Below are 414,714 nucleotides of genomic sequence, written 5' to 3'. Positions count from 1 at the left end.
TCATGGAAGCAGTAGAATTGACACAATTGATTTTATCACCTCTGCCAAGAAGAACAAAAGTCAGTCTGTGTCTCTGCTCAATGATATCCGGTGACTCCAGAAAATGTGTGGATGTCAGGCCCTGGTCAGCTCTATGGTAAATCTTGTCTGTGCTGCCTGCCTCGCTTCACAAACAAAGACTAACCGCTTGAGTGTGATCATAAAATAATACAGTATAGAAGGAGGCCATTCAGCCCATCATGCCTGTACCAGATCTTTGAAAGAGTTCCCAATTAATCCCACTTTCTTGCCCTTTCCACATAGCTCTGCAAATGTTTTATTTTTAATTTAAAGTTTTTAATTATGCAGCAATGGAACACAGTGGTTTGCACTGCTGCCTCATAGTTTCCCGGACCCGGGTTAGATTCCAGCCTTGGGTGACTATCTGTGTGGAGTTTGCACATTCTCCCCAAGTTTGTGCGGGTTTCCTCCGGGTGCTCCGGTTTCCTCCCAGAGTCCAAAGATATGTTGGTTTGGTAGATTGGCCATGCTAAATTCCCCCTTAGTGTCCAAAGATGTGTAAGTGGGGTTGAAGGGCTGGGAAGAGGGAGTGGGCCTGGGGGGGGGGGGGGGGGGGGGGGGGGAGAGGTGTCCTTTCGGAGGGTCAGTGCAGATTTCTGCACAGTAGGGATTCTATGAATGTCCAAGCCCCTTTTGTGTGATTACTGAGCCTGCATCCCCCACCCTTTTAGGCAATGCATTCCAGATCATAACAAATGAACTCGCTTCAACCCCCACTAGATTCTTTTTGCCAATTATCTTAAATCTCTCTGGTTACTAATTGTCCTGCCAGTGGAAACAGTTTCTCCCAATTTAATCTGTTTAAGATTTGGCCCCTAATTGCTTTTGTTTAATAGTTCAGAAATTTCAGATGGTCTGTCTCAATTATTAAGGCTTTTGTCATTTCATGAAATGAAAAATGAAATGAAAATCACTTATTGTCACGAGTAGGCTTCAATGAAGTTACTGTGAAAAGCCCCTAGTCACCACATTCCGGCCTGTCCGGGGAGGCTGGTACGGGAATCGAACCGTACTGCTGGCCTGCTTGGTCTGCTTTAAAAGCCAGCGATTTAGCCGAGTGAGCTAAACCAGCCCCTAGTTACTGTGAAAAGCCCCTAGTCGCCACATTCCGGCGCCTGTTTGGGGAGGCTGGTACGGGAATCGAACCGTGCTGCTGGCCTGCCTTGGTCTGCTTTAAAAGCCAGTGATTTAGCCCAGTGTGCTAAACATGGAATGCTCTTCAGTTTTGCTACAGTGGTACATTCCTTTGGGGGAGGGGAGTACACTTTTCAGAGGGGAGGATCTTTCAATGTGTTTTCCTGCCTAGCCACCTGATGAGTTGATAGGGAACACATCCCTGCAGATACTGGCTGGCCCGCAGCATTTTCTGCTCAGTGGGGCACTCAGCTAAAGGGGAGACTTCTGCTCCATCTGGAGAGGTTGATCCACCTTAGAGATATAACAGCCAATCCCCAAGGAAGCAGAGTTAAGCAAGACCAGTCTTCAGACCTTTCTGCATTCATGCGGGATCTGATTGGCAGGCCTCAGCATGGTGGGTGAGGTTGCCAGTTTTGAGAAGTTGGGGGAAGAGTTAAAGTAGGGGTGTCACCTTGTGGGCGGGGCATCTATTGGGTACAGGGAACCACCAATCTAACCCCATCACCTGGGCGGAGTGTGCTCTTTTGGAAGGTCTGTGCAGATTTGATCGGCTGAATGGGCTCCATCTGCTAGTAAAAGCTAAACATGGAATGCTCTTCAGTTTTGCTACAGTGGTACATTCCATTGGGGGAGGGGAGTACGAAAAGATCATTGCCAACGGCTCTGCAATTTCATTTCTTGCTTCCCATAGAATCCTTGGATATATCCCGTCAGGCCCGGGGGACTTGTCTATCCTCAAGTTTTTCAAAATGCGCAACACATCTTCCTTCCTGACAAGTATCTCCTCGGGCTTATCAGTCTGTTTCACACTGTCCTCTCCAACAATATGGCCCCTCTCGTTTGTAAATACTGAAGAAAAATACTTGTTCAAGACCTCTCCTATCTCTTCAGACTCAATACACAATCTCCCGCTACTGTCCTTGATCGGACCTACCCTCGCTCTAGTCATTCTCATATTTCTCACATATGTGTAAAAGGCCTTGGGGTTTTCCTTGATCCTACCTGCCAAAGATTTTTCATGCCCTCTCTTAGCTCTCCTAATCCCTTTCTTCAGTTCCCTCCTGGCTATCTTGTATCCCTCCAGCGCCCTGTCTGAACCTTGTTTCTTCAGCCTTACATAAGTCTCCTTCTTCCTCTTAACAAGACATTCAACCTCTCTTGTCAACCATGGTTCCCTCACTCGACCATCTCTTCCCTGCCTGACAGGGACATACATATCAAAGACACGCAGTACCTGTTCCTTGAACAAGTTCCACATTTCACTTGTGTCTTTCCCTGACAGCCTATGTTCCCAACTTCTGCACTTCAATTCTTGTCTGACAGCATTGTATTTACCCTTCCCCCAATTGTAAACCTTGCCCTGTTGCACGCACCTATCCCTCTCCATAACTGAAGTGAAAGTCACAGAATTGTGGTCACTACCTCCAAAATGCTCCCCCACTAACAAATCTATCACCTGCCCTGGTTCATTACCAAGTGCTAAATCCAATATGGCCTCCCCTCTGGTCGGACAATCTACATACTGTGTTAGAAAAGCTTCCTGGGCACACTGCACAAACAGTGAGTTTCCACTCAATGTTTGGGAAGTTGAAGTCACCCATGACTACTACCCTGTGACTTCTGCACCTTTCCAAAATCTGTTTCCCAATCTGTTCCTCCACATCTCTGCTGCTATTGGGGGGCCTATAGAAAACTCCCAACAAGGTGACTGCTCCTTTCCTATTTCTGACTTCAGCCCATATTACCTCAGTAGGCAGATCCCCCTTGAACTGCCTTTCTGCAGCTGTTATACTATCTCTAATTAACAATGCCACCCCCCCCCCCCCCAACCTCTTTTACCATCCTCCCTAATCTTGTTGCAACATCTATAACCAGGGACCTCCAACAACCATTTCTGCCCCTCTTCTATCCAAGTTTCCATGATGGCCACCACATCGTAGTCCCAAGTACCGATCCATGCCTTAAGTTCACCCACCTTATTCCTGATGCTTCTTGCATTAAAGTATACACACTTCAACCCATCTCCTTGCCTGCAAGTACTCTCCTTTGTCAGTGTTACCTTCCCCACTGCATCACTACGTGCTTTGGCGTCCTGAATATCGGCTTCCTTAGTTGCTGGACTACAAATCCGGTTCCCATTCCCCTGCCAAATTAGTTTAAACCCTCCCGAAGATTACTAGAAAACCTCCCCCCAGGATATTGGTGCCCCTCTGGTTCAGATGCAACCCGTCCTGCTTGTACAGGTCCCACCTTCCCCAGAATGCGCTCCAATTATCCAAATACCTGAAGCCCTCCCTCCTACACCATTCCTGCAGCCACGTGTTCAACTGCACTCTCTCCCTATTCCTAGCCTCGCTATCATGTGGCACCGGCAACAAACCAGAGATGACAACTCTGTCTGTCCTGGTCTTTAACTTCCAACCTAACTCCCTAAACTTGTTTATTACCTCCACACCCTTTTTCCTACCTACGTCATTGGTACCAATGTGCACCACGACTTCTGGCTGCTCACCCTCCCCCTTCAGGATCCTGAAGACACGATCCGAGACATCCCTGGCCCTGGCACCCGGGAGGCAACATACCTTTCGGGAGTCTCGCTCGGGACCACAGAATCTCCTATCTATTCCCCTAACCATTGAATCTCCTATTACTATTGCTTTTCTATGCTCCCCCCTTCCCTTCTGAGCCCCAGAGCCAGACTCAGTGCCAGATACCTGGCCGCTGGGGCCTTCCCCCAACAGCATCCAAAACGGTATACTTGTTTTGAAGGGGAATGGCCACGAGGGATCCCTGCACTGTCTGCCTGTTAGTTTTCTTTCCCCTGACTGTAAACCAGCTACTCTTGTCCAGTACCTTGGGTGTGGCTATCTCCCTGTAACTCCCTGTAACTCTTCTCGATAACCCCCTCTGCCTCCCGGATGATCCGAAGTTCATCCAGCTCCAGCTCCAGTTCCTTAACACGGTCTCTGAGGAGCTGGAGTTGGGTGCACTTCCCGCAGGTATAGTCAGCGGTAAGTGGATTGGCCATGTTAAATTGCCCCTTAATTAGAAAAAATGAATTGGGTACTCTAAATTTAAAAAAAAGAAAATCTGATCATCTTAAATAGTATAAGACTACCTGCTGCAAAGTTTGTGTCTGAACAAAGATTAAATAGCATATTCCAGAGGGTGTAACTTAAAGCAGAACTCCATAGAGAGGAGAGAGAATCGATTGCTGTGCATACTGTCCCTGTAGGGTTCTGGGGGTGGATTAGGCCAGGGAAGAGGAGTTCATCCAGTAACAGCTCCCAACAGTTCATAACAGCAAGAAGAAGGATATCAAAAGGTTTTTTTTCATAGTTTCATTTTATTCTTGAAGCCAGCAGTCCATTTTCATGCCAACAATCACTGTTTTTGGTGAAGTTTCAGTCAGCTCAGGAAAGAAAAGCTCAATAGTGCTACCATTGCAGTCAAGCAACACCCTATGACAAGCTAAGGCAGTGACCATGTAAATTACTGAATTCAGGGAACAAAATCAAGTTCTGAAGGCTGTTAAAAAAAAACTTGAATAGCTGTTCTATTCCTGATAACTTTAATAATCGTGAAAAAAAACATAGGATTACCAGAAAATTTCCAAACTTCAACTGGAAGGCAGCAGAGCACTTTCCTATTTGAACAAAAAAAATTACAGCATAAGAACAGGCCATTCGGCCATCCAAGCCTACATTGACCATGCTGCCCATCTGAACTAACACCCCCTACCCTTCTGGGGATCATATCCCTCTATTACCATCCTGTTCATGTATTTGCCAAGGCGCCCCTTAAAAGTCATTATCATATCTGAGATTACTTTGTTCTGACAATGCGTAGAGCTTTGTTTTCTGGACCTCAATATTTCCAAGCCAAATAAATAAGCCATTAAGATTGAAAATGCTGTGCGGCACGGTGGCGCAGTGGTTAGCACTGCTGCCTTATGGTGCCAAGAACCTGGGTATGATCCTGGCCTCGGGTCACTGTCTGCGTGGAGTTTACACATTCTCCCATTTGTCTGCGTGGGTTTCACCACCACAACCCAAAGATGTGCAGAAGCCACTCTGAATTGCCCCTTAATTGGAAACTTGGGGACTTTAAATTTAAAAAAAATAATTTGAAAAAAGATTGAAAATGCTGTAGACAATGAAGGCCTCCACAGACTGGAGTAAGGGTGGAGTCACGTGATGTGAACACGTGAATAACTGTCTTTTGCGAGTTGTGGCACCACTCATCTTTTAATCCTTTCTTTTATCCTGATGCACAACCCATAGATATTTGTTGCTGGTCTGTTTGGCCTGCGGTATGTGCCTGGCACGTCCTGGCTAGATTTTGGCGATGGAGAGCTGAGTTAAGTCAAAACATTCTCCATAGAATTGGGCGGTCAGAGGTGACCAGGATGGGATCCAGTTGCAAGGGCAGATTTGCTGGTAGTGGGCCTATGCTTTTGCGATGATGGGACAATGGTCTCAGTTCCTTAGCACAGGTTGTTGGTGTTCACATTGATGAATTGCGAGATATCAGGCGGGGTTCTCTGGCCGCATCCACCCGGCGACCGGAGAATCCTGCACGAGGTCAATGGAGTTCTCCATTGTACGCGGCTCCTCTTGGTGGCGTTCTTGCGGGGGCCGGGTCGGGAGAATCCGGCCCATCCTTAACAGAATGGATGAAGTGGAGAAAATAATCCTGTCAGTCGATAGGACTGATTCCTTGATGGGGCTCCCCTTCAGTCTTTGGAAATCCTGTTGCATGGTATGTTGAACATCCTGGTCAATTCGGGAGATGTGGCCAGATAGGGAGTATTTGTGTATCCAGTCTTCTAAAGGGAGCCGGGGACAAATTCTCAGCTGAATTTGAGAGCTGGCTGCCACGCTTTCTCAATCTCGACAAGATAGTCTTAAACTGTCTTGTCCTCGGTATTCATCGAGAAGGGTTGAAGGCGGCTGGACACAAAGGGCCGTCACCTCATGCTGGGGCCTAAGTTTCTTGCTACCTGGGCTACAGAACGATGATGTGTCGGAGGTGCAGGGAACCCTGGAGGGTTCCTGAATGCTGCTCGACAATCCTATTATGTCTTTGGTCTTTCCTAGCTTCATGAATGGCGATATACAATAAACCTGAACTTTATCCCCTTGTGATTATGCCGCTGAATTTATATTCTTGTCTTTTTTCCTAATAGGTATGTACAATATATGAGCACAGAGGTAGTTGTCGCCTGTTATCCTGTTATGGCAAAAGTCATATGGAGTGGGTACTGTGATATGAGGTTTGTGCAGTAATTACCCAGTTTTGTGTTTTTGCTGTGCTGTGCTCCTTGTGTTTGCAGGGAAGGAGTAAATTTTAGGTACCCTTCACTTTGTCTTTTGAGAAGATGAGTTTGATGTGGATGTGGTTGGTATGGTCCATAAGACCATAAGACTTAGGGCGTGATCTCTGGCCTCGTTACGCTCTCACTCAAGCGTAATGAGGCCGATGAATAGCAGGAAAGGCCAAAAGCGAGGTCTGTGCCAGGCGTCAAAGAGTTTGCCATGCAACCGGCCCGCTCCCCAGGCTAAATCAATTATCATCACTTAGGCCCCATTTCCATACAATTAATGAGAGCAATCCCATATCCAATGGCTTCCTGTCATTCAGCGGCCTCCTCAGCAAATGCTCACACTGGCGCTGATTAGTGCTCCTTCTGAGAAACATGAACCTGGCGGAAGGGCTTCTGTGGGGAGCCGAGGAGGTGAGTAGCCATCTTTGCTCACAGGCAAAGAGCCCGGAGGCGCTGAGCCTGCCACCCCAGTGCTCGTTGAGGGGGTAGGAGACCCTCCGCAAGGTGGGATTGTGCACTGGGGAGATGCGCAAAGGGTTGGCGGGGGGAAGGAAGTGACAGAGCCATCATAATGGTTTTGCGAGAAGGTATTTAATGTGCTGTACAAACCCCGTCCCAATGGTACCACCCCCCCAGTCCGCCAATCGTCACCCCCTTCCCATCCCCCTCTCCCGGTGTCCTTAGTGGTCCTCGATGTGCTTGGCCTTCCAATTGTAGCACTACCTACGTTTTGGTGTTTCCCCAGGATGCACGTTAGCGTTGAAGGAAGCCAGCTGCTTACCTCGTCCCGTGGCCTTCGATACCCCTGGCGGGTGTCCTCTGGGGCCTGAGGGCCCTGGCTCACTTGTCGGCGGCACATGCACAGTCGTGCAGCACTGCCCTGTGTATTGACTGCGAGATGCAACCTCGTCAGAGGGGTGGAAATCCGGGGAGCTGGTGCCCACCGTTGCCTCTCCATGGGACAGGTCTGGCTTGTCACCCGGCACCCCCTCCTCCCGACCGGTGCCCTCAGAGCCCGGAGGTTCACCTTGGGACAGAGGGGCAGCTGTTTCGAACCCCGGTCGCCCCTGCATCATCTGGCTCTGCCCGCTCTGGTGGTTCCCCATGGTCTGCACCATCATGTCAACTCCCTCGGCGATGTTCCTCAGTGACTGGGCCATGTTCTGCCATGCCCACCAGCGATTGGGACAAGCTCCACAACCCCTCAGCCATGTCCATCTGAGAGCAGGACATGTCCCACAGAACCTCATCAAGGACAGCCTGGTGCTGGGTGACATCCTCCAGTGAGTCGGACATTCTGCCGAGACCCTCAGCCATGGCTGTCACTGATTGCCCAACACCTTGGGCACCTTCATTCAGAGTGCCGATGTCGTGCACCAGGCTATGCACTGCAGTCGCCACCTTAGCAATATTGGCCTCAGTCCCACACATTGCCGGAGGTATCTCATAGAATTTACAGTGCCCTGTAGCCCCCAGTCCCTAGCCTGTGGGAGTCCTCCAAGTGGCTATGGATCTGCTGGAGTGACGCTGACATCTCCTTCAGCTCCGGGTAACCCTGTACCAGAGGCTCAGCATCTAGCTGGGACCCGATTGCTGTCTCGCCTGGGAGTGTGGTGCTCACCAGATTGGCCTCCACCTGATTTACATCAGCAGCTGTGTGGTGCTCATCAGATTGTGCCCCAGATACCTGACCACAAATGGCTCCCACCAAGGTGCGTGTATCTGCGCTGGTGGAGAGTGGGGCTGACAGCTGTGACGCCTCGATCATGTCTTCCTCAGTGCTCCCCTCTGAGGTGGTCTCGTGGGAGACTGAAGAGGGGGCCAGCCGGGATGGGTTGGCACCGTTGGCTGGACCTGCATAGGAATGGGTATGTGGTCAGTGGGAGGGATGGGTCAGTCAGTAAGGCAATAACAACTTATGTTTGACAGGTCCTAGGCAGCACAGTGGCGCAGTGGGTTAGCCCTGTTGCCTCATGGCTCAGAGGTCCCAGGTTCGATCCCGGCTCTGGGTCACTGTCCGTGTGGAGTTTGCACATTCTCCCCGTGTTTGCGTGGGTTTCGCCCCCACAACCCCAAAATGGGCAAGCTAGGTGGATTGGCCACGCTAAATTGCCTCTTAATTAGAAAAAATGAATTGGGTATTTTAAATTAAAAAAAATTATTTGACAGGTCCTCCAGGTAGAACCCCTTGGTTCCTCACCTCTGCAGCTCTCGCCAACCTCCGTATGGGTGACCACCCTATCCTAGGCCACCCCAGTCAGCACAAAGGCCCACTCCTTGGAGGAGGTGAGGATTCTTATGTCCATCACCCCGCCGCCAGTCTGGGCCCTCTCCCGACAGTTGTGGGAGAGCTTTTCCTGAGGAGACACAGAGAGGGCATCATTAACCACACACGTGGTTCCCAATGGTGGGAGGGAGGTGGGGTATGAGGGAAGGGTTGGGAGGTTGAAGGGAGAGAGGGATGAAGGGAGGGTTGGGGCTGCATGGAAAGTTTGGGGGATGCTCGTATGGGGGCTGGAAGGTCTTGGGGGGTGGGGGGGGGGGGTTAGTGTTGGTGTCTCATGCTGCCTGGTGTAGGTCGTTGACCTTTTTTTGGCACTGGAGGCCAGTACTCCTGGTCACACTCCTGGAGCTTACAGCCAATGCTACCTCATCCTAGGGAGCACTGGCTGCCCTGTGGGTCACCCTCCGGACCCTCGAGGAAACAGGACATCTCTCCTGGCCTCCACTGCTTCCAGGCGCATCCCCAGGCCCACATCGCCGAATCGTGGGGCCGGTCTCCTCGGTGCCATTGTTATGAGCTGACTGGAGTTGGCTGAGCAAGTGCTGCTTAAGTGTTACTCGACCTTGTTTGCAGGGTGCTGGCAAGTATGGTGCCAGCGAAACAGCTGGTGAGCCTTAATTTGCGGCGAGAAGCCCCTGGGGCCTCGCTAAGTGGACCAATTAACGTTGAATAGGGTTCCCGTCCCGCCGGGCTGAGCACCGGGAAACTCGTAGCAGTTCCCGTCTGCTACCACACTTAGAAATCATTGCAGAGAATCGCACCCATTATCTTCAAATTGCTTTTGCAATCGATAATGCCAGTACAGAAATAAAATTGGGCTTTCACATGAGCATTTGGAGGAAAACATACTCTGGTGCCTGAATCAAGCTCTTCCATATCAAAGGTAGGTGGCAATAGTGAAAGAGAATCCAAGTATAGGTTGCTGACTACAGGAGAATGGAGAAGGTTGACGATAAGGGAAATTGCCATTCTTTCCACAATGATCTGTCACTCAGATTCATCTGCAGCGGGACCATCATTCAATGCTTAGCTGTGGCAGAAGGGTATGGCAGAAGGGTATGGACCCAGGTGCAATACCACTTGTTCTGCTAAAGTCAAATGTCCTCCCATCTCGTGGCAATCACAGCAAAGACCGCTACCTATAGTATCTCATACACCATTGCCCTTCCAAAAAACTGTGCTCGGTGAAATCAAAATGAAGTTACCTTTGCCAGATCTTGCCCAGCGACTAAAATATTGAATTTGTCACGCATATATTTTGCCTTCACCTTGTAAATATGACATTGAGATTCATGGGAAGCGCACAATGTAATTGGTATCAGAAAATGTGACAAAGGTTACATTGCAAAATTATCATTATGTCAGATGATTTAATTTGATTATATTGTTCTTCCAGACTTTCTTTCCTCATGTGGCCTGTTCTATGGCATTAAAGTGACCATTATTTACACACGAACCAAAACAGTGAATTTTGCATCTTTGGGCTTTACAGCCAACCCTCAACCTGCCTCTCAATCCTTCTTTCACGAGATAGAAATCTGAAGCAGCAATCCTGGTTAATGTTCTCCACTCTAGTCCAAGGCAACTGACATTCTTTATAACACAGCTACTTTCACCTGGATGAGACCAGTCATGACAGCATAGACTTCAATCTCAATATTAACTGAAGGTGGTATCAGGGTGAGACAGGCAGCAAACCTTCCTGAGCTCAGCAGCATCAGCTTTGGCAATTTTAACTCCAAGCCTCATCAGCTTCAACATTTGTGGCAGAGATAGTGTGATAGTCGTTAACTCAGAAACAGTAACAGTGAGGAAAATTTGTAATTACTTTAAAATATTTGGAAAATTTTGTTAAAATGTTTGAAATTGACTTTTAAGAGTTTATAATACTTGTAATATAAATACACACAGGATGATAAGACTTTTGCAAGGGGGGCACCTGGGTGGTGCCCCGATGTTATTTACATTTCGGTTGTTTTTTGTTATTTACATGAATTTCTACTTTAGACCGTTTCTTCTTTTTGTTCTATTGTTTTTTTCGCCTTGCTGTGTTGGCTGTAGTCCCCTGTGTTTCCTTTCCCGCTGGTGTTCCCCTCTCTTTTCTCCCTCCTGGTTCTCCTACGTTGTCACTCCTGACCTCTTCCTCCCTCCACCACTCCCCCCTTCCTTCCCTGCTGTCCCCATCTCTCCCGCTGGGTTTGGTTTCGTTTTCATGTTTCCCCGGGCACTCCCACCTCCCCCTCTTTCCTCTTGCATCTTGGCTACGTTTTCTTTGTCCCTGGCTGCTTAGTTGCTAGCCACAAACAGATCCCGGAACACCCGGTGAATGGCTCCCATGTTTAGTGGAAGCCTTCTTCCGACCCACAGATGGCGAATTTGATTTTCTCCACTTGGAGAAATTCCGATAGGTCGGACAGCCAGTCTGCAGCTTTAAGTGGTGCTGCTGTTCGCCAGCCGAGCAGGATTCTATGGCGGGCGATCAGGGAGGCAAAGGCAAGGGCATTGGTCCTCCTCCCATGAACAGATCTGGCTGGTCTGATACCCTGAAGACCACCACTTTCGGGCTTGGCTCCACCCTCATCCCCGCCACTTTGGACATTGCCTCGAAGAAGGATGTCCAGTACCCCGCAAATCTGGAGCAACACCAGAACATGTGGGCGTGGTTGGCCGGGCCACCTTGGCACCGTTCACATCTGTCCTCCATCTCCGGAAAGAACCGACTCATTCGGGTTCCGATCAAGTGGGCTCTATGTATCAGTTTTAGTTGCATTAGATTGAGTCCTGCGCATGTGGAGGTGGAGTTGACCCTGTGTAGTGCTTCGCTTTAGAGTCCCCACCCTACTTTGAACCCCAAGTCTTCCTCCCACTTTCTCCTTATCGTGTCCAGTTTGGCGTTGGCCCTATCTGTCCGTCGTCTGTACATGTCACTCCAGTTCCTTCTGCCTAAAATTTCTGCATCCAGTAATTCTTCTAGTAGTGACTGTCGCGGCAGTTGTGAGTATGTCCTTGTTTCCTTCCGTAGGAAGTTTCGGAGATGCAGGTACCTGTATTCATTGCCCCCTGCTAGTTTAAATCTCTGTCAGTTCGTCCAGTGTTGTGACCCTACCGTCAGTGTATAGGTCTCTAACTGTCAATGTGTCCCCCCCCCCCCCCCCCCCGTCCTATCTCCACCTTTTAAAGGAGGTGTCTGTGAGTGCCGGCGTAAACCTGTAGTTGTTTCAGATGGAGGCCATATTAGACATTTTGGTTAGGCCGAATTGTTGTCGTAGCTGGTAACAGGACTGGAGTGTTGCCACCACCATTGGGCTGCTTGAGTACGTCTTGGGGGGGGGGGGGGGGAGTGCTGCCGTGGCGAGGGCCCGGAGAGAGGTCCCCTTTCAGGAGGCCTCCTCCGCGCGCATCCACTCCTTTATCCATCCCAATACTCTTTCTGCTGTCGCTGCCCACTGGTAGTATTGCAGGTTTGAGAGAGCTAGTCCTCCCCTGGATTTCGTTTTCTGTAGGACCTTCCTTGGGATCCTTGCATTGTTCCTCCCCCCCACCCCCCCCTCCCACACACACACATGAATGCCAGAATTAGCATGTCCAGTGAGTTGAAAAGGCCTTGGGGATGTAGATCGGGATTGATCCAAGTAGGAAGAGGTACCTGGACAGTATGTTCATTTAAAAAAAAATTTAGCGTACCCAATTCATTTTTTCCAATTAAGGGGCAATTTAGCATGGCCAATCCACCTAGCCTGCACATCTTTGGGTTGTGTGGGCGAAACACACGCAAACACGGGGAGAATGTGCAAACTCCACATGGACAGACAGTACGTTCATTTTAATCGTCTGCACTCTCCCCGCCAGGAAAAGTGGGAATGTGCTGACTTGGAAATATATCGACATTCCTTCACTGTTGTTGGGTCAAAATCCTGGAATTTCTTCCCTAACTGCACTGTGGGTGTACCTACAACTCAAGTACTGCAGCAGTTTAGAAAGGCTGCTCACCATCACCTTCTGAAGAGCAACGAGAGATGGGCAATAAATGCTGGCCTAGCCAGCAACACCCAAATCCTGTAAATAAATTTCGAAAAAACTTGGAGGCTGCTGCCTGTAGAAAATCAACTGAGTCCTTCTCGGAAAGGGACTGGGATTTTGCTGGGAAGAACTGTGTGGCTAAAACTGGAACCATACAGGCAGAGTGTACTGCCTCCAACTCTGGGAGATAGTCTTTGTTGTATCTGCTATTCCATGCATAATTTTTAGTTTGTACCAACTGTGATTTGCCTGTTAATTTATGTTTAACACAAGTCAGAGTTAATGTAAATTAAAGTTACAAGAAGTGAAATTTTGTCCAGTAATTTTTTCAGTTGGGAATTTGGTAAAATTGGTTACTTTGGTTTATGGATCCCCATCTGTACTCGTGGTAATAGCTCAAATTTCCTTGCTTATACATTCCTGGCTTCAAGAGGAAAGTAAAAAAAGGAAAAAAGGCTTCCTTTTTAGCTTTTTTCTACATTAAACTCCTCTTTTGACAACCACTTCCCCACTGAGGCCACAGTTAAATTAGAAGCCATACCCTAATTATCATCATTGGAATCTGATCTGCATCTTTAAAGAACAATCCTGCTGGTTCCCAGTGGGTGATCTTCCTGCCTAATCAAAAGAGTAAAGCTAAAACTGTAGGCTACGGAACCAATGTTGGAACCTGTGGATAAGTCCCATTGACAATTTTACCTGCCCACCCATTCCAGTTTAGCCAGGTGGGCTTGGTTTAAGAAATTTAGGATCTACTGCTGAATATCTGAGTTATACACGGACTTTACTAACTGACTCGTCAGGGAATGCACAGTAGATTATGGACCCATAGAGTACAGGATTTTAAAAATAGGGGGAATGGCGATGCTGCAAAGATGTGTTTATTTTTTGGTCTTTACCGTGTTTACAGCTTCTTTCGTAGGTGATGCCCTTAAATAAGTCACCGCCTTCAAATTAGTTTGGGAAAAGCTTTTTTTAAATCTTCACACAATGCAGCAAGAATAGATTTTGGAAAGGTTAGAGAAGAGATATGCAATGATGATACCAGGGATGAGGAACATCAGTTATATGGAGAGACTGGAGAAGCTGACATTGTTCTCCTTATTGCAGAGAAAGTTCATGGGAGATTTAATACAAGGCTTTGATAGAGAAAGTAAGGAGAAAATGTTTTCACTGTCAGGAGAGTTGGTAACCAGATTCAACGGATTCAAGGTAATTTCCAGAAGAACTAGAGGGGAGATGAGGAGCTTGTTTTTATGCAGTGACTTGTTAGGAACTGAAATGTACTATCTGAAAGGCTGGTGGAAGCAGATTACTTTCAAAGTGAGTTGAATATGTATGTACTTGAAAAGGAAAGGATTACAGGGTTATGGAAGAAGAGCAGAGTAATGGGACTAATTGAAACTATCAAAGAGCTGGTACAGACACAAAGGGCTGAATGGCCTCAGTCTCTGGTGTCAGGTTCTAATAGACCAAAATGCTTCTAAAATAAACTTAATGGGAGCAGCATGGTGGAGCAGTGGTTAGCACTGCTGCCTCACAGTGCTGTGGACCCGGGTTCAATCCCGGCCCCAGATCACTGTCTGTGTGGAATTTGCAGTCTCCTCGTGACTGTGTGGCTTTCACCCTCACAACCCAAAGATGTCCAGGGTAGGTGGATTGGCCACACTAAATTGCCCCTTAAGCTGTATTGTTCTTTGGTTAAATGCCAAGAAATTCTAACAGTTTTTTTACTACATGCTATGTTACAGCCATGCCATTGATCTATACCTGCCCCATGCACACCTAGCAAAGCTACACACCCAAAGTTGATTCACTGAAACAGGCAGCACCACAGGCCACTACTTTTGTGGCCCTCCATGACATTCTTCAGTGAATCCAAGATCCCTGTCCCAGGACATGCGACAACGCAGAATTGCCGAGCAAAAACTTATAGCTAAGTTCAGCACGCATGAGTGCAGCCTCAACAGGGATCTTGGATTCATGTCGCATTACATCCACCCCCCCACCATCTGGCCTGGACTTGCAAAATCCCACCAACTGTTCTGGCTTGAGACAATTCACACCTCTTTAACCTGTGATTATCCCTCTCCCTGGATCTGTAATGATTTGATTACCTGCAAATGCTCACATTCCAAGCATTGTCCAGCATCTCTGACTTTGTCTATATAAATGTTTCTGGAACATACCTCGCCATTCACCTGAGGAAGGAGCTGCGCTCCGAAAGCTCGTGTTTGAAACAAACCTGTTGGACTTTAACCTGGTGTTGTAAGACTTCTTACTGTGCTCACCCCAGTCCAACGCCGGCATCTCCACATCATTCTTCAGTGGGTCAATGAAGAATGCTGCAGTGGCCACATAGGTAGAACCCCAGCCTGTAACACTGAATGTAAATTTGGATAATACTGGAATGAATTCCTCCCCATCAACTCCTGAAGCAGGGGCAGCACGGTGGCTCAGTAGGTTAGCACTGCAGTCTCACGGCGCTGAGGTCCCAGGTTCGATCCCGGCTCTGGGTCACTGTCCGTGTGGAGTTTGCACATTCTCCCCGTGTTTGCGTGGGTTTCGCCCCCACAACCCAAAGATGTGCAGGCTAGGTGGATTGAACACGCTAAATTGCCCCTTAATTAGAAAAAAAAATTAATTGGGTACTCTAAATTAAAAAAAAACAAGAAAAGAAAACTCCTGAAGCAGTAATTTACTCTATCGGCTGAAAGAGTAACTCTCTATGCTGGAAATTAGCTGGTTTCTCAGTATGAGGATGTTGAGGCCTTGGCAATTCCTAGTTAGTAGTACAGTTTTTGTGTAGCTATCTTGCTCACAGTTGACAGCAAACAGAATGTCTCATGAAAAAGAACAGTGTCACTGTGGAAAAAATAGCAGGCCACTTTCCCAACAGGTTATTGATCCGTGGGACAAGACTCCAGAGGAGGTAGTTAACGCCATTTCTTTTAATTCGTTTAAGAATGCGACCGATGAATTTCTGGAAAATCTTCAGAGCAGAAGGTAAGAATGAATCATGATGGAAAATAATTAATGAATTTGGAATCTTTGGGGGCTTGACTGATCACCCACCAAGGTTGACGAGGAACCCTTTAGAGAACGACTTCTGGTGGTGGCTGTGGTGTGAGTGGTCACACACAGGAAATCCCTGGCTCAAAGGTGTTGGTTTGAGCTCTTTTTACAGGAAGTGGAATGGTTTCGATAAGAAAGTGCAGCTTTCCCCACCCCCCGTGAAGTGGCATGTCTGCTGTTTACCAGACCCGACAAAAAAAAAGGTGAAGGATCTGGCCAAGGAATTGGGGGAGACCTGTGGCGCAGTAGCAATTGTGAAGATGGCGGAGGGGGGAAAGGGTTGTCACAAGTTGGAAAGCCTCTGGTGGAGCAGTTGATGATGATTATTAAAGAAGAGTTCCGGCAGCAACGAAAGGAGATGTATGAGAATCGGTCGAAGGCCATCGAGGGAGCGGTAGCTTCCCTGAAAGTTTCAATGGAGCAAGTCGAGAAATGTCTCAAAGCACAGGGGTCGCAGGTTCGGGAGATGGAGAAGGTAATGTCCGACCACAGTGATCGGGTGGTGGCGTTGGAGGCTGAGGTGGGGATCCTCAGGGGCCTTTGCAAGTCACTAAGGGTAAAGGTAGAGGAGCAGGACAACAAACCCAGAAGGCAGAATCTTCACAGTGTTGGCCTGCTGGAGGGTGTGGTTGGGACAAGTGCCTCAAGATACATTTCAAGGGGGCAGCACGGTGGCCTAGTGGTTAGCACAACCGCCTCACGGCGCTGAGGTCCCAGGTTCGATCCCGGCTCTGGGTCACTGTCCGTGTGGAGTTTGCACATTCTCCCTGTGTCTGCGTGGGTTTCGCCCCCACAACCCAAAAATGTGCAGAGTAGGTGGATTGGCCACGCTAAATTGCCCCTTAATTGGAAAAAATAATTGGGTAATCTAAATTTATAAAAAAATAAAAAAATTAAAAAGATACATTTCAAGGATGCTGGCAGAGCTGGTGGTGGAGGGGGTGCTGGACAAGGCCCCAGTTACTCAAGCCGGGAATCAAACCTGAGACCCTGGAGCTGTGAAACAACTGTGCTAACCACTGGACAGGGCGCACAGGTCAATAAGGCAAATGCTGAGAGCAGGAGAGCCGCCGTGGGTGGTGATTGTGAGGTTCCATAGGTTTGTGCAGAAGGAAAAGGTCTTGAGATAGGCAAGGGAGAAGCAGAAGCAGAATGGGAGGGGAATTGGGTCTGAATTTACCAAGATATCGGTGCGGAGTTGGCAAAGAGGAGTGACAGATTTAACAAGGCCAAAGCGGTTCTAAACCGAAGGCAGATTTGGGGTACTGTACCTGGGGCAATTATGGATAACTTTCGATGATCAGGAGTATTATTTTGAAACGTCATTAACTTTATAAGAGACCATAAGTTGGGGGAGAACTGAATGTTGATGGGATATGGAGGAGCTGGAACAGCAGAGGTCGGAAGACGCGGGTATATTGTGGGGGGGGGGGGGGGGGGGGGGGGGGCAGAGGTGGGGTTTATTGAGTTGGGTGATTTTGTGATTATTGTTGCTTGTGAGGGGGAAATAAGTTTGTAAGGGGGCTACTGCTCCCCCCCCCCCCCATCCCTCCTCCACCACCATCTGTGATGTTTTTCTTTTTGGAGGGGTGGCCTGTGGCTTTGAATCTATTTTTGTTTGTGTGGGGAGGGTGGGATCCACTGGGAGCCGTTTGCACAGACCAAGGAGGGAGAGGAGGGGGGAGCGGTGGAGGGGTAGACAGGAGGGGCCTTTGGGCAGGAGCTGCCATGCTGGCAGGTAATGCTGGTGAACGGAAGTGAGGTGGGGGAGGTGGCCATGGGGGATGGCCAAATGGGGGTGGGGCCAGGATGGGGGGAAGGGGGGAATGGGGGGTGGATGCGATGTGGCACAGTTGGAGACTGAGCATGATCATGGTTGGAGAAGGGGGCCATCTTGAATGGGCCCGGTTCAGAACACAATTCAAAGAGGTAGAATTGGAAGGGGATGATGGCAGCAGAGTAGCACAGTGGTTAGCACAGTTGCTCCACAGTTCCAGGGTCCCAGGTTTGAGTCACGGCTTGGGTAACTGTCTGCTTGGAATCTGCACGTTCTCCTCATGTCTGCGTGGGTTTCCTCCGGGTGCTCTGGTTTCCTCCCACAGTCTAAAGAGGTTGATTGGCCATGCTAAATTGCCCTCAGTGTTCAAAAAAAGGTTAGGTAGGGTTACGGGGATAGGGCGGAGGTGTGAGCTTAGGTAGGATGCTGTTTCCAAGGGCCAGTGCAGACTCGATATAAATTACTTTTCAAAAAATGGTAGAGGGGAGTGGTGGCATAAACCTCCGGTAAGAATCATAACATGGAATGTCCAGAATGTACGGGGACTGAACAGTTTGCATTTGAGGAGTTTGAAGGCAGGGGTGGTCTTTCTGCAGGAGACATATGTCCGGTTGAAGGACCAGATCAGGTTGAGGAAAGGATCAGTGGGTCAGGTATTCCACTCAGGGTTTGATTCAAAGTCACGGGGGGTGTGAGTCATCTTGCTGAGTAAAAGGACAAGCTTTGTTGGGGCCAAGGGAGTGTGGGACCCGGGTGGGAGGTATGTGATAGTGAGCGGGGTGTTGGAAGGGACACTGGTGGTGCCAGTGAATGCATATGCGCCGAATTGGGATGAAGCGGGGTTTGTGAAGGGGTTGCTGGGAATTATTCCAGACTTTGACACAGTTCTTTATGGCCGGGGAGGGGATTTTAACTGATTTTAACTGCATGCTGGAACCAAGGGTGGATAGGTCGAGCCATAAGTTAATGGGAAGGTTGAGGATGGCGAAAGAGTTGGCAGTGTTTATGGAAGAGATGGGAATGGTTTTAGACCTGTGGAGGTTTTAGAACCCGGGGGAGAGGGAATATTCCTTCTCCTCACATGTGTACAAAGTATACTCCAGAATCGATATTTTTGTAGTGAGCTGAACAGTGTTAGTGGGGGTGGTGGGGTGGGGTATGCGGTGATCTCGGATCATGCTCCACACTGGTTGGAGGTTTAACTTAGTTCGAGGCAGGCGCAGGATCCGAGATGGAGGCTGGATTCGGGGCTTTTGGCCGATAAGGGGCTCTGTGAGAAGGTGCAGTCAGTGATCAGATTATGTGATTTTTAGAGTACCCAATTATTTTTTTTCAATTAAAAGGCAATTTAGCGTGGGTGGCCAATCCACCTAACTGGTGCATCTTTGGGTTGTGGGGTGAAACCCACGCAGACATGGGGAGAATGTGCAAACTCCACATAGACAGTGACCCAGGGCCGGGATTCGAACCCGAGTCCTCAGCACTGTAGTCCCAGTGCTAACCACTGCGCCACATGCCGCCCAAGATTATGTGGAGTTGAATCAGAATGGGGAGGTGTCGGTGGCCACCTTCTGGGAGGCTTTGATGGCAATGGTTCGGGGGGGGGGGGAGGTTATCTTGATCAAGGCGCACAGGGACAGGAGGAGGGAGAAGTATGGACGGTTATTGGACAAGATGCTGATGAGGTCGTGAATAGCACGTTCAGTGAGTTGGTCACACCGCAGATTAGGATTGGTGAAGGAGACAGGAAATGGGTGAGACAGGAAAAAGGCAGAGAAAGAGCAGGAAGGCAGTGCAGGTGTCCCCTGCGGTCATTTCCCCCCAAAGCAGGTATACCGTTTGGATACTGTTGGGGGAGATGACTCATCAGGGGAAGGCAGTAGTAGCCAGGCTCATAGCACCGTGGCTGGCTCTGCTGCACAGAAGGGCAGGAAAAAGACTGGCAAGGCTATAGTCATAGGGGATTCAATCGTAAGGCGAGTAGACAGGCGTTTCTGTGGCCGAAAACGAGACTCCCGAATGGTATGTTGCCTCTCGGGTGCACGGGTCAGGGATGTCTCAGATCAGCTGCAGGACATACTAAAGGGGGAGGGTGAACAGCCAGTTGTCGTTGTGCATGTAGGCACCAACGATGTAGGGAAAAAAACAGGATGAGATCCTACAATCAGAATTTAGGGAGTTAGGAGATTAGTTAAAAAGTAGGACCTTAAAGGTAGTAATCTCAGGATTGCTACCAGTGCCACGAGAAATTCAAGAATAGTCAGAACGAATACGTGGCTTGAGAGATGGTGCAGGAGGGAGGGGGTTCAGATTTTTGGGACATTGGAACCGGTTCTGGGGGCGGTGGGACCATTACAAATCAGATGGTCTATACCTGGGCAGGACTGGAACCAATGTCCTAGGGGGTGCTTTTGCTAACACTGTTGGGGAAGTTTAAAAAAAATAAATTTAGAAAACCCAATTAATTTTTTCCAATTAAGGGGCAGTTTAGCGTGGTCAATTCACCAACCCTGCACATCTTTGGGTTGTGGGGGCGAAATCCATGCAACCACGCAGAGAATGTGCAAACTCCACATGGACAGTGACCCAGAGCCGGGGTCGAACCTGGGACCTCGGCACCGTGAGGCTGCAGTGCCTACCCACTGCGCCACAGTGCTGCCCCTGTTGGGGAAGTTTTAAACTAATGTGGCAGGGTGATGGGAACCAGATTAGGAAGTTAGAGGTCAGTAAAGAGGCAGCAACTAAAGCCAGTAAGGTACTAGATAATAAACTCATTGTGACTAAGGGGAAGAGTAGACAGGGAAGAGATGATGAACGCAAAGGGACAGGTGGTCTGAGGTGCATTTGTTTTAATGCGAGAAGTTTGGCTGGTAAGGCAGATGAATTTAGGGCTTGGATCAGTACCTGCGAATATGATGTTATTGGTATGACTGAGACTTGGTTGAGGGAAGGGCAAGATTGACAACTAAATATCCCAGGATATAGATGCTTCAGGAGGGATAGAGAAGGAGGTAAAAGGGGTGGAGTAGTTGCATTACTGGTCAGAGATGATATCACAGCTGTGATTAAGGAAGGCATGATGGAGGATTCGAGCACTGAGGCAATATGAGTAGAGCTAAGAAATAGGAAGGGTGCAGTAACATTGTTGGGACTTTACTACAGGCCTCCCAAAAGCAAGCGTGAAGTAGAGGTACAAATATGTAGACAGATTATCGAAAAATGTAGGAGCAATAGGATGGTCGTGATGGGAGATTTTAACTTCCCCAACATTGAATGGGACTCATGTTGTATTGGAGGCGTAGATGGAGCAGAATTTGTAAGGAGCAACCAGGAGAGGTTTTTAGAGCAGTATATAAATAGTCCAACTCGGGAAGGGGCCATATTGGACCTGGTATTGGGGAATGATCCCGGCCAGGTGGGTGAAGTTTCAGTCGGTGATTACTTTGGGAATAGCGATCACAATTCCGTAAGTTTTAGAATACTCATGGACAAAGACGAGAGTGGTCCTAAAGGAAGAATGCTAAATTGGGGAAAGGCCAAGGATAACAAAATTCGGCAGGAGCTAGGGAATGTGGATTGGGAGCAGCTGTTTAAGGCTAAATCCACATTTGAAATGTGGGAGTCTTTTAAGGAAAGGTTGATTAGTGTGCAGGACAGACATGTCCCTGTGAAAATGAGGGATAAAAATGGCAAGATTAGGGAACCATGAATGATGGGTGGAATTGTGAGACAAGCTAAGATGAAAAAGGAAGCATACATAAGATCTAGGTGACTTAAAACTGATGAAGCTTTGGAGGAATATCGGGAAAGTAGGACAAATCTCAAACTCGCAATAAAGAGGGCTAAAAGGGGTCATGGCTAACAGGGTTAAGGAAAATCCCAAAGCCTTTTATTCGTATATAAGGAGCAAGAGGGTAACTAGAGAAAGGATTGGCCCACTCAAAGACAAAAGAGGGAATTTATGCGTGGAGTCAGAGGAAATGAGTGAGATTCTTAATGAGTACTTTGCATCGGTATTCACCAAGGAGAGGGACATGACGGATGTTGAGGTTAGGGATGGATGTTTAAATACTCTAGGTCAAGTCGGCATAAGGAAGGGGGATGTTTTGGGTATTCTAAAAGGCATTAAGGTGGACAAGACCCCAGGTCCGGATGGGATCTATCCCAGGTTACTGAGGGAAGCGAGGGATGAAATAGCTGGGGTCTTAACAGATATCTTTGCAGCATCCTTGAGCACAGGTGAGGTCCCGGACGACTGGAGAATTGCTAATGTTGTCCTTTTGTTTAAGAAGGGTAGCAGGGATAATCCAGGGAATTATAGACCTGTGAGCTTAACGTCAGTGGTAGGCAAACTGTTGGAGAAGATACTGAAGGATAGGATCTATTCACATTTGGAAGAAAATAAACTTATCGGTGATAGGCAGCATGGTTTTGTGCAGGGAAGGTCATGTCTTACAAACCTAATAGAATTCTTTGAGGAAGTGACAACGTTAATTGATGAGGTAAGGCCTGTAAATGTTATATACATGGACTTCAGTAAGGCGTTTGATAAAGTTTCCCATGGCAAGTTGATGAAAAAAGTGAAGTCGCATGGGGTTCAGGGTGTACTAGCTAGATGGATAAAGAACTGGCTGGGCAACAGGAAACAGAGAGTAGTGGTGGAAGGAAGTGTCTCAAAATGGAGAAGGGTGACTAGCGGTGTTCCACAGGGATCCATGTTCAGACCACTATTGTTTGTGATCTACATAAATGGCCTGATGAAGGTATAGGTGGTCTGATTAGCAGGTTTGCAGATGATACTAAGTTTGGTGGAGTTGCAGATAGCGATGGGGACTGTCAGAGAATACAGCAAAACATAGATAGATTGGAGAGTTGGGCAGAGAAATGGCAGATGGAGTTCAATCCAGGCAAATGGGAGGTGATGCATTTTGGAAGGTCCAATTCAAGAGCGGACTATACGGTCAATGGAAGAGTCCTGGGGAAAATTGATGTACAGAGAAATCTGGGAGTTCAGGTCCATTGTCCCCTGAAGGTGGCAACGCAGGTCGATAGAATCGTCAAGAAGGCATACAGCATGCTTGCCTTCGTCGGACGGGGTATTGAGTACAAGAGTCGGCAGGTCATGTTACAGTTGTATAGGACTTTGGTTAGGTCACATTTGGAATACTGCGTGTAGTTCTGGTCGCCACATTACCAGAAAGATGTGGATGCTTTAGAGAGGGTGCAGAGGCGGTTCACCAGGATGTTGTGGGCAGTGGGCAGCATCAGAGGGTGAGGGGTTGCAATACGAATATGGAGAAAAGGCAAGGCTTATGCTGGCCCATCAGCCACGAAGCAGGGAAATTCTGAGGGTGCCGACAGGGAAGGTTGTATTGGAGGTTGTATCGGACCCAAGGAAGATTAATGCAGCATTTAGAATTATGAGAAGTTGTACAGGACTGAGCCAGGTGGTGAGGAAGGAGATATGGGACGATTTTTGGATGAGCTGGAGTTCCCAAGGCTGGATGAACCATTCGGGCTGAGGGAGGTGTTGGATAATATAAGGGGGATGAAGTCAGGGAAGGCCAGGGGGCCGGACGGCTACCTGACGGAGGTCTGTAAAGAGTTTGCGACAGAGTTGGCACTGCACTTGCTGTGGATGTTTAGCGAGGCTCTGGAGAAGGGAGAGCTACCAGAGACATTGACTCAGGCGTTGATCATGTTAATCCCAAAGAAGGGGAAGGGCCTGTTGGAGTATGGATCATACAGGCCTATTTCGCTGCTAAACACGGATGTGAAAGTGTTGGCGAAGTTAGTTAGCGGGGAGGGTGGAGGGGTGTGTTCTGGGGTGGTCGCTGAGGATCAAACGGGTGTTTTCTATGGATGGGGAGAAAGCTTTTGACCGGGTGGATTGGTGGTACCTGTTCGAGATCTTTGATCTGTTTAAGGCCCAAACTCTGTGGCGTGGGTGTGTCTGTTGTATGTGGTCCCAGTGGTGAGAGTATGAACATACGAGATGAGTTCACGGAGTTTTGGGTTTCACAGGGGAACAAGGCAGGGGTGGCCACTGTCACCACTGTTGTTCACGCTGGCGAAAGAGCCCTTGCCGATGGCCCTTTGGGGATCAGTAGAATGGCAGGGGATTGTGAGGGAGAGTAGGGAACACTGGGTGTCACTGTATGCAGGCAACCTGTTTGTTGGACCCGCTGGAGAGTATGGGGAGAATTTAGAGCATACTGGAAAGGTTCAGAATCTTCTCAGGATGTGTTAAATGTTGGAAAGAGAGGTGTTTCCGGTGAACGAGGCGGGTCGGGGAGCCAATCTGGGGGCATTGCCATTTAAGGTAGCCAAGGACAGATTCAGGTATCTGGGGGACCAGGTGACGGGGGAGTGGTCGACGATGCACAAGTGGAATCTGACAACGTTGGTGAAGAAGGTTAGGGGGATTTTAGGAGTTGGGATATGCTACACTTGTCATTGGCGGGGAGGATCCAGGTAGTTAACATGAACATGCTGCTGAGGTTCCTGTTGTAATCCAGACCCTCGCGATCTTTATCCCGAAGGCCTTATTCCGGAAATTGGATGCAGCGATCTTGGAGTTCATATGGGCGGGTAAAGAGGACCCTGTTACAGAGGCAGAGGCAGAAAGGGGTGCTGTCGCTTCCAAGCTGCATTACTACTGGGTGGCGAACGTGGAGCAGGTGAGATAGTGGTGGAAGGAGGGGGGTTAGAGTGGATTAGGATGGGGGAGTCCTGTAAAGGGTCCAGCCTGAGGGCCATGGTAACGGCGGCGGGGAGTTACATGGTGAGCCCGGTGGTGCAGTCCGTGATTAGGGTGTGGAACCAGTTGAGGAGGCACTTTAGGATGGAGGGGATGTCGGTGCTGACACCGTTGTGTGGAAACTACGGGTTTACGCTGGGGGAGACGGCATGTTTAGGAAGTGGAGGAAGGTGGGTCGGTGAGAGCGAGGGATTTGCACATGGAAGAGAGGTTTGCAGATCTTGAATAGCTGCGGGACAGGGTGGAGCTGCCGAAGGGAAGCAAATTCAGGTATATGCAAGTGAGGGAATTTGCGCTGAAGGAAGTGAGGGAATTTGCCCTGAAGGAATGGAGAGTGTTTCCTAAGCTGCCGGAGTATACCCCTTTTGGAGTCATTGCTACTCCTGGATGTGGAGGGGAGGGCAGGATTGGTGATATATATGTTTGGCTGGGTGAATTCGACCTCCTTGTGCTCGGAGAATGAGCAATTTAAGGTGGTGCACAGGGTGCATATGACTCGGGCAAGGATGAGTGGATTTTTCCAGGGGGTGGCAGACGAGTGTGAGAAGTGGGTGCGAGGACCAGCAAATCACTGGCACATTTTGCGGAGCTGCGAGAAGTTGCAGAGATTCTGCGAGGCAGTATCCAGGACTCTATCGAAGATTGTGGGGGTAGAGGTCAGGCCGGACCCAATGGGGGTGATCTTTGGTGTATCGGAAATGCTGTAGCTGATGGAAGGGATGAGGGCCGATGTCGTGGCCTTTGTCTCTCTAATTGAGGGATTATTGTTGGATTGGTGGTCGGCAATACCACGGGGTTGGCGGCCTGGTTGGGGGACCTGTATGACTGCCTTTGGCTGGAAAAGTGCAAGTTCGAGTTGAGGGGATCAGCGGATGGTTTTGAGAGACGGGGGGTGCTGTTCATGACTACGTTTGAGGAATTGTTTGTCGTAGGGGGAGGGTGAAAAGGAGAGAAAATTGCAAAATCTGTGAACTGTGGGGGTGTTGATAATGTTACTGATTTGTGTTTTTGTACTTTTGAATATATTTGGAATAAAATGCATTTTTAAAAAAAAGGGGAACACTTATCAGCAGAAACCCAGAATATACATGTAAAGTTACAGCATATCCGGAGAATCTACAAGGAAATTCTAAAGAGTTATTCTAGAAATTGGGAGAGAGATCAGAGTTATCACCCTATTACTCTGGTCCTGATTTTGTAATAAATCCTTTGGATAATACAAAATTGAGTCATGTTTTCTTTGGCTGTCACAGACTGACACTGTGTTTGAACCTCGAGGAAGTAGTCAGTAATCATTCCCAAATCTTTTTCCCCTCCTGCTTGCCTTTAACCTATAACACAAGTAACCCTTATATTCCATGACGGCTGGGCAGTGTCAAGGTGCCCACATTCCAAGGGGACGGTCAGGGAGTCCCCTTGCAATTACCCTGACCACGCAGGTGTCTCCGATGACCCAGTCAACCCCCCGGGGTGCGATCCACCTGGTCCACGTTTGTGCCTGGCTGTGTCCTTGCTGGGGAGGCCGGAGGACCCCGCGTTGCTGGTTTAAAACCAGCTTCACGCGCGCCATTTGGTCACGCCCCATGTAGGCGTGTTTCCGATTCACACGGAGTTAGGTGAATCCCATGAGGTGCAAAGACTGTTGGGAAGTCCGCAAGAGGGCTCTCCTGGCATTCACCGGCCACAGTGCACTCAAGGGAGAGCACAACATTGCCGGAGAATCGCGCCCACAGTCTCCCAAACAGAGAATTCACGCCAATACCTTTGCTTTGCATTCTTACTTTGAAGTTAGTTCCCCAAAGTATCTGCGGAGGGTGGGGGGGGGGGGGGGGGGGGGGGGGTCTCACGGTGGCGCAGTGATTAGCACTGCTGCCTCACAGAACCAGGGATCCGGGTTCGATTCCGACCTCAGGTGACTGTGTGAAGTTTGCACTTTCTCCCAGTATCTTTGTGGGTTTCCTCTGGGTGCTCTGGTTTCCTCCCACAGTCCAAAGATGTGAAGATTATGTGGATTGGTCATATCTTTTTATAGGTCATGCTAAATTGCCCCTTAGGGTCAGGTTGCAGAAATTGGGCAGGAATTTGGGCCTAGGTACGGGTGGTCTTTCGAAGGGTCGTGCAGACTTGATGGGCCAAATGGCCTCCTTTTGCACTGTAGGGATTCTATAATGCTCTTAGTTGCAATTTTGGACTGACCTTATAGTAGCAGAATGTTGCTGGCTTATACAAATTCTCACCTACAGTATTTTTTTGTGCTGCAAACAAGCTCACTAGGATAGGGTGCTAATCAATGACATAAAGGAGCAAAGCAAATGATGATGTTCCTGACTAAAGAGGGAGTGTAGGAATAGTGAAAAAATGTTCAATCTACCTGAAAATGTATGTAGACATAGGAACAATTTAGCCCCTTATTTCTATTTCACCAATGAAATCATGGCTGATCTAACTCCATATGCTCCTCTTTGTCCCTTATCTCTTGATAACTTTGACTCACAGAAATTCATTTTAAGATCAATCAACAATTAGAACATAGAACATAGAACAGTACAGCACAGAACAGGCCCTTCGGCCCTCGATGTTGTGCCGAGCAATGATCACCCTACTTAAACCCACGTAACCCGTATACCCGTAACCCAACAATCCCCCCATTAACCTTACACTACGGGCAATTTAGCATGGCCAATCCACCTAACCCGCACATCTTTGGACTGTGGGAGGAAACCGGAGCACCCGGAGGAAACCCACGCACACACGGGGAGGACGTGCAGACTCCACACAGACAGTGACCCAGCCGGGAATCGAACCTGGGACCCTGGAGCTGTGAAGCATTGATGCTAACCACCATGCTACCGTGAGGCCCCTAATTGATTTAGCATCAATTGCTATTTGCAGAAGAGAGTTCCAAACTCCTACCATCCTTTCATTGAAGAAATATTTTCTAATTTCATACCTGAAAGATCTAATTTTTCGATTCCGCCTCTTAGTCCTAGACCCACCAACTAGCAGATATTGTTTCTCACAATTTACCCTGTCAGTTCCTCTCAATATCTTAAAAATATTGATCAAATTCCCCATTAATCTTCTAAATTCGATTAGATTCATCTGACATATCTTTCACAAATCTAAGCTGATTTCGCTGGTCAGCTGAAAAAGTTTCAAGATGTTCAACCTCCTGCCCCTTTTGGGCGCAATTTTCCGGAAAACTGTCTAAATGTTGTAGCCAGTGGGAATTGCCGTGAGCCTCCTGGCACTCGGCCGTCTATGCTTTTCAACGTTAATTGGTCACTCTGTGACCTCACAGACTTCTCGCCGTAAATGAAGCCTCACCAGCTGATTCACCAGCACCACGCTCACCAGCCCGCCGCTAACAAGGTCGAGCAGCACCTAAGCTACACTTGCCCAGCCAACCCCAGCCAGCTGGCAATGATGGCACGGAGGAGACCAGCCCAGAGATTCAGGAATGCTGACCTGGGGTGGCTCCCAGAGTCAGTGGAGGCCAGGAGGGGTGTCCTGTTCCCCGAGGGTCCGGGAGGGTGAGCCATAGGACAGCCAGAGCTGCCTGGGATGAGGTGGCGGCAGCTGTGAGCTCGGGGAGTGTGACCAGGAGGATTGGCCTCCAGTGCTGAAAAAAGGTTAATGACCTACACTGGGCAGCACGAGTGAGTAGACACCGATAACGCCCCCCCCCCCCCCCCCCCCCCCCCCCCCCCCCAAGGCCTGTCTGCCCTCATGGGAGCATCCACGCCCCATGTGACCTCTAACCCTCCACACACCCTCTTCCCTCCATTGTGAACCACGCATGTGGCTAATGATGTCTCGTCAGGAAAAGCTCTCCCATAATCATCGGGAGAGGGACCTGACTGGCGTAGGGGTGCCGGCCTGAAGAATCCTCACCTCCTTCGAGAAGCATGCCCTGGCGTGTCTTCCCTGGAGCTCTCCTACGAGTTGGCTGCGGACAGGGCGGTCACCAATGCAGAGGCTGGCAGACGCCGCAGAGGTGAGGAACATCCGGGCTCCACCCAGGGGACCTGTCAAATGTGAGTTGTTATGCCTTACTGACTGACCCATCCTTCCCACTGGCCACATGTCCATTCTCCCGCAGGTCCTCCAGCTGACTGCGTTGGCCCATCCTGGGTGGCCCCCTCTCCTGACTCCAAGGAGAACACCTCGAAGGAGAGCTCCGAGGATGCTACAATGGTCGCGGCACAGCTGTCATCCTCATGTACATCAGGTGGAGGCAGGATCCTGCAAGCGAGACAGTAGTTGGAGGGCTGCTTGGTCCCAAGACTTAGCTGGGTCCAGCCTGACGCTGAGCCTCAGGGTTACCCGGAGCTGATGGACACAATAGGGAGCAGCCGGGACATTTAAAGGAGACTGTCAGCGTCACTCCACCAGATCCATAACCACTTGGAGGAATCCCAGAAGCTACGGTGCAGGAGATGTCACCGGTAATGCGTGGCACCGAGGCCATCACTGCAAGGGTGGCGACCGCAGTAGAGAGTCTGGTGCATGACTTCGGTACCATTAATAAAGGTGCCCAAGATGTCGCGCAATCAGTGACGGCCATGGCTGAGGGTCTCGGCATAATGTCCGACTCGCTGGGGGTTGTCACCCAGTATCAGGCTGACATTGATGAGGTTCTATGGGACATGTCTCGCTCTCAGATGGGAATGGCTGAGGCACTGTGGAGCTTGTACAAGTCGCAGGTGGGCATTGCCGAGGTGCTGCAGAACATGGCCCAGTCACTGGGGAGCATCGCTGAGGGCGTCGACACGATCGTGCAGACCATGGGGAACCACCAGGGCTGGCAGAGCCAGATGATGCAGCGAAGCTGGGGCTCAAAACAGCTGCCCCTCTGTCCCAAGGTGAACCCCAGGGCTCTATGGGCACCGAGCGGAAGAAGGGGGACTGGGCGTCAAACTGGACCCCTCCCATGGAGTGGAATGTTGGCCACCAGCACCTCAGAGTTCCACCCCTCTGATGAGGCTAAGTCTCACAGCCAGCACAGCTGTGCACGTGCCCCGATAAGTGAGCTGTGGCCCTCCGGCCTCAGAGTCCCCAGAGGACCCCAGCCAGGGCACTAAAGGCCACAGGACAAGGTAAGCAGCAGGCAGATGTGCATCCTAGGGGTAGCACGGTGGCGCAGTGGGTTAGCACTGCTGCCTCACGGCGCCGAGGTCCCAGGTTCGATCCCGGCTCTGGGCCACTGTCCGTGTGGAGTTTGCACATTCTCTCCGGGTTTGCGTGGGTTTCGCCCCCACGACCCAAAGATGTGCAGGCTCGGTGGATTGGCCACGCTAAATTGCCCCTTAATTGGAAAAAATGCATTGGGTTCTCTAAATAAATAAAAAAAGATGTGCATCCTGGGGAGACACCTAGATGTCGTGGTAGAGCTAGAAGGGCCGAGCATGTTGAGGATCACTGAGGGCAATGGAGGAGAGGGACTGGGGGTTGGGGGGCAGCACCATCAGGAGGATGGGAATTATCAAAAACAATAAATACCTTTGTGTACAACCAGTAGGGTGCCTCTGTCACTTTATTCCGCAATTCGTTCTGACCTCCGAACCTCTGGCCAATCTCTCCAGGTATCTCCCCCTCCCCATGGCACACACACGCCCTCTGGCCATGGACATGTTCCCGGAGCTGTGCCCCAACCCCTGGGCGTTCAGATTTTGGCTGCTGCGTGTGTGTGGTGTTGCCTCCCACAGTGTTCAAACTGTCCAGGCTTCAAGGTGTGAAGGGATGCTCGGCAAGGACTCCCACATGCTACATGGCCCGCCCATACAGAAATCCACTTGGGCTGTGTGAAGTGCTCACATAATCACAGTTGCCAATTCTCTATTAGTAATAGCCTTCAGCCACATGGCCAGAGGCCTCGGCAGTCAGTGGGGGCTATGGGTGGTTGGTGGGGCAGGCGGGCAGGGACAAGGGTTCCCTTGGCATAGTGGTGCCGTGAGCAGTTGCCCCTCCAGCGCACCCCCCCACCCTCCCATGGCGTCCCACCCCTGCGGAGGGTCCCCCACTGCCAGATGAGGGTCTCCCACCGAGCACTGGGTGGCAAGCCCAGCATCCCTAGCTCCTTGCCTGAGCAAAAATGGGTATTCACCTCCTCGGTCTCCAGAGAAGTCCTTCCGCCAGGTTCACGTTTTTCAAAAGGAGTACTAATTGGCGCCAGCGTGACCACTGCTGGGGAGGCTGCTGAATGACAGGTGGCTGTTGGATATGGGGAGGCTCTCATTAATTGTATGGACATTGGGCTTAATTGGTGAAAAATGATTTCTCACTACGCTACGGCGAGATCCCGATTTCGCCTACAGGAGAGGCCCGGTTGCATCACAAACTGTTTGCCGCCATAGCGCGGTTCTCGTTTTGGCCTCTCCCGCTATTCAATGTCTCGTTGCGCTTCAGCGAGAACATAACGAGGCTGGAGAATCACGCCCTTTGGCTCTAGCAATTTCCCAATAACTGATTTTACACCATGACGAAAGCACCAGTAGCAGGTGCTTCATAACTCAATCTCATGGGTGGAAACTGAGAGGAAGATTGTATGTCTCTGATTTTTTGCTGGTGAGAGAAATGAAGTTGTGAAATTTATGTCAGAAGAAGTTTGTTTGCTTTTACAAGAATCAGCTATTTTTTCTTTAGTTTGATGGATAAACATTGCATTGCGATGCAATGAAATATAGGTGAATGGTCATCCATGTGTGTCATCTTGAGAAGACAATTAAAGGAAAACTTATCATATAATATTAAACAATTGACTACAGTGGTCACTCTGATAGTCAGAAGTGCAGGTATGTTGCTTTTATTTGTCACGTTCCTGATTTGTGGACTTTTAGACTCCTAAGATTTTCCACAGTGCACCAATACAGAAGAATTTCAGTATGTGCCAAGTCCTTAATAGAAAACATGCAGACTGGCTGCATGCCAAACATTTTATTAATCTTACGTATATTCCAAGATTCCTCAGTTTATTGTTATTCTACAAGACTGATCGTATTTTAAGAAGAAAGTCCTTTTTTTAAGTTAACCACAAAATAGTGCGATGAGAAAAATAAAATATGATTGTTTCTGCTGGACTTGTGATACTTCAATGGTCATCAGACATCTCAGTAACTAATGAACGCATTTTGATCCTTACCTGATGACTGCAGATCGTATTGTGAGGCATTTTATTGGAGGCAGCTGTTTATCATCATCCAATCACCGTGGTAAAATCGCTGCCAACTTGCAGACCAGATCAGCATTCGTTTTTTCAGGAGTTTTGATGGCGACACGTGTATAATGGAAAGTTTGATTTCCAAAGATGTAAGCGGATAGATGGATTTTTATTTTGCAGTATTAGAAGTTTATTTTCAGACATTTTGATACAGACAATGAAGTAAAAGAAAAATACAGTATCCTTTCAAAACACTTCTTGTTGCCTTGGTTTAAAATGACAAACGACCAAATAGGTGTAAAATAATTTCAAATTCAAAGTGATAATGAATTTAACGTATGATAATATTATTGTAGAAAACAAAGCAAATTTTCTTATGGTGGTTCTTTCAACAGAAAGCATAATTCTTAATGAGAAAAAAAACTTCCTTTCAACATATTGGGATGTGGTAAAAGATAATTTTGTACTCCATTTCAACGGCTGGTTGTGTTGAACTGATCAAAATATTTGTCAGTTGGAACATTGGACGTACACCTCCTTATCCAGAAACCGTTCCCTGTAAAAAAACGTAGTAATCATTTCTTTCATTGTGAGAAACTTGTCTACCACACATAACGCCCCCTCTTGCCTGAAGAGTGAAAGACTTGGGCCAAGTCTGATATCAAAGGTAGACCACGATTGGTTGGCAACAGGAACGATTACAATGCAGCTAATTTCTTCTTTTTCTCTCCCCATCCAGATATGTGAGCCACAACCGATCCACAGCTTTGAAGAGGGGTCAATTGCTTTTCAACAGGGAGACTTATGTCAGGTTCTATTTTGTTTACTTTTATTACAGTTTCCAAAGATTATTTAATTTCCTCTTTTCCCAACCTTACAATGAAACTTCCCAGTAGAGCAGAAATCTACTCACCAAAAGTGTGCAAATGCACCCGGGTACTCACTAATAAAATATTTCTCTCCCTGTGGGAAAGGCCTTGGCCTCCAAATGGAACTTTCTCAGCGCGGTATACGTAGATAAGAAATTAATTTGGTAAACCCTTGTACTCTCACTAATTTAAGTAGCTTACAGGATTTTTGCCCCTATTCACCATTCCCTGTAAATGTCCAAATATAAATTAAACCAATATGGCTCAATTTTCAGAGCAGATGTAATGTACTCACTGTGCTTTATGATTCTTACATAACAGCATGTTCTGGCAATCCACTTCCTTCCGAAGTTGCCGGTTTATTCGTTGCTGCTGTCGTTCAAGAAGTAAAGCTGCCCGAGCATCATGGCTCGCCGCCTTTCCCATTCTGAATTACGCTGATGCTCTTCCTCCTCTAGTCTCTGGGTATAAACAAGACAACATTTTTTCATTAATGTAATCATTGCCATGCTCAGAACAGTTCTTTGAATGTCATCACAGTTTCTGACATGGATCATCAAAAGGGTTAGTCAAAATGAAAGACAGCCATCGGTATTTCCTCAGTTGGTCTACATCTTGTATTTCTATCAGAAAGCAGACTGTCAGTTTAAGTTAGCTAAAACAGATGGCATTGAATCACAGGCACAAATTATGCTGCAGACATCAAACAAAGTTAGTAAAAGGTAAGATAAAGTTGCCATAGTCCTAGATGCCATAGTCCCAGATGTTAAGGTAAAGATGCCATAGTCCCATATTCCCCTTTAAGGGGAAGAGCTGAGTGGTGGTGATTTAACCTGAGGATCACCATCCCTCAGGCAAGGGGCAAGGTTGAGAAGGTGGGCCTTCATAAATAACCTCAGCTGATATTGAACCCGGCTTCGCTCTGCATCACGAACCAGCTGAACTAAACCGGATCCCTTTAATATAGTATATAAGATTAGTACCTCAAATTTATAAACAACACAAGCCCCAAGCCCTTTTCAAGATGGTGGGATTCTGTGATCCTGAGGCTAAGTGTTGACGCCATTGGAAATGCCATCGCGTTTCTCAATGGCGTCAACATGGCCTCAGGATCAGCAATTATGGCCCGTACAGGGGGCCAGCACGGCACTGCAGTGGTTCACGATGCTCCAGCTGCTGATCCCGGCGTGAACTGGCGCCGCGGGGTCCGCGCATGCGTAGTGGCACCGACGCCAACGGCAATGGCTCCCTTCAACGCGCCAGCCCCGCGCAACATGGCGCAGAGCTACAGGGGCCGGCGCGGATGAAAGGAGGCCCTCAGCCAGAGAGGCCGGCCCGCCAATCGGTGGGCCCCGATCGCGGGCCAGTCCATATTGGAGACCCCCCCCCGGGGTCGGGACCCCCCCTCCCCACAGGCCTCCCTCTGACCCTTCCACTCTCAGCTCACCTGAGAGCAGGTGTGGACCGGCACCAGCGGGACTCAGCTTTTTACGACGGCCGTTTGGCCATCCCGGGCCAAGAATCAGCGGGGGGTCCGCATGGAGCGTCCCCCGAACGGCGCCGCGCCAACCATGCCGGCGCCAATTCTCTGCGGAGAATCATGTGCCGGCGTGGCGCGATTTGCGCCAGTCATGGCGATTCTCCGGCCCGGCCCCGGGCTGAAAGAATCCCGCCCGGAGTCTTACAATTATTGTCCTTTTAAATAAAGGCGAAGGGAGTCAAACGAGGTAACACAAAGGAGACGTTTATTTAATATACGTACTATATACAAAGGAGCGTGGTTGAACCTCACCGAGTCCTCGCTCTCTGTTGGTTAGTTCCATTCTAGCCAACCTTATATAGAACATGGTATCAGCCCCGTAGTTAGCGGGGGAGCTCATACTCCTCGAGCCACATGAGGAAAATAATCAACCCAGTCCTCTGTGTTCTGGGCAGGTTATTACAGTTCTAAAGTTCTAGAAGGTTTTCTCCTGCTGTTTAAACTGCAGTAATGTGAATAGAACTTGTCATCAATAATCTGGACTATGCGGAGCTAGGACGCGTTTCTGTGTCTCTGGCTGGGAGGGTGCAATCAGAGAAGATGACGGTCCTCCCAAGATTCCTATTTGTATTTCAGTGTCAACCATCTTTATTCCACGGTCCGTTTTTTAAGCGGGTCAACAGAGTGATCATGGGCTTCGTCTGGGCGGGTAAGATCCCGCGAGTAAGGAAGATGAGTGGAGTCGGGGAGAGGGCGGGCTGGCGCTGCCAAGTTTTAGCAATTATTACTGGGCGGTTAATATAGCCATGATCAGGAAGTGGGTGATGAGGCAGAGGTCGGCATGAGTGGGTATGGAGGCGGCTTCATGTGAGGGCACCAGTTTGGGGGCCTCTGCCGTTCCCACCGGCACGGTATTCCACCAGTCCAGTGGTGGTGGCGGCCCTGAGAGTTTGGGACCAGTGGAGGCGGCATGTGGGAACAATGGGAGCATCAGTCTGGGCCCCAATATGTGATGATCACCGGTTTGCCCCGGGAAGTATGGACGGGGGTTTCTGGTTATGGCGGAGAGCGGGGATTGAGAGGATGGGGGATATGTTCATAGAGGGGAGCTTTCTGAGTATGAGGGCGTTGAAGAAAAGTTTGGGTTGGCGAGGGGAAACAAATTCAGGTATCTGCAGGTGCGGGACTTCCTTTGTAAACAGGTGTCAACCTTCCCGCTCCTACTGCTGAGGGGGGTTCAGTACAGGGTGGTTTCCAAAGGGTGGGTAGGAGAAGGGAGCTTATGGGGTCGGGGGAGATGCAGATCGAGGAGCTGAAGCGCAAGTGGGAGGAGGAACTGGGAGGTGAGATAGAGGATGGTCTATGGCAGACACGTTGAGGTAGAGTCATGCATCCGCAACATGTGCCAGGCTCAGCCTGATACAATTTAAGGTTGTTCACCGGGCTCACATGACAGCGGCTCGGATGAGCAGATTCTTTGGAGTGGAGGACGGATGCGCAAATGTGCGGGAGGACCGGCGAACCATGTCCACATGTTTTGGACATGTCCAAGCTTAGGGGATTTTGGCAGGGGTTTTGCGGACATCATGTCCACGGTATTAAAACAAGGGTAGTTTAGATTAGAATAGGATGTCAATAAGGGAGGGGCCTGCACAAGAGGTAAATGGCTTTTTGCACTATGTTTATGGTTTCATGTATATTGTTTATTTTGTTGTTGGTGCCATACCAAGAAGACCTCAATAAAATGTTTATAAAAAAACTATCTGGACTATGTCTCAGGAGAGTTGAACATTTAAAATGCTAAGATACTGTATTTAACATATGAACATATAAAAATACATGTAACAGCTAGATTAATAAGTCTGTCTCATTCATGTCCAGGTTTGTACAGTCCAGGCTTGCAAGACAAACCCAATCTGGCCAATTATTGTCCTGCTAGTCTGCTCTTGATCACCAACAAGATGATGGAAGAGGTAAAGGACAGTATAATCAAGTGCCACTTACACTGCAATAACCTCACAGTATAATCAAATGCCATTTAAGAGCAATAACTTGCTCAATGATGCTCCCAAACTGTAGATAGAAATGATTTAATACTCCTTGTAATTAATGGATCGGTGAAATCCTTATGCTAATGATGGTGCAGCACTTGATTTACGTTGCACAGGGGCCATTCCATTCCTGACGTCATTGTAGGCTTAGTCCAAACATGGACTAAAGAGCTAAGCGCAAAAGTTGATGTGAGAGTGACTGCCCTTGACATCAAGGCAGCATTTGACCAGGTTGTGGAGTCAAGGAACTTATGCAAAAACTGGTCATGGGAATCACGGATAATCTCTCCATTAATTGGAGTTAATACCTTGTAAAAAGAAGACTGTTGGATTGTTGGAGGATAATAATCTCAGTCCTGAAACATTGCTGCAGTGATTCCTCAAGGTAGTGTCCGAGACCCCAACCCATCCATCCTGCTTCATCCATGACCTTCCCTCCATCATAAGAATCAGATGTGGAAATGCGCAGTGATGATTGTACATGGACAACAAACATGTGGAAATGCCTGTAAATTCTCGTCAAAACCACACGCCATCTTGACTTGGAACTATATTGCCATTCATTCAACTGCTGCTGGGTCAAATCCTGGAACATCCTTCCTAACAGCATTGTGGGTCTACCTACACCACATGGACCTGCAGCAATTCAAGGAGACAGCTCACTGCACCTTCAAAATGGCAATTAGCGATGGCCAATAAATACAGCCAACAACACCCACATCCTGTGTGTGAATGAATAAAAAATATGTTGCAACTGGGACAACATTGCCGCCAATTCTCCTCATCTACTTTTGGAAGAGGAAATATTTTTTAAAAAGACAATGGTAACGAAAATGAATGATCAGATATTATTCTCTGACCCCCCCCCCCCCCCCCCCCCCCCCCCGCCCCCAAGACAATCAAAACAATTCCAGTGCAAAATAAGGACCTTGAAGTACATTATTCAAGATCCACCATGTTTAGTACACCATAATATCAACCTCCAAACTTGTGCGGGTCTCATTTGAATATTTGAAGTAAATGAGCTGGCAACCTAATCCCAAACTCAAAGGTACAGAAAAGTATCCTGATGGATAACCAAGTCCTATGCTCATCTAGTTTGTACACATGTTCCAAAGTTCTCCCTAAATTATCTAATACAGATAATCTTCCACAGTTTACCAACTTTATCATCACAAATGTCTTTGAAGAAGTGCTTTATGCCAATGATTTTTAATCCACTTACTGGAAACATGAATTTAACCTTTTGAAAACCAGACTTTTTAAAAACATAGATCAAAGTGACATGAATTCACAGTCAAGATGGCCATCTAATTTGCATTACTGCACATTCCAATTTTAACTGGAATGGAGACAAGATGTTTTGCAGCAACATTGTCTCACAAACAAGACATATATGGCAATCATCTGAGATATTCAAGTATTGGAGATAGACCATTAAAAGCTAATTGCTTGGACAAATATGGAAATCATCTGGATATTCAAGTATTGGAGGTAGACCATTAAAAGCTAATTGCTTGGACATGGGATTCTAGTTTAAGATGGCTTTCCAACCATGGACCAATCAAATTGCAATTGGAATATCGTGGCTCGTAACTTCCAAGCTCTGGGGTATTGTAACAAGGGAGTACTCCAAAGCTGGTGAGTGTCCCAAAGATGTGCTGATACCCCCACCCCAACCCCCACCCCTGAGTGGTGCCAGGTAAGGATTGCAAGGCAATTGTTCGGACAGTTTCAAACTTACAATGGGCAATTTTCCTACAATGGAAACCATCTGAAAGACATAAATCGCAAGCTTTGGATGGTTCCAACTGTCTTACAGTAATAGTCCCCCAGAAAAGGTTTAGAAGAATTAAACCTTTTTAAGAATTTTAACTTCTGGGTAACTATGATACTGACCTCCCTGAACGCCAACAGAATTTCCCCTCAACCCCCACCCGATTATCCTTCACCTCCCACTAACTCCCTCACCCTCAGGGGACCCCCCCCTCAACCATCCCCTGAACCTCCTGAGGGACTCTACCATTTATGCCCTGGAACCCCAATAAAGGACTCCCCCCTCCGCCCCGCCCACACACACACACACAACCGCGCCAGAACCCCTGACTCCCCCCCTATAAAATTTTGATTATATAGCTATTTCATTGTACTGTGTGCAATTAAGAGTCTTTTTGTAATCTTTGAAAAAAATACCCTAAAAGGTAGCTTGAATTTAGGATGATCCCATGTAATGGTTTAATTGGTTAACCATATATGTAGGGCAGAGCCTCTGTATTACTGGAACATCTATCCTTCTTGAAATTAAGGTTTGAAGCACTATTAACATTTGTCCTTAATAGCTTTAGTATACGCAAGACTTGGGTTAAAATATGCTGGTGTGAATGTTTATTGATAAGTGGATGTAACATTGTGCAATTTCTCTGCATCTACAGGCATGTGTCATTTATTCACAATGAAATGTGTCATTTGTTCACAATGGAATGCATCTCTGGGGACCCAGGGAATAAGTGATTGACATTTGTCTTTAGTCTAGATGAAAAGAGCGAGAGAGGAGCCGGGTGATTGAAACAGCGAGAGAGGAGCTGGGTGATTGAAACAGTGAGAGAGGAGTTGGGTAATTGAAAAGAGAGCGAGAGGAGTCTAGTGATTTGTAAAGAGAGCGAGAGGAGCTGGGTGATTGAAAAGAGAGTGAACAGCAGCTGGGTGATTGAACAGAGAGTGAGAGAGGAGCCGGATGATTTAAACAGCAAAAGAGGAGCCAGGTGATTGAAAAGTTAGCAAGTGGAGCCAGGGTAGTGAAAGAGAGCGAGAGGAGCCGGATGATTGAAAAGAGAGTGGAGAGCAGCCGGGTGGTTGACAAGAGAGCGAGAGGAGGAGCGGAATGATTTAAATAGCAGAGAGGATCCAGTGATTGAATTAGCGAGATAGGAGTCAGGAGATTCAACCTCCCACCTAACTTGGTATCATCTGCAAAGTTTGAGATGTTACATTTTGTTCTCTCATTCAAATCATTAATATATGTTGTGAATAGCTGGGGTCCCAGCACTGATGCCTATGGCACCCCACTAGTTTCTACCTGCCAATGGAAATTGGTGATTGAAAAGAGTGCAAGAGGAGCCGGATGATTGAAAAGAGAGCGAGAGGTGGGTGATTGAAAGAGCGCGAGTGGAGCCGGGTGATTGAATAGAGAGCGCGAGGAGCCGGGAGATTGAAGGGAGAGCGTGAGGAGCCAGGAGATTGAATGGAGAGCGCGAGGAGCCGGGAGATTGAATGGAGAGCGAGGGGAACCGGGAAATTGAATGGAGAGCGAGAGGAGCCGGAGGATTGAATGGAGACCGAGAGGAGGAGCCGGGTGATTGTAATTTTTCGGAGATAAACTAGTCAGTCGTGGGCCAATTACGAGAATCAAACCTGAGAGATAGAATTAACTGTCGCATAGAAAGGCATGGACTAGTCAGGGATAGTCAGCATGGATTTGTTAAAGGAAGGTCTTGCCTCATAAATTTGATTGAATTCTTTGAGGAAGTGACAAGAAGAGTTGATGAAGGTAATGCAGTGGATGTTGTGTACATGGATTTTAGCAAGGTGTTTAACAAGTCCCACATGGCAGACTGGTCAAGAAAGTGAAAACCCATGGGATGCAGAGGCGAACTGGATAAAAAGTTGGCTTAGTTACGGGAAACAAAGGATAATAGTCGATGGCTACCCCATGATCGGTGACATAAGAACATAAGAACTAGGAGCAGGAGTAGGCCATCTGGCCCCTCGAGCCTGCTCCACCATTCAATGAGATCATGGCTGATCTTTTGTGGACTCAGCTCCACTTTCCGGCCCGAACACCATAACCCTTAATCCCTTTATTCTTCAAAAAACTATCTATCTTTACCTTAAAAACATGTAACGAAGGAGCCTCAACTGCTTCACTGGGCAAGGAATTCCATAGATTCACAACCCTTTGGGTGAAGAAGTTCCTCCTAAACTCAGTCCTAAATCTACTTCCCCTTATTTTGAGGCTATGCCCCCTAGTTCTGCTTTCACCCGCCAGTGGAAACAACCTGCCCGCATCTATCCTATCTATTCCCTTCATAATTTTATATGTTTCTATAAGATTCCCCTCATCCTTCTAAATTCCAACGAGTACAGTCCCAGTCTCAACCTCTCCTCGTAATCCAACCCCTTCAGCTCTGGGATTAACCTAGTGAATCTCCTCTGCACACCCTCCAGTGCCAGTACGTCCTTTCTCAAGTAAGGAGACCAAAACTGAACACAATACTCCAGGTGCGGCCTCACTAACGCCTTATACAATTGCAGCATAACCTCCCTAGTCTTAAACTCCACCTCTAGCAATGAAGGACAAAATTCCATTCGCCTTCTTAATCACCTGTTGCACCTGTAAACCAACTTTCTGTGACTCATGCACTAGCACACCCAGGTCTCTCTGCACAGCAGCATGCTTTAATATTTTATCATTTAAATAATAATCCCGTTTGCTGTTATTCCGACCAAAATGGATAACCTCACATTTGTCAACATTGTATTCCATCTGCCAGACCCTAGCCCATTCACTTGACCTATCCAAATCCCTCTGCAGACTTCCAGTATCCTCTGCACTTTTTGCTTTACCACTCATCTTAGTGTCATCTGCAAACTTGGACACATTGCCCTTGGTCCCCAACTCCAAATCATCTATGTAAATTGTGAACAAATGTGGGCCCAACACTGATCTCTGAGGGACATCACTAGCTACTGATTGCCAACCAGAGAAACACCCATTAATCCCCACTCTCTGCTTTCTATTAATTAACCAATCCTCTATCCACTCTAATACTTTACCCTTAATGCCATGCATCTTTATCTTATACAGCAACCTTTTGTGTGGCACCTTGTCAAAGGCTTTCTGGAAATCTAGATATACCACATCCATTGGCTCCCCGTTATCTACTGCACTGGTAATGTCCTCAAAAAATTCCACTAAATTAGTTAGGCACGACCTGCCCTTTATGAACCCATGCTGCGTCTGCCCAATGGGACAATTTCTATCCAGATGCCTCGCTATTTCTTCCTTGATGATAGATTCCAGCATCTTCCCTGCTACCGAAGTTAAGCTCACTGGCCTATAATTACCCGCTCTCTGCCTACCTCCTTTTTTAAACAGTGGTGTCACGTTTGCTAATTTCCAATCCACCGGGACCACCCCAGAGTCTAGTGAATTTTGGTAAATTATCACTGGTGCATTTGCAATTTCCCTAGCCATCTCTTTTCGCACTCTGGGACGCATTCCATCAGGGCCAGGAGACTTGTCTACCTTTAGCCCCATTAGCTAGCCCATCACTACCTCCTTAGTGATAACAATCCTCTCAAGGTCCTCACCTGCCATAGCCTCATTTCTATCAGTCACTGGCATGTTATTTGTGTCTTCCACTGTGAAGACCGACCCAAAAAACCTGTTCAGTTCCTCAGCCATTTCCTCATCTCCCATTATTAAAACTCCCTTCTCATCCTCTAAAGGACCAATATTTACCTTAGCCACTCTTTTTTGTTTTATATATTTGTAGAAACCTTTACTGTCTGTTTTTATATTCTGACCAAGTTTACTCTCAAAATCCATCTTACTCTTCTTTATAGCTTTTTTAGTAGCTTTCTGTTGCCCCCTAAAGATTTCCCAGTCCTCTAGTCTCCCACTATTCTTTGCCACTTTGTATGCTTTTTCCTTCAATTTGATACTCTCCCTTATTTCCTTAGATATCCACGGTCGATTTTCCCTCTTTCTACCATCCTTCCTTTTTGTTGGTATAAACCTTTGCTGAGCACTGTGAAAAATCGCTTGGAAGGTTCTCCACTGTTCCTCAACTGTTCCACCATAAAGTCTTTGCTCCCAGTCTACCTTAGCTAGTTCTTCTCTCATCCCATTGTAATCTCCTCTGTTTAAACACAAAACACTAGTATTTGACTTTACCTTCTCACCCTCCATCTGTATTTTAAATTCCACCATATTGTGATCGCTCCTTCCAAGAGGATCCCTAACTATGAGATCATGAATCAATCCTGACTCATTACAGAGGACAAGATCTAGGACTGCTTGTCCCTTGTAGGTTTCATTACATACTGTTCTAGGAAACTATCGCGGATACATTCTATAAACTCCTCCTCAAGGCTGCCTTGACCGACCTGGTTAAACCAATCGACACGTAGATTAAAATCCCCCATGATAACTGCTGTACCATTTCTACATGCATCAGTTATTTCTTTGTTTATTGCCTGCCCCACCATAACGTTACTATTTGGTGGCCTATAGACTACTCCTATCAGTGACTTTTTTGCCTTACTATTCCTGATTTCCACCCAAATGGATTCAACGTTATCCTCCATAGCACCGATGTCATCCCTTACTATTGCCCGGATGTCATCCTTAATAACAGAGCTATACCACCTCCCTTACCATCCACTCTGTCCTTCCGAATAGTTGATATCCTCGGATATTCAATTCCCAGTCGTGACCATCCTTTAACCATGTTTCAGAATGGCCACTAAATCATAGTCATTCACGCTGATTTGCACATCAACTCATCCGAATACTTCGAGCATTCAGGTAAAGTACACTTACGTTGTTTTTTTTTACCTCTGTTTTGAATCTTAACATCTCCAGTTTTGTTCCTTTTATGTATTACTGGGCCTATTCACTGAGCTCTCCCCTCAGTCACTTTACCTTCTACTGTTGCCCTTTTTGATTTTTGACTATGGCTTCTCTGCCTTACACTTTCCCCCTTCTTCCTTTTGCTTCTGTCCCTGTTTACTACCTTCAACTTCCTGCATCCGGTTCCCCTCCCCTACCACATAGTTTAAACCCTCCGCAACAGCTCTAGCAATACCCCCCCCCCCCCCAGGACATCGGTTCAGTCCTGCCCAGGTGCAGGACGTCCGGTTTGTACTGGTCCCACCCTCCCCCAGAAACCGGTTCCAATGCCCCAGGAATTTGAATCCTCCCCCTCTTGCACCATCTCGCGAGCCACTCGGCAGATGGAAGAAACATAGAGAAGTGTCAGAGCATTATTAGGGAGGTCAAACAGTTTATAGGGAGCACACAATGAATGGGAATATACTAAGAGGGGTAAATGAAGTGAGAGATCTTGGCGATTACAATACCAGGTCCCTGAAGACAGTTCAAGTAAAGTTGTTAAGAATTATGGGAATGCTCTCCTCATTGGCAGAGGTGAAGAATATAATGTTGGAATCTGTATAAGACACTGGTGAGGCTACAACTGGAGTATTATTCTGAGGTTGGTTACCACATTATGTAATACCTCTGGAGAGAGTGCAGAGGATGTTACAAGAATGTTGCCAAGGCTAGAAAAGTGTAGATGCAAGGAGCGATGAGATATGTTGGGGTTATTTTCCTTGGACCAAAGAAGTCTAAGAGGTGACTTAATTGATGGCGTATCAAAATTATGAGGGGAAGAGATGGAGTGGACAGGCTAAAATTGTTTCCCTTGGTGGAATTCTGGAACGAGGGACATAGATTCAAGATAAGAGGCAGAAATATGTAGAGGGGACATGAGGAAGAACTTTTTTATGCAGAAAGTAGTGGGTGGTCGGAATTTGTTGCTCAAATTGTGGTGGAGGCAGAGACCCTAAACTCTTTTTAAAAGTACCTGAACCTACACCTTAAGTTCTCTAAGATGCAAGGCTATGGTTCGGGTAAGGTAGGTGGGATTAGAAAGGGCACCTGGGTGTCCTAGGACTGGCATGGACAAGATGGGCCGAATGGCTCCTTCTTGCTGTATCTTTTCTATGATTTGAGTTCCAGGAGTTAGGTTACATCAGCTGTCCCTAACCCTATCTCAATAAAAGAGATAATTTGAATTATTTCCAAATATGGGATGAGAGGTAGGGTAAAAGTTGGAAAATCAAAGTCTTGTTGGCACAGTTTTACCATGGCTTCTGTGGTATAGTGTGTCTTTTGTGACACGTTCAAGGTATCGTCACCTCACTGACAGAAGCAAGACACCATTTGTGCTGGCAGCACTCAAGGAATCCAAGGGTCTTGAGGGATAAGAACCGTCAATATTGTATTCACTGTTTTTATTAAGTAATCTTGCTTAATAAATTCTACTTGATTCATAAATACAAATTATTCATACCTTGTTGGTCAGGCACAACTGAGGACCCCATTGTTAGAAATTAAGATTTTAATTAAAAGGGTTTTATGCTTCAAAACCCCCCAAACTTACAATCCACTCCCCCAAACCCCCAACTGCAATCCCAATCCGATTTCACGGGACACTCCTGAATATCCAATGAGTTCACAGGGAATTCCTCCACTCCCCTGACCCCTCATGGCACCCTCAACTGCCCTCACCCCAATTAGCCTTCCCACATCACCTGACCCATAAGCAGACCACCCCCAATGATCATCCACCTGGACTCCATCTACTGATCACCCCGCCACTGACGAATCACCGTGAATGACCATCTGGCCCCAAAGATCCATCCATTGACTACCCCTTCTACTGATGCCCCTTCCCACTGACCACAAAACCGCACCCCTAATGACCTCCCCACCCACCACAGACCATTCCCCCCACAAATACCTGCATGACCATCTGACCCCCGTTTCCACTAACCCCCCTCCCCACTGACCGCCGAACACTTGCCCAGCCATCCTGATTTGCATGGTGGAGAAGTATCATGAAGATTTATGCTAAATATTGATTTTAATCCACTGGCTGGAATTTACAAATTGAATATTTTAAAACCATACTTTTTAAAAATACAGGTAACTTGAACTCACAACCCAAGTTAGCCACCTTATTTGCATCACTGTACATTCTCCATTGTAACATCATTGAGTTGGAGCATCTTGTTCACAGGTACCCACCAAAGACAGTGACCCCCCCCCCCCCCCCCCACCCCACCTAGGGAATGTGGAGGCTTCACATTAACAAGGTATCTATGGAAATCACCTGAGCTATTCAACTGTTGGAGAAGACCATTAAAGACTAATTGTTTTGGGCAATGGGGCACTGGTTTAAGATAGCTTTGCAGCATAAAGGTAACAAATGATCGCTCCCGACATGAGTGATCAAGTTATAATTGAATATATAATCATGTTTGAATTACTAGCAATTGGAGAAGGTGGTCATGTAACAAGCCATCCCATTTGTGTGTTTTAAATACATGCTTTCTCTCATGTATGTACTCACAACAGCTGAGACATGAGGAGATCCTTCCTATCTCTCTCTCCACACAACTTGTAAGCTTTGGCCCTGCCTGCTCTTGTTGACTCTCTCCATGTGCAGCAGACAGAAATTATAGAAACGACCTCCAGAAGAACAACCAACTTGGTTGTCTACATTTTTCAATTGGAATCATCAAGACCACTGAATTCATCCTGAAACCTAAATAACGACTGTGTACTCTTAGTTTTTGTTATGGATTCTAATTTGGCCAATATATCCTACCCTATGTTACTTGGATCTGTTTGAATATATATAAGAAACAAACCTCTTTCATTATTATCTCAAGAAAACATGTATGCTTGGTTATTTTATGATCACATGATCACATAGCGCAAACAGTTAAGTACTCACTGAATTGGCAGGTATATTCTTTTCTAACAAAGAAACCTGTGAAGTCAAAGAAGGGAGCTATTCAACTACATCTGATCATAACTTAAATTAAGCTTAGAGTAAAAGACACCATTTCCCAGTGTATCATTGTAGGCAAGGATTTTTTATAATGTGCATTACTCAAATGGCCCTCTTCTGAACCATTTCTAAAGCCTTGGGTGGGATTCTCCATCGGCCAATGCTGAAATTGGTAAATGCAATGGGGCGGAGAATCGTTTTTTGAAGCTGAAAATGTGGCTGCCGTGGTTTCACACCAAATTGCAATTTTCTGATGCCTCAACAGCAGCATCAATGTGTTCCACTCAGCACATACAGTAAACACTCTTGGCATATCAATACAGTAGTCCCCCGTTATACCGCGCTCTGCAATACCGCGGTTCGCGATAAACGGCGGGGGGGGGGGGCTTATGGACTCCAACTTACTTGACTAATTTTAAACTCTTTTTGAAACAGCACCTTTTTAGCCGCGATGATTAGCCGCGATTATTAGACCGATTAGCAGCGATGATTACCACGATGATTAGACCGATTAGCAGCGATGATTACCCGCGATGATTACTGTAGAAACGATTAGCCGCGATGAGTAGCCACGACCGATTAGCCCGATTACCCAGCCATCAAAGGGATACCTTTTCCAGTGCAGGTATCTTCGAGTTCAGTTACTGTCGTTCAAAATGTTTAAGCGCAAGTCTTACACAGTGAAGCAAAGATACATTTGATAGACCGGCTTCGAAATGGGGAAACAAAGGCAAAAATATCAGAGAGACTGGTGTACCAGAGTCAACCCTCCGTGGGTGGGTGAAAGATGAGCCCAATTTAAGAACATATGTTGGGACAGTTTCTCAGAGTGAAGGGCTCTACCAGGAAAAAGGCAAGGAACGCTAGTGACATTAACTTGGAGAAGGCTGTGTTCACCTGGTTTGTCCAGGAACAGTCTGGTGGCACCCCCCTATCTGGACCTATCATCAGGACTCAGGCTGAGAAGTTCCATCACCAGCTCCACCCAGAGGACAGCAATTCGTAGCCAGCAAGGGTGGCTCCATCGGTTCCAGAAAAGACATGGGATAGGTGCAGTTACCATCAGTGGTGAACAGAGATCCGCCGACTCAGGAGCAGCAGCAGCCTTTCCCGACATCCTCAAGAACTACATGGTGCAAGAGGAGCTCACCCAGAGCAACTCTACAATGCAGATGAGTCAGGGCTCTACTGGAAGATGCTGCCTGACAAGACCCTAGCTGTCAAGGATGATGCCCAGAAGACTCTGGGGTACAAGCAAGCCAAGAACAGGCTCACCATCCTGTTTGCCAGCAATGCCACGGGAACACACAAGCTGAAGCCATTGATTGTGGGCAAATTCAAGTCTCCTAGACGCTTTCACCCATCAACATGGAGAACCTACCCATTACCTACCGGAACTCTGGCAAAGCCTGGATGACAGCTTCCTATTTGAGGAGTGGTTCTTCAAGTTCTTCGTACCCCAGTGTCAGGGACCACCTTAGTGCCCGCAACATACCGCAGAAGGCCACACTCCTGCTGGACAACTGCTCAGCCCACCCTCAGGGAGATGTTCTCAAGACCAGGGATGGGCAGATCCAAGTGCTCTATCTCCCAAAGAACACCACCAGCAAGATCCAGCCATGTGATGCTGGCATCATTCAGACCTTCAAGTCTGTATACAAAAGGAACTGATCCTGGAAATGATAGACTCTCCTCTCACTGTCCCAGATTACCTGAAAGCCATCCACCATCAAGGATGCCTGTTATTGGCAGGGAAGGCCTGGGGAGCTGTGACGGAGAAGACCATCGCCAACTGCTGGAACAAGGCCCTAGGAGCAGCACTCCCACGACCCCCCAACATTACCGGATGAAGAGGATTTTGTAGGCTTTACTGAAGCAGAGATCAGGGCAGCTGAGGAGAGGCTAGGGAGGACTACCTGGATGAGAACCTAACACTCCCAGGATTGGGTGAACAGGTGGGCAGCAGCAGAGGACGACATGGCACCTGCAGAAACATTCACAGAGGAGGAGATCATCGACCAGGTCACCCAAGAGGAGGCAGAAGAAGAAGAAGAACCCCAGCCACAGTGGCAAAGAGCCACTCGGATGCCATCACGCACCTGAAGGGCTCATAGCATACACAGAGCAACAGGACTTCGACCCGATATACATCCTACACCTGAAGAACCTCCAGAGGCAAGCACAAGTCAAGATAAGGAAGGGGATGTGCCAGAAGAAACTCACAGACTTTTTAAATGATTTTTAAAAATATGCTTGTAAGTATAATTTTAAGTATTGTATGTATGTATTAGGGTTAGGGTATGTATTATTGTATATATTTAATAAATTTAAAACTTGATTTAAGACTTGAACGAACTTTGATGTTTTTTATTTAACGCCCTTCCATTCAGCAATGTTCAGCACAGTCAGCGATGTTTCCTCTCGTTCATTCATTTGGATATCGCGGCTCGGATACAACGCGGGTGGCTGTCTTGGACCCGAACACCCGCGGTATAACGGGGGACTACTGTACCCAGCCTGGTCCGGTATTCTCTGGGGCCTCCGTGATTCTCCTCCACCGGGGCGAATTCTCGATGGCGAGGTTGACTTGTCCCTTTAGAAATTGTGAAACTGGCGCCATGGTTAATGAGGGAGAAAAAGGAGGTAGGACTCGGCGAGACACAACCATGGGCTGCCAGGAGGAGGAGGGGGGGGGGGGCCTACCAGGGCGGGGGGATGATGGTTGAAAGGCCAGGGGGCCAGGGTGACCCCCACTCCCCCCACGTGCCCGGGTTCTGCAGAGTGCCGCGGCCGTATGGGTGCCCCCAAGCCCAACACCCCACACTCTGCCATACCACACTGCCCCTATCCAACCGACTGCCATCTGTCATCACGCGACCCACCTAAGTGCAATGCCCACAGTAGCCCCTACAGGAGGGGTGCTGGATGGGGACCATGGAGTGTACCACTGGCAAGGGTAGCGCCAGCTGACGGTACCCCTGGCAGCAGGTAGGGCGCTAGGGCCAGAGGCCCCACAAGGTGCCAGGCACCGATAGGGTGCAGATCGAAGAGCGACATGTGGGTGCAGTGTCCACAGTGTCAACCAGGGCCACCGTGTAGCTGTCGAACCTGGTTGGGCACGGGGGGCCCATACACACCCATGCTAACATGTCAGCCTTTCATCCCCTGCAGACAATGGATATTGGAATTCAACCAGCAATGGTGGCGTTCTCCCTAGTTGCCACAGCCCTAGGGGATGCACTGTGGCTGTGTGAGTTGGAGCTGCTCGAGGAGGAGGAAGCTGCAGCAGCGGAGCATGCAGCAGCAGAACAGGCAGCTGATGAGGACGGAGAGCCGGCGCCCAACATGCTGAGGAGGAGGAAGAGGTGCAAAAGAAGCACCGCATCAGGCCTCGTTGTGTACCGACAGCGTCTGTTATTTCTAGCAGCTGCCGATCTGGGCATGCTGTTGAAGACGCCGGCTGAAGAGGGGGATAGTGCAACATATCTGCTAGATCATGGTGCACCAAACACCGTGGGGAAATGGTGGAGGCCACCTACTCCCGATAGCCGTTAAGATTTAAAAAAAAATTTAGAGTACCCAATTCATTTTTTTCCAATTAAGGGCAATTAGCGTGGCCTATCCACCTACCCTGCACATCTTTGGGTTGTGGGGGTGAAACCCACGCAAACACAGGGAGTGTGAAAAGTTCCCGAAGGATGCACTGCTGGAGCAACTGCTGCTTCCGGACGTGGGAGCGAAGGGAGGATCAGAGACATTTATGGGTGGCTGGAGAGCAGGGACGTGAGCAGGTGGGTGAACAAAGAACAATACAGCACAGGAACAGGCCCTTCGGCCCTCCAAGCCTGTACCGGTCATGATACCAATCTTTGCCAAAACCCTCAGCGCTTCATTGTGCTGTATCCCTCTATACCCATCTTGACAATACACGGATAGGATGGGTATAGAGGTATAGTTGGCGTGCCAGCATTTTACTTGTCTCTCTCCCATACTCGTACTGCAGACCCTTTGCCGTACGCAGCTGCCCCACTGCCCTCCCCACCGTCAACGTATTAAATTGCCCCTGCACTTTTTCCTTCTCGCCAATCCCTCCATGGTGGGCTCTCTCAAATACTCCGTATCTACTCAGACTAGCTCGTTCATGTGTGAATGTACAAGCACTAGTAATTCACCAGTATACTGTGTTGCATTATGCCATGCCATTAACCCTGTGGGCTCCATCTATGGGCCACTGTGTGGCTTCGCCCAGATGTGGAGCATGTATGGCTCCGCCCATGGCTCCGCCCCTTATAGGAAGTATAAGAGCAGCTGACCTGCAGGACCACCTTCAGTAATGTATCAGTCGCAGGCAGGCAAAGTTGTAAGCTGATTAAAACCACTGTTTACTTCGACTCGAGTCTCCGAGTGAATTGATGGTCGCATCAATTTAATCAGCTTAGAGAACTACTATGGAGTCAGCCCTCAAACCTGACAGACTGGAACGCGATCCACAGGCCGCAGAGGCGAAATAATTTTTTCACATTGGCTTCGGTGTTTAAAGGCCTACCTGGCCGCGTCATCGACATCATCCGTCACGGACGAACAGAGATTGAGTCTTCTCCACGCCGGGTGAGCCATCGCATTTCTCCCCAACTCGACGAAGCCATCTCCTATACTGAGGCCCTCGCGACACTCGAATGCATCTACATGCGGCCCGTGAATGATGTCTACGCGCAATATACTCTTCACTACTCACCGCCAGCGCCCCGGGGATGTCGCCAGATGATCTGGCGACCTCAAAGCCCTCGCGTGCGACTGTAAACTATCAGGCCATTACAGCCACTCAGCACATGGAACTCGCCATCTGAGACGTTTACGTTGCGGGGGTCCGATCGAACTATGTGATGCAGCGCCTGCTCGTAAAAGGGGCCCAAGACCTGGAGGACAGGGGTAAAACTGGCGGACCTCGCTGGAGGTCACTTTTCAGAGTCTCACTGCGTTATCAGCCGATCACGCGACCCCCTCGTGGGCCCTCCGACCAGGAGACTACCCCAGGCCTGCGGCGCGCGGCCACCCGCGGCACCACGGAGGGCTATCCTGCCATTTTTGCGGCCAGCCCCAACACCCCCCGGCAACAATGCCCGGCCCGCAACGTGAACTGCAGCAGCTGCGGGTGAAAAGGACACTTCGCAAAGGTTCTGCCTGGCCAAGCCGAAACACTCGAACTCGAACGCACAAACTTGATTACCAACTCTCAGGCCCCGCAGACCCGTAATGTGGCAGCGTTGTCTGCCGACCCCGAACTCCGCACAACACGTGCGGCTCATGGGGGCCGCCATCTTGGCAATCCTCCCCCACGAGGCAGCCACGTGCGACCAATGGGGCCGCCATCTTAGACGGCCATCCCCCTCGCCTCCCGCCACTGACGATCAATGGGGGCCGCCACTCTTGGTCATCACCGCTACGCCGCTGGACGCATACGATCTGCACGGACAGTCATCGCGGGCCCGCACCAGCACCTCCAAACCATTGCCGCCGACTATCCCCAACTCAGTGCAGTCACCTTGGACCAGTCAAGACCCAAGCACCTCAAGAGCTCCATTATGGCACGTCCGGGTTAACGGATACGAGACACCTTGCCTGTTAACTCCGGGGCACCAAGAGCTTTGTCCACCGGATCTGGTTAAGACGCTGTTCGCTCCTGATATTCCCGACGCAACAAACAATCTCCCCCACCTCTGGGTCGCACTCAGTACAAATCCAAGGGCGCACTACTGCAACCTTAATGATACCCGGGCGTACGAGGTATACCAATTTTCAATTGTACGTGCCTCCCAGACCTCTGCGCCCTCTCCTCTTAGGACTCGATTTTCAGTGCAATCTCAGGAGCCTAACTCTTAGTTTTGGCGGACCCCTGCCCCCGCTCACTATATGCAGCTTCACAACACTAAAAATTGACCCCCCCCTCCCTCTCTTCGGCTAACCGCACCGCAAGCCAGGAACCACTCGAAGCAGGAGGTTATAGTCCTGCAGGACAGGGCATTTATTAGGTCCGAGGTCCGGCGGTCTCTTGCGGGAAGGAGTCATAGGAAGCCAGCAAATAGCCCCTGGAGAGCTCAGGTGGTGTCGTCAAGACCGGGGAAAAGTTCCGGATGGTGGTTGATTACAGCCAGACCATTAACCGGTTTTACGCACCCTTGATGCGTACCCCCTTCCCCGGATTGCAGACATTGGTGAATCAGATCGCGCACTACCACGTGTTCTCCACGGTGGATCTGAAGTCTACATACCACCAGCTCCCAATCCGCCCGGAGGACCGCCACTACACGGCGTTTGAGGCAGACAGCCGACTCTTTCATTTCCTCCGGGTCCCCTTTGGCGTCACGAACGGGGTTTTGGTGTTCCAACGAGCGATGGACCGAATGGTGGACCAGTACGGGCTGCGGGCCACGTTTCCGTACTTGAACAACGTCACCATCTGCGGCCATGATCAGCAGGACCATGACGCCAACCTCCATCGATTTCTCCAAACCGCCAAAAACTTAACCTCACTTACAACAAGGAGAAATGCATTTTCCGCTAGCCAAGGCTAGCCATCCTTGGCTATGTCGTGGAAAACGGGGTCTTGGGGCCCGACTCTGATCGTATGCGCCTCCTCCTACAACTCCCCTCCCTCACTGTCCCAAGGCCCTCAAGAGGTGCCTTGGATTTTTTCCTATCACGCCCAGTGGGTCCCCCAGTATGCGGACAAAGCCCGCCCACTATTTACCACTATTCACGCACCCTCGCCACCTCTGAACTTCGACACTCCTCGGTCGAAAAGGAAGCTCAAGCCATCGTGGAAGCCGTGCGGCACTGGAGGCACTACCTCGCTGGCAGGAGGTTTACCCTCATCACCGACCAAAAGATCGGTTGCCTTCATGTTTGATAATTCGCAGCGGGGCAAGATCAAAATAATAAGATCTTGAGGTGGAGGATCGAACTCTCCACCTATAATTACGATATAATATATCGTCCTGGGAAGCTCAACGAGCCCCTAGATGCCCTATCCCGCGGCACATGCGCCGGCGCGCAAGACGACCGACTACAGGCTATCCACGCCGACCTCTGCCACCCGGGGGTCACCCGGCTCGCCATTACATCAAGGCCCGCAACTGCCCTTCTCCACCGAGGAGGTCAAAGCTGTAACCAGGCATTGCCAAATCTGTGCGGAGTGTAAACCGCACTTCTATCGACCAGATAAGGCCCACCTGGTAAAGGCTTCCCGGCCCTTTGAATGCCTCAGTATTGATTTCAAAGGGCCCCTCCCCTCAAATAATCGCAATACCTATTTCCTTAACATTATAGACGAGTTCTCCCGTTTCCCCGTTTGCCATCCCATGTCCCGACATGACCACCCCCACCGTCATCAGAGCCCTGCACAGCGTCTTCACACTGTTTGGTTTCCCCTATTATGTCCACAGTGACAGGGGTTCGCCCTTCATGAGCGACGAACTGCGTCAGTACCTGCTCAGTAAAGGCATCGCCTCGAGCAGGACTACCAGTTACAACCCCAGGGTAACGGGCAGGTGGCGAGGAGAATGCGACGGTCTGGAAGACCGTCCTACTGACCATATGGTCCAGGAATCTCCCGGTTTCCCACTGGCAGGAGGTCCTCCCCGATGCGCTCCACGCTATTAGGTCCCCTCCTTTGCACGGCCACAAACCAGACTCCTCATGACCACTTCTTTATCTTCTCTAGGGGAACTACCACTAGGGGCCTCGCTTCCGCCCTGGCTGAGGACATCAGGCCCTGACCCCCTTCGGAAACACGTTCGAACTCATAAGACCGACCCCTAGTAGAGAGGGTCCAGCTCCTGCACTCAAACCCACATTATGCATACGTAGAACACCCCGACGGCCAGCAGGGATACCGTCTCCCGCCGAGACCTGGCGCCCGCAGGCTCCCCCACACTATACCCAGCCCAATCCCCCGTGTCCTGCGCCCCCGCACCTATTTGGTTTCCCGCGCTCCCTTCTACCCGGCACACCAGTCCGCAGGAACGAAGCTCCGGAAGAACCGCCCCCGGAGTCCCCACCGGGCCCGCACCGAACACACTTCACAGCCATCCGAAACGGCTGCGACACCAGTACTTCGTCGGTCCACAACGTACGATCTAGGCGCCGGACCGACTGAATTGTGAACCTGTCACCCCCGCCGGATTTAATTTTTTTTACAGGGGGTGAATGTGGTGAATGTATAAGCACTAGTAATTCACCAGTATACTGTGTTCCATTATGCCATGCCATTAACCCTGTGGGCTCCATCTATGGGCCACTGTGTGGCTTCACCCACAGGGGGAGATGTGGAGCATGTACGGGCTCCGCCCCTTATAGGAAGTATAAGAGCAGCTGACCTGCAGGACCGCCTTCAGTAATGTACCAGTCGCAGGCAGGCAAAGTTGTAATCTGATTAAAACCACTGTTTACTTCGACTCGAGTTTCCGAGTGAATTGATGGTCACATCAGTTCATTAAACACCCATACTCCTTTCTCCATTTCCTAGCCTCATGTGCCTTGAACGAGATAATCTCCCCTCGGACCACTGCCTTCAGTGCCTCCCAAAACGTGCCGCCGACACCTCCCCTGTTCTGGTTCAACTCTATATAGTCTTTAATCACCGGCCACACCTTATTACAGAGCCCTCTGTCTGTCAACAACACCGAATCAAGCCTCCATCATGGCCTCTGCTCCCGTCCCAATCTAAACTGAATCTCCAGCCAGTGGGGGCGCATGGTCTGAATTTACTATCCCCATGTACTCTGCCTTCTTCACCCCGACTAATGCCTCATGGCTTGCAACGAAAAAGTTGTCTACCCTGTAAACAAGTGAGAAGAAGGAAAGCTCTCTTCCTCCTGGGTTCTTTTTACGCCACGGGCCCACCATACCCACCTTTTCCATGAACCCTCCCAGCTCCTTTGCTATCCGTATCCTTCCCATTGACCTGGGGCTCGACCTATCCACCCTCGGCTCTAGAACACAATCAAAGTCTCCTCTCATGATCAACTGGTGCATGGCCACGTCCGGGATCGCTGCCAGCAAACCTCTCATAAACTCTACATCGTCCCCAATTTGGTGCGTAAACATTCACCAACACCACCGGTATCCTCTCCAATACCCCGCTCACCATCAGATATCTTGCCCCCCCCCCCCCCCCCACCCACCCTGGGGTCCCTTAATTCCTTTGCACTGACAAACCCCGTTTTCTTGCTCATCAAGATGGCCAGTTCCCGCTACTTTGAATCAAACGCCGGGTGAAATACCTGACCCACCATCCCTCCTTCAACCTAACTTGATCCTTCACGCAGAAGTGGGTTTCCTGCAGAAGACACCTCCACCTTCAAACTCCTGAGATGTGCGAAAACCTGAGATCTTTTTGTTGGTCCACTGAGCCCTCGCACGTTCCATGTTAAAAGTCTTACCAGGGGATTAAGTCTCCATTCCCCTCTACCGTCCGTCATCCTCTCCTTTTTGCTCTGCCCCTACCGGGCCCATCCAAGACAGTCCCCTTCTCGCCTCGACCATGGTTCTTCTCCAACCCTCCCACGTCACATCTCCCCCCCACCTTGGTCTTCTCTCACGGCCATCAGCCCCACCTCACCTCCATTCACCAGCATAGCAACTCCTGCCCAAAGGCTCCTCCTACTGACCCCCCACCCCCACACCTCTTTGTTCTGTGTAGAGGCTTGCTGCATATCCCCCCCCCCCCCCGCCCCAGACCAAGCAAAGACACATCTCAGACCACAAGTCGCTTTCCCCCAAAGATGGACAAAACAGAAAAACGCCGCCACAGGCAGCGTGAGGGGGGAGTCGGGAGGGTTGATGGGGGGACGGGACGGGATGGACAACTTTTCACCCTTGCTACACATTGTCAACCCAACAGGAAAAGACAAACCCTCCACGTGAGGTGAAAATAAAAAACATCCCCACCCTCCAACCCCCATTTTACCCGTTTCTTCCGTTACTCCAAGTGCCGGCACCTCCATCTCCCAATAAAGTTCAATTCTCCCCCAGATTGTGCTCTTTAAGAATGTCATTGGCCGCTTCTGTGGTCTTTAAATAATATTCCTAGCCCTCATAAGTCACCCATAATTTTGCCGGGTCGAGCACCCCAAATCTGTTCTGGCGTCGATACAGCACCATCTTTACCCTATTGAATCCAGCATGTCGTTTTGCCAGTTCAGCTCCAATATCCTGATATATTTGGACATTGTTCCCCTCCCATTCGTAGTTCCGCTTCTCCCTGGCCCACTGCAGGATCTTCTCTTTTTCCATAAACGTGTGGAGTCTTATGATCACCGCCCCGGTGGCTCCCCAGCTCTTGGCTTCTTTCTCAGAGACCTGTGCGCTTTATCCACCTCTGGGGCCTTGTCCTCCGGCACCCGCTCCACCACTCATGCTTTCCAATCCTTCAGGTAGGCCGACAATACGCAGGTTCTGTCTTCTCGACTTGTTCTCTTGCTCTTCACCTTTGCTCTCAGTATCTTGCAAATGTATCCTAAGAGCCCCACCTCCGCATCCAGTACCACCATCTGATGGCTGTAGTCCAACATCAACCTCGCCATCTTGTGGATTTGCGGCCCCTGTGCCTCCAAACACTTTTCGACCCTTTCCATCGAGCCCTTCAGGGGTATTTCAGTATAGCCCCTTCGCTGGCCTTCGATCTGCCCTCTGCATTTCTCTCCTTTGTTGGCAGAACTGTTCCCTGATGAGTCATCAACTGTTCCATCTGGGGCCTTCTAAACTGCACTGACCCTTCCCCCTGCCTCCGCCATCTTTTCAATAGCTGCTGCAGTACAGGTCTCCTCCAACTCCTTGGCCAGTCTTTCACCTTCTTCTTCCGGGTTTGGTAACCAGCAGACATGCCACATCCGGGGTGGGTTTGCTTCTCCTCTGACCTTCATCTACACTTTTCCGTCGAAGTTTCTCCCGTTTACGGGTAAAAGGAGCTCTTTTCAAATCCTTCAAGCAGGTACTGCCCTATGTGCGACCACTCACACTACGGCTGCCACCGGAAGTCTTTGTGATACATACCTGCCACACTACGGGGGTGCGGATCCTGGATTGGCAGTAACAGTGGGTCTACCCCATGGATGGTACCCCATGGATGGAGGATGATGACAGCACGCTCTGTGATGAGCTCCGCATAATTTGACAACGTCTGTCTCCTGTCGAAGGTAGCACCTTCCACCTGGGTGATCCCTGCATGCGAGCTGGCCATTCCATCACATAATCCCATATTATCCTTGGGGTGGCAGAGGTGGGGATGGCCGGGTTGGGGGGGGTCTGGTGGGACACTGGAGCTCGCTCAACTGCGGTACCTGAGCCAAGCCCACCCCCAACTTCCGCCAATTCTCTCCCATGCCCTCTCTGTGGCCATCCTAAACCAGCCCACTCCTCACACACATCTGACTGCGAGCGGAGCTATGTCCTGAAGCTCCCCTGCCACCTGAAAATGAAAATGAAAATCGCTTATTGTCACGAGTAGGCTTCAATGCACCTGCCGCTTTCAGTCCTGGAGGCCCGCTGTAATCGCGGTCAGGGTCTGCATGCTTGCAGTCAGGAGCATAGCAAGTGCACCACCTCCGTCTGGAACTACGCCACATCACCCATTGACTGTGCCACCCTTCTGGGACTGTGCCACCCCTTCTGGGTCTGTGCCACATCAGCCAGTGACTGCGCCATCTCCCTCTGGGACTGGGCCACAGCCCTCTGCATCTGTGCCACTTCGGCCAGCATCTGGGCTGTGCCTCCGATGCTCTCAGCCATGGCCCGCTGTGACTGGGTCACTCTCAGGAGCCCCCCTGCAATATCCAGGTGACCCTGTCCTGGGCCTCGGCTACCGCCTACACAGATTCCCCAGGCCTTAGACATGCTGATCCATAGCCGCAACCCCCGTCCTCAAGGCCTCCACTGCAGACTCCACCCGTGCAGTATTGACCTGGGTAGCACACATGGCCGACACCACCCCAGCTCCTGCACGAGTTGGACTCCTCCATCTGCGCCTGCAGGTGCTGGATGCTCGCCGACAACCCCTCATGCAGTCCCTGGCTCTGCCACTACATCTCCACAATCGATGGATTGTCTGTTCCAGAAGCCCGAAACCTGTCTGGACGGCAGCTAGTCCCGGAGGTCGCTCCGCAATCTGCCCCCTTACCTCCACCTGATGTACCAGAGCATCTATGTGGTGTGCACCTGATCGTGTCCCAGGAGCCTCTTCGATAAAGTGCCCAACCGAGGTGTTGGGGGGTTGTGACAGAAAACACAGTGTTTGATAGTCCGATGCATGCAGCCCCAGGGATGGGTGGCTGGTGGCTTAAGTGGCCTGGGCACCTGGCCATGGCAGCCGATATGGGTGCCGGCGGGGGGTGGGGATTAAGGGGTTTGTGGGACGGGGTAAGTAGCAATGTCCCCTCTGAGCGGAAATCAACTTTACAGTTCTTCTCTGCACTGTCCCCAGTACTATACATTTTCCTGGCAATTGAAACTAAAAACAGTTTTCATAAGTGACCGAACATTACCTGTTCTGACTTGGAGCTTATTGTTTGACCAGCATCTTTTTCAAAAGTAAACTAATGCTGGAAATCTAAAATTAAAAACAGAAAACACTGGAAATACTTAGCAGGTTTGACAGTATCATGGTGAGAAGAAAAGTTAATGTTTCAGGTTAATGACCCTTTGTCAGGATTGCAAGTCAACAGTTTTGACAAAAGGTCATCAACCTGAGATGTTAACTGTTTTTCTTTCCACAGATGCTATCAGTTCACCATCCTGCTGACCCTGCTAACTGCTGTTGTGCATTATTTAGGCGGAATCTACTTAGTCTACTAGGTTTCTCAGTTTCAACATCATTCATAGGGTACACTGCTTGTTGATTTTCCCCCCCTCTGTGTCGCATTTATATGAATTTTCAATTGGCACCTTTCATATTTTACAACTAGATCAACTCCTGTTTCTTCGAGTTTCGTGGAATTGGACCATTTTGCAATCATTTTTTAAGTTCAGGATATATATTAAATTAGAAGTGGTACTAGTATTAATGCCAGAGGCATCCCACTTAGTTCTTCCAATAGATAATCAGCAAAATTAGACTTTAAAAGGAACAATTAACATGTTATTTAATAATGTATTCTTTAATTCTCTTAATCTTTCTAAATATGGCAAAAGTAATTTTCTTAAGTTTGAATTTTTCAACTGATGTAAAGCAATATATTGTGGTAATCATTTTATTAGATAATGAAGATGTAAATCATAAGTTAACATCAGAGCACATTCAATTTACAATTCTTGTTCCCTTTCTCATACCACAGTAAGTTGATAATCAAATCACTGTGTACATAAGGTTCTCATTAGAATTCAACTGTTTTCTCCCCAGACTTCTGCCTTAAGTTTCCCTCCCCCTGCCTCTTTATTTTAAGTTCCTCCTCTCTCCATAAAAACAAAACACACACACTGATTAGTTTCAAATGATTGTGGTACAGGAGGAAGGAACAGAACTATATCTGGCTAAAATGTTGGTGAAAGGAAAATTGTTGTTCATAAAAGGTTAAAAAATTAAAGAAAAGACTCTTAGTATTGAATAGTTTTACTCGTTTAACCCAATTTTTTTTTTCTAAAATATTTTCTTCACCGTTGGCTGTGTGACTCCTCAGTGAGGGTTTTCAGCAAATTTACAGCCTTGGCTAACAGAAAACCATCACTTCAAATATCTGTTAATGTGGATTTCTGCAAATACTTTTAAGACACAAATGTCTTGCAGCTGATAGAAATAATTGATATTGATCACTGTGTTGTCAATCACTTTTATACCAGTCTATAGCCTGGTGGTTAGCATCAATGCTTCACAGCTCCAGGGTCCCAGGTTCGATTCCCGGCTGGGTCACTGTCTGTGTGGAGTCTGCACGTCCTCCCCATGTGTGCGTGGGTTTCCTCCGGGTGCTCCGGTTTCCTCCCACAGTCCAAAGATGTGCGGGTTAGGTGGATTGGCCATGCTAAATTGCCCGTAGTGTAAGGTTAATGGGGGGATTGTTGGGTTATGGGTATACTGGTTACGTGGGTTTAAGTAGGGTGATCATTGCTCGGCACAACATCGAGGGCCGAAGGGCCTGTTCTGTGCTGTACTGTTCTATGTTCTATAGCCGTTGAAATTGTTCCATGAGACACTCATCCAGAAAGAATCTCAGTTTGGTTGTTCTCTGAAGATGCATCAGTTGCTTTTCTCATTTTAAGGACTCTGAGGCTGGATTCTCCATTCTGGAAACAAAGTGCTGCCCCCGGAGTAGAATTGTGAGAACAATGTTCTCCACTGGGGGTGCCGGCCAGAAGAAATTCAGGTCATGCAAATTGGCTAGCACACTGCCCACAAGCAGCCTGACTGATACCCGTCCCGCTGTCATCTGATTCGCTGGGTTTGGCAATCGCATTACTGGGCTGAGAAGCTGGAGCTGCTTTTAAGCACTTCCCTCGCCACAGACTGTGATTCCAGCCAGGAGGATGGCTGCACGAATACCTACCCCAAGGTTCCAGGAGTCGGAGATCGACAGACTTCTGGATTCTGCTGTGGAGAGTAGGGACACCATTTTCCACAGGGTGAGGTGAAGACTCAAGCCTGCCATTCTCAACAACGCCTGTGATGAGGTCACAGAGGCTCTTGCACGCAATGCCGAAAGATAAAAGACCTTCTTAGAGCAGCTCAGGTGAGTAACCACCTCTATGACCCTGGCATCACTCCCGTCCCTCACTCCTCCAATCTGCTCCCTATCCCGTAGAGGCCAAAATCACTCCACCTGCCTGCATCTCCCTTACAACCCACCTTCCACAAATTCCCAACACATGATATTGTTCTCTTTGGCCAGGAGCCTTGCACACACATGCCATCAGCTACAGGTCTCCCCCCCCGCCCCAAAAAAAACACCTCACTTCTCAGAATCTCACTATGTCCTTTCTGGAATAAAGTGGCCCATAATCGCCAGGTGTGCCAGAAGGTGGCAACCAAAGCCTGAGAGGAAACGGCCCTGCAACTCGTGGGGGAAGCCGAGGAAAAGGCAGAGTGGCTGCAATGGGGTTTGGCATGTGCCAAACAAATGCGAATGCAATGTAACAAGATGTCCCTGTAGCAAGTGAGTCACCCCTCCCCCACAGACCAGCCCTGCCCAAGATCTCAGCTATTACAATCTCAGACCAGACCCCAACTGGCTAGGATACTGTACCAAAACCCCAATATTTTAGTTTATTTTATAAGACTGTGCAGAAAGAATACTTTGCTCCAGGAGTGATTTGCACAATTAAATAGGGATTTGGTGTTTTCCAAACAAAACTTTATTATTACCGCAATATTAAACTCTTTAACAGCACACTTGAAAATAACTCACAATTACCCCTTGATTACTATCTCTATTCCCAATTAAACAACAAGAAAAAAACATACAGCTCTTAATCCATCCGACATCCCAATGGCACAGGTTAATTCTTGCTTTCCAGAACAAATTTGGCTCCTGTTCGAACCCCTGCAGACTCTGGATGGATGTCTTCAAAAAGCTGTTTCAACTGCTTTGTTCAGCTCCCCTTGTCCGCTGACAAGTCTCCACTGCTTTAAATATGATTAATCTTTTGTTTTGAACTATCCGACTGTAAGAGAAAACTGTCTTACTCTTGAACTCAGTGTTAGCCAGATCAGAACTCGATTCAAAAGCTTCTCAAAATGCCTGAATTTCTTAGCTCCACCCAACAGTGACATCATCCTCCAAGCTGAAAACAAATGATCTCCCCAGGCTGAAAACACATTAATTCCCCCTTGCCAAAGAACAGTGCATTAGCCCAGGCTTTTTACTCGGGTCAATTTCACCTCTGGATCCTAAAGGTTTACTGGTCTTGCAATTCAAGATTCTTTTTAAAAACATGACTACTGCAGTCAACACACTGTAACCCATGCGTTTAACCCTTAAATTACCAAGTGTTTATAACTCAATATATCTAAAATCCTGCATTCGTCATACACCCCTGTTGGTGGGATTCTCTGTTTCGGAGACTATGTGTTGGTGCTAATCCAGAATCCATGGACTTCCACGACAGAAAATCTGGCACAACACCGGGACCAATTTTGTTCCCGTTGAGGACACCACACCAGTATCAGGTGCAGACGTGAACGATGTGCAACTGATGGTCACATTAATTGAGTGAAACCCCTTTTGGTTTGTGTCGAGCGGCCTGTCATCTGCAGGGGCCGGTAGGGAGACATGCATCCCGTCAGTCACCCCTGAACCTGGGGGAACCCAGCGATGGCGGCAAACCCCGCTGACCACCCCTGCCCGGTCATCCTGGTGAGCTCGGTCTACATTGAAGTGGATGTATGAGCCTGGGCATATAGGGCTCCGTGACGGTGCATATGCACCTGTGCACCGAGGTCTGTGAGATCACAGACAGATCCCCACTCAGAGCCTGGAAGGGCCCCGTAGCATAAACGTTCAAGGCGACTGTCACTTTGACGGCCACCTGAAGCGGGTGTCCTTCCCCATACCCCCATGGTGTCAGGTGGTACAAATGTTGCACTGTCTCTCTGCTCAGCTGGGTAGGGCCTCGAATGACAGGCGGTGGTGGTACACACGAGACCTCATGCGGCGCCTCCTTGGCATCTCCTCTTCTTTGGCCTGTTGGGCAGCCGGGTCTCCAACCTGGGCTGCTGCAACCTGTCCCTCTGCGTCACAGTCTGCTGCTGCATGATCTGCTACTGCAGCATCCTCCTCCTCCTCGAGCAGCTCCCGCTCGGGATGGGCTGTGGTGACTCGGAGCAAGGCCACCATTGCGGGTTGAATTCCAATATCCATTGTCTGTAGGTGAGAGGCCAACATGTTAGCATGGTGCAAACCCCCCCCCCCCCCCTTGCCCAACTAGGTCCTCCGGGCTACATGGCCCAGTTGGCATTGCGGGCTCTTCCCCCGCATGTCCCTCCATGCCCCCCCAGCCCCGAACCCCTGGCCCTGTCGGTGGCTGGCACCATAGGGTCCTCTGGCCCTGGTGCCTGTCCTTGTTGCAAAGGGTACCATCAGCTGGCACTGCCCTCGCCAGGGGTATGCACCGCAGCCCCGGTAGGGGCTACTGTGCGTGTTGCCGTGGGTAAGCCGCTGGTGGGTGCAGGCTGGATGGGGTGGTGCGGTGGGGGCCACCAATGTGGCTGGTGTCACTCTGCAGCACCAGGAGCCAAGGTCGGCGGTCAGTGGTTGCGCAGCAAGATGGCTGCAGTAATGGTGGTCCATGTCTGCCGGTCACCCAGGCCACTCGACTTGTCCCCCCCCCCCCCCCCCCCCCTCCCCGGGTCCTGGCAGGGACCATCCCCACCCCGGCCTGCCCAGCCAGAGTCCGCCTCTTTCTCTCCTTCATCAGCCACCCCGCCGGTTTCAGAATTTGTGAAAGCACAAGTGAACTGCGCCGTCGGGAACTTGGCTCATTGGAGGAGGAGAATCGCGGAGGTCCCGGAGAATACTGGGTCAAGCCCACTAATGATATGCAAACGGTGTTTACTGTATATGCATTCCAGTTCGCTTTGGCGCCGCTGTCGAGATGCCGGAGAATCGAGATTTGACGTCAAATCGGCGCCCGCTGCGATTTTGGCGTCCGAACCTATACTCTGCCCAATGCATTTCGCGATTTTGGAGTCGCCAAACGGAGAATCCTGGCCCATGTCTTTTGTTTTGCAGGATCACCATCCAATGAGGTTGTGTCGTCCGGGGTTAGTGCCCCCCCATCCAGACCCTCAGAACACCCTGGAACACCACTGCAGGAAAGACACCAATGTCTCACCACTGCTTTCACCTGCACCATCACAGAGACGATCACCTCGGTGCGTAATGTTAATGATCAGGCTCCTGGGTCACCTTCTGGTGAGCACCACACACACACACGCTGCAGCACATCAGGTGGAGGGAGGGACCCCCAAGGGAGCGGATGGTCAGAGGTCTGCCAGATCACAGACAGATGTTGCTCTTCTGAAAAAGGTGATTCCATCACTGATGCAGATGCAGAAGCAGAGCCAGAATCTACAAAAGGGGGTGTCAGCAACTTTCCAGTGGTTGCAAGTACAGCTGGAGGAGTCCAGCTACCTTCAGGGGCAGGAGATGGTAACGACAATGCATGGCACCCAGGGCAAAGGGTGGTGGCTGCGGTGGAAGGTTTGGGGCAAGACGTCAGAGCCATATGTCTGGAGGTCCAAGGCTTGGGGCACACTGTGCTGTCCATAGCTGAGGGGCAGTTGCAGGTGGATATGTCCTGGGTGCACATGGACTTTGCTGCGACGCTCCAGAGCTTGGCCCATTCACAAAAGATCATGGCTGAGGGCATCGAGAGCATTGACCTAGCAATGACTGACCTTAGTCAGTCACAGTAGGACATGTTACAGGCATAGACACAATTCCAGAGGGACATGACCGAGGCAGTGAGGGACATGGCCCACTCTCTGAGGGACATACATGACCCAGTCTCAGTGCTGCATGGCTGAGGGCATCAAGACCATGATGCAGACGAGGGCAGGTGCCACACAAGTGCCAGGCAATGACCATCTACTACAAGAGAGTATTCAACCACTGCCCCATGGCATTCAATCGCTGAATCTCCCACAGTCAACATCCTGGGGGTTACCATTAATCAGAAACTGAACTGGACTAGCCACATTAATACTGTGGCTACCCTAGGCGACAAGTAGAGGGATTCCCTCTGCTGCCGTCGCGGGGGACGATGGACAGAGTGCTTTCGGGGGTGTGGGTCGGAGAGGGGAAGGTGTCTGACATCTATAAGGTAATGCAGGAGGTGGAGGAGTCGTCAGTGGAGGAGCTGAAGGCTAAATGGGAGGAGGAACTTGGGGAGCAGATAGAGGACGGGACTTGGGCGGATGCCTTGGAGAGAGTCAACTCTTCCTCCTCATGTGCGAGGCTTAGTCTCATCCAATTTAAGGTGCTGCACCGGGCCCACATGTCCGGGACTAGGATGAGTAGGTTCTTTGGGGGTGAGGACAGGTGCACCAGATGTTCGGGGAGTCCAGCGAACCACGCCCATATGTTCTGGGCATGCCCAGCACTGGAAGAATTCTGGAAGGGGGTGGCGGGGGCGGTGTCGAGGGTGGTTGGATCCAGGGTCAAACCAGGGTGGGGACTCGCGATTTTTGGAGTTGCGGCGGGAGTGCAGGAGGCGAAAGAGGCCGGTGTCCTGGCCTTTGCGTTCCTAGTAGCCCGACAAAGGATTCTGCTACAGTGGAAGGATGCAAGGCCCCCAAGTGTGGAGACCTGGATCAGTGACATGGCGGGATTTATAAAATTGGAAAGGGTAAAATTTGCCCTGAGAGGATCAATACAAGGGTTCTATAAACGATGGCAGCCTTTCCTGGACTTCTTGGCTCTGAGATAGGTAACTTGGTCAATAGCAGCAGCAACCCGGGGCGGGGGAGGGGGTGTTCCTTATTGTAGTGTCTATTCTGTAACTTTATATTGTGTTAATTTGCGTTGTTGTTAAAATGCTGTGTTGTTCATGGAGGTGGGACGAATGTTTATGATTGTTAATATTATTGTTATTTTTGGTATTTTACTGTGGTGCGTTATTGTTGTATAAATTCAAAATTTTTCAATAAAAATTATTAAAAAAAAAAAATACTGTGGCTACCAGGGCAGGTCAAAGGCTGGGTACCCTACAGTGAGTAACTCACCTCCTGACACCCAAATGCCTGTCCACCATCAACAAGGCACAAGTTAGGAGTGTAATGGAATACTCTACAGTTGTCTGGATGAGTATAGCTCCAACAACACTCAAGAAGCTCAGCATCATCCAGGATAAATCAGCCTGCTCGATTGCTCTCCTTTCCATAAACATTCAAACCCTCCATCACCAACGAACAGTGGCCGCCGTGTGCACCATTTACAAGATGCATTGCAGTAACTCACTAATGTTCCTTAGACAGCACCTTCCAAGCCCACGACCACTACCTTCTAGAAGGACAAAAGCAGCAGATACCTCGGAACACCACCACCTGGAGGTTACCCTTTAAGCCACTCACCAACCTGACTTGGAAATATATCGCCCGCTGTTCCTTCACTGTTGCTGGGGCAATATCCTGGAACTCCCTCCCCAGTAGCACAGTGGGTGTACCTACACCTCCAGGACTGCAGCGGTTCAAGAAAGCAACTCACACCACCTTCTGAAGGGGAACTAGGATGGGCACTAAATGCTAGCCTAACCAGCGATGTCCACATCCCATAAATGAATTTTTTAAAAAGGCCTCCAGGACTGGCAGCGGTAGGTGATAGTGATGCCTCCAGAGCTCACTCTGGTCTCCCAGAGAGTAGCCCGGAGGCCAGTGACACCTCGAGGGAGGAGGAAGTGATGGAGCCTCCCACAGGGGAGGCACTGGAACACCTCCAGCCTTCTTAATTTCCCCCCCCACCTGACACTGGAGCATCTCATGGGCAGAACAAACTGACACATCATCACAGGTCGACTGGGCCCATTCAGGCCCAGGCCCTCCAGAGGACGACTGCCAAGGCCATCAAAAGGAAGAGGGTGAGAAAAGCAGCAGGCTGCCTCCACTTCTGATGTGCTGTCTGGGGTAACACCTGGAAGACACGGTAGGCCACGAAAGAGTAGAAAGATAGATGACACTTAAGTTGGCACGGGTATAGTAGATAGTAAGGGGGAAGGGCACACTTAGTGTAAATACTCACAGAGAGATGTTATCTTAAAGACAGGAGTCAGACACAGAGCTCATCTCACGATGAGTTGTCATCATCCTCCTCCATCCTGTGGGCAAAACCTGCTGATACTGCCAACCAAGGGACAAGTGATGATGCTGGTATGACCCGTGGGGTTGGGGGAAGCCATGGTAGTGGGAATGGAAGACTCGGGGGAAGGTGGAGTGAAGGAATAAGGAAAAGGGAAGGCCTTGTGGCTCAGGGGAAGATGGAATTTGTGTGGGGTGTGGGTGTGGTTGATGTAGGGGGCGATGCCAATGGCCTGGCCTCTCAGTTGGTAAATCGGGAGGTGATGGTTGTCCCGTGTGCGGCAGTCCTGGATCACATGTTGGGTGGCCTGCCATTCCAGCTCAGGTTCTATGCCCGGATCCTCCTGGACCCCATCATCATCTCCTCGTCAGGTGAGGCCTGCCATTCTTGCTCCTCCTCTAGCATGTTGCCATGCTGCTGCGCAATGTTATGAGGGACGCAGCAGGCCACCATGATGCTCAAAACTCTTTTGGGGGCTATATTGGAGCACTCCACCAGAATAATCCTGGCATCAGAAGCGCATTGAGCTCACCGATGCACCACTCGTGAAGTTCCTGGTTGTACTGCTCAATGAAGTTCCTGGTTGCTGCATGAACGTCGTTCTCCACTTCGATCTGGGGCCTCCGCACAGGCATCATTAGCCATGATCTCAGTGGGTAACCCTTGTCCCTCACTCGCCAACCCCTCACCTGAAGGAGTGCCTCAAAGATGCCAGGAAGCGATGAGTGTGCTGGGGTGTATGCGTCATGCATGCTGCCTGGATATCGGGTGCAGAAGTGTATGATGTGCAGCTGGTGGTTGCACGCCAACTGCACATTCATGGAGTAGAAGCTCCTCTTATTGATAAAGGGCACCCAATGTCGACCTGGTGCTCGGGAGGCGACATGCATGTCATCAATTGCTCCTGTATCAAGGGCATGCCAGTGATAGTGTATTTCGCACTGCACCCTGTCCCCATCAGTGACTGGCACACGGCCTATGATGTGGGGAGCCTCTATCCTCACCACCTATCCCTTCCAACAGGGGTATCAGTCGCTGCTGCAACCAGTGTTAGCAATAGACTGTGTGGCCCTGGTTCTGTTTCTCCCAGTGAGGTCTACTGTTGGTCTCGTAACTGGGTGAGCCAGAGGGTAAAAACTGGTTGTGCAGTGAAGATGTTCAGACTGTGCAATCATTCTTCTCATGCCCCTGACTATAGAGTCCCCTATAACTATTGCTCTTCTGCGCTTTGACCCTCCCTGCTGAACATCAGAGCCAGCCTTGGTGCCACTGCTCTGGCTGCTGCTGTTTTCCTCTGATAGGAAATCCCCCCGACAGTATCCAAAGGGGTATACTTGTTCGAGAAGGGGACAACCACAGGGGATTCCTGCACTAACTGCCTGCCCCTTCTGATGGTCACCCATTTCTCTGCCTGCACCTTGGGTGTGACCACATTTATATAACTGCTACCTATGACACTTTCCTCCACCTGCATGATCCTAAGTGCATCCAAATGCTGCTCCAACTGAACCATGCGGTCTGTGAGGAGCTCTAGTTGGGTGCACTTTCTGCAGATGAAGCTATCCGGGACGCTGGAAGCCTCCTGGACCTGCCACATCTCACAGTCAGAGCACTGGAACCCTCTAATTGACATTGCGTCAATTAAGTAGTAAATTAAATTTTAAAATTAAAAAGAAAGTTAGTTAACTATATGTTTCCTAGCACTAGATTGCTACTATAAATGTGAAAGCTAAATACAATACTCTCCGATCTCTGGCTTAGATACACCTTTAAATTATAATTAAGTAATTCAGTAATTATGTTTAATTAGTTAACAATGCTTAATTTTTAAATTTAGTGTATATTCCCAACCAGCCAATCAGGTCACAGCTTTACTGTGATGTCACTTCAGTTTTCCCCCCTGGAACGTTACGGTGTTCTGTGGAGCTTGTGTATTACACACTGGTGGCGACTGGGAGCTGTTCAGGTTTTCTAGCTGGGGGCGAGATTGATGGGATCACTGGCATAGTGGACAGGCTGGGCTAGAAGACATCTTGTGATTCTCAGGGTGGGCTAGCTGAGAGTATCACTCGTGAGGCTTTTGTTCTGATAAGGGCTATATGCTGGGAGGGTTCAAGCATGAACGGCTCATCGTAGAATCATAGAATCTACAGTGCAGAAGGAGGCTATTTGGCCCATCGAGTCTGCACCGGCCTTTGGAAAGAGCATCCCACTCAAGTCCACACCTCCACCCTATCCCCGTAACCCCATACTCAATAACCCCACCCAACCTTTTTGGACACTAAGGGTAATTTAGCATGGCCAATCCACCTAACCTGCACATCTTTGGACTGTGGGAGGAAACCGGAGCACCCGGAGGAAACCCACACAGACACGAGAAGAATGTGCAGACTCCGCACCGATAGTGACCCAAGCCAGGAATCGAACCTGGGACCCTGGAGCTATGAAGCAAATGTACTAACCACTGTGCTACCGTGCTGCTCATGTGTCCTTTGTTTCGGTGAGCTCTGCTAATCCCTTGCTTCCTCTGCTGTGGGGCCGCCTTCTGAGGAATGCATTGATGAGGACAAACACCTGGTGGGCCGGCGACTGAGCATGGCCACACCCATTCCCTTCATGAAACTGCCGGGACGTGAGGGGCGGCCAGGGTGGGCTCCCACATCACCAGAATCCCTATTAGCAGGATACATTGAGCAGTCAACAGTCTCAACAGCCTGGAGCCTGTAAGTTGCAGCTAAGGGGGTGGGTTTAAATGATTGTAATGCAGCAATGGGGGACAACCCGAGTCCACGCACATGCCACCAAATCATTCCCCACTACACACTGAGGTCCAGACATACACCCCCCAAAAAACCCGAAAAGTTGGAAAAGTTTTCTTACCTCCTTGCTCCCTATCAACAGCCATGGTACCTGGGTGCTGCTTGTAAATACTTGCACCAATTCATGCTTCCGTGACACCCACCTGAGAGGGCTGGGGCATCGCATTTCGGCTGATGCACCATTCTCTGCCGGATTGGGAAATCCGCTACTGGCGGCGGGTAATGGAAATCCATCCCCTGATATTTTTAACCCTATTTTGATTGACAGCATAATATTGAATGTCTTTTCATCTTCATTTGAATCAGTTTAACATCAAAGAAAACAAACCTCTAGGTCAAGGTAGAACTGATTTTTTAGTTCTTCTCTTCTTGAATTTGTTGTTCCCTTTCTTGTCCTAATATATGACTGTAAGCTAATAAAGGATCATATGAGGTGTTAGTTGTGGCTCAGTTGATAGCACTCTACCACGAGTGAAAAGGTTGTGGATGAAAGCCCTACTTTAGGACTTGAGCAGAGAAAAATCAAGGCTGACACTTCAGTACACTACTGACAGAATGCTGCACTGTTGGAGGTGCAGTTTCTCTGATGAGAGGTTAGACAGAGGCCCTTTCAGATGAATATCAAAGATCCCATGGCACTATTTTGAAGCAGAACCAGCAGCATAGCCAATACTTACCCCTCAATCAACATCACAAACAAATTATCTGGTCATTTGTGGGAACATTGTGTGAAAATTGGTTGTTACATTCCATACCTTTTTACAGTAGCTGTACTTCAAATGTACTTCATTGGCCGTTTTAATAATTCCAGGAGACGCTGAGTGAAAGGCCAAACTAATAATTTTTAGTTTATATTAAACCACTGTTGCGGCACACAAAACAAATGTCCCAGCCCAGGACTATTGGGAACTGCCGGTCCGGATCTGGGAGTTACATTTATAGGTCCTGCTACCGAGCTGCTACTGGGCGGGCCTCCGCTGCTCACTACGGAAATGGTATTTTACAAAGCCTATGGGGAGATCAATCAGTGATTTCCCCCCGTAATACTCGTGAGGTTATCACAGCTGTAAATTGCTTTGGGATATCTATTGGTTGTGCTATATCAGTCTTATCCATAAACTCTCATTAGGGCAGCACGGTGGCGCACTGGGGCTGCGGCGCTGCGGACCTGGGTTTGAATCCTGGCCCTGGGTCACTGTCCGTGTGGAGTTTGCACATTCTCCCCGTTTCTGCGTGGGTTTCGCTCCCACAACCCAAAGATGTGCTGGCTAGGTGGATTGGCCATGCTAAATTGGCCCTTAATTGGAAAAGAATAATAATTGGGTACTCTAAATTTATTTAAAAAATAAATCTATAAACTCTCATCATGGAAAATTAGATCGGGTTAAGAATAATAAAACTAACCTCTTCCTTTGCTAAATTCAAGAAAACCGGTTTGATTGATTATTTTATGGTCACAGAGTGCAAACAGTTAAGTACTCACTAAATTGGCAAATATATTCTTTTCAAATAAACAAACCTGTTACAGTCAGAGAGGTTTCTAAAGTAAGAGTTTTGAGCCTTTTGGGTTCAAGTTTTTCCAACTTGATGAATGGGCGAGGCTCCTGTTGAAGCAAATATCCATAAAATTGTACATTGCAAAGATTCTAATGGCTCAGTGGGTAAATACCATGTAGTTCAATAGTAAGTCATACATGCCAGAAAAGCCACTGATCCCCAATCTGTTCGAATTTAGCTGATGTCAGCCAAGGCAAAAGCTGTAAACATGAGGATTGGTTTTAGTGACTTCAGATGAGGGAAGATGGAAAGATTATTGGGCTCCCCACTCCTGATTACCATCTAGCATCCATTGCTGTAAAAGTATGCTTGGGTTCAATAAGGCAAAATTGGCTTTATAATCAATGCCTGTTGCCACTCACTATCACACATGAAGGCGTAAGGTTTCAATGTCAGCAGAAATGTACAAAATATAAATATGGCAAATTGCAAAGAATAGGCACAAAATTGGAGACAGCTGATAGCTAATATTTGTACCTTTTTCTCTTGCATTTGCTGCTTCAGTTTGCGAGTGGCTTCATTTGCTTGCTCTGGGGTTATTCCTTTCCAGCGATGTACAATGACTCTATTCGGTCCAAAAGCACTTAGTGCCTGATTTGGGTTTTCTGTTAGGAAGTCACTGTGAAGTTGGTTTTCAATTTCAATTAAATTATCTTCTTGCTCTTGCCGTTTTTCAAGTTTACGTCTTGTAGCTGATTCAGTTGCCTAAACCACATCAAAATAAAAAACTCCCTAAGATTATTCTCTCTTTGTGAAACATGATTTAATCAAGAAGAAAAATCTATTTTGATTTGTTACCCCAATCTACAAATCTTTTTAAATTCCTTTATCAGAGTTACAAAGCCAGAGCTCAGAGTGTGAACAGGGGCAAACCCCTAATCTAGCTCCTTGCCTGCTCCAAAAACCAATTCAAATTGAATCCAATCCAAGGTCGCTGCAAGAGAAACATACCAGATCCAGGCATTACACCTGACCTCATGCTCATCTTAGCCGTTAACCTTTTGGTGATAATATACCATATATCTTCCACTGAAATCAATGGAAGGGAACATGAGACCGAGTGTAAACTGGGTGGCCAATTTGATCATCCATTGTACCTTTGCCAAAATTAAAATCACAACCTCTATTCATATTCTCTACTGTAAGGCAGATTTTCTTCTGCATGAACTTCAAGCCACCATCTCAAACATGCTGGGAAAGAAATCACACCATTTTTAAAAATACAAACAATTCACCCTGGAAACACCAATTTCTAGTTGAATTCTCTCTTGTCTGATTCACCCAGCAGTGGGTTCACTCCCAAATTGATGTCCAAGTCCCTGGAGTGTCCACCTAAAACAGTCACTGGGTTGCTTCAAGATGATAATCTGTGATTTACCGTGTGTCCCAGGATGTTACTGCTAAATTCAACAGAAACTAGGCATAGCTAGTGCTAGAATCCCTACAGTGCAGGAGGGCATTTAGCCCATTGATTGCACTAGCCCTCTGAAGGAGTGCCCCCCCTCGGCCCAATCCCCTGCCCCATCCCTGTAATCCCACCTAACTTTTGGACACTAAGGGATAATTTAGCATGGCCAATCCACCTATCTGCACATCTTCGGAACGTGGGAGGTATCCGGAGCACCAAGAGGAAACCCACGTAGACACTGGGAGAATGTGCAAACTCCACACAATCATCCAAGGCCGGAATTGAACCTGGGTCCCTGGCGCTGTGAGGCAGCAATGCTAACCACTGTGCTACTGTGCCGCCCCTTGCTGCAGGCTGTCTTTAGACACCTGTGGTTAAGGAATGGGGGGACGGTGGGACATCCTTTGGGAGGTTCTCTGTGCACATCTCCCCCCCAAGTCGTTATCCCCACATTTTGTTCCACTCTGCCTGCCGTCCAAAAGCCATCACCTGCAACCAACCCTCCACCCTCCAACCACCTCGCTCCCCTCCCTAGGTTCCCCATGCCCTCCTCACCCTAAAAGTAAGTGTTTTACCTGGCTTTGAGCTTCACCAATTTTTCCTGATAATCGCTGCCTGATCAGAATTTATTCAAAGAATTTACTGATGCCAACTGTACAAAAGCAGTTTGTACAGGTGTGTGGGTTTTTAAGAATCATTTTATGTGTAACCAGAAGAGCAAATTTTAAGAAGGCCTATACCAGCAAGCAGCTTTGGGAGGTTTGTAGCTCTGTGACCTCTGTAGCTCTCTGACATAATGAAAATAAGGCTCAATTTCAAGCGGGCCTTGAGCCATCCTCTGTAAGCCTCTGTACACCACTGTTTAAAAAAGGAGGTAGGCAGAAAGCGGGTAATTATAGGCCAGTGAGCTTAACTTCAGTAGTAGGGAAGATGCTGGAATCTATCATCAAAAAGGGTTAGGTGGATTGGCCAGGCTAAATTGCCCTTAGTGTCCTAAAAAATAAGGTTAATGGGGGTTGTTGTGTTACTGGTGGATACGTGGGCTTGAGTAGGGTGATCATTGCTCGGCACAACATCGAGGGCCGAAGGGCCTGTTCTGTGCTGTACTGTTCTAAAAAAAAGAAGAAATAGCGAGGCATCTGGATGGAAATTGTCCCATTGGACAGACGCAGCATGGATTCATAAAGGGCAGGTCATGCCTAACTAATTTAGTGGCGGGGCAGCACGGTGGCACAGTGTTTAGCAGTGTTGCCTACAACGCTGAGGACCCGGGTTCGAATCCCGGCCCTGGGTCACTGTCCATGTGGAGTTTGCATGTTCTCCCCATGTCTGCGTGGGTTTCGCCCCCACAACCCAAAGATGTGCAGGATAGGTGGATTGGCCACGCTAAATTGCCCCTTAATTGGAAAAAATAATTGGGTACTCTAAATTTAAAAAAAAACTAATTTAGTGGAATTTTTTGAGGACATTACCAGAGCGGTAGATAATGGGGAGCCAATGGATGTGGTATATCTGGATTCCCAGAAAGATAGGATAGATGCCGGCAGGTTGTTTCCACTGGCGGGTGAAAGCAGAACTAGGGGGCATAGCCTCAAAATAAGGGGAAGTAGATTTAGGACTGAGTTTAGGAGGAACTTCTTCACCCAAAGGGTTGTGAATCTATGGAACTCCTTGCCCAGTGAAGCAGTTGAGGCTCCTTTATTAAATGTTTTTAAGATAAGGATAGATAGTTTTTTGAAGAATAAAGGGATGAAGGGTTATGGTGTTCGGGCCGGAAAGTGGAGCTGAGTCCACAAAAGATCAGCCATGATCTCATTAAATGGCAGAGCAGGCTCGCGAGGCCATATGGCCTACTCCTGCTCCTAGTTCTTATGTACCAGGCACATGGTCCACCTTACACAGATATTTTAGATTTCCTGGTTGACTGTGGAACTGAAGACCACCATCTTGCAGTCTGTTCAAGAACTAACTCTAGAAGTTCCCAGTAAAATGAAGTTGAATCAAAATTAGGAATCAAATCTGAGGAACCATGAAGGTAGCTTTAGCTATTGATGAAAGTGGAACACGGGTGATATCTGATCCTGTTGTTATACACCTCGCCCAATCTTTCTTTTCATGGTTTTCACTGTGGGTGCATATACTCCACAGGGACAGCAGCGGTTCACAAAGGCATCTCACTACCACCCTCTCAAGATGAATTAGGGACGGGCAATAAATGCTGGCATAGCCAGCGATTCACGCATCCCATAAATTAATAAAAAAATACAATATTTTGTGTATTGCAGAAAAAAAATTAGATTCAAATGTCAAAATTTAACTAATCTAAACTTAGTTGAATAACTTGAGCTCCAAATCTAAAAACTGGTCTGAGGTTTAAGTATTAGTTCAGAGCATGAGGAAAACTGAATAGTCATAATTGATATCTCAATCCCATGCACTTTAAACTCCTCCCATGCCTATTTTATTTTTAGCTCTGTAAAATATGTTTCTATCCTATACTTTCATCTTCAGTCTGCTTTATTTTAGTCCATCTTTCCTTCCCTTTTAGAATTTTGTTCATGATCACCCCTCTGAAAAAGGCAATCCCTCTTAATCTTCAAGCTATCCCATTTCTTCTCCACTGATGTGCTCAAATCATCCATCATCTTGTAAATTCAGTCTTAAACCATGGTTGTCAGTATGACTACACATAGATGACTTTTTAAACAAATATTATGTACTTATGGAACTCTGCTTTGACTGTTTGGGTGAATCGTCATAAACCTGGGTAAAAAGTAACTGATTTTTATTCTGTTCCTTTGATAGAGTCTACTACTATGTACTTCTTTTTTTTTTATAAATTTAGATTACCCAATTATTTTTTCCAATTAAGGGGCAATTTAGCGTGGCCAATCCACCTACTCTGCACATTTTTGGGTTGTGGGGGCGAAACCCACGCAGACACGGGGAGAATGTACAAACTCCACACAGACAGTGACCCAGAGCCGGGATCGAACCTGGGACCTCAGCGCCGTGAGGCGGTTGTGCTAACCACTAGGCCACCGTGCTGCCCTCTACTATGTACTTCTAACAAAATACAATTGTATGACTTCTAACCAAAGTTAGATTTATATTCAGGACCTTGATTTCTAAAAAAATAATAGAACGAACTGGCGACTGATAGAATTCTAAACACGGAAATGCTGCTGCAGCCACTTTCCCTTACCGTGCCTGCGTCTGAAAGCCTATTTGTACAAGTGAGACATTTTTATGAATAGGGAGGAGCATGGATACGTGAATTATGCAAGGCAGATGAGATGCTCACTGTTGATCTAGTCTCTAACCAAAAACAAATAAGGTAATCGAAAAAAATGGAACCTGTGCCCGATTAAAATCTTTTGTTGCAACAGTAACAGCTCTCCTCATGTCTTCTTCCATTTGCTGCAGTGCACATGCTCTTTGATCTTGAGTTATCCTATACGTATCATATAAGCTATCTGAAAAAAAGGAACAGAATAAAAGTCAGTTACATTTTACCCAGGTTTTACTGTTTTTTCTCGTCAATGCAGAGGATACTAAATAATAAAAATGTCACATTTTTCTAAAGTGCTGACAAAGCTAGAGGTCAGAGAGAATATGGCTCTTCATTGTCCAAACAATATATTTTATATAAATCACAAGCATATGCCTTGATACCTCGATGTAATCCATTCATGACACATAAATTTGAATCCACATCTCCTTGCTCAGTCTGGTGTTCAAAAGACCATGACATAACAGGGTCAGTTTTAAAATGTTTGTTGTTAGCAGGAATCCATACCTACTGGCCACATAGACATTGGGAAAACATGAGCAAATTTATCTTTTGGTTTAGTCCATTGAAAGAAATTAAATAAAATCCTATTATTTTCATCCACAATTCTCCAATTTACACAGCCAGCAAGAAAGAGGTGTGCATTCAGAAAATCAATTCTATATAAAGAAGGGCTAGAATTTATAAAATAAAGTTATTAAGAAAATATATATTTGGGCTGGAGGCGGTGCAGTGAAAGTTGACCAGAATGGTTCTTGAAATGAGGTGGCTGTCCTGTGATGAGAGTTTAAGTGGCCTAATACTCTCTGGAGTTTAGAAGAACGAGAGAAGATTTAATTCAGTGTTTTTCAAACTTTTTTTGCGGGGACCCATTTTTACCAACCGGCCAACCTTCGGGACCTATGCCAGCCGACATTCATGACCCATGTTGATTGACTTACGCAACCCACGCCACCTAAACTTTGTGACCCATGATTTTCACTTACCTTTAATGCGACATAAGAGCCCGCTTGGTGCTCAGGATCTCACTTATTTTGTCATTCAATGTTACATTTGTTACATTGGCAATCGTGGTTATGTGAGCACTTCACACATCCCAAGTGGATCCCCATGGGTGGCGTGCCATGTAGCATATGGGGCTCATAGTCTGGCATCCCAATCACATCTCGATGCATGGACACTGAACACTGCCGGAGGCAGGACCATAGACTTAGCAGTCAACCTCCGAACATCCAGGTGACAGGCTCCAGCCCCAGGCACATGCCGGGATATAGCGAGGTCCTGTTCGGGTGCAAGGTGTGCAGTCTAGTGAGCAGGCCCCCCCACCCCGCTGAAGGGGCATTGGATTGGTGATCAGCGCACATTATGGAACAAAGAGCCAGAGTAGTCAGTCTGGTTGTGGTGAGGGGTTTGTAATTTGCCTCGGACAAGTGTGGACTACTGCCCCACACTCCCGATGGTGCAGTCTCTCCCTCCCTTCCCCACGCACAGCTCTGCTTGCCCCTACCGGCATTGTTCCCTCGCCACATCTCCCCACCCCAGTACCCTCTCTGTGATCCTGGACATGCTTGGTCTTCCTTGCTCTACTGCTGAGCAAGGCGTATCCCCAAGATGCACATCAGAGGTGGAGGCAGCCAGCTGCTTACCACAGTCCATGGCCATCAATGCAACTGGCGGGCATCTTCTGGGGGTTCTGGTGCACCTGATGCAGCACATGCACACCCATGTCACCTATTCTGGGTGCTGACCTTGAGATGCAGCTTCGTCAGAGGGGTGCTACTCGGGGTAACTGGTGGCCACCATCGCCAATCCATAGAATGGGCCCGGGTGGTCACACAGTGCCCCCTCCTCCTGGTCAGTATCCAGAGGGCCCTGGGGTTCACCTTGGAACAGAGGAGCAGCTGGATTGAGTTCTGACCTCCCATAGGTCACCTGGCCCTGCCAGCCATGGTGGCTCCCCAATCTTTGCACTATGGTGTTGACGCCCTGAGCAATGCTCCTGAGTGGCTGGGACATGCTCTGCAGTGCCTCAGTAATGCCCATATGTGACTGGGACATACTCTGCAGAGCCTCAGCCATTCCCATCTGAGACTGGGAGATGACCCGTAGTGCCTCATCAAGGTCCACCTGGTACTGGGCCACGTCCCCCAGCGGGTTGGACAGTCTACCGAGGCCCTCAGCCATGGACGCCACTGACTGTAGCACGCCTTGGATACCTCCATTAATGCTTCTGGCATTGTGCACCAGGCTCTCCATTGAGGTTGTCATCCTGGCAGCGTAGGCCTCGGTGCCACGCATTGCCCGTGGTTTCTGGGACAGTCGGCTATGGACTGCTGGAGTGTCGCTGTCATCTCCCTCTGAATATCATGGCCGCACCCTAATATCTGCATCAGCTTTGGTTAAACATGTTCCAGAGACTTTGCATCTGACTGAGACCCAGCTGGGTCCTGGGATCCAGCAGACCTCCAACTGCTGTCTTGCCTGGGCATTACTGCATCCACCTGATGTGTATCTGCAACTATGAGAAGCTCACCCGAATGTGCCTCAGAAGCCTGACCTCTAGCTGTGTGTCTCTGCACTGGTGAAGGGTGCGGATGACAACTGTAACCATTCTATGGTTGACTCCTCGGAGCTCTCTTCTGAGGTGGTCTCATGGGAGGCCAGGGCAGGGGGCGAGGTTGGGGGACACCAGCTCGGATGGGCCAGTGCCGTCGGCTGGAGGTCCTGTGGAAGAATTACCACGTGGTCAGTGGGAGGGATGGGTCAGTCTGAATCACATTAACAACTCCCGTTTGACAGGTCCTCTGGGTGGGACCCGGTGGATGCTCACCTCTGCAGCTTGCACCAACTGTCAAATTGATGACTCGGTCACTTCCGTAACCTCCAGGGCCCATTCCTCGAAGGTAGTGAGGATTCTAATGACTGGCACACCGCTGCCAGTCTAGGCCCTCACGTGCCCTGGACCACCCACCCCACACAGTGTCCCCAGCCCCTGATAAAGTCCCCCTCCGCCCGCGGATTGGCCCTCCCCCGACTATGTCCGCAGCCGCCACGCCGAGTTCTTGCTGGATGGTGGGACCATGAGAGATCCATGCTGTCGGGAACTTGGCCAGTCCGTGGTGGAGCATGGGGAGGGGGGGGGGGGGGGGGGTGCTCAGGCAGTGTCGCGAGGCCGTTGACACGCCACTTTGGAGGAGGCCGAGCATCGCGGAAGTGGCGCCACCCCTATGTGGTCAGGAACGGCCGATCGCTGAACGCAATTTCGGCAACGCCGACCGGAGAATCCAGCCCCATGTCTGACTGGTACAAGAAAAGGTGCTAATCCACCTTATATACAAACAATAGGAAAATATTGCAAAAGTTGGAAATACTCAGCTGGTCAGGCAGCATCTATGGAGAAAGAAACATAATTAATGTTTCAGGTCTCTGACCCTTCATCAGAACTCCAAAAATCTGGAGGATGATTGAAAAAGCTGAGTTCATCAAGGTTTGAAATTAGTGATCTGGGAATTATTCTCTGCATGCTTTTCAACTGAGGAATGGTGCACAGTATGGGAGTGGGGACTTAATAAATTAGGGTACGTGAGAAGAAAAATCATTCTTTTGTTTTAATAACAGGGTGGCAAGTAAATGGTTGAATAAATGTGATTAGCTGTGCTGCAACACACTGGGATATAACTTTAAGTCTGCATAATTCTGTCTGAGGGAGTCAAAGAACAGATAAGATGTATTTCTCCACCTCTGTGTGTTATTTTGTAATTCTACTAACTTGCAAACTTCTGGTCTTCCAAAGCATTTTTCAAGTCTTTCTGTTGTGCAAGTAACCACTCCCGGATTTGTTCCTGCTGACGTTTAATCCGTTCTTGGCATTGCAAATCTTCCCCAGAAAACTTTTGTATACTAGATACAGTGCTGCGAGGGTCAGTGTCTGAAATTCGGGCAGGTGCATCCTTTTTTAAGGCTTGTGGATCATTCAGATCAAACTCACGACGTGTTTCAGGTTTCTGGTAGCATAGGCGAAATTCAGCAACAGCCTTGTTTAAATTCTTCATGTCACTTTTGTGCCGCTCATCTAGGAGGCACATTGTTCGATCATGGCGAATCAAATCATTAGCTGCAGCAAAACATGAAAGAAGCAATGTGACAGTAGATATACTTTTTTATTTGTTGGGGAAGAAGGGAAGGCACCTATTACAATATATTTTTTAAAATCATGTTCCAAAATTTTTTTTAAAATTCTGTGAATGTTCTGTGATTTGATATTGTACCATTTAAACAACCCATTTGTTTTTTTTTTAAGTTAGTGGGGCAAGGTTAATTAGTAATCTCATAGTAAAAGATCCACTGGGAAAAGATAATCATATCATTGTATTCCATGTTAAGCTTGAAAGAAACATATTCCAGTCCAAACAGAAATGTTTAACTTCAACAAAGCCAACTGCATAGGTGTGGGAGAGAATGAGCTAAGGTTGATTGGGAAAATAGACTAAAAGGTATGGTGATAAATGAAATAAAGAAACAATTCAAAATGTTCAACAAAAAATACATTTCATTAAATAAAGCAAAACTCAGCAACAAAGATCCATCAATGGCTTACTTAGGAAGTAAGGACAGTATCAAATTTAAAAAAGAGTTGTACAATGTTGCAAGAATCGTAGTCAGTCTTGATAAAAAAAGAGGAACATATATTGTGAATATAAATTAGCTAGGAAAATAAAAACAGATTGCAAGAGCTTTTACAAGTATACAAGGTGAGGTAAAGTTGCCCTAGTCCCAGATGACCATAGCTGCTTTCCCCTTTGACGGGGAGAGCTGACTGGTGGTGATTTAACCTGAGAATAACCACACCTCAGGTGAGGGGCAAGGTTGAGAAGGCGGGTATTCATGAATAACCTCAAAGCAAGAGAGTAGCTAAATGCTGATTCCTTGGAAGTAAACTATCGGAGAAACTATCATGGCAATGAGGAAATAGTACGGAAATTGAACAAACATCTGTGTCTGTCTTCACAGTTGAAGATACAAGTTACATGCCAGAAACAGAGATTAATCAAATGTGAGGAACTTAAAGTAATTACTATCAGCAGAGAAACAATATTGGAAAAATCTTATGATCAAAATAAGAAAATCCCAGAACCTAATGGCCTACATCCTAGGGTTCCAAAAGAGGTAATGAAGATAGTGAATGTACTGGCTATGGTTCTCCAAAGTTCCCTATATTCTATGATGGTCCCAGTGGAATGGACATTTTCAATATGCAAATATTATTCTACGTGAGGCATCTTGTAGGATAAAAAAAAGGATATCAGACTCAATAAACACAATTTTTATGACTTCAATGGCTTTTCTTATTATTTTTCTTCAATTGAAGACTAAAGAAATGCAGGAACTTACATAAATTACGGTGTAGTATTTATTCTTTATTCTTACATGGGATGTGGGTATCGCTGGGAAGGCCAGCATTATCGCCCATCGCTAATTGCCCTTCAATGGAGTGGCTTGCAACACCACTTTAGAGGGCAGTTAAGAGTCAATCACATTGTTGGTGGTATGAAGTTACATGTAGGCCAGAACAGGTAAAGATGGCAAATCAGATAGGTTTTTATGACAATTGGTTTATGGTCACCATTATTGAGATCATTCAATTCCAAGTTATTAATTTAATTTAAATCCCTCTGGCCATGGTGGGAATTGAGCCTTTGTCTCCAGATGTTAGTCTGTATTTCTGGATTACTAATCCAGCAAATGTTACAAATTCCTAATCTCCCCAAAATCAAGTGGTAATAATTTGGCGTGAATTTGGCTGAATTTAGGCGTTAATGCCTATAACAATGTGTGAATAAGAAGCAAAGAGTTCCATAATTTACAAATGCAGTTAAACAATGTATTAGAGTAGTAAACAGTGAGAAGAACCTTGATTTCAACAGAATGGTGTTGCAGGGTGGTTGGTTGAGCATGTAGGATGGCACATGTGGGATTTAGTTGAAGGGAAGAAAATTGAAATCAAGCATAGCGATAGTAGTATTGATAAACTAAGACAGCAACAAAAGAGTTTGTGAAAATTGAAGTAGGATGGAGGAGAGAGAGATCGGAGGCTAACATTAAACAAATAATTTTTCTCTATGGTCTGAAAAAAATGATGCCAACCATACTTTGGATATTGTAGCTTTAATCATATGCCTTGACAATTGTGCTTTAAAGTTAATTTTTTTGAGGGCTGCCAGCAAAGAGAGGGTAATTTCTATATCTTCACTCATGGTCAGACACTTGCATGTGTCTGAATGGACAGTTGGCAAGAGGAGGAAGAGGAAGTATTTTTGAGATCTAATCATCAGTTTACTCATTGTCTTAAATAATTTTCCCATATATCAGAAGTCAATAGAACTTACCATAGGCTATTTTTTTTCTAACTTCCGTCTCTTCCTGAATTTTCCGATCATTGATTTGGCCATCCAATGCCTGTTTATCTATCTTTTTAAAAAAAAGAGTAGCATGCATTTAAAAATACTTATTTTCATAAATTCTTTCCGTCTGCCTGTCTACTGCTATGGATAACATCCATTGTGATTATGGGAATGTATGGTATGAAGTAATACTTAATAATGAGTAATCAAATGCACTGTCTTCATTCATAATTTAAACTCCTGTGGGTGTACACACATGGACTGCAGCACTTCAACTATGTAGGTCACAACCACCTTCCCAAGGGCAATTAGGGATCCATGGATTAATAAAATATTATAATATACCAGCAGTAAATGATAAAGTTCAATATAAGTAAAAGACAAAAGGGGCAGCACGGTGACACAGTGGTTAGACTGCTGCCTCACGGCGACGAAGTTCCAGGTTCGATCCCGGCTTTAGGTCACTGCCTGAGTGGAGTTTGCACATTCTCCCCGTGTTTGTTTTATGTTGCCGGCCTGGTGGGTTCTCTCTGTACTTCCCCCGAGTTTCCTCCTCTCTTCCTCCCCCTTAGACTTGTGTGCCCCTGTCTGCTTTCGCCCGTCTCTCAATATTTCCCCACTGGCTGTTGGCTTCAAACAGGTTTTGGAACAGGCCGACGAACTGCCCCCATGCTTTGAGGAAGCTTTCTTCTGACCCTTGGATGGCGTATCTCCAAATGGAGAAATTCCACCAGGTCTGTGCTGTACTGTTCTAGTTCTATGTCTGCCAGTTAGTCTGCAGCTGTGGGTGGTGCTGCTGATCGCCAGCCAAGCAGGATTCTCCAGTGTGTGATTAGGGAAGTGGCCCTCTTCCACATGTGTAGCTCTGGCTGTTCTGAAACCCCGAAGATTGCCACTCTCGGGCAAAGCTCCATTCTGCCCCCGACAACCTTGGACATTGCTTCGAAGAAGGCTGTCCAGAACCCTACAAGTTTGGGACAAGCCCAGAACATGTGGGCGTGGTTGGCCGGACCTCTCGGGCACCATTCACATTTATCTTCCACCTCCTCCACTTCTGGAAGAACCTGTTAATTTGGATTCTGGTTAGGTGTGCTTTACACCACCTTGAACTTCAAGAGCCTGAGCCTTGTGCAGGAGGAGGTGGAGTTGCCCTGCTCAGTGCTTCGCTCCAGAGTCCCCAGCCCACTTCTGTCCACAGTTCGTCTCCCCATTTTCGTCTGGCTCCGTCCAGTAGCTGTCCGTAGATTTTCCCGGTTTTCCCCTTTCTCACTGTCCGTGTTTATCAGGTCCTCTAGTAATGTGGTTCCCGGGGTCATGGTGTATCCTCCTGTCTCCTTGCAGAGAAACTGCTTTACCTGGGGATGTCCAAGTTCCTGCCCTGTCGGTAGTTGCAGGTCCTCTGCCAGTTCGTTCGGTGTCGCTGGTCTGTCCCCCATGTAAAAGTCCCTGACAGTTAGCGTCCCCCCATCCTGTCTTCCCCCCCCCCCCCCGTCCTGTCTTCATTTTTTGAAAGTGGTGTCGAGCACTGCTGTTGGGAACTTGTGGTTTCCGTAGATGGGGGCCATCTCGGTCAGACCAAAATGTTGCCTCATCTGGTTCCATGTCCTTAGTGTAACTACCACTACTGGACAGGATGTATGTTTCGTCGTGGGGGATGGGTGTGCTGCCATGGTGAAGGCCCAGAGGGTTGTTCCCTTGCATGAACACTCCTCCATCTGCACCCATTCCGGGGTGGGTTCGCGTATCCATCCCCTAACTCTCTCTGACATTGCTGTCCAGTGATAATATTGTAAACTTGGTAGTGGCAGGCCGCCCATGCCTTTTCTTCTATGGGGTTCTTGGATTCTTACCCCCACACAAATGCTATGATAATTTTGTCTATGTTTGGAAGAAGGCCTTGGGAATGAAGATCGGTATCGATCTGAACAGGAAGATGAACCTCGGCAGCACATTCGTTTTGATCCTCTGCACACTCCCTGCCAGGGCGAGCGGGAGCGTGTCCCATCTTTGTAGATCGTTTTTGACTTTCGCCACTAGGTGGATCAGATTCCACTTATGGATCTGCATCGAGTCCTTGCCTATTCGGATCCCCAGGTAGCGGAATTTGTTTTAGGATAATTTGAACGGCAGTCCCTCCAGCTCTGTCCTTCCGCCAGTTGGGTTCACTGAGAATGCCTCGCTCTTGCCCAGTTTAAGTTTATAACCCAAGAAGGTTCCGAACTCTATCAGGAGCTGCATGATTGCTCTCAGGCCTTCCTGTGCTTCCGAGGCATAGAGAAGCAGGTCATCCTGTCATGGGAATGTCCCTTTAAGAAATGTTTTTGTCTTATCACATGGCTTTAGTGATGTTATTGTGGGTGGTGCTGGGCTGTGGCTCTGTGAGTTGGTTTTACTTTTGCTTTGGGTTTGGAGTTGGTTTGTGACTCTCCAAGTTTTTACTTTCGTTTTCACATTTTGGCTGCTGTAGACTCAGACAGAGAGGTATTTTGGCCTCTCTCTATATTAAATTTTAGGAGTTATTCCAAGGAAGAAACCCAATTATTATAGTTACCTACTGTTTCGATAAAAAGGTTTTTATTGGTTTATGGGATCTTGTTATTGAATTGGAACAGTTAAGGGTGAATTTATTCAGGGCTATACATAGATTACTGTAGCTGTGCAGGATCTTTATGTTTGTCGTTGATGATAATTCTTACTGTGTGTATGTTTATACAATTTTTAACTAAATTCATAGAATAAAGCTTGTTTTTTGATTTAAAGCATCTAAGAACTCTGTTGAATAACACCTGAAAGGCAGGCTCTTGTGCTCATCATAACCAAAATCAATAAACAGTTATAGGTCAGGTGAAGTCCATAATATACATTGATGTTTTCAAAACCCTGGCCCATAACAATCCGCATAGAGTGAGACTATGTTCTCTCTGCCTCCCCTTTGGATGCCCTTCCAGCTTTTCACGTCCCGCACAGCGATCACTAGGGTTCAATTGCTGCAGTAATTCAGAAGTATTCAGACCTGGTGGTGTTGGTTTAAATGCTTGCCTTGGGGGCGCTGTACAGGTTTTCCCCTGGGAGGTGAATCCAGCTCTTAGCCCAAACCGTTCCAGTACCTCGAGGAGGTATATCCACTCGATTCTGTCGAAGGCCTTTTCTGCCTCCAGGGAGATGATCACCTCTGGTGTTCTCTCCCGGGGGAGGGGGGGGGGATTATTGCATTCATCAGCTGCCTGATGTTTACAGTAAGCTGCCTACCCTTGACAAAGCCCGTTTGGTCGAGCCGCATTTCGTCGGGTCTTTTTGATTTGATTTATTGTACCGAAGTGCAGTGAAAAGTATTTTTTTGCGGAATGTACACACTAAGTACATATTAGACAAAAGAATAATCAACAGAGAACATTGACAAATGGTACATCGACAAACAGTGATTGGTTACAGTGCAGAACAAGGGGCCAAACAAAGCAAATACATGAGCAAGAGCACCATAGGGCGTCGTGAATAGTGTTCTTACAGGGAACAGATCAGTCTGAGGGGAGTCGTTGAGGAGTCTTGTAGCTGTGGGGAAGAAGCTGATCCTATGTCTGGATGCGCGAGTCTTCAGACTGATGGAAGGGTCTGGAAAAAGACAATATCTGGGTGGGAAGGGTCTCTGATAATGCTGTCTGCCTTCCTGAGGTAGCGGGAGGTGTGTACAGAATCAATGTGGGGATTGCTTGTGTGATGCGTTGGGCTGAGTTCACCACAGTCTGAAGTTTCTTGCGATCTTGAACCGAGCAGTTACCATACCAGGCTGTGATGCAGCCGGATAGGATGCTCTTCATCGCACATCTGCAGATGTTTGTGAGAGTCGATACAGACATGCCAAATTTCTTTAGCTTCCGTAGGAAGTAGAGACGTTGTTGGGCTTTCTTGACTGTTGCATCAAAGTGAGTGGACCAGGACAGACGGTTGGTGATGGTGACCACCAGGAACTTAAAGCTATCGACCATCTCCACTTCGGAGCTATTGATGCAGATCGGAGTGTGTGTTGTGCTACGCTTCCTGAAGTCGATGATCAGTTCCTTTGGTCTTGCCAACATTTAGAGAGAGGTTGTTTTCGGTACACCATGCAACCAAGTGATTTATCTCCCTCCTGTAGTCTGATTCGTCGTTGTTTGAGATTCGGCCTACCACAATCGTATCATCCACAAACTTATAGATTGAGTTGGAGTCAAATCTTGCCACACAGTCATGTGTGTAGGGAGTACAGTATAGGACTGAGCACACATCCTTGCGAGGCTCCGGTGTTGAGGACTATTGTGACGGAGGTGCTGTTGCCTATTCTGACAAGATTGCGGTCTGTTGGTGAGGAAGTTGAGGATCCAGCTGCACAGGGAGGGGTCAAGTCCAAGATTGCGGAGTTTGGTTATTAGTCTAGTTGGGATAATAGTGTTGAAGGCGGAGCTGTAGTCTATGAACAGCAGTCTTACATAGGTGTCCTTGTTGTCGAGGTGTTCGATGTTGATTGCAGAGCCAGTGAGATAGCATCTGCTGTGGACCGGTTGCAGTGATAGGCAAACTGCAGTGGATCAAGACCGTCTGGGAGGCTGGCAGTGATCCGTCTCATGACTAGCCGCTCGAAGCATTTCATGATAACAGACGTTAGGGCCACCAGTCGGTAGTCGTTGAGGCAGGATACCTTGTTCTTCTTTGGTACTGGTATTAGGGTGGTTTTCTTGAAGGAGGTCATGACCTCGGAGCGGAGGAGTGAGGTGGTGAAGATATCTGTGAAAACACTCGCCAGCAGTCTGCACAGGCTCTGAGTGCTCACCCAGGGACTCCATCGGGGCCCGTCGCTTTCTTTGGATTCACTTTCAAGAAGGCAGCTCTTACCTCTGAGGCTGTAATGGTGGGTATGGGTGTGTCCAGGGCTGTTGGGGCAGGTGGCACTGATACATTGGCTGACTGCTCAAAGCGGGCATAGAACTTATTCAGATCATCGGGTAGGAATGTTGGGAAGATAACCCACATGCAGCTGAATATTGCTGATGTACTGCAGAGCATGTCCCAGTCGCTGAGGAGCACTGCTGATGGCATCAACACCCTGGTGCTAGGACTGGCGGTTTCAGTTGACGCAGAGGCCTCTGGAGCTCACTCCAGCTGCCCCTCGGCCCATAGAAACCTCTATGGGCACTGTCAGGGAGGAGGAAGCGCTGCAGGCCATCCAAGGGCCTGCCACCAAGGTGACCATGGCAGGCTCCAGTTCTTCCAAATACTCTCCCTCCTGATGCCAACGTATCACAAGGGTACTGGGCAGGGCACAGTGGCACGGCGAAGCCAGTGACACAGGTAGGTACGCCAGGGAACCCTGGCTCCAGTCCCTCCAGATGATGTTCACCAAGGGCATAAAAGTCCACAGTGCAGAAAGCAAGGGGCTGCCTCTTCATCCTGGGGTCACACCTGGACACAACACTGGAACATGTAAGATCAAGAAGATTGAGAAGCACTGAGTGGGCACTTGGGGTGGTTACTTTATGTGTAGCTAGGGGAAATGGAAATGTCCAATGATCACTACTAAAACATGTTGCACCTGATATATGTGAAGCCTCCGTTACGTTAATCTTCACAACTGGCCTATCTGCTCCCACCCTCCCCCTGTTGCCCTCCGCTCCCCCCACCACCTGCCCGGGGCACAGTAGTCCAAGATCAAGCATCCACGATGCAGATGATGGGTGTGAGTATGCTGTCAGCAGAAATACAAGAGTCAGATTTTGGCAGAAACTGAGGAGCTCCAGAGCTTACCTCACAGCAAGTGATTATCACTCTTATGCCTTGCATATTGACCAGTTAACAGTGCCGATACAGGTCCATCACTCTGGGGTGATGTTACACAGCCCTGGGAGGTTGGAACAGGGTAGTCATTGGCCAGGGGGTTGGGGGGGGGGGGTGGAGAGAGAGAAGGAAGAGCAAATGGGAAGTATTACAAACCCAGACCAGACCAGATCCCAACAGTGGCTAGGTTACTGGACTAAAACCCCAATATCTTAGTTTATTTTATGACTGTGGGGAAAGAATGATTATATGAACAAAAAGGGCTTTGGTATTTCTAAAACAAAACTTTATTATAAATACAATATTAAATGTTTTACTTCACACCTGAAAAATAGTTTATAATTATCCCTTAACACTATTCAATTTCTCATTCAACAACACAGAAAGAATCATATAGCTCTCAATGCAGCTTAAAAATAAGCAAGGCAGAGAGTAATACTTGTGGGACAGAACAGATTCTGACTCTGGTTAGAACCCCTTCAGACTCTGGCTAAATATCTTCAAATAGCTGCTTCAACTGGGTTGTTTCAGTCTGCTTTTAAAATATAATTACTTTCTTTTTAAAACTCTCCTCCTGGAAAAGAAAACTGCATTTACTTCTGGTCTAAAAAAAACAAGGTTTGCCAAATCAGACTTCACTTCCAAACCCTGTCTCTCTAATGCTTTCAAAATGTATCTCTGCCTTCCTTGGCTCCACCCAGCAATTACCTCATTACCCCAACCTAAAAAAACAAATTAACTTTCCAGGGACTGAAAGTAATCAACTCCCAGGGATACCCACAGAAAACCACTATGCATTAGCCCAGACTGAAAAACGCATTCCTTCAACAATTTCACCTGCTTCCTGTTAAAACCACAAAGGGCCTGCTGAACAGAATTAATAAAAAACATGACCATTGCTGTCAAACACATTCTAACCACTAAAGTGCCCAATACATTAATAATCCTATTTTCTTAAAATCTCCCAATTGTCACAAGGGAAGGAGGGGAAAATGGGGGTGGGGGGGGGGGGGGGGGGTGGGGTGCTGATAGACAGAGCCTTGTCCTATGAGAATTGGGTGAGGATGAGGGCCTCCCCTGTCCTCCTGGCATGCCAGACCCTGCAGTCCATACTCTGGCTCCTCCTGCTGCTCGTCCACCATCCCCTCCTGGTCCACCTCATCTTTCTTCTCCTCAGACGAGGTCACATTTTCCTCATCCTCCAGCATGTCATAGTGCTGCTGTGCCAGGTTGTGGAGGGTACAGCAGAAGACCACAATGTGGGAGAAGGGCTTGGGGTGTACTGCACCACCAGAGCGGTCCGGGCATCAGAGCCGCATTTTCAGCAGTCCAATGCACTGCGAAATTACAGCATAGTTGGCAACATGGGCCTCCTTATAATCGGGTCTCCACCTCAGTCTCCGTCCACTGCACTGCCATCGTTAGCCACGTCCGCAGCGGGTACCCCTTATCCCTCAAGAACCAACCCACCATCCTGGGGTGGTCCTCGAAGATGGCGGTGGAGCTCCGAGTGTCCCAGGATGCCGCCGTCATGCACGCTCTCTGGGAAGGAGCAGATACGTGCATGATCCGGAGGTGGTGATCACACACGAATTGAACTTTCAGGGAGTGAAACCCCTTCCTATTAATGAAGGGCATTTCATGATGCCCCACTGCGCGCAAGGAGACATGAGTGCTATCAATTACCATTTGCTAATCGGGGCATCCTGGTGATGACCGAGAATCCTGCTGCCCGGGCATCTTGGTGGGCTTGGACCAGCTCAAAGTTGATAGTCTGTTGCAAGGGCACACAGGGCATCCATGAAATGCTACATAAGTCCCCACTCGAGCCCTGGAATGAACCGGTTCCATAAAGGTTCAGGATTGCGATATCCCCACGGTCTCCGGTAGCAGGTGCCCACCTCCATGGGGTGCCAAGTCGGCCAGGAAGTGGCACAGATGTCCCACTGTCTCTTTGTTAAGATAGAATGTCAACAGCACATGTACACAGTCATCTCCTCGAAAAACTAATGACGCTTGTCCACCTTGGGTCGTCATTGGTGCCCTCTCTGGATTCCTCCTTGGCCTGATGTGCGGCCGGGTCTTCAAGGTGTGTAGCGGCCCCCGGAACTTGGGGTTCTGCCTGCAGCCTGTATCAATGCTTCTGCTGTCTTCTCCTTTCGTCTGGACACCTGGGGTTGCACCATCAGCCGAGGTTGCACCGAGAGGGCAGCTTCAACGGATCTAACATAATCAGCCATATTGTTATATCTGCAAGGAATTTGAAAAGGAGACAGACTGGCAATCAGTTAGGGATTCCACTCTGGGGCCCTCAAATCACCCAAGCCTCCCCACACTTACATGTCGCACCTTCTCTCAGAGTGCTATCCAGCTAGCCAGTTGTGGTGGAGTACCTCGCTCTGCACACTCAACCCCCCAGTCTCAAGAGCCTAATGCTCCATACTCCTGCCAGGCAGACTCTGCTCAAGTGGCCTCTCCTGACTCACACACTTAGTCTATGGTTGCGAGGATGTCCCAGTGCTGAAGCACAGCTCCAGTGGTTGCTGTCTCTATGGTGCTGATACTTCTGGAGTTCAGGCAAACTGTTCAGGTTTCCAAGATTTGAATGAAATGCTATGCAATAATCATCGTCTGAGTCATGGCACATGTACCCACAAGAAGCCATTTGAGAATATTTTGTTTATTAGATGGTCAACAATAACAAATATTTGAAAATCAATTATACATATCGCACTAACCATTAAATAACAAGGAAACATCACCGTTCCATATTGGTACCAATACAAAGAGATATCAGCTCATTTTCACAAACACGCATTATCACCTGAGAGGCTGTTACATTTGACTTCGATCTCGTTGATCAGATGGCAATTAATGCAAATCTGGGCGAATGAGATGTTTGCCATATTTGGACGAAATCCGGAACTCGCCATCGCGAGCGGGCCGGTTAGATTGAGAACTAATTTGTTCCCCAAGTGAATTTCAATTTCGGCTTCCCCACTATTTAACCGGCGCGCCAGATCCACACTGGGCAGGGCGCAGTGGTTAAATCGCGTCCGAAGTATTTGCCTTATTTCCTTATGTCACAAGTCACACATCAGCTCCGGATTTAGATCCACGATAAACGTACATTGTATGGCTTGAAGGGAAACTGCAACACATTACACACCTACCCCAATTATTCTGTGTTTGGCATTAAAAACCCTGTTCTGCCTCTGCAATTCCAGGTCCCTTCGCCCCGCGATTATTGCAGCCTCTTTCAAATCAACCGGACCATCCAGTTTGTGCATCTTGGTGGCCTGGTTTGTTCCTTAATCCCGCAATTTTAAAGTGAACGGGCGGCGATTGAATCCGCTGTGAAACAAGAAGAGACTACTTTAAAAAGTAAACCAAACCAGTGACGAGTAACTTGAATGTCCGCGGCAATGCGAGTACTTACTTTTCCGCATCTTCCGGACGCGAGCGGCCGATAAATAAACCAGTTGCCAGGCGACCAGGCAACAGATCCCCGAAGGTTCTCGCGATACCCAGTCCGGCGGGAAGCAGGTGGCGCGCGAGCCTGGCGTCGGTTGGAGGAGTCGTCCGCACGAGCGAGCAGGAGACAGTTCGGGTGTCTTTCTGACAGGAACGGACCGAGCTGCAGTTGTGGACCACCTCCCTCCCAAGCACCCCCGGTTTTGGAAATGGGAACGCTGCAGTTAATTCAAGTGGAAGATTTCAAGTCGTGGCGGGGTCGGCAGTTGATCGGGCCCTTCATGCGGTTTAACTGCATCATCGGCCCGAATGGATCAGGTCAGAGAGAACCCTTCCCTCGATGTTCGGGAGAAGCGCTCTTACACCCGGCTGCTGCCCGCCCGCCCTATTCCAGTGAGACTGCCTCTGACCTCCTTTCCCTCTGTAACTGCCCTCGCCGGACAGAGCGTCAGGCCCTCGGTCACCCGAATCCCGAGGCGGGAGAGGGGAGGGGCGGGATCTGGCTTGGAACGGTCGGACAAAGAGTTGGAAGGGGTATTTTAAGGTTCTCCGAGCTGAAACTTTGCTTAATTACAAATGGCGCCTTAGACGCAGATGGCTGACACTCGGGGTGCTTCATGTGGATCCGTTCTGCCGTATCTCACCTGGGGTATTGTGTACAGTTTTACAAACATGGGAAATAGAAGACTTAGGCCATCATGGTCTCTGTACCATTCAGTAAGATATGGCTGGTCTGTTTTTGTTTCAAATTCAACATTCCCATCTGCCCCGATAACCTTTGATTCCCTTGCCAAACACGAATCTTGTCTACGTTCACCTTAAGATTATTCAGTGACTTGGCTTCTGAGGCAGAGAGTTCCAAAGTTGCACCACCTTCTTCTAAAATAATCCCCAACTCTGTCCAACATGGTTGACTACTGATTTTTTTAAACAGTTCTGCACTCGAGTATGAGAGGAAACATGCTTTCCATGTCCACCTTGTCAAGACCACTGAGAATCTATGGGCGGCAGGGTGGCGCAATCTGATGCCTCACGGCGACGAGGTCCCAGGTTCGACCCCGGCTCTGGATCACTGTCCGTGTGCAGTTTACACATTCTCCCTGTGTTTGCGTGGGTTTCGCCCCCACAACCCAAAGATGTGCAGGGTAGGTGGATTGGCCACACTAAATTGCCCCATAACTGGAAAAAATGAATTGGGTACTCTAAATTTAAATCAAATTTAAAAGAATCTGGGATGGAATTATCCGACCCCCCCGGGGTCAATTCAGCCCCTATTTCCCCTCCACGGCCTCCGCCATGGCGGAAGCGGAAGAGAACCCCACATCGCGCATGTGACGTCAGCGGCCAGCTGCCGCTGACATCACTGCCGGCGCATGCGAAAGCCTTTCGGCCAGCCCCGCTGCCGGGGGCGGCGGTTTTTTGCGCCAGTCTTCTGGTGCCAACTGCTCCGGCGCGGGGCTGGCCACCAAAGGTGGGGAGGCCCGACCCCTGAGTGGTTGGCGCCACTCCCCTACTCCGGGACCCTCCGTCACGCCGGGTAGGGGAGAATGCCGCCCGAGATTCGTGCCAGGCGCCTAATGTTTGCGATACAACCGGCCGGTCCCATAGGCGAAATCGAGATCTCGCCGTAGCATGGTGAGAAATCAATTATCACCACTTAAGCCTCATTTCCATTACAATTAATGAGAGCCACGCCATATCCAATGGCCTGCTGTCATTCAGCAGCCTCCCCAGTAAGTCTCACGCTGCGCCGATTAGGACTCCTTTTGAAAAATTTGAACCTGGCAGAAAGGCTTTTATGAGGAGGTGAGTAGCTATCTTTGCTCACAGGCAAAGATCCCGGGTGCTGGCCTTGCTACCCAGTGCTTGGGGGACCCTCGGCTTGGGGTGGGGGACTCTTCGCAGGGGTGGGCCGTCATGGGGAGGGAGTAGTGGATGCCTGGAGAAATGGGCAAAGGGTCCGGGGGTCAGCCCGCATCCACGAAGGAAGTGACAGAGGCATCATAATGATTTTGCAAAACAGGTGTTTAATGTGTTGTCCAAACCCCAACCCTGATGGTGCCACCCCACCGAACCCCTGCCCTCAGTGATCCTCGACGTGCTTTGCCGTCCTAGCTCCACTACTACATAACTACTACATCTTGGTGTTTCCCCAGGATGCACATCAGAGGTGAAGACAGCAAGCTGCTTACCTCGTCCCGTGGCCTGCGATGCCCCTTGCAGGTGTCCTCTGGGGCCGGCGGACCCCGGTTCACTTGTCGATGGCACATGCAAAGCCTTGCCTTTCCGTCCCTTGTGCTGACTGCAAGACGCGTCCTCATCAGAGGGGTAGTACCCCAGGGGAGTTGGTGCCCACCATCCTCTGTCAATGGGATGGGTCCAGCTCGGCACCTGCTGCCCCCTCCGCCCGAATGGCACCCGTAGGGCCCACCTTGAGACGGAGGGGCAGGTGGTGCTAGGCCCAACTGCCCCTCCATCATTTGGCTCTGCTAGTCCTGGCGGTTCCCCATGATCTGCACCGTAGTGCCGACGCCCTCCGCCTGGGCCATGCTCTGCAACACCTCGGCAATGCCCACCTGCGACTGGGACAAGCTCCACAGCATCTTGGCCATTCACATCTGAGAGCGGGACATGTCCCACAGAAACTCATCAAGGTCAGCCTGGTACTGGGTGACATAATCCAGCGATTCGGCCATTCTGCCGTGGCCGTCACCGACTGCAAAATGCCTTGGAAACCTTCACTCATGGTGCTGACGTTGTGGACAGCCTTTCCACTGCGATCGCCAACCTAGGCGACGTTTCGCTCCCCTAGCCTCTGGGACTCCTCCAGTTGGCTATGGATCTGCTGGACTAATGCTGACGTTCTCTTCTGAACACCCAGGTTGATCCCTATTGTATCCATCAGCTCTGGGTACCTCTGTACCACAGGCTCAGCATCGGGCTGGAATTCAGCCGGGTCCTGGGATCCAGCAGACCCCCGACTGCTAATTCGCCTGGAGGTTCCTGCCTGCACCTGATGTACGTCATCAACAGTGTGGTTTCACCAGATTGTGTCCCCAAAGCCTGTCCACTAACATGTAGCACCGAGGTGTGTGTATCTGTGTTGGTGGGGGTTGGGTATGATAGCTGTGCCACAACTACGGTTGCATCCTGGGAGCTCCCCTCTGAGGTGTTCACCTGGGAGTCCGGAGAGGGGATTGCCCAGGATGGACCGGTGCCGGCTGGAGGACCTGTGGGAGAATGGACAGTGGTCACTGGGAGGGATAGGTCAGTCAGTAAGGCACTCATTACTCACATTTGACAGATCCTCCTGGGTGGAGCCCGATGGTTCCCCACCTCTTGCGCCCGCCAGCCTCCACATGGCTGACCGATCTATCCTCGGCCACTCCAGTCACCTCCAGGGCCTGCTCCTTGAAGGAGGTGAGGATTCCTATGTCGGGCACCCCTCCGCCTGCCTGGGCCTTTTCCCGACGATTATGGGAGAGCTTTTCCTGAGAAGACATAGAGATGGCATCGTTAGCCACACGCGTGGTTCATAGTGTTGGGAGAGGGGGTAAGAAGTAGGGGTGGGTGTTGTGGGGGGAGGGAGGGCTGAGGGTCGCAGGGGAGTTTGGGGGTGAATGTTCCCATGGGGGAGAATTGGTGTCTACTCACTCGTGCTGCCTGGCGTAGGTCGTTGATCACTTATCGGCACTGAAGTCCTCCTGGTCATAATTCCTGAGCTGACAGCTGCCGTCACCTCATCCCAGGCAGCACTGGCTGACTCTCCGGGACCCTCTAGGGAACAGGACATCCCTCCTAGCCTCCACAGTGTCTAGCTGCCTCCCCAGGTCAGCATCTCCGAATCTTGGGATCAGTCTCCTGGCCGCCATTGTTGTGAGCTGACTGGGATTGGCTGGGCAAATGTAGAATAAGTGCTGCTCGAACTTGTTAGTGGGGGGTTGGTGTGCACGGTCCCGGCGAATCAGCTGGCAAGCCATCATTTGTGACGAGAAGCCCGTGAGGCTTCGTTAAGTGGACCAATTAATGTTGAATTGTGTTGCTAGCCTTACTGGGCCGAATGCCGGGAAGCCCGCGGCAATTCCCGCAAGCTACCACACTTAGAACGTTTTCCGGAGAATTACATCCATTATTCGAGATGTGGAGCACGATTCTCTGGTCCACGCGCAGGCTTCCCAGCAGCCTCTGTGCCTCGCAGGATTCACCCAAGTCTGCAAGGCGTCAGATTCGGAACTCGGCCCAAAAGGGGCAGGACCAAACGCTGCTCCTGGAAGTAGATGTTAAACCTACTAAAGACCTTCTCATCCGGGATGCACCGGCCTCCTCGGGGAAGCTGCAGCCGGCTCAGTGCAGAACGGCTCCGGGGGGTCTCCCAGGCAATCGGAGATCCCTAGGTGGTCGGGATTAGTGCAGGGTGGTCCCCTGACACTCTCCCTGGCACGTGGGCACCTTGGCAGTACTCACTGCCAAGGTGTCTGGGTGGCACTGCCAAGCTGGCTGGAGCACTGGCAGTGCCAGGGTGGCAGTGCAAGGGTGCCCAGGTGCCAGGCTGTACTGCCAAAGCTCAGGGCCTTGGGGGGGGGGGGGGGGGGGGGGGTGCATGGCCGGTGGGAAACGTCTCTAAAAATCCGGCACAAATGAAATTAGAAACTTTTGGGAGAATCATGCCTGTGGTCTCACCGATGCCCTGTACAACTGAAGCATAACACCCTCCCTTTTATGTTCAATTCCTCTTGTAATGAAAGATAAAATTCCATTAGTCTCCTTAATTACTTGTTGTATTGGTACAACTTTTTTTTGTGACTTGCACTAGAACACCTAGATCCCTCTGCATCCGATATTCTGCAGTTGTTCTTCTTTTAAGTAACACTCTACTTTTTTATTCTTCCTGCCAAAGTGAGTAACTTTGCATTTTCCCACATTGTACTCCACCTGTCAATTTTTTGCCAACTCACTCAACCTATCCATATATATATATATACTTTCAACTTCTTTCTGTTCTCTTCACAATGTACTTTCCTACTAATCTTTGTGTCACCTGCAAATTTAACTGCATTGCTTTTGCAACTCCCCCTCATCTAAATCATTTATATGAATTGTAAAAACCCGAGGTCTCAGCAGAGATCTCTGTGGGGCTCCACTAGTCGCATCCTGCCAATCAGAAAAATACCCATTTTAAGCTTGCTCTCTGTTCTGTCAGCCAGCCAGTCTTCAATATCTTTGTGGGGAGGTTTGTTAGTGCTGTGGTGGTGGTGGCCCTGGGTGGTGGTGGTGTTAGTGCTGTGGTGGGAGGGAGGATTAAACTAATTTGGCAGGGAGATGGGTCACATTGTGGAGGTACAGTAGGCAGTCATGCAAAGCTAAATATAGAAGAAAAACCACAAGAGATGAGAGAGGACCAAAATGAATATTTCTCATCAGTATTTACTGATGAGAAAGAATGTTGGGGAAATTGGGGAAATAAAAAGTGATGTCTTGAGGAGTGTACATATTACAGAGAAGGAGGTGCTGGAGGTATTAAAGCGCATCAAGCTAGATAAATCCTGGGATCTGATTAAATTTATCCCAGGACGTTGTGGGAGGCTAGGGAGGAAATTGCCGGCACCTAGCTGAGATGTTCGAATCATCGACAGCCACAAGGGTGGTGCCTGAAGATTGGAGGGTAGCAAATGTTGTGCCCTTGTTTTAAGAAGGGCTGTACGGAACTACAGACCGGTTAGCCTTGCTTCTGTAGTGGGTAAATTGTTAGAAGCTATTCTGAGGGACAGGACCTACAGGCATTTAGACAGACGTGGGCTAATTAGGGAAAGTCAACATGGATTGGTAAGGGGAAAGTCATGTCTCACAAATTTTGATTGCGTTTTTTGAAGGGGTAACCAAGAAGGTAGATGAAGGCAGTGCGGTTGACGTTGTCTACATGTACTTCAGCAAGGCCTTTGACAAAGTACTGCATGATAAGTTGCAAAAGGTTAAATCTCACGGAATCCAGGGTGAGGTAGCCAATTGGATACAAAATTGGCATGGCAACCAAAGCCAAAGGGTGGATGTGGAGGCTGACCTACTCAGTTAATGGTAGGGTGTTGGGGAGAGTTCAGAACAGAGATCTAAGGATACAGGTTCATAGTTCCTTGAAGGTGGCGTCGCAGCTGGACAGGGTGGTGAAGAAGGCATTCAGCATGCTAGGTTTTATTGGTCAGAATATTGAATACAGGAGTTGGGACATCTTGTTGAAGTTGTAAAAGACATTGGTAAGATCACACATGGAATACTGTGTTCAGTTCTAGTCACCCTATTATAGAAAGGATATTGCTAAACTAGAAAGTGCAGAATAGATTTGCGAGGATGCTATCAGGACTTGATGGTCTGAGTTGTAAGGACAGGCTGGATAGGCTGAAACTTTTTTCCCTGGAGCATAGGAGGCTATGGGGTGAACTTATAGAGGTCTATAAAATAATGAGGAGCATAGATAAGATAGATAGTCAACATCTTTTCCCAAAGGGAGAGGAGTCTAGAACTAGAGGGCATAGGTTTAAGATGAGATGGGAGAGTAACAAAAGGGACCAGAGGGGAAATTTGAGGGGAATTTTTTCACACAGAGGATGGTGAGCATCTGGAATGGACTGTGAGGCAGTGATAGAGGGGGTACAATTTTTTTCTTTAAAAAGCAGTTAGACAGTTACATGGGCAGGGTGGGTATAGAGGGATATGGGCCAAATGCGGGCAAGTGGGACTAGCTTAGTGATAGAAACTGGGCGGCATGGACCAGCTGGGCCGAAGGGCATATTTCCATGCTGTAAACATCTATGACTCTTAAGTCAGTCTGGAAGGCAGAGCAAGGATAGACATGTTAAGGCACAAGGGAATATGCCAATATTGGATGACATTTATTTTAATGCAAGGAGACTAGTCTTACAGGTAAGGCTGATGAACTGAGGGTGTTGATTAATGAATGGGAATATGATATTGCTATCGCAGAGACATGGTTGAAGGCGGGCCAGGACTGGCTCAACATTCTGGTGGATAGAATATTTGGGCGAGATGATGTGGTGTAAAAGAGGAGGTGGTGTCGCAGTATTGATAAAGGAGTCAATTATTGCAGTGAGGAGGGGTGAAACATTAGCAAATTCCTCAATTGAGGCCATATGGGTGGAACTTGTAAACAAAAAGAGCAATCAAGTTGCTGGGAGTGCACTATACGCCTTTCAACAGTCAGGGAGAGATAAAGGCACGGATATGTAAGCAAATCTCACAAAATTAATGGGGTAATAATAGCAAGTGATTTCAACTCCCCAGAGTGTGAAAGGCTTAGAGGGACGTAATTCTTAAAGTCCACCTTCCAGCCTTTTGAGCCAACAAGTATAAAATCCCACAAGAGAGGAGGCGGTACTTAATTTTAGGGATGAAGCCAGGCAAGTGGTAGAAGTGTCAGTGGGGGAGCATTTCAATGATAGTGACCATAACTCAATAGTTACGGAAAAAGACAAAGGTGGACCAAAAATAAAAGTTCTGAATTGGGGGAAGGCTGATGTTAATAAGATTAGACTGGATCCAGCCAAAGTGGGCTGGGAGTAGCTACTTGCAGGAAAATTCACATCAGAGCAGTGGGAGTCATTCAAAAGGAAATAAGAGTACAAAGCCAGCATGTTCTTGTAAAGGTAAAGAATGGGACCAAAAAGTCCAAAGAGCCTTGGATGTCAAGGGAAATACAGGATTGGATCAGGGATCAGAAGGGAGGCATTGGCAGATATCGAGGGTTGAAATCAGTGGATGCTTCAGAGGAGTACAGAAAATGTAGGGGGTACTTAAAAAAGAAATCCGTGAAAAGGACATGAAAATGGTGGGGAAAATAAAGAAGAATCCCAAGGTGCTTTACAAGTATATTAAGCAAGATGGCACCATAAGCAGCCACTTTGGAGCAAAGGGCAAAGGGAAACCCTGGAGTGCAGGGGGGAACCCAAGTGGTGTACACACTGTTGGCGAATATGTGGGTGCACCCTGGATAAAGAGAAACCCTGGAGCGCAGGAGCCCGACCTCATGGTGAGAATGGCAACTGTGGCCATTTTGGACAGCCCCCTAACAAATGGAAATCCTGAAGGGGGGGGGGGGGGGGGGGGCAAAATTTCCCCCACCGGAATTATCGCCTGGAATGTCAGGTGACTTAATGGCCCAGTGAAAAGATCCACAGTCTTTGCCCATTTGAGAAATTTGAAAGCTGACATAGTCTTCCTAGACACACACTGAGGGAGAAGGATCGACTGCGGATAAGGAAGGGCTGAGTTGGACAGACGCATCATTCATGTTACGGGGCGAGGGCTAGGGGGGTAGCTATCGTGATTAGGAGGAGGATGGTGTTTACGTCGACAAAGATGGTTATAGACCCAGGGGTCCTAGACGTGGCACCAATATCCTGGTAAACGCGTACGCGCCCAACTAGGATGGATTTCATAAAGAGGATCATGGCGGAAATCCCCAACATCAACTCATGTTGGGAGGGAATTGAACTGTGTACAGGACCCATTGACAAGACCAATCAAACCCCAGGATGGGGATAAAGATGGGCATGGCCAGGGAATTGGGAGCATGCATGGAGCAGATGGGGGCTGTGGACCCATGGCAGTTCCTACACCCTGGTGAGGAGGAATTCTTGTTCTCACCGGTGGATAAGGTATACACCCGAAGCGACCTCTTTGCAGTGGGGAAATAGGTGCTTCCAGAAACAGTCAGAACGGAATACTCCACAATAGTCCTCTCCGACCACATTATTTCGGTGTGAGTTTGGAGACAGGTCGTGCCCAATGCCCCGCATGGAGGTTGGACACGGAACTCTTCACCGACAAGGCCTTCTGCCAGAAAACAAAACAGGCCAAAATATATCACATGTCATCATGAAGCTCCTGAGGCTTTCTCGTGCTACCAGCTCAACCTGGGCAAGAGCGAGGCATTCCTGGTGAACCCGAATGAGGGAAGGACAGAGCTGGAGGGTCTACCATTCAAACTAGGCCAAAGTAAATTCTGCAACCCGGGGATCCAGATAGCCCATGACTGGACAGTGATCCACAAGTGGAATCTGACCAGTCTGGCGGAGGAAGTCAAAAAGGACCTGCAGAGGTGGGATGCACTCCTGCGGTGCAGACGATCAAGATGAACATACTGCCATGGTTCCTCTTCCTGTTTAGATCCATACCAATCTTAATCCTCAAGGCCCTTTTCCAAGGAATAGACAAAATGATCATGTCGTTTGAGTGGGGAGGGAAGAATCCCCAAGACTACACTGCAGATGGGAAGAAACATAGACGGTCTGGCCCTTTCGAACTTGCAATACTACCACTGGGCAGCCACAGCCGAGAGAGCGAGGGGATGCGTAGGGAACAGAGTACGGAATCGGCGAGGCTGGAGGAGCCCTCCTGTAAGGGAACGGCCCTCCGAGCCCTCGCCATGGCAGCGCTCCCATCCCCCCTCCTGGCAAAATACACATCCAGCTCAGTGGTGGTAGCCACGTTAAAAACATGGAACCAGATGAGACAACTATTTGGCGTAATAATAATCAATAATAATCTTTATTATTATCACAAGTAGGCTTACATTAACATTGCAATGAAGTTACTGCGAAAATTCCCTAGTTGCCACACTCCGGTGCCTGTTCCGGTACACTCAGGGAGAAACCTTAACCGAGATGTCCACTGTTGCGACCCCCCCCACCACACACACAGGACCAGAGCTGTATAACATCCACTTCCTCTCCTAAACGCCTGAGAATGAGCCACTCCGGTGACTAGGGGCCAGAGCGCCCTCCTAATTGGAGTAACTCCCCACAGAATAAAAACATTGACCTGGAAGCAGTTGGGGGAAAGAGACCCTGCGGGGTGTTGAGAGGAGTGATTATTGTGACTAGTGTGGAATTAAGTGAGTTGTACCCTGTCAGCCTGGCCTCTTGTTGGGTCTTTGCCTCTGTCTATAACATGGCCCCCATCTGCGGTAACCACAAATTCCCGCTAGCCATGCTAGATGACACTTTTAAGAAGTGTAGACAGGGTGGGGAGGACTCTAGCGGTTCAGGACTTTTACATGGGGAACGGACTCGCAACCGTAGATGAGCTAAAGGAATGACTTGAGCTACCGAATGGACAGGAGATTGGACACAAATCAAAAACTTTCTCCGCAAGGAGACAGCGAGGTACCCTCGGGCCTCAAGAGACACATTGCAGGAGGAACTGCGGTACGTGGACAGTATGGAGAAGGGGAACTATGGGTATATTTACATATGACTTTTAGAAAGGGTGAGAACACCATTAAACGGAGCATATCAGAACTGGGAGGATAAATTTGGGACGGAAGTAAGATGGGGACTCCTGAGCGAAGCACTAAGTAGGGTCACCTTCTCCTGCGCAAGGCAGTTTAAAGTATTGCATCTAACCAGAACCTGAATGAACAGGTTCTTCCCAGAGGTCGATGATAAATGCAAACGGTACCCGGGAGACCTGGTCAATCACATCCACAGGTTCTGAGTCTGCCCCAGACTTGTCGGATTCTGGATTGCCTTCTTCGAGGTGATGTTCAAGGTTGTGGGGGGTGGAGGTGGAACCGTGCCCAGAGTGGCAGTGTTCGGGGTGTTGGACCAGCCAGACTACATATGGGGAAGAGGGCCGTGCCCTTGCTTTTGCTTCCTTAATCGTACATTGGAGAATCCTGCTCGGCTGGCGTTCAGCAGCACCACCCATAGCTGTAGACTGGCTGGCAGACCTGTCTGGGGAGGGGGGGGGAACTAATGATGGCAGTCAAGAGTGCACAGAACAGATAGGGACAATGGGGGAGGGAACAAGGGGAACAATGGGGGAGGGGGGTATCGGGCGGCAAGGAAGGAACCGAGTGAAGTATCAGGAAGGGACATGGTAAACGAGCGAGGGGGGTATTTAAATATTTAATATTTTTTGAGAAATAAGTTTATTTAAGGACAAGAGAGTAACCTGGGAAAAGTACAGCCAATTAGGGACCAAAGTGACAACCTGTGTGTGAAGCAGAAAAAAATTGTGAGGCATTAAATGAGTATTTTGCATCTGTGTTTACTATGGAGATGGCCAATAGAGGTATAGAAAACAGGGAGGGGGATTAAACAGATTAACATAGAGAGGGAGGAGTTGTTAGTGGTTTGGGCAGGCTTAAAAGTGGATAAACCCCCAGGCGGCAAGAGAGGAGTTTGCAGGGGCTCCTGATAATTTTCAAGTCTTCTCAAGCCACTGGAGAGGTGCTGGAGGACAGCTAATGTAAGACCATTATTCAAGAAAGGAAGAACCAAGAAATTACAGGCCAGTGAGTGGTAGGGAAATTATTAGAAAAACCTCTTGAGGGTCATAATTAATCTTCTCTTGGAAAGGCAAGGATAGTCAACATGGCTTTGGAGGTCATGTCTAACAAATCTGCTTGGTTTTTTTTGAACCGGTGAACAGATGTGTAGAGGAGGGCGTTTATATGGACTTCAATCAGGCTCTTGGCAAGGTCCCACATGGGAGACTGATCAAGAAGGTAAGAGCCCATGGATTCAAGGGAAATTTGGCAAACTGGATCCAAAATTGGCTTAATGGCAGGAGGCAGAGGGTGTTGGTCGAAGGTTTTTGTGACTAAGCCTGTGTCCAGTGTTGCACTACAGGGATCTGTGCTGGGTCTCACTTTTTGTAGTGTACATAAATGATGTAGTGTACATACGTGATTGAAACTAGCAAATGGTGGTTGGGCGGCGGGGGGGGGGGGGGGGGGGGGGAAGGAGGGTAAAACTACAAAAAGTATAATGGTTAATAAGAACCAAAGCAGCAGGTCAGCATGTGAGGAGGTGATAGAGGTTAATTGGATGAAGAGGCAGGGGCCAGTCTATTAACTACGGAGGGGACAGGAAATGTAAAAGAACAAAATGTAAGGAGACTGAGAGTGAAAGTTGGGGATGCGGCTGAGTGTTATAGAATTTACATCGAACTTACAATGCCGCATGGGCAATACACTAACCTGCACATCTTTGGACCATGGGAGGAAACCGGAGCACCCGGAGGAAGTACACGCAGATACAGGGAGAACGTGCAGACTCCGCAAGGACAGTGACCCAAGCTAGGAATCGAACCTGGGACCTTGGCGCTGTGAAGCAACCATGCTAACCACTGTGCTACCATGTTGCCCCAGAGATTAATAAAGGAGATCATAATTGTCTGAAAATCGTAATGCATTAAAAAAACTTGTACCTAAATGCACGCAGTATTCGGAATAAGTTCAATGAGCTGACAGCACAAATAGAGACAAATAGACTTCATTGCAGTGTTAATGTAAGCCGACTTGTGACAATAAAGATTATTATTATTTATAAATCGGTATGATTTGGTGGGAATAATGAAATATAGTTTCAGGAAGCCGAGGACTGGAGTTGAATGTCCAAGGGTATTCAGTATTACAAAAAGAGAAGATGTGGAGTTGCTTTAATGGTTAAAGATAGCATCATGTCTGTATTAAGAAATTATATTGGTACTAAGGACAAAAATGTTGAATCGATCTGGGTGGAAATAAAAAATAAGGGAAAGAAAATCCTTTTGTAGGGATAATTTATAGGTCCTCCAATACTTCCGAAGTGGGGCATTGTATAAACCAAGAGATGATGAGGGTTTGTGAGAAGGGCACAACAGTAATCATGGGTGATTTTCATGTGCATATTGACTGGATTAATCAATTTGGCAAGTGTAACCCCAAGGGAGATTTCCTAAATTTTATGAGGGATTGTTTCTTAAAGCAATATGCTATGGAGCCAACTAGGGGGCAGACTATTTTACATTTAATACTATGTAATGAAGAAGGTTTGATAAACAGTCTTGTTGTTAAGGATCCTCTTGGAAGGAGTGATCACAACATGCTAGAATTTCTAGTTCAGATTGTTGAGACAAGACGGTGTGTCATACTAAGAGTTTTAGCATTGGGCAGAGATATAATCCAGGCCTGAGGAAACTGGCCCAAGTAGACTGGGGACAGATAATTATGGATAGTACAGTTGCGGAACAATGGTAGATTTTCAGGGAGATATTAAATTCCACTCAATTAAAGTAGATTGAGAGGAAGCGGAATTGTAAAAAGGCTTAAAAAAGTTCCATTGCTAAACGGAGTCAAATAAGGCATAATAATAATAATAACCTTTTATTGTCACAAGTATGAAGTTACTGTGAAAAGCCCCTATACCTTACTCCAAAAGCTGGTGGTAAACTGGAGGATTGGGAGAACTTTAAGGTTCAGCTAAAGGCTACTAAATCAAAAGCGATAACATCTATGAAAGGAAACTAGCAGAAAACATAAACGCAGATACCAAAAGCGTCTATAAGTATATAAAGATGAAGAGAATAGCTGAAGTAAATGTTGGCCCTTAAGAGGACGATACTGGTGAGGTAATAATGGGGAACACCGAGATGGCGGAGGCACTGAACCAATATTTTGCCTCTCTTCACGTGCAAGATAATAAACATTTCAAAAACTGCAGTTAATGCAGAGGAACCTGGTGCAATAATCATCACTAGGGAGACAGTATTGAATAAACTGATGGGATTAAGGATTGATAAGTCTCCGGCACCTGATGGCCTGCACCCTAGGGTATTAAGGGAGGTGGCAGCAGATATAGTGGATGCATTGTTTATGCTACTGCAGAATTCCGTGGATTCTGGAAGCGTCCCGGTGGATTGGAAACATGCTTTTGTGACACCCCTATTTAAAAAGGGAGAGAGGCAAAAAGTAGGAAACCAGACTGATTAGCTTGACCTCTGGTGGAGAAGTTGCTGGAATCAATCATTAAGGAGGACATTACTGAACATTTAGAAAGATAAAGCTCAAATCCACCATTGTCAGCATGGTTTTATGAGAGGCAAGTCATGCTTCACAAACTTGCTCAAGTTATTTGAGGACATAACCAGCAAGGTGGACAGTGGGGAACCTGTGGCATCTCTAGACTTCCAGAAGGTGTTTGATAAGATGCAGTATAAAAGACTGATCCAGCAGATGAGATTGCAGGGGATTGGGGGTAGAGTACTAGATTGGATTGAGAATTGGCTGACTGACAGAAAGCAGAGAGTAGGGATAAAATGGGTCCTTCTCTGGCTGATGAACTGTAACTAGTGGGGTGCGGCAGTGTTCACACATTGGGTCTTGCAACTTACATAAATGATCTGAAAGCAGCGACAGAGTGTAATAAGCAAAATTTGCGGATGATATTAAAATGGGGGAAAGCAGGCAATGAAGAGGAGATAAAGATTTTACAGACGGATATGCTGGCACAGTTGTTAGCACTGCTGCATCACTGCTCCAGGGACCTGGGTTCAATTCTGACCTCGAGTGACTGTGGAGTTTACATTTTCTCCCCTTGTCTGCATGGGTTTCCTCCCTCAGTCCAAAGATGTGCCATTTAGGTGGATTCGCCATGCTAAATTGCCCCTTAGTGTCCAAATGTTAGGTGGGGATGGGTTGGAGGTGCGGGCTCAAGTAGGGTGCACTTTCAGGGGCCGGTGTAGACTCGATGGGCTGAATGGCATCCTTCTGCATTGTAAATTAGATTATTCTATATAGATAGGCTAGGAGATTGGGCAAATATTTGGCAGATTGAGTTTAATGTAGCAAAGTGTGAGGTTATCCATTTTGACCAAAAAAAGGCAAATTATTATCTAAATGGAAAGCAGATTCCAGAAGGGCCTGGGTGTCTTGGTTTATGAATCGCAGACAGTCGATATGCAGGTACTACATGTAATTAAAAAGGCAAATGGAATGTTACCGTTTATTGCAAAAAAAAAGTAGAGAAGTGATGTTGCAATTGTACAGGGTGTCGGTGAAACCACATCTATAGTATTGTGTCCAGTTTTGGCCTCCTTATTTGAGGAAGGATGTGGCATTGGAGGCAGTTCAGAGGTGGTTCATCAGAATGATTCCAGGGATGAAAGGGTTGACATACAAAGAGAGATTAAACAGTTTGGGCTTGTACTCGCTGGAGTTTAACAGGATGAGAGGGGACCTAATCGAGATGTATAAAATACTAAATGGGATTGATTAAGTAAATGTAGACCAAACATTCCCCCTTGTGGGGAAATCTAGAACAAGAGGTCACGGATATAGTTTGAGAGTCGGTAGATTTAGAACTGAGATCAGAAGGAACACTTTCTCATAGAGGGTGGTGAATTTGTGGTACTGTCCCAAAATGTGGTGGAATCTGAGTTATATGGTTTCAAGAAAGAGGTAGATATGTTTTTGATTAGAAAACAGGTTGAAAGGGATATAGGCAACAGGTGGGTGGTGGATTTGGGACCAGGAAAAGATCAGCCATGGTCTGATTGAATGGTGGAGCAGGCTCAAAGGGCTGGATTGCCTATTTCTGCTCCTAATTCCTATGTTTCTATGATCAGTGAGTTGGCATGATCTGTTCCCGGTAAGAACACTATTCACGATGCACTATGCTGCTCTTGCTCATGTGTTTGCTTTGTTTGGCCCCTTGTTCCACACTGTAATCAATCACTATGTTGTCGATGTACCATTTGTCAATGTTCCCTGTTGATTATTCTTGTGTCTACTATGTATGTATGGTGTAAGTTCATTGGCCGCAGAAAAATACTTTTCACTGTACTTCGGTACATGTGACAATAAATCAAATCAGATGACACAAAGCTTGGTGGTATATTAAATCGCAAGGAGGGAAGCCTTAGATTACAGGGCAACATAATCTGGCTGGTCAAATGGGCAGAAGAGTGGCAAATGGAATTTATTCCTGAAAAGTCAAGTGATGCATTTTGGTGGGGACTAACAAGGCAAGGGAATACACAATAAGCGGTAGGACGCTTGGAAGTAGAGAGAACTAGAGGGCTGTATAGATGGCATAGCTTTGAAGGCAGCAGGACAGGTTGATGGTTCAAAAGGGATACTTGCCTTTATTAGCCAGGCATAGAATAAAAGAGCAGGGAGCTTATAATAGAGCGGTAAAAAATTATGTTTAGGCCACAGCTAGAGTACTGTGTGCACTTCTGGTTGCCACACTATAGGAAGGATATGACTGCACTCGTAAGGGTGCAGAGAGATTCACTAGGATGCAGCAGCTGGAGTATTTCAGCTTTGAAGAGAGGCTGGTTAGGCTGGGGTTGTTCTCTTCAGAGCAGAGAAGGCTGAGGGCGGAGCTGATTGAGGTGTATGAAATTACGAAGGACATCGGGCAGATGGGAAGAAATATTTCCACTTCGATGAGGGGTCAGTAACCAGGGGGCATAGATTTAAGGTAATGGGCAGGAGACTTAGAGAGGATTTGAGGAAAAACTGGAACTGAATACCTGAAAGGGTAGTAGAGGCTGGAATCCTCAAAACATTTAAGAAATATTCAGATGAGCACTTGAAACACCATAGTGTACAAGGCTACAAACCAAATGCTGGAAAAGGTGATCAGACTATATTGGTGCTTGATGGCTAATGTGGACTCAATGGGCCAAAGGGCCTCTTTCTGTGCTGTAAAACTCTATGACTCTCCTTACACCATGAAGCTTTTACTTTGTGCACTAACCTTTGACGTGGCACCTTGTCAACTGCCTTCTGGAAATCCAAGTACAGTACATGTTCAGACTCTTTTATCCACAGCACGTCAATAAACTGGTTAAATGTAATTTCCCTTTCATAAACCTATGTTGATTCTGCCTGATTGCCTTGGGTTTTTCAAAGTCCCCAGCTATAAACTTCTTAACACCTTTCCCATGATGGACGTCAAGCTAACTGGCCTGTAGTTTTGTGTTTCTGCCACTTTCCCTAGAATATTTGCTACTTTCCAGTATGATGGAACCGTTCCAGAATCTAGGGAATTCTGTACAACTAACCAACACATCTATTCCCATATTAACCACACTGTTTTAAAACCCTAGTATGAAGTCCACCTGGGCCCAGTGACTTGTCAGCCCACAATTCCATCCGTTTTCTCACTACTGGGGCTGGAATAGCACAGTAGGCTAAATAGCTGACTTGTAATGCAGAACAAGGCCAGCAGCGCGGGTTCAATTTCCATACTGGCCTTCCCAAACAGGTGCCGGAATGTGGCGACTAGGGGCTTTTCACAGTAACTTCATTGAAGCCTATTTGTGACAATAAGTGATTATTATATTACTACATCCCTACAGATTGTAATTTCACAAAGTTGCTCTCTCCCTTCCATCTGATTTACAGCTATTACTGGAATATCTTCTCTTTCTTTAATGAAGACAGCAGCACAATATTTGTTAATTTAATCTGGCTTTTACTTATCAACTGTTAGCTCTGCATCTCCTCTCGGGGACCAATAGCCACTTTACTTAGATTAATAGGGAGATCAGGGGCTATGGGGAGAAGACAAGAGAATGGGAATGAGAAACATATCAACTATAATTGAATGGAGGAGCAGACTCGATGGTCTGAATGGACTAATTCTGCTCCTATGTCTTATGTCCTTAAATCACTGCCACTACGATGCAACCATGAGCTGAGTGATGGCACTCATCTAGGTGGCTCTCATCGAGGAACTTCAGATTGGAATGTTCAATCCCACCAAACAGGCATCAAATGGGCAAAAATTTCCCCAGACGAGCCCCCCCCCTCAACCCAACAAATCCATTGCTGTATGAACTAAAATGCCGAAGAACTAGCAATCCCGCTGCAAAGGCAACAAAGGCAGGGAGAAGGAAATCTCGACCACTGATCAGGGAGACCTGCGTGGCGTTCCAGAACTGACCACAGAAGACCTCATGGAATTGCAAGCGCAGATCCAGGCGATGATGGAAAAGCTGATGGAGGAACTTCTGGTTGCGGCCATGGAGGAGTAGGTCGCACATTTGATAGCTCCTGCCTGTGACGGACTTTTGGACCTTTTTCCTCCGTTTCTTTCAGGATTTTATGGGATAAATCGGTGAAGAGTGAGACAGTGAGGAGAAATGCCCCTGCAGTGTATGGAGAATTGGACCAGAAGTGGCCGTGTGAGAAGACAAAGTCCTATAAGGAAGACACGAACAGAGCTGGCAATGTGGAAAAGCATGGCGGAGATAAGGGCCTAATAAAAACATTTAACAAAGAAGGATAAGCTGATGGAGTCAGTCACAACTAAGCTCTAGAGGCACAAGGCAGTGATGAAGGAGGATTTCTTATCAGCAGTGGAGGCCCCCATAAAGGAGACAATGAGCAAAGTGGAGCGTAGACCGGAGGCCCAAGAGGCAACAGTGCAGGACCTGGAAAAGCTGCCACGTACCAGGGAGATCAGATCGCTTCACTCTAAGCCGAGGTGATTAAGCTGGCCCAAACCCAGAAGATACTAAATGAAAGGGTCAAGGAAACAGGTTTTGCCAGCAGAATCAGCAAATTATAGGGCTACCGGAGGGCACAGAGAGGAGGAGCCCTACAGAGTACATCGCGGTGATACTCGGAAAGCTGGTTGGGGAGGTAGGTGTTGCCAAGCCCCAGAGGGCGATTGAGCCCACGGACCATTCTGGCAGAGGCCCAAGCTGTGGGAACCACAATAGCGATGATAGTGAGGCTCCATAGGTTCCAGGATAAAGGGAATACCCTGAGTGGGCAAGAAACACAAGGGTGGACAAGTGGGAAGGACACACCATCCATTTGTATGAAGACATTGGAGTGGACCTGGCTAAACGCCGGACAGAATTTAATGGCCCCAAATCTGCACTGTTCAAAGGTACACCATGGTGGTACAGTGGTTACTGTCTGGCCCTTTTCCCGGGTCACTGTCTGTGTGGAGTTTGCACATTCTTTGTGTCTGCATGGGTCTTACCCCCACAACCCAAAAAGATATGCAAGGAAGCTGAATTGGCCATGCTAGACTGCTTATTTGGGAAAAAAAAGGTACTCAATTTATTTTTAAAAAATATATGCACTGTTCACGAGCAAGGTGTAGTTTGCTATGCTTTACCCTGCCAGACTTTGGGTCACATATTGGGCCAAGAAACATTACTTTGACTCCCCGGAGGAGGCTAACTTATTCGTTCAGAAGAACGAACTCGAGAAAAATCATCAAAGAACAACGATCTAAACGTGAACTTTAACAATCTGGGGGGATAGGGGGAACTGTACTTGGGGGTTGAGGGGGAGGAGGAGAATCCGACGGGGTTGTAGGAGTGCCTGGTGGACGGGGTGGGGGTGGAGGGGGAGGTAACAACAAGCCGAGGGGGACAAGGGGCAATAGGGGAGAGAACGGGGTGGAGTGGGAGGAGGAGAATCCGACGGGGTTGTAGGAGTGCCTGGTGGACGGGGTGGAGGGGGAGGTAACAACAAGCCGAGGGGGACAAGGGGCAATAGGGGAGAGAACAGGGGGTGGAGTGGGAGGAGGAGAATCCGACGGGGTTGTAGGAGTGCCTGGTGGACGGGGTGGAGGGGGAGGTAACAACAAGCCGAGGGGAACAAGGGGCAATAGGGGAGAGAACAGGGGGGTTGACAGGGTAAGAGGTGACAACGGGGAAAGAAGAAGGGGAAGGTTAGGATAGGTCGCACATGTAGATGGCTGGAGAGAGAGAAAGGAGATGGTGGCCATTTTTTAATGGCCCAAGAATAAGGGAAGGTCTGGGCCTGCAGGGGCATGTCCATAGGTGAATATGGCTGACCCTACAGAAGGGGGTGGGGTGGAGCAGAATCCTCCCATCAGAATAGTCACCTGGAACGTGAGGAATCTCAATGGGTTGGTGCAAAGATCTAGAGCTTTTATCTCAAAAGCCTGAGGGTAGACAAAGCCTTCCTGCAAGAGACACACCTGAGAGAGGAGACCTACTGAGAATAAGGAAAAGCTGTGGAACAAACGTACCAGGCATAGTTCAACACAAGGGCAAGGAGAGGTGGCCAGACTATTTAACAAAAAAGTAGCATTCACAGCGATGAACAGGGTGACAGACCCTTAGGAACTATTCGTAATGGTCAACAGGATCCTGAAAGGGGCAATGGTGGTTTGTTTGCTTATATACGCCCCAAACTTGGATGATGCAGAGTTTGTTTTAAAAAAAAACAATGGGGGACATCTCTGACTTAGACTCTCACTGACTCATCATTTGGGGGGGAGGGGGGATAGAGACGCGTGGAGATTTGGCTATCCGACGGAGAAATTATTCTCCTTCATCTCCCTCATAGGCAAAGCCTATTCACGCATTCGTTGTCGGGGAAAACGGTGCTTCCAGGGATAGTGGGGCAGAATACTCCACGACAGTGATCTCCGACCATGCGCCACACTATATGGTTGCGAGATTGAAGATGGTCAGGGCCTAGATACAGCCCTCCTTGCCTACGAGGTATTCTGTGAAAAAACAGATCAAGCCATCGATGGATATGTAACCTGCAACCAAAACTGGGAAGCACTAAAGGCTGTGATCGGGGGAAATAGATTGGTGGTACTCCACAGCCCCAACCGTGGAGCTGCTGGCAGAAAGTAAGAAGTTGCAAGTGGAATTTGACCTGCTCTCCACTGGGAAAGCAGGGTTCCAGCTCCACCAGGCACGGGACCTTCTATGAGAATGGCGACAAAGCCGCTGCCTGTCATATACCATGATGTGGAGATGCCGGCGTTGGACTGGGGTGAGCACAGTAAGAAGTCTTACAACACCAGGTTAAAGTCCAACAGGTTTGTTTCAAACATGAGCTTTCGGAGCACCGGAGCCATTCACCTGAAGAAGGAGCCGTGCTCCGAAAGCTCGTGTTTGAAACAAACCTGTTGGACTTTAACCTGGTGTTGTAAGACTTCTTACTGTGTCATATACCAGTTTAGGAAATAGGTTGCTTGAGGGAAATAGCACAGGTAAAGGGACAGGAATGGTAGAATGGTCACATCCCCAAATTAGCTCAATGAGGCCTTCACAACCTTTTGCATGGAACTGTACACCTCTGAGATGAAACAGTTCCTCAGTGGGCTGGATCATCGGTCGTTGGGGAATTGAAAATCGATAGTGTCACAAGTAGGCTTCAATGAAGTTACTGTGAAGTTGCTAGTCGCCACATTTTGATGACTAGAAACGGACTGAAAGCATCTCTAGGGCTGGATAAGATCGTGGAATGCATAAATTCTATTAAGTCAAGAAAGTCACTGGGACCAGATGGGTGGACTTTCACAAATACTTTGTGGCAGCACTGGCCCTACACATGCGAGAGATGTTCAACAACTTGCTGTCGAGGGGGCTCCCTGCCACCCACGCTGGCACAAGCCTTGATCTCAATGAGAATGACCCAGCGGAGCGCAGGACATAGAAACACATCTCAGTCCTGAATCTATCTGGACACTATAGTCCTGGCGAAGGCTCTGGCAAGGCGACTGAAGAGTTGCTTGCCAGAAGTGATCGCGGACGATCAGACCAGCTTTGTCAAGGGCAGACAGCTAACAGCGAACACCAGACACCTCCTGAACGTAATTATGACCCCACTCGGGGATGGGATACCAGAACTGATTGTCTCTCTGGACGCTGAGTAAGCCTTCAATCAGTAGAATGGAGATACCTCATGGAGGTGCTTGAACATTTTGTGTTCGGGCCAGGGTTCATCTCCTAGGTAAAACATATGTATAGCGCTCCATGGTGAGTGTGTGGACAGATGCCACCAGCTCGAATATTTCTTGCTGCACTGGTAATTCAGCCACTGGCCATTGTTCTTAGATAAGCAATTGGGTGGACAGGAATTTTGAGAGGAGGCAGGGAGCACAGAGATTCACTCTATGCAGATGACCTACTCTTCTGAATGTCGAACCCCCTGGCCAACATGGGCAAGATAACAGATCTGAGGGAGTTCGGAGCCTTCTCCGGTTGCAAACTCACTTGGGAAAGAGCAAAATCTTCGCAGTGAACCCCCAAGGGGAGGAACGGAGTTTTCGGCATTACCGTTTAAACTGACCCTGACCAAATTCAAGTACTTGGGGATACAGATAGCCCAGGACTGGAAGCAGCTCCATAAATGTAACCTGTCAAGCCTGGTGGAGGAGGTGAAGAAGGAGGTGCAAAGATAGGATTCACTCCCACTATCCCTAGCGGGAAGGGTGCAGACGATAAAAGTGAACGTACTGCCAAGGTTCCTCTTCTTATTCCGATTACTCCTTTTAAGTAAAAAAAAATTATTGGGTTTTTGAACATAATATATTTACAGTTATGCACACAGAATAAAATAGAAAAAACGGGTAAGATATTGTACACCAGCTCAAAAACAGCAACTCTATACAGTTAGCAAAATCACGTTTAACAAATGAGTTTGTGGGGGGTAAACACTGGGGAGTTTGGGTACCAGAGAGACAATTACGGTAATTATATCCAATTTAGAGAGGGCAATATGAGGATGGATCTGGTGTTGTTGCTCGCTTCTCCCGGTCGGTTTTCACTGCCGGTGTTGTTGCGTGTTCACCTCCGCTTCGGCCGTTTGTCCCGTTTTTCTCCCGTATTTTTTTGCTCTCTGTCACTGTGTTTGCCGTGGTTGTTGTTGTTTTCCTGTGCTCTCCCTCCGGCTTTCATTCCCCCCCCCCCCCCCCCCCCCGGTTCCCCTCTATTGTTCCCTGTCTCCTCCTTTCCTCTTTCCCCCTTCCCGGTTCACCTTTCTTTTCCCTTCAGTTTATCTACCCCCCACCCCCCGTGGACTTTCGCCCCTTCTCACGCCTTGCTACTTTCCCCTGATTCTTGGCTACTTAGCTATCCTTCTGCTTGTTTGTTGGCCGCAAACAGGTCCCAGAATAGATGGGTGAATGGCTCCCACGTTCCGTGGAAGCCTATTCCGAACACTCCTGATCTTTGTCCCCAAATCATTCTTCACCAGGGTTGACAAATTAATCATGGTGTTTGGGTGGGACAGAATCCTAGGGTACAGAAAGTTGCCCTACAGAGAGGGTGACATGTGGGAGGGCTAGCCCTGCTGAACCTCCTATTGTACTACTTGACAGCAAACGCAGAGAGGGTGCAGGGGTAGTTGGGAGTGCCAGAGGCAGAATGGGTCCGGATGAAGGAGGCCTCCTGTATGAGGCTATCCCTCTGAGCACTGACCACCACTCAGCCCTAGCCCTCCCCAAACATATACTCAAGGAACCCGGTATTGGTAGCCACATTAAGGGTCTGGAACCAGTTCAGGCACCACTTTGTGGCTAAACTCAGTGGCTTGTCAGTTGCGGGCCCCATCTGCAAGAACCATAAATTCACACCTGCAAGGATCACCATCACTTTCAAGACATGGAAAGAGGATGGAGGGCTACTGGCGGTGAGGGACATGTATGTGGATGGTAGAGCGACCCTGGGGAACTATCAGAGAAGCTTCAGAGACCGATGGGCCTGTTCAGAGACCGAAGGGCCTGTTCAGAGACCGAAGGGCCTATTCAGGGACCGAAGGGCCTGTTGCTGTGCATGAAGGGCCTGTTCGTGTGCTGTACTTTTCTATGTTCTTTTGGAAGATTTTAGTTCGATGGGCAACATGGTTGGTGCAGGCTTGGAGGGCCGCAGGGCCTGTTCCTGTGCTGTACTTTTCTTTGTTCAACTCCTGAAAGGGAATGAACTTCGATTACCTGCAGCCGTGCGACATTCTCTGCAAAGAGACCGAGGCCCAGGGCAGCACGGTGGTGCAGTGGTTAGTGCTGCTGCCTCACGGCGCTGAGGTCCCAGGTTTGATCCTGGCTCTGGATCACTGTCCGTGGGGAGTTTGCACGTTCTCCCTGTGTTTGTGTGGGTTTCACCCCCACAACTCAAAGATGTGCAGGGTAGGTGGATTGGCCACACTAAATTGCCGCTCATTCGAAGAAAATAATTGGGTACTCTTAAATTTAGTTTTTTTTAGAGTGAGGGAGGAGGGAGTGAGGAACAGAGGGAGTCTCCAAACAGGCAAAAGCTACAGAAAGCAGATGGAATGCGAAGTGTGCTTGCAAAAAGCCAGAGATCCAAGCTGACCAGAAGGTTGATGACTCCTTACTATTGATCTATAAAGTGTTCTGTTGGCATGGCTGGGCATCTGAGAGATTGTGTGGAAGACTAAGCTTAAATCCACATAGCGCTCCAGGGCAGAGGAATACTAGGAGAGGTTGAAACCCCGGAGATGGATCCTTGGTGAAGAAATATGAGAAAAAGTATTGTTTGGGGGAAGATTCCAAGGTGTGTTCTTCAAAAGTGGAGATTGGAAACCCTTGTGTGGAAGACTGTTCCAGTGAAACCAGTTGGCTCAAAGCGCGACAAGCTTCTGGGGAAGGGGGAATTGATGTGAAATCCGTAGAAGCTGCTTTGGGTGTCATCTGTCACTTTGTCTCAGAGAGTGTGCGTGTCTGACGACATTTGGTTTATTAGTTTACATTAATTGGTGTACTTACTGAAATTTTAGAGTATAAGATAGATTTTTTAACTAATGTTTCCTGTTTATGAGTACAATAAAATCATCCATGATTATTGCCATCCTTTTATCACAAGCACTCAATATTTCTTCTTCCATACTTATTGCTACATTATGGTTAATGTTCTGGGGCCTGTTGACCATTCCCACTTGCAATTTCTTTCCCATACTTTCCTCATCTCCACCCAAACCGATTTCACATCCAGGGGCGGGATTCTCCGACCCCCCGCCGGGTCGGAGAATCGCTCGGGGCCGGCGTCAATCCCGCCCCCGCCGTGTCCCAAATTCTCCACCACCCGAGATTTGGCGGGGGCGGGAATCGCGCCGGTCGGCGGGCCCCCTGCGGTGATTCTGCGGCCCACGATGCATGCGCAGGATTTGGGTTGGCGCGGTGCCTATGGAGGCTGGAGCGGCATGAACCTCTCCAGTGCCGTGCTGGCCCCCAGGCCCTGATCGTGCCGTCGTGAAACGCGACGGCGTGAACGCCGTCGCGGGCACTTAGTCCCGGGAGCGGAGATTACCACCCTGTATGTATAGCATTTATTGCAGTACTTTCATTAATCCTCTCAGTAAATGTCATCTAATAATGGCAAAAACTTTGATGTGTCTGCTGGCAACACCCATGACTACACTATGCTATGACTGTCAATATGTGGAATGTTTGATGAATCAATAAAGAGAGCTTTCCTCTGTGTCTGTGTTAACAGAATTTATTACAAGAAATGGTACTCACAGCTGACACATGCCGCTTTCCTGGGTCTTTCCTTATGTTCTTACAATTGTTTAGCTTTTAATCTTCAGCTATAAGGTGACTCCATGAACTTCGGTCTTGGTTTAAGCTAATTTACTTCAACTCCAGTGCAGACAGTGGGTTCAAGCACAAAATCTGTTCTTGCATGTACAGTAAAAGCAAACCAGTGTCAAAATGGATCCATGTGTCTGGAACTACACACTCTATCTTTTATAATGACAGAACTTATTTGATCTAATTTGTCTGATATTCTACATACACCACTTGTTTCAATATTGTGTAACATCTCCAAATGGGAAGAGCTGAGGCAAGATGGGGCCCAAGAAGAGCTGTGGTGGCCGAAGGGGGGGGGGGGGGGGGGGAGAACAAGTGCCAAGGCCTGGGAGCCCAAGAATATAATCCGTGGTTCCTTTAGAGGTCAAAAGGTTGGTGACATCTGGGAAACTCTGCTTTAATAAATGCCTCCTTTTAGTATTCCTAACAATTTGGGACATCTCGTGATTGTGAAAGACTATGGGCGGGATTCTCCGTTAGCCGACACTGAAATTGGGAAAGGTGATTGGGCGGAGAATCAGTTTCGACGCCAAAACCGCAGCAGGTGCTGATTTGACGCCAAAGCGCAATGCTCCAACATCTCGCCAATGGCATAATGTGTTCCGGAAAGCACGTACAGTGGACACCATTTGTATATCATTAGCGCGCCCTACCCGGTATTCTCCGGGCTTCCGTGATTCTCTGCCTCCAATGGCTGAGTTTCCAATGTCATGGTTCACTTGTGCTTTTAAAAAATTGTGAAACCGGTGTCATGGCTGCTCAGGGGGAGCGAGAGGGGTAGGGAAAGTGTCCAACATCACCATAGTTGTGCCACTGGCTGGGGGGCCTCTGCCAGTGCCGGGGGGAGTAGTGGGGGGTGGCCAGGATGTGGGGTCGGGGTGGGCGGGCACGGACCACCATTGCCACTGCCGGCAAGACAGCCATGCAGCTGCGTACACCGCTAACAGCCCACTTGGAACTAGTGCCACGGGTCATATAGGTGTCCCCCCCAGGGCACCCCCTTAGGTTCTCTCTGGTCCCATCTAATCCATCATCTGCTTGGCCACGCTCCAGCACAACCGGTGCCATCTTGTTAGCTGGGTTGAGTGTATGTGGGGAGTGAATGTATATGTGCGGCTGCAGCTTGTCAGCCTCTCGAGTGTCAATCACCGACCCGGCGAATCCCACACCGTTTTCCATTGGAATCGATCGTGTTCCACTCGGTGCTAGCCCCTCTAATAGCAGCGGAATCCGTCCAGGTATGGCGGCAGTTTATCTGTCATGAAGGTCCATAAATTCTGCATTGGCGTCAACACTTCGTCTCAGAAACGGAGAATCCTGCCCCAGAGCAATGCAATTCTTTGCAGCAAGTGTGTAATTTATGTTTTAACTGGGAAAATGTAATTGAGTATTGCTTGCATTCACAGTTGTGTGTGATATTACCCTAAAAAGTATTGCTTTTGTTCTGTGATACTGAATATTTCTATAATTTGCAAGATAGCTTTTTGCTTTCACCTACAGGGAAATCTAATGTAATGGATGCTATCAGTTTTGTTATGGGAGAGAGAACTGCTAGTCTCAGAGTGAAGCACATCAAGGACTTGATTCATGGTGCTCATATAGGACATCCAGTGTCATCTACTGCAAGGGTCACCATGCTATATGAAACGGAAAATGGAGAGGAGCTATCATTTACCAGAGCCATCATTGGTAATGTTTTGCGGGGGGGGGGGGGTTCTTAAGGATTTAGTTGTGTGCTAATTTACCTAAACTGCTTCCTATGCCTTTCTGATTTTGTTTAACTGCGATAAATAGTTGGAATTTCAGATATATTTTGACTAGTATAATAGAATGTTCTTATACATTTATGTTACTCCTCAAAATTTTTGTGTTTGGGATGGGAGACAGAAGTTAAAGCTGGTTACAGATCCTTACCTGGGAACAGCATGTTGATTGCTTTGGAATTGGGTTTGGCGGCCAATTAGTAGCTGCGGGAGCAAGAATGGAGACTGGCCAGATGAAATTGGGCCCTGATTTAAACTCCCCGCAGCCATCATTGTGACTGCTATATGAGTGTTGAAAGAGCAAGCAGCAGATTGTCATTGAGCCTCAGCCTAGACTGCAGTGTCCCATGATGAGACTGGGAAACTGAAGGCCAGGCACATACGGTAAGGGTAGCCTCTCTGTTATCAGACTTTGGCTTCTAGTATCTCTTCAGTGTCATAAGGGACAGGAGCGAGGTCCTCTTCCTGGAGAGTGGCAGGAAGAGGCCACCCATACAGACAAAACAGGCCTGGGTTGAGATGTGAGCCACTGTCAGTGGCAGGAGTATCATCAGAAGATTGAGATCTTACATTCTGTAAAGCTGAATGCTCCCCACAGCCTCAGGACAGGTCCTTGGGTTTGCACCTTCCAACAGACACATCAGCGGTGGAGCCTGAGGCTGCATGCTGTTCCCTGGACACAAAGGGGTTGTGTGCCCAATACACCCCTCAGAATGGCTCATAGCCAAAGTGCTTTGAGGACCTATCACTACTGAAACATGACTCCTTTATATGGAGTCAGGTCTTCTGAGTCAGGAAATTCCTTGATAACCTCACAGCCTCACAAGTGAAAATCTGGCCCAACGTTTCAGGCCACTACAGAAATCCTTATCACTTAAAGATGGCCTCTCATTGATAAAAGTTTTTAATTCCAACAGACTAAACAACATTGGAGCTCATATTGTAGGCATAGTTAAATATAGTACAAAGAGATTTGAAGATATTTAATTAACCCTTGTCTTGCAACCCTTTTAGTTCTGTTAGCTGTTTTTCGACCCAAATACATATATTCTCGGCTCAGATAATAGTGGAACCAAACCAATCTTAACAGCATTCCTGTGTTGTGGAGAGTAGAAATTGTCCTCGGCTCCTGCTTCTAGTTCTATATTTATTAAACCTGTACTAGAAATGCTTGCAGAAAACAGGATCGGGTTCAGTTACAATGTTCCCATGGTAAAATAGCCTTCTGACATGGACTTGCCTTTTGTACACAGTGGGTTACCATGCAACCAGTTTGAAAACGTGTGTTAATGTCAGAGTCGCCAATTTCAATAAAGCACTATCTTTGGGTATCTTTGTATGGCAGGTAGATGAACAAAATGTATTTATGAAAAGTAACTGGATGATTCAACTTTTTTCCACTATTGTTTTTGTCAGGGAATTCTTCAGAGTTCCGTTTAAATCATCGAACTGTCAGTCGTGTGGAATACACAAATCAGCTTGAGAAAATTGGCATTCTGCTGAAAGGCAGAAACTGTCTAGTGTTTCAGGTACTAAGGGGAAAAGTCTGTTTTCTTTAATTTTTATGTTTGTTCCTGGGATTCTAAGCATCTGTCAACATTAATCAATGGCAACATAAGATTAATGGAGACAGGTGACAGTCAAGTTTGGAATTTAATTTTAAATTTAAACTCTAGCTGTCTGCAATGGCTACCTGTCTCACAGAGGAATTAATAAAATACTTAGAATTCCTTCATAAGTAGTCAAGGATTTTGGTGATTAACTCAGAGGGATAATTAATGTCACTAGAGGCCGGACTGCTGTTTACTTTTAAACAGAAGTAATAGGCTAGCTTTGGGGTGAAAAAAATATTAAAAAGTCAGTTTAAAAACTTTGGTAACAATACGAAACATTCTTAGTTTTTACATTGTCATAATTTCAGAAAAATATTTCCAATGTTGTATACTATTCCTGTAAAACGAACACCTCCACTTAAGACGAAAAATCCTTGAGTTGCTCATACTTAGGCTTGATTCTAATGCCAGGTAGGTGATTTTTGGATGAGTTAAAATCTAAACAGTGCCTGAGCTGAGAAGAGAGTTCGGGAGAAGATAGTGAAGGAGATTTTTTGAGATGTTTGGATTTTTGTGACCTCAGATGATTTTGGAGAATAAGAGGGGACTGGGCACAAATTAATTGGATGAAAAGTTGCTAAACAGGCCAATAGAGCAGCTGTGGAAAGCCTTCTGATTGAGAAAAGAAAGAAAAACAATACATCAGCCATGTTTTTATTGCCAACGGCAAAGCAAGATTGCAGTGGAAATTTCCTCTAGCCCGGCAACATTTAATATCTTGACATTTAGCAACAGTAATGTCAGCATGCACGTTGAAGTATTCATACACGGCAAAGCAGGAAGCTAAGAACACTGAAGGATTTTCAGATAGCAAAATAAATGTTATGACTGTATTGACATAGAATCTAACAAACACGTTTTTGAAAAAAAAGTTCTTAAAAATCTGTGGATTTAAAAAATCATTGTGGAGAAATTTGAGATTCCACAAATATAAGATTAACCCTTCAGGACCAGTCGTAATTATGCCATTAAAGATCCAGTTACACTTCATTCAGCAAGATGTATCTCTCTCTCTCTCTCTCTCTCTCTCTCTCGGGTTTTTACAGTGAGGCTAGCAGCATAGAATGTGGAAGTTCTCACCAAATCATTGTTGCAATGAAGATTGCACTTTGTGGGAACCTCTACACCATATCACACCATGTGGAGGCAAATATACTCAGTAACAGTAGCTTCTGAATGTCCACATTATTTTACACAAGACTGAGCTTCCAATATTGCTGTCAGTTTCAGTGGATTAATGACGCAAAATACTGGCAATATTGCTGTCAGAACCACAGCAAACCAGGCCAATGTTATGTGGAACAATATACTGCATAAGTAGAGAGATTAAGATTGTGTAAACCCTATCACACACGTCACAACCACGGTTTGAAACCCCCTGCGTTAGATCCATTAGTATAAGAGCAGGGAGGTTATGATGGAGCTGTAAAATGCTGGTTAGGCCACAGCTGGAGTACTGTGTGCAGTTCTGGCCACCACATTGTAGGAAGGAAGTAATTGCGCTTGGAAGGGGTGCAGCATAGGTTCACCAGGTTGTTGTCTAGGCTGGAGCGTTTCAACTATGAAAAGAGGCTGGATAGGCTGGGGTTGTTTTCTTTGGAACAGAAAAGGCTGAGAGGGGCATAGGGTGAATAGGAAGGAACTTTTCCCCTTTGTGGAGGGGTCAATAATCAGGGGGCATAGATTTTAGGTGAGGGGCAGGGGGTGTGAGGGAAGCTTTTTTCGCCCAGGGTGGCTGGAATCTGGAACTCACTGTCTAAAAGGGTGATGGAGGCAGAAACAAGACGTATTCAGTTGAGCACGTGAAATGCCATAGCCTACAAGTATTGAAAAATGGGATTGGAGTATATTGGTGCTTGATGGCCGGCACGGACATCATGGGCCGAAGGGCTTCTTCCCGTGTTGTCAAAACTCTGACTCCATGACCCAGCCTCTACAGCCCTCTGTGGTAAGGAATTCCACAGATTCACTACCCTCTGAGAGAAAAAATTCCTCCTCACCTCTGTCTAAAATGGATGACTCCTTACTTTGAAATTATGCCTAGTGATTGAGCAGAAAATCATTGCATCTTTTAAGAGAAATTTGGATAAATATCTGAAGCAGAGAAATATGCAGGGCAGGAAGCAGCATAGGTGTAATTAATTTTGGACTTCTGTAACAAAGAGCTGGCACAGATATAATGGATCGGACAGTCTTCTACTGTATTATGGGGAAAAGTATTTTTATGAGATCAGGATATAGTTAGAGGTCAATACTCTTCATCTTATGGGAAAAATGTAAGAAACAAAATAGTGAATTAAAGACAAACCCAGCTCGAGGAAGTATGCAACAGCAGTACTACAGGTACTAGCATACCCTCACTGAAGCAGATGGTATAGTAGTGGTACTAAATGAGTACTTTGCTTCTGTTTTTACCAAATTAGAAGATGGTGACAATGGTCCAGTTGAAAATGTGAGGGTTGAAAAACTGAGCGGTACAGTGATGGATAAAGAAAAGGTGCTAAAAAGGCAGGCAGCACTCCAGGTAGAGAAGTTGCCAGGCCCAGATGGGATGTATCCTAGATTGCTGAGAGAAATAATGGAGCAAATTGTGGAGCCATTGACAGAAATTTTCCAGGCCTCTGTGAACACAGGATTAGTCCCAGGGACTGGGGGGCAGCACGGTAGCATAGTGGTTAGCACAGTTGCTTCACAGCTCCAGGGTCCCAGGTTCTATCCCCGACTTGGGTCACTGCCTGTGTGAAGTCTGCACGTTCTCCCCGTGTCTGTGTGGGTTTCCTCCGGGTGCTCCGGTTTCCTCCCACAGTCCAAAGATGTGCAGGTTAGGTGGATTGGCCGTTCTAAATTGCCCTTAGTGTCCAAAAATGTTAGGTTGGGTTACGGAGATAAAGGGGATAGGGTGGAGGCCTGGGGCTTAAGTAGGGTGCTCTTTGCAAGTGTTGGTGCAGACTCGATGGGCTGAATGGCCTCCTTCTGCACTGTAAATTCTAAGACTTTCTATAACTAAATGTGACAGCGTTGTTTAAGAAAGGCAAAGGATAACCCAGGAAACTACAGACCTGTCAGCTTGACATCAATAGTGGGAAAACTGATGGAGGCCAATGTACGGGATGAGATAAATATACACTAAGAGAAAAATAAATCAATACGAGACAGTCAACATGGCTTTGCCAAGGCAGGGCTTCTCTGAAAATTTTAATTGAGTTCTTTGACGAGGTGACAAAGGCAGTGGATGAAGGTAGTGCCATGGATGTTGTATATTTGGACTTTAGGAAGTATTTCTTACAATGCCACATGGCAGGTTGGTTAGCAAATTAAAAATGTTTGGGATTGTCCGGTGGCGTGGGCGCGCAGGGCGGCCGCAGCGCGAAGAGCTCCCGCCGGTTCGGCGATTTTGGGGAAATCCCCGAGTTTCGATGCACGTCCCCGACTACCATTGGCCTTTGGGGCCGTCTGCGAGCAGCCAACGGGGCCGGTTTAAAAACCGGTGAAGAACCCCGCGCGGGTGTTGGGGCGGCGGGACTGAGGTCCTGGGCCCAGCGCGGTGTCGGGGCCAGAGCAGCGGGGGCGGACTACGAGGAGGCAGGCCCGAGTCCAGGACACCATGTAAGTGCGGTGTCTCACAACGGATGGCTCCCACCTAGGAGGCAGAAAGAAGGCTGGAACTGGTCCAATGGGGAGTTCTGGATGAGTACAGAGGGGAAAGGAAGAGAGCTGGAAGATTTAAAGAAGTTTGGTGAATTTTTTTTTCCCTCCCCTTTGTCTTTAAAAAAAAGAATAATTCAGATTGATGAAGGACAGAAGGGTGGAGGGAGAGAGGAGAAGAGAAAGAAAGTGAAAAACAATAAGCTGCTAAAGGATGCGAAAAGCAGTGTCGAAGAAAGGAGGAAACGCGGGGTCGCCGCTGAAGGAGAAGACGAATAAAAGTGGTGATAGGATGGCGGACTGCAAAGCGGGGCCGCACTATTTATGGTGGAGAAGATGACCCAAGGTGATGGCGGGGGAGCTGGAAAGTTTGCGAGGCACATGGAGGCCTGGAAAAAGGAGACAGTGGCCGCATTGAAGTTACTGGTGGAGGAGGCAATTGGCCCGATAATTGCCCCGTTGAAGATGGCGGTGGCAAAGGCATTGGCCGAGGTGAGAGAGCAGGGCAAGAAGATGAAAGAAGTGGAGGAAGCCATGTCACGACACAGCGACCAGATCACCTCGATGGGAGATGAGTTGCGGAGGGCTGTGGAGATTAATAGAGGTCTCCGAGCAAAGCTGGAAGACTTGGAAAACCGTTCAAGGCGGCATAATTTGAGAATTGTGGGCTTGCCCGAAGGGACAGAGGCCCCAAGGCCAACACAATACTTCGCTGAGAAGTTGGCGGAGCTGATGGGGGAGGGTGAGAGCCCCTCCCAGTACGAGCTAGACCGAGCCCATCGGTCGGCCGGAGCCCAAAGTGAATGAGCCGCCAAGGGCAGTAATTATCTGCTTCCATAAGTTTTGCATGAAGGAGAAGGTGTTAAACTGGGCGAAGCAGAAGCGGGAGATACTATATGGTACTACGGTCCGGATCTACCAGGACTTGCAGGTGGAGTTGGCAAAAAGATGAGCGGCGTCTGGGCGAGTGAAGGCGTCGTTGTACAAGAAGGGGGTACGGTTTGGTATGGTGTACCCAGCGAGGTTGAGGGTAACGTATAACGGCAAAGACTTTTATTTTGAGACAGCGGATGCGGCTGAGGCGTTCGTGAAGGCAGAAGGCTTGGGACAGGCATGAAGAGTAGAGCTGGAAGAGAGACTGTGGACTGTGTTTGAACAGCCGGAAAATGTATAAATGTTATAACTTTCCTTTTACGGATTTGTATTGTAATCTACTCTTTGTATTGTTATAGAGTTTTAAGTTAATGGTGGGTTGATGGGCGCTCTGTGTTTCGACGGTTAAATGTTATGTTAGTGGATTGTTGGGTTTGGTTTTTTTTCTCTGGGACTGGGTAGAAGGGGATGATATGTCTTGGCGGGGGGGGGGGGGGGGGGGGGGGGGGAGGAGGGGGGGGGACCTGGCCGCTGGGGCCTTCCCCCAACAGCATCCAAAACGGTATACTTGTTTTGAAGGGGAACGGCCACGAGGGATCCCTGCACTGTCTGCCTGTTAGTTTTCTTTCCCCTGACTGTAACCCAGCTACTCTTGTCCAGTACCTTGGGTGTGGCTACCTCCCTGTAACTCTTCTCGATAACCCCCTCTGCCTCCTGGATGATCCGAAGTTCATCCAGCTCCTGCTCCAGTTCCTTAACACGGTCTCTGAGGAGCTGGAGTTGGGTGCACTTCCCGCAGGTATAGTCAGCGGTAAGTGGATTGGCCATGTTAAATTGCCCCTTAATTACAAAAAATGAATTGGGTACTCTAAATTTAAAAAAAAAGAAAATCTGATCATCTTAAATAGTATAAGACTACCTGCTGCAAAGTTTGTGTCTGAACAAAGATTAAATACTGTAGCATATTCCAGAGGGTGTAACTTAAATCAGAACTCCATAGAGAGGAGAGAGAATCGATTGCTGTGCATACTGTCCCTGTAGGGTTCTGGGGGTGGATTAGGCCAGGGAAGAGTTCATCCAGTAACAGCTCCCAACAGATCAGAACAGCAAGAAGAAGGATATCAAAAGGTTTTTTTTCATAGTTTCATTTTATTCTTGAAGCCAGCAGTCCATTTTCATGCCAACAATCACTGTTTTTGGTGAAGTTTCAGTCAGCTCAGGAAAGAAAAGCCACCCGCAATAGCTAGCTAAAGTCAGTCAGCTAGTGAATGGAGGTGTGAGGAGAGGAGGGCTGCGGACATTGGAGCCTGGATAGCAGGCATTAATGGGCCTACGAGGCGAGCGAGAGTGGGGAAGGAAGGGTTGGATTCTGGGGCACTGAGAAAGACACGATCGAGGCGTCACAGCTGTCAGCCCCACTCTCCACCAGCGCAGATACACGCACCTTGGTGGGAGCCATTTGTGGTCAGGTATCTGGGGCACAATCGGATGAGCACCACACAGCTACTGATGTACATCAGGTGGAGGCCAATCTCAGTTCGAACTGAGAGGGGGGTTCTGGGGGAAAGGAAGGGGGGGGGGTTTTCTGGAGGGGAGAAGGGATTCGATGTTAACAATTGACAGGGGCGGGTCAGGCTTATGGGGCAGGGCCCGGCGGTATGTTGATGGTGGATAAGAAAGGTTTGGGGGGGGGGGGGGGGGGAGAGAGAACCCCAGTAAAGGATAGTTATGTGGAACGTGAGAGGGCTAGGAGGTCCGGTCAAGGGTGCTTGCACATCTTAAAAGTCTGAAAACCGATGTGGCAATGCTGCAGGAGACTCACTTGAGGGTGAAGGACCACGTGAGACTTAAAAAGGGTTGGGTTAGCCAAGTGTTTCACTCTGGATTTGATGGAAGGGCTCGAGGGGTAGCTGTGTTGGTCAGCAAAAGGGTACGCTTCCAGATGGAGAAGGTAGTGGCAGATCGGGGGGTAGATATGTGATTGTGGCCAGGGCGCTGGACGGGAGATTAGTGATGCTCGTAAGTGTATACGGCCCCAACTGGGACGATGCGGGATTTGCGAGGAAGGTGTTTGGAGCCATTCCTGACTTGGACACACACGAGCTGATTGTGGGGGGGGGACTGGAACCTAGTGCAGGAGCCAAGGTTGGACAGATCACGGCCGCGCTCGCTGGTCCCATCAGGGGAGGCAAAGGCGCTAGCTGGGAGGGGTGGACCCTTGGAGGTTCCTGATCGGGTGGAATGGGGGTACCTGATGGCTGTGCTGGAACGGTTTGGGATTGGACCAAGATTTGTGAACTGGGTAAAGTTACATAAGGAGCCGAAGGCGAGTCTCGGCACGAACAATATCAGTTCGAGATACTTCTCTCTCCACCGCGGGACGAGGCAGGGATGTCCTATGTCCCCCCTGCTGTTTGCTCTTGCAATTGAGCAATTGGCCATCGTATTAAGAAGTTCGGGAGCATGGAAAGGAATAGTGAGGGGGGGGGGGGGGGGGGGGGGGGATGGAGCATAGGATGTCCTTGTATGCCGACGACTTGCTGCTGAATGTGTCGGAGCTGAGTGCGTCGATAGGAGGAATTTTGGAGTTGCTGCAGGTATTTGGGTCTTTCTCTGGGTACAAGCTGAACTTGGACAAGAGTGAGTATTTCGTGGTGTCTCAACCGGGTGTGTGGGCAGGGGTGGCGGGGCTGCCATTCCGTAGGGCAGGGACTCACTTTAGGTATTTGGAGGTGCAGGTTGCCCGGGAGTGGGGAAGGCTTCGCAGATACAACATCACTAGTTTGGTGGGGAGAGTGAAAGCCGACCTGGCAAGGTGGGATGGTGTACCCCTGTCGGGTCGGGTGCCGGCGGTTAAAATGAATGTGTTGCCGCGATTTCTGGTTATTTTTCAATGCCTACCGATTTTCCTGCCAAAGTCTATTTTCAGGCAGATTGAGGGGAGGATTACCTTGTTTATATGGGGAGGAAAAGGTGGCCAGAGTGAGGACGGTGCTGCTACAGAGGGGAAGGCAGGTAGGGGGTTTGGGTCTCCCGAACCTGATGTACTGCTACTGGGCGGCGAATGTGGAGAAGGTGCGGAGCTGGGTCAGAAGGGTCGATTCCCAGTGGGTCAGAATGGAGGAAAGTTCGTGCAGGGGGTCGGGGCTGAAGGCACTAGCAACGGCCCCGTTCCCGATAGCTCCGGGGAAATACTCAGGGAGTCCGGTAGTAATAGCTTCATTGAAAATCTGGAGGCAGTTTCGCCAACACTTCAGGTTGGGGGCAGGGTCGAGGGAAATGCCGATCCGGGAGAACCACAGATTTGAGCCAGGGAGGTGGGACGGAAGCTTTCGGAAATGGGAAGAGAAGTGGATTAAGACTGTGAAAGATTTGTTTCCTCGGGGTTGATTTGCAGGATTGAGGGAGCTGGAAGCGAAGTATGGGCTGGAGCAGGGAGAAGTGTTTAGGTATATGCAAGTTCGGGGCTTTGCCAGGAAGGAGATACAGAGCTTCCCGGAGTAACTGACCTCCACGTTGTTGGAGGAGGTGCTGGCGGCAAGTGGACTGGAGAAGGGGACAGTGTCAGCGGTATACGGAGCTATGTTGGAAAAGGATAAGGCACCACTGGAGGGGATCAAAGCGAAGTGGGAGGAAGAATTGGGAGCGGTTATCGAGGAGGGAGTCTGGTGCGTGGTGCTCCGGAGAGTGAATGCCTCCACCTCGTGTGCGAGGTTGGGGCTGATACAGCTGAAGGTGGTGTACAGGGCGCACCTCACGAGGGCGAGGATGAGCCGATTCTTTGAAGGGGTAGAAGATGTGTGTGAGCTTTGTGTTGGAGGGGGGGGGGGGGGGGGGGGGTGCTAATCACGTTCATATGTTTTGGTCCTGTCCAAAGCTTGGGGAGCACTGGAAGGAGGTGTTTATGGTTATTTCCAAGGTGGTGCATGTGAAGTTGGACCCGGGTCCCCGGGAGGCCATGTTCGGGGTGTCGGATCAGCCAGGGTTGGAAACGGGTGCGGAGGCAGATATCATAGCCTTCGCCTCGTTGATCACCCGAAGGCGGATCCTGCTGGGATGGAGAGCGGCCTGTCCACCCTGGCGTGGCGAGGGGACCTGTTGGAATACTTGACCCTTGAGAAAGTAAAGTTTGAACTGAGAGGAAGCTCAGAGGGGTTCTACAAGTCATGGGCACTATTTATTATGCACTTTCAAGAACTGGATAACATCGAACATTAGTTGGGGGGGGGGGGCGGGGTGTGGAAGGGGGCTGTGTATGTTGAAGATGGCTATGGGTAATCCCTGATTCCTTTTTTTTTTCCTTTGTCATTTGTTTATGTTAACATGCGGGCTGATGTCTGGGCATGGTGGGAGGATGGGATTGTTACTGTTATGGGGTTTGAGATATTCGTTGTTGGTTATTGATTGTTGTTGGGTGTAAATTCGGGAGAAAAATTGTGAAAAAGGAGGAGAATAAAAATATTTTAAAAAAAATGTTTGGGATTCATCGGTCCTTGGCAACATAGATTAGAAGTTGGCTAAGAGATATGAAACACAAGGTAAGTATAGACGGGCATTTCTCAGACAGGATGCTATTAAACTTCTTTCCAACTGTTTCAACTTGCCTGGCCTCCTTGAGAGAATTCTGCATTTGAACCTCCCTCCTCTCCTGTACTCTCCTCAAACTTGTACCATTGAGCCGATATTGTCTCCCCATGTTTCTTCTACCAAAATGCTTTACCTCCCATATCGCATTGAAGTTCATAGCCAGGTGTCTGCCCATTTGACCAGCGTCAATGACCCTCTGAAGTAGCTCAGCGTCATTCTCAAAATTCACTATTCTCCCTCGCTCCCTAGCTGGGGACGAGTTGAAAGTGGTGTTCCCTGGGGCTCAGCGTTGGGACTTTTGCTTTTTCTGATTCATATAAATGTTTTAGAAGTGGGTGTTGAGGGCAAAATCTCTAAATTTGCAGATGATTCTAAACTAGTGAGAATAGTGAATTTTGAGAATGACGCTGAGCGACTTCAGAGGGACATTGACGCTGGACAAATGGGCAGACACCTGGCTATGAACTTCAATGCAGCGATATGGGAGATAAAGCATTTTGGTAGAAGAAACATGGGGAGACAATATCGGCTCAATGGTACAAGTTTGAGGGAGTACAGGAGAAGAGGGAGGTTCAAATGCGGAATTCTCTGAAAGAGGCCAGGCAAGTTGAAACAGTTGGTAAGAAGTTTTATACCATCCTTAGATTTATGAATAGAAACATAAGAGTATAAAAGAAATAAGTGATGCTACACCTCTACAAATCATTGGTCAGACCACATTTGAGTATTGTGTTCAGTTCTGGGCACCTTATTTAAGGAAGGATGTTAAAGCCCTGGAGAGACTGCAGAGGAGATTTACTAGAATTATACCAGGAATGAGAAATTTTAGATTCAAGCAAAGGTTGGAGAAATTGGGCTTGTTTTCCTTGGAGCAGAGAAGTTTAAGAGGTGACCTGATTGGGGTGTTCAAAATTTTATGAACAATTTTGACAAGGAGGATATTCTGTTTCCATGTATGGTATGTCAGTGACTAAGGGTCACAATATCAAGATGGGCAGCAAGAGAGCTAGGAGTGAGGTGCGGAGGAACTTCTTTACTTAAGAGTAGTTGGGGTTTGGAATGGGCTGCAAGGGAGAGAAGTTGAGGCAGATTCCATAGGAGGTTTCAAAGAGAGCTGGATATATATTTGAAAGCGATTAATTTAGAGGACTACGGAGATAGGGCTGGGGAATGGGACTAGCTACGTTGTTCTTTTGGGAGCCGGTGCAGACACGATGGGCCGATTGGCCTCATTCTGTGCTGTAAATAACAAACAAACAACATATTTCACTAAAAACTACAGGTGAAAGCATTTGTTTCACTAACATTTTGTTGGTTATTTTTATTAAACACTAATTATCCACAGTCAAGTTTTAACACGCTCGCATTACATTGTAGGGTGCTGTGGAGAACATAGCAATGAAAAAACCCAAGGAGAGAACACAACTGTTTGAACAAGTTAGCAATTCAGGGGAATTGTCCAATGAATATGACAAGAAGAAGAAAGAAATGATGAATGCAGAAGAAGAAGCTCGATTTAACTACAATAAAAAGAAAAACGTGGCAGTTGAACGAAAACATGCAAAACATGAGAAGGAAGAGGTAATTTAAATTTATATTATTGTTTTTCTGTTCAAGAATGAACAGTTTGTGCAGAAATAGAAACTGCAAATCAGGAAGCTTTAGGTTTGATTCAGTCACCTAATCAGTAGCTGATCTTGGTAAAGGTGATAGTAAGGACAGCACAGTTGACTGATGCCCTTCTGTAAGAGAAGTAAGGATTAGCTAGAAAGTACACTAGATCAGGTGACAAACTGATCCTCGTTGGAGATTTCACGCCCAGAGTGAAACCTCTGGAAGAGTGCTACAAGCAAGGAAGGCGTAGAGAAAGCAAACACCAATGGAATTGGAGCAAAGCTTGTAGTGGAGTTCCCCAAGGGTCAGTGTTGCTTTTCCTGATAACATATTAAGCACTTTTAATCAAAGTTTATTCTATGAATTTAACATTTATAACATATTAATGACCTAGTGTCATGGGAGTGTCCCTTTAAGAAATGGGTTTGCCTTATCACATGGCTTCAGTGATGTCATTGTGTGGTGGAGCTGGGCTGTGGATCTGGGAGTTGGTTTTACTTTGAGTTTGAACTGGTTTTCTGCACAGGTTGAAAGAGGCTTTTTTTCCCTGTATCTGCATTTTGAAAGCTGTTTCCAAACTGCTTGATAACTTGAAAAGAAGTAACTGTTTACTGGAAGAAATTCAAACCTGCTGTTTTGGAAAAGAAAACGAGCATCTATGCTATGTGCTGGGCCACACCTTTGAAAAAAGTTACTGGTTTATGGGATCTTGTTATTAAATTGGAACAGCTAAAGGGGTTATTTACTAAGGGTTATACATCAAGTACTGTAACTGTGTGGGGTATTTATGTTGATAGTAGATAAAAATGCTTGCTGTGTGTTTGTGAAAATGTTAATTAAATTCATAGAATAAACTTTGATTAAAAGTGCTTAAGGCCTCTGTTGAATAACACCTGAAAGGCAGGCCGTTGTGCTCATCATAACCAAATTAATAAACAGTTGTGGGCAGGTGAGCTCCATGATATACTTTGGAGTTTTCTAAACCCTGACCCATAACACTTAACTGTGCTGTGCAGGGCATGATTTCGAAATTTGCAGATGATAAGAAGTTTGGAAGCTTGGTTAACTGATGAGGATAATCAAAAGGACATAAACATATTGGTGGATTGAGCTGACAAGTGGTAGATGAGGTTCATTGCAGAGAAGTGTTAGGTGATTCATTTTGACAGGAAGAATGGAGAGACGGTATAAAATAAATAGTAAATTCTAAAGCATGTGCAGGAACAAAGGGACCTCGGTGTATATGTATATATTGAATGTGACCGGGCATGTTAAGAGAGCAGTTAATAAAGCAGATGGTATCCGAGGTTTTATTAATAGCGGTGTGGTAAACCACTGTTGCACCTCGATTCGAGAATGTATGGTAGGACCTGTACTACAGGTACGTTGGTAGTCCCTGAGTATAAATATGTGTGTCCTCCATGCTGCAGCAATTTTGCCAGCTGCTGTGGGAGGCCACACATCTTAGAGCAATAAAGCCTCAGTTGTATCCAACTAAAGTCTTTGTGCAATTGATCGTGCATCAATTTATTGCTCTGAGATTTTCAAAAGATGGACCTCCGTATCTAACCGGATTGCCTGCAGCTGGATCCGCATTCAAGCGATGCCAAAAAGGACTTTCAACACTGGCTAGCTTGTTTCGAGGCATACATCAACTCGGCGCCCAGCCCTGTCTCGGAGGCTCAGAAGATACAGATCCTGTACTCAAGGTTGAGCTCCAGCGTCTTTCTGCTAATCCAGAACGCGCCAAACTACGCCGAAGCCATGACACCTCTCAAAGAGAATTACGCTCAGAAGACGAACACGCACTTCGCCAGGCATGTACACGCCACTCGCTCTCAACTCCCTGGTGAGTCCATAGAAGACTTCTGGAGAGACCCTAATCCCACTCGTCCGGGACTGTGACTGTCAGGCCGTTACGGCCACTGAACATTCAAACCTCTTTATTCGGGATGCGTTTGTTACGGGGATTGGGTCGGACCTCATACGCCAGCGACTATTAGAAGGGGCCATGCTCGACCGAGCAGAGACATAGAAACTTGTGCTCTCTATGACAGTTGCCTCACGCAACATTCAGGCCTACACCCCCAGTCGCGCGGCCCACCCCTCCTACGCATCGTGGACCCCACAAACGGCCGTCCCAGCGGGGGCCTTACCCAGCCAATACGCCTGCACCATACGCCAGCCAGCGAACCCCGGGGGTCCCCGATGTTACATTTGCGGCCAGCAGAAACACCCCCGCCAACGCTGCCAGGCCCACGCTGCCCTTTGTAAGGCTTGCGGTAAGAAGGGGCACTTCGCTGCGGTGTGCCAGGCATGTGCAGTTGCCGCAATCGCCCACACCCCCCTCGTTTCCGGACAATGGGAGCCGCAATCTTCACCTCCCCGGACTACCTGTGGCCAGTGGGCGCCGCCATCTTCTCCCCCTCCGACAAAGTGCGGCAAGTGGGCGCCGCCATCTTCTCCCCCTTAGACCAAGTGCGGTCAGTGGGCGCCGCCATCTTCCCCTCCGAGCAACACGTGCGGCCCATGGGCGCCGCCATCTTGTTCAACCCCCATCACGTGCAGCCCATGGGCACAGCCATTTTGTCCTCAAGATATTCAGGCGCCACCATCTTGTCTCCCCCACGGCACATGGGCACCGCCAACGTTCCAGGGCCTGTGCCTCCTGGGCTCCCCATCATCCGACACCAGCGACGACTGACCACGACTCGCCTCAGTGACCTTCGACAAGTCTCTCCCGCACAACCTGGCCACCGCATCGCCCAGCGTTAAAATCAACGGACACGTGACCTCTTGCCTGCTGGACTCCGGGAGCACCAAAAGCTTCATCCATCCGGATGCAGTAAGGCGCTGCTCACTCGCAGTACACCCCGCCAAGCAAAGAATCTCTCTGGCCTCCGGATCCCATTCCGTGGCGATCCGGGTGTACTGTACGGTCACACTCACGGTCCAGGGCATAGAATTCAGCGGCTTCAGCCTCTACGCCCTCCCTAACATCTGCGCTGCCCTACTACTCGGCCTGGGCTTCCTGTGGAACTTCCAGAGCCTAACCCTGAAATTTGGCGGTTCCTACCACCCCTCACTGTGTGCGGCCTCGTGACCCTAAAGGTCGTCTGCCTTCCCTTTTTGCAAATCTAACCTCAGATTGCAAACCCGTTGCCACCAGGAGCATAGAACATAGAACAGTACAGCACAGAACAGGCCCTTCGGCCCTCAATGTTGTGCCGAGCCATGATCACCCTACTCAAACCCACGTATCCACCCTATACCCGTAACCCAACAACCCCCCCTTAACATTACTTTTTAGGACACTACGGGCAATTTAGCATGGCCAATCCACCTAACCCGCACATCTTTGGACTGTGGGATGTTGCACGTTTTACTTGAGTGTAATTCGCGTTTATTGGAGTGTATTAACACGCCTCCGTTTAACGGCCGTGTGCTTAACACTGCTAGGCTCTATGTATGTATTATCAGCTCGGGAGTCGCCAGGTGCCGTATCTAGACACCTCACAAATATTCCAAGGTCAGGTTCAAAGTAATAAAACGATACACCGATTAGTAAGTTCCAAACGATTAGTATTTATTATAACAAATATAATAAATACGCATGCACACGCTAAGGGACTAAGCTACAACTAAACTAAGCGATCAGAATACTTAACTGAACAGGAACAGGCAAGGTCAGGGAGCGAGGCCTTCGTTTCGATCTTGGTCTGTAACCTTCAGAGAGTGTGCTGGTCGTTGGGGGTCTAGTGGGGCTGGTTCGCGTAGCGAGCGTCGTATTGTCACTTACGGTTCGGCGGCTGTTGCTCAACGGCTGGAGTCAGGATACAAGTCGAAGTTCTGGGTCGAAGTCAAAGCCGGAGCACGAAAACAGCAGACTGGACCATGTGTGGGGGTCTATCTTTATAGGGCCCCAATGTCCGTGCCTTTTTTGGGGCGGGCTTTCACCTTCAGGTATCGATTGGATCAGATCCTAATCTATATCTTTTGAATTCCCCCAATGTGAGGGTCTCCCCTCGATGGAGGGGGCGGTCTCTATGGTGGATACTTCTGGTGCCGCTCTGTCTGGACATCCACTTAAAGTATGTATTCAAACCCAAATGTTGCCATTGTGTGTGCCCAGATCTGGATTGCCTCATTAATATGCAAAGCGTTTTGCTATTAACACCTTTGGTTTGAGATCTTCCACCTGGCCAGAAACTAGTTTTGCTGCTTGCAAAATGCTAATCAGTCTTTGCAGACTGCTTGTCTTGGCTAAACTGCTTTTTCCCTGCAGTCTTAGCAGTTCTCCATCTTGTTAGCCCAGTGTCCATCTTAGGTGGCTACAGGGAGGAAACCGGAGCACCCGGAGGAAACCCACGCACACAGGGGGAGGACGTGCAGACTCCACACAGACAGTGACCCAGCCGGGAATCGAACCTGGGACCCCGGAGCTGTGAAGCATTTATGCTAACCACCATGCTACCCTGCTGCCCCTACAGACGGTACAGCACCCAGGACAAGACCTTCATCAGGTCCGAGGTCCAGCGGCTGCTTCGGGAAGGCATCATCGAGGCCAGCAACAGTCCCTGGAGAGCCCAAGTGGTAATAGTTAAAACTGGGGAGAAACACAGAATGGTCGTGGACTACAGCCAGACCATCAATCGGTACACGCAGCTCGACGCGTACCCCCTCCCACGCATATCTGATATGGTCAATCAGATTGCACAGTACCGGGTCTTCTCAACGGTATACCTCAAATCGGCCTACCACCAGCTCCCCATTCGTAAATCGGACCATCCATACACTGCCTTCGAGGCAGACGGTCGCCTCTATCACTTCCTCAGGGTTCCTTTCGGCGTCACCAACGGGATCTCAGTCTTCCAAAGGGAGATGGACCAAATGGTCAACCGGTACGGTTTGTGGGCCACCTTTCCGTACCTAGACAACGTCACCATCTGCGGCCATGATCAGCAGGACCACGACACCAACCGTGCCAAATTTCTCCACCGCCACTCTCCGAAACCTCACCTACAACAAGGAGGTGTGTGTTTAGCATGACCCGCTTAGCCATCCTCGGCTATGTGGTCCAGAACGGAGTTCTGGGGCCCGATCCTGACCGCATGCACCTCCTCATGGAGCTCCCCCTCCCACACTGCCCCAAGGCCCTCAAACGCTGCCTGGGGTTCTTTTCATACTACGCTCAGTGGGTCCCAAACTATGCGGACAAGGCCCGTCCACTCATACAGTCAACCCATTTTACCCTGTCGGCCGAGGCACAACAGGCCTTCGCCCGTATCAGAGCCGATATATCGCCAAGGCAGGGATGCACGCAGTAGACGAGACACTGCCGTTTCAAGTAGAGAGCGACGCATCAGACGTTGACCTATCCGCCACGCTCAATCAAGCAGGCAGACCCGTGGCATTATTTTCCCGCACCCTTCGTATCTCAGAAATTCGGCACTCATCCGTCGAAAAAGAGGCCCAAGCTATCGTTGAAGCTGTGCGGCATTGGAGGCATTATCTGGCCGGCAGGAGTTTCACTCTCTTCACTGACCAACGGTCGGCAGCCTTCATGTTCAATAACACACATTGGGGCAAGATCAAGAATGATAAGATCTTGAGGTGGAGGATCGAGCTCTCCACCTACAATTACGAGATTTTGTATCGCCCCGGTATGCTCAATGAGCCCCCAGATGCCCTATCCCGAGGTACATGTGCCAGCGCACAAGTAGACCGACTCCGAACCCTGCACGACAGCCTTTGACACCTGGGAGTCACACGGTTGTACTATTTCATAAAGGCCCGCAATCTGCCCTACTCCGTCGAGGAAGTACGGACAATCACCAGGGACTGCCAGGTCTGTGCGGAGTGCAAGCTGCACTTCTACGGGCTGGACCGTGCGCACCTGGTGAAGGCCTCCCACCCCTTTGAGCGCCTCAGCGTGAATTTCAAAGGGCCCCTCCCCTCCACTGACCGTAACACGTATTTTCTCAGTGTGGTCGAGGAGTACTCCAGATTCCCCTTCGCCATCCCATGCCCTGACATGACGTCTGCCACCGTCATCAAAGCCCTCAACACGATCTTCGCACTGTTCAGTTTTCCCACCTACATCCAGTGACAGGGGATCCTCCTTCATGAGTGATCAGCTGCGTCAGTTCCTACTCAGCAGGGGTATCGCCTCCAGCAGAATGACAAGCTACAACCCCCGGGGAAACGGACAGGTAGAGAGCGAGAACGGGACTGTATGGAGGGCCGTCCAACTGGCCCTATGGTCCAGGAACCTCCTGGCCTCCCGCTGGCAGGAGGTCCTCCCTGATGCACTACACTCCATTTGGTCACTACTGTGCACCACTACAAATAACACACCCCATGAACGTCTTTTTGCCTTCCCCAGGAAGTCCACATCCAGGGTGTCGCAGCTCCAGGACCCGTCCTGCTCCGTAGGCACATCCGACTCCACAAGGCGGACTCGTTGGTGGAGAGGGTGCAATTGCTCCGTGCAAACCCCCAGTATGCCTACGTGGCATACCCCGACGGCCGCCAGGATACTGTCTCCCTCAGGGATCTGGCGCCAGCAGGTTCCCCACACACACACACACACACACACATACCCCCGGTCTAGCGCCACCCTCCCCTCCCCCGGCGATCCCAGCAGCAACCACCCCAGGACGATCCGGCCTCCCCCTGCCCACGCCTGAGGATGAAGAGGATTCCGGCACGCTCCCGGAGTCACCGGACATCAGACCAGCAACGGCATTGCCGCCACCACTACGTCATTCCCAGCGGCACATCAAGCCCCCGGACCGGGTCCACTAGACTTCAAAAGACACTTCTTTTTTCTCTCAATCGAATATTGTAAATGTAAAAACCATCTGTTGTATATAGTTCTCCACCACCTCCGCCGGACTCAATTTTAACAAGGGTGATTGTGGCAAACCACTGTTGCACCTCTATTAGAGGATGTATGGTAGGACTTGTACTACAGGTACGTTGGTAGTCCCTGAGTATAAATATGTGTGTCCTCCATGCTGCAACCGTTCCACCAGCTGTTGTGGGAGGCCACACAGCTTAGAGCAATAAAGCCTCAGTTGTATCCAACTCAAGTCTTTGTGCAATTGATCGTTCATCAAGCGGCATTGTGTATAAGTAAGGTGGTCTACATCCTAGAGTCTTAAAGGAGGTGCCAGTGGAGATAATGGAGCTATTGGTTATAATATTCCAAAATTCCCTGGATGCAGGAAAGGTTCATGTGCATTCAAAAAGGGAAGGAGGCAAATGTGGTCCCTTTGTTGAGGATAGCAAATGTGGTCCCTTTGTTCAAGAAGGGGAGTAGAGATAACCCCGGTAACTATAGGCCGGTGAGCCTAACGTCTGTGGTGGGTAAAGTCTTGGAGAGGATTATAAAAGATACGATTTATAATCATCTAGATAGGAATAATATGATTAGGGACAGTCAGCATGGTTTTGTGAAGGGTAGGTCATGCCTCACAAACCTTATCGAGTTCTTTGAGAAGGTGACTGAACAGGTAGACGAGGGTAGAGCAGTTGATGTGGTGTATATGGATTTCAGTAAAGCGTTTGATAAGGTTCCCCCACGGTCGTCTATTGCAGAAAATACGGAGGCTGGGGATTGAGGGTGATTTAGAGATGTGGATCAGAAATTGGCTAGTTGAAAGAAGACAGAGAGTGGTAGTTGATAGGAAATGTTCAGAATGGAGTTCAGTTACGAGTGGCGTACCACAAGGATCTGTTCTGGGGCCGTTGCTGTTTGTCATTTTTATAAATGACCTAGAGGAGGGTGCAGAAGGATGGGTGAGTAAATTTGCAGACGACACTAAAGTCGGTGGAGTTGTAGACAGTGCGGAAGGATGTTGCAGGTTACAGAGGGTCATAGATAAGCTGCAGAGCTGGGCTGAGAGGTGGCAAATGGAGTTTAATGTGGAGAAGTGTGAGGTGATTCACTTTGGAAAGAATAACAGAAATGCGGAATATTTGGCTAATGGTAAAATTCTTGGTAGTGTGGATGAGCAGAGGGATCTCGGTGTCCATGTACATAGATCCCTGAAAGTTGCCACCCAGGTTGATAGGGTTGTGAAGAAGGCCTCTGGTGTGTTGGCCTTTATTGGTAGAGGGATTGAGTTCCGGAGCCATGAGGTCATGTTGCAGTTGTACAAAACTCTAGTACGGCCGCATTTGGAGTATTGCGTACAGTTCTGGTCGCCTCATTATAGGAGGACGTGGAAACTTTGGAACGGGTGCAGAGGAGATTTACCAGGATGTTGCCTGGTATGGAGGGAAAATCTTATGAGGAAAGGCTGATGGACTTGAGGTTGTTTTCGTTAGAGAGAAGAAGGTTAAGAGGTGACTTAATAGAGGCATACAAAATGATCAGAGGGTTAGATAGGGTGGACAGCGAGAGCCTTCTCCCGCGGATGGAGGTGGCTAGCACGACGGGACATAGCCTTAAATTGAGGGGTAATAGATATAGGACAGAGGTCAGAGGTGGGTTTTTTACGCAAAGAGTGGTGAGGCCGTGGAATGCCCTACCTGCAACAGTAGTGAACATGCCAACATTGAGGGCATTTAAAAATTTATTGGATAAGCATATGGATGATAAGGGCATATTGTAGGTTAGATGGCCTTTAGATTTTTTCCATGTCGGTGCAACATCGAGGGCCGAAGGGCCTGTACTGCGCTGTATCGTTCTATGTTCTATGAGGCAGAACGTAGGAAACTGTAGACCAGTTAGTTTAACATCTGTCGTTGGGAAATTGTAAGAATCCATTGTCAAGGAAGTAATAACAGGGCATTTGGAAAGTCAAAACGAAATCCATCAGAGTCAGCATGCTTTTATGAAAGGCAAATCATGATTAACTAATTTGCTAGAGTTCCTCGAAGATGTAACAAGTCAATTGAATAATGGGGACCCTGTAGATATAGTATAGCTGGACCTCGAGAAGGCATTTGATAAGGTGCCTCAAAAATGACTAATACAAAAGATAATATCACGTAGGATTAGGGGTATTTGTTTTTTAAAAGTATATATTTTTATTCAAAAAGTTGCAGAACAACACAACAGCCATCAGCTCGCGGGCATCAGTCCAACAATGTAGTGCAAACAAATTGTTGTTTTTGGTTTTAGTAAACCCCCCATCCCAAGCTGCTGGTCATGAACAGGTCTTTGAAGATGGTGGTGAACTGCCTCTACCTGGAGTGGAACACTTCTTCTGACTCCCTGATAACAAATTTTATTTTTTTTATCTCCAGGAATTGTGCCAGGTTTGCAGGCCAGTCCTAGGCGCCACTGCCGATCTCCACTTAAGTCAGAGTCGTCGCCGGCCCCCTTCCCCTCAATGTTGTGGCCAGTCTGACACTCTGAAGGTTGCCACCAATGGGCATAGCTCTACCTTGACCCCCGTGAGCTTGGACATGGTTTCAAATAGCATGGTCCTGAATCCGACCAGTTTTCGGCAGGAACAGAACATTTGGGACGGGGTAGCCGGACCCCTCTGGCATCACTCGCAACTGCCTTCAACCCCTGGGAAGATCCCACTCATGCGTGTCCTGGTCAGGTGTGCCCGAGGAGGTGGAGTGTACTCTGTATAAAATCTTGCTCCATATCCTCCCTGTAGCTCGTGGGGGGGGAAGATTGTAAGCAATCTGAGCATGAATAGGAACCTTGGCAGGATGTTCATCTTTATCGTCTGCACTCACCCGCCAAGGAGAAAGTAAGTCCCACCTTCGCAGGTCCCCCTTCATATCCTCCACCAGGCTAGCTAGGTTCCACTTGTGGAGCCAGGTGCAGTTGTGGTCTGGGCCAGTTTGAATGGCAGCGCTCCCAGCTCTGCTTCTCCCCCCTAGCGGCTTATCAGAAAGATTTTTCTCTCGGTTTAGCTTGTATCCTGAAACGGCTCTGAACTCCCTTATGACTACTGTGGGTAGTCTGCACTGCCTGCCACTCTGAAAAGGACCCATTTATTCCGACTCTCTGCTTCCTTTCTGCTAACCCGTTCTCTATCCACATCAATACATTACCCCCATTATCTTTCCCATGCTGGCTAGGAAGTTCGAGATGTAGAGCAGTAAGCTATCCACAAAGAGAGGAACTCTGTAATCCTTGTCTCTTCTCTGAATGTCCCTCCGCTCATCTGAGTGCCATAGCCACTGGCTGAGTTGAGTGATCAGCAGCGGGGACAATGGGCATCCCTGTATTGTGCCTCTGTGCAGCGGAAAGTAGTTTGAGCTTGTGGCGTTTGTCCGGACGCTCTCCATGGGAACGCTGCACAGGTGAACACATGTATCAAAAAATGTCAACACTTAACAGTGGTATTGTGCAATGAGAGAGGATTAATTAGCAATTTTCTGGAGCGAGATCCTTTAGGGAAGTCACCATAAAATGTTAGAATTCTTCATTGGGATGGAGAGTGACGCAGTTATGTCTGAGACGAGGGTCCCTAATTTAAAGAAAGCTAACTTTGATGGTATGAAACGTGCATTGACTAGGATAAGCTGGGAAAAGATGCTTAAGGGGTTGATGGTGGATAGGCAATGGCAGACATTTAAAGAGCACATGGATGAAAGTCAACAATTTTACATCCCTGTCTGGCGCAAGAATAAGACAGGGAAGATGGCTCAACAATGGCTAACTAGGGAAATCAGGGATGGTGTTAAAGCCAAAGAGTAGGCCAGAAAAAGTAGCAAGCCTGAGAAATTTAAAATTAAGCAGAGGTGAATAAAGGGCTTAATTCAGAAGGGGAATTTAGAATACGCAAAAACGGACTGCAAAAGCTTCTGTAGATATGCGAAGAGAAAAAGGACTGGTAAAGTCTTTCAGTTAGAATCAGGTGAGTTCATAATGGGCAACAAAGAGGTGACAGACCAGTTGAACAAATACTTGGGATATTTCTTCACGAAGGAGGATGCAAATATCCTTCCGGAAATACTAGGGGACAGAGGATCTACCATGAAGGAGGAGCTGAAGGAAATCATTAGTCAGGAAATTGTATTGGGGAAATTGATGGGATTAAAGTAGAGGTGGCAGAAGAGGATTCTGGGAAGTCAACTCGGTCACCTCGACTGTAAGGGGTAGCTGAAGAACCCCACCAGTGACAAATGGGAGGAAGTTCATCCTGAAGCGGCGGCAGAAGAAGATTCTGGAAGAAGTCAACTCCGTCACCTCGACTGTACCCTGGGTAGTCTGAACTGCCTGCCATTCTGAAAAGGACCCGTTTATTCCCACTCTCTGCTTCCCTTCTGCCAAACAGTTCTCTTTCCAGGTCAGTACATTACCTCCAATACCAGGACCGTTTAATGTTGCTTACTAATCTCTTGTGCAGGACCTTATCAAAACCCTTTTGAAAGTCCAGAGACACAACATCCACTGGTTCACCCTTATCCACTCAACTGGTCACATCCTCAAAAAAATACAGAAGATTTGTCAAGCATGATTTCCCTTTAGTGTATCCATGCTGACTTGGACTGATCCTGTCCCTGCTTTCCAAATGCTCAGTTATTTAATTCTTAATAATTGACTCCAGTATTTTGTTCCCCGCCGATGTCAGGCTAACCCGTCTATAACTCCCCGTTTTCTTTCTCCCTTCTTTTTAAAAAGGTCTTATTCCATCAAACTACAACAATTTCCCCCAAATAATCACCCATAAACCGGGCAATAAGGGTGAAAAACATAGTACCCTGGTGGGAGCCACCATGTGGACGAGCTCACCGCATAGCCCCCACTATCAGTCACAAAAGCCTTTAACTCTGTCAACCTTGAAGGCTCATGGGTACACCTCAAATTTAGCTCAGAAATTTATCAACTTACTCTGCCTACTGTGGTAAACCACTGTTACATCTGTATTAGGTGATGTAAGGTAGGACCTGTACTACAGGTTCGCTGGTAGCCCCTGCCTGCTGCATAAATATGCGTGTCCTCTATTCAGCAGCCATTTCGCCAGCTGCTGTGGGAGGCCACACATCTTACTGCAATAAAGCCACAGTTGTATCCAACCTTAGTCTTTGTGCAATTGATAGTGCATCACCTAGTCCATAATGACATGCCATGATCATCACCAACGGAACCAGTATAATCCCTATCTCTGTGAAAAGTGGGGTCAGACAAGTCTTTGTGATTGCATCAACCCTCTTCTATTTTCCTTACTGAAATACAGCACTTCATCTCTAGCAAATTACCCACAGGCGTGGAGATAATTACAGAACAGATGGGAAACTGTTTAACCTACCAGAAGGATGTGGAGTCTTTGGAGAGGGTGCAGAGGAGGTTAACAAAGATGTTGCCTGGTCTGGAGGGGCTGAATAGACTCAGACTGTTTTCATTAGAAAGACGGAGGTTGAGGGGTGACCTGATAGAGGTCTACAGGATTATGAGGGACCTGGATAGAGTGGATGGTCAAGCACTCTTTCCCAGGGAGGAGGGGCCAGTCACCAGGGGGCATAGGTTTGAGTCCTCGGGGCAAAGGTTAAAGGAGATGTGTGAGGCAGGTTTTTTACGCAGAGGGTGGTGCGTGCCTGGAACAGGTTGCAAGGGAGGTTGTGCAAGCAGGCACATTAACGGCATTCAAAAGGCATCTTGACAAACACATGAATAGGATGGGTATAGTGGGATACGGCAGAAGGAAGTGCTGAGGGTTTTGGCAAAGGTTGGTATCATGACCGGTACAGGTTTGGAGGGCCGAAGGGCCTGTTCCTGTGCTGTATTCTTTTATTCTTTGTTCTAACCTGTGCTACCTTCAATCCAAAACCACTCTAACCTCAGTCATAGCTCCTCAGTATGCAGATAATGCTACTGTGCTCACTCACTCAGAAACTGAACTCTAGGTCATTGGTGACTGCTTCTCTGAACAATATTATAAAAATATGTTAGCTCAGGCTTCAGTGGTCTGACCAACTGTGTATGAGGACCAGTATCCTAAATCCGAGACTAAGTTCATGGTTTCACATGCAGCAGTGATTGCTGCACTCTTGTATGCATCAGAGGCTTGGACGACCTACAGCAGGACCCCAAAACTGGAGAAGTAGCACCATCAGTGCCTCAGCAAAATCCTCCAAGCCCGATCCAACAGCAGCATCCTCTCCCAAGTCAACATGCTCATCATTGAGGTGCTAACTACTCAAAGCTAGTTCTGCTTGGCTAGGACATGTTCACGTGCCTAACGGGGCACTTTCTAAGCAGATGCTGTGTTCAGAATTGGCCACAGTGGGAAGCTCTCAGGAAGAGAGCAGAAATGTATTAGGAATGTCCTCAAAACATCACTGAAGAGATCCACTCGTGGGAGCCCTGGATTCTGACAAACCAAAATGAGGCAGGCTCATCTAGGAAGACATCAAACACGTTGAGAGGCTGTTAGAAATGTCACTGGCGAAGTCGAGGCATCAGAGAGAGTGCACAAACCTGCCAAAAACCTACATACCCAATCCTTCAAGTACCTTATTGCAGATTGCATATTGGACTTACAGCCATTGCAGAATCCATTATGTAATCCTTGATCCTGAGGAACTGCGAAAGAAAATGGAGAACAAGTACTCTCATGCGCATTCTTTAAAAAAAATAAATTTAGAACACACAATTCTTTTTTTCCAATTAAGGGGCAATTCCGCATGACCAATCCACTTACCAGGCACGTCTTTGGGTTGAGGGGGTGAGACCCACGCGGGCATGGGGAGAATGCAAACTCCACACGGACAGTGACCCAGGGCTGAGATCAAACCTTGGTCCTTAACGCTGTGAGGCACCAGCACAAACCACTTCACCATGCTGCCCATTCTCATGCAAATTCTTGAAGAAGATTTTTTACAATGAGAGAAGATCATCTCGCACCTTAGCCAAGGATGGTACAAGGCACAGAGAATTAGAAATAGTAATTTTTGATTGTGATTGGAAAATAATACCTGAAGTTAAAAGATTTACTTTAATTGTGCTAAACTAGCTCAGCTATTTACTGTTGGGGGTTTCCAGTTGAATCCGGTCGGAGTGAGGACAGAGTGACTGCTGGGTAAGTAGTAAAGATTTAAATTGTTTGCGGGGCCCATAACAGCTGATTGCTGTTATAGCGTGGAGCGCAGTGGTTGCTGGTTAAGTGTTTTATTTTTTACCCGTATTTAAGTTGGGCGGTTCCTAAGCCGGAGACGCTACACTTGTAGTGTCCCCCACCCTTCCACCTCCTCTAACCTAAGTGGTTGAGTGAATATCAGGTGAGCTCTTTATTTTTTTTGTTTTATCCGCAAGCTATCGAGAGGGGATGGCAGGGAAGGCAGTGCAATGTTCCTCCTGCAGAATGTTTGAGGTGAGGGACGCCGTCAGTGTCCCTGCTGATTTCACCTGTGGGAAGTGCACCCATCTCCAGCTCCTCAGAAACCGCATTAGGGAACTGGAGCTGGATGAATTTTGGATCATTCGGGAGGCAGAGGTGGTCATAGATCGTAGCTTCAGGGATGTAGTTACTCCGAAGAATCAAGATAGATGGGTGACGGTTACAGGAGCTGGGAGGAAGCAGCCTGTGCAGGGATCCTCTGTGGCCGTTCCCCTCAAGAACAAGTATAATGCTTTGGATACTGTTGAGGGGGACAACCTACCAGGAGTAAGCCATGGTGAATGGATCTCCAGCACTGAGTCTGCCTCTGTGGCTCAGAAGGGAAGGAGGGAGAGCAGGAGAGCAATAGTTATTAGGGACTCGATAGTTAGAGGGACAGATAGACGGTTCTGTGGCAACGAAAGAGACTCACGGATGGTATGTTGCCTCCCAGGTGCCAGGGTCCATGACATCTTGGACCGTGTTTTCAGAATCCTTAAAGGGGAGGGAGAACAATCACAACAGTTCCTCCTGCAGAATGTTTGAGGTGAGGGACGCCGTCAGTGTCCCTGCTGATTTCACCTGTGGGAAGTGCACCCATCTCCAGCTCCTCAGAAACCACGTTAGGGAACTGGAGCTGGATGAAAATTGGATCATTCGGGAGGCAGAGGTGGTCATAGATAGTAGCTTCAGGGATGTAGTTACTCCGAAGAATCAAGATAGATGGGTGACGGTGAGAGGGGCTGGGAGGAAGCAGCCTGTGCAAGGATCCTCTGTGTTCATTCCCCTCAAGAACAAGTATATCGCTTTGGATACTGTTGAGGGGGACAACCCACCAGGGGTAAGCCATGGTGAATGGATCTCCAGCACAGAGTCCGTCCCTGTGGCTCAGAAGGGAAGGAGGGAGAGCAGGAGAGCAATAGTAATTGGGGACTCGATAGTTAGAGGGACAGATAGACGGTTCTATGGCAACGAAAGAGACTCACGGATGGTATGTTGCCTCCCGGGTGCCAGGGTCCGTGACGTCTCGGACCGTGTTTTCAGAATCCTTAAAGGGGAGGGGGAACAATCCCAAGTCGTAGTACACATCGGTACCAACGACATAGGTAAGAGAAGGGACGGGGATTTAAAACAGGAATTTAGGGAGCTAGGGTGGAAGCTGAGAGCCAGGACAAACCATGTTGTCATCTCTAGTTTGTTGCCGGTGCCACGTGCTAGCGAGTTGAGGGACAGGGAGAGAGTGCAGATGAACATGTGGCTTCAGGGATGGTGTAGGAGAGAGGGCTTCAGTTACGTGGATAATTGGAGCACATTCTGGGGAAGGTGGGACCTGTACAGACAGGACGGTTTGCACCTGAACCAGAGGGGCACCAATATCCTGGGCTCTTCAGGGGGGGTTTAAACTAATTTGTCGGGGGAAAACGAGCTAGAAGCCAGTGTTGAGAGTAGTGAGGTACTGAGGAGGGTATCAAGGTCGCAGGAGTGTATCGGCAGATAGGAAGGTGGGTTGAAGTGTGTCTACTTCAATGCAAGGAGCATCCGGAATTAAGTTAGGTGAACTTGGAGCGTGGATTGGTACTTGGGACGATGCTGTTATGTGCATTACGGAGACATGGTTAGAACAGGGACAGGAATGGTTGTTGGACGTTCTGGGGTATAGATGTTTCAGTAAGAGTAGGGAAGGTGGTAAAAGAGGTGGAGGAGTAGCATTGTGAATCAAGGATAGTTTAACTTCTGCAGAAAGGCAGTTCGAGGGGGGATCTGCCTACTGAGGTAATATGGGCTGAAGTTAGAAATAGGAAAGGAGCGGTCACGTTGTTAGGAGTTTTCTATAGGCCCCCAAATGTTAATAGAGATGTGGAGGAAGAAATTGCAAACAGATTATGGATAGGTGTGGAGGTCTTGGGGTAGTTCTCATGGGTGACTTTAACTTTCCAAATATTGATTGGAACCTCTATAGGTCGCACAGTTCAGATAGGGCAGTTTTTGTACAGTGTGTGCAGGAGGATTTCCTGACGTAATATGTGGATAGGCCAACAAGAGGTGGGGCCATATTGGATTTGGTACTGGGTAATGAATCAGGCCAAGTGTTAGATTTGTTTGTGGGAGAGCACTTTGTAGATAGTGACCGCAATTCGGTGTCTTTCGCTATTACAATGGAGAGAGGAAGGGCCATACGGCAGGGCAAGGTTTATAATTGGGGGAGGGGTAATTATGATGCGATTAGGCAAGAATTAGGGAGCGTAAGATGGGAACAGAAACTGTCAGGGAAAGGCACAAATGAAAAGTGAAGCTTGTTCAAGGAACAAATACTGCGTGTCCTTGATAGGTATGTCCCTGTCAAGCAGGGAGGAAATTGCCGTGTGAGGGAACCATGATTCACAAAAGAGGTTGAATGCCTTGTCAAGAGGAAAAAGGAAGCGTATGTAAGGATGAGAAAACATGGTTCAGTTGGGTTGCTTGAGGGTTACAAGGTATCAAGGAATGAGCTGAAAAAAGGCTTAGAAGAACAAGGAGGGGGCATGAGAAGTTATTGGCGGGTCGGACCAAGGAAGACCCCAATGCTTTTTACTCTTATGTGAGAAATAAAAGAATGATCAGGGTGTGGTTAGGGCCGGTCAAGGACAGTAGTGGGAGGTAGTTGGGAGGCAAGGGATGAGATTGCAGAGCCTTTGGCTTTGATCTTTGGGTCCTCACTGTCCACAGGGACAGTGCCAGAGGACTGGAGAGTGGCGAATGTTGTTCCTTTGTTCAAGAAAGGGAATTGGAATGACTCTGGTAATTGTAGGCCGGTTAGTCTTACTTCGGTGGTCGGTAAGTTAATGGAAAAGGTCCTGAAGGATAGGATTTACGATCATTTGGAAAGATGCAGCTTAATCCGGGATAGTCAACACGGATTTGTGAAGGCCAAGTCTTTCCTCACAAATTTGATCGAGTTCTTTGAGGAGGTAACTTAAGTGTGTAGATGAAGGTAGAGTAGTTGATGTCGTATACATGGATTTCATTAAGGCGTTTGATAAGGTTCCCCATGGTCGACTCATGAAGAAAGTAAGGAGGTGTGGGATAGAGGGAAATTTGGCCAATTGGATAAGTAACTGGCTATCACATAGAAGACAGAGTGGTGGTGGATTGAAAATTTTCAAACTGGAGATCAGTTACCAGCGGTGTACCACAGGGATCAGTGCTGGGTCCTCTGGTATTTGTGATTTTAATGCATGACTTGGAGGAGGGGGCAGAAGGGTGGGTCAGTAAATTTGCTGATGACACCAAGATTGGTGGAGTAGTGCATGAGGTGGAGGGCTGTTGTGGGCTGCAAAGAGACATTGATAGGAAGCAGAACTGGGCCCAAAAATGGCAGATGGAGTTTAACCCTGATAAGTGAGAGGTGATTCATTTTGGTAGGAAAAATTTGAATGCGGATTACAGGGTCAATGGCAGGGTTCTGAGGAATGTGGAGGAACAGAGAGATTTTGGGGTACATGTCCACAGATCTCTGAAGGTTACCACTCAAGTGGATAGAGCCGTGAAGAAGGCCGATACTGTGTTCGCGTTTATTAACAGGGGTCTTGAGTTTAAGAGCTGTATGGTTATGCTGCAACTGTACGTGACCCTGGTGAGACCTCATGTGGAGTATTGTGTGCAGTTCCGGTCACCTCGCTATAGGAAGGATGTGGAAGCATTGGAAGGGGTGAAAAGGAGATTTACCAGGATGCTGCCTGGTTTAGAGGGTAAGTCTTATGAAGAAAGGTTGAGGGAGCTAGGGCTTTTCACTTTGGAGCGGAGGAGGATGAGAGGCGACTTAATAGAGGCTTATAAGATGATGAGGGGGATAGAGAGAGTGGACGTTCCGAGACTATTTCCTCGGGTGGATAAAGCTGTTACAAGGAGGCATAACTATAAGGTTCAGGGTGGGAGATATAGGAGGGATGTCCGAGGTAGGTTCTTTACTCAGAGAGTGGTTAGGGTGTGGAATGGACTGCCTGCTGTGATAGTGGAGTCAGACACTTTAGGAACTTTCAAGCGGTTATTGGATAGGCACATGGAGCACACCAGAATGACAGGATAGCTTAATCTTGATTTTGGACAAGGCTCGGCACAACGTCGAGGGCGGAAGGGCCTGTTCTGTGCTGTACTGTTCTATGTTCTATATTCTACTTTTGAGTAATGTCATTAAGTTCCAAGGTTTAATTGCTACTTTAACGACCTACTGAAGCAAAAATGTTGTGGAACAGAAGGAGGTTGAGAAAGTAAATGCTAAAATTATTTTTATTTTTATTGGGCAAGTCGTGTTCCTCAAACTCAAAAGGTATTGTAGGTGTTTGCCACGGTAGGTCCCACCTACTCCAAAATTGTGAAGCCCAATCCTCAACCAGATAATCCTCTGGATCATTTAATATTGTCTTCATCCAAAGTCAGGATGCCTGTTTAGTGCCTACTGCTGCGTAAGTTAATGAGACCCAGCACTCAGCCTCCCACTATCATCATTGGGCTGGCAGATGCTAAATTGTTGAAATCTGCCCATTGTAATGTTTGATCCAGAAGTAAATACATGAAACCTCATTACTTAAAAATATTTTGCACGACTTTGGTAAACGTTTCACCACTTTGCAAATATGTTTTGAGCAGAGTAATTATATCTAATGATCACTGAAGTTTTTAACGAGTACTTATTATCACACTAAATATTGTATTTTTCTTGCGATTTCAATATTTAGGCAGATCGTTACCAAATGTTGATAGAAGAGCTGAAAACAAGCAGGGCTCAGTTGCATCTCTTCCTTTTGTATTATAATGAGAAGTTGATTGAAAATTTTAACAATGAACTACAAGCAAGCAATAAAGCTATAAATAGTGAGAAAGCAAGACAAGCCGCAGCAGAGGAAGAAGTGAGAATGAAGAAAAAGGAGTTGGGCAAACTTAACCGAGAACTACAGCAAATAGAGAATGAAATAAAGTAAGTTGCTGTTGTACCTTAATACAATCAGAATATTGAGTGCCTAATGTAGTTATTGCTTGGATTTTACAGAGAAAATACTTCTGAAATGCAATCTGTTTTTCATATGGTATGTGGCCATGTGATATCAGACTATGTGACTTCTACAAAGGTTATTGGATTTACCCTATATGGGTTAGGTTCCCTGAAGTTGAGATTCTTTACTTGCCCTTTCACAGAAGCAGCTTTATGTGAGAAGTTTCAAAAACCCAGAGGCCTCTCATGTATGGGTGAAGAGTGGAAGCCGAGCAGCACGGTAGCATAATGGTTATCACTATGGCTTCACAGCCCCAGGGTCCCAGGTTTGATTCCCAGCTTGTGTCACTGTCTGTGCGGAATCTGCACGTTCTTCCCATGTGTGTGTGTGTGTCTGTTTCCTCCGTGTGGTGAATGTATTCCATTAACCATTCACCATGTATGTAACTATCACGCTGTTGCCCATGAGGGCTCCATCCATGGACCATTGTAAGGAATTACCTGTGATGCGTCATGTTGGTGCCTTTGTGGGCTCCGCCCCTGGCTCTTCCCCTTGAGGTGAGGTTCCAAGAGCAGTAGCCCTGTAGGCGGCTCTCAGTAGCAGAGCAGTCGCAGGCAGGCACTGTTCTAGTCGATTAAAGCCACAGTTTACTTCTACTCCTTGTTTCGTGTGAATTGATGGTCGCATCAATTTAATCGACTACAACACCACAATAGAATCGGCCTTCAAATCTGACCGACTGGAACTCGACTTGCAAGCCGCGGTGGCGAAAGCGATTTTTTTTTTACACTGGCTCCGCTGTTTCGAGGCCTATCTCGCAGCCTCCTCCTCGCCTTCCATCTCCGATGATCAGAAGCTGAGCCTCCTCCACGCCCAGGTGAGCCATTGAATCTCTGTTCAACTCGAAGAAGCTTCCACCTACGCAGACGCGCTTGCAATATTGAAGCACCTATATGTAAGACCAGTGAACTAGGTGTACGCGCGGCATCTCCTCACTACGCGCCGCCAACACCCTGGGGAATCGCTGGAGGAGTACCTATGCGACCTCAAAATCCTTGCGCGAAGTTGCAACTACCAGGCCGTTATGGCCACTCAACATATGGACCTCGCAGTCGGGACCCCTACGTGGCTGGAGTCCGGTCCAACTATGTGATACAGCGCCTACTCGAGAAGGGTGCCCTCGACCTGGAAGAGACGGTAAAGCTAGCCTCCTCCCTAGAAGTAGCGTTCCAAAGCCTCAAAGCGTTCCCGTCGGATCATGCGACCCCCTCGTGGACCCCCTACCAAAGAGTACTCAGGCTTGTGCCGCGCAGCTGCTCGCCCAACACGGAGTGTTATTTCTGCGGCCAGCATCAGTACCCCAGGCAGCGCTGCCTGGCCCGCAACGCGAACTGCAGCGACTGCGGGAGAAAAGGACATTTTGCTAAGGTGTGCCTGACCAGGTCGAAACCCTCAAAATCGCAGGCCCGACCCTCAGACTCACAGGCCCGCAGTGTAGCAGCTTGCCTGCCGGCTCCGCCCGCGGACGCGTCATCTGTCTCGTACTGTCTATGAGGGCAGCCATCTTCAAGTGCGACCGACGGGGGCCGCCATCTTGGACGCTATCTGTAACGCCGTCCGACACCTGCGACCGACGGGGCAGCCATCTTGGGACCACCCCAGCACCTCCGACCACGCCAGCTACCTGCAACTCAGCGCGGTCACCCTGGACCAGTCACGACCCAAACACCTCCGGAGCTCCATGATGACCGTCCGGGTAAATGGACACGAAACACCTTGCCTGTTCGACTCCGGAAGCACGGAGAGTTTTATTCACCGAGACATGGTAAGACGCTGCTCGCTCCCAATCTTCCTGGTAGATCACACAATCTCCCTTGCTTCTGGGTCGCACTCGGTGTAGATCCGGGGGTGCACTACCGCAACCCTAGCAATACAGGACGGCGAGTACGCCGATTTTAAGCAAAATGTATTCCCTGACCTCTGCGCTCCTCTCCTGTTGAGACTGGATTTCCAGTGTAACCTCAAGAGCCTAACTCTGAAATTCGGTGGGCTCCTACCCCCACTCACCAAATGTAGCCTTGCGATACTAAAAGTTGACCCTCCCCCGCTGTTCGCAAATCTCACCGCCGACTTGTAAGCCAGTCGCCACCAGAAGCAGGCGGTATAGCATTCAGGACAAGACTTTTATCAGGTCCGAGGTCCAACGAGTCTTGCGGGAGGGGATCATAGAGGCCAGCAATAGCCCTTGGAGAGCTCAGGTGCTGGTCATCAGGACCGGTGGAACTATATAGCCAAACTATAAACCGGTACACGCACCTTGATGCGTACCCCCTCCCCCGGATCGTAGACATGGTTAACCAGATTGCCCACTGCCGGTTGTTCTCCACGGTGGATCTGAAGTCTGCGTACCACCAGCTCCCAATCCGCCTGGGGTAACCGCCACTACACAGCCTTTGAGGCAGACGGCCGCCTTTTCCACTTCCTCTGGGTCCCCTTCGGCGTCACAAACGGGGTCTCGGTCTTTCAAAGAACCATGGATTGAATAGTGGACCAGTACGGGCTGCGGGCCACATTTCAGTATTTGGACAACTGTTATGGGAGAGGTGTTTTCAGAACCCCAAAATGTATCATGGAGTTGAACCAACCCCCACCTTTAATCGATTGTTGCTTTTGAAGCACATGGCTTGTTCCCCAGGTGTAGTATTACAATTGAAATGAAAAATGAAATGAAAATCGCTTATTGTCACGAGTAGGCTTCAATGAAGTTACTGAAAAGCCCCTAGTCGCCACATTCCGGCGCCTGTCTTGGGAGGCTGGTACGGAAATCGAACCGTGCTGTTGGTCTGCTTTAAAAGCCAGCGATTTAGCCCTGTGAGCTAAACCAGTCCCTATGGACACGTTTTTAAAACAAAACAATGTTTATTCCATGAACTCAAATTAACCTTTTAAATAAACATTAGATCTCTCAACACCCCTTACTTCAAAGATAACCCCGAAAATAATACAACACTACCCAATCTTGCAAACTACACATCCAAAAGACTTCACCTTCATCAAAACACTTAACACACCAGGTTACAGTTAATATATATTTTCTGATGGATGGCAGAGATATATCAGCTTGGTTGACTTCAGCTCCAGCACCTTGCTTTTTCTTCATGCAACTCACAGCCACAAAAACACTGTCACACCCAAGCTGCTGTCTCAAACTGAAACTAAAACTCCCAAAAAGCAGAAGTGAGCTCAGCTCCACCCACTCTCTGACATCACTATTTTCTTAAAGGTACATTGCTTAAACATCCATTTCTTAAAGGTACGCTCATGAAATGTCACCATCTGCGGCCATGATCAGCAGGACCACGATGCCAACCTCCAGAAATTTCTCCAGACCGCCCAAACCCTTAACCTCACTTACAACAAGGAGAAATGCGTTTTCCGCACAACCTGGCTAGCCATCCTCTGCTACGTTGTGGAAAACTGTTCTAGGATCCGACCCTGACCGTATGCGCCCCCTCCTGCAACTCCCCCTTCCCCACTGCCCCAAGGCCCTGAAAAGGTTCCTCGGGTTGTTTTCCTATTACGCCCAGTTGGTCCCCAACTATGCGGACAAAGCCCGCCCACTAATCAAGGCCACCACCTTCCCACTGGTGGCCGAGGCCCGCCAGGCCTTCAGCTGCATCAAGGCAGACATCGCCAAAGCCGCAATACGTGCGGTGGACGAGTCCGTCCCCTTCCAAGTGGAGAGCGACGCGTCAGAGGTCGCCCTCGCCGCTACCCTCAATCAGGCAGGCAGGCCAGTAGCATTTTTTTCACGCACCCTCTCTGCCTCTGAAATTCGACACTCCTCGGTCGAAAAAAAAGTCCAAGCCATCGTGGAAGCCGTGCGGCACTGGAGGCACTACCTTACTGGTAGGAGGTTTACCCTCGTCACCGACCAACGATCGGTAGCCTTCATGTTCGATGGTACGCAGCGGGGCAAAATCAAGAACGATAAGATCTTGAGGTGGAGGATTGAACTTGCCACCTATAATTACGATTTGGTATGTTGCCCTGGGAAGCTCAACGAGCCCCTAAATGCCCTGTCCCGCGCGGCATGCGCCAGCATACAAGAGGACCGACTTCGTGCTATCCACGCTGACCTCTGCCACCTAGGGGTCACCCGGCTTTTCCACTACATCAAGGCCCGCAACCTGCCCTACTCCACTGAGGAGGTCAGAGCCATGACCAGGGACTGCCCGATCTGCATGGAGTGCAAGCTGCACTTCTATCGTCCGTATAAGGCCCACCTGGTAAAGGCATCCTGGCCCTTTGAGCGTCTCAGTATCGATTTCAAAGGGCCCCTCCACTCCACCCACCGCAACACATATTTTCTCAACGTCATTGACGAATTCTCCCGCTTCCCCTTTGCAATCTCCTGCCCTGACATGGCTGCCGCTACCATCATTAAAGCCCGACATAGTGTCTTCACCCTGTTTGTTTTCCCCACGTATGTTCACAGTGACCGGGGCTCATCGTTCATGAGCGACAAACTGCGTCAGTACCTGCTCAGTAAAGGCATTGCCTCGAGTAGGACTACCAGTTATAACCCCCGGGGAAACGGGCAGGCGGAGAGGGAGAATGCGACGGTCTGGAAGACTGTCCTCCTGGCCCTATGGTCTAGGAATATCCCAGTTTCGCACTGGCAGGTGGTCCTGCCCGACGCACTCCACTCCATTAGGTCCCTCCTGTGTACGGCCACAAACGAGACCCCTCATGACCGCCTGTTTGTTTCCCCCAGGAAATTCACCTCCAGGGCCTTGCTTCCATCCTGGCTGTAGACACCGGGGCCCATCCTACGCAAACACGTCAGGAGCCATAAGTCCGACACCCAGTAGGCATACATAGAACACCCCGACGGCCGACAGGATACGGTTTCCCTCCGGGACCTAGCACCCGCAGACTCCACTACCACCGCCACCCAACCTATACTGACCAGAGCCCCCACCCTTACATGGCACCCGCACCTACTCCCGCCCCATTCCCTCTTCACCGACCCACAGCAAAGAAGCTCCAGAAGACATGCTCCCGGAGTCCACGTCTGTACCCGCACCGGCAACTTCATTACCCACACCCGCACGGATGAGTTTGACACCCGGGCCAGCTGCGATACCAGAGCTCCGTCGATCACAGTGCACGATCCAGGCGCCGGACAGGCTGAACTTGTGAACCGTTCACCCCCGCCGGACTTCATTTTTTTAACAGGGGGTGAATGTGGTAAATGTATTGCATTAACCATGTATGCAACTGTATCACGCTGTTGCCCATGAGGGCTCCACTTACGGACATTTGTAAGGTATTACCTTGCTATATCTGTTGGTGTCTTTGTTGGCTCCTCCCCTTGAGGTGAGTTATAAAGAGCAGTAGTCCTGTAGGCGGCTCTCAGTAGCAGAACAGTCGCAGGCAGGCACTGTTCTAGTCAATTAAAGCCACAGTTTACTTCTACTTGTTTCGTGTGAATTGATGGTCGCATCACTTCTGGTTTCCTCCCACAAGTCCCAAAAGACATGTTGTTAGGTAATTTGGACATTCTGAATTCTCCCTCTGTATACCCGAACAGGCGCCGGAATGTGGCGACCAGGGTCTTTTCGCAGTAACTTCATTGTAGTGTTAATGTAAGTCTACTTGTGACAATAAAGATTATATAAAGATGTGGGAAGGGAAATTATTCACCTTTTCAAAAAAATGTATTTTATTACAAATATGCATCAAAGCAGGTTACAGCAAGTAAACACTCCGCGAAACATACTTACCAAAAATCAACTATACAGTTTGTACAGATTTTCCCCCTCTTTCACCCCCTCCTCTCTCCATCACCCACCCCCCTGCGACGAATAGCTCCTCAAACACGGTCACAAACATTCCCCAATTTTTCTCAAACTCCCCTGCTGAGCCCCTTAACTCATACTTTAGGGAACCTATTCTCTATCTCTCTCCCCATATCCAGTTTCCATCTTTCCTTCAAGCCCTCGGGAGTCTTAACTCACCTGGCACTCACCCTTCCGACCAAGAGTTCCCAACTTTTGTGGAATGGGGAGTTTTGCATCCAAAGTTGTAGAGAAACTCCTCTTGACATAATTGTGCAAGCTTGAAAAAGAGAGTTCCATTCCAAACCAGTTTTCTCAACTAATAGCACCATGTGCTTATCTGTATATCCTTTGCTCCAAGTTGCCAATGGAATTAGCGCATTGATAGCTGCTTATAATTACCAAGTGTCCACAGTTTCAGTTTGCAGAATGAATCTGTTACAGTGCAAGTTATTTGGTACTGTTGCTAGATGCCCATTTTTTTGCCATGTCTTTGTTCGGATTTCAATGTAGATCCCATGGCAGTGCTGCACCGATTGGAAGTCGTTCTTTGCAGTGTTCAGTAACTAGAAAAGTTTCAAAACAGAAATGTCATTATTTACTTAGTCAAGATAATATATACTTTTAGCATCCTTAGTCACAGCAAACTGCTTATGATGATGTAATAACTTCAAGAATAAGCTCCACCAGTTAACTTACAACAGCATTGTTATCCCAACTATAAACAACTATAGAGTGCTTTAAAACAGTCTTTCTACACTCAGCTCGAGGGTCCAACTGCTGGGACAAGCCCCAACACATCCCAGTGAATTGCAAACTCCTGTCCCTGACTTGATAAGTGGTCACATGAACACTTCAGAAACCGTCCCTTAAAAGGACGGCAGCATTGTAGAATTCCTACTGTGCAGAAAGAGCCCATTTGGCCCATCGAGTCTGCACCGACCCACCGAAAGAACACTCTATCCAGGTTAACTGCCCTGCCCACCCCACCGTCTCCCCATCATTTAATTTGCATATCCCACCTAATGTGCACAACTTTGGACTGTGGGAGGAAACCGGAGCATCCAAAGGAAACCCACTCCACACAGATAGTCATCCAAGGTTGGAATGGAACCCAGGTTCCTGGTGCTGTGAAACAGCAATGCTAAACATTGTTCCACTGGCGGCCAAAGTTGCAAAATGGGGCCTCCGCATCACCAACACTGCCATCATGATAACACAGCAAACCTGCCTCCCCTTATTTCTGCAGAGGCTAATGCGTCTGCATCTTTGCAGAGGTAGTCTGTCACAGGGCTTGTGCGAGTCATTTTTTAAAAAAAAATTTTATTCTCCTTTTTCACATTTTGTCCCAAATTTACACTCACCGACAATAAACAATAATCAGTAACAAATATACCAATCCCCATATCAATAAAAACGATCCCACCCTCCAACCAAACCCCAAATATTAGCCTGCATGTTCACATAAACACATGACAAAAAAGAATCAGGAATCACCCAGAGACACCATTAATCCCTTCCCCCCAACCCTCCCGCCCACCCACCCCCAACTAATGTTCGATGTTATCCAGTTCTTGAAAGTGCATAATGAATAATGCCCATGAATTGTAGAACCCCTCCATCCTTCCCCTCAGTTCAAAATTAACCTTCTCAAGAGTCAGGAATTCCGACAGATCCCCCCCGCCACGCCAGGGCACAGGGTGGGGAGGTTGCTCTCCAACCCATCAGGATCCTCCTTCGGGCGATCAACGAGGCGAAGGCTACACCATCTGCCTCCGCACCTGTTTCCAACCCTGGCTGGTCCGACACCCCGGATATGGCCTAGAGGGGGCCCGGGTCCAGTTTCACGTGCGCCACTTTAGAAATTACCCTAAAAACCTCCTTCCAGTATCCTCTAGCTTTGGACAGGACCAAAACATATGAACGTGATTAGCGCCCCCTTCCCCCCGGCAACGCTCACACACATCTACTCCTTCAAAGAATCGGCTCATCCTCGCCCTCGTGAGGTGTGCTCTGTGTACCACCTTCAGCTGTATCAGCCCCAACCTCGCGCACGAGGTGGAGGCATACACTCTCTGGAGCATCTTGCACCAGAACCCCTCTTCCATATCCTCTCCCAACTCGTCCTCTGACTTTGCTTTGATCCCTTCCAGTGGTGCCTTGTCCTCTTCCAAAATAGCTCCGTAAACCGCTGACACTACCCTCTTCTCCAGTCCCCCTGTTGTCAGCACCTCCTCCAGCAATGTGGAGGCTGTGATCAGCGTAACTGTGGTGGCGACGTCGGCACAGGCGGTTATGGCAACGATGGTACAGGTGCTGGCGGTGTTGGTGCTGGCTGCTGGTGGGATGACTCCGAGAGCGAGCCGTGTCCTCCAGTGTGGGCAGGGGGATGAGGGATGGACCTGGTGGGGACAAATACGGGGGCGCCGGGGAAAAGGAGGGTGGCGTGGGGGGGGGGGGGGGGGGAAGGGGCGTGGGCATGGGATCGGCACCTGAGGGAGCCAGGTCCCGGAGCGAGACTGTGTCCTGGCGGCCGTCGGGGAACTCCACGCAGGCATACTGAGGGTTGGCGTGGAGTAGGCGTACTTTGTCCACCAGGGGTTCCACCTTGTGGTGCCGGACATGCCTACGGAGAAGGACTGGGCCCCGAGTCGTGTGCCAAGTCGGGAGCAACACCCCGGATGTAGACTTCCTAGGGAAGGCAAAAACACGTTCATGGGGTGTACTGTTAGTTGCGGTGCACAGTAGTGACCGAATGGAATGGAGCGCGTCAGGGAGGACCTGCTGCCAGCGAGCGGCTGGGAGGTTCCTGGACCATAGGGCCAGCTGGACGGCCCTCCATACCGTCCCGTTGTAGCTGGTCGTCCTGCTGGAGGCGATACCCCTGCTGAACAGGAACTGACGCAGCTCATCACTCATGAACGAGGATCCCCTGTCACTGGAATGCGGAATATTTGGCTAATGGTAAAATTCTTGGTAGTGTGGATGAGCAGAGGGATCTCGGTGTCCATGTACATAGATCCCTGAAAGTTGCCACCCAGGTTGATAGGGTTGTGAAGAAGGCCTATGGTGTGTTGGCCTTTATTGGTAGAGGGATTGAGTTCCGGAGCCATGAGGTCATGATGCAGCTGTACCAAACTCTGGTACGGCCGCATTTGGAGTATTGCGTACAGTTCTGGTCGCCTCATTATAGGAAGGACGTGGAAGCTTTGGAACGGGTGCAGAGGAGATTTACCAGGATGTTGCCTGGTATGGAGGGAAAATCTTATGAGGAAAGGCTGATGGACTTGAGGTTGTTTTCGTTAGAGAGAAGAAGGTTAAGAGGTGACTTAATAGAGGCATACAAAATGATCAGAGGGTTAGATAGGGTGGACTGCGAGAGCCTTCTCCCGCGGATGGAGGTGGCTAGCACGAGGGGACATAGCCTTAAATTGAGGGGTAATAGATATAGGACAGAGGTCAGAGGTGGGTTTTTTACGCAAAGAGTGGTGAGGCCGTGGAATGCCCTACCTGCAACAGTAGTGAACTCGCCAACATTGAGGGCATTTAAAAATTTATTGGATAAGCATATGGATGATAAGGGCATAGTGTAGGTTAGATGGCCTTTAGTTTTTTTTTTCCATGTCGGTGCAACATCGAGGGCCGAAGGGCCTGTACTGCGCTGTATCGTTCTATGTTCTATGGATGTAGTCGGGGAAACCGAACAGAGCGAAAATGGAATCCAGGGCCTTGATGACGGTGGCAGACGTCATATCCAGGCATGGGATGGCGAAGGGGACCTAGAAAATTTATTGACCACACTAAGGACGTAGGTGTTGCGGTCGGTGGAGGGGAGGGGACCGTTGAAATCTACGCTGAGGCGTTCAAAGAGGCGGGACGCTTTCACCAGGCGCGCGATCTGGCCGGTAGAAATGCAGCATGCACTCGGCACAGATCTGGCAGTCTCTGGTGACTGTCCGTACTTCCTCGACGGAGTAGGGCAGATTGCGGGCTTTGATTAGATGGTACAAGCGAGTGACCCCCGGATGGCAAAGGCTCTCGTGCAAGGCACGGAGCTGGTTCAATTGTGCGCTGGCACATGTACCTCGGGAGAGGGCGACTGGGGGCTCGTTGAGCTTGCCGGGGCGATACAAGATCTCGTAGTTAAAGGTGGAGAGCTCGATTCTTCACCGCAAGATTTTGTCATTCTTGATCTTGCCCCACTGCGTGTTGTTGAACATGAAGGCTACCGACCGTTGGTCAGTGAGGAGAGTGAATCTCCTGCCGGCCAGGTAATGCCTCCAGTGCCGCACCGATTCAACGATTGCCCGGGCCTCCTTTTCAACAGAGGAATGTCGAATTTCGGAGGCGTGGTGGGTGCGTGAAAAGAATGCCACGGGTCGGCCTGCCTGATACAGCGTGGCGGCAAGGGCGACATCTGAAGCGTCGCTTTCTACTTGAAAAGGCAGTGTCTCATCTACTGCGTGCATCCCGGCCTTGGCTATGTCAGATCGAATGCGGGCGAAGGCCTGTTGTGCCTCGGTCGTGAGGGGAAAATGTGTGGACTGGATAAGTGGGCGGGCCTTGTCCGCGTATTGTGGGACCCACTGGGCGTAATAAGAAAAGAACCCCAGGCAGCGTTTGAGGGCCTTGGGGCAGTGGGGGAGTGGAAGCTCCATGAGGGGGCGCATGCGGTCGGGGTCGGGCCCCAGTAGTCCGTTTTGGACTACGTAGCCGAGGATGGCTAAGCGGTCTGTGCGGAACACGCACTTCTCCTTGTTGTACGTGAGATTAAGCAGAGATGCGATGTGGAGGAATTTAGAAAGGTTGGCGTCATGGTCCTGCTGGTCATGGCCGCAGATGGTGACATTGTCGAGGTATGGGAAGGTGGCCTGCAGTCCGTACCGGTCAACCATTCGGTCCATTTCTCGTTGAAATACCGAGACTCCATTCGTGACGCTGAAGGGAACCCTAAGAAATTGGTACAGACGACCGTCTGCCTCGAAGGCAGTGTAGGGACGGTCCGATTTACGGATGGGGAGCTGGTGGTAGGCGGATTTCAGGTCAATAGTAGAGAAGACCCGGTACTGAGCAATCTGATTGACCATATCAGATATGCGGGGGAGAGGGTACGCATCGAGCTGCATGTACCGGTTGATGGTCTGGCTGTAGTCCACGACCATCCTGTGCTTCTCTTCGGTCTTAACCACTACCACCTGGGCTCTCCAAGGACTGTTACTGGCCTCGATGATACCCTCCCGAAGCAGCCGCTGGACTTCGGACCTGATAAAGGCCTTGTCCTGTGTGCTGTACCGTCTGCTCCTGGTGGCGACGGGCTTGCAATCTGCGGTCAGATTGGCAAAGAGGAAGGGGGGCTCGACTTTGAGGGTCGCGAGGCCGCAAACGGTGAGGGGAGGTAAGGGTCTGACTAATTTGAGGGTGAGGCTCTGGAGATTGCATTGGAAATCCAGGCCTAGTAAGAATGACGCGCAGAGGTTGGGGAGAATGTACAGAGGGAAACGGTCGAATTCCACGCCCTGTACAGTAAGTTTAACCAGGCAGAAACCCCGGATCGGGACAGAGTGGGAACCGGAGGCGAGAGAGATCTGCCGGTTGGCGGGATGGACCGCAAGGGAATAGTGCCTTACCGTGTCCGGGTGGACGAAGCTCTCGGTGCTCCCGGAGCCGATGAGGCAGGAGGTCACGTGGCCGTTGACCAGCACCGTTGTGGAAGAGGGTGCCAGGTTGCGAGGACGAGACTGGTCGAGCGTAACGGAGGCGAGTAGCGGGTGATCGGTAGTCGAGTCTGATGAGTCCGATGAGTAGCGGTAGAGACCCGTGGCCCCGTCCTGGAGAGGACAAAATGGCGGCGTCTGGAGTACCTGTGTGGGAGAAGATGGCGGCGGACAAGATGGCGGCGCCCATGGAGCGCACGTTGTGCCGTCGGGACAAGATGGCGGCGCCCATGGAACGCACATGGTGGGGAATGAAGATGGCGGCGCCCATGGAGCGCACGTGGCGGGGCGGCGAAAGATGGCGGCACCCACTGATTGCACGTGGGCTCGGGGGAAGCGGACGGCAGGGCCCATTGTGCGATCGGCTGAGGCAAGGGGGGGAACAGGGGTGCGATAGCGGCAACCGTCCGGGATTGACACACCGCTGCAAAGTGGTCTTTCTTGCCACAAGCTTTGCAGGTCGCGGTGCGGGCCGGGCAGCGTTGGCGGGGGTGCTTCTGCTGCAGAAGTAACAGCGGGGACCCCCAGGGAGCGCGGTGCGGCAAGCAGCGCAGGCATAGTGCGCGGGGGCGGCTGCTGGGGGGCCGGTTGCGGGGTTCACGAGGGGTAGGACGGGTGGGCCTGGGGGCCGTTTGCGGGGTCCACGAGGGGTAGGACAGGTGGGCCGAGTGGCTAGTGGAGTAAGATCGCGCACTACGTGAGGATGCCGTCATTGAAAGCGCCAGAGTCTTTGTGGCCGCGAGGTCGAGGGCGGCCCCTTCCAGCAGTCGTTGCCGGATGGGGTCTGATGCAATGCCTGTAACAAAGGCATCGCGCATGAGTAAATCAGAGTGTTCTGTGGCTGTGAGGGCCCGGCAGTCGCAGTCTCGTACCAGAGGTATAAGGGCCCTCCAGAAGTCCTCAATCGACTCACCCGGCTGCTGGACGCGAGTAAAGAGTAGATGTCTCGCAAACAGGGTGTTCGTCGACTGTGCATAGTTCTCCTTGAGCAGTTCCATAGCTCTGGCGTAGTCAGGCGCATCTCGAATTAGTGGAAAGACACTGGAGCTATGTCTTGAGTACAGGAGTTGTCTTTTTTGAGCCTTCGTCGAGGGAGGGTCCACTGAAGAGATGTAGGCCTCGAAGACTGCAAGCCAGTGAACAAAGTCTTTCCTGGTGTGTGGCGACTGCAGATCCAGCTGCAGACGGTCAGGCTTGATCCTGATGTCCATGGTGTAAGGAAAATCACACAGCAATAAATTGTGCCGCTAACAATTGCACACAAAGACTCGAGACATGTACAATCGAGGCTTTATTGCTGTGTGATGCTATTGCTCTGGTGGCAGCTGTAGAATAGGATCTCTGAGTCACACGCATATTTATACACAAGCTCCCTGTGGGCGGAGCTAGCCGGCAGGGGCTTACCGGGGGAACCTGTATTACAGTTACAGCCATATATCCCCCTACTGCAAGTACACATATCTACAGTGGTTATATCACCACAGAAACAAATCATTTAGTGTCTTAATCCCCTTCTCCCATTTTTGAAAATTTCCATCTTACCTCCCTGGCTCAAATCTGTGGTTCCCCTGAATCAGCATTTCCCTTGACCCTGCCCCCAACCCGAAGTGTTGGTGAAACTGCCTCCAAATTCTCAATGAAGCTGTTATTACTGGACTCCCTGAGTATTTCCCCGGAGCTATCGGGAGCGGCGCTGTTGCTAATGCTTTCAATCCCGACCCCCTGCACAAACACTCCTCCATCCTGACCCACTGGGAATCAACCCCTCTGACCCAGTTCTGCACCTTCTCTACATTCGCCGTCCTGTAGTAATACATCAGGTTCGGAAGACCAAAACCTCCTGCCTGCCTTCCCCTCTGTAGCAGCACCTTTCTCACTCTGGCCCCCTCTGTTGCAGCCTTTCTAACTCTGGCATGGCTTGTACGAGTCATAATTGTCTGCCTTGAGCCTGCAATGCCTTGGGGATATCCGGCATGTGGGAATTAATTTACCTTTGATACTCCTTGATTGTGACATCTGAAGCTCAGCGTATTTGTCCTTTGAGAGGGACAGATCATTGCTGACTGCCTCACTCTCCTCCTCCTGGTTGGCATGGGGCACAGTGGTTAGCACTGCTGCCTAACAGTGCAGGGACCCGGGTTCAATTCTGGCTCTCTGGAATTTGCATTTCGCCCCTTGTTTGCATAGATTTCCTCCGGATGCTCTGATTTCCTCCCACAGTCCAAAGATGTACCAGTTCGGTGGGTTGGTCAAGCTATATTGCCCCTTAGTATCCAAAGGTTAGGTGGGGTCACTGGGCTACAGGGATAGGGTGGGGGCCTGACCCTAAGGAGCATGTTCTTTCAGAGGGTGGATTCAGACTCGATGGGCTGAATGGCCTTCTTCTGCACAGTAGGGATTCTAGGATTCCTGCTCTCTGGTTCTAATACTGATTGAGTCCTAACCAAAGTGAATGTGTCTGAACTGTTGGAAGGTGTGGAGAATTAGTACCGTGGAGGCTGGTAATGATTGGGCTGGAACACTCTGCTCCTCCTCTGCAACTGGTTCTGTGGAAAACACCAGGAAGAGGTATGGGGACTTGGCCTACTCAGCAGGTTCCTCAGCACAACCAGTCCCATTGATAAGAGTGGTTGTTTCACCACAGCATGCATTGAACAGGAATGCCTTCCAACCCTTTCACCTGAAGACAAGGCTGTCAAAATGTTTATTTTATACTGCCTAATGTGATGGCACCCTCACAATTTCCCACCCTTTCCCCTCCATTGGGGTCTGAGAAAAACTATGGCCATTCAGTTTGCTCAGCTCAAGTGCATGCATGTGCGGACATAGTTAAAGATTTGTCATCTGGGTTTCATAAGCCTCTTGCCTTTGAAGAATTTTATCAAATATCGAATCTCTTCCTTCATTGGAGTCACATCCTTCTGGTTATTTCTATTGTGTTGACCTCCAGCACCACCTCCATTCATACTCTTTGTCTCTCTGGGCACATTTTATTCTTCCAGATGTTGAGAACAAGATATCTTTCCTGTCTGCCACTTAGTTAAAGCTTCAAGGGAGTATCTGAAAACCTTGGTGATGACAGTGCCAGCATTGGCCCTTTGAGGTCCCTACTAATTCATCACAGCAATGAATGCCAAATCCAGTCATGTTTACTGTTCACCTTATCAAAAGGTCCTGGGAACTATGTCCTGCCTCCAGGCTGCTCCCAGCGCTGATAACTGGGTGTCAAAGCAGCCTGTAGATTCTCCTCATCTTTCAAACTGTAGGAAACTATTCCCTATATGGATAAAGTTTAGAAAGGACACACTCCCCATTGGACGGAACAAGGGAGAAATGGGAGGAGAGTTAGGAACGGAAGTAGGGTGGGGACTGGGGAGTGAAGCACTAAACAGGGTCAACGCCACTCGTGCACAGCAAAGCTTCATGAGCTTAAAGTGGTGCACAGAGTACACCTGACAAGAGCTTAAATGAGCAGGAAGAACAATGTGAATGGTGCCAGGGAGGCCTGGCCAACTATGCCCACATGTTCTGGGCCTGCCCCAGACTTTCATGTTCTGGGCAGCCTTCTTTGATGTGATGCCCAAGGTTGTGGGGGTGAGGGTGAAGCCGAGCCTGAGAGTGGCAGTCTTTGGGTATTTGACCAGCAAGAACTTCATATGGGAAGAGGGCCGACGCACTTGCATGATGTGCCATCAATTAACACAAGACGAATAGTGAACGAAACTGTGGCTTTAATAAGCTAAACAGGAAGACTCCTGACCACCGATCCCAAACTGAGGTCAGCTATCTTGATACTGAGCCCGAGGGGAGGAGCCACAGGCAGAGCCATCAGGCAGTGGTTTACCACAATACATGTAGTACAATAACAGTTTACCACAATACATATAATACACAAACAGTGGTTTACCACATTCACTCCCTGTTAAAAAAAGAGTCGTGGGGGTGAAGTGGACTTAAAGGTCTAATCTGTCAGGGGCTTTGACCTTCCGCCATGATCGCCTCAGTCCCGACTGTGGTGAGTGCACTGGTATCAAGACTTGCGCGTCTGGGAGCGTGTTGTCTTCTTCGCCCAGTAGTTGAGTCGGTTGGGGCCGGGTAGTGGTGGAGGGAGACGGTGTAGGGCCGGAGTGGTGGTGATGATCGCTGGGGAACCTTCAGATGCCAAATCCTGGAAGGAGACTGTGTCCTGCCGACCGTCATGATGTGCCCGCAGTAGAATCCTGGTCGGCTGGCAATTATCAGCACCACCGTCAGCTGCAGACATGCTGGTAGACCTTTTAAAAAAAATAAATTTAGAGTACCCAATTTTTTTTTTTCCAATTAAGGGGCAATTTAGCATGGCTAATCCACCTACCCTACACATCTTTGGGTTGTGGGGTGAAACACACGTAGGCACGGGGAAAATGTGCAAACTCCACACGGACACAGGCTGGCAGACCTTTCGGAATTTCTCCATCTGGAGATGAAGTACACCATTAAAGGCCAGAAGAAGGCTTCCACAAAGCATGGGAGCCATTCATGAGCCTGTTCGAAGTCATCAATGGGTAGGACGGGGACATGCACAGGAACCACCAGGGCCAGAGAAAGCAGACAGGAATGGGGTGGGGGAGGGAGAGAGAGACCCAAGGACACGTCAAAGGGGAGCCCAGGGAGAGATCGACATTGAGACTAGAGGGCCCCTCGCAAAGCTATAAGAGTAAAACAATCGGCAGAACAAACCACCTACAGTGAAAGGAAGGGCCTAGGAGACAGTAGGAAAGGGGGAGAAAAGGGAACAACATGTAAATTATAACCGTTTCATTCATTTCTTGTACAGTGTAAAAATGCAAATTTTACTAAAATATAAAAAGAAGAAAACTATTCCTGCCAAAGATGAACAATTGTAATATGAATTATGGGAACCTCATATAATCTGAAAATTTTTAGAACGCAGAAGGAGGCCATTTGGCCCATTATGTCTGAACCTGAGTTCCACCATACAAAAAAAGGAGTAAAGTTTAAAAAACTGACACTGTGCTTTTTAAATCAGCTATTGGTGCAACTAATTTGGAAAGCTGGATCCCATTTCAAGTCTTTTAAACTGATCTGAACATAGAAAAATGATGTATTGAGCACTGCTACTACAAAATGAATAATAAAATGAAGTGAGCACCTGTTTAAGACAAGCCTGTCATATGTCAGTGCCAACCCCTGAATACTGTACTGTAGTGTACTCTGTAACCCATCATTTCCACTATTAACACCAGAATTGCCCTGCTAAAATGGGCTGCTGACAACAGAAAATACCTGTCCAGATGTTAATTTATATTTTCTTTTAGCTTGTCACTCCATTGCTCTGACTATTTTAAGATCTAGCTTTCTCATTTGAGGCTCTATTTTTGCTTTTCCATCCTGTGATGATTAAAACACGCTGTTTGTAAGTGGCACGCAACAATTCTGATTTTAACTTTGGTTGTGGAGTAGACATAGGACAGCCATTAGGTTCAAGAGATTTGTTAGACCGAATCTGCTTAGATCCAGTCAGTCTCCTGTTGAAGACAGCGGGAAGCTCGTGCTGGCGGGTGGCAAAGGAATGTCAGATAGTAGAAGCCTTTTACTGGAGATCCCGAGGAAACTGCTCATGTAACTCAGGAAAGTGGTTAAGAAGGGAAGGTTTCCTGATTAAGGTTAGGGGAGGGATAGAAGGGACATGGGAAGGAAACCTAAGGATTCTTCATGGGCCTAGATATGCACTCCCACAAAGAGACAGCTTTTTTGAAAGAATTTATTTAAATTTTTGGTCTCTCCTGGGTCCTGTTCATCTTGCCACCAAGAGGGGAAGTCACATTGCCTTCCGCTTGTAGATCTCTGGTTAAAATTGTATTTGGACTCTGATGATGCTCTTAAGTTTGATGTGCATATTCAAAGGCCTCTACTGCATTTTGGTGTCTTTCCCTCACCTGCTCAGAAAAGCAAGACTTTGATGCTCAGGAGGATCAGTGTGGGTAAGCCACATGGACCAGCTTCCAATAGCGAGGAAAAATTGGCCCTCACGTGATTCAATGAGAATTCATAATTTTTGGAATATTGTATGTCAAGATAAAATTTAATTTGCTGTGTGGTTTCCCTTTTATCAAGACCAGGCAGGTTTGTTTTCGAACCTCCCATAGCACAGACTTTGCAACGCCCTATGCTCAATTAAAATTCATCTTATTTTTGGCCATGGAATTAATTAACTTTATTTAATTTTATTATCATATTGCCAGAGTTCATGACTCGAATCTGAATGAGAAGCGACCCAGCTACATAAAATCCAAGGAGAACACAAGGCACTATGTGAAGAAGGTTGAAGCAGCCAGGAAATCTCTTAAGAGCAGTGAGAAACAATGCAGCATTCACCAGCAGACAGTGAAGGAATTGGAGTTGGAGCTTAAAGATGTGAATAAAGTGTGGAAAGGGTTTGAGGAAATGGCGCAAGCAGAACTCAGCAGCAGAGGTCGTAGCATGGAACTCGAGGAGAGCCAGGTAAATCAAAAAAATTGTCACTTGCATTTTGTTCTTATTTACATTTTTAAATTAATTTGTTCATGGAACTTGGGCGTCGCTGGCTGGGTAGGCATTTAATTGCCCTTGAGGGGGCAGTTAAGAGTCAACCTCATTGGAGTCACATGTAGGCCAGACCAGGTACGGAAGGCAGATTTCCTTCCCTCACGGACATTAGTCAATCAGATGGGTTTTTATGACAATCGACAATGGTTTCATTAAAACCCCATGCAAGTTCCCATCTAAATCACACCTCGGAACTATATTGCCACTCCTTCCCTGTTTATGAATAAAAAACCTGGAACTTCTTCTGAACAGCACTGTGGAGCTACCTACACCATGGGCTGCAGTAAATCATCACCTTCTCAAGAGCAAATAAGGATGTGAAATAACTACTGGCCTTTCCATTATCACCTACATCCCATGAATAAGTGTACCCAAAGAGTATCTTGCCCTTTAATCACACTCCCATCAAAGTGTGGCTGCTGTGCTCCTGAAGAGATCAGGATTGGAATTGTTGTCTGTGACTTATCAGACACTTTGACCAGTTTATTATTAAAACAGCGCCCGTATTTGCGAGATGAACAAAGGACAAAACAGTTAGCAGATTAACTCAATTTTATTCACAATTTTTCGGTTATTTTAATACAACTCTAGTTTTATTTGGGTATTACAATCTTCAACATCACTCACCAAAAATATACCTCAGACTCACAGTTGAGCTCCAGGAATTTTCCCACATTTAGTGAAGGAGGCTGACCAGACTACGGTCACTTGATGTGGATATCTCATCTGGGTTCAGAGCGCAGGGTCACCCTTTCTTGTGATGGGGGACTCCCAGGTCATCGCCGATTATCTGTTCCTTCTTTTGTACTGGTTCTGCACTGAGTCATATGTATAGGCCCACACCTGGCCCGAGTTCTATTGTCCTTGAACGCATTAATGGGAATAAACAGGATACTCTTGTTCAGCCAAGGCGATTCAATCACGATCCATTGTCCTCTGAAACACGCTGGTTTGACGAGCTATTAGCCCATAATGGAGTTTGATGGCCTTTTTGTTGTTCATTCTTCCTGCTGCAAATTTGATCATCTCTGTCTACATAGTTATAGCATGGTTTAGTTCTTTTGTGTAAATCTAATACCTACTGAGAGTGGGTAATTACAAAATCCATACAGCAATAATAAGTTTATGTGTTGACGTGAGTGCTCTTGCAGACGGCCAGTATCAATTCCAGCCTGGGCCTCGTTTGGTATTTTCTGTTTCCGGCCTATGTGTTTTTTCCCCTTGTCAGCCTGATCCAATACCACAGAATATAATAGGCGCAGGAAGAGTTTATGGCCCTTCAAGCCTGCTCCATTATTTGAGTGCAATCATGGTTCATCCTCTGCCTGAACTCCACTTTCCAGTCCACTTACCATATCCCTGGAATCTCTGAGATACCAAAAGATCTGTGTATCGCCTCAAAAATATTCAATGATGGAGCAAATACAACCCTCAGATTAGAGAATTCGAAAGATTTCCCACCCTTTGAGTGAAGAATTTTCTCCTCACCTCAGTCGTAAATGATTGGGCCCCCTTCTTGTGGAGGTAATGGGTGTGATATTATGGGAGAAGCGATAGCAAGCGAGACTTGCCGGGTGCTTCCCAACAGCCGATCTGGTGAGACGGTTATCTAACATCAATTGGGGCCGGTAATGATGCTTCACTCCGGAAATGGCTGTCTCTCCAGCTGATTCACCTGGATTGCACCTGGCACACCCCGCTAACGAGGGGAAGCAGCTCTTAATCTTTCCCTCCTAGCAAATCCTGTACAGCACGCAGCCATGCCACTGTGCAGACCAGCCCCATGTATCGGTAATGTCGACCTGGCCCAACTATTGGATGCGGTGGAGTGACGACGAGGCACCCTGGCAACCTGTTCCCCAAAGGGATCGGAGGGCCAGACACAGTTGAACCAGAGCCATCTGGGAGGCAGTGGCAACGGTTGTCAGCTTGGGGAATGTCACAAGGAGGACCACCATCTAGTGCCGTAAGAAGCTCAATGACCTCCACCGGGCCGCATTGGTGAATTGGCATTACCGCCTCGTACCGGTCCTGCCTGCCACCCCAGACTCGACACTTCCCGACCCCGAAAACAAGCTGGGAATTGGCTTGCACATAAGCGCTTGTGCCCCAGCACACCCTGGCATGCACCAGCACACCTATCAATGTCCAGCAATGGTTCCCTTGCCTTCTGGACCTCACCCATCTCCACACACCTCCAACACCCAACCGGCCGCCACCCGCCAGTGGGGCTTCAGGCGGCCCACTCAAGGGCAATGCGCACTTTAGACCCTACGGAGTTGCCGGGCAGGGCGCGGAGCATACTGCTGGCAAGAGCAGCACCAGCCGATGGCACCCCTAGCATCAAGGACAGGTTCCAAGGCCAGAGGCCCCCACAGTGCCAGGCACTGACGGTGTCAGGGGTGCAGAGATGGGAGGAGTGGAAGACATGCGGGTGCAGGGCCCGCGGTGCCAACTGGTGCCACCATCTAGCCCGGTGGACTTGGTTTGGCATGGGGACACGCACCATGCTAACATGTCGGCCTTTCACTCCCTGCAGACAATGGATATTGGAATTCAACCAGCAATGCTGGCCTTACTGCTAGTCGCTGCAGCCCTGGGGGATGTCCTGCGGCTGTACAAGCTGGCGCTGCTCGAGGAGGAAGAAGTTGCAGCAGCGGAGCGTGCTCCAGAGGAACAGGAGGCAGCCGCTCAGGATGGAGAGCTGGCCACCCAACAGGTGCAAAGGAGGCACCGCTTGAAGCCTCGGGTGTATCAGCAGCACCTGTGGAGGTGACCTGGTTTTATTCCCGCCATGCAACCTGGGCCGCTGTTGGCAGCTGTCTTCTGGGGCGACCGGGCCCTGCTGGGCACCATGGCCGGGGTGGGGGTCGGGTCACGGGCGTGTGGGACGTGGGCTAATGCTAGTGGCACAGTGTTGCCAACTCACCCTGTCCCCTGGCTGCCCTGTGGAGAGCAGGCAGTTTTTCACAGCAGTGCTTGCAGGTCCGGATGGTGTTGCTTGCTGCGCTGACTGCTTTGCACCCAGGTAAACGGCGGTGGCTGGCAGCGTCCTTCCTGGGCCGGGGTAGAAGGTCAACTGCCTGTCCACCACCACATCAAGGACGTCCTCCAGCTCGGGGTTAGTGAATCTTGGGGCCACTCTCCTTGCTTCATTCTTGGCTGGGATGCTGTGTGTGTGGAGTGAAGTATGTTTATGCGGCTGCAGCTTGTCAGCCTCCTGTGTCAATCTCGGACCTGGCAAATCCAGCACTGTTTCTCATTGCAATCGATGTGTGTTTCACGTGGTGCAGGTGCTAGCTCCTTAACAGTCGCTGAATCGGTTCAGGTGCGGTGCCAGTTTTGCTGTTGTGGAAGTCGATGAATCCTGCGCCGGCATCAACATTGAATCTCAGGAACGGAGAATTCCGCCGTATGCCTCCATAATGGCGATTTGATCTAGTTAATCTATTTTATTGCACTTGCTTCATACATTTATAGAAAGAACTTTTTCTCCGTCGACACAGAGGCGCAGTAGTTAGCACTGCTGCCTCACAACTCCCGGGTCCCGTGTTCAATTCTGGCCTCGGGTGACTATCTGTATGGAGTTTGCTCTTTCTCCCTGTGTCTGCGTGAACATAGAACATTACAGCGCAGTACAGGCCCTTCGGCATTCGATGTTGCGCCGTCCTGTGAAACCCCTCTAAAGCCCATCTACACTATTCCCTTATCGTCCATTTGCCTATCCAATGACCATTTGAATGCGTTTAGTGTTGGCGAGTCCACTACTGTTGCAGGCAGGGCATTCCACGCCCTTACTACTCTCTGAGTAAAGAACCTACCTCTGACATCTGTCCTATATCTACCTCCAGTCAATTTAAAGCTATGTCCCCTTGTACTGGACATCACCATCCGAGGAAAAAGGCTCTCACTGTCCACCCTATCTAATCCTCAAATCATCTTGTATGCCTCAATTAAGTCACCTCTTAACCTTCTTCTCTCTAACGAAAACAGCTTCAAGTCCTTCAGCCTTTCCTCATAAGATCTTCCCTCCATACCAGGCAACATCCTTGTAAATCTCCTCTGCACCCTTTCCAATGCTTCCACATCCTTCCTATAATGCGGCGACCAGAACTGCACGCAATACTCCAAATGCGGCCGCACCAGAGTTTTGTACAACTGCAACATGACCTCATGGCTCCGAAACTCAATTCCTCTTCCAATAAGGGTTTCCTTCGGGTGCTCCGGTTTCCTCCCACAGTCCAAAGATGTGTAGGTTAGGTGGATTGGCCATGCTAAATTGTCCTTTCTTGTCCATAAGGTTAGGTTGGATTACTGGCCTTTGGGATAGGGTGGAGGCATGTGCTTGGGTAGTGTGCTCCTTCCAAGGGCTGCTGCAGACTTGATGGGCCGAATGGCGGCCTTCTGCACTGTGAATTCTATAATCTACTCTTACTCACAAGGACCTGATTAATATTACCCTTAAACTCTGTCTGTTGTGTTCCAGTCTGCTTACCTATTTGCTACGCTGCTCTGTTGCTTCGTTTTTCTTTCTGGATTTCTAAATCTCCTTTCACGTGTATACCCCCACTACCTTTTAGTCTATACACAGCCCTAGTTATGTGATTTGCCCGGCAAAGATCCCAGTCTGGTTAACTGGAGCCCATCCCATCTGAATAGCTCCCACTTTCCCCAGTACTGGTGTCGGTGCTCACAAATAAATTCTCACACAATTCTTTGATTCACCCTTTTAATTCTCTGATCCGCATGACCCTGTCAGTTAGCCCATGGCTCAGGTAAGAGTCAAGAGTTCTGCGTTTTAATTTGGACCCTGACTTCTTAAGCTCTACCTATGTTGTTGGTTCCAACATGGGCCATGACAACTGGTTTCATGGTGGGTGGGTTTGGAGAATCCAGCAGGAGCCAAAAAATCGGTATCCCGCTGGTGTGAAACCAGTTTGCAATTCTCCCTATGGCATGATAATGGTTAGTTGGGTATCTCATTAACTACTGACTCAAACGGCCTTTGCATTTATTGTCCTCTAATGAGTGCTCATTAAATCAGCTGCCTACTAGAATTATATGCCGCCTCCCACGTGTCATGCCAGTGGCAAATCACGCCAGTCTGATTCATGTTTGAAAAAAGGTGGTGTGCAATGGTTGGATCTCAGTTTGTTCATGACTTCGAGGTGGATGCTACATCCATAGCCTACCTGCAACAGCGCTGCACTAGTCTCGTTGTGATGCCAGTGGAATGTCACACTACTGGGGCTGAAGTGTCTGTCCCCGGCAAGTACCTCTATAATCCAGAAAGGCAGCACTGTACAACAGTACTCAAACAGGATAGGTGCACAGTCACATGTGTGGTCAAAGGGGCGGGAAGGCATTCAGAGTAGTTGGGAGGGAGGGGAGCAATGGCAAGCAGAGGGGAGAAAGCAGGTGGGAAGCTGGAGCCCGAAAAAGGAAACTTAGATGCTGTCTAACGACAGGGTGGATGCGATGCCACAAGTATGAATGCAGACTCCAGAATGGAGAGAGGAGGTGGGGACGACTCAGAATAGAAAGGCTGGTGGTACGCGTGGGGTGTTAGTGTGGCGCACGAGGATTGGGTCACAATGAGACTCATGAAAAGGGAGGTATACGGTGGGACGGAAGCTATTGCAGTGTTCAGTAATGAGGGCAGTGGTCAACTCATTGAAAGTTAAAGCCCTTGTTTTGTGGCCAACAGGTCAGTTAGAGAGTTGAGACACTCCTTGGGATCACAGTCAGGGGTGAGAGACTGGAGCCACTCTTTGGGCTCACAGTCAGGAGTGACAGAGTAAAAATAGTCTTGGCGTGCAGCAGCCCATGCTGCAGGGCTATGTAAACACTTTGTATTCCCATAGTAGGGTGGGGCAAGGGATGTGCACTTATATGGGATAATGCACAGCTTAGTATAGAGGCTATTTTCACCATCTTCGTCTATTGGCTTGTCTTGCTCTGTACTAATCTGCATATGTGTTTATGGGGAAAGCAGAGTAAAGGGGAGGCGGGAGGGGGTCGCATCTTTGGATGATCGTTCACACAGCCTCAAGGGGGAGAGGTTAGAGAGGCCACATGGAGCATGAGTACATCAAACATTGATGGGTTGAGTGGGGAGGGTGTGAATGTTGACCACAAGAAAAATGGGATCCAGTACTTCTGGCGAGGCTGGAGAATAATAGGAGGGAGCTCTACCTTCACATCGTGAAGTTCTAGGTAAATATCTGCAAAGTGAACAGTGAGGAAAGGGAGGGTGGAAACTGGTCTCGGAGAACCAACAGCGAGAATGCAGCAGCAACTTACTTGATGCAGGTGTTGCCACTTTAATGAGAAATTACAATGACCAATGAGATGAGGTTAGGTTGGGATGTCATTCACCCATCCAAATCTTGTTCTTTATATTACCTCTGAAGAGACATAACTGCAGATAATTACCCTACAAGTACTGGATCCCCAGTCTTTAGTATAATGTTGCCGTTGCAGTATCTGATGCCTTTAGCTCTTTCTTGATACCAGATGGAGTGAATTGAATTGGTGGAAGACATGCTAGGGACCTCAGCAGGAGGCTAAGATAGATAATATACTTGGCACTCCTGGCTAAAGATGGTAGAGCCTTATCTTTCATACTGATGTGCTGGACACTCCCATTATTGAGGATGAGAATATTTGTGAACCTCCTCCTCCACAAATATGCTGCACTGACTTCTGGGTTTCCTGGGAATTCCACCCCCACGCAGCTTCCAGGATGTCCCAAACATACAATTCAACCTTGTGTTTCTTGATAAATGCATATACCTTTGATTCTGATGGCATGAGTAGAAAATAATTTTTCAGGCTAGTGAACTAAGTCATGGCAATCCAATGTTTGTTGGGTTTTACTTGTATTTTTTTGCATTGTAGCATGGCTGTATTTCTTGTAAAAGAATCTTGTAAGCATATTGGAAATAAAATATTTTTCAGAACCCTTAAACTGATGGTGTTTCTTGGTAGGAAACCAATCGTTCAGTAACTTTTGACCATCTGTTGCTGTAAGTATCTTTAGTTTTACTTATTGAATTGGATTTCTATCTGGTTTTACAGATTCAACAATATAAGGAACTGAAGGAATTGGTCAGAAAACAAGTGTCCTCAGTGGCCCATATGCTGGAGAAGCTGCGATGGGAACAAAAAACTGATCGGGACAAGCTGGAACTGGATCAAAGAAACTATAAAGATTTGGAAGTAATCATGAAATTTGTGTATCGCCTTATTTTTGCCACTTCAATGCTGTAAACTAATCAAAAAACAATAATTCTGACACAGAAAATAATATTAGTACAAATTTGTCCAAAACCTCTATTAAATGGCTAAATCTGTAAGTCAGTTTATTATTTCTAAATTCTGTCTCCTTATTTTAAGAAAGAATTATATCTACTCAAGCTTGCTGTCTAAAAATTATCTTAACTTCTGTTGTAATCTTTTGTAGTGGTTTTGTGACTTCTCCATTGTCAATTCCTGTGTCCACATTAATAGTGGAAAAGCTCTATGTAAGATAGGCTCTAGCCTCTTAATGATGCTATGTTACTTTTACCCCACAAATTGCATGAAAATTTGAAAACATTTCATCTGTCCATTCAAAAATTACTGCTTAACTGGACCGTTGTCCTTCCGTGACTTGAAACCTGCCTGTAGCCCAAGGCATGCCCTACTTTCCATATCCATATGTAAACTTGGTGTTTATAAGTAAACTTTCCTGCAAGTGATGGGAGATGTAGCCAACTCCTCAGTATCTCCACGGGGATCTCCAATACATTATCCAACTCAATTTGACTGCTTTCCAAATTGACCTGAATGTCATAAATAATACAAAGTCAAGTCATTGTAATGAAATAAGTACGGAAGGTTTAAGTTTAAAATGGACATTGAGTTTCATATCTGTTTCCTTTGTCAATTAATCCCTGAACTTGCTTCACAAAGATAGAATTACCAAACCTCTCAGAGTGCCCAAGAATCTCCCAGAATAGGGTACTGATCTCCCAGGTATTGCTGCTCTCAGGCTGGGGGATTTACACTATTTAAAATTTTTGTAATCGTATTCAGATGAGGCCACAGGGACTCTGGTGTTGCAGATCCCTGGGCCTTGCATAAGGTTGCAACAACAACCGCCCCCCCCCCCCCCCCCCCCCCCCCCCCCCCCAGTCCGTTATGTCCCCCATTTCGACAGGAGGGGGGAATTTCTTTGCCCTCTTCATCAAAGCCAGATTATCGCTCTGGGCCCGGCGGGGTGTAACGGACCGGGGAGCATCCCTCCCTGGTCGAATATCTGGGCAGTTCCTCAGACTTTTGTTCGGCGGTCACCCCCGGACCTGCATTGAGATTTCCGTGGGCAAGCTCTATGCCTGACACTTGGTCAAACTGGTCGACCTCCTGCATTTCAGAATCACAAGGCCCAGCTGCCAAGTTGGGTACCCTTGGCAACTGCTCTGGAAGGAAGGGTGTTGTGCGTTTTCCCTATACTGCTTGGTCTTTTCTGTGGCTCTGTTGCAATTAGGGCAATCAGTGAATTTGCCTTCTTTCTATATTGCCTATGTCCGAATGCTTAGAGTCGCCAGGTATCGAATTATACCACCACAAGTTTCAACCGGCTATCGATCAAAGAGCCAAACACTAGTTAGTTTGTTCAAGGTCAAGGGTACTTTATTTACATACAATCAGTCATGCAACGTTAGCACTACTAGTAAATTACACCTATTACTAAGACAACCTGTACTTAACTTCGGGCACCTGGCTTAGGTCAGGAAACAGTGGCCGCTGTTCAATTCTGGATCTCTTGGGATTGAAGTGGTAACTGCTGCTCAGCTGGGCTCATCCGTTTGGCAGTGGGCGTTGAACTCGAACTTGCTTCTGATGTTGCTGCAGTTGGCGATGGCTGTGACCGGGGTACCAAGGCCAAAAGAGAGCGAACATCTGGAAAACTCTTCCTTTATACTCTGGGGGGGGGGGGGGTTCATGTTCTTTTGGGAGATCCTTCGATTTTGGCCTTACTAATTGGGTGATCTCTGTTCGATTCCTTAGCCAATAAGTAGGCGAGGTTCTGGATGGTTGGGCGTGTCCCAAGCGGTCATTGACCCCGCTATTTGCGTTTCCCTTGGACAGGGAGTGGCGCCGAAATGTCTGGGACTGTCCCGGTTGCTTGAGTACCAGTCCTTTGTTTTGGGGGAGATGGGCCATCACCTGTTAATCGGCCTGATTAACATGCTAATGGAACGGAGTTTCGAGGCCGTCTGGACTTTGCTGACAAATATGCATTTCAGGCTCTGAGCCTGCCTGATTCTTGACTTGTCCTTTTTACCCTTTTAAGTGGCTCTGTACCTAGTTGGAAGTGGCCATCCCAGATGGCTACAAGGGCACCACCGGGTTCAGGATCCGTGGTTGGTCCTCGGCAACCTGTTTCACTCGGCTCAGGAGATGGTCCACATGCCAATTCGTGGCCTTCCCCTGAACCCGCACCCTATACGAGACACCCTGGACAGTTTTGTGTTTGCTCCCGGAATCCATAATGCCCTGTCAGTAAAATTCTTAACATAAATGGAGTTGCCAGCGGCGAATTCTCTCATGGGCCTGGCTCGCTTCACTCCGGTATGGTCCTGCTGGCCACGGATCCTATCCCCAATGTCCAGCGAAATGAGGCACAAACTTGTGCGCAAGCGACGACCTATCAAAGGCTCTGCCAGTGGTAGCATGCGGCATGCTCTTATAGTAGATCAGGAAACAGGCGATGCAGGTGTCTGGTGAGCCTGAGGTCTGTTTTCTCATCCCGAGTTTGAATGTCTACAGCACGTTTTGCCAATTCATTTAAGGACAGGTGATGAGGTGCTCAGTGCGGACGTGATAGACTGTTCACAATACTCCAAATTTCTGACCAGAGCCTTACATAGCCTCAGAAGTACACCCCTGGTCTTATATTCTAGCCCCCTATCCGCTGGCCCTTCTTTAAATACAGGTGCAGCGAGGCCAAGACCGTTGCCAAGTTCGGGATGAACATCGCTTAAGAGTTGACCAGGCGCAAAAATGGAATTCTGTGGGATCCTTTGGTACGGGTGCCTGTAAGATGGCCTGAGCTTTATTATCTACTGAGTGTAGTCCGTGCCTGTCCACCCTGTAGCCCAAATAGACCACCTCCTTTGCTTGGAACACGCACTTTTTGGGCCGCAGGCGGACCCTTGCTGTCTTGAACCTATGCAGCACATCCTCCAGGTCTTTCAGGTCAGGGCAACCGGTAAACAGCACGTCAACCAAGTAAACTGCCACCTGTGGCAGCCCGCAAAGATATTTTCCATCACGCTGTGGAATATGACACATGCCGAAGAGCCCCCGAATGGCAGCTTGGTGTATTCATACGATCGCCTTTGCACGTTGATGGTCACATATTTGTGTGAGGACGGGTCCAAAACCAGGTGGAGATAGGCATCGCTTATGTCGAGCTTGGTAAAAGTCCTTCCTCCGCTGAGCCTCGCATATAGGTCCTCAATCTTCGGCACCTGCTAATGTTCCAGATGGGACGCTTGGTTGATTGTCATTTTGTAATCCCCGCAAAGGCTGACAGACACGTTAGGCTTCATGATCGGTGCAGCCCAATCCACGAATTGCACCAGGAGGATGATGCCTAGCTTCTCCAAGCAGTCCAGTTCTCCATTGACCTTCAGTAAGCGTAAGGAATGGGACGGGCGCGAAAATAGCGTTGGGCCTCTGGTTCTAGTGATATCCTGGCTGAGCCCCCCAAATGGTACGGAGGCCCTCTTGGAATATCCCTGGGAAACGTACCAATACCGTGTCCGATCTGCCGGGGTACATTCTGCATACTCGCTGCCAGTCCAGCCGGAGACGATTTAGCCAGTCGCGCTTCAGCAAATTTGGGCCTTAACATTTCACTACCATCAGTGGTAGATTCGCCGACTGAGCTCCATACTCCACGGAGACTTCCGAGATCTCCAGTGATTCCCCGATATACGTCGCCAGCCGTATCTCAACGCTAAGGCGTGTGTCCTTGAGTAGATTCCGTCTTATGTGCGCCGGCTGATCACCGAGACCGTGGATCCGGTATCATGTTCCATCCGAATCGGGAAACCCGTTGATCCAGACCGTAAACTGTATAAGTGCCACCCTGTGGTGCCGAAATGCAGTAAAGGCCGTGGGCATCTTCCGGCTTGTCGGCGACTAAACGCGTCCATGCTCTGGGCCGGTCATCGGTGCAGCAGTAGCGGGTGGGTGAGGTTTCTTCTGGCATCTGTTCCGCCTCCTCCCTCTGGTGCCGGCACGTTCATTCCGCTTGTCGGGGATCTGCGGTGTGCGGGACGTATGGCATTGGTCGCGGGGAATTGGTACCTTGCAGTGCGCCCCAAAAAGGGTGAGTTCAGAATTGCCGCACGAGAGAGGGTCACCCTGCGCCGTACTGGGCGACCGAGGTTCAGGACCATCTCTCGGAGCTCCTGGGCACCACGTTCTGAGCCCTCCCAGGACAAAGCTTTATGTCTCTATTCAAGTACAGATCGGTTTCACTCAATATGAATCTGAGGAAGGAGCTGTGCTCTGAAGCTAGTGATTCGTAAAAAACTTGTTGGACTTTAACCTGGTGTTGTAAGACTTCTTACTCAGGTTCTAACAATTCTACATTAAAGAATCAAATTTGATCAGTGATAGTACATTTGTCAGAAGATTATAGGTTCAAGCCCTACTCAGACTTTGGTGTTCAAGTCTAGGCTTGCACTCAGTGCAGAATTGAGGGACTGGTGTACTGTCAGATGCAGTATTTCAATTGAGACACAGTCCACATGTTTTTCAGGTGGGTTTAAAATTACCAATGGCACTATTAAGAGAAAATATACAAAGTAGTACCAGTGCTCTGGACAACCAAAACAGGAAACGGATATTTAAAAATGTATTTCATTTTTTCCTGTTGGATCGTGCTGTGTGCAATGTAGTTATCATGTTTCTTATTTTACAACAGTAATACTTTGCTGGCTGTAAAGCACTTTGAGGTGTCCTTATTTTGCAAACAACACTATATAAATGCAAATGCTTTCTTAACAATGCACTAAGACTAATCAAAGCTATAATTTATGATTTTCACAGAAAATGAACAGTTGCAAATTTAGTCTTCAAAACACACAAGATCACTACACAATTGTGTCAGCCCTGTTAGTGCTAAGAGAGAAAAGTAGAATTGAGAAAGGTGATGAAATTCAAAATTGGTCTCTGAAGCCTAATTTCCTCCCCATGATTAATTTCTTTTTACCTAGCCATTTTCATCAAAATAAATGCAATATCAACAATGAAAATATTAATTTTTATTTTCAGATTCAAATTAAGCACACAGAACTGGAAATAGAAAATTATATGAAACGGATAGAAAAGCTGGAAGAATATATTAATACCTGCAAGTAAGTCTTCAATCAGAATGAACATAACTCTTATTTTATCTTGAGCAGTTAGTCTTTGATTTTTATTTTAAAATAAAATTGGAGTACCAATTCATTTTTTCAAATTAAAGGGCAATTTAGCATGGCCAATCCACCTACTCTGCATATCTTTTGGGTTGTGGGTGTGAAACCCATGCAGACACAGGAAGAATGTACCAACTCCACACAGGCAGTGACCCAGGGCCGGGATTGCGCCATGAGGCAGCAATGCTAACCACTGTGCCACCGTGTTGCCCCAGCAGTTAGTCTTTTCTGAAATATTTTTGTTTATCGAATTAGGTCAAAGGTTTATGGAAATTAATAAAACAGATTGATTCATGTTGGCCTGAATCTCCCAAGATGTGGGTTGTCAGATTGCTGCTTGACTCAAACATTCCCCTGACTTGACATTGCTTCCCATTTTCCAGACCTTTCAGAGCCTGGTTTTCTCAGAAATGTGGAGCGCATAAGGTGGATAAGGGAGTGAAGTGGTTGTTACGTGAAGTGGCAAGTGGCTGAGGTGGTGGTTGGTGGGGGAAGTTTGGTAAAGTAACAGGTGGATGAGGTGTTAGGTTGGTGGTGGAATGTGGCAGGTGGGTAAGGTGATACATGGATGAGGTGGTAGTTGGGTTAGTGGTATCAGTACTGTCGTTAACCTGGAATTATACTAGGTTTAACCTGTCTTAACGTTTCCCAGGAAGCTATTTGTATAAATACATTGGAACTGTCCGAAGTCTCCACCTCCGAGTCGGAGATATTTACGTAGGGTCCCAGGTAGCAAGTGCCCATCAGAAGTTGAAACTTGCCAGGCAATTGCAATGTTGAACAGCACACCAGGACCTTCATGGCGTGTGAGTGTCATTCTCACGTCCGGTATGATATCAAATCCAGAGACTGGAAGAGATTAGAACATACTCCTGATATCGCAGCATCAATTTTTTTCCAGTAAAAAATGTCAGTAACCAATCATTTGAATTAAACAACATAAAGGCACAATGGAAATTTGGTCACGATAAAAACTTGAATTATCAGATAATTTGCATTAAAAGGATGAACTGTATATGAAAGCAAGGCAGCAATTGGTAATAGCTTAAGTGATACTTCCAAAGCTTCTCATAACATAACCTGAGGCAGAGGAAAAAAATCATTTATATGTTGACCTTCAAACCAGATTGAACCTTTGGAGTTTACTGAATGTAGACAAGTACTGATCAAATTAATGCTGCAAATAAAGTACACGTCTCCAAGAAGCTTGATTGGTTACTTACATCAGTTTTGCCCCTGCAGTACTATTTAGTAATTATTTGTTCCTCATTTTTAGATGTAATGTTTGCTTTCTCTTTGCAACCCTCCGAATAATATAACTTCCCATTAGAGTAGTTGAATTGAAGACTACCTTTTAGTCCTCTACTAGTGCTACTGTTTTTTGTTAAACACCATGATCATAGACATATTTCACCATCATACCATCCTTTGAGTAGTATCTATAGAATCCCTACAGTACAGAAGAAGACAATTCGGCCCATTGAGTTTGCACTGACCCTCTGAAAGAAACTCCACCTAGCCTGCACATCTTTGGACTGTGTGAAGAAACTGGAGCACCTGGAGGAAACCCACGCAGACACGGGGAGAATATTCCACACACATAGTCACCCAAGGCCTGAATTTAACCCAGGTCCCTGGTCTCTGGTGCTGTGAGGCAGCAGTGCTAAGCACTGTGCCACCGTGCCGCTCATATCACTATTGCACATCAAACCCCTATACAGAGCCCCTTAACTCATATTTTATCTTCTACAACTGTAAGAACCTGTACAGGTCACCCAACCAAGCCGCTACCCCCGGTGGCGATGCCGACCGCCACTCCAGTAAAGTTTGCTGCCGTGAAATCAGAGAGGCAAAGACCACAACATCGGCCTTCCTCCTCTGCATGAGCTCCGGCTTCTCTGAGCCCCAAATATTGCCACGAAAGGATCCGGGTCCCCTCCTCCTCCACAATTCTAAGACCGCGAGCACTCCCGCCCAGAATCTTCCCAATTTTTCGCAACCCCAAAACATGTGCATGTGATTCGCTGGCCCCCGCCCAAACCTTTCACACTCGTCTGCTACCCCCTGGAAGAACCCACTCATTCTTGCTGAAGTCACATGCACAATAGGCAGGATCAATGCGTGGCTTGTGAAATGGTGCAGGAGGGAGGGTTTCAGTTTTTTAGGACATTTGGACGGTCTACATCTGGGCCGGACTGGACCCAATGTCCTTGGGAGTACTTTTGCTAACGCTGTTGGGGAGGGTTTAAACTAATGTGGCAGGAGGATGGGAACCAAATGAGGAGATTAGTGGACAGTAAGGAGTTAGTAACTAAAGCCTGTAAGAAACTAGATCATGAAGTCAGTGTGACTAAGGGGAAGAGTAGGCAGAAAGCAGATGATGAACGCAAAGGGACTGGTGGTCTGAGGTGCATTTGTTTTAATGCAAGAAGTGTAGTAGGTAAGGCAGATGAACTTAGGGCTTGGATTTGTACCTGGGAGTATGATGTTATTGCTATTACTGAGACTTGGTTGAGGGAAGGGCATGATTCGCAACTAAATATCACAGGATGTCGATGCTTCAGGCAGGTTAGAGAGGGAGGTAAAAGGGGTGGAGGAGTTGCATTACTGGTCAGAGAGGATATCACAGCTGTGCTGAAGGAGGACTATGGAGGACTCGAGCAGTGAGGTGGTATGGGCAGAGCTCAGAAATAGGAAGGGTGTGATAACAATGTTGGGGCTGTACTACAGACCTTCCAACAGAGAGCGTGAGATAGAGGTACAAATATGTAAACAGATTATGGGACGGTGTAGGAGCAACAGGGTGGTGGTGATAGGAGATTTTAATTTTCCCAACATTAACTGGGATACACTTAGGGCGAGATTCTCTGCAAATGCGGAGAATCGTAAAGGCTGCCGTGGGACAGGCCGTGACCCACGGCAGCCTTCATGGCTGCTTCCAGGGCCGATTCTCCCCCCCGGGCGGGGCTAGGAGCGCGGCCCCGTGCGTCACGGCGGCGCGGCCTTGACGACGGTCGTCAAGGCCGCACGACAAGCGTCACGGCGGCGCGACGTTGGACAACGGCAACCCACGCATGCGCAGTTGCCGTCTTTCTCCTCAGCCGCCCGGCAGGACGTGGCGGCTTGATCTTGCCGGGCGGCGGAGGGGAAAGAGTGCGTCTGTTTTGGACGCTGGCCCGACGATCGGTGGGCACCGATCGCGGGCCTGTCCCCTCCCGAGCACAGTCGTGGTGCTCCCGTGCCAATCGGGCCTCTAGATGCCCCAAACGGGCATCTGGCGCCCGTTTCATGACGGCAGCGAGCAGGTGTGTTTGCTGCCGTGGTGAAACGGGCATGAAAGCCCGGCCGCTCGGCCCATCGGCCTCGGAGAATCGCCGCTCGCCGTAAAAAACGGCGAGCGGCGATTCGTGGCATGGGTCGGGCGTGGGGGGGGAGAATAGTGGGAGGGCGTGAAAAATATTGGGAGGCCCTCCCGCTATTCTCCCACCCGGCGTGGGGGGGCGGAGAATTGCGCCCTGGGTGTCAGAGTTCTAGATGGAGCAGAATTTGTAAGGAGCATCCAGGAGAGTTTTCTAGAGCAGTATGTAAATAGTACAACTCGGGAAGGGGCCATACTGGATCTGGTGTTGGGGAATGAGCCCGGCCAGGTGGTTGACGTTTCAGTCGGCGATTATTTTGGGAATAGCGATCACAATTCCATAAGTTTTAGAATACTCATGGACAAAGATGAGAGTGGTCCTAAAGGAAGAGTGCTAAATTGGGGAAAGGCCAACTATAACAAAATTCGGCAGGAACTTGGGAATGTGGATTGGGAGCAGCTGTTTAAGGGTAAATCCACATTTGAAATGTGGGAGTCTTTTAAGGAAAGGTTGATTAGAGTGCAGGACAGACGTGTTCCTGTGAAAATGAGAGATAGAAATGGTAAGATTAGGGAACCATGGATGACAGGTAAAATTGTGAGACTAGCTAAGAGGCAAAAGGATGCATACATAGGTCTAGGCGACTGAAGACAGACAAAACTTTGGAAGAATATCGGGAATGTAGGACCAATCTGAAACGAGAAATCAAGAGGGCTAAAAGGGGTCATGAAATATCTTTAGCAAACAGCGTTAAGGAAAATCCCAAAGCCTTTTATTCATATAAGGAGCAAGAGGGTAACTAGAGACAGGGTTGGCTCACTCAAGGATAAAGGAGGAAAGTTATGCGTGAAGTCAGAGAAAATGGGTGAGATTCTTAACGAGTACTTTGCATCGGTATTCACCGAGGAGAGGGACATGACGGATGTTGAGGTTAGGGATAGATGTTTGATTACTCTAGGTCAAGTCGGCATAAGGAGGGAGGATGTGTTTGGTATTCTAAAAGACATTAAGGTAGATAAGTCCCCACGTCCGGATGGGATCTATCCCAGGTTACTGAGGGAAGTGAGAGAGGAAATAGCTGGGGCCTTAACAGATATCTTTGCAGCATCCTTGAACACGGGTGAGGTACCGGAGGACTGGATAATTGCTAATCTTGTCCCGTTAAAGAAGGGTAGCAGGGATAATCCAGGTAATTATAGACCGGTGAGCCTGACAATCAGCGGTAGGGAAGCTGCTGGAGAAGATACTGAAGGATAGGATCTATTCCCATTTGGAAGAAAATGGGCTTATCAGTGATAGGCAACATGGTTTTGTGCAGGGAAGGTTATGTCTTACCAAGTAAATAGAGTTATTTGAGGAAGTGACAAAGTTTATTGATGAGGGAAGGGCTGTAGATGTCATATACATAGACATCAGTAAGGCATTTGATAAGATTCCCCATGGTAGGCTGATGGAGAAAGTGGTCTCATGGGATCCAGGGTGTACTGGCTAGATGGATAAAGAATTGGCTGGGCAACAGGAGACAGAGAGAGGAAGTTTATCAAAATGGAGAACTGTGACCAGTGGTGTTCCACGGGGATCCGTGCTGGGACCACTGTTGTTTGTGATATACGAAAATGATCTGGAGGAAGGTATAAGTGGTCTGATTAGCAAGTTTGCAGATGATACTAAGATTGGTGGGGTAGCAATTAGTGAAGGGGACTGTCAGAGAATACAGCAGAATATAGATAGATTGGCGAGTTGGGCGGAGAAATGGCAGATGGAGTTCAATCCGGGCAAATGCGAGGTGATGCATTTTAGAAGATCCAATTCAAGAGCGAACTATACGGTAAATGAAAAAGCCCTGGGGAAAATTGATGTACAGAGAGATCTGGGTGTTCAGGTCCATTGTACCCTGAAGGTGGCTGCGCAGGTCAATAGAGTGGTCAAGAAGGAATTCGGCATGCTTTCCTTCTTCGGAAGGGATATTGAGTACAAGAATTGGCAGGTCATGTTGCAGTTGTATAAAACTTTAGTTCGGCCACATTTGGAATACTGCGTACAGTTCTGGTCGCCACATTACCAAAAGGATGTGGATGCTTTGGAGAAGGTGCAGAGGAGGTTCACCAGGATGTTGCCTGGTATGGAGGGTGCTAGCTATGAAGAGAGGTTGAGTAGATTAGGATTATTTTCATTAGAAAGAGGGAGGCTGAGGGGGGACCTCATTGAGGTCTACAAAATCATGAGAGGTTTAGACAGGGTGGATAGCAAGAAGCTTTTTCCCTGTGCTGTAATTTTTCTTTGTTCTACCCTGTGCACCACCTTAAACTGTATCTGGCTGATCCTTGCACAGGAGGAGGTCCCGTTTACTCTACGCAGCGCCGCCCCCCCCCCCCCCCCCCAAAACGGCAACTCTAACCTCTCCCTTAGCTCCATACTGGCGAACTCTTCTTCCAAAGAGAGATCCCTCACCTTGGCCAGCCCCACTTCCCTCCACCACTTGCATATACTATCCATCCACTCCCGGCTCAAACCCATGATTCTCGCACAGCGGCGTTAACACCGACATCCCTTCCACCCTAAAATGCCTCCTTAACTGATTTCATATCTTGACTGTGGACTGCACCACGGAATACCTGAATACCTACTCGGAGCCATGCTGCTGTTCACCATGGCCCTCAAACTAGACCCCTTACAAGATTCTTCCTCCATCCTAACCCACTCTACCCCTCTCCTTCCCACCATCAGCGCATCTTATCCACATTCGCCGCCCAATAATAATGAAGCAGGTTCGGCAATGCCAACCTCCCCTTCTGCCTCTGTCGCAGGGTCCTCCAGACCTTCAGCACCTTCCTTGCCCATGCAAAGTTTGGAATATTCATGTCTAATTTCCGAAAAAAGACCTTCGGTATATAGATCGGGAGAGCCTGAAAAATAAACAAGAACCTCGGCAATATTATTCATTTTCACCACTTGGACCCTCCCCGCCAACGTGAACTGCAGTGTATCTCACCTCTTAAGATCCTCCCAGGCTTCCTCCACCAGCTTTGTTAAGTTCCACTTATGAAGCCCCGTCCATTCCCTCGCTACCTGAATCCCCACAAATTTGTGGAGCCTCACGATGACTGCCCGAACTTGTGGCACTCACAGCTTCCACTCCTTCAGGCAGGCCCACTATTCGCAGGTTCTGCCATGAGGTACTCTCCTGCTCCTCTACCTTTTCCCTCAACGTTTTACACGGGTTCCCTTGGAGCTCTGCCTCCAGAGCCACCACACACTCGCTGAGGTCCGAGATCACTCCTTTGATCTCCAGAATCTGCAACCCCTACACCTCCAAACACTTCTCCACCCGTTCCAACAAACTCTTCAGGGGTGCCACAGCTCCTTTGATGGCCTTCGAGCAATCCTTCCGCATTTCCTTCCTCTGCTGGTAGAATTCCTCCTTAATAAAGGCCATCAAATGCTCCAGCTGTGGCCTTCCACCTTGCAGCAGCCCTTCCCCCACAGCCATCCTTACATTGGCTGCTGCAGCACAGGTTTCCACTAACTCTTTGGCCAGTTCTTTCACTGTATTCTGCCAGGTTTGGTAACCAGCGGACATACCAGTCCCGGGGGAAACTATTCCAACCTTCACCGGCGCCTTTTCATCAAAATTCCACCTAGTATTGGGTAAAAAGTGCTCTTTCCTGTTCCTTCAAGCAGGAGCTGCTCTGTGTGCAACCACTTACAGCATGGCCGACACCAGAAGTCCTAATTTTAAGTTCTAATATAAATCTATGTTTCAAAGAAGCCATGATCCCTTTAGTTGGACCCTTGCTTTTAAAGGATAGTGTGTCACTCACTGTTGTTGGATAAAGGTTGGGAAATTTCTTGCAACCTCTTAAAGTATGTACTGTCTGAATATGTTTATCCAACAGTGTTTGCATACTGGTTTGTAAGGTGCTATTATGCGAATTCTAGAGTCAGAAGAAAATCTGTGATGTTTGCGCTGTAGGCATTCCATTATGAGATCAACCTGTTACCGTTTTCTAAACTAGGGCTTCATTGACTGAGCAGAAACAATGTGAAGAAGAACTAACTAATGAAATACAAAGTGCTAAGTTACGTATAGTTGAAGTCAGTGAAAAGCTGAATGAGGTGGCTGGTGAGTTGCAAAATGCAGGGATTGATCACCGTGAAGGGCATCGGCAGCAGAAAAAAGCTGAAATCCTTGAGAGTCTTAAGCGCCTATACCCAGATTCTGTAGTAAGTAGGAATTTAGATCTCAACAATGTATTTAATATGCAATAGTTAGATAATTTTACATATGTCAATGTAAATGTTTTATTTTTCCCAGTTCTAATAAATCAAAATCAGTCAAATTTGTTTAATTTCTGGATCAGTTTGTGACAATGCTTTTTCTGTTTGTAATTTTGATTTCGCATTCTATTACTACCATTCTGGATTTCAAGCTCAGATTGCCTGTGTATTTTAAATATTTTTGGATTTATCTTGATTTTACATGCAAATATTTTTTCATGCCCTTTCCACTTAACTAATATTCCTTTAGATTTCATTCAGTATGTTTTATACACCTTCTGGCTTGTGAGCCTCTTTTTTTAAATTTAAAGTACCCAATTTGTTTTTCCAATGATGGGGCAATTTAACGTTGCCAATCCATCTAACCTTTGAGTTGTGGGTGTGAAACCTACACAGTCACAGGGAGAATGTGCATACACCTCACAGTGTCCTGGGTCATAGAATCATAGAATTTACAGTGTAGAAGGAGGCTATTCGGGCCATCGAGTCTGCCCCTGGCCTTGGAAAGAGCACCCCACTTAAGCTCACTCCTCCACCCTATCCTCGTAACCCAGTAAACCCATCTAACTTTTTGGACTTTAAGAGCAGTTTAGAATGGCAAATCTACCTAACCTGCACATCTTTGGACTGTGGGAGGAAACCGGAGCACCCGGAGGAAACCATCGCAGACACGGGGAGAACGTGCAGATTCCGTACATACAGTGACCCAAGCCGGGAATCGAACCTGGGACCCTGGAGCTGTGAAGCAACTGTGCTAGCCACTGTGCTACCGTGCTGCCCAGGGATACTCAGCGCTGTAGGCAGCAGTGCTAATCACTGTGCCGCCCGGCTCTTGAGACATTTTGCTTCGAAAAATCAGGAAATAAATTATTCTGGCCTCGTACATTTGGAATCTTTTAGGAGCATCTGTTCTACTATAAGGTCCTTAAAGTTACAAGAGTATAATTCCGATTGTAGTTCAAGAATTATTCTTTAACACGTCGATGGAGCCAAATAGAAGAGACACAGTTCTCTCTGATTTTCAGTTTCTTGACTTGAGATTCATTGTGCCTTGTCTTAATATGGCATTTCAGGCTCATTAACCATTCCAATGGTGTTAAATGAATTTGAAAAGAACTTTTAACACCTAACTAAGATGGAAAGAAAAAACTTAACAGCATTTGTACTGTATCTGGCATTGTAAAATGACATCTGTTAAGTCGCAATTCAGTATTTTAACGCCGTTGAAAAGATTTTTGGAAATAACTAAGAAGGATTTACACATCTGAACTGTGGCTTGCCAGGAACACATGTTGTAAATTTGGGCTTGGAGATCAGTGGGCATCAAAGGATTTTGTCATCAACATGCTCGCTTCTGTGCCCAGAATCCTAATATTCACTTCCAGTTATAACCAGGGACAAAAATTCGAATAAAAATCACACTGAGTTGTCCCTGCAACCATATTATTATAATGGATTTCAACTATACTGCAAAGAGGAAACAAAGGATACCGCAAAGTTAAAGTCCTGTTAAAAAGATACAGGATCATTGACATCATGATTCAACCCACTTTAATGTGCCCCACCACAGTGCCCCAACCCCGAATGTGTCCACCTCTGTCCGCGCATCGGACCTCTCCCAACTGTGGCGGCGCTGGACTGATTCAGCAGCCACCACGACCAGTTGTCGTTGGGGGCCACACATGTCCCACGTTGTCGGGAACTCAGCCTGTTGGGGGAATGGAGCATCGGGGGTGGGTCTCAGGCAATGGCCTGAGGCTGTGGATACGTTGCGTGGCATACTTCTAGAGTACGCTGCTTTGGAGGGGATGGAGCATTGCGGAAGCGGCGCCACCCCCAATTCTGTCAGGAATTTGGATTCTCGGGTCCGTCGCCGAACGTGATTTTGCTGTCGGTGACTGGAGAATCCACCACCGATCTTTATTTTCCTTTATTACTATTGCATGCTTTATAGTTACACTTGCAAAAACTTGCTACATGTTATCATTTCGGAACATTTTTCTACTAATTGAGGGAAGCTTTGGAGCATTTGAACCATCTAGGCACTCTTGGAAGTTAAACTAAAGATAGACAGAGGACAAATTAAATGTTTCTGGAATACAAAATGATTCAGAGAAGTAGTGAAGAACTTCGAATTTTTTCTGAATCTATGGATTCTATGGAGAGGTGTCAGCAAACTTTAGACATAAGACAAATCAAAGCCTCTCTGGTTGAACTATGTGTGAAATTAGTACATTTATAAACTCAGATAATTCTTTTAAAAACATTTTTATTCTCCTCATTTTCAACATTTTCATCAATAACCAACCAAAGAAAAAACAAAAAATACAAACATAATGCCCTGCACACAAACCCGCTCAAAACATATACCAAAACATCCAGTCATACTTTCCAGGTTAAAAAAACCCACAAATTAACAATCAATCCGTAAACAGTGTAACAAAATACTCAACCTGCCCACCCCCCACCCAACCACCAATGTTCAATGGCAACCAATTCTCAGAAGTGCATAATAAACAGCCCCGATGAATTGTGAAACTCTTCCTTCATCTCCTTTAGCTGAGACTTCACATTCCCGAGAGTCAAAACAAATTCAGCCCCCCCCCCCCCCCACCAAGCCGTGTCACAGGATGGAGAAGCTAGCCCTGCACCCCAATAGGACCTGACTCCGGGCAATCAGTGAGGCAAAGGCTAACACTTGCCCACCACACCCGCCTGCCACCCAAGCTGCTCCGACCCCCCCCCCCGGTAAAAGGCTTTGAGGGGCCTTGGTTCATAGTTCACGATCACTGCCCCCGAAAAACCTCCCTCCAACAAACCCCTCACGTTCCATGTAGCTATCCTAACTGGGGTTCTCTCACTTCCTCCCTTGCCATATCCACCATTCTCATAACTCCAGGCTCAGCCCACTGGGATTGGCCATCCCCGTCCCATTGTTACAATCAAGCAACCCCCCCTCCCTGAATCTTCTCATCCACTTCCTCTCGAAAATACCTCACCCAGTATCAGTCCCCTCCCCCAACTTTTCACACCTCCTACTCTTGATCAGCTGTTCTGGGGAAATTTGCATACGTGCAGTGCAGTCAGCCTAATTTGAAGGTGGTTTGTGGAGGGGCTGTTGTCAAGTGACAGTTAAACCCGAAACACTTTGCCAGTGTTTCCCACCCTACCTCCTCCTCTAACCAAAAAAACCCACGGTTGTTGGGAAGCGGGAGCAGGGGCTTGTCGTGAAGGTGAGTGAGTGCCTTTAAATTTGCTTACCTTTCAGCGGGAGCAGGGTTTGAGGGAATATCAGGTAAGCTCTTCCTTTCTTTTTCTTTTATTTTTCTTGGTTTTTTTAAAATCTAGAGGTGATGTCAGGGAAGGCAGTACAATGCTCCTCCTGCAGAATGTTTGAGGTGAGGGACGCCGTCAGTGTCCCTGCTGATTTCATCTGTGGGAAGTGCACCCAACTCCAGCTCCTCAAAAACCGTGTTAGGGACCTGGAGCTTGAGCTGGATGAACTTCGGATCATTCGGGAGGCAGAGGGGGTCATAGATAGGAGCTTCAGGGAAGTAGTTACACCAAAGACTGGAGATAGATGGGTAACTGTAAGAGGGACTGGGAAGAAGCAGTCAGTGCAGGGACCCCCTGCGGTCGTTCCCCTGAGTAACAAGTATACCGTTTTGGATACTTGTGGGGGGACGACTTACCAGGGGTAAGCCATGGGGTACGGGCCTCTGGCACGGAGTCTGTCCCTGTTGCTCAGAAGGGAAGGGGGGAAAGGAGTAGAACATTAGTAATTGGGGACTCAATAGTCAGGGGCACAGATAGGAGATTTTGTGGGAGCGAGAGACTCACGTTTGGTATGTTGCCTCCCAGGTGCAAGGGTACGTGATGTCTCGGATCGTGTTTTCCGGGTCCTTAAGGGGGAGGGGGAGCAGCCCCAAGTCGTAGTCCACATTGGCACTAACGACATAGGTAGGAAAGGGGACAAGGATGTCAGGCAGGCCTTTAGGGAGCTAGGATGGAAGCTCAGAGCGAGAACAAACAGAGTTGTTATCTCTGGGTTGTTGCCCGTGCCACGTGATAGTGAGACGAGGAATAGGGGGAGAGAGCAATTAAACACGTGGCTACAGGGATGGTGCAGGCGGGAGGGATTCAGATTTCTGGATAACTGGGAATCTTTCTGGGGAAGGTGGGACCTCTATAGACAGGATGGTCTACATCTGAACCTGAGGGGTACCAATATCCTGGGGGGGAGATTTGTTAGTGCTCTTTGGGGGGGTTTAAACTAATTCAGCAGGGGCATGGGAACCTGGATTGTAGTTTTGGGGTACGGGAGATTGAGAGTACAGAGGTCAGGAGCACAGATTTGACTTCGCAGGAGGGTGCCAGTGTTCAGGTAGGTGGTTTGAAGTGTGTCTACTTCAATGCCAGGAATATACGAAACAAGGTAGGGGAACTGGCAGCATGGGTTGGTACCTGGGACTTCGATGTTGTGGCCATTTCAGAGACATGGATAGAGCAGGGACAGGAATGGTTGTTGCAGGTTCCGGGGTTTAGGTGTTTTAGTAAGCTCAGAGAAGGGGGCAAAAGAGGGGGAGGTGTGGCGCTGCTAGTCAAGGACAGTATTACGGTGGCGGAAAGGATGCTAGATGGGGACTCTTCTTCCGAGGTAGTATGGGCTGAGGTTAGAAACAGGAAAGGAGAGGTCACCCTGTTGGGAGTTTTCTATAGGCCACCTAATAGTTCTAGTTATGTAGAGGAAAGGATGGCGAAGATGATTCTGGAAAAGAGCGAAAGTAACAGGGTAGTTGTTATGGGAGACTTTAACTTTCCAAATATTGACTGGAAAAGATATAGTTCGAGTACATTAGATGGGTCGTTCTTTGTACAATGTGTGCAGGAGGGTTTCCTGACACAATATGTTGACAGGCCAACAAGAGGTGAGGCCACATTGGATTTGGTTTTGGGTAATGAACCAGGCCAGGTGTTAGATCTGGAGGTAGGTGAGCACTTTGGAAACAGTGACCACAATTCGGTGACCTTTACGTTAGTGATGGAAAGGGATAAGTATACCCCGCAGGGCAAGAGTTATAGCTGGGGGAAGGGCAATTATGATGCCATTAGACATGACTTAGGATGTGTAGGTTGGAGAAGTAGGCTGCAAGGGTTGGGCACACTGGATATGTGGAGCTTGTTCAAGGAACAGCTATTGCATGTTCTTGATAAGTACGTACCAGTCAGGCAGGGAGGAAGGGGTCGAGCGAGGGAACCGTGGTTTACCAAAGAAGTGGAATCTCTTGTTAAGAGGAAGAAGGAGGCCTATGTGAAGATGAGGCGTGAAGTTTCAGTTGGGGCGCTTGATAGTTACAAGGAAGCGAGGAAGGATCTAAAGAGAGAACTAAGACGAGCAAGGAGGGGACATGAGAAGTCTTTGGCAGGTAGGATCAAGGAAAACCCAAAAGCTTTCTATAGGTATGTCAGGAATAAAAGAATGACCAGGGTAAGAGTAGGGCCAGTCAAGGACAGTGGTGGGAAGTTGTGTGTGGAGGCTGAGGAGATAAGCGAGATACTAAATGAATACTTTTCGTCAGTATTCACTCAGGAAAAAGATAATGTTGTGGAGGAGAATGCTGAGACCCATGCTATTAGAATAGATGGCATTGAGGTGCGTAGGGAAGAAGTGTTGGCAATTCTGGACAAGGTGAAAATAGATAAGTCCCCGGGGCCTGATGGGATTTATCCTAGGATTCTCTGGGAAGCCAGGGAAGAGATTGCTGAGCCTTTGGCTTTGATTTTTATGTCATCATTGGCTACAGGAATAGTGCCAGAGGACTGGAGGGTAGCAAATGTGGTCCCTTTGTTCAAGAAGGGGAGTAGAGATAACCCCGGTAACTATAGGCCGGTGAGCCTCACGTCTGTTGTGGGTAAAGTCTTGGCGAGGATTATAAGAGATACGATTTATAATCATCTAGATAGGAATAATATGATTAGGGATAGTCAGCATGGTTTTGTGAAGGGTAGGTCATGCCTCACAAACCTTATCGAGTTCTTTGAGAAGGTGACTGAACAGGTAGACGAAGGTAGAGCAGTTGATGTGGTGTATATGGATTTCAGTAAAGCGTTTGATAAGGTTCCCCACGGTCGGCTATTGCAGAAAATACGGAGGCTGGGGATTGAGGGTGATTTAGAGATGTGGATCAGAAATTGGCTAGTTGAAAGAAGACAGAGGGTGGTGGTTGATGGCAAATGTTCAGAATGGAGTTCAGTTACGAGTGGCGTACCACAAGGATCTGTTCTGGGGCCGTTGCTGTTTGTCATTTTTATAAATGACCTAGAGGAGGGCACAGAAGGTTGGGTGAGTAAATTTGCAGACGACACTAAAGTCGGTGGAGTTGTAGACAGTGTGGAAGGATGTTGCCGGTTACAGAGGGACATAGATAAGCTGCAGAGCTGGGCTGAGAGGTGGCAAATGGAGTTTAATGTAGAGAAGTGTGAGGTGATTCACTTTGGAAAGAATAACAGGAATGCAGAATATTTGGCTAATGGAAAAATTCTTAGCAGTGTGGATGAGCAGAGGGATCTCGGTGTCCATGTACATAGATCCCTGAAAGTTGCCACCCAGGTTGATAGGGTTGTTAAGAAGGCCTATGGTGTGTTGGCCTTTATTGGTAGAGGGATTGAGTTCCGGAGCCATGAGGTCATGTTGCAGCTGTACAAAACTCTGGTACGGCCGCATTTGGAGTATTGCGTACAGTTCTGGTCGCCTCATTATAGGAAGGACGTGGAAGCTTTGGAACGGGTGCAGAGGAGATTTACCAGGATGTTGCCTGGTATGGAGGGAAAATCTTATGAGGAAAGGCTGATGGACTTGAGGTTGTTTTCGTTAGAGAGAAGAAGGTTAAGAGGTGACTTAATAGAGGCATACAAAATGATCAGAGGGTTAGATAGGGTGGACAGTGAGAGCCTTCTCCCGCGGATGGAGGTGGCTAGCACGAGGGGACATAGCCTTAAATTGAGGGGTAATAGATATAGGACAGAGGTCAGAGGTAGGTTTTTTTACGCAAAGAGTGGTGAGGCCGTGGAATGCCCTACCTGCAACAGTAGTGAACTCGCCAACATTGAGGGCATTTAAAAGTTTATTGGATAAGCATGTGGATGATAATGGCATAGTGTAGGTTAGATGGCCTTTAGTTTTTGACTTCCCATGTCGGTGCAACATCGTGGGCCGAAGGGCCTGTACTGCGCTGTATCGTTCTATGTTCTATGTCCTACGCCCATCGAAACCTGTTCTACCAGGCTCTGATTGTTGCAGCCCCTCCCCCCACCATAGGTGTTCACTGGCTAGCTTGAGAGAGGCAGTGTGGAACCCCAAAGAACCATCATTGCAAAAGAAATTCCCAATTATTACCTCATCTAAATAGGCAACTTCAAGTCATTTAGCACATTTAACAACATGCAGTGAAAAATAGAGCTACACACACTACTCCACCCCCCCCCCCCCCACCCTCAGTCTATGACAAATCCTCAGTCCCATTTCTCACTTCTGCCCCAGTCCTTCTGCCTTCACAAACGCCTCCACCACGTCCACCGCCTCAAAATAAAAATCTTTGGAGTTGTAGGTCACCCTCAACTTAACTGGACTCCCTACGTCGAACCACACCCTTCACTCAGCCGAAGGCCGCCCGCCTCCTCGCAAACTCCACAGTAAAGTCCTGGTATATACGTATACCAGCACCAGTCCACTGCACCTCCTGCTTCTGCTTCACCTAACACAGGACCATCGCCTTCATGCGGTACCTACGGAAACAATCTCTGCTCTTGGCGGCTCATTCACCTTCGGTTTAGGCCTCCACACCCTATGAGCCCAATCTAGTTTGTACTGAGAGGGATCTTCCCCCTCCCTCAACAACTCCGGCCACATCTTGGCAAAATACCCCCATCGGCCTCGGGTCTTCCACTCCTTTGGGCAGGCTAGATTTTGCTGCCTAGATCTGTTTTCCAGGTCCTCCACTTTGGCTCGCAGCCCCTTGTTGGCACCCACTACCCTCTGAAGCTCCTCACTCATCGAGGTGAGTTAATCACTGTGTTGTGACAAGGCCTCCTCCACTCCCTTCAGTTTCTCACCCTGCTCCCACACCTCGGCTGGTGTCCTCAACACAGCCACCTTCGCTGTGGCAATCGCCTCCTCCACCAATACCTTAAATGCTGCCATCATCTCCTTCCTCATCACATCCATGTGCTTTGCGAACTGTTTTTCAAGTTCCACGACCATCACCTCGGCCTCTTTTCTGTCATGAACAGTGTGGCCCCTCACAGTACGACCCAGCCACCGCCAGCCTTCAAGTTGCCGAGCCGACCCTTCCACTCAACGGCAAAACTTCATTTGCCCCCTTCTTCATGGCAGCATTCCTTTGGGTTTTGGACATCTTTCTTCCTTATGTCTTCCTATACGTATTTAACCAAAAATTGCCCCTGGGACCGGACATTAAATTGTAAAAAAAATCAAGTCATCCAACGTGCGACCTCCTACATGCCGCCACCGGAAGTCATCTCAGGAGATAATTCTGCCTGTGATTGTATTATATATTTTGTATATTGTTCTTAGGAAAGTAGCAGTGACAGACCCTTGATTCTCTCTGTGTTCCACAGTATGGACGACTTGTGGACCTTTGCCACCCTATCCACAAAAAATACCAGCTGGCTGTCACCAAAGTCTTTGGCAGATACATCAACGCCATTGTGGTTGCTACTGAGAAAACAGCCAGGGATTGTATTCGATACCTGAAAGAAGAAAGAGCTGAGCCAGAGACCTTCTTGGCTTTAGATTATCTTGATGTAGGTTTGAAAACTTCACATGTTGCAATAACACAGTGAGTGATTTTATGTGCTGTTCTTCAGTAGGTTTGGGGCAATATTGAGAACTAAATGTTGGAAGTAGACTTGGTCAACCAATCCAAGGCTTGGCCACTGCTTTAATTTAGGTAGCCATCATTCCTGTTGGTAACGAGCAGGAGCCTCCATGTTCAATGCAGAGTTCCGAATGTTGTTGGGAACTAATGCAAGGGAGTAATCATGTGATAAATGTTCCCATTCCACAGTAGAAAACAACCAAAAGTAATAATTCACTAGAGAATATCTATGAGACCAATAAAAATAAATCTATTGAGGGACTTCCGGTTGCGGTGATGCGGAGCTAAAGCCGCACGTTCGGTAGCTCCCGCTATTTTTGGTCTTTTGGGCTCTTTTAAGGGCCCGTAGAGGTGCTGGTTGGACTTTCCCCTGTGTGGGAACACTTCCACTAAGTATCTGCCGGTGGATGGCCTGGACCAGGAGCGGAGCGGTCAAAAAATCGGCTTTGGAGCAGAGAAAGGTGCGAGGCAGGAAAAGCAAGATGGCGGCGGGTGGGGAACCAGCAGCGTGGCAGCAGTGGGCGCGGGAGCAGCAGGAGCTGCTTCAGCGCTGCTTCAGAGAGCTGAAGGCCGAGATCCTGGAACCGTTTAAGGCCTCGCTGGATAAGCTCACGGCGACTCAGACGGCTCAGGGTGCGGAGATACGAGAGCTACGGCAAAAGGCCTCGGAGAGCGAGGACGAACTCCTGGGCCTGGCAGTGAAGGTGGAGTCGCACGAGGCTCTCCACAAGAAGTAGTTAGCGAGGATGGAAGAGATGGAGAACTGCTCCCGTCGGAAAAACCTGCGGATTCTGGGCCTCCCGGAGGGGCTGGAAGGTTCGGATCTGGGGGCCTATGTGGCTATGATGCTGAACTCGCTGATGGGCGCGGGGTCGTTCCGGGGGTCCTTGGAGCTGGAGGGTGCCCATAGAGTGCTGCTGAGGAAACCCAAGCCAAACGAGCCGCCTCGGGCGGTGCTGGTCCGTTTTCACCGCTTCGTCGACCGTGAGTGTGTGCTGAGATGGGCGAAGAAGGAGAGGAGTAGTAAGTGGGAGAACGCGGAGATCAGGATCTATCAGGACTGGAGTGTGGAGGTGGCAAAGAGAAGGGCTGGTTTTAATCGGACGAAGGCAGTGCTCCACAAGAAGGGGGTGAAGTTTGGCCTGTTACAGCCGGCACGCCTGTGGGTCACTTATAAAGCCCGCCAGCTCTACTTCGACTCTCCGGAGGACGCCTGGGCTTTCGTCCAGGCAGAGAAGCTGGACTCGAACTGAGAACTGGGGGCTGGGGAATGATGTACATAGTCCGAAGGCTTTGTCCTCCTTGGTATCCTTTCGCTTTTATTGGTTTTATTTGATGATGCCTTTTTGCTGTTCTGCTTTTTGGGACTGTTATTTGTTTACTTGGGTGCTTTTTCGTTTTTTTTTCTTTCTTTCTCACTGGTGGAGGGCTGGGGAGCGGTTCGCGGTGCTGTTGGGTCGTGCCCGTCTTTTCCCGTGTGTTGGGTCGGGGGGCAGGGTTTGGGATGGAAGCGCGGGCTTTCCTCCCGCGCTGGAGGAGCAGTGGGCGGGGCCGGCACTGGGTGGGGGGGGAAGTGGTGGTTGTGTTGCACTGGGGGTGGGATGGCGGGAGCAGCAGGAGTCGGCTGACTTACGGAAGTACAATGGAAGGGGTTACGCAGCTAGGGGGGCCCTAGCTTGGGGGGGGGGGTGTAGCGGGTTGCTGCTGCAGGGGCAGAAGGGGAACTGCTGGTGATGGGGGGTTGGGAGGGGGGTCTGCCACCGTGGGGAACGGGCCTGGGGGGTTTTGCGGGCACGTGGTGAGCTGAGGGAGAGTTATGGCTGACCGGCGCAGAGGGAGGGGGAAGACCCCCAGATTCGACTGGTCACATGGAACGTGAGAGGGCTGAATGGACCGGTGAAGCGGTCCCGGGTCTTGGCGCATCTGAAGGGGCTGGGTGCAGACGTGGCTATGCTCCAGGAGACGCACCTTAAGGTGGTGGATCCGGTGAGGCTGAGACGAGGCTGGGTTGGACAGGTATTTCACTCGGGGCTAGATGCGAAGAATCGAGGGGTGGTGATTTTAGTTGGCAAGAGCTTGTCGTTTGTGACGTCGAGTGTGGTGGCGGACAGCGCAGGTAGATACGTAATGGTGAGTGGTAGGCTTCATGGGGAGCAGGTGGTTCTGGTTAATGTGTACGCCTCCAACTGGGACGATGCGGGCTTCATGCGGCGAATGTTGAGCCGGATCCCGGACTTGGAGACGGGCGGCTTGATCTTGGGAGGGGATTTTAACACTGTGTTGGACCCTGCCCTGGATCGTTCGAGGTCAAGGACGGGTAAGAGGCCGGCGGCGGCCTCAGTGCTGAGGGGGTTTATGGATCAGATGGGAGGGGTAGACCCTTGGAGGTTTTTGAGGCCGGGAGGTAGGGAGTTTTCCTTTTTCTCCCATGTCCACAAGGCCTATTCCCGGATTGACTTTTTTGTCCTCAGCAGGGCGCTGATCCCGAGAGTGGTGGGGGCGGAGTATTCGCCGATAGTTATATCTAACCATGCCCTGCACTCGGTGGACCTGGAGCTGGGGATGGGGAAGGATCAACGCCTGCTGTGGAGCTTAGATGTGGGGCTGCTGGCAGAGGAGGAAGTTTGCGGGTGGGTCCGTAGGAGTATAGAGGGGTATTTGGAAGCCAATGACAACGGGGAGGTGCAAGTTGGGGTGGTTTGGGAAGCGCTGAAGGCGGTGGTTAGAGGGGAGCTGATATCTATTCGGGTGCACAGGGAGAGGGCGGAGAGGGTTGAGAGGGAGAGGTTGGTGGGAGAAATGGTAAGGGTGGACAGGAGGTATGCGGATGTCCCGGAAGAGGGGCTTTTGAGGAAGCGTCGCGGTCTCCAAGCGGAGTTCGATATACTGACGACCCGGAAGGCGGAGGCGCAGTGGAGGAAAGCACAGGGGGCGGTATATGAATACTGGGAGAAGGCAAGTCGGATGCTGGCCCACCAGCTCCAGAAGTGGGAGTCAGCGAGAGAGATAGGGGGAGCCACAGATGCAGGAGGGAACCTGGTGCGGAGTGGTAGAGACATTAATGGGGTGTTCGGATCCTTTTATTTATTTTTTTTAAATTTAGAGTACCCAATTATTTTTTCCAATTAAGGGGCAATTTAGAGTGGCCAATCTACCTATCCTGCACATCTTTGGGTTGTGGGGGTGAAACCCACGCAGACACGGGGAGAATGTGCAAACTCCACACGGACAGTGGCCCAGGGCCGGGATTCGAACCCAGGTCCTCAGCGCCGTAGGCAGCAATGCTAACCACTGCGCCACCGTGCTGCCCATTCGGATCCTTTTATGAGGGGCTGTACCGGTCGATGTCCCCTAGGGAGGTGGGCGGGATGGACCGCTTTCTGGATAAGCTGGTGTTTCCAAGAGTGGAGGATGAGCGGGTGGAGGGTCTGGGGGCCACAATCGAGTTGGAGGAGCTGATAGAGGCACTGGGGAGTATGCAGACCGGGAAAGCACCGGGGCCTGATGGGTTCCCGGTGGAGTTTTACAAGAAATTCTCAGATCTACTGGGCCCGCTGCTTGTGAGGACCCTGAACGAGGCCGTGGGGGGGGCTTGGCTTTGCCCCCCCGACGATGTCTAGAGCAATAATCTCGCTGATCCTGAAGAGGGATAAGGACCCCCTCCAATGTGGGTCTTATAGTCCGATCTCGCTCCTCAACGTGGACGCAAAGTTTTTGGCCAAGATACTGTCCAGGAGAGTGGAAGATGTGGTCCCGATGGTTATACACGAGGACCAAACGGGGTTTGTGAAGGGGAGACAGCTGAATGTTAATGTGCGGCGGCTGCTAAATGTTATGATGATGGCATCGGTGGATGGGGAGGCGGAAATAGTAGCATCGATGGATGCGGAGAAGGCCTTCGATAGAGTGGAATGGAGCTACCTGTGGGAGGTGTTGAGGAGATTTGGGTTTGGTGAGGGATTCATTAGCTGGGTGAAGCTGCTTATAGTACCCCAGTAGCGAGCGTGATGACGAATGGGAGGAGGTCGGAAGACTTTCGGCTGTCCCGATGGACGAGGCAGGGGTGCCCCTTGTCTCCCCTGCTCTTCGCTTTAGCGATTGAGCCCTTGGCCATGGCACTGAGGGACTCGAAGAACTGGAGGGGGATTGTGCGGGGGGGGGGTGGAGAGAACCAATTGTCGCTGTACGCGGATGATTTACTGCTGTACATTGCGGATCCGGCGGGGGGGGGGGGGGGGGGGGGGGGGGGGATGCCAGAGGTATTGAAGATACTTGGGGAGTTTGGGGATTTTTCGGGCTATAAGCTCAACGTGGGGAAGAGAGCTGTTTGTGCTGCACCCGGGGGATCAGGAGAGGGAGATAGGAGAGCTCCCGTTGAAGAGGGCATTGAGGAGCTTTAGATATCTTGGGGTCCAGATAGCTAGGATCTGGGGGGCCCTGCATAGGCTAAATTTTTCGAGGTTGGTGGAACAGATGGAGGAGGAGTTCAGGAGGTGGGACGCGTTGCCACACTCTTTGGCGGGTAGGGTCCAGTCAGTTAAGATGACGGTGCTCCCGAGGTTCTTATTTCTCTTCCATTGCCTCCCCATATTGATCCTGAAGGCTTTTTTTAGGAGGGTTAACAGGAGTATTCTGGGGTTCGTGTGGGCGCGCAAGACCCCGAGGGTGAGGAGGGTATTCCTGGAACGAGATAGGCGGGTTGGCGTTGTTCAACTTGTGCGGATACTACTGGGCTGCGAATGTAGCAATGATTCGTAGGTGGGTGATGGAGGGGGAGGGTGCCGCATGGAAGAGGATGGAGGCGGCGTCCTGTGTGGGCATGGCTTTGGAGGTGCTGGTGACGGTCCCACTCCCCCCCGGCAAGGTATTCTACGAATCCAGTAGTGGTGGCTTCCCTCAAAATTTGTGGACAGTGGAGGCGGCATAGGGGGGAAGTGAAGGCCTCAGTGTGGGCCCCGATACGGGGCAATCACCGGTTTGCACCAGGGAGAATTGATGGTGGGTTTTTGAGTTGGCACAGGGTAGGCATCAGGCAGATGGGGGACCTTTTCCTCGATGGGAAGTTTGCGACTTTGGAGGAGTTGGAAGGGAAGTGGGGTCTCCCCCTGGGGAACAATTTTAGATATATGCAGATTAGGGCGTTTGTCAAGCGGCAGGTGGCGGAGTTTTCGCTACTGCCGCCTAAGTGGGTGTAGGATTAGGGTGCGCTCGGGGTCGTGGGTCGGTGAGGGTAGGATCTCGGAATTTATCAGGTGATGCAGGAGGAGGAGGAGGCCTCGGTGGAAGAGCTGAAAGCGAAGTGGGAGGTGGAGCTTAGGGGAGGAGATCGATGAGGGGACTTGAGCGGACGCACTGGGGAGTGTGAATTCGTCCTCTTCTTGCGCACGGCTCAGCTTGATTCAGCTGAAGGTGCTGCATAGGGCGCACATGACTGGGGCCAGAATGAGCCGGTCCTTTGGGGGAGAGGACAGATGTGGGAGGTGCTCGGGAGGCCCGGCGAACCACACCCACATTTTCTGGGGGTGTCCGGCGTTGGAGGGGTTTTGGAAGGGGGTGGCGAGGACCTTGTCCAAGGTGGTCGGCTCCAGGGTGGAACCAGGCTGGGGGCTCGCGATCTTTGGGGTAGCATTGGAGCCGGGAGTGCAGGAGGCGAGAGAGGCCGGTATCCTGGCCTTTGCGTCTCTAGTAGCCGGCGTAGGATTCTTTTGCAGTGGAGGAACGCGAAGCCCCCGAGCCCGGAGGCCTGGATTAACGACATGGCCGGGTTCATCAGGCTGGAGAAGGTCAAGTTTGCCCTGAGGGGGTCGGTACAAGGGTTCTTCCGGCGGTGGCAGCCTTTTCTTGATTTCCTGGCGGAGGGTTAGAGAGTGGTCAATCTCAGCAGCAACCCGGGTTTGGGGGGGGGGGTGGTTTGAGATTTGTTAAGGGGGTCTGTTTTTGCGACTGTTTGTTTGCTACTTTATTGTTTTTTTTGTACTGTTACTAATTTATTGCTTTGTATTAGGGGGGGGGTGTTCTTTTTGTTTATTTCTATACTTTGTTTATTTTATTGTTGGGAGAAAATTTGTAGTTGGAAAATTTGAATAAAAATTATTTAAAAAAAAAGAAATCTATTGCACAGCAAGATGAACATTATTCTATCATCCTGTACCTTGCTACCAATCCTCCACACTTAATGCTGTTCTCTGGCATGCTCGTCTTCTGTATCCTGAATCAGGCTTTCCCTAAAATCTCTTGCTGCAACCCTGTATTATACAGATTATAAATATCTTGCTCTCATCCCTCAAACTGCAGACTGCCGAGCCGATCAGTGCTCAGAACATGAGGCCTAATCATCAAAGTACTTCTGGCCTCTCTCTGGCAGTTATCAGGTGGCAGTTGCAGGCTATGTGGTTATTTTGCCGTGGTTGGAAAAAGTAGATATATTGCAAATAAATTTAATGTAGAGTGGCTTAAAGTAATTGAATGATGAAATGTGACATTTAAAAAAATATGATTTCAGATAAAATCTATCAATGAACAGTTACGAGAAATTAAAGGAGCCAAAATGATGATTGATGTTGTTCGATGTGTATCTCCTCAACTGAAGAAAGTAGTACAGTTTGTATGTGGTAATGGATTAGTATGCGAGAACCTGAAAGAAGCCAGGCAAATTGCATATGAAGGACCAGAGAGGCTTAAAGTAAGCATATTATTTTTTCTTAAGTTACCCTCACTGCCTGCTATACCAGCATGCCAACCTTCAGTGACTGTTAAACCATGACACCCAGGCCTCGTTGTAATTCCCCTTTTCCAAAACTGCCACCATTCAGATAATCTGCCTTCCTGTTTTTGCCAACAAAGTGGATAACTTCACATTTACCCACATTATATTGGCCACTCAGCCATCCTGTCCAAGTCACCCTGCAGCCTCTTTGCATCCTCCTCACAGCACACACTGCCACCAGCTTAGTGTCGTCTGCAAATTTGGAGACATTGCATGCAATTCCTTTGTCCAAATGTATACTGTGAACAGTTGGAGGTCCCAGCAATGAACCCTGCGGTACCCCACTGGTCACTGCCAGCCACTCTGAAAAGACCAGTTTATTCCCACTCTTTGTTTCCTGTTTGCAACCAGTTCTCTATCCATGTCAATACTTTACCCCCAATACCATGAGCTTTAATTTTGCTCACTAATCTCTTGTACGGGACCTTGTCAAAAGCCTTTTGAAAGTACAGAGACACGACATCCATGGTTCACCCTTTCCAGTGTACTGATGACATCCTTAAAATTCCGGACTGTCTACCCTTGTCAGTTGATAATGGGATGGGGCTTTAATTGTGTGCTGGAGCCAAGGGTAGATAGCTCGAACCCCAGGTCAATGAGAAGGCTGCGGATGGCAAAGCAGCTAGGAGTGTTTATGGAAAGAATGGGTATGGTGCACCGTTGGATATTTAAGAACCCGGGGAGAGGGAGTACTCCTTCTCGCACATATAGAATCAATTTTTTTTGCGGTGAGCTGTGAAGTGTTGGTACAATATGCGAGGATAGTAATCTTGGACCACGTATCGCATTGGCTGGAGGTTCGACTTAATCCGGGACGGGAGCAGAGGCCGGGATGGAAGTTAGACTCGGAGCTGTTAGTAGACTCGGTGGTGCAGTCGGTGATAAGGATTACGTGGAGTTGAACCAAAATGGGGAGGTATCGGCAGCCACATTTTGGGAGGGATTGAAGACGGTTGTTCGGGGAGATTATCTCGTTCAAGGCGCACGGAGATAGGAAAAGGAGAGAGGAGTACGAACGATTATTGGGCGAGATAGTCGAGGTGGACAGGGAGTATTCAAGGGCCCTCACGTGGAGGAATTGGCAAAGAGAAAGAGGTTACGGGGCAGTTCAATAGGTTGTCGATGGGAAGGACCGTGGGTAGCTGCTGAGAGCGAGGGGTGTGGTGCAGTATGAATATTAGCTAAGGTTGCAGGCTGCGTCCAGGGAAATCTTGAGGATACGGACAGAGAAGCGGGAGGTAGTGTCGGAGCTGAGGAGGATAAATAATGCGTTCAGGGAATATTATGAGGAATTGAACAGGACTGATCCGAGGGGTGAGGATGGGGATAAGGTGTGGTTCTTGGATGGGCTGGAATTTCCACGTCTGGATGAAGAGAGGAGGTGGAAGCTAGAGGAGCCTCTAGTGCTAAGGGAGGTAATGGAAAGCATACGAGGGATGAAGTTGGGGCACGTCCCGCGACTGGATGGTTACCTGGTAGAACTTTATGAGCTTGCAGCGGAGCTGGCACCACACCTACTGGGGGCATTTAGCGAGGTGCTGGAGAAGGGGGAGTGCCAGAGACAATGACACAAGCAATACTCGTACCAAAGAAATGGAAGTACTTGTTAGAATATGGGTTGTACAGGCCCATAGCACTGTTGAATACGGACATGAAAGTGCTGGTGAAGTTAGTAGCGGGGAGGATGGAAGGATCCGTTCCGGGGGTGGTTGCAGAGGATCGCACAGGCTTCCTGAAGGCAGGCAACTTTGAGTAATATTAGGCCGTTATTGAATGTGATCATTACCCCGCCGACGGGTAACGGTGGTAGTGGTGTCTATGGATGCGGAGAAGGTCTTTGATCGGGTGAAGTGACGGTACCTGCTCGAGGTCCTGGGAAGGTTTGGATTTGGACAAAAGGTTTTGTGGCATGGGTGTGTCTGCTGTGCGTGGCCCCAGTGGTGAGTGTATGGACCAATGAGATGAGCTCATGGAGTTTTGGATAGTATAGGGAATGAGGCTGCAATGTCTGCTGTCGCCGCTGCTGTTTGCGCTAGCAATAGAGGCCTTGGCGATGTCCCTTACGGGGTCAGCAGCGTGGCAGGGGATTAGGAGGGGAAGTAGGGAGCACCGGGTGTCGCAGTACGTGAACGACCTGCTGGAGAGTACTGGGAATCTTATGAGCTTATAAAGAGAGGTTCGGGGCTTTCTCGGGTTATAAATTGAATTTGAGGAAAAGTAAGGTGTTCCCGGTGAATGAGTCAGGCCGGGGAGCTAATTTAGGGATGTTGCCATTTAGGATCGCTCGGGATAGGTTTAGGTATCTGGGGATCCAGCTGATGGGGGAATGGGGAACATTGCCCAAGTGGAATGTAACAAAGTTGGTGGAGGAGATAAAGGAGGATTTTAGGAGGTGTGATACACTGCACCTCACGCTGGCAGGGAGGGTTCAAGTGATGAAATGTCCTGCCAAGGTTCCTATACATATTCCAGATGCTCCGATTTTTATTCCAAAGGTCTTTTTTCGGATGTTGGAAGCAGTCATTTCAGAGTTTATATGGTCGGAGAAGGTGCCATGGGTGAAGAAGGCTCTCCTGCAGAGGCAAAAGGGGTTTGACGTTGCCGAACCTGCTGCACTTATTGGGCAACAAATGTGGAGAAAGTGAAGCAGTGGTGGGAAGGAGAGGAGACAGAATGGGTTAGCATGGAGGAAGAGTCCGCAGAGGGTTCAGTCTAAGGGCCATGATGACGGCAGCACTACCACTGGCCCCAAGGAGATACACGGAGAGCCTGATGGTGCAGTCCACAATTAGGGTGTGAAAACAGCCGAGGAGGCACTTTAGGATGGAGGGGATATTGGTGTTAACGCCTTGTATGAAAACCACGGGTATAAGCCGAGAGACGGATAGTATGTGCAGGAGTTGAGAGAGGTGGGGTTGGTGAGGGCGAGGATTTGTATTTGGAAGAGAAGTTTGCAAGTTTAGAGGATCTGGGGGAGAGGTTAGAGCTCCCGAAGGGAAGTGAGTTTAGATATTTACAAGTAAGGGACTTTGCACGGAAGGCGTGGAAAGGGTGTCCCAGGCTGTCGAAGTACGCTCTATTAGAACGGTTGTTGCTTCTGGACGTGGAAGGGGAGGGCAGCATTGAGGACATTTATGGGTGGCTGGGGGAGGACAGGGGGAACACAAGTGAGGATCAAAGAGAAATGGGAGGAGGAGTTGGGAGGGGGTTGGAATGTGGGTTGGGGAGTGTGGAATGAGGCACTGCGAAGGGTGAAATCGACCTCCTCGTGCAAGGATGAGCTTGATACAGTTTAAGGTGATACACAGGGTGCACTTGACTTAGGCGAGGATGAGTGGGTTCTTCCAGGGGGTAGCAGACGTGTATGAGGTGTGTGGGCGAGGACCAGCAAACCACACGCATATGTTCTGGGACTGTGAGAAGTTAAAGAGATACTGGCTGGGAGTGTTCGGAACGCTAGCAAAGACTACGGAGATGGAGGTTGGGTAGGACCTAATGGTGGCGATTTTTGGGATATCCAAAATGCTGGAGCTGATGGAGGGGAGGAAGGCCAAAGTGTGTGCGTGGGTTTCCTCCGGGTGCTCCGGTTTCCTCCCACAGTCCAAAGATGTGCAGGTTGGGTGGATTGGCCATGATAAATTGCCCTTAGTGTCCAAAATTCTATGATCTATAATTAACCTAGGACAAAAGTTCGGCACAACATCGTGGGCCGAAGGGCATGTCTGTGCTGTATTTCTCTATGTCTATGCCTCTCTGCTTGCCCGATGAAGAATTTTGCTGGAATGACGGTTGGCACTGCTGCGGGGGGTGGCACCTGGCTAGGGGATCTGTACGACTTCCTCCGATTGGGGAAAATTAAGTTTGAATTGAGGGGTTAGCAGAGGGCTTTGAGGCATGGTGGAGATTGTTCGTGGCCATGTTCAAGGAATTGTTCGAGGTGGGGTGAAAAAGGGGAAAAACTTGTACAGACTGTAAAACCGCAAGATGAAGAGAGTGTTCCCCGGATTGTTTTTGTATTTTTTGAATATGTTTGGAATAAAATACATCCCCTCCCGCTCTCAAGGCCTGAACGTTGAGTCCAACCCTGCTGGAATAAATCTATGATTATCACAAATCGGCACTCACAGCAACATGCCTTCAATATTAAAATGTTGCCTGCACTGCTTCCAGACTCTGAGCGATGCAACTTCCGGTTGGTTGATTATTGGTGGGTGGGTGGGGGGAAACGGGGGGGGGGGGGGGGGGGGGGGGTGAGAGGTTAAGGGTGGCTAACGCATGTTAGCTTAATAAAAGTGAGGAGGTTTCTATCTTCGTGCTGTGGAAGGCGCTGAAGGCGGTAATTCGGGGGCAGCTTATTTTTATCAAGACAGTGGAACATTTGGAAAGGTAGAGGTTGGTGGAGGCCATTTTGGCAGTGGATCAGAGGTACTCAGCAGCCCTTGAGGAGAGGGTTGTTGAAAGACGATACAGCTCCAGATGGAGTTTGAGCTTTTGTCTACGGGGGAGGCGGTAGGGCCTGGTTAGAGGGGCGCTTTACGAGCACTGGGAGAAGGCCAGTAGGCTGCTCGTACAGCAGTTGAGGCAGCGGCGAGGGAGATTGGGCAGTGAGGGATTTGGGGGGGCAGAGTGGTCACCGAGGCAGGGAAGGTGAATAGATTGTTAGAAGCCTTTTACTGAGGATTGTACAAGTCTGGAACCGGGTTTGGGGGAGGGGGGTGAGATGGTTCTTGGACGAATTGGATTTACCAGTGGTGGAGGAGGAAAGGTGTAGTGGCTGGGTGCCCCAGTTGGGCTGGAGGAGCCGATGAGGTGTATTGGGTCGATGCAGTCTGGGAATGCCCTGGGTCCGGATGGATTCCCAGTGGAATTTTATATATAGTTTGCTATGGAGTCGGAGGCCCTCCTAGTGGAAATATTTAATGAGCCGGTTAATAAGGGGGAGCTTCTGCCCACACTGACACGCATCAATGTTTGCTTATTTTAAAGAAGGATAAGGATCCAGAGGAGTTAAGAAACTGCATGTAATCTGTTCATGTTAGAGTTGAAGTAAAATTTAAATATTGTTTTCTTTTGTTTTAATAAAGTCCTATTTCTTATAATATCACACCTGGAATGAATCGATCTTTTTGCACCGCATTAAAACTTGAAAAAGTTATGGCATCTAGTCCAGTCTCTTAGCCGCTGTTGAGAACTGACCAAGCGTCCAGAACATATGGTAAATATGTCATTTCTTTACAATGTAGACCGTGTCATTAGATGGAACGCTGTTCTTAAAATCTGGTGTCATCTCCGGTGGTTCCAGTGATCTGAAGTTTAAGGCCAGGTGCTGGGATGAGAAAGAGATCAGTCAGCTGAAAGAAGTCAAAGAGAAACTGAGAAATGAACTACGGGTGAGATAAGCAGGCAGTTTTTTCATCAGAGTGCTGCATATTGTCCTAAAGCAGCTGTAAATGTATTTATATTTTATGCACGTTGATGTCAAAGCTGCTTTTAAATTTTTACAGTCATACAGAGCCAGAAGTATAATGAGTGATGCTGTAATGATTGTAACGTTAATTTACAGGAGTTAACAAAAGTGAACAGGAAAGAAGCTGAATTAAGGCAGTTGCAAGCTCAAGCCAAAGGCACAGAGACCAGAATGAGATATTCCTTGAGTGATCTGGAGCAAACTAGGAAAAAGCATCTAGTAAATCGCCACATGGTGAGGATAGATTAAAAGATTAGAGAATTATTCTGGTTGAGGAATTATAATCCAACTAATCTGAATATCCTAAAGTTCTTTCTGCTGTCAGTTATTTTTTAAATGATTCCAAATTTTCTCTCCCCGCTATGCAGTAGGTCCCCATTTTAAGTTGCCTCATTTAACGTTGTTTCACTTTGTGTTGTGATAAAATAGGGAGAGTCAACACACTTATGACTTGCTTTAGTGTTTTGCACCGAGGCTGATGGAATTTGCATTTCAATTTGCAGAATATAATGATTTCATTTTTTTTCTGTGGAGAAGGTTGTTCAGAATGTAACTGCAGCTTTTACATAATGGGGAAAATTAATTTGCTTAAAAGGTATTTTGCTTAAAGTTGCACTTATAATAATAATCTTTATTGTCACAAGTAGGCTTACATTAATACTACAATGAAGTTACTGTGAAAAGCCCCTAGTCGCCACATTCCGGCGCCTGTTCAGGTACACGGAGGTAGAATTCAGAATGTCAAAATTACCGAACAGCATGTCTTTCGGGACTTGTGGGAGGAAACCGGAGCACCCAGAGGAAACCACGCAGACACAAGGAGAATGTTCAGACTCCGTACAGACAAATGACCCAAGCCTGGGAATCAAACCTGGGACCATGGCGCTGTGAAGCAACTGTGCTAACCACTATGCTACCATGCCGCCCTTTTCAGGAATGTAACTACAACTTTAAGAAGTCTTACAACACCGTGCTCCGAAAGCTAGTTTTTGAAACGAACATGTTGGACTTTAACCTGGTATTGTAAAACTTTTTACTGTGCTCACCCCAGTCCAACGCCGTCATCTCCACATTACAACTTTAAGAGATGACATAGTATATCTAGGTCTATACTACGCATTCATCATTCTTCCTCCAAAGAGGAATTTCCTGATATTGGACCTAAAATAAGTGCCTTTGGACATTTACTTTGTTAAAGGTACCACACAAATATAAGTGGTTTTACTAGTTTGAGTCCCTGTTCTTGAGGATCAGTCTTTCAATTTAATTTGAAGCAGCATTCCCCTTCTAATGAAAGATTGTCACGAGCACAAACCAGTGTTGAAGTGGTGGCCTCAAACAGGCATCAAGCTTCTTATCTGTATGTCCAATGGACAGTAACATCTGTTTCAAGGATGGATGAGTTACACCATATTGGGGTTTAATAGGCTTTTTAGCACATATAGTATGCACTGCACAGCTGAAATTTAAGGGCCAAAATATCATCTTCATTAAAAGCAGTATGATGAAAATTGCGATTGTAAATATCTAATGTATGCAATTTTTAGGAAAGATCAAAACTAGAAAGTGGACAGGCCAACCTGCAATCTCAAATGGCTGTGGTGAGTTTACGTGTCCAGGATAGAGAGGTGAAAATGCAAGAGATTCAAAATCAAATGAACGAAGTAAGTACATTAAATGTCATATTAGATTATCCAATTTATTTCAGAATACATTTCATGCAAGGGGAAAATACAGAGAACTCCAGAGTGCAAGCAAGAAAGTAAATATGTATACTGCAGTATATTAAAAACATCGGTAGTTACTTTCTGATGCACAATCAATTGCACAAAGACGAGAGTTGGCGAAATGACTGCAGCATGGAGGACACACACATTTATACTCCGCCTACTGGGCGGAGCCAGCAGGCAGGGTCTACCGACGTACCTGTAGTACAGGTCTTACCATACATCACCGAATATAGGTGGTTTACCACATTTACCCCCTGTTAAAATTGTGTCCGGAGGGTGTGGTGGAGAACTATATACAGCAAACGAGTTACACATTTACAATATTGGGGAGAAAAAAAAGTATTTTAAAGTCCAGTGGACCAGTTTGAAGTTTTACCGGTCCCGGGCCTTGATGTGCCGTTGGGAGCGACGCAGTGGTGGTGGCGATGCTGATGCTGGTCTGATCTTCGGTGACTCCAGGAGCGTGCCGAAATCCTCTTCATCGTCAGGCATGGGCAGGGGGATTCTGGGGGGGGTTACTGCTGGGAGCGCCGGGGGAGGGGAGGATGGCGTTGGGCCGGAGGGGTGTGTGTGTGTGGAACCTGCATGTGCCAGGTCCCTGAGGGAGACAGTATCCTGGCAGCCTTCAGGGTACGCCACGTAGGCATATTGGGGATTGCATGGAGAAATTGCACCCTCTCGACAACGGGTCCGCCTTGTGGAGTCGGACGTGCCGACGGAGCAGGACGGGTCCTGGAGCTGCGAGCCAAGTCGGAAGCGACACCCCGGATGTGGACTTCCTGGGGAAGGCAAAAAGACGTTCATGGGGTGTTGTTAGTGGCGGTGCACAATAGTGACCGTATGGAGTGTAGTGCATCAGGGAGGACCTCCTGCCAGCGGGAGGCCAGGAGGTTCCAGGACCGTAGGGCCAGTTGGACAGCCCTCCATACCGTCCTGTTCTCCCTCTCTACCAGTCCGTTTCCCCGGGGTCTATAGCTTGTCATCCTGCTGGAGGCGATACCCCTGCTGAGCAGGAACTGACGTAGCTCATCACTCATGAATGAGGATCTCCTGTCACTGTGGATGTAGTCGGGGAAGCCGAACAGAGCGAAGATTGTGTTCAGGGCTTTGATAACGGTGGCAGTCGTCATGTCGGGGCATGGGATGGCGAAGGGGAACCTGGAGTACTCATCGACCACACTGAGAAAATATGCATTATGGTCGGTGGAGGGGAGGGGCCCTTTGAAATCCACGCTGAGGTGCTCAAAGGGACGGGAGGCCTTCACCAGGCGCGCACGGTCCGGCCGGTAGAAGTGCGGCTTGCACTCCGCACTGACCTGGCAGTCTCTGGTGATTGCCCGTACTTCCTCGACGGAGTAGGGCAGATTGCAGGCCTTTATAAAATGGTACAACCGTATGACTCCAAGGTGTCAAAAGCTGCCGTGCAGGGCCCGGAGTCGGTCTACTTGTGCACTGGCACATCTACCTCGGGATAGGGCGTCTGGGGGCTCATACAAAATCTCGTAATTGTAGGTGGAGAGCTCGATCCACCACCTCAAGATCTTATCATTCTTTATCTTGGCCCGCTGTGTGTTATTGAACATGAAGGCTACCGACCGTTGGTCAGTGAGGAGAGTGAATCTCCTGCCGGCCAGGTAATGCCTCCAATGCCGCACAGCTTCAACAATAGCTTGGGCCTCTTTTTCGATGGATGAATGCCGGATTTCTGAGGCATGAAGGGTGCGGGAAAAGAATGCCACGGGTCTGCCTGCCTGATTGAGGGTGGCGGCTAGGGCGACGTCTGATGCGTCGCTCTCCACTTGAAAGGGCAGCGTCTCGTCTACTGTGTGCATCCCGGCTTTGGCGATATCGGCTCTGATACGGGCAAAGGCCTGTTGTGCACCGCTGCGCTCCTGGTGGCGACGTGTTTGCAATCCGGGGTTAGATTTGCGAAGAGGGAAGGCGTATCGACCTTTAGGGTCGCGAGGCCACACACAGTAAGGGGTGATAGGGGCCCGTCGCATTTCAGGGTTAGGCTCTGGAGGTTCCACTGGAAGTCCAGGCCGAGTAGTAGGGTAGCGCAGAGGTTAGGGAGGACGTAAAGGCGGAAGCCACTGAATTCTATGCCCTGGACCGTGAGTGTGACCGTACAGTACCCCTGGATCGCGACGGAATGGGATCCGGAGGCCAGGGCGATTCTTTGGTTGGCGGGGCGTACCGCAAGGGAGCAGCGCCTTACCGTAGCCGTGTAGATGAATCTTTCGATGCTCCTGGGGTCTAGCAGGCAAGAGGTCACTTGTCCGTTGATTTTCACGCTGGTCGATGCAGTGGCCAGGTTGTGCGGGCGAGAGTGGTCGATGGTCACTGAGGCGAGTTGTGGTCGGTCGTCGCTGGTGTCGGATGATGGGGAGCCCGGGGGGCACAGACCCTGGAACGCTGGCGATGCCCATGTGCCGTGGGGGAGACAAGATGGCGGTGCCTGAAGATCTTGAGAACAAAATGGCGGCGCCCATAGGCCACACGTGGCGGGTGTTGAACAAGATGGCGGCGCTCACTGGCCATGCGTGATCTGAGGGGGAGAAGATGGCGGCGCCCACTGGCCGCCCGTAGTCCGGGGAGGTGAAGATGGCGGCGCCTATTGTCCGTAAACGAGGGGGGTGGGGGCGATAACGGCAACTGCACGGACGTGGCACACCGCGGCAAAGTGCCCCTTCTTACCGCAAGCCTTACAAAGGGCAGCACGGGCCGGGCAGCGTTAGAACATAGAACATAGAACAGTACAGCACAGAACAGGCCCTTCGGCCCTCGATGTTGTGCCGAACAATGATCACCCTACCTTAAACCCACGTAACCCCTATACCCATAACCCAACAATCCCCCCCATTAACCTTACACTACGGGCAATTTAGCATGGCCAATCCACCTAACCCGCACATCTTTGGACTGTGGGAGGAAACCGGAGCACCCGGAGGAAACCCACGCACACACAGGGAGGAAGTGCAGACTCCACACAGACAGTGACCCAGCCGGGAATCGAACCTGGGACCCTGGAGCTGTGAAGCATTGATGCTAACCACCATGCTACCGTGAGGCCCCTGAGCGTTGATGGGGGTGTTTCTGCTGGCTGCAAAAGTAACATCGGGGACGCCCGAGGTTCGCTGGCGTAGGAGGGGTGGGCCGCGCGGCTGGCGCTGTTGGCCTCAATGTTGCGCGAGGCGACCGTCATAGAGAGCGCTAGCTTCTTTGTCTCTGCGAGATCGAGCGTGGCCCCTTCTAACAGTCGCTGGCGTATGAGGTCCGACCCAATCCCCGTAACAAAAGCGTCCCGCATAAGGAGGTTTGAATGTTCCGTGGCCGTAACGGTCTGACAGTCACAGTCCCAGACGAGTGGGATTAGGCCCTGCCAGAAGTCTTCTATGGACTCACCAGGGAGTTGGGAGCGAGTGGCGAGTACGTGCCTGGCGAAGAGCGTGTTCGTCTTCTGAGTGTAATTTTCTTTGAGAAGCGTCATGGCTTTGGCATAGTTTGGTGCGCCCTGGATCAGCGGAAAGACGTTGGAGCTCAACCTTGAGTACAGTATCTGTATTTTCTGAGCCTGTCTTGGCGCCGAGTTGATGTACGCCTCGAAACATGCTAGCCAGTGCTGAAAGTCCCTTTTGCCGTTGCTTGATTGTGGATCCAGCTGCAGGCAATCCGGCTTCATACGGAGGTCCGTCTTTTCAAAATCTTAAAGCAATAAATTGATGCACGATCAGTTGGACAAAGATGAGAGTTGAATACAACTGAGGCTTTATTGCTCTAAGATTTGTGGCCTCCCACAGCAGCTGGCGAAATAACTGCAGCATGGAGGACACACACATTTATACTCCGCCTACTGGGTGGAGCCAGCAGGCAGGGACCACCGACGTACCTGTAGTACAAGTCCTACCATACATCACCTAATATAGGTGCAACTGTGGTTTACCACACTTTCAAAGAGTCGTAGGAAGATCATGTGATGCACTCCTCAGCAAGCTTCCCACGGTCCTCGATCTCTCTTCTCTGGTAGGTTTCCCAAAGGTTTCCAAGACCAGTCCAATCCAACCCAGTGAAAATAGTGTGGGGCATGAAATATATATTTTCCTGTGGCATGTCAATGGTGACTCCAGCATCAAGGGCCATATGTGCAATCTGAAATCAACTGTTATGAACAATGTATAATTTTGAGTTGAATATATATATCTGTGTGTTAATAAAGGTAAAATTGATTTTGGTTTCATTTAAATTTTGTTTTTGAACATCAGTAGCTGGGCGTCTGGATAGACTTGTCACTGAAATGTTTCAGGTCTTTTGGGTTTGTTGGTTATATATGTTGGTTATATAGCAAGGTTTTACAATCTCTGATTTTAAAGAAATAGGCGTTGAGAGGTCAGTGTTCTGGAAACAAAACACAAAGTAGAAAAGCTGTAGGCATAATTCCCTGGCAGTTGGGATTCTCTTTTTCCGCTGACAGCCCACCCCTGCCCCAGGGTTTCCCAGTGGCATGGAGTAGCTTCAATGAGAAATCTCATTGACAAGCTGCGGGAAGAGAGAATTCTGCCGCCAGTGAACGGCACCCCGTCAAAAAACATGCGGCTCGGGGAACCGGAGAATCCCGCCCTTTGTGTTGTCAGGAATCAGAGGTACTTTTAAGTGACCTATAATTCTATTGTTAAATATTAGAAATAACTTACAGATTTAAGTGGAGTTAATTTAGTGTTTCTGTGCAGGAAAGGGTAAACTCTAGTTCGATTCATGATAAACAAAGGCATTTGCATGCATGTTTTTTTAAAATTTCAGCTAAAAATATGGCTGTATTGTGCTGAGAGTGTTTATGACGTGAAAATTAAAGTAATGAGATGCTGCTCAGCAAATGGGGTCATTTTAGCAGAGAGAGACCTTGTGATTGTGTCTTAGCTGAGGTTAAAACAGATGGAGCTATGTAGCCACCTAAAATGGATGCTGAGCTACAAAATTAGGTCAAGCGCTAAGACTGCTGGGAAACAGACAGTTTAGCCAGAACAGCAGTCTGCAAAGAGCATTTTGCATTCTGCAGCAGCAGAAACCAGTTTGGGCTCAGGTGAGAAGACCTTAGCTAGGTGCAAATGGCAAAACGCTTTGCATGCTAATGAGGCCATCAGACTTGAACACCCACACAATAGATACATTTGGTTCTGAATGGACACATTCTAATCAAGGCCCAGACATCGAGGCACCAGAAACCTCCAAACGAAAGGACATAAGAAACGCCCCCTCCATCACGGAGACCCCCTCGCATTGGGGAATTAATCCAGTATCGATAAGAAATTGATCCAATAGGTAGAGCCCGCCCAAGAAGAGGGAAGGACAATGGAACCCCTATAAAAGATAGGGACCTCGTGTTGTCCGGTCTGTTTTTTCCGTGCTCCGGCTCTGACCACGACCTAGAAGATCCACTCTGACTCCAGCCGTTGAGCACCAGCCGCCGAACCGTAAGTGCCAGTACGACGCTCGCTACGCGAACTAAGCCCGCTAGAACCCCCAGTGACCAGAACGCTTGCTGAAGGTTGCAGCCCAAGACCAGGACGAAGGCCTCGCTCCCTGACCTTGCCTGTTCCTGTTAGATAAGTATTCTGATTACTTTAGTTTAGTCATAGGTTAGTCTCTTAGTGTGTGCATGAATATTTATTATTACTGTATAATAAATATTATCGTTTGGACCTTACTAATCGGTGTATCGTCTTTATTACTTTGAACTTGACCTTGGAATACTAGTGACGTTGTCTATATGGCAACTGGCGACTCCTAAAGCTGAATAAATACATAAGACAGAGCCTAGTGGTGTTAAGCACTTGGAAGTTAATACACCCCAATAAACGCGTTTTACGCCCATAGTAAAACGTGCAACACGCTAGGAACCTAGAGACAGAATAGTTCTCTCAGCTCTGCCAGATGTAGAAGCAGGACAGTCTGCAGAAAACGTCCCAAGACTTCCCAAAAAGCACATCAGAACTGAAAGATGACTAGTTATAGAAACTACATAACAGAAAGAGACGCTACAGAAAGTTTGAAGTCACAGGAACAAACAGATCCTGAAACTGAAACAGGAGGTGGTGGTTGTGCCAAGGAGGTGCCAATGAGGCCCCAGGTATGCCGCGACTGCATGTCCTTTGAGGAACCCGTGGACCGGGCACGCGGATGAGCCGGAAGACTGTAGGACGCATCTGCTACATGATGGCACACCTGGCACTGCGTGGGAGTGGGGGAGGAGACCCGCTACCAGTGGCCGTCAAGGTGACGGTCGCCATGAACCTTTAGGCAAAGGGGTCGTTCCAGTTGCCGAGTAGGAACATGTATGGCATCTCCCAGGCATCGGCGCACAGATGGATCCGTGCCGTCACCCTGTATATCCTGGCGGACCGCTATATCCAGTTCCCTGTGGACCGCGCCCACTAGGATGCCTGGGCAGTGGGGTTCACGGGCAGCGTCACCGGCATGCCCCGGGTCCAGGGGGTAATCGATGGGTTGCATGTCGCCTTGCGGCCACCGGGGGATAACAGGCCGCTGTTCACCAACAGAAACGGGTACTACATGGACAATGAGGTGTTCTGTAATCATCAGATGAGGATCCTGCACGTCTGCGCCCGATACCCGGGCAGTGTGCATGACTCGTTCGTGTTGGCATAATCTGTGTCCCCACCCCCCCGGTTGTTGGGCGACGGGGTACCCATTGTGATTGTGGCTGACGACGTCTATACGGAGGTCACCGACTGACCTGGAGACCCGCTACAATGGTGCTCATTGTGCGACCAGCGGTGTGGTCGAGAGGTGCTTCGGGTGCTGAAGCGCTTCAAGTGCCTGGACCGCTCTGGAGGGGCCATCCCGAGGCAAGGAAAGTCGGCCGCATCGTTGAGGTCTGCTACGTCCTCCAGAATATTGACCAGCAGAGGGGCGATGTGCTGATGGAGGATGAGGAGCAAGAGCAGGCCTCGCCGGACGAGGAGGATGAGGGGGAGGGGGACAATGGACGGGATATGGGGGCTGGCCAGGTATGGGAGGCTGCACTACGCTATCGGCAGGGCCAGCGAGGGACACATTAGTCGACACATGTTTCACCAACTAGGGGGGAGGGGCGGATGCTCGGTAGGGAGACGGACACCACAATACCACACCCTTGACCACCCAACACCCTCACCCACACCACTGAACCACCCGCATGCACACCCCTCCTCCATTATATATATCTGCGGCACTACGAGCCAGGGGCACTGGGTTGGCAGTGACAGCGGGTCTGGTCCATGGAATGAAGGATGATGACAGCCCGCTGTGCGATGTGGTCCGTGCTCGACATTGTTACACAATGTCTGACTCATGCCCATGGTAGCACCTTCCACCTGGGTGATCCCTGCATGCGAGATGGCTAGTCCATCCCACTGCCCTGTTGGATCGCTGAGGACAGGGTGATGAGGATGGTCAGGGGGGTGGGGTAGCTGCACAGTCCACCCGCTGCGCCTCACTCGTCCACCCCTCACCCACAGTGGCCATCACTGACCGTTTCACCTCCACACCAAACACCCATCAGACAGCACAGAGGCAGGTTTCAACATTGTTAACAGGTGCTTAATGTGAAGATGTATATACAGTCTGTGCCCTAGCCCCTATAACTATACTGTGCCCTGCACCCGTGCTAACGTAACTGGTGTCTAGCTTTCTGGCCTTCAACTATGCCTAGGTGGTTCCCCAGACGGTACAGCAGGAGTGGAAGCGGACTGCTGTGACGGGGTGCGGGCAGAGCCAACCCCCGAGAAACCCCCGACACCTGGCGCTGCCAGTCTGGATGCCTGCTCTGTTGTCGACAAGGGTGTGGTGAATGTAATATATATATGTATATATGATAATTCACACTGTCTTTGTAAGCACAGTTGCGCTATCCTACCACTAGGGGGAGTAGCTCTGGGAGGACTCAGGAACCTGTACTGGGCTCCACCCTTGGCTCCGCCCATGACTCCTCCCCCTAGTGCAGCTGTATAAATACCCTTGTCCAGAGTCAGCCTGAGTTCTCTAAGAGTTCATCAACGGGTAACAGGCTGGCTCTGAAGTAAGTCGATTAAAGCCTAGATTCATATCGGAAACATTTTTTTTTTTATAAATGTTTTTTTATTGAGTTTTCATATTTTATATATGACAAATTACAAGTTATTAGAGAGAGAGAAAAAAAAAAGGAAAACACAAAAATTTTACATGAATATTTACAGGTAAGCATCTTCATAACAATAATTGTGGCCGCCCCCTTTAGCCAGCATACATATTTTACATTCCCCAATATGGCCGAGGCACATGTTTATAGGCATTTATTTATAGTTTGGTTTTGGGCCTTGGCTTGCCATCAAATCCCCATACCGAGCCCGTAGCCCTCCCCCCCCCCTCCCCCCGGCTACCTTCCCCCGATTCCCGCCCATTTTCCCCTGGTTCTTGGCCACCCGACTATTCTTCCTCATGTACGTTGGCCACAAACAGGTCCCGGAACAGTTGCATGAATGGCTCCCACGTTCTGTGGAAGCCGTCGTCTGACCCTCGGATGGCGAACTTGATTTTCTCCATTTGGAGAGATTCCGAGAGGTCGGACAGCCAGTCTGCAGCTCTGGGTGGTGCTGCTGACCGCCAGCCAAACAGGATTCTACGGCGGGCAATCAGGGAGGCAAAGGCAAGGGCGTCCGCCCTCCTCCCCAGGAATAGATCTGGCTGGTCTGAACACCCGAAGACCGCCACTATCGGGCATGGCTCCACCCTCACCCCCACCACTTTGGACATAGCCTCGAAGAAGGCTGTCCAGTACTCCACAAGTCTGGGGCAAGACCAGAACATGTGGGCGTGGTTGGCCGGGCCTCTCTGGCACCGCTCACATTTGTCCTCCACCTCCGGGAAGAACCTACTCATACGGTTTCTCGTTAAGTGGGCTCTATGTACCACTTTTAGTTGCGTCAGGCTGAGCCTTGCGCACGTGGAGGTGGAGTTGACCCTATGCAGTGCTTCGCTCCAGAGTCCCCACCCTATCTCCATCCCCAGGTCGTCCTCCCATTTCCTTCTTGTTGCGTCCAGTACGGTGTCGTCCCTGTCTACCAGTCGGTCATACATGTCACTACAGTTCCCTTTCTCTAGGATACTTGCGTCCAGTAGGTCTTCCAGTAGTGTCTGTCGTGGCGGTTGTGGGTACGTCCTTGTCTCCTTTCGTAGGAAGTTTTTGAGCTGCAGGTACCGTAGCTCGTTCCCCCCAGCTAGCCGAAACTTCTCTGTCAGTTCGTCCAGTGTTGCGATCCTGTCGTCCGTGTATAGGTCCCTGACTGTCAGTGTCCCCCCGTCCTGCCTCCACCTTTTGAAGGTGGCGTCGGTCAGTGCTGGTTTGAACCTATGGTTGTTGCAGATGGGAGCCTTGTCCGACATTTTGTACAGGCCAAATTGCTGCCGCAGTTGGTTCCAGGATTGGAGGGTGGCTGTCACCACTGGGCTGGTGGAGTGTTTTTTGGGTGGGGATGGGAGTGCTGCCGTGGCGAGGGCCCGGAGGGAGGTTCCCATGCAGGAGGCCTCCTCCGCACGCACCCACTCGGCTTCTGGCTCCTGGATCCATCCCCTTACTCGCTCGGCTGTTGCCGCCCAGTGGTAGAATTGTAGATTCGGGAGGGCTAGCCCCTCCCTGGATTTTGTTTTTTGTAGGACCTTCTTTGGGATCCTAGCATTTTTACCCCCCCATACGAACGCCATGATATGTTTGTCCAGCGCTTTGAAAAAGGCCTTGGGGATGTAGATCGGAATGGATCTAAACAGGAAAAGGAACCTGGGCAGTACGTTCATTTTGATCGTCTGGACTCTCCCCACGAGGGAGAGCGGGAGTGTGTTCCATCTTTGCAGGTCCTTTTTAACTTCCTCCGTCAGGCTGGTGAGGTTCCATTTGTGGATCCCTTTCCAGTCATGGGCTATTTGGATCCCCAGGTAGCGGAATTTATTTCGGGCTTGTTTGAACGGCAGCCCCTTTACTGCTGCCCCCCCCCCCCTTGCGGGTGTACTGGGAAGATCTCACTTTTGCTCATGTTGAGTTTGTAGCCCGAGAAGGCTCCAAACTCTTTCAGGAGCGCTATGATTCCGTCCATGCTGCTTTGTGGGTCCGAGATATAGAGGAGCAGATCATCCGCATAGAGTGAGACTCTGTGCTCTCTACCTCCCCTTCGGATCCCCCTCCAATTTTTTGCTGCCCTGAGCGCGATTGCTAGCGGTTCGATTGCTAGTGCGAACAGCAGCGGGGACAGTGGGCATCCTTGTCTGGTGCCCCTGTGCAGCTGGAAGTATTGGGAGTTGGTAATGTTGGTCCGTACACTCGCCATGGGAGCGTTGTATAGGAGCTTTACCCAAGCGGTGAACCCTGTTCCAAGCCCAAACCGCTCCAGTACCTCTATGAGGTATTTCCATTCGACTCTGTCGAAGGCCTTTTCTGCGTCCAGGGAGACGATCACCTCTTGTGTTCTCTCCCCGGAGGGGGTCATTATCACGTTCAGCAGGCGCCTGATGTTCGCAGTAAGCTGTCTACCTTTGACGAAGCCCGTCTGGTCCTCTGTGACCACCTCAGGTACACAGTCTTCTAGCCTTTTGGCTAGGATTTTGGCGTCTGCGTTCAGCAGAGATATGGGTCTGTATGACCCACATTCCGTTGGGTCTTTGTCTTTCTTAGGTATCAGCGAGATTGAGGCCTGTGCTAACGTGGGTGGCAGTGTGCCCCTAGCTAGCGAGTCTGTGAACATCTCCCGCAGGTGCGGGGCCAGCGCTGTCGCGAATTTTTTGTAGAAGTCCGCCGGGAATCCGTCCGGTCCCGGCGCCTTCCCCGTCTGCATGGAGCTAATGCTCTCCATGATCTCTCCCAGTGCTAGTGGTGCTTCCAGATCCCGTTTTCTGCCCTCTCCCACGACTGGTATGTCCAGTCCATCAAGAAACCGGTTCATCCCAGCCTTCCCCGTTGGGGGCTCCGAGGTGTATAGCTCTTGGTAGAAGGCCTTGAAGGTTTCGTTAATCCTCTCTGGTTCTGTTTCCCACGTGCCTCTGGTACCTCTGATTTGCGCAATTTCCCTGCTGGCTGCCTGCTTTCTCAGCTGGTGTGCCAACAGGCAGCTGGCTTTGTCTCCGTGTTCGTACAGGGCCCCGCGTGCCTGGCGGAGTTGGTGTACTGCTTTCCTGGTGGAGAGCAGGTCAAAGTTCCTTTGTAATTCTTTTCTCTCCGCCAGGAGCTCTACGGTCGGGGCCTCGGAGTATTTACGGTCTACCTCCAGTATGGAGTCGACCAGCTTCTGCCTAGCCACCCTTTCCTCCCTATCTCTTTGCGCTTTGTAGGCAATGATTTCCCCTCTTAGTACGGCCTTAAGCGCTTCCCAGAACGTGGAGGATGAGACCTCCCCGTTTTGGTTGTTCTCCGTGTATTCCGCTATGGCCAGCGCTATCCTTTCGCTGAAGGCCTTGTCAGCTAGTAAGGCACCGTCCAGCCTCCATGTGGGGCGCTGGGCCCTTCCCGTCTCCAGCCGCACGTCCATGTAGTGTGGGGCGTGGTCTGATATCACAATTGCGGAATATTCCACCTTGTCTATCCCTGGAAGCACCGTTTTCCCCACCACAAAGAAGTCAATTCTGGTGTACACATTGTGTACTGGGGAGAAGAAAGAGAATTCTTTCTCCCCCGGGTGGGCGAATCTCCAGGGGTCCACTGCTCCCATCTGCTCCATATAGTGACTGAGTTCCCTTGCCATGTTTGAGGTTTTCCCCGTTCTGGGGTTTGATCTGTCCGTCTTTGGGTCCTGTACACAGTTGAAGTCCCCCCCCATGATTAGTCGGTGCGTCGCTATGTCCGGGATTTCTGCCATGGTCTTTTGGATGAAGCTCGTGTCGTCCCAGTTGGGCGCGTACACGTTAACTAGAACTACCGGCGCCCCATCCAGGGCCCCGCTGACCATGACATACCGTCCCCCTGGGTCCGTAACCGTCTTTGTCGCCCTAAACATTGTCCTCTTGCCAATCAGGATCGCCACCCCCCTGGCCCTTGCCCCATAACAGGAATGATAGGTTTGTCCCACCCAGCCCTTTCTTACCCGCAGTTGGTCCTGCTCCCTCAGGTGCGTCTCTTGGAGGAAGACTATGTCGGCCCTCATGTTTCTAAGGTGGGTGAGGACTCTAGATTATATCGGAAACATGTGTCTGGTGAATTGATGGTTCCATCAATTTAATCGACTTAAGAACAGTAAAGATCGATTATGGAATCGGCCCTCAAGCCTGGACGCCTGGAACACGACCCGCAGGATGCAGAGGCTAAAGAAATCTTCTCCCACTGGATCCGGTGCTTCAAGGCCTACCTGGCAGAAGCGAGCACAGCCGAAATGACAGAGGATCAGAAGCTAAGTCTACTGCACGCGAGGGTGAGCCACAGAATCTCTACGCAACTAAACTCGGCCAGTTCATATACTGCGGCGCTAGCAGTTCTCGATAAAATTTATGTAAGGCCTATTAATGAAGTTTACGCTCGCCATGTGTTCACGACTCGCCGCCAGCGGCCTACAGAATCACTCGCCAAATTTCTAAGGGAACTCAATAATTTGTCCAATGACTGTAATTACCAAGCGGTTACCGCGGCTGAACACAGCGAACTTGCGGTACGCAATGTTTTTGTAGTGGGCCTCAGGTCTAACTATGTACGCCAACGACTGCTGGAAAAGGGGGCCCAGGACTTAGAAACGACTGTGGAAGCTGCAACCACAATTGAGGTCTCCTTCCGCAGCCTTAACTCGTTCCCCGCAGACCCCGCGACCCAATCATGGGCCCCCGACCAGCGACTCCCCCAGGCCTGTGCAATGCGGCCACCCAGCCACCATGCTGCCCCAGCCTGCCACTATGCTGCTCCAGCCAGCCACTACGCTGCTCCAGCCTGCCATTTCTGCGGCCAGAACCACCACCCGCGGCAGCACTGCCCGGCCCGCAACGCAACCTGCAGCAGCTGCGGGCGAAAAGGCCATTACACAAGAGTGTGCCTCACTAAAAGGGCCCCAGCTTCCAACTCCCCAGCGACTCGAAGTAATCGCTCCCCTCACTCGCAGCCCCGTGGGGCCCGAAACGCTGCGGCCTATGCCCCGACTCCGCCCCCTCCAGCCACGTGCGATCCATGGGGGCCGCCATCTTGGAAAACCTCCACCACGCAGCCGGCCACATGCGACTCATGGGGGCCGCCCTCTTGGATGCCATCTTCCTCGCCGCCCGCCACGTGCGATCCACGGGCCCGATCGGCATCTCCACGCTCGGACAACTCTGCGGAAGAATTCGAATTCGACTATGAACTCAAAGGGCAGTCATCACGGGGCCACTCCAGCACAGCTGATCGAGCCGCCGACTACCCGCAACTCAGCGCGGTCACCCTGCACCAATCACGACCAAAGAATCTACGAAACTCAATGGCAGAGGTCCATATCAACGGGTACAAAACGCCATGCCTCTTCGACTCCGGGAGCACGGAGAGCTTCATACATCCAGACCTGGTAAGACGCTGTTCGTTCCCCGTGCAGCAAACTATCTCGCTCGCTTCAGGCTCCCATTCGGTCCAGATCCAGGGGCGCACCGCTGCGACACTGACAATCCGAGGCGCTAGCTACTCGAAATTCAAACTCTACGTTTTGCCCGAACTCTGCGCGCCACTCTTATTAGGCCTAGACTTCCAATGTAACCTCAAGAGCCTCACCCTCAGCTTCGGAGTGCTCCTGCCCCCTCTCACGATCTGCAGCCTCGCTACGCTGCGAATTCCCCCCCCCCCCTCCTCTCTTCGCCAGTCTCACAAAGGACTGTAAACCTGTAGCCACTCGTAACAGGCGGTATAGCCTGCAGGATAGGGTATTTGTCAGAGCAGAGGTCCGAAGGCTACTCAGTGAGGGGGTTATAGAGGCCAGCAATAGTCCCTGGAGAGCTCAGGTGGTGGTTGTTAAGACCAGGGGAAAATTCCGTATGGTGGTCGACTACAATCAGACCATAAATAGATTTACGCTCCTCGACGCGTATCCCCTCCCCAGGATTGCAGACATGGTAAACCAGATCGCCCAGTACCGGCTCTTTTCCAGGTGGATCTGAAGTCTGCATACCACCAGCTCCCAATCCGCCCGGAGGACCGCCACTACACGGCATTCGAGGCCGATGGCCGCCTCTTCTATTTCCTCCGGGTCCCTTTCGGCGTCACTAATGGGGTCTCGGTGTTCCAACGAGCAATGGACCGAATGGTGGACCAGTATGGGCTGCGGGCCACGTTTCCGTACTTGGGCAATGTCACCATCTGCGGCTATGACCAGCAGGACCACGACGCCAACCTCCACCGTTTTCTCCAGACGGCACAGAAACTGAATCTCACGTACAACAAGGAGAAATGCGTTTTCCGCACAACCAGACTAGCCATCCTTGGCTATGTCGTGGAAAACGGAGTCCTGGGCCCAGACCCGGACCGTATGCGCCCTCCCCCATTGCCCCAAGGCCCTCAAACGGTGCTTGGGCTTCTTTTCCTACTACGCCCAGTGGGTCCCTCAATATGCGGACAAAGCCCACCCACTCTTTAGGGCCACACGATTTCCCCTGTCAGCCGAGGCACGCCAGGCCTTCGACGGCATCAAGGAGGACATCGCCAAAGCGGCCATGCGGGCGGTGGATGAATCCACCCCATTTCAGGTATAGAGCGACGCCTCAGAGGTAGCTCTTGCAGCCACGTTAAATCAGGCAGGGAGACCAGTTGCATTTTTCTCCCGTACCCTCTCCGCTTCAGAACTCCAACACTCTTCAGTCGAGAAAGAAGCACAAGCCATTGTGGAGGCTATCCGTCACTGGAGGCACTACCTCGCAGGTAGGAGGTTCACCCTCATCACCGACGAAAGATCGTTTGCCTTCATGTTCGACAACTCGCAAAGGGGCAAAATTAAAAACGACAAAATTCTGAGGTGGAGGATCGAACTCTCCACCTACAATTACGATATCAAATATCGACCCGGGAAGCTCAACGAGCCTCCGGATGCCCTATCCCGCGGGACATGCGCCAGCACGCAGATTGACCGATTGAAAGTCATCCACAATGACCTCTGCCACCCTGGGGTCACCCGGCTAGCCCACTACATCAGGGCCCGAAACCTGCCTTTCTCCAACGAGGAGGTAAAAGCGGTGTGGAGTGCAAACTGCACTTCTATAGACCAGACAGGGCCCACCTGGTCAAGGCTTCTAGGCCCTTTGAACCCCTCGCGATTGATTTCAAAGGGCCACACCCCTCAACTAACAAGAATGTTTACTTTTTAAACATCGTAGACGAGTTCTCCCGTTTCCCATTCGCTATCCCGTGCCCCGACATGACAGTCATTAGGGCCCTGCATAGCATCTTCACCCTGTTTGGTTTCCCCAGCTACGTGCACAGCGACCGGGGTTTGTCCTTCATGAGCGACGAGCTGCGTCAGTACCTGCTCGACAAGGGCATTGCCTCGAGCAGGACTACCAGCTACAACCCCAGGGGGAACAGGCAGGTGGAAAGGGAGAACGCGACGGTCTGGAAGACTGTCCTACTGACCCTCCGGCCTAGAAAGCTCCAAGTCTCACAGTGGCAGGAAGTCCTCCCAGATGCGCTCCACGCTATTAGGTCCCTTTTGTGCACGGCGACCAACCAGACCCCTCACGAGAGGCTCTTCATTTTTTCCAGGGACACTACCACAGGGGTCTCACTTCCGGCATGGCTGAGGACGCCGGGCCCCGTACTTCTGAGGAAACACGTCAGGGCGCACAAAACCGACCCCCTTGTTGAAAAGGTGCGCCTTCTCCACTCCAACCCCCAGTACGCATTCGTCGAGTTCCCTGACGGCTGTCAGGACACGGTATCCCTCCGGGATCTGGCACCCGCCGGATCCAGCGCCCCCTCTACCCCCACAGAAGGACCTCTCACCCTACACCCCATGCTGCCGGCCCCTTGTGCTCCCGAGCCCATGAGCTCGCTCCACCAGTTCCGCACCCCCGCGCCAGCCAGCGCCCCCAGTCCCCGGTCGAACCAGGAGAGTATGAAGCTCGGATACAACCCTCCCTGGAGTCTGCCATCGTACCCCAGCACACAACACCCATCCAGCTACCGCAAGAGGCTGCAACTCCGGTGCTCCGCAGATCACAACGGACAATTCGACCACCGGACAGACTGACGTTGTAGGCCACCACCCCCGCCGGACTTGATTTTTTTTGCAGGGGATGACTGTGGTGAATGTAATATATATATGTATATATGATAATTCACACTGTCTTTGTAAGCACAGTAGCGCTATCCTACCACTAGGGGGAGTAGCTCTGGGAGTACTCAGGAACTTGTACTGGGCTCCACCCTAGGCTCCGCCCACGACTCCTCCCCCTAGTGCAGCTGTATAAATACCCTTGTCCATAGTCAGCCTGAGTTCACTAAGAGTTTATCAACGGGTAACAGGCTGGCTCTGAAGTAAGTCGATTAAAGCCTAGATTCATATCGGAAACATGTGTCTGGTGAATTGATGGTTCCATCAAAGGGTCTGTATGTTATTATGTTAGTGGCCATGGAGCACAAGGAGTGGGCCATCACCGTCTGGGACTGCGCCACCTCCCTCTGGGCTTGGGGACGCCGATGCTCTCAGCAATGGCCTGCTGTGACTGGGCCACACTGAGGTGCACCGCTGCAGCTGGCTCTGGCACATGGTTACCTGTGAGTGAGCAGCCCTGTCCTGGGCCACGGCCCCTGCCTGCAAGGAATGTCCAAGGTCTTGCATACTCTGACTCATATCCGACAGCGCCACCCCCATTGCTTCCACTGCGGATGCCATCGTGTGGTTTCGGCCTGGGTGGCACGCATGACCGGCAACACTCCCTGCTACCTGCAGGCGGATGGACTCTCCCACCTGCACCTGCACTGAGTGGGACTGGATATTCCAGGCAACCGTCTGGGTGGCAGCTGGTTGCTGGGGTTGGGCTTCCCTCCGACCATCCGACCATTCGGCTGCTCTTATCTCCATCAACTATACCGTAACGGCTGTGTGGTGCGCACCAGTGAGTGTCCCAGAAGCCTCCCCACTAATTTGGCCAACCGAAGTGACAGTCTCTGAGATGGGGGATGGTGTTGGAGATAGCAGTAGCAAAAAGTCAGTGTTCTCATCTGACCCAAAGTCCGGGGTCTCCTGGATCGCGGTCTTCTGTGTGTCTGTCCCCTGTGTGTCTGACCCTTGGGTCATGGTCCCCTGTGTGTCTGTCCCCTGTGCGTGTGTGCCCTGTGTGTGTGTCCCCTGTGCGACTGCCCCTGTGCGTCTGTCCCCTGTGCACCTGTCCCCTGTGCGCCTGTCCCTTGTGCTCCTTTTTCCTGTGCGTCCGTACCCTGAGCCGTGGTCGCCTCTGTGTTTGTCCCCTGTGTGTTTGTCCCCTGGGTTATGGTCTCCTCGCTCGTCTCGGGCAGTGGATTGGTGTTCCGGCTGCTCTTCCCGTCGGCGCTTGGGTTTCTGGGGGGCACCAACCCTGGCAGTAGCTGGGGGGGGGGGGGTGGGGGGGTTGTAGGGTCCATCTCCGGCTTGTCTTGTAAGACACAGACAGCATGTATGGTTAGACAGCCGGACTGGGGTGAGGGGTGTGTGCTGAGGAGGGTGTTGAGGTGAGATCGGTGTTGGGGTGAGGGGGGGTTTGGGATGTGGGGTGAAGGGGGTTGGGTTGGGCACACGTGTCATGAGGACCCACAACCTGGCAGGGGAGTCTCACTTGGAGGCGCGCCTCCGACCTCCGCATCAGTGACCACCCTCACCTCCGGCCCGTTGACAATGTCTAGTTCCCTCTGCTCGGGCACGGTGAGGGAACACAAGTTTTACGGTCCCCCTCCAGTCTTCTCCTGCTCCTGGCGGTTATGTGCGGACTTGTATTGTGGGGGGGTGGGGGGCACAAACACAAACAGCAACAGTGTTAGACGGTCTGATGAATGCAGCCCAGGGGTTGGGTCTCTGATGGCATTGGTGCACAGGGCATCCAGCTATTGCGGCTGGCATGGGTGGGTGCAGCCATGTGGGTTAGGCTGGGGGTGGGACAGCCCCCCTGGGGGGTGGGGAGCGAGGGGTGGGGTGAGGGGGGGGGCCTTGGTACCAGGGGCACAGTGCTGGGTACTCACCCTGGCTGCCCTGAGGAGGTCGTGCAGTTTTTCATGCACTGATCTGCAGTCCGGCCCACCACCCTGACGGCGCCTGCCATCTCTTTCAAGGCACGGCGAACAATGGCGCCTCCTGACCTCCGTCCCTGGGTACAACAGCAGCCTCCTCTCCTCCAAGGCGTCCAGGAGGGCCTCCAGTTCGCCATCCCGGAATCGCGGCGCTGCTCTCCTGGCGGTCAGCTTTCCTGCGACGCTGTGTGTGTGTGGGGAGAACTATTAAGTGCAGCTGCGCCGTCACGTCAATGACGGAATTGGCCGCCGGTCCATCGGGAGTTTCACGATGTGCCTGTGCTAGCCCCTTGGGAGCGGTCGAATCACTCCACCTGTGGACCCGATGATGCTGTCGTGAAACTCCCGCGTTTTCACGACGGTGTCAACACTTCGCCTCATTTTGGGAGAATCCAGCCGTGGATCTGTGAATCCTTAAAGAACTCCATGGAGATACTGGGCATAGAAACAAGATGTGCTGTGAAGTATGTTAGACTGGTTGGAACTTGAAATGGCTTTGACTGTTGCTAAGACTTTTCTGTGAGTAGAAAATGTAACAATAGATTATTTGAAAACTTTGACCTAAGAGAGTTGGCCGAGCAACTTAACGTAGAAATAAAAGCAGAATTATATGATTAAGAAAATTACCCAGTCTTTCGGATTAAAAGAAGAAAAACCCGAAACTGGTGTCTCACAGCTAGAGGTAGCTAAAATTCAGTTGCAAATGAAGCAGCTGGAAATAGAAAGAGATAGGGAAAAGCAGAAGCTTGAACTTGGAGGAAAAAAAAATGTAAAAACTTGAATTAGAAAAAGGGAAAAGGAAAAAAAGAGAGAGCAAAAGAAATGAAAATGAAAACGGTGGATTAGAAAACAAAATGGAAATGTGAAATCTTGAGCTCAAGTTTCAAAGAGAGAAAGAACTCATACAACATGAACTGGCAAGGCGAGAGAAAAGCTTAAGATTAAAGACAGAAAGAAGAGGTAATAGTTCAGAGGATGATTCTGATCTCATTGGAGACTTTGATTTGACTAAAAGTCTTTATTTAGTGCCCAAGTTTACAGAGGCTGGAGTTGAAAGATATTTCACCTCATTTGAAAAGATAGCTGTGAAGTTGAAGTGGCAAAAATGCTTGCATCATGATGTTTCAAAGTGTCCTTACAGATGCAGCTATGAATGTGTGTACGAATCTGTCAGAAGAGCAACCTGAAGTCTATGAAGTGGTTAAAAGTTCAATGCTTTTGAGCTTGTCCCTGAAGTTTATTGATTAAAGTTTAGGACCACAAGGAAAAAGCCTAATCAGACATTTGTTGAATTTGCAAAAGTGAGAAATGCGTGGGATCAATGTTTTTTCTCATTAATGTTGAAACTGACCTTTATTGATGTGAGGGAATTCATGATTGTGGGAGAATTCCGAAATAGCATTCCACTAACTATTAAGAAATCTTTAGATGAGCATGAAGTATCAAAGATTGGAGAAGCAGCAGTTTTGGCTGACAACCGGGCGTGATATACCTGAATAGGGCAGACATCCGTAGAGTAGGATTTGGTGGATGTTTCCCAGCGCTCAGAGCGCCGAAAAACACCCAGCCACCTAACACCCATTCGGGTAGGTCAGGGGCCTCAGTGTGAAATTCCCCAACAAGGCCACACTTAGCTCTGATTTCTACACTGAGGAGCTCCGCTCGTCGGACCTCTTCATTGCAGCAAGATCAGGACGTCATTTTAAAATGTTAACCTTGCTCTACATCACAAACCAGCTGTCCAGCCAACTTAGCAAATTGTCACAATGTCATCTGTAGTAGTGCACAATATTTACAGATCAAAGGAATGATGCTAGAAGAGAAAAGTGCCTTCCAAGTAACTAGTTAGGTTTCTGTTCTACACAGGTTGAAGATAGAGTTTTTGAAGACTTTTGTACCAAGATTGGTGTGGCAAATATTCGTGAGTACGAGGATGAACATGTGAAGCAGCTAGAAGAAATAGATACAAAAAGGTTATTCATTATCTGAGTAATAGAGAATCTTAGATACCCTACCGTGCAGAAGGAGGCCATTGGCTCATTGAGTCTGCACCAACACTCTGAAAGAGCACCCTTCCCAGGCCCAAACCCCAGCCCTATCCCCATAACCCACCTAACCTTTGGATACTAAGGGGCAATTTAGCATGATCAATCCACCTAACCGACACATCTTTGGACTGTGGGACGAGGGCAGAGCACCCAGAGGAAACCTATGCAGACACAGGGAAAATATGAAGCTATAATTCATTTATCTATAAAGGATCGACTGAAGCATTTAATGTAATTGAATATGCAAATTTATTTTGTCATAAATATTTTTATTAAGGTATTTATAAATAAGCATCAAACACAACCAAAACCAATACCAAAAAGAGAACAAACAGGCGATCAAATCATAACTGAATAAGTAACCAACAACCACAAACTGCCCTCTCTCTCTGCCTCCACCTTTTCTTATAAACCCCAAACCCCACTCCCTGCTGACTTAGCTGTCCTAGAAGAAATCAATAAACGGTTTCCACCTCCAGACAAACCCTTCTACCGACCCCCTCATGGCGAACTTAATTTTCTTCAGCATAAGGAAATCCCCAGGTCACTCACCCACACCTTCGGTTTTGGCGCCTCCGAGTCCCTCCACCCCAACAGGATCCGTCTCCGGGCTACCAGGTCTTCCGACGCTCCAAACTCCTCCGCTAGTAATCCTACATCCAGTAGTCCACCCAATGCAGCGCGTGGTCTGAGACCACGATCGCCGAGTATCCCGAGTCCACCACGCCTGCCAGTAACGACTTATCAACCACAAAAAAAAATCAATCCAAGAGGAAACACTGTGCAAATGGGAGAAGTATGAAAACGACTTCGCCCTTGGCCTCCCAAACCTCCACGGGTCCACCCCCCCCATGCGCTCCCTTCAGATCCTTCGCCACCGCCAATACTCTCGACCGGTCCAACCCCGGATAAGTGACCATGTTAAAGTCCCCACTCATAATCAGCTGTTGCGAGTCCAGGCCCAGTATCTTCCCCAATACTCGCCTCATGAGCTCCACATCATCCCAGTTTGGTCCCTCTCCCATCAGCTTTTCTCGCATTCTGGCCACATACGTGGCAGCGTCTGCTCCCTCGGTGCCTTCAGGCTTCCCTACAATACTCAAGTTCTGCCTCCGGGAGCGGTTCTTAAGGTCCTCTACTTTCTCCTGTAGCCGCTTCTGGGTCTCCCGCATTATTCCTACCTCGGCCGCCAACGAAGCCAACTGCTCCTCGTGGTCCCCCACCGCCTCCTCCACTTTCCCGATAGCTTGGCCCTGTGACTCCAGCCTCTGCTCCACTTGATCGATTCCCGACTTCAGCAGATCTATAGCCTTGGTTAGGTTCTCATCGGCCTCTCTCCTATGCTGGTGGAATTTCTCGTTTAAGAAGTCCACCAGTTGGTCCATCGACCATTGGGTAGGCAGCGCAGGCCCTTTAACCTCTACCATCTTTAGCTGTGGCGCACAAATATTCTCATGCTCCAACTGCTCCCTTATTCTCGACCCACTTTTGGTCCGTGGATCCATCGACCAGTCCCACCAGTGGAGTCAGACGTCTCTCTGGCCAGCCCTACACCTTCTTCAGCGACACATCCATCCACCGAACGGGGAAATAAATAAAGATGACCATTGAGTGCAATCCCAGTCTCAAGTTGCTCACTCACCCACCCTCATCCACTGTGAAAGTGGATGACAGTTAGTGTTGGCATGTGAGACTGGGAGTGAGCCAGGCTTGCGTGTGCTCATTCACTCTCTCATACACATACACACATGTGCGCATACACACACACGCTCACACACACACACGCACACTCACCCACTCCCCATAAGGATTCCTCTCTTCCTCCACAAGCACTTCTCTCTTCCCTCACCCTCCCATAAGCAGTTCTCTCCCCCTACACAAGCACTGCTCTCACCCCCCCCCACAAGCACTCCTATCTCACATACATTGATCTCTCTCTCATACACTCTCTCTCACCCCTCTCATACACTCTTGTCTGTCTCTCACGCACACACACTCACTCCCTCCCACACATAATAATAAGATGAAGAATTGCTCATTTTCACAAGTAAGCTTCAATAAGTTTACTGTGAAAAGCCCCTAGTCGCCACATTCCAGCATCTGTTCAGGGAGATCGGTACGGGAATTGAACCTGAGCTGCTGGCCTTGTTCTGCCTTACAAGCCAGCTGTTTAGCCCACTGTGCTAAGATCATGCTGGAATGAAAACGGATAATTTTCTAAAATAGCTGAGTGAGCCACTCTAACAGATTACTGGCCTGCTGGTGAATGCAGCAGTTTACCCAGTGTGTTCCTATTAGCATTAACTATGTATTGCAGTACCAGTGATTGGTCACAAGATACATCTACAAGCCAATGGTCTATGTTTTACCATTTTGATAGCATTTTCTCCCTATGTTGCAGATCAGAATTTGAGAATCAGAAAACAAGGCTGATGATCCAGCTGGAATATTCATATAGCCAAATTGAAGAAGATATAAAAAAAATCCAGAAATGGAAGGAAGCGATCAAAAAAGATGAAGAAGAAATAGTGAAGTTAAAGAAGGTATTGAGCAGTTAAATTTGTTTAGAAGTTATATGAAAGTGTGTTCATTACGTTTCTCTAATTTCTTTGAAATTATGGGAGTGCAAGGGAGGGAAGGTGGCAAACAGGAAATCTGAGAGATATAAATTATTTATGAATTTCAAAATGAGAAGCTTGGAGTCATCAGTAAAACTGGATGGATAGAGTCAGCATGAGCCCCAGGCTGTTCTAACTTGGAGGCCTCATGAACATTTGAAAGGCAGGTCATTCTGGTTTACTTTAGCAGCGACTGCATCACTTTTTTTACATCTTAGTTGGAAGAGCATTGGAAAAGATTGTGGCAACACTGTTCTCTGAGGCCTTCCTGGAAATCCTGGTAGTGGAAGAGATGCTCTTTCCAAGCACCTTGCTGTAGAGCAGGTCTGGACAGAGGTGGCCAACAGGATCAATGGTAACAACCCATTGAGGAAAGTGAATTAATGACCACAGAAGAGGACTTCCGGTGGCGGCTATGAGACTTCTGGTGGCGGCTATGAAGGAGTAAGTCGCACATTTGGTGGCTACTGCTCGGGTCGGACATTTGGACCTTTTCCACCGATTTTTTACTGGATTTGATTTGAAAAATCGATGATAGAAGCAATTGTGTGCAGGTTTCCCACATCGGTGCATGGAGAGGAGAACTAGAAGTGCTCGCAAAGGCAGAAACAGCAGGTCAGAGAACGCTTGGGCTGAAGCTGCACCCGGGAGTAAGCATGGCGGAGGACCGGACCTCTGGCTTGTCGAGCCAGCCAGTTGATGCAAGTTACCCAGGAGGGCTTTGCCAAGCAGAAGCAGGACTGCTTGGACCCAATTAAAAAGGCAATTGCACGGCTGGAGCTTAGATTGGATACCCAAGATCGGGCGATCCAGAAAGTAGAGAAGGCACTAGCTGACCAGGAGGAACATCAAACAGTGGTGGAGTTGGAGGTGGGGATGCTTAGAGACCAGCAGAAAGGGCTCCTAGAGAAGGTAGAGGACCTAGAGAACAGGTCCCGCCAGCAGAGCTTGAGAATCATTGGGCTCCCAGAGGGATCTGACGAAGCGGACGCTGGGGTATACATAGTGGCCATGTTCGAGAAGCTGCTGGAGGTGGGGCATTCCCCTGACCCTTGGAGGTGGACAGGGCTCACAGAGCGCTCGAGAGGAAGCCGCGAATGGGAGATCCCCCAAGGGCAATGGTGGTGAGATTCCACAGGTACTTGGATAAGGAGCGCATTTTACAGTGTATTTTGCAGAGCTGAGAGTTAACGTGTGCAGTTTCACTGTTGGGGGATGGAGGTGTGTTTGTGCAGATGCTGGATTTTCTGCTTGATCTTTTCTTGTTCAAGGTCTTTTTTTTTCTCTGTTGGGCAATTGTGTTGGGATTGTTTTTCATTTGAATATGTATAAGCGGGGCGGAGGGAACAATAGGTGGGAGAATGTCTGGCACCAGGGGCGAGGGCTAACTGGGCGGGCAAGCTTACGGAAGCGTAGTTGGGGGTGAGCAGATGTTAGGCTTATCAAAGGGGTTGACTTATTTTGTGCTGTTACTGGGGGGGGGGGGGGGGGGGGGAGAGTGGGGAAAATGTTCTGCTGACGAGGAGGGACTTTCGCTGAGGGACAGAGAGGAGGTTGGGGGTGGAGGCTGCCTGGGGGGGCGGGCCGGTGGAGGCGGGGGGGTGTGTGCTGGCAACTGGCCCAAGAGAGGGGATGGCTGATCGGCGAAGGGGGGCGAAGAGCCCCAACTAGATCACCTGGAATGTAAGAGGGTTCAATGGGCTGATCAAGTGGGCACGCGTGTTCGCGCATTTGAGAGGACTGAAGGCGGACGTGGTAATGCTGCAGGAGATGCACCTTTGAATTGCTGACCAGATTAGATTAAAGAAAGGTTGGGTCGGACAGGTTTTTCACTCGGGACTGGACTCGAAGACTAGAGGGGTCGCGATCCTGATCAACAAGCGAGTGGTGTTTCTACTTCTACTCACACGTGCATAAAGAGTACTCCTGGATTGATTTCTTTATTCTGGGCAGGGCGCTACTGATGGGGGTGGTGGATACGGGGTACTTGGCGATTACAATCTCAGACCACTGGTTTTACCTACAGGTTAGTAAAGACGGTAACCAGCGCCCGCACTGGATGTTAGACGTGGGATTTTTGCCGACGAAGAAGTGTGCGGACGGTTGAGGAAATGTATTCAGAACTACCTTGAGGTCAATGACATGGGAGAAATTTCGGCAGCGGTGGTCTGGGAGGCATTTAAGGCGGTGGTTAGAGGGGAGCTGACCTCGATATGGGCCCAGAGGGAGAAGGTAGACAGGGCAGAGATGGACCGACTGGTAAAGGAGATACTACAGGTCGACAGGACGTATGCGGAGACCCCAGAGGCAGGGCTTTTAAGGGAACGACGGAGGCTACAGGCGAGTTTAGCTTGTTAACCACAGGGAGGGCAGTGGAGCAGCTGAGAAAGGCGAGGGGGGCGATTTATGGGCATGGAGAGAAGGCCAGCAGAATGCTTGCACAAAAGCTTAGAAAGAGGGAGGCAGCCAGGGAGATAGGGAAAGTAAAGGAAAGAGATGGGAACCTGGTGGGAAACTCAGCAGGGGGTGAATAAAGCATTTTAAGAAGTTTTATAGTAGGCTGATTGGGCCATAACCCCCACCTGGGCCAGAAGGGATGAGGCACTTCCTAGGGGGACTGAATTTCCCGAAGGTGGACGGGAAGCTGGTAGAAGGGCTGGGGGCCCCGATTGGGATTGAAGTGATATTGGAGGGGCTGAAGGCCATGCAGTTGGGTAAAGTCCTGGGGCCAGATGGGTACCCAGTGGAGTTCTATAAAAGGTTCTCTGTGATATTGGGGGCGCTGTTGATGAGGACATTTAATGAGGCAAGGGAGAGAGGGGTGCTTCCCCCGACGATGTCACAGGCCACGATTTCGCTGATCCTGAAGTGGGACAAGGACCCGGAGCTGTGTGGGTCCTACAGGCCATATCCCTGTTGAACGTGGACGCCAAACTGCTGGCCAAAAGTTTGTCCTCTAGGATTGAAGACTGTTTTCCAGACGTTATTGGGGAGGAACAGACGATGTTCGTAAGGGGTGGCAGTTGGTGGCCAATGTAAGAAGGTTGCTAAATGCGATCATGATGCCCCCAGAAGGTAGGGAGGTGGAAGTAGTGGTCGCAATGGATGCAGAGAAGGCTTTTGATCGAGTGGAATGGGAATATCTGTCGGAGGTACTGGGATGGTTCAGATTTGGGCGGGGCTTTATTGACCGGGCCAGGTTACTGTGGCGAGCATACGGACGAATAGAACAACATCAGATTGTTTTAGGCTACATCGGGGGACGAGACAGGGATGCCCCCTCTTCACTGTTGTTTGCGTCAGCTATAGATCAGTTGGCAATGGCACTAAGAGCCTCAAGGGCCTGGTCCGGGGACGGGGTGGTGGGGGGGGGGGGGGGCTGGCTCGGTTTATGCAGACGACCTGCTCCTGCTCCTGTATGTGTTGGACCCAGTAGAGGGGATGGAAGAAATCAAGAGGATTCTGGCGGAATTTGGCCGGTTTTCGGGGTACAAACTAAATATGGGAAAAAGCAAGATGCTTGCTATCCAGGAAAGGGGACAGGAGAGGTGACTGGTGGTTCTGCCGTTTAGAGTGGTAGGGGGAAGCTTTAGGTATCTAGGCATCCAAGTGGCACGGGAACGGTTGTACAGACTTAATCTGCCCCGACTAGTAGACCAAAGGAAGGACGATTTCCGAAGGTGGGACGCACTCCCATTGTCACTAGCTGGGAGGGTCCAGACGGTGAAGATGACGTTCCTTCCGAGACTTCTGTTTGTGTTCCAGTGTCTCCCCACCTTTATTGCGCGGTCCTTTTTTAAACGGGTTAACAAAATTATCACTGGCTTTGGATGGGCGGGCAAGAGCCCGCGAGTAAAAAAGGGATGCTTGAGCGGAGCCGGGGAGAGGGCGGGCTGGCGCTGCCAAACTTCAGTACCTATTACTGGGCGGCGAATATAGCCATGATTAGGCAGTGGGTGGTGGGGGGAGGTTCGGCATGGGAACGTATGGAGGCGCCATGGGGGCGTTGACAACGGCGCCTCTGCTGTTCCTGCCGGCACGGTACTCCTCCAGCCCCGTGGTGGTGGCGGCGCTGAGAGTCTGGGGGCAATGGAGGAAGCATGTGGGAGCATCGGCCTGGTCTCCAATTTGTAATAATCACCGGTTTGCCCCGGGAAGGATGGACAGGGGGTTTCGGAGATGGCAGAGGGCAGGAATTGAGACGATGGGGGTTATGTTTATAGAGGGGAGCTTTCCTAGCTTGAGGAAGCTGGAGGAGAAGTCCAAGCAACTTTCACATCATACACTATCACTATTTTCTTCTCACACCCATCCACGTGCACAAATCTCTGCTACTTCCATCACTCCTTACTTCACATCGCACACAATTTCCTTTACATTAATCACCTCCCCATCTTTATTCCATCTTGTTTCTTACATGCTCTTGTCCACACCCAGTATCTGCACAAGCCTCAAACATCTCCACTTAGCTTCTTAACACTCACTAACACTGAGTACAAAGAAAAGTGGATGAGCCTAAGTATCACTACCCTCACATATAGGAACTTTTAAAAATTAGCTGATCTTGGTAGATAGGGTCTTAAGTATTCGGAAGGGAGAGTGTCTGATGGTAGTTGAAATAGGGTGTTGGCGTTCCTTGTAACCCTTCGTTCAAATTGACATAGATGAGGCAAGCTTAGCAACTTCAGTCTGCAATTTCAAAATCAATTTTTCTCTCCTACTTTAATTTATTGGGCTGGATTCTCCGCTTGGAAGACTATCTCCGTTTGGAAGACTTAGGGCATGGTTCCGACTCCAAAAACGCGGTGGATGCTGATTTGACGGCAAATCACAATTATACATCACCTCCACAGCGGCCTCAGTGCCTGCAGGAACGCATGTACAGTGGACACCGTTTGCATGTCATTAGTGGGCCCGATTCTCCTCCTTTGTGCCGAGTTCCTGATGGCGCGATTCACTTGTGCTTTTAAAAATTGTGAAGCTGGCGTTGGGGCTGATGAGGGACAAAGAGAGGATGTATAACACAGTGGTGCGGCTGTGGGCTCCCAGGCCGGACACTGGTCGTGCTCGGGGTGAGGGGGGGAGGACCGGCCAAGTGGCCGGGGTGACCTCCCCATGGGATTGGGAGTGATGTCCGGCCATGGACCGCCATAAAGGAGACCATCTTGCTGCGCACCCACTGACCACCCACCTTGGATCCTGGTTATGCAGAGTGACACCTGCCGTAAGGGTGCCGCCCCTCCCCAAATCCACCCAACAGCCCACCAAGGGCAGCACCCACAGTAGCCCCTGGCGTGGGCTGTGCCAGCCAACGGTACCCCTGGCACATGGGACAGATCCAGGGTTGCAGGGATTGGGGGGTGAGAGACATGCGGAGGAAGAGCCCGCAGTGCTAACTGGGCCACCCATCTAGTCCGATGGACCTGGCTGAGCACGGGGAAATACACCATGCTAACACGTTGGCCTTTCACCACCTGCAGACAATGGGTATTAGAATACAACCAACAATGGTGGCCTTCCTGCTTGTCGTCGCAGCCCTGGGGGATGCCCTGCGGCTGTACGAGTGGGTGCTCCTTGAGGAGGAGGAAGCTGCAGCAACAAACATGCTGCAGAGAGGTAGGTGGCAGTCACCCAGGTTGGAGAGCCGGCTGCCCAACAGGCCAAGGAAGAGGCATGCCAAGGAGACGCCAGATGAGGCATCGTGTGTACCGGCATCGCCTGTCATTCGAGGACCTGCTGGAATGGGCATGATGTCGAAGAGTCCGGCTGAGCAAGGATACAGTGCAACATATCTGTCAGATGATGGTACACCTGGCACCATGAGGGCATGGGGGAGGACACTCGCTCCCAATGGGCGTCAAGACAACGATCGCCCTGAAAGTTTATGCAACGTGGTCCTTCCAGGCTCCGAGTGGGGACCTGTCCAGGATCTCACATGCCTCGGTGCACAGGTGCATCCGTGACGTCATGGAGGCTCTATATGCCCAGGCGGGTCAATACATCCATTTCAGAGTGGACTGAGCCCACCAGGATGCTCGGGAGGTGGGGTTCGCTGCCATCACAAGGATGCCCCGGATCCAGGGGGCGATCAACGGGATGTATGCTGCACATGCTTGGACTGCTCCAAATGCGGCTGCAGGTGCTGGATGCTCGCTGACAACACCTCATGCGTGGGTTTCCTCTGGGCACTCTGATTTCCTTCCACAAGTCCCGAAAGACGTGCTGTTAGGCGAATTGGACATTCTGAATTCTCCCTCTGTGTACCCGAACAGGCGCCGGAATGTGGCGACTAGGGGCTTTTCACAGTAACTGCATTGCAGTGTTAATGTAAGCCTACTTGTGACAATAATAAAGATTATTATGAAGTCCGTGGCTCTGCGACTGCATCTCCATAATTGATGGGACTGTCTGTTCCGAGACCCATCCGGATGGCAGCTAGTTCCTGGGGTCGGCCTACCCTTCGACTGTCAGTCCCCTTGGGTGTTCATACCTCCACCTGCTGTACCGGATCAACTATGTGGTGAGCACAAGAAAGTGTCCAGGAGCCTCTTCCCGAAAGTGCCCAATCGAGGTGAGAGACTCTGGGATGGTGGAGGGTGTTGGAGATAGCTGTGATGATTAAATCTGTGTCATCCACCGACCCGACCTCCGGGGTATCCTTAGCCTCGGGTGGAGGGCTGGTGTTCGAGCTGCTCCCAAGCTCGGCTCAAGGGAGAGGCTCCGGCTGTGGCACTGGCTGGTGGCGGGGGACGCCAGATGGACCCATCCCATCTCCAGCAGGTCCTGCAAGACACAAGATAAGATGCATTATTAGACTGCGGGCCAACGGTGTTGGTGTGGGGGTGAGGGCGGTGGGTAGGTGGTGTTGGGGGGGATGGGTGGCGGGTTGACATCACAGGAGACCGTAACTCAGCAGGGTCTCACTTCCTCACCCGCGACCAACCTTCACCATGGCGACCTCCCTTTCCTCCGGGCCGCCAACCACGTCCAGGGCCCTCTACTCTGCAATGGTCAGCGACTGCAGCTCCGGAGGTTCCCCCTCCTGTCTTCCCTCACCACCGGCGGTTGTGCTTTGCTTTCTCCTGTGTGTGTGTGTGTGTGGGGGGGGGGGGGGGGGGGGGGGCGGGGGAAGAGACAGAAAATGACAGTGCTAGACAATCCAACGGATGCCCTTGATAAAGCCACGTTGACTGTCCTGTAAACATATTTTTCTCTAAGTATATATTTATCTCTCCCGTGCGAAGGCCTCCATCAGTTTTCCCACTATTGATGTCAAGCTGACAGGTCTGTAGTTTCCTGGGTTATCCGTTGCCTCTTCCTTAAAACAATGGAATCACATTTGCAATCTTCCAGTTCCCCAAGACTAATCCTGTGTTGAGAAGCCTGGAAAATTTCTGTCATTAAATTTATTTTGACACTACATCCTCCTTGGGGCTAGAATGTTAGCATTGACTGCAATGGCTACCGTTTCCCTCTGCCTTCTCAGAATTTTGACCCAGTGAGGGAAGCGCATCTGCCTTATGCACCAATACCTCCAGCGTTGCATCCGAGAACCTTGGGGGAACTCTGACCTGTTATACGATCTTTACAGCTTCTTCCTGGTCTTCCATTCTTTAAAGAGTTTCAGCTCCTGCTACAGCCAGAATTAAATTTGCCTTTAAGTAGTTCAAATGGCCCTTTAGTGCTAATCTCACAAATGTGGTGCCCCTGCTGAGACGTGCAACCACTTAACAGCACATGTGGTGCTGGGATGCATGCCACAATCTGAACCAGCAAGCAATATAAAGTTTGTGTGTTCCCTGCACCTATTCAGTAGTTGCTGATTAATTGCGCATCGGGATCCCCACGCCCAGTTTTGGAGGCTATCTAATTTAGCCCCTTTCTGCTGTGGTTGAAGTGTGTTAGGGTCTTGAGAGTGTGAAAAGTAGATGTAACAAATATTGCAGGTAAATGTGGACACTTGCATTAGGATTATTCATGGGATCAAGTTAACATACAAGTTTTTGAAACAGGTTGAAACGGAATATTATGATTTTAATATTTAATAAATGGTCAGTGTCATCCAGTAATGCTTTCAACTTTAAAAAGGTTAGGAATTTGCTTTCTTATCCTTTCTACATTTTGCTTCTCCGGCTCTTGCTCATAGATATCTGATGCCAACCTCGGTAATTACTACTCTGAAGCTAATTACAGGGAGGCCTATAACAATTCTATGGCTAGGGGACTGTGTGAGACCTTCCCCATCTAGTTATGTGGTTTTCACGTAATGTAATACCTCTTCCCACAACAGCATAGCTGAAATCAAAAGTTTGCAGTTGTTTAGCCCGCATTGATGTTCTTTTTTTAAAAAAAAATAATTTTTATTGGAATTTTTTACAGAAAATATAAAATATAATGACAAACAATGAAATGCAACAAAATAACCCATAATAACTGTAACACCCCCCAGACTGTATCAACGCATGTATCACATCCCCCCACTCCCCCAACCCCAATGAACAACAAGAGAACTTAAAAATAAATTTAAATTAAATAAACAAACACAGTCACCGTTCCCCCCCCCCCGCTTTTCCCTCCCCCTCCCCCCCCCCCCTGGGTTGCTGCTGCTACTGTCCCCGTACCCTATCGTTGAGCCAGAAAGTCGAGGAAAGGTTGCCACCGCCTAAAGAACCCTTGTGCCGATCCTCTCAGGGCGAATTTGACCTTCTCTAGCTTAATAAAACCCGCCATGTCATTGATCCAGGTCTCCACGCTTGGGGGCCTCGCATCCTTCCATTGTAGCAAGATCCTTCGCCGGGCTACTAGGGACGCAAAGGCCAGCATACCGGCCTCTTTTGCCTCCTGCACTCCCGGCTCCACCCCAACCCCAAAAATCGCCAATACATCCTGGCTTGACCCTGGATCCCACCACCCTCGACACCGTCCTCGCCACCTCCTTCCAGAACTCCTCCAGTGCCGGGCATGCCCAGAACATATGGGCATGGCTCGCTGGACTCCCCGAACACCTGACACACCTGTCTTCACCCCCAAAGAACCTACTCATCCTCGCCCCAGTCATGTGGGCCCGGTGCAGCACCTTGAATTGGATGAGGCTAAGCCGCACACACGAGGAGGAAGAATTAACCCTCTCCAGGGCATCAGCCCATGTCCCGTCTTCGATCTGTTCCCCCAGTTCCCCCTCCCACTTAGCTTTCAGCTCCTCTACTGACGCCTCCTCCACCTCCTGCATAACCTTGTAGATATCAGATATCTTCCCCTCTCCGACCAAGACCCCCGAAAGCACCCTGTCCCTCACCCCCCTCGCGGGAAGCGAAGGGAATCCCTCCACCTGCCGTCTAGCAAACGCCTTTACCTGCAGATACCTGAACATGTTTCCCGGGGGGAGCCCAAATTTCTCCTCCAACTCCCCCAGGCTCGCAAACCTCCCATCAATAAACAGGTCCCGCAGCTGTCTGATGCCCGCTCTGTGCCAACCCTGAAATCCCCCATCAATGTTCCCTGGGACGAACCTATGGTTCCCCCTTAACGGTGCCTCCATCGAGCCCCCCACTTCTCCCCTCTGTCGCCTCCACTGCCCCCAAATCTTGAGGGTAGCCGCCACCACCGGACTCGTGGTATACCTCGTGGGAGGGAGCGGCCATGGCGCCGTTACCAAGGCCCCCAGGCTTGTATCTCCACAGGACGCCCTCTCCACCCGTTTCCATGCTGCCCCCTCCATCACCCACTTGCGCACCATCGACACATTGGCCGCCCAATAATACCCCGAGAGATTGGGTAACGCCAGCCCCCCACCATCTCTACCCCGGTCCAAGAAGACCCTCTTCAACCTCGGGGTCCCATGCGCCCAAACAAAGCTCATGATGCTGCTAGTCACCCTTCTAAAAAAGGCCCTAGGGATAAAGATGGGCAGGCACTGGAAGAGGAACAAGAACCTCGGGAGAACCGTCATTTTGACGGACTGCACTCTACCCGCCAACGATAGCGACACCATGTCCCACCTTTTAAATTCCTCCTCCATCTGCTCCACCAGCCTGGTAAAATTAAGCTTATGGAGAATCCCCCAACTCCTGGCCACCTGCACCCCCAGGTATCTGAAAATCTTCACTGCCCTCTTAAACGGGAGCCTCCCAATTCCCTCCTCCTGATCACCCGGGTGTACTACAAATACCTCGCTCTTGCCTAAATTTAACTTATAGCCCGAGAAGCCCCCAAATTCCGCTAACAGCTCCATCACCCCCGGCATTCCCCCTTCTGGATCCGCCACATACAACAGCAGGTCGTCCGCATACAGCGATACCCGATGTTCCTCCCCACCCCGCACCAGACTCCTCCATCTCCCTGACTCCCTCAACGCCATAGCCAAAGGTTCAATCGGCAATGCAAAGAGCAAGGGGGACGGGGGCACCCCTGCCTGGTCCCACGGTAAAGCCTAAAGTACTCCGATCTCCTTCCATTGGTAACTACACTCGCCATCGGAGCCGCGTAGAGCAGCCTCACCCATTTGATGAATCCCTCCCCGAATCCAAACCTCTCCAGCACCTCCCACAGGTACCCCCACTCAACTCTATCAAACGCTTTCTCTGCATCCAGCACCACCAGTATCTCCGCCTCCCCCTCCACTGCCGGCATCATAATAACATTTAGCAGTCTCCCCACATTCGTGTTGAGCTGCCGTCCCTTGACAAATCCTGTCTGATCCTCATGTATCACCCCTGGCACACAGTCCTCTATCCTGGTGGCCAGGATCTTCGCCAGCAACTTAACGTCAACATTGAGGAGCGAGATAGGCCTGTATGATCCACACTGCAAGGGGTCCTTATCCCACTTCAGGATCAGAGAGGCTCATGATGCTGCTAGTCACCCTTTTTATAAAATTCCACCGGGAACCCGTCCGGCCCCGGCGCCTTACCTGACTGCATTTGTCCAATCCCCCTGACTAGCTCCTCCAACTCTTATCGGCACCCCCAGACCCTCTACCAGCTCCTCTTGAACCCTTGGGAAACATAGCCTGTTCATTAAGCTCTCCATCCCCCCTCTCCCCATCGGAGGTTCCGACCGGTACAGTTCCTCGTAGAAGTCCCTAAAGACCCCATTTACTTCTGTCCCCTTCTGCACTACATTCCCACCCTTATCCGTCACTCCACCAATTTCCCTAGCCGCATCTCGCCTACGGAGCTGATGCGCCAACATCCTGTTCACCTTCTCCCCATACTCATATACCGCGCCCTGCGCCCTCCTCCACTGTGTCTCCGTGTTTCTGGTGGTCAACAAGTCAAATTTGGCCTGCAAACTACGCCGTTCCCCCAGCAACCCCTCCTCCGGTGCCTCTGCGTATCTCCTGTCCACATCCAGGAGCTCCCCCACCAGTCTCTCCCTCTCCTTCCTCTCCCTCCTTTCCCTATGGGCCCGGATGGAGATCAGCTCCCCCCGGATCACTGCTTTCAGAGCCTCCCAGACCATCCCCACCCGGACCTCCCCCGTGTTGTTGGTATCAAGATACCCCTCAATACTTCCCCGGACCCTCCTACACACCTCCTCATCAGCCAGCACTCCCACATCCAGGCGCCAGAGCGGGCGCTGGTCCCGCGCCTCCCCCATCTCCAGATCAACCCAGTGCGGAGCATGGTCTGAAATCGCTATGGCCGAATACTCGGCATCCTGCACCTTCGGGATCAATCCCCTGCTCAGGACGAAAAAATCTATTCGGGAATAAACCCTATGGACATGAGAGAAAAAGGAATACTCCCGCGCTCTCGGCCTCCCAAACCTCCAGGGATCCACCCCTCCCATCTGGTCCATAAACCCCCTCAGCACTTTGGCCGCCGCCGGTCTCCTACCCGTCCTTGAACTGGACCGGTTCAGTGGGGGATCCAGCACTGTGTTAAAGTCTCCCCCCATGATCAGGCCCCCTGCCTCCAGGTCCAGAATGCGGCCCAACAAGCGCCTCATGAAGCCAGCATCATCCCAATTCGGGGCATATACATTAACCAGCACCACCTTCTCTCCCTGCAGCCTACCCTTCACCATAATATATCTGCCCTCCTTGTCCGACATCACCTCAGCCGCCTCGAACGCCACCCTCTTCCCCACCAGAATCTCCACCCCCCCGGTTCTTCGCGTCCAATCCTGAGTGAAAAACCTGCCCCACCCACCCCTTCCTCAGACGAACCTGGTCCGCCACCTTCAGGTGGGTCTCCTGGAGCATAGCCACGACCGCCTTCAGCCCCTTCAGATGATAAAATACCCTAGTTCTCTTAACCGGCCCATTCAGCCCCCTCACGTTCCAGGTAATCAGCCGGATCAGAGGGCAGCCCGCGCCCCTCCCCCGCCGGCTAGCCATAGCTTATCGACTGCTCGCCCCAGGCCAGCTCGCCCCGCCTGACCCGTTCCCCATGGCGATAACGCCTCTCCCCTACTTCCCCGGCCCACATCAGCTCCTTCCTGGCCATTCGAGCAGCAACCCTGTTACCCCCCCCCCCCAGGCTAGGACCCCTCCTAGCCGCGACGCATCCCGCATTGATGTTCTAACTTGCTTGCATGATGCATTTTGTGGTTCATATTGCCACTTACATTTGCCTCTTGATATCACTATTTGTGAATAGAAGCTCCTCAGCCGATATAAACTGCAGTTTTCTATTCTAAATAACAGGAGGAAATGCAGTTAATGCGAACCGTAGATGAAGCTATGGTGATACAGCGCGATCTCAATAACAAGTTATTAATTAAAAAGACACAAGTCAAGGATGCACAAAAGGAACTTGAAGAAGTTCGGAAGAAATTATTAAATATTACCAGGTATGTTTTGTGCAAGTTCTCAAAGCACCATCAAACATTTTATTATGAATAACCCAACTATTTCAAAAGTGCTAAACAAATAATTTACAGTTAAAGCACAACCAATCATCGTTTCAAGTTTAGTTTTTAATGTTGAAAGTTATTGTTGGAACATTGATGCAAACCATAAATCTAGCAAGTATTCACTTGTCAGAATGTGTGTTGCTGAAAAAACGAGACACGCTGTTGAAGCTTTTGCCTCACACTCGTTGAGGACAAAAGCAAGTCTACCAATTGTAAATGAAACAACAATATATATTGCTTGAGACGAGAGTGCTGATTGATTGGCAAGTGAATTCTGATTGATAGAGGTATTGACCTAGAGAATGCAACATTTGGAGAGCTGGTGCTGAAAATGTGGCCCAAATGACCTGTGCCCCAGTAATTCTGTGACTTGTTAACTTTATTTCTCTCTCCACAGATGCTGCCAGACCTGCGGAGTTTTTCCAGCATTTACTGTTTTAACTAGTTTGATTGTACATTCTCTTGCAAAATCACTGCATTCAATTAATGAATACAGGAATCAGCCTTCAAGTAAAGTTAAAAAAAAATTTTTATAAATGTTTTTTTTTAGGTTTTGTACAAGTTATAGATAAAGCAAACGCAAAATACATAGGCTCTAGGAAATATAATCGGACGTGTGGGCTCTTTACTCCTGATGTGCGATCAATAACTACTGAAACAAAGGAGTAGTCCGAATTGAAGGCTTTAATCTACAAGATGTATCCCCAGCAGCTCGAGTACAGAAAGAAGGATAGCTGCTGGGAAACACGGATTCTTATACCCCGCCTCATTGGGCGGAGCTACCTTACGTCTCGACCAATGAAAACGCAAACACTTGGGCGAATGAGCAGAGAGCCTTCTCCACCAATGGTAGCTCACATTCCCAGGTACCGTAGTACCTCTAGTCATACTACCACAACTTCTTTCTCTTCTATTCTCTCCTTTTTACAGATCATCTAACTAGGCTAATGCTTTTTACATACTTTTGTGCAGCTGCCTTGACATCGGCCATTGCTCGTTTTCCTTTCCCGTTTTTCTTTGCGTTCTCTTGCCGTGCTGTGGTTGCTGCCACTGTTGTCTTCCCTTGTACTCTTTCCTCCCCCGTTTTTGTTCTCTTATCTGTTCCCCCTTCTGGCTCCCCTTTTTTATTTCACTCCCTCCCTCCCTTTCCATCCCCCTTCCACCCCCTTCTTCACTGATCCCCCCCATTCTTTCTTGCTGGGATTTGCTACTGCACCTTGCTCGCCCACCCGGATCCTCCCTCGCTTTCCTTTTTCTGTCTTGTCCTGGCTATTTCTCCCTGACTACTGGCTACTTATTTATTTATGTGTTGGCCACAAACAGGTCCTGGAACAGTCAGGTGAATGGCTCCCATGTTTTGTGGAAGCCCTCTTCCAACCCCCGGATGGCGAATTCCCATAGGTCGGACAGCCAGTCTGCAGCTTTAGGTGGTGCTGCTGACCGCTGATGAGCAAGATTCTACAGCGGGCATCAGGGAGGCAAAGGCAAGGGAGCCCGCCCTCCTCCTCATGAAGAGATCTGGCTGGTCTGATACCCCGAAAACCTCCACTTTCAGGCATAGCTCCACCCTCATCCCACCACCTTGGACATTGCCTCGAAGAAGGCTGTCCAGTACCCAGCAAGTCTGGGGCAAGACGAGAACATGCGGGTGTGGTTGGCCGGGCCTCTTTGGCACCGTTCACATCTATCCTCCACCTCCGGGAAGAACCTGCTTGTTCAGGTTCTGGTCAAATGGGCTCTATGTACCACTTTTAGCTGTGTTAGGTTGAGCCTTGCGCATGAAGAGTTGACCCTATGCAGTGCTTCGCTCCAGAATCCCCACCTTATTTTGAACCCCAAGCCTTCCTCCCATTTCCTCCTTGTCATGTCTAGTTTGGTGTCATCCCTCTCTAGCAGTCGTTCGTACATGTCACTACAGTTCCCTCTGTCTAGGATGTCTGTGTCCAGTGGGTCTTCTAATAGAGTCTCTTGGTGGTCATGGGTATGTCCCTGTCTCCTTCCGTTGGACGTTTCTAAGCTGCAGGTATTGAGTTGGTTGCCTTTAGCTAGTTGGAATCTCTGCTTCAGTTTGTCCCGTGTTGTGACCCTACTGTCAGTGTATAGATCCTTGACTGACAATGTCCCCCCGTCCTGTCGCCACCTTTTGAAGGTGGTGTCGGTGAGTGCTGGTGTGAACTTGTGGCGATTGCAGACGGGGACGTTGTTGGACATTTCGGTCAGTCTGGATTGCTGCCATAGTTGGTTCCTCGCTTGGAAGGTGGCTATCACCGCTGGGCTGATGGAGCGTTTCTTGGATGGGGATGGGAGTGCCGCCGTGGCGAGGGCCCTGAGAGAGGTCCCCCTGCAGGAGGCCTCCTCCACGCGCACCCACTCGGCCTCTGGCTCCTTTATCATCCCATCACTCTTTCCGCTGTCGCTGCTTAGTGGTAAAATTGTAGGTTTGGGAGGGCTAGCCCTCCCCGGGATTTTGTCTTCTGTAGGACCTTCTTTGTCATCCGAGCATTCTTTCACCCCCCTCCCCCACCCCCCCATACAAACACTATGATTGACTTGTCCAGTGCATTAAAAAAGACCGTTGGGATATAGCTCGGGATGGATCTTAGTAGGAAGAGGCAGTACGTTCATTTTGATCGTTTGTACTCTCCCCGCCAGGGAGAGTGGAAGTGTGTTCCATGTCTGCAGGCCCTTTTTAACTTCCTCTGTCAGACTGGTCAGGTTCTATTTGTGAATCCCTGTCCAATCATGAGCGATTTGGACCCCTGGGTAGCAGAATCTTTGTCAGGCTTGTTTGAACGGCAGTCCCACCAGTGCTGCCCCTCTCCCTTGCAGGTTCACTGGGAAAATCTCACTTTTGCTTATGTTGAGTTTATAGCCCGAGATAGCACCTAACTCTTTCAGGAGCACGGTGATTCCTTCCACCATGCTGCTTTGCGGGACCGCGATGTAGAGGAGCAGGTCATCCGCGTAAAGCGAGACTCTGTGCTCTCTTTGGATCACCCTCCAGTTCTTTGTTCTGAGTGCGATCGCTAATGATTCGATTGCAAGGGCGAACAGCAGCGGGGACTGCGGGCATCTCTGCCCGGTGCCCCTGTGCAGCTGGAAGTACTGGAAGCTGGTGTTTGCCATGGGAGCATTGTACAGGAGCTTCACCCATGAGGTGAATCCTTTTCCGAGCCCGAACCGCTCCAGCTGTATGAGATATTTCCTCTGTCGAAGGCCTTTTCTGCGTCCAGGGAGACGATCACCTCAAATGCTCTGTCCCAGGAAGTGATCGTGATCACATTCAGCAGGTGCCCGATGTTCAACGTTAGCTGTCTACCTTTGACAAAGCCCGTTTGATCCTCTGCGACCACCTCTGGTACGCAGTTCTCCAGCCTCTCCGCTAGGATCTTGGCCAATATTTTGGCGTCTGTGTTTAGTAGCGAGATGGGTCTGAATGAACTGCATTCAGTTGGGTCTTTGTCTTTCTCGGGTATTAGTGAGATTGAGGCTTGTACCCCTGCCAGTGAGTCTGTGAACATCTCCCATAGGTGTGGGGCCAGTGCTGTCGCGAATGTTTTGTAGAAGTCAGCCGGGAACCAGTCTGGTCCCGGCGCCTTCCCTGCCTGCATGGAGCTTATACTTTCCATGATCTCTCCCAGTTCAAGCGGTGCTCCCAGATCCCATTTTCTGTCCTCCCCCATGACTGGCATGTCCAGCCCATAGAGGAACTATTTCATCCCCGAGTCCCCTGTTGGGGGCTCTGAGGTGTCCAGTCCCCGGTAAAAGACATCAAAGGTTTTGTTAATCTTAGTCTGTTTCTAGAGTGCCTCCGTTGTTCCTAATTTGCGCAATCTCTGTGGTGGCTACCTGCTTTCTCAGCTGGCGGCTGGCTTTGTCCCCGTGTTCGTATAGGGTCCCCCATGCCTGGTGGAGTTGGTGCACTGCTTTCCTCATGGAGAGTAGGTCAAAGTCCATTTGTAGCTTTTTCCTCTCCGCCAAGAGCACTATGGTCGGGGACTCAGAGTATTTATAGTCTACCTCCAGTATCGAGTCAAGCAGCTGCTGCCCAGCCGTTCTCTCCTCTCTATCCCTTCTAATCACGGCCTTTAGCGCCTCCCAGAACGTGGAGGGGGAGACCTCCCCCTTTTGGTTGTTTGTCGTAGACTCTGCCTGTGATACCCTCTCGCTGAAAGCCTTGTCAGCCAGCAGTGCGGTGCCCAACCTCCATATGGGGCATTGCGTACTGCCTGTCTCCAACCTCACATCCATATAATGTGGAGCGTGGTTGAAGATTAAGATTGCGGAGTATTCTGCCTTGACCAGCCCTGGGAGCACCGATTTTCCGACCACAAATAAGTCAATCCTCAAATATACGTTGTGTACGCCGCCCCCATCTGCCCCATATAGCGACCGAGTTTCTTCGCAATGTCCGAGGTCTTCCCAGTTCTGGGATTCGACCTGTCTTGTCGGTGGGTCCTGTACACAGTTAAAGATCCCCCACTGATCAGTCGGTGTGTCGCTATGTCGGGGATTTCCGCCATGGTCTTTTTAATGAATTTTGAGTCGTCCCAGTTGGGAGCGTACATGTTAACAAGTACAACCGGCATCGCGGACCTTGACATAACGTCCCCCTGGGTCCGTTACCGTCTTCGTCACCTTAAACATCGTCCCCATATTTAGTAGAATCGCTACCCTCCTGGCCCTCGTCCCATAGCAAGAATGTGAGTCTGTCCCACCCAGCCTTTCCTTACCCGCTGTCGGTCCTGCTCTCTCAGGTGTGTCTCTTGGAGGAAGACTATGTTGGCTCTCATGTTTCTTAAGCGGGTGAAGACTCTGAATCTTTTCACTGGGCCGTTAAGTCCCCTGACATTCCAGGTGACTATGCTGGTGGGGGTTTTTGTCGTTGTCGTCCCCCCCCCCCCCCCGCGCTTCTTTGGGATTAACCATACTTCCTGGTAGACGTGCCCCTGTACTTCGCGGTTTCCCTTTCTTAGGGCAGTCCAAGTTGGCCGCTGTCACTGCGCCCCGGGGTTTCCCTTTGTCCAGGCAGCAGCCAACATGGCCGCTATCTGTCCGCCATGTGGATATGCCCCTGCACTCCAGGATATCCTTTTGTCCAGGGGGCACCAAACACCGCCGCCAACAGTGTGTCCGCCACATAGGTAGTTCCCTGTACTCCAGGATGTCCCTTCAGCCAGACACTATACTGGGTGGTTGTCTGCAGTGCTTCTTATTCCGAGCCCCTGGTTGCGGCCCTATGTAGCCAATCTCTTTCGCTCCGTTCCTGTCCGTATCTCTTTCCCCATGACCATCCCCCTTCCCGTTCCCCCTTTCCCACCCTCTTTCCCTTGTCCCCATCCGGTCCCCCTTCGCCCAGCTCTTTTCCCCTTATGTTTCCCCGTCCCCGTTGCTTATTCCCCCCCCCCCCCCCTCTCCCTGCCAGGTGTTGTTCCCCCCAGTTGGGGGAGCGCCGCGGCCTCTAACTGCTGCATTCTCCCAGCGCTAGCTCTCCCGCTAGTGTGGTGACTCTCTTCCCGGGAGTTACTGTCCCACTGTCCTCCCACCCACTCACTGTGGTTTCCATCTGTTCCTTCCCCAACTTGTCCTACACTTGTTCCTCCGCCTGTGGCGGTCTCTCGGGTGGCGGCACGTAGTTCGTCAGTCGAGCTGTGTTGCGGGGTGGGGGAGAGGAGGGGAGAGGTTCTTCCCCCTCCCCCCACCCTGGTTGAGATGCCTCGCTGCCGTTCTTTGCCTGGACTCTTCCCCGCCTTTCCTGTTGTCGCTGCCCCAGCCTGCACTCTGCGACAAACCTATCTGCTTCAGCCAGGGCTGTAAAAAAAATTGTTCTTTGTCCTGATATGTGACCCAGAGCTTGGCTGGGTACAACATTCCAAAGAGTATGCCTCTTTTGTACAGCGCTGCTTTCACCCTGTTGAATTCCACCCTCCGCTTGGACAGGTCAGCCCCATTTGGAGTCTATGTCTTCCCAACTGCAGTTCTTGGACTACTTGGCACAGCGCAGGATTTTCTCTCGGTCCTTGTACCGATGTAATTTGGCTATGATTGCCCTTGGTTGTTCCCCGACCTTGGGTTTCTGGTGGGTTAGGGAAGGTCACCTTCCCACCAGGTTGCCCAGCATTTGGGCCATGTAATTCGTGGGGTCTTTGCCTTCGGTTCCTTCTGGTAGGCCCACAATCCGCAGATTCTGTCTCCTTGACTGATTTTCCTGGTCCTCGACCTTTCCGCTCAGGTTACCCTGCGTTGCGACCAGTCTCACCACCTCCTTTTCCAGTGCCACGATCCGGTCACTTTGGTTGGTTGCAGCTCTTTCAAGGTCTTTGGTGGTGGCTTCCTGGGCCTCCAGTTTCTTTTCGCCCCTTCTCAGAGCAATCTGTGTTTGCACCAGAGTTTCAGCTACCGCATCTGTCATCGCGATCTGCACGTCTGTTTTAATTTCTTTTTAAAAAAACTTTTATTGGCATTTTCCACATTTATAAAAGATATATACATTTTTTTCCCCCGCGTTAATTTATTGTCCTTCCCTTAATTTACTTTATGTACATTTTCCTGCCCTCTGGCTTGGCCTGTGGGCCCATCCACAGTGTGCTCTCTGTCTCCTCTCCGGATGCCCTTCTAGCTTTTAGCGTCCTGTAGGGCTATCGCTGGAGGTTCAATCGTGAGCGCGAGCAAGAGCGGGGACAGCGGCAGCCGTGTCTTATTCCTTTCTGCAGCTGGAAGTATTCAGAGCTGGTGTGTCAATTCGAATGCTTGCCTTGGGAGTGTTGTATAGGAGTCTCACCTAGGCGGTGAATCCTGCTCTGAGCTCAAACCGTTCCAGTACCTCGAGGAGGTACTTCCATTCGACCCTGTCAAAGGCCTTTTCTGCGTCCAGTGAGATGATCACCTCTGGTGCTCTTTCCCCGGGGGGGGGGGGGGTCATTATTATATCAGCAGCCGCCTGATGTTCGCAGTGAGTTGCTTACGCTTGACAAAGCCCATTTGGTCCTTTGCGACCACCTCCAGCCTTTTGGCCAAGACCTTTGCGAGTATTTGCGCATCGACATTCAACAGCGAAATGGGTCTAAATCATTGAATTTACAGTGCAGAAGGAGGCCATTCGGCCCATCGTGTCTGGACTGGCCCTTGAAAGGAGCACCCCACCCAAGCCCACACCATCACCCTGCCCCCTCAACCCAGTAACCCCACCCAACCTTTTGGATACTACGGCCAATTTAGCATGGCCAATCCACCTAACCTTCACATCTTTGCACTGTGAGAGAAAACCGCAGCACCTGGAGGAAACCCACGCAGACACGGGGAGAACATGCAGACTCCACACAGTGACCCAAGCCGGGAATTGAAACTGGGACCCTGGAGCTGTGAAGCAACTATGCTAAACGCAATGCTACCGTGATCCACGTTCCGTCGGGTCTTTATCTTTTTTGTGTATAAGTGAGATTGTGGCCTGAGCTAGCATAGGTGCAGAGTGCCCCTTGTCAGCGAACATGTCCCTTAGGGGCCAGGGCTGGCGTGAATTATTTTATAGAAGTCCGCCGAGAACCCGTTGGGTCCCGGTGCATTCCCCGCCTGCATGGAGCTGATGCTTTCTATGATTTCTCCCAGATCTGTTGGCGCTTCCAGCTCCTCCCGTCTGACTTCCCCCACAAACTGGTTGTTCCAGTCAGTCGAAGAACTGTTTCATCCCCGCGTCCCCGTCGGGGGGCTCGGAGGTGTACAGTCCCCGGCCAGATTGATTTATTTTGGTTCTGTTACCAGTCTGCCTCTGCTATTCTTTACCTGGGCTATTTCCCTCATGGCTGCCTGCTTTCTCAGCTGGCAGGCCAATTTCCATGTTCACAGAAGGTCCCCCCCACCTCCACCCCCATAACTGGTGGAGTCGGTATATTGCTTTCCTGGTGGATGGCAGGTTAAAGTCCATTTACAGCTTTTTCCTCTCCGCCAGCAGCTCTACGGTCAGGGCCTCGGAGTGCTTTCTGTCGACTTCCAGAATGGAGTCCACTAGCTGCTGCCTGGCCACCCTCTTCCCTATCTCTGCCAGCCTTGTAGGTTAAGATCTCTCCTCTAATCACTGCCTTCAGTGTATCCCAAAACGTGGCGGGTGAGACCTCCCCGTTTTGGTTGTTACTAACGTAATTGTCTGTGGCCCGCAATGCTGTATGGCAGAAGGCCTTGTCGGCCAGGAGGTCTGTGTCCAGCTTCCATGTGCGGCGCGGGCATGGCCTGTTTCGAACCTCACATCAATGTAATGTGGAACGTGGTCGGAGATAATTATCAAAGTGTATTCCGCTCCCATGATCCCTGGAAGCACCGCTTTCCCCACTGCAAAGAAGTCGATACTGGTGTACACATTGTGCACTTGTGAGAAATATGAAAAATCTTTTTATTCTGGGTGCAGGTACCCCCATGGGTCCACCACCCCCATCTACTCCATAATTTCTCCCAGTTCCCTAGCCATGCCAGTCTTTCTCCCTGTTCTGGGGTTCGATCGGTCAATCAGTGGATCCTGCACGCAGTTAAAATTGTCCCCCATAATCAGTTGATGTGTGTCAATGTCGGGGACTGACCCGCCCCGGTCCTGCAGGATCTGCCATACTTACCTGTTGGACGAGCCCCTGCACTCCGTGGTTTCCCTTTGTTAAGGGGCCGTCCAAAATGGCCACGGTCGCTGCTCTTATCATGAGGTTGGGTCCCTGCAGATTGGGATTTACCTTTGTCCAGGGGGCACCCAACATGGCCGCCAACTATGTGTACGCCATATGGATGCGCCATCTTGGTTCCACTCCCTGCTCCATGCCTGCTGAGGCCTATGTCTGTTCTGTTTCTTGTCCTTATCCTTCCCTTTGCTACTTTTCTTTTTTGCGCTTCCCCCCATCCCCTGTAGCCCCTCCGTTAGCCCCTGTCCCCCTCCCCGTTTTTGGCAAGGTGCTCCCTCCCTTAAGAGGCACGCCGCAGCTCCCCGTGCTTTCTGCCTTCCACTGCTGGCCCTCCTCACTAGTAATGGTGGCTCCCCTCCCAGTGCTTGTCTAGCTCTGACCCTGTTTCACCCATCCCCTTCCACCCCATATCGCATCCCTTTGTCTGCTTTCCCTATCCTCGCTCCCGTTGCCCTGCTCCCCCTTATCACATTGAGGGGAGAGACGAGCCCGAAAACGAGGCCGCACAGTCCCACGTAAAAAACATATACACATAGTTCGTATCATTATTGTCTCTGATTGCGGTCTGTCCTCCGCTCTCTGTTTCTTTCCTCTTAACCCCCAGCAGCTTTCATCGTTGCCGCGATTGCTCTCCCTCTAAGTTGTTCATTTTAACGAACGCATCAGACTCCACTGGGCTGTTGAAGTAAAGCTCTTTGCCCTTAAATGTCGCCCAGAGTCTGGCCGGGATTAGCATTCGAAATCGTACCCCACTTTTATAGAGTGCCGATTTCACTCCATTAAACTCGGTCCTCTTTTTTGCCAGTTCCGCCCCAATGTCTTGGTACACCCTTATTCTACGTCCTTCTCACGAGCATGATTTCGTCTGGCTTTTAAGATCTTTTCTCTGTGTTGGAACCGGTTCAGCTTTGCGATTGGCTGCTCCCCGGTTTTGGGCCTGGGCCAAAGCGACCAGTGTGCCCTGTCCATTTCTGGGGGGTTTGGAAAGTCCGTACTCTCCCACTAGCTTGCCCAGCATTTGGGCGATGTAGCTCATTGGTCTCTTCCCTCTATCCCCTCGCGCCTGGACCTATTTTCCTGATCCTCCACTTTCCCTTTTAGGCTGCCTTGGGCCACCACCAAACATCTCACTTCGTTTCCAAAGCATATTCCTCCATTTGTCCGTGTGCGCGTGTCTGTGTGTGCACACGCGTGTGTGTGTGAGTGTGCGTGTGTGTGTGACACCAGCAATACAAAATAAAACTGGGTGGGGAGTTATGGTCGATGTCATTTCCCGTGCTCCCCTTCCAGTTTGTGTTCCCTTGTCTCCCGTCGTCTCCTCCTCCCCAACACCGGTTCCCCTCTATTGTTTTTTTGCCTCCTGTCTTTCCTTCTTCCCTCCCCGCCCCGGAAACGCCCAATGAATTAACTATGTTGTGTTCGAGTGGGAGGAGAGTCACCTGATGTGCGTCCGCTCAGCACCTTGCCGCCACTGGAAGTCTCCCGTTTTAAGTTCCCGATGGTGCTTATTCAGTGCCTCTGAGAGGGATGCGGCCGTCCAGTTCCCTCCCAGTGAGGGCTGCTCTGCCCTTTTCGCTCCGGCAAGACTTGCACTCCGCCGCCTCGTGCGCTGGTCCGCTCGTCTGATCGCCTCTGCTCCAGACCCCTTCCACGTCCCGGCTCTGTGCGGCCCCTGGCCTGGCCTTTTCCCGGCATTTTCTTTCTCCTTTTGTCTGCTGTGTTCTTCACGTTCAGGGAACAAATCGGTGGGAGTTTTGCCGATTTGTTTTTTTAAAAAGATTGATCGTTTCACGGTTCCGTGGGAGGAGAGCGAGGAAAAAAAAGACTCCCCCAAGGAGAAGGTAAAAGAAAAGAGAACCGCCCCCAAAAAAAACAAAAAAGAGAAGAGAAGCAAGAAAACAAAAACTCCACTGAAAAAAAAAACGTTAAAAGGAAAAATGAGGGGGAAAAAACCCATGAGGAAAAAAAAATGGAGTCGCCTTCAAGTAAATTTTATGATGAATTTTAACATAGAATTATAGAATGATACAGTGCAGAACGAGGCCAGTTAGCTCAGAGAGCCAACTAATTAATCTCACTACCCTGCTCTTTCTCCATTGCCCTGCTGGTTTTTTCACTAAAATGAAAAATAACAAACATTTTATTAAGGCGTTTATGGTTTTATAACAGCAACAGATACAACTACAAATGTAAACATAGTTCAGTGCATAACCACATCCCTCCATCTCCCACTGTTCCCATCTAGTCTAAACAGAAAATAACCTACCTCGCCCCCTGATTGAATCTGTTTAGTTTTCTTCAAAGAAGTTGCTAAACGGCTGCCACGGCCGAACAAACCCTAACATTGATCCTCTCAGGGAAAACGTAATGTGGTGAATGTGATTCACGCCGGATTATAATCTGTATATACATGTGTCTATATTGTAAGTGCAGTTGCACTACCTGACCACCAGGGGGAGTAGCTCTGGGACTGCTCGAGAAATGTACTGGGCTTCTCCCTTGGCTCCGTCCAGGCCTCGTCCTCCTGGAGCTGCTGTATAAAGATCAGTGCCACATGGTCAGCCGGCCAGTTCACCGAAAGTTCAATGGCTAACAGGCTGGCTCTGTTGTGAGTATATTAAAACCGCTATTCTAATCCTACAAGCAAGTGGAATTGTTGGTTCCAACACGTAATTTTCTCAAATCTGAGAAACCCAGCCATGTTGCTAACCCATACCCCTGATTTCGGGGGATTCGAGTTCCTCCATGCTAGTAATATCTGTCTCCGGGCTACCAAGGAGGCAAAGGCTAAAATATCAGCCTCTCATGCACTCCCGGGTCCTCCGACACTGCAAAAATCGCTACCTCTGGACTCAGCGCCACCTTCGTTTTTAGTACCGTGGACATGGCATCTGTAAAGGCCGGCACCATAGCATAGTGGTTAGCACAGTTGCTTCACAGCTCCAGGGTCCCAGGTTTGATTCCCCGCTGGGTCACTGTCTGTGCGGAGTCTGCACGTTCTCTCCGTGTCTGCGTGGGTTTCCTCCGGGTGCTCTGGTTTCCTCCCACAGTCCAAAGATGTGCGGGTTAGGTGGATTGGCTGTGCTAAATTGCCCTTAGTGTCAAAAAAATGTTAAGTGGGGGTTACTCGGTAACCGGGATAGTGTAGATACGTGGGCTTCAGTAGGGTGCTCTTTGTAAGGGCCGGTGCAGACTCGATGGGCCGAATGGCCTCCTTCTGCACTGTAAATTCTATGTTTCTATGAAATCCCTGCCAGAATCCCCTAAGCTTTGGGCATGACCAAAACATATGGACATGGTTTGCGGGCCCTCCTGCACACCTCACGCACCTGTCCTCCACCCCAAAAAAAACCTGCTCAACCGGGCCACTGTCATGTGTGCCCGGTGAACCACCTTGAATTGTATCAAGGTGAGCCTGGCACATGATGAGGACGTGTTGACTCTACTCAGGGCATCCTCCCACAGGCCCGCCTCTAACTCCTTTCCCAGCTCATCTTCCCATTTACGTTTATCTCACTTATCCGGGTTTCCTCCCACCCCATAAGTTCTTTATAGATTTCCGATACCTTCCTCGCCCCCACCTCTGTTCTAGAAACCACCTTGTCCTGCATCCCCTACGGTGGTAAAAGCAGAAAGGTTGAAACCAGCCTTCGCACAAAATCCCATATCTGCAGATACCAAAACCCATTCCCTCCTGGCAATTGAAACTCCTCCTCCAAATCCTCCAAACAAGGAAAGCTCCCATCGATAAATAGATCACCCAGCCTCCCAATCCCTGTTCTCTGCAACCTCCGAAAGCCCCCGATCCATCCTCCCCAGGACAAACCGGTGATTACCACAAATTGGAGCCCACACCGATGCTCCCTCCACTCCCATGCTTCTGCTCCTGCCCCCAAACTTTGCCCCCATTACCACTGGGCTTGTGGAGTACCGAGCCCTTACATAGGGCCACCTCCACCCGCTCCCACACCGACCCCTCCTCATTACCCACTTCCTAATCATGGCTATATTTGCCGTCCTGTAGTAGTTCCTAAAGTTCAGTAGTGCCAGCTCTCTTCTCTCTCCCCCCCCCCCCCCACCAAACCCCTCAAGCATTAACCCCTTTAACATTACTTTCTTTATTCGTGAGGCTTTACCTGCCCATACAAAGCCAGATATCACCCTATTCACCCGCTTAAGAAAGGCCTTTGGTTTAAAAATAGGGAGGCACTCGAAAACAAACAAAAATCTCGGGAGGACCGCCATTTTTACGGTCTGTGCCCTCTCCACCAGTGACAACGGGTTCATGTCCCACCTCCGAAAGTCCTCCTTCATTTGTTCAACTAAACAGACCAGATTTAATATATGTAGCTGCTCCCAATCCCATGCTACCTGAATTCCCAAGTAACAAAAACTCCCCCCCCCCCCACTTTAAACGGCAACTCCCCCCCCCCCCCCCCCCCCCCCCCCCAACCCCCTCCTGCTCCCTCACCTGGATCACAAAACCTCGCTTTTACCCATATTCAGTTTGTACCTTGAGAACCAGACAACGAGGGCAACGACGGATTGGTAACAAATGTTGGTCTCGCCAGGACAGCACGGTGGCGCAGTGGTTAGCACTGCTGCCTCATGGTGCCGAGGTCCCACGGTCGATCCTGGCTCTGGGGCACTATCCATGTGGAGTTTGTACATTCTCCCGTGCGTTTCGCCCCTACAACGCAAAGGATGTACAGGCTAGGTGGATTGGCATGCTAAATTACCCCTTAATTGGAAAAAATTAATCATGTGCTCTAAATTTATATTAATAAATTTTTGTTTTTAAATGTTGGTCTAGCCAGTGATGCTCACATCACGTTAATGAATTTGAAAAAAATGTTGATTGAGGGATAAATATTTGCCAGGACATGCATTCCCGCAATATTCAAGTATTTATCCATTTCCCTTTTGTAAGCTGTTCTTGAATCAAGGCAGTGCATTCCAAATAATACAACTAATTAGTCGAATTTTTCTTCTTCCCATCACTTCTTGTTCTTTAGCCAATTATCTATGCCTCTGAAACCTAAGAGAAAATGCTGGAAAATCTCAGATCACAAATCTGTGCACTCTGGTTACTTTGTGCTCTGCAACTAGGAACAGTTCCTCTTTCCAAAAGAGAAAATGCTGGAAAATCTCAGCAGGCCTGGTAGCACCTGTGGGAAGAGAAAAGAGCTAATGTTTTGAGCGCAGGTGACCCTTTGTCAAAGCTAAAAGGCACAGAAAGTGGGGCATATTTATACCGTGGGGTGGGGGAATGAAAGATGAGTCACAGCCAAAGAAACCAAGGGAAAGAGTGCGAATAGCCACAGAAACCAAAGGGAAAAGAGTGCTAATGGCAGTCCCCAGAGAGTTTGCGTTTCACTGGAACATTGCAGCAAGCCAAGGACAGACATGTGGGCATGAGAGCAGGACCTTGCGTTAAAATGGCAAGTAACAGTAAGGTCAGGGTCCTGAAGGCGCACAGACCGAAGGTGCTCAGCATAGCGATCGTCATGTCTACGTTTGGTCTCTTCAATATAGAGGAGAATGCAACACACCAAATTGAAAGGTGCAACTGAAATGCTGCTGAACCTGGATTACTTCCTTCATGATTTTGAACATCTCTGAAATCTCCCCTTAATCTTCCAAGGAAAACATCCTTGCTTTCTCTAGTCTGTCCATGTAACTGAAGTCGTTCACCAACTATTCTAATATATTCCCGCTGCACCTTGCTAAAGCCTTGACATCCTTCCTAAAATGTGGTGCCCGTAATTGGACACAACACTCAATCCAGTCAGGACCTAATACTCAATTCAGTCGGGCCTAACGAGTGTTATTAAAGGTTTAGCATAATTTCCACACTTCTGCACTCTATCCCTTTGTTAATGTAGCCAAAGATCCCGGGCTGGATTCTCCGATCCCCGACGCCGAAATCGCGTTCGGCAACGGGGCAGAGAATCCCCCATGACGGCGAAATCGGGGGCGATGTGGCTTTAGCGATGCTCGACCCTCTGAAAAGTGGTGCACTCCAGGAGTATGCCGTATGTCATATCCACGGCCTCAGACCATTGCCTGAGGCCCGCCCCGCGATGCTCCTTCCCCGACTGGCCATGTTCCCGACGGCTTCGGACACATGTGGTCTCGCCCGTCGGGAACTCAACATGGCAGCTGAGGACTCATCCCAGCGCCGCTACAGTCGGGGGAGGACCGATTCGCGGGCAGGGTGGATTATTTGGGGCTGGGGGCAGTCCGGGATGTGTGAACGGCCGAAGGAGGGGGACTATCTTTGCGGGCCGGGTCCGCAGACTGCATCCGCCATGAAGCACGCTGCAGGCAGCGGCTGTGCGGATGCGCGGCTACGGACCCGGCAATGCTCTGGACCGTATCGGCAGCTGGAGCTGGGAGCTCTACACTGCCTAGCTGCTCGACCCCTCCGCGGGACAAGGAATCAGTGGCCATTTTTGCGGCAGTTTTCCTGGCGTAAAATACCATCATTTTCACGCTGGCGTGGGGATTTAATCTCGCAAACGGAGAACCAAGCCCCCAATATCTCTTTTTACTATCCTTTTTCTGCTACCTTCAAAGACTTGTGTATGTGTACCCCCAGGTCTCTGTTTCTACACTTAGCTTAAATTATATCAATTAGTTTGTATTGTTTCTTTTCGAATATGAATTGTTTCATATTTGTTTTAAATTTCATATATCATGTATGTCCTCCTATGTCCTACTGAAATCTAACTACCATTAGCACTATTAATTATATTTCTACGTCTTGTTCCATCTGTAAATTTTGAAATTATGCCCTCCATCCTGAAGTCTAGGGCATTAAATAGCAACAGGATCGTTGGTGCCAGCACCATCTTCTCGAAGCATCAGTGCTCATTTCTATGCAGTGTGAAAAATAACTGTTCATCAAACCTCTCTACTTTCTGTTCCTTAGCCAATTTTGGATCCATGCAGCCACTACCAGTTCACTCCACTGGCTGCAATTTTGCTAATAAAGTCTATCATCTTCATTAGAAGCCTTTTGAAAGTCAGTTTATGTCACGTGAACCACACTACCCTCATCTACCTTCTCATTACTTTATCAAAGGCCATAATCATTTTGAAAAAATTAATTTAGAGTACCCAATCATTTTTTTCCAATTAAGGGGAAATTTAGCGTGGCCAAACAACCTAACCTACACATCTTTGAGTTGTCGGGGTGAGACCCACGTAGACATGGGGGGGGGGGGTCTGCAAACTTCATACAGTGACCCAGGGCAGGGATCGACAAAGGCCATAATCATATCTGTCAAATATTTTTGTCTTCAACAAACCTGTGCTAGCTTTCATTTAATTCTACAAATCTTTCTGGTGCCAATTAATTTCATCCCACATTAGTGACTGTAAAAGTTCTCAATGTTAAGCTGACCCATCTCTAATTGCCAGGTTTATCCCTGTCTTTTTTTTAAAACAGAAATGTACTGTTTGCAATCCTGCAGTCTTATGGCAGCACTCCCATTCTTTTTTAAAAATATATTTTTATTAATCTTTTGTCATTGTACACCAAAAAGAACATAAATTACAAAGATCAATAAACTTTTTTTAAAAATCTAATAAACAAGCCCCCTCCCATTGCTCCCTCCCCCTCCTACCCCCTCTAACAACTAACAATTGTGATCAATTCCTTGAAATACAATATAAACGGTTGCCACCTCACGGTGCATTTGACTGTCTCAAGGTGCAAAAACTCGATTAATTCACCAAGCCACGCTGAGGCACTAGGTGGCGACAACAGTCTCCAACCAACAGAATTTGCCTCCAAGCAACCAGCGAGGCCAAGGTCACGACATCTGCCCCATACCCGTCCGCAGCTTGGCAAGTCTGAAACCACAATATAGCTACCAAAGGGCAGGCTCCATCTCAATGTTCAGGATCGCTGACATGGTGCTGAAAAATTAGACCCAGAAACCCACAAGCTTGGGACAGGACCAGAACATGCGCGTGTGATTAGCAGGCTCTCTCGAACAGCGCTCGCACCTATCCTCAACTCCTGCAAAGAAACGACTCATTCTGGCTTTAGTAAGGTACACCCTAACATTACCTTGAGCTGGATAAGGCTAAACCTCTCACACGCTGACATGGTGTTCACCCTGCAAAGGGCTTCACTCCACACCTCTACCTCCAATATAGGCCCATTTGGACGTTGCGCCTTTCACTGAGACCAAATCCTCCCCAAATTCTATCCATATATGCCAGAAGTACTGCCCTTTTCCGACCCCGAACAGGAAAGGATCCTCTCCAGCAAGGATAATGGCAGCGCCACCAGGAATGTCAGAAAAACCGTCCACCAAAATTTTGTGCCCGAGAGCCCAAATTTCTCTTTCAATTCCTCCAGGCTGGCAAACTGACCCTCCAGGATTAAATCACTCGCTCTCTCCAGCCCCATCCCCTTCTATCCCCCAAATGTGGCATCCACAAGTGGTTCATACAAATGGGGGCCCACCTTGACACTGACCCCAGTTTGAATGCTGATACAGTTGCCTCCATAACCACTCCCATTCTAAGGAGAATTAAATGATGGGTGCAGAGTACCAAAAGTTTCCACCCTTATTTCCGAAAACAACGAAATAAATCCCATCGGGACTGGATAACATTTCTGCTTTGAATGTTGCTAACATTTGGAGTACTTCCTGTATTTTTATTCCATCCAATTTCTCTACGATCTCAGGTAAAGATTGTCAAATTCCTTCCCTAAAGGACATTAGTGAACCAAATGGATTTTAACAACAATGGGCAATGGTTTCATCATTAAAGTTTTCAATTTCAGGTTTTATTTTATTGAATTCAAATTTCACCATCTGCCACGGTGGGATTTGAACCCATGCCCTCAGGACATTGCCATGGGTCTATGGATTGCTAGTCCAGCGACAATACCACTCTGCCCCTCCCCAAAAAAATACCGATTTTCTAAATGCTCTGTTACTACCTCCTTTGTAATAGATTCCAGTATTTTCCTCGTGACAGGTTTTAGATTAACTAGCCTGTAGTTCCCTGCTTTCAGTCTCCCTCCTTTTTTGAGTAATGGTGTTACATTTGCGGTTTTGCAATCCATAGATTAATGTATCCACTATCTGCAGTCAATTCTTTTAAAAACTCTAGAATGCAGGCCATCAGGTTCAGGGGACTGATCAGCCTCTGATCCCATTAGTTTTCCGAGTACTTTTTCTCTAGTGATGGTGTTTATTTTAAGTTCACCCCTTCCTTTTGCTTCTTGTTTTTCTACTATTCTTAGGATTCTTTCTCAGATTCTCTGCCATTTCTTTGTTTCCCTTTATTAATGCTCCAATTTCAGAGGACCATGACTTAATTTAGCTACTTTTTTTGTATATTTCTAAAAGCTTTTACTGTGTTTTTATACTTCTTGCTACTTTGCAATACATTCTGTTGAGTCTTAGATTTTCTCAGGCATCAGCGAGATTGAGGCTTGTACTACCATAGGTGCCCCTCGCCAAGGAATCTGTGAACATCTCCCTCTTATCTTTTGGAGAAGTCTGCCGGGAAACCCTCCGGTCCCGGCGCCTTCCCCACCTGCATGGAGCTGAAACTCCATGATTTCTCCCAGTTCTGGTGGTGCTTCCAGACCCCGTCTCCTATCCTCCCACACAACTGGCATGTCCAGTCCATCAAGGAACTGCTTCATCCTCAAGTCTCCTGAGGTGTACGGTCCCCAGTAGGTCTCGAATGCCTTGTTGACCTTATCCGGCTCTGCTATTAAGATGTCTTTGCTGTCCCTAACCTGGGCTATTTCCCTCAAGGCTGCCTCCTGATGTACCATCAATTGTACGCAAGGCGAGTGATTTACCAAAGTCCGGCTTTAATAGACTAGAACACAGCTCTGCGATTGTCTACAATGGAAAGGACGATCGTCAGGCGTCTGACCATTTATACCTCTTTAATAGAGGCATGGTTAACTCAGCCTCTCGGCCAATCGGTCGAGAGGCACATGACCGACCAGGGCCAATGGTAAGCCGACGTTCTGGCCCAATGGCAGACAGGTATGCAGATCATATCACCACATTCACCCCTTGCGGAGAAGGAAAGCGGGGGGGGGGGGGAAGAACTGGTGATATGAGTAGCCGTCGGGCGAATAAATTTTCTCTCCTTACCCTTATCGAATTTGGGGGCTTCCCACTGGCCCAGACATAACGATATTTACAAAAAAAAAAGTCCAGTAGAACTCTAGAAGGATTCGATCAGTCTTTTGGTGGTCCTTGACGTCCTGGCAGAGCGCCACAGTGGAGGAGTTGACGTCGGATCGGCCGATGGTCCTGCTGATGTCCTGGAGTCCGGGAGCGATGGACTTCGAGTAGTCTCCGTCACCTGAGCTGGCCGTGGAGACGCCATGGATGAGGGATGGGGAAGCTGAGTGGGATGAAAAAGGGGAGGGGGGTCTTTGGGGGGGGGGGGGCACGCCGGCGGGCGCCAGGTCCCGGAGGGAGACCGTGTCCTGCCAACCGTCGGGGTACTCCACATACGTGTACTGCGGGTTAGCGCGGCGTAACTGGACATGCTCCACCAACGGGTCGGACTTGTGCACCCGCACATGCTTCCGGAGCAAGATGGGCCCGGGGGTGACCAGCCACGTCGGGAGAGGGGATCCGGAGGATGACTTCCTGGGGAAAACAAGAAGACGTTCATGAGGTGTCTGATTAGTTGCAGTACAGAGGAGTGAGCGGATAGAGTGTAGCGCATCGGGGATCACCTCTTGCCATCGGGAAATAGGGAGATTTCTGGACCGGAGGACCAGTAGTATGGTCTTCCAGATGGTACCATTCTCCCGCTCGACCTGTCCGTTACCCCGAGGGTTATAGCTGGTCGTCCTGCTAGAGGCGATGCCCCTGTCGAGCAGGAATTGACGCAGCTCGTTACGCACTACGTAGCCGAGGATGGCTAGGCGGTCGGTGCTAAACACGCATTTATCCTTATTGTACATGAGGTTAAGGAGTTTTGCGGTTTGGAGGAATTTCTGGAGGTTGGCGTCATGGTCCAATCCGTACTTGTCGACCATTCGGTCCATCTCCCGTTGGAAGACCGAGACCCCATTTGTGACACCAAACGGAACCCTAAGGAAGTGGTAGAGGCGCCCATCAGCCTCGAACGCGGTGTACAGGCGGTCACTCGCGTGATGGGGAGCTGGTGGTAAGCGGACTTAAGGTCCACAGTGGAGAAGGCCTTGTATGTCGCGATCTCGTTTACCATGGTAGAAATACGGGGGAGAGGATACGCATCCAGTTGCGTGAACCAATTGATGGTTTGGCTATAATCGATGACCATCCAGTTTTTCTCCCCAGTCCGGACCACCAGCACTTGGGCTCGCCAGGGACTGTTGCTGGCCTCGATGACCCCTTCCGTCAGCAACCTCTGGACCTCGGACCTGATGAAGGACCGGTCCTGGGCGCTGTACCGTCTGCTCCGTGTCGCGACGGGTTTTCAATCGGGGGTGAGATTAGCAAACAGGGAGGTCCCGGAAGTCGGTGGCCAGGATCCATATGTGAAGTCTGCGCCGCACGATGGCGGCGCCCAGGACCCGCACGTGGGGTCGGCATCCCAAGATGGTGGTGCCCAGGACCTGCACGTGGGGTCGGCGCCCCAAGATGGCGGCGCCCAGGACCTGCACGTGGGGTCGGCGCCCCAAGATGGCGGCGCCCAGGACCCGCACGTGGGGTCGGCGTCCCAAGATGGCGGCGCCCAGTAAGCCCTCGCGGCCACTTGGGGCGGAGCTAGCGTTGCCGGCGAGCCGGGTGGAGCAGCTGCGAGCGGAGGAGGTGAGGCGCGCAGGCCGGGTGCAGGAGGCCGGGGGCGGGGGGAGCAGATTCGTGCGGCGGGCAGGTAGGGACCAGGAGGGCCCGGAGAGGCGAGCCGGTCGGGCGCTGGGGCCCGGGGGCAGGGGAGAGAGGTACGCGCAGCGGGCAGGCAGGGACCAGGAGGGCCCGGAGAGGCGAGCCGGTCGGGCGCCGGGGCCCGGGGGCGGGGGGGAGAAACATGCGCGGCGGGCCGGCAGAGACCTGGAGGGGCCGGGGAAGCGTGCAGGACGGGGGCAGGGGGGGAGAGGTACGCGCGGCGGGCAGACAGGGACCGGGAGGGCCCGGCGAGGCGGCCGGGGGCGGGGGGGAGAGGTACGGCCGGCGGGCAGGCAGGGACCGGGAGGGCCTGCGGAGGTGCGCTTGTCGGCCGGCGAGGCGCGAGTCGAGAGGAGCTGGGTGAGGTGGAGCGGCTCTGGGGCGCGAGTCGGGAGCGGCTGGGGCGGCCCTGGGGGAGAGAGAGAGGCACACAGGCCGGTCGCAGAGGCCTGGGGGCGGGGGGGGGGGGGGGGGGGGGGGGGGAGTGCTGTGCCGCTTCCAGAAGCGCCGCAGCCAGCCTTTTGGCCTGGCAGACCGTGGAGTAGTGGCCCTTCTTCCCGCAGCTCTTACAGAGGGCAGAGCGGGCTGGGCAGCGCGAGCGAGGGTGTTTTGCGTACCCGCAAAAGTAGCAGCGGGGCCCCGCGGATTTATCGGGGCGTCCCGCGGCACAAGCCTGAGTGAGGTCGGGAGCGGCGGGTGGCGGGTGGGAAGCGTGCCAGGGTCTGCCCAGGGTCATAGGTGCGAGCGCTTTGATCTGCGACCTCCAGAGAGGCGGAGAGAGTCAGCGTCTCAGTTAAACTGAGTTCGTCTATTTCCAGCATCCGCTGGCGGATCACGGGGGACAGCATCTCAGCCACGTAAACGTCTCTGATCAGTAGCTCCATGTGCTCTGTAGCCGAGACCGCTACACAGGAGCAACTTCTCCCCAGGGCATAGAGGGCCCGGGCGTATTGGCCTAGAGACTCACCGGGGACCTGCTTTCTGGTGGCCAGCAGATGTCGAGCGAATACCCTGTTGACCGGTTTGATGAATTGTCCTTTTAGCTTTTGTATAGCGTCATCATAATTCGTTTCCTCTTTGATTATTGCGTAGGCGTCGATACCCACGCTGGAGTGGAGGACGTGCAGCTACTGTGCCCCGGTGGGGGGGTGGTTGTAGATGCTAGGAACCCTTCGAGGCAAGTCAGCCAGAGTTGGAAAAGTTCTGCAGAGTTCAGAGTTTGCGGGCTGATGCGGAGGCATTCGGGCTTGATGCGGAACTCCATCTTCAAAGTCTATTAAATTGATGTACCATCAATTGTACGCAAGGCGAGTGATTTACCAAAGTCCGGCTTTAATAGACTAGAACACAGCTCTGCGATCGTCTACAATGGAAAGGACGATTGTCAGGCGTCTGACCATTTATACCTCATTAATAGAGGCGTGGTTAACTCAGCCTCTCGGCCAATCGGTCGAGAGGCACATGACCGACCAGGGCCAATGGTAAGCCGATGTTCTGGCCCAATGGCAGACAGGTATGTAGATCATATCACACCTCCTTTCTCAGCTGGTGAGCCAGCAGGCGGCTGGCCTTGCCTGTGTGTTCGTACAGTATCCCCCGTGCCTGGCGGAGTTGGTGCACTGGTTTCCTCGTGGAGAGAAGGTCAAAGTCGATCTGTAGTTCTTTCCCCTCCACCAGAAGCTAAACAGTCGGGGTCTCGAAGTATCACCAGTCTACCTCCAGTATGGAGTCGACTAGCTGTTGCCTAGCCACCCTCTCTTCCCTGTCTCTTCGTGCTTTGTAAGCTATAATTTCACCCCTGATTACAGCCTTCAGCTATTCACAGAACGTGGAGGGTGAGATCTCCCCATTCCGATTGTTAGTAACATACTCGTCTATGGCCTGTGATATTTTTTTGTCAACCAGGAGGTCCGTGTCCAAACACCATGGGGGGCGCTGGGCGCAGTCCGTCTCCAACCTCACATCCATATAATATGGAGCGTGGTCAGTTTACGATCGCAGAATATTCCGCTTTTACTAGCCCTGGAAACAACGATTTTCCCACTAGGAAGAAGTTGGTCCGTGAATTAACATTGTGTACTTGGGAGAAGAAGGAGAACTCCTTCTCCCCAGGTGGGTAAACTGCCATGGGTCCACCGCCCCCATCTGCTGCATGAATAAGCTGAGGTCCTTCGCCATTGTGGAGGGTCCTGTACACAGTTAAAGTCTCCCCCCATGATCAGTCGGTGCATATCTATGTTGGATATTTAGAGTCAGAGATGGTTACAGCACGGAAATGGGCCCTTCAGCCGAGCTTGTCCATGTCGTCCAGTTTCTATCACTAAGCTAGTCCCAGTTGGAAGCACGGTAGCGTAGTGGTTAGCACAATTGCTTCACAGCTCCAGGGTCCCAGGCTCGATTCCCGGCTTGAGTCACTGTCTGTGCGGAGTTTGCACGTTCTCCCCGGGTTTTCTCTGGGTGCTCCGGTTTCCTCCCACAGTCCAAAGATGTGCAGGTTAGGTGGATTGGCCATGCTAAATTGCCCTTAGTGTCCAAAATTGCCCGTAGCGTTTGGTGGGGTTACTGGGTTGTGGGGATAGGGTGGAGGTGTGGGCTTGGGTAGGGTGCTCTTTCAAAGAGCCGGTGCAGACTCGATGGGCTGAATGGCCTCCTTCTGCACTGTAAATTCTATGAGTTGCCCACATTTACCCATATCCGTCAATACCCACCCTGCCCATGTAGGGTCTAACTGCTTTTTAAAATACAAAATTGTATCTGCCACTGCCTCTGGCAGCCATTCCAGATGCTCACCTCTGTGAAGAACTTTCCCCTCTGGTTTCTTTGGGAAAAGATGTTGACTATGTACCTTATCTATGCTCCTCATTATTTAATAGACCTCTATAGGATCACCTCGAAGCCCCCTACGCTCCAAGGAAAAATGTCCCAGCCTGTCCAGCCTCTCCTTATAAATCAGACCATCAAGTCCTGGTAGCATCCTCGTACATCTCTTCTGCACTCTTTCTAGTTTAATAATATCCTTCCTATAATAGGGTGACCAGAACTGAACACAATATTCCATGTGTGGAAGACATCCCAACTCTTGTATTCAATATTCTGACCAATAAAACCTTGCATGTTGAATGCCTTCTTCACCACCCTGGCCATCTATGACTCCACCTTCAAGGAACTATGAACCTGTACTCCTAGATCTCTTTGTTCTGTAACTCCCCGCAACTCCCTACCATTAACTGAGTAGGTCCTGCCCTGATTTGATCTACCAAAATGCATCACCTCACATTAGTCCAAATTAAACACCATCTGCCATTCATCGGCCCACTGGCCCAATTGGTCAAGATCCTGTTGTAATCTTATATGACCTTCTTCACTATCCACTATGTCACAAATCTTAGTGTTATCTGGAAACTTACTAACCATGCCTCCACTATTCTCATCCAAATCATTTAACAAATAACTCTTGACCCAGCATCGATCCCTGAGGCTGGTCGACCACTTTGCGTGGGATTGTACTGCCTTGTTCTGTCCCCGAGTGCAGCAAAGCGTAGAAGGGGAGGGAAATGGCTGGTCACAGACCTCCAGTTTGAAAAACAACCCTCCTCAACCACCTTTTGGCTTCGGTTGCAAGGCCAATTTTGTAACCAATTGCCGACTTCACCCTGGATTCCGTGAGATTTAACCTTTTGCAACAACCTACCATGCAGCATCCTGTCAAAGGCCTTGCAAAAGTCCATGTAGACAACATCGCCGCCCTGCCCTCATCTGCCTTCTTGGTTACCCCTTCACAAAACTCAATCAAATTCGTGAGACATGACTTTCCTCTTGCAAAAGCCGTGCTGACTTTCCCTAATTAACCCTTGCCTGTCATGGTTTTATTTATAAACTCCATGTCGTCCCTGTTGGGAGCGTACATGTTCACCAGGACTACCGGTGCCCCATCCAGGACATTGCTGACCATAATGTACCATCTTCATGGGTCCGTAACTATCCTCGATATGGTAAACATCGTCCTCTAACAGTATGGCTACCGTCCCTAGCCCTCATCACATAGCAGGAGTCGTGGGTCTTTCCCACCCAGCCCTTCCCTACTCGCAGTTGGTCCTTCTCTCTCAGGTGCGTCCCTTGGAGGAAGACTAAACTAAATGTCGGCTTTCAAACTTTTACGGTGGGCGAAGACTGTGGATTTTTTCACTGGGCCATTAAGTCCCCTAAATTTGGGGGGTTTTGTACCCCCTCTCCTGCGGAATCAGCCATACTTACCTAGTGGACGTGCTCCTGCACTCCGGGGTTTTCCTTTGTTAGAGGGCCGCCCAAGATGGCCATGACGCTGTTCTCCCCATGAGGTAGAGTCCTTGGTTTCCCTTTGTCAAGGGGGCACCAACATGGCCGCCAACTGGAAGTACGCCTTGTGGGTGAGCCCCTGCACCCCAGGGTTTCCTTTTGTTCAGGGATCCTCCAAAGTAGTTGCATACAGCGCCATTTTGTTCCAAGTCGCCAGGTGTGAACTGTCCTCAGTCTCCCCACCGGCCAGGAGCTTTCCCCCTGTGATGCAGGAGATGCGCTGACTTCTCTCTCTCTCCTGCACACTTCCTGGTGCTAGTTACCTCACTAGTGTGGTGATGCCCCCCCCCCCCCCCCCCCCCCCCCCCCCGGCTAGTTGTGCACCCTCCCGCCGTCTGCTCTCGGAGCTTCTTGTTCGCCATTTCCCTCCCCTTCTACGCTTTGCTGCACACGGGGACAGAACAAGGCAGTACAATCCCGCGCAAAGTGGTCGATATGGTGATGATTCACAGTTGGCAGTACTGAATGTAAAAAGTAAACATTAAGCATTAACAGCTCTTCCTGTGGGTTCTTCATCACTGTCCCTGCTACTGCTTCTCTTGTCCGCGGTCCACAGAGATCCTGAAGAAGTGCTGCCTGCCATGGAACATGACCCAGAGCACTTGGCTGGGTACAGCATCCCAAACCGTACGCTGTTTTTGTGCAGCGCAGCATTTGCCATATAAGATTCTGCCGATGCTTGGCCAGGTTGGCTCCAATGCCCTGATAAATCCGAAGCCGGTGGTCTTCCCAGTTACAGTTTTTGATTTGTCGTACCCACCGCAGGATTCATTCCCGGTCCTGGTACCAGTGCATCTTGGTGATTATCGGCAACCGGTGTGCTCTGTCGATTTCTGGTGGGTTGGGGAAGCTATCCCTTTCCACCAGGTTTACCAGCATTTGGGCCACATAGTCTAGGGGGTTCCTACCTTCTATCCCCTCCAGTAGGCCCACAATTTGTAGGTTGGCGCCTCGGCCCATTCTCCTGGTCCTCGATTTTCCCTTTCAAGTTCCCCTGAGTCGCAACCACCCTTGCCACCTCCTTCTCCAGTGCAATGATCCGGTCGCCCTGATCTAATGTAGCTTTTTCCAGCTCCTTGTTTGTTTCCTCCTGGGCTTCCAATCACCTTTCCGCCGTATCCAGAGCCACCTGCATGGTTGCCAGAGCAACCATACTCTTCACCGCAACTTGAATGCCCACTTTTGTTTCTTCCGGATGCTCTCTCAATTCTCTTGAGAGAAACATTCTTCACCTATCCCCTGGTATGGGGAGGCTTCCCATGCGGCGGGCCGGTCCCTCTTCCTCTGGCGAAGCCCAAGTTGCGAGTTGGCATCATCAGACAGCTCGATGAATTGCTTGCCCATGTTTTTTCCGCTCCTGGTTTCCACATGTCCTCTGGAGTAGCTGCTATTTGGCATTTTACCCTTCTCGTCGTGTTGAGGTAGTGGTGTGGGGATGTTTTTTTGGCAGTAGTGGGCATTTTTCAGGCAAAAGAGCCTATTTTCCAGGTTTGTGAAAAGAGAGCCACCTGTGTGCGACTTCTCAGCACATCCTCGTCACCAGAAGTGGTCAGGGTGATTGTTTTACGTAGTTATGACACAATGAGTGCTGGTGAGCATCTGCTAACCATGTGTAACATTCTGCATACTGCCCGACTGCCTTGGACTGCTTGATTCTCTTACCAGAGTGCGAGCTTGAGTGAGTGGAAGTTCGGCTTTCCCTGGAGGCATTGTTGTACTTGTAAAACCTCAGATACTTTGGTCCATTTTACTTACTCAATAGTTTACCCAGATGTCTTTATTGACAAAATCAACAAAGGACAAAACAGGTTCACCGTTTAATGCAATTTTATTCACAATTCTCTTACAAACTGTAACTCAGACTCACAGCTGAGCTTTGGGTTTTACCCACACTTAGTGAAGGAGGCTGGCAGGCTACAATCACTCAATGGGGATGCCTTCTCTAGATTTGAAACCCAGGTACCTTTCTTTATACTGGTATGCTGGGATTGAGTCATAGATATACGTCCTCAACTGACCATTGTCCCACTTCGACCCCAACTTGATCGTGGGAAAGACAGGGTACTCCTGTTGATCCATGATGATTCAATCAAGACCCATCGCCCTCTGAAACCCCCTCGTCTGACTAGCCATCAGCTCATTATGGAGTCTGATGGCTTCTTCTGTCTGTTTTTCATCCTTCTCCAAAATTGATCACCTGTGTCTGGAAGTGTGTTACATATTCATAGCATGGTCTTGAACTTTGGAGTGGTTAATCATAAAGTGCGTATAGCGATAACAAGTTTATACATTGACTTGAGTGCTGTTGCAGATGGCCAGTAGCGATTCCTCATGAGGCAGTTTCTGTTCCTGACCTATGTGTGTCTTCTCAGCCTGTTTTCGATACCACAGCATGCAGCAGATGATTAATATGTTTCCTGCACTGCAGAGCAGTCCCTCTTTGAACCCCACAGATGCTCACTACCCTTCGTTGCAATTGGACTGTTCTGATCCTAGTTGTTGATACTGGACAAGTCAAATCCCAGATTGGAACCTGACTTGATATATCATGTTGGGGATTTTTCGTTGCCTGACAGCGAAAACTTAATCGGCGATCGGGCGGACAATCAATTCTGACGCTGGTTTGAATGTCCGCTGCCTCCAAACCGGCATCATCGTGACGAGCGCCGCACGCAGTCGCAATGCTGTTCCTGATGAGCCGAGTTCCCGAGACACGTGTGCTCACACAAATCGTGAATCTGGCGTGGCGGCTGCGGACTGTGTCCAGCACCGCCACACTCAGCCAGGATCCATGCCGCTGGCCAGGGGGGCTTCTGCGAGGGCTGGGGGGACTGGTGGGACTTGGCCAGGGGGTGGGCTGTGGGGTCGCGAATAGCAGGTCCACGCACGACCGGCGCCATGTTGTACGGCGCAACCGCTGCAAGTCATCAGCCATATACATGCATGGCATGGGACCCGGCCAATCTCTGGCTGTTTTCGGCGCAGGTAGACAGGATTTTTGGTCGGCGCCGGTGCTAGCCCCTCACCAGTACTGGAATCGATGAGGGGATCGCGCCGCTTTTTTCCACGTAAACCTCCTGCGGATTCTCCGTTCGAGCCAGCGCTCAGCCGCAGAAACGGAGAATCCTGCCCCGTAATTTTTTTTTTGTTAAAACTGTGGTGGGTGTTTCCTGAACAGACTCACAGGAGTCTGCTGTTGACTTTTTAACTAAAAGATAAAACATTTTTTAAACAAGAAACATTCTGTGTTACACTTGACAACAAAACGTTATACAATCTCAAGAAAAAAAATGATTCAAACTCACGCTATCCCTATAACCAAGTAGTAACTTTTTCGACTCAATACTCAAAGTAGGTACCACTATTTCCACAGGATGGCAGAGCTGGTTCAATTGCAAAAAGGTTTTTTTCCAGTAGACTTCTAAACATTCACTAGAAGTCCTTCCATAATTGGTTTCTCCCTTGAAATCCAAAAAATTCACTATTACTTTAACTTAAGAGCAATACATATGAGTTCCTTAAACTCATTTCTTCAGTAGTCTGGCATCAGCTAGAGTTTGAGACCTTTCCGTCTTCACTCCCATGGTATATCCATACCGACTGAAACTAAAACTGCTGTTCTTGCTCCTTGTCTCTATGTGGGTCTTTTCTTTGATGCCCTGTTGCTAGGCAACAGAAAAGTTTTAAAAGAACTTTTGATGTTTTAACTTCTCAAAACGACCAGCTCCTTGGTAACTCATCTCTACTTCAAAAACCTCATTAAAAACAGCCTAGACATTTCCCTGTTCCATCCACAAAAAAAGTCGAAAATGAAACGAAACCTGTTTAACACACAAATAAAACAATATAAATTAAAAATAAAGCAATATCTTAATACCCACAAATGCAAATCTACCTTATTTAAAACTATACCTAGTTCCTAACAAGACCTGCACTTCATCGCTATAGCCACAAGTGTGTTCGAACAGCAACTAGGTGAGAGGGGTTGGGCCATCTCAACCTTTCTCCAGATACCCGTTTCTCATGGAGTCGAGAGGGGCCATTGGGCACCCACAGGGAGGAGGATTGGCAATCAGACACACCAGGGGTATTCATCCGAACACTCCAGCGCTGCCACTTCAATTTCCCTCTGCCAGTGACCGTCTCCAGCAGGTCAGGCCGAGAAGGACCCATCTGCCTCAGCATATGCCTGCAAAAGTCATCTCAGACAACAGAACACAGCAGTCAGCAGGCTACCTCCACCGCTACTGCGGATGTTGGGTCTGCATCCAGACTTAGTGGTACAGTTAAAATGTTTAAAAGTGTTGAATGCAGGACTTCCGATGGCGGCCAGATATGAGTGGTCGTACATTTGGTGGCTCCCGCTCATGGAATTTACGGACCTTTTCCCCGGCTAACGGGTGGATTTGTTGATCAAGAATGGTGCAGGAGGGGTAGAAGGAGAAAGTGTCCCACCGGTGGATGGATTTTTGATCCAGAAGTGGCCTAAAAAGAAAGGGATAATTGGAGTTGTGCCTGTGATGAAGATGACGGAGGGTCAGGGATCGGCCCTGCCCTCTCAATGGTCGATGGAGCAGCTGGTGGGCTTACTGAACGAGAAGTTCACCCAACAGAGGAAGGAGAATTTGGAGGACCTGTCTAGGGTGGTGGACCTGATAAAGACGTGAAACGACTACCTGGAGACGAGGCTGGAGGCCCTGAACCAGGCGATCCAGAAGGTGGAGGAGACGGTGGGGACGCATGAGGCGCAGCTTGCCTCGATGGCAGTTTAGATGGGGGTGATGTGGGATCATCAGAGGCGACTGCAGGAGGAAGTGGAGAATCTGGAGAACCGATCTCGTGGGCACATTTTGAGGATCGTGGGACTGCCGGAGGGCAGCGAGGGAGCGGATGCCTGAGCGTATGTGGCTCAGATGTTCGAGAAGCTGCTCGGTGAGGGGGCATTTGAACGACCCTTGGAAGTGGACCAGGCGCACAGGGCTTTAATGAGGAAGCCACAGGGGAATGAGCCGCCTCCGACGATGGTGGTGTGCCTGCATCAGTTCCTAGACAAGGAGCGTATCCTGAGCTGGGCTAGAAAGTCAAGGCTCTGTAACTGGGAGGGCAGTGAGCTGCATGTGTACCAGGACCTGGGTGAGGAGCTGGCCAAGAGGAGAGCGGGCTTCAAACAGGTGAAGGCAGCCCTCTTTAAGAAGGGGTGAAATTTGGAATGATGTACCTGGCATGCATGTGGGTGACCTATAAAGGTTGTGAGCCGTACTTTGGGATGCCGGATGGAATTTGTCTGGGACAATGAACTGGCAGGAGAAGGAGGACATTGAACTTTTGAGAGGATGCTCATTTTCTGTTCCTTTGGATTTGTTTTTGTATTTTGTTTGGGGCCAATGCTCTTGTGTTTTTTCTTGGTGGGGGCTTGTGGGTTGCTCTTTTCTTTGTGTTGGTGGGTGTTGTTAAGTTTGTGCTGAGGTAATGTTTGAGCGGGGGGGGAGGGGAATCAGTGGGGGTAGGATGCTAGGCGCCATGGGTGGGGGCTACCAGGCTAGCTGGGTGCGATAGTTCAGGGAAGCACAGTGGGGTTAGTGTGTTGATGGGGGGTGGGGCTGTTATTTTGTGGTGGGTAAAGCGGAGGGAAACCGCTGGCACGGGAGGGGTTTCTAAAACGTGGTGGAGGAGGATCAATGACGGTGGCCTGAGGAGGTGCAGGGCGCGGGCTGGAGGCTGGCTCAGGAGGGGTTATGGTTGATCTGCAGGGGGATGGGGGAGTGGGTGCACATCCCAACCAGGCTGATCACATGGAATGTGAGAGGACTGAATAGGCCGGTCAAGAGGGCCCATGTGTTTGCACATTTAAAGAGTTTAAAGGCAGACATAGCGCTGTTACAGGAAACACACCTGAAGGTCGTGGATCAGACTAGGCTGAGGAAAGGTGGATGGGGGAGGTATTCCATTCAGGATTAGACTCTAAAACGAGTGGGGTGGTCGTTTTGATTAACAAACAGGTGTCATTCGAAGCGGGGAGTATAGTAGCTGACTCTTGGGGGAGATATGTGATGGTGAGTGGGAAATTGGAGGGGATGCCGGTGGTGCTGGTTAATTTTTATGCTCCGAACTGGGATGATTTGGAGTTCATGAGGCGGGTATTGGGGGAGATTCTTGATCTGGACTTGCACGGTTGATAATGGTTGGGGTTGGGGGGGGGTGGGCTGAGGGGGTTTTATGGACTGCATGGGGAGGGGTGGATCTATGGAGGTTTGGCAGGCCAAGGGCGAAGACATTTTTGTTCTGTTCGCTTGTACACGGGGTGTACTCACGAATTGACTTGTTTTGGCTTGGACAAGATGCTGTTGCCGGGCGTGGTCGACGTAGAGTATTCAGCGATTCTGGGGTCGGATCATGCTCCACATTGGGTGGACATGTGAGTGAATAAGGAAGGGGGCCAGCGCCTGCAGTGGAGGCTTGATGTGGGGCTTTGTCAGACGAGGAGGTTTGTGAGCGGGTAAGGGAGGCCATTCGGGGGTATGTGGTGCTAAATGATACGGGGAGGTCTCGGCAGCCTCGTTGTGGGAAGCATTGAAGGCAGTGGTGAGACGGGAGCTCATCTCGAAACAGACACACAGGGAGAAGGCGGAGCGAGTGGAGATGGACAGGCTAGTGGAGGAGATCCTGCAGGTGGACAGGAGGTATTCGGAGGCTCCGGAGGCAGGGCTGTTCAAGGAGTGGCAGAAGCTGCAGATTGGATTGGATTGGATTTGTTTATTGTCACGTGTACCGAGGTACAGTGAAAAGTATTTTTCTGCAAGCAGCTCAACAGATCATTCAGTACATGGAAAAAAAGGGAATTAAACAAAATTCAAGAAAATACATGATAATACATAGTAGGACAACACAAGATATACAATGTAACTACATAAGCATTGGCATCAGTTGAAGCATACAGGGTACAGTGAGGGTACTCGTCTGACAAAGCCCCACATCAAGCCCCCCCCCCCACCATTATCAACCGTGCAAGTCCAGTAGTGTTAATGAGGTCAGTCAATAAGAGGGTCATTTAGGAGTCTGGTGACAGTGGGGAAGAAGCTGTTTTTGAGTCTGTTCGCGCGTGTTCTCAGACTTCTGAATCTCCTGCCCGATGGAAGAAGTTGGAAAAGTGAGTAAGCTGGGTGAGAGGGATCCTTGATTATGCTGCCCGCTTTCCCCCGGCAGCGGGAGGTGTAGATGGAATCAGTGGATGGGAGGCAGGTTCGTGTGATGGACTGGGCGGTATTCACGACTCTCTGAAGTTCCTTGCGGTCCTGGGCCGAGCAGTTGCCATACCAGGCTGTGATGCAGCCCGATAGGATGCTTTCTATAGTGCATCTGTAAAAGTTGGTACGGGTTAATGTGGACATGCCGAATTTCCTTAGTTTCCTGAGGAAGTATAGGCACTGTTGTGCTCTCTTGGTGATAGCGTCGACGTGAGTGGACCAGGATAGATTTTTGGTGATGTGCACCCGTAGGAATTTGAAACTGCTAACCATCTCCACCTCGGCTCCGTTGATGCTGACAGGGGTGTGTACAGTACTTTGCTTCCTGAAGTCGATGACCAGCTCTTTAATTTTGCTGGCATTGAGGGAGAGATTGTTGTCGTTACACCACTCCACTAGGTTCTCTATCTCCCTCCTGTATTTGGACTCGTCGTTATTCGAGATCCGGCCCACTATGGTCGTATCGTCAGCAAACTTGTAGATGGAGTTGGAACCAAGTTTTGCCACGCAGTCGTGTGTGTGTACAGGGAGTAGAGTAGGGGGCTAAGTACGCAGCCTTGCGGGGCACCGGTATTGAGGACTATTGTGGAGGAGGTGTTGGTGTTCATTCTTACTGACTGTGGTCTGTTGGTCAGAAAGTCAAGGATCCAGTTGCAGAGTGGAGAGCCAAGTCCTAGGTTTTGGAGCTTTGATATGAGCTTGGCTGGGATTATGGTGTTGAAGGCGGAGCTGTAGTCAATAAATAGGAGTCTGATGTAGGAGTCCTTGTTTTCGAGATGCTCTAGGGATGAGTGTAGGGCCAGGGAAATGGCATCTGATGTGGGCCGGTTGCGACGGTATGCGAATTGAAGTGGGTCAAGGCGTTGCGGGAGTATGATCAGCCTCTCGAAGCACTTCATTACAACTGACGTCAGGGCCACCGGGCGGTAGTCATTGAGGCATGTTGCCTGGTTCTTCTTTGGTACCGGTATGATGGTGGTCTTCTTGAAGCAGGTGGGGACCTCGGAGTGGAGTAGGGATAGGTTAAAGATGTCTGTGAATACCTCTGCCAGCTGGTATGCGCAGGCTCTGAGTGCACGACCAGGGATCCCGTCCGAGCCCATCGCCTTCCGTGGGTTCACTTTCAGGAAGACCGATCTGACTTCGGAAACTGTGATGGTGGGTATGGGTGAATTATGGGCTGCTGGGGCACTCGACAGCGGATTGTTGGTTGCCTGCTCACACCGAGCATAGAATGCATTAAGTTCATCGGGGAGGGGTGCGCTGCTGCCAGAGATACTGCTCGGCTTCGCTTTGTAGCCCGTTATGTTGTTTAGTCCTTGCCACAACCGCCGAGAGTCTGTCTGTGACTAGCTTAGTTTGATATTCTCTCTTGGCATCTCGGATGGCTTTGCGGAGGTCGTACCTGGATTTCTTGTATAGGGCAGGGTCGTCTGCCTTGAACGCCTCAGATCTGTCCTTCAGTAGGGAGTCAATCTCGCGGTTGAGCCATGGTTTCCGGCTGGGGAACGTACGTACTGCTTTCTTTGGCACGCAGTCGTCCACACATTTGCTGATGAAGTCTGTGACGGTGGTGACATACTCATTTTTTTTTTTTAAATGTTTTTTATTGAGTTTTCATATTTTATATCCAACAAATTACAAATTATTAGAGAGAAAAAAAAAGCACGCAAAAATTAACATGTATATTTACAGGTAAGCATCTTCATAATAACAACTGTGGCCGTCCACTTTAGCCGGCATACATATTTTACATTCCCCAATATGGCCGAGGCATATGTTTATCGGCATTTATTTACAGTTTGGTTTTCTCTCCCCCCCCCCCCCCCCCCCCCCCGGGCTACCTTCCCCTGATTCCCGGCCATTTTCCCCTGATTCTTGGCCACCCGACTATTCTTCCTCTTGTACGTTGGCCACAAACAGGTCCCGGAACAATTGCATGAATGGCTCCCACGTTCTGTGGAAGCCGTCGTCTGACCTTCGGATGGCGAATTTGATTTTCTCCATTTGGAGAGATTCCGAGAGGTCGGACAGCCAGTCTGCAGCTCTGGGCGGTGCTGCTGACCGCCAGCCAAACAGGATTCTACGGCGGGCGATCAGGGAGGCAAAGGCAAGGGCGTCCGCCCTCCTCCCCAGGAATAGATCTGGCTGGTCTGAAACCCCGAAGACCGCCACTATCGGGCATGGCTCCACCCTCACCCCCACCACTTTGGACATAGCCTCGAAGAAGGCTGTCCAGTACTCCACAAGTCTGGGGCAAGACCATGTGGGCGTGGTTGGCCGGGCCTTTTTGGCACCGTTCACATCTGTCCTCCACCTCCGGGAAGAACCTACTCATACGGTTTCTTGTTAAGTGGGCTCTATGTACCACTTTTAGTTGCGTCAGGCTGAGCCTTGCGCACGTGGAGGTGGAGCTGACCCTATGCAGTGCTTCGCTCCAGAGTCCCCACCCTATCTCAATCCCCAGGTCGTCCTCCCATTTCATTCTTGTTGCATCCAGTACGGTGTCGTCCCTTTCTACCAGTTGGTCATACATGTCGCTACAGTTCCCTTTCTCTAGGATACTTGCGTCCAGTAGGTCTTCCAGTAGTGTCTGTTGTGGCGGTTGTGGGTACGTCCTTGTCTCCTTTCGTAGGAAGTTTGTGAGCTGCAGGTACAGTAGCTCGTTCCCCCCAGCTAGCCGAAATTTCTCTGTCAGTTCGTCCAGTGTTGCGAACCTGTCGTCCGTGTATAGGTCCCTGACTGTCAGTGTCCCCCCGTCCTGCCTCCACCTTTTGAAGGTGGCGTCAGTCAGTGCTGGTGTGAATCTATGGTTGTTGCAGATGGGAGCCTTGTCCGCCATTTTGGTCAGGCCAAATTGCTGCCGCAGTTGGTTCCAGGATTGGAGGGTGGCTGTCACCACTGGGCTGCTGGAGTGTTTTTTGGGTGGGGATGGGAGTGCTGCCGTGGCGAGGGCCCGGAGGGAGGTCCCCATGCAGGAGGCCTCCTCCGCACGCACCCACTCGGCTTCTGGCTCCTGGATCCATCCCCTTACTCGCTCGGCTGTTGCCGTCCAGTGGTAGAATTGTAGATTCGGGAGGGCTAGCCCCTCCCTGGATTTTGTTTTTTGTAGGACCTTCTTTGGGATCCTAGCATTTTTACCCCCCCATACGAACGCCATGATAAGTTTGTCCAGCACTTTGAAAAAGGCCTTGGGGATGTAGATCGGAATGGATCTAAACAGGAAGAGGAACCTGGGCAGTACGTTCATTTTGATCGTCTGGACTCTCCCCGCGAGGGAGAGTGGGAGTGTGTTCCATCTTTGCAGGTCCTTTTTTACTTCCTCCGTCAGGCTGGTACTGGGAAGATCTCGCTTTTGCTCATGTTGAGTTTGTAGCCCGAGTAGGCTCCAAACTCTTTCATAGAACAGTACAGCACAGAACAGGCCCTTCGGCCCTCAATGTTGTGCCGAGCCATGATCACCCTACTCAAACCCACGTATCCACCCTATACCCGTAACCCAACAACCTCCCCCTTAACCCTACTTTTATTAGGACACTACGGGCAATTTAGCATGGCCAATCCACCTAACCCGCACATCTTCAGGAGCGCGATGATTCCATCCATGCTGCTTTGTGGGTCCGAGATGTAGAGGAGCAGATCATCTGCATAGAGTGAGACTCTGTGCTCTCTGCCTCCCCTTCGGATCCCCCTCCAATTTTTTGCTGCCCTGAGCGCGATTGCTAGCGGTTCGATTGCTAGTGCGAACAGCAGCGGGGACAGTGGGCATCCTTGTCTGGTGCCCCTGTGCAGCTGGAAGTATTGGGAGTTGGTATTGTTGGTCCGTACACTCGCCATGGGAGCGTTGTACGGGAGCTTTACCCAAGCGGTGAACCCTGTTCCAAGCCCGAACCGCTCCAGTACCTCTATGAGGTATTTCCAAGTCGAAGGCTTTTTCTGCGTCCAGGGAGTCGATCACCTCTTGTGTTCTCTCCCCGGAGGGGGTCATTATCACGTTCAGCAGGCGCCTGATGTTCGAGGTAAGCTGTCTACCTTTGACGAAGCCCGTCTGGTCCTCTGTGACCACCTCAGGTACACGGTCTTCTAGCCTTTTGGCTAGGATTTTGGCCAGTATTTTGGCATCTGCGTTCAGCAGAGATATGGGTCTGTATGACCCACATTCCGTTGGGTCTTTGTCTTTCTTAGGTATCAGCGACATTGAGGCCTGTGCTAACGTGGGTGGCAGTGTGCCCCTAGCTAGCGTGTCTGTGAACATCTCCCGCAGGTGCGGGGCCAGTGCTGTCGCAAATGTTTTGTAGAAATCCGCCGGGAATCCGTCCGGTCCCGGCGCCTTCCCCGTCTGCATGGAGCTAATGCTGTCCATGATCTCTCCCAGTGCTAGTGGTGCTTCCAGGTCCCGTTTTCTGCCCTCTCCCAATTTCTCTGGTGGCTGCCTGCTTTCTCAGCTGGTGTGCCAACAGGCGGCTGGCTTTGTTTCCGTGTTTGTACAGGGTCCCGCGCGCCTGGCGGAGTTGGTGCACTGCTTTCTTGGTGGAGAGCAGGTCAAAGTTCCTTTGTAGTTCTTTTCTCTCCGCCAGGAGCTCTACGGTCGGGGCCTCGGAGTATTTACGGTCTACCTCCAGTATGGAGTCGACCAGCTTCTGCCTAGCCATCCTTTCCTCCCTATCTCTTTGCGCTTTGAAGGCAATGATTTTGACATACTCATTTAAGTTAGTCGCTGAGTTCTTAAATATGTACCAATCCACTGTCTCTAAGCAGTCACGTAAGAGATGAGTGTCAAGGTAGCACAATGGGCGGCACGAATGATTCACCTGAGGAAGTATCGGTGCTGTGAAAGCTAGTGTTTGAAACAAACATGTTGGACTTTAACCTGGTGTTGTAAGACTTCTTACTATGAATTTTGGGTTGTTATCCACAGGGTAAGCAGTTGGACAGCTGAGGAGAGCGAGAGGGGTGGTTTACGAATACAGGGAGAAGGTGCGCAGGATGTTGGTGCATCAATTGAGGAAGCAGGAGGCAGTGAGGGAGATCGGGAAAGTGAAGGATGGGGTGGGGGGGAATGCGCTTTTGGACCCAGTGGGGCTGAATGGGATGTTCATGAGTCGGATCCCGACCGAGGTGGAGGTGATGAGGCAGTTTTTGGAGGAGTTAGAGTTCCCGAGGGTGGAGGGGCTGGGTGCCCCCATTGGGCTGGTATAAGTGGTGGAGGGGCTGGAGGCAATGCAGTCGGGCAAAGCCCCAGGTCCGGATGGATATCCAGTGGACATTTATAAAAAGTTCTTGGGGGTCCTGGGGCTCTTGTCCCGAGGGCGTTTAACAAGGCGAGGGAGCGATGGGTGCTCCCTCGATGCTATCGCAGGCCTCGATCACTTTGATTTTGAAGCGGGATAAGGATCTGGAGCAGTGTGAGTAATACAGGCCGATCTCACTGTTAAATGTGGACGCCAATTTATTGGCTGATCTTCGCCTCAGAATTGGGGACTGTGTGCCAGGGGTGATAGGGGAGGACCAGACGGGGTTAGTGAAGGAGAGGCATCTGGCGGCTAATAACAACCAAAGCAGATAGAATCCAGGAATTTGCATCTTTGCTGGAGTGATCCGACCTAAAGCATTCATCAGAATTTCTGGGTTGTTAATTCTGTTTTTTTGCTTTGTTCCCTGTCTTGCTTGCTAAGTTTCTGCTCCATCTCTTCTGAGCACTCAACTCTGCTACTTGCAACACTTTTGCGCCACAGCCGATCCTCCTCTGCATGCACTGGAACTCAAGACCGCCTTTCTCCACATCCTGAGCTGTTTCCATGGCTTTTTCTAGGGAAATAATTATTTTCTCCGAGAAGCTTTTTCTGTAAGTTTATGTTATTCACTCCTCAAACTAAGTTGTCGCACAGCATGTCACTCTGATGATCCAAATTCAAATAGCTCTGCCAATTTATACCATGTATGCCGCAATTATTTCAACTGGATCCCTTAAGCAGAGATAAATTTAAAACGCTGCATGATAGGCGGTCTGGGGTTTAAATTATACTTTACTAATTTTACAAGGTGGCCAAAAGACTGGCTGGCGTTTCTGGGGATGTTAAATTTCTAGATAAAAGCAAATTACTGCGGATGCTGGAATCTGAAACGAAAGGGACACCTCCATCCCACACCAGGATGGCCTGAGAGCCCTTCGCTTCTTTCTTGAAAAGAGACCCGGACAATTCCCATCCACCAACACTCTCCTCCGCCTGGCTGAACTCGTTCTATCTCTCAACAACTTCTCCTTTAACTCATCTCACTTTCTCCAAATCAAAGGTGTAGCAATGGGTACCCTCTTGGGTCCTAGCTACACTTTCCTTTTTATGGGGTATGTGGAACATTCCTTGTTCCAGGCCTATCCGGGCCCCCTGCCATAACTCCTTTACCGATACATTGATGACTATTTTGGTGCCGCGTCATGCTCTCGCCCGGATCTGGAAAAATTCATCAACTTCGCTTCCAGTTTCCACCCCTCCATCACTTTCACCTGGACTATCTCAGACACTTCCCTTCCTTTCCTTGATCTTTCTGTCTCCATTTCCGGCAATAGACTATCCACTAATATCCACTACAAGCCCACTGACTCCCACAGCTATCTGGACTACAGCTCTTCACACCCTACACCCTGTAAGGACTCCATCCCTTTCTCTCAACTCTTTCGCCTCTCGCATTTGTTTCGACGATGCCACTTTCCAAAATGGTGCTTTGAAAAGGTGTTCCTTCTTCCTCGACCGTGATTTCCCACCTACAGTTGTGGAGAGGGCCCTCAACAGCATGCGGTCCATCTCCCGCGCCACTACCCTTGCCCCCTCCACTCCCTCCCAGAACAAATATAGAGTCCCCCTCGTTCTCACATTTCATCCCACCAGCCTCCGTATGCAAAGCATAATCCTCCGCCATTTTCGGCAACTCCAGCGTGATGCCACCACCAAACACATCTTCTCTTCACTCCCTCTGTCAGCATTCCGTAGAGACCGTTCCCTCCGAGACAATCGAGTCCACTCCTCCACCATACCCAGTATCTCTCCCATCACCCATGGCACCTTCCCATGCAATCGCAGAAGGTGTAACACCTGCCCCTTTACCTCTTCCATGCTTAACATTCCAGGCCCAAAACACTCATTCCAGGTTAAGCAGCGTTTCACTTGCACCTCTTTCAATCTGGTCTATTGCATTCGCTGCTCCCAATGTGGTCTCCTCTATATCGGAGAGACCAAACGCAGACTGGGTGATCGCTTTGCTGAGCATCTTCGGTCTGTGCGCATTCAGGATCCTGACCTTCCTGTTGCTTGCTATTTTAACAAAAGACCCTGCTCCCATGCCCACATGTCTGTTCTTGGTCTGCTGCAATGTTCCAGTGAAGAGCAACGCAAACTGGAGGAACAACATCTCATCTTCCGGTTAGGCACGCTACAGCCTTCCGGCCTGAACATCGAATTCAACAACTTCAGATGATCAGCCCCACCTCGATCCATTTGTTTTAGAACATAGAACAGTTCAGCACAGAACAGGCCCTTCAGCCCTCAATGTTGTGCCGAGCCATGATCACCCTACTCAAACCCACGTATCCACCCTATACCAGTAACCCAACAACCCCCCCCCCCTTAACCTTACTTTTATTAGGACACTACGGGCAATTTAGCATGGCCAATCCACCTAACCCGCACATCTTTGGACTGTGGGAGGAAACCGGAGCACCCGGAGGAAACCCACGCACACAGGGGGAGGACGTGCAGACTCCACACAGACAGTGTGGATTTTCATTTCATTTTAACTGTCTTTTACCATTTCTTTCTTTCCTGCACCTTTCTCCTCTTTGCTTCCCCTCCCCCCACAACTACAGTTCATCCTCTGATGTTAGTTTCTCTGCTGTTTGACCTTTCACATCTTTTGTCCTCTCTGGGGACTGCCATTAGCACTCTTTCCCCTTCGTTTCTGTGGCCATTAGCACCGGGTTTCCCTGGGTTTCTGTGGCTATGACTCATCTTTCATTCTCACTCCACAGTATAAATATTTCCCACTCTCTCTGTCTGTTAGCTTTGACAAAGAGTCATCAGACTCAAAACGTTAGCTCTTTTCTCTCCCTACAGAGATTTTCCAGCATTGTCCCTTTCGTTTCATGTTAAATTTCTAATGAGATTGTAAGTTTGGGGGCCACATACAGTAGGCAGAATTATTTTTTACACATTTTCTCCTGTAATTTCATCAGCGGTGAAGAAATAGCAAAGTTTTTCAGTATACTGAACCCAGTGTTCAGTCTCTGGGTCAAAAGGATCCATTTTCCCAAAAAGGGACTTTCTTTTTACCTTTCTGCAGAGACTTGTGTAGTCCCGATTTCCCTTGTTCCCAAAGCTGCAAGGCTCAATAACCACTCAGCAGGTACAAGTTAACAAATTTGTTTATTGAAGTTCAACTATATACAAAGGACAAAGAATGCCACCCTACTTGACTCCTGGGGGTTTACTGGCCAGCGCTCAACTGCCACTCCGCAAATTTGGACTCTCGCTCCGTGAGTCAACCGATTAATTGCCACTCTGAGAGTTTAGCCGTGCTCCGTGAATCAACCGCTAACTCACGCTCTACACAGCAGCTGCCGCTCCACGAGTTCGGCCACACTTATAATAATGATTAATTCAATCAGTTGGTGGTTGCAGCTTGCTTCTGTCACTGTGCGCAATCTAATGGAAAAGTTTATAAGTGTGGTCATGAGCGGGAACTGCCAGGTGTTTCCCACCAGCCAACCCGGTGAGACCATCACCAGTATCTAACGTTAGTTAGGATACTTAATGATGCCCCCCCAGACTTCACGCCAGAACTGGTTTTTCCACCAGCTGATTCACCTGGAACGCTCTCGGCAGCACCCCACTAATGAAGGGGAGCAACTCTTAAAGTGATCTTGCAGGGCAAATCCCAGAAAGCACACAGCCATACCAACGCACAGACCGGCCCCATATTTCGATGATGCTGACCTGGCCCAACTGCTGGACGCGGTGGAGTCCAGACGAGATACCATGTTCCCCTGAGGGGGTCGGAGGGTCAACCTGAGGCAGCCAATGCTGAGACAGTGGCAGCTGGGGGAGTATAACTAGGACGACTGGGACCTAGTAGCGCAAGAAGCTCAACGACCTCCACCAGGCCACACAGGTGAGTTGGCATTGGCCCCTGCTACCCCGCCCAGCTCCTCCCATCTCCCTATGTTTGGTAAGTACCGCAACTCCTCCCCTCGCCCCCATACCCATGGCCAGCAGGGGTGCCCATGCCTGACCCCCACCATAGATCCGCCCCCATCCCGCGAAGCTGGAAGTGTGTGGCTCTCTGTTCCCACAGGAGAAGTTGTCCCACAACAGATAGGAAAAGACCCAGATGGGCGGTGGGATGTAGGACATCAAGAGTCCTCACTCCCTACAAGGAATGGGCCCTGGAGTTGGCGGGGGTGGCCAAGGACAGATCGGTCATCAACATTGAGATAGGCCTGCGCCTATACATTTAAGAAGTCCAATACATTGCTTAATGACAGCCTAGGTGGCCACATGGGCCTTGTTATATTGGGTCTCCATAATCGGTTACCAGCCTCCATATTGGTATCATTAGCCAGGTCCTAAGCGGGTACCCCTAACCTCCCCCCCCCCCCCCCCCCCCCCCCCCCCAAAGATCTAACCGGTTATCCTGGGGTGTCCCTCAAAGAAACCACAGATCTCTGACTGCCCCAGGATGTAGCTGCCGTGCACATCCCAGGGAAGCGTGCACACACGTGCATGGTCTTCAGGTCACAAATTGAACATTAAGAGAATGGAACCCCTTTCTGTTCATGAAGGGCGCTCCCAGACTGCCTGGTGCATGCAAGACATACATTCCATCTATTACTCTCCTAGTCCCCTGGACCTTGGGCATCCCAGGAATGGCAGATAATCCTGCTGCCCAGGTATCTTGAAGGGCTTGGTCCCGGTCAAAGTTGACCGGGCAAACAGGTATTCCGTGACTTCATGGTTGCATTTGTGGGCTGTTGGTTGAGATATGCCACACATGTCCCCGCTCGAGCCTCAGAATGAACTTGAGGCGTAAAGGTTCAGGGCTGCAGTGACCTTGACGGCCACCAGGAGCGGGTATCCTCCTCCTCCATCTGGTGCCAAGTCTGCAAGGACATAGCATAGATGCCACACTGTTCCTTGTTGAGGCTGAGCCTTCTGTGGCACATGCTGTCTGACATCTCTTCGAACAACCAGCAACACCTGTGCACCTTGGGTTGTCACCGTCCTCCCCCTCTGGTTCCCACCATGGCTAGATGAGCGGCTGAGTCCTCCGGGTGTGGAGTGGGTCCCGACACATGGGTTCCACTTTGAGCCTCTGACGATGCTGCTGCCAGCATCTGGCCGCTTGGACTGCCACTTCGAGGGCAGCTGCTTGCGGACAATCAGTTATGGCTTCCACCCCAGTATGCTCTATTCCCCCAAACCTCCCCCACCCTGAAATTCGCTGTCATCTTTTCAGGGTACCATTCGATGAGCTGCTTGTGCTGGGGAACCCTGCCGTACATGCACACAAGGCCAGAACAGGGGTTCCCCCACCCACTCCACACACCCACGGTCTGGTCACAAGAGTACACCCAGTGCTGCAGCCAAGCTCTTGGGTGTTTGATTATTGGCTGCTGCCCCTGGAGTGTTGAAGCTTCTAATGTTCAGGTAAAGTGTCCAGGCCTCATAGTCTGATTGGGATGCTAGGCAGTCACACCCACCTGTGACATGGTACGTCTACCCATGGAAATCCACTTGAAAATATTTTGTTTATTAAATGGTGTGAATTCACTTAAGAGCTGTGAAGTGCTCACATGACTAACAGTGCCAATTCCCTTTTAGCGATAGCCTTCAGCTGTGGTGGTTAAGTCTGTGAGGAAGGATAGACAGTTGATAGGGCAAAGTTGCACTTAGTGGAATACCAAGGAGGTAGTTGAGGAGGGTTTGTCTACTGCATCAGTATGGGTGGAAGTCAGAAACAAGAAAGGAGCGGTCACTTTATTGGGAGTTTTCTATCGACCCCCCAATAGCAGCAGAGATATAGAGGAACAGATTGGCGGCAGATCTTGGAAAAGTTCAGAAGTAACAGAGTTGTTGTCATGGGTGACTTCAACTTCCCTAATATTGACTGGAACCACCTCAGTGTAAATGATTTGGATGGAGCAGATTTTGTCAGGTGTGTACAGGAAGGATTCCTGACTCAATATGTAGGTAGGCCGACTAGGGGGAGGCCATATTGGACTTGGTGCTTGGCAATGAACCAGGCCAGGTGTCAGATGTCTCGGTGGGAGAGTATTTCGGTGACAGTGACCACAACACCTTGACCTTTACCATAGTCATGGAGTGGGATAGGAACACACAGTATGGGGAGGTATTTAATTGGGGGAGGGCAAATTATACTGCTATTAGACAGGAACTGAGGAGCATAAAGTGGGAACAATTGTTCTTGGGGAAATGCACAACAGTAATGTGGGGATTGTTTAAGAAGCACTTGTTGTGAGTGCTGAATTGTTTTGTCCCATTGAGATGAGGAAGGAATGGTAAGGTGAAGGAGCCTTAGATGACGAGAAGTGGAGCTTCTAGTCAAGAGGAAGAAGGAAGCTTACGTACGGTTGGGGAAGCAATTTTCTGACTCGGCTCTAGAGGGTTACAAGGTAGCCAGGAAGGAACTCAAAACTGGACTCAGGAGAGCTAGAAGGAGGCATGAAAAAGCCCTGGCGGAAGGATTAGGGAAAACCCCCAAAGCGTTCTACACTTATGTGAGAAATAAGAGGATGATCAGAGTGAGAGTAGGGCGGATCGGGGATAGTGGAGGGAACTTGTGTCTAGAGTCTGAAGAGATGGGGGAGGCCCTAAATGAATACTTTGCTTCAGTATTCATTAGAGAAAGGGACCTTGTTGCTCATGAGAACAGTGTGAACTAGGTTAATAGACTCAAGCAGGTTGATATTAAGAAGGAGGATGTGCTGGAAATTTTGAAAAGCATCAGGATAGATAAGTCCCCTGGGCCTGACGGGATATACCCAAGGTTACTACGGGAAGCGAGGGAGGAGATTGCTGCACCATTGGCAATGATCTTTGCGTCCTCACTCCCCACTGGAGTAGTACCGGATGATTGGAGGAAGGCGAATGTTGTTTCCCTATTCAAGAAAGGGAATAGGGAAATCCCTGGGAATTACAGACCCATCAGTCTTACGTCTGTGGTGAGCAAAATATTGGAAAGGATTCTGAGAGATAGGATTTATGATTATTTAGAAAAACATTCTGAACTGTACATTCTTTTTGTTTCTGTAAACAAATAGTTTGCATTATTTTCAGCAAGTTTATTTTAACCACTGAATTTACAGTAACTTATCTTATTGGATTTTTGTAGTTGCTTTTTAGTAAATTTAGCTTACCAATCTTCCCTGAAACAGAAAGCTCTGAATTACCTTTAACCAGAGCTCTTGTAAGTTAATTCCCTGACAATTATACAATAGTATAATAGCATAGTATAGATTCATTTTTTAAAAATCACAGCATCTTGTTTCGAAATGTACTTGAACAAAAGGTATTCCCCACCAGTTTTTGCCTCTTCAAGAAGTCTAACACTGAATGCAGCACATGGAGCGGCATTTTCCAATCCTGGGGCTAAGTGTTGACGCCGTCGTAAACGCCGGAGCGTTTTCCGACGGCGTCATCTGGCCTCTAGGAGCAGCGATCCTGCGCCGCACAGGGGGCCAGCACGGCACTGGTGTGCTTCACACAGCTCCAGCTGCCGATACAGGCACCAGCATGGCCGTGCAGGTCCGCACATGTGCGCCATGGCCGGCGGGAGTTCGCGGATGCGTGTGGGTTGCCTTCTCTGCGCAGGTTCCCGGGCAACATGGCGGAGCCCTACAGGGGCCCGGTGTGGAGGAACATAGGCCCCCCCCCCCAAAACCGGGATAAGCCTGCCCGCCGATCGGTAGGCCCCGATCGCGGGCCTGGCCACCGTGGAGCCCCCCCGGCCAGAGTAGGATCCCACTCCACCACATCAGGATGGCACCCGCAGCATGAACGTCGAGGTCCTGCCGGGTAGGACCACATGCGCGGGGGGGGGGGCTCCGACCGGCGGCACGGCACATTGGCGGCGATTCTCCGGTCGACGGAGAATCGTCTGAGCGGCACCGTGCAATTCGTGCCCCCGCCCCCCCCCCCCCCCCCCCCCCCCCGGGCGATTCTCCGACCCGGCGCAGGGTCGGAGAATCCCGCCCATGGTCTCTCAGATAAACATGAACACCTTTGTTTGGCCAATGGCTCTCAGTAGTAAATTTCCCTTTTTGGTTTGGCACAAATGTTAAATCAACACTGTAAGCCAAGATGTAAACAACAAATATAATTTATGTTTGCGTCCAGGGATCTAGCAAAGCTGCAGAAGGAGTATGTATCTGTAGAAACATCAATAGAACAAAAAAGGTTGGAGAGACACAATCTTCTACTCGCCTGCAAAGTCCAAAATGTACAGATTGAACTTCTCCAAGGCAAGCTGGAAAAAATTAGTGAGGTAGACATTCCAAGATTTTTTTCCTGTTTACTTTCAGAATATTCTGTGAATGTTTAGTTGTGTGTTTTAACCAGGGAGCCAAATAGTAGTGTGGAGGGAAAGCTCTGGCTTATACCTGTCACTGAGTGCCTTATAGGGGGAGTTAAACTTATAACTGGCATGTCTTTTGCCAAAACCTTGATAAGTTAATAAGTGTAAGTATGTTTTGTCACATTAGTGGCAAATATGTCACAAGTTGTAATATATATAGCCACGCTGAAGGCAGTGGACCATTGCATAGCTGATGAAGAAATCTGATGTTGCAAACAATAATTGTTGAAAGCTATTACCCAAAGCTAAGTATGAGAATAGGTACACATACATCCACGGTTTAATACCAACCCCAATTGATTTGTACTTGGCCCATAGTTGTTGAATCTGCACAGCTGGAGATGTTCTTTTTATTATTCATTCGGGGATGTGGACTTTGCTGTCTCGGCCTACATTTATTGCTCTTGAGTTTTAATTTGTGTTCCTGCTGTGGTCAGGGAGCATTATGGTATTTTGTACTGTTCAGCGCAGTGACCACCTAATAATATTCCAACTTTTGTCCTAGGGATGTGGGTGATGATGGTAAAAACTATATACGAAGTAGGAGCAGCAGCAGACTATTTGGCCCCTCCAGCCTACACTGCCATTCAATAAGACTATGGCTGATCTGATTGTGGACTCAACGCCCCTACCACAGATACTTTAGTTCCCTTGTTAGTCAAGAATCTATCTACCTCTGCCTTGAAAAATATTCAAAGAACCTATCTCTACCTCTCTTTGGAAAAGAGTTCCACAGACTTGTCTTAAATGGGAGACCCCTTGGGTGGGATTCTCCATTACCTGACGCCAATATCATAATCGGCGATTGGGCGGAGAATCCCTATTTACGACCGAATCGAGAGTGGCACCAGTTTTTGGATGCACCGCCCCCTCCAAATCGGCACCATCGGGGAGTACGCAACACGCCGTTGGGACCGCCTCAGGATGTTACCTGAAGGCCTTCCCCGATGGGCCCAGTTCCTGATGCCATGGGACACGTGTGCTCTCAGTTTTCGTGAGGGTGGGGGGGGGGAGCCATTCCGCTGGCGGGGGGGGGGGGGGGGGTCTTTGGTGAGAGCTGAAGGACCTGGTGGGGGGTGGTGAGGGGCCTCTCCAGTTGGGCACTATCTGGCAGGTTGGGTCCGCGTGCAGCCGGCGCCATGGTGTATGGTGCATCCTCTGCAGATCGCCGCCATACGCATGTGCAGCCATGGACCCAGCAGTTCTCGGCCGTTTATTTCGTGAAGGCTGTATGTTTTATGTGGTTCTGTGGTAGGGGCGTTGAGCGTGGCTGCTAGCCGCTCACCGGCCGGAGGGTTGGTGCTGGGGCTTCGCCGATTTTTACGTCGTAAAACTAGACACTTCCTCTGGACATAGCCTCGAAATTGGAGAATCCAGCCCCTTATTTTTAAACTGTGACCCCGAGTTCAGGTGTCTCCCACAAAGAGAAATTACCTCTGTCACACCTCCTCAGAATCTTGTGTTTCAGTAAGATCACTTTTTATTCTTCTAAACTCCACCTGTCCAACCTTTCCTCATAAGATAACTCCCTCACCCTACTAATCAGTCAATAAACCTTCTCTGTTCTTCATTTGAAGTATTTGTGTTCTTTCTTAAATAAGAAGTCCAAAACTGTACACTGTACTCCTGATGGAGTATCATTGATCCCTGTACAACTGTAGCAAAATATCTCTACTTTTGTAGTCCATTCACCTTGCATTAAGCAACGGCATTCCATTTGCCTTCCTTAGTGATTCCTGTACCAGGACACTCAGACCCCTCTGTTACTCGGAGTTTTGCAATATCTTTCCATTTAATTAATATGCTGTTTTTCTATTCTTTCTGCCGAAGTGGACAAGTTCACATTTTTACACATTGGATTGGATTTTGTTTATTGTCACGTGTACCAAGGTACAGTGAAAAGTATTTTTCTCCGAGCAGCACAATAGATCAAGTACATGAAAAGAAAAGGAAATAAAAGAAAATACATTATAGGGCAACACAAGGTACACAATGCAACTACATAACATCGGCATCGGGTGAAGCATTCAGGGGTGTAGTGTTAATCGGGTCAGTCCATAAGAGGGCCGTTTAGGAGCCGGGTAACAGTGGGGAAGAAGCTGTTTTTGAGTCTGTTCGTGCATGTTCTCAGACTTTTGAATCTCCTGCCCTTTGGAAGAAGTTGGAAGTGAGTAAGCCGGGTGGGAGGGGTCTTTGATTATGCTGCCCATTTTCCCCAGGCAGCCGGAGGTGTAGATGGAGTCAATGGATGGGAGGCAGGTTCATGTGATGGACTGGGCTGTGTTCACGACTCTGAAGTTTCCTGCGGTCCTGGACCGAGCAGTTGCCATACCAGGCAGTAATGCAGCCAGATAGGATGCTTTCTATGGTGCATCTGTAAAGGTTGGTAAGAGTTAATGTGGACATGCTGAATTTCCTTAGTTTCCTGAGGAAATATAGGCACTGTTGTGCTTTCTTGGTGGTAACGTCGACGTGGGTGGACCAGGACAGATTTTTGGAGATGTGTGCCCCTATGAATTTGAAACTGCTAACCATCTCAACCTCAGCCCCATTGATGCTGACAAGGGTATGTACAGTACTTTGCTTTCTGAAGTCAATGACCAGCTCTTTAGTTTTGCTGGCCTTGAGGGATAGATTTTTGTCGCTGCACCACCCCACTAGGTTCTCTATCTCCCTCCTGTATTCTGACTCGTCATTATTCGAGATCCGTCTCACTATGGTCATTATACAACATTATACTCTATTTGCTAGATCTTTTCCCACTCACTTAACCTATTACTTAATAACCTATCTGTGGTGAATGTATTGCTACTGCAATTCACCACTGTATTGTACTGTATTATGTTGATGCCCCTGTGGGCTCCGTCTGTAGCTCCGCCCCCTCGGGGGTGGTATATAAACCTGCAGTCTGTAGGCGGCACTCAGTACTGAGCGTCGCAGGCAGGCACAGACCTAGCTTATTAAAACCACTGTGCACTTCTACTAATCGTCTCGTGTGAATTGATGGTCGCATCAATATCTTTGTGTCATCTTTGCACACATCTCCAAAAATCTGTCCTGGTCCACCCACGTCGACGTTACCACCAAGAAAGCACAACAGTGCCTATATTTCCTCAGGAAACTAAGGAAATTCAGAAAGCACAACAGTGCCTATATTTCCTCAGGAAACTAAGGAAATTCAGCATGTCCACATTAACTCTTACCAACCTTTACAGATGCACCATAGAAAGCATCCTATCTGGCTGCATTACTGCCTGGTATGGCAACTGCTCGGTCCAGGACCGCAGGAAACTTCAGAGTCGTGAACACAGCCCAGTCCATCACATGAAGTTTAGCAACTGTAAAATTGGTCCCTTCATTCATATCATTGCTATAGATTGTAAATAGTTGAGGTCTCAGCACTGATTGATGCCTGCGGTGCTACACATGTTACATCTTGCCAATCTGAAAATGATCCATTTACGCCTACTTTCTGTTTCCTATGAGCTAAACAATGCTCTATCCATGCTTATATGTTACCCCCTACATCCTGAGCTCATACTTTGTGCAGTTAAGTTTGAAGTGGCACCTTGTCAAACGCTTTCTAGAAATCGGAGTACACCACACCTACAGGTTCCCCTATCCACTTTGTTTGTTGCATCCTCAAACAAGTCAAACATAATTTCCCTTTTGTTACGACACCCAGGTCTAGTGCATGGTCAATTCCAGCCCCACTTTACCTGGAGTAGTAACACAATTTAATTAACCAATAATTCTTAGAAAAATGCTGAAGTCTTTGGCCCTTAGCAGACCAATAATTAGTCACCAGGTTTGTAAATTTAAACACAGTTACTTTTTATTTATAACAAGAACTATAATGAAATATACAGCAAATACAACTGGTTAACTATCATCTAATTCAGGGCAGCAAGGTGGTGCAGTGGTTAGCACTGCTGTCTCATGGCTCCAAGGTCCCAGGCTCGATCCCAGCTCTGAGTCACTGTCCGTGTGGAATTTTCAAATTCTCTCCATGTTTGCGTGGGTTTCGCACTCACAACCCAAAGATGTGCAGGCTAGGTGGATTGGCCACACTAAATTTCCCCTTAATTGGCAAAAATGAATTGGGTACACTAAATAATAATATTAATGTTTAATGTCACAAGTAGGCTTATGTTAACACTGGAATGAAGTTACTGTGAAAAGCCTCTAGTCGCCCCATTCCGGCGCCTGTTCGGGTACACAGAGGAAGAATTCAGGATCTCCAAATTGCCTAATAGTACGTCTTTCAGGACTTCTGGGTGGAAACCGGAGCACCCGGAGAAAACCCACGCAGTCACTGGGAGAATGTGCAGACTCCGCACAGACAGTGACCCAAGGCGGAAATCGAACCTGGGACCCTGGCGTTGTGAAGCTGTGCCAACCACTGTGCTACCAGAAGAAAAAAAGAACTATCATCTAATTCCTGATCCCCCACTTTAACATGCCCCCAACCTCTACACATAAACATAAGACAGACATAGAGGGGAGGAGAAGTGTGTAAAAAAAGTAAAAAGAGTCTCTGTTTCTGATGGTTGTCTTTAAGCAGAATTTACTTCCAAGTAAGCTTTCAGATTGTGGTGGTATGATTTGCATAGCTGTCTGCCATTGGTGCAGAACACCGGCTTACCATTGGCCCTGGTCGGTCATGTGCCTCTCGACCGATTGGTTGAGACCAGTCATGTGACGGCTCTCCGATTGGTCGAGAGACTGAGTTAACCACGCCTCCATACCGAGGTATAAATAGTCAGAACGCACGGCGGTCGTCCATTTTATTGTAGTCGACCGCAGGGCTAAGTTCTAGCTTATTAAAGCCTAACTTTTGTACGTCACCTGAAGAAGGAGCCGTGCTCCGAAAGCTCGTGTTTGAAACAAACCTGTTGGACTTTAACCTGGTGTTGTAAGACTTCTTACTGTAACTTTTGTACAGCAACTCTTCTCTCGTGCAATTGATGGCTCATCAATTTAATAAGCTAGATTTTTGAAGATGGAGTTCCGGATCAAGCCCGAATGCCTCCGCATCAGCCCGCAAACTCAGAACTCTGCAGAAATTTTTCAACATTGGCTGGCATGTCTCGAAGGATACCTGGAGTCTGCAACCAGCACCCCCACCATGGCACAGAAGCTTCACATCCTCCACTCCAGCGTGGGCATAGCAGCCTACGCGATAATCAAGGAGGAGAAAGATTACGATGCCGCCATGCTTAAGCTGAATGGACAATTCCTTAAACCAGTCAACAGAGTATTCGCCCGACATCTGCTGGCCACCAGACAACAGCTCCCCGGTGAGTCATTAGACCAATTTTACCAGGCCCTCGCTATCCTGGGGCGGAATTGCTCCTGCCTCCCAGTTTCAGCTACTGAGCACATGGAACTGCTGATCAGAGATGCTTACATGGCTGGGATGCAGTCCCCCGCTATCCGCCAGCGGCTGCTGGAGAAAGACGACCTCAGTTTAACTGAGGCACGGACTCTCTCCACCTCCCTGGAGGTCGCCGATTTAAACGCCCGCGCCTATGTCCCCAGCCGCGCTGCACCATCCTGGGCCTCCTGGCACGCTTCCCCACCGCCATCCGCCGCTCCAGACCTCCCTCAGGCCTGCGCCGCGGGACGCCCCGACAAGGCCACGGGGCCCTGCTGCTATTTTTGTGGGTTCGTGAAACACCCTCGCCCGCGCTGCCCAGCCCGCTCCGCCCTCTGTAAGAGCTGCGGGAAGAAGGGCCACTTCTCCACTGCCTGCCAGGCCAAAACGGTCGCAGCGGTTCCGCGCAGCGACCAGGGATCCCCCACTCCGGTCCCCTCCTGGACGCCGCGCAACTCTCTCCCCCCCCCCCCGCCCCCGGGCCCCTGCGCCCGGCCCGCGCGCTTCTCTCCTCCGGGCCCTTCCTACTCTCCACTCGCCACCCCCGGGCCCCTGCACCTGGCCTGCACGCCTCTCTGCCCCCGCTCCCAGCCGCTCCAATCGGCCCGCCGGCACCACTAACCCTGCCCCCAGCAACCACAAGGGCCCCACGGGCGCCGCCATCTTGGGGCGCCGACCCCACGTGCGGGTCCTGGGCGCCGCCATCTTGGGGCCCCGACTCCACGTGTGGGTCCTGGGCGCCACCATCTTGGGGCCCCAACTCCACGTGCGGATCCTGGGCACCACCTTCTGGGACTGGCACGCAAGGTTCTTCCAGCATCTACTCGGACGACGGCGACGAATATGGATTTTCTCCACGGCTCGCGGCCATTCAACTCGACCAGTTACGTCCACGCACGCTCGCCAAAACGACAACGCTGATCTACCTCAACGGCCACGAGACGGGCTGCCTGCTGGACTCCGGGAGCACGGAAAGCTTCGTTCACCCTGCCACGGTAAGACGCTGCGCGCTCCCTGTCCATCCTGTAAAACACAAAATCGGGTTAGCCTCAGGTTCGTACTCCGTCCGCATCACCGGGTGCTGCATCGCGGACCTCACGGTCCAAGGGAAGATTTTTAAAAATTATAAACTCCTTGTCCTCCCTGACCTTCGCGCTCCGGCACTCCTAGGACTGGACTTCCAGTGCAACCTGCAGAGCTTGACCTTCCAGCTTGGCGGCCCTATACCCCCCTCACTGTCTGCAGCCTCGCGTCCCTCAAAGTGGACCCCCCCTCCTTGTTTGCTAATCTCACCCCCGATTGCAAACCCGTTGTGACACGGAGCAGACGGTACAGCGCCCAGGACCGGTCCTTCATCAGGTCCGAGGTCCAGAGGTTACTGACGGAAGGGGTCATCGAGGGCAGCAACAGTCCCTGACGAGCCCAAGTGCTGGTGGTCCGGACTGGGGAGAAAAACCAGATGGTCATCGACTATAGCCAGACCATCAACCGGTTTACGCAACTGGACGCGTATCCTCTCCCCCGTATTTCCGGCATGGTAAACGATATCGCGAAATACAAGGTCTTCTCCACTGTGGACCTTAAGTCCGCTTACCACCAGCTCCCCCTCCGCGCGAGTGACCGCAAAAGCACCGCGTTTGAGGCAGATGGGCGCCTCTACCACTTCCTTAGGGTTCCATTTGGTGTCACAAATGGGGTCTCGGTCTTCCAACGGGAGATGGACCGAATGGTCGACAAGTACGGATTACGGGCTACCTTCTCGTATCTTGATAATGTCACCATCTGCGGCCACGATCAGCAGGACCATGACGCCAACCTCCAAAAATTCCTCCAAACCACAAAACTCCTTAACCTCACATACAATAAGGATAAGTGCGTGTTTAGCACCGACCGTCTAGCCATCCTCGGCTACATAGTGCGTAAAGGAGTGATAGGCCCCGACCCCGAACGCATGCGCCCCCTGATGGAACTCCCTCTCCCCAATACCCTCAAATCCCTCAAATGCTGCCTGAGTTTCTTCGCCTACTACGCCCAATGGGTTCCCAACTACGCTGACAAGGCCCGTCCCGTCATTCAAACCACGACCTTCCCGCCGTCGACAGAGGCCTGCCAGGCCTTTAGCCGCATCAAAGCGGACATCGCAAAGGCCACGATGCGCGCCATCGACGAGTCCCTTCCCTTCCAGATCGAGAGCGACGCATCAGAAGTAGCTCTGGTGGCCACCCTGAACCAAGCGGGCAGACCTGTGGCCTTCTTCTCCAGAACCCTCCAGGCTTCCGAATTCCGCCACCCCTCTGTGGAAAAGGAAGCCCAGGCCATTGTCGAAGCGGTGCGACATTGGAGGCACTATTTGGCCGGCAGGAGGTTTACCCTCCTCACAGACCAACGGTCAGTAGCCTTCATGTTTGATAATGCACAAAGGGGCAAGATTAAGAATGACAAGATCTTACGGTGGCGTATCGAGTTGTCCACGTACAACTATGAGATCTTGTATCGTCCTGGGAAGCTCAATGAGCCTCCTGATGCCCTGTCCCGCGGTACCTGCGCCAGCGCGCAGATAGACCGCCTCCGCTCCCTCCACGCAGACCTCTGCCATCCAGGGGTGACCCGTCTCTACCATTTCATTAAGGCCCGCAACCTGCCTTTCTCCATCGCGGAAGTCAGGACAGTAACCCGTGACTGCCACATCTGCGCAGAGTGCAAACCGCACTTCTACCGCCCCGAGCGCGCACACCTGATCAAAGCATCCCGCCCCTTTGAACATCTCAGCATTGACTTCAAGGGGCCCCTTCCCTCTAACAACCGCAACATTTACTTCCTGGCGGTAATCGACGAATTCTCCCGCTTCCCCTTCGCCATTCCCTGCCCCGACATGACCACATCGACCGTCATTAAGGCCCTCCTCTCCATCTTCTCCCTGTTCGGCTACCCCGCGTACATACACAGCGATCGGGGGTCCTCCATTATGAGCGACGAGCTGCGTAAATTCCTGCTCAACAGGGGCATTGCCTCTAGTAGGACGACCAGCTATAACCCCCGGGGTAACGGACAGGTCGAGCGGGAGAATGGTACCATCTGGACGACCATACTACTGGCCCTCCGGTCCAGAGATCTCCCTATTTCCCGATGGCAAGAGGTTATCCCCGATGCCCTACATTCTATCTGCTCACTCCTCTGTACCGCAACAAATCAGACACCTCATGAACGTCTTCTTGTCTTCCCCAGGAAGTCGTCCTCCGGATCCCCTCTCCCAACGTGGCTGGCCGCCCCCGGACCCATCTTGCTCCGGAAGCATGTGCGGGTGCACAAGTCCGACCCGTTGGTAGAACAAGTCCAGTTTCTCCACGCTAACCCGCAGTATGCGTATGTGGAGTATCCCGACGGTCGGCAGGACACGGTCTCCCTCTGGGACCTGGCACTCGCCGGCGTGCCGCCTTCACCACAGACCCCCCCTGTTTTTTTACCTCCAGCGCCCCACCCAGGTCACCCCTTCCCCATCCATGGCGTCTGCACAGCCAGCTCAGGTGACGGAGACTGTTCAAGGACCATCGCTCCAGGACGTCAGCGGAACCACCACCATTGGCTGAACCGACGTCACCTACTCCACTGCGGCGGTCTGCCAGAACGTCACGGGCCACGAAAAGACTGATCGAATCGATTTAAATTTCAACAGCTCCATGGACTTTGTTGGGACTTTGTGTACTATTGCTAATTGTCTGGGCTAGTGGGAAGCCAAAAATGTAATAAAAGAAAAGGAGAGAAAATTTTGGTTCTCCCGGCTGCTACTCATATCGCCAGTTCTCTCCCCCCGCCCCCGGCTCTCGTTGATACCCCCCCGGCTTCTTTCTTCACAAGGGGTGAATGTGGTGGTATGATTTGCATAGCTGCCATTTGTGCAGAACACCGGCTTACCATTGGCCCTGGTCGGTCATGTGCCTCTCGACCGATTGGTTGAGACCAGTCATGTGACGGCTCTCCGATTGGTCAAGAGGCTGAGTTAACCACGCCTCCATACCGAGGTATAAATAGTCAGAACGCCCGGCGGGCGTCCATTTTATTGTAGGCGTCCGCAGGGCTAAGTTCTAGCTTATTAAAGCCTAACTTTTGTACAGCAACTCTTCTCTCGTGCAAGTGATGGCTCATCACCGATCCAGGTCTCTGTTTGCAGCCTGTAATAGTTTCACTGTAGATCAGGGGTGGGCAAACTACGGCCCGCGGGCCGCATGCGGCCCGCCAAAGGTATTCCTGCGGCCCGCCAAGTCATTAAAAAAAAAAAAAAAAAAAAATTTTTTTTAAAAAATTTTTTTTTTTTTTTTTAAATTTTTTTTTAAGGTTAATGGAGGCGGGCTGTTGGGTTACTTACTGGTATAGGGTGGATACATTGACTTGAGTAGGGTGATCATTGCTTGGCACAACGTCGAGGGCCGAAGGGCCTGTTCTGTGCTGTACTGTTCTATGTTCTATATGAGGCGCCCAGAATCATAACCGGGTGAAGTAATTATTTTACTTAATATACTATGCGGCCCTTTGTGAATTGTGAATTTTTGAATGTGGCCCTTGCACGGAAAAGTTTGCCCACTCCTGCTGTAGATTCTTTCATTCAACTTATCTGTAAGTTCAGAAATACATCATCTCATAGCCTTTCTGGAGACAGAAAGAGAGAAGAAGGGAGCAAGCGAACACACACTTGGCCTTGTGTGACCAGGATTCAAATTGAGTTCCTTGGATCTCTGAAAATCATTCTACTCGGGCAACATCCAATCACCACCTATTACGGGGCAGAATATGGTTTCTTGGCCAATTCATTGTCCACTAGCCATAGAATCATAACAGCAAAAATAAAGAGAGGGGAAATAAGGAATCAGCAGGAAGGACTCTTACACTTTCTCAAAAGCATGTTGACTCTGCCTGATTGCATTGAGATTTTTTAAGCACCCAGCTATAACCTTAACAATCGATGCCAACATTTTCCCTATGACAAATGTTAAGCTAACTGGCCTCTAGTTTCCTGTTTTTTGTCTCCCTCCTTTTTTGAATATAGAAGTTGCATTCACTATTTTTCAATCTGATGGGATACTATCAGAATCTAGGAACTTTTGGAATATTTAAATCAATGCATATACTACCTCAGCAGCCACTTCTTTTAAAACCCTAGGGTGAAGTCCATCATGATCTGGGGACTTACAAGAACATAAGAACGAGGAGCAGGAGTAGGCCATCTGGCCCTTTGAGGCTGCTCCACCATTCACCGAGATCCTGGCTGATCTTTTGTGAATTTAGCTCCACTTTCCCGCCCGAACACCATTACCCTTTATGCCTTTATTCTTCAAAAAACCATCTATCTATCTTGAAAACATTCAATGAAAGAGCCTCAACTACTTCCATAGGGAATTCCATAGATTCACAACCCTTTGGATGAAGAAGTTCCTCCTGAGCTCAGTCCTAAATCTACTTCCCCTTATTTTGAGGCTAGCCCCCTAGTTTTCTTTCACCCGCCAGTGGAAACAACTTCCCCGCATCTATCCTTTCTATTCCCTTCATAATTTTATATGTTCCTATAAGATCCCCCCCGCATCCTTCTAAATTCCAACAAGTACAGTACCAGTCTACTCAACCTCCTCGTAATCCAACACCCTCAACTCTGGGATTAACCTAGTGAATCTCCTCTGCACACCATCCAGCACCAGTACGTCCATTGTCAAGTAAGGAGACCAAAACTGAACACAATACTCCAGGTGTGGCCTCACTAACACCTTATACAGTTGCAACATAACCTCCTAGTCTTAAACTCCATCCCTCTAGCAATGAAGGTCAAAACTCCATTTGCCTTCTTAATCACCTGTTTCACCTGTAAACCAACTTTTTGCGACTCATTCACGAGGACACCCAGGTCCCTCTGCACAGCAGCATGTTTTAATATTTTATCATTTAAATAATAATCCCTTTTGCTGTTATTCCTACAAAAATGGATAACCTCACGTTTGTCATCTGTCAGACCCTAGCCCATTCACTTAAACTATCCAAATCCCTCTGTAGACTTCCAGTATCCTCTGCACTTTTTGCTTTACCACTCATCTCAGTGTCGTCTGCAAACTTGGACACATTGCACTTGGTCCCCAACTCCAAATCATCTATGTAAATTGTGAACAATTGTGGGCCCAACACTGATCCCTGAGGGACACCACTAACTACTGATTGCCAACCAGAGAAATACCCATTAATCCACATTCTTTGCTTCTATTAATTAACCAATCTTCTACCAATGCTACTACTTTACCCTTAACACCATGCATCCTTATCTTATGCAGCAACCTTTTGTGTGGCACCTTGTCAAAAGTTTTCTGGAAATCCAGATATACTACATTCATTGACTCCCTGTTATCTACCGCACTGGTAATGTCCTCAAAAAATTTATACTAAATTAGTTAAGCATGACCTGCCCTTTATGAACCCGTGCTGCATCTGCCCAATGGGACAATTTCCATCCAGATGCCTGGCTATTTTTTCCTTGATGATAGATTCCAGCATCTTCTCTACTACCAAAGTTAAGCTAACTGGCCTATAATTACCCACTTACTGCCTATCTCCTTTTTTAAAAAATGGTGCCACGTTTGCTAATTTCCAATTCGCAGGGACCACCTCAGAGTCTAGTGAATTCTGGTAAATTATTACGAGTGCATTTGCAATTTCTCTAGCCATCTCTTTTAGTACCCTGGGATGCATTCCATCAGGTCCAGGAGACTTGTCTCCCTTTAGCCCCATTAGCTTGCCCGTCACTACCTCCTTAGTGATAACAATTGTCTCAAGGTCCTCACCTGTCATAGCCTTATTTCCATCAGTCACTAGCATTTTATTTGTGTCTTCCACCATGAAGACCAACCAAAAGAGCCTGTTCAGTTCCTCAGGCATTTCCTCATCTCCCATTATTAAATTTCCCTTCTCATCCTCAAAGGACCATATTTACCTTAGCCACTGTTTTTGTTTTATATATTTGTAGAAACTTTTACTATCTGTTTTTATATTCTAAGCAAGTTTACTCTCAATCTATTTCACTCTTTGTAGCTTTTTTAGTAGCTTTCTGTTACCCCCCTAAAGATTTCCCAATCCTCTGGTCTCCCATTAATCTTTGCCACTTTGTATGCTCTTTCCTTCACTTTGATACTCTCCCTTATTTCCTTAGATATCCACGGTCAATTTTCCCTCTTTCTACCGTCCTTCCTTTTTCTTGGTCTAAACTTTTGCTGAGCACTGTTAAAAATTGCTTGGAAGGTTCTCCACTGTTCCTCAACTGTTTCACCATAAAGTCTTTGTTCCTAGTCTACCTTAGCCAGTTCTTCTCTCAGCCCATTGTAATATCTTTTGTTTAAACACAAAACACTAGTGTTTGATTTTATCTTCTCACCTTCCATCTGTATTTTACATTCCACCATATTGTGATCACTCCTTCCGAGAGGGTCCCAAACTATGAGATCATTAATCAATCCTGTTTCATTACACAGGACCAGATTTAGGATCGCTTGTTCCCTCGTAGGTTCCATTACATACTCTTCTAGGAAACTATTATGGATACATTCTATAAACTCCTCCTCAAGGCTGCCTTGACTGACCTGGTTAAACCAATCGACATGTAGATTAAAATCCCCCATGATAACTGCTGTACCATTGCTACATGCATCAGTTATTTCTTTGTTTATTGCCCGCCTCACCGTAATGTTACTATTTGGTGGCTATAGACTACTCCAATCAGTGACTTTTTCGCCTCACTATTCCTGATTTCCACACAAATGGATTCAATCTTATCCTCCATAGCAACGATACCATCCCTCACTACTGCCCGGGTTGCATCCTTAAATAACAGAGCTACACCTCCTCCCTTACCATCCACTCTGTCCTTCCGAATAGTTTGATACCCTTGGATATTTAACTCCCAGTTGTGACCATCCTTTAACCATGTTTCGGTAATGGCCACTAAATCATAGTCATTCACGGTGATTTGCGCCATCAACTCATTTACCTTATTCAGAATACTGCGAGCATTCAGGTAAAGTACCCTTATGTTGGCTATTATACCTCCGTTTTTAATCTTAACACCTCCATCAGTAACCTCTCCTAACTTTTCTCCTAATTTTCCTGCCTTTCACCTCTTCATTTGCAATTATTTCTGAGGTTATTTGTATCCTATTGAATGAAGACAGATGGAAAATATCTGTTCAATACATCCATTTCCTTATCTTCTATTATTAATTCCTCCCACTCACTCTCTAGAGGACCAACATTTACTTGACACTTTTCTTTTTAAATCCCTGTAGAAACTCCTATCTGTTGACTTCCGGTGGCGGCTATGAGGGAGTAAGTCGCACATTTGGTGGCTCTCGCTCCGGTCTGACTTTAAGACCTTTTTCCCCGACTTTTTTGAACTTTTGAGCGCTGGAGTGAAAAACAATAGCACTCTAGATCTGAATCCATACAGAGTTGTATGGACTTAAGGAGCAGAAGGGAGCGAAAACAGGCGAAGAAGGGGCTGAACAAAGGTGGTGTGGAAGCTCAAGTGGGAGGAAAGATGGCCGATAAACGGACCATGGAAAGGACGGTCCAAACAGCACTGGACAACATGCTGCAGGTCATGAAAGAGAGCTTTGCAGCACTGAAGCGGGATAATTTGGAACCAATCCAGAAAGCGGTGGAGCGACTTGACCAGAGGCTGGATGCTCAGGATAAGAAGGTCCAGGCACTGGAGAAGACAGTGGACGAGCAGGCGGATTTCCAAACGGTAGCGGACGTGGAAATTAGTAAGTTGAAGGAGCAGCAAGCAAGGCTGATGGACAAGCTGGAGGACCTGGAAAAACAGGTCTCGCCGGCAGAATCTGAGAATCATTGGGCTCCCGGAGGGGGCCGAGGGAGTAGATGCCACGGCATATGTGGCGGACATGCTGCAGAAGCTGGTGGGGTTGATTTCTTCCGCGTCCGTTGGAGCTGGACAGGGCACACAGAGTGCAGGTGAGGCAGCCACAGTGGGGGTGGGTGGGGGGGGGGGGGGGGGTCAGGTTCCATAGGTTCGTGGACAAGGAGCGGGTTCTACAGTGGGTCAAGAGCACGAGGAGTTGCTCATGTAGCAACAGTGTCCTGCGCATCTACCAGGATCTGAGCCAGGAGGTAGCCAGAAGGAGGGCAGCCTACAGACAAATTAAAGAGATTCTGTTTAAAAAGGTCAAGTTCGGGCTACTTTTCCCGGCGCGACTTTGGGTCACATACCGGGAACAGCAACATTATTTTGACGACCCGGAGGAAGCGATGGACTTCGCTAAGGGGCATGGACTGGTGCTGAACTGAGGATCCATGGACTCAAGTTAGAGTGTACTAAGGGATGTCTGCAGTTGTTCACAGATTGCCCTTCGTGTTAGCGATGTCGTTCGGCATGCTCTTTTACTTAAAACTGGGGGTGTTCTTGTGTTTGGGTTTGCCTGTTTGAAAGTTTTAAAGTTAAAGCCAAAGGGATAGTTAAAGTTTAAGTTATCTCATAGTTAGGGATCCTCTCGGAAGGAGCGATCACAATATGGTGGAATTTAAAATACAGATGGAGGGTGAGCAAGTAAAATCAAATACTCGTGTTTTGTGTTTAAACAAAGGAGATTACAAGGGGATGAGAGAAGATCTAGCTAAGGTAGACTGGGAGCTAAGACTTTATGGTGGAACAGTTGAGAAACAGTGGAGAACCTTCCAAGCGATTTTTCACAGTGCTCAGCAAAGGTTTATACCAACAAAAAGGAAGGACGGTAGAAAGAGGGAAAATCGACCGTGGATATCTAAGGAAATAAGGGAGAGTATCAAATTGAAGGAAAAAGCATATAAAGTGGCAAAGATTGCTGGGAGATTAGAGGACTGGGAAATCTTTAGGGGGCAACAGAAAGCTACTAAAAAAGCTATAAAGAAGAGTAAGATAGAGTATGAGAGTAAACTTGCTCAGAATATAAAAACAGACAGTAAAAGTTTTTACAAATATATAAAACAAAAATGAATGGCTACGGTAAATATTGGTCCTTCAGAGGATGAGAAGGGAGTTTTAATAATGGGAAATGAGGAAATGGCTGAGGAACTGAACAGGTTTTTTGGGTCGGTCTTCACAGTGGAAGACACAAATAACATGCTAGCGACTGATAGAAATGAGGCTATGACAGGTGAGGACCTTGAGAGGATTGTTATCACTAAGGAGGTAGTGATGGGCAAATTAATGGGGCTAAAGGTAGACAAGTCTCCTGGCCCTGATGGAATGCATCCCAGAGTGCTAAAAGAGATGGCTAGGGAAATTGCAGATGCACTAGTGATAATTTACCGAAATTCACTAGACTCTGGGGTGGTCCTGGTGGATTGGAAATTAGCAAACGTGACACCACTGTTTAAAAAAGGAGGTAGGCAGAAAGCAGGTAATTATAGGCCAGTGAACTTAACAAAGAAAATTACAGCATAGGAACAGGCCCTTCGGCCCTCCCAGCCTGTGCCGATCCAGATCCTTTATCTAAACCCGTCTCCTATTTTCCAAGGTCTACTTCCCTCTGTTCCTGCCCGTTCATATACCTGTCTAGATGCCTCTTAAATGATGCTATCGTGCCCGCCTCTACCACCTCCGCTGGTAAAGCGTTCCAGGCACCCACCACCCTCTGCGTAAAAAGCTTTACACGCACATCTCCCTTAAACTTTCCCCCTCTCACCTTGAAATCATGACCCCTTATAACTGACACCCCCACTCTTGGGAAAAGCTTGTTGCTATCCACCCTGTCCATACCTCTCATACTTTTGTAGACCTCAATCAGGTCCCCCCTCAACCTCCGTCTTTCCAACGAAAACAATCCTAATCTACTCAACCTTTCTTCATAGCTAGCATCCTCCATACCAGGCAACTCCCTGGTGAACCTCCTCTGCACCCTCTCCAAAGCATCCACATCCTTCTGGTAATGTGGCGACCAGAACTGCACGCAGTATTCCAAATGTGGCCGAACCAAAGTCCTATACAACTGTAACATGACCTGCCAACTCTTGTACTCAGTACCCCGTCCAATGAAGGCAAGCATGCTGTATGCCTTCTTGACCACTCTATCAACCCGCGTTGCCACCTTCAGGGTACAATGGACCTGAACTCCCAGATCTCTCTGTACATCAATTTTCCCCAAGACCATATAGTCCGCTCTTGAATTTGATCTTCCAAAATGCATCACTTCGTATTTGCCTGGATTGAACTCCATCTGCCATTTCTCTGCCCAACTCTCCAATCTATCTATATTTTGTTGTATTCTCTGACAGTCCTCCTCGCTATCTGTAACTCCACTAGTCACCTTTCTCCATTTTGAGACACTCCCTTCCACCACTACTCTCTGTGTCCTGTTGCCCAGCCAGTTCTTTATCCATCTAGCTAGTACACCCTGAACCCCATACGACTTCACTTTTTCCATCAACCTGCCATGGGAAACCTTATCAAACGCCTTACTAAAGTCCATGTATATGACATCTACAGCCCTTCCCTCATCAATTAACTTTGTCACTTCCTCAAAGAATTCTATTAGGTTTGTAAGACATGACCTTCCCTGCACAAAACCATGCTGCCTATCACTGATAAGTCTATTTTCTTCCAGATCTGAATAGATCCTATCCCTCAGTATCTTCTCCAACAGTTTGCCTACCACTGACGTCAAGCTCACAGGTCTATAATTCCCTGGATTATCCCTGCTACCCTTCTTAAACAAAGGGACAACATTAGCAATTCTCCAGTCCTCCGGGACCTCACCCGTGCTCAAGGATGCTGCAAAGATGTCTGTTAAGACTCCAGCTATTTCAACCCTAGCTTCCCTCAGTAACCTGGGATAGGTCCTGGTGACTTGTCCACCTTAATGTCTTTTAGAATACCCAAAACTTCCCCCTTCCGTATGACAACTTGACCTAGAGTATTTAAACATCCATCCCTAGCCTCAACATCCGTCTTGTCCCTCTCCTTTGTGAATACCGATGCAAAGTACTCATTAAGAATCTCACCCATTTCCTCTGAGTCCACGCATAAATTCCCTCTTTTGTCTTTGAGTGGGCCAATCCTGTCTCTAGTTACACTCTTGCTCCTTACATACGAATAAAAGGGTTTGGGATTTTCCTTAACCCTGTTAGTCAAAGATATTTCATGACCCCTTTTAGCCCTCTTCATTGCGCGTTTGAGATTCGTCCTACTTTCCCGATATTCCTCCAAAGCTTCATCAGTTTTGAGTTGTCTCGATCCTATGTATGCTTCCTTTTTCATCTTAGCTAGTCTCACAATTTCACCCGTCATCCATGGTTCCCTAATCTTGCCATTTCTGTCTTTCATTTTCACAGGAACATGTCTGCCCTGCACTCTAATCAACCTTTCCTTAAAAGACTCCCACATTTCAAATGTGGATTTACCCTTAAACAGCTGCTCCCAATCCACATTCCCTAGCTCTTGCCGAATGTTGTTATACTCTGCCTTTCCCCAATTTAGTACTCTTCCTTTCGGACCACTCGTCCTTGTCCATGAGTATTCTAAAACTTACAGAATTGTGATCGCTATTCCCAAAGTAATCACCGACTGAAACATCAACCACCTGGCCGGGATCATTCCCCAATGATTTGGAGTTGGGGACCAAGGGCAATGTGTCCAAGTTTGCAGATGACACTAAGATGAGTGGTAAAGCGAAAAGTGCAGAGGATACTGGAAGTCTGCAGAGGGATTTGGATAGGTTAAGTGAATGGGCTCGGGTCTGGCAGATGGAATACAATGTTGACAAATGTGAGGTTATCCATTTTGGTAGGAATAACAGCAAACGGGATTATTATTTAAACGATAAAATATTAAAGCATGCCGCTGTTCAGAGAGACTTGGGTGTGCTAGTGCATGAGTCACAGAAGGTTGGTTTACAAGTGCAACAGGTGATTAAGAAGGCAAATGGAATTTTGTCCTTCATTGCTAGAGGGATGGAGTTTAAGACTAGGGAGGTTATGTTGCAATTGTATAAGGTGTTAGTGCGGCCACACCTGGAGTATTGTGTTCAGTTTGGTCTCCTTACTTGAGAAAGGACGTACTGGCGCTGGAGGGTGTGCAGAGGAGATTCACTAGGTTAATCCCAGAGCTGAAGGGGTTGGATTATGAGGAGAGGTTGAGTAGACTGGGACTGTACTCGTTGGAATTTAGAAGGATGAGGGGGGATCTTATAGAAACATTTAAAATTATGAAGGGAATAGATAGGATAGATGCGGGCAGGTTGTTTCCACTGGCGGGTGACAGCAGAACTAGGGGGCATAGCCTCAAAATAAGGGGAAGTAGATTTAGGACTGAGTTTAGGAGGAACTTCTTCACCCAAAGGGTTGTGAATCTATGGAATTCCTTGCCCAGTGAAGCAGTTGAGGCTCCTTCATTACATGTTTTTAAGGTAAAGATAGATAGTTTTTTGAAGAATAAAGGGATTAAGGGTTATGGTGTTCGGGCCGGAAAGTGGAGCTGAGTCCACAAAAGATCAGCCATGATCTAATTGAATGGCGGAGCAGGCTCGAGGGGCCAGATGGCCTACTCCTGCTCCTAGTTCTTATGTTCTTATGTTCTTATAATACCAGGTCCAGTATGGCCCCTTCCCGAGTTGGACTATTTATATACTGCTCTAAAAAACTCTCCTGGATGCTCCTTACAAACTCTGCTCCATCTACGCCTCCAACACTACACGAATCCCATTCAATGTTGGGGAAGTTAAAATCTCCCATCACAACCACCCTATTGCTCCTACATTTTTCTATAATCTGTCTGCATATTTGTATCTCTACTTCATGCTCGCTTTTGGGAGGTCTGTAGTAAAGTCCCAACAATGTTACTGCACCCTTCCTATTTCTCAGCTCCACCCATATTGCCTCAGTGCTCGAATCCTCCATCGTGCCCTCCTTAATCACAGCTGTGATATCATCTCTGACGAGTAATGCAACTCCTCCACCCCTTCTACCTCCCTCTCTATCCCTCCTGAAGCATCTATACCCTGGGATATTCAGTTGCCAGTCCTGCCCTTCCCTCAACCAAGTCTCAGTAATACCAATAACATCATATTCCCAGGTACTGATCCAAGCCCTAAGTTCATCTGCCTTACCTGCTACACTTCTCGCATTAAAACAAATGCACCTCAGACCACCTGTCCCTTTGCGTTTATCATCTCTTCCCCTTAGTCACATTGAGTTTATTGTCTCGTTCCTTACTGGGTTTAGTTGCTGCTTCTTTACTGACCTCTAACTTCCTAATCTGGTTCCCATCCCCCTGCCACATTAGTTTAAAACCTCCCTAACAGTGTTAGCAAAAGCACCCCCAGGACATTGGTTCCAGTCCTGCCCAGGTGTAGACCATCCGGTTTGTAATGGTCCCACCGCCCCCAGAACTGGTTCCAATGTCCCAAAAATCTGAACCCCTCCCTCCAGCACCATCTCTCAAGCCACGTATTCATTCTGACTATTCTTGAATTTCTACTCTGACTGTCCCGTGGCACTGGTAGCAATCCTGAGATTACTACTTGTGAAGTCCTACTTTTTAACTTATCTCCTAACTCCCTAAATTCTGATTGTAGGACCTCATCCCTTTTTTTACCTATATCGTTGGTGCCTATATGCACCACGACAATTGGCTGTTCACCCTCCCCGTTTAGTATGTCCTGCAGCCGATCGGAGACATCCCTGACCCGAGCACCCGGGAGGCAACATACCATTCGGGAGTCTCGTTTTCGACCACAGAAACACCTGTCTACTCCCCTTACAATTGAATCCCCTATGACTATAGCCCTGCCAGTCTTTTTCCCGCCCTTCTGTGCAGCAGAGCCAGCCACGGTGCCATGACCCTGGATACTACTGCCTTCCCCTGGTGAGTCATCTCCTCCAACAGTATCCAAAACGGTATACCTGTTTTGGAGGGAGATGACCGCAGGGGACACCTGCACTGCCTTCCTTCTCTTTCTCTGCCTTTTGGTCACCTATTCCCTGCCTCCATCACCAATTCTAATCTGCGGTGTGACCAACTCACTAAACGTGCTATCCACGACCTCCTCAGCATCGTGGATGCTCCAAAGTGAGTCCATCCGTAGCTTCAGAGCCGTCATGCGGTCTAACAGGAGCTGCAGCTGGACACATTTCCCGCACACGAAGGAGTCAGGGGCATCGGCCACGTCCCTGAACTCCCACATTGCGCACGAGGAGCATAACATGGGTCTGGGATCTCCTGCCATTTTTACTCTTTACCTTAACTGATTACAAATATAGTATCAAATAATTAATAAGTGAAAGGAATAAAGATTTTACTTACCAATCACAATACTCACCAACACACAAAGAGTTAAATTTCTCCCAGCAGCTGCTAACTGGAGCACTTTCCTTGCCAGCCAATCAGGTCACTGCTTTGCTGTGATGTCACCCTTCAAGGTAAGTTTTCAAAGAGATAAACTTACCTTCCCAACAACCACGGTTGTTTTTTTTTGGTTAGAGGAGGAGGTAGGAAGGGAAACACTGAGGAAGTGTTTCGCGTTTAACTGTCACTTGACAACAGCCCCTTCACAAACCACCTTCAAATTACGCTGACAGCACTGCATGTATGCAAATCTCCCCGGAACAGCCAATCAGTAGCTCCGCTCTGCTGCCCTCTGCTGGATGCTTGACTTCACTCGAACACCTCGGGTCTCTTCCACAAGTACACCTTCAAATTACGCTGACCGCACTGCACGTATACAAATCTCCCCGGAACAGCCAATCAGTCGCTCCGCTCTGCTGCCCTCTGGGCCGCTCTTACGGGCTCTGAAGGCGGATGTAATGTTGCTGCAGGAGACGCATTTGAAAGTGGCGGACCAGATTAGATTACGGAAGGGCTGGGTTAGCCAGGTCTTCCATTCGGGGCTTGACACTAGGACCAGAGGGGTCGCGATCATGATTAACAAATGGGTTAAGTTTGAGGCGGACAGCACAGTTGCGGATGGGAGGGGTAGATTTCTCATGGTCCGGGGCAAGCTTGAGGGGGTGAAGATGGTCCTAGTGAATGTTTACGCTCCAAACTGGGATGATGTAGTTTTCATCAAAAGGCTGCTGGGGAAAATCCCCGACTTGGATTCGCATAAGTTGATTATGGGTGGGGACTTTAATACAGTCCTCGACCCCGACCTGGACCGGTCGTGCTCCAGAACGGGCAGGGTCCCGGCAATGGCAAGAGAACTGAGAGGGTTCATGGAACAAATGGGGGTGTAGACCCCTGGAGAATTAGCCTGCCGATGGGGAAGGAGTTCTCATTCTATTCACATGTTCACAAGGTTTATTCTCATATTGACTTCTTTATTATGAGTAAGGACTTTTTGGAGGGGCTGAGAGATACAGAATACTCGCCGATCACTATTTCGGACCACGCTCCACATTGGGTCGACCTGCTGGTCTGCAAAGAAAGTTACCAGCGCCCACAATGGAGGTCAGAGGTGGGATTGTTGGCAAAGGAGAGGGAGTGTGAGAGAGTGGGGAAATGCATGCAGGACTACCTGCAGGTCAACGATACAGGGGAAGTCTCAGCAGCGGTGCTTTGGAAGGCGCTGAAGGCGGTGGTGAGAGGGCAACTGATCTCAATCCGAGCCCATAGGGACAGAACTTATAGGGCAGAGATGGACAGACTGGTGCAGGAGATGACACGGACTAAGAGGGAATATGCGGACTCCCCGAGGGCAGAGCTACTTAGGGAACGACGGAGACTGCAGGCGGAGCTGGAAACGCTATCCACTGGGAAGGCCGTAGGGCAACTCAGAAAGGCCAGGGGCGTGGTGTATGAGTATGGGGAGTGTGATGATATGATCTGCATACTCGTCTGCCATTGGGCCAGAACGTCGGCTTACCATTGGCCCTGGTCGGTCATGTGCCTCTCGACCGATTGGCCGAGAGGCTGAGTTAACCACGCCTCTATCAACGAGGTATAAATGCTCAGAAGCCTGACGATCGTTCCTTTCCACTGTAGACGATCGCCAGGCTGTGTTCTAGTTAATTAAAGCCTGACATTGGTAAATCACTCGCCTCGCGTGCAATCGATGGTGCATCAATTTAATTAACTACAACTTTGAAGATGGAGTTCCGCATCAAGCCCGAATGCCTCCGCATCAGCCCGCAAACTCCGAACTCTACAGAACTTTTCAAACTCTGGCTGAATTGCCTCGAAGGGTTCCTGGCATCTACAACCACCCCCCCCCACCGGGGCACAGAAGCTGCACGTCCTCCACTCCAGCGTGGGTATTGCCGCTTACTCAATAATCGAAGACGAAACAGATTATGATGACGCTATACGGAAGCTAAAAGGACAATTCCTCAAACCGATCAACAGGGTATTCGCTCGACATCTGCTGGCCACCAGAAAGCAGGTCCCCGGTGAGTCTCTAGACCAATACGCCCGGGCCCTCTCTGCCCTGGGGAGAGGTTGCGCCTGTGAAGCGGTGTCCGCTACAGAGCACATGGAGCTACTCGTCAGAGACGCTTACGTGGCTGGGATGCTGTCCCCCGTGATCCGCCAGCGGATGCTGGAAAGAGACGAACTCAGTTTAATGGAGACACTGACTCTCTCCGCCTCCCTGGAGGTCGCAGATCAAAGCGCTCGCACCTATGACACTGGCCAGGCCGCCTCCTGGCACGCTTCCCACCAGCTACCCACCGCTCCCGGCCTCCCTCAGGCTTGTGCCGCGGGGCGCCCCGATAAATCCGCGGGGCCCAGCTGCTACTTTTGTGGGTACGCTAAGCACCCTCGCTCGCGCTGCCCAGCCCGCTCCGCCCTCTGTAAGAGCTGCGGGAAGAAGGGCCACTACTCCACGGTCTGCCAGGCCAAATCGCTGGCTGCAGCGCTTCTGGAAGCTGCACAGCACTCTCCCCCCCCTCCCCCAGGCCTCTGCAAACGGCCTGTGTGCCTCTCTCTCTCCCCCAGGGCCCCTCCAGCCGCTCCCGACTCGCGCCCCGCCGGCCGACATGCGCACCTCCCCGGCCCCTCCAGGCCTCTGCCTGCCCGCCGCGCACGTTTCTCCCCCCCGCCCCCGGGCCCCGGCTCCCCCCACCCCCGGGCCCCGGTGCCCGACCGGCTCGCCTCTCCGGGCCCCCCCGGTCCCTGCCTGCCCGCAGCGCGACTCGGCTCCCCCCGGCCCCCCGCACCCGGCCCGCGCGCCTTACCTCCGCCCACAGCTGATGCACCTAGCCGGCGTCCTGGAGCCGGCTTCCGCATCCCCACAGGTGATGCACCTAGCCGGCGTCCTGGAGCCGGCTTCCGCATCCCCACAGCTGATGCACCTAGCCGGCGTCCTGGAGCCGGCTTGTGCATCCCCGCAGCTGATGCCGGTCACTCACCTCTTGGAGCCGGCCTGCGCGCCTCTCCGCTCACAGCGCCGGCAACGCTAGCTCCGCCTCCAGCGGCCACGAGGGCTTCCTGGGCGCCGCCATCTTGGGGTGCCGACCCCACGTGCGGGTCCTGGGCGCTGCCATCTTGGGGCCCCTACCCCACGTGCGGGTCCTGGGCGCCGCCATCTTGGGGAACAGACCTCACCTGGGGATCCTGGCCACCGGCTTCCACATCTGCCACGCAAGGTCCCTCCAGCATGGAATCGGACAGCGACGACGGATTTTCTCCACGGCTTGCGGCCGTTCACCCCACATATGGATCCTGGCCACCGACTTCCACATCTGCCACGCAAGGTCCCTCCAGCATGGAATCGGACAGCGACGACGGATTTTCTCCACGGCTCGCGGCCGTTCAACTCGACCAGTCTCATCCACGCACGCTCGCCAAAACGACTACGCTGATCCACCTCAACGGCCACAAGACGGACTGCCTGCTGGACTCCGGGAGCACGGAAAGCTTCGTTCACCCTGACACGGTAAGACGCTGCGCGCTCCCTGTCCATCCCGTAACACGCAAAATCGGTTTAGCCTCAGGTTCGCACTCCGTCCACATCACCGGGTGCTGCATCGCGGACCTCACGGTCCAAGGGAAGGTTTTTAAAAATTATAAACTCCTTGTCCTCCCTGACCTTTGCGCACCGGCACTCCTAGGACTGGACTTCCAGTGCAACCTGCAGAGCTTGACTTTTCAATTCGGCGGCCCTATACCCCCCTCACTGTCTGCAGCCTCGCGTCCCTCAAAGTAGACCCTCCCTCCCTGTTTGCTAACCTCACCCCCGATTGCAAACCCGTCGCCACACGGAGCAGACGGTACAGCGCCCAGGACCGATCCTTCATCAGGTCCGAGGTCCAGAGGTTGCTGACGGAAGGGGTCATCGAGGCCAGCAACAGTCCCTGGCGAGCCCAAGTGCTGGTGGTCCGGACGGGGGAGAAAAACCGGATGGTCATCGATTACAGCCAAACCATCAATCGGTTTACGCAACTGGACGCGTATCCTCTTCCCCGTATTTCTACCATGGTAAACGAGATCGCGAGATACAAGGTCTTCTCCACTGTGGACCTTAAGTCCGCTTACCACCAGCTCCCCATCCGCGCGAGTGACCGGCTGTACACCGCGTTCGAGGCTGACGGGCGCCTCTACCACTTCCTTAGGGTTCCATTTGGTGTCACGAATGGGGTCTCGGTCTTCCAACGGGAGATGGACCGAATGGTCGACAAGTACGGATTACAGGCTACCTTCCCGTACCTTGATAATGTCACCATCTGCGGCCACGACCAGCAGGACCATGACGCCAACCTCCAGAAATTCCTCCAAACCGCAAAACTCCTTAACCTCACGTACAATAAGGATAAATGCGTGTTTAGCACCGACCGCCTAGCCATCCTCGGCTACGTAGTGCGTAACGGAGTGATAGGCCCCGAACGCATGCGCCCCCTGATGGAACTCCCTCTCCCCAATACCCCCAAATCCCTCAAACGCTGCCTAGGGTTTTTCGCATACTACGCCCAATGGGTTCCCAACTACGCGGACAAGGCCCGTCCCCTCATGCAAACCACGACCTTCCCGCCGTCGACGGAGGCCTGCCAGGCCTTTAGCCGCATCAAAGCGGACATCGCAAAGGCCACGATGCGTGCCATCGATGAGGCCCTCCCCTTCCAGGTCGAGAGCGACGCTTCAGAAGTAGCTCTGGCGGCCACCCTGAACCAAGCGGGCAGACCCGTGGCCTTCTTCTCCAGAACTCTCCAGGCTTCCGAACTCCGCCACCCATCTGTGGAAAAGGAAGCCCAGGCCATAGTCGAAGCCGTGCGACATTGGAGGCACTATTTGGCCGGCAGGAGGTTTACCCTCCTCACAGACCAACGGTCAGTAGCCTTCATGTTTGATAATGCACAAAGGGGCAAGATCAAAAATGACAAGATTTTACGGTGGCGGATCGAGTTGTCCACGTACAACTATGATATCTTGTATCGTCCTGGGAAGCTCAATGAGCCTCCTGATGCCCTGTCCCGTGGTACCTGCGCCAGCGCGCAGATAGACCGCCTCCGCTCCCTCCATGCAGACCTCTGCCATCCAGGGGTGACCCGCCTACACCACTTCATTAAGGCCCGCAACCTGCCCTACTCTATCGAGGAAGTCAGGACAGTAACCCGTGACTGCCACATCTGCGCCGAGTGCAAACCGCACTTCTACCGCCCCGAGCGCGCACACCTGATCAAAGCATCCCGCCCCTTTGAACGTCTCAGCGTTGACTTCAAGGGGCCCCTTCCCTCTAACAACCGCAACATTTACTTCCTGGCGGTTATCGACGAACACTCCCGCTTCCTCTTCGCCATTCCCTGTCCCGACATGACCACATCGACCGTCATTAAGGCCCTACTCTCCATCTTCTCACTGTTCGGCTACCCCGCGTACATTCACAGCGATCGGGGGTCCTCATTTATGAGCGACGAGCTGCGTCAATTCCTGCTTGACAGGGGCATCGCCTCTAGCAGGACGACCAGCTATAACCCCCGGGGTAACGGACAGGTCGAGCGGGAGAATGGTACCATCTGGAAGACCATACTACTAGCCCTCCGGTCTAGAAATCTCCCTATTTCCCGATGGCAAGAGGTGCTCCCCGATGCACTGCACTCTATCCGCTCACTCCTCTGTACTGCAACTAATCAGACACCTCATGAGCGTCTTCTTGTTTTCCCCAGGAAGTCGTCCTCCGGATCCCCTCTCCCGACGTGGCTGGTCCCCCCGGACCCATCTTGCTCCGGAAGCATGTGCGGGTGCACAAGTCCGATCCGTTGGTGGAGCATGTCCAGTTACTCCACGCTAACCCGCAGTATGCGTATGTGGAGTACCCCGACGGTCGGCAGGACACGGTCTCCCTCCGGGACCTGGCACCCGCCGGCGTGCAGCCCCCCCCCCCCCACCACAGACCCCCCCTCCCCTTTTTCACCACAGCACCCCACTCAGCTTCCCCATCCCTCATCCATGGCGTCTCCGCGGCCAGCTCAGGTGACGGAGACTACTCGAGGTCTATCGCTCCCGGACTCCAGGACATCAGCAGGACCATCAGCCGATCCGACGACACCTCCTCCACTACGGCGCTCGGCCAGGACGTCAAGGACCACCAAACGACTGATCGAATCCATCTAGAGTTCTACGGTCCCATGGACCTCCTTTTGTAAATATTGTTATGTCTGGGCCAGTGGCAAGCCCCCAAATTCGACAAGGGTACGGAGAGAAAATTATTCTCCCGACGGCTACTCATATCATCAGTTCTCCCCCCCAACCCCGGGTCTCGTTCACACCCCCCCCCCCCACCCCCCCGCCTTCCTTCTCCGTAAGGGGTGAATGTGATGATATGATCTGCATACTCGTCTGCCATTGGGCCAGAACGCCGGCTTACCATTGGCCCTGGTCGGTCATGTGCCTCTCGACCGATTGGCCGAGAGGCTGAGTTAACCACGCCTCTATCAACGAGGTATAAATGCTCAGAAGCCTGACGATCGTTCCTTTCCACTGTAGACGATCGCCAGGCTGTGTTCTAGTTAATTAAAGCCTGACATTGGTAAATCACTCGCCTCGCGTGCAATCGATGGTGCATCAGGGAGAAAGCCAGCAGAATGCTTGCACAGCAACTTAGGAAGAGGGAGGCGGCCAGGAAGATAGGGACGGTAGTGGACGGGCCAGGGAACCGGGTGGGAGACCCGGCAGGACTGAACAGGGTATTCAGGGACTTTTACAGTAAGCTGTATACCTCGGAACCCCCCACGGGGCCGGAGGGGATGAGGCGCTTCTTAGATGGGCTGACCTTCCCAAAGGTGGGCAGGGGGATGGTAGATGGGCTGGGGGCCCCGATTAGAGCTGAAGAAGTAATGGGGGGCCTGAAGGCCATGCAGTCAGGTAAAGTCCCAGGGCCGGATGGGTATCCAGTGGAGTTCTACAAAACGTTTGCAGGTATACTGGGGCCGGTGCTGGTTAGGGTGTTAACGAGGCGAGGGACAATGGGGTGCTACCCCCGACGATGTCGCAAGCCACCATCTCGCTGATATTAAAACGGGATAAGGATCCGGAGGTCTGTGGGTCCTATAGGCCAATCTCCCTGATTAATGTAGAAGCTAAACTACTGGCCAAGATCCTGGCGTCCAGAATCGAAGACTGCGTACTGGACGTGATTGTGGAGGACCAAACGGGGTTTGTTAAGGGCAGGCAGCTAGTAGCCAATCTAAGAAGGCTACTCAATGTGATTATGATGCCCCCGGAGGGCAGAGAGGTGGCTGTAGTGGTTGCAATGGATGCCGAAAAGGCTTTTGACCGGGTGGAGTGGGACTATTTATGGGAGGTGCTGGGACGGTTTGGGTTTGGAGAGGGCTTTGTTGGACTGGGTTAAGCTGCTATATCAGGCCCCGGAGGCTAGTGTAAGGACGAATAGGACGACATCTGAGTATTTTAGACTACACCGCGGGACAAGACAGGGATGCCCCCTCTCTCCACTGATGTTTGCAGTGAGGGGGTGAAGATGGTCCTAGTGAATGTTTACGCTCCAAACTGGGATGATGTAGTTTTCATCAAAAGGCTGCTGGGGAAAATCCCCGACTTGGATTCGCATAAGTTGATTATGGGTGGGGACTTTAATACAGTCCTCGACCCCGACCTGGACCGGTCGTGCTCCAGAACGGGCAGGGTCCCGGCAATGGCAAGAGAACTGAGAGGGGTCATGGAACAAATGCCCCGGTGGTGAGAAGGCAACTGATCTTAATCCGAGCCCATAGGGACAGAACGGATAGGGCAGAGATGGACAGACTGGTGCAGGAGATGACACGGACTGATAGGGAATATGCGGAGAACCACTGGCAATTGCTCTGAGAGCAGCAAGGGGATGGAAGGGACTGGTCAGGGGGGGATAGAACACAAGGTCTCGTTCTACGTGGATGACCTGCTTTTGTATGTGTTAGATCCATCAGCAGGGATGGACGGGATTATGGAAATCCTTGGGGAGTTTGGCTGGCTTTCGGGCTACAAGTTGAACATGGCAAAAAGCAAGATGTTTGTGGTGCAGGCGAGGGGTCAGGAGAATAGGCTGAGGGAGATACCATTTAGGCTGGGTGGGGAAAGTTTTAGGTATCTAGGGATACAAATGACGTGCGACTGGGGTAAGATGCATAAGTTGAACTTGTCCAGGCTGGTGGAGCAAATGAGGAGCAAGTTTCGGAGGTGGGATGCACTCCCGCTGTCACTAGCGGGGAGAGTACAGACCGTGAAGATGACGATCCTCCCGAGATTCCTGTTTATTTTTCAGTGTCTCCCTATTTTCATTCCGCGGTTCTTCTTTAAAAGAATGAATAAAATCATCCTGGGATTTGTTTGGGCGGAGAAGTCCCCGCGGGTAAAGAGGGGGATGCTGGAACGGAACCGTAGCGAGGCGGGGCTGGCGTTTTCGAACCTCAGCAACTACCAGTGGGCGGCTAACATAGCCATGATAAGGAAATGGATGGTGGTTATGGGGTCGGTTTGGGACCGGATGGAGGCTGCTTCGTGCAGGGGCACCAGCTTGGCAGCCCTGGTCACGGCTCCCCTGCCGCTCCCCGCCGGCCAGGTACTCCACCAGCCCTATAGTGGTGGCAGCTTTGCGGATTTGGGGCCAATGGAGGAAGCATGCGGGGGAAGTGGGAGCGTCGGCCTGGTCCCCAATATGTGACAACCACCGATTTGTCCCGGGGAAGATGGATGCCGGGTTTCGAGCGTGGCGGAGGGCGGGGGTGGGAAGGATGGGCGACTTGTTCCTGGAAGGGAGCTTCACGAACATGAGGGCGCTGGAGGAGAAGTTCGGGCTGGCGAGGGGGAATGACTTACGGTACTTGCAGGTGCGGGATTTCGTACGTAGGCAGGTCCCGTCCTTTCCACGTCTTCCACCAAGGGGGATCCAGGACAGGATAATTTCCAGGGGTGAGGTAGGAGAGGGGAGAGTCTCAGATATTTATAAGGAGCTTATGGTAGCGGAAGACACAGGGACCGAGGAACTGAAACTTAAGTGAGAGGAGGAGCTTGGTGGGGAGTTAGGGGGAGGCGTATGGGCAGACGCTCTGAGGAGGGTAAATGCAACCACAACATGTGCCAGGCTCGGCCTGATTCAGTTCAAGGTGGTTTACCGGGCCCACGTGACGGTGGCCCGGATGAGCAAATTCTTTGGGCTGGAGGACGTGTGCTAGATGTGGGGGAGGACCAGTGAACCACGTCCACATGTTCTGGGCGTGTCCAAAACTCAGGGGATACTGGCAGGGATTTGCGGACATCATATCCCGGGTACTGAAAACAAGGGTGGCGATGAGTCCAGAGGTGGTGATTTTTGGGGTGTCAGAAGACCCGGGAGTACAGGAGGGGATAGAAGCCAACGTTGTGGCCTTTGCTTCCCTGATAGCCCGGCGACGAATACTGTTGGCCTGGAGGGACTCAAAGCCCCCAAGGACAGAAGTATGGCTGTTGGACATGGCAACCTTTCGTGGCTTGTGAAAAATCAAGTTCGCCTTACGAGGATCACTATCAGGGTTCGCCCGGAGGTGGCAATCATTCGACTTCTTTGCGGGGAACTAATCATCAGCGGTGGGGGTGGGGGGTAGAATAGTGTAGAGTAGGGGGGAAGAATAGGCGGGTCTATCTGCGAGAGTCGTAGTTATTTGCATTATGTTTTTTGTATTTGGTATCTGCACACTAATGTATATTGTTATTGTTTACAATGCCAAAAATACCTCAATAAAATTGGCTGTTTAAAAAATAAAGAAACTCCTATCTGTTTTTCTATTTCCAGCAAGCTCTCTCTCCTCCTCTAATTTCTCCCTTTTTTAAAGTCTGCTGTTCTTTGCATTCTGTGGTCTTCTGGTCCTACCCCTAATCTTCATGGAATTGTATGCTCTTCCTTCCAATTTGATACTTTCTTTAAGTTCCATAGTTAGCCACAGACCTGGTGTGTCTTATCCCAGAGTCTATCTTTTTCACTGGAATATATCTTTGCTGAGTGTTGGGAAATATCTGCGCAAATGTCTGCCACTTCACCTCTACTGACCTCTCTTTTAACTTGATTTCCCGGTTCACTTCAGCCAGCATTTCATCTCTTCATAATTTTTCTATTTAGGTTTAAAGCAGTAGTCTTAGGCCGACTCCACTCTCTAATCTTTGTCGCCCTGGGAAGATGGTGGTGGCCCTACTCTTTTAAAGTGTTTTAATATTGATTCAGTTGCTAGGTCGTGTCAGAAAACATTAATCGTCAACTGCATCCAATCCTGAAATAAACCCATTCCTATTCACTTCCAAATGTATTTTCAAAATTCCATCTGTCCCGCCTTTTGCCTTATCCACACTTTCATTTCTACAGCTCTCTATCTGCTTAGCCAGGCTTTACCTCTTCTAAATGGTCTGGATGATTGACACTTCTATTACTGTATAGTGAAATGATTTTTTTTAAGGGAAGGGGAAAGTAATGAATGAATTACTTCTTATAGTTTTTTTACACTTCCTACTGTCATGTTAGCATTCATTAGTCTATACAGTGTTTAGTGGGTCAATGAGCATGAAAGTGCCATTGCATGGCATAGAGGGCCATGAGGTGAGTTGAAAGGCATCGTGGATATGAGGGAACATGGGGAACTTTACCGTAGCTTATTGGGGCAGGAGGAGGATGTTTCAAACTCATCTTTTTAAAAGGTCCCCTCATGTAAACTATGTTTCACCTTGGGGGCCATGAACCACAATTACTTAAAAATATTATCCAATCCCATGAAAATTGTAGAGTAGCGTCATGGTGGCACACTGGTTAGCACTGCTGCTTCAATGCGCCTGGGTTCGATTCCGACCTCGGGTGACTGAGGAGTTTGCACGTTCTCCCTGCGTCTGTGTGGGTTTTCTCGGTGCTCCGGTTTCCTCCCAGCATCCAAAGATGAGCTGGTTAGGTGGATTGGCCATGCTAAATTGCCCCCAAGGGTCGGATTTCAGGAATAGGGCAGGGGATTGGGCCTAGGCAGGGTGCCATGCGATGGGACGAATGGCCGCCTGCACTGTAGGGATTTTATGATTTTTTTAAAAGTGTCTTTTATTAAAGGCATTTTCATATACAAACAAAATCAGAAGAACAGCCAAACAATTAAATAAATAGCCCCACACTCCCACTGCTCGCTGACGTCAAACCCTCCTCACATCCCGCCTTCCCCATTTTAAACCCCTTCCCCCTCCCCTCGCTGACCTGAAACCTCCTTAAAGAAATCAATAAACAACTTCCGCCTCCAGGTAACCCATCTACTGACCCCCTAAAGGCGAACTTAACTGTCTCCAGCCTCATGAATTATGTCAGGTCACTCACCCACACCCCCGCTCGGTGGCTCTGAGTCCTGCAACCCAAGCAAAATCCGTCTCTGGGCTATCAGGGAGGCAGAGGCCAAAACATGGGCCTCCCTCAACCGCTGGACTCTCGCAACTTCCGACAATCCAAATATCGCCACCTCTGGACTTGGGATCACCTCCACACCCAGCACCTTGGACATCACACCCGAGAACCCCTGCCAGAATCCCCTCAATCTTGGACATGCCCAGAACATGTGGACGTGGTGTTCCCCCCCGTGCACCGCCCTCACCTATTCTCTACCCCCCTTGAACTGGGTGAGGCTTTGTCTCGCATATGACTAGGACACTCGGCAAGGCCTCCGCCCATGTCTCGGCCCCCACTTTCCCTCCCAGCTCCTCCTCACAGTTCCTCTTAATATCCCCCACTAGGGCTCCCTCCAGCTCCTCCATCTATTCCTGATGGCAACACCTTCTCCCCTATTTCATCCTTCGACAGCACCTTGTCCTACAACCGCAGGGGCGGCAGCCAGGAAAGGACAGAACCTCTCTCCTTACAAAGTCCCGAACCTGCAGGTACTAAAAGTCATTCCCCCTGGACAATTCCTACTCTTTCTGCAGGTCTTCCAACATCGCACGTTTGCCCCCATAAGCAGATCGCCAAAGTGCTCAATCCCCGTCCCTGCTGCCACCCCCTAAACCTCGTATCCAGCCTCACCGATGCAACCTATGGTTGTTACAAATCAGCGGCCACACCGAGGCACCCTCCAGCCCCAGATGCTGCCGCCACCGTCCCCACACCCTTAGGGCCGACAACAGCATTCGGCTCACAGAGTATTTGGCTGGCGAGAGCATTAAAGGCGCCAACAACAAAGCCGTTAAACATGTGCCTCGACAAGATGCCACTTCCATCCGACCCCACACCAACCCTACCCCACCGCCCATTCCCTAACCATCGCAATATTTGCCTCCCTGTAGTAATACACCATATTCATGCTCTCCTGCATCACTCCCACCTCAACCACCAGCGAGGCCAACTGCTCTTTGTGTTCTCTCAGCGCCTCCTCCACTTTCTGGATCGCCAGGCCCTGGGCCTGTGCTCCACTCATTCGATCGTAGACCTGGCTAGATCTTCCAGGCTCTCTTTCCTCTGCTGACAAAACTTAACATTCAAGATCTCCACCAACTGCCCAGTCGGCCATTGGGAGGGGAGTACAGCTCCCTTGTCAATGACCATCTTTGCCTGTGATGCACCACGAAGGCTTTCCTCCAGCAGCTCTTTCTTCCTTGCACCTCCTTGTCTGTGGATCTATCCACCAGCCACATCAGAGGGGTATTACCTTCCCCAAGCACTCCTACACCTCTTGCCCTCAAATACTTTGGGCGGAATTCTCCGCTCCTGGGAAAAATCGGGAGGGCCGTCGTGAAACTCGGCCGAGTTTCACGACGGCCTCGGAGGCCGCTCCTCGCCCCCTATTCTCCCCTCCCGGCGGGGCTAGGAGCGGTGCTCCGTAACTCTCGGCCGCGGGGGCGTCGCGCCAAGAATAACGCGGCCGGCGCGCCTAATGACATCAGCCGCATATGCGCAGGTTGGCCGGCTCCAACCCACGCATGCGCGGCTGACGTCATGATGCTGACGGCACGAACCCGCGCATGCGCAGTGGCCGTCTTTCCCCTCAGCCGCCCCGCAAGACGTGGCGGCTTGATCTTGCGGGGCGGCGGAGGGGAAATAGTGCGTCCGATTTGGACGCCGGCCCGACGATCGGTGGGCACCAATCGCGGGCCTGTCCCCTCCCGAGCACAGTCGTGGTGCTCTTGCCCCAAACGGCCCCCTAGAAGCCCCAAACGGGCATCTGGCGCCCGTTTCACGACGGCAGCAGCCATGTGTGTTTGCCGCCGACGTGAAACGGTCGTGAACGGCCGGCGGTTCGGTTCATCGGGGTCGGAGAATCGCCGTTCGCCGTGAGTTGTGGGGGGGGGGGGGTGGGAGAATCGCGGGGGGGGGGCGCCAGGGGGCCGTGAAAAATGTCGGGGGGGCCCTTCCGCGATTCTCCCACGCCGTGTGGGGAGCGGAGAATTCAGCCCTTTGCCTTTGGGTTGGGAAATGACCGGAAGAAATCCGTTTGACCGGGAGCCACCAAATGTGAGACCACTCACTCAATGGCCGTCACCAGAAATGAGGATTCTATGAATATGGCATGCCAGTCCCTGCAATGAAGCCTTCCAGGTCAGGAGTGTCGGGTGGAAGTGTTTGAACAGGAACCAACATGAGCTCTTTAAGGAAATCTCAAAAACCCCAACAGCCTGGAAATGGGGTCAAGAATGCCAGAATTGGGATCCGTCTGCTGTTTTTGAAGGGTCCCAACTCGGAAAAGGTTCTGCCCCATATTTTTAACTTTTATGACATAAACTTCAGTCAGTGTAGAAGTTTAGAGATGAACTTTAAAAAGTTGTCAAAATGTTGTCCAAGCTGGCTGCCGAATTTTTCAGACAGACAAATGTTAATCGCATGTCTTAACATGCTTCTGGAAAGCGTGTAAAGAGAAAATTACACAACACAGTTACAAAAGATAAAACATTTGGGGAGCAAGCTCCCCAACACACAACCGTACAGTTTATACAAATGTTTCCCTTTTTCAACCCCCCCCACCCCGTGACGAACAGCTCCTTAAACACGAAGACGAACATGCTCCACCTTGCCTTGAAGCCCTCCGCTGAACCCCTTAATTCATACTTGACCTTTCCCGTTACAGCCTCCCAGAACAGGCGCCGGAATGTGGCGACTAGGGGCTTTTCACAGTAACTTCATTTGAAGCCTACTCGTGACAATAAGCGATTTTCATTTCATTTCATTTTCCAGCTGAAGTAAACCATACAAGTCCCCAGCCAGGCTGCCACCCCCGGCGGCGTTGCTGACCGCCATTCCAACAGAATTCTTCGCCGGGCAGTCAGAATGGCGAAGGCTACAACATCGGTCTTCCTCCTCTCCATCACCTCTGGCTTCTCCGATATCCCGTATATCGCTACCAAAGGGTCAGGCTCAACCTCCGCCCCCCACCACTATCCTTGTTAGTGCCACAAACACTCCCACCCAGAATCGCTCCAACTTTTCGCAGCCCCAGAACATATGTGCGCGATTCACTGGTCCCGCCCACACTTCTCTCACATGTCTGCCATTCCCTGGAAGAACCCACTCATTCTTTCCAGAGTCATATGTACACTGTGTACAACCTTGAATTGTATAGGCTTATACTTGCGCACGAGGAGGTCGCATTTACCCTTCGTAGCGCCTCATTCCATACTCCTCACTTTATCTCCCCTCACAGCTCCATTTCCCACTTCTCTTTAATCTTAACCCACTCTGCTTTCTTAGCCATCTATATATATATATATCTCTGATCCTCCTTTCCCCTTCCACATCCGGAACCAGCAATCCCTCCAACCTGGGGAGCTCTTTCCAAATCTTCCACGCGAAGTCCCTTACCTGCAGGTACCTAAACTAACTTCCTCTCGGGATTTCTACCCTCTCCTTCAGACCCTCTATACTGGCAAACCCCTCTTCCAGGTACAGATCCCTCACCTTAACCAGCCCCACTTCTCTCCACCTCCTAGACATAATGGGCAGGATTCTCCGCCCCGCTGCACCACATTTCTGCCCCGCCCGCCGGTGGGATTCTCCGTTATGCCGGACGGTCAATGGGTTTTCCATTGTGGGGCAGCCCCATGCCATCGGGAAATCCCCCCGGGTGCCGGAAAAACTGATAATCACGCCGGCGAAGAATCCCGCCCTCCATCCGTCCCCCCCCGACTCGAAACCATGGTTTTGCACACAGCGGCCCCAGTACTGACATCCCTTCTATCCTGAAATGCCTCCTCAGCTGGTTCCAGACTTTTACTGTAGACTGTACCACCGGGCTTTCCGCATACTTCCTTGGCACCATTTGCAATGCTGCCCTCACCATAGTCCTCAAGTTGGACCCCCTACAGAACTCATCCTCCATCCTAACCCATTCAGCCCCCTCTCCTTCCCACCACAGGCTCACCTTCTCCACGTTCGCCGCCCAGTAATTGTGTAGCAAGTTTGGCAATGGCGACTCTTATTTCTGCCTCTGTCTCTATAATAGGGTCCTCTTAACCTTTGGCACCTTCCCTTCCCATACAAAGTCTGAGATAATCATATCCAGTTTTCGAAAGAAGACCTTCGGTACAAAGATCTGAAGCGTCTGGAATATGAACTGGAACCTTGGCAGAATGTTCACCTTCACCAGTTGGATCCTACCTGCCAGTCAGGTGCAATATGTCCTAACTCTACAGATCCCCCCTAACATCCTCCACCAGCTTTGTTAGATTCCATTTATGTAGCATTGACAATTCCCTCACCACTTGAATCCCCAGGTATCTAAACCTGTCTCTGGCCACCTTGAATAGCAACCCCATTGGGTTGACTCGGTTGACCCAACTCATTCACCTGGAACACTTCACTTTTCAGTACCTTTTTAGCTTGCATCCCGAGAAAAACCTAAACTTCCCCAACAGGCCCATGATCCTCTCCATGCTCTCCAGCGGGTCCGAAACACACAATAGTAGGCCGTCCGCGTACAGCTACACCCGATGCTCCCTTTGTCTCCTCATAATCCCTTACCACTCTGTCGACCCACTAAGAGCCATTGCCAGAGGCTCAATTGCTAGCGCAAACAACAACGACAGCAGGCACCCCTGCCTTGTTCCACTGTGCAGTTCAAAGATTTGTGAGCCCATGTCATTGGTCCGCACACTCTCCTTCGGTGCCACATATAATAGCACACCCATGACACAAACTTCGGCCCAAACCCAAACCTTCCCAGGACCTCAAACAGGTACCGCTACTCCAACCGGTTAAATGGCTTCTCCACATCCATGGACAGCACTACCTCCGATACTTGAGCTCTCAACGGGGTCATGACCACATTTAACAGCCTCCTTGTATTAGTAGAAAGCTGCTTGCCCTTTATGAAACAAGTCCGGTCCTCCGCAACCATCCCCGGGACACATCCTTCCATCCTTCTCACGATCAACTTAGCCAGCACTTTCACATCTGTATTTAACAGTGATATGGGCCATACGACCCACATTCCAGCGGGTCTTTGTCCTTCTTTGGTACTAATTGTTGCCTGCATCATTGTATCTGGTTGCCCCTTCTCCAACGTCTCATTAAACACCCCCAAGAGATGTGGTACCAGGTCCGTCACAAACTCCTCATAGAATTCGGCAGGTAACAATTTAGCCTCGGAGCATTCCCCGACTTCATACCCCTTGTATTGTCAAATACCACCCTCAGTCCCAAGGGCTCTTCTATCTCCTGCCCCTTCTCTTCCTCCAACTATGGAAACTCCAGTTTGTCTAAAAACTGTCCCAAGTCCCCCTTTTCAGCCCCCCGGGTCCGCCATGTACAGCTCTTTATAATGCTAAACGCCTCGTTTATCTTCCCCGGCTCCGACATCACATCCTCTGTCCCAGTCCATATCCTCAATATTTCCATGGCCATGGCATACCTTTGTAGCTGAAGCGCTAACATTCAACTAGCCTTCTCCCCGTATTCATACTGCACCCCCCCTTACCCTACGCAGCTGTCCTACCGCCTTCCCCATCGTCAACCTATCGAAGTTCCCCTGCAATTTTTTCTTCCTCGCCAGTCCCTCCGTGGTGGACACCCTCAAGTACTCCCGATGTAGCTCAACTATCTTGTTCTTAATATTTATATTCATCCCTCCTTTTCCTATCTGCATGTGCCTTGAATGAGATAATCTCCCCCCTGACGACCGCTTTTAGTGCTTCCTAAAATGTGGCCTCCGACACCTCCTCGTTTTGGTTCAATTCTACATAATCTTGAATCACAACTCGCACTTTATCGCAAAATACTCTTTATCAGCCAACAACCCCAAATCGAGCCTCTGCCCCGGCCTCTGCTCCTGCCCCGATCTAAGCCGAATCTCCAGCCAATGGGGCGACAGGTCCGAGATTACCATCCCCGCGTACTCTGCCCCTCCACCCCAACCAAAACCGACTCACCACAAAAAAATTTATTCTTGAATACACCTTATAAACATGTGAGAAGAAGATACTCCCTTCCCCCTGGGTTCTTGAAGCGCCACAGGTCCACCATACCCATTTTTCCATAAACCCACCCAGCTCCTTTGCCATTCGTATCTTACCCAGTGATTTGGGGTTTGATCTGTCTACCCTCTGCTCTAGGACACAATTAAAATCTTCCATAATCAACTGGTTAGTGGCCAAGTCCGGGATCTCTGCCAGCAACCCCTTCATAAAACCTACATCGTCCCAATTTGATGCACATATACATATGTTCACCACCGGCGTCCCCTCCAATACCCCACTCACCATTACATATCTCCCACCTCGGTCCATCACTCCCTTCTTGCTCACCAACCCCATTTTCTGCTCATCAAAATAGCCACCACCCGTGACTTTGAATCAAACCCGAGTGGAAAACCTGTCCCACCCATCCCTTTCTTAGCCTAACCTGGTCCTTCATGCAGAGGTGCATCTCCTGCAGAAAGACCACCTCAGCTTTTAAACTCCTTAGGGACGCAAAGACCCGAGATCTTTTCACGAGTTTCTTTGAACCCTCGCACGTTCCATGTTATCAGCCTTATCAGGGGCTTACACCTCCATTCCCCTTACCACTCTTCCCCCCCCCAAGCAATGTTATATATTGGCCTTGTTGAACCCCGCACACCGTTTTGCCAGTTCAGCTCCAATGTTCTGGTATATTCGGACCTTGTTCCCATCTCATTCACAGTTCCGCTTCTCCCTGGCCCACTGTAAGATCTTCTCTTTCTCCACAAACCTGTGGGGTCTCACGATCACCTCCCGTGGCGGCTCCCCAGCTCTTGGCTTCTGCCTCAGAGACCTGTGCACTCTGTCCACCTCAAGGGCCTTGTCCAGCACCCCCTCTACACCAGCCCCACCAGCATCCTCAAAATGTTCCTCACGGCAATCGCACCTTCCACTCCTTCAGTCAGGCCAAATATTCGTAGATTCTGTCTCCTCGACCTGTTTTTCTGCTCCTCCACTATACTCTCAACGTCTTGCAAAGGTCTAAGAGCCCCATCTCCGCCTCCAGTGCCACCACTCTATTGCTGTATTCAGAGTTCACCCTCTACGACCCCAGAGCCTCCAGACATTTTTCCAGCCTTTCCATTGAGCCCTTCAGGGGTGCCACAGCCCCTGGGGGTAGCATGGTAGCATAGTGGTTAGCATAGTTGCTTCACAGCTCCAGGGTACCAGGTTCAATTCCCAGCTGGGTCACTATCTGTGCGTAGTCTGCACGTTCTCCCCGTGTCTGCATGGATTTCCTTCGGGTGCTCCGGTTTCCTCCCACAGTCCAAAGATGTACGGGTTAGGTGGATTGGCCATGCTAAATTGCCCTTGGTGTCCAAAAAGGGTAAGTGGGGGTTACTGGGTTATGGGGATGGGGTAGATATGTGGGCTTGAGTAGGGTGCTCTTTGTAAGGGCCGGTGCTGACTTGATGGGCCGAGTGGCCTCCTGCAATGTAAATTCTATGAAAGTACAATCTCATCTGGAAAGCCAGAGACTTCCTACTTCCCTTCATCTCAAAAAATCCATTATAGACTACCTGTCTAATGGATGCACCCTAAAGGACGACTTCACCGTGTGACTTGCTTCTTGTATTCTGTTGATAATTTAACTGCATGCTTTCTTCTCCATAGACTATATCTCTGTGTCTCTAAGGGCACAACGGGGTGAGTGTCTTTCATTGTGGTTAAATTTTGGGGTGTTGTGTGCATAAGCATTAGCTAGAATTTTCTGACCATTCTCACCAGCGGAATCAACCAGTCTTGCTACGGCGAACCCCTGTCGTGGGTTTTCCAGCGGCAGAAGGTGCATAGAATGGGAAACCCTGGTGATAGCCTGTTACTGGCCAAGGGTGGGCTGCCATCCGCGCCGGAAAACACAGCATGGGGACATGTGAAAAATTCTGCATGTTATCTTTTCGTCAAATTTAAACTTACATGAAATCCTTCTGAGTGTTCATTGCTAGAAGTCTGTTGCTAACAATAGCCTTCAGCTGTGCAGCCAGAGGCTGCTCATAGCCAAAGGGAGTCAAGTAACCTTCAGCATATAACCACGGACAGGGCTCTGACCTGAAAGTGTTTGGTAGGACAGAAGGCTGCAGTTGTCTGTTATGCAGAGGCACAATATTGGAAACCCCCCGGGCACTAAGCCCACCCGCCCCCCCTCCAACCCAGGGGTGACTTCCAACCTATGGTGCCAGTCACCAGGCTAGTTCTCCCACCTGAGAGGTTGTCCTCTCTCCTCCACCGCCCCCCCACCCCAGGGCAGTAGTTCCAGTGCCCCTGGGCTGCATGCCGAGGAATTCATCTCCTCCCCTTAGCAACCATTGCACTAGCTTCCCATTTTTAAATAGGAATGCTAAACAGTGCCTGCGTGACATCGCTGGGGAGCAGGTTAGTTTCTGGGAGGCCGTTGGTTTGGGCTTTCATCTCGCTAATGGGATGGAGATTGTTCTTAATTGGTGTCTTGCTGCGCCATTGGGATGCAGAACCCACCACCAGGAGCAGGCCAGTTACATCGCGAACTGATTCGCTCTCGGTGCGGATCCCGATTTTGGATTCTTGCGCGATTTAACAGGTGACGTGCACGGATGCGCGCCGCGCACAACGTGGGCATTAAATTGTGTGCATTGCTGTTCAGACATTTTTACTCATTTTAATGAGATTTTCGCAGGTCAACACGGTGGCCCAGCGGTTAGCACAACTGCCTCACGGCGCTGAGGGTCCAGGTTCGATCCCGGCTCTGGGTCACTGTCCGTGTGGAGTTTGCACATTCTCCCTGTGTCTGCGTGGGTTTCGCCCCCACAAGCCAAAAATGTGCAGACTAGGTGGATTGGCCACACTAAATTGCTCCTTAATTGGAAAAAATAATTAGGTAATCTAAATTTTAAAAAACATTTTTTAATGAGATTTTCTCATTGTATGCTCTAAACATTTTAAACTCCCATTCTATAACCATATTTATTCCCTTGTCAGCAATATCCTCCCTTCCTGTATTTTTTCATGTACACTCCTGTTTTGCTTGCATTTAGGCTGCTTACATTTCTTATGGATCCCTCTCTTCCCTTTTTACCTGTTTAAAACCTTTTCCGTTAGCTGGATAGCTGGTTCATGATGCAGGGTGAGGCATTCAGGGGCTGTTTAGCACACTGGGCTAAATCACTGGCTTTGAAAGCAGACCAAGGCAGGTTAGCAGCACGGTTCGATTCCCGTAACAGCCTCCCCGAACAGGCGCCGGAATGTGGCGACTAGGGGCTTTTCAAAGTAACCTACTCGTGACAATAAGCGATTTTCATTTCATACAGAGCGGGTTCAAATCCCGTACAGGCTGAGGTTATTCATGAAGGCGCCACCTTCTCAATCTTGCACCTTGCCTGAGGTGTGATGATCTTCAGATTAAATCACCACCAGTTAACTCTCCCCTTCAAAGAGGAAAGCAGCCGAGTCATCTGGGACTATGGTAACTTTATTTTATTATTTTTTATTACTTTTAATTTAGCATCCAATTGCTGTTACTCTTTTAGCAGGCCCTCCTTCCTATTCCTACTGTGTCTATTGTTCCGACCTGGACCACAAAAACTGGATTTACACCTCAATTTCCAAGTTCCTCTCTGACCGCTGGGAGATATCCCTTACCCTGACTTCAGCTAGACAACACAGCCTTCGAGATTCTCGTTATTTTCTGCAGAAGACGCCAACTATTGCCCTAATTATAGAGTCCCCCATAACTACCACATTTCTAATCTACCTTCAAGATTTTGTAAGACTAATGACCTAAAATGAAACAACAGGGTAATATTTTTGAATGAATTTGATTTATATTGGACAATGATCAAGGTACTGAGACTCCATTTTTTTAAAGTATTGTTTACCTGAGCGCTGGTATTTTGGGACATCATCTTGTAGATCTGATCAATTTTCATTGAGACATGCTCAAAGCATTGGTTAAACAAATTACATCTTCTTTTGACATATTCAAAATCCTGTCTGCATATCCTAGCTTTATTTCTGCTTGATAAGAAAATAAAGATAGTCTAAATGGAAAAAAATTAATGCAGACTATCTGATTTTTATTATGGTTATTCACAGCTATTTCAAAGCTGAAAAGTGCTAATTTGTCACACTGGCTTTGCTTGTTGACAATTATTTTGCTGCAGATTAAATATAGCTAGCCCTATATTGCAGGATAAAATTCATAGTGTTCTCCCACCCTCGAGACCTTATTCACTGGTTTGACATCCCAGGGACTTTATGCAATAGTTTCCAGGTCTGGAGACCAAAGCGTCACAATTAAACACCAGAATTCCGAATACTAAAAACAGGAGGAATCCCATTCCGGGACAAGGAATAAAAATGCAATTTTAATCATTCAGTCACTATAAATCAATGGCCCAGTTATAAAATGTGGCTTTCAAGTTACCAATGACTAATTACAATAAACTAAAATTTCATTCATGTTGAAACAAAAATCAGCAATACACCAAGCTCTGCACTTACCGTACACTGACTCTTGAAACTTAACCCACACATTTTGCAGTTTTTCAACAGCGTTCCCTGTTTAGGCCCCTTATTTAACACGGGTGAACACATGGCTAAACTAATGGGACATCACACTCAGCACAGACCTAATACGGGAAGTTTTAAAAAATAGTGTTATATTAATAGGTGTTTAGTAGAATATGTTGAGCAGTTTCTTACTGAAGCCATGATCAACATGTTCTGTTTTAGGGTTATTTAAAATTAAAGAGTACTGCTATGGTATTAGAAAGTACTACAAGAATGGAAAAATCGAAAGAACTGTTTATTTTCAGAGATATTAACAACTTTGAGTAAGTAAATCATTGTTATTACAGGTTTTAACAGAAGAGGAAAGTACCCAAGCCACAACAGACATGTTTGAACTGGAAGCTGCTTTTGAAATAGACTATAGCAGTTTACCTACAGATCTCAAAGTAATGTATTTCAATATACAACTGTTTTGGTTCTTATTTTGGAAATAGCCTATAATTATATAGAACTTTCACTCTGATAAGATGAAAAATTAAAAATATGTTCACAAGTGAAGTTGACTGGATAACATGTAAGAGCTAAAGTTATGACCAACTTTCACAATCATGAGTGGTTATGCTTTTATATCACAGTTGACCTACACAATTGTAATTCATTTATATTACATTTTGTGTTTAATTATAGACATCCTGTTTCTGTTTAAAAATAAGAGGTCTCCCGTTTAAGATGAGAGTTAAAGGGTAATTCCTTTCAGAGGAATATTGGTTGAAATTCTGTTCCACAGAAAGCAGTGAAGATGGGGTCATGAAATATATTTAAGGCTCAGTTAGACAGCTCTTTTGATTGACACAGACATCAAGGGTTCTGTGAACAGTCAGGAAAGTGGAGTATGGCCACAATCAGATTAACCATGATCCTATTGAATGATGGTGCAGGCTTAAGGGACTGACTGGCCGACATCTGTTACAATTTACTTATGTTCTCTGAACAGCTTCCAATGCAAGTATATCCCTCTTTAAGTAAGGTAGATCAAAAGTATACATTACACATATGGCAGGGTGTAGTGCCAGGGGCAATTCCCGGGCTTGACAACCCCCCCCCCCCCCCTCCCCTTGAGCTATGCAGTCACCTGAACTTATCTGGTGGGTTCTGCTTGTCAGGTGCACACTCTGGGTGACCTGTCGTGGTTCGCATGTCGATGTGAATGGACAGTCTAACAGTGGGGTAGGGAAACTATCAGACGTAAAGACCTGATAATTACATTTAAATGTAGACATTGGTGGGAGGTGGGGACAATCAGAATGGGAAATCCGCCAGCATAAATCACGTTTTGGGACTCCTGCAGGATTTCCCGCTCCCACCTCTGATACATAACTTGCATGGATTTTTTCCAGGACCTCGCATCCCTAAAGGAGATCGAGATACAGGAGAATAGATTGAATAAATTATTGGAAGAAAAGGAGACCATTTTACATAGAACTGCTGCACCAAATTTGAGAGCTGTTGAAAAACTGCAAAATGTGTGGGATAAGTTTCAAGAGTCAGTGTATGGTAAGTGCAGAGCTTGGTGTATTGCTGATTTTTTTTCAACATGAATAGAATTTTAGTTTATTGTAATTAGTCATTGGTAACTTGAAAGGCACATTTTAGAACGGTCATTGATTTATAGTGATTGAATAAATAAAATTGCCTTTTATTTATTTCATTTTATCCCATTCCGGAATGGGATTCTTCCTGTTTTTAGTATTCTGCATTTATGGCAGGGCAGTTTCTGGTGTTTAATTGTGACGCTTTGGTCTCCAGACCTGGAAATTATTGCATAAAGGCCCTGGGATGTCAAACCAGTGAATATGATCTCTAGAGTGGGAGAACAGTGTGAATTTTATCCTGCAGTATTGTAATAGTGAATGGTGAATAATTTTGAAACGGAATTCTGAGACCTGGAAGTACTGGGAAGTTTGGGGGAACGACAAAAATTGCAGCATATTGCAGAACCCCCAGCAAGTCTTCTTCAAGACAACTCGAATGCTATAGTTCATAGTGCTAGCAATATTTGAGCTGCAGCAAAATAATTGTTAACAAGCAAACCCAGTTTGACAAATTAGCACTTTACAGCCTTGAAATAACTGTGAATAACCATAATAAAAATCAGATAATTTGTATTCATTTAGACTATCTTTTTTTTCCTAGCATTTGAATCAAGCAGAAAGAAAGCTAGGATATGCAGACAGGATTTTGAATATGTCAAAAGAAGAAGATATGATTTGTTTAACCAGTGCTTTGAACATATCTCAGTGAAAATTGATCAGATCTACAAGATGATGTGTCAAAATACCAGCGCTCAGGTAAACAATATTTTTTTTAATGGAGTCTCAGTACCTTGATCCTTGTCCAATATAAATCAAATTCATTCACAAATGTTACCCTATTTCATTTTAGTTCATTAGTTTTTTTGTGTAACATGTTGATATAATTTTCCTTGGGGTGAGGGGTTAACTGGGCCCCTGAAATATGTGTAAACATTTCACTGTTTCAGTTGCCGATCAGAGACACTGAAAATCCACTCACATAAAATGGAATTGCTGAAAACAATATGTACATTAACTCCCTATATGAACATTGCCATTTTAACCTAATCTTTGACTGAGTGAGAGTTTTGAGACTGGTGGTCTAATCAGAGGCAGTGTTGGAGCTTAAGCAGCTAAAATTACATAGCATTGGGTAACATGCCACTATTTTTCTACTTTGGACTGGCCTACCTTTTTAGGCAATGGCTTCGGGATTACCTTAAGTTTGATATGTCTATCGTTGCATTTCCATTAGCTAACTGGGCTGATTAATAATCAGCAGTCACCAAGGAGTACTTTGCTGGTTCAGCTTTGCTGAATTTACCACAAAGACCTGATTTGGTTCTGAACTTTAATTGTATTATGATGCTGTTAGAAACTACTAACATAAAGAAATCCAAGCATGTAGCATTTAACTGACAGAAGTGCGCCGCAAGATTTCATGTTATGAAACAAAGACTAACTTTATTGTATGTAAAGAGAAATTAAACAAACCAAGCACCACTAACTTATCACAAATTTATAAAAACTTATGCTATAAATTCATTAAGAAGTCTTACAACACCAGGTTAAAGTCCAACAGGTTTGTTTCGAATCACTTGCCTTCTCAATACGCATCCAGGCTCTGTGCCTGCCTGCTTTCTTAGCACTGTCCATGTTTCCCTTTGCAAACATCCATTTTGTGTTCTGGAAGTGGTCATCCCAGATGGCTACAGTAGGCTCCTTTGTACATTTCCTTTGGCTCTCCCCACTTGGAGAGTTGCAACCTACACTATCCCAAACTGAACTGTCAGCAAACACAAACAGATAAATTGAACAAAAGATCCTCTAACCAAGACTCCACCCTGAGTCACTATATGGCAATGTGACATACCTGTGGATGTCCCCAAATAAAAATGGTAAATTAATTATTTTAGCTTCAAAATTATTTTATTTTGTCACTCATATGAATAATTTATATTTTAATGGATGAATTGCCCTCTCCAGATTCCCTAACTCCATTGTATGCTTCGAGAAGGGTCATTCACTGTTCATATTTTAAACTTGTATCTCTTTTAAGATGAGCAAAAGTTGGCTTTTAACTATTAATTAGCTCCAACCCTGTTTGAATCGCTTTTACTTCAGAGTTGCTAATCGGATTCTCAATCTGATGTCCCTTTTTATTTAGTTACTAAGGCTAAAAGTAATTTCTAAAACATATGAATTATGTACTCAATATTTGCCACAATTGACAAGCCTTGGCGATTGTTCAATCCCAAAGTGTTACACTTCCTTCACTTCCCTGAATGCTGAATAATACAACTGGAAAATGTGGATCTGATCCATTGCTGTGCGGACAGCAATCAACAGGAACTCCATAGAAAAATCATGGTAAACAGCACTGCTTGTCAGAGCACCTTCACATACCATATCCTATTGAAACAAATTCTATTAGTTGGATTTTGAAAGTGAATGCTTACTTTTCTGTAATTAGGTTATGCTGGACCAACCCTTAAGAATGTGTGATTCAAATACTGGACAATCAGTTGACACTTCTAGAACTGTCACTAAATTCTTAAACTTATGTCAGTTAATGATGGGCATCTGTCATCTGCATTGTAGAAGGATCTGCTAGAGAAGTTTGCATCATGCTCATCACATTGATGTTCCAGACATTCCCATACATTGGGAAGTATCAGACTTACCCATCAGCTATTGAGGAAACCAGGGAGCAGCCAAGGGCGATAATCGCGAAGCTGAACCGGTTCTAAGACCGAGAAAAGATCTTAAGGTGGGCCCGCCAGAAGAAATCACGTTTGTGGGAAGGACATAGAATAAGGGTGTCCCAAGACATTGGGGTGGACCTGGCAAAAAAGAGGGCCGAGTTTAATAGAGCGAAATCGGCGCTCTATAAAAGTGGGGTATGATTCTGGGTGACATTTAAGGGCAAAGAACTTTACTTCAACAACCCGGCGGAGGCTGATGAGTTTGTTAAAACAAAACCTAGAGAGAGAGCAATCGCAGCAGCGATGAAAGTGGCAGGGGCAGAAGAGGAAAGAAACGGAGAGCGGAGGACAGACCCCAAACAGAGACAATAATAATACGAACTATGTTCATATGTTTTTTACGCGGGACTGCACTGCCTCGTTTCCGGGCTTATCTCTTCCCTCAATGTGATGAGGGGGAACAGGGCAAGGGGCGCGAGTAGAAGAAAAGCAGGCAAAAGGCGAGATGAGGGGTGGAAGTGGGTGTGTAAAACAGGGCCAGAGCTAGACAAGCATTGGGAGAGGAGCCACCGTACTAGCGAGGAAGGCTAACATGCAACGCAGAAAGCAAGGGAGACCGCGACGCACCTCTCAGGGAGAGGGAGTGCCTGGCCAAAAAGGTGGGAGGGCCAGGCAGAAGGGAGGAGGAGAATACAGGGGAGGGACAAGGGCTAAAGGCAGGCGATAGGGGACGGTGGGGAAAGCACAGGCCAGAAAAGGAACAAAGGGAAGGATACGGTCAAGAAACAGAACAGGCACAGGCCTCGGCAGGCATGGAGCAAGGCGAGGAACCATGATAGCGCTGCAAGTAGCCACTCAGGAAAGCCCCTGGGCAGAGGGAGACCCCGGAGTGCAGGGGTGCATCCACGTGACGTACACATAGTTGGCTGCCATGTTGGGTGCCCCTGGACAAAGGGAAACCCCAGTGCACAGGGGCCCGACCTCATGTTGAGAGCAGCGACCGTGGCCATTTTGGATGGCCCCATAAAAAAGGGAACCCCCGGAGTGCAGAGGTGCATCAACCAGGTAAGTATGGGTGATCCTGCAGGACAGGAGGGTGGGGGGGAATCAGAAACGCCCCCATATGGATTGTTACCTGGAAAGTAAGGGGACTCAATGGCCCGCTGAAAAGATCCAGAGTCTTCGCCCACTAAAGAAGCCTAAAGGCCGACATAATCTGCCTGCAAGAGACGCACCTGAGGGAGAAGGACCGACTGCTGGTAAGGAAGGGCTGGGTAGGACAGACGTACCATTCATGTTATGGAATGAGGGCGAGGGGAGTAGCCATACTGATTAACAAGAGGACGGGGTTTACAGAAACCAAGACAGTTACGGAAATGGGGACGGTATGTCGTGGTCAGCAGTGACCTAGAAGGGGCACCAGTGGTACTGGTAAAGGGGGAGGGGGCGATAGCTCCCAACTGGGACGACACAGAATTCATCAAAAAAGACCATGGCGGAGACCCCCCGACATTGATACACACTGACTGATTATGGGGGGCGACTTTAACTGCGTGTAGGACCCACTGATCGACCGATCAAACCCCAGAACAGGGAGAAAGACTAGCATGGCTCGGGAACTGGGAGCAATTATGGAGCAGATGGGGCGGTGGACCCATAGAGGTTCCTACACCCAGGAGAAAAAGAAGTTTCATACTTCTCACGTGAACAAGGTGTACACCCGTATCAACTTCTTTGCAGTGGGGAAATTGGTGCTTCCAGGGATCACGGGAGCGGAAAACTCCACAATCATTATCTCTGACCACGTTCCACATTGCATGAACGTGAGGTTGGAGATGGGCCATGCCCAGCACCCCACATGGAGGGTGGACATGGGCCTCCTGGCCGACCAGGCCTTTTGGCAAAAAACATTGCGGGCCATAGGCGATTACATTAGTAACAACCAAAACAGAAAGGTCTCACCCTCCATATTTTGGGAGGCACTGAAGGCCGTGAGGAGAGATCATAGCCTACAAGACTGGCAGAGATAGGGAGGAGAGGGTGGCCAAGCAGCAGCTAGTGGACTCCATCCTGGAAGTCGGCAGAAAGTACTCCGAGGCCCCAACCATAGAGCTGCTGGCGGAGAATGGACTTTAACCTGCTATCCACCACTGGGGTTCCCAGCGGATTTCAATAAAACATTTACGCCAGCCCACACCAAAGGGACATGTTCGCGGACTTGCTGGCAAGGGGCATTCCGCCACCTATGCTTGCGCAGGCCACAATCTCACTTATACCTAAAAACAATAAAGACTCGGCAGAATGCGGATCATATAGACCCATTTCTCTGTTGAATGTTGATGCGAAAATACTCTCAAAGGTCCTGGCCAAAAGGCTGGAGTGCTGCATACCGGAGGGGACCAAACGGGCTTTGTCAAGTGTAGGCAAGGGGGCGCAGAAAAGACTTTCGACAGAGTCGAGTGGATGTACCTCCTCAAGGTATTGGGACGGTTTGTGCTAAGAGCAGGATTCACCACCTGGGTGAGACTCCTGTACAACGCTCCCAAGGCGAGCATTCAAACTAACACCACCAGCTCTGAATACTTCCAGCTGCAGAGAGGAACAAGGCAGGACTGCCCGCTGTCCCCACTCTTGTTCGTGCTAGCGATCGAACCCCTGGTGATAGCTCTATGGGGAGCGAAAAGCTGGAAGGGCAGCAGGAGAGGAGACAGAGAGCATAGAGTTTCACTCTATGCGGATGACCTGCTCTTTTATGTCTCAAAGCCACAGGAGGGACTGAAGGCAATACTGCAGATCCTGAAGAGTTTAGAACCTTTTTGGGCTACAAACCTAACCTGGACAAAAGTGAGGTACTCCCAGTGAACCAAATTGGGGGAGGGGCAGAGCTGGAGGGGATCCCATTTAAAATAGCCCGGAACAGATTCCGTTACCTGGGGATCCAGATAGCCAGAGACTGGACACAGATCCACAAGTGGAACCTGACCAGCCTGGTGGAGAAAGTAAAAAAGGACCTACAGAGGTGGGGCGCATTCCCACTCTCTCTGACAGGAAGAGTGCAAACGATCAAAATGAACGTGCTGCTGAGGTTTCTCTTCCTGTTTAGATCCATACCGAGATTCATCCACAAGGCCTTTTTCCAAAATATTGACGGTCCAACCATGGCGCTTGTGTGGGGGTGTAAGAATCCGAGAATTTCCAAACCGACACTGCAAAAAAGGAAAATCAAAGGTGGCTTGGCTTTACCGAACAGGAATACTACCGCTGGGCAGCAAAAGCATAAAGAGTGAGGGGATGGTTACGCGAACCCAACTCAGAGTGGGTACAGATGGTGGAGACCTCCTGTAAAGGAACGACCCTCCGTGCCCTGGCTACAGCAGCACTCCCATCCCCCTCAACAACATACACAACAAACCCAGTGGTATTCCCCCTCAACACGATACATAATGAGTCCAGTGGTACCAGCCACGCTGAGAACGTGGGCCTAACTGAGACAGCACTTTGGGCTAACTAAGATGTCTCCCATGGCCCCATCTGCGGCAATCACAAATTCCCTCCAGCCATGCTGGACCCACCTTCAAAAGATGGAGACGCGGTGGAGGCACACTGACATCAGGGACATTTACGTAGGACACAGACTGGCAGGGCCGGCTCAAGGCACCGGCAACTCGGGCAGTCGCCCGGGGCGCCATGTGCTAGGGGGCGCCAGAGACTCGGGTCCCGCGCATGCACGGTGGCCGCCCTCCCCCAGGGCGGTCCGCGCCCCCCCCCCCCCCCTCGGTCCCGGGTCTGCCGCCCCCCCCCTCGGGTCCGCTCCCCCTCGGCCCCGCCCCCCCCTCTCGGCCCCCTCGGCCTCGGCCCGCCCTCGCGCCCCCCCCCCCCCCCCCCCCCCCCAAGGGCGCCGAAGTTCAGCTTGCCCGGGGCGCCAGCAACCCTAGGGCCGGCGCTGCAGACTGGCGACACTAAACGAACTGACAAAAGAAGTGGACTACCGAAAGGACAGGAAATGAGGTACCTCCAAATAAAACACTTCCTCCACAAAGAGACAGTAAGGTACCCCAGGGCCCCTAAAGCACACTACTAGACGACCTAATAGGCACAAGCAAGAATGAAGGGGAACATCTACAGACAGTTACTGGACAGAGCTCGAACACCACTGGACGAGACCAGACGAAATGGGAGGACGAACTGGGGCAGAGGTAGGTGGGGACTCGGAAGCGAAGCACTGTGCAGGGCTAACTCCTAATGCAGCTCAAAGTGGTGCACAGAGTGCACCAGAACCCTGAAGTTAAAACTCACCACTATTCTTAGAATTCCCCCTATACCAAAAAAAGGTTGATATTCTAAATGGTGAACAGGGATTCTCACTCCCTGACTCCAGTGCAGGCTTCTGTGAGTGCTATTCAGGTCAAACTATCTTTTCAAGTTATCCCCCGGTATAACCCATACCTTCACCGAAGAATTTTACCTACTTACCCCTTAATAGCATTGATGTCCTGGGTCCTGCGTTATTAAGGAAGTGAAGTAAGCTAATAACCACTTTTTCAGGTTAAGTTATTTTTATTATTATATTTTTTCTTTTAAAAGCTGCAAACACTTTCTTTACAGAAAGGAAAAAAGATCTTGCTTCTGGCTGCTTCAGGCCCACCTTGGCAATCGATCTTCTTAAAATCTGGTCTTCTTGAGTTGTATTCGCTGGTGAACTCGGTTGCTGTGTCCTGTTCTTCCCATGCACCGAGCTGTGAGAGCTGGCTCTGCTAGCTATCTCTAAGCTGACTCTGACTCCTGTTTAAATTCTAGCCTTCCTTAGATGTATAGCTGTTTAAACTCGGCTGCTTGCCTTGTCTTTCCCATGACCGAGCTCTCTCTCTCTCTCTCTGAGTTCTCCTCCCCTTCTCTCCTGTTGCTGGTTTCTCCTGTCCTCTGTCCTGTTCCCTGGGTTTATATTCTCTTTCTGAGAGTTATTAAGTTTTAACGACTTTTGTAAATGGGCTTGTTTCACTTTGATAGTTTAAAAGTATCTTTGATGTAAACATCTTACTACAACTAATTATTCATTTTGGGCATATCGTCTCCTCTCAGATCTGATTAAACAATGCTTTGGTTTCAATAGGTGTTACTTTTAATTCTGTGATTTCAAATCATTTAATTTTCCAATTGTCCCCAGCTCATAACTTTGCCTTTGATTTTGACTTACATGATGTTTCTCGTAGACAGGTCGTCTCCAATTTTCTTTTAATTGTTTGATGTTCATAGAATTTTATACTTTAAATTTGACACCAAATTTGACTGAGTATCTTCCATCCTTTCCAGCTGTTTACTAAGAGAGTTTATTTCAATTAAGGTGTGAAATTTTGCTTTTAGCGGTATGCTAAAATTTAACTTGGTTATGACTTGAAAGACTTGCCTGTTTTAAACATTCGTCACTTAATGCAATTGAAACTCTCATCCATGCTTTTTCAGATGCTTCCTGAGATAGTTACATTCCATGAAGGTGTGAGCCATTGTTTTAGCTTACCACATGAGACTGGTGTGTTTGATTAGCCTGCTTGTGAGCAAGAATCTGCATTTTACAACCCTGCTCTTTGAAGCTGCTATGAAACTTTTGTGGGATCTTTCCCTGTACCCTCTCAAACCAGATATTGCCAGACTTCCATGTTTCAAATGACACATTTTTCTGTATTTTCAAGAACAACCCGAATGAGCAAGTTCCTCCCGGAGGTGAAGGACAAATGTGAACGATGCCAGAGGGGCCCGGCCAACCACACCCACGTTTTGGGCTTGTACCAAACTTGCTGGGTTCTGGACAGCCTTCTCTGAGGCAATGTCCAAGGTTGTGGAGGTGACGGTGAAGCCATGCAGAATTGTGGCAATCTTCAGGGTATCGGAGCAGCCAGAACTACACACGGGAAGAGGGCCGACGCCCTAACTTTCGCTTCCCTAATCGCACGCCGAAGAATCCTGCTCGGCTGGCAATCAGCAGCACCACCCACAGCTACAGACTGGCTCGTGGACCTTTCAGAATTCCTCCACCTGGAGAAGATTAATTATGCCATCTGAGGGTCAGAGGAAGGCTTCCTAGATACATGGGAACAGTTCGTCGGCCTCTTCCAAAACCTGTTCGAGGCCAGCAACAAGGAATAAGATAGGAAAATGGGGTAGAGAGGAAGAAAAAGTGGAAAGACAAGGGGAAAACAAGATTGAAGGGGAACCAAAGGAATACGCAACTCGGGGGGGGGGGGGGGGGGGGGTGTGATTTTGCATTTGGCCAAGCAGACAAGGAGCCGTAAGTGGGAGAATAACATTCTGCGCATCTACCAAGGTAAGGGTGCAGACCTAGCCAAGAGAAGAACGGGTTTCAACCGAGTGAAATCGACCCTTTTCAAGAGGAAGGTGAAGTTTGGTCTACTTTATCCAGCTCGTTTATGGGTCACCTATGAAGAGCGGCAATTTTACTTCAAGTCGCCGGATGAAGCAATGGACTTTGTGAAAAGCAAAGGTGTAGATAGAGACTGAGGTGACTGATCTTTGCTGCAGGGATTCTACTACAATTGTTCTTACTTTTGCACTACATGAGAAATGCCTTTTGTAACATTTTTTTGGGCTGTTGCTGAGTTTTGGGAGTTAACTTTATACTGGTGGGAAAAGGGTGGGTTAATCTTTGATTCCTTTTCTTTGGATGTGTTTGGGTGGTTACATGCCTTTTGAATAGGTATGTCCGGCAGGGGGAGGTAACAATAGGAGGAAAAGGGCAGGATTCTCCCCTACCCGGCGGGGGGGGTCCCGGCGGGATGGTGTGGCATGAACCACTCCGGCGTCGGGCCGCACCTTTAGGGGCCAAGCCCTCACCTTTAGGGGCTAGGCCCGCGCCGGAGTGGTTGGCACGCCGGCGGGAAAAGCCTTTGGCGCCACACCAGCCGTGGCCAGAGGGATTCCGCCGGCCAGCGGAAGTCCGTGCATGCGCGGGAACGTCAGTGGCTGCTGACGTCATCCCCCCGCATGCACAGGGGGGGTTACCTCCGCGTCGGCCGTCGTGGAGGCTGACACGGCCGACGCGTAGGAAAAGAGTGCCCCCACGGCACAGGCCCGCCCGCGGATCGGTGGGCCCCGATCGCGGGCCAGGCCACCGTGGGGGCACCCCCCCTAGGGCCAGATCCCCCCCCCCAGGACACCGGAGCCCGCCCGTGCCACCTGGTCCCGCCGGTAAGGGAAGTGGTTTAATTCATGCCAGCGGGACTGGCATTACAGCAGCGGGACTTCGGCCCATAGCGGGCCGGAGGATTGTTGGGGGGGCCTGGCGCGGCGCAATTCCCGCCCCCGCTGAATCTCCGGTGTCGGAGAATTCGGCGGCTGGCGCGGGCCCGATTCACGCCGCCCCCCGGCGATTCTCCGACCCAGCGGGGTGTCGGGAGAATCCTGCCCAAGATGTCTGACGCCATTCGGGGAGGGAGTCACCAAGCCAGCTGGGCGGGTTTGCTCATGGAAGCGCAGTGGCGGGTGAGCAGATGTTTTGTTTGTTGATTGGGTTTGCATTTATTGTGCTGTTAACGGGAGGGGGGCAATTGCCCTGCTGACAGGGGAGGGGCGGTTGCTTGGAGATAAATGGGAGGTCGGGGACGGAGGGAGCACGGGGCACAAGCTGGAGCCTGGCCTAACGGGTGGGGGGGGGTGGGGAACGAAGCCTCCCAACCAGGCTGATCACGTGGAACGTCAGAGGGCTAAATGGGCCGGTTAAGAGGGCTCGTGTGTTCGCACATTTGAGGGGATTGACAGGGGACGTGGTAATGCTGCAGGAGACACACCTGAGAATAATTGATCAACCAGACTGAGGAAGGGATGGGTCGGGCAGGTATTTCACTCGGGGCTGGACTTTAAGTCTAGAGGAGTCGCAATCCTGTTTAATAAGCGAGTGTTGGACTTCCGGTGGCGGATATGAGGCAGTAAGTCGCACATTTGGTAGCTCTCGATCCGATCGGACTTTCGGACCTTTTTCCCCAACTTTTTTGTACTTTCAAGTGCTGGATCTGAAGGCACTCGGGCACTGACTCCAGATATAGGTGGATGAAATTAAGAAGCAGAAAGAATCGCAAACAGTTTAAGAAGTGGTCAAACAAGGGCAGTGTAGAAGCTGCTTTTGAGGACAATATGGCCGATGTCCAGACATCACAGCCAAAAACGGAGCATCTGCTGAAGGTCATCCAAGAAGTCTTCACCGCGCTGAAATGGGACAGTTTAGACCCGATTCAGAAATCAATCGAGAGCCTGGAGCACTGGCTGGATGCCCAGGATCGGACGATCCAGAAGCTGGAAAAGGCACTGGAGGAGCAGGAGGATCACCAAACGGTGGGGGAGGTGGAGATGGAGAGGCTGAAAGACCAACAAAAAAGGCTTCTGGAACAGGTAGAGGACCTGGAAAATAGGTCCCGTCGGCAGAATTTCAGAATCGTTGGTCTCCAGGAGGGGGCTGAGGGAGAGGATGCCGTCCTGTATGTGGAGACATGTTCCAGAAGCTATTGGGGGATGATGTCTTACCTCGCCCGTTGGAGGTGGACAGGGCGCACAAAGCGCTGGCAAGGCAGCCGCGAGCGCCCCCACCCCCCCCCCCCCCCCGAGCGATGGTGGTCAGGTTCTACAATTCCTGGACAAGGAGCGGGTGCTACAGTGGGCCAAGCAAATGCGGAGCTGCCGTTGGAACAATAGTGTCTTGTGCATCAACCAGGACCTGAGCATGGAGGTGGCCAGAAGAAGGGCAGGCTACAGGCAAGTCAAAGAGATTCTGTTTATGAAGCAAGTGAAGTTTGGGCTGCTATACCCCACGCGCCTTTGGGTCACGCATGAGGGATGGCACCATTACTTTGAGGAGCCGAGGACGCGATGGACTTCATCAAGAGAGAAGGGCTGGTGTCGAACTGAGGACCTTTTGGACTTGAGTTAATAAGTCACTAAGCGATGTTTACACGTTTTTCTTGTGTTGTGTTTTTTTTCTCTTCTGTACTCGAACTTTCGCTGGAAAAAGAGGGTAGTTAAGGTATTTGGTGCTGGGGGCTTTTTGTGATTTGATCGGGGTGGTTGGGAGTGCCTATTACATATTTTGTTTTATTCGATTTGCACGAACGTCGGGGTTTTCTTTGTTACTTTATTTTTCAGAGCAATTGCTTGAGGATGGCTGGTTTGGGGAAGTGGTGTTGGTGGGCAGGGGTAAATGGGTCCGAGGGAACAATAGGTGGGAGACTTGTTGGTGCCGGCGTCGAGAGTCACCAGGCTAGCTGGGTGAGCTGCTCTACAGAAGCCAGGTTGGGGGGGAGGTGTATATAGCTAGTTTATAGCAGGGGTTAGGTTACAGGATGTTGTTGCTTTGGGGGGGGGGGGGGGGGGGGGGGGGTAGTTGATCTGCAGACGAGGGAGGGATTTGTGTTTGGTAACATGGAGGAGGTCGGGGGTGGAGGCCGCCAGGAGGCGGGCCAGGTGACATGGAGGAGGTCGGGGGTGGAGGCTGCCAGGAGGCGGGCCAGGGGAAGCGCGACACAGGGGCTAGGGGCGGCCCCAAGGAAGGAGATGGCTGATCAGCAAGGAGGGGTTGGCACAGTTCACCTCAACCAGGCTGATCACCTGGAACGTTAGAGGGTTAAATGGGCCGGTAAAAAGGGCACGTATGTTCGCGCATCTGAGGGCGCTGAAGGCGGACGTAATAAGCTTCAGGAGACTTATCTGAAAGTAGCTGACCAGGTCAGATTAAGGAAGGGCTGGATTAGCCAGGTCTTCCACTCGGGACTGGACACGAAAACCAGGGGGGTCACGATTTGGGTTAACAAACGGGTGCAATTCGAGTTGGGTAGCACAATCTCGGATCGGGGAGGCAGATTTCTCATGGTGAGTGGCAAGCTCGACGGGATGAGAGTAGTTTTGGTCAATGTATATGCCCCAAATTGGGAAGATGTGGATTTTATTAAGAGACTGCTGGGAAAGATACCTGACCTGGACTCGCACAGGCTAATTATGGGAGGTGATTTTAACACAGTCCGTGACCCCGACCAAGACTGGTTGTGTTCAAAAACGGTTAAGGTGCAGGCAATGGCAAAAGAACTGAGGGGGTTCATGGAGCAAATGGGGGGGGAGGGGGGGGGGGGCTGATCCATGGAGGGCTAGTCGGCTGATGGGGAAGGAGTTTTCGTTCTATTCGCATGTTCATAAGGTGTATTCCCGAATTGATTTTTTCATCATGAGCAGGGATTTGCTGGCGGGGGTGAGAGACTAGAATATTCGGCAATCGCTATTTCGGGCCATGCTCCACACTGGGTTGATCTGCAGGTTTGCAAGGAAAGTTTCAGCGCCCTCAATGGAGGCTAGAGGTCGGTTTGTTGGCGGACGAGGCGGTGTGTGAGAGAGTGAGGAAATGTATGCAAAACTACCTGCAGGTCAATGACACAGGCGAAGTCTCAGCTGCGCTGAAGGCAGTGGTGAGGTGGGAGCTGATCTCGATTCGAGCACATAGGGACATGATGGACAGGGCAGAAACGGACCGGCTGGTAAAGGAGATCTTACAGATAGACAGGAGATATGCGGAGACCCCGAGGGCAGAGCTATTAAGAGAACGACGAAGGCTACAGACTGAGTTCAGGGTGTTGTCCACAGGTAAGGCTGTGGAGCAGCTTAAGAAGGCGAGGGGTGTGATTTATGAGCATGGGGAGAAAGCCATAGAATGCTGGCACAGCAACTGAGGAAGAGGGAGGTGGCCAGGGAAATAGGGAAGGTAGTCGACGGGCGGGGGGAGAAACATGGCAGGAGATCTGGCAGTGCTGAACAAGGTGTTCAGGGACTTCTATAGTAAGCTTTACACCTCGGAACCCCCTGTGGGGCCGGAGGGGTTGAGGCGCTTTCTGGATGGATAAATGAGGATCCCCGGTTCCTGTGGACATAGGCGGGGAAACCGAACAGAGCGAAGATGGTGTTGAGGGCTTTGATGACGGTGGCAGACGTCATATCGGGGCATGGGACGGCGAAGGGGAATCGGGAATACTCGTCGACCACATTGAGAAAATACGTGTTGCGGTCGATGGAGGGGAGGGGTCCTTTGAAGTCCATGCTGAGGCGTTCAAAGGGGCGGGAGGCCTTCACCAGGCGCGCACGGTCTGGCCGGTAGAAGTGCACTTTACACTCTGCGCAGACCTGGCAGTCTCTGGTGATAGCCCTGACTTCCTCGATGGAGTAGGGCAGATTGCAGGCCTTAATGAAGTGGTAAAAGCGGGTGACTCCTGGGTGACAGATCAGCGTGCAAGGTCCAGAGTCGGTCCACTTGTGTGCTGGCACATGTACCTCGGGACAGGGCATCGGGGGGGCTCGTTGATCTTACCGGGGCGATACAAAATCTTGTAATTGTAGGTGAAGAGCTCAATCCTCCACCTCACGATTTTATCATTTTTGATCTTACCCCGCTGTGTGTTATTAAAGATGAAGGCAAACGACCGTTGGTCAGTGAGGAGAGTGAATCTCCTGCCGGCCAGGTAATGCCTCAAATGTCTCACAGATTCAACAATGGCTTGGGCCTCCTTTTCGACGGAGGAGTGCTGAATTTCGGAGGCATGGAGGGTGAAGGAAAAGAATGCCATGGGCCTGCCTGCCTGGTTGAGGGTGGCGGCCAGAGAGACATCTGATGCATCGCTCTCGACTTGGAAGGGGAGCGTCTCGTCAACTGCATGCATCGCGGCCTTGGCGCTGTCGGCCTTGATACGGCTGAAGGCCTGGTGAGCCTCGGCCGTCAGTGGGAAAGTGGTGGATTGAATGAGTGGGCGGGCCTTGTCCACATAGTTTGGGACCCACTGGGCGTAGTACGAAAAGAACCCCAGGCATCGTTTGAGGGCCTTGGGGCAGTGGGGGCGGGGGAGTTCCATGAGGGGGCGCATACAGTCGGGGTCGGGCCCTAGAACTCCGTTCTGAACCACATAGCCGAGGATGGGTAATCAGTTCGTGCTGAACACACACTTCTCCTTGTTGTAAGTTAGGTTGAGGAGTGTGGCAGTGTGGAGAAATTTGGAAAGGTTAGCGTCGTGGTCCTGCTGGTCGTGGCCGCAGATGGTGACGTTGTCCTGGTACGGGAAAGTGGCCCGCAGCCCGTACCAGTGAACCATTTGGTCCATCTCCCGTTGGAAGACCGAGATCCCGTTGGTTACGCCGAAGGGAACCCGAAGGAAATGGTAACGGTGGCCGTCTGCTTCAAACGCAGTGTATGGGCAGTCCGCTTTACGGATGGGGAGCAGCAGGTAGGCAGATTTCAAGTCCACTGTCGAGAAGACCCAGTACTGTGCAATCTGATTGACCATATCAGATATGCGTGGGAGGGGGTACGCGTCGAGCTGCGTGTACCGATTGATGGTCTGACTGGAGTCAACGACCATCCTGTTTTTCTCCCCCGTTTGCACCACTACCACTTGGGCTCTCCAGGGTCTGTTGCTGGCCTCGATGATACCTTCCCGCAGCAGCCGCTGGACCTCAGACCTGATGAAGGTCCTGTCCTGGTCGCTGTACCGTCTGCTCTTGGTGGCGATGGGTTTGCAATCCCGGGTGAGGTTTGCAAAAAGGGAAGGCGGGTCGACCTTTAGGGTGGCAAGGCCGCAAACAATAAGGGGTGGTAGGGGCCAGCCAAATTTCAGGGTTAGGCTTTGGAGTTTGCACTGGAAGTCCAGGCCGAGTAGCAAGGCAGCGCAGAGGTTGGGGAGGACGTAGAGCTGGAAGCCGCTGAACTCAGCGCCCTGGACGGTAAGGGTGGCAATGCAGTACGCCCGGATCGCCATAGAGTGGGATCCGGAGGCCAGGGAGATTCTTTGGTTAGCGGGGTGTACCGCGAGGGAGCAGCGCCTTACCGTATTGGGGTGGATGAAGCTCTCGGTGCTCCTGGAGTCCAGAAGGCGGGATATCTCATGCCCGTCGACCTTCACCTTTGTTGACGCGGTCGCGAGGTTGTGCGGTCGAGACTGGTTGATCGTGACCGAGGCAAGACGCTGCTGGTCGTTGGCGGTTGCAGGCGATGAGCGGCCCGATGAGATGCCAGATGGGCAAGGGTCCTGAGGCAGGCAAGGTGACAGCACCCTTGGGCCGCACGTATCCTGGTGCAGGCAAGATGGCGGCACCCATTGGTTCTGAGGCAAGCAAGATGGCGGCGCCCACGGGCCGCACGTGTTGTGAGTGGAGCAAGATGGCGGCGCCAACAGGCCGCACGTGGTCTGAGGAGAGGAAGAAGGTGGCACCCACTGGCCGCACGTGGGGTTGCCGGGACAATAACGGCAATTGAGCGGGCCTGGCACACTGCAGCGAAATGTCCTTTCTTGCCACAAGCCTTGCAGAGCGCGCTCCGCGACGGGCAGTGCTGCCGGGGGTGTTTTGTTTAGCACTTGGGTCCCCCGGGGTTGGTTGGCTGCCGCGTGGCGCAGATGTGGGGTTGGCTGGGGGGTGGCCGCTGGCGGGGTCCACGATGCACAGGAGGGGTGGGCCGTGCGTTTGGGGGCATAAGCCTGTATGTTGCATGATGCGACCGTGAGCAAGAGCGCTAGTTTCTTGGTCACGACGAGGTTAAGCATGGCCCCTTCTAAGAGACGCTGGCGGATGTAGTTCAACTCTATGCCCGTAACGAACGCGTCTCTCATTAGCAAGTTCGAATGTTCAGAGGCCGAAACGGCCTGGCAATCAGTCTCACACCAGGGCAAGCAGGGCACGCCAGAAATCTTCCACAGACTCACCGGGAAATTGGCGCCGCATGGACAGGAGATGCCTGGCGTAGATCTTGTTAGTTTGCTGAGCGTAGTTCTCCTTCAGTAGCGCCATGGCCTCTGCGTAGGTAGGCGCGTCCCAGAGTAGGGGAAAAACGTTGGAGCTCAGTCGCGTGTACAGAATCTGAAGTTTCTGTGCCTCTGAAATTGGGTCTGTTGCAGACCCAATGTATGCTTCAAAGCAAGCTAGCCAATGCTCAAAGTCCCTTTTGGCGTTGTCTGCCTGAGGATGCAGCTGCAAGCGATCCGGCTTGATGCAGATCCATCTCTGAAAAATCTCTGTAATAAATTGATGCACTATCAAGAGATGTGTGGCCTCCAACAGCAGCTGACAAAATGGCTGCTGTTCGGAGAGCACACACATTTATACTCCGCCTACTGGGCGGAACCAGCATGCAGGGATCTACCCCCGTACCTGCAGTACAGGGGTCTAACCGTAATACCCATATATACAATACAACAGTGGTGACTACCACAAGTAGGGAGGCAGAGGTAGTTGTGGCAATGGATGCTGAGAAGGCTTTCGATCGGGTTGAGTGGGACTATTTATGGGAGGTGCTGGGACAATTTGGGTTCGGGGAGGGCTTTATCGACTGGGTCAGACTGTTGTACCAGGCTCCGATGGCTAGAGTAAGGGCGAATTGGACGAAGTCTGACTATTTCAGACTGTACCGAGGGACAAGGCAGGGGTGCCCCCTCTCCCCACTGCTGTTTGCGATAGAGCCGCTGGCATTTGCTCTGAGAGCTTCAAGGAGCTGGTACGGGGGGGGGGCGGGTGGAACACATTGTACGCCGACGACCTGCTCTTATACATCACGGATCCAGTGGCTGGGATGGATGAAATCATGGGAATCCTGAGGGAATTCGGCCGGTTCTCGGGGTATAAACTGAACATGGCAAAAAGTGAGTTGTTTGTAGTCCAGGCGAGGGGCCAGGTAGGTTGGCTGAGGGGGCTGCTGCTTAAGTTAGTAGGGGACAGTTTTAGATACTTAGGGATACAGGTGGCGTGGGACTGGGACCGGTTGCACAAGTTGAACTCATCTCAACTGGTGGAGCAAATGAGATTCGAGTTCCGGAGGTGGGACGCGCTCCCACTGACATTAGTGGGGAGAGTGCAGACAGTTAAAATGACGATTCTCCCAAGATTCCTGTTCGTATTCCATTGTCTCCCCATTTTCATTCTGCGGTCTTTTTTCAAGAAGGTCAATAAAATGATTATGGGATTTGTATGGGCGGGAAAGTCCCCACGGGTGAGGAGATTGATACTCGAGAGGAACCGAGGGGAAGCGGGGGGCTGGCGCTGCCAAACTTTAGTAATTACGACTGGGCGGCCAATATAGCTATGATAAGGAAGTGGATGGTGGGTGCGGGGTCAGTTGGGGGCGGATGCCCGCTTCCTGCAAGGGCACCAGTTTGGCAACCTGGTTACAGTGCCCCGCCGCTCACGCCGGCACGGTACTCCACCAGCCATATAATGGTGGCGACTTTGCGGATCTGGCGCCAATGGAGAAGGCATGTGGGGGAAGTGAGAGCATCAGTTTGGTCCCCAATTTGCGACAATCACCGTTTTGCCCCGGGGAATATGGGCGGTGGGTTCCGAACATGGCGGAGCGCTGGGATTGAAAAGATGGGGGATCTGTTCTTGGAAGGGAGCTTCCCGAGCATGAGGGCGCTAGAGGAGAAATTTGGGGCTGGCGAGATGTAATGATTTCAGGTACTTGCAGGTGCGGGACTTTCTACGCAGACAGATTCCATCCTTCCCACGCCTGCCATTTAGGGGGATCCAGGACAGGGTAGTGTCTAGTGGATGGGTGGGGGAGGGGAGGGTCTCAGATATATACAAAGAACTACTTGGGGGCAGAGGAGTCGCAGACCGAGGAGCTGAAGCTTAAGTGGGAAGAGAAGCTCGGAGGTGAGATAGAAGAGGGCTTATGGGCGGAGGCGTTGAGCAGGGTAAACGCGACCGCAACATGCTCTAGGCTCAGCCTGATTCAATTCAAGGTCATCCACCGGGCCACATGACAGTGGCCGGATGAGTAAATTCTTTGGATTGGAGGACAGGTGCGCCAGATGTTTGGGAGGACCAGCGAACTATGTCCGCATGTTCATGGCATGACCAAAACTCAGGGGGTACTGGCAGGGATTCGCGGACATTTTGTCCCGGGTACTGAAAACAAAGGTGGTGATGAGTCCAGAGGTGGCAATGTTTGGGGTTTCGGAGGACCCTGAAGTCCAGGAGGAGAGAGAGGCTGATGTTTTGGCCTTGGCTTCCCTGGTAGCCCGCGACAAATTCTGCTGGCATGGAGGGACTCAAAGCCCCTGAAGTCGGAGGCCTGGCTATCGGATATGGCAAGCTTTCTCGGTCTGGAGAAAATTAAGTTCGCTCTGAGAGGATCACTGTCAGGGTTCGCCCAGAGGTGGCAACCATTTATTGACTTCTTCGCGGAAAATTAATCGTCAGCGGGGGGGAGGTTAGGGCAATGTAGATTGGGGGGTAGTTAGGCGAGTCCTTGTAGGAGGGGAGCTGTTTTTTGCACTATGTTGATTGTTCTTTGCACACTGTTTTGTATTGTTGTTTACTATGCCAAAATGCCTCAATAAAATTGTTTATCAAAAATAAATGAAAATAAGCAAGTGTCATTCATTTGAGACGGGGATAATAGTTGCGAATATGGGGGGTAGATATATCATGGTTAGCAGGAAGCTGGAAGGGTTGCTGGTGGTGCTTGTGAATGTCTACGCACCAAACTGGGATGATGTGGAGTTTGTAAGACGGATATTAGGGAAGATCCTGGATCTGGATTCACACAAGCTGATCGGGGGGGGGGGGGGGGGGGGGGGGTCGACATCAATACGGTCATTGACCCAAGGCTGGTCAAGTTCAAGGACAGGCAGGGTGCCGGCAATGGCGAAGGAGCTGAAGGGGTTCATGGGGAAGACCCATGGAGGTTTGGATGGCCAAGAGCGAAGGAGTTCTCTTTCTTTACTGGCAGGGATGGTTGACACCAAGTATGCGATTGCTGTGTCGGACCATGCCCCATACTATGTGGACCTACAGGTGAGCAAGGAGGGTGGTTAGCACCCGCAATGGAGATTGGATGTGGGACAGTTAGCGGACGAGGGGGTGTGCGGGCGGGTGAGGGAATCCATCTAGAACTACCTGGAGATTAACGATACGGGAGAGGTCTCAGCAGCAATGATTTGGCACGCACTGAAGGCAGTGGTCAGAGGGGAGCTGATTTTGATTCAGGCCCATAGGGAGAAGGAAGAGAGGGCAGAGGTGGATAGGTTGGTCGGGGAAATACTTCAGGTAGACAGGAGATATGCGGAGGCCCAGGAGGCAGGATTACTGAAGGAACGATGGAGGCTACAGGTGGAATTTGGTTTGTTATCTGCGGGGAAGGTGGTGGAGCAGTTGAGGAAGGCGAGGGGGGGCGATATATGAGTATGGAGAGAAGGCTAGTAAATGCTGGCACACCAGCTGAGGAAAAGGGAGGCAGCTAGGGAGATTGGGAGAGTGAAGGACAGAGGAGGGAACGCAATCTTGGATCCAGCAGGGGTTAATGGGGTATTTAAGGGGTTCTACAGCAGGCTATACGAGTCGGAACCCCCCAGCGGGAGTGGAAGGAATGAGGCATTTACTGGGCGGGCTGGAGTTCCCGAAGGGTTGGTAGAAGGGCTGGGATCCCCGATAGAGATTGAAGAAATAGCAGATGGACTGGAGGCCATGCTGTCAGGAAAGGCCCCGGGACCCGCTGGTTACCCAGTGGAGTTTTCTAAAAAGTTCCCTGAGATGCTGGGCCCACTGGTGGTGAGGATGTTTAACGATGTATGGGAGCGCAGTGTTCTTCCCCTGACAATGTCACAGGCCTCGATCTCACTGAAGCGGGAGAAGGAACCTGAGCTATGCTGGTCTTACAGGCCGATCTCCCTGTTGAATGTTGATGCCAAACTGTTAGTGAAAATCTTGTCCTCAAGGACTGTGTCCCAGGGGTGATAGGGAAACACCAGACGGGGTTTGTTAGGGGTAGGTAGCTAACGGCCGACGTTAGAAGGTTCTTGAATGTAATCATGATGCCCCAGAGGGAAAAGAGGTGGAGGTAGTGGTTGTTGAAATGGACGCGGAGAAGGCCTTTGACTGGGTGGAATGTAACTATCTGTGGGAGGTGTTGGGGCAGTACGGGTATGGTCGGGGTTTAATCGACTGTGTCAGACTGCTGTACCAGGCACCAGAGGTGAATTTTCGAACGAACCGGCTGACGTCAGGCTATTTCAGACTGCACCGGAAGACTAGGCAGGGATGCCCCCTCTCTCCGTTGCTGTTCGTTCTGGCCATTGAACCACTGGCTATGGCGTTAAGAGCTTCCAGGGACTGGTCCGGGGTGGGGTGGAACACAAGGTCTCGTTATATGCAGACGACCTGCTCCTGTATGCTTCTGACCTGTTAGAAGGGATGGGAGCGATCATGAGGATTTTAGGGGAATTTAGCCGTTTTTCGGGGTACAAATTGAACATGGGGAAAAGCGAGATGTTTGCGATCCAGGCAAGGGGGCAGGAGAGGAGACTGGGAGAGCTGCCGTTCAGAATGGTGGGAGGTAGTTTCCGTTATTTAGGGATTGAGGTGGCACGAGACTGGGGGCTGTTACATAAACTAAACTTGACCCGGTTAGTGGAACAAATGAAAGAGGACTTCCGAAGGTGGATATGCTCCCGTTATCACTGGTGGGGAGGGTACAGACAATGAAAATTACGGTCCTCCCGAGTTTCCGGTTTGTTTTTCAGTACCTCCCCATCTTTATCCCAAAGGCCTTTTTCAAGCGGGCAAATAAGGTAATCCCCGGTTTTGTGCAAAACACCGCGAGTGAAGAAGGTGATGCTGGAGCGTGGCCGGAGGGAGGGTGGGCTGGCGCTGCCGAACTTTAGCAACTATTACTGGGTGGGAAATATTGCCATGGTTAGGAAGAGGGTGGTGGGGGAAGGGTCGGCATGGGAACGAGTAGAGGCAGCATCTTGTAAGAACTCGAGTTTAGGAGCATTGATCACAGCACCTCTGCCGTTCTCGCCGGCCTCGCACTCCACAAGCCCGGTGGTAATGGCACCCCTGAGAGTCTGGGGGCAGTGGAGGAACCATGTGAGAGCAGAGGCCGCATTGGTTTGGGCTCCAATCTGTAGCAACCTTCGGTTTGCCCCAGGGAGACTAGATGGAGGGTTTCGGGGATGGCAGAGAGCAGGGATCAGGAGGATGGGAGATTTCTTTATAGATGAGAACTTCCTCGGTTTGAGGGAGTTAGAGGAGAGGTTTCAGTTGACGGCGGTGGAGGAATGGAATTAGATATCTGCAAATTCGGGACTTTTTGCAAAGGCAGGTTCTAACCTTCCCGCTCCTACCGCAATGTGGGATACAAGATAGGGTCATTTCTAGAGTATGGGTGGGAGAGAGGAAGGTCTCGATGTCTATAAAGAACTCATGGAGTCAGAGGAAACGCAGACAGAGGAGCTAAAGCACAAATGGGAGGAGGAGTTAGGGGGAGTAATAGATACAGGTCTCTGGGCAGATGCATTAAGCTGGGTCAACATGTCCACATCATACGCCAGGCTCAGCCTGATAAAATTTAAGGCCGTTCACCAGGCACACATGACGGTGGCCCGGATGAGCAGGTTCTTTGGGATAGAAGAAAGGTGTGCAGGAGGGCCAGCGAACCATGTCCACATGTTTTGGGCATGTTCAAAGCTTAGGGGATTCTGGCAGGGGTTTGCAGACGTCATGTCCACGGTGTTAAAAACAAGGGTGGCACCGAGTCCAGAGGTGGCGTTTTTCGGCGTGTCGGAGGACCCGGGGAGTCCAGAGGGCGAGCAAGGCCGACGTCTTGGCCTTTGCCTCCCTGGTAGCCCGGAGACGGATATTAACACGGAGGGACTCGAAGCCTCCAAAATCAGAGACCTGGGTCAATGATATGGCTGGCTTTCTCAGTCTTGAGAAAATCAAGTTCGCCCTAAGAGGGTCAATGCTAGGGTTCGTCCAGAGGTGGCAGCCGTTTGTCGACTTCTTCAGAGAAAATTAACTCAGCAGAAAGTGGGGGGGGGTTCGTCGAGATTACAGTTCTAGGGAGGTGGGACCTGTGAGGGAGGTAGTGGATCTTTGCGCTATCTTTATAGTTGTTTGCATATGGTTTACTGTTACTGTTACAAAATCACAAATGCCTTAATAAAATATTTTATAAAAAAAATAAAGGTGGAAAATACCAATTAAAAGATTTTTAAAATAAAATAGATTCAGCTGTTCAAGCCAATTGTGCCAGTCAATTAGATCATGCTGATCTAGGTCGAGGGAGTGACCATGTCAGAAATTTCATTTCTTGTGAAAAACAAATTGAAATGACAAAAGAAGTAGCATATTAATTTTAACATTGCTGCTTTTTGATTTGGAACCTGACACCTGAAATGTAGGGTGGAATTTACCGGCGTGCATGCTGACGGTGCACGGGTTCCCCGGCGACTGGTGCAGTCAACAGGAAATTCTGTTGTCAATGGCGGGACCAGAAATTCCTGTTGACAGGCTGCCACTGCTGACAAAAAACACACGGCAGATTGCTAAGTAAATTCCACCCATAGTTTTTGCAATAGTGAAGATCCAGCACTAATAGTTATTGAGGTGCTGTTAATAATTGAGAGAGCTACGGCAGCACGGTGGCCTAGTAGTTAGCGCAGCTGCCTCACGGCGCTGAGGTCCCAGGATCGATCCCGGCTCTGGGTCACTGTCCGTGTGGAGTTTGCATATTCTCCCGGTGTCTGCGTGGGTTTCGCCCCCACAACCCAAAAATGTGCTGAGTAGGTGGATTGGCCACACTAAATTGCCCCTTAATTGGAAAAAGTAATTGGGTACTCTAAATTTATTTTTAAAAATAATTGAGAGAGCTGTTAATAAAGCATATGGTATCCTAGGTTTTATTAAGAAAAGACATTGAGTACAAGAATAAGGACGTCATGTTGAACTTAATTATGCCTCATCTGGATTACTGCTTCAGTTCGCGGCGCCATACTTGAAGGATGTGAAGGCATTGATGAGAAGAAATTTACGAGAATGACTCGAGGGATAAACAACTAGCTATGAGGATAGATTTGAGATGTTAGGTCTGTTTTCCTTAGAGAAAAGGTCACAGGGAGAGGTATTCAGGATTCTGAGTGGTATGGACTGGGTAAATAGTGAAAAACTGTTCTCTCTTAAGAGTATGTCAAGAACTAGAGGGCAGAGATACAAAATAATGAGCAAAAGTAGTCGAAGTGATGGAGGAAAAATGTTTTCACCCAGAGGATGGTTGGATTCTGGAACACACTTCCTGAAAAGATGGTGGAGGCAGGTTCAATTGAGGTATTCAAAAGGGAATTGGATTGCTATCTGTTGACCGAGGCTTGCTGCTCGATCTATTTGGTGAACAGAAACTCACAAGTTTTTCGGAATTCATTCAGTCTTTATTTAACAAGCTCAAATAACTGTTACCTGATCTTACAGCACTATAAGATCTGTTTCCCAAATAAGCGATACTTTTCTTCCCAAATACGATCAGTGACTCAAATTTCAAGTCATGCTGGCCAGATGCTAACAGGGGTCAACATCTTTGCTGCAGTTTCTGGGCTCCAGCTCAAGGTCTTCAGGGCTTCAAGCTCAGGGTTCTTTCCTCTTCTTGCAGTAGTTGTTCCTGGGTTATTGCTGCCAGTGTTCTGTTCGCCAGTTTATTTAAATCTTATTTCTCAAGGTGTGTGAGTTGGTACCTGCATGTGGCAAGCCACCAAATCCTAACATTTCAGCAGAAAGGATCTCATTGTTCCAATTAATCAGGTTATCTATTGGTGTTTGTCTCATCAGACAAGATCTTGTTACTTTTTATCTTCTGATGCAGCTGCAATCACCTGCAAGTTAGGTGGGATTATTGGGTTACGGGGATAGGGTGGGCTGTGGGCCTAGGTAGGGTGTACTTTGAGAGGGTCGGTGCAGATATGATGGGTTGAATGGCCTTCTGCACTGTAGTGATTCTATGATTGTCTGTTGAGCCCGTGGCTTGTTATGCCTATATTTGGTTAGAGCCACTTGACTGCTCAGAGATGGCTGCTTTTAACCAGCATGCAATTCAGTTTGGGTATATATCTGAAAAGAAAGAATGCACAAGGTTAGAGGAATATGGCAGGGGATTAGGTAGAATGCTCTTTTTTAGCAAGCCAGTGCAAACTCAATGGGCTGAATGGCCATCTTCTGCACTACAAAGATTCTGTGATTCTAATTCTGCGATGTTCATCAAAACAAAGTAAAATGAAAAAGGTTTAAAGTAGGGCAGCCTGAGAGGAGTGTTTTCTTCCTCATTGGGCTACTTATCAGATTGCCAGGACAACTTACTAACTTTTTTTGAGCGAGTAGTATTGAAATCATGCAACTGAAATCAGAATAATGAGTGTCATGCACTTCCAGGTTCATAGAAGTTCACAAATGCAACAAAAGTAAGAATAGAAATGTACCTGAACAACGAGGAAATTTAATTGGTATCTTATGGGGAACTGAGATATAGAGGAGAATTCTAATTGACCTGTTTACATACTTCCTTATCACTTATCAATAACTATCTAGCTATTCATATGGGAACACAACATTACACTTGTGACAAGAATTTTACATCTAAACAGTGACTAACCATTGTTTTATTTTTGCGCACTGAACAATGGAATAGGATCAAGGTGTCAAGATGAGCATACTTATAAACATCAACTACCAATCGATACTTATTAGCTGATGGAAAATGACTCTTTAGGTTTGACTCGACCATTAGCATCCATTTGCACTAAGCTCACACCAATGACAGTTATATTCAGTGTCATATTAATGTTAGAAAGAAAGAAATTAAATTTTATTGAAAGTGCTTTGCTACGTACTGTGTGGCTTGAGCATTACATTTTGAAATTCTTCAATTCAAGAGTTTGGAGAACTCGGCAAATCAAACCCATTCAGCTCCTTGTGAACTCTGTTCATTGACTTAGTCACCAAAGAGAAGACTATGCAGTTTTTCCTTTACCAAAGGTAATTGAGAGAAAACCCAGAATAGGCATCAAGCCATACAACCTATATTGTTCATATTTGCCTTCTGCAGCATCTCAGACAAGAACCACAAGTGCAAAAATTACTTTGTTTGATTTTTCTCAACTTTCTGCTGGTGGAATCGAACAGAAAGAGAAAGCATTTAAAGTCACAGAGTAATTTACAACACAAGGAGACCAGCAACCCGTCAACAGGGTCAGCACGGTTGCTTCACAGCTCCAGGGTCCCAGGTTCGATTCCCTGCTGGGTCACTATGCGGAATCTGCACGTTCTCCCCGTGTCTACATGGGTTTCCTCCGGGTGCTCCAGTTTCCTCTCACAGTCCAAAGATTGCAGGTTAGGTGGATTGGCCATGATAAATTGCCCGTAGTATTGAAAACAGTTGCGGGGGCTACTGGGTTATGGGGTTACAGGGATAGGGTGGAGGTATGGGCTTAAGTGGGGTGCTCTTTCCAAGGGCCGGTGCAGACTCAATGGGCCGAATGGCCTCCTGCATTGTAAATTCTATGTAAACAAAACTCCATCGAATTTATGCTGGCTTTCCATCGAGAAATCCAGTCAGTCCCATTTCTCCTTCCTATCCCTGTAGTCCTGCACGGTTATTTGCCTTATCTGAGTGCCAGTACAATTTTCTTTTGAAATCATTCATCATCTCTGCTTCCACCATCCTTATGTGATAGCGAGTTCGAGATCATTGGTTTTCACTATTTAAACAAAGTTCTTACTCAACCCCCACCCCTCGCACCTCTTGCATAAGACCTTGAATCTGTCATTAACTTTTGAACTTTCGGCAAATGGGAACAGATTTTTTTTCTCTATCCAAGATTGTCATAATCTTGTACACCTCTCAAATCTCCCCTCAATCTCCTTTGCTCCAAGGAGAACTACTCCAGTTTATCCAACCTAAATGATGGATCTAAAATCCCCCATCCCTGGAACCATTCTGGTAAATTTCCTCTACACCTTCGCAAGTACCCTCGCATCTTTCCTAAGGTGTGTTGACCAGAACTGGATGCAGTGGGGGTGGGACGGGGTCCCGGGGGGGGGTAGACTTCTGACTGGGGACAGGACTTTTAAGAAGGTGGAGGAGAAAAGTTGATGACGATAACTGCCGGAGGGCGGGTCAGGTGAGGTGTGGGGCGTGGACCAAGGACTGGCCGAGGAGAGGCTATGGCTGATCGACAGGGGAGCCCTCAGACCAGATTGGTCATGTGGAACGTTCGTGGACTGAGTGGGCCGGTCAAGAGAGCCTGTGTGTTCTCACACTTGAGGCAACTGAAGGCGGCGCTTGGTCATATTGCAGGAAACACACTTGAAGTTGGGGGACCAGGTTAGGTTGAGGAAGGGATGGGTCGGACAGGTGTACGAGTTTGGAGGCTTTACTAACGGCGCCCCTACCGTTCTCGCCGGCTCGGTACTCCACAAGCCCAGTGGTGGTAGCACCCCTGAGGGTGTGGGGACAATGGAGACAGCACATGAGAGTAGAGTCAGTGTGGTCACCGATCTGTGATAATCACTGGTTTGTTCCGGGGGGACTAGACGGGGTCTTTAGGAGGTGGCAGCGGGAAGGGATTGAGAGATTTGGGGATCTCTTCATTGAGGAGGGCTTCCCGAGCCTGGAGACATTGGAGGAGGAGTTTGAGTTGCCGGGTGGGAACGGGCTTTGGTACCTGCAGGTACAGGACTTTGTCCGGAGGCAGGTTCCAAGCTTTCCTTGCCTACCCCTAAGGGGACTACAGGATAGGTGATGTCAAAAACGGGGGTTGGGGAGGGGAAGGTTTCAGAGATATACAAGGACATGATGGAGTGGGAAGGGGTCCCTATCATGGAAGTGAAGTGGGAGGAGGAGTTTGGGGTGGGGGGGGGGGGGGGGGGGGGGGGGGGGGAGAGTTGGAAGCAGGACTATGGGGAAAAAAGGCCTTGAAGAGAGTCAATTCATCCTCGTCGTGTGCCAGGCTTAGCCTGATCCAGTTCAAGGTAGTTCATAGGGCTCATATGACTCTGGCCCGGATGAGTAGGTTTTTTGAAGAAGTGGAGGATAGTCGCGGGCAGTGTGGGGGTAACCCAGCGAACCACGTACACATATTCTGGGCATGTCCGAAGTTGAGGGGATTCTGGCAGAGATTTGCGGGCGTCATGTCAGAGGTCCTGGAAGGGAGGCTGGGATTTTGCTGGGATGGAGGGACTCAGAACCTCCAAAGTCAGGAATGTGGGTCAGTGACATGGCAGGGTTTCTCAGGCTGGAAAAGATTAAGTTCATCTTGAGAGGTTCACTTCAGGGGTTTGCTCGGAGGTGGCAGCCATTCATAGAACATAGAACAGCACAGAACAGGCCCTTCAGCCCTCGATGTTGTGCCGAGCCATGATCACCCTACTCAAACCCACGTATCCACCCTATACCCGTAACCCAACAACCCCCCCCCCCTTAACCTTACTTTTTAGGACACTACGGGCAATTTAGCATGGCCAATCCACCTAACCCGCACATCTTTAGACTGTGGGAGGAAACCGGAGCACCCGGAGGAAACCCATGCACACACGGGGAGGACGTGCAGACTCCGCACAGACAGTGACCCAGCCGGGAATCGAACCTGGGACCCTGGAGCTGTGAAGCATTTATGCTAACCACCATGCTACCGTGCTGCCCCTTCATCGACTTTTTAAAGAAAAACTGAACGTCAGCAGAAAGGGGGGGGGGGGGGGAAGAAAAATGAGAGGCATGGCAGTGTAAAATAATAGACAGATTCTAATATATGGGTAGTTAGGAGCTAGGGCGGGGGGGGGGGGGGGTAGTTGGTTACATTATTGTAATATTTTTGCATGCGTCAGGCCGCTCGGCTGTTTAGAATGTTAATTTGTTAAACTGAAAATTACAACTGCTTTAATAAAATGTTTTTTAAAAAAAATAACTAGATGCAGTAATAATATTAATCTTTATTAGTATCGCAAGTAGGCTTACGTTAATGCTGCAATGATGTTACCTGTGAAAATCCCCTAATCGCCAAACTCTGGCGCCTGTTCAGGTACACTGAGGTTGAATTCAGAATGTCCAATTCACCTAACAAGCACATGTTTCAGGACTAGTGGGAGGAGACCAAAGCACCTGAAGGAAACCAGGCAGACAAGGGGAGAACGTGCAGACTCTGCACAGACAGTGACCCAAGCTGGAAATCGAACCAGGGTATCTGGCGCAGTGAAGCAACAGTACTAACCACTGTGCTACCGTCCCGCCCAGTACTCCAGTTGGGGCCTAACCAGAACCTATGTAGGTTCGACATAACCTGCCTGCTTATGAACCCAGGATCTCATAGTTTTTCACTGAGGTTAGTGAACTTTGGAATTTTCTAGCCCAGAGGGTTGTGGGACTCAAGGAGTTGAATGGTCTGTTCTTGCTCCCGTTAAACCTTCATATGAATCTTAAGGTTCGCTGTCAGTGCCTGCCAGGTTGTGAACACTTCAATAACATAACTATTTGTCACCAATCTTGGATGTTCATTATTTTTACTTTAATGCAGAAGTTTTCCTTCAAGCATTTAATTGCAGAAAACCATTGAAGATAAATAATTTTATTTATTAGGCATTCCTCAGTCCAGAGAACTCAGAAGAGCCTTACTTGGAAGGTATTGGTTACAACTGTGTGGCTCCAGGGAAACGTTTCATGCCAATGGATAACTTGTCAGGAGGAGAAAAGGCTGTGGCAGCATTGGCATTGCTTTTTGCTATTCACAGGTAGAGTGATTATTATCTACTGTATTTGTAATTTAAAGTGTGGTCTCATCATTTGTAGTCAGGACAATAAACTTACAAAGTATTTGTGCCACGGGAACAAACCATTTGACCCACATGTCCCTACTGATGTTTTGCTGCCCATATTCCTTTTCATCTAACCCCATGAAAATAATCTTCTGTTCCTTATTTACTTACCAGCCCCTTACACCTGCTGCCTCAGACAGAAGTGTTGAAGGCAGCAGCTTTCAAAGAGAAATAGCTTTTAGTAGTCTTTAACTAACAGGGTAATAGCTTCTAGACAGCCACGTGTTGGGATTGTTTACTTTCATTTCCTTTTGCTTGAATGCATCTCAAGTAATGTTTATAAACAATTAGGAGATAAGTGCTTTCATTTCCTTTTTTTGTCAGCAGAAAGCACTTAACTTTTGTTGTGGTGAGGATCTGTCAATCATAGCTAGGTGTTTATGTACATTGTGGATTTGTGTTGTGGGAAGGAGGGGACCCTCTGACTCACTTTGGGGACACCAAGGTTAAATACCTACCCCCTTGACCCACTGTGGGATCCACCACATCAGGACCATACTTGCAGCAATCCATGCATATGTGAATCCCGGCCGAGAGGCTTGGAGCATCATGGAGAATCGGGTATCCAGCCTGTTAATCGGATGCAAACGGGTTAAAATTACCTATTTACATCCTCCCACCAGCACGGGGCGTGTAGCTCGCTGCTGCTGCCAGTAGGGACCAATGCATCAGAACGACACTGATCCCATTTTTTGCCTGACATACGATTCTCCCCATATTGGGAACCTCACCACTGGCGGCAGAGAATCTACCTCTATATCCATTTTGTAATTTGGAGACCAGAATTGTTCACAATATCCAAATGTGACCTAAGGTTCTGTTAACAGATTCCAGACAAGTTTAACATAGCTTCTTTGCTTTGTAATTCAGTCCCTCTAAAAATGAACATTAATGCTTTGTTTGCTCTTTTTCGCCTATTAAACTGCTTTGCTACTTTTACTATGTATATTAGAACTACTATACCTCTATTCGAGTCCTTGAAGAAGTGACATGCACTGTAGATGCTTTTGATAAGGCATTTGATGAGGTGCCACATCAAAGTTATTGCGGAAAATAAAAGCTCATGGTCTAGGGGGTAACATATTAGCATGGATTGACCGGCTGGCAGAAAACAGAGGGAATGCATGAATGGGTCTTTTTCTGATTTGATTAGTAGAGTCCAGCAGGAAACAATGCTGAGGCCTGAACTTTTTAAAATTTATATCAATGACTTAGGTGAAGGGAGCGACGGGTGGCTAAATTTCCAGATGACAGAAAGGTAGAAAGGAAAGTATGTTGTGAAGACGACATAAAGGTTGCATATGAATATAGACGTGTGATGAGTGGGCAAAAGTTAGACCAGCCATCGAGTACAATAGGGGAAAATGTGAAGTTGTTCACTTTGGCAGGAAGAATAAAAAGGCAGAGTACTACTTAAATGGAAAACAATTTGAAAATTCCAGGGATAGAAGGGTCTGGGTGTTCTCGTGCATGAGTTACAAAAAGTTAGTATATAGATACAGAAAATAATTAAGAAGGATAAAAGTAAGGTTGTTATACTTAGTCACACAGGGCATTGGTGAGACCACATCTGGAGTACTGTGGGCAGTTTTGGTCTCTTAGTGTAAAAAAATGTAAATGCATTGGAGGCGGTTCAGTGGATCTTTACCAGATTGATACCTGGAATGAGCAGATTGTCTTATGAGAATTGTTGGACAGGCTGGACTTGTTCCCACTGGGGTTTAGAAGAGTGAGTGATTGAAGTATGTAAGATCTTGAATGGTCTTGACAATATGGTTATGGAAAATGTATTTCCTCTTGTCGGCCAGTCCAGAACTAGCGAGCACAGTTTTAATATTAGAGGTCACTCTTTTAGAACAGAGATACGGAGAATTTTATTTTTCCCAGGGGGCTGTGTGGCTTTGTAATTGTCTGCCTCAGAAGGCAGTGGAGGTGGGGATAATTGAATATTTTTAAGGCAAGATAAATTCTTTGTGGGCAAGGGATCAAAGGTTATCAGTGTGTGTGTGTTTTCGCAGGGGGGAGAGAGATGAGAATATAGAATTCTAAACAAACAGATCAACAATGACCTTATTGAATGGCAGAGCAAGCTCAAGGGGCCAAACTGCTTTCTGCTTCTATTTCATATATTAGTAAACTTCTCTGTTCATCTTAGACATTTATTTTGAAAGGATTATGTGGCCTCCTTATTTCTCCTGCCAAAACGTACTACCTCCCATTTATTATACTGAAGTTTATTTGCTAATTCTACATTATTCTGCACCTTTATGAAAGTTTTCTTCCCCACAGTCCTCTGCATCGACTATAATGTTCAATTTAGTGTCACCTGCAAATCTTGTAAATTATGCATCTGATTACTGAGTCCGGAGCCCAGCTCAATGCAAAAAAAGAGCCCGAAACATTTGCCACCATTTGCAGTCAGACGTGCTGACTAGTTGTTCCATCGTAGCCATCTCCTGAGGGTCTCCATTACAGATGCCAGTTTTGAACAAAATTAATTCACTCCATACAATATTAAGAAATGAGTGCACTAGAAGCAGCAAAAGTTACGAGTCCCAATAACATGCTGCTACAGTGCTGAAGACTTGTGCTGTAGAACTAGCTGGCCTGTCGAGTCAAACTATTCCAGTAAATCTACAACATTGGCATCCACCTAACAAAGTATAAAATTGTCCAGGTATGTCTTGATAACAAAAAGCAGGACAAATCATTTCCAGCCATTTACCGTCCCATCTACTCTTATCTATCAGCAAGTGATGGAGCATGTCATCGCTAGTTTTATCAATTAGGACTGCTCACTGATACTAACTTTGAGTTCCACCAGACCCAGTTGGCTCCAGACTTCATTACAACCAGGATTCAAACATGGATAAAGGAGCTGAATTCCAGAGGTAACTTGAGAGTGACTGCCCTCAACCTCCATGTAGCATTTGACTGAATGTGATCTTGAGGAGCCACATTAATATTATCTTGAGTGGAAATCGGGGAAACAGCGCAGGCTGGAGTCGGACCTAGTATAAAAGAAGATGCTTATGGGTATTGGGGCCAATCGTCTCAGGGCAAGGACATTGTTGCATGAGTTTTTCTGGTTGGTGTCCTAGCCCCAGCCATTTTCAACAGCTTCATCAATGACCTTCCATCTCATAAGATTAAAGCTGGGGATGTTTGCTGATGATTGCTGGTGAAGCAGTCCATGCCTGCATACAGCAAGAATAGGAGAACATAGAAGCTTAGGCTGTTAAGTGTCAAGTAACATTCAGTGTCACAAGTGCCAGGCAATGACCTGCTCCAAAGGGGAGAATCTAACCACCTCCTCTTGATATTCACTGGCAGTACCATAGCTGAACACCTTCGGTTACATCTGAGAATTCACAATTGACCAGAAATTCAATTATCCGAACTACATAAATACTGTGGCCAAAAGAGGAAGTCAGAGAGGCAGGGTATTCTTTGGCTCGAAACTCGCCTAACTCCTCAAAGCCCATCCAAGGCACACATGAGGAGTCAGATGGAATACTATCTACTTGCCTGAAGTGCATCTCCAACAACATTCAAGAAGCTGAACACCATTAATGACAAAGCCTGCTTGATTGGCACCTCCTTAAACATTGACTCCTTCCACCATCAGTGTGCTGTGGCAGCAACAGTGTACCATCTGCAAAATGCACTGAAGAAATTCACTAAGGCTTCTTCAATAGCACCTTCCAAACTTGCAATCTCTACTACCTAGAAGAACACGGGCAGAAGACACCTGGGAACAACACAGCCTCCAAATTCCCCTCACAATATCCCGACTTGGAAATATATCGCTGTTCCTTCTTCATCATTCAGTCAGAATCCAGGATCGCCCTCCCGACCAGCACTGTGGGCACTCTACAGATTGAAGTCAGTTCAAGAAGATGCCACCACCTTCTCAAGGGCAATTACTCCTCTCGCCAGTGACACCCACATCCCATTAATATTTTTTTAAGGAGTCCAAATCATTAATACAAATGGTGAAAGGCAGTGGTTTCAGCACCAATCTTAGTGGCACATGGCACAATTTGATAATCTGCGTCACCATCTTTAATCTTTTTGATTTCAGTTTTCTATGACCTCGCTTTCCATTCTGCTACCGATTCCCTGTCTCCACACATGCTGACCTTAGAAAACTATAGCAGATTCAATACCAAGTATACCTTTGGTCTAGAAATTTGACTCTGGTCATATTTAGGTGAGCACAATCCCTATAACTCTTTAAGAGACGTAAATTGTTTTAAAAATGTAACATGATGGTGAGCTGCCTTCTTGAACCGCTGCAGTCCATGTGGTGTAGGTACACCCACGGCACTGTTAGAGAGGAAATTCCAGGATTTTGTTCCAGCGACAGTGAAGGAATGATAATAAAGTTACACGGATAGTGTGTGAGTTGACGGGAACTTTGCAGGTGATGGTGTTGCAATGTATATGGTGACCTTGTCCTTCTAGGTGATCGTGATCACTGGTTTGCAAGGTGCTAGCAAGAACGCCCTGGTGAGTTGTTGCAGTGCATCTTATAGATGGTACACACTGCTGCCACTGAGTGTTGGTGGTGGAGGTAGAGGATGTTGAAGGTTGTGGATGGGATACCAATCAAATGGGCTATTTTATCCTAGATGGTCTCGAATTTCTTAAGTATTGTTGGAGCAAGTAGAGAGTATTCCATCGCATTCCTGACTTGTGCCTTGTAGATGGTGGTTAGACTTTCGAAAGTTAGGCTGCGGGATTCGCCGTTGGTGGGATCCTCCGCCCTTGCGGCAGCACACCCATGCCCTCGCGTTTCCCGTTGGCATGGTGCGGCCCACAATGGGAAACCCCATTGGCCGGCTACAGGAAAGGAGAATCCCACTGACGGGAGGGTGCGCCGTGCTGAAAAACGGGGCTGGTGGGATTGCGAATCCCGCCCAGGAGGTGAGTTGCTCTCCATGGAATTCTTGTCGCCTCAGTATTTACATGGCTTGTTCAGTTTAAGGTCAATGTTACCGCCAGCATGTTGATGGAGGATTCGGTGATGGCAATGCCATTGAATGTCATGGGGAGATGATTAGATTCTCTCTTGTTGGAGATGGTCAATGCCTGGCACTGTGTGGCATGAATGTTACTTGTCACTTATTAGCCCAAACCTGCAAGTTGTCCAGGTCTTGTTGCAAACAAGCACAAGTACTGCTTCAGTATTTGAGGAGCCACGAATAGTGCTGAACATTGTGCAACCATCAGCAAACATCCCCACTTCTGACTTTATGATGGAGGGAAGGGCATTCATTGATGAAGCAGCTGAAGATGGTTGGGCCGAGACATTACCCTGAGGAACTCGTGCAGTGATATCCTGGGACTGAGATGATTGACCTCCAACAAACACAACCATCTTCTTGTGCTTGGTATGACTGTAACCAGTGGAGAGTCTATTTTTGAACTAAGGCTGTAATTAAGTCAGGAGCTGAGTGGAACCCAAACTGAGTGTTAATGAGCAGGTTATTGCTGCGTAAGTGCGCTTTGATTGCACTGTCGACGACCCTTGGCTGATAATCAAAAGTAGACTGATGGGGCGGTAATTGACTAGGTTGGATTTACCCTGCTTTTTGTTGACAGGACATAGTTGGGCAGTTTTACACATTGCCTGGTCGATGCCATAAGACGTAGGATCAGATGTTGGCCATTTGGCCCATCAAGCCTTTCTCTGCCATTGAATGTGATCGCTGATCTGATATGATAATCCTCAACTCCACTTTCCAGCCTTATCCCCATACTTAAGTCCATTACCGATTAAAAATCTGTCTCAGCTTTGAACATGCTTAACGAGACATGCCTCTACAGCCCTCTGCTAAAGAATTCCACAAATTCACTACCCTCTGAGAGAAGGAATTCCTCGGCCGCGATTATCAGCTCCCCACACCGGGTGGGAGAATCGCGGGAGGGCCGGGCGAATCACGCCACGCCGCCCTGGCACCCCCTGCTATTCTCCCACCCCCACCCTGGAGAATCGCAGCTCGTCGTTTTTCCCGGCGATTCTCCGGCCCGGATGGGCCGAGCGGCCTGACGACCCCGACCCGTTCACGCTGGCGGCAACCACACCTGGTCGCTGCCGGCGTGAACATCGCGCGCCAGGTAAGTGTGGGGCCTGTGGGGGGCGGAGAGAGGATCGAGCACCACGGACATGCTCGTGAGGTGACTGGCCCACGATCGGTGCCCACCGACCGTCGGGCCGGCGTCTCTAAGAGACGCACTCTTTTCCCTCCGCCCCGCAAGATCAAGCCGCCATGTCTTGCGGGGCAGCGGAGGGGAAGACGGCAACCGCGCATGCGGGGGTTGGAGCCGGCCAACCTGCGCATGCGCGGCTGACGTCACTTAGGTGCCGCCGGCCACGTCATTCTCGGCGCGCCGCTTTGACGCAAGCGTCAAGGCCCGGCGCCCGAGATTCGCGCAACGCCGCTCCTAGCCCCCCGGGGGGTGGAGAATAGGGGGCGAGGAGCGGCCTCCGACGCCAGAGTGAAACACTCTGGGTTTCACTCCGGCGTCGGCACTCAGTCTCCCTTTGGGAGAATCGCGCCCCTCATCTCTGACCCCTTACTCAGATTTTCTGAGCAAAAACCTGGCAGATGGAATGTAATGTGGGAAAATGAAGTTATGTGCTTTGGTTGGAAGAATAAAGGAGCTAAATATTATTTAAATGGAGAAAGATTGCAGAAAGCTGCAGCACAGAGGGATTTAGGTGTCTTTGTGCATAAATCACAAAAAGCTAGCATGCAAGCTCAGTAGATAAGGAATGCAAATGGAATGTTGGCCTTTATTTCAACAGGAATGTAGTATAAAAATAGGGAAGTCTTGTTAAAATTATACACGGCATTGGTTAGACCACACCTGGAATATTGTGAACAATTTTGGTCCCCTTATCGAAGGAAAGATATACTGGCATTGGAGGCAGTCCAGTGAAGGCTCAAGAGTTGATCCCGGGCATGGAGGGATTTTCTTATGAGACGTTGAGTAGGTTTGGCCTGAACTCATTTGGAGTTTAGAATAAGAAACGACCTTACTGAGATGTATAAGATTCTCAGGAAGCTTGACAGGGTAAATGCTGAGAGGTTGTTTCTCTTGTGGGAGAGTCGAGGACCACCGCTACATCCCTCTGCAGACTCTTTGTGTCATTCTCACCAGTTGCCTTCCCACCCATTTTTGTGTCATTTGCAAACTTGGCAATAGTACATTCAATTCCCTCATTCAAGTCATTAATATATATTGTAAATAATTGTGGCCCAGCATTCCACTCGTTACAGGTTGCTACACTGAAAATGCCTTTTATCCCAACTCTCTGTCTTCTATTAGTTGGCCAATCCTCTATCCATGCTAATATACTATCCCCAACATCATCTTAATAAGTAGCCTTTTGTGCAGTACCTTATTAAACACTTTTGCCAGTGCTGTAGCTGTACTGGAATAGCTTGTCTAAGGGCGCAAGTCTTCTAAACTATTGCTGGAATGTTGTCAGGACCCATTGTCTTTGCAGTATCCAATGCCTTCAGTCGTTTCTAAATATCACATGGAGTGAATCAAATTGGCCGAGATTGCGCGTCTGTAATGCTGCGGGCCATAGGAGGAGGCTCAAATGAATAATTCACTCAAACTGCTACTGAAGATTGTTGCAATTGCTTCAGCCTTGTTTTTTGCACTGATCATCATTATTTCCCCATCATTGAGGATGGGGATACTTGTGGAGATTCCTCTGTTGTTTATTTGACCAACGCCATTCATATCTGGATGTGGCAGGACTACAGAGATTAGATCTGATGTATTGTGTGTGAAATTGAAACAAAAGAAAAACTAATTGCAGGATTTGGTTTTTTTTTCAAAATAAAAAATAGAGGACTTAACTGGAGTAAATAATATTCATGGTTCATATTCACTGTTCAACTTCTGTGTCCACAATTCCATCTCCAACTATCAAAAATGGCTGTTGCCTGTCCAGATTACTGTCATTTTTTAAAAATTCATTCATGGGAGGTGGATATCGCTGACTGGGCCAGCATTTGTTGCCCATCCCTAATTGCCCTTGAACTGAGTGGCTTGCTACCGATTTCAGCAAGGGAGTGGGGGTAGTTAAGAGTCAACTGCATTGATTTGTGGGTCTGGAGTCACATGTAGGCTCGACCAGGTAAGGATGGGAGATTTCCTTCCCTGAAGGACATTAGTGAACCAGATGGGCTTTTACGACTATCAGCAATGGTTTCATGGTCATCATTGGACTTTTAATTCCAGATTTTTATTAAATTCTAATTTCACCATCGGCCAAGCTAGGATTCTAACCCGGGACCCCAGAACATTAATCTGCTTCTTTGGATTACTAGTCCAGAGACAATACCACTACACTACCACCTCCCTATAATACATTTAAACAGATCACGACATAGTGAAAATTAACATTTAATGAGGAAATTGCTTCATAAAATAATTTTCAGTTTTCATCTTTTATACCTTTATTATTTATTATTGAAACCAGTCTTTTACAATGAAGTTCCACCCTGATTAGTCAGTTTAGTCAAGTTCAGCTAATTTCACAACTCCAGTCTGAGAGTGAAACTCTCAATTATTTTGCCAGTTTTGAATACTACAATAGAATTATGTTTCATGTTCACCAAAGAAGTAATTTTTAACAAATGTGTTTGTTTCAGCTACCGGCCTGCCCCATTCTTTGTGCTAGATGAAGTTGATGCTGCTTTGGATAATACAAATATCGGAAAAGTAAGCATTGAGTGTTGTCAGTGTGCAATCGCATCAATTGCTGATACCAATTTGCCAATTAATTCCAAGCTTTCCAATTAAGCAAAGTTTATTTCTAGAGAGATAAATTAAAATGTTGTATCAAATCTTGATGTGAAAGAGTGTGCAAAGAAGACTTATAAGAATGCTGCAGAAATTGGAAGGTACACCTATTAGGTAAAGGTGAACAGTCTGGGTCTCTTTTCTCCTGAATAGAAATTTTTAAATGGTAGCTTTTTACAGATCTTCAAAATAATAAGGTTTTAATAGAGTACACAACGTGCGTGTTTCCACTTGCTAGGAAGAGCAGAATTAGAGGCTATTGACATAAAAGTAGTAACCAAGAAATCAAACAGGAAATTTGGAAGAAACTTCTTTGCACAGAGAATATGAAACTCTACCACAGGGGGTGGCTGAGGCGAATTATATAGAGACACTGAGTGGAGGAGAGATAAGCATAAGGGACCATGGCATAGACAATTAGATGAGAAAGGATGAGAGGAGGCTTGAGTGGAGCAAAACTGTGCTGGTTGGACTGAATGGCCTGTTAATGTGGTCCATGTTCTTATTTAAAAATGTAGTCTTTGGACCGGGTCAGTTGCAGTAAGCTATTGGGCAGAGGACTGCATGTTTAAACTTTTTAATACTTACATTTTAATTCTGCTTCAAATCCAACATTAGCTTGATAAGATGCCAAATCAGCTCCAGAAATCACAATGCATGGTTAACCAACCTGTCTGTTGACTCAGATGCAGAAAACACATCAAATTTATACTGCCTGCTGTTTAAAACGATTGTTGGGTGCAACTGGTGCTCCTCATAGTGTTCACTGGTTGCACGCATCAGGGGCTGGATTCTCCGTTTCAGCAGCTAAGTGCTGACGCCAGCAGAGCATGTGTGGTCTTTTATGACCAAAAAATCTGCGGGAAACCCTCATTGATTCCAGGACCGGTGAGGGGCTAGCACCGGCATCAGTTGTAAATCCCAGCTCCTGCGTCAACATCGGCAGGAGAATGGCCAGATTCCTGGCTGCACATACACACTGGCTGCAGCGGTCGCGCCATACAAAATGGTGCAGCCGTGCGCGCACCCAACCCCACAGCACACCAGACCACACCCACTCAGCTCTCACAGAAGCCACCCCCACCCAGCCAGCTCACGGATCCCGGCCGAGCGTGGCGGCGCTAGACAGAGTTTGGGTTCCCGCACGGCTCAGACCACACGTGTCCCGTGCTGTCAGCAACTCGGCCCATCGGGGGCGGAGCATCGTGATAGGGCTGCCCGATGACGTGCCAATGCCATTGCAACAGCGCGCAATGCAATGACCCCCATTTTGGAGGGGGCGGAGCATGGCTGACTGTTGTCAAATCGGTGCCGGCCCCGATTTCAGTGTCGGAATCGATTCTTCACTCCATCGCTGATTACGATATCGCCATCAGGCAACGGAGAATCCCGCCCTCGGTACATTGATAACAAGAATGCAGAGCAGTTAAATATGGGGAGGTTATGGCATAGTGGTCGTGTCACTGGACTAGTAAACCAGAATAATGCTGTCGGGACTCAGGTTCAAATCCTGCCACTGCAGATGGTGAAATATGAATTCAATAAAGATCTGGAATGAAAAGCCTAATGATGACAACAAAACCATTATTGATGTTGTAAAAACACATCTGGTTTACGAATGTCCTTTAGGGAAGGAAATCTGCTGTCCTTACCTGGTCTGGCCTGCATGTGACTCCAGATCGATAGTCACGTGGTTGACTCTTAACTGTCCCCTCAAACGCAATTAGCGATGGGCAATAAATGCTGGTCCAGTCTGTGATGCCCATGCCAATGAACGAATATTTTAAAAATGGGGCAGCCTGAGCAGAAGCCCGAAGGATGTACACGTCGAAATGTTTGTCGCGTCCTGCTTGGACAGGAAACACTCAGGAATGGTGTGGAGGATACTGAGGCATTGGGCACGATTCTCTGGAAAAGTTTGCAAGTGTTGTAGCGAGTGGGAATTGCCAAGGCCCAGCGAAACCTGCAATGCAATTCAAAATTAATTGGTCCACTTAAACGAGTACTCACGGGCTTCTCGTCGTAAATAACATCTTGCTGATTCGCCGGGACGGCGCTTGCCAGACCCCCCACCCCCCGGCTAATGACGTCAAGCAGCACTTCAACTGCATTTGCTCAGCCAATCCCAGCCAGGTCGAATTAATGGCAGCAAGAGGCTGGCCCCAAGATTCGGGGATGCTGACCTCGGGAGGCTCCTGGACGCGGTGGAGGCCAGGAGGGATGTCCTGTTTCCCCAGGGGTACCAGAGGGTGAGCCACAAGGCAGCCAGTGCTGCCTGGAATGAGGTGGCAGCAGTTGTTAGTTCCAGCGGGGACTTGCCAGCAGTCCTGGAAGAAGGTCAACAACCGACATCGGGCAGCACGAGTGATTAGATACCACCACCGCGCACCATCCAATTCTCCAAGTGACCTTCCCACACCCCCAGCCCCACCTTCACACCCCCTTCTCCCACCACTGAACCATGCGTGTGGCTAACGATGCCCTCTCTGTCTCTTCAGGAAATGCATTCCCACAATTGGCAGGGGACTGGCGTTGGGGTGCCGGACCTGAGAATCCTCACCTCCTTCGAGAAGCAGGCCTGGGGTAGCCAAGAACACTTGGAAGCTGGTGGACACCGCAGAGGTTAGGAACCACTGGGCCCCACCCTGAGGACCAGTCAAATGGGAGTAGTGATTGCCTTACTGACTGACCCATTCCTCCCACTGACCATGTTCCATTCTCATGCAGGTCCTCCAGCCGACGTCACCAGTCCATCCTGGGTGACCCCCTCTCCTGACTCCCAAGGAAAACACCTCGGAGGACAGCTCAGAGGATACCACCGTGTACGCGGCATAGCTGTCAACCCCACCCTCCATCAGCCCATACACACAGCTCGCTGGGACACGTTAATGGTCAGACTCTTGGGGCACAATGTGGTGATCACCACACTGCTGCTGATAAACATCTGGTGAAGGCAGGAACCTGCAGGCGAGACAATAGTTGGAGGGCTGCTGGATCAAAAGACCCAGCTGGGTCCAGCCTGATGCTGAGCCTCTAGAACCTGGAGCTGATGGAGATAATAGAGAGCGGCCGGGACATTCAGAGGGAGATGCATCACTCTAGCGCATCCATATCCGCTTGGAGGGGTCACATAGGCTAAGGGCGCAGGAGATGGTGCTGGCAATGAGTGGCACCATGGCCAACACTGCTAGAATGGCGACCACAGTGGAGAGCCTGGTGCACAACGTCAGCACATGAGTGAAGGTGTCCAAGGCGTCGCTCAGTCGATGACGGCCAAGGCTAAGAGTCTTGGAAAAATGATCGCCTTACTGGGAAATGCCACCCAGGCTAGTCTTGATGAGGTTCTGCAGGACATGTCCCGCTCTCAGATGGGGATGGTCGAGATGCTGTGGAGCTTTTCCCAGTCTCAGGTGGGCATGGCTGGGGCAATGCAGAGCATGTGCCAGTCACTGAGGAGCATCGCTGAGGGTGTCGACACCATGGTGGGGAACCACCGGGCTGCCAGAGCCAGACGATGCAGGGGCAGCTGGGGCTCGAACCACTGAGGATCACTGAGTGCACGGGGTGGGAGGGGTAGTTGCAGGGGTTTTTTGGAGGGGTTGGGGGGGGGGGGGTTGCAGCACTATTGGGAATGTACAGCACATTAAACAACTCGTATGCAACCATTATGACGCCTGTCATTTTCTTTCGCAATGCGGGCTGACCCCCGGACCCTTCTCCCATCTCTCTCGGCAAACCCCCTCCCCGCGGCACTCACCCAGCCTCCGGCCATGGACATGTCCCCGGAGCTGTGTCCCATCACCTGGGTGTTCGGATGTTGGCTGCTGCATGTGTGGTGTTGCCTCCCCGACTGTTCAGGCACAGTGTCCTGGCATCAAGGTGCAATTGGAATGCTAGCCAATGACTCCCACATGCTACCTGGCCCGCCCACCCACAGGAATCCACTTGCCATGTGTCAAGTTCTCACTTTCCCACGATTACCAATTCCTTATTAGCGATAGTCTTCAACCGCGCAGCCAGAGTAGGATCCAGGCCTTGGTGTAGTGATGACGCAAGCGATTGCAGCCCCCCTCACGGCAGCCCACCCCTCCGGAGGGTCCCTCACCCCTTGCCGAGCACGGGGAGGCTAGCCTAGCATACCCTAGCTCTTTGCCCATCAGCAAAGATTGCTACTCACCTCCTCGGCTCACCTTAGAAGCCCTTTCCCCAGGTTCACGTTTTTCAAATCGGCGCAAGCATGAGCACTTGCTGGGAAGACCACTGAATGAAAGGAGGCCGTTGGATATGGGGTCACTCTCGTTGATTGTATGGAAATGGGGTTGAAGTGGTGATAATTGGTTTCTCGCGATGCTACAGTGAGATCCTGATTTCGCCGACGAGAATGGGCTGATTGCATCATAAACTATTTGGCGCCCAGTGCGGATTTCGTTTTTGGCCTCTCCCTGGAAGAATGACTGCATCGCTGGGAAATGTCACCTAGGCTAACTTTGATGAGGTTCTGCAGGACATGTCCCGCTGTCAGATGGGAATGGCCGAGGCGCTGTGGAGCTTGTCCCAGTCGCAGGTGGGCATGGCTGGGGCAATGCAGAACATGTCCCAGTCACTGAGGAGCGTCGCTGAGGGCGCCAACACCATGGGGCAGACCATGGGGAACCACCAGGGCCAAAGCCGGTGCATCGCGTCTATTAGCTAAAAGGTAATGGTTCAGTGAATTTGACTTTGTCAGGTGGTCGCTTGTCCAGTCTGAAATAGCTTTCCCTCTTTTGACACAGGCCCTCAGGTCTCCAAGGCCAAGCAGGCAGATTTGTTGTGTCCAAATCTGGTGCAGAGGTCAGCCAAGTGGTCCACCTCACATTATTGTTGTAGTACATTGTAACTATTATCATGCACATGAGTGGCTTGCTAGGCCACACACATTCCTGTGGATCTAGAATCATGTAGACCAGGCTGGGAAATGATTGGGGTGAATCTGGTGGGGTTTTTTAAGCAACATTCTGGTCATTGCATGATCATAATTGCTGATAACTTTTTGTTACAAGTTTGTTTAATGAAACAACTGAGTTTAAATTTATTTCGTGTCTGCTGAGGGTCAGATTTGAACATGTCCAGTGAACATTATATTATCCCCCAATGATAATACTGGTATCACTCATGAATTATCTGATCATGAAGAACCCCGAGATCTAGGTTGCAGCTTTCCTCTTCCTTCACCTCAGGCCCCTCTTCAGTTTCCCACCTAAGCGTAACATGGAGCATATCACCCTAAATGTGGTCCACAATGTAATATTTTGCTTGAGGATACCGATGCTAATTGTATGGCTGTGTGAAGAAGTAAATTAGTTTCTGACTGGAAACATAAAGCATGAATAAATTGTCCCTAGTAGCTGCCCTTCAATTTGTCAGTGCATCGGATATTACAGAGAAACCTGATGCAGAACAAACAAATCTACTAGGATAAGTGAGCATTTAACCTGGAGGATGCACCGCTTATGATCACACAAGCTACACATGGGGAAGGAAACATTTCTGTTTCTGGTACATGACAGCATTGATGTGAAGTGCCTACAAAGCAATATGCACAAAGAGAAAGACTGTACTCCATTCACCCAGGGGGCACAGGTTTAGGTCCTTGGGGCAAAGTTTAGAGATGTGCGAGGCAGGTTTTTTTTACACAGAGGGTGGCGAGTGCCTGGAACGCGTTGCCAGGGGAGGTTGTGGTAGCAGATACATTAACGGCATTTAAAAGGCATCTTCACATCACATGGATAGGGTGCGTATAAGAGGGATACGGCAGAAGGAAGTGCTGAGGGTTTCAGCAAAGGTTGGTATCATGACCGGTACAGGCTTGGAGGGCCGAAAGGCCTGTTCTTGTGCTGTATTGTTCTTTGTCTGGACCCGATATCTGGGTAGTTTGCACGACACCTTCATCCTGACACATTTGACGTTTGAAACGCCCTCTCCCAGCTGAAGGTTTGGCTCCTTTGGCTCCCAGACCAAGGTCACAGAAGCCAAGACCTGCTACAACGCCACTCACGCAGCGACCAGGAGCATGATCGAGCAGTGCATTGGCCTCTTGAAGATGCAATTCAAGTGCCTAAACCTTTCTGGAGGGACATCCAAATTGTCCCTCCGTGTACCTGATCAGGTGCCGGCCGGAGTGTGGCAACTAGGGGTTTTTCCACAGTAACTTCATTGCAGTGTTAATGTAAGTCTACATAAGAACATAAGAACTAGGAGCAGGAGTAGGCCATCTGGCCCCTCAAGCCTGCTCCGCCATTCAATGAGATCATGGCTGATCTTTTGTGGACTTGGCTCCACTTTCCGGCCCGAACACCAGACCCTTAATCACTTTTTGCTTCAAAAAACTATCTATCTTTACCTTAAAAACATTTAATGAAGGAGCCTCAACTGCTTCACTGTGCAAGGAATTCCATAGATTCACAATCCTTTGGGTGAAGAAGTTCCTCCTAAACTCAGTCCTAAATCTACTTCCCCTTATTTTGAGGCCATGTCCCCTAGTTCTGCTTTCACCCGCCAGTGGAAACAACCTGCCCGCATCTATCCTATCTATTCCCTTCATAATTTTAAATGTTTCTATAAGATCCCCCCTCATCCTTCTAAATTCCAACGAGTACAGTCCCAGTCTACTCAACCTCTCCTCGCAATCCAACCCCTTCAGCTCTGGGATTAACCTCGTGAATCTCCTCTGCACACCCTCCAGTGCCAGTATGTCCTTTCTCGAGTAAGGAGACCAAAACTGAACACAATACTCCAGGTGTGGCCTCACTAACACCTTATACAATTGCAGCATAACCTCCCTAGTCTTAAACTCCATCCCTCTAGCAAAGAAGAACAAAATTCCATTTGCCTTCTTAATCACCTGTTGCACCTGTAAACCAACTTTCTGTGACTCATGCACTAGCACACCCAGGTCTCTCTGCACAGCAACATGCTTTAATATTTTATTGTTTAAATAATAATCCCGTTTGCTGTTATTCCTACCAAAATGGATAACCTCACATTTGTCAACATTGTATTCCATTTGCCAGACCCTAGCCCATTCACTTAACCTATCCAAATCCTACTGCAGACTTCCGGTATCCTCTGCACGTTTCGTTTTACCACTCATCTTAGTGTCATCTGCAAACTTGGACACATTGCCCTTGGTCCCCAACTCCAAATCATCTATGTAGATTGTGAACAATTGTGGGCCCAACACGAATCCCTGAGGGACACCACTAGCTACTGATCGCCAACCAGAGAAGCACCCATTAATCCCCACTCTTTGCTTTCGATTAATTAACCAATCCTCTATCCATGCTACTACTTTACCCTTAATGCCATGCATCTTTATCTTATGCAGCAGCCTTTTGTGTGGCACCTTGTCAAAAGCTTTCTGGAAATCCAGGTATACCACATCCATTGGCTCCCCGTTATCCACTGCACTGGTAATGTCCTCAAAAAATTCCACTAAATTAGTTAGGCATGACCTGCCCTTTTTAGAACCCATGCTGCGTCTGCCCAATGGGACAATTTCTATCCAGATGCCTCGCTATTTCTTCCTTGATGATAGATTCCAGCATCTTCCCTACTACCGACGTTAAGCTCACTGGCCGATAATTTCCTGCTCTCTGCCTACCTCCTTTTTTAAACAGTGGTGTCACGTTTGCTAATTTCCAATCCACCGGGACCACCCCAGAGTCTAGTGAATTTTGGTAAATCATCACTAGTGCATCTGCAATTTCCCTAGCCATCTCTTTTAGCACTCTGAGATGCATTCCATCAGGGCCAGGAGACTTGTCTACCTTTAGCCCCATTAGCTTGCCCATCACTACCTCCTTAGTGATAACAATCCTCTCACGGTCATCACCTGTCATAACCTCATTTCTATCAGTCACTGGCATGTTATTTGTGTCTTCCACTGTGAAGACCGACCCAAAAAACCTGTTCAGTTCCTCAGCCATTTCCTCATCTCCCATAAACTCCCTTCTCCTCCTCTAAAGGACCAATATTTACCTTAGCCACTCTTTTTTGCTTTATATATTTGTAAAAACTTTTGCTGTTTTTATATTCTGTGCAAGTTTACTCTCATACTCTATCTTACTCTTCTTTATAGTTTTAGTAGCTTTCTGTTGCCCCTTAAATATTTCCCAGTCCTCTAGTCTCCCACCAATCTTTGCCACTTTGTATGCTCTTTCCTTCAATTTGATACTCTCCCTTATTTCCCTAGATATCCATGGTCGATTTTCCCTCTTTCTACCGTCCTTCCTTTTTGTGGGTACAAACCTTTGCTGAGCACTGTGAAAAATCGCTTGGAAGGTTCTCCACTGTTCCTCAACTGTTTCACCATAAAGTCTTTGCTCCCAGTCTACCTTAGCTAGTTCTTCTCTCATCCCATTGTAATCTCCTTTGTTTAAACACAAAACACTAGTATTTGATTTTACCTTCTCACCCTCCATCTGTATTTTAAATTCCACCATATTGTGATCACTCCTTCCGAGAGGATCCCTAATTATGAGATCATATGACAATAATAAACATTATTTATTTATTTAAAATGGGTTCTGGATCTCCATTGACCCAAGCTCCTTTGCCCTGCGAAAGGTAAAAATCTAGGTTAGTGTGTTGGGGTGGAGAAGAGATGAGTAAATGGGTCTGGGTGGGGAAGGGAAGAGCTGAGTGAATTAAGGGCCTGGGGAGCTGATGAAAGAGAGAGATAGTTCAGGAAAGGGTCTACTGAGGGAATGAATGTGGGAGTGGTGCACTTGGAGCTAATTACAGTATGTGGGCGGATGTAGGAAGGGGCTTCATTGAGTTCTGTCACTATGGAAAATGGAGAGCTTGGCTGAAACATTTTTACAAAGTACCTTAAAAGAAGATATTTTCATATTTGTGATGTATATGTTGATCTATAACACATGAATTTTAAGAATAGCACACCAAATGTTACTGTGCTGCTGCTTGTTTTTACTGGTTTCACATTTGTTTTTAAGAGTGACAGAAACCTTCACTGTAAATTTAAAAAATCTATCCCAGAGCCACGGACCAAGAGCTGGAAAGTGTGATTAGATCTGATAATATTGACTAACTTGGGTCCAAAGGCCTGGGCGGCACGGTGGTGCAGTCACACTGCTGCCTCCCGGCACCGACCCAGGTTCGACCCCGGCCCCGGGTCACTCTGTGAAGTTTGCACATTCTGTGTGTGTGTGTGTGTGTGGATCTCACTTCCGCAACCTAAAGATGTGCAGGGTAAGTGGATCGGCCACACTAAATTGGAGATTTTGTCCCATCCATTGACTCCGATTTACACCTCCCGCTGCCTGGGGAAAGCGGGCAGCATAATCAAAGACCCCTCCCACCCGGCTTACTCACTTTTCCAACTTTTTCCATCGGGCAGGAGATACAGAAGTCTGAGAACACGCACAAACAGACTCAAAAACAGCTTTTTCCCCACTGTTACCAGACTCCTAAATAACCCTCTTATGGACTGACCCCATTAATACTACACCCTATATGCTTCATCCGATGCCGGTGCTTATGTAGTTACATTGTGTACCTTGTGTTGCCCTATTAGGTATTTTCTTTTATTCCCTTTTCTTCCCATGTACTTAATGATCTGTTGAGCTGCTCGCAGAAAAATACTTTTCACTGTACCTCGGTACACGTGACAATAAACAAATCCAATCATCCCTTAATTGGGAACAAAATTGATACACAAATCTATGTACCAAATTTGGTTATTTGAAATCAATTGTAAATGTAGGATGACAGGCATACCTATAAAATACACAAGCGTTAGATTACACGCAAAGGTACCATTTCTCATTGAGTTGTCACCCCTAGAACAGGTTCCTTTGATGTGGCAAGTTCTTAAGGAAAGAGCTCACATCATAACTGACCCGATGCTTGATCAATATTCTTATGGTGTCCAGATGAATTTCCCCAAAATTGCTCATTGGCATTTGACGTTTTGAAAAAATTATTACTTGTGGTAAGGTGGAGACTGCAGAAATTTGCACTGCCTCATAGATCGGCTGACCACTTTTGGGTCTGCCAGTCTCATCTGTCCTTTTCATATATATTCTTGTGCTCAGGTTACAAATTACATCAGAGATCAATCCAGGAAGAACTTTCAAGTGATTGTGATCTCACTCAAAGAGGAATTCTATTCAAAAGCTGATGCCCTGATTGGAGTTTATCCAGAGGTACTATTCCAACCAGTTACATTTAGTTTTGACTTTACAATTAAAACTTTGCAGTGTATTTATGTGTTCTAATTTAAAGATGCCAATTTTCAGTGCTTAAATGATTAATCCACTTGTACTTGGGCATTTCAACTGCAAACTGTGATTGTCACAGGTTTCACTGGGCAATTCTGGCAGTTATGCCACAAAATTTGTGAGCAAAGAGTTAATCACACAATCCACCCAATGCAATTTTTAAAGAAGGACCTACTGCTGGAAGGCCTGGTGGCAAGCCATTTTTATGCAAAAATTTGGATCTTGCCATTTTAGGAGATATCTGGCCAAGGCTCCTGCAAGACAACACAGCGTACCCAGGCAGTCCAATATCTTGCTTCTATTTGGCAAGAGAACAAGGCTGTCAACAGAGGCCCTCAATATGTTTGAGTATCGATTTGATCATCGTTTATACAACACTTCTTTTCAATTTGTGTTGTGCAATCCCAACCTACCTCTCTTGCATGGATATGTAAAGTTACATTATTTTAACAGGCATTAAATATTAATAGCGTTCTTAAAATTGGAGGTGGGATTGCAAGGCTGCCTGGGCAAGAGACAGCAAGATGAAGGTGTGATAGGAAACTCTGCAAAGGGTAAAAAAAAAAGTGTAAACATTAAATTATGGCAAAGTGAGGGAGAGAATACATTCAAACTTGAAGCAAGAATTACCACAGGAACAAATCACAGATCCATATACATCTACGTGACAGAAGAGGCTTAGATAATAGCAGTCATATCTTACTCAAAACCTGATGGCTAATTTTACACCTACATGTGTGGCACAGAGCATTGCCTACCAGCACTGCAGTCTGTCTGCCATTCAATTTCTCAAAAATCCATTCCTACCAGTATAGGCTGCCCATCAGGAATGTGTAACGTGTAATCAGGAATGTAATTTCATATCAACCCACAAATGTTTAGTATGAATTTCCCTCTCTGCAACATGGACCAAAGTGGCTCTCCACATTAGATAAGACTATCTTCACTAACAAAAGGGTCAGAAGAAGAGGAGAGAGAAAGAGACCCCCCCACAAAGAGGAGAGAAAAGCAAGAGAGCTAAGAGTATTGATACGGAGATCAAAGTGGAGACGGCTACAGAAAGAGAGAGTAGATGGGTGAATAGGATCGGTGAACTGAATGAGAATGAAAGGAAAGCAAACAAACTTTTAAAGATGGGGGTCTCACAGTCTACCTTCTGTATATGGAGATAATGTGTGTTTTGTGGATAGGTAAGACCAGTTACCTATCTTTGCAAGGTTATGAACTGGAGATAAATTTCTATTCTCAGTATTTAGGAACGGTGCCTGACAATTTGGGCCTAAAGTCAGATTCCTTTTACTAGAATGCTTCTAAAATACATCTATATTAGAATTGCATCTAACTTGATTTAAATTAGTAGAAAAGGGGTCCCCGCATAACGTATCAAACCAGAAGGTATGTGTCATGTTCACAGGCTCTGACTGCAGACATAAAATATCAACTCATTTCTAGCCTGAATAATTCCAACCTTTTGGTTACCTGCCGTATTTCAGAGGTGCATTTGCATCTATGTCCCATGAATATTTTGGCAGAGAAATTAGAAAACAAAGTAATCCCTTCACTGCTTAAGTTTTCTACTAAGGTTGTTAAATCATGGAAAATTATCCCATGGGGATTGCTATCCACATCAATGCCTTTATCTTAATTGCTTGAATGTAAATATTCAGAAGCTTAAATTAATATTTTCTCATGTTGCAAAGCAGTGAAGATAAAACAAAATAAATGTCAACGTTTTTCAACTTTAAGCAAATGTGAAAATTAACTATTTTAGTTTTTATTGTAGCAAGGTGAATGCATGTCCAGTCAACTGTTAACCTTCGATCTTACCAGTTACCCAGAAAACACCAGAAGGGAAGAGACACTGCGGCCTCAGCAGGAAGACTAAATACAATTAATTCAGTGTAAATATTTCAAGTTCACAGATGTAATACGAATTGCTGAGCTAAGCAGTTATGTTTTGCCTGTTATCTAGCACTGTAGTTGTCTCTTTGTTAGCAAGTCTGTTAACATGTATTTTAAAAATTGTTTCCATTTGTTGAATGGAAAATTAATTATTGAACTCTTATTCAAAAAGTCACATGTTTTGGTTGGTTCAACAAACTTTAAATAGGAAGAATACAAGAAAGTGTTGTTTTGTCAATCATTTGCTGCTTATTAAGGCTCCTTGTTCCTCACTATTTTGAGTATATAAAATCATAAAAATGCAAAAATGGTCAGCCATCTTCAGAGCAGACTCTTACTCAAATCTTTATTAGATGCATCTTCTTGGGGTTAGGTAATTTACACAAAATGGCATAATTTGCAATTGGTTTTAAGAATAACTAAAATCCTTACACAGTTGGTTGACTCAGTCACACTATGTAGAGAATTGCATCATAACTAGATGCTGCGCAATCACATTGGTCTTTGAAAATATGAGTTGGTGTAATTGAATGTAGTGGAACTATAATAATTGGGACCATAAATAAATCAAGATATATAAAATGTTAAACACTTAATATTGTAATTCAGCAACAAGGAATAAGAGGACAAAAGATAGGACAACACATTTACTGAAGTGTAAAAATACATAATCATACCTAGTTTACCTGTGGATTTCCATTCCGTTTGAAAGATTGCCATTTATGTATTCTCCATGCACTAGGAAGCTGTTTAGGTACCAGCTCTTAGAAATCTGTACATCAATGTTCAGATGCAATACCTGCCAAGCATACATCACAATCCAACTGGCAATAATTTTCAATATTAGGCATGTTAACCAGTCAGCCAGTCCTCATCATCCTCTAAGGTACTAAAGTTATCAGAACAATACCATGTACAAAAACAGGCCCAAATTGACAGATCAACAAATCTTAAAAACATGAAACATCTGTGACATTACACACATAGTAATTTTGCAGAAGAGGTTGAACTAAATAAAGCAGTGTGTGTTATCTTTCTTTATTTTGAGTTTATTTCTTAAAGCTTTTACATATGTATTAATTAACAATAGTTTGCAGAATGCTAATTGTTTGCCCAACTGCTGATAATTTTATATACTATTGTTAAAGCCAATTGATTTTTTTGAAGCATGGTTAAAAAAAAAAGCTGGCTGAAAAGTGCAGGCTTCATTTTGTTTATCACTTTTTACTGGAGAAGGGAGAGTAGCCACAAATATAGATCCAGCAGGGACCAGAACATTAGGTGATAGAGGTTGAAGATGTTAGAAGAAAGCCTGGGGGAGGAAAGCAGAAAGACGAAGTGAAAAGAAGTATTTGAGTTGATAAATGAGCAGCAACAGCAGAGATGTGCCCTAGAGAAAGGTTGCTCGAGGCATAAAAGCGAAAAGGGGTTGGGGTGGCTGTAGCAACTAGCAGAGATAAATTAATATTGATAAGATGGTTGTCAGGACATCAAGGAGCTGATGCAAAGGGTGACAGGCAGGGAATGGACAAAAGCCAGTCAAAACACAGCAATGAATTGAGGACACTAAAGTAAACAAGATGGCAAAAAAATTAGCACCATTTTATTTTCCATTTTAGAATGAAAGAATTAATTACAAAAAGATTTGGGATTAAATAGTGATTAAGCAGCTGTGGGATAGAGTTAATTTTAGTAATGCAATGTTTCATTGTCTGAAATCATAAAAAGTTCTGAATATATTGAATATTTTTCTCAATATTTTGTACTTGATATTTTACTTTTCTCCAAGGCTTCTAGTCATTTAATTTATACAAATGAGAAAAAGAAAAAACACAGCCATAGTACCATATTAATAAAGTAAGATCTGTGCCTTGAACATGACATTTTTGCCTCACTGTTGTGTAGCTTCCATTTATTACTGCTAAACCACGAAAGAACATATAGGAGCAGGACTTGCAGCCTCTCGAGCCTGCTCTGCCATTTAATTAGTAGAATTAAAGACAATTCACTATCCTGGGGATTAGTCTGGTGAACATCTGTTACCATCCCTCTATCGCAAGTACATGCTTACTAGATGAGACTAACTCCAGTTGCAGTCACACCAAGGCTCTACATAAGTGCAGCAAAACATCTTTACTATTTGCATTCACATTACCTTGCGATGGAATCTGACATACCATTTCCCCTCCTAATTGCTTGCTGCACCCGTGTGCACCGTGCTCTTCTCCCTTCCAATTCGTCTTCTCTAAGGAGGCACAGATTTGGCCTTCTCAAGGTTCTCAGCCTGCTGTTGCTTTTTAAATTAATCTGCCAAGAAGCTTGCCAGCATCATGGCTGTCTACGGAGAGACCAAAGTCACAGCAAGAGCCTCTGCCAGGTTCTCCACCACCAAAGCTCAACTGCTGCCTCATGTTATATTTGTTGGACATTACTTTTATGTGGGGACCTTATCTCCACAAATTCCCCCCCCCCCCCCAAACATCACCCATAAACTTGGCGAAAAGAACCAAAAACCAAGTTCCCTGGCGGAAGCTCACCGCATAGCTGTCACCAGAAGTCCTTGTGACGGACTGTTAAGAACCCCACTTTGAGTGTCTCAAAACCCAGAAAGATAACTAGAAACACTGGTTCTTAGTGGTGCATATCTGTATGAAATAATGTGAGGAACAATGTACAACCCAGTGAGGAACCAGTGCAGTCAGTGTAAATATTAATACAGAATATTTATTAAAGTTTAAGGAAAAAGTTACATATACACTATGACACTCAAGTATGTTAGTGGCACAGTAGCAAAGTGGTTAGCGTTGTTGCTTCACAGCGCCAGTTTTGATTCCCGCTTGGGTCACTGTCGGCGTGGAGTCTGCACGTTCTCCCCGTGTCTGCGTGGGTTTCCTCTGGGTGCTCTGGTTTCCTCCCACAAGTCCCGAAAGACATGCCGAAAGAAAGTGAATTGGATATTCTGAATTCTCCCTCTGTGTACCTGAACATGCTGTGGCGAAAAGGGGATTTTCACAGTAACTTCATTGCAGTGTTAATGTTTGTCGACTTGTGACAATAATAAAATTATTATTATAACCAAATACGCCATTTTAGCTGAAGTTACCTCTTGTTCCCAAAAGATATTTATGTTACTGAACTCACTGAGACACCCTTTTTCCCAAGCAACATCCAATTTTAGTAACTTTATATTGGTCAAATCCAGCTAATAGTTACACAATACCACTTAGTTGACTTAAGTCTAGGAAATGTCTCTTCCTGGTTCAGCGAAGGCACAAAAGGGCATCACAGTAGCACAAGTGGATAGCTCTGTGGCTTCACAACGCCAGTGTCCCAGGTTCGATTCCCCGCTGGGTAACTGTCTGTGCAGTCTGCACGTTCTCCCCGTGTCTGCGTGGGTTTCCTCCGAGTGCTCAGTTTCCTCCCACAGTTCAAAGACGTGCAGGTTAGATGGATTGCCATGATAAATTGCCCTTAGTGACCAATATGTTTAGGAGGGGTTATTGGGTTACGGGGATAGGGTGGAAGTGAGTGGGTCAGTGCAGACTCGATGGGCCGAATGACCTCCTGCACTGTATGTTTTATGTTCTAAAACCAAGTCTTTCTGGAGCAATCTGCCGTTGCTCAAAATGTTTGATGGATCAGCTCTCCGTGACTCAGTTCATAGATGGAACCAGCCTACTTCCCTAATGAGGGTGCCAGCAGTTATATTGTTCAGTCTCTTTGATATTCCACCCTGTGGATGCAGCGGTCTACATCCCTCAAATTCCTTGCCTTTAGAAGTTATCCTCACTGATCTCTGGTAAACAAGGCTTAAATTGTTACTGGGGAAATCAATCTCATTATTCTTCTAGACACCTGTTAGTCTTGTTACTTGTCTGTTATTTTGTTTTCATGTCAAGTTCACCGTTAACGTGAGGCAGCACAGTAGCATAGTGGTTAGCACTTACTTCAAAGCGCCACGAGTCCCAGGTTCGATTCCCCGCTGGTTCACTGACTGTGCAGAATCTGCACATTCTCCCCGTGTCCACGAGGGTTTCTCCCGGGTGCTTTGGTTTCCTCCCACAGTTCAAAGACGTGCATGTTAGGTGGATTGGCCATGCTAAATTGCCCTTTGTGTCCACAAAGGTTAGGAGAGGTTATTGGGTTTGGGGGATAGGGTGGAAGTGAGGGCTTAAGTGAGTCAGTGCAGACTTGATGAGCCGAATGGCCTCCTTCACTGTACGTTCTATGTAATCTGTAACGTCCCAATTTTCATAATAGGGACCTTATTGAAAGCCTTCTGAAAAATGCCTACAATTATAAAGATGCAATATTAGTTAGATAGATTTTTAAAAATAAATTTAGAGTACCCAATTCATTTTTCCAATTAAGGGGCAATTTAGTGTGGCCAATTCACCTACACTGCACATCTTTGGGTTGTGGGGGTGAAACCCATGCAAACACGGGTAGAATGTGCCCCAGAGCCGAGATTGAAACTGGGACCGTGGGGCAGCAGTGCTACCACTGCGCCACTCTGCTGCCCAGTTAGATAGATTTTAAGGCATAAATTCGGGCCCAAAATCAATGGCTTCAAATTTTAATTGCATTTATCTTCATCAGGCAAATTCTTTCCATGTTTTAATTTTCTTCAAATAATTCTTCATTTAAATCAATGCAGGATCACTTCTGATTAATTAAAAAACCTATAGAAAAATCAGACAAACTATTCACTATTCTTCTCCACTCAATCTTCCTTGTAGAGGATCTTGAATATAATTAAACTAAGACTCATTACCTCATAAAATTACCGCAAAGTCTACATTCCTGTTTATTGAAAAGCACTGATCTTTAGTCAAAGTACCCCCACTTGGTAATTTTGGCATTATTGCTAACTTTACAAAGCAAACACAAAAAAACATTTTGTAAGAAAATACATATTTTAAACAGGCATGACGCATCCCTTTTGGGGTGAAAAATATGTAATTTCCTTCAGATAAAATGCTGGCCTAATATATGTATACTGTACAAAATGCCATGAAAATGATTTGTAATACAGATCTTTTGAAACACAAAATGTTTTATTTTTATTAAAACAAGTGGATTTCAAATTTTGCTCCTAGCTGTTATCAGCTATTGGAAGGGGTCAGACAAGAAGATTGAAGTTAGCAAACACGCAACAAGAACCTTGTACTCAATGGTCATTCTTGAGCAGTGATTTCTAATGCTGTATTAATTATCTATTAACAATTACTTTACATACTCATTAGCACAGCAACAAGTAGGGATTATGTTTTTGTTTCATACTTTTGAAACATAAATTTAAAGTACCTAATTATTTTATTTTCCAATTAAGGGGCAATTTAGCGCGGCCAATCCACCTGCCCTGTACATCTTTGGGTTGTGGGGGTGAGACCCATGCAGACTGCTTCAGACTTGACATTAAAATAATTTTATCAACAATAATAATAATCTTTATTATTGTCACAAGTAGGCTTACATTAACACTGCAAGGAAGTTACTGTGAAAATCCTCTAGTCACCACACTACAGCGTCTCTTCGGGTACACGGAGGGAGAATTCAGAATGTGCAATTCATCTAACAAGCATGTCTTTCGGTACTTGTGGGAGGAAACCAGAGCACCCAAATGAAACCCACGCAGGCACAAGGAGCTTGTGCAGACTCCGCACAGATAGTGAACCAAGCCGGGAATCGAATCCAGGTCCCTGGCACTGTGAAGCAACAATGTTAACCACTGTGCTACCATGCATCAATCAACGTGGCATGGAACATTGAATAGGTTGATAAATCAATGCAAAAATAGTGTCAATATTTGTTTTTGGTCATGTTGGGCTGAGTTCAGTGTACCTTGTTATCAACGGAGCAATTTCAACAGCAGCAAGCAATGCAGTCAACACTCTTTCAGAAGCAATTGTACAGTATTGACCAGTAAATTAATCTATAACAATCTCAAGTGGTTTTACGATGACACAAGATGACTCACTTCCCGTACCAGCCTCGCCGGAATGTGACGACTAGGGGCTTTTCACAGTAACTTCATTGAAGCCTACTCGTGACAATAAGCAATTTTCATTTCACTTGCTCAGAGCCCCAAAAAATTTAATTTTTCTCAGTAGCCAAAGGGAAATCAAAGAAAGCAATTGGCTCTAACCAGATCTGGGTAAATGAAATGTCAAGATGGATTTGGTTTTGCATGTAGCGTCAAATGCTTTTTCAGAACAGTCATGACTGGATCTGAATGGAGTAGATTTTGTAAACCTCACTAAATTCAAATTACTTACTTTTGAATTGGTCAAAGGTATTACAAAAACGTGTTTAGTCAATTGCTAACAATACTGAGTAAAAGCAAACAGGACTTCCGGTGTAGACCATGGAGTAAGTGGTCACACACAAGACAGCTCCTGCCCAAGGTTACAGAAAAGAGCTCTTTTTTAATCAATACGGGGTGGCATTTTGATGAAAAGATATAGGTGAATGTTGGAGGATTACTTTCCCCCAGGAATGGTAAGTCTCTTGGTTACCAGACCCGGCAGAAACTGAAAGATTTGGCTGAAGCTGCAGCAAAGACAAAAGCCTCTTCCAGCATGCAGGCGGGAGAAGGATGAACTTAAAGGCTTTAAGCTGACTTGAGGGCCTTTATTAAAGCTGAATTCTAGCAACAGAGGGAACAACTGTGAAAAGATCTCGCCACAGCCATTGAAGAAGCAGTGACGAGACATCCGGTGGCGGCCATGGAGGAGTAGGTCTCGCATTTGGCAGCTCCCGTCTGGAATGGACTCTTGGACCTTTTGCAGGAGTTTCCAAGGACTTTTTGGGGCAAATTGGTGAAGTGAACACTGCCACTGTTGTATGGATAGCTGGACCAGGAGTGGCCGGGTGAAGCGTTTAAGTCCCAGCAGACAGAAGCGTACGGAGCAGGTGCCGAGGCACGGCATGGCGGCCAGTATATATCAGGGCGCATGGGCACAGGAGCGCCTTGGGGGCTGCTTTGCTGATCTTAAAAAGGACATGCTGGCCCCGATGAAGGCATCAATAGACCAAATTATCACAACTCAGGCGACACAAGGAAAAGCGATTAAGGAGATGGAGAAAAAGCTATCCGACCATGAGGACGAGTTGGTCGTATTAGCCCTGAAGGTGGAGGCGCAGGATGATCTCCACAAGAAGTGGCAGGAGAGGCTAGAGGACCTAGAAAACAGGTCCAGGAGACAGAACTTGAGAATTGTGAACCTCCCCGAAGGTGTGGAGGGGTCAGGTGCGTGTCCAAGATGCTGATAGAGACGGGGGTATTCCCTCAACCCCTAGAGCTGGACGGGGCGCACAGAGCCCTCGCAAGGATGCGCAACCCGAATGAACCACCGAGGGCCATGGTGGTGAGATTTTGTCGCTTCTCGCACAAGGAACTTGTCTTGCGGTGGGCAAAAAAAGAACGGAGCAGCAGGTGGGAGAACAGCGTGATACGCATCTTCCAGAACCTGGGTGCGGAGCTGGCCAAGAGGCGTGCTGGATTCAACCGGGTGAAGGCGGCCCTCTTCAGCAAGGGCATGAAATTTGGGATGCTACACCCAGCGAGGCTATGAGTCACGTACAAGGAACAGCATCACTATTTTGAGACACCAGACGAGGCGTGGTCTTTCGTGAAACAAGAAAAGCTGGACTCGAATTAAAGGACGGCTAAGCTTTGGTGGAATGCGGCGGTGGGGCTGGGTAACACGGTACCGTTTCTTTTTTTTTTAAATTTAGAATACCCAATTCATTTTTTTCCAATTAAGGGGCAATTTAGCATGGCCAATTCACCTACCCTGCACATCTTTTGGGGTGTGGGGGTAAAACCCACGCAAACACGGGGAGAATGTGCAAACTCCACACGGACAGTGACCCAGAGCTGGGATCAAACCTGGGACCTTGGGGCCGCAGGGCTAACCCACCGCACCACCGTGCTGCCCTTGGTACTGTTTCTAATATAAGATTGTATACAATGTTGGGTGCGTGTAAGGGCTGTGGTGGTGGCTGGAGGGTGCAGTGTTTTCGGCAAAGTTGAGATATGGAGGGGGCCCTGCACTTAATGCGCATTTTCCGGAAGTTGGAGCCTTGGTTCAAAAAGTGTCTCCTCACGGGGCAATGTTAGTGTCTTCTGTTTATTTTTTGTTTCGTATTACTATTTACTCACTGGGGCTGGAGAGGTCGTTTAATTGGTTTATTCATGTGGGGAGAAGGGTCCGGACAATGAGGCAACAGTCTGATCAGCGCCAGGGGCGGGAGCTGCCAGGGTCAGCATGGGTCAGCTGACTATCGGGAGCGTAGCGGGGTGTGAGCAAGTGCTTGGCGGGGTGTTTTGGGTTGTGGGGCTGTTGGGGAGAACGAGGTTGGCCAAGAAAGGGCCATTGGCTCGTTTGGGGGGGGGGGGGGTGGTGTGTGTGTGTTAGCGTGCGCCCCCCCCCCCCCCCCCCCATCCAGGCTGATCATATGGAATGTGAGGGGTTTGAATGGGCCGGTCAAAAGGCCGCGCGTGTTCGCACATCTAAAAGGGGTTAAAAGCAGAAGTAGCAATGCTTCAGGAGTCACATTTAAAGCTCGCAGATCACACAAGATTGAGAAAGGTGTGGCAAGGCCAGGTGTTCCATTTCGGGCTGAATTCGAAGAGCAGGGGGGAGCAATTCTTATCCGTAAGGGTGTGGCATTTGAGGCTGGGAGAATTGTTGCAGATAAGGCGGGCAGGTATATAATGGTGAGTGGAAAGTGGGAGGGGGTCCGGGTGGTGTTTGTGAACGTCTATCCTCCGAATTGGGATGATGTGGAATTTATGAGACGCATGCTAGGCAAAATCCCCGACTTAGAGTCACACCACATGATCATGGTGGAGACTTTAACACAAGTCATTGACCCCGAGCTGGACTGGACGAAGTCCAGGACAGGGAAGCGACCAGCAGTGGCTTAGGAACTGATGGGTTTTATGGAGCAGATGGATGGGATTGGGGGGGGGGGGGGGGGGGGGGGAAGAGATCTCTGGAGGTTCGTGTGGTCGAGAGTGAAGGAATTCACGTTTTTCTCCCACGTACATAAGGTTTATTCCCGCAAAGACTTCTTTGTCTTGAGCAGGGCATTAATCCCAAAGGTGGCGGGGACAGAATACTCAGCAATCACAGTCTCGGACCATGCCCCGCACTGGGTGGACCTGCGGCTTAGTGAGGAGAGAGGGCAGCGCCCACTCTGGAGACTGGATGTGGGGCTGCTGGCGGACGAAGAGGTTTGCGGGCGGATTAGCAGGAACATCCAGGATTACCTGGAAACAAAATACGGGTGAGGTAGCAGCGGCAATGGTCTGGGAGGCTCTGAAGGCAGTTGTCAGAGGGGAACTCATCTCAATTCATCCCATAGGGAAAAGACAAAGGGCGGAGAGGGAGAGACTGGTGGAAGAGATACTCTGCAGGCGGAGTTTGAACTGCTGACCACAGGGAAAGCGGTAGCACAGCTGAGGAAGGCAAGGGGGGCTGTCTACGAGTATGGGGAAAAAGCAAATAGAATGCTGGCCAGGGAAATCGGGGGCAAAAAGAATAAAGGAGGGTAACACGGTCTTGGATCCGGGGGGGTGAACAGAGTCTTTTAAGGAATTCTATAGTAAACTATAAGAGTCGGAGCCCCCGACGGGAGCAGAAGGGATGAGGCAATTTTTGGACCAGTTGAGGTTTCCAAAGGTGGAAACAAACCTGGTGGAGGGACTGGGGGCCCCAATTGAATTGGAGGAGATTGTCAAGAGTATAGAGGGCATGCAATCGGGTAAAGTCCCGGGGCCGGACGGTTACCAGGTAGAATTCTAGAAGACATTTTCGGAAATATTGAGCCCACTCCTGATGAGGACCTTCAATGAGGCTAGAGAGAAAGGAACCCTCCCCCCAACAATGTCACAGGCTTTGATCTCACTCATTCTTAAACGAGGGAAGGACCCGGAACATTACAGGTCATACAGGCCGATTTCACTTTTAAACGTGGATGCCAAATTGCTAGCTAAGATTCTGGCCACAAGAAGTGAGGATTGTATACCAGGAGTGATAGAGGAAGACCAGACTGGGTTTGTTAAAAGCAGACAACTCAATACTAATATCCGGAGACTTTTGAATATTATGATGATGCCCTCAGAGGGAGGGGAGGCGGAGGTGGTAACAGCGATGGACGCAGAGAAAGCCTTTGACCAGGTGGAGTGCGAGTGCCTGTGGGAAACTGCTGGGGAGGTTCGGGTTTGGTGAGGGCTTTATTGGCTGGGTGAAATTGCTGTACCAGGCGCCTGTAGCAAGTGTATGTACAAACCGGCTAAGGTCAGGATACTTCGAGCTTCACCGGGGAACGAGGCAGGGGTATCCACTCTCCCTGTTACTATTTGCCCTAGCTATAGAACCACTAGCTATGGCGCTGAGAGCCTCGAGGAACTGGCGGGGATTGGTTCGGGGGTGGGGAGGGTGGAACATCGGGTCTCGCTATACGCGGATGATTTGCTCCTGTACATTTCAGACACAGTGGAGGGGATGGGGGAGATTCTGCAGATTCTGAGGGATTTTGGTAGTTTTTCAGGGTACAAACTGAACATGGGAAAGAGCGAGTTGTTTGTGATCCGGGCAGGAGACTGAAAGAGCTGCCGCTCAGGATGGTAGAGAAAAGTTTTCATTACCTGGCTATACAGGTGGCCAGGAAATGGGATGCCCTGCACAGGCTCAACCTAACCCGGTTGGTGGAGCAAATGGAAGGGGACTTTAAAAGGTGGGACATGCTCCCACTGTCACTGGCAGGGAGGGTGCAGACCGTGAAAATGACTGTCCTCTCCAGATTTTTGTTTGTCTTTCAGTGCCTCCCCATCTTCATCCCCAAGGCCTTTTTTAAGCAGGTGGGCGAATAAGACCCCGCGAGTAATGACATCGCTGTTGGAGCGCAGCCAGGGGTGGGTAGGTTGGCGCTGTCGAACTTTCGCAACTACTACTGGGTGGCCAATATAGCTACGATTAGGAAGTGGGTGATTGGGGGGGGGGGGGGGGGGGGGGGGGGGACAGCTGGTGGCGGCGTCATGTAAAGGTACTAGTCTGGGAGCTTTGATAACGGCTCCTTTGCTGTTCTCGCCGACCAGTTACTCCACAGGTCCGGTGGTGGTGGCGACGCTGCGGATCTGGGGACAGTGGAGGAGGTATAAGAAGGTGGAGGGAGCGTCGGTCTGGACCCCTATATGCAACAACCACAGGTTTGTCCCGGGTAGGATGGATGGTAGGTTCCAGAGCTGGCAGAGGGCAGGCATCAGAAGGATGGGAGATCCGTTCATAGACGGAAGCTTTCCCAGTTTGAAAACGCTAGAGGACAAATTTGATCTGCTGCCAGGAAACGCCTTTAAATATCTGCAAGTACGAGCCTTCCTGAAAAAACAGGTAATGGCCTTTCCGACGCTACCGCCACTGAGGATACAGGACAGAGTGGTCTTCGGCACATGGGTGGGGAATGGGTGTCGGATATCTACCAGGAACTACAGGAGGCAGAGGTAACCCCGGTCGAGGAGCTCAAAGTCAAGTGGGAGGAGGAGCTAGGTGAGGAGTTGGAAGCGGGTCTGTGGGCAGAGGACCTGGGCAGGGTTAATTCCTCCTCATCATGTGCCAGGCTCAGTCTAATTCAATTTAAGGTGGTCCATCGGGCACACATGACGGCAGCGAGAATGAGCAAGTTTTTGGGGGTAGAAGGCAGTTTTATGAGGTGCAAGGGCAGCCCTGCAAACTATGTCCACATGTTTTGGGCATGCCCGGAACTTAGTGTTCTGGCAAAGGTTCGCGAGGGCAATGTCCAAGGTGCTTAACACACAGGTGGTGCCAATAGCGATCTTTGGAGTGTCAGAAGACCTGGGTGTTCAGGGGGCGAAAGAGGCCGACGTCTTGGCCTTTGCCTCCCTAGTAGCCCGGAGACGGATTTTATTAATGTGGAGGGACTCGAAGCCCCCCCCCCCCCCCCCCCCAAGTGTAGAGACCTGGGTGACCGACATGGCTGGGTTTCTCAGCCCCGAGAAAATAAAGTTTGCCATAAGAGGGTCTACGCTAGGGTTCTCTCGGAGGTGGCAGCGTTCGTCGACTTTCTCGGGGAAAATTAAAATGTCATCAGCAGCAGCAATCTGTGGGGGTGGGGGGGGGGGGGGGGGGGTGGTAAGTGCTTCATTGGGATGGTGTGGGAAGACTGGGCTGTGTGGGGTAAATGTCTATTTAATTGTTATTGTATATTCTCTTTTTGCACTATGTTAATGTTCACTCTAGTTTGTTTTGTTATGGTTACTACTGTTTTATTATGAAAAACTCTGCAAAACCTTAATAAAAATACTTTTAAAAAAATAACAGCAAACAAAATCAGATCAAATTGTTCTCACTGTCATCATCATCAGAACTAGCCTCAAAGTGCAGTCCCCAGACCAAACAGTGGGAAAACTGTAATTGTACTGGTGGCTGCTTTTCCCCCTTCCTTAGTTTTTTTTTTTTTAAAGTGCCCAATTGTTTTTTTTCCCAATTAAGAGGCAATTTAGCATGGCCAATCCATCTACCCTGCACATCTAAGTGTTATGGGGATGAGACCCACGCAGTCACAGGAGAATGTGCAAACTCCACATGGACAATGTCCAGGAGCTGGGATCGAACCCAGTCCTTGGTGCTGTGAGGCAGCAGTGCTAACAACTATGCCACCATGCTGCCCACCCCTTACAGTTTATAGTCACTCACCACCGACTTGGAAATATATTGCCGCTCCTTCACTGTTGCTGGGGTAACATTGTGGAACTGCCTAACAGCACAGTGGGTGTGCCTACAACTCAAGGACTGCATCGCTTCAAGGAGGCAACTCACCACCACCTTCTGAAGGGCAACTAGGGATGGGCAATAAATGCTAGCCTAATCAGTGGTGCCCACATCCCGTAAATTAATTTTTTTAAAATATGGACATTATGTGGGGGGGGGGGTGTCATAACATCCTGCATTATGCTTTACTGAAATCAAGGGCACGATTTAACACAAACATTTCCAAGTCTTATTTTGGGTAGGTTTTGCGGGATGTTTCCCGCCTACTTTTTCAGTGAGATCCACCCGGTATTTACCCATACGTAGTCATTTTCTGGGGCCTTGGAGAGTTTCTCCCCGGTCCAGCCCACATTTAGAAATTTTTTCAGCAGACCGGAGCTGAACTCTGGTGAGAGCGACTCCTCAGAAATCGGGTCCCCATTTTCAAAGGGTGCCCCGATCTCTAAGTGAACTTGACACACAGGCAACGTCACCTCCCATTCTTACCCCAGAGCCCCACACCCCAAGCGAGGACACCCTATGGGTCACTGAGGGTCCCCTCCACTTTCAAGCCTCCCCACCCGTACCCTTTCAGGACCTCCCAACCTTTATATCCAACCTTCGTCCCGCCCCCGAATCCCTCCTTTCATGGGCATGCCCCCCCCCCACTAAGCCATAGCCCTTGGCAGTGCTACCCTGGCAATGCCACCAGGGCATTCTTACAGTGGAAGTGCCCAGGTGCCAGAGGGAGAGCCACGGTTCCATTCTGCCTTGTCCCTGACCATACAGGGGTCTCCAATAGCCTGGGATACCCTCACAGGTGCCGTTATGACTGATCCATTTTTGTGTACAGCAGTGCTAAATGAAGCATGCATGATATAGAATTTACAGTGCAGAAGGAGGCCATTCGGCCCATCGAGTCTGCACCGGCTCTTGGAAAGAGCACCCTACCCAAGGTTAACACCTCCACCCTATCCCCATAACCCAGTAACCCCACCCAACACTAAGGGCAATTTTGACAATAAGGGCAATTTATCATGGCCAATCCACCTAACCTGCACATCTTTGGACTGTGGGAGGAAACCCACGCACACATGGGTAGGATGTGCAGACTCCGCACAGAGAGTGACCCAAGCCGGAATCGAACCTGGGACCCTGGAGCTGTGAAGCGATTGCGCTATCCACAATGCTACCGTGCTGCCCTATCTCACTGGGGAGCCGGTTAGTTCCCCGGAGGCCATTAGATTGGACTTGCATCTTGCGAATGAGATGGAACTTGGTCTTAATTGGTGTCTCGCCACATTTGGGCAGGGTCCAGAACGAGCCACCAGGAGTGGGCTAGTTAGATCACGAACCGATTTGTGCCTGACACAGATCCAATTTTGGCCTCTCCCGCTATTTAACCCACACACCCGAATCTATTCCTGGCACAAAGTGACCGTTAATTCGTGCCCCAAGTGTCATTGTAAAATAGTCATTTGATCCTCCAAACACGTGCAGGTCTAGGATGATGTTTACACTTGCAAAAGCTTCCATCGAACTACTGCGATTGAGATAAACTGTAAATCTACTAAAAGTAATTTTAAAAAGAGGAATTAATTACGGTATATCAGTTTTTGTACACATTCTGAGCCCAGTAAAGCAATTTAGGTTGCAAAACGTGATTCAGGCAGGGTTAACAATGAAAGCAAAAAAAAAATCTATTTTTAGTAGCATTTGAATTATTTGTGCTGTTACGGATCCTGTTCCATGTTTGAAATGTCTTCCTAGTAAATCAAACATGTATATAGCATTCTTTTAAAATGCACCCAGCTTAAGTCGGTCAGTTTAAAAGACAGCTGCCAACTTTGAAGAATATGAAAGTAACCAATTAAACACTACTTTGTGTTTATGGAACATTAGAGTAATATTAAAATAGAAAGTATGCTACGAAATTAGTCTTAAAATAGAAGATTTGAACCATGTCATTCACCCAATCTACAAAATATAAGGATGACACAGATCACTTCTACACATATTCACATAGAATGAAATGCAAGGTTTTGAAGAAAGTAAATTCTTCAAGGTTGCATAGCAGTCAGCAACAGATCTTTACAAGATAAAATCCGCTTTTCTTGCATAACCATCCATTTTCGCAAGCAGTGAAGCATCCAAAATGCAATTGTTCAGATTCTGCACTAATAATGAGTGAAATGGTCAGTATTCACCACCATTAGAACTGTGAAACTGACAGCAATTTCTGGCATCTGTACATAAGAACTAGGAGCCGGCGTAGGCAATCTGGCCCCTTGAGCCTGCTCTGCCATCGAGATCATGGCTGATCTTTCGTGGACTCAGCTCCACTTTCCGGCCCGAACACCATAACCCTTAATCCCTTTATTCTTCAAAAAACTATCTTTATCTTTTTTTAAAAATAATTTTTATTGGAATTTTTTACAGAAAATATAACAATGAAAAGCAACAATAAGACACCATAATAACTGTAACACCCCGAAGACCGTATCAACGCATGTATCACACCCCCCCCCCCATCCCAAACCCCAGTAAACAAGAGAACTTAAAAATTAAAATTAAATAAGCAAACATAGTCAACGTCTCTCTCCCCCCCTTTCTCTCTTCCCCCCCCCCCCCCTCCCCCGTAGGAGGGAGCGGCCACGGCGCCGTTACCAGGGCCCCCAGGCTTGTATCTCCACAGGACGCCCTCTCCATCCGTTTCCATGCTGCCCCCTCCCCCTCCATCACCCACTTGCGCACTATCGACACATTGGCTGCCCGATAATACCCCGAGAGATTGGGTAACACCAGCCCCCCAACTATCTTTATCTTATAAACATTTAATGAAGGAGCCTCAACTGCTTCACTGGGCAAGGAATTCCATAGATTCACAACCCTTTGGGTGAAGAAGTTCCTCCTAAACTCAGTCTTAAATCTACTTCCCCTTATTTTGAGGCGATGCCCCCTAGTTCTGCTTTCACCCACCAGTGGAAACAACCTTTCCGCATCTATCCTATCTATTGTCTTCATAATTTTATATGTTTCTATGAGAATCCCCCGCATCCTTCTAAATTCCAACGAGTACAGTCCCAGTCTACTCACCCTCTCCTCGTAATCCAATCCCTTCAACTCTGGGATTAACCTAGTGAATCTCCTCTGCACACACTCCAGCACCAGTACGTCCTTTCTCAGGTAAGGAGACCAAAACTGAACACAATAATCCAGGTGTGGCCTCACTAACACCTTATACAATTGCAGCAGAACCTCCCTAGTCTTAAACTCCATCCCTCTAGCAATGAAGGACAAAACTCCATTTGCCTTCTTAATCACCTGTAAACCAACTTTTTGCGACTCGTGCACTAGCACACTCAGGTCTCTCTGCACAGCAGCATGTTTTAATATTTTATCATTTAAATAATAATCCCTTTTGCTATTATTCCTACAAAAATGGATAACCTCACATTTGTCAACATTGTATTCAATCTGTCAGATCCTAGCCCATTCAATTAACCTACCCAAATCCCTCTGCAGACTTCCGGTATCCTCTGCACTTTTTGCTTTACCACTCATCTTAGTGTCGTCTGCAAACTTGGACACATTGCACTTGGTCCCCAAATCATCTATGTAAATTGTGAACAATTGTGGGCCCAACACTGATCCCCGAGGGACACCACTAGCTACTGATTGCCAACCAGAGAAACACCCATTAATCCCCACTCTTCACCTTCTATTAATTAACCAATCCTCTATCCATGCTACTACTTTACCCTTAATGCCATGCATCTTTATCTTATGCAGCAACCTTTTGTGTGGCACCTTGTCAAAAGCTTTCTGGAAATCCAGATATCACTTCCATTGGCTCCCTGTTTTCTACCGCATTGGCAATGTCTTTAAAACATTCCACTAAATTAGTTAGGTACGACCTGCCCTTTATGAACCCATGCTGCGTCTGCCCAATGGGACAATTTCCATCCAGATGCCTCGCTATTTCTTCCTTGATGATAGATTCCAGCATCTTCCCTACCTCCAAAGTTAAGCTAACTGGCCTACAATTACCCGCTTTCTGCCTACCTCCTTTTTTAAATAGTGTTGTCAAGTTTGCTAATTTCCAATCCACCAAGACCACCCCAGAGTCTAGTGAATTTTGGTAAATTATCACTAGTGCATTTGCAATTTCCCTAGCCATCTCTTTTAGCACTCTGGGATGCATTCCATCAGCACGGCAGCACGGTAGCATTGTGGATAGCACAATCGCTTCACAGCTCCAGGGTCCCAGGTTCGATTCCGGCTTGGGCCACTGTCTGTGTGGAGTCTGCACATCCTCCCCGTGTGTGCGTGGGTTTCCTCCGGGTGCTCCGGTTTCCTCCCACAGTCCAAAGATGTGCAGGTTAGGTGGATTGGCCATTATAAATTGCCCTTAGTGTCCAAAATTGCCCTTAGTGTTGGGTGGGGTTACTGGGTTATGGGGATAGGGTGGAGGTGTTAACCTTGGGTAGGGTCCTCTTTCCAGGAGCCAGCACAGACTCGATGGGCCGAATGGCCTCCTTCTGCACTGTAAATTCTATGATCAGGACCAGGAGACTTGTCTACCTTTAGCCCCATTAGCTTGCCCATCACTCCCTCCTTAGTGATAACAATCATCTCAAATCCTCACCTGTCATAACCTCATTTCTATTAGTCACTGGCATGTTATTTGTGTCTTCCACTGTGAAGACCGAACCAAAAAACCTGTTCAGTTCCTCAGCCATTTCCTCATCTCCCATTATTGAATCTCCCTTCGCATTCGCTAAAGGGCCAATATTTACCTTAGCCACTCTTTTTTGTTTTATATATTTGTAGAAACTTTTACTATCTGTTTTTATATTCTGAGCAAGTTTACTCTCATAATCTATCTATCTTACTCTTCTTTATAGCTTTGTTAGTAGCTTTCTGTTGTCCCCTAAAGATTTCCCAGTCCTCTAGTCTCCCACTAATCTTCCACTTTGTGTGCTTTTTCTTCAATTTGATACTCTCCCTTATTTCCTTAGATATCACGGTCGATTTTCCCTCTTTCTACCTCCCTTCCTTTTTGTTGATATAAACCTTTGCTGAGCACTGAAAAATCGCTTGGAAGGTTCTCCACTCTGTGCATGTGCAGTTAAAAATAAGTTCATAAGATATAGGAGCACAATTGGGTCATTCGGCCCATAGAGTCTGCGCTGCCATTCTATCATGGCTGATATGTTCCTCATCTGCTACCTACAATGTTACAGACCAAGAGCTGGATTGCGAAATAAGCCCAAGCATCTCCCAAGAAATCTAGAAGCTGCAGTAACTGATCCCTCCTCTTTCAAAAGGTGTGCAATTGAAATCCCCAGATATAGAAATCAATTAGAAATCACTGAACTGATGAGAACTTCTTCCCCTTTAGGCTATGATATTAATTTTAAGGGAAAAAAAACCCTCAAACAAGTTAAGCCTTGTTAATAAATGCGTGATGTCATTGGTTTCCCTCACGATAAAAGTATTGTAATTTAATATATTTTTTAAAGTTTATGATATTTCAGCAGAATGCGTACATCAAAATCTTAATTTCACTCTTCAATGTAAGAAAATGAATAATAATCATTTTACATTTTATTACTTGGTTAGCTGTAAGAATTCTTCACTGTGATTTGTCACTTACACTGCATGATGACTTCATTGTTGCAGCACTGTGCCTGGGGATCCCATGAACTTGGTGCCAGAATTAAATTAATTCCAGAAAAGGTGAAGTACACACTACGGAAATTGCAAGATCTTTCTGGGCAGTTTTCTTCAAGGTCACGGGACACAGCTGTTGCTTCACCACTGGCTACAAAAGGCCACTCAACCCCCCACCAGGTGCAGGCATCTAGGGAAGGCTGGTGAAATATTTGATCATGCAAGATTAACTATTCACTTATCAACAATTCTCATGGCAATGGGCCACTATTTATTCAGTTTCTTTGACAAACTCAAGTATTCTTCCCAATTAAAGGGAGAAGGACACAGTTCAGCATTACATTAATTGGCAAGGGCAATTCCTTCTTTTAAGGTAGAATTGTTTTCTCCCCCTCTGCAAATTTGAAGAAGATTCTGAGGGCAAATACTGGAGTTCTGGCAAGAATCATGCTTCCACCAACAATTCTGCATCTCTTTAAGTTCATCAACTTTTGTTTTTAAAAAGTACTTTCATTCCAAATTTTCAAATTTTTTACAATAAACACAAAACGCCCCCCACCCCAAAAGCATTAAGACCCCCACCCCCCTCTCTCCCTCCCTGTAACAAGCTCCCCAAAATGCAAAATGAACAAACCATAACTATCGTAGAACCCATCACTCGTGCTCCCCCCACCCCCTTAGAGCAAACTTCACTTTCTCCAGGGCCAAAGTCACCAACATGTCCCCCCATGGGCACAGGGTGGAGAATCTGACCTTCACCTCAACAAGACCTACCTGCGAGCAATCAGTGAGGTGAAGGCTAAGGACATCGGAGTCTGTACCCACCTGCAGCTCTAGATGGTCCAGCACCCAAATATGGCTTCTATGGTGCCGGGCTCCACATCCACATGCAGAACCCCCAAAATGGTGCTGAAAACTATCTTTCAAAATCTTTCCAGTTTTGGGTAGGTCCAAAGCATACATGGGTCATGATATTCAGACACACATATAAAATACAGACAAGCAGCTAATGGACACAGAGAACAGGACATGACCAATAAGCAGGCAGGACACTCAGGGGTGGGATCTGACTATAAAAGACTCAAGGCACTCACACTCCGCCTCTTTCCACCGATGAACATCTAGAGAGTCAGTCAAGGGTGTTGTTACAATCTCACACCTCCACCACGTGACTAAGAGCTAGTCTGGTTCAGTCAGACAGAGTAACCACACTTAAGTTAGCAGAGAGACAAACTCACAGAGCTATTAGTTCAATAAACCTGATTGAACTAACTTCAAGGTCTGGAGTATCTTTCTGATCTAAGCTGCATCCAGTTGCAGCCAGTGTTAGACCAGTGTACCTAACACAACATGATACCAAGACACTATTAATTTAAGGTGGCATACCTCAGTCCGTTCCGTGATGACCAGCAAATGTATCCCAGCACCATGGAGAAGATTCAGGCTCCTCACCAGCTCAGGACCTCCGGCAAACTCAATGCCAACTGGCGGATATTCAAGCAAAGATTTATGCTGTACATCGAAGCCTCAGACCTCGAGGGTGCGTCTGATGCAAGAAAGACCACGCTTCTCCTCTCAACAGCGGGTGACCAAGCCATCAAACTCTTCAACTTGCTTATCACCGAAGGCCAGGACAAGACAAAGTTTCAGACCATGCTGGACAAGTTCGATAGTCACTGAAGTAGACACCAATGAAATCTTCAAGCGCTACATATTCAAACAACGTCTTCAAGGTAAAGATGAATCTTTGAATGCCTTCTTAACTAGCCTCCGCCTGCTAGCGCTGTCCTGCAACTTTGGTGATATTTCTGACTCCATGATCAGAGACCAAATCGTGTTTGGAGTTCACTCTGATCCTCAGAGAGCAACTCTTAAAAATCAAGCATATGACCCTGCCAGTCGCGATTGAAACATGCACAGTGCATGAGCACGCAAAAAAAAAAAAAATCGGTATTCCCAATACAAATAGGCTAAAAATTAGAAACTTGCCTCCCACAAGGCAGTGAGTGTGCAGGCCATCTCCCGGATGCAGCACCTCAGCATTGAAGACAGAGGCCATCTCGCGCGCTTTTCCCCGGAGCCCCACGCATGCGCGATGCGAACGGGATAACAAAGTGGACGACACCCACATTGCGCAGGTGCGGACGTCTGCCGACCGCACTGCGCATGTGCAACGGTGTACACCGCGTCACGATGCCGCTTCATGACGTGCCCGAACTGTGGCAACGCGCACTTAAAGGGACACTGCCGTGCAAGAGGCATGCGATGTTTAAACTGCGTGAAGCCTGGACACTATGCAGCCTTGTGCAGGTCTGCACCACCAGTCAGAGGCCAGTGTCCCAATTCCGACAACAGCGTGCAACGACGATTACAGGATTTTGATCCTGGCAGTACAACGGATCCAGAAGATGAGGCACTGGGGTCCTGCCATCTACTCGTCTCCAACCGGAGTACCCATGCACGGCTACGGTTTGAAATTGTCACGCCGGACAGAGCATCCCTACTGGGCGCGCATGCCTGCAAAAGCTAAACCTGGTGCTATTCAACGACATCCCCCAATGTGGATCTTCAAGCTGGCATTGACGACACCTTCGCTCAGTATCTAGATGTGTTTGACGGGATGGGCACTTTGCCATATCGGTATAAGATCCTACTGCGACCTGATGCCAAGCCAGTGGTCCATGCACCACAGCGGGTCCCGGCTCCGCTGAAGGAGCGCCTGAAGGATCAGCTCAAGGAGTGATCATCTCCAGGGTAACCGAACCGACTGACTGGGACAGCTCGATGGTGGTGGTTTAAAAAACCCTCAGGAGACCTGCGCATCTGTATTGATCCCAAGGATGTCAACCAGAATATAAATGCTACCCAATCCCGAAGCAAGAGGAACTCACCAGTGAGATGGCTTTTCACAAAGTTACATGCGACACATGGATTCTGGCAAATCCAGCTGGATGAGTCCAGCAAAAGGCTCTGCACCTTCAACACAATGTTTGGCAGGTACTGCTATAACCGTATGCCATTCGGCATCGGAGATATTTCATCGCATCATGGAGCAGATGATGGAGGGCATGGAAGGGGTTCATGTGTACGTGGACGACATTATCATATGTCCACGACCCCTAAGGAGCATGTTTCCCGTCTCCAGCAGGTATTCCACTGTGTCCATGCCAATGGCCTGAACCTGAACGGGGCCAAATGTTGCTTTGGCATGTCGACATTCAAGTTCCTATGAGATCATATCTCTCAGCAGGGCGTGTGCCCTGACACAGACAAGGTCGAGGCCATCGCAGCCATGAAGGTTGTGGAAGACAAGGAGGTGGTATTGCGCTTCCCAGGCATGGTCAATTTTCTGGGCAAGTTCATCCCAAACATGGCCTCACATACCATGACTCTACGAAACCTAGTGAAGAAGTCCACTGCCTTCGAGTGGAGGGCAGTCCATCAGGCAGTGGTTGGAGCTGATAGCCAAGCTCACCACTGCACCCGAATTGGTATTTTTCAACCCAGACAAGGAAACAAAAATCTCGACCGATGCGAGCCAGGATGGCATCGGTGCGGTCCTGCTGCAACGCGATGACACTTCATCCTGGGCACCGGTTGCCTACGCATCAAGGGCAATGAAACCCACCGAACAAAGGTATACGCAAATCGAGAAGGAATGCCTGGGCCTTCGCACTGGCATTCTCAAGTCTCACGACTATGTTTACGGCCTGCCAACATTCACAGTCGAGACGGATCACAGGCCCCTGGTCCACATTATCCACAAGGACTAATGACATGACGCCTCGATTGCAGCGCATACTCCTCAAACTCAGAAGGTACAACCTTGACCTGGTCTACACACCTGGCAAGGAGCTCATCATTGCCGATACACTGCCCTGCTCCATCACTGTGCCGAGTGAACCACTGAACGTTATCCGGCAAATTGAGTCACAGGTTGAGTCACAGGTGCAGCTGTGTGCCAGTACACTTCCAGCATCTGATGAGAAGGTGATTCGTATCCGTGAGGAGACAGCAAAAGACCCTCTCTTTGAGCATGTTATGCAACACCTAGCCAATGGCTGGCAAAAAGGGCAGTGCCCTCAATTTTCCAATGTAAAGGACGACCTGACGATGGTTCATGGTATCCTCCTCAAACTGGACCGGATTGTAATTCCACAGTCTCCAGAGCTTGGTGCTCCGCCAAATCCATGAGGGCAACTTCGCTCACAGACATCCTCCATTCCTTCGAACAGCCAGCTCATCTTAGTTTTTGTATGCACTGCCTTCAGCTGTTTATGCTCCAGTCTCGAACAAAAAGTCAAGGTGTTTACCCTCTGCAGCACATCATACCACAATCCCTCCTCCATGGACACCCCATCCTCCTCCAAAATCCTCCCATAAATCACCAGATGCCCCCCCCCCCCCCCCCCTCCCCTCCAGCCGCCCCTGCTGATAGCACCACCTCCACAAGGAGGCAGGGGCTGTTCGGAAGACCGTTCTTGAAAAGTACGCACCTGTATACCTGAAACTTCCCAAAGTTCTCGCTCAGTTCCTTCCAAGTTCTCAAACCAAAAACAGATCCTTCATCTCCTTAATCTTCCTCTCTTCCCATCCCTGGAATCTTACATCCATCCTCCTAAACTCAAATCCATGAATCCCCCTAACCGGCATCCGGCCCCGACCCCACTCCCAATCTAAAATGCTGCCGAAACTGCCTCCAGATCTTCAGAGTGGCCACCACCACTGGACACACAGAGTACTTCTCTGGAGACATCGGAAGCACGCCGACAGGACCCGTAACCCTGACCCCCACGAGCCCAACCTCACTCACAAAACCCCCACCTCCCAATCCATCCCCGAATCCCACCCGCACTCACCGCCCAATAGTAATACAACAAATTTGGGAGGCCCAGCCCCCTCCCCCCCCAAACAACCGGTTTTGAATCTATAATTTGCATTGAATTAGTAAATTCTATGATCTGCTTCTTACTATTCAAGTTTCCATAAACAATTAGCCAGATGAGTGCACTTTTGAGGCATTGCTAGTACACAGAAATCCTGATTTAATCAAGCCTTCTACAGGGATTGTGTAAATCATGTGGATAGTCATTTTGCTTAATTATGTTAAATTAGTCTACTGTTTCTGCTCATTTTCTTGAAGTGTAGAGATGTTCAAAATAAAAACTTTTAATATACACAATTTTTGAATTCCATTTTCTTTCCAGTTTGATGTTTAAAAGTAATAAATTAAAATGAATAATAATTTTTTTTTAAATTTAGAGTACCCAATTATTTTCCAATTAAGGGCAATTTAGCGTGGCCAATCCACCTAACCTGCACATCTTTGGGTTGTGGGGTGAAACCCACGCAGACATGGGGAGAATGTGCAAACTCCATACGGACAGTTACCCAGGGTCGGGATTCGAACCCGGGTCCTCAGCGCCACAGTCCCAGTGCTATCCACTGTGCCACGTGCCGCCCAAAATTAATAATAATTAATCTTTATTGTCACAAGTAGTCTTACAATCAGTTACTGTGAAAATCCCCTAGTCGCTACACTACAACACCTGTTCGGGTACACTGTGGGAGAATTCAGAATGTTCAGTTCACCTAACAAGCACATCTTTCGGGACTTTTGGGAGGAAACGGAGCACCCGGAGGAAACCCACATAGACACAGGGAGAACGTGCAGACTCCGTACAGACAGTGACCCAAGCCAGAAATTGAACCAGGTTCCCCAGCGCTGATTCCAATAAAAATAAACTTTAAACGGTCTTCAGTTTCAGCAAGAAACACCTGCTTCTGAAAAATTTTGACTTAACATCCATCAATCAATAGGCATCATGCATGTACAATATTTTACCAGTGCAGTCCACCAATTTTTAATTTTCTAAATGCAGATCATCTAACACTGCTTCTCAAAGTGTGGTACGCGTACCGGTGCTGGTACTCGAGCCATCGTCTGCCGGTACTTGGAGTGTTTCCAGAAAAGAAAGAGACAGCAATCCTGGATTGGCTTGTTTCGCTTACCGGTCCCTGGCACATTGAAAAAAAAACTGCCGGTACACCACATCAGATAGTTTGAGATGCACTGATCTAACACAACCGTTTATTCATTAAAGGCCAGATTTTGTGATGATAAAAGGCAAACTTCAGTGTTTGCTTTCATTATGCTACTGAAACAAACAACTACATTGGGAGTCAACATAGAATAATGCCGAAATACTGAAGTTGCTGTCAGTGATTGCACAATTCTGCACAGAGTGTGCAGTTGACTGCAATCAATGGGAAATTTATGAATTGACAAGAACGTCTACCATTCCACGCTGATACATCTTACTGTAAAAAAATTTTAAAACTTGAGCTCGTTGAATGAGATGCAACTACATATTAACTTCATAATTACTACTAGGCACCCTAATTAGCTCCAAAATGCTAATTTTATATCTGAGGTGCATCAAAGCTCTCCATTCTGGTAAAAAGAATCCACTATGTTAAAATACTGTGACTTTTTAAAGAATGTTTACAGTGCTACTTCAGCTTCTTTCTAAATCCAATAAATTAAATTAAAAAGGGAGATAAAGTGTTTTTGAATGTTTTTGGTTCACTGCCTGTGAGAATACTTCAATTATTGGCAGGGCAGCACTGTAGCATTGTGGATAGCACAATTGCTTCACAGCTCCAGGGTCCCAGGTTCGATTCCGGCTTGGGTCACTGTCTGTGCGGAGTCTGCACGTTCTCCCTGTGTGTGCGTGGGTTTTCTCCAGGTGCTCCGGTTTCCTCCCACAGTCCAAAGATGTGCAGGTTAGGTAGATTGGCCATGATAAATTGCCCTTAGTGTCCAAAATTGCCCTTAGTGTGGGGTGGGGTTACTGGGTTATGGGGATAGGGTGGAGGTGTTGACCTTGGGTAAGGTGCTCTTTCCAAGAGCCGGTGCAGACTCGATGGGCCGAATGGCCCCCTTTGGCACTGTAAATTCTATTAAATTACTTACCCTGCTTGCTGATATCACAATGTTGCATGCCTGAGAATCTTAACCGGTTGTCAGATTTAAGGCAAGCGTCACAGAAATCCCTAAATATTTAGGGAAGCTTCTTCGAGGTCAATGGGGAGCGCTGTAGCTTCACAGCTAACCACAAAATTTGGGCCTTCATGTTCCAGTAGGTGACAACTTCACCAGTATTGCTGGTCTATTCAAAGCAATTAAATATAATCACCAAAGTACTGTATTACAAACACTTCCAGATTCTAAGTTTCAGGAGAATGGAGGATATGCAGATAGTGTCCCTGAAGAACCAAGATAAATGCATCAATGCACAATGTGATGAACTCAAATTCCCAGCTTCCAGTTTTCCCCTCCCAACACACGGTGGATCTAAAATTTGAATGGAGAGAGAGACACCTTACATCAGTTTATCCTCACAGCACATTCCAATACCAAAAGTTTGACTGGCCATGGAGGTAGGCCCTCTTGATTTCACCGAACATGGATTCTTCAACAATATTCAAATGATCACGATAAATGTGAATGGAAAGGGTTCATTATCTTCATCTTGCAGAAAGAACAAACATTCTCAAAACACATTAAACTTTGTTAATTATCTCTCAAATTATTCAGAGGCTTTTGCCTCCACTATCCGACTCAAAAGTCAATTTAAGTATGGCAGTGTGTGAAAAAAATCAGGGCATCCACTAACTTGTGCCAGGTGGCAGATTCAATTTTCACATGCTGGACATACATCTACATAAAATGTTATTATGCAGATTGCCACAGGACTCCAGCAATCAGTATTCAGTAGCCTTGAACACTTGCTCCACCAGATCTTCTAGCCCAGGATTTACCAATAATCCATAAGTGAAATGCTCAAACATTTATTTTAAAGAGCAAAATCTCTTTGGGGAGCAAATGAAGGTAATATCAGAAGTTCTTCAGCTGATTCAGGCACTCACTTGATGAGTGCTAAACAAAAAGCTTTGGCATTATGACTCTCTTTTCAGAAATATTCAACAAGCGATAATTTGTATGCCAGGTGAACAGCAACTGTTTTTGAAATTTAGAGTACCCAATTATTCTTTTTCCAATTAAGGGCAATTTAGCATGGCCAATCCACCTACTCTGCACATCTTTGGGATGTGGGGGCGAGGCCCATGCAGACATGGAGAGAATGTGCATACTCCACGTGGACAGTGACCTGGGGCCGGGATCGAACCCGGGTTCGCCGCACCACGAGGCAGTAGTGCTAACCACTGCACCACCGTGCCACCCTCTGGTGAACAGCAAGTTCTGTCCCAATACTTTGACACCAAGATAATGGGACCAAACAAGGAGATGCTACAAGTGCAAAAGCAACTCAAATTTAACAGCATCATCAGTACCTCATATTCTTTTTCGGTCAACTTTCCTTAACTGCAAAGAACATTACAGCAGATGCTCCTAGATATGAAAAAGGTACATCTCAACTATTCATCTCGCATCAGATCTTCAACATTGGTTTAACAGTAGGTGAATTTGAAACTTGTCAAGGACTAACACTGGTTTTAAAAATAATTCGAGTGGCCATGTTTTACCTGCCACAACTTAATTTCTCTTTCTGGAAAACAGTACCATGTTGCGAATGCTTCTGGAAACTTGCCTTCTTGTCCAAACTCTTGCAACACTTGCTTTGAAAGTTAAGTGTACATCATACCAAGAAAAATACGTGAAATTAATTATTAATGCATTTCTTCACACATTACCAACTCATGAACTGTGCAATTCCATTCTATATGAAAGATGAACAGATGGAGTTGAGGCACAATGGAGAAATTAGCTACCACTGTCATGACCTTCCTTGTGTTTTTGATATAGTTCCTTCTCCATATTAAAAATTAATTTATGGTACAGGCAAGGGGCCAGGAGAACAGATTGAGAGGGCTACCGTTTAGGCTGGTTGAGGAACATTTCCGGTATTTGGGAATACAGGCGGCACGAGACTGGGGCAGGCTGCACAAGTTAAATTTGGCCAGGGTGGTGGAGCAAATGAAGGGAGGGTTTCGGAGATGGGATGCACTCCCGCTGTCGCTGGCAGGGAGGGTGCAGACTGTAAAGATGACAATCCTCCCTAGAGTTCTGTTTATTTTTCAGTGACTCCCGATCTTTATCCCAGTCCTTCTTCAAAAGAGTTAACAGGATGATCATGAGCTTTGTCTGGGCGGGAAAATCCCCGTGGGTGAAGAAGGCGATGTTGGAGAGGAACCAGCGAGGGAGGGCTGGCTTTGCCGAGTCTGATTAATTATTACTGGGCGGCCAACATCGCTATGATAAGGAAGTGGATGGTGGGTACGGGGTCTATTTGGGAGCGGGTGG

General features: G+C 49.0%; 2 protein-coding genes across 3 annotated transcripts; one reads left to right on the top strand and one right to left on the bottom strand.

Moving 5' to 3' along the window:
• Positions 1-31,725: 31,725 nt before the first annotated feature.
• LOC119955294 (RIB43A-like with coiled-coils protein 2) lies at positions 31,726-91,139 on the bottom strand. The gene is given in 9 exon segments (XM_038781374.1): positions 31,726-32,122; positions 32,124-32,154; positions 32,763-32,877; positions 32,880-32,928; positions 71,270-71,497; positions 75,558-75,676; positions 79,262-79,606; positions 81,879-81,960; positions 90,872-91,139. Coding segments are annotated over 9 exon segments (1,137 nt in total). The 5' UTR covers positions 90,989-91,139; the 3' UTR covers positions 31,726-32,071.
• A 101-nt stretch (positions 91,140-91,240) lies between these two features.
• On the top strand, positions 91,241-387,402 carry LOC119955142 (structural maintenance of chromosomes protein 1B-like). Of its 2 annotated transcripts, XM_038781059.1 has the most exons (25): positions 91,241-91,490; positions 117,800-117,988; positions 119,479-119,591; positions 130,158-130,361; positions 149,407-149,645; positions 167,464-167,722; positions 174,887-175,027; positions 180,143-180,225; positions 187,664-187,871; positions 196,563-196,748; positions 203,325-203,504; positions 208,832-208,978; positions 209,152-209,289; positions 210,603-210,719; positions 230,860-230,966; positions 233,443-233,584; positions 246,309-246,454; positions 292,039-292,186; positions 335,337-335,435; positions 336,387-336,543; positions 337,183-337,337; positions 365,682-365,833; positions 374,599-374,668; positions 384,844-384,954; positions 386,813-387,402. In XM_038781059.1, the coding sequence occupies exons 1-25, from the start codon at positions 91,382-91,384 to the stop codon at positions 386,912-386,914; spliced, it is 3,702 nt and encodes a 1,233-aa protein (XP_038636987.1). In that variant the 5' UTR covers positions 91,241-91,381; the 3' UTR covers positions 386,915-387,402. The 2 variants fall into 2 exon arrangements, with proteins under 2 accessions (XP_038636987.1, XP_038636988.1); XM_038781060.1 differs by lacking the exon at positions 174,887-175,027.
• The last annotated feature ends 27,312 nt before the right edge of the window (positions 387,403-414,714 follow it).

The sequence above is a fragment of the Scyliorhinus canicula genome, chromosome 20 (assembly GCF_902713615.1).
Source record: "Scyliorhinus canicula chromosome 20, sScyCan1.1, whole genome shotgun sequence".
In the NCBI taxonomy this organism is placed as follows: Eukaryota; Metazoa; Chordata; class Chondrichthyes; order Carcharhiniformes; family Scyliorhinidae; genus Scyliorhinus; species Scyliorhinus canicula.
The sequence above is the reverse complement of the archived record's forward strand: the minus strand, read 5'-3'. Positions and strand labels throughout refer to the sequence as shown.

Coding starts and splice junctions, on each gene's coding strand:
- LOC119955142 (XM_038781059.1), top strand. CDS start 91,382: ATGGGAACGCTGCAGTTAATTCAAGTGGAAGATTTCAAGTCGTGGCGG. Junction 91,491..117,799: donor CATCGGCCCGAATGGATCAG/GTCAGAGAGAAC, acceptor TTTCACCTACAG/GGAAATCTAATGTAATGGAT. Junction 233,585..246,308: donor AAATAGTGAAGTTAAAGAAG/GTATTGAGCAGT, acceptor TCTAAATAACAG/GAGGAAATGCAGTTAATGCG.